The sequence below is a fragment of the Desmodus rotundus genome, chromosome 8 (genome assembly GCF_022682495.2).
Source record: "Desmodus rotundus isolate HL8 chromosome 8, HLdesRot8A.1, whole genome shotgun sequence".
NCBI classification, from domain to species: domain Eukaryota; kingdom Metazoa; phylum Chordata; class Mammalia; order Chiroptera; family Phyllostomidae; genus Desmodus; species Desmodus rotundus.
In genome coordinates this window covers 29266150-29842865 of record NC_071394.1, presented here as the reverse complement: position 1 = coordinate 29842865, position 576716 = coordinate 29266150, and the positions used below count along the sequence as shown (strand labels likewise).

At 40.9% G+C, this 576716-nt stretch overlaps 2 protein-coding genes and 1 non-coding gene across 3 annotated transcripts; all 3 read left to right on the top strand.

The window, feature by feature from the left end:
- Positions 1–19242: 19242 nt before the first annotated feature.
- On the top strand, positions 19243–130386 carry SDC2 (syndecan 2). Its single transcript, XM_024572187.4, has 5 exons — positions 19243–19892; positions 114437–114548; positions 120959–121092; positions 126841–126976; positions 127903–130386. Exons 1-5 carry the CDS (start codon positions 19833–19835, stop codon positions 128064–128066), a joined length of 606 nt encoding a protein of 201 aa, XP_024427955.3. The 5' UTR covers positions 19243–19832; the 3' UTR covers positions 128067–130386.
- Positions 130387–148825: 18439 nt separating this feature from the next.
- CPQ (carboxypeptidase Q) lies at positions 148826–548802 on the top strand. Its single transcript, XM_053930262.2, has 8 exons — positions 148826–148953; positions 221278–221735; positions 269738–269945; positions 322548–322755; positions 403917–404028; positions 445499–445590; positions 472493–472694; positions 548297–548802. The coding sequence occupies exons 2-8, from the start codon at positions 221306–221308 to the stop codon at positions 548458–548460; spliced, it is 1416 nt and encodes a 471-aa protein (XP_053786237.1). The 5' UTR covers positions 148826–148953; positions 221278–221305; the 3' UTR covers positions 548461–548802.
- On the top strand, positions 430760–430863 carry LOC112315770 (small nucleolar RNA U13). Its single transcript, XR_002975919.2, has one exon. It is a non-coding gene; the product is annotated as a small nucleolar RNA U13 (small nucleolar RNA).
- Positions 548803–576716: the final 27914 nt, after the last annotated feature.

Genomic DNA, 576716 nt, shown 5'->3' with positions numbered 1-576716 from the left:
TGTAGCTGTCTCCTTGTCAGTACCTTGCTCACAAATTTCAGCCTTCTTAGCCCCCTCTCTCATCTCATCTCATCGACTTCTTGGACTCCTCTCTCTGAGGTATAGTCCAGAAATTTCCTCCAGGCAGAAAGGTAGGGTAGCCATGGGTGTCCCTTCATGTGTTTTCCTTCTCCCAGGAACCACAGTTCTGCACTGCCTGACACCCAATGCTTTAAAACAGCAAGTTACCTCATATATTTCATCCAGTTTTATAGCTATTTATGATAGGTTATTTCACTTGCCAAAAGAAGAAGTAATATTACTTGATTTTTATAACCTTTTGTTTTGTTTTTATAAAAACTTTAAATTTTTTATAGTGTTGCAAAGCAAACTGAGTTATGACTTACACTCACAGTTCAGAAATCTAATTTCTCATCTATTTGCAAAGCTGTCACATCCCCAGCTGTTAAAAGATTTTCCCTGTCACATGTCAGAACAGCTCTCTGAGACAGGAGTGTCCTGTCCTTACACTCCCACTCCCAGTGTCTCCCTTCTCGTGTCAGCCCCACGTGCCCGATGCCAGAGTTTCTCGTCAGCTACATCCCCCACCTTATTTACCTCAAAACATGAATTACAAAAATTCTTAAAACTTTTAAATAACCTAAGTGCAGTCATCATTTGTGCATGATGAAAATGCTTCTTGAATCTATTTATATTTTCATTCTAAGCCATATTTGAGGAAAGGATCTTCCATATGTAGTTCTTTTCACTTTTATGTATGTTTAAATTTTAAATAACATTTAACAGCAAACATGAAAAGAAATTTCCAAGAGTTCACAATTAGTTCTCTCTCACTTGCCCTGAAACTACTTCCTCCAAGAACTAAGTGGTGATGCCCTTCAGTTCCAAATCCAGCATTCGATGAACATGTCTCACGTCTCTCGAAGACGGCTTTTGTTATGATCTTAACATGAGCCACTTTCCTGCCGCTCTTATCTTGTCTGAACTCCACTGTTTCATTTACTCTGTCCTCATTGCATAGCTCCTAAATATGTGAGCATTTTTGTTGCTTTTCTGTGGGACCTTTACACGTCCTTTATGCCTTCTTCTGAAGCACAAAAAATCCAGCTACTCCTGGTACCCCAGAGGAGCGCCCAGGCCCAACAAGGAGATGCTGATTTCACACCTTGAGGTCCTCCTTTGCTTGAAACAATTGTCAATGACAGAGAAAAATATCCAAATTTTGTTCTCTGATAACAATACAAGTCATTTGGCATTTGATAATAAAAAGATTTTAAAATCTACAAATATGATAACTATAAAACACATTGAAAAACAAAACTTGGAACATCCTCAATCAAATATTTATAAATTTTGCTTAAGCCTTTAAAAAGCTAACAGGTAAATAATGCCTTCAATTCCCAACCAAGAAGAACTTATGACAGAGACTTCATAAAACCTTTGAAAACTCCAGACTCACTGGGCTGGGGATCCTGGATCTAAAACTCACTAGTTAGGTCAATTTGGGCAAATGGTAGATACTCCCCAAGCTACAGTTTCTAGTCTGTTAAATGCAAACATTCCTTGGTTTACATGAAGTTTTCCCTGAAATATTCACCTTGAGATGCATTACAATAAAAGGTTACTAAAACATTGTAATTCTCACTTACACTATGACTATATTTTATTCTAAGTTCAAAAATTACCATAGCTTAGTATCTAAATAGCTACATCTATGTATCTTAAAGGCTCAGAACTCTTATGCAATATAGATGGAGTTTTAGATCAAAACTTATTGAAGAAATATTTATTGTGTGTCTTAGGTACCAGGAATAAGAAACCAGTGACGGGAAAGACAGGCGGTCCCTGGTTTTCTGCAGCGAGCATCCTAGAAGCAGAAGGGCTCCATAATTCATTTACTCCATAAGTCAGAGAGAAAACAGTGTGAGAAACTGGAAGAGGATAAGGATTTGCCATGCTCTTTGGTATACCCTAGACACAGAATTTAAAAAAAAAATTCAAAACAAAAATTTTCAGATTACTTACTTCCATTCAGGAAATCCACAGTTTCAAATGCTTTTGTTATTAAAGAAAAACACAAATACAAGAACTTAGAATTTTATTTAAGTAATTATAAAGAGATCAGTTTCTAAACAAAAGAAAGAAAGAAAGAAGACATAATTAACAAAGACAAAAAAGGGAAGGCAAACAAACACAAAAAGTGTAAGGACAAGTAAATGGAAAAGTTACTTTAAAAAAGATTAATAATAGAACAGATAAACCTCTGGAGCCTGATGGGAAAGAAGCATCACAAAGACATGGTAAGGAATGAGAAAAGAATGCAGAGCAAAAGTTAAGAATTATATGAGAATGCTTATTTCTCTAAAAGCAAATAAAGGGCAACAAATTTTAAAACCTAGAGGATAATAATGACTTTCTGGGCAAAATACGAATGACCGGAACTGACCCCCAAAATAGTGCACTTGACTAGAGCAATTATGGTAGAAGAAATAGTGGTGATAGAGCTGCCTTTAAACAGGGACCGAGACCGAATGGTTTCCTAGAGCAGGTGCCACCTAATCTCTAAGGAACTAATTGTTCCAGTCCTACTCAGTTTGGTCCAGGCCTGAGAGCAAATATGGAAAGCTCCCCAGTTTGTTTTATACAGTCAGCACAAATGTAATGCCACAGTCCAATCTAGTAGAAAACACAATAAGAAAGGATAGGCTTATATCACTTTCCAATGAGATGCAAAATATTCTAGATAAAATATTAGCAAATATTATCAAGTTCTCAAAAAACAGATGCACTAAGATCAAGCTCGTTTTATCTGAGGAATGTGGAAGTGGCTAGTTATCAGATAATCTCAGAGAACAACACAATCAAGTATATCAAGAAACTAAAAGATAAAAGCCATAAAATCATATCAATAAATCTTGGAAAGACTTTGATAAAATTGAAAAACCATTTGTAACAAGAACTCATACTAAGTAATGAAACATTTTGATCTCCTAAAGACGACCCCCCAAACCAGTCACAGCGGTCATTGTAAAGGACCACACACAACACACTAAATGGTTTCCATTGAAATCAGGAGCTAGACTGGAATGCCTTATTATCATCATTGTTGGTTAGAACACTCCTGTGGTAAAATGACTGGCTTAGACATTGCAAAAGATATTAAAACCAGACTTTTTGCTGATGATATAATTGTATACCTAGAAATCCAAGAAACTCCAGTAAAAAATGTGGTAGATTAAAGAAGTTTGTAAGATAGTAGTAGTAGTAATCAAAATAAATTTTAAAGAAGACAGTTTTTCTCTAGCAATAAGTTCCTGAATGGAAGTGGGGGAAATTCATTTGTAATAGTGACAAAGTGTACATAAATAATGGGATTATATGTTCGAAGTTCACAGGATATACAAGAAGAATATAAAATATTATAAAAAGATACTTAACGATCTGAGCAAAGTGAATCTGATAGTATTTTCTGGTTTGAGAAGACTTAATATCATAAAATATGTTAATTGTCTCAAAACCAATACATAAATTTAGTTCAATTCCAAATGGAGTTCTAAAATGTTTTAATTGTTCAAAACATCCTTAGAATTTATATGGATGAAAACATGCCCAAAAAATATCCAAGAAAAACAAGAAAAAAAGTGCGTGGTTAGGGAGACCACAGAGTGGGAGACCACTTTGGAAATATCAGAGGATATTATACAGCCAATGTAATAAAATGGATATGGCATGACATGAAAATAGACAAATAGATCTGTATATTCAAGAATACATGTAAAATGGATTAACAGCATAGTTGTGAATGTATCTATTACAAGAAAGAAAAAAGCTTATTACCATGTAGACAAATGGGGAAAAGATATGAACAGATAATTGACAAAAGACCAACTCCAAATATAACAAACACATGAAAATATTCTCTAAAGCACCAGTAGTCAGGAAAATGCACATAATACTGGCAATGAGCTATCACTTCATACTTATCAAGTTGGCCAAAGAGAAAGCTGACACCTATTGCTGGCTGGGATGTAGAGAAAGGAAAACGATACTCTCAAACACTACTGGAGGAAGTGTCAGAACTTTCTGTTGTTATAAAATTGGCAAGTAACGTCTTATAATGTTAAAAATCTTTATACTCTCCAATCCAACAATCCTACTCTTGGGAATCTATCCCACAGAAAGAAAATCACCATTAATTAAGGTGATATATAAAAGGTATTTCTTGCTCGTAGGAAACAACTGGAAGCAGAATAAATACCTACATCAGTGCAATGTCTGGATCGAGTATGAAATATGCAGTCATTAAAAAAATGAATGAAAGTCTTGTCAAGTGACTTGAAGGAATTCCTACCAGATACAGAAAATGTTGAATTAAATCCCATTTTGTAATTTTTTTGTAGTGGTACAAGATTTATTTGAGAAATGACAAGCATCATCTTATTCTATTTTTTAATTGAATTTATGGGGGTGACACTAGTTAACAAAATTAGACAGCTTTCAGGTGCACACTTCCACAACACATCATCTGTACACTGTATTGTGTGTTCTCCACCCCAAGTCAAGTCTCCAACCATCACCATTTATCCCCCCCATACCCTCCTCCACCTCCCCTCCACCCTTGGCAATCACCACACAGCTGTTCGTGTCCATGAGTTTTTATTCTTTTTAAAATTTTTTGCTCAATCCCTCCACCCCCTACCCAGCCACCCAATCTCCACTTCAACAGCTGTCAACCTACTTTTTATGAGTTTGTCTCTATTTTGCTTATTAATTCATTTTGTTCATTAGATTCCACATGTGAGTGAAATCATATGGCACTTGTGTTTCTCTGACCAGCTTATATCACTTAGCATAATGCTCTCCAGATCTATCCATGCTGCCACAAAGAGTAAAAGAAAGTAAGAAAACAACCCCACTTACAATTGCTTCAGAAGAATAAAATACCTAGGAATAAATATAACCAGGAATGTAAAAGACCTGTACTCAGAAAATTATAAGACCCTAAAAAAAGAAATGTAAGAACACACAAATAAGTAGAAACATATACCTTGTTCATGGAGAGGAAGAATTCACATTATTAAAATGTCCACACTACCCAAAGCAATCCATAGATTCGACACAATTCCTATCAAGTATAGCAATGGTGTGTTTCACAGAACTAGAACAAATGTTCCAAAAATGTATATAGAACCACGAAAGACTCCAAATGGCAACAGCAATCTTGAGAAAGAAGAACAAAGTTGGAGAAGCATGTTACCTGATATCAAACTATACTACAAGGCCATGGTAACGAGACATATAGATCAGAGGAACAGAATAGAGAGCCCCGAAATAAGTCCATGCAAATAAGTCTATGCCTTCACTGTCAATTAATGTTGACAAAGGAGGCAAAAACATACAATGGGGTCAAGATAATCTATTCAGTAAATGGTATTGGAAACAAATCCTAATGTATTTGCAGGAAGAATACACATGGATTCAATGTAAAATACGGTACTGCCTCCAACTTTACTCTCCCTTGGATGCCACTTTTTGATAGCTATTTTATTTATTTTAACTTTTTAATTTTTTATTGAATTTATCAGAGTGACATTGTTAATAAAATTATATATGTTTCAGGTGTACAACTCCATAATACATCTTCTGTATATTGTATTATGTGTTCCCAACCCCAAGTCAGGTCTCCTTCCATCATCATTTTTCCCCCATATCCCATCTTATAAAACAAGAACAAAACAAACAAATCTTGTGTGTGCACATGTGTGTAGGTGTGTTCCCATACAGAATCATATGAGTAGAAATGGGAAAGGGGACAAGTCATACGGGGCCCCTGGGGTGTGGGGGTGTGCCTGTGGTGAGTGGCAGGGCAGGGAGAGCGGCTTTTACAATGCAACATTGGACTGAAATCTGCAGAGAACTTCCCTTCCTTGGTCACTCACATTACTAATAGCTGTGAGAAACGGAGCATAAGTGGACATTTTGAGTTCTGACTCCTTGATAGGTTGTATTTTTCCTTTCCGCGAGCATTTTCCTTATTTCTATCTGAATTCAAAGGGGTGATATTTTGTTTTCACAATTCAATTCTCTTTACTTCTATTTCAGAAGCTGCAATTTTGGAATGTTATCATCTTTCTCAAGATTTTTATTTGGTCTTAAACTTGTCATGGTGTGTGCATTTTATTAAAATATAAAATGAGGGTGGGTCCTCTGGTTTCCCACGCCCTTCCTAATGCCTCTCAGTGTTTTGTTTGTACTTTTAGCCACATCTGCATATGTTTCTGTGAGCCCTTTCTCCCAATACTCAAATATTCCAAGTCACAATTAATAGTCAGAATCAATCATCTCAAAGGCCTTATTCAGGGTACAGGGATCAGGAAAGGCCACCTGTAAGTGCTGTGTGACACCTCATAGGCACTCAAACATTTGCTGACGAGGACACTTCTAAACTAACACTGAATAGGAAGGTAGGAATTAGCGAGGCAGGCAATTGCAAGAAAAGGTAAGTTATTCCAGGCAGAGGAAATACTAATAACAACTGGCATTTATGAAAACGGACATTTCTTGAGATAGCTGGCTTTTATCATAAGTTTTCTGAAGTAGTTGGCTAAATACTTTACATGCATTAGGTCACAGACTCCACACATTAACCCTATTATCTTCAATCTACTTGTGACAAAACTGAGGCTTAAGTTCAGTGGCCTCCTCAGGGGTCGAGGTCTCTTAGAACACAATAGGAAGTGGAAATAGGATTCAAACCTCCTTCTGTTTGTCCACAAAACCTGAGCTGTGACCCACTGTAGTGTGCAGCGTCCTAACAGCAGGTGGAAGAGGCTGCGCTATGTCACCTTAACGCATTGGGTTACTCTCCAACTCACCCACGCATTCCCATCCTGGCTGTATCCCATTTCACTACCTGAAAGAGCGTAGTAACTTTTTCACTCCTGGGCATTTGTGCACTTTGCCTTCTAAATATTTTATAAAAATGTTCAATGAAGCAGTTTCCCTCATTAATCTGTGTGATCCCAGTATCAATACCATTTTATTCAGAGAAATAAATATCTATGTATTCTATTCTGATTTTAGGGTTTTTAAGATTTTCTATCTCTGTTGAACATGGAAAACATTTTCCCCAAGATAATGCAATAATTAAAACATTTTCTTGAAAAGCTTTTTCTGAAAATCTAAATATTTTTATAGTAGTTTGTCTTCATTAAGATGTTCTTTACCTATATATCCCTTATAAAGCACTAAATGACAAGGATTTCACTCTATTCAGAGTGGAGATAAGGTAATCAAATTATGATTCATTTTCATATTTCTGTGGGATTATTGGCTTACCAGGAACAGAACTAAATAACAACAAGGAATCGGCCTTAAGGACACTCGAGTGTCTCATAGATCCTATAGGAACACATTTGATTTGGGTCTCAGTAGAAGCTGGAAAAGAAACTGAAAAAAGCCAGAAACCCACCTTATTCTGGAGCCATGTGCCCTCTATTTCTGCTTCTCTCTGTTCACCTGCGTTACTCTTTCTACCGTAGAGCAGGGTTTTCTATTTCACGGTTTTGGATGACTCCCAGGTGAACATACAGTTGAGTTACACTCTGAGTTCCTTGGCTTAAATGATCTGAAGGGTGAATCTGATTGACCACCAGCCCAGTAATAAATTGCCTGCCCCCACATCCATCCCTACATAATTGTAGTCAAGGAGGTGTGGGACCACTTAATGTGTAGTATGTAGGGTTCCTCTTCTGGGCCTTGGGAAGGATGGGTCTCTGATTACACTAAATGGGGTTATGGCTAGCTGACATTAGAGTAATAGTCTACAGATAGGAACAACAAGAGTAGCACCATCTCACATAAAAAGCCAAGATTAGATTTTCCTGTCCAAGTGGATATATACAAATGCAATGCGATAACTTGAAAACATCTTTATGAGACCTAGCTAACTTTATATATCCAAGATGGCTCTTAGAAAAATGCTGTTTGGTGCCCAATAACAATGTGCTCTATAAACACAGTTTTCTTCAGAAGTTCATATTTGATTTTAGGATGAAATTTGACCTGTATCTGAGACACAGACTCACGACCTGAAGACACCTCTTAGGTGAGAGATGTATTAACTCTAACATGTTTCAGTAAAATTCATGAGGCTACCCAATGAGTACCTGACGTGTGGTACACATGCATATGTGTGATACACATATACTGATGTGTGTGATACACATATGTTTGTTAAATGAATGTCAAGTTTTGCCAGCCTTTAAAGAACATACCATTCGATTAGGGAAACAGACAAGAATGTTTTGCCTTTTCGCCTCCTCTGTTTTACTCAGGGGACAATTCATACATTGGACAATTTCTTGACTTTCTTGCCTGTGTCCTGCTACCCAAAATGTAACATTTTGTTTAATGTTAGCACCAAATCAACTTGTGAAACTCAAGTCACCCAACTTCCCTGGCAAAGGGTTGACAGAGGCAGATGGGAAAAACAGTGGAAACATTTAGGCTAAGAATAGATGTTTTTAGATTGCCTGTAGATTTTCCTCATGACCTCCGCTCACTTGCCATTATTACCATGGGTAATTAACAGTTGGCTGGCTGGATTCCCTCTTATTCTCAAGTTCTATCATCTTTCAGGTGAATTTCGTCAGGGCTGATACTACCTGGTAGATTTCTAGCCTAGCCCCCTGATAACATTCCAGGGAATGGACAGTAGAAGAACAATCAACAATAAAGTGACATCTTTCTCCCTTCGCAGTTCCCTACTCTGGACAGCTCACCTTGGGACACAGCACCTGCTTGTCCATGGTTACCATGTGACATTGTTAGATACCGTAATGACCAATATGTCAGCTTAGGTTAAAAAATATGTCCCCAGTAGCTTTCATTTCTATTATTTTATTTTGTCTGGTTACCTTTTAATTCCTGTTTTGTTTTGTCTTACATTTCTGCATCTCAGTTTCTGTTTATTTGTTACATTCTCTTCTGAGATTCTTGAGTTAGGATGTTTATTCTTTTTAACAACCAGTGAAGCTATTCGGGAAATGATTGGTTTTGATAATTTACTGGCTGTGCTCCTCAAAGCACAGCCCTCAAACAGAGGACCTGAACACACGTGATAGTGAGGAACTTTTGGCTCTAGTCACACGCTCACTTAGGGTATTAGATATAATCCCCAACATACTGAACTGTAGTCCTCATCAGTTAAGAATCCAGTTAGTGGAACAGCCAGACAGGCCACTAATAGATGTTTGTGTCCCCCCTGATTTTATATGTTGAAATCCTAACATTCGAGATGATAGTAAATAACAATGGGTCTTCGGGAAGTACTTAGACCATGAGGGCTGCTAACAAACGAAATTCAGCTGAGCAAATTTTAAAGATCTTTGGCTTCATGCAACAATTCATGAACTGGCCAGCATCCCATCTAGCAGACAGAAAGGAGTTCCCAGGAGCGGGACAAAACGGAAGGCTTTTATAGGCAGAACAGGGGAAGGAGTGGATTGTTTCAGGCAAGGTCACCATCCTTTAGGGGATGAAAGGGGACTGTCAGGTGGATGACATCCCAGTGCCAACCAGGAAATTCCAGACTTAATTTAAGATTACATTCCTGGGACAGGCCGGAACTGCAATTAGGTTAGGTGTTAAGTCTCGGTTTGATGACATGGGGCTTAGCCCAAGCGACTCCATTTTGGACCTGTTGTCTCTTTTTGGCCAGTTTCCTCTTTTTGATCAGACTCTCAGCTTAACTGAGAGAGATGATAAAAAATTAAGGCATTATTGCCAGTCCCCAGGACTGCTCTAAAATTCTAACCATTTTTGTGGATTCTCTGTGTGGTATTCACAGGTCATAAGGGTTGTTAGTTTTCCCAGAATCTCTGTGATATTCACAAGCCACTACTTTAAGTTCAAAATTTTTAAGTTGGTCATTCTCCTCATCCCTGCTCCGAGGTTCCAGTCTTAGGGAGGTCATTTGCTTCGTGGTTAGTGGCTGTGAATACACACTTAAAGCTTTTGAGAGAATACAGCATGCCAGGGAGACTACTATGGTTATTATAAGTAGGATAATTCCCAATGTTTGAAGTGCACTTTAGGGCCATGGTCCCCAAAACCCAAACCAATCCAAATTAAATAAATCAAAGACAGGCCCTGTTGAAGGAGTCACCTGTCCATGCCAAGTGTAACTGAATTTCAACTTCCGCAGGAGTGTTAATCCAGGTGCTGGGTTATAGCATAGACCATCACACAGACGTGTCCTTGCTCAGGTAAAAGATAATCAAACAGCTGCCCTATCGAGAACAACTTTGGCCTGAGAGTCAGCTATTGTTTTCACAGCAGATTCCACAATACTTTCAAGAGTGAAGGGGGGATTCCTGATCACATCTACAATTACTCCTACCCAAACAAGGAAGTGGGGCCCTGCCAAAGGAAGGGAATCCTGAATCATGAAGGCCTCCTGGTAATTCCCATTTAAATCCATGGCCCGGGACTGCAAGTGACAGCCATGGAGGCCAGCACAATGTTAAGGGTCTGTAGACCATACAGGCAATTCTATTCTAGTTGCCCTTGCCTTGTGTCCCTCTCTTTGCATAGACTGGGTTCAAGGTTCCCTGAGTTTGGGGCTCTTAACCAGAGATAGGGAAATAGACCACAGGTTTTCTAGCATCACGGACAGATGAAATATGCAGCGTTCTCAAAGATTATCCACCTTAGCAATATCCTGGGAAAAACATGATGGTGTTCTCTTTTCAGGCAAATGCCACAGGAAAGAAAAGAGAGAGAAGGAGAGTTTCATGTTTAGTTGAAGTATGAAGTGCTGATCCAGCATCTTGGGAGGAAGCAGTCTACTTCAATGTCAGCTACTTCTCTTTCTAGTCACTTTGGTATGGAGGTCTCCAACGTTTGCACACACGTGAGGTGGAGCCTTCCTTCCCTGAAGTTTGGCTGCCATCTGGTTGGTGAGGAGGACTGGTGTAGTCCCTTCCAAGGAAATTCGAGGGTGGTCTTTATTCTTAGCTAGTCCAAATCAGAAGGGTGGGAGAAAATTGGAAATGTTAGTTTGTAGATTCATAGCTAGGTTTTCAGGAAACTAGAAGAATTCAAGATGCAATCCACTTTTCAGGTATACAATGGAATCTCAAAGACAATTAACAGGATTATAATGTAACATAGACAAAGGTGCAAACATAATTTTTCTCTCTACAATTATCCCTATTTCTTTTTTGCATGGATAATTACAGAAAACCGATTTGTTTGCTATAGGCTTGGCTGGTCTATCTACATAGGGCAGCAAGAACAGTGACCAACCATGTACGCCTGTTAGAAGAAATGGGGACAACTGTAATTGAACAACAATAAAAATAAATAAATAAAGTGATTATTGATTTAAAAAAAAACAATGCTTTGCTGGAACCTTGTAAGCAAGGTACCAGGGAGAATTTTTCAAGGCCTGTTGCTAGGAGAACAGATTTTTATTGAATTTATGCAAGTAATTATTTATATTGCTATAAAACAATACTCACGTTTCCAAGTTATGGTGGGATTATTAGGGAGAAGGAAATGTTTCATATTTGTTTGCAAAGGTACACTTTACCAAATTGCTACATTTCATAGCTCAAGAGAAAAGGTTTCCTTAAATATGGAAAAATGAAACATTAAAGAACCACCAATGTTTCATGGAAATTAAAATCCTCCTCCTCAGTCCATTCAGTTCTGTTATTCTTGTTCTGTTTCAACTCAGTTTTTTCCCATTAGTTCTGGAAATTCTGACCCAGTTGAGTTTTATGATCAGACATCTTTACCTGTCAAAAGTCCTTTCCTTGAATTTCCTTGAAGATCAAGTATTTTTTTTTTAATTACTTTATTGTTATTCAACTACAGTTGTCTGCATTTTCCCCTACCACTAACCCCCTCCGCCCTCCGCCCCAGCCAGATTCACCTCTCTCCCTTGCTTCCACCCTCGCCCTTGGGTTTGTCCATGTGTCCTTTATAGTAGTTCCTGAAAACCCTTCTCCCCACTGTCCCCTCCTCCCTCCCCTCTGGCTATTGTTAGATTGTTCTTAACTTCAATGTCTCTGGTTATATTTTGTTTGCTTTTTTCTTTTGTTGAAGATGAAGTGCTTTTGCAGGAACACTGTTACAAAGTATCTGAGTAAAGAAATAACTGTCAATAAATGACAAAAAGTTTTTTTAAATATCCATTGTTAGAGATTTGACAAGGGCTCCTTATAATGGAATTGGTAAGGAAATTCGGTTATTTCTGTGACACAACACTTTAAGATAATAACTGGAATTATGCCTGATAATGTTAGACTAGGACATATCAGATGTTAGGAATTTCATGTAATTTCTGGAAAATTTATAACACATACCTGTACAAATATAACATAAAGGAGGCTTAGCATTACTTCATATTTGACCATACTTCCCATGTGATTTAACATATAAATTAGCCTCATTAGTTTATCTCTTATAAGGAGAGGGGAAAAGAATCTTTTGAGATGTTCTAGGGCTTCTCTGAGATATCCCAAAGTTACTTCTAGGTACAAAAAAATTCATTTAGAATTTGATTTTGGGAAGTTTCCCAAGAATATCAAAATGTTTTCAAATACTTGGTCAAATACGATAATAGATCACTATGAAACAATACTTAGTTACCCATTTAACCAAAGTGACAGAGATTTCCAAGGCAAAAACAGGAAGTTAAGTAGTGTAAAAACCCCAACACTTTTAATAAACAATATTCAATTTTCTTAAGTAGTCAGAAGATCTGATAGAGACAACATGAGAAAGTATTTTGACAAGACACAAAATCTTTCTCTAGACAGATTACTGAAAAGGTAAAAAAACCCAAAAAACAAAAACCTTTACAATCTGATATCGAAAACTGACCAATAGTCCAAGAAGAGTGTTTAACAGAGTGAAAACCAAATTCTAATTTTGTACCAGCTTACTTTTGATAGTAAAACTCATTTTTTACTGACCTAAATTCACTTAAATCAAAGCCAGCTCGACCATGTGTACATTTCTTTTGTCAAGATTTCTTTTTCAGGAGCCTTCCACAACGTTTGGATTTTGTCTTCTGTTTTTCCTCTTGCCTTTTTTGAAAACACCACCTTCTTTTTAAGACAACATCACTTCCTTTTCCCTTAACCAAATGCATTTCTGTTCCTTACTTTTTACTTTCCTTGCATCCAGAGATGCTTCCCTTGTTATCTGCAGTAGCTTTAATCAAACATATTAGAATTTCTTAAACCTTAGAAATCTTTGATTTCTATGAAAACTTTAAGAAGTAAGCAATTGTGAACTTTTATATTGGCATTCTGTTATTTGGTAAATTTGTAAGTGCTTTTTATAATTTCCAGAAATATATGCCTTCTTATAATAAATTTCTCAGCATGACAAAATACATATTTACTAATAGACCCATATATCTTTAGTTTCTCTGAAAATGGAAGCCAAAAGTATGTATATCCAGTAATTACTATTTCAGTATTTTATATTTGGAAATGATCCAGATATTCAATAAATTTAACTCAGTGTATCATTTAACTTAACTTAGTAAATCTTTAAGGTTTCAGAGTACCAAAAACATTTGGGGTTCATTTAAAACTTTTTATCCTACTTACCTCTATTAAATGTACTTGTTCTTAATAATTATGTTTAGATTACCCACAAAAACTTCATGAGACATTAGGCAAATTTAGCCATCATTCCAAACTATTTTTCTTGCTGACAATTTTGTAAGAGACAACGTGAATTTATTTGACTGTTAGTAAGCTCAGGTAGAATAAAAGCCTAGGTGGAAAACGACGTGTGTGTGTGTGTGTGTGTGTGTATGCAAAGACAGGCCTTTACTTAAACCAACAAACTTAAATTAGATTTAATACCAAATATTTCCCCAGATCACGTCAACCTAAAATTCGTATGAATTAGTTTCTACCATATTTCTGAGAATGTAATTTCTATAAGCCCTTAATGTTTCACGCCAATTAAAAGGAGCACTTTACAAATTAATTTTTGGCAATGCCATCTGGCGGTAGAAAATACCATACATCACAATACATATATGGGGAGAGAGACACATAAACATACAGACTGATGCAAACAGAAATCTTACAGCTTCTGTTTTAAAATATCAGCCATGAATTAGGTATAATAATACCAAATACACCAGTTATAAAAGAAGCTGGATTTAAGTTGTTTTGTGTATATGGAATAAGTTAAGTTTACCTGCTCAGATGGCTAAAGCTTATGAGCTGAGAAAAACAGGCCAAAAAAATCCCTAACAGTTCCATCAACTCTGGGAGAGCTCCTCCTTTGAAGGTTATACAGGGCATTGGAGTTGATGTTGAAGAATTTGCAGAGGACCTATGAGGACAATTTCTTTTCCAGTGTCTCGGGTGATTACAACTGAGCCATCAGTCTCTGAGCTTGTGTTTGATAATGGACTCCCAGGAGGGTATAATGTGAGAGGCCCAGGAGTTATTTTAGGTCTCTGGCCTTGGAGCTGTTGTAGTTAGTTGTAAGGCTAATAGGTTGGAAGAATTTTGTTAAAATCTTAGGAGATAATCCAGGTCACCCAACCAATAATACTACTCGAGCAGGTTGGGTGACCTCGTTTATTTATTGTATGGAATCTGGAAGAGAGCCTTAAGGTCTGCTACAGATTCATCTTCCCTTGATTTGCATGTCTGAATAATAGACCAATCAGTGTGGGCAGGGGAAACTCTAGGAATGGCTTGTAAAAATCAGGTGCTATTTTGTGAGCTTTTTCTGGTCCATGTTGAAGTTCAAGCAGCTTGAATATCATCCTTGGGGTTCTGCCACTTTGCATCCCTTATGCGTTTTTTGGTTTCACCGGGTCTTACCAGCACATGCACAGGCCAATCAAGAACTGGCAGCTCAAAGTCATAGACCTTGACAATGACTCTAAGTTCTTCAGACAACTTCTTTGGATTTTCCCTGGGTTGAAGGAAATTCTTCAGCTGTGACCCTTAGTTTGGTATTTGAGGAGGAATGCCTGAAACCTGGGGTGGTTCCATTTTGAAAGCTAATTATTTAATAGTCTCCTCAGAGTGGAGAGGCAGTTCACACGGAAGTAGTAAAACGTGAGTTCTCAGGTGAAGAAGGATAGAGGGGAGCAGTGTGAGCCACATTAGTCTTATTGTCTTTTAAGAACCTCTTTTGTCTTTAACTTTTCATTAGCTTTCTGCAAAAAAAAAAAATCTTTTAAAGAATTTGTTTTGGAATCTTGAAGTCTTTTGGCAACTTCTGCTTCCCGATTATAGTAGGTTTCCCATTGCTTTGATTTGGAAACCTAACTTTAAGTGCACTTCTTAAATGAACTGTCTTGTCTAATTAGAACATTCCCTATATTGATTGTTGTAATTCTTTGTTGTTTGTATTAAGATTTTGCCATTTTTTGTTGATATTTATAGCTTCTGGGACCATGATTTTAGATATGAAATAAGCAAGCATGCTGGAGGGTGGCCCATTTAACTCTTTGGAATTTAAGGATCCTATAATACTTCTTTTAGCTAAGCCTTTGGGTCCCTCGGAGTCACACTAATACCTGAAAGAGAGGTGCCTCTGGTTTGGGGATTGCTTGCTGTTTTACATACCTCACTGCACAAAAATTTTCTTGAGGTTGGTGGGTGACCTAGTGTCAACCACATTCCATGACCAACTTATCTTCACATGGGAGCCTTGGAGTTAGGTGATGAGCATTCTAACAGGTTTTAAGCACTTGACCCATGCCCACCAATTTTGTGGTGTGTGTTTGTGTCTTCTGAGATTCCCGTTAGCAATAGCTTTTGCTTACTGGACCCAGTTCAGCTTAAGTTGGCCCTAGTCCAATCCCAACCCAGTCCGATTTTTAAGTCAAACCCAGTCTGACTTCTGCAAGTAACCACCAGCAGTTCCCAAGGCAGAATCTGGGGACTGAAGAGATGACTGAACCAACAGAGCCCCAAAATGGGGACTGTGGACTGGGGTTCCACACAGTGGGAAATTGAGGACAGAAACACCAGCAGTTCCCAGCATGGAATCTGAGGGCAGAATCAAGGGCTGGGATTTCCAACCCTTGAAAATAGGGAACTAACTGGAAAACCAGTTAGATTGGGAACTTGATGCAAAGACAGCAGAGCTCAGACCTGAGAGGAAGTTACTCACAGCCTCAGAGATGGCGAGAAAGAGTGTGAACTCAAAGCGTTTGCAGAGTACCATGCCTGTGTTTCTTATTGTCCCTGAAGCTCAGAAATTCGCTTGGGATTCCATTGTTCCCACCAAATCTGTTGATAAATGAAATTCAGCTGAGTAAATTAAAAAGATCCTATTACCTTTACTCAATGATTCATCTAGCAGATGGAAAGGAGCTCCTAGGAGCTGGACAAAATGGAAGGCTTGTACAGGCAGAAGGAAGAAAAGAGTGGGTTGTTTCAGGCAATGTTGTCGCCCTTTAGGGGATGAAAGGGGCCTATCAGGTGGATGACCTCACTCGTGCTGACCAGATAATTCCAGACTTAAGATCACATTCCTGGGAGAGGCTGAAACTGCAGTCAGGTTAGGTATTGTCTTGGTGTGCTGATGTGGGGTTTAGCACAAGCGACTCCATTTTGGGCCTGTTGTCTCTTTTTTTGACAAAGCTTAACCCTCATGGATGGGACTAGCAACTTATAAAAGAGGCCCCAGAGAACTCCCTCCCCCATTCTGCCATGTGAGGACACATAGAAAAGACAGCCATGAAAAGACAGTCCATGAACCAGGAAGCTGGCTCTCACCAGGCACACAATCTTCCTTGATCTTGGACTTCCCAGACTACAGGATGGTGAGAAATAAATTTTTATTGTTTATAAGCTGCCCAGTTTATGATATTTTTCTTATAGCAGCCCAAAAGGAGTAAGACAAAGGGCTTTGTCATTTCTGATATTTAGACTTGTTCCTAACGCCTCCACCCCACTCAGCATAAGTAACTTTTTTCGTATCCAGCTCTTATGTAAATGCTTTCACTATTAGTGATTTTATACGGTCACATTATCCTTTTGGCCACACCTGTTAATGCATGTGAACATAAGAACTTGAATATTTACTTGTTCTCATATACCTGGTATGTTTAACTGTCAAACTGTACCATCCCTTATATTATATATATGCTCAAAGCTGTGTGATTATTTATGAAGAACAAATCACTGGGAGTCTCATAAATGTCAAGAGCCTTGGGATGTGTCTTCAGTGTATGGGCAGATACATTCCTTCAACAGATGCATCTGCTTATTCAGTTTTATCCATCTTTGGCCAAGCTGAAGCATACAGAAACCACCATGCTTCTTGTTAGGTGGGATACCCCAATAGGTGGCAAAAACTGTGAGACCCAGTGAATGAATGCATTCTCCCTTTTTGCTGGAACTTTAATGTATTTGATGTACTCTAACTATTGGGAGAAAATGGAGGTATGATATTGCTTGAAGGCTGAAGAGCAGACTAGGTCTCTTTGGGGAACAGAGGTGACATTTTATGGCTCTCATTTTTTAGAACCTCCTTTCAGAAGTCTCTCCTTATGAAACTCTTCAACCCACAAGAACTACTGATGAAAAATATGGTCGTAGTGCATTCTTTCAAAAACCAGCCTGGACACACATTAATTCAGAGGTGCTAGTTCAACTTCTGTGGAATCAGAAGCATCCAATGTTACGACTTCCAGTGCCCTGAACTTTTCCTTCGCTTCTTTCTTCTTTGCTCACTCTTCCACTTCTCCGTATTACGCTTCTGGCTAGCAATGCCTTCAATTTGCCCATGTGGAACTTGGTACTTAGCACTCATCAGCCACGAGCTGGATGTCTCCAACTTTGAGTTGTAACTCTCCAGTTCTCTTTCTTTTAGATTCATCACAGTGGAACGTTGTTGAGACGTATTCTCACTTAGAATATTACCATAGCCTAGTGTCTATATAGCTACATCTATGTATCTTTCGGTTGCGTGTCTTATGCACTATAGACTGATTTTTAATCCTCACTGGAGGTTATGTTTATTGATTTGAGAGAGAGAGAGAGAGAGCGTGCACGCGGGAGCTTGCCTCCTGCATGCACCCCCACCGGGGATCAAACCTGCAACCTTTTGGTGTACTGGAGGACACTCTAACCAAGCCACTAGAACAGGGCTAGATTGAGTTTTAGAACAAAATTTATTCATTAAATATTTATTGTGTGTCTTTTGTACCAGGAACGAGAAAACAGTGGTGGAGAAGACCGAAAGGTCTCTCTGATCTCCTGGAAATGGCATTCCAGAAGCAGAAGGGCTCCATAATTCATTTACTCTGTAAGTCAGAGAGAAAAATAGTGTTAGACACTGGAAGGGGATAAGCATTTGCCATGTTCTCTGGTATACCCTAGACATGGAATTTAAAAACAAAACAAAACAAAATATTTCAGATCAATTACTTTCATTTGGGAAATACATGCTCATTATTTTCTTCAACCTAGAAATTACTTTATCCCTCTTTTCTTTGAAGTTCTCTTAAATCTGTTATTATTCAGGGTCTCCATCCAATTTTTCATCAAACTACCCTATTTGTAGCTTCCAAATGTTAACACCTCTGTGCTGAAATGAAGCCTATAAGATGCCCCGGGGGCTTAAACTGCGTGTGAGGCAGAAATGGTATTTAGGCCCTTAATGAAGTTATGATCTTTGAAAGTGTTGCACTTCAGGTTTATAGGAGTCTTCCTCCACTATTCTTTTGGCGGGGTGGGGGTAGGGGCCTGGGGCGGGAAATACTACACGTTTTTTCCCTGTATTGTCTTCTCTTTTAAAATACAATTTTCTGAAATTGGACTTCGCACTGCTTAAAGGCATCTGTAAACTTTGTGTATGTATTTTTCCAACTCTCAAAGCAGTTTTCTTTTTTCCTACTGGTCTAATTCTCGCAGGCAGAAAAGCTAAATATGTCTCTCGTTGCTTCACTGATCTTTCTCCAGAAAAATGAAAGTGACAAGAAAACAAAATAGAGAAGAAAAGAATATGGAGAAAAGAGCATGGGAAGGAGAGGGGAAACGCGGGGAGAGAAGGGGAAAGGAGAGCGAGAAAATGAAGGAGCGCTGGAGTACTGACTGCAGACAGACCGACTCAGAGCAGCAAAACGCCGAGCCGCCCGCGCCCACTGGTCCCCGGGGCTGCCAATCCCCGCGTAATCCCGTAGGAATTTCTCTCGGGTTTAGCTAGGAGTCACATTGCCGCCTCCTCTTCCCCAGAAGCCCGGAGGCGCCCGGAGCAGCCAGCTCGGTTGGGAGAGAGGGAGGGAATAGGAGGAGAGGAGGAGAGAAGGAGAGGAGGAGGACCCCGAGAGGGAGGTGGTGGTGCGGAGAGAGGAGGGGCGCAGCCGCTGAACCACCAGCCGCCCTCCACCGCGCTTCTCTCCAGATACTCCGGGAGCTCCAGCCGCGCGGAGCGCACCCCCACTGCTCTGCCCCCAAACTTCAGCTGCAGCTCCATTCCAGGCTATCTAATTTATTCCTCAAGAAAAGAAGCTGAGCCGCGACGCCGGGAAGGAGTCCGCGGAGGAGTGAAATAACAGCAGAGCTAGAAGAGCTCCAGAGAGCAGATTCCCCCAAGCGACAACTCGGCGTCAGGAGTGCAGAAACCAACAAGTGAGAAGGAACCGCGTTCCCGGGGCGCAGCCGAAGACCCGGGAGCAGGAGGAGGCAGCGAGCACCCCCGAGCCTCCAGCCGGAGCCTCCAGCTCCGGATCCCTCTGCGCAGGCTGCGCCTGGTGCTGGGCAAGGGGCTTCGTTTTGCCCTTGTTACAAGCGGCGGCTCCCAGCCGGTCCTCGGGGAATATGCAGCGCGCTTGGATTCTGCTCACCTTGGGCTTGGTGGCCTGCGTGTCCGCGGAGTCGGTGAGTGGGCTAGGAGGGGATCGCGCACCGTTTAGGGGTGTTTGAGGCCGAGAGAAGTCCGCAGAGCCAGCAGGAATCAGGGAGTGCCGTTGGGGGTTCTCACCTCCCACACCCCCAGGGAGCTGCAGGAACAAATGCGCTCGCTCCTCCACCCCTTTTCGCCTTCCCTCCCCCAGAAAAGCGCCACTCGCTGGAGTTGCCCCGAGGTCGCTGGGGATGAGGGCACGAGAATCGCAGTTTTGTCAAACCGCAGAGGCCCCTGAAGTCACTACCAATTTCTTCGCCCTTGTAGAGTCTTGCTGTGTCTCCTGGGAAGGACCAAAGGGGAAAGGGTGGCTGGAGACGGGAACCCAGAGAGGGTTTGCAAGGGAACGGGTTCTCTCCGCGGGCTCCCTGAGACCCAGGGGCGACCAGGAAACTCTGAGGTCCCTTCCTCTGCACAGCATCTCCCACGCCAGCTCTCCTACTCGATTGAATGCAAGTTCTGGGGAGAGGTGACCCTGATTTAAGAAAGTCACGAGTATTGGGAGAGGAAAGTTTGCAAAAGTTCTTTTGTTTGATGTTCTCGGTGGTTGGGGCGAGGGAGCAGACACTATGTGGAAATGCTACCCATGGAGACGCAGTCCGCGTTCCCGTGGGGGTTAGCGAAACGGCTGGGAAGTGCTGGGGCACCCGTCACTGGAATCCCCGTCCTCCAGGTCCCCTTCCTTCTTGAAGGACTAAGGGCGGCCCACGGGCCCCGAGGGGCAGGAGGACATTTTAATACTGACTGCACTGGAGTGCAGCGTGCAGGGCAAAGTGGGATGCGTGTGACACCGCTCCGCCTCGGGTGGCCTGGCGGCTCCGCGATCCAGACTCCAGCCCGCCACGCTCACGGTTGCTGGCCCTGGAGGGGGTGCACTCAAGGCCGGGAGGAGTCTCTTCTCCTAATGCCTGCAAGGGGCAGGCACTTGGTTTCCAGCAGAGGGAACTTGGTTTCTCCTTTGGGTGGATTTCGGGGGCTGGAGCTTGTTTCCCTACGTAGCCCAAAGAGCGCCCTCTAATGGGAACTGTCTACTGGGCTTCCCCTGGTCCTTGGCGGCCCCTACCTGGGCTCCCTGAGCTTTGCAGGGAAGCCCAAGCACCCGCGATTAAGTCTGCAGCCTCAGTGCTGCCTGGGGTCTCATTCGGGGTGTACAGCTGTTTCTGTTCCTTCTCGTTCCCCCTGTCTGCTCCTTTTGCCACCTAACACCTTGTCCATTTCTAATGAACTTAAATGTCTCTTCCAAGACAAATAATGTTGTCTCTAGAGGTGGTGGTGTGTTTTTCCCCTCCCCTCTGGACTTCCCCCTTCTGTTTCGAGTTGAGGCAGTCTAGGATTGGGAAAGCTCTTCGGCACTGAGCAGCGGATAGACAGTTTCCGTCAGTGTGGGAGCCTCTGTGTGGACTGGCAGATCCCCGAAGGTTACTGGAGATTGGAGAGCATGTAGAGATAATTGAACACTGCACAGAATAGTTGAGTATTTGGCTGCTCAGGCTGTAAAATAGAACTCTGAACCTTACTAGTATTATTTCTCTTTGGCAAATGCTCTTTAATCCACTAGGATTGGTAGTCTTCCAGCCAGTTTTGAACTTTGGCTTGTTGTACACAAAAGGGGAGAGATTCTCTGTTTATTTCAGAAAAAAAAAAAAAAAAAAAAAACATTAGTGCTCATTTTGTTGCAAAACAGGGCAAAGGGAGAACTCCATCTAAAGGTTTAAAGGTTTTCAAGTGAAGCCTGCCTGAAAAGCTGTTCGGGGTTAAGGAAGTCTTTTTTTTTTTTTGCTGTGATTTGTTTAGGGTTTGCTAAGAACCGTTACTATTTGGGGATTCTAGAAAAAGAATGTCTCTATTTTCTTCCTCTCTGGGTTTTTGCATAAACGGGACAGTAGTGCTCCTAAGGGAAGCTTTCTGGCTGCACTACACCTGTCCTCCCCAGTGGTGCCTTTTCCCTGAACTCAATTTTGGGGTTCAAATATTTCTCATGTCCAGCCTGAACTGGATGCTTTCCAAGTGAGCTGCTTCACTGTGGTAGATACTGTTTTCAGTAATTGGAATATCATCCAAAAAGAGTGATTAGATATTTTTAAAATGTCAACTTGGAGACTCTAGCAGAGAGTCTTTGTTAGGCAGTGAGTCAGTCATTCTCAGTTGAAGCTGTTTCAAAGCCCAGGCTAGCTAATAGCGCATTTACATTACTTTTAACTCTGTGTTCGGTTCATGTACTGCAGCATAAATGTATACATCGTTGAAAGATTTAATTTTTAAACACTTGGTCATTATAGCACATTATTTCCAGTACCTCATATTTTGATTTGAAAACTGCTACTGTTCCTGGGAGTTAAAAGTAATGATATTCTAAGTCTCTCTTTAAAAAGAAGAAAGGAAAAAATGTCTGCAGTTAGTGAATTCTTTAGTTTAAAGTAAGCTTACGGGTAAAAAAAAATAAAAGAATCTCAGGAACCAAGGCTCACAGCTGTCTGTGAAAAGGAACCGGTGACGCTCCCTTCACGGCCGCTGGGAACCGGGCGCTGGGAACCGCAGGGACAGCCCCTTTGTGGCGATGCATTCATACTTTCCACCGGCAGGTTAGGACTTTTCACTGCGGAAGGCAGTGCAAGGGGAAAGGCTGACTGAGTGTGGCGGTAGTGATGTGCTGCTGTTTCTCTATCCGGTTTTTCCATGACTGTTTAGCTTTAGAAATCATATATTGCAGACTGTTATAAATGCATAATTTGAACTGGAAATATATTTTAAAAAAGGAAGTGTTTTGAACTAGTGGAATTTTATACACATGCTTAGATGTATGTAAATTAAAAGAAACTGTCAAGTCATTTGGACCCGTGCATTACCTCTCAGTGTGTTATGAAAGGCAGGCTTTGAAAAGTTTGCATGAGAAGGAAAAATAAAATTGGAACCATATAAACTTTTGCAGTTCTTTAAAAATATATATGTTGGCTGATTGAGTAATGAAACAAATTACTTTTGCTGGGTAATTTGTATAGAAACAAGGGCTCTTTCTCTGTTAGTTGCGTGCTAGCAGCAGCTAGATGTCATTTAAGAAGGAGAGATCTTACAAGATCAGACTTGCAAAAGAAGGGTGCCCTAGAAGGGATTTGAGTGTGCCCTCCGACCCTTCCTTCTGGAACCTGGTACATCACGTTTTGATGGTGTTCACCTTGCGAAAGGCTGTGTAACAAGATACTCAAATGGTACTTTGAAGAATCATTAGTTTGGAAAAGATTTCAATGGATCGTGTAGTTTTTTCCCCAGGGTAGGACTTGTTCTCAAGTCTCCAGAATCCCCCAGAGACCTGACTGGCCAGCTGTAGGTGGCCTGGGGTCTCCTCAGGTTGGCAAGACCCCTGAGGCTGACCCAGCCACGTAGAGCTTGGCCACCTTTGTCACTGAGGCTTATGGGGAGTCTGGTCAAGCCACTGTGCTATTGGTGTGTCAGCGGGCAGTGACCCAATAGGTCATGTGAGGACTGTTTTCTGAGTTGAGAGTCTCATGAGATTGGCCCCCCTCCGTTTCCTAAAATCACACTGAAAGATCTCACCCATCGGTTTCTTCTTCCCATAACAGAAGACTTGCTGTTCATGCCACTGTCAACAGTCCATTACAGCATCTCAAAATCACTGAATTCTTCCATGGACCAGAAGCCAAAATAAAGTTGTAAAGAAAAGCAAGAAGTCATGAAGAAGAGCCTTTACTGAAAACAACTGCTCTTATTTAACTTTTCTAGTCATCCGTGCCCGGATCATCTCTTAAGTGTAGTCTTTTGGATTTGAATCTTGAAGATGTCCTTGACCCATTTATCTTTGTTGACTTCACATCCCTTTGGCCTCTAAATCCACCTACATGTTGTTCGTTTCACAAGTATTTATTTAGCCCTTACAAAGTGCTCAGGGTAAAGCAGGGAGCAAATCCTTCCGTCTTTTGGGAGCTCTCATTCTAGCGATCCGGATAGTTTGCTCTTCAGTTTCTTCTCTCTTGGGGCCTTGCCAGCTCATGTCTCCATGTCCACAGCCTTGTCGCTGCCCTTCCTGGCTCAGATGCTCATCTGCTCTTTGATTTATCCTGCATCACCTTTGATTGTATTGCCCATGCCCCATAAACTCCGTGTTTTCTTGTTACCTTGGTATGGAGTATAAATATTTCTGCCAGATTTATAAAATGCTCCATAATATTGCTCCTTCTGGCTTATAGCCCCTTGATTACTTTCAGTCATGCTTCTGGACTGTGGCCTACCTGTCGCACTGTCGTGAGTGTTCCTGGGACATGACCTCTTCACTGTTTCTCCTTTTAAATTCTGCTGATTCAAGTACAAGCTCCAAATAGCTTTACATGAATGATCCAGCCGTTGTTTTTATCTTTCTGTAAGTAGTCAGATGGACTAATAGTCAGAATTACTGAAAATATGTAAAAATATCGATTTCAAGGCCTCCTCTCAAAACTACACAGTTAGAAATATGAAAGGGGCCCTGGCTGGAGTGCCTCAGTGGATTGAGTGTGGGCCTGTGAACCAAAGGGTCTCCAGTTCGATTCCCAGTCAGGGCACATGCCTGGGTTGTGGGCCAGGTCCCCACTAGGGGGCACGCGGGAGGCAACCACACATTGATGTTTCTCTCCCTCCCTTTCTCCTTCCCTTCCCTTCTCTCTAAAAATAAATAAATATAATCTAAAAGGAAGGAAGGAAGGAAGGAAGGAAGGAAGGAAGGAAGGAAGGAAGGAAGGAAGGAAGAAAGAAAAATCTGAAAGGGGGTGGATTGGTCTATACTTTTATGAAGCATCTCAGATGATTCTAATGAATCAGCCACATGTTGGACCAGTGGTTACATGAAATTTTCCCCCTGATTCCAAGCTATTTGGTTTTGTCCCAGGGCTCCCTGTAGTAAGTAGCTCTGTGACCCAGGAAACTAGGGTAGAGTGCACAAGGTTGGACATGGAAGGCGGACCAGTCTGAGTTGAAATGCTGGTACTTTGACAGTTATTCAGTTTTGCCACTAAACTCTGAGTCACTTAAAAATGACACACGTGTGTGTATAAATGGGACCTACAAATGCCTTTATAACATGGCTGTTGTGAGCATAAGATGAGGCAGCATAGGAATGGAGCTTAAGGCAGAGGTAAAAAGTGTTTCTTTAAAATTTTCTTTAGGCTTTTTTTTTTCTTTTTTTGCCTTTGTTTTCTTGACTATGAAATCAGGGAGCCGATAAGATGTTCTTATGACCCCTTAGACCGCTGACATTCTAGAGAGATTGGTGCCACCTGAGTGGAAGGTCCTTGTTTCCACACCTTTGACCCCTGTGGTGAACAGCTGTTGATGCTGCTGCTGAAGTGCTCCCACGATGGGTTGGTTGGTCCTGCTGGAGCTTTCTTCCTTCTGGCTGCTTTGGGCAGTGTGGTCTAGAGTCAGCTAAATCCAGTATCGGGGTAGATCTGGGCTCATTCGACATTTTTGACTCTATAGATCTCAGTTTCATCAACACTGCAGTTTTGGTTTGAGGAATGAACAAAGCACTGATGTCAAGTCCACATTGCCAGTGTACGTTCACACTTCCTCCCGCTGCCTCCTGTGAGACTAGGTTCCAGCGAGTAGGAAGGTGAGAGTTCCGTGTGCCTTGCATGCTGGAGTGCTGGTGGTCACCTAGAATGAGGTGGCAGGGATGGCGAGGGAGTGTTGGGCAGCTGGGTATTAGGAAAGGAGTATTTTTTTTAAGGGTGGACGTGCATGGAATTTCTCCTCCTAGCAAGTTGAGCTTTAGATCTTACTCTTGAAAATCTTCCTTGGGTTTTGACAATTCTGTTTCTAGGGCAGCATTAGCTTTAGCAACAAGGCTAGAGGGGTGACTGCCTTGGAATAGGAAAGAAGACTATTGAAATAGAATTGTGAATGTCTTTTTCTGAGGGATCTCAAAAAATCGGTAGGACTGGGAGAAAGGGAGAAGCCTTGAAGTCTTTGGAGATTTCCCATTTGAATTTCCTGTCGGCAGAGTGAGGCCCACTGGTATGCCGTCGGTGACGTAAGAGCCAGTTCATGTGGTCTTGGACTCCAAGCTATAAAAGAATAATGTCACTAAAGACAAGATATGTGTTCATATTTCTTTCCTCTGCTGTTGAATCTGTTTTGTGAAAAATGTCAGAAAACAGTAATGTTACAGATGCATAAATATGCACTTTTAACAGTTTGATGTTTATTTTCTTTTCTTATGGTGATACAGGTATATTACCTACAAATAGTACTAATATTTAAGGAGAATGTGCAGTGCATAGAATCTTGTCTTACGATAAGAATGACACATGGAACAAAATATCCAATTATTACAAGAAAGTTATTTTTTCAAGTTCTTACCCCCAAATGATAAAAGTATGTATTTCTGTATGATTTATGATGAAATGTAAAGGCTAAAAATAAATATGTAATATTTAGGGCAAAAAGTAAGGCACACATTTAATGAACTATCTTAATCCATCTGAGACCTTAGCTTCCCCATCTATAAAATGATGGAATGAATTGGAGGAACTTTCTGTCTTTAATATTTATTTTTTCTGTGTGCTTTGGGTGTGATTAGAGAAATGCTACGATTAACCTAATCGATAAGTAATTATTAAGCTCCTGTCAAATACTTACTATTTTATTATTGAAGCAAGGAATTCACTCACATTACAGAACAGTTAAGTCATTTCTAATAGCTGATTAATTAGTTATCTTGAACTGTTTTATTTGTTGGGTGTTAGGATTATGTACATTGTTCCGAATGCTTGTGATCCAGTGCCTTGCATTTTCCAGTATATTTTCTGATAGAAGCCAGTGTAGCACAGAGACCACCTGATGTGATAGAATTCACTTTCATTGTAGATAGAAGAAAAGAGACTTGTAGTTTGGAGGGCTTTTTAAGGCAGAAGTTACTGAAGGATATCAGGCTTCGCATTTGAATTCTAGCCTAGACCTTCATTTCCAGAGTGAAGCCTTCAACAGAGGCCTTCCCATGGCTTCTCTGTGTAGCCCTGGAGCCCAGTGAACGTGCAGTGGAGACTATAAGCAAGATGCGAAGTGAGCAGGAAGTGCGGGAGGTGATTGAGGGCCTGGGCACTGGAAGTGAGACGTGCCTGGGTTTGAAGCCACTTGCTTTGTTTACCTCGGGCAAGTTTCTTAGTCTCTCTCTGCTCAGTTTTCTCATCTGTAAAATGGAATATCCTAAAATAGGTCCTTAGGATTATGTGAGGCAAAATAGGTAGGAGCTTCGAATCCAGTGGCGTGTCATGCCCTGTGTCACAGGTTTGTCACTGTTACTGTAATTCCTGGTTTTCTGCTTCCAAAGTGTGGGAGTTTGGCACCCCAACTGGGCCCATCTGATAAGCTCCAGCTGAGAGCGTGGCCCAGGTTGTGCATGATTCATCCTGCCTTTTCTCACTGGGGCTCCCTTTCCTGACTTGGGGTGGCCTCGCTCTATGTTAAGATATTGGGGATATTTATGCTGGTACTCAGCTTTTCTCTAAATGTGGGCGATGGGAGGGAATATGCCATAGATTATTTTTGGCCCGTGAAAGGTTCCTTATAGGGACTGGATGAATCTGTGTTAGGATGTGAAAAGCCCTTTTTTTTTCAGTAATTTTACCTCTGCAAATCTATCTAAAGGAAGTAATCATAGCCAGAAAGTGTATTTATTGAAGCTTTACTTAGAATAGTTCAAAATGGAAGCAATAATAAAGGAATGGTTAAATAATAAATTATAATTTGTATATTAAATATTATACAGCCATTAAAATGTATTTGAAGAACGTTTATAATTTGGAAAGTATTTGCAATAGAAAAAAAGTTGGATATAAAACTGTACAATAAAACTTTGGTTGTAATAAATAAATTATATATCATATATATGATCTATACTATGTGTGAGGTATATAGTGTGTATGTATACGCACTATATATGTATACATCATATATATGTATACACAGACCTGCACATGTGATAAAATTATATAACAGGAAATATATACACACACACATGCACAAATGAACATCAGTAAAACTGGGAAACTGAATAACATTGGTGACTGTATCAATGTCAGTATTCTTTTTGTGGTATATTTACTACGGTTTTATGACATGTTACCATTAGCAGAAACTGGGTAAAAGGCACAAGAAATCGCTCTGCATTATTTCTTACAACTTTATGTGAGCCTACAGTTATCTCAACAAAAATTTCGATAAAAAAATGGCACCCGACCCAGATGGTTTTACAAGTAAGTTCTGCTGATCCTTCAGGACAGATAGTAATTGTTGTCCCAGAGCCTGGAGAATACAGAAGGCTATTATTTTTCATTTTGAGGTTGACATTGCTGCATGTCAAAACCAGACAAGGAGAGCACAAGAAAACAAATCTGCTGGCCAAGTTCACTTGTGACCATAGATGCCAACCTTTTAAATAAATGTCGTGAAACTGGATACAGTAGCTTATTAAGAAAATAATGATGAGTCCAAGTAGGGTTTTTCCAGGAATGCTTCAACATCAGAAAAGTAATGCAGGTATTAAGTTGAAGGGAGATCATCTGAACAGATGCAGGAAAGCATCTGCTAATAAAGTTCATGAGGATGTTAACACGAGGGTCTCTAATTTCTGGTTAACTGAAGGCTGACTATATTAGGGTCAGGACATCTGTGCTGATAGCTCAATTTGCTTGACATGTTTAGGAACCAGAAGGCCACTGTTTACTGAGTTGTTAGGCAACTCTAGTTACATGGGTGACAGGTGTGTGACAGTGCACTAAAGTGTGGATCATAACATATAGGGGTTTTGATCCATACGAAGTTGTAGTTCTGGCCTTGCCAAGGTTCAGCTGCATGTTCTGCCAAATTTAGATAATGTAGGGGATGGGCTTGAAGGTTTGGGAACAAGGTGAATAACTTCAGGGTTCTGTGGCTGGTATTACCCCTTAAAAGCCACGAGACTATGGGGGATGTTCTTATAATCTCTGAACTTGTTTTTTCAATGTGAAACTGGGGATAATAATAATTTGATTTTTGGACAATTTGAAGATTAGTCTCAGTAATGATTGAAAACTTCTAGCACAAAACTTTACCCACGGTAGGTTTTTTAAACACATGTTTTTCTCTTTCCTTCCAGCTTTAAGTTTAGTGATTCTGCATAAATATATATATGCATAAATATGTATGCATGTTTCTTATTTCTCACTTGCATGCTGACCCTTGACCCTAAAGTACATATATTTTCACAACTTTATGACCAATTTATTTTTATCAGGCAAGGTGTGATACTGAATTATACTTTTTTTTCCCCATCATCCATATTTCAACATCAGAACAGCAACACAGTTCTTCGCAGTTTAAGGGGGCTGATTACACTCAGATACAGCTCAAAATTGACTTGTACACAAGTTGGAAATTTAGTTAAGACTTGAAAATATAATGTAGTACTTGGGATTGTAATTGTAAAACTCTTAAAGAAGGTCAAATTGGAATCTTACGTTGTAAACACTGACTTATCTGTTAGGTTTCCTAATGAATTAAAATCTTTATGTTTCACTTCTAGACTCATTTAGATAAGTGATATGTTATTTGATAACATTATTTGATTAGATTTTTGTCCTGATTAATTAAGTAAATGAAGTTTTATGTTTGCCAAGTCGGTCAGTTAATAGTGAACTCATGTTACTACATACTTACCAAGGGCAAAATTCCTTGCCGATTTGTACGTTAAAAAGAAATTACACTAAGTAACCTTTTGGTTACTTAGTGTAATTGAAGGTGGGTTGGGCCCATAGCTAACATATGCATCGTATAAAATACTCATCAGTTTGGTGTCGTCTGCTTAGACGTGTCCAGCAGGGAAAACTGCCAAAGAACTGCAGTTGAGAAGGAGTAGAACCCCTTGTAAAAGAGAAGCCACTGCTGCTGGAACAACAAAAGCACCTTCCCTGAAGTGGCAAAGTGTGTTGGAGAAAGAAAACAATTCTATCGATGACTTGGCAACACTTGATTTTCATTTTTTCTTTTTCTCCACCTGCTGTCCAAGGAAAGGCTTCTGAGTGTCAAGGTGTACAGAAGATACAGTGAGCAAGACATTTTTTAGAACCTGAATAATCTGTTTATATCAGGGGAAAAAGAAACCTGATATTTCACCAGTCTAATTCCCCATGCTTCAGAAGCTTCGGTCTCTTAAAGGTGAGAGCTGGACCTTATGTGTTAAGATCAAATACTCTTAGCTGCTGAATGAAAGAGGTATAAAAGTGTTGGGATGATTCTCATTATATTCTTTTGAAATCTGGTTTTTCAATATGTAACAATGGATTACAGAGCTGGAACTGACTTTTAAAAGGAGGTGTACCTAGAGAGGCTTAATTGATCTAAGAGCACATAGTAAGTGGTAGAGTTATAAGTTGGGCCAAGGCCATCTGATTTGGTAGTATTTTTTTCTTACCCTGTTAAGTTTCCCTCCAGGCTCCTTCTTTTCCTTTCTCCATATTAGTGATTAGCACTAAATAAACTTACTTTGGGCACATGCTTGATGAATAAATGAAACACCAAATGGAACACACACTATATGTTATACAATATGCATCAATGTGGTTAGTTTGTTGTGTGCAAAATGAATAACTTAAGGTGATGATTAGATCATTTCTCCATTTCCAGCCAAACTTGTGCTCCGGCTAACTCTTTTATTTGTCTGCACGCCCTTTGGTTAGTTAGGGAAGGAGAGCTGACAGCCCTGGGAGTGGGACGACCCTGGGAGGTCAGGGACTGAAGTGACGCCGATTTGTAAACCTGAGGAAGATTCTGGAGACTTGTGGGCAGGAAAGGAAATAAACGCTTCCTAGAGGTAGGAATCAAAACTGGAAGCAAAGTCCTCATGAATTAAAGGTGAATTTAATGGGGGAAATAGCTGCTATTGTAGGTTAAGGGAAGGAGAGCATGTTCTGGAATTGTATACTTCACATCTGACAGTCCCTTCCAGGAGAAGAGCCTGAGGCACTAATGGCTCAGGGGAAGGCACATTGCACTCAGTTCTTTTTGCCAGTGTTGGATGCGGGTTCATTTCTTCTCCCAACATTTTTTTCCTTGAACACTGCTTTTGTAAATCTGAGAGTAATAACATAAATATATCTGAGTCACGGTTTATCAGAGATGAGTTTTGGCGGTGGTATTTTGTACGAAATGAATTTATTGAAAGACAATAACATTAAAAAATCCCTCCACTGATCTACTTAGACCTGTGACAAGCCCTCTCCATTCATCGTCTCTAACTATCTCACAACGGCGGGGCGGGGCCGGCCATACTACTTGACTGGGCTGCATTTTGTGCGGCCCAGCACAAGTTAGATCTCAGTTTTTCTACCTTTAACTAGTCCTGACACGGTACTATCATCTTTCAAGAAAGAGGTGAAAGTGTTTAAATGTACAAGCACTTTCTGATGTAGTCAGTCCCAGTAGCGAGTCAGACCCTTCGTCTGCATTGGTTGGCGTATATTCTGATTTCTTCACATTTAGCACGTTACTCCGATGACTTCTCTCCACAAGCTTCAGGCTGGTAATGAGAGAACTAAGGGAGTAGAATTAAAGGGAATCTCTTTAAGTACCAGCTCGGCCAGTGTCCTTATGACTTGGGGCAGGTTACTCAGTCTTTCTTTGCCTCAGTTTCCTCATCTCTAAACAGGGGCTGAGTCACAGTAGCCACAATTAGAGATGCTGGGAAGGTGAGTGGGTTACTGCTGCATGTCACACATTTTGAAGGGTGCCTGGTGTTGAGTCGGCACTAGCCTCTCTGTTGAGGCTGATTGAAAAGGATGGCTCATAAGATGCGCTGATCGAAGAAGAAAGGATCCTCTTTTGAGGCTGTGAACCTGAGACTGAGAAAAATGATGGTGCCACTGACCAGAAAGGAAAGACGGGAGCAGCTGAATTTTGTCCTCTTTTTCTTTATTCTGTATGTGGCTGTTGCGTTTTGGTGAAATGAGGACGCATTTAAACCGCTCCGGCTCTTAGTTCTCACCTGTATAGTGAAGGGCATAGTCTAAGTCAGTGGTTCTCGATCCTGTCTGCACATTAAATTCACCTGGGGAGCTTCCACACGCTATCTGTGCCTGGGCGCCACCCAGCACCAATTAAATCAGAATCTACCCGGCTGGGGCTCTGCTGTGGGTTTGTAAAAGCTTCCCAGGTGATTCTAACTTCCTGCAGGTTTGGAAACCACTGCTCCAGATACCTTTTGTGGTTTCTTCCAGCTTAGAGGGAAGTCGAGCAGGTAAGATTTTTTGTCATCTTAAAGCATGTTCTGTACTGCTTGGAAGGCAGGGGCTTCACAGGACTGACCTGCTGCTGCCTGTCACCGTCTGTCTACACTGGGCAGGATTGGGAAATGCTTGCTCTTCTTCCTTTTTAAAAAAATCCTCACCCAAGGTTGTTTATTGATATTTAGAGAGAGAGAGAGGATGGGAGAGAGAGGACAAACATTGTTTGATTGCTTCCTGTATGTGCTCCAATCAGGAGTGGAAGCTGCAACCTAGGTATGAGCCTTGACCGGGGATCTAACCCACAACCTTTTGGTGTATGAGATGATACTCCAGTCAACTGAGCCACTCAGCCGGGGCCAGCTTCTTCCTCTTCTGCTCCTCATCTTTTCCTGCTGGCTCATAGTTTTCTGTGTCTGTGATACATTTGAGAGCTCTTCAGACAAGAGGTTATACACGTACGTATACATTAAGTTTATCTGACGATGTCTTAAAAAAAATTGGAACATTTTCCTTTTCAGAGGAGAACTTTCCTTAGTGAAACAGAGGATGTTTGTCTTCTTGGCCTCGTTGCAGGAAAGCATGTTTGGTCAGCTTCTTAGATTTGCCCAAGTCCACGCTCTGAGCAGAGATTGTGTGCTTTACAGATGGGAAATGCATGTAGGACTTTTCTGAATGTACTGATCGTGTGCAAGACCTACACACACCTCTTAACCATGGCCCTCTTATTGTCACCGCTCTTCAGCTCCCTGGACCCGGTCCAAGCCGAATGAATTCCTTGAACTGTACGGTTTCCAGATGAAGTAGGGAGGAGAAAGTGCTTCAGGCTGTCCTGTGAATAGGGCATCGGAGTTGTCTTTAGTTCTCGCTTCAGTGAAACAAGCAGCAGCCCATTATCTAATCTATTCATAGTTTACTTTGTTCCGATATCTAATTTGGGAGTCTGTTTGCCCTCACTCAACTCTGAAACACAGTTTTCCATCCCTTGAATAAAAGGAGATATCTTTAATTGACTCAGGGGGGAAAAAGCCTCATTTAAGAATTCTAGAGTTCTCAAAGCCTTTAAAAATTGCTCTGCTGTGTAACATTGAAATGCTGACCCTCTAGAAACTTCTATTCAACATATATCTTTCCTACAATGGAATTGGAAGTATTGTTCTTGAGCAAGCTATTAAAAGGAGCCATTTGCAGTGATTCATAGGCTTTTAAATTTAATAAGTCTCTAACGTCTAGAATAAAATTCAGCATTACTGTTTATTATCTTGGAGACAGCAGGGTTAAATGTGTCTGTTCCAGAGCACTGATGTACTCCAGTTTGCAGACAGAAGTGTTCGTTCTCTGTAGAGATAGACATCTGTCACTGAGTCATTTATTAGGTCAGTGGTTCTCAAAGTCTAGGCAGGTCAGCATCCGTATCCCCTAGGAATTTACTAGTAATGCAGATTTATGGGCTTCCAGACCCACGGAATCAGAAACTCTGGGGTGGGACCCAGCAATCTGAGTTTTAGAAAGCCCTCCATGTGATTCTGTTGCATGCTCGACTTCGAGAACTACTGAGTGGTTCACGTTCCCAACCGCACAGCCACAATTCAGTGAGAGCCCTTGGCTACAGGGCTCAGATATCAGTATGTTTTTTTTTAAGCTGCCTTGGTGACTCCAACATGCAGCCCTGTGCCCACAACAGTCGGGTACCAGAGAGGGGGAGAGAGGAGTGTTAACTCCCTGGGCGGAGCAATGCTGGGATCCCTTGAGGTGTGAAGTTGTAGTTTCCTGGTGAAGCAAACAGGCTTATGCCCCTCAGTTTATTAAGGTCTAGGTCTAATTCTCTTTGCTCCCCTTTGTTAACAACTAATTAACTACTTACGGTTACACAGTAACAAAGAATCCCAACTCAGACTGGCATAAGCAATAAAAAGGAACTTTTGGCTCAGATAATGAAGCCCCGAAGTAGTCTGCCTTCAGGCCTGCCGTATCAAGAGGCTTCAGGGATGTTATCAGGCCTCAGGTTTTATTTCTGTCTTTCAAATTAACATTCCCTTGATAGATTCACTCCCAGGCCTTGCACTAATTGAGGTAACAGCTAAGCTGTTGTTAAAAGGAGATCCCCAAATATAGTGGCTCAAAAGAACTAGATGTCTTATTTCCCTTTGACATAAAAGTCCCAAGACAGGGCTGGCGCAGTGGCTGTGCCTTGCTCTCCTGCAGCTCTTCTTACCTGTGGCTCCACCTTTGCTGTCTCCCAGCCAGGAGAAAGAATCAAGGTGAGGACATACCCATTCCTTTTAAGGCCAGAGCCTGGAAGTATACTCATCACTTCCACCTACATCCCAGTCATCAGAACACAGTCATATGGTCACACAGGGTGCAGTGCAAGCTGGGGAATGTAGTCTCGATGTGGGCGGCCATGTTCCACTAAAGAAGGGAAGATATTAGGTATTAATGACAACCAGGAGAGACCTCTTGCTGTGTGGTGGCAATATGGAGCCTGGCAACTCCAGGTTAACAAACAGTCTATCTTCTCAGCAGTTGTAATAGAAAGAGTTTCTTTTCCCCAACTATACTAGCGAGATCGGAAAATAGCCTCTTTTTGACTCTGGATTGGCCTGGCCTGGATCACACGCGTCATCCCTGGAACTACGAGCGGTGGAAGCATTCCCAGAATCCCGTGGACTGAGATAGGAAAGGATTGGTCCCCAAAGAGAAATGGAGGGAGGAGAATGGATGTTGTCTGGAAGGGACACCTTTTGCTCCCTTCATCTGTGCTCTGGTTGTTTGTGGCTCCTGTGAAGCCTAATCTTCGCCTTACCTGATTTGGCCAGGGTAAGATGTGTGGCACGCACCACAGCTGGCCCCAGGGCTCACACTGTTGAGGAGCCGTCTTGGATGGGGATGGGTTCAGACATCACCCTCTATCCATGTGAAAACCCCCCTGCACAGTACATCTATTTAGTGACAAAATGAAAGCACGTATAGAGTGAGCTTAACCTCACTTTTTGGTTAATTGGCACTTGGACCTAGACAGGAAAGGGGAGAACTTGGGGACGCTAAAGCCGGGGCAGAGGGGGTTACTGTCAACTTAGTCGAGTATGGCATATTTGAAGACTGTTAGCACATTAGATAAAAGACATTTCAGAACAAATTTATTTGATGAGTTTAGTAAACACAGGAGATGGTAGCAAGGTACCTTTGATGTCTTATTTTAATGCTTGGTAAGTATGAATAAAGGAAAATATAAATTTGTTTATTTTTGGCTGAATGTTAAATGCTTTTTCTAAAATATTCTCAATGAAATGGTTTGCATCTTTAATTGTTAAAGGTTGTGTAGAGGTCTTTAGTATATTAAACAATGTTGGGTGTTACAAAAATGATGAATTGCACTTATGTTTACTCTCGTTCTCAAGGGTTTGTTTCCTCTAGTATATATGTTTTATACCTTACTCATTGCATAGAGAAACTGAGGTAATTTCTAAGACTGCATAGCTTTTCCACAGACTTTAGAAAAAATGATGTGAATGGTTGATTTATATTCCTATGCAACAAGAGCATTCCAAAAGCATACTATGTAATACTTAAAAAAAAAAAAAGAAAAGAAAGAGTTGTAGTTTTAAATGACAGAAAAGTAATACATACTATTCAGGATGACATGCTATTTCCAAGCCTCTCAACCGAATGCTTATTGTCCTTTTAATAAAATTGTGGATTGAAGGCACATCTGATATAAATGAATTAAAATTTCATTTGCCAGAACTTTGTGTATTACGTTAATAAGATTTACCCAAAACACTATTGTTGGTTCAATAAATATTAAGAGAGCATTTGAGTTGCCTCCCAGTGTTTGCTGTTTCTTCCCCTGGGCATTAACTACTCTTGTGAGTCTTTTCCAGGTTGCTCTTGTTATTTTGTGCCTCGAGGTGTAAATAGAGACAGAAAACCCAGAAGATTCAAACAAATTCCATACCATAAACTATTCGCAGATGTGTTTAGTATTCATTCAGGAAAGCCTTTCCTTTTAGTTTATTTAACATAAAACTTTCTTTTAGTATTCTACACATACAATAGGAGAAGTTTTTATTTTATTGGAAATTTAAACAACAATAATACAAACATTTTCTGGGAAAGTATCACCATCTAACAAGCACCAGGAAGATTTTATGTAATGACTTATACCTGATGCTTTGTCTTCCTGGATCTTAACATTCTTTCGGACAATCAGGGATGAAAGGGATGGAGGCTTCCAAGGAGACAGATTTTGACTGGATAAAAGAAAGACCTTTCTGAAAAGCAGTAAGAGGTGGAATAGATGCCTTTTGAAGTAGTGGGGGCGGAGCCTGGAGGTGAGCACGAATGTGTTTGGGTGGCCATTTATTTGGGCTCTTTAGAGGGGACGCAGAGCATCAGCTGCCTGGGAGAGTAGCTGACCTTTCCAGCTTCCTTCTCACCTTAGATTCTGTCATTCTTACAGTACTTTAAAACTGAACGCTGAGCAACTTAACATATTTTCTATCCTTTTTTATTAGCATGGTCTGACTGAGGTTACACATCCTTTGTTGCCTTTCGTTAAAGGAATAGGGCATTCTAGAACCAACTACCTGTTAACTGATGGCAAGACCTCCATTTGCCAAATTTTGGGGATAATGTAACTGTTAGAATTTGACACTGTCTCAAACTTTAAGTGACCCTGACAGGTACTTAATCAGGTAGAATGGCCAGCTTGACTGATGTGAGCCACTGGGAGACAGGAAAAACTCAGGTCCCAGTGAGACGGGAAGGGGAAGGAAGGACTGGCGGAGAAGGAAGGGAGTCTCCAGAGGTGGAGCAGCAGAGGGTCTCCGAGCCAGTATCAAGGAAAGGGTGCCACTGTCCCAACCTGCCTAGGTTTTGGGGGGAGATATTCTTAGCCATCCAAGCATTCGCTGAAACAGCTGATGGGTGGAAGGACTTCAGGGAAGGAGCCATTTCCCTACCGCTTCACTTTTACCAAGGAGCATTCACTTTGTTTCCTCCTTTAACCGTGGTGAAGCGAGAGAACGCTGGGCGGGCAGCCAGAAGACTTGGTTCTTGCAGGCTGGCTTTCTCTGCCAGTAACCAGCTGTGCCCTCTGGTGAATCGCTCAGCCTCTTTTGCCTCAATGTGTCCCTTTGTAAAACCTGTTGGTCCCTGCAGCCAATACTATTTTAATGGCTGCACTTTTTTTTTTTTTAAGGAAATCATTTTTTTCTTCTTTCTATTAACTGCTTTGGAATAAAGTTTTAAAAATTCCAGTCCACATTTTAACACTGTGCTCTGTTCTCCTGTCTTGTCAGCCCAGTAAATTGGGTATAGTTGTCACTTAGGATGCAGTCACCTTTCATGACGAACCATTTCCTCTCAGAGATGCCACTCCGTCTGGCTGCTGTAGCTTAGGTTTCTTCCTCCCAGATACGAGGACGGAGGTCGCTTTTGAGGATGGGAATAGGAGTTGGAGTAGGAGGTGGAGTTCTCGCAGCGGGGGAAGGTGTTGTCTACCTGTTAGAGGCAGGAAATAAGGGGCATGAAGGCCAGCTGCCCTCCTTCTGTGGATGACAACTCCCAGCAGAATTCCCCCCCCCTGCACTTTAGGCTCTAAACATTACGCTCTGGGTACATGTGTTTGTTGTCCTGGAATCTAATAGTTCTTTTAAGAACTGGGAAGTGAATGCACTCTGAAAAGATCAGGAGGCTGCGGGGAGCTCAAGTACTGTATTCCGGGGGTGCCAAGGAGCTGATGAGCCTCCTCTTCCAAAGGCTAACATTTCAGTCTTTGTTATCTATCCACAGATTTTCAAATTGGAAAATCTCCCAAATGCCTGTGAATTTAATGGCAGGAATTTTTATGAGGGAGGTGAGAAATACTGCCCAACTGTGATCATGCCTCACTCACCAATTTACAGCTCATTAGTCCCGGCAAATGCCCCAAAGAGCCTTTCCAGGATGCTGCCCCTCCTTGCCCAAATTCTTCCCTCACCCTGCCTGCATTGGAACCATCCTGGGTGTGTTTTGTTAAAGGCGCCCATTCTTGGTTCCCACCTATAGCATTTTTATGTCCAAACATGCTGATGTTACCTAATAACTGCTTTAGGCTGAGAGGCTGCGAAGCTCGGAGTGGCTTTCTGCGGGCCTCCTACCCTGATGCTAACCTTCCTGGTATTTTTAGTTCCAGGTCTGAGGTCCTTTACAAAATGCAAAATTTGACACTCAGCTCAGCATCAAAACATATCTAGCATTATCTAGAAATGACATATTCATTAAAAAATTAGTTTATTTGGTCATTCAATAGGATAACTGTCAAACAATATTATTTATTTTATGCTACTTGCAGTTGGTGTACATATGTACATAATATTTACCAACTTTCTTAAGATATAGCTCACATACCACAAAAGGCCTCTCATTTAAGGTGTACGGGTTAGTGGTTTCTAGTATTTTCACAGCTGTGCACCTTCTTTTAGAACCTTATCATCATTCCCCAAAAGAAGGCCCATTAGCAGTCTCTTCTCATTCCATCCCCCACCAAGTCCTAGAGTGGTCACAGTCTACCTTGTGTCATCACGGATTGTGTCTACAGATTTGCCTGTTCTGGCAATTTCATGTAAGTGGAACCACAGAATATAGTTGGAGACTTGCTTCTTTCACTTAGCATAATGTTTTCAAGATTCCTCTGTGTTGGTACATATATCAGTATTGCATTTCTCTTTATTGCTAAATAATATTTCATTGTGTGGATATGGCAGATTTTTTTACCATTTTTCAGTGGATGGACATTTGGTTTGTTTCAACTTTTTGGCTATTATAAATGATGCTACTTTAAACATGCCTGTATAAATTCTTGTGGGCACATGTTTTTATTTCTCCTGACTATATACCTAGGAGTGGAATTGCTGGTCATATGGTAACTCTATGTTGAACATTTTGAGAAACTGCCAAACTATTTCCAAAGTGGCTGTAATATTTTACCCTCTTGCCAGCAGTGCACAAGGGTTCCAACTTCTCCACGTTCTTGCTAACACTTGTTATTGTCCATCCATCCTTTAGACTTCACGTTGTACTCAGTGTGAAGTGGGATCTCACTGTGATTTTACGTTTACCTCATGTCGAATGATGTGGAGCATCTTTTGTGTTCCTATTAAGCCATTTGTTGTTGCTTTTGGAGAACTGCCTGTTTAAAGCCTTTGCCTATTTTAAACTTTGGTTTTTTGACTTCTTAATGAGATTAAGAGGTTTTATTATTTTTTTTAATGTATTCGTGATACAAGTCCCTTATTAGACAGACAGTATACAGATATTTTTCCCCATTCTGTGGGTTATTTTTCAGTTTCATGATAGTGTCCTTTGAAGCACAGACATTTTTCATCTTTATGGACTCCCATTTATTTTTGTGGTTGCTTTTTGGTGTCATCTGTAAGGAATCATTTTCTAACTGAAGGTTAAAAAGTTTTATTCCTCTGTGTTCTAAGAGTTTTATGTTTTTAGCTATTACATTTAGGTTTATAATCCACTTTGAATTAATTTGTGCATATGTTACGGAGTAGGGATACAACTTTTTTTTAATGCACTATCTCGTTGTCCCAACACATTTTGTTAAAAAGACTATTTTTTTTCTCCATTGAATTGTCTTGGTACCCTGTTAAAAAGCAAATGAACATAAGTGTAAGGATTTATTTCTGGACTCTCAATTTTCTTCCATTTATCTATCTAATTGTATGCAGTACTATATGTACATAATTATGTCCATAAATATTTGTATATGTACACACACACAGAGAAGGAGATCTTAAAGCAAACTTGGTTGAGATCAGTGCATTCCTTTGTCTTAAATTTAGGTGGTTAAGAAATGGGGAAAATTAAAAAGTAGGAATTTAAGGCATTCACTGCATCAGGACACCTGACCATGTGGTCCCTTGAGCCTCAGTTGAGCCCACTTACCAGAAATACAAAGAGTAAGAAGCGAGTGGCTGGTGCTGTTCGCTTTTATTCTTTTTCTCCTCTTCCTCCTGCAGTGGAATGCATAACTGAATGTTTGGGAGTGGAGCGCATTTTAGTCCTCCCTGGGCTTGGCTTAGTTAGCCCTGCCGGTGAGGACGTGGTTAGGTGACCTCCTTAAGCTCTGAACGCCCTCCACCCTGTAAACTGATCCTGGGGCCTGAGTTTCCTCAGCTGTGAAATGAAGCAGCTTGGCCATGATGCTTCTCCCGAATCAGCTGAAACTCTGTGATTTGTGTGCATGGCCACCCTGAAAAACGGTGTGTTTTATTGTTGTCATCTGCATACATAACTGAAGGAATAAAGGCGCATCCTATCCATTCTCTCATTTTACTGCTGATTTTGGTGCGACTTGGAAGCAAATAAATGGTAGAATTGATTGCAACTAGTTCTCTTTTTAAAAAATTAAAAAATAATTCTCATTAAGGACATGTTCATTGATTTTCAGAGAGAAAAGGGGAGGGAAAGGGGGAGGGACGGGGAGACAGTCAGACAGACATCGGTGTGAGAGAGAAACATAGATCAATTGCTTCCCGTACACACCCTGACCTGGAGATCAAACCTGCAACCTAGATTTGTGCCCTGACTGGGAGTCGAACCTGTAGCCTTTTGGTGCATGGGATGACTCTCCAACCAACTGAGCCAGCCAGGGTGACCAGTTCTAGTAAGTTATTTAGTTTAACAGTCTGAAAACCTACTCGTTTGCTCGTTGTAATGTTTCTTGGTGATTTTAATTTTTAATGATGAAATGCATGCCATAGAAAAAGGAAACAAGATTCTGACGCGACACTGTGTGTTTCTGCCTAGGGATATAGTTAGGGGGGTTTTCCTACCTTGAGAGCAGTTAACTGTAGATAAAGAGCTAAAAATTCTTTCAGAATGTCTTAATTTTATTCTTGGGTTTCTGGGAATTTACAAATATAGGCTTTTAATTGTTCACAGCTGGTGCATGAATATAATGGTAATAATAATTAGGAATAATATGGTTCACCTCTTAAGCTGTTCATTGTAATCCACTGAATTTTTTTGATCTGAAGTCTGGCAAAGTCATGAAGTGGAACATTTGGAGGTGGTCCCTCTTGGTTTTCAGTTGGGAAGTGTGCGAGTCTGCCTTATCTTGCTCATTTCTTACACAGATTTTGGTTGCTTGATTTTAATATCTTCTACTTAAAAGCTCACACATATCCATGCAGAGTTCCTCACTACAAAGCCCGTGAGCACCAGCAGCAAGTACCAAAAGCCTGGATCCAGTGCGTTGTACGGAGCTGAGCCCCAGACATGGCTCTCTGCCATGGGACTGGGCCTGATGGAGACAAGAGTCTTGCTAGGAGGGAGGGCTTGCTTTAAGGCTCTTGTGAATGGAGGCTGACTCCAAGTATGGCACTCAGTACTTTTTGGGGATCAAAAGAACTTTTCCAATTCCCAGGATAGTACTTGAAAATCATAAAGCTGACCATGTGTTACCCCCGCTCTCCCCCTCGCCTTGTTCTTTGTCAAGTCCTCAAATTCTAAAGCATTATGACAGTTTATTGATGGAGCTTATTTCCCATGGTTTCTTAATGCTCAACCATAGAGAAGTTTTTCAAAATGTTTTAAAATGATAAATATTTATTTAAGAACAAGTATAAAAAATAGAATGTGTATTCTTGGAGAATGGTTTGGTTAGAAGTTGTGTTCTGGGAAACTTTAAAACAACAACAAAATGAATGTCTTAAAGAACATATAATTACATCAAATTATGAAAATAATACCTTTTTTACCCTGGATAATTTGGGGAGGAAAATATCTTAAATTTACATCTCACATGTGATGTAAGTTTAAGTTTTTTTATTATGTTTTTTTTCATTATTTTTTTAGAAGTAGTTATTCTAACATTAATTATATGAAGAAATAGCTTCTCATATTTTACCCTAGTCTTTAATTTGGCTGAGTTAATAAATAGTTGTTAAATAGTAATAGTTGTTGGAAGTAAGTGATTCTCATAAAATATCTTCACTTTTCTCTCAGGACTTCCTGGAACAGCTAACTTTTGCCAGGAATAGTTGATGTAAGAATCCTGACAAGAAAACTTTTGTAAGGACAGGTTTTTATTTTTGTTTTGTTTTGTTTTGTTTTGTTTTGTTTTAAGTACACAATGAAAAAGGCTCTCTTGAATCTACAAACAGAACCCATTTTAGAAGGTGGAGCTGTTAGTCCCATTATGTTCCCAGGAAGACAAGGTGGAATTGTTTTCACTTCAGAGGGCCATGGAACCGAGGGAGAGGGAGGTTGTGACTTCATGGGAACACTAGATCAAAATAGAAATGAACGTGAGATCCATAAATTTAGCAATTTGCAAGTGGGTCATTTTTACCCCTGTACTCACTTATGCTTTCTTGTGAAATAATCATTTGTCGAAGTGAACAGAGGAGCAGTGATGCTTTTCTTAATAAGGAGCCCTACATCTCTGCCCTTCAGAGGGCCTCTTTTCCCGTCTCAAGCTGTTTATATGCGATCAGCATGTGGACACTGTGCGTGCTTATGTTTTAAGTATTTTCTCTTAGAGAGCCATCTTGAAAAAGCAGAGCAGAAAAATTCATTGGCATTTTGAGAGTTGAATCTACAGAAGATGTTGTTTGCAATGTGCTGAAAACATAAGGTCCAAACAGACGGAATAGGCCTGGTGCCAGACAGTTTCCCTGGGAGAGAAAGAGGAGGTCTGAAGCCGTCCTTGTAGGATTGTCTCCAACTCAGCAGCTGCCGTCTGAGTTTGATTATGCACATCCTGCTCCGGGAGACCTGCGGTAACCCTTGGGCCCGTAGGGAACTTCAGGGCTGTCTTTTAAACAAAAGACTCTAGCCCTGGACACCCAAGGGCAGAAGTCCAAACAATATGGAGGTTAAAAAAAAGGTGGAGCTTTTGACAATTGGATTTGAGAGAACAATCTAGGAAGGAAACTGATTCCTGAAGTTGGGAACTGCGTGTGCTTTTAAGACCCTTGTAATGTCTTAAACTGATGGGGAAGCAGGGCTCAGAGAAGCTAAGTGGCTTTCCCAAAGAGACCCAGTTAGAACTGAGAGGTCTGGTTCCCAGGTGAGAGCTATTTTATATAGCACCCTTTTCTTGATGACATGATTCTCACATCAATATGAGTAATATGTTGTGTGTTTTGGAAGATTGAGCTGAAAGAGAAGAAACTTTGAGAAGGCATTTTGGAATTGTGTGCTAACCACCTATTATATAACTGTCCAGTCACATTCAGATTTTCCTTTCAAGCAGTAATGTTTTATCAGGGTGTAAATCTTAGTAACTGACCACTAGATAGATTATTCCAGTAAGTTGTGTGTATAATTCTTAAAGGCAGAACAGGCATATTGGAGAGGTGATGGGAGGGAAAAGTTGAGTCTGGAAAGACTGCTCTGAAAACCAGGAAGGATGTTTACATAAGGGCCTCTTTTGTTCAACTCTGGTTGTGTCTGGAGCAGGGCTGCAGCCTCTGAGGATTTATGGCCTCCAGTATGCAGGAGGTAGGTGGGCTCACATTATCTGTGTTGAAGACCATGCGTGCGGTCTTTGAGCTGAAGGCTGTCCAGGTTACAAAAGGCTTTGTCAGAGAAGATGGCCATCTAGAGTTCTTTGAGAGTAACGTGTAAAACGTCTGTGCAGGGAATTGGAAGTTTTTCATGCTTTGTGGTTGTAGCAACAACCCTTGTTCTTTCCCTTTTGAAGATTGGGAAGCTGAGGTCTTGTAGGAAAGAATTCATGAAATCCAAGGATATCACTGGAATGCGGATACCTTCTCTCCTTGCCTAATTAAAGGATTGAGCTGTTGGAGTTTTGTTGGGTATAATGGAACTATTTACTTAACATTGTTGACCTCAAGGGTTTTGACTAAGAGAAGAATCAGGATGGTTTCATTCACTGAAATTCCTAGTGGATGTGGAATCTGTTTTTATCCTTTTTCACAGTGGGATTTCTAATTGCTTCATTCATTTGTAAAGATTATGTTGGGTATGAACTGAGTATCCTTTTCTGTGTCCCTCTTTCCTTTCTGCAAAACTTAAAAAGCCAATGCTACATTTAGGATACTCTGTTGAGATGCAGTGGAATGTTTTTCTTTGCATTTCTTTTCTAAGATTTGGGGACTGAAAATGGGTAAGGAGAGGTCTGGAGCATATTGTAGGATGAGACTATTTTTCAAATAGGCAAATACGAGAGTCTTTTAGAGCTATGCTTTGGGAAATGTCTTTCATATAGTGGCCTAATTAGGCCATGTCTGTGTCTGTTTATTGATTAATGAGCTTTTGAAGTACCAGTTGCCTGAAAGTGAATTTGTCTAGTGGTTATCTGATTCCCACCCCCACTGACCAGAGAAAAGTTAGGCAGAAGGGAACGCTATATATTATTTTTGTTCTTCACCAAAGAAAGATACAGTTTTGGGTACTTTGGAAATAAAAGGTCTCAAAAGGTCATTAATACTTTCCTCCTTTGCTTCCTTTCATTGATAGTGGCTATTGGCTCCCTTGAGAAACCCTCTCTGAATGCTATTATATCAAAGGAGGCCACTGAAGTGATTTTCTTGGTAGGCAATTATTCTGTTTTGTATGATACATTATAAACCTTTTTTGAAGGACTGTCTAGTTTACTAAGGTAGGAGTTATGGCTCAAGGATCTGTGATATGTACTTGAAATAATTTTGCTAAGTTATCTAATGGGATGTTTATAGAGTTTCAGGATGTATAGTGTAGGATAAAACCTGCAACTGCTGCGTTCAGTTGTCATCACTACCAGAAGTAAGCTTCCTCGGGTGGTAGCTTCCTGTAGGAAGGGGGTATAGACATGTCTAGTTCTGGATTCGTTTTTTACATAACTGAAGTGTATCTCCCACCTGCTGCTTTTTTGCCTGGGGTTGGAATTTTTCCTCTTCTCTGCTTGTCACTTGGCATTTGCGTGGAAATGTGTCCTGCCTTTCACAGCCACAAGACTGTGTGATTCTTCAGGACAAATTCCTCCCAGGAGCTCTTCATTCAGTTGCTCCATAGTAAATGGCTCACACTGCAGTGAGGAACTTCTGAATGTGAAATATCTTTTAAAAATACTTGTTTTCCCATCAAAAAATGTATACAGTGAATTTCTAAGCAGCTGAAGTCCCATACTGCATGGTCATTCTCTGTAATGTCTTTTTAGAAGATTTGGTGGTGTTTTGCTGCTTAAACTAGATCACGCTAACATGAACTTTAGGTTTTGAAGTGCAGGCGTAGTTCAGGAATAATAACGGGAGATCCTTGAAGGAGATAGATGACTATATGGTGAATAGACATGAATATCACGTGTTTGAAAATGTTACTTAGTAATTTTGGTTATGAGTTAAGCTTCCCCTTGGTGGGTTGGGTCTCTTCCAAGAGTAACACTTGGAGTCCCAGGTGCTATTGCAGAGGTGCCTTTCGTTCTTGGCATTCTAGGGAGATTTACATCTGTGAGCCCGACAAAAATATGTGGAAAGGTGATTAGTGTAATTGGCCCACTATTATAATTATTCAGTAGGAGGTGACTGTGGGACTGCTATTATAGCCCCAAATGCCTGCTAGGAAGGGGAGGAGAGTCATTGAAAACTGCAGCCACATTATAAAGTTTTGGTTTAAACGTGTCTTTAATAACACACTACAGTGGCACTTTAAGAAGGATGGAGGAATTCTTAACTATTTGGGACAGGAATGCACACACACACACACAAAGAGGAGGGTAACTGTAGTGAATTCTGCTAATGATTTCTGTTCCCTTAAAATAGTATATTGGGCAACAGGATTTAGTGGGTGTGAACTCGCTCGCAGTGTTTGTGAATGTGAGATAGACCCTCTGACATTGTTGCGACAGACACTCAGGGTGGCCCTCATGGTGGTGGTGTTTGAGCTTCCTTCAGAAAAGAAGCCCGGTCTGGGGTCATGTTGTAAAGTGAAGTTTTGGGGTTTTTTTTTCACATCAAAGGGCAGGGAATGTCTTACAGACAGTGAGCTAAGAAGTAGGCAGCAGGCATTCCAGTACTTGCATTGGGAAACTATGTGTGGAATGCCACAGTTCATGGACCAGGGACCTCCAAGTGAATCCAGGTGCCTACCCACTGCTGTTTTCCTAGAGACAAATGACTGTAGGCAGAAACTGCCGACAGATGAACCAAAAATAAAATTGATGGCTTTATTGGACATTCTTTTCATGAAATTTAACTTTCTAATGTGCATATACATCACTCTGGGGATGTCATTATAAATGGCTGACCTTTTGTTGGGGGAGCTTCTGCTGGCTGGCTGTGCAGCCCCACTCAGCTCCCTTTGATTCCAGCCCACATCTGTTGAGCATGTGATCAATTTTTTTCTCTCTGAAGTACACTGACAACTGCCTAAAAAGATTTAATGGAAACCAGTCAGAACTAATTTCAGTTAGATATTCCAGCTCTTCTGGTTTCAGATGTAGAAGTTATGGCTTCCTAAAAGTCACCGTTGAGAGCAGCACCAGGAAGTCTCCCTGGGCAGGAAGCTGGGTTTCTTTGTCTTCCTCCCTGCCCTGTGCCCCAAGTTCATGATTGCAGGGTGGCTGGGAATAATGAGCCAGAGCTGCAAAGCTTGTTTTCGGCCAGCTCCAGTAATACTGCAAAACTGTTCCTTCACCTCTTCATCCTTCCCCATAGAAGTCAGAACACTGCTGTGGTTACACCTAATAAATACTGCAGACTTCATTGGGCTGTTTAATGGGACTTAATGTAGTGTCTTTGTGCACTTCAGTGAGTGGTTCTTATTTTCGTGTGGTTTACTGTGCAGTCTTGAAAAGACGTGAGGTTTGAGGACTTTCCAGTGATTTCTGTTTTTTATGGAAACAGAATTTGAGTAAGAATGTTTCCAGTGGAAGGAGAATCCTTTCATGGAGTTGCAAGAAAAGCATTTCTGGGGACCCATGCATGGGATGATGTGGTTTAGTGCTGAGATTTATTGGGGTTGAAATAAATGGCTACGCCCAGGTTCCTGGTGTCTCATGTCCTTTCATTCTACTGTGGAAAAAGTCCAACCTTGTCTGTATCAGTCCCAAAACAAAGGCCAGTGTCCAAAAATTCTGTGCCATCAGTTTAGTCCATGTCTGTCCCCGTCCAGCTAGCATGTCTGTTCCCAGCTTTGCTCTGGTTGGTGTTGCGTTGCTGTACCCAGGCTCGTGCTTGCAGCCTGGGCCCCAGGCAGCTGCTAGACTGGCGTGTCTGTTACAGAAAGAGAATGTGGGAGCACGAGGTGAGCATGTGTTACTGAGCAAGAGAGAGCTTTGTTAAAAGCTTGGATTATATTATCTTGGGCTTGAGAAAGACCAGGCGCCTTTGCAAAATAACAAATTAATTTCCCAGTCTTTTGTGGGTTTGTATCAGGTCCTTCCCCTAACCAATCCATTTCTTAGCTCTTCTGGGGTTCTATGCCCCTTATCCAATCCGATCCTTTTCCCAGGCTAGTTTTGCCCCTTATGGTCCCCATCTTGGTTCCTACTGTGCATGCCTTATCATAGAAGCACCTTCCCCTGTGCCGTCTTGGCTTCTATTGGGCATGCGCCCAGCAGAGGAATTTTTCTTGTTGTTTTCATTCCTCCCCCATTAATGACAGAAATGATTCCCCCTTCCCCCACTCCCTGTTTCAGAAATTAAGTCTTGAGGATGGAGAATGTAGAGGTCCCCTGAGTAGTCTATGAATGCTGAAACTTCCTAGCGAAGCAAGTTTATTGTCTGATTCAGCTCCTTGGTAGATTAGGCTTCTTAATGTCCAGTCACCTTTCCTCCCTTCCTTTATTAATATCTAGCGACCTATGCTAATATATATCCCCCCTTGAAGAACCTTAGGCCTTGTCATCTTACAAGGGTAAATGCGTGAAGTTCTCATCTTCTGTAGCTTTTTATTGCTGTCTAGGGGTGTAGCCCTGCCTATCCCCAGACTCAGGGATTCTTGCTGTTTGCCAAAGGAAGAAAGGAACAAAGGGAAGGGGAGGCTTCACAAGAGGGAGAGGGATTTTTGTAAAGTCCCAGTCAGTCTGTTGTTTTCCTTGGGAGGTAGCATAGGTGATGTCTAGAGGACGATGATGTTGGGCAAGCTGGCATCCTTGTTGTGTTCTAGAGGTGACACGTTTGACAAGAAGGTTAAAAAGGCATGGTCCAAAATGAAGGGAATTATAGCAGCTAAAGGTCTGATGAATGGTCAGAACAAGGTGATAGAGGGAGGGACCAACCTTACAGAGTCTTAGATTAGATTGGAGGAGTGGCTTCCCTGGAGGAAGGTGTGTCGCACCTGCTGATGCCCTTTTGTTTACCTTACTTAATTCAAATTAGGCTAAGGGGAATAGTTTAATATTTTTTTGATGAAGCAGGTCTTTTCTGTCTGAACCACTTGGGCAGAAAAGGGAAAGCAGTTTTAAGCTAAGCCAATAAACCGCTCTATACCTCACAACTCAACCATCTAGTCTTAACAACAAGTCAGTCCACCCAAACCATTGAGTCTCCTTTCAGGTGGCTGCGATACACACGGGCTTCTACAGTGAAGCCCATATTGTGTAAACAAGCAATCAGGTAAATAAAGTCATAGGCATAAACCGTATGAAAACAGCAGGAAAAAACCCACGAAGGTCAATGAACACAGTAAGTCATAAACCAGTTTCTGAGTCTGTTAGACTGTCCGTTGAGAAGAATCTTAGATAGAAGGTTTTTGCTGGAACGAAAGCAAGCAGTGACAATCTGATAGATTTCTCTATATTTGCAGTTTGAACATCACTGGTGACGTCATGTCCTCAAGGAAATTCTGTATGGTGTACACAGCCTTAGGAAAAAAGTTTTAGTTCTCCATAATTCCTAGTCAAAAGATGGGAGAAAAATGAAACATTAGTTGGAGGGTTGAAGGAAAGCAGAAGAATTTGGATACTAGTTCAGTTTTGGGTGAAAAACAAAACTTGAGGACAGTTAACTGACTAGAGTCTAATATCCACAATTGGGCATTATAATTCCCACTTAAACACAGTTTCTCTCCCTGAATTCACCCTCATTTTTATTAAAGAGGCTGTATTGAGTCCAGTCTTAATTTGACCTGATTATTTGCATTCATTAACAAAATAAGAATAGCAATTATCACACAGTTCTTTTAAATCTGCTTTGCTAGAATTTCCTAAGCAATCTTCAGATTGAGATTTAATTAGCCCCTCAGGGCAAAAAAGCCATCCCCACAGTTGCCATAAGGCTTTGCCTGCAATAGCTGTAGGTTTGGTAAATTCTTCAAGTTCTTGAGGTCCTCGAAAATGTCTTTCAGGAAAGCAAGGTTTTTTTCCTTTGTTCCTTACCTGGAAAGACTGCCCTGACCACATGACTAAGCAAGGTTCTAGGCTATTTCTTCAATGGGCTTTCATCAGCTTTGAAAGTCAATCTTAATTCCATAGGGTTTCTGGTGACATCCGGAGTCCAGGCATGTCTCTTGTAGATACGACATTTCAGTTAAAGTGTTGGTTAATAGAACCACAGTTGGAAACTGGTTTTATGTCTTCTATTATAAAGAGAACAAATTCTTACTGGATTCATGGAAACAATCAAATTGACATGACTTATTAAGAACTGCCAAGCTCCGGCTGGTATGTCTTAATTGGTTGGAGTGTTTTCCCATAGCCAGAAGGTTGCAGGTTTGATTCCTGGTCTGGACACATAACTTACGTTGCAGGTTTGATCCCTGGTCCAGGCATGTATATGAGGCAACCAATCAATATTTCTCTCTCACATTGATGTTTCTCCCTTTCTCTTCCTCGTTCTCTAAAAGCAATGAAAAAAATTTACCCAGGTGAGAATAAAAAGAAACAGACAAAAAGAGAATTGCCAAATTCTGAAGGGATCAGGTAGGGAGAAAAATATAAAGCAAAAGGAAAATCGTTGTCCTTTTAACAGAGTGAAAAGGACCAAATTCCAATTCTGTATTAGACAGCTAAGAAGTAAGTGATTCGCATTTTTTACATTGGCAAACATGTTTCTTTACTTCTAGAAACATAGGCTCCTTTGTTGGCAAACACACTTGCATTTTTTAAGAGACATACTTTTCATGAAACAGGTACTACAAAGCAAAACTCACTGATCTAGAAAGGAACAGCTGAAATAAGTTAAACTGATTTGCTTAGATGGCTAAGGTTTTCCCTTTTGATAAGATTTAGCTTTTCAGAAATTTGCATTTTAAAAGATGGCCCAGACAGGAGTTCTTGGAGACCAGGTATTTGCATTTCAAAGGTACAGACTTTGGTTTAATAAAACTAATTATCTACAAGCCTTTTCCTTGAAGGACCCAGGGTTACATTTCTGCCAGTTGTGAGTGTGCACCCTAAAAGGGCTCTCTTTAGGCTCTGTGGATGGAAGTGGTATTGCCTATTGTCCTTGGGGAGAGAAAACTTTCTTCTTTGTAAAAGAGGAAGAAATTGGGTAGCTGAGGGAGCCGTGAGCATCTTCATTGGCCCCTAGCCCCACATCACATGACCGAAACCAGGAATAGCGTGTGACCCCTTATTTGCTGGCCATTGGCATCCCAAGGCTAGTTCCCGCCCATGCCGGCTGTTACATCTATTCCACGGCTTATGCTTCGCCTCTCCCCTGATGAGGGTGGAGACCCTCCTGAAGAAGATGGCAATATGGTGTGTCCACTTGTAGGGCCTTACCAGCATTTACAGTGGTGATCAGGCATTGCTTAGCTGGGTTTACTTAACTCCACACGGACGATTTTGATGGCCTCTGGCCATAACTAGTCTTACCAGAGGTCCTCACCCTTGTGTCTGTCTGTCTGATGGGTGCCTAGTACCTTCACTACCTTGGATGGAAAAGCTTGTCCTAGAACTCTGGCCTTTAGTAGTTGGGCTAGTAATCTGTTTCATAGCCTTTCATATTTCCAGCAGCCCCAGCCCTTCCTGATGCCTAGAAATGTTAGGGAAGCCTCCTGTAAGAAGGAAGGGAGTATCCCTGTAAAGCCATCCTGAGGATTAGGTGAGAGATAGCACTTCTGACCTTGGGGGCAAAGGCTATTGGCCTTCTGTTGCAAGATCATCAGTTGCTGGAACCCCTGGGTATGAGAGGGCACAAAAATTGTGGGAGAGATTAACAAACATTCAGCCAGCCTCAAGATTAGTTTACTCTTGTGGAGGTTCTTTTAAAATCATCATGTCCCAATTAGTTTAATATAAACCTTTCCATTTCTGTGAGTACTTTCATCTGAGGCTTTTACTTACTCTCTACCTGTAGGAGTATTAATGAGGACTAGGGTGTGAGACTGTTCAGCCTTGGAGGCAGGCTTTCAGTGTTTACTGCACAGCAAGGGGAACTTGGCCACCCTGGAGTGCAGATAAACATCTGCATTTGCCGCAGGAGGTGGGAGCACCGCAGTGGGCTGGGAGTCCCATGTGGGCACTCTGGCTGCAGTGGAACCTTCCAGGAGAGCTGCAACCCAGCACTTGCAGCTGCTGGAGGGGAAGGGGCAGCTGGGCACACTCCAAGCGTACCTTAGTGTCACAGTTCTGCATCCCCTGATGCCCATCCGCCAGTCTCCCCACCAGGACCTACAGTGCTGGGTCTGGTCCTGTAGGACTGAGGGAAGGGAAACACCCAGTACCGCGGAGTCTGAGTCTTGGGCAGTGTGCTCACCACACTGAGAATAAAGGAACCCCAGGGCAGGCAGATGGAAAGTGGGTGCTGCGCTCATGGGAGAGTGGTGTTCTGAGGTGGCTGAGGGGAGCAGGAGGCAGTGGGAGGAGGTCCCTCTGCCCACACCCACAAGGAGGGAACCAAGGGGAATTCTGGAGGTGAAATGGCAGTGAGGGAGATGAGAGATGAGGAACCAAAAACACAAACACGGGCAGCAGCACAGAGACAGTGAAGAAAAGACCTCCAAGCCCTCCAGCTTCCCGCATAGTGGAAGAAAGGTCCCACTTCTTACCACGGGCCATGCCTGCTAGATGTTGCTGGTGGAAATGAAGTCCTTTCACAGAGTCCCAAGAAAGGTATTTCTGGGGACTCACACGTGGGAGGATGAGGTTTAGTGGTGAGATTTATTGGGGTTGAAACAAATGGCTGTGCCCAGGTTCCCAATGTCTCATATCTGACCGTTCCGTTGTGGAAAAAGTCCAACCATGTCTTCATCAGGCCCAGAACAAAAGCCAGTGTCCAAAAATTCTGTGCTATCAGTTTAGTCCATGCCTGTCCCCAACCAGCTAGCATCGTCTGTTCCTAGCTGTGCTCTAGTTGGTGCTGCACTGCTGTACCCAAGGGCTCCAGGCACCTGCTAGGTCCACAGGGCTGTTATGGAGAGAGAAGACAGGAGCTCATGGGTAAGTGTGTTTTAGAGAGAGGGCTTTGATAAGCTTGGATTGTATTATCTTGGGCTTGAGAAGGACCAGGCGCCCTTTCAAAATAACAAATCAATTCCCCAATCCTTTGTGGATTTGTGTTGAGTCCTTCCCTAACCAGTTCATTTCCTAGATCTTCTGGGGTTCTGTGTCACTTCTCCAATCTGGTCTTTTTCCCAGGTTAGGTTTTGCCCCTTCTGGTCTCCCTCGTGGCTCCTACTGTGCATGCCTTGCTGTAGAAGCACCTTCCCTTGTGACATGTCGGCTTCCAGGCGTGCGCCCGGCAGAGGAATTTCTCCTGCCATTTTCATTCCTCCCTCAGGAATGACCAGTAAGGATCCTTCAACCCTGCTTCAGGGATTAGGCCTCCAGGGTGGAGGATGCAGAGGTCCCCTGGGGAGTCTGTGAATGCTGACACTTCCTGATGAAGCAAGCTTATTGTCCAGTTCAGCTCCCTAGTAGATTAGACTTCTTAATGTCTGATTCCTTTTCTCCTGTCTTTTATTTATACATAGCTACCTATGCTAACAAGAAATCTTTGGCCCTTATTTAACAGGTCACCTTGATTTCCATATAAGCTCTGGGGATACTGGGGAAATTAAGTCACAATAATATAAAATTGTGTTCTCTACTTTAACTTGTTCCAGAGAAATGCTTGGAAGCCCTGATCTCCCTCCTTTCTTCATGCAAACCCAGTCACAATTTCAACCTCTACCCACAGGGCTCCTGGTCAGTGTGTGATGTCAATTAGGGCAGGAGATGGCACTGTCTTGGCCATCCTGGAGAAGCTTCTGGCCCTCGTGGGGAAAGCTACCCTACTTGGTGTTGCTGTAGCCTCCTTTCCACTCCTCCAAGTTGTCCTCCCACCTGTGTTTGGTTATACTGGAAGACCTCAAGTCCTGTGGGCTGAACTGGTCAGCTTAGGTTACTGGACAAGTTCCTCATCAGAGCTCCTTTCCCACTGGGGTGCAGCTTGCCCCAGTCCCACCCTTCCTACCATTGGTGGCTGCCATTATCTTAAGCTGCTAGGGGGCGGGAAGATTCTTGCCCTGGGGGGTAGAAGTCTGACTCAGTTCTAGGAAGCTCTCTGGGAACAAAAGTTTCTCTCCAGGCAGATTCCTTGAACTCAGACAGATAAGAGAACTGGTACTTGGAAAGGTTAGAGGACTCGTCTAAGACCACACCCAACTGGCAAACTGGATCTCTAAGTCTGTAATGATTTCTGAAGACTCTCCCTTGATTTGTTGGACTTCTCCCTTCAGGAAAAAACACTACTTGGGCCTCAGTTTCCCCGTATGTAAAATCATAGTAAAACCACTGACTCATATAACCGAGGGGACATGAGAAGACGGTCAGAGTACCTCCAGAGGAACGGGTCTAGGACACTTGCATAGCTCTTTATAATTTACAGAGCATTTTCTCCACATGATCAGGTGTGGTCCTCCCAGTAATCCTGTGAGGTGGGCGGTACTGACCTTGTTTCTCAGATGAGGAAAGCAGGTCCCAGAGAGGTTGAAAGCGAGGCTTGGCAATACTGAGCATTTGGCCTGAAGTTTGTTAAGCCTCAAGTGATAGAGACGTGGCTTTGGAATGAGACTACCAGGCAGTGTAGGCGTGTTCTTCCTTGTAATCGTTTTCCCAATGTTTGGTCCTGTAGGCCTCCCCAGAGTGGTTTGGTGCCTATTTGTGTTATGGGACTGAGGAGGTTAGAATTCATTGAATATGTACTGTGGTTCTGGATTTGAACATAGGAATCTTTAAGGGGAATTACAAACTTTAAATTTTGTAGAAAAAGAAAGCCTGTATCAAAAAGTCATCTTACATAGGCAAAAGAAAAAAAAATCACAAGTTTGCATGCTTGATATAGAGCTGATCTCCCTGAAGGAGTTTCTAAAACCGCCTTATTATCACTTAACAGTGTCTGTTTCTTGTTATGCACCATACGACCAATAAATGGCAGGACTAAATTATTTTACAGTTGCAGGAATTTCTTCCCTCCCTTCCTTGAAGTTTAAAAAGGTGGAGCAGATGCCTCTAGTCTATTTTCAATGCAATGAGAGAGAGAGAAAGTTCTTTCCAGGTTCAGGGATGCCAAAGGGTTGGTCTCCTGCTAACAGTACATAGATTGTACCAAGGGCTGTAGACAATAGCCTCCCCCTACTTTTTTTTTTTTTTTTTGAGAATTTTTAAGGGCGTTTGTAAATTCTTGGGATATGTCACAAAGTTGAAGGTCAAGCCAGTAACCAAAACTGGGCTCTGTGTTGACACCCCCCTCTACTACCGGCTGCATGAGCACCTGATTTCATTGCCCCTGTTGATTGGCCTGTCAAATGGACAGTGCTCATTTTATGAGTGCCTGGTGCCTAGAGGAAGGCTGGAAAGGTGCTCACATGGCCAGCCCCTGGATCTGCAGAGAGAGCAGGGGGCCTGGCCATTGGCCTGGAGGGGAGAGGCAGGCATCTTCACGACAGGTGGTGGCTCCATGCTGCAGTCTTTTTCTGATACCTGTCTCTGCTTTTGGATGTCAGAGCTATATTTATTCTCTGTGTCTCCTGCTGATTTTTGACACTGACCCATCCAGGCTTTCTTTCAGCAGCTAGCATGGTGCATGGCCCATAGTCGGTGCTCAGTAAATTTGGGCTGAGCAAATGTAACCCTCTGCGGGGAGAGGGAAGTTGTGCCTTTTGACATGTAGGGAGAGAGACCCGGCTTGGGGACAGGTTCTGGAACTTCATTATTTCTGGCTCTGGACTGTTTGAATGCACCCTCTGTAGCAACAGAGGCCATACTGCGTTATAAATGCCACTGGAATCACTCTTTGTTTTCTAGCACCATTGTCCTTGTCACTGCTTGTCTAGAACAGACACTACAAGAGACTCTTAACTGTTCTAGCTGACACTGTTGGGTGCTTTAACACTAATCTAGCCATCCACTCTCATGGTTGTCTTTATCCTTCTAAATCAGAAATCTGGTCCTGGCACCCTCCTACTTAAACGCCCTGTATTGGCCCCCTATTGCCTGCAGTAAAGTCCACACTCCTTGCCACCAGGTCACAGAGGGCCCTGTGTGGCCCTGCTGTGCCAAATCCCGGGACCTCCGTGTGCAGCTGTGCAGGCTTTTCAAGTGGGGGCTCTAATCTACCAAGTGGAGTTAGATTTGTTGGGATCTAAATCCCCCTGGTTTGAGTTGGGTCTCCAAATGAGCTGGGAATCAATATATTTGGGACTCGACAATAGGGTACATTAAAAAGAGGGCACTGAATGTCTGGAATAGGAATGTAATAATTCATGTTTAACACTTGGAGAAAACTGAGATGTTAAGGGATCTTTGTATATAATCTTCAAAAATCAATTTAATAGAAAGTGTTTTTCAATTGATTGCGTAGTCTCTTTGAAAGGATATACAGGGTGGAGCAAAAGTAGGTTTACAGTTGTATGTAAAATTACACAATGATTAATAATGATGCAAGAATAAACTCTGTTCACATACCTATTACTGTAAGCCTACATTTGCCCCGCCCTTTATATGCGTGTACATAGATACACACACACACTTACACATATATACAGTTGACCCCTGAACAATATGGGCTTAAACTATGCAGGTTCATTTATACGTGGCCTTTGTCAATAAGTATACAGTTGACCCTCCATATCTCCGGGTTTCACATCCACAGATTCAAGCTACCACGGGTAGAAAACAGTATTTTCTGTTTGAGGATGGGAACCCCTGGATGCAGAAGGCCAACTGTATGCCCAGTTCTTTGTCATTTTATGTAAGGGACTTGAGCATCCGTGGATTTTGGTATCTGCAGGGGTCCTGGCACCAGTCCCCCATGGGTACTGAGGGAGGACTGCAAGTTAAGTTTTGGAGGAGTCAAAGTTACATACAGATTTTCGACTGTGTGGGTGTTGGCACCCCTACCCCGTGCATTGTCCGAGGGTCAATTGTATACATATGATATTACATCTTTTTTAGTTTGGAAAAGGAATGAAGCAGAGACTTGTACTATTGGAGATTAAAGCATAAAGTTATGGTAATAAAAAGACAATGATATAGGTGTAAAATATACAAACAATCTAACAAAATGGTATGCCTCAAAAATTTTCAACATATATATAACAATTGTACCACAAGTCACTGTGAGAAGGTACAGATTGTCTGGTGCAGGAGGTCGTGAAATTGGATCCTTAAAAACATATTTATGGAGCTCCTGGCCTCAGGTCATACACCAAAATGTCATCTATGTGGATTGGAATTTCGTGTGTGTGTATGTGTATGTGTGTATGTATATATAAACCCTAAACTAAAAATAAGTTAGAGGCTATTTGATCTTTGAAAGAGGATATCTTTCTAAGCCTGAAAGTAAGAAACTTATCAGTGATTGCTCAACTTGAGTACATAAAATTATTCCTTTTGCTGAAGAATTACAAATGACTAATAGTGATCTCTAGGATCAAGCATTCATTGTTCTACTGTCATATGAGGAAAGATTTAGAAAGTGCAAATACTCAGTGCCCATAAGGATCTGCTTAGATGCACCTTCTAGAAAGAAATGTAATTTAAAAATTTTTTAAATAAAATATTTAAAAATATTTTGGGTTTTATATATACTGGGGAAATTATTACTTAAAAATAGTGTAAATTAAAAAATGAAAATAATCTCTAATTTTAGTTTCATAACCTTGGTTTTATTTTTGTTTGTTTTTTTTTTAAACACCTGGCCCTTTGTTTATCCAAAAAGAGATATCTATAATTTACTATTGTTAATCATATACTTCATATAAAATATGGCAAAAAGCTAACCCACTGGGAAAAACATGTCTGATAAAGGGGATTGTGATCCTAATGTCCTAGAAGACCATAGTGAGACATCCTATATAGAAGAAAAGTCATATTAGACTCTAGTTTCTGAAATGCTCAAATTATAATTTACTGTGCAACACTGAACACGCCACTTTACCTGTTTGGGTCTTAATGTCCTCCTCTGTAAAACGAGAGAGGTTAGATCACAGTTTACCCGCTGGGATGCCTTTATGCAGCTGTGCCCACATTCTGATGCCCCCTGGCCCTCGGGGCAGCTGGGCAGAGCCCGGGTGGAGGCCACGTCACCTGTGGCCAAGACCTGCCTTTTGTTCCCTGCAGTGCGCTGTGACAGTACTACCAACAATCACACCGAATGCATGAAACCTACATGTACTGAGTTGTTTCAAACTCAAGAGGTGAAAGCTAGTGGAAAAGGAGGTAATTTCAAAAATCGTAGTGAACCACTCATCCTTCCCACTCAGCATTCAATAGCCATGTTCAAAAGTCAAAGGGAGAAAATACATCAAAATGTTACCAGTAATTCTCTCTGGTGGTAGGCTTGTGGGTGACTTTTATTTCCTTATTTATAAAATTCTATCTTTCAAATGAACTGTGTTGAGAATGGGTTAAGTTGAAATTAAGATTAGTTATTAAAAACAAATTCTCTCTTGTTGCCATCCTTGTATTCCAAGACTCCATGAGCACAAGGGCTGCTGTACTGTCAGTGCTAAAGACTGTAACAAAGTAAAAATCGCCCAGCCTGGGCCCGGTCCTCGTTGTGTAACTCTCCTCAGTCATTTCACCCCAGGCTTTCTGGCCCAGGGCTTATTTTTCAGGGCTGGTTTAAAGTGTGAGAACTAACTTTTGAGCAGAAGGCTTGTCTCAGGGTCAGAAGTCTTCTCTTTTACTTAGGGTAGCTTATCCCTTTTTCCTCATATTCCTCCCAAAATTCTTTCTTTGCTCTTTTTTCCCTGTCTGTAATTATTGGAATAACTGAATAATTCTTTTTGTTTGTGTTTTTGATCCCGGGGGTATGTAGTTAGATGCATGTCCCTTGTTCCCTCTTCGCTAAGCAATGGAGATTCTGTTTTTAACTTGTTCCATCTACGTCCTTAGTCATTACTGTTTTCCTTCTGCCAGCTCTCTCCTGCTTATTTACATCTTTCTGGTAACGAGTTGCCTAGAACTTTCCACCGTATTAGGTTAAACCAGATTTGGGGTAGGGGTATGGAAATGTGGGCTTTTTTTTTTCCTGCCCTTTTTTGCTTTTGCTTTTCTTTGCAGATAAAACACTATGCATATTAGTGTTTAAACCCTGTTTTCTCTGGCTTGTTAAACAGGTACTTTGCATTGAGTACAAATATTTTAATTATCTGACAAGTATGATTGTTTTGTCTAAATAATGGAGGTGGTGTGGTGGGCCACATTGACAAGTGACCCTGCAGTGGAATTTGCCTATGTTAATGTTAATGGGGGGACACACCCATCACGTGATGGAGGCACATATGGGCGCCGCAGGCTTGCTTGCCTAAGGTGCCTGCACCGCCTGTACCCTCCTTCCTAGCACTATAGTATGCCGCAGTGGGGACTCCGTTCCTGCCTCCCTTGCTCCACACGGCCAGGACACCCCTTCCTCCTTGCCCAGGGCCTGCAGCATCGCCTCACTCCTGCCACAGCTGGCTTCCTGCCCCGGTGACCCTGCTCCTGCCTTCTGTGACCCCCCTCCACAGCCCCCCACCCCCCCTCCACCGCCCCAGTGAGCCAGGTAAGCTACATTCAGACTATAAGATGCACCCCCATTTTCCTCCCAAATTTGGAGCGGGGGGTGTGTATCTTATAGTCTGAAAAATACGGTAAGTAACAGAAATTTCCAATTAGGAGGATGCTAGTAAACAACATTGTAATTATATACTTAATTTTTACAGTGATATTGATTTCTTACAATGATGCCATTTCGGTTCGAGTCATAATTATAGAACACCATGCTCTGCACTGCAGATGATAGAATCTGCCTTGTAATTCGCCAGAACTTCAGAGGTGATATGGGCCTTGAGGTCATCCGATCCAGGGTTTCCCAGCCATTGTCACATCAGGACGCACATGGAAAGGTTTGCACTTCTCTCTACCAGGAAACAAACGTTGGTTTTGGCCGGAGGGGATGGATCCGGGACCTTTGGCTGCCCTGAGGGCTGAAGGGCATTGGAACCTCTCACAGCTGCACCAGGGCGTCTCAGTGGGAAAACTGTGATCTAATCCAGCCCTCCTGTTTTACATCTGAGACACGTTTGTATTTACCATTGAGACCCAGACAGGTAAAAGAGCTCTTCAAAGTTACACAATGAATGTGATGTTACAGTAGATAGAATTTGAGCTGAAATTTCAGACACTGGAGTCTCATCTGACTTCTCTTTTACATGGAATGCCTCATTATGGTCTTTTTAAGGACATTAAGGACCATAAAAACCCTTTATAGGGCCTGTTTTCTCAAAAGGCCTCTCTTTGCCATATTTTATATGGAGAAGTATATGATTAAGAATAGTAAATTATAGATATATTTATTTGGGATAGCCCAAACAATAAAAGGCTCTTTAAAAAATTAAGGTTATAAAACTAAAAATAGTCCAATGCATGTAAAAACAACCAAACCAGTTTAAAATATTTTATATATACAAATTAGGAAGGTACTCAATGTATAAAACCTTTAGGCGTGGGTGGTGCCTTGCTTTTAAAATTCAAGATACAAAAGATGAGAATGGAGATTGCAATTTTAAATATCATAAACTACCTTCATTCTTATTTATCAGCTGTCAACTAATTAAGCCCCTCTAGAATACTAGGAAACTGTGCTTTTCTGACATAGTTTTTTTTTTTAAACTTATTTATTTTTAGAGAGAGGGGAAGGGAAGGAGAAAGAGAGGGGCAGTAACATCGATGTGCAAAAGATGCATCTGTCTTTTGCCTCTTGCACCCAGGCATGTGCCCTGACTGGGAATTGAACTGGTGACCTTTCAGTTTGCAGGCCAGCACTCAATCCACTGAGCCACACCAGCCAGGGCTGACATAGTTTTATGATTCAGTTGTAGTGACCTCTAAGTTCTCCCTGAACCCATGATATGATTCACTGACTCTAGTGTCATTATGGCTGGGTCAGCCTTACGAACATTCATGTGCGTGTCAGCTAAAATGCCTGCTGGAACATGGGAACTCACCTTTAATTCTCTGACCGAAGTACAAACTCTACATGTCAATTCTGGACAATTTACAGTGTGCTAGGATTGTGACAGATTGAGTTGTTTCATGATTACCTCAAGACCTGTAGTTCTAGCATCACCAACAGCTCTGTGACCTTGAAGTTCCTTAATTTCTCTCTTTGCCTCCATTTCCTCGTCTCTACAGTGGGGGATAGCAGGACCTGCCTGCTAGGCTTGTTGCATGGACTAATTAAAGTAATAAATGTAAAGTCTTAAGAATAACATCTGGCACATATAAACCCACAATAAATGTTAGCTATTACTATCATTTACCACCATAGGTTGTCATTGAATAGGGGCCAGTAAGGGCCTTTGGGTATAGCCCAGAGCTACCTACTTTCCCAATCTCAGACTTATATCTTTTATAAAAACAGAAGTCACCTGATTGAGTTCTGGGGCATCAGGGAGTATGACAATTGACAGATGACCCCAAGTCTCTACCTCTTGAGGACACTTTTGTTGGCTTTCTTCTTTGGGGAAAATACAAAGAAAGCCTACCTCCTGGGACGTGGGTAAAATATTTTTTCTCCCATAGTTAACATTAATTTCTGGTTATTCTTTTGCAGAGATGCTATAGAATAAAAGGGAAAAAGAGATCCCAACTTTTGGCTTTCCTAAGAATGCCCCTCACAGATATCAAGATAGCATGGTGCTTTTTCAGTCCCGTGCTCCCCCAAGGAGTATGAGGGAAAGCACTGGAGCTTGTAATTCAAACAAGCTGGCTTTGGCTTCTAGCCCACACTTACGAGTGAGTACATCCCGGTGGTGCCTTTAGTTCTCTCATAGTCTTCCAGCTTGGAGCCACCTTCTGCAGGTGTCGTAAGCCATCAGGGGTGTGGTGTCAGCGCCTAGTGAGGTGCCTGGAACATAGACTATTCACCGAAATGTGCCCTCTGTTTCCTGAGTTCATCATTGCTGAAGTGGTTTTTTTAATGCACTTTGGGCAGTTTTGTGTGGTGGCCCATGAGGGCTGTTTCATGCCAGTGGCTTTCTGGGGGTGACTTTCGATTAATGGCTCTGAATCTCGTTGTCCTCTGCCCTCCTCTCCCACAAATGTTTCAGCATCGTTCTAAGTTATTGAAGCTCCTTTAGTTTTCTCACCCATCACAGTCCGTAGCATCCCCGTGCGTGTTCCTTGTCGTCACTGGTAGATTAGTGCCCTCTCCCCATAGGGTTGCCAGATGCCATACAGGACGCCCATTTAAAATGCAATTTGAGATACACACTGTTTTTTTGTAGCCTAAGTATGTCCCATGCACTAGTTGGGACAAATTTATACAGGTGACCTTTGAACAGTGCTGGGGTTAAGGGAGCTGATCTGCCTTCCCCACCCCACCCCTCCAAAATCTGCACATAACTTTAACTCCCCCAAAACTTAAGTAAAAGCCAAGAGTTGACCAGAAGCCTTACCAATAGCATACACAGTCGATTAACTCGGATTTTGTATGTTATATGTATCAAACACTGTATTCTTAAAGTAAGCTAGAGAAAAGAAAATGTTATTAAAATCATAAGAGAAAATCCATTTACGGCATTTATTGAAAAAGAAATCCATGTATAAGCGGACCTGTGCAGTTCTAACCTGTGTTGTTCAGGGGTCCACTGCATTAAAAAGTATTCATTATTTGACGTTCCAATTTAACTGAGCATCCCTTATTTTTATATCTGGCAGGCTTGTGACTCTTACACTGTTGCAACATTTACTTCCCCAGCAGGATACTCTGGCCTTAGGAATGCTGAGGGGAGTAAGAGAGGCTTCCCAGGTACTTCCGAGCCCGATTTGACTACCTTCAAAAGAAAAGGCCAGCGGGTTGGAAGGAGAGCCTGACAGCTGGTGGGGGATTCTGTGAGGTCAGGGCACAGGCACGGATCCCTTTGATTCGGGAGGTCAGCACAGTATAAAAAGACAGCCCTTCACCAAGGAAGTGTACACTAGGCAGTTTTATGAAACATAGAAATGGCTTTTTCATGCAACTCAAACTCACGATGTTGAAAGAAAAAATGCAAATAGGAATGTTTGTGTTTGTCAACCAGGAACATTTCTGGAAATGTCCACGGAAGTACCGAAGTAATCAGGTCATATGGACTTGCCCCTCCAAGAATTTAATTTATGGGTGAGAAATTTGAAAATAGGATGGCTTATCCCAGCATCTGTTTTTCTTCCTTTTGTTTCTTCTCTTATCCCCCTCCTGAGAGACGGAGGGGGTCTGCGCGGCTCAGCCCAAGTGAGGGTGCGCCTGGCCTGGGGGCTCCCGAGGAGAGGTTGTTGCTGTGGCTCATGCTGTTCCGTGAGTGCCTGCTGGATGGGGGTCATCACTATATTTACTGGGTGCCTTGCGAGTGCCTGCCAGGGTTTTAGGTGCTGGTGGCACAGCAGCGAGTGACACAGGCACCATCCCAGCCTGCTGGAGCTTGTGCTGTATCCTGTGGGTGTTTTGAGAAATAGGAAGATGTGCCCAGTGGGGAAGGAAGCCTGGCCTCCGGCCTCTTTCTCAGGACTGTGTGCTCTCCCTCTGCGAGGTTTACAGAGGCTGCTGTTGGCCAGTGTACTGGAAATCTGGCTGTGCGTAGTTGGAAAAGTTTATCTGACCTTAGGTCCCTCACTGATGAATTTTTACCAGAACCTTCTGTAGCCAGTCCAAGCTGACAGTGGCAGGCTTTAACAAAATAGCTAGTCAACTAGCCAATCTTCTATCGTTACACAATAACGAAGGCTCCCTCTGTGTCATGTCTGACAGAATGCCTGCTAATATTGGGGTACTGTCAGTACCTTTGGGGGGGCACTGTGATGCAAAATGGTAGAACTTAAAAATTATTATGACATTTTGATAAATTTTTAAGGGGCTCAAAACACCGTACTGTGACAGTGAGCTTTTTCCTCATTATCAGAACAGTGTGTAAGTGGTCCAGAGTAAGAGAGAGGGCTAGTGGCTCTGGTAGTTGTGATTTTTTTTTTTTAAGATAAGAGAAAAATAAGCCTTATTTTAAGCTCCTTGGAATTTGAACTCTTAACTATATTCTAGAAGCTTCTTGGGCTGCTTGAGATCCCCATCCTGAAGTTACAGGACGTCACAGTGCCCGAGTATCGCAGAGCTGTCACAAAGTCCTCAGGAAATTCTGAAAACAGTTTTCTTAATGACGAGTATACGGTGGAGCACTCTTTAGGGCTGATGGGGTTCTCTGTTGGGGAAGATTGCAAGGCAGGCAGGAATGAGGTGGTGTCATGTCAAAAGATTGCCATAGAATGTAGAAATCCGTGGCTTGAGGCATTCAGGGAAGTTACAAGAAATTAGTAAATTTTCTTCTGAAAGATTTTTGCTTTGAGATATCCTGATTATGTTGTATTGGTTTCAAATGCTATTATAATGAGCCCAGGTTTTTGTAGTGGAACTATTACTATAGCCATGAATTTTATGGGTAACTTAAGAAAGAGAAAAAAGATTATTTTCCCACTCCTTAAGGGCTAACACACTTAAAAATATCTGTGAGCTTTGTCTTTAAAATCTTTTTATTTACAAGTGACTCCTGACGTTGGCCTAATTGGTTCTTGAACATTTAATCTTGAAGCATGGCCCTAACACCAACTCGTATTTCCCGTGGGCCATGTTGAATGTAAAGCTTACGTTGTTATATATGGGGCTTCCGTTCCTGGAAGTCAGCTTTGTATTATTAAAAATAACATAGTGGATGTAAAATACATCAAAAAATACAAATGCACTTTTTAAACAAATATTTATTAAATATTTCATACTAAAGATACTGAAAACAGTAAAAAAGCTTTGCTGTAAATGTTACTTTGGGGGAATTTTTTTCTGTTTAAGCTGAATTGACTAAAGCTTGTCAGAGTCCAATGTTGAATCTTCATAAAGCAAATGTGGGTATTTTTTTGAGATTTATTTTATTTATTTTTAGAGGGAGAGGAAGAGAGGAAAAAAGATAGGGAGAAAAACATTGAAGTGAGAGAGCAACATCGATCTGTTATCTCTTGGATGCCCCCCTACTGGGGACTGAACCCACAACCCAGGCCTGTGCCCTGACCTCACTGGGAATCGAACTGGCGACCTATCGCTTTGCAGGACGATGCCCAACCAGCTGAGCCATACAGGTCAAGGCCAAATATAGGTATTTTTATTCCATTGCTTCCAGGACCTTTAAATTGTGTTATATAATGTGGTTTCTGCCTCAAATTCTATTGTGTGTGAAAAGTATAGAAATTCCACTGAGTTTCTTAATTGCTAAAAGTTGAAGGAAGGGCAGTTGCCATGGCCACCCATGCTCAGATGTTTCAGAAGGATCTTCTTAGCTGAACTGTGAATGAGATATTAAGAATATCAAGCCTTCAATCAAGCCTTCACACTGTGTAGAGAAATTGCTAAAGAAATTCATTTGCCCTGAGCTCAGTTAGAACAGACGGCCAGCTGGGCCCGTACCGTCCCCAGCTGAGTCAGCCTTGCCAGTCCGCTGGCCACGGCATTGACTTTGTACATCTGGGTGCCATCAATTTGGGTTACCCCTGGGAGATGAGAGGCTGTTGCAGGTTGAGCTGTCTTTGGGGTTTGAAGCCCAAACAGCATTAGGATGTTCTTCTTTAACATGTATGTGTTTGTGCCTCAAGAAAGTAAGCAAAATAGAAGTTTTGGATAAAAGACCAAATTTAGGCTGTAATCATTTTCTGGTTTTCCTTTTAAATAAAGGGACAAAGCAGGGCCTGGCTTTATCTCAAAGTAAGCAGCACTGACCGTAGGATTTCTTGTGTCTGTGCCTACATGAGCCATCAGAGTGTCTACAGTGACATTAGAGGAAGATCCTTTATCTCCCATGTTGTCAAAGATGAAACACATCTCCCATGTTGTCAAAGATGAAACACATCTAAGTGAAAGAGATGATATGAAAGTATTTTCTTCAAACACTTTTGGGCACTTAGTTTTTCTTTGACTAGATTTTGTGCTTTGCAGGGTTACATACCTGGTAAAGTATTTAAGTATTTGTGTATTCATGATATGTCGACTCTCACTTTCTGGTTGAGTTTGTACATTTTTTTAAAAAGTTACTGATGTATGTTAAGAAGGAAAAAGAAACAACAGTCTTGCATGATTGCTTGTAGTCCAGTAACCATCAAACTCTAAATCAATGTATATTAAGTATAGTAGGTATTTGCCTAGCACTACACCACAGGGGCCAAAGGAAATGTGAAGAGTGATTCCTGATCCTTTTTAAGTTTCCTGGTCTGATTTTCTGACCACTTGTTAGTGACTGAAAACCAATATGACCTGAGTTTAATTGGATATTCATGCAATGCATTCAACTCTACTCACATTTTTTCAGTTTTCTTGGCTTAGTAACATTTCTTAGTAACATTAAGAATGTTACATTCTTAGTAACATTAAGAATGTTACATTCTTAGTAACATTCTTAGTCTTGTGGGTCACTCCTCTGCCCAGGTTTTCCAATTTTCTAAAGTGTCATTTCTGGATTAAGGTATGATTTAACTCTTTCCTACCCTTAGGACATCATATGGTAGAAATTGACTGAAGCAGCTCTAATCCACTTACATTGGTTGGGAACTGGGGCCTTATTGACAGGAAGGTTTGACAGAAGAAATGCTTTTCAAACAAGTCATTCTATTTAGCTTTATTAAGATGATTAGATGAAGGCACCGAGAAGTTCCAAGGAGGAGGAAAGTAGTGTAGTGTTCATTGTGAAAAGCACTTGCGATTATGCATTTTGGTCTTCTACTCAGAATCTCAAGGGGGAGGGAGGAAGGAAAGGGGAAGTCGCTGCAGGTACAGTGGCAGTAACTTGAAGACTATAGGAACCTACACAGTAGCTCTCATTGGGGCCTTGCAGTGCTCATCTGCCCATCTTGGGAGGTCACCCTTGTGGGGACAGTGGCTGCTCAGGGGCCCCTCCCCCAATGCTTCTTTTTTTAAACTTCTGTGGCATATGGAAGTCAGGATTTGAAAATATTTAACAATGTTTATTCATGCTGTAGTGGCTTCCTCTTTCCAGGTGAAAAGGTTCTCCTCTGGACCTTCATGAAAACGGGTTTTAGCTCTGCCCTGCAACAGAAGTGTTAAAATATCAGCTGATGAAAGCAAGAAGATTACCAGAAAAATCTCAGTTCACACAGACCGAGTGAGCTATTGAGTCATGCGTTATCCTGAAGTGGCAGGAAATAGAAGAGCCTCAGGAAACCATTTTTTCACCTGATTTGTATTTATTTAAATTGCCAGTTCATTTAGGTTTTTGTAAGAAATTTTAAATATTATAGTCGAAGAAAGAGATATGACATTCTCTCTAATTTGCAAAGATTGGGTTCTAGTCCCTGAGGAATAGCTATTGCATTGATTCAAAAGGCATATAATTTGGAAAAACAATTAAGTAATAGGTACATGGAATGGAATATTATCAAGCCTCAGAAAGGAAGGAAATTCTGACATGTTACAACATGGCTGAACCCTGAGAACATTAAGTGAAATAAGCCAGTCATAAAAAGGTATTGTATGATTCTAGTTATGTGAATACCCAGATTAGTCAATTCAGGGACAGAAAGTGAAAGGGTGGTTGCCAGAGGCTGGAGGAAGAGGATAAATGGACACAAATTTTCAGTTTTACAAGATGGTAAGAGTTCTGGAGACTGATGGCGGAGATGGTTATGTTGTCGGTGAAATTAAGCTTTTCCACAGGATCACAAGGAAAGCATTCCAAGGACCCACACACGGGAGACTGTGGTGTGACAAGATGGTTTATTCAGGTAGAAATCTGCCCCTTGGTTTCCAATGTCCCATCTCCCTCCATCCAGCCATGGAAAAAGTCTACCTGAGTCTTTCAGCAAGACCAAAACAAAATTTAAGGTCCAGAGTTTCTGCTTCATGTTAAACCTTGGTGCTTTTGGAGTCCCACAGTCTGCTGTGGGCACTGGTAGCTGTTGGTCCCCCAGGGATGCATGCTGCTGGCCAGGACAAGAGAGCGTGTGTGAATGAACGGGGCGAGTGTGCAGGCAAGAGAGAGCACACAAGCAAATGGGGTGAGTGTGGGTCACAGAGAGAGAGGGAGATTCTTTGTTCCCCTGGGGTTATATTAGTTTGCGTTTGGATGAAGTAGGTGTTTTTTCAAAAGAATCAATCAACTTCCCAAGCTTTTGCAGGCTTTGGATGTGTCCACACCTTCTAGTTAGACTGACAGGCCTCTTTGGTCAAGCACCTCCCCTTGCCTCACCCCACAATCCTGTGCTGGACTGGGGATGGGAGTGTTAATCCCCTGGGGTGTGAAGCAAACAGGCTCATGCTCCCAGTTTATTAAGCTCAATGTCTAAGGTTGAAAATTTCCTTTGCTCCTTTTTCTTATTAATAATTGTTAACTACCTGTGGTAACAGCTATAGAACAGTGAATTTCAACCTTGTCATCTCATGGCACACGTAAACCAATTACTAAAATTCAGCAGCACACCAGAATACACGTTGCCCATCTGACCAAAAAAAATATATATAAATTTGCCTCATTCATACCGAACTATTGTTGGCTTGGCTGTTGTGGGTTTTTAATTTGACAGTCTAAGGCAGGGGTGTCAAATTCCTTTTCACTGGGGGCCACGTCAGCCTCGCGATTGCCTTCAAAGGGCCGAATGTAATTTTAGGACTATCTACATGTAACTAGTCCTTAACAGTTACACGAGAGCTCGGTGCTGTCGCTGGGTAGAAACGAGGTGCTGGGCTGGATAAAACAAGGTGGAGGGCCAGATTCAGCCCACGGGCCCTGTGTTTGCCACCTGTGGCCTGAGGGAAAAGAGGTCAGTGCCCCTGACTAGATAGTCAGCTGTTGTATTCTGGCAGAACACCAGTTAGAAATCACTGTTGTAGAGCCTTGTGAATATACTTTATAATCTGAGCTGTATACCTAAAAATGGATAAGATGGCAAGTTTTGTGTTGTTTTATGAGTTATAAAAGGTATTTATTGTTCACCTGTTTGGGGGGTGCCAATTAGAGTCCAGTGACCAACACAAAAGCCCCAGGTTGAAGGGAGCTCACAGGCCAATGAGAGTTGAGGGGGTGATGCCGCTGCGATGGGGAACCCGAGGTTAAAGTTATGGTTAAGAAGGCCTTGGTTCTAAACTTACATAAACCAGAATAGACCGCGAAAAGGGACCTGAAATGGTTCTCTCTGTAATTCCCACTTGTGCCTTCTACCCCCAGGTGAAGTGCTGCCTCTTTGCTGCATCCCCAAGTAGGTGCCTTGGGCTCACTTTAACCAGCTTCTCCTTTAACCAGTTTGCTTTATGCTCTGTTCCCAAATCCAGCTCTGCTCTTCTTTCTTGGCCTTCACTTTTAAATTCCCTAGTTGATGTGTGAGTTTCTCCCATTTTAGGCCCATGCCACGTCATTTTTCTTCTTGGACTACAAATTCATAGAGGATGTGAGCTATACACGGTGACCTTTGTAGCACCCAGCACAGTAAACCATATTTAATGAATGTTTTGGATGAGGATGAAGTTGAAGCTGACATTGCTAATGCCTACTTAATTGAAGGTTCTTAGTGCCTCTTTAGCAGTGAAGGATGGTCTTCAGTTTACAGCAGAGAACAAACAAGCCCTTAAGCTTTTTCCAGTGGCCCCGAGGAATCCAGGCATTACCCCAGTACATGCTGACCTGGACTTTGCCAGAGAGGAGGAAAGAAACGATTGGGGAAGTGGGGCAGCTTCCCTTCCTGGTGCATAGTTCAGGGATGGGAGGTCAGTGCTGGGGATGGTCTGAATGTCTACTTACTAGTTCAACTTACTAAAGATGCAGTTTCCCTCCTCTTATGTCAGTTAATAGATTTTTCTTTTTACCCAGAATAATAGTTGTAAGTAGGGTTACATATGTCCTAGTTTTTGTGTGTTTGTTTGTTTTTAATACCTGCTTTGCTGGCTTAATTTTTAACAGCTTCTCCTTTTCACTCTCAAAAGTGCCCTGGTTTGGATAAATTTTGTTGCTACTTTGGTTAGAAGGGGGGAACATGTACAGAGAATCAGTTATTAGGGGAAGGTGGGGAGGAAGAGGAAGGAAAACTTAGGTTGTCAGAGATTCAGGAGGTAAGGCATTTGAGAAATAGCTGTGTAGTCTGACATGTTAGATATTCATTGAGTGGGAAACATTATTTGGCTTTTAAGTTGTAAGCGTGCCAGTGCAGTATGTTACAGTTTGAAAATCTTGTGGTCTGCCTGGGATCAAAGGAAGATTGATTTTAATTAGTCATACGATAGAATCCTTTACTGCAGGTTAATATTTTCTTTAGAGCTTCAAACATTTTTATGGCTAATGGCAAACGAGTTTCCTATAATGTATAAATGTGTGCATATATCTTGCATTTGTTCTTTAACCTAAAAAAAATTCCAATCTGCTAAATTCTGTTTTATATAATTTAGATAATTGTATAGTTGATAGTTCAGTATTGATTGACTGAGCTATTAAGAAAAGCCATGGGGGTAATAAAGGAAATGAGGTAGGGCCATATTAATATCTTCATATTTATTAAGGGAATGTCATGGAATCTAACCAAAATAAGTGTTTTTTAAACCAGGTATCACTTAGGAATTTTTATGTTGCAAGTTTTGATTTAAACTAGTTCGAGCTGACTCTGGCTAAGGAGGTGTGTAGGGTTAAGTGAACAGCAAGTCCAGCTGCCTGTGCTTTCACTTGCTTGGGTCCAGCGGCTCGGCAGTCTCAATGCCGCCCTCTTCGTTCCCATTTCCCTGCTCCGGCATCCCTGGTACCTACTTCAGCCTAAGCCTAGGGCTCCCTTTGCTGGGACACTCACTATATCACTTGAGTTTTTTATCATGACATTCTCTATGTGTTACTTGTATATAAAAATAAAATTTAAAAAATATTTTAATTTTTTTTTTGAAAGAGCTTTGCAATGAGATAGGAAGGTCCTAATTCACATCCATCTCATCAGATCAGCAAACAGCCTTACTGGGCGGAGGACTTACCATTTGTATTTTGCATGGGAGGAAGCAAAAGTGTGAGTCAGTTATGGGAGGTGGGATAGCTGGCTGGATGAACTTGGACTCAAACCCAGGTCTTCTGATTTTATGCTCTGGCCAGGATCTTACTTCTTGCTCAGTTCATTTTAGAAAAATATGTTTCCTATTTCCTTTCCATTTAGGTTTAAGGTTGTGCCACAATGTTCCTTGCTTTGGGCTAACCAGACATGGCTTACCCATCAGCAAAGTGACTTTATGATGCAAAGTTAGCCTCATACTCCCGATGTACTGAAGAGGGATCAAGGAGCTTGTTCAACTATCTTTGACAACTCTGCCTCAGTCACCATACCATTCCACTCGGAGCACTGGGGGTTCCCATCATTGTTCCTCAGCTCCTGCCCTTCCTGCTTACAGACTGTCCTCCTCTCAATTGTAACCTCCACTTAACGGACTTATACTCATTCCTTACGAACCACGTAAAATGCTGCTGCCTCTGTGCTGTTTTCTCTGTTTATTCTGGTAATCACTCTTCCTTTCCCGAGCTCCTGGAGTGCCTTGAATTTCTCTTACGGCACTTAGCACACGCTGCTTCGCACTATTGCTATTTGTCTTTATTATATTCCTCCCCACAAGCTTGTGCTGAGCTCCTCAAGGGCAGCGCCCGTTTCTCATTCATCTGAGTGTCCCCACAGCACTTAGCACAGTGCCATATCCCCAAGAAACTTTGCAGTTCCTTTTTAAGAATAAATGCATGGGTTTAGAGATGGTTATGCCCACTCATAAGATTTGAGGATTGCAGATTTTTAAAACATGTGAATTTTTATAGGGAACCTTATTATTAGTATAATTATCACCTAGTTTGTACATAATTTAAAAAAGTAATTGTATATTTTTATGCAGTAGTTCACAGTTTTAAGTCTACACTACTTTTCATGGACCTACCATTTAATTAAATGGCATAGGCGTTTTTGAGAATGCTGCTGTGGAGAAGGGGGGAGGGGGTGAAGAGCTGAGGTCTTTTTCCGAAGCCCAGGGACCTAACTCCAAGTCTTGTTCAGTATATCCTGTTAGGCTAAGCCATGGACAGCTGTCTCCACCTGACCAGCTTTTCTCTCATAGCTTGCATTCATTATATTAGCCTAGAGAACAGGTTTAAAGGATTTTAACTCTTCTCTGCCTGGCCTGCATTTCAAAATATTTTGGTGGTTTGGGGAATTCTCCCTGTTTCATATGTACTGAATTTTTTTCTTGCCTACACATTTCATTCCATGTTCCCCCATTTCTGTAGAACTTGTGGTGCCAGCAGTATTTAGCTAGAAAAGAGAGCAAAGGGAATTAGACATTGAGTTTAATAAGCCGGGAAGCATAATCCTGTTTGCTTGCTAGCCAGGAAGCTACACCTTCACACTCCAGGGGATTACAGCATTTCTGCACCAAGCGGAGTAACATTCTTCCCCTCCTCTCCCAGTAGAAGATTGGCGGTGGGAGCAGGAAAAGGCAGGCATGTGCACAGTAGAAGTCAAAATGGCATGGGGGAGGTGCTGAACCGAAGAGGCCTGTCAGTCTAGCCTGGAGAAAGAAGGGATTGGTTAGGAGGTGGGCCTATTAGAAGCATACAAAAGTTAGGAAGTTGATTGGTCATTTTGAGAAAGCATGTGGTTCATTCCAATCCCAAACTACTATAATCCCAGAGGGACAAAGAAGCTCTCTCTGTCGCCCTGGTGACCTGCATTCACACAGTACACACACTTGTTCTCTCCATGGCCCCCAGGAAGGGTCTTGAATACCAAAGCACAGCAATGGACTACAGCTGGAAATGCGCTATGCTAGCTGGATGCTGGACTGGACTGGGCTTCGACATGGAGCATAAGCTCTGGGCCATGGCCTTCACCCAGGCCATACTGAAGACATAGTTAGATGTTCTCCAAGCCGAGACAGACAGAGATGGGACACTGGGAAGCCAGGAGGGGAACCCACTTAATTTTACAACATCAGTAAATCATACCACAGAGCCACATCCTCCCATGCAGGTCCCAGGAAATTCTTTTCCTTTAGGTACCACAAGAGCCCCACTTCTACCAGTAATAGATGGCATTCCACTAGTAGCACTTGGACTGGTCTAGGACCTGGCATTTTTGAGAACCTCCCCACTTACTCTCATTCTAGGTATCGCTGATGTTGGAGTCAGAGAAGAATATGCCTCAAGGGACGGCAAAATAGATCAGTATTGAGGAACAAGAGGCTTTGAAACAGACCTTTAAAAAATGGGTCAGATTTAGGTCAGTGGAGAGGAGCATATTTCCACGTAAAGGAAAGAAACAGAACAAAGTCTGAGGTGGGAATGAGTATGCAAAACTAAGGCAGGAGGACTCCTTAGCAGGCTTCAATGGAATCCTGCTTTAGTGAAATGACTCGCAAACCGTGGGTGCATCCAAAGTGCCCAGTGAGCTTCTTAAATAATCACACTGCTGCGCTCCATCCCGACCCTGAAATTCTGTCAGACTGGACTGTTCTGAGATATAGGGTGTGTCCTGGGTGTTTGCATTTCTAACAAACATCTGACTAGCTTTGAACACCTTGAGTAATGGGACACCTGCTTTATGGAGAAAAGAGGATACGCTAATGGGGTAGCAGGGACTACATGTCAGCAATCTTTCCATTTTTGGACAAGGTTTTGGGGATTTAAGAGGGGACGAGAACTGTAGCTAGGAGATCGTTCCAGGATTGCTGAGTCATCCTGGTAAGGGATATATACAGTAAGGGTACGGGGTGGGGGGAAGGGACAATTAGGAATTAAAGGGTAGGCCTTCTCCTCGGAAGAAGGTGTGGACAGCTGAAAAACGGAGTTTACTCTTCTGTAAATTGCAAAGAAGTAATGGGGAAATTTTCCATCTACATAAGCCATTGACACTTTTTAGAAAGGCAACCTTTTTAATCCACTCCTCAGCTATCCCTAATAGACATTCAAAATAGCTTAAAGTCAGAGTTTGGTCTAGTCTTGGGTTTGGACTTGGAATCTGTGAACTCTGGACAAACCCTGGACGAAGGACTCTGTAAATCAACTCCCTGAAAATAGGGAATTTTGTGTGGGCACACGTTTCCTGGGAGAAGGTCCATATTCTTGATCACGTTTTTAAAAGAGCCCTTTAGGATAAGATCATTTTAGCACTGTTCTGATTGGCTGGCTGGATTTTTCTCTCTTCTCTCATTTTAAAAATCCATAATCAATTCCAGTTAGTGAAAAATGATCCCAAACAACAAAGAAGGCCCCAGCTCGTACGATGGAGGGACAGGGGGGCCCTGCACTTTCTGCGGAAGACCCTCCTTTTGCTTTTGTGTGTGGTGTGCCGTCATTAACGATAAACTGCAGGAAATGGAACGCGGGCGTTTTATTGAACGTGTGATGAATTTTTCTGTTCCTCACGGAGCAGTTTCAGTGGTCTCAGCTGAATTACAGAGCGAGCTATTGTAATGGCAGGGAGGTGAATGCTAGTTATTACCATCAAGTTTGGAGCTGAAGAAAAAAGCTGGTGTGTGAAACAGGACTATGTGTGAATGGCTTTCTCAAGTTTTTCATTAAAGGTTTGTCAAAATGGTTAGCCCTCTAACCAGCTTAGAGTCTCTGGCTTCCGATGATTCCTTTGTGGAATTAAAAAATGCTTTTTGGGAAGAGGGGCTGAGCAAGTGCTTTGTTGGAATTTCCACAAATTGATTAATGGGCCCAGCAGAGCATCCTGCTGTGAATTCCTTCTGCTGATGGTAATCGTCCCAATGAGCAAAGCTTTTCCGAGTTGGCACTTCCATGCAGCCTGTAGGCTGCTATATTGGGTGTGACCAGTTTTAAAACGCCACAGTGCTAGGATGAAAATGGGCCATTTCGAAACGGCCTATTGATTTGCAAAACCTTTTTGTGTCAGATGGAATGGTCTCATATCTGAGTTGAGGGGAAAATGCAGGCTATTTTCAATTTTTTATTGTGTCTTGAAAGTTGGAGTTGACAGCATGTTAGGCAGTGAAGTTTGTCTCCTGTTGAAAGGTCTACTTGCATTTCCTGCCTTGGTTATATGTGATAAAATCTGGTTCAGTAGCTTATACTGCAAATACTTCTGCAGGCCCCAATGACAGCGTGAACCACAGTCAGTAAATAAGGATCTAGAAGGCCTAATGATGAGTCAAGTTCACCCATAAACTTGGGAACCATCTCCCCACCAACGCTGTGTCTCAGACTAGTTATGGAAGAAGCCATCACATTTATTAGGTGTTGGCCTGGCCAGCCAGGTCTGTACTCACTCAGGTCATCACAGTATTTAATCTTGAGGCTAAGTCTGGCCTCTTCACAAGAGTTACAGAATGGTAATAGACCATGTCAGCTTGCCGCTGGGTAAATGATGTCTTTGCCTGTTGATAAGAGCCACCCTGATATCCTTTCATACAAAAGTGTAGGGTCTAAGTTTAAAGGATTCTTTCCCTATCTTAATATCTGAGCTGACTTAGCGTGAGTCCCGGTTTGACTTATTGCAAACTTTACGTGCACCTTTTGTAGATGTTTATTACTGCCAACAATAAGAACAGTAATAAAGGGTTAAGGAGGAAGGAAGTTGTAAGGACCACAGATGCTCTTTGCTGAAGTGTGGTGTGATTCATCTTGAGGGGGCTTCTGGTCTTCAGGCGGCCCTCGGCCTGGAGTGAGCGAGCTGCCACCTTTTAACCTGTACTTTACCCACTCCCTTCAGTGCCTGCTTTTTTTTTTTTTTCTTGAAGTGGCAGGAGTATTCATGAAAGGTGAGGAGCTACTAGAACTATCTATGACCAGCAATGGACCAATGAAATTTGTGGTGAGAGCCTTCTGTTTAAACATTTAGCACTGAGAGTCTGCTTTACAATGAACACGAAACAAGGCATTTGCAGCTGTGAGGGCGTGTGCTTCATGGTCCTGATGTCAAATTTGGTGGTAGTAGGACCACAGCAATAAAAAAGCCCAGACCCCCAGTCTGCTTGGGAGACGGAACTTCCTAGAGCATCCTAGGAAGCAGTGAGCACGTGGAGTAGACACCATTAATGGGTTTCTGTGGCATACTGTGCTTTGTAAAATGCCCTCTGTCACTTAAATTGAACTCACATGTGCCTCTGTACCTTTTATCTTCGTCCAGCTGTTGTGTATGTTGGTGCCTCCCATCAAGGAAAATAAGGTTTGGAAAGTCCTCGTATCGGTTTCTCTTCTGAGGCCTGAGTAATAACTTGTGTATGTTTGTATTCCCTGAAATGGCTTTGTGTAGGGACTTACAAAGTATTTATTATTCAATGTAACTTTCTGATTTAATGAGCATTGTTTAAAGCACATGAAATCTTTGTCCCCTTATGTTGAACCAGAGCCTGGAAACTGCTGTTGTGTGATGACAAGTGTGCTGACTTTTAGCTGAAACAATAGAGTTAGAATAACGTTTCCAATTCATCAGTTTCGAAATCCAGCTCACCTCTGAGACTAGTCTCTCTTTTAGCTTTGAAATTTTACAGTTAGGTATAAAAAAGTTATATTTTGTAAATTTTATACTTCATCTCCCTAGTAGTCCATAGTACGTACACATACGGGCCACGTAGATATGGGCTGGGCACCTTCCTCCTCATATGAAAATGGGAACCCAGAAGTCTGTCAAAGATCTCATATTTACAAGTGATTAAATATAATGTAAAATGAAAAAAATTAAAATCAAAATCTGAGCTAGAATGGCCATCCCCGTCCCACTCTAGGATTTGGGGTGTGGGTACAATCGAGCACTTGGTGGCGAATGCTGACCAAGAGGTAGACAATTCTTACAGAAACAGGTCGATCGTGACAGTCTGGTGCCCTTCGGTGACGGTGATCATCCACAATTGGAGTCCAGGGCCCCCAGCAGGCCCCGGTGTAGGTCTCACTCCTCAGGTGAGAGGAGCCAAAGGCTTATTGATGGTGCCCTGATGTTGTTCCTAGTCCTATATTGTCAGCTCTTGGCTCCTACCCACAGTTTCTGTGATCCCCTGCTGGGTGGGGTCCCCAGGTATGCACAGCTCACAAGTTACTGTTGAGGAGGATAGAAACCCTCCTCCCATTCAGCCAGCGATTAGCATGCTCACCCATGTCTCATCTGGAGAGCAGGGCTGCCAAAGAGGGAGAACGAGTGACTCTCCCTGGGAACTCTTGCTTGGTTCCTGCCAGGCCCTCTTACCTTGGGGGAGGTCTCTCTGACCCACAGGAGCCTATGTAGATGCACAGAGGTACATGCACAGCCTTGCTGTGGATTACATCCCATTCCTCCTAAAAGGCCTGACAAATTCATGGTCACCCCACTGAATGGGATTAAGAGAAAATCTGTCTGTGGTTATAATTTTCCTAATCAAACCATCTTCCCTTCCTAGGACAGTATAAAACCAACCACTTTCTGAGTAAATAATTACTGGTAACTAACACTTAGATATACCGCTTACTTACTGTGAGCCAAGCACCTATTCTAAGCAGTCTGCTTGTGTTAAGTCTTAGAATCCTCAGAGCCGTCTTAGGAAGTGGTTATGCTATAATTGGCTGCAGAGACAGGGAGCAGTTAAGAAAAGTGCCCAAGGTCACTGGGCTGGTGGAACCAGGAATAAATGCCCCCTAGGTAGCTCCAAGGCTCTGTCCTTAACCAACCTGTCATACCTCTTGTTGCCGAGTGCAAACTAGTTTCCGGGTGGTTCACTTGGATTCTAATGGGCTTTTCAGGTGATTGAGTTTGATCATCTATGAGAGCGGACAGTTTGTTTTCTGGCTCTGCAGAAGAGAGATACCGAGTAAGATACCTGAATAGGTCAGCGCATCTGGCTGGACCCAGTGCTCTCTCTCTCTCCTTCCCCTCTGGGCCCAACACCAGGAACTTGGTGCCAAGGACTCTTGTACCCATTTCCTTTTTCTTGGAATGGATTTTCACAGGTACCTACATTCCTTCAAATCTTCTCTTCCTTCTTCCTTTTTCTTGAACAAGATCAGCCTGTATTCACTCTTGGTGGGGGAGGGTATGTGCCTCATGAGGCAGGGACTTGATTGGAAGGTGGAGGTGCCAGTTCTTGCAGCCAGGTTTGGGGAAGGTAACAAATTACATCGTTCTTCAGCAGAAGTGCTGACATCCTGACATGCATTTGGCCTGCCTCTGATTTGAAGTCGCTCTTCTGTAGCTGGGCTTGGCCCAAACGCCTGCTTGACCCCGACTTTGGTCCAGTTAACGTCTCAGACTGCAGGCGAAATGAGGAGTGGAATGCAGGTTCTAGTGTCTAATATAAAACTCTAACTTGGTTGCACTCAGAGCTCCATCTTGGGACTACATTCTCTCTGGAGGCCCCGAGGAACTTCTCTCACTCTATTGTTCTGATATATTAAAGTTCTTGAATTATATTCCATGTTATTGATCTTGGCAAATGTCAGTTTCAAATTGAGAGAGAAGTAAATGGTATAAGTTTTCAATATTCCATTGTTTTTACTGTGCATTTGCCTGAATTCTGTCTAAAGCCTAAAAGAATTATATCAAGCTAGAGTCTTTTCACATAAAATCAGTTGACTTCTTAAAATTATTAATTTATTTTCAGAGCAAGGGGAAGGGAGGGAGAAAGAAACATCAATGGGCAAGAGAAACAACACTCGGTGGCCTGTCGCACACCCCCAACTGGGGACCTGGCCCGCAACCCAGGCACGTGCCCCAACCAGGAATCCAACTGGCAACCTTTCGGTTTGCGGGATGATGCCCAACCCACTGAGCTACACCAGCCAGGGCTAAAATCAGTGTACATTTTGTCTTTTAAAAAAATATTGATTGATTTAATACATTTGGTGTTTGCCCTACCTAAGAGAGTTTATTCTGATTAAGGATCATCGTAAAGTCCTAAATTTTCCATAGACAACATTTTCTCATAGTCCACGTACGGGCTCTCTTCCTCTGCATCCAAGACCGGAAGAGACAAAGGAGTTTCAGGTTGTTGTCAGCTAGCCTAGAACATATAGTTAAAAGTAGCTGTATGCTGTTCTGAGCCTCTCAGTCTGGTCCCGCTGTTCTTCAGAAGGCGCACGTTGCAGCCTCTTCAGCGTGTTCAGTTGACTTTTCAGAGTGTGGCGTCCCCTCCCCACAGAGGAAGACTGGCCGGTGAAATTCCTGCGGGTCTTGAAGCATCTCGCCTGTGTTAGGGAGTAATGTTTCTCCAATTCATGAAGCTTGTAAGAGTTCTCTGGTATTGAGTGAAAAAGAGTCGTAGGTATTTCAGTAATTCCTGAGTAGCTGTTTGATAATCAGGCCGATGACAAGAAAACAGTGTTAGGCTTGTGGGGGGGGGGTTCTATGACACAGGTTTCAAATTTTGAAAAGGATGCCACAGTGGGACCCTCTTGTTTCACAAAATGCTGTTTTGCACTGAAGGAGAAATTCCTAGAAGGCATAAAATGTTTCATTTCATAAATACTGGAAATAAAATGTGTTCGGTGAGACATACTTTTTAAATAAACTCAGCTCCTATAATCCAGTATTTTGGTCGGTACTAATTTCAGAAAATCTGAATTACAGGCATTCAGTTTTGATAGCTAGTCTATAAATATACATTCTGTCCAGACAGGTCATATATGAGAATGTATTTTTCTAAAGTTTTATTTTGCTTTATTGCTTTGATTTTTTAAAATAATTTTCTGCAGAGACTAATAATATATTGTAACTATAAATGACCTAGAAGTTACCTAAACAGCCTGAAAAGGTTTTTTGTGGGGGTGGGAGTGTCAACTCAGTCCTCACTCTTGCTAAATTTGATTGCTGTAAAGCTTCCTTTTAGGAAGAGATAAGGGGAGCGGAAGTTGTAGAGATAAGCGAAGCTCACACCACCAGCAGTCTTAGAGCCCCTGGCCCTTTTTGCTTGCGTGCTCTTTTTTGGAAGCGAGAATCGCATACACCACTAAGGGAGTAGATAATACAGTCATTTAACCAGCGTTAAAGAACTGCAAAAGCCTCTCTCTCCTACATACTTCATTGCTTTACTTTAGAATATCACCCTCAGGCCGTGAGAGCCACTTGCACTTCAACTTATTTATGTTTAATTTTACACGAAGATTCTTAATCCGTCTGTCTGGTTTGGCTGCAAGCCCTGTCTATAATGGGATTGATTGATGGCACACAATTCTGGATGTCTGCCAGGGGTATTGTTTTCTAAGGAGGTTTACAGGATGATTGTTTGAAATACAAGATTCTGGTGTACTGGAATATATAAGTATCGGAACAGTGTGCCTTCCGACTGTAAAGGGCCCTAGGACAGGTTAGCTTCCGAATTTTAACGTTCTTGAGTTTTCTGAATATCATTTCCGCTGGCGAAAGCTCAAGTCTGAGAGGATTTTATCTTTGGGCACATGATTCTTAATTTTTCTCTGACTTTAAAAGGAAAAGATGAAAGCTACGGTTTATGTTTCTGCACTTAATTAAAAAAATTATAATCTTATAAATGCTAATTTGCCAAATACTTTACAACGCAGTTTCACATGCTTCGACCCAGTTCATCCCTCAGAAGGGTGCCTGCTCTGAGGGAGGCGTGAGCATCTTCAGCGGACACTCTGACTGGGGCAAAGGCCAGGCCTACCCTTGCCTGGCGCCTACCTGGTTGTTGAGCTGGGACTGGGGGCTTGGGTTACTTGGTTGATTTGGGATCCAGTGCATTTTGTAAAATGCCACACAAAGCTTTTTTTTTTTTTTTTTAATTCTTTTTCTTTTTGTGTTATCTGTAAAAAGTAACCACCTAAAGCAAACCTGAGCATAATGAATGAGAACCTTCTTTGATGTGTGCTATTAGAAAGCCAATAAAAGCCTGTCAAGGCAAGGGTCAAGGTGCTCTCCCCTTGAGAGAGTGGCCTTGCCACATCCCTTTTTCTCCACAAGACTTCAGTAGTCCGTGTGAATTTGTCTCGTCTCGGCCACAACACCGCGGACACTGCTGGCCAAAGTCCACATCACCCCTACCCCTGCACACACACTTTAACCAGTTTTAGGATTGTATCAATTAAATATTTTGCCATATGTCTGCTTAGTCGGTGTTTATATGAGAATGGTGCCATTTTTTGCTGAATAATATTTTTATCTCATTGATTTTTGCCTCAAACCCAAGAACACAGTAGCTGTGTTGTGTGGTAGGAAGGTCCTAGAATACCAGGCTGGGATTTTTTTTAAAAGAAGGTGCAGGAGGAATGCAAGTACATTATACTGATCCTGAGGATAGATGTCAGGGCGTGTCGAAATCATGTCTACATTTAGTGTAGTTTGTAAATAAAGCCCATAATTGGTACACATGGGTAGTCAGAGCAGTTCTAATTGCATGAAACCCGTCTGAGAGAAGGCTCCATTCTGTTCTCGGCGGTTGAGGAGATTCTAAGTGCAGGGTAGAGCTGTGTGTCATTTAGAAATGGTTTGCTGAGGTTCAGACATCCTTCTCCTTTGGCGGGTGGAGATGGGGTGGGAAGGAAATAGCTGGATTTGCCCCAGTTCTTGGGAAGGAGGAGGGAATCTGTGATTCTGGCTGAGGATTTGGGTACCCAGGAGCAATGCCCAAGCAAAAGAGCTGGCTGATGGTGGTTTTGTGGCCAGCAGCTGACAGGCCTTTATTGGTAGGTTTGTTGCTGGTTTAAGCACTTTTGTTGGTGTTGTCTTCAGTTACATCCTTGACATGTAGGGAGGAAATCTTTTCAAAGTAAACAGAATAACAAAGAATTTCTGAATTTTACCTCCTCAGATTGGTTTGAGTTCTGTGACTAAGTTCCTGACCCCCAGTTTGTTCCCTGAAATATTTTTTTGTTGAATGAATGAATGTGATTTTTAAATGGGATAAGTCCATATAAATCAAATACCCATTTTTGAAGCATTTCCATAAATTAAATGAAATTTGTGTAATAAACTGAGTGATATATATTAGTGAGGCACCTAGATGGAAAACTCATTTTAAATCATACATTATCTTAAAAGTCACATGTAAAAGTCATTTCCAGATTATTTTATGGATTGCTAGTTGAAGGACAGCTTTATTTTTAGACCTGCTTTTGCTTGACTTGCTGGAATTGGGGAGTAAACATACTCATGGTAACTTAGTGACTAAGTTCCCTGCTTTATGCTGTTTTGGACCAGGTGGTTGCTATGAGAGGTCTCCACATGATAATGGTGAAAACAAGGTTGCTGTATTTCAGCACAAGGACTAAAAGGGACTAGGAGGGCGGGATGTGATGACAGGGGAGAGGAGGGTCAAGGCTTGACTGCCACGAATGCAGTGAAATTTGAGGTGGGGCTTAACTGGTTTGGGAGTCTGACAGCTAGAAGGGAGAAGGGAAGGGATTGCTGGGAAATCACTGATTGGGAGATGGAAGTGGGCAGTGAGGAAGGTGATAACCCCGAGATTACTGTAAAAGGGGAAATGAGGCGGGGTGTGGGCAGAGGATTTGGGATTTATTTAATAAGGCCATCAGAGATTTCTGAAGAGAAGCGGAAGAATGATTGGCCCTGTTCAGGAATCCTCACGAGAGTGTACTAACCTACTGTTTCTGTAGCCATGTGCCAGATGTTGTCTCCAATAGATTTTGCCCCATCTTTTTAGCCTAATGAACAATAAGTCATGATTCAGTGACTGAGCCTTCCTAAGTATTATGGTTTTGTCTCAATTGTTACACCTCTCTAGGTTCGAGTGCAAATAGTGTAGTCCCCACTGCACAGAGGGGGAGCCCTGAAACGCTAGGTTCTAAAGACACAGAGAGTCTAACCATGTCAGAATTAATGTAGGGGTAGTGAGCAACTTTTCTCTTCTAGGTCCTACTGAACATTCTCAATGTAATATAAGGTGTGAATACTCAGGGAAACAGGAAAATAAAGACTTCATATATGACCAAATGTTAGTTTTTGAGTTGGTAATAATTTTGATCTAAAAGATTACAAAATATCAAAAATTCATCCCCTCCCAATGTTCACCTGATTTTTCACAGCTTTATTGAGATAGAGGCCACACACCACACAATTCATCCATTTGGAAAGTGCACAACTCCGTTGTTTTAGTCTGTGTACAGTTGTGCAGCCGTCACCACAGTCTAATCCTTAGACCTTTTTCATCATCCCCCTGAGAAAATCTGTATGTCCGCTAGCAGTCACTCTCCCCACCCTATATTCCTCACTTCCTCGCTTCTTCCCCCCACTTGTAGGTAATTATAAATATGATTTGTGTCTCCACAGGCCAGTTGATTTTTTAAAACCTGGTGTTTTGTACAATGTTACCATGGATTTTTGGCATCAGAAGACCTGAGTTTAAACCCAAACGTATGAATACTATGTCCTTAAGAAAACTTCTTAACTTTGCAAAGTCTATTTCTATATATTTAAAACATGGGTAATAATAACTACTTCACAGGTTATTGTAAAGATTACGGGGTATTGATATGAGTGTTTTGTGAAGTGTTGTATGAGTTGGTTGTTCTACAGGAGCTGAGCAAGGGTCTTAAATATTAATCCTTAACACAGGGTGGAGTAGGAGGGAGGTAGCAGAGGGTAAAGGGGTCAAACACATGGTGACGGAAGGAGGCTTGACTTTGGGTGATGAACACACGCAGTGTGCAGATGGCGTGTCAGAAATTACACAGGGGACCTATGTGACCTTACTAACCAGTGTCATCCCAGTAAATGTAATAAAACTTTACAAAATAGTTAGTGAAACATAATAGAATCCATCACAAATGTCCGATTATGAAAAAACAGACTTTATATTTTTAAGGCTACGGTTTTATTTTTCTGTGAATTTAGGGTTTGATTTCTAAGATGGATGTTTTTCTGGATTTCTCTGTGGAACCTAGTATGTTAGTACTTATGCTGTTTTTGGATCACAAGCCCCTTTGAGGACCTGATGAAAGCTATGTGTGTGTACTTGGCTTTCTTAAAGAAAATTAGGAGGTTCGCAGATCCCTTAAAGCCATTCATACACTCTCTACATACCAGGTTAAGAACCCATGCATGGCCTTTTAAAAGAAAGATAAAATAGCTCTTCAGAGCTGGGGTGAGCAGTCCCACAGGTTGGCAGGAAAACGTAACCATCAGCCTAGTGTGTTTATTTGCTGTTCAGTTTTTAATATCCACATGAAAGTGTGCCTAGTATGCACTTCGCCAAGCAAGGTGGATTTGCATCTAGGTGTAGAAATAAAGAGAGGAGAAGAAATAAAGTATCTCAGAAAGATAGACCCGGCGGGAGGAAGAATAAGCATGCAGAGAATCCTTCACATTGTGAGCCATGCCGGCATCTACTCATGTTAGAACCCTAGTGTAAACAAGCATTGCACTCCTACAGGATGGGGAAGCGGGAATTCACAACCGCCTTACCACCTTACCGCACAAAGTGAGGGGATGGCCTTGGTGGAGCTTGTTCTCCAGATGGCTGTCACTCCCAGGGCGCCTGATACCACTGCTGTGTATTTCATGGGGGTTGGATGGCCCAGCTCTGCAGCATCCTCAATGGATTTAACAAAAGACGTTCATACCAGGTCTAAAAAGCAAACTTCTTCCTTACCAATTCTGGGTTCTCAGGTTTTCCCCTTAATTTGAAACACATTATTCTGGGAAGATATTTGGATACCAGGGGTAAAATAATCCAACTAAGAGTCAAACTCAGAAGGTGGAGACTGAGAGGAAAGATGAAGAGAAAGCCAAGTCAGTGCTACAGTGTCCAGCTGGTCCCTGTCAAGTAAGAAAGATCACTTGCTACACAACCTCTAGATAACGGTCCTTTACCAGATAATGTCTGTTGCAGATATTTTCTCCCACTCTGTGGCTTGTCTTCTCATCTTCTTGTCAGTGTCTTTTACAGAGCAGAAGTGTTTAATTTCAATAAACTCAACCTTATCAGTCGTTTCTCCCATGGATTGTGCTTTTGCTGTTTTATCTATAACATCATTGTTATTCTCAATGTCATTTAGATTTTATCCTGTGTTGCCTTATCTATTAGGAGTTTTATAGTTCTGCATTTTGCGTATAGGTATGTGATACATTTGGAGTTAATTTTTGTGAAGGGTGTAAGGTCTGTGTTTAGACTTTTTTTTTTTTGCCTGTGGGTATCCAGCCTCCCCAGCACCATTTTCTCCACTGACTCTGCCTTTGCCCTTTTGTCAAAGAACGTTTGACTATGTGGGTCTATTTATCCAGCCCGGCCTTCTAGTGACTTAAAGATAAGTGGACAAGAGTTGGCATTTTTCACCGCAGTGGCCGGCCTTGCTTGCCCTTGGCAGGATTTCTGGAGGCTGTGGTCAGTGGAGGGAGTCAGGATGGCACGGAGCTGGCATGGAGGATGCTCCTTTTGGGACTTGGAAGTTCTGGAAGTTTCTGAGGGAGGGATTCATTTCAGAGTGAACGCGAGAGGCTCCGCATTACTGGAATAAGAGCGAGTCCAGTCCTCATTTCCTCCTCCTCTGCAGGCTCCTCATTCCTGACACACTCATTCTAAGCGATAAGATGAGAGCAAAATTTGGGATAACTACTAGCACCAGGGATTCCATTGAGACAAGTATAATTGGTAATTCTCACCTTTAATTCTTCATTCTCATGAAGCCTAAAATAAAAGTAGAGTTGTTCTCAAGCAGATCTTTTGTGTTTAAATTTTCCCATTACTCTCTCCGTATCCGCAGGCTAACCTAAATTCCAGATTTTCCATTTGGGGACTTGGCCGGCTCTCCCGTGGAGCCTAAGGTTAATTTAGTGACAGGTTAGTGCGTGGGAGAAGGAACATGTTCACAGTAGTGTTACATTTTTTTCTTTTCTTTATATTTCTCCCCTGATAGTATCACTTAACTTTGTGGCTTCAGACCGTCATTTTCCATTCATGTCACTCCTAATGGGTTTTTCTGGCTCTGTGCCCTTTTCTCTTTCATCATTTGAACCACCTGATAGACATTTTCCCTTGGACACCCCATTGGCACCTCAAACGCCAAAAGCAACATCTGCCAGTATTCTCCCAAACTTAGCTTTCCCATTGCTATTTCTGTAAATGGTGTTAGTGAAATGTCTCTATTACCAAGTCTTGTTAAAGTTTCCAGTTCTGAGACCTTATAAATCTCTCCCTTGTCCATATCCTATGACCTTGCTCTAGATTAGCCTACCTGAAAGCCTTTCATCAACTCTTTCTAATGCTTCCTAATGCACCATTCTAATGATCTCACTTCCTGCTCCCCAAATTTTCAAGAGCTCACAATTTCTGGTTAGATAGAATTTCGGCTTCCTCAGATGGCAATCAGTGCTTTAAAATTCCTGGCCTTTGTACCCAACTCTCATCGTTATTTTTACATTTTTCCCTCATGCTCCTTCCTACCTACCTAAGCTGAGTATTCTTCCAGTACCCACATTTCTTATAAATATCTTATACACTTTGGCTTGTATGTCTCTGTCCTCAGACTTTGAAGCTAGTGGTCCTCACACCCAAGCGTGTGTCGGACCCACCTGGGAGGATGGTTACAGCAAAGATCACTGGGTCCCTCCCCCAGAGTTTCTGCATCAGTAGGTCTGGGGTGTGGCCTGAGAATTATGTTCCTAAGTATCTAGGGATGCTGATGCTGGTGGTACAGGAACCCTGCACCCCCATACACCTTGTACCTTGAGAACTATTCTAAGGAAATTTCAAAGCTGAGATGGAAGTATCACAGTACATATTTAGTATATTTGGGTTTAAATATAAATTTAATTCTTACAGAGGCTGTCAGTTGCTTAGATTTGTGCCTGGGAGCTTTTATGCTCAATTATGATTTGACTTAAAAAAAACCCCAACAAACTAAGCTCTTACTGTGCCAGCTGACAGGCCCTTGCCTGTAAAAGCACTGCTGAATTGAGGGTTACCCTTCTGTTTCCTCTCCGCAGGTTGGACGAGGACACTTGCCATATATTTACACGTGAGCCACCAGTGTCCACGCTCTGTCATTATGAAACAACAGGCCCTACAGACAGCCAACTGCCAATTACCAAACTACAGCACTGTGTTCCAAAAGCAGTTTAGCCAAGCTATGACAACGTCTTGGCCGTGTCTTCTGTTATCAGGTCTAGTCATAGTGTTGAGCTTGTTGGCTTGGTAATTACACTCTTTCAAAGCTCAAGTATCCCCAGTTGTCCTGGTGAGATGGTTTTATATTTTAGCCTTGTTTCGAGGTGTAGGGATCAGCCCTGGCTGATGTGGCTCGTCCTGTAACTAAAAGGTTACAGGTTTGATTCCCAGTCAAGGCACATGTCTAGGCTGCACGTTCTACCCCTGGTCCGGGGACACGTGATCCCTGGTCCAGGAGCATATGAGAGGCAACTGATCATGTTTCTTTCACATCAGTGTTTCTCTCTCTCCCTTCCTGTCTCCTTTCATCTCTCTAAAAGCAATGAAAAAATGTCCTCAGGTAAGGATTTTTTTAAAGAAGAAGAAAAAGTGAAGGAATCGTGTCCTTTTTCTATTCTAAATGGAAGTGTAAGCCACCTGTACCACCAGTGAGGATAGAGAAAGAGAGGTTGGGAGGTGTTGTGGCCTCTAGCCTATAATGCTTGTATCTTTGCAAGAGCATGTCCAAGGGTGAATGCAATTTGAATAGGGCACTTGGAACTCCTTAAAAGGTAATCAGTACCTAATAGAAGGTTTTTCATTTCTCTTCTGGTCTAGACTGCAGACCTTGAACGTAGAGCTATATACATATGTTGGGTGCATGTGGCCTCACCCCACACAGAGAGGTAAATGACTCTGACTCAGTGGGACTTCCTTTGTGAAGGACCCTAAGGAGGAGCCTGAAGAGTGCTCTCTGATTGGTGAATGCACTAAGATGTTTCCCTTCCACCCCTCTAGACTTTTGATTATCTAACCTGAAATGAAACTTTCCAAGGAAATGCCTCGAGATTCTAGATTGTTTTCTGCGATTCATCTCACAGGCATTTTTTTAATCTCCTGTAGGTAAGTGACAGTGTCAGTCCTGCCAGAGCTTTGGGAAAACACCGTGCCCATGGTTTTGGCAGCTGAACTTTGTGATCTTTAGCAACCTGACTTTCTGCTGTTGTGCTGTTCTCTGTATACTCTTCACCCTGCTTCATAAACTTGATAAGTTAGCAGTGGGATATTCTTGTTTGCCCAGGTATGTTTACTTATCTTCTTCTACTGAGGAGAGAAAAGTAACTTTTAGGAAAATCACAATGCATTAAGCATATATATTAAAGGTATAAAATGCATCAAGGCTCTTTTTTTTAAAGAGTGGAAGGGAAGGAGAAAGAGAGAGAAACATCAATGTGTGGTTGTCTGTCATGTGCCCCCTACTGGGGACCTGACCGTCAACCCTTTGGTTTGCAGGCCCGAGCTCAATCCACTGAGCTACGCCAGCCAGGGCTGTATCAAGGATCTTAATTATAGGTTATTATGAATGAATATTGTATGATGAAATTATTACTGTATTTTGCCATGTATAACGTGCACTTTTTTGTCCACATTTTTTAGGGGGAAATAAAGATGAACATTACATGTGGGTAATACTAACTTGTTACCGATACATAAAATTTCTTGTACCTTGTATCTGTTCTTGTGTTTTATAATTATTTGTTACATAAAATTTCTTGTACTATAATATGCTCAAAAATAATTGTTAAAATCTGTTTACAATACAAAAAAACAAATATTTAATATAAATTTTAAAAATTGAATTATAAAAATAAAATGCAAGATTTTTTTCCTGAAAATTTGGGCCAAAAGTGTGGGTGTGTATTATACACAGGAAAATGTGGTATGTGAATGAATTTATGCATTAATACACTGAGTTCCTATTTCTAAAGTTTGCTTTAGAAGTGATATTTCAGTTTTGTATTAATCTGGTTAAGTGAGTATACATGTATTTGCTATTTGTTAATTATCGATATTTTTTAAACTCTCAGAATTCTTTCCTGCAGGTTAAAGTTTTATTAGAGACGTTCAAGTCCAATCTCTCACTTCATAGGGGAGTGCCGTGAGGTCCTGATAAATCACGCTGGTCACCCAAACCACCCTGAATGTGACTTCATCTTTGATTCCAAAGATATCTCAGCATCCTATGGGATCATCATACTGAAAATAATCTTTGTTGCTTCTCTATGCTGAAGAAATGAATTTAGGTTGAATCTTAGATCATCAGGGTTTTGAATAAGTAGAGTTTAACTTATAAATCCTAATACTGTATACATATGTGGTCTTCTGTATCAGGTTAGGGACAAGGTGGGAAGGGAGGGAGAAGGAGAATTAAATATGGGGGACACCAATAGCAGTTTCTCCTACAATTGCAGGCGTAAGAGTGTGGCCTTGTGGCTGTGTCTCAGCTCTCCCTGACGCCAGTCATAGCGACATCACGCATAGACAAAGAGAGACTGCATGTCCCTTGATGAGCCGCAGAAAGGTCTGGTAGGAAAGGTTGTGTAGACAACTACCATGAAGAAATTAGAGGTGTTTGGAAAGGCGGTAGGAAGTGATGAAGGGTCCAGGGATGGATAACATTAAAGAATCAATGACCTGGAGGTTGTAGAGCTGAAGTTGAGCAACCAGTTGAAATACCCAAGTTGTCACCTCACAGAAGATTCTTACTGTTAGTGAAAAACACGGTGGTCATGCCACCTACAAGATCTGGGCTTGAGTCTCCCTTCTGTCCTGCCTCCTATGCCACTTATTAGCTGTGTGGTCTTGGGTAGGACCCTAGTCTCACATCCGTTTTCATGTCGATGGTGCCCACTGCCTGGTCTACGTACATGGGTTCAGTGAGCTTACTTTCACTGAATGATTTAAAAATGTGTCACAGGCATAAAGCAACAAACTGAAATGGCTGGGGTTTTATCATGATGACTATGGTCATTGTCCATTTATTACATTCATTGGCTGGCTTTATTGTGGGCTTCTTCGATGCTTCTCATTAAGAAATATGGAATTTTAATTTAAAAACACATTTTATGTCAGAACACTGAAGTTGACTTTGGTAAATTAATGAACTTAAATACTTACATTCTCTCATAGCCTTTAAGTATTTCTTGATTATTTAAGAACATTTGGTTCATCCTAATGCTGTGGAGGTATAAAATTATTAATGGTTTTATAGCTCTGGAAGCAAAGAGCTAATTCCTTAGAATGATAAGGAATATTGTAAAAGGGTTTTGGTTTCAAGCATTCTACTCACAATATTTCTAGGGGAAAAGGCAATTTGAACCATAACAGATTTTAATTGGTCACATTTTACATGCCTTAAGGAGCTCTTACATTAACTATTGTACTTAATAGTTTTATGTGAAATACAACTGACAAGCACATACATGTTCCATGCCAAAAGGTATTCTTGTTGATTGTCTCAGTTTCCCTGGGATTAGTAGCCTTTCTTTTCTTACAGATCATTCTGGCCCAGCATGGACATTATTTTCATATTTTAATTTCATTGTAAACATTTATATTTAGAGAGGGCATATGTGTGTCTGTGTATGTTTTTGTGTGCTTCTTTATTTTCTAAAGTTTACACAAATGAAAATTTATCAGTAAAATCTCTTGGCTATAATGGCTTCTATCAAATGTGACCAAAGTCTGACTTTAAGAAATTTGGTAGCAAAAAGATAGGGAAGAATTCTCATTTCTCTATGTCAGTTCGAAGAGGAAATAGTGCCTTATCAAATAAGTCCTAAGTTGTGGCATGTCCTGCCATCTTTAACCTCACCGAGAGTTCACAAGAATAATTTAGTCGTCATAGGTGTTTTTTCCTAAGCATATTCTCACCGTAAAAGCCTCATTACCCACCCAGATTCCGAGAAGTGAAGTGGAAGGAACATCTGTGGAGGGCCTGCTGTGTGTCAGGCACTGTCGGACACTAATGTGCATGTGGTCATTATAACCACTAGAGAAGGTAGTCACATAATCCTCCCTTTTTAGAGGAGGAAGCTTAACAGTGTTGCTGTCAATTGAACCCGGGCCTACCGCACCCTGGGAAGTTCCTGTTTCTCCCTGCTGCTTCTGTGTACAGGCATAATTACTGGCTTTTTTCTAATATGCCAGGAAAGCTTATTTTATGTTTTAGAATCAGTAAACTTAGAGGAGCACTGTCTCAGTTTTCTTCGCTTCGTCTTACAAAGTTACATGATGTAGGAGCCTGGTAAACCCTCTGTCTGCGGGTGTTTCCTCTCTTTCTCAGAAGTTTTTAGTTACTCTTGGCACAGCTCGTGCTGAAAGAACCCAGCTTGTGGGAGTGGAAAATGAGATGTTAACTCTAATGAATAAAATTATTAGCCAACTCAGAGAGTTGTTTAAACAAAAGGGGGAGCGGCTTGAGTGAATTTTTCATAATCTACCTTTAAAACACAACCAAAACCTGTTGGAAATGCTAAAGCAACTGTCCACTTGCGAAAACGGTCTTCTCCGTCCTTGATGATGGGCCCTGATACCCGGTCCATGTTAGCTCAGCAGGCGTGGTGGCTGGAGGAGTGACATGTGCAGGTGACAGAGGTTCAACGACTTGCCTAATGGAAAACCTGGGGGTGGAACTCTTGGTTGGCGTTCCTGAGTCCTAGGTGCTAAGAAATACCACAGAGATTGAGTTGGGGCCATCTTTTCCTGTATCTGCACGTTGGTATACTGTGGACTGTAAATTGAGCGTGGGTCTGCTGAAGCCAGGAGCTGGGTAGTACAGCTCTGGCCTAGGACCCTCACTCAGGCTGCCGTTTTGGAAACGTGGGTTTTCAGTCATAAGGGAAATTTGGGGGAAAAGTGAATTCATTCAGTAAACATTTATTGAACATTTTCTGTGCTTGGTAGAAAAACAGGTGACATAGGGAACTCTTCATCTCTTTGGGGTAGGCAGACCTCAGTCAGAGTGTAATATAAGTAAGAGGCATGAAGAGGAATGAAAAGGCATTTTGTGACCAGGAAGGGTGAGAAGTTTCATGTGGCCGGTGCTCGGGCGAGAATGGTAAAATGTTCTTTCATGCTCACTCCCCGTTCTCCCAGATAACCTCAGCCTCTCCTCCATGAATCCCTTCTGTGACCCCTCACCCTGGACTGGGTTAGGGTCCCTTGTTGTGGGGTCCTAGAGTATTGTGTACCGCACTGTTAGCACGGCAGCTACCCCCTGGATATGGCTGGCTGTTGTTACCTGTCTCCTACGTGACTGTAAGCTACCGTGAGAGGAAGAGCCAAGCAGACACAGCACCCTGCGCTTAGTAGATGTGTGAATATTTGCTAAATGAAGTGAAGCTATCAAGGTTCAAATCCAATTGTGGAGGGCCCTGTAATAATATTAGGTGATATTTATTGATTTCTTACTGTGTGCCAGGCACTTTTTACTATTAACTCATTTAGTTTTTCAACAACCCATAGTAGGCACTAATATTATTCCACTTTATAGATTGAGGGCCAAGGTACGGAAAGCTGAATATAGTTGTTCGGCTTGTAAGTGCAGAGCCTGACTCAGCCCTGGCCATTGGGATCTGGAGTCCCGCCCTAACCCACTCGCCGCCTGCCTCTGGCTCACCCTGCTGGGGAGTTTAGACTGGCTCCTGGGGGCAGAAGGGCTAATAATGCTGTAAGCAGGGGAGTGTGTGAGCATGCGTGCCCTGTGGCACAGCGATCCCAGTACTGTTGTGTAGATGACTGTACAAAGAAGAAGGGTGCCTGGAGCAGTGCAAAGTCAGCCCTGAAATGGCAATAGCAAGATACATGAGCATGATTTATTGACCTAAGATATACACAGAGCACGTTCTATGAGCCAGGCACCGTTCACTGTGCTTTACGTATGGAAGCAACCTACGAATCCCAGCATGAATGGATAAAGAAGACGCGGTATATGTACAATGGAATATTATTCAGGGATAAAAAAGAAGGAAATCTCGCTATTTCTGACAACATAGATGGACCTAGAGGATATTATATTAAGTGAAATAAGTCAGAGAAGGAAAAAAAGGTATGATCCTTTTTATATGTGAAATCTAAAAACAAAACAAATGATTAAACAAAATAGAAACTCACCCATCGATATAGAGAACAAGTTGATGGTTGCCCAAGTAGAGGGGGTAGGAGGTGGAAATAAATTTTTTTTTAAATTTGTAAAAATCTGACCACCAGTGACCCGGGCCCCAGGGGAGGCGACATAGTTCTTTCATTTCTGCTCAGGCCCTCATATGCTCCAGGATGCAGACAGCCAGGGCAGAGTGGCAAGGGAAAAAACCGTTGACAAATATTAACCGATTTAATGCTTATGGCAACCTGTGCGGTAGGCACTGTTACTGCAGCCTCATTTTACGGGTGAGGAGCCTGAGGTTCCGAGAGGTGCCACAGCTGGGAAGCAGTGGAGCCGAGCAAGTCTGCTTCCAGCTCTAGCCACTGCCCCGTCCTGCTGAGTCTTCCTGTGAATGGAGCAATTTCTAATGTCACCAGTGATGTTTCCACTCCGTGTAGTACAGGATCTCAGTGATGATTCCAGAGACAGACTCTTCCATTTATAAAAGCATGGGCTCTAAAGACATTTGTCTAGAACTATTTATATTCTATTTACTATGTGCTGGCTTACAGCAGGGAAAAAACAGACACCAGCCCAGCCTTCAAAGAACTTATATTCCGATGAGGGGCCACAGACAAGCATATAGATGTATAAAGAAAAAAAATAATTCCACCTAGAGCAAAAGGTAAACGAGGAAAATAAAACCAGGTAATCTACCTGACCTGTGCCATTCACTGCGGTGGCCACAAGCCACATGTGTCCATTGACGACTTGAAGTGTGACCAGTTCAAACTGAGAAGTGCTGTAAGTGTATAACGTGTCGTGGAATTCAACAACTTAATATGAAAATTAAATTATAGATATTTCATGAATAATTTTTACATTGCTAACATCTTTAAAATTGTTCATATATTTGATTAAATAAATTATAGTAAAGGAATGCCAAGTGATATAAGCTAGGTACAAAAGGACAGGTATATTGTATAATTCCACTTGTATGAGGACTAGTCAGACTCATAGAGACAGAAAGTTGAATGTCGGCGACCAGGGTGGGGGCCTTATGGGTAGAGTCTCGGTTGGGGATGCTGAAAGACGTCTGCAAGGGGACGGCAGTGATTGAGGTTACACAACAATAGGAACGTAGAAATGCCACTGGACCTAAAACTGAAAATGGTAAAATATAGGTAAAATGTATGTATGTTTTGCCACAATATTTAAAAAACAAAAAAAAATTTTTTTGACTATTGACTATAGAAAATTTAAAATTACACATGGGCTTCACATTCTATTTCTGTTGGACTGTACCGGGACAGAGAATGGTGGGTAAGATGATTAGGAAAGACCTTCCTCAGGACGTCTTCCAAAAGAGAAAGGCCTACTCTGAAATGAGAAAGAACTGACCACACAGAAGCTTGAGGAGAGAGTTTCGGACAGATGAAGGGCTGGTGCAAAGGCCCTGGGGTGGGAACAAGCCTTCATGGTTAGGTGGGTGGGATCAGATGAGGCTAGAAGGGGCTGCCGATCATGCAGCCTTCTGGGCTGTGGTGACTGGATACCACTCTGCTTGACTTGAGAACAGAAATATGTTTTAAAAAATGCAAATTCTTTATAGACTAAACCATAGGAAGTTGCTGATATTTCTGACCTACAAAACGGCAGGTTCATCCGACTGAACCTGACCTTGTGTTTATAGTTTTGGATGTGGTTGTTTCACCAGCGGTGTGTTTGTTTTCTAATTGTCTGCTCGCTGGCAGGTGCCCCCGAGGACAGCACCCATCCTGTTGGCTGGAGGAGCACAGTGCCCAGCAACAAACCTGTGTCGAAATGGAAGAAAACCCAGCTGGCCACAAACTAGGGCGGTCACAAATAATCAAAAAATCCTGAAGGCAGTACCTTGAACATTTCCTATTTCTTAAACCGTCATCTTTGTCAGCCTGATGGCTTTTAGAACCCAGAGGGAGAGATAATAGGGTCATTAACACCTTTGGATCTTTGCTGTACCAAGTCACTGGGGGCATTTATTATTATTGCACAGGTAGATTTTCCTTCCGAAAGGTCTTGGCTCAGGACAAGTAAATGGAGGGCCGACTATCTCAGCAGGTGAGTGTTGTTGGGAATGTAAGTTGGGGTTTGTTTGTTCTTTTATAAAAAGGCCACCAGTGCTGGCTCAGGCAGTCTCATGGTCAAGTTCCGTTTCCCGGGGCCACCTTGGCGGCCTCATTGTGTGTCATTGCAGCCTTTCCCTGAGCAGGGGTCCTGGGACAATGAGAGGCGACCCCACTGGAGGTGCGAATCATTTTCTTAATGGCCTCTGATGGGAATGTTTGTTCATGTTAGAGGGGAAGGTATTTAATACCTAAAATTTTTCATTTCGTGTAAACATTCTCTGGGCTTTGAAAGATCCCTGGCCAGCAGCTGGGGCCTGGTGAGTCCGGCCGGCAATAATGATGACCTCTTTGTGCTCCTATCTGCTGTGCAGACATTCTGTGCCATGTGTGAACTCCCCAGTGGGGCGGGTTTAGGGGCTCTGGGCATCCTGGGTGGTGTGCGTAGGAGCAGTGACCCCAGGCCCTTTGGAGTTTAAACGTTGCCTGGGTACTTGCGCTCCCCTGGGGTGACTAGACATCGTTTCCTGGTAGGCTAGGTGCTTGCTCTTTAAGCTAATTTTTAAGAAAACAGTGGAGGTGTGTCCTGTCCCATTTGTAATTATTGACATCTGTGCCACAAATCAGTAATACATCACACCATTTCAAGATTTCTCTGCACATGTGGTGATCCGTGTCTGTGGGGTCACTCTGGTGTCGCCTGTGTTTACTGTCAAGTGATCGGCTGATAGAAGTCCTCGAGTACATTAATTCAACACTTTCTAGACTCAGGAAAAACTGCTATTTTGGTAGGTTTATATGGAGGTGGAGTCGGGTTTAGGCTTAGTTACAGATTCCCTGTTTACATATTTTCCGGTCCTGATGAGCTTCCTTTGTTTGTTTGTTTCATTTTGTTTTGTCCTCGCCATGGTTTGGGAGATGATTGCGCCCACGTGTCTTAGTTACGACAGACCCAACAAAGCTGTGTGACCTCCCTGAAGGTGGCTTGAGTTGGAGGAATAGCCCGTCACTTCTGTAACATGGTACTTGACCTGCCTAAAAGAGCAAATGCATCTACACAAATATAAATAACTGTTCTGTTGGGTTTTCATTTTACAGCTTTCCTAGCTGGCTGACACCTTGCGTCTCTTTCATCCTCACGTTCGAGCCGGGAGGTTGGAGTTACTGTTTCCTCATCTCACAGATAAGGAAACTCAGTGCAGGAGCACTGACTTCAGGTTGGATTCTCTTGACCACACCTGCCAGCTACCGTGTGGCCTGACATGCCCGCAAGGGGCCCACAAACTGCCAGAATCTAGTTATTCAGCGTACGCTGAGAAACGATGATCTGTCCTGCATCACTTCGGATCTCACTTTAGTAACTGCTGCTAGTATGTCTTGCTTGCTCCTTCTTCAAACTCGGGTCTCAACACAACTTGCTGTCTGACCTCAGCCTGCCTCTTGCTACTTTCCTGAGTCAGTGCAGGGCTCTGCTCCTCATTCTGGGAACCAGATCCGAAACCTGGGTGTTACATTTAATATTCAAGTGATGGTGGGCAGACCATGTGATCACTGAGGCTCGGGTTCCAGTTGTCGATTTGTAGTAAACCTGCTTTGTTGGACGTGAGTCATATTTGGGGGTAAATGCTCTATAAGGACAGCAGCTACTATTGTCATTTAAAAAAAATCATCATATCCTCTCACTCACCCCTTACTTAATCTGGCGGCAGGACCTGGAGATTTCACCTACATTGATGCCATGGACTCAGTCCTCTCCTTTCGAATCCCTGTGTTGTAGAATTCTTACTCCCATAACCGGACTCATCACCTTGATCTAGTCTAGCCCCTCTTTCTTATCCATACTACACCCAGCCTGATCTTTCCAAAGTAAGCAAATTTGACCTTCTCCTTGAAGTCCCTCATCTGCTTACAGAATCAACATAAATTCCCTAGTTTTTCCCCAAAGGCCCTGCAGGATCTGATCTTCTACAGCCTCAGTGCACACTGACATACCTGTTCCTGGACACACACCCTACCCTCCACTGCCCTGAGTTCTCCATCCTGTCTTGATCCCCAAAATGCTGGCGTTCCCCGTGCCTCGGTTTCCCCCTGTTTCCTCCTGCCTTCTGTACCTCTTCCCCTCTACCTAGCTAGCATGCGCCCATTGTCAGGTTTGTGGTTGTAGCACCCTACACGTGGTAGGTGCTCAGTGAATAAATGAATGAATCAGCTCTTGGCTAGAGTGGGTACAGAATGGCCAGCATCTTTAGACTTGAGGTCCTCTGAAGTCTGTAACCTCCCTAGAGGGTTGGCAAGGCTGGACACAGAGCGGCTCTTCAGAGGAAGACCCTGGTTGGCAGCTGAGCCACCAGGAGACCTGGAGTCTGCACCCGGGAACTTGGGCTGAAGAGAAATGCTATCGCTGTTGCCATAAGTTGTCTGCTTTTATAAGCAGCAAGAAAACTTATTTGTGAATTATTTGAATTCAAGTGTATACAGCAGCTGTCCCATCAGGAATTTATCTAGAACTGCTGTTTGGCTATTCAGAATTTAAACCTAATTACCCCTATGTATTCCCTGCAAAAACAACAGTGCTTCCCCCACCCCCACCCCTGCCTCCAAGCAGCAACCAGCTAAGAGTAGTTGTTTGTGGTTACCAGGTGCAAAATCTCCATTAGCTGAAAAGCAGCAAAGCCAGGCCTGCTATGCATGCATCCAGGCTGTAGCATCCTGCACGGCTGTGATCAGAATCACGTAGTCATCTGGCAGCTTTCTCTGGAAGGTTTGAGGGCTCTCGGGTAGTCTTGGCCTGCTGTTCTGTGAGAAAGACATTTAACGCCTCCCATCTTCATGTTAAGCCTTACTTCTTTGGAAAACACAAGAAGTGTGAAAAGATTATTCCATTACATGTATGTTCTAAACAACTAGAAAGCTAAGCCTTTCTCCTTCATGAAAAGTGTGGAGATTCTTGGCCTTCCTCCCATAAGGGGCAGAGCCTGTGGAAGATGTTGGAGAATTGGCATCTCTTTTGACTTTCACGCTCAGATACACAGGTGTGCCTGGAAAAGAACCACATGATCCACCTGCTGAGCATCTTATAAAAGCAGACCTGCGTTAAAGAGAAGGCCGTGGCCAGGGACAAGGCTTCGTTCTCTAAGATTAGGTTGCTCTGTTTATGTATGCTGTTTCAGTAAACCTTTTACTGAAGTATAACATAGTTAGAAAAATACAGAAATCATAAGTGTACAGCTTGAATTTTCAAGTTGCCCTCTTAGTATGTTAATATATAATACATTAGTAATTTAGGATTTGGTGCCACCACCCATCTCTTGTTTAAGTAAGGGGTTGGGGAAGATGGAGGTGGGAGTGAATGCTGTTCTGTTGGCACAACTTTTTAATAACCGTCCTTTGACTCTCTGCTCGTGGAGGCAAAGTTTTGTTTTCCTGGTGGTACTAGCTGAGCCACTCATGGCTTGTAATTTTTACCTTCAATTCTGTTTCTTTAAACTTTTAAATACTTATGTGAATTCCATTAAAGCCACACACATGTATACATGGTCTGCTCCTGCTTCTGTACCAGGTAGGACAGTTTCTTCCACCTATATTCAATAATCAGTAGTATGCTACCATATTTGCTTTATTCTCTTTTAATATAGATTTTGGGAGGTTGTACTATTGTTGGCATATTGTATTTTGGTCTTCAGCAGACTCCTCTCCCCATCACTGAATACTTCTGCATTCACCCCCTATGAGCAATGACAATATCGTATATAATAAGAAAGTTAGCCCTGGCTGGTATGGCTCAGTGGATTGAGCGCCAGCCTGTGAATCAAAGGGCTGCCGGTTCAATTCCCAGTCAGGGCACATGCCTGGGTTGCTGGCCAGGCCCCCAGTGGGGGGCGCATGAGAGGCAACCACACGTTGATGTTTCTCTCCCTCTTTCTCTATCCCTTCCCCTCTGTCTAAAAATAAATAAATAAAATCTTTTTAAGAAAGTTAGTGATGACTCTATAATATTTTCTAATATCCAGTCTATATTCAGATTTCCCCCGTTATTCCGAGAATGTCGGTTTCATTTTATCATTTGAACCACAGTATGCTGGAGTTTTGATCTCCCGCGCTGTATTGCTGCATCCGAGAACGCTGTGGGGATGGTGGCAGCTCAGGAGGGGCATGCGCAGCTCGTCATGCGTGTGCACCAGTGAGCCGTTTCACCCGGAGAAGACCGCACTCCCTGTCTGCGGTGGCAGTTTCCTTCCTTGCTTGAGGCAACAATGGAGGCAGAAATGAATGAATAAGAATCACCACTGTGAATGGGCTGCTTACATCTTTTGAAAATCCGGGAATGGTTATTTATTTGGTGAAGCTAATTGAGTCTGATGCCAATGGCTGAGGCAGCCGGGCACACACATTGTCAGTGACCAGGGACCATCTCTAGTGTGCTGGTTTGCCAAAAACCTGTTGTCACTCCAGCAGGGGGCATAACTCGGGGCTGAATATTTGGGTGGGTCTCAGGAGTTTTCCAGGCATTTGGACTTCATGATAGAATAGACTTTATTACTATTTGGTACACTGTAATTTATAGAATAATTGAACAGATAGTGTATCGAATTCCATTTACTTGTCTAACCTCTCCATTTCCCTTATTGTGGAAATTTGTTATTATCATGTACATTTGTGTATATTGTAATTAATGAGCTGATATTGGTACATTATTATTAGCTATAGGTCACCGTTTGCATTAAGGCTCCCACTTTGTGCTGTGCAGTTCTCTGGGCTTTGATAAATGCATAATGTCGCGTATCATTACAGTTTTATACAGGATGGTTTTGTTGTCCTAAAAACCCCGTCCTTCACCTATTCACCCCTCCCTCCTTACCCCTGAGCCCTTGGCAACCAACCACCGGTCTTTGCATCGTCTCCATGGTTTTGCCTTTTCCAGAATGGCATACAGTTGAAATCATACATTATGTAGCCATTGCAGACTGACTTTTTTTCACTTAATAATATGCATTTAAGTTTCCTCCATATCTTTCGGTGGCTTGATAGCTTATTTCATTTCATCCCAGAATGGTGGTCCACTATACCACATTTTGTTTATTTGTTCCCAAGTCTTGCTGTTTTATTTTTAAACAAAAGATAGAACATTTCAACACATAGTAGGTATTTGATAAATAGTTGTTAAAGGACCTAGTTAGACTGAACCCCTAATTTTTCTGGCAGGTATGTAGCGCCAAGGGAGGGTTGGGATGGAAAAGGCAAATGCCTTGTTAGGCACCGGTTTCTACTCATGGTGGTTATTGTTTGAGGAGGGAGAATTCCACCCTGCAGTGGTTCGGCCCAGCGGCGGCGGCTGGCTTTGACTTGGTTTCCAACAGCAGTTTACACACTCCCTCTAGAACCGCACTAATACAGTAGCCACTGGCCACAGGAGGCTGTTTGAATTAAAATTGATTAAAGGTAAGTAAAATAAAATAAAAACCATCGGGTCTATTGCGTTAGCCACACTTCAACTGCCCAATAGCCATATGTAGCTCGCAGCTCTCATTTTGGACAAGGCACATGTGAGACACTTCTGTTGTCACAGTAAATTTTATTGGACAGCCTTGATCTAGAGCATTCAAGTAGAAGGACGGAATTGAAATTAGTTGACCAGGCTGACTCTGGTTTCAGCGCTTCACTGTTTTGTGCTGTGACAGTTTTACAATGGCAGAGAGGAAGGCCAGAGATTTGTTTGCTGGAGAAAAGTTGCTTAAAATAACTTGCTGGGGATAAAAAGGTGGCCGGGGCCAGTGAAGCTGTGAAATCCTCCTTGTGTGACAGCCCCGGGAGGCAGGGCTGGACAAAGGGCTAGGCCCTTGATCAGCCAGTGTTAAGGGGTTTTACAGAACTCAGCTCTTGCTGCTTTGGTTTGGTGAAAAAGCAGAGGCCTTCTCTAATTTGAGGGGTTGGGGTGGGTGTGGACAGGGAGTTAAACTTCACAACTAATAAATTGGCAAATTGTATAGCCGTCCCTTCAGTAAACGCCTGTGGTTGTCGGATGCCAGGAAGGTGGAACCTGAATGAGTATCTGATATTTGCCACAAGAATTGCAGCTCATTGCCTTGGAATCGAAATTACTCTTAATTGGGAACAAAGCAAATGGGGGATAAATTTTCTTGGCCTTTTCCCTGTTTTGCCAGCTCTTTGGATTTGATCAGACCTAATTTCACTCCTGTGATAAGTACGTGCTGACACAAAGTATTATGGGCTGTCAGTCTACTTAGATTTCAGTTCCGTATTCATTTTATGTATGGCGTTTCCATAAAGACTTGGGGTTTCATTTTCCTAAACAGAAGTACAGATAACAGATATTACATGAAATTGTTCTTTTCCTTAAAGTCTAATCTGGAAATTGGCTCATGATGTTGGCACGGGTTTTTAATATAATTTAAATGAAAATGCCAAATTATACTCTTTGCACATTGTAGCTTTAAATATTGACTTTTCGCCTTTTGAAATGCTTGAGTTTCTAAGAGGCCTAATGTGGAAAGGCAAATTTGTTAGAATAATATATCTACTATAATTCCTATGAAAAGACTTAAAATATTCTGGAATTTGGAAGCTCAGTCAGGAGGTGACCACTTGGAACCCTGACGGTCTATAAACACAAGCTTACAATTGAGAGTTTTCTCTAAGAATAGGCACAGAGAAAATCGCATATTATCTTGCAAATGAAGAATGGGAAATTCCAGGTCTCAAATGAAGACAGATTTCCCTTTAATCTTTCAGCTCGTGTCACCTGCTAAACAGCCCTTACAAGAGTTGCTGAGGTTTAATCAGTATTTAATAATTATTGCATTTGTTCAACCGACTTTTATTTTAAAAGCAAACATGTCCCTTGAATGAAAGGCAGGATAATGGATGGGTTTCTTATATCTGCTGTGGTTTTAATTTAATTTTTAAAACTATGTTTTAATGTCAATACTGTTTCATGTTAGCAAAGTCTAGAGAAATTGATTATGGTTTCTTAGCATGGGATTGTTTCCTTAAAAGCCATGAAAGGGAAAAGAATCAATATTAGTGATTTCCAAGTGGCAGCTTTTTACAGAGGCCCCCAGCACGATTGATTACAGCTGCTTTTGTAAAGGATTTTAAAAGAATAATCTGTATTAAAAACATTATTCTTTGGTATGAGCTTCAACAGTTCCAAATGGGTTTCCATGGGGGCTGTGCTGCAATGTCCCCACTTGAAGGGACTGTGGCTGTCACCGATGGTCCAGGGCAGCCAGGCAGAGGGAAGGCTATTAGGTGAGGAGCTGTTTGGCTCGCATGCCAACGAGGTTACCCAGGCAGCTGCAGTCATTCAGCCTCCAAAGCAGCAGGGGCAAGAGGCAAGTTATTTTTCTACGAGCACTGTGTAAGGTTAAGCAGCAAGAAGAGTCAGAAGTATGTCTTTGTTCCAGAGCCTTGGCTAGAGGCAGGTATGTTCTGTGGATATGAGGAGTAATAGAAGCTGACAGCTCCCCAGCCTCCATATCCTGAGACGCATGCGGAGAGGAGAGAACGCGTCTTCGTGGGCATCTAATGCTTGAGCACCACGACCAGGTTGTTCTCAGACTGCATGCTGATCTTGTTCCAGTTAAATAATAAACTTGACTCTGGGCAGAGGCACTCTCTGGAGGTAGGGTGCCTGGAGCAGTTAAGTCTATTAGAAACAGTCCCATCTCCAAAAGCAAGTGACAGAGCCCGAGTGAGAGACCTTTAATGTGGCCTGGGCTCCCATGGTTTTTAATGCTCAGTAGGGCTCTGTGGTCTCTGGGAAATGAAGATGTAACAGGTAGCCCAGGTGGCTTTCATCCCAAAGGGACTGAGGGTGGGGCCGGGGGTTACATAGACCTTGCCATTGGTTGTATCACAGAAGGCCTTCACAGGAATAGGACTCATTAATTTGCAAAGGGTGGAAGATCCTGGGGACGTGGGGATTTTTAGAAAACAGTGTTCAGTTTACCGTCATCAATTTTTATTCGGTACCCTTGGATGCCAAATCACCACAGAGGCCTTTGGTAGGGCTTGCTTCAGAACTGACAGAAACAGCTGGTAGGCTGCTGTTATTACTGGATTCACTTGGAGGAAAAAGAATGTTCCTTCAGGTGGTCAGATGGGTTTTTGACTCATCGCTATTTGCTTTTCTTTATGCCCCATAATTTTGGAAAACGAAATGTCATGTCTCTTGTGAAATGGTGCTCTTGAATGTATCTTCCAACTGAGACTTAATTATCACTTAATTGCCATGAATCGCCCCCTCATTTGGGGGCAATAATAATAAAATGTATTGCTCTTTTAAAAATTATTGTCTAAAGTGCTTTTTAAATATTATTTTTTAATTGAGCATGTAATTTTACCATCTTTCCCGGTTTCCTCTTTCCCCTCAAACTCCACATCCTCAGATCATGAGAACAAGAGAACGGGGCTCCGTCAGCACAGTGTCTTCATACGGAGGTTCTGATGGGTCGGGAAGATGCAGGCAGCGCTGAGTCGGATTGGGTTCCATTCTGGATCTTTGGAGGCTTTGGCCACATGTTGGTTTGCACAGTCAATAAAGAGTGCATCGTTGGTAGAAAAAATATCACTCTCCACAAGTCTCCTTTCCTCTTCATTAGGCAAGACCATGAATGTTACCTGCAAATAAATTATGCCGACACTAAGAGAAGTACCTTCTGAAGTGCGTTTGCTAAGAGACGGCACAGGGCCTGGGACTGCGTGCACACCCCACGTGAAGCACATCCTTGTGGCTGGGAACCCGTGCTCCTGCCTCACGTGCTGCAGGCCCGGGAAGGCTCCATTTCTTGGGGAATTTCATCCAGGGTCTCTGATGGATTTCATCACGTGTTCTCATACCTTTAAATCCTTTCCTGGTTCCTCCATTAAGGAAACAATTTCTTTAAGAGCTGCTTGGCCCTCATTGTTTTCTTTACTTGGTTGAAAAGTTTGGTCAAAGGCGGGGAAAATTGGGGCAACTCTAATAGCATAACCCATAAAATATACTTAAAAAATTCCTTTGTAATATAACCAAAAGAAACCCAGGGCCTGGGGCTGTGAGTCTTGGGCAGAATCAGGGTATTATTCCAGTAGATACCAGGAATGTGAATAATCTCTGGGCACATGGTACAGACCCCACTGTGACTTGGCTTCGAGTATTAAAAGTTCAGAAGAGTTTGACTCCAGTGTTGAAGTCAGTGGTCTCATCACCTTTTGATCATCCCCTTCTGCTTAGCTTTGTTTCTTCCCCGTGTAAGGAACCAGCAGCAAATGTCATCTTTGAAAATGCCCCACTAGGTTAGGTAGTCACGGTGCCGACCCAAAGGTCCTCTGGAATCAGCAGGACAGGCAGAGTGAGAGGCTCCCCTTACGCACAGATGAGGTAAGTGTAGTGGAAGGGCCCCCAAAACCGGGAGCAGTGCGGAACACCTGTGGGGCTTGCTGGCTTGGCCGCTGCTGCCTGGGACCAAGCTGGAAGTGCACTTGTCTGCTGGGAAACCCGGCAGCCTCACCTTGACGCGGAGTGGCTTCCTTGCTTTAAATAAGCCAGGAAGAAAGAGTAGCTAATGAGATGGGTCATTAGACTCAGGAAATTTTAGAACCAAGAATCTTGTGATTGACTTTCCATTTTACTGTGACTTCAGATGAAATTCATCCGGAGCAGCCCAAGCACGGTTGGGTCATTCTGTGGCACTTTCCTGAAGTATGAAGTGTTTTTCATGCTTGTCATTTATACACCTATATGATACTTTTCTTAGATTTTAAAAAATATAGTGCCCCTGTCTCTGTTTGAATGCATTTACTGTTAAAGAATTAATAAGTTTTCAGAAGCCATTTATACACTGGAAGCTGGTCCTTGGTCATTTGTGACCATGGCTCACTGGTCTTGTGCTTTCTGTACATTTAGCACCATATATATTTATATATTTATATGTGGTTTTAAAAATTGTAACAGTAATATCACTTAGGAAAGACAGCATTCACAAGCCCACCTCACCCTTCCTCTCTTTGTTTTCCAAACCCATTTCAATGCTTGGTCAAATGGATATGAAATTTTAATAGAGTTGTGATATTAGAAAATATCACAGTAGCTTATGCTTTTTAAATGTAGTGTGTAGTCTAAACTTTTTTCTTGTTGCTCTGTGGTATATGATGTTTAATGGCTATGTTGAGAAAGTTCGTGTGTCATACGTGACTGAGATAGCTACGCTGCTGTAGTCGGCAGGTGGGTTGTCTCAGAGATCTTTTCTGTTATTCAGTTGAGGTATAATTGACATACTCATTGATTTTACTCTAACGCAGTAGTCAACACCTCAGCTTCGCCTGTCTTTAGTCTGTTTCCTTGGGATAATTCCTGAGAGTTGAACTTTCTGATCAGATGGTATAAAACATTTCAGATTTTCTTAAAATGCATTACTAGAGTGCTTCCCCAAAGGGTTTATCCCAATTTCTGTTAGCTGGTGTCTAGTGAATAGTCCAAGCTTCTCGTTACAGGCCGGTAGTAAAGTGTCCATATTCCTATTCACATGCGGTCTCAGTGCTAGCTTAGACCGCTGCAGTACAGGCTCATTTCTGTTAATCAGCTGCTGTGGAGCACAGGTTCTTTCTCTGCATCCACCAATCCTGGAAGGCAAGGTCTGCCCTTTGGACCTAGGGTCTTTCCATTTTCCTGTCCCATAGGCTTCCTGTGGCATTCTGTCAGCCCCCATATAGGGTGGAGATATAGGTGGCTGTGCCTTGGGGCCTCCAATTATAGCAGTTGAAAAACCCTTAGAGTGAATTATTAAATCTAAACCAGAGTCTGTTGGCTTCCTGCACTTGCCTTGGAGTCTGTTTCATTGTGGTAGTTTTTACACAACACTTCTGAATTAGAAATAAATGCCAAATCTCTTTTTTTCCCCTCCGCTCCTGCCAAACTCCACCAGGAAACAGAATCTCATTATTTCAGTTAGAATATATTAATACTGACCCTCTCCGGCACTTGGGACTTTTCAGGTTAGGCTCATATGGCTTCTATTTTTACTCTAGTCTAAACTGTGGTCCTATGGATAGCCAAATAAATACTGAAATATTCTAGTTTGAGTGGTGGGGAGGCAGCAATGCTTATAATAACGTGGCTCCAAATTTCTTCCCTCTGTTTGATACTCCAAAAAAGGAAGAAAGCAGGACTTGGAGCACATCTGTAAGTAATGAACTTTTTCCTTTTCTGTGTCATGGCGTTCAACGTAATCCCGCGCGAAGTACCGGGCGTTGCTTTCCTATATGTTGCTTCAGAGAGCCCTGTTTTTGTTGCCAGCAAATTTAATTCAAGACAAAGGTCGCTTCCCTTCTCTCTCTGGATCAGGAATACAAACCCTTCCCCCTAAACAGAAATAAGAACTGTTGGTGTATTCTGCTTTTGGTTTTTACCCTCCCCCGCCCCCCAGGTGACTTGCTGTTAGAAGAGGAAGAAGACTAGTTTTTGTTTGGTATTAGCAATAAATCCATCTCAGGAGGAGTATTTTTTAAAAACCTATGGATTGAATTTTGTGATTCAAGTATTTTAGAACTTTCAGAATGACATAAAGTGAAAGTTCCTTCCAGGCGAGATATTTTTTCTTTGAAATAGTTGTCTTTGTCATTTCTCTAGCGTACAAAGTCTACGGTCAGTCGGGAATTTGGGGGCAAAGTTTAGATTTCTTTCTGCTCAGTTTATTTAGTGAAGGGTTCTTAGAACTTTGTGAAATGTTGGCTTACAGAAGAAGCTAGGGTTTGGGTCACAGGAGTTTGTAGGTGATGTGCCCACGATAGGCTTATTGGTAGATGAGCATATTCTCATTGAGTATCTGTGATTAGAGCTGTTCATTGTTACCATGTTCCAGATTAATGAGAAATGGAACTGGACTAGGAGGCTTGTATCCTCCCTGTCCTGTGTACCGTGATGCCGGGGAGAGGAGGGGCGCAGTATTCAGTTAAATAAGCATGTAAGATCTTCTGGGTCATCATACCGGAGATGCTCTTAAATTTACTCAAAAAACCACTTATTGAGCCCAGTTACTGTTCTAGAGACTCAACAGACAAACATTATAGGAAGAAAAATAATTGTGAAGCACCAGCTATACCAACATACATAATACGGTGAGGCACTTTTTCTGAAAATGATATTGATCCTGTGTAATCATAAATACATAATTAGATGAGCCAAGTGATCCTTTGGCAAGACTTTTTGTTGTTTTTGTTAACATGCTGATTATTGTGCTGAGCATTTTATTAAAGAAAGATTTAACTTGAGCTTTGTTGGCTAGGAAATCTAATTGCTTTGAACCATATTCAGTTTTTTTTTTTTTAATGCAAAGAGGAAAATTTCTACAGTTAAGTACACTAGCTCAGTGTTGCTTTTTAAAATGCTTTTCAGCCATTTAAATGTTCTCCAAAGACTGGTGCTGTGTCTCCCTGGCTCGTTGGGGGCGTTGTTAATGAGTTGGCCATTTCTTCTGAGGTCATACTTACCTTCCTGGCAGTCCTCTTCATAGCTAGTTATGAAGCTGAGTTCCAGGCTGCCCTTTTTAAAGAGACCTAGTAAGAGAACTAGGTTTTAGTTTTTAGTTTTCCCAGACGTGAGGTAACCAGGTAACTTCTTTCAAAAGTATAAGATCTGTCCAGAAGGTATCCAGCCATGTAATATGAAAAATAGAGACATTTATTGAAGAAGATACAAGATATAAGAAGCGTTGTACATAGGACAATGATACCTCAGTCCCCTTCAAAGCTGGCACCTGGGGATCTCACACAGTTCTCCCAATAGCTAGCCATCAGCTGTCCCATTGTATTTTCCTGAATCTCATCAATGGTCTGAAATCTCTTCCTTTTCAAAGGTGGTTTTAGTTTGGGGAAAAGACAGAAGTCTCAGGACACCAAATCTGGGCTGTAGTGGGGCTGAGTCACCTGGGTGATTTGATGTTTCACAAAAAAACTCTGCAAAGGATGTAGTGCATGAGTGGGCACATTGTTGTGATGAAGCCACCAGTTGGCCATAGCTGCAGCCTTCTGAATCATCAAAATAGTTTCCACAGAGGAATGGTCAAGCTTAATGCAAAATTTGCTGCAGATCCGTTGCTCTACTCACTCAGTCATTTACAATGTGACGGCCACACAGTACACATGCTCACTCAACAGCATCGACGGCCCCCACTGTCTAGTACAGTGAAGTAGTCATTGTTCATGTATCGCATTCCAGTCCACTCTCCTGGGCTGCCAGGTTACGTCAATGTCATGCAAACTGTCATTGTTATATTAACAATGGCTGAACTGTTTCTAGACAGACCTCATATGATTATTTCCTTTCACCAAATGGCTTAACAGTTCGGTTCAACCTTTCAGAAAAATGTGACCTCTGTGCTTTTTGTTGAGCATTTACCCTACTCAGGCTGTTAGAGCACAGGGACTGGCCTGGGAGGGATGTAGAAAACCTCAGACTTGGTGCTGGTCTGGGCCCTCTTCCAGAAACGTACATTCTAAGTGATGAGGGAGAGTCCCACACAGGGGGAGGCATCCGCCAGGAAACTCCAACCTCTGCTGACTTCCAAATGATTGGTTCAGACTTGAAGGAATATAGACTGTAGAAATCCTGTCACCTGCCCCACCTCGATTTGTTTCAAAAGGTTCATAGAACCAGTCAAATCTGTCTCCAATTGCCTGTGACTTGACTTTTCTTAATTTGATTTTATTTTAACTTTGCATTTTTATGAGCAGCCTGGTTATCCTTTGGCCTCACACGTCACACTCAAATGTGATTCTACCTTCATATAACCTGATTTTTTTTTTCAGAATTGGGTTTATTTTCCTAATATGCACCAGTGAATAATTTATATTCATACCCCCACTCTGTAGAAGGAAGGTGTGCTGAAGTTTTCTTAAAGGAAGAGACCTAGCTTTCCATGTAATTGATTAAGAACCTACTGTAGCTTTTTGAGGAAGTTCTGAGCTAAAGACCTTTCTTACTCAAAGATTTAAGAATTTTTTCTCATGTGTGACCTCATCTTGGACCTTGGCTTTTGTATGTATTACATGCAGAATGGTAGAGTAAGCCTGGTACATGATTAGGTACAGGTAGTTGTCTATAAATAAAACCTTAAAAGAAGTGTTTGTAAATACAACAATATTTGCTTATACACTTGTATATCAGTCATACCTCATTCATTCAAGGACAACAGTATGTTTTTCTAGTGATAAACCTAAGGTTCTTTCTACTACATCTTTGGCTCACAGGGACACCTGACAGAAAGAAGATACTACTAAAAATGAATGAATGACATTTGCTGTACATGGCTCCAGGCCTCTTCCATATGGGGAACTTACAGGACATTAGGCAGAGAAGAAACTCTCAAGCAAGAACTCTTAACTAACGCAGAATTTTCTCATATGATGCCAAGAACACTGATTCTAAAAGATGTTAAATAGTTATTCTGGGGGGAGAATTTCCATGGCCAAAGTTTGAAGTGCTGAATCAAGCAGAGTTCGACATGACTGTTACTGTTCTTCTCGGGGCCTTTTTATGATTATGTGCAAATCACCAGCAAAGGGAGGGGGCAGTGGACACAGCACGGCCAACACTCACTCACTGCGCGCGTTGAAGTTCAGATGGGCTGGAACCCCTGCCCCCCGATCTGAGCTGTGTGTGGGTCTTTGGGCAAGCCTCAATTCCTTGGTTTGTGGTAGAGATTGTTGAGATGATTACTCGTAAATGTGCCAGTGCTTATAAAACACACTTAGCACAAAATGCCTCGCACAGAAGAAACATTTAACAGGTAACTAGAGCCAATGCTTTTGAACCCCAAGCTGAATGGCTTTGACATTGTAATGTTACGGGTCATTACAGGGCATTAGAAAGGCCCCAGAGGAAGGTGACCAAAGTTTTGGGCCCCATTTTGGCCACTAACTAGACTGGATAATGTCAAGCTAATTTGCTCCCGTGGTGTTCTGTCTCTTTTGGAAAACAATAGGTGATCTTGATGCCTATAATGTCTGGCCAGGCTCTAGGATTATATGTTCCTTTGGGCTCTACAGAGGCCAGAATTGGAAAGTTCATCTTAAGGGCAAGTATATCATTTCCAAGCGAGTGTGTGGGAGAAATTATTTCATTTAATATGTGTGTTAGTTAGTAATAAAATAGTTGATTTAGTTACCTCTGGAAAGATAAGCTAAAATTACAGCCAGTTTGACACTTTGGAATCATCACCATAAAAGTGAGAGCACATTTGAATTTAAATCAGGACTGGATGTGCCTTTGTCTTGAAACAAGAAGCATCATCTGAGTTTTGTTTTCTATGATGTGATACAGATGTTATATCAGGCAATGTGAGCATTTTGCTGTTATGTGCAAAGACTGATTTTCTGAAGGTTGGGTCCTGGGGTTGGGGGTGTTCATAAATAGTGAGGTTTTCTACGTTCTGACTTTGTTACTCACCTAAGTTTAAACCATGAAGTGAATTGAACACCTACTGCTTTGAGCTTTAATGACCTCTGGGTCGCACTAGTTTAAGGCATTTAGAGGGTGTGCATCTAGTAGATAAAGCAGTGTTTCTTTCAGGGAGGGTCTCAGATTTCAGAATAAGAGATTTCCACACCTGCAGGTTGGAGCGTGAGAGCTGTTCGATACAGACCTTACCTACATGAGAAAAATCCGACGATTAGATCTGTTCAGTTGCTGTCTCGCAACTTTTCTTTGCTGAGAAAATGGACAGGTTTGTGATACTTCTTACTAAAACCGAGACTGGTGCACTTAATGGTCTTTTATGCATAGAATTAATATTTCTCTATTTATTACACACACCATATGCATTTGGGCTGAATCATTTTAACAAAATACTAGTTTTCCTCATCTTCAAGTATGTAGGACCTAGATCACCATTGCTTTCCTCAGCTTCCATCCTTGCAGTGGTGTATTTCCTCTTAGGGGTCTTATATAAAGGAAACCGGTGTCACCAGGTCGCAGTGGAGTTTTGGCCATAGAGCCAGAGGTTTGGGTAGGAGTGGCACCAGCTGGCACTGGCGCTGCAGGTGAGGCCACGTGGTAAAAGAACTTTCAAGACTAAGGCATTTTTATTTTATCCTGTAGATGATAGGGAGCCAAGAAAGGGGTTCTAGCAAGGGGGGATATGGTCATGTCTAGGAATGGTCCCCCTACAGAGAATGGATTCAAGGACAAAGACTTGAGCAAGTGACTAAGCAGGGGGTGCTGAGTAATGGTCCAGGCCCCAGGTTATGAAGTTGCTGCAGTTTGGGTGCTAGAACAGGAAAGATGGAGTTAGGAGACAAATATGTCCCTTGCTTTTCTCCTAAGCACTGTGGGGATACAAACTGAGTCAGAAGTCACCCTCCTCTGGGGAGAACTGCCTTGTCTCAGTGCTTCAGTTCCCGTGGCTGAACGTGGCCCATCTCGGTCTGCAGCCAGCCCCCCTCATTCCTAGCAGCTTTCCTCAACTTCCCTTTGCTCTCCTGTGTGCGTACGTTCCATCAGCCAAGGGGCAAAGGGCTGAAAGATCAGCTTTTTTTTCTTCCAGCTCATACTCCAAGCCCTATTAGTACTGACACTGCCCCACAGAAATGGTCGGTCCCAAATTAAACAGCCTAGTCAAGAAATCCTCCAGGCAGGCAGCTTCTCTGCACTCGGGGACCTGCCTCTGCACCTTTCTCCTGGTGACTTTAGTCAGGTGGTTCTATCCCATTCAACGAGAGGGTGTTCGGAGTGTGCCCTGAGGTGTGCTGCTTCGGGAGGCAGACAGCTGGCTAGGTGTAGAAGCAGTTGTCTTGAGTTACCCCTTTCAATGGCTTTCGAGAGATGCACATCTTCTTGTCTCAAGGAAATGTGGGTGCAGAGTTCACCTCCTTCTCCAGGCACATTAAGGGAAAAATCCTTTCAGCCCAATGTGAGTCTTCACAAAAAGAAATGTGTCGTCTTTGGAAAGGTATTTTTTGTTTAAAGGAAACACGCTGGAGGTATTCTTTGAGCATTATCTGCTACAAAGTGAAAAGGGCTTACTTATTATTAAATTGGACTCTCTGGAGGGATTTTGGGAATTCCTCCTACACACTTAGTGCCCCTGACATTAGAGCGGCAGATGACTGTGAGCTGGGTTTGGAATTATTTGCACCCCACTGGGTGATGGAGGAACAAATACTTTTAGCTGCGTTTAAGCACATTAAGCACATTGCCAGCCCCTGGACCACCCTGGAGTCCTGCAAACCCCAAGTAGCCAAGGGCAAGTCAGCTTCTCTAGACACGCCCTGACCTCCACCCCAACTCTTGCAGTAATTCTGGCCTGACAGCTCCTCATAAGGAGCCGGTGGTCCTGGGGAAGTCCGTTGCTTGTCAGGCTACTCAGTGTGCTTGAACTGTGAGAACGGGGAGGTGGCCAGGGTCTCTGGGAGGTGTTTCTGCCCATCTGCCTGTTAGTTTGACAGATGTGCCAGTCTGGACAACTGGGTCACCTAATGAACAGAAATTTAATTTATACACAGGGGTTAAATATTTTAGTGGTACCCATGCTGCCTCAAACTTCTTTGACACGGTTAAGAGGAAAATGAGTTATCCAATGAATTGTTAACATGTAAACAGACTTTCACTTACTTTTCCAACTCTCAGGTTACTTAATTGGATACAGTACAACGTGTATGGGGCAGATGATCACCCAGGCTTAGACGTGAGGGATTTTAATGATAGGAATTGTGGTGGGTCTTGCGACATGTGTTAACTCAGGGACCTGAGACAAAGGCTAATTTGTTTTAGGTAATCTCCGTTGACAAATATTTATTAAGTACCCATGCCCTTTGAGAGGGGCAGGGAGCATGCACAGGCCGTTGAAGATCTACCTTCAGTGAGTTGTACTGAGCTAAGGGGCAAGAGAAATACATCTGTGACAATTAAAAGTAACAGCGACAGTTTATTCATTAAATTGTCCATATGGTACAAAATCCAAAAATGTAGTTTACAACTAGGGAACATGTAAGGACTGGAGAAGTCAGAGGTTGCTTTGGAGTAGACGGGATTTTAGAAAGAACAAGAAGGCCCTCCAGATGAGTTGCACAGGACAAAGGTTAATTCAAGCAGGACCAAGTACTGCTTTTAGGTGGGAGCCCATGTAGCCCAAGCAGCATTAACTGAGCGCCTCCTATCCGCCAGGCACTGTGACTGCGGGGAGTGGGGGTAGGTTAATGGTGAACTGAGGTCCAGTCTCTGCCCACCAAGGAGCTGTGAGTGCAACAGGGGTCATTTAAGTTGATAGTAGAGTTACGGAATGCAGGGCTCTTGCTGCAGTTCACAAGCTTTGGGAATTACGGCCTGGAATGGTGATAGCCTTGGAAGCGGTATAATGCAGGGTGGCCTCAGATCGCAGAGTTAAGCTCTCACCATTCTAGCAGAAAAATTCCAGCACGTTCTTGGCTCAGGGTGGTCATTCAATGCCTGCAAGCCAGCCCACTGGAAAACCAATCCCTAAGGTTTCGGTTCTCAGAATGTGCCGGTGTGGTGGCTCAAGTAAAATGGGTTCCCATGCTTTCCTGTCAGCTGGCCCTGGAGCCTGGTGGGAAATACGGGTTCAGGTTTAAAATACTTCAGCATTTGTAGCCAGCAGCTGAAACTTGAGAGAATAAAGTGCTAGTGTTGTGGAGGGCGGGACCCGTCTGTCCTCCTAGGAAGGCTCCGGTCACAGAGCAGAAAGTTTTATTTTAAGAGGAAATCTGATGAAAGCCAATGTAGTAAGGGAAACATTTTTTTATAATTCCCATTAGGAACAAACATTCCATTTGAATTTTAAAAATAGGACAATAATGGCATTACCTGTTTCCAAACACAAACATTGTCTAGAAGCCATGAATCAGCTTTATTTGTTTCTGAGCTTTTTTGTGAGCTATTGGTGGTAAAATAACCAATTTACTAAAACCATTTGAAAGAATATATGGCTACTCTGCCTTCAGTTCATGCGTGGTACCTTTTTGGCAGGATTAGGTTGGATTTTAATACTAACACTCTTACTGAGGGCTAAGAAGCTGTGGCACTGGTAATACTTAGGGAGTGATCCCTCTCCATAGTCAGCATGTGGTTTGCTGTTACCCAGTGCCAGTGATATAAAAAGAATGGACTTGTGTGGGTTTATTTGCATTTGTCATTAAGGCTCTGCCGAGCCAATGAGCCCTAGAAGCGGGCTTGCAGTGGGCGTTCACCCTTGTCATTGAGCTTCACTGGCGCTGCTCCTTGTAAGGTGCTCTGCGTGGCGTCTGCCCACATCTGAGCTGTGGCAGAAAGCTCTGGACTGCCCAGGCGACTGGGGAGTTCTTGGCCCTGAGCATGGCCAGGCCTGCAGACACTTGGAGGCCTTGATTTAGCTTAAGCATCACCTTACCTTTGTATACATCCCCAAGAACGTCTTACGTGATTTCAGTGTTTTGTAGCTTTCCAGTAAGGGAGCTTCGCAGTGACTCTGTGACAAAGTGAATGCCTGAGATGGCTTAAACCTGGCTCTAGGACCACTGAAACTCGGGTTTACTGGGACCACTGAAACTTGGATTTAGTGGGATGTAACAAAATGCACACTTGATGGGTGCTGAGGTCTCTGTGCCATCTTCAGTCTACTGGAGTAGGCCACATGGGCTTCCCCGGGGGACATTTGTCCATGCTCAGCCCTTCATGCATGTTGTCAGGGGTTTCCAAGGAAAGGCAGGGCCAGAAATGGGGGCTCAGAGGAATAGAAGAAAAGGTGGTCTGCTCACTGCAGCGTGAACCTGAAGAGTAAGATAATTAAGCACATTTGTTCATCTCCCCCCATCCTGAATCCCTTCTCTTTCCTCCCTCAGAGGGCAGAGCTGACGTCTGATAAAGACATGTACCTCGACAACAGCTCCGTTGAAGACGCTTCAGGAGTGTATCCTATTGATGACGATGACTATGCTTCTGCATCGGGCTCGGGTAAGGCTGGCTACCGCCACTCTCACCGCCTCCTCCGTGCTTGCACATTCATGGAGACACACTCGGGCATAGTGTCCTGGAGCTCACTTCAGGGAGACAGGCAGGTGCATGGTGGTTGAGAGCATGCTCTTTGGAGTCCAGGTGCCTGGGTGTGAATTCTGGCTCTCCATCACCTCAGCTGTGAGATCACGGGAGTGTATTTAACTTGGCTGAACCTCGGTTTCCTCATTTACAGAACGGAAGGCCACTTCCACGTAGGCTCTCTGTGAGGATTAAAGGGGTTGACACATCTGTGGCTCTTAGAGCTTGTTGCTTGGCATGTAGTCAGAGTTCTGTCAATATCAGCTTTTAATTTTTTTTTGTTAAGGCTTTTATAGTGATATCATGAAAACCACTCTTAAATAAATCCCTCAAACTGCCGACCCCATATTGAAGATTATGGATGAAGCCAAGGAGCATTATACTGTCTTACTCCTAGTGTATTGCTCAAAAGTAGGAGGGAGAATGTCGCAGCCAGGTAAAAATGATTGCAGAGGGATAGCCTCAGCTCCTTGGTATATCAGCTATCTGTTGCTTTAGTAATGCTGTATAACAAACCACCTCAAAATGAAGAGGCTAAAGACAACGATCATTTATTCAGCTCATCATTCTGTGGGTCGGCGTTTTAGGCCGGGCTAAATGGGCTCCCACACATGTCAGTGGTCAGCTGCAGGTTGGGTATGCAGCTTTGCTGACCTTGGCTGGACTCTTACATATCTTTGGAGCAGCTGGGCAGACATGGCTCTGGTCCACATGGTCTCTCATCCTCTAGCAGGCCAGCCATTTGTTCCCAGGCTGGAGGCAGAGATCCCAAGGGAGCAGAAGGGTGCAAAGCCCCTTAGAGCCTAGGCTTAGAACTGGCACAGCATCACCACCCCATTGTATCAGTCAAAGCAAGTCACAGGGTTTGCTTTCCTTTCGTTACTCCACCTTGTAATGAAAGGAACTACTAAGTCACATGTCAGAGGATGTGGAGACGAGGGGAAATAAATGATCCTGGCCATTTTTGCAGTCTACCATACCTGGTAAATGTTTCACCTGTGCCAGGAATGGTCCCTAAGAAGCAGAGAAAGAGTTTGTGCATACATTTAAGTAACGATCAAGTCAGGAATTGGTGGTCAGCAGCATGCTAGGGAAGTGGTATCCAGGACCTTTCTTGCTTTAAATTTTCATTGTAAATTCAACAGTAAAAGTTATGCTGGACATAGGTGTCTGATGATCGGGTTGGCCTGGGCTTCAGAATGACCCAGAACAAATTCACATCAACTGTGCATCTCTGGTAGAGATCTCGCTGTGTAAGAGTAGGTGCTTTAAGCTAGAAAATGACAAGTCTGAATAAGACAGGAGAGGTGGTGGCTGACCCAGTCACAAGGAGGTTACAGTGCAATCCTAGTGTAAAAATAGCCCTAGTTATTCTTGGGAGAGTGATATATATTGCACACACAGATTGAGTGTGAAAAGAGTGTTTCTCCATAGCCCACAACTCTATTAATATATTTCACTCATGGCACCTCCTTTTTTTCTCTTAGCACCTCAAAAGTGCTTTGTAACTGTCATCTTCAAAATGTCCCAAGAAATAATAAATATGGGAACTCTTCTGTCCCTGTTTCACAGATCTTAGAATCTAAGAGTCGTTACAGATCTGTCGTTCAAGTCATTTGGCCCATTTCTGCCAAGGTTGTCCTTAAGTTTCATATGAGAAAGCAGATACACAGTCCTGCTCCTGTGCTAATCCTACCTCTCCCCATCGGGGTGAGGGCGGTTTTGAGTGGGTCCTTTCAAATCCCGAACCCACTAACCGGATAGATGGAGTTGAGGCTTCAGTGTGGGCTGGCGTTGCTTCCGCCTTGACCCCGGCCTGGGGCAGATGATGGCTGCAAAGCAGCTCATCATTCGGACTCTGGAACGCCCTTTGCACTGCCGTGGGGATGTTAGTTCTCAGCTTAAAAATAGTAGAAGTTGTAGGTAAAATTCATAGATCATATACTGTGGTCAGACATTGTTCCTCTCTTTCTAACGTCAGGACATTTCTGTAAGGACATTTCTGTTACTGTCTCCATTTTCCCAGGAGAAGACCTGAGGCACAGGGAGATTCAGTCACTTGCCTCAGGTCACACTGTTAGAATGTAGTGGAGTGGTGGGACCCGGACCAGGGAGCTGGGCTTGAGAGTGTGTTCTCTTTCACTCCTTTGCTGGGCTGCCTCCTTGTGTCACAGAACCCCACTCCAGAATCAGGACACCCTGCTAGCTGATGCCAGTCCCAGCTGGAAACCGGGGTGCCCCGTGCTTTTGGCCAGTGTAATCTCTGTTTTCACTCCTATCAAGCTCTCCTGTGGGAAAGCAAATGGACAGGACTAAAATGGCCAAAGGGCCAGAGGGTATTTTCCAGGGTGGACTTAATTAAGATGGGCGTTAGTGAGTATGAAAACTTCACCCATTCATGTAACATTTCCTGGGCAATCGCTATGTGCCAGACACTTTACCATGTCCCTGGGACTCAGGGATGAGAAAGACTTGGCTGCTGTCCTCAGGGAACCAAGAGGCTGGTGGAAGAAATGTAGGAATGAGAAAAAAGTAATTGTAGCAGCATGTCATGGGTGACATGACCTAGCAAAGTGCTGTGCATCAAACATTGAAGTTAACGGTAGAGCTCTGATTAAAGATGGCAGATTGAACACACACACATACCTTTCAATACTCAACTAAAGTGACGTAAAGGAATTGGGCCTAAATTCACACGGCCAAACAAAACAGTAGACGAGACAAAAGCCGGCGATCTGAAAGCTGGGAATCAGATGGGCGGGAAGTGATGGACTTGGCAGATAGGAGAAAGCTGAGTCAGCCGGCAGTGGGGGTGGGGCAGGGGGCCAAGAAGCAACCCACTGAACACAGCAGATCCCCCTGGGTCTGGGGATGGGTGGCACTAGATGGGGGTGGAAGTGGCACTAAACACAGGATAACTGATTGAAATTCTGTTTAAGAGGCAAGCAGTCAGAGGAGAACTGTGACGAGTGTGAATTGCAGAGCAGCAGTCAAAAGCAAAGACCCTAGAGCCAGAGTGTCTGCGTGAACATCCCAGTTCCGCTGTACACCAGCGGTGTCCTTGGTAAATTGTCCGATAGGTAAACGCCTCGGCTTCCTCACATGTGAAGTGTGGGAAACAGTGGTACCCACCGCACTGGGCTATATAGTTAGTGTATGCAAAGTGGTTAGACCAATGCCTAGCACATAATAAATACCATATAAACATTGATCATTTTTAAAAAGCAGCAGCAGCAGTAAGCAGATTCCCTGATTCCTTCCCACCAGAATGCAGCAAAGGGACTCATGCTCCCAACCGCAGAAGAAAACTGGACCTTTATTATTGGGAGAGGGTAGAACAGAGGGTCTTTGCACTGGGAGTGTGCCAGGCACAGATGGGGCTGGGGCGCGATACCGAAAACAGAGAGAACAAGTCCCTAGGCTAAGAGTTATTAAATGCCGAGTTATTCCCAGTGGTCTCCTCCCTATCAGTTCTGGAACACTGGCAGCCTGGCCTTTACACTCTCCTGGGAATTGGATCAACTCAAAGGAAACAGCTCCACGGTACTTGCCTTGGGAGTGCTCCAACAAAGCACACAGCTCCGTCTTGCCTCACGATGCCCACAGTCTGATAACCTCTCCCGTGTGCCCAGAACTAATGGTCGGCATTTCAGTGTTTCCCTCTTAGACGCGAAAAGACAAACAAGGCTGCCCGGACGTCTATGGAAAAATGTGTAACATGAAAGATAGAGACCTCCCCACACTCCCAAATTGGGACAAGACTGAAGCTCACAACGGGAAGAGACCTTACAAATGCGTTACATTTGGAGAGATAGGAAGATGCTTTAATGGTGAAACTAGAAGAGGAATGAAAAAGGAGCATTCTAAGAGCTGGAAAGAGTCCTTGGAGACTGGAAATATTGTGTCAGAAATGAAAGGCTCATTAGAAGATGAGAAGATACAGAGGATATTTGTTCATGTTTTTATTCAACGAGTATTTGTTAATCGCCTACCACGTAGGGGAACAGATACCATTCTAGGTGTTAGGAGTACGTCAGTAAATAAAAGGTAGCAATGCTTTGCTGGTGGTGGAATTATTTTATTTCTTTCTTTCTGTATTTCCATGTTTCCAACTTTCAGCAGTGAAAATGTATTCCTTTAATATGGGTTCTTTTTGTAAGTAGAAATAAAAAAAATTTTTAAGAAGAGATTCCGTGACAGTGAGAACTTGGAGAAACGGTTTCACAGTGGAGTGGGGGCAGGGGAGGCGGTGATGTTGCTTCTGGGCAGGATAGCAGAAGCAGGCGTCTCCCAGGTGGGGACCTGTGGGCTCCGGGGAGATGTCTCAGGCAGAGAGAACAGTGAGAGCTGAAGGTCAGGGTTGAGGGAGAGGTGGTCAAGGAGGCTGCCAGGTTTCTGGCTTTGGCAAGAGGATGAGTGTTACAGTGTAAAGACGATAAAGACTTTAGAAGAGCTGCCTCAGGCAGATCAGACATCTGTCTTGAACTTCCTAAGTGCTAGCCTGAGGGTATGTTCTACTTTACAAAACGGCTTCTCCCTCACGACAGATCCTCCACACTCCTACTTGGGTGATTCATAGTCCTAGCTATAGTGATCCAAGGGAGTCTTGAAAGCCCTTAAAATTTCTTGTTTCTCCTTGAAAAAACTTTTGTAAGACAATGATTCATTGTAGGAGGAGCAGATCAAGCGTGTTGTGTATAAAAGCTGATGGAAAACCAGGTAGGCTGATGTAAAAGAGCAGTGCATGTCTGGAGCCCTCATCACTAATAACATATTTACATACCATTTTATGTGTACAAAATGCTTTCGGATATCTATCACATTTGAACCTCTGGGAATTAGTTATGGCTTTTCCCACTTACAGATGAAGAAACTAATAGTCAGGCATTAATTGCCCAAGGTCACAGGGCTAAGAAATGCCAGGACCAGTACTAGGTTCGTTGGTGTGTTTAGTGCCAAATCCCACATCCATTCCAGTACCCCCTGCCATTTCTTCTCTACCTAGTGAGTATACATGCTGAAAGTGAAGGAAACAGTTGATATATTAAGATACTTTAAAAATGAACCATAGTCATAGCCATTTTAATGTTCCCAGCACCTTACCTCTGAATTTCTCAACTGCTTATTACATTAACGTGATTCTGTGAAGAATTTGAGGGATTCACCATTTGTTTCTGTCTGAGGAAGCAGGTTAGTTTGAATTACAGAGTTTGAGTTTGTTTGAGATTTTACAAATTTGACAAATGGTGAACTTAAAGGGAGCGTCGTGCTTACTTGAATGTCAGAAATGCTCAAATGTTAAATAGAAAGAAAAGTGGAAACTCGTGTTGATGACAGTCGGCAGTCAGTGCTGAATCGTAAGGAAGGCTTGACATTTTGTGTCCAGGTGGGAGAGAATGAACCTGCCAGGGAGGCAAATAGCCGAGAAGGGAGGGCAAAGCCAGGAAGTCAAAGTCATCGAGGCCCGGAGATCATGTACCAAGAAGGAGATGGTGGCTGGCCAGTGACCAGAGGAGCTAGGAGGTTTGATGAGATGACAGCCACTCTAGAAAATGCCATTGGATCTGGAAGCATGGAGGACATCGGTGACCTTAACAAAGTAGGACCAACAGTGCGATGACAGGGCACTCTGACTGGAGAGGATGGAGCAGGTGGTGAGAAAATGAATGAGGGAGGAGCTACAGCGCCCCTGGAAAAGCCTGGCCCTACGGAGGGGGCCAAGGGCAGCTCCCTCGGATAAGGGGTCGCCGTGGGACCTTCTCCTTTTTCGGTTATTGTTTTGAAACAGAAAAAGTAGCATGTAGAAGGGAAGAGATCTCATTGAGCAGGAAAGATTGAACATTGCAAATGAAAGAACGGTTACTTGAGAATGTTCATGGGAATAGTATTTTTTGAAATTGCCAGGCTACCCACAGATCCACTTTTAAATCGCTTGTTCATCGCAGTGAAGACCACTGAATTCTTTTTAAGGGAAAAATTCTCCACTTTAAAGGTTATATTTATTTAGTTTTAGAGAGAGGGGGAGGGAGGGAGAAAGGAAAAGAAACATCGATGCATGTGATAAACATGGATTGGTTGCTTCTTGCACATTCCCAACCAAGGGCCTGGCCGGCAACCCCGGCACATGCCCTGACCCAGAATTTGGTCCATGGAGCAACACCCAACCCACTGAGCCACACCAGACAGGGCAAAGACTGCTGAATCCTTGATGAGCAGGTATTTGGGAAGAACATGGCTCTGTCAGTGTCAACAGTAGACAGCCTGGTCTGTTTATGTGGAAATCTGCATCTTGATTCATGTGCTGAGCTCATGTTTTCTGCCTTCTCCAGGAGCTGATGAGGACGGGGAGAGTCCAGAGCTGACCACATCTCGGCTGCTTCCAAAGATCTCGTTCACTAGTGCTGCTCCAAAAGTGGAAACCACCACGCTGAAGATGCAGAACAAGATGCCTGCCCAGACGAAGGTGTGTTTTGTTTTGCATTCATCATCGGGGTGCTGTAAATTTAATTATATGGAGTAGTTCCTTTAAGAGGCCCCACTTAAAAAGGTGTAAGGACAAATGGTATTTCTGTTACATTATGATAAATGGCTTCTACTTACTCTTTACGATTGTTTTGACTTTTACTCACTGACTGCTCCTTTTGTGGATTAAGTAGACTTTGTTTTGAGAGCAAGTTTCGGTTACAGCAAAATTGAGTGGGAAGTACAGAGAGTTTCTTTTACCACCTGGCCCCACATATGTACAGCCTCCCCCACTACCAACAGCCTCCACCAGCATGAACATTTGTTACAATCAAGGAACCTACATCCATCCGCATGTCGTTAACCCCTGAAGCCCATAGTTTACATTCTTTGGGTTGTCATTCTTTGGGTTCTGACAAATGGATGATGACATGTATCCACCATTATAAGATCATACAGAACCGTTTTATTGTCCTAAAGTCCTTTGCGCTCTGCCTATTCTCCCCTACGAAAATCTGGCAGACACCGATCTTTTCACCGTCTCCATAGCTTTGCCTTTTCCCGAACATCAAACAGCTGGAATCATACAGTATGTAGCCCTTTCGGAGAGGCTTCTTTCACTTAGTAATAGGCATTTGAGGTTCCCCATGTCTTTTCATGGCTTGACAATTTATTCTGTACTTTTATCACTGAGGCCTAGCTTAGATATGAATATTTTTAAAGGGTGATCCTTTTTAAGGAACTCACAGCCAAATTAAGAAACAAAACCCTTTTGTTTTTTTTATTTGGCTCAAGACAAAATTTATTTTCGTTTCATAAAGAATCTGTTTCAAGCTCAAACCAGCGTGGGCTTTACCTATGTTGAAACAGGTTGTGGAATAGGGAGACTCCAGATACTAGTTGCAATACTTTTTTTCTCGAAGTCTCCACCAGCCCATCCTCAGTAGTATGTGAGCTTTGATCTCTTTCAGTGCTAATGATGAATCCGAGTGCATCTCTATGTAGTATTCATTTTGAGAGCTGACTTATTAAGAAATAAGAACAGAGCAAAGTTACTAGCTAATGGAAACTGTAAGACTTGTGATTTTGGCCTTATTAATGTTACATTGCAATTAGCTGGCCCCCCACTACTACGTAGGCTTTTTAAGTTGGAAAATGCATATTAAAGTTTGAAGAAGGCCCAGGTTTCAAATCCTGGATCTGGTCAAATTTCTGAGCTTCTCTGAGCCTGTTCCTCATGGGTCATTGAGGAGATTAAATGCAAGGGCAAGCTACACGGCCCCCGAGACCTGGCCAACATTCTGTAAGCCTTAACTGAACTTGGCTGGAGCGGCGAGACCGAGCCAGTTCGCCAAGTAAACGTGTGTAATAACTGCAATAGTAGACTTCTTGCACAGTCCAGGGCAGCATGCTGCTTCTGAAAACTAAGCAACACGGTGGCCCCTTTTGGAGCTCACCCACCTGTTGGTGCCCAGCTTTAGCAGCAAATAGGATGTGGAAGGCTGTGCCATGCAGGTAGTGATAGGCCTCCTGTGGAGTAAGAGGCGCTGCTCTGCTGGCAGGAACACAGGTGGGCTTCCGGCCCTTTCATTTCCTATCCATATCAGAGAGCCTTTGTCTTTCCCCCTCTTCGCCCCTCCCCCATCCTCCATCCTCCATCTTCCCTGTGACTGTGAAGAGGATGGTGAATAACAGCTGGAAGGCCGTGTCTGCCGATGTGGAGCAGCCAGGTCAGCCGTCTCCAGACTGAGGGCTCTCTGCGGGATTAAGAAGGGTCAGGAGTTGATCAACTTCACAGGTCAGGTGATAGGAAAGGCAGGAGAAGCTCTGTGAGCACTGAGGCAGCCACACCTGGCATGGGGCATGCGTGGTGGCCGCTCCATAAATGCATTAAGTTGAACGAATGAAGACAAAAGAGGGGAGAAGGGGAGAAGTGACAGGTGCAGGTGATGGTAGGACAGCTGTCCACCTCAGAGCGGGTGCGGCACAGTTTTCCAGGGTGGACGTTGAACGTGCATTTGGCTTTACTACATTTTTACTTGGACCACTTGCCGTGACTAAATCTGTAGAAGTCAGTGACCATTTAGACTCGCTAGCTTGAGGTAAGAAACTCAGTTTTGGCTTTCAGTGATAAAAAGTAGTGTCTTAAGCCAGATCTAATTTGACTTAGAGTTCTGGTCAGTTGACAGCAATGGATTAAACATTAAACACTGATTTAAGTTTTAAAAAATTGGCTTTAAGGAAGTAATCGTGTCAGACCAATGTAAGGAAGATAGATATTTGGCAGATGATCTCAGAAATTAAGGATGTCTAAACATCTTAATATATTTGTATTACTACTATCATTTGTATTCAATGTAGCAATAAATTTCATTTATTTATGGGAGATTTATTGAGGGCTACTCATTATGTGTCAAATACCATTGTAGGTACTGATAATTGATAATATTGACAATGAAAAATAATAATAGTGATTACATTTTTCTTTTGTAGCTATATGGCACGGCTAAATTAAACATTGCCTCTAGGGTATTACTAATGTAGAGTTTGCTTCCGAATGGGTCTCACAGTGGCATTAATGTCACCATTATAGATATTCTTTCTAGTTTGTTGTAAATTTATGTGACAAAAAATAAAAAGAAAACAGTTAATTGTTCAAGCAGAACATTGCTCTTAATCTTTTCCTTCTATTACATTTCCATGGCATTTAAACAGGCAGACATGGATGTGACAGATCTTTAATTGGCTTCATTTCATCATCTCTGCTGCCTTTGGTGCTTTCGTTTTGCACATACATGCAAGAGTTAAGGTATTTCTGATTAACTCTATACTGCAGAAAGAATTCTTCTTGCTGAAGCCCCTGCTTCCATACAATAAAGAACACATGTGCTCTCCAGAACACTTGGGAGCTCTGCTCCTGTGGACCATTCCTCTCAGCTCACAGTGCCCCAGCTCTGTGGAGCCCTCCTGCCCCCCTGCCACTCGCACCCCTGAGGTGCACGCTGCTTCCTGGCTGCTGGACTGGAAGCTGAGTCAGGGGAACTGAAGTGTTAGCTCTTGCAAATGACTCCAGGGACTTAAAAAACTTGAGGGGACATTATGTAACTTTTCTTGATAATGGGACAGAGAAGATGTATATAAGTCAGGGGTGTCACACTCATTTTCGTCGGGGGCCACTTCGAAGGGCTGAATGTAATTTTAGGACTGTATAAATGTGACTATTCCTTAACGAGGGGAAAGGAGCTTGGCGCTGCCACAGGGTAGAAACAAGGTGGAGGGCCAGATTCAGCCCGCCGGCCTTGTGTTTGCCACCTGTGGGATAATTTAAACTCCGTCTCTGATGTCAGAGTAGCTGCTTTCGTCTACCTCATGTGCCACCAGAACTTGCTGACCTCCTTCCCTTCCCTCATTGCACACCTGAGCATCCACCCCTTTGAGTTTTCCCCTCCCTTCCCTAATCTCTGGGGGCAGTGCTAATGAGCAGTGAAAGGTTACAGCCCAGACAGTCCATTCTCTTATCCATTGAGTTGTCTGTCCTTCTGACAGGCAGTGCGTTAGTGATGGGATTTCACAAGAAGAATGGAGAAAACTCACGCAGAGTTCTGCCCGGGAGCTTCCCTCTTCTGCTTCATTTTTGTACATGAAGGCTGCGGAAGGCCTTTTCATGTTTTCTTTTCCCACAGTGATGTGAGAGAACAGTGAGATTTGGGGTGCATTTTGTGTAGCTATGAAAGGATCATTTATCCATGGCCTCTGCTTTTTGTAAGTTACAGCATGTTGAAGTTTCAGTCACTAGAAGGTTTCTTGTGGTTTAGGAAAGTAAGACACTTAATCTCGCCTGACCACATCTGAGCTGCACTGGAAGCCTAGTGCTCTGTTCCCCAAGGAAGGGACCCCCTGACCTCACCTCCTCGGAAGTTCAAATGGGTCCACCTGGTCTAGTTGATGGTTCTTCCTAGAGATGCCCATGACCATGAGGCACCCCAAGAAAGTGAGGTCTTTTTAAGGTCATTTAACTGTCTAGCCATAAGTAGCAGGCTGCCACTTTGGGTGAACCCTGGCTTTCAGAAAGCAGTCAGTCACTTAACTGGGCCGCAGCTCAGAGTCCAAATGAAGACGGTTGGCTATCCTTAGGAACAGCAGTAGCATTAAAAAAGACTATCGCCTTCAATAATAGCCCAGTGCAACTGACAGTGTTTTCTATCAATAGTAACGACCAACAAGAATTCCAGGCTCACAGAGAATAAGCAACTCGTGTGAACTGAAATTGTCTAACCCAGTAGTTTTCAAGCCATAAAATTGTCTGGAGAGCTTTATAAAAAACAACAATAACAAAAATTACCGGTAGTTTTCCCACCCTAAACCCACTGAAACAGAGTCTCTAGCGGTAGGGATTGCTGGCTTTTTTTTTTTTTTTTTAACTTTGCAGGTTTCATCGTAACTGTAGGTCATTCGCACAAGAGGGACAGTGATGGAGCTGAGTGTAAGAAAGCCAGCAGATGATTTATGTGCTGATGTTGCAGGCTGTAAAGTGTCCTGAGGTTTTAGAGAGGCGGAAGATGAGGGAGGGCTTTGTCAAGGACAAAAGGACAGCGAAAGGAGTGGAAGATTTGGATTGGAGTTGGGAGAACGCATGAGCCCAGGCGCAGGTGTTAAGATCAGTTTGGGTGCGTGGCAATAGAGAGGGCTGTGCAAGGTTTCGTCCTGGGCATTAAGCTGGGGAGAGACTAGAAGCCGGCCCATATGTGCAGCTATGAGGTTGCTGCAAGAACTTGGATGTAATGTGTTGTAGACCTGAACGAGGCTGTGGAAATGAGAATCCAAGGCAGGAATGTAGTTGGAGAGAGTGGTGAGGGGCAAATTGGCAGGGCTGTGACACAGCAAACTGTGATACAGTTTGGAATGTGCAAAAATAATAACTCTGGGGGGAGGCCCAAAAGAACAGTTGGAAATAGAAAAGAAGGTTGGTCTGATTCAGTGCTGCAGCCAAGAGTTAGCATCCTGTAGGCTGCTGGGTAGATAACAAAGCTGACTGGAGATGAGCTTTTGAGAGTTATTATCTTAGATTTACACTTACAGAATTGTGGAATACCCAAGGGCCTGAGAGTGTTCTTCACTGGTCGAAAAAAAACTGAGATCCAGAAAAGTGGTGTGACTTAGGGTCACATAGGAGCTTCTTGCAGAACCCAGGTCCCCTGAAGCTCTAGTTCAGGGTTCGCTGAACACAGAAGAATGCGTAAAAGAGAGGATTATACTCGTAGGGTAAGCCTGAGGGCTACTCCCCGCAGAGTGGGGTCAGGGAGAACCCTTAGAGAGCACCTGCAGAGAGTGCCTAAAAGGGAGCTGTCACAGGGCCCTGTGTCACAAGGGGGTGGACTAAGGAGAATTGAAACAGTGCCACTAGGTTGGAGCAGCCAGAGAGAGATGGTGGCCTGAAGTCAGAGAGTGGTGAGAAAGTACAGATCTTATGAAATGTCAATTAAAACAACCTAACCACGTCCTTAGGATTGTTATGAACTCACTCGCTACCTTGCCTGTACACGTGAAGGCTGTTATACAAAACCATGAACTACATGGGCTTACCATAGGACTCACCCATTTGGTAAAAACATCACACAAAGTGATTATCCCAGTTATTTCCTAAACCTACTGTTTGGGAGGGGCGGGGGGAAGCAACTTGGAAATATACTCGTTATCTTTTAAACACATTAAGAAAAATCTTTACAATCTTTCCCTTTTCCCATGCCAGTCACCTGAAGAAACAGATAAGGACAACGTCCACCGCTATGACTCAGAAAGAAAAACGAACCCAGACGAAAAGGATTCAGATGTGTATACTGAGAAGCACCCAGACAGCCTGTTTAAAAGAACAGAAGTCCTGGCAGGTGAGCAGCCTGGTAGGGGTCAGGTGAGAGTCCCTTAAACGGGCCTCCCTGTTTGTCTGATTGAGATTCAGCAGTGCGAGCAAAGCGTGATGAATGTCACCTTTCTGCTGAAAGTAGTCAGGGGGTCGGGGGTCACATTCCAGAATGATAGCTAAAAGTTAGGCAAATGTCTTTATTTTCTGTCAACTCCCTCAGCCTTGGCCTTGACTAGCCATTGTGGGGATCTGGGGGTGGGAGAAGAGGAAATTTAAGATTGTTCAAGGGGGATGGCAGGATGTGAGACGATCAATCAATCAGTCTTGCTCCAAGTCATTCCAATTGCAAAAAAGGAGAAGGAAAATTTCCTCCCGGAGAAGGCAATTGACAGAAGTAACACCCAAGGCATTGAAGAGGTTTCTCTAATTAACTTATCTGGTGAAAGTATTAGCATTTGTTGTTAAAGGGGAAGATTTGCAAGATTTAAAAACACTTAATCCTGGAAAGGATAGTCCCAAATCCAAGTCTGGGGGGCGGGGATGGAAATTGTATGCTCTTTTCCTATTTACCCTTACAAAATTTAAATAAATCATATCATGCTTTGTGTTTTTATTGAAAAAGCAGTTAGAAAATGAGACTATGAAATGTGAGAACTGAAAAGACTAACGAATCTTAAAGTATGGAATTCACTGAACTCACAGCCAGCTTTTTCTTATTGAGGCTTTGGGCAATGCTGTTAATACAAATCAAAGAAAGTATTGTACCTTTCTGAGGAATGTCAGAGTTGGGCGACTGCCTGGTTGCTTCGTTGAACCCAGTTTCTACATTGTGGGGGGTTTTAAGCCTTTCATGAAAGTGTTGTAAAATAGTTTTGACAATAAGCTTGACAAAGCTATTTCTGCAGCCACTGAGTCTCTTCTAAAGGTAATCTCCCTTTCGGTGTGTTTCAGCCGTCATTGCCGGTGGGGTTATAGGCTTCCTCTTTGCCATTTTCCTCATCCTGCTGTTGGTGTACCGCATGAGAAAGAAGGACGAAGGGAGCTATGACCTTGGAGAGCGCAAGCCATCCAGTGCTGCTTACCAGAAGGCACCTACTAAGGAGTTTTATGCGTGAAACTCCCACTTAGTGTCTCTATTTATGAGATCACTGAACTTTTAAAAATAAAGCTTTTGCATAGAATAATGAAGATCTTTGTTTTTTGTTGTTTTCATTGAAGAGCCGTCCTGGCACTTTAATGATAAAATCCCATTGTATTTAAAACTTTTCATGTATTTCTTTAGAACATAAAATTACAACTTAACATCTGCAGTGTTCTGTGAATAGCAGTGGCAAAATATTATGTTATGAAAATTCTCAATATTCATGGAATCAGTTTAAACGTTTATGCGTGAATACAGAATGATTGTTTTTATTCAATGGTTCAAAGAGGAAAGCTGTTTGATTTTTGTCCGCATGTCTCCGACCCACCCAGCCGGGTTGGTCTTAGTTTGTTAATTTATCTGTCGTTCCCTTCTCCTCTGCTCTCTCCTTGTGTCCCTTGGAAAACAAAACTCTCTGCCTTTTGTAGCTGTTATGGTGCAATTTGTCTTTGGATAATTCAGATAACGGTAATTTAGTGTATATGTGATTTTCAAATATGTAAACTTTAACCTTCACTTTGTATAAATTTTTAAGTGTCGGACTATCCATTTTACACTTGCTTTGTTTTTCATTACCTGTAGCTTCAGGCAGATTTGCAACAGCAAATTAATGTGTAAAATTGGATTATTACCAGAAAACTGTTTAGTCATATCTAATCAGATCCTCTTTTGGGAGGATTTGATGTGAGTTACTGAGAAGCCTCAGCGAACCCAAAGATGCTAACAGTATTTTGACAAGTTGCTGCAGATTCCTTTGGCCACTGTGTTTGTTGATTTCTTGCAATTTGAAGGTACGAGTAGGGATTTAAGGAAAGATCAGTTTTTGTTCTTAAAAAATGCATTTAAGTTGTAAACGTCTTTTTAAGCCTTTGAAGTGCCTATGATTCTATGTAACTCGTCACAGACTGGTGTTAATGAGTATATATAACAGTTAAAAAAAGTTGGTATTTTATAAGCACAGACAATTCTAATGGTAACTTTTTTGTAGACTTACGCATAGACATAAATTGTAATTTGGGAACATAAAAACTACTGAATAAATCATGTGGCCTAATAATTGAAAATGTCACTGTTATAAATTTTGTACATTTCGAGCAAATGTACATCTCCCCTTTGCCATTGACCGTCCGCTCTCCAGGATGACGTGGGTTTGATTTTTTAGCGTCCCACAGCATCTGTACATCACCACCAAAGAGCTCCTCATTAGAGGCTGGTACAGCTTCCCTTCGGAATTGGCCAGAGGAATTCTGAATGGATCATCTTGTGTGTATTGGGGTGTAGAAGTTAGGAGACTGCCAGGGTGGGAATGGTGATGTTTGCAGCCCTTATAGGAGAGTTGATGGCAGTATTGAGACAGATGCCTGCTTTTGCAAACAGCGTTTAGGGCTATCAATTCCAAAGAACTGAAGGGAGCTTTCCTGACGTCGGTATCTAAGATTTAGTTTTATAGATTGATTTACCTTTGAAACTATGCTCCAAATCTCTCCTGAAGCTTAACCGAAGAACTAATAAATGGAATACCATCATTCACACCATAGGGAAGGAGAGAAGGGCAGGGAGGCTCTCTGTATGAAAAGCAGGGCCTCTCCGCTTAGGGTTGAAATTGTGAGCAAGCAGTGATGTGTGAGGGGGAGATGGAAGGAGGGTCCCCTGCCTGGGTACTGCTTTCTAACTGAATGTTGCCTTTTTCTATGTTACCATTGATTTTGCTTTACATTGTGTGCTTCCAAAGTAGGAAGAAGACGGCAAAAACAGCAACCTTTGCGATGTGTAATTTACTTTAAATAAATATGAATATTTCATTTAGAGAACATTCCCTGGAATTTCCACAGAACTCATTTCTTTACAAAAATGTAAAGCAACACCTGGAACAGTGTTTACTTAAATTAATGGCCTTAATTCTCAAATTCCTGCCCCATCACTTACAGAACGAATTCGCATTGGAGCGCTTAAAAGGAAGCGATAGCACCTCCTAAAGCTGCACACTATCCCTCAGTTTCAAGGTAAAGAATCCAGTGAGCATACCTCTAACGGCGCAAAGCATAGTGAGACTCAGTTCGTAGAATAACAACTGCTTGGAAACGCTATGCCAGGAAGAGAAGAATTCTGGCAAATATTTTGTCACTGCTGTAAAGCAAAATATTTGTTAAAGTGCCAAAATAAAGTCTGTCGTGCTGAAAGTAAAAAAAAAAAAATCATTGTATAGACTGACATCCAGTTTTCTTCAACTGTATGTTTTCTGCCTACTTTTATTATTTTTTAATTTTAAAATGCAATAAATAGTGCCATAAAAAGTGTTAGTTATGATTACCGAGTTCAGAAAAATTTTGGTCGACTATAAATATTAAAGCCAATGTGAAAATTTCCTGTTTCCTTAACCACATGTAAATGGTTTCCTTTGTGTGACTATGGCTTTGTGTTTGAGAGACCTGCAGTATTTAAAGTGACCTGTTTTCAGCACATGGGGAGAAATGGGATGAGCTCACTTTTCTGGAAAAGTTTCAACCATGATGAATAATACCTGAACTTCAGGATTAGAACCTGGTTAATACAACTGCATTTAGGTTGACAACTTTGCAGAAATCGACATGTATGAATGTTAGAAGTTGTTAGTTTCAGATCAAATGCTTAGTGAATTGGTCTTTTTGTAACACATATATTTTTGCAAATTAGATGAAATGCATTTGGTTATTGAGGATATAGTTTCTTTGTGTAGAGCTTAAGAAACTAAGCTAGATAAGTAGAACATAATTAATGACCTTACTCTGGTTGCCCTAAAGAAATAAAAGTTCCCACCAACGGGCCGGTTCCTGCAAGAACAGGTTCAACAACAACGTAACAGTTTTTAGGAGCTTATTTCTTCACTATGTTGGACATTTTGAAACCTTAAGGAAAATTTTTGTTAGGAACAAAAATATAAAACCTGAAAATATTGCAGGGCTAATTTTATGAGCAGGATCTTTTTTATAGCTTGATTATAATTATAGTGTATAATGGGGTGGTAGAAAAATGCATTTTTAATACATTTGGTTTAAAAAGGCAGTGACTTCAGGCAACAGAAGCTATAACTGGAGCTGCTAAGTTTTTCCAGACAGCGATGAGACCCCAAGAGGTTTCTGATTAAAAGTAATCATGCCAGATGATAAATGGAGTATTATGAATTGAGTAATCACTAAGGTTTTTTCCAGTGCTAATATTTTATTACAATAGTGAAATTTGAGATTGGCCATTTCTGGGGAATTAGATTTTGCTGGCATAGGACATTTTAAAAAGGGCAGAACAATTGTCTGCCATTTAGCGGTGAAAACAGTGAGTTAACGTGAGTTTTGCCCCACCCTCCTAACTCTGGCTGACTTCACACTTAGGATTTATGGTTCTAAGATTTCATCCCTTTTTGTTTATCTGCTGCATATGGTCTGTAGCAGGGCTTTTTCTGACAAAGGAATTGTGGTCGCTTTGGGAGCAATTGGGTTTCCTGAGAATCAGCTAGAAGGGTGTAGCCCAAGCACTAGTTCTAACACAAATGACGAGTGAGGCTTTAGGCTTTGGTTCTCTTCAGCTTTGGGCTTTGGTTACACTGAGCACAGGCTCATTAATAGCAGTAGCTTGGCAAAATGGTTTTTGCCAAGTTCAGTGGTGAACTAGGTAGACAGATGTTGCTCTCATGGGGTTTTGAGAGGGGTGCAGAGTGGAAACTAAATCAATGAATAAAACAAGTGGGAATTATCAGTCCGTGGCAACTTTCGTGACGGACATAATGCAGGCCAATGAAAGCGACTAAAAGATTGCATCGGCCCAGACAGGCTGAGCATGCTCGGGGACAATCTTAGAGTCTTAGCCACTTAAAACAGCAAAGGTTTATTTCTTGCTCACGTGACATGTCTGTGGGTTGGCAGGTCTCTGAGTAATTGTCATCCTCAGGCCAATGGAGTAGCCATTATCTGGGACGCTGCCCGTCACTGAGGTAGAGGGAAAGTAGTGGTGAAGCACCTGGTGGCTCTGAAGGTTTCTACCCAGCAGTGACATGTCGTTTCCACCCATATTTCATTGGCCATAGTAATTCGTGTGGCCACACCTAACTTCCAGGCTACCGAGAAGTGCCATCCTATTTTGTTCCCATCGGAGGAAGAAGGGATATTCGTGAACAACTGTAATTACCACGGCCTGGTCAGGAGAGATTTCTGAGAGGTTGAGGCTGAATGGTGTGGAGCCAGTGGTACTAAATCAGGACAAGCATTCCAGGCTGTGGGAAGCCCTAAACTGGGAAGGAGCTTAGTGTGTTGGAAGAACGGTAAGAAGGCCAGTGGTCCAAGAGGTGGAATAAGAGGGCAGAGATGTGAAATTGGCATGTATTTTTGTTCACTTATACTTTATTCTCCTCACGGAAGACAGGCTGATCTCTGCAATAGGAATGATTTTATGTTACTCCCTTCAATGGCTTAGAACAGGCTTAGAATAAACTCCTGACTCCTTACACTGGTCCTCCAGATCTTCAAGATCTGACCACTGGACAGTGCATAATAAGGAGACACAGTGGGGTAGCATGGCCACTTAGGAAGCCATGATTGTTACCTCGGGGAGAAACAATGGCAGCTTGGCCTCAGATGGTAATAGCAAAGATGGAGAAGACTGGAGAGGAACTGTTTTGGGAGGTGGAATCAACTGGTCTTGTAAAAGTTTGGAAGGAGGAGGGAGTAAATAAAGAACAGAAGCAAAGATAACACCCCTGGTTTTGGCTGAGCTGGGTGAGTCGTGTATTTAAGAAGGGCAATATCGGGGAGCTGGCTGGTAAAACAAGAGTTCCCTGAGGGCTGCTCTAAGTTAGGACTACTAGGAACCCAAGTGGAGGTGTCAGGTGAACAACTGAACGAATCTAGAGCTCAGAGAAGAGGTCTGAGCTGGAGATACTAATCTAGGAGTAGCGTCCATTGTTCGTTGGTACGCTGACTTATTTCCTTCTCTTTTCCTGCTCCGCTCAGTACAGAAGTTACAGTGGGGAGAGAGATGACCCATGCAAACTACATTTCCCAGGCTTCTTTGCCAACGGCTTCTGGGAAAGTTTGGCCAATAGAAGGTACTAGCAGAAGACGAAAGGTCAGCAGGAAGGTAGAAGTCGGAGTCCTTTGCCCTCTCCCTGCTTTACACTAGCGAATCTTCCCTGTGGTTTGAATTCCCAGGGACCGACTCTCCAAGTTCCCAGCTCCCACTGTCCTAAACTCTCATAAACCTCACTTTCCCTCTTTATCTCTCCATCTTTAGGGAGGGTAGCAGCTTCCTGCTGTTGCTATTCTCTGGGTTATCTCTCCCTCCCCAGTTTGCCCTTCCAGCTTTTCCAACATCTTTGTAACTAATTCCTTGGAGTAAATCCCCTCCATGCATTACCCTCCTGTGTTCTGTTTTCCTTCCTGGACCCCAACCGATGACAGAGGAGTGAACAGCATGTATACGGTATTAAAAGCCGCAGGACTAGATGCGAATATCTGGAGAGGTAAGTAGATGGAGAAGGAGGATGGCCCTGTGGTGGCCTTCTAGCACCGTCTGTCTTTTTTAGATGAACCATTACCAGATTCATTCCTCAGCTCTGGTCATAGGACTGGATTTTCATTTCAGCAGATGCTTAGCAGGAAAATAATCTTTAATTGCAAAGGGGAAAAAATCTCCATAATGTACCATAGAGAGCTCATTTTTGAGCAAATTAATAAACAAGTTAAAGTATCCACTTCTACCAGGACACTAATAACATACAGTATGTACTGTTTTGGGGTTTGTTTTTTTTTTTTAGGTAATTGGGTACATGAGTAGAAACTATTTGAACATTCAGAAAATAACTCTATTATCTGTGTTTAATGGGGAAATAGCAAACAAAATAGGAATCCTTCCACTTGTAGCCTTGTCCGGGGCCACTGCAAGCAGGACTCTTGCCTCTTTGATGATACTCTGCTCAGGGAAATGCCCAAGTCAACTTGGGTTTCCTCTGTCCAGGCCAACTGCAAGGGAAAGCAGTAAAGGTGGTACAAAACCTAGATGGACTTGACTCCATGTCAGACCCAGAACTTGGGGATCATAAAAAATCTTTGCTGATGACCCATTTCAGTCCTTCTCTTTTTGTAATATGTCATGTTTTTCCCCCCGCTTAGCTCATTTTTTCACGTGTAAGATAAAGACAGTAACACCTCCTACACTGGCTTGTGGGAATTCAATGATGCACATTTAATGAGGTGGCGCACTTAGCATCTGGCAGGGCATCCACACAGGACCGTTCATTTATTCACTCCCCCACCGAAAGTTTCCCAGGCACTCACTGTGCACCAGGCACGCTTCCAGGCCCTGGGTATATATAGGCCCCAACGAAACAAAGTCCCTGCTCTCAACGAACTTATATTCTAGGGGGAAGAGACGAACAATAAATATGTAATACAGCAATGAGAAGGTGACATTTCAGCAAGGCTTGAAGGTGGTGAGGGATTAAGTCATGATGGGTGGGGGAGAAGCTCTAAGGAGCTGGGGAGCATTTCAGGCAGACGACATAGCAAGTGCCAAGGCCCTGAGGGTGGCCGAGGAGCAAGTGACCTGGAGACTAGAGTGGTGGGCAGCAAGTGAAGGATGCATGGGCCAAATGGTACCCATACGTCCTCATAGCCAACATAAGGACCTTGGAGGACTGTTGCAGGATTTTGAACCAAAAAGTGGCATTACCTGGTCTATGCTTAAAATTCTTAAGCATTCTTAAGACTTTTTTAAACCTTAGCTGATATTGGAATGATGTTGGAATCACGGGGAGAACTTGTTAAAACACAGATTTCTGGGCCCCGCCTCCAGAGTTTCTATAGGTGGCATTTCCAACATCTTCCCCAGGGGCAGCTTCTGCTGCTAGGCCAGGGAGCCCACTTGGGGAGCCACTGCTTCAGAGGGGTTGCTTTGATACTGAGTTGAGAATGGGTTGGCTGTGGGTGGTGAATGTCAGCAGAAACGCCGCAGGAAGACTGGTGAGAAGCTACTGCAGTATTCGGGGGGAGAGACAATCATGGTGGATGAAGTGGTGAGAAGTGATCGGATTCCGGAGAGCCCAAGTGGCCCCCACATCTGGGTAACCCAAGTGAACACATAATAAATGGCTTACTGACAGGACATTACGATATACTCATCCCCCAGATGGCCGCAAGCTCTAGACTCTTCCCTTCTTCTTAGGACATCAGGGTCACTGTTCTGATCCCGCCCCCATCGACCTCGCTCCTTTCTCTTCACCCCCATAGCCTTCAACATATGCCTTTACCCAGCCTTGTGTAACACGTACCTTCCTTTGCCTTCCGTTCTAAGTGTGCAGAGGACACAGATCAGATGTGGTTCATGTCGCCACTCCTCACCCGCCGTTAGTACCCAGCCCAGGTCCCAGCAGGGGTGACGGTGTGTACATGCATCATCTGAGCTCTTACCAGCCTCTTACTCAATTCCTCTCTGAAATTTAGTAAGAACTCCTATGTCCGGGACCTTCAGCCAAACAAAACAAAACAAACAATTTATATGATGTCAAAAGTCTAAACAGAATTCAAGTAAGTAGGTGTTCACAGATACTTGTTAAAACCTTGGACTCGAACTTCGCCTACTTAAAACACAGGAAGTACTTTGATGGGTTAATGGTTTTCTTACAGATACATTTTATCATTTTTAGGTAAACATTTAACATTTATACAGGGAGCTTATTAGTGTTTTCTCCCTTTGTTCTTTCAATATTTCCGTTATGGTGCCACATAATCACCATGCTGGATCCATGCTGTTCCGAGATCAAAAACTACCCTTTTTATGAACCTCTCTCCCATTTATGTGAATGGGGCTGGGCTGTAAACATGGTATGAAAAAAATTCTTATATGCCATCTTGATTGCTAACATCTGTTCAAATTTCCATTCATAAATTTAAAATTCAGGCTTCTGCAGCCATCTGTTTTCTTGCAACAATCTGAAAAGAAGAAAAGCCTAAGGCAGCTGTGCAGGTGGGAGCAGAGTTTCTGCCTGGCTTGGCCAACCTCCCCGAGCTCTGGCCGTGCTTTCTTCTCCTCCCGGGCAGAGCAGGCACTTCCTTCACGCCGGGGTGTCAGTCCTTGCGCTGCAGTTTCCTGTCATACTGGGGGGGGAAGAGATCAGGCAATGGCCAATCTTTTTTTTTTTTTTTTAATCCACACCTGTTTTTAATTCATTTAATCATGTGAACCCTGTCTTCTGGACAATGTGGAAAAAAACTTTATTATTGATCTTATCATTGCTTTTCAGTGCCTTCTATGTTTACCTGTCTCTGTCTCTCTCATCCTCTCTTTCACTCACACACACACACACACACACACACACGAGTGGAGTGCCCATTTTATGAACAGGAAGGCAGGAACTGAAATTTCTCTACTAACTTGCCTCCAGTTGCCTGGCAATCTCAGCCGACTCTGGAGAACAGGAACCCATTGCTTGCCTACATCACAGGCAATTTTCTAGCCGAGCCACTGGGCCTCTCATTGGGAATTTCTCTGTGGATTACTTTGGCATGGCTAATGGATATGATTTGGCAGCTGCGAGACCCAGATGCCAAGCTAGGCAACGGCTCTTCTTTATTTTGCTCTTGGCAGTGTCATCTCTGTCTAAGGGACTGGGCTCCTTCTAAAGCCACTTGGCATTATTCCAGTGGTGCTCTTGCAGCAACTGTAAAATGCCTTCGAAAGCTGACACGACGTTTTGGGGGCCTGCTGGGCTACAGTGCTCTCCCAAGTGCAACCGAGCTTTGGACTCAATTTTAGCTTTATATGAGTACTTTTTTCTAGTTTATCTTGAGAAAAGTCCTCAGCAAACCCCATGCAGAGTTTAGTTTGCATTCTAATGTCTCTCTGAAAACCTCACCAGAATGAGTGAGGGCCCACCCATCCCAAACCTCACTTTACTAGTCCTGCACGTAAGCTGGTCTGTGGGATCATTGAGCTGGGTTATGTACTCATTTTCATTCTCTCTGACATAGCTTTTATGTATAGCTTATGACTGCTACTCTAATCTCACTGTGTGACCTGGAATGAGTCATTTAACCATTCTGACAACTTCTTGACATGAGAGTAGATAATGTCAAAACCTTGCCTCCCTTATTCTTGCTGGCTTGCGGTTCATTGGGGTGATGTTTGCGAGTTTGAGGAAGGGCTTGGCCAGCATCCTGATGCAGGACTGCTCAACTTACAAGTTACCCATAATTCTGAGCAGCTGTTGTCACGCCGTCAGAGGAGTCCCTGCCACTGATTTCCCCAGGCCCTCCCACACTGTCACAGAACCTGGAGCCGAGCAGTTTCCGCTCCCTGCTTTGTTCTCAGAAACCTGCCCTGTCCCCCCCCCCCCCCCCCCCCCCCCCCCCGCTCCCTAGGCTCCTCAGGGCTCAAGGTGGAGAAGTGTTCAGAGACAAGGGCACAAGCCTTAGCTTACAGCTTACTTGTCAGGGTTTAAAAGGGTCTGGAACAGAGATGACAAATGCCCAGTTTGGGGGCCCCTTTTCCATCACAGTACGCTCTTCTGCTAAGGCCATCCTCAGAATTCTACTCCAGACAGTGCATGCAACCACAAGGAATGGATTGGAATTGGATCAGAAGATACAACCCTATTTGCCATTCTGTGCCCAGAGGGGCACTGGCCTTGAGACCATAGTTGCTCTGAACTGGTGATGTTGTGAGTTAAATATAGGTTGGCCTAGGAGCCCAACGTAATTTGCAATATTGTTTTGGTGGGAAATGCATTGGAACTTGAAACATGAGCTTACAAAGTGAACTTTTGGAAAGCAACTGGTACATAAATGGGAGTTCTCTCCTGTTCTTGGGTATGTGGTGGCACAAGCGACTGCATGGGTTGATGTTGAGAGCTTGTGCTGCCTACTTCTAATCCTGTCCCTGCCTCTCACTGGCTGTGTGACTTTACACAAGTTAATTAACCTCTCTGTGGCTCACTTCCTTCACCAGAAAATGCAGAAGGTGATGGGATTACCCTGGCTACAGGGTTATTATGATGATTAAAAATTTATTATTTGTAAAGTACTTAGATTAGTGCCTAGCATACAGAAGGTACAACATGAATTAAAATAAATACCATGTGCTAATCTGAACTGGGAGGCTATATCTGTTTGCTTTATTTTCCTCATGAAACAAAAAACAGAGTTGATCACAATTTGTATTTGCGTAAGTGAGGTGCTATTGTTATGTATTTATAGTTTATTCAATACTTTACAAATATATTCATTCATTTAATACCCCCAGTAACCTTCTGAAGCAGGGTATTAGTGCCCATTTTACAGGCGAGATAACAGACATTTCTATATGGTGTTAAAGTGAACTGATACAGCCATACACACTCCTCAGACACATGTAGTAGAGTCAGTGACCTTATATCAGAGACAAGGGGAGGCTTCAGGGACTTTGCTGAAATCGCTTCTGTAACATCAACATGTCCCAGGTGATACAAATGTGTTATTCAAGGTTGTGAAGGCTGACCCCAGTGACTCCTTTCCCCTAGTCCTGTGATTTAAATTTTACTTTAAAAATCATCTTCTGCCCTGGTTGGAGTAGCTCAGTGAATTGAGCTCTGGCCTGCAAACCAAAGGGTCGCTGGTTCGATGCCCAGTCAGGGCACATGCCTGGGTTGCAGGCCAGGCCCCCGGTAGGGACTGTGTGAGAGGCAACCACAGATTGATGTTTCTCTCTTTCTCCTTCTCCCTCCTTTACCCTTTCTCTAAAAATAATTAAATAAATAAAAATATTTTTAAAAATCATCTTCTAATACTACAGAAACAGGGCATTACATGATTGTATATTAGAAAATAAAGACAAGCAAAAATAAGAATAAAACAGTATTCTTGCCACTCAGTGAGTACTAGTGCTCAGGGTAGAACTTTATTTGTGCTTCTCTTTTTTCCACAAAATGAGATCACATGATACATACTACTATTCTATTATCTGCTTTTTTTCTTTTCCAGTGAATTATTTCCCCTTTTCCATTTTGACACATTTTATCTCATCTAATAATAAACCATATTTACATTACCCAAGTGTCTCCAAACGTGCCTCATTGCTGATTATCCAAACTTGAATCTCATCCAGGACCATGTTTGCATCTGCTTGTTTTAATCTATTCCTTTGTCGTGACACAGATTTGTTGAAGAGTCTGGGCAGTTGTCTTGTGTCCGTAACCTCTTTTTTTTCCTTCTGAAACAATCCCAAATTCATAGAAAAGTTGCCGTACAAGTAATTTGCTCTTCATTTCTGAAGCATGTGAGAGTAAGCTGCTGACACGATGCCCCATCACATCCAGACATGTGAGTGTGTGTTTCCTGCAAAAATACAATCTCTTACATAACCGCAGCCAGGAAACTCACACTGAGACATCACCACCCCCAGCCCCCAAGCCCCCTTCAGGTTTCTCCAGTGGCCCAGTGATGTCCTTCAGATGAATATCTAAATATTCATCTGGAATAATGTGCTTTGAGTTTTGGTGTCATATCTTCGTCTCCTGTGATATGGAACACTTTTTCATTTTTCCTTGACTTTTGTGACCTTGACATTTGTAGAGACTAGAGTCTAGTCATTTCGTAGATTGTCTCCACAGTTAGACTTGTCTGCTGCGTTTTCCTGATTGGATTGAGGCTGTGCACCTTTGGCACAAATATCACAGAACAACTCATGCTGTAATCTTGTCATTGCACCCCACCGGGGGGCTTAAGGTTTAGCTTTGTCCCATTACTGGTGATGTTAGCACTGACCATCAACCGTGGTGGCATCCGCCACCCAGGCATCTTTCCTTTTGTGAGAGATCATTTAAGACGAGGTAAATATCTTGTACTATTTCTTATAGTAGCAATTTACTGATTTATTCCTATCAGCATAGACACATAACTTTCTATTCTATTAAATGGGCTATAGCCTGTTACTACATTTGTTTTTATGCTTATATTGGTCCATATCTGGCTAGTGGGAGTCCCTTCAAGCTGACTTCTGGGTCCTTTTGATGTGATATGTCTCTAACTACTTTGATCATTTTTTTACTTTCTGGGACAAAAAGAGGCTTCAGACTTATCTTGTACTTCCCCTAGCCCAGCTCTGGAATCAGGCATTTATCCAAGGGTCCTTGGTGCCTTTGCGTGGAGACTGGCGTTTTGAAAGCAAAGTCTAGGCGTTCACTGTGCTCACTGCTATTTTAGTGTCCCTGCTCCCAGACCCTCTGTGTGTACGGAGGTAGGGAGAGTACGTGTGTGTGTACCCTTTTACTTTATTTTTCTTCATCTGTTTGTCAATCTATCTGCCCATCCTCTATCTGTGCTCTTGAAATCTATGTGTTCACACTGTCATCTTCAGTTCTAACCCAACACCACATGGGTCATTCTGGCTTTCCCCTTTCCATAATTGTCATTTGCTTCTTCAACAACAAGACACCTACTTCATTGTTCTTAACACAGACACTTCTGTAATTAGTCCACCTCTGTGTAAACAATCTTTCATCTGTCCTTATAACTTGTTTTAACTTAAGCACCTCTTTTAGGATTTTATCCCCAAATAGAGTCACATTCTGAGGTACTGATGGTTAGGACTTCAACATGTGAATTTTGAGGAGACACAATTGAGCCCGTAAGAGGGACACCTTCCCATAAGGCTAAAAGCCTTCCATTCTTCTTTATGTAGCCAGAGTGCCTTACCTAATGTAGATTTTTAAGACTTCTTTATTTGAATGACCAACATTTTTATTAAAGCTTATCCTCATCAAAAATCTCTATTACCAAATCTGGGGAAAATAGTCTGAATATTCTGGTGGGCCATAGAGGAGGTTTTGACCTTTGCGTTTCCTGAATAACATAAATTGAAGCCAAGGACCATACATCAAACGAAAGTACACATGTATTGTGGGGCCTGGAAAGATCTGCAGCAGGGCCCGCAGAAGGAGACGTAGTAACTCAGTGGGTCTTGCTCATAGGGAGAGAGGTCTGGCCTACTGGTCCTGGGCTGGGTGCAGAGGTTGGAGACACGGGCCCACGGGCTCAAACGGGTACAGCCAAGGTTTTTGAGGGAACCTCATGCAGGCTGATACCTGAAATAGGAGGCCAGGCTCAATGTAGCATGAAGGGTCAAAGCAAAGCGATCCGGGTACCAGACCACCGGACAGAAGCAGAGATAAGGAATCAGAGCCAGAGCGTTCAGAGTGGGAAGTGCAAAGTGGAGCCTGGAGCAATTTCCTGAACTGCTGGGATATAGATGTAGGAGCTGTTTATAGTTCCTCAGCATCTCAGCCATGGGTGACGAAGGAGCCGGTCAGGTAACTGGACCACATTAGGCACTCTGGAAATCAGGGGTTTTTTTTTGGAAGCAAATAAGAGAAATTTTAACTTAAACAAGCTTAATTTTTTTTTAAAAATGAATTTATTGGTGCATGTAGCTGAAAGAGACAAATTTAGCTTCAGGTACAACTGATACCTTGGGGTTTAGATGATACTAGTACCTTCCATCTGGTGTCTGCACCACTCTGCCTCCCTCTTTCATTTGACTACATTTTTTCCACTACATATGACCTTTCTAGGGCTAGGAGAGATGTTTTAAATAGGGCAACTTCCCATCTCCTTCATCTGTCCAAAGGAACCCACCCTATCATTTTCAATGTCTGTATTAAATTTTCAGGTAGACTCTAGATGAGTTTGAGCTATATCCATTCAAAAACCAATCACATGGTCACGAAAATGACATACTCCAAGTGGTCATTCTGGGTCTGGTGGGAGATGAGCGCAGCTGTGCCTAAATCACGTGGAAAGGGAGAGCAGAGCATCCCTAGAAGGGCAGCAAAACGTTAACAAAAAAAGGGAGAGTGGAATGCATGGTGGGCAAAGCTGTGCATCCATCACTGACACCTGTACCAAAACCAGGGAGTGGACACACCTGACACGCCCAGGACATGAAATAGTCTGTGTGCTAGGTTATCCCCACATGCAGGAGAATGACCCAGAAGACTAGGTCTGAGGACTCTGTAAGACATCCTAGAGTTGCTTTCTGTGCACCTGAGTTAGGCCCTGTCTCTGCCTGCTAAACCAATCCACTTTCGCTTGTCATTTTAGTGTTCCCTAGGAGATCAGTAAGCAGTTAGTGTGACCGTAACACATATAGCAGGCAAAGTGCATCCGAGCTCAGCCAAGCAAAGAAATGAATCTCAGGTCTCTGGTGAGATGTCTCCTGCCACAGAGGCCCTGTAACAGTTCCCGTCTCTGGTGGAGAATGTCATGGTCTACTCACAAATAAGGGGACATGTCAGTTTGTTTCCGATTGCATTTCCTCCCTCCCTTCCTCCCTTCCTCCCTTACTTCTTTCCTTCCTGTCTACACACGTCTTCTTCTATCATCTATGACACTTACACAGCACTCACTAAGTGCCAGGCACCATTTTAAATGCTTTTTACAAACATCAGCTCCTTCATTCCACATAATCTTCACATCCTAGTCATCCTCTTTATGTCCCAATTGAGGAGAGATGTTTTCTTCTGCAGGTGTATGGAAGTACACAAATTGATACTGAAGATTTGGAAAGTCAAAGTAATCAATAATTAAAACTAACAAAAAGATATATATCTCAGAACAAATCAAGGTTACCACCCTCCCCTTCCACTCCCCCCAAAAGGGAAGAAAATGTCAAGTAAGTATGCGCAGTAAAACCTCACTTAACATCATTGATCAGTTCTTGGAACTGTGGCGAAACCATGCTGAGCGAAACCACTTTTGCCGTAGGCTGATCCATATAGACAAGAGTGAAGTTCCTATGACATGCCATGACTGTCCTAACGAAAGATTGTTGAATGAAACAATGTTATTTGAGGACCTGCTGTCTTTAGCCCCTGGGCCTTTTCAAAATTATAATTTAAGACACTCCTCTGAATTATCTTAATGTGAGATAAATAAGTGGAATTCAATCAAAGTTTATTTGGAGTCTTCCGTGTACTAGATGCTATGCTAAAAGCAACTCCCAGGGTTATATTGTCTAAAGAATCTCCCCTCTCCTTTTTTCTCCCTTCTTGCAGATTGGCATGTTTAGATATGGTGCCAGGGTCCATCTTCAGCTATGGAATAAGAACCACACTCTAGCAGCCTTTCTCAACTGGGGTTCCTGTAAGAGTCAAGCCCTATAGAAATGATTTAAGTAACTCTTATCTCCATTATTCCAAGGATGTACAAATCTATAATATTCTACATACACAGGAGAAAAGTTAACTTATTATCACAATAGACGTTTAAAAGCATGAAAGCCTAATTGTCTCTTGAGAAACATCCATTGAGAAGGGCTGCTTGGGGATGTTGGAGCAAGAAGGTAGAAGGAACCTAGAATCCTGGATACCTATGTGGACCACAGCTTCTGACCCATTCTAGACAGCCTGCCCACCCCTGGACTATATGAAAGAGGAGTTAGTGTCAATATTGCTGGAGCAATTACATTTTGTGGTGTCTTGTATACAGGAGCTTAGCCTTTTGCTTATTTAATTTGTACCAAGAGAGGAAAGAACATTGCTGTAGGACTCAAAAGGCTTGGGTTCAAAGGGCTGTCTGATGTGGAGCCAGTTGATTTCAACCTGAGAAGGTAAATAAGAACACTTTTGGTGTTTGGCACCATCCTTCAGCCACAGGAGGCCATGTGAACAGAGCAGTAGCTGAAGACGCAGGGAGAACAACTCCAACGCAATGCCAGAAGGTACTTTTTTCCATTTGCCTCGTGCCCGGCATTGTCCTAGGACCCTCTGCGGTAAACACCCATCTTGTTCATGGACCAAAAATTCAAGCTGCCAGGGAAAGAAGTGGATGTATAAAAGAACAGTCGAACCAAACACATAATAGCAAGTGGCTGGCCTTTCGTGTGGGAGCACATCTTTCCCCAAAGACAATGGCTGTAGTTGCCAGCAGAGAGGGTGTCAACAGGCATGATGGAGGAATGCTGTATTCTGGGGTTCTACTGGAGTGTTGTATCTCTCCAATAGGGTGACTTTGCATCACTAAAGTCAACCACGGACACCGTCCTCATAGTCCTTACCAATAGAGTCACCGCACACTCGCTGCAACCAGCAGTCAGAGTGGCCCTCACTACTATATCGGTGCCCAAAGTGCAAAGCCCACAGAGCATGTCACATGCAATTTCTGTAACCACTTACGAGTAATGCGGGGGAGGCATCGACACAGATTTTACAGATGAGAAACTGGGATCTGGAGAATTTTATGGAACTTGTGGAGGGCCGTGGAGCTATTGGGTGATTGTCTGGCTCCACAGCTGATATTCTATCACACCACGCAGCGGTATAGTGACCGTCGAACAACTCGGGTGTTAGGGGTACCGAACCCCCATACAGTGAGAAATCTGAGTATAACTACAGTTGGCCCTCTGTGTACACAAATCCCTAACCATGGAGTTGACCCTCTAACAATGTGGATTTGAACCCTGCAGGTCTATTGAACCTTGATCAATTGGAAAAAATCCACATACAAGTGGACAGATGCAATTCAAGCCCATATTGTTCCAGGATCGACTGTACTGAGTAAAAGTGGCCTCTATGGTAGATTGAATTGGTGACCCCATTTTTTTTAAGGAACTCTTTCTTTTGTAAAGTAGAAGAAAGGCAATTATAAAAGACACCTTCAAGAAAATCAATCTTGAGCAGGAGGCAACATTTTTGAGGTTCCGAATCGTGAAGCTGGTGCTTTAAAACTCTCCGCGTCTGTCTCTGTCTCTTGGAAAGTCTTTGAGCCCTGAAATGACCACACACCGCAGTTTATACCTGTTGTCCTGGTGAAGTTATTAACAGCACCCCCGCACGCTCTAGGACTCTCAGTTTGGGTGGTGTTTATTATCGGTCACCCCATCAAGGACCCCTTCTGGTCCCCCAAGGGAACATGTGTTCAGATCTGAAGACCACTTGTGTAAACCAAGAATTGCCTGATTTATTTCCTATTTCTTTTTTCCTGCTAAATTTTAAAAATATTTACTGTATACCTATTATGTGCCACATGCTGTAAGTTACTTTGATATATCTTATCTCATTTTATCATCAGAATTATCATGTGAGGTGTTTTTATTGTTCCGCTTTTTTTAACAGGTAAGACACTGAAAACCCAGAATGTTCGACTGACCAGTCACAGCTAGCCAGTGGCTAAACCAGAACCCATGCCCTGGCCTCCTTGTTTCTAAACTCTGCTTGCGATCAAGTCTGGGCCCTGGGACGCCAGGGTGGAGGGTGAAGCACTGCCTCCAGTCGGTCCCATTCCCCCAGGCAGGAGGTCCCACCTCCCTAGAGCTGGTGTAATCGCGGCCTGCTCGTTGTCAGACTGCTCTTTTGCCCAAATCTCCAAGTGAAAGGCCTCCCACCAGGCTCCCTTTCACAGTTGTCCTCACTTTCTCTTTGTCTCTATCCTGGTTCTGTTCACCAGCATCTCCTCCTTGGGTGGCTGCCCAGTGCCCAATCCATTCCATAAGGGCAGTGCGAGCAATCTCTCCAAAATGCTGGCTTTACCATTCCACTCACCTGCTGAAGCCAGACCAGTGCTTCCCATGGGATAAAGTCTGAACCTCTTATCAAGGTTTTTACAAGGTTCTTCTTTTCAAATGTGCACATCAGTCCTCTTGAACTTTGACCTTTTCCTTCTCCACCCCCACCACCTTGCCAATTATTTGCCCCACATATGCCTCCACCTCCCAAATATGTTTTCCATTCGTGTGTTATATCTCAGCTTAGATCTCTGGGCTGCTTGCCTGGGCTCTGTGTGCCCGTTTCTGCCCTTCCAGTGGTGTGCTGGAGCAGCTGCTACGAGCTCTCCAAGCCGACTGCGCACATCACTTCCCAGCTCCAGCATTGCCTGCCTTTGTGTGTCCTCTGAAAACTGGCCACAGTGTTCGTATTTACATCACAGAAATTGGCAAATGGTACAAAGCAGGGCTTTTCAAAAGCAACTGGTTGGTAAACATGTACCAGCACAACACTGTGCCCCTCCTGTATTTTCGTAACCTTATTATTCATTCAATGAATGTTTACTCGCTCACTGCGTACATCATGTCAGACACCATTCTAGTAGCTGGGTGGGCAAATATATTCCCTGGCATCATGGAGCTTATGGTGTTGAAAGGGGAGACTGGCCTTATTCAAATATTCACATAAACAAAATATAAAGTATGTTAAGAACTAAAAATCCATTTAATAGAATATTTGATTTAGTCTAGGAAGGTTTTCCTAAGCTAAAATCTGAAGGAAAATTTGGGGTTGAGGAAGGAGCAAGGTGAGGGAACAGCACTGCAGGCCAGGGGAAGGACATGTGCTATGCTCAGAGGGAGGAGCATGGCCCTCAGGAGCAAGGGGAAGAGGGCAAGAGTGGCCAGGAGGGAGCCAGGAAGCTTGGTGGGAGATGCAGCGCAGCGTGAAGGCCACATGGAGTTTTGTAGTCCTTATTAAGCACTTTCACCTTTAGCCTAAGAGCAGTGGAAAATCGCTGAACTGTTTCAGCAGGAAGAACACACGGAGTAGTGGAGAATTAGCACAGCATGCTGGTTCAGCCATCAGCTCTGGAGCCAGGCAGCCTGGATTGGAGTGCCGACTCTGCTGCTCACTAGTATGTCACTAGCAACTTCTCTGTGCCTCGGTTTCCTCATGCAAAGTGGTGATAAAACAATACCTACTCCAGAGGGCTCTTGGAGCAGTGCTTGTTCAATTAAATAAATAAAAACATCTTTTGTAAGACAGCTGAATGTAGCAGGTGGCCCGCGGTCTAATAGGGGATGTAGACATAAACAAGTAATTATAACATAACATGAAGCAAACACAAAGGACAGTGGCCACACAAAGATGAGGGTGGGCTTGGTTTCCAGTGGTTATTACGGGCAGAGTGGAGGGCACAAAGGCTGCCCCAGGCGGAGAGAGTAGCGCTAACAGTGGTAGAGATACACCAATGACACTGTGCTCTGAAGCTTAAAGCCTCGTGCAGGAAACAGACGTGAGTACAAAGCAATGGGGAAAAAATCTCACGGTAGAGGTTACAAGTAAGGAGTGACGAATGTCCACCAGAAAGCAAATGGGGAGGCTCTGTGGAGGAGGACCCAGCATCATGGTTGGCTGCATGGGCCCTGGAATCAGGCCAGTTCAGGTCAGAATGCTAACTTTGTACCTCACTACTTAATATACTTGGACCTCTCTAACCCACAATGTCCTCTTCTATAAAGTGCTAATAATAATAATAATAATATCACCTAGCTCGTAAGGTTGATAAGAATTCAGTTACTGCATGTAAAATCTCAGCATAAAGCACGCAACAATTGTTAAGCTATTATTTGTGTTACATTGTGAGTTGCACCTTGAGCAAGAAGCACTTTGATCGCCAGTAAAGGAATAACAGGAGAGCCGCCACAGAGACGTTAAACAGCATCAGACACAGTACGGTTATCAGTACCAATCTCTGAACTGTTCTTACTTGTCCAAGGTGAGATAAACATCGAAACCGAGACTCAAAATGGAGATAGAAAAAGAAAGCAAAAACAAATCGACAGAGTAAGTTTATACTTGTATGCTTGTAATGAAAGCTGCAGTTTGCCTTATAGGTCTTTTGTCTCTTTCATTTTTTCTAGCAAGGTTTTAGTTGTGTCTCACAAAACTAACAGTCCCTGAAAAATCGGAAATAGTAAAACTTGTCCTTTCCCTCAGACAGAGAAAGAAGTAATTCCGTGGAGTTGGATTGAGCAGCACAGACACGATCCTGAAAGGCGGGCCGGGGTCAGAGTTCATACTTTATTTGGGGGGCAACAGGGTTAATACCCGTCGGGGGAGATTGTTGACTGAGGGGTAAGCGTATGCAGATACACGGAGGTTGCATGACTTGTGCTTTTCTCCCCAGTGAGCAGGTGGTTTTTCTTTTTAAATTAAAACTTTTTTTTTGCTGGTTAAGAGGAGAGATCTGAATTGTTCCATGTTTCTCAACGATTACCGTTTGTATTGGATAAGAGTGTTAAACAAAGAAATGCAAACTTATCAAAACATAACCGGTTGAAAACACGTGAGCACACTCTTTGTGACCAGCACTACGAGCGGCCTTTTGAGATAAGCTACGCGGGGTGGTAATCAGATGCGTCTCCTTTCTTCCTGGGCACCTTCATATAATTAATGCCTAAAGTAAAGAGAAATGACTCTTCCAGATCTCGATCTGGCTCTTCTCCTCCGCCTTTCATCACTGGCAATCCTGAACCAGCACGGTGGGAAAATAACAGTTTAATCGCTCTCGCCAGGGCCACGTTTGACAGCTCGCAAAGCTTGGAGTTTCCAGACGCCGTTAGCCAGGTTCGGCGCCACCAAAACCGTTCGCATTGTCCTTTCAGCTTCACAACGCCTCGCTTTCCTTCGTGCGTCGCCACTCACTAAAGCACAAAAGCGTCCAAGCCTCGTCCGGCCTGGGCCTGAGGCTAGAGCTGCTCGAACACCCCGCGCGGTCCGAGGGCGACGCGCGAGTCCCGTACGCCCCCTTTGTAAAGAAGCAAGGCCACGGGGATCGGGACCCAGGGCGACACTCAGTTGGCTAGTGGGACTCAGAAGCCAGAAGGTGAGGAGCCCTCGGGTGGGCCTGTGGCCCTCAGGCCCCCCGAGTCCCAGTGAGTGGTACCCGCCCCTTGCCCCTCCCGGGCCGCGTGGGAGGTGGAGCCCCGGCGCCTCCGATCCTCGCCCGCTCGGCCAGCCCCGCCCGGTGACCCGCGTCCCGCCTCCCCGCCGCGGCACAGGGGGCAGGGCCGCGGACACGGGCTGCGCGAAGGGCCGCGACCTGAACCCTGGCCGGTGAACCTGGTCGCGGGCATCACTGCTGCCCAAGCGGCCGGACCAGGTGCGTTCGCCGCCCGCCGGCAGTGCCCGCGGGCGGCTGGGCGGAGGCCCCGGCTCCTCCCGGCGGGCGGGCTGAGGCCGGAGCCGGCCTCGGGGATAGGCTTCCTAAGTCGCTCATTTTGGGGAGCGACTGACCAACAGGGCTGGGAGGCCCCTGGGGGCCTGGGGCCTGCGGCGTCCGTGACAAGGGACGCACCGGGCCCAGAACTGGGAGCCTCTGGGCGTTGGAATGGAGCTGGAGGCCGCCCAGCCGCCGCGAGCGGGCCTGCGCGGTGCCTCCCCTGCGCCGCCTCTCCGTCCCCTCCTCCGGGCCCAGTCCCACGCCTCCAAGGAACTTCCCTCTTTCCCCGGTCCGGAAAAAACTCCTAGCCCCCCAGCCTCCAGGGTGCTTTATGCGGTCCTCGTCGAGGTTCTTTTCCCTTGCACTTTCACTTTTGGGGCCGTCTAGGCTCCACTCTAAGTCGCTCACTTGTCCTCAGTAGGACTCCATGTGTAATTGAAGAACGAGCCAGGACCGAAAGGTAGCCTGGGGAAGTAAGGAACGAGTCAGTGAATGAGTGAGTACACCTGAACCAGAGCTGAATGAGGGAATGCCTGAACGGGTACAGATACATTTCAAGTGCACACAGACTTACAACTCATCTTCTGGTAGATAGTTTTCCAAAAAGTCGTCAATGTACGTTTGTCGATGGAGTCATTCTGTTGGGCAAACTACTTAAAAGGAGTTCTAGTCTATGCTGTTTAAAAAAAAAATCACAGAAGCACCCCTTGATTTACACTTAGGTGGATTTTTGTATAGTTGTTCCTTAAAACAAAACATGACTAGGCTTTTTCTCGCTTGTGTTTTGTTTCTGCTTTGGACTTCTGGAGAATCATTGTCACCACATTATTATTTATCGTATTTCAGAAAGATAAGGGTGAATCAAAAGGTAGAAGAACCACATGACCCTGCTCTTAGTAACTTGTTTGTAAAACCAGACATTTCTCTTGAATTCAGGGTGATGAAGTGTCCTGTTTCCCTGAGACAGGTACTGGCTAGTTTGTGGAGGACTGAAGAGGGCTGACTCTAGTACAGAGAGGAGAAGAGAGACATTTATCTGTGTGTGGATACTTTGGAAGTTACATAGGCTGAGACTGGTTTAATACGGTTGGTCACTGCATCAGTTCTAGGTTTCCAGACCCAGTTCTAGAAAAGCTGGATGACTTTGGACTTGTCACTTGATCTCCCCAGTTCTTAATTTCTTAATCTCCAACATGCAGGAGGTTGTGGGACCCCTTCCAGAGTTAGACTTCTAGGACACAGGTGGCAAACACAAGGCCTGCAGGCTGAATCCGCCCCTCCACCTTGTTTTATCCAGCCAGCACCTTGTTCCTACCCCAGAGGCAGCGCTGAGCTCTTGCTTAACTGTTAAGTAGTTACATTTTTACGTCCTAAAATTACATTCAGCCCTTTGAAGGCACCAGGGAGGCTGATGAGACTGATGTGGCTCCCGATAAAATTGAGTTCTAGGACTCTCTCTTTTATCAGGGTTAAAAGGTGAAATTGCAGGTGATTTAATGAAGTTCTGTTTACCTCAGCTGCTCTGCTTGGGAGTTCTGCACAATCTTGGCCCTCCTGTCTTCTCTGCACCTTGCAGCTCACTCCACTGCCTCTCCATATCTGCTGCAAAAGGACCTGGGAGCTCTCTGGACTCCAGGCTGGTGGGAGGAAAGGAGGGCAGGGTTTTATTCTGCATTGCCACAGGCTACCTATCCTGGGTCTAACTTGTTTTCCATGCAACCCAGCCTGACAATGCCATGTATTTCCATTATATCCAGGGAATTGAAACACTATTAATTTGCATGCATTTGAGGTTAGTTATCATAGATCACAACATTTTGGAGCCGGAAGGGCCTTAGAGATTTTTTTTAAAGCATTTATGGCATTTCACATACCTATTAAAATATGTTTTGCACGCTACATTTAACAAAAACAATGTCCCAAACAGGTTAAGTCGAATAAAATAATGTTACCTACTTCAGTTATTTCAAGTCTGTTGGGAGATGTGGAGCCAAACATGGTGTTTGGTGAAAAAACCCAACTTTCTCAGACTTTTTTTCCCAAAGAGCCAATTATGGGATCATATGTTGTTCACCCATGGAATGTAACAAAGCTAATATTTACAGGGCACTGACTGCCTGCTAAGCATTGTTATACTTATTTATTTTTACTTATATTGCCCCATTTAATCCTTAGTATAAGCCTAAGAGCTAAGGACTATCGTAATCCCTATTTAACCTTCCTAACTAGAAACGGCACTTGAAAAATGTAAAAGTCAGGTACTCAAAACACAGGCAGATGGAGGCGGGGTCTCATCCCAAAAGACAGACAATTCCAGCATAAACTCTGGGGCATTGTGGGTAAGTGAATTTAGGATGGGAGCCCAGGGGTAGAATGATTCAGATTGGATTACAAAGAATTGGTCTTTATATCATTTTGAAAATTATTGCATTCCATTGGGACTCGGGTACACTCAGATACTTTGACCTAGATGCAGGTGCATCCTAAGTTTAAACACATTCAGATTTACCAGTTTAGGTAGTAGAACATGGGTGACATTGAGAGCTATCATTTGTGAGGGGCACATTGCTCAGAACTATGAGTACCAAGCAATGTTGCTTCTTAGGCTAGCTTGGTGTCCTTGGTAAGGCACTGCCTCCCAACCGGTTTCTTAATGTTAAATATTTGAATTTATTCTAAAATTATTGTAAAATGATCACATATTAAATAAAACACAATAAAGTTATATAATATACAGTGACCATTATGCTGTACTTCCTGATGATGCCAAAATGTATCTCCCTGTGTCTGCACATGCTTACATCCCCTCACGCACCAACCTCTTCCGTTATAAGAACGACAACTCCTAATGCAGACAAGGTACAGTGCCGCATCCCTGTAATCCAGGGACTCGAATGCCAGATGAGTTTCTAGGACCTTCATAATTAATCGACGAGAGCAAAAGAAGGGCTCATAAAACAAGGGGAAAATTATTTTGTTTCTTCTTTGTCAGTCAAGTTTAGCCTCGTGGAAAGCAGAAACCAATTGTGGCCACCTGAAAAACGGAGAGCTGATGCCAGTTTGATTTAGCTCAGGAGGCTGAAATTTTATGCCCCGAAGGCCGGTGTGATGGAATAGACCTTCTCATTGCTCACAATATTATGGGGGGAAAAAAACATTAAAGCAACAATTTTTATTACTTTCCCTGGAGCCAGAACTTTAACATGTACTTTATTCTCCCCCTACCCTTCCTAAACCACTTAGCTTTTGAAAATAAACAACGCATTCATGTGTTTGCTACAGCCAGGTTGTTAGTCCTTTCCCTTTATTCCGGAGCCCTGCTTCTTTCGTGCAGTAAAGAAGGTGGACTGATGTGCTTCTAGATCTCTGGAATTTTTCTGTAGTTATTTTATTCAGCACATATTAATTACAGTAACCATTTCTTGAGTGTGTACCATGTGCCCGATAAAATGAAGGAGATGCTGAATTTAAGTAGGAAAGGAAAGTGACCTATCCACAAATAATCACACCACGGGAGACATGGAAGTAGTGGCCGCTCCTTCTCCTAGGAGAGGGGTATGGGGAGAGCTGAGGAAGACCTCGCAGAGTAGGTGAATTTTGAACTGGATTTTGAAACCTAAAAACCAAGGGAAGGGAGAAGGATGCTCGAAGCAAGGAGAACTACCTGGGCAAGGACAAGGGAGCAAGTAGCAGCATGGCACTGCCAGAAAGAGATGGCTTCTGTAAAGAGGTCTTGTGAGGTTGGGGCTAGAGAATGAAGGTCCTTCAATGCTATGCTGCTTGGATTCTGTGACAGCCTACATCATCTTTTTTTTTTTTTTTTAAGTGTCTTTAAGCTGAATTTTTAAGCAGATGATGCTATGTGGATTTTCTTTAGAAAATAGCTCCATGAATAATGTTTCAGAGGAACTGATGAGGGAAAAGCCAGGAGGCCAGAAGAAAATGAGAATGTCCTTGCTATAGTCCAAATGAAATAGGATGAGGGTCTAAACTAATATTTTGAGAAATATGCAGAAAATAGAGAAGGTAGGATTTAACGACTAGGACATGGGAAAGAAGGTTGAAAATAATTCTAAGATTTGGGAATTGCTCGACTGGATGAACAGAGATGCCACTAATGAGAATAATAGAAATAAGACGAGGAGGAGATTTTGAGAGAAAGACTATGAGGAGAGGTAACTGTGAAACATTCAGGGGAGACCCCCAGGATACAGCCTTGGCTATAGCTGTGCTATGACATCATACAGTTGAGACTTGTCAAAGGTTATGACAAGTCCTCAGTCCTCAGACAAATCATTTCCCCAAGTCACTTAAAAAGAAGGGTGGTGGGGGGAACACATTAGATTTGACTAATGACCATTACACCATATTTAAGGCAAATTTATTAGAACTCTAATTGCTGTGTAAGTTCCAGGGATGGAGAAAAGGGGAGAGGGAAACAATGAGGGGTTATTATAAGCCAGCAAGATAAACCAAAACAGAGCAACACAGAGGGGAGTAGTTGAAAGGAACACAGAAGAACCGATGGCAGGAGAGTAGCAGTGGACTGATGAGGAAGGACAGGGGTATAGGCAGATTTGGAATAAGGGAAGAAACTTGAGCTGGCTCTTCCAAATAACTACTTTACAGTAAGGCCATCACAAGCTTTGATTTCTCGTTTTATACAACGTGTCACGAAAAGAGATACGGGAGAGACTGGCCAGAGGTACTGGGCAGAGGGTTTGACGTTATGTTGCAGAGGCAGTGTTGGGAGACTTCGAACTAAGGGAAGAATAAAAAGGAAGAGTAAGATACAGTGAAAAGGATAGGGATTGGGAGGAATTTTCAGAACACAGGAGATTCTACGACAGGTAGCTGCTACCAGACGGAGGCAGACGCAGTGCTCTCTTAGTGTAGTGATGTTAGACTTGCTTGGAAAAAAGAATTTATCAGCTTAGCACCTTATACTTAAAATATTTTTAAACCTTGGTTGTTACATGAACCTTCAGAAGCAGGTGCATCCAGGCATCTTTCTTTTATAAACTACAAATCTGGGTGTTTAGGAGGCTGAGTCTGCGTCAGACCCTACGGCTGGAAAGACTTTCTTTTTTTTTTAATTTTATTTTATTATTTTTTTTATTTTAAATTTTTATTGTTATTCAATTACAGTTGTATGCCTTTTCTCCCCATCCCTCCACCCCACCCCAGGTGAACCCCTTTAACTGGAACATAATCAATGGAAAGACTTTCAATCCACTGTTTTATTTATTGTAGCAGAGCCTTGCTTTGCCTTGGAACCTGGCCTTTTACAGTGTGTGCCTTCCATCCCCCACCATGTCACATTATGTAAAAGTAAAGGGGGTGATATTTGAAGGCCAACAAAGCCAAGATCTGCGGGGACAGAGGTAGTGATGGAGGGGATTCTTGGCCCCGACTTTGCTACGAGCAGTAGGGGTGGTCACGAAGGCCTGTATGTAGAGAATATCTGTGGAAGTCAAATGATACTGTCAATATAATAAAAGTCTACAATCTAAAACAGTCTTATGATTAAATCTTCTCTGAGGCAAGTATCCCCTTTATAAAGTGAACTTAATCACTCTTTAATATACTGTCTGGAAAAATTCAGATTTTCAAATACAAGATACATTTGCAGTAAGCTGCATCTACATTGATTATATTACATGTGAAGACTTTTCTGACTAGAGTATCAAATATGAAGATGGGGACTGGAGCCGGGTCCCCTAATTATCAGAAACCATTTACAACTTATTGAACATAGTGATTTGCAGTTAAATCCACCTAGCTAGCTTGAATGTTTATGGAGCACCTATACGTAGGATGCTGGGTAGTACAAAGCTCAGAAGGGAAATGGAGAGACACACCCAGCCCTTGGACTGCCCCTGGTCTGATGATGCCCATACAGATAGTAATGAATGTGAACTCACCAACACAGCGGGGCAGGGTAGGGAGACCAGAAAGTCTTACAGGCCTTGAGTTCCACATTATTATTAAAATGAAACCAAGTATAGGCCCTGGCTGGTTGATTAGAGCCTTGTCCCAATGTGTCGAGGTTGCCAGTTTGATCCCCAGTCAGGGCACGTACAAGAAGCAACCCATGAGTGTATAAATAAGTGGAACAACAAACAAATCAATGTTTCTGCCTGCCTCTCTCTCTCTTCCTTCTTCTCTCTAAAATCAATTTTAAAAAATGAAACCCAAGTATAATTCAAAGCAAAAAGTATTAAATTAGATCCAGAATTATTTTGTATTGATAAAAGATAAAATCTATGAGGAAGACAGTATAGTTGTGACTTTTTATGGACCAAATATTGAAAAATACTTATCCTCAAAATATATAAAGGAAATGGTTAGAAGTGAAAAAATGACCCAAACAATTTGTAGGAGACCTTAAGAATTGTTGTTTACATGACAAATCAGGTAGACAAAAGCCAAATGGTTATATACAAAAGGTAAATGGTAGGATTTGAATAATGTAACTAATGAGGTTGAAGAATATAATTTATAAGGGTGAACAGGGATATAGAAAGTTTTAAAATATGATATATTTAATATTATTCAAATATAATTATTGTGTGAATATATGTTTATAATATATATGTATGTATATCTATCTATATAATCTCTTAATTGTAGAAAATTTATTTCTTCCTTGAAACATTTATGGAAAATGGTAAAAAAAAAAGTCAAATGAAGACTTAAGTGAATTCCAGAGTCGTCCTGGTCCTGTGCCTCAGTCCTCCGATTGAGCTCACTTTTGAAATGATGAAAAGAAAACATCCTCTTTTTCTTGCTGTTGTCAAACCGTTCATATAATTCATCTTCCACCTTTGTATACATGCTCTTTTTGTGCCCGGAATCATTTTGAGCTTTTTTTTTCTATTATCAAAATACATGGATCTACGTTATCCGTGACTCATCTGAAGATGCCGTTGTTTCATTCAGTTGTGTTCTAAGTCAATATGCCGTATGTATTTCACTGCAAAATGTACTGTCTGAAACACCTGGCTGTCCTTTTATAGGTCTGTCTTTGCACTAGCTTCCCTGAACTACAGCTTAAAGAAAACCAGCAGCCATGGGAATGGCTAACTTGGAGAATGAACAGAGAATCACAAACACCAATTAAAGTCTTTAAGGAGAGAGAAAATCATGGAATTCAGCACTGCGCTGACTCCATTTCACTACCCACTCAGTTCGAATTTTTTTAGAGTTTCCAACTTAAACTAATGGCATGCTAGCACCCTATATTCTCCATAGCTTAGTGATTAAGAACCTGGGCTTTAAAGTGGGTTTCCTGGGTTCATATCTGAGTGCCACCAACACCCGAGTGACCTTGGACCAACCACCTATCCTTTCTATGTCTCAGTTTCTTTATCTGTGAAGTGAGGATAATAATTATAACTGGCTGTGGTAGGCAGAATAATGTCCATACCCTAATCCCCGGAACCTGTGAATACGATAGGTTATGTGGCAAAGGAGAATTAAAGTGGTAGATGGAATCAAGGTTGCTAATTATTTGATTTTGAAGTGGGGAGATTACCCTGGATTACCTGCGTGGACCCACTTAACCGCGGGAGAGGGGCACAGAGGAGGAGTCAGAGAGTTAGGGAGACGTGACCAGGGAAGAATGACAAGAGAGCTGCAGCGTGGCCAGCTTTGAAGATGGAGGGAAGGGGCCATGAGACAAGGAGTGTGGGTGACCACCAGATGCCGGAAAAGGCAAAAATCCTCCTCTTGGAGCCTCCAGAAAGGAATACAGCCCTGTCAACACTTTAATTTACCTAGTGAGTCTAGTGTTAGACTCCTGACCTGCAGAACTGTAAGGGAATAAATTTCTCTTGGTTAAGTCACCAAGTTTGTGCTAATTTATAACAGCAGCGGTAGAAAGCGAATGCATTGCCCTGTAGGTTTGCTGTTAGGGTTAAGAAATGTAGACGTGTAGGAGAGTCCTGCCACGTGGCCAGTGCGCCGTCAGTAGTAACCACCATCATTCACTGGTACCTGAGTTTCTCTCCCGTCTTTCCCCTTTGTCGCAGTTGTCTTGGGATTACGATGGATTGCGCTCTCCCCACAAGCGTGGGGCGCCAGGAGTTTCTCCCTGCCGTGGGAGTCCATGTCGTTCCGCAGCGGTTTGCAACACCGCTGCTTACCTCTTCCTCCTGGTTTACGGCTCCAAAGGGTTCTGCACAAGGGCGGTCGGTGCTGTGACTCCCTGGGTTTGCCCGTCTTTCCAGGTTTTAGGGTGTGGTTTGCTCGGTCCCCTCCCTTACCTGCTGGGTGCCAGGAACATTGTGCGTTTTCAGGTTGCTCAGTTATTTTGTTGTTGTAAGGACGGGAGTGATGACTTCCAAGCCCTTCGCGTGTTGGGGCTGAGATCCGAAGTGAGGGGAACGCTGTCATCGCCTGTGGCTGTTAGGGGCTCCTCTGCATTCAGGAGCGCTATCTCTATACTTGACTCTTTCTGATTTCTGTTCTCCGGCTTTCAGTTCATCATTTTCATTCCCAAACATGCTCTTCCTGTGTTTTCTGTTTTGGTTAATGGCAGTCAGTCTATGAGAGAGGAGGTCATGTGATGTGTCTGAAATACGCGGTTTAAGACAGGCTCAAAATCTGGGAAGTTATCCTTAATTCTCCCCCTTTCCTCATCCTCCAAAATTAATAAGTAACCCAAGGCTGTTGTTTCTGTCTGTGATAGCTCCTGAATTTTTCTGTTCCCTCCTCATCCTCTCTATCATTGCCCTCGTCTTACCCCTTTAGATCTCTTGCCTTGGCTAGGTGGAATCTGTTAAACCCCTTCGCCCTCCACACAGCCTCATGAACTGGATCGTAGGCTGGCTCCTATTGCTTCCCTTCTCAAAAGACCTGTGTTTTGAGAAATTGTCTGTGGAATAAGGGCTAAACTCCTAATATGGCACTTAAGGTTCTGAAAGATCTGGCATTAAGACAGAACTCTGGCTGCATTTCTGGTACATTCACTTACTGCGTTCCAGGGCTGCCATAACAAAATACCACTGGGTGGCTTAAACAGCAGAAAGTTATTTTCTTGCAATTCCCGAGGCTGCGAATCTAAGATCAAGGTGTCAGCAGGCTTGGTTTCTTCAGAGGCTTCTCTCCTTGGCTTGCAGATGGCCCTCTTCTCGTTGTTTCCTTACGCACCCTTTCTTCTCTTCACACACATCTTTGATGTCCGTGTGTCCAAATTTCCTCTTCTCGTAAAGACACCCATCAGTTGTCTAAGGCCCCACCCCAATGCCCTCATTTTAACTTAAGCATCTCTTTAAAGGCCCTGTCTTCAGATGTAGTCACATTCCAAGGTCCAGGAGGCTAGGACTTCAACATAGGAATTTTGGTTGTGTAGGACACAGTCCATCCCATAACACAGACTGTGTTCCCCTGCGCATTCTGTATACGTGTACGACGTCGCGTTATGTGTGCACGTCATAACCCGCGAAGTTTTAAAAATACTGATTCGTGGGTCCTGTCCCGCTCTCTAGCTTCTGAATTGCTAGGGCTGAAATGGGACCGGGAATACATTTGTTGCGTGTATGTGTTTAAATTTCTCCTGAGTGCTTTATAATCCTCCAGCTTCTCTAGACTTCTTACCATTTCTGGGAAACATATTATAAAGGTTCACACCTTAGCTCACGGTTATTCTTTAACTAGAAATGCCCTTCCCATGATACAACTGTGAAAATTCATATATCCTGCAAGGCTGAGCTGAAATACCATCTTCTCTGTTATTTCTTCCTGTTATCTCCTATGATAATCCATATTTTATCATCATTTTATTGTAAATACGTGACCACTTATTTCCTTCTGTTTTGTATGGCAGTAATGTGCCTTCCTCTTTTACTGGCTTCGTGGAGCAAAGGATAACACATTCTTTGTTTCTGTATACGAGCATATCTGAAACAGTTGCAGTTGCTCTGAGCAGAGTAGGTAATCAATCAATGTTTGCAGTATAAATAAATGAATGAACTCCTTAATAAATGCTAGTAATTTTTATGATTTTTATACAGTGGAGCCCATTGGACAAAAATAGCTTATCAAATATAAAACGAGTGGCAGAACTTTTATTCTTATACTAAATACCCTTAACACAATATATAAATAATGTCTTTAATGTGTATTTCCAAGATAGGACTCGAAACATTTAAAATTCCACTTGAAGGTGGTATTTGATGATAAGAAGAGGGTACAGTGAAGGCATCACACCAACTCCTGATAATGGCATTTTTTGGTGTGTTGCAGTTGTCAAAGCGCAGTATGGCTTAATTCTTAAAGGTGAATGGATTTCCCCATTTTTGATGTATCCTTGTTTATCCTCCCGATCAAAGTGCTTCCTTATAGCTGGTATATCTATTAGCTGAGTTAGTAAGCTGGATTTTCCTGGTCAATGAATAATAGAAACAATTCTTGAAATAATTATGTCAACTAAGACCCAATTTCTGCTCAGGGATCTAGAATGTGGCATTTCCTTTTTTTGTGAGTTTCCCAAAAACTACTAACACTTCAGCTCTCCACTTTGCAGAGCTGGAATAATTTCCTCTCGAGTCATTTCTCCAAAGGCTTTTCTGAGCCAGGGCAGGCAGTAACAGAGACTGGCAGGGGAAGGACTGTGACTACTCATGGGGGAAGAAGGAATCAGCTTTGAAAATGCAGATGAGGTTTTGGATGTGGAAATTTACAAGGCTCAGAGAGCCCTGAAACATCCCTAGAAGCTGAGCCCAGCAGAATAATGGGAGGCCATGTGCTGGCTTGGCATTGGAGTCTGTCTGGCACGAACAACACTCTAAACAACCTTCCAAACATTTGCATCTGCATCCATGACATTCGGTTCTCAAACTGTCCAATTAAACACTTGTCAGTGGAAGAAATGTTTGCTTCCTCAGCTGACATGGTGTCAGCCCGGCCTTTCTGAAGGAGAAGCAGTTTCAGCTGATACTGTTATATGCTCTTCTTTTGTAGACCTGATCTTGTCCTCCTTGTTCAGAGAAACATTCTTCTTCAAAGCCACGGAGACTGTGCCAAGCTGTGGACCGTGGGATTAGGTTAGATAACTAAAGAAAATTATCCAGGCTGTGAGCGCTTTTCAAACCCAAGACAACCTTCCCCAGGGCTGTAGTTTCTTTTGTACAGTTCTAAACTCAGAGTGCTTAAAAATTATAAAAGTGATAGAAGCTGAGAAAAAGAGAAAAAGGCAATGCTGATACATTTTAAAAAATATAATTCTTGTAAGGACTGAGTTTATTTTTCACAACATTTCAACAAATACACATCTAACCAATGTTAATGGTGTGTGTGTGTGTAAAGAATGTGTGTGTGTTCCTGTCCTTGTCGACAGACACAGAAACGCTCAGTTGTAAGACCCTGTGATTGGTTTTAGGCACATGATATAGAGACGTAGTGGAAGAGAGGAAGGAAATAAGGCAGAAGAATTGAATTTAAATTATTCTTTAGAAAAGTTCAAGTGTATGAGGAAGTGGGAAGAGTTGTGACTTGGGGTAAATTTCGCAATTCTACTAGCATGAGTTCTCTAGTTCATAAAGTAGGAAACAGTAACAGGAACATGAAAGGTTATTGTCAGTATTAAATAAACTGATCTAAGTAAACTGGTTACAGTAGCACTTTCCACTTTGTAAACGCTCAAAAAATCTTAGCAGGAGGTTGAAGCATTCCTCTGTGGTCAAGGGAAGGAGCCAAGGAGAGGGAGAAAAATTGGGTAATTGTCACACTATGGGTAGAGAATTTGGCTTTGGGAAGGAGGGTGGGCAGTTGTTTCACGGGGCCATGAGCTGAGAAGGACTAAGTTTTGAGGTGAGGATGAAGAAAGCCAAGGCCTCTCGTGGTCATAATACTGTCTCCTCCCTTGTGTAGACAAGGAGAGCTTTTGTTGAGCATGAGGGGAGTAGGGGTGGAATTTGGGGCTTAAGGAGAATGGAAAAATTTTGTAGCAGCTGTTCCGGGAGATTTGATAGGGGTCAGCTGAAGATAAATATAAGGGTTGCCAAGCAACACAGAGGACCCAGTTGAGATCAGACAGCGTGTCTATAGTGGAGACATTTGGCATAATTGTGTAAATTTTGATGGTGGTATCATGCACCCTGGAGCAAGGACCCAGAGAATTCAAAAGGCCCTGAACTAAGATTAATCTGAAGTGGTGAGTTGGGTGGATAGAAGTACAGACAGACTGGAGGTGAGGACGTGTCTTAGTCATTTTGGGCTGCTATGACAAAGTACCACAGGCTGGGTGGCTTATAGACAACGGAAGTTTATTCCTCACAGCTCTAGAGGCTAGAAGTCGGAAATCATGGTGCCAGCATGGTCAGATTCTGGTGAGGATCCCCTTCTGGGTTTGCACACTGCCGTCTTCTCACATCTCCACATGGCTGAAAAAGAGGGTGCAAGAGCCCTCTGGCGTCCCTTTCACTAGAGCACTCTTCCCATTCGCCAGGGCTCTACCCTTCGTAGAAGGAACAATGTAGATGTCCTTTAATGAGTGAATGGTTAAACACACTGTGGTATATCCATCCTGTGGAATGCTGCTGAGCAATAAAAAGAATAGGCTATTGATACAGGAAATGACTTGGATGAGAAAAAGCCAATTCTAAATGTTATATCTGTATGACTTCATTTATATGACATTTGTAAAATGACAAAATTATAGAAATGGAGATGAGATTAATGGTTGCTAGGACTTGAGGGGCTGGGAGTGTCGGTACAGGGAGGAAGGAGGAGTGGGTGTAGCTGTAAAAGAGCAACACGAGGGATGTTAGTGTTGATGGAAATGTTTTGTACCTTAATTGTATCATGCAGTATCGTGGTTCTGACATTGTACTATAGTTTTGTAAGATGTTACATGGGGCAAAACCAGGTAAAGGGTACATGAGAATCTCTATTCTTCCTTATAACTGCATGTGAATATACAATTATCTTAAAATAAGAAGTGTAATTAAAATAGTCTTACGCTCTAGTGCAGCTTCCTTCACCGTGGTTGACAATCTTAAATACTTTTGTTAACTAGTGATATGCTGATCTACAAATATTTACTCTGAATTTCTGCATTGCACTCACCATTATGGACGTACTTAGACATACTTGCACATGCTTTTCACACATACACACACACTTTAGATTGCATGTGCTCTAAATCTTACAGTTGCAGAAGCATAAGATTTCGAGTTCATGCAAACTAGCGTGTGTGTGTGTGTGTGTGCGCGCGCGCGAAAGGCACGTGCGGGTATGCCTAAGGGAGTGAGTGGGTATAACTCTCCACAGTTGTAATGTTTCCTTGTGGATTGTAAGAGCTATGGTGTGAAGAGGTATTTGTAATCCTATTCAGCTCTTAACTTCCCAAGAAGAATATCCTCTCTCAGGATACGGAGCTTTACTACAGTACTAACCACTGCGTTGTCAAATCCATGTGAATTATACACAACAAAAGAGAGACAAACAGCCTAGCTCAGGTTTGGCAATTGCAACAAATAACCTACCAATTTGAGGTTTGTTTTAATGGAGTACATTTAAAAGAATATTCTCCCAAGTAATTCTAGTGCTTGGAATGAATGAAAAATCATATGAAGAATCTGTAATTTATTTCGAAAAATTGGGGAAAAAATAAAAAATTCTTGCCAACTTTTCTTTGGTTTGTATTTATGGAATACATGGAATTTTAGCATTTTAGATTTTCCCTAATTATCAGTTAATTTGTAGAATATTACTGAAGAACTATTTTCACAACCAAGCTATGACTACAGTGATATAGTTCACTAATATGATTTTTAGGGTTCTGGCAGAAACATAGATTCTGTCAGACCTCATGGTTTAGAAGAATTCTTAAAAATGTAGGTGAAATAGATGAAGGTTTTTTTTTTGTATAGGACCAGATCATTGCTTTTCTATACAGCATCCAATACCAGCTTACTGTGTAATGAAACCATAAAAGCAAAACGAATTCACAAAACAAAGAGAAGGCAGGAAGCTTTGAGGGCACCACAGACCGGTTCTGAGCTCGGCTGTGCTGCGGACCACACAGCAGACAGAACACCACGGAGGGCCTGCGCCGGCCTGCTCCAGTGGACCGCCACTGCAAGGCCATCCGGATGGTGACCTCTGGGCCTGTGTGTGGCAGTCAGACCCCGGCCATGTGCCTGACACTGTTCTGGGTGCCAGGGGTACAGCAGTGAACAAAACAGGTGGAAATCCTTGCTCTCATGGAGTTTCCATTCTAGGTTGGAAATATGGATGAGCTAAATGGATAAGTTAATTTTGTAGGTTGTAAGGATGTTTCTACACAGAAAAAATAAACCAAGGGAGGAGGGGAAGGACTGCTAGAGTGGGTGGAGTTGTTGGAACTTTGACTATGGCGGCCAAAGGGAGATTGACTGAGCAGTGAAATTGGAGCAAAGCCTTGAAGGCTGTATGTTCCCTTTGGTCGTGACTGTCCCAGACAGAGCGAACAGTTGGTGCAGAGCTTCAGAGGTAGCAACGTCACACTTCAGCAAGGAGGCCAGAGGGCCTAGAGCAGAGGGGCAGAGGAATAGAGATGAGGCCTGAATGTAGCAGGGGCCCTGTGGCCCATCCTAGGGCCTTCAGCTCTTACTGTGAGAGCAGGCGGTGAGCAATTTGAGGGCTGTGAGCAGAGGGCACACGGTTTGAGCAGATAGCTTTGGTAGAATGTGAGTGTTGTGTTGCCTTGCTAAGTTAGAAGGGGCTCAAAAGCCATATTAAGGAATTCCAATAAAGCGCTAACTGAGGAATAGGGAGGTTAGAATGAAGGTGAAAACAGAACACCTTGACTAGACTTTTCTATTACTTTTAAGAAAGTGAAGGTGGAAGAATGGTATAGTCTTGTAATTAAAAAAGTCTTATTTCTAAAATACTTATTGGACTAGCAACAATGAAACTGATCACAGGAGATCTATTTTAGTACGTAATGCAATATATCAGCCATTATAACGGCATCTTAAAATTTTCAACATCGCAGAATACCCATTTCGGCAGTTCAGCTGGGATCCCTTCCACTGGAAAAACCAGCTAGAAACAGAAAAGGTTTCAAAGGGAAAGGGAGTCTGAGAAGTAGAAGGGAACGAAATGTACGTATTATCTGATGTTTTTGTCCTTCCCTTAATGATGTGCTTTGAACACTTTTGTGGGTTTATTGAGACTGATAAATATGCCCATTTACATTTCATTCAAGTCAGCTCTATATGGCTGAATAGTATAATTTTGTTGTCTCAAATGTATAAGATTTCATGGCCCAAGTAAATTTTTATATTACCCTGAATTAGTATTACTAAGGGTATAAGTTTCCTTAAGAAATGCTTGTGGATACCTTAAAATAATGAAAAAATACCTAACACACCTGGCTAAGAATTATGGCATTAAATTCAGATTTCTCTAAATAAAGGTCACCCATTATGGGCACATATTTTCAGGTTGAAACTTGGCATAGCAGTTCTAAAGAAGAAAGATTCGAATGAAATGTGAACAAAATCTTTTTTGCTTGTTTGAAGTAAACATTATCGTCGTCCTATCCTGATACAGCCACATCCCACAAAACTTTGGAAATCTTCATTTGTGTTTTGTCTTCAGTAAAATAAGAAGTGCCTTTGAAAACCTGTTTATCTTTGCATGTAAAAGTAGGAAAAACCTTTCGATGTTTGGCACCAGATTTGCTTAAGAACAGAAATGAGGCAGTGTTATCTTTTTTCTTTTTCCTCCTGGAAATCATAATCAGACTGAGTATTGAAACACTGATACCCGTTAGGGAAGACTATTTATCTTGCCTGTCCTTGGAATAAGACAAGAATACCCACACAAGTGACATCCTCTTTGGAAGAATAAACTCTCTCTCTCTCTCTGTCTCTCTCTCTCTCTCTCTCTCTATATATATATATATATATACACATATATTATATATATATATATATAATTTTTGAAGATACATGAGTCGGATAAGAGAAAGTGTATAAAGCAGGATTTAAAATTTCTATAGCATTTGAGGTAACACATGCAAGTGGACACAGCAGTCGTTGCCCTAAGCCACTGGGTTACTCGCCGTGGGAGGCACCCCCCGATTATCAGTGGCTGTGTATCCTTGGGGAGAGCTTATTCCTTTTTTCTTTACAATTGATTGGCAGCTTACTGTACATGTTGTTCTCACCTTGTTTTGTTCTGGCATTTCTTCTGGGACGTTGTTCAGTATTTGTTCATAGAGAGCACTTTATTCTTTTTCATAGTTTCATGTTCTGCCTTACAGAAGTACCATAATTTACTTAGTCTGCTATACATGGACAGTTATGCTTTTCCCAAACTTTTGCTATTATGATTATGTAACAGTGAATATCCTTGAACATAGATCATTTTGTCCATCTGTGGGGAAATTTCTAGGAGAGGAATTTTTGTGTTAAAGTGCGCATGCTCCTGTGTAGACTGATCTCCACAGAAATTGTACGCTCCCAGCATCAGAACGGAAGTCTGCCTATTTCCCTAGTCCCTTGTCACCGCAGTGGGTGCCGAGCCTTACGATCTTTAGCAATGTGATGGAAAGGAATGGCATTCGTTTTCACTTCCCATTTCTCTCAGGGATGATCTTGAGCATCTTTTCCTGTGTTTTAAGGGCCATTTGCATTTTCTGTGACCTGTCTGTTCATATGTTGTTAATAGCACTATTGGTCTTTCCTTATTAGTTCTTCTACATTGTTTTTTAATCCATTAATTTTAATTTTTATTGATTTCTTATTTCTTTCTTCCCTTTTATTTTAACTTTTTTGGTTGAGTGGTTAAATCATCTCTTTCATTCTTCCTTTTTACTTAACATTTTAGCCATATCTCCTAGCTAATAGTTATCTTGTTTTTCTATATAATTTTTAAAAAACTATATATTGGTTTTTTTTCATTAGTTTAGACGTCCTGCATCTTTGAGTTTTGATTTTATCTTCAATGCAGAAAGTTAACAGAATTTTAAAATATCAGGATGGTAGAGTTTCTTGTTCTCTAGTTTTATCATTTTTAAGTCTGACTGCATTATGATTATAGATATCCATACTGCTTTTCTTCTTTTAGAAGTTGTTGAAGTTTTTTGTTTGCTTGTTTATTTCCAAATAGCCAGTTTTGTGAATTTACCAGGGAAGGAAGGTGCAGTCTCAATTTTCAGACTGTATCCCTTAGGGATACCTTATTTTATTTATATTTTCTATATTCTGAGATATATTTTGTCTGCCTGTTCTGGTATGTACGGAAAGAAAAGAAAGTTTTCTATTGCTGAGATTTTATTTTCTCCTTTAAAACTTTATTTCCTGTAGGTTTTCTCTCTGGAAAGTGATGCTATGCTATTGGGTACTTAGATATTCATAACAATTTTCATTTTGGCTCGTACCCTTTAACATTATGAACTATCTGTCTTCATTGAATGCATTTTATTCTGCATTCAAACTCATGATATTAATATCATTAACCTTATTTTTCCTTATTGTTTGCTATTGCCTCTTATAGCATTTTCCCTTCCTTTTATTTTCAGGCTTCCTGAGTTACTTACTGAATTTAATGTGGGTTTTGTTTTTTTTTGTATGCAGTTGGATTTTGCTTTGAGATTCAGTCTAAAAGCCTTTTTTTTTTTCTTTCAATAGGGATGTTGTGTAGAACATGTGTATTTATAGAACTAAATGGCTGGTTTCAGTTCTATCATATTTTTGTTGTTGTTAATTGACAATATTAACTATATTTCTGCTTTGTTGTTTGTGTGTGTTTTCTCTTAATTTGAAAGATTTGTATTTTTCTAGCAGTTATCTTTATAGCGTTACATAGTTCTCTTTACTCCTTATTATGAGCACTGATGAACTTGGCAGTTTCCACTGCTTTTGATCTCTAGTATATAAGAATATTTTAGGGATAAGTAACTGAAAACCCATCTAATGGTTGCTTAATCAATAAAGACATTTGTTATCTCAATAATAAGTTTAGAAGTAGGTTAGTTCTCATGGCTCTACCACATCATGAGGACTCAGGTGTTTCCATCCTATTATTTGCTGCCCCTGAGCATGTAGGCTTGCATCTTCACGGTTGTCTCTTCCTGGCTGCATTTTCAGGCGTGAACTTCCTGCATAGCTGTGGCAAGAGGCAGAAGAAAGTACTGTTTTGTCTGCTGATATTTCTTCACAAGGGCAAAGATACAAGTCTTCTCTCATGTCTCACTGGCCAGAATTGAATCAATTATTTGTGCTAAAACCAGTTATTAAAAAATAGGTTTATCAAGACTGGCTTAGCATAATCAGAGGCCATTCCCTGGAGCTGGGGAGAGCCCCTCCGCACTCCACCAACAACGAAGCAAGGAAGGACAGGTTTGCGTAGGTCCCCACTGCTATCTGCTACCTCTGCCTGTGTAAGCTGAGGAAATCAGCAGAAGAGTATTACCACCTACTTTCTTGTCCCCGTGCTGTCTCAACTTTTGTTAGTTATATATTGCTACATGTTAGGGCTTCCACCATTCATTTTATCCTGTAACCGTCATCTTTATATTTGTTTCGGTTTTAGCATAGTGAGTTCAGTACTACTATCAGTTATTTTGTCAGTTTTCCATTCATGTCTTGATTGGCTGAAGTTAACGTACTAGCAGTTTCTTCCAGGAATGGTGAAGTGGAGGGAGGGAATCAAAATCTTTGGTTTCATGCATGTTCAAAAACTGTTTGCCAGCCGTCCATATACTCCAGTAGTTTTATTGGATATAAAATACTTAGTCTTAATGTATTTCCTTGAGAATATTTCTCTAGTCGGGGAAAAACCATAGAGTCTGTGGATTTGGATTCCATATAGATTCCATTGCTTTGATTATGCCGTTGTGGCCACCAGTTCTACCTATGTTTGATTTCCATTTTCTGGCTTTCGTCTTAGCAGTTTTGCTCTAATCATTTAAAACATTTTATTTTTGCTGTAACCATTTTTTAATTTGGTCATTTATATTATATTCTGTCACTTTTCTCATTTGGGTCCTTCATAATCCTTACTTTGTTTCCAGCAATTTTTAGTCATTTTTGGTTTTCTCTAATATGTCTCTAATTTCTCCGATGGTGTGAAGCCTGCTGATAGGTAAGTCATCCCTTTCTATTGCCTCACTGTATTTCACTTGAGCTACTGTATGTTTATACTGAGTGCCTTTGTAGAGGCATTGCTTATTTTTGGTTTGTGATATTATATTTGGCCACAATATTATCTGTTCTGTGGCAATATTTTTTATATTCCACTTTTTCTCCTATTGCTTATGGTTTAGTCTTGTGGCTCGGATGCAGTTTCCCCCCCTCTTTTTAATAGTCACCTGAAATGAAGCATGCTGTTTCTGGGTCAGCTGTTTGTACTCGGGAGAGGGGTCAACCCCATGTTCCAGACTAAGAGCAAGTGGCCTTATAACATGGGGTTTTACGAGTATGCTTTTTTTAGCTTTTACTTTCCTCTTTACTCCTTTGCCTTCAACTTTTTGAAAATATGGCATGGGCATGTCACTTGTCACTCATTTCCAGCTACCTGCTTTGTGTGTGTGCAGTTTGGTCCGGGAAGTCTCCCACTGCCAACTCTGTGCCTACTGTCGTTATTCCAGACAAGGGGTGCTTAGCTTTTCCTATCAGGGTGGGGTACTGGAGATCTGTCCTCTGCGGGTTTTGTCTCAGATCTGTGTAGCCAGAGGTGCTCTCTTTGGACGTCTTCCTGCGACCCCATCTGAGCTGTGACACAGGGCTTACGTGTCTAATGCAGGGGGGTGGTGTGAGTCCTGCTCTGTTGGATGTCATAGTTGTTGACTTGTTCAGAGTCTGCGGTCTCTCCTGTTAATAGGGGGAATTGGGAAAGGCTGGCCTAGAATCCTCTCCCCACCTATGTTTATGGAGCCACCTCATGATTTCCTTTCCTCGTGACATAGAGATATGACTACATCTGTGGTCTTGTATGAAACACAAAATAAAATGTCTTGACAGTAACCGATACCCCAAACCTAGGAGGTTCTGTGAATGAGAATTCCAGAGAAGGGGAGAGCAGAGCCTTGACCCCTGAACATCAGCCAAGTGTGGAGTCGGGGTCTTCTGGGCGCTGATGTACAGAGGTTTCGCCTTTCAGGAGATACGAATTCTGGTGGAGAACAGAGACCAAGGAACATATTCAGGAAAATATGGTTTGAATTTATTTGATTGCTAACGTTTTGATGCAAGAGCAATTGAGGAAAAGAAATAAGCACTTGCAGAAGGAGCAGGCCAAGAAGAAGTGCCCTGACGGGGATAACGAGCTGCACCTGTGGGCGCCAGGCTAGCGCAGCGAGTGGAGAGGGCCGGTCGTGAACTGCGGGGATTGGGCCCAGGCTGAAGGGGCAAGTCAATCCTGATGAATTGGCTGTTACTTCAGATTTTAAAAGATGTCATGAGGCTCAAACAGAAATGCCTGTTGTAAATCTTTGGTCCCTGAGCCACTGGTTTGCCACTTCTGTTAAATTAGGGCCGAGGAGGCCTTTCGCCTGGCCACTTTGGCTTTTTGATGGCTGGCTTTACTTGGGATTGCGACTTATGATGAACAGTGGGGACATTTCTCTTCATCAGTTTCAGTTTGAGTGATATTCTTCTGACTGCACCGACAAGTTGGCCACATTAAAATACAGTTTTCAAGGAGGTACTAGACCATCAACATCTTTTGAAATAATCTCCAACCACACCTTCATGTTTATATGCCACTAAGTTCAACTAAATTGGACAAAATTTATGTCGCAATTATTGAGTGGGACCTTTCCCTTTCCCTTGGAACTGGGCCCATCTTGGGTGATTAGGGCCCAAAATGAGGCCAAATATGTATAAAGCACCCCTATTTTAAAGTGAGCTTCAAATAACTGGGGTCAGACACCCAGAACTCAGTAAGAGGTGGCCAAACTGTTCTCACTATTCTAAACTGTCACCCCATGCTTCCCTCATTCCTCCCGATAAAAGAAGATATCGGGCAGAGAGGAGAAGCAGCTGACCATATGGCCAAATGTTTTAGTGTTTCCCTTCCTTCCCCATGGGGGCTTCCTGCCTAGACAGAGCTCCAAGAAAGGTAGACTGCTGGACAAGAGCCTGGGGTGTCATGGGAGCCTGGCTCCTCCCTCCTGGCTGGATGTTGGATGAGATGAGGCAGCATTAGCATGGACTGGAGCTAAGTGTGGTGAAGGAAGAAGAGAGCCTGACATGAGTCCCTCAAGTATCAGTTGTATGTGAACTTGGAAATTGGTGCCTAGCCTCTTGCCTGACCGTAGTGGTCTACAAAAGCTGATAGAGAAGGGAACATGGGCTAAAGTGTCTGAGAAGACAGAGGAAATTCCTCACCTCACCTGGAAGGCCAAAATGAGTGAGGATTTTCATGGTTCCTAAGGCTTCACAGAAGAAGCACCCAGAATGGGAGGCAGGAGTGTGGGGGCTGACATCCAGTTAGGAGATGCCACATCTCGTGCGATGGTTGGGGGTATGGACCACTGGCAGAGACAACATAGAAACAGTGCTCCCCTCTCTGAGGGCATTCTCCGTCATGGACAAAGAGGAAGTGAAGCTGCACATTTCTCCAAGTAAACTGTGTGACCCGTTGGTTAGGAATTGCCAAATGAGTGAAGACCACCTGCAGCCAAGAGAGCCAGACGCAGCTAGAGAGGAAATGCAGATGGCCCCCCACCTCTCACAGGCAGCTGGCCTGGTAAGTCAACCCCTGCCACCTCTCAGATTTCACCCTCCCTGACGGAGGGTGGAGGGTGGAGGGTGGAGGAGGGACACTGGACACTAAGTACGTCTCCTCTTTAATTAAAGAGGGGTGCGGGGGAGAAGAAGAGCAGGCCAGGGCCCCTGCTCCCTCCATGCCCTGATCTGGAACTTGGCTGGCTCGGGCAACACAGAAGGGAAAGAACTTAAAACTGCATGTGAAACTGGGATTTAAAAATTAAATAGTTTGAGTCTAAATAAGGGAATGTGACTCTTCTAACAACTGAAAGTGATTGGAAAGTAGTGGACCCTCCTCAGATATTATTAAGGGACTGCAATTCACTGCAGCACAACTGGCAGGAGGGACTGTGGAAAATAAAATCATTTCAGGCTATCCATTGGGTTCAGACCATCCAATTACCTGGTTATATACAATGTAGTGGAAAGAATATAGCTATTACGGTCAAAATGATTTGGGTTTGGTTCCTTGTTCAGCCACTTACTTTCCACATGATTTTTGGTAAATTACTTTCCACACAGTTTCCTTAACTGTAAGATGGGGATGGGTTGTCACATCAACCTACCAGGAATTTGGGGGAAGATGAAATGAAATAAATTCTAGAAAGTGTCGAGTGTGATGCCTGCAGCATAGATCCTTGAAAGGCGGAGTGATGATGATTATAACTGGGCACAGATCTATTAAATCAAGGACTAATGGCCAATATAGCCATCAAATGGGGTGTGCAGTAGTCAGATGTGTCAAATCAAGTAAGTAGTTGATATTTTCTAAGTCCCAAACTACCTTTTTCAACGGAGGCCAGTACATTTTCAAAGTTCTTTCCTGCTTAATTTGAAGGTTTAAATGTATCTAACTGAAAGCTAATACTATGGAAACCATGAAAAGGGGCCCCTTGTCCTGATCAGAAAGATGAGGAAGCTCCAAAGAGGAGATCTGAGACAGGGCTTCTGCCAGCCCAAAATGTGCCACACACATTTCACTGGGAAGACTCTCTGAATAACATAGTCTTGGCCTTGTGAGTGTGTTCCTTGGCAACCTTGGCAGGAGGGGATTTTCATGTTGCCAGCTAAAGCCCCACCACTTGGGTTTGGCTTGAGTGTCTCTGCTCCTGACCCTTTCCTACCCCCAACCCAAGGAACTGTTGTTTGTGCAATGGCCATTGTATTTCTTTCCTTCTACTCATGGGCTCCAGTCCAAACTTCCTGTCTACATCCGCCAGTGCAGACATGCACGTGGGAGGGTTGCTTTGAGAAGGCCCGGTTTTGGATTTGTCGGTTTCTCATCTGGCTCCTCATCTCTCTCTCTGTTCCTTCTGGAGCCTTGCTTCTTTGGTGACCCGCTGAAAACTGAAGTCATGCTGGCAAGATGGTGACTGTCTAGTCCCTTGCCGGCATTGGAAGGGACAGATGCAGAGCTCCAGAGTTAACAAGAAGGCTCCTTCTGCCTGTGGATGGTCAGTTTCTCTTTGGCAGAACCGCTGGGCATACAGCAGGATGGAGTGTGTGTCCCAGAACCTGCCCAATCTACACTTGAAGGAAGTGCCATCTTATTTTGGAATGAGAGCTACTTTCCTGCAGAGCAAAGTTTGTTTCTAGGTCAGCAAACTCTTTGAAGGAGGGGAATCTTCCAATATTCTGTGTGGGCCTCCAGGGGGTCTGAGGCATAGGCAAGAAGGAAGCAGTGAGGGAGAGAAAAAGGGGGTGGGAAGGAAAGGGAGAAGGGGGAGAGAGGTGAATGAGAGCTGTAGCTATTGAATACCCATTCTGTAGCCACCACATATTTTTACTGAAAGTTTAAGATAATTTTCCATTGCTTTGTATTTATTTTCATAGCCAACACTTAAATAGTGCTCACTATATGCCAGACACTGCAATGAACACTTCATTTGAATTAATTCTTTTAATCTTCACTACAAATCCACGGGGTAGAGAAACGGAGGTATAGAGCCATAAAGCAACTTCCCTAAGATCACACAGCGAGTAAGTGGTAGAGGCAGGTTTCAAACCCAAGAATTATATTTTCTTGTTTTTCCTTCATCCCTCCCCTCCTCTCCCTTGCCCTCCCCTTCCCTCCTCTGCCTCTTGCTCTTTGCTCATACTGTAAACAAGTGTTTTATTTGTGGTCTATTTGGTGCCACATTTTTCACATTTTTGTGATTTTGGGGGGTGCTTACAAGGTTTCAAATGGCCCACAAGTGTAGTGTGGAAGTGCCGCCTGCTGTTCCTGCATGTGAGGAGGCTGTGGTGTGCCTTGCGTGGAAAGTACACGTGCTGGGTAAGCTTTGTCCGGGCACGAGTTAGAGCACTGCTGGCTGGGAGTTCAAGGTTAATAAATCAATACATAATAAACATGGTGTCTTTAAAAGAAACACACATAAACAAGGTTATGTACTGATAAGTTGACAAAAATGTAACTAGAGGTTCACAGGTACCTAGCCCTGTATTCCCCTAGGAGCCATGGTTCAATGTTTCCTAGTTCAGTGTCTGTGGTGACTTTGTAGAATGTAACTACCATGAATAATGATACTACACTATATATCTTTTTCTGGCAAAGATGACAATAAATATTTTCTGCTATGTAAGTTTGACTAGATATACAGCCACCGTCCTAAGCAATGTGGTCATTATGGTTAGCGTTGCCACTACATAGGTTTTATTTCCTCAGTTCATAAAACCCCATTCCTAGTATCTCACACAGTGCCTGGCAAGTAGTCAGTAGTCAGCAAATCTTTATTGAATGAATGAATGAACGAGTGAGTAAGTGCATGCTTCAAGCCTACAAGATAACCTAGTGTAGTACACATCGCACCAAATACATGACTGGACCTTGGAATCAATATTTTCTGTCTTTTTTAGTAAGTGCTAAAGCCTATATAGTAAGCAAGTTTTTCTAAGTTGTCCTCTAATAGTATGATTACATACTATTTGTTGAGCATTGGGTTTTGGGATTTTCTGAATGGAATTTATATTGTTTGCTGTACAGATTGTTTATTTCCCTTAGTCCTGTCTGATAAGATTGGGGTCCATCTGTCTTGGCTAAGAGTGAATTGTTGACTTACCAAGAGCACTCTGACAAACAAAGAGGTTATCAGCCAGTTGTGTGGGTACCCTGTACTCTGTTTGGCCATAGTGAGTTAACCGGTCAAAAATCAAGGACTCAGAGAGGTACAATATGTAAGGGGATTTGATCCATGAAGGACCTTATATATACCTAGGGATCTGTGGAAATGGATATATATGGATATGGATATATGTACATATATGTATATATACATAAATATATAAAAGTATATGTTTATATATTTAATACATATATGCAATAAATATATAAATATATTTGTATATATAAATATGAGACTATATCTAATACATATATTTAATACATATATGTGCAATAAATATATAAATATATTGTGTATATTTGCATATATAAATGCATGCAAATATATTTAATACATATATTAAATATGAATGTAAAATTTGTTTATAAATATGAAAATAAAATACACACATAAATATATATATTTAAATTTATTCATCTATTCAACAAGTTTTTTGAAGTACTGGTGATGCAATTTGTAATATAAAAATGTGACTTCCTGTTCATTGCTGCTGCTCTCCATTGGCATTGGAAAATAGTTCTATTTAGAAAGCAGTATCTTTCATACGTTTATTCCTTAAATATTCTTTGAGCACCTGTTATGTTCAGGCACTTGAGATATAGCAGTAGACAAAGCCCCCACCTTCTGAAGCTTACAGTTCTTCAGAAAAAGCAGACCCTGAACAATCCATCTAAGGCAGTACTTGCTGCCTTGGACCCGTTCCTGACCCAGCCGCTCTCTCATAACTTGTTTCATTGTCCTCCTACTATTACCTGAAATTATATTGCTCTTTTTTGGTCAATTTCCTATTGTCTGTTACCCCATATATAAGTATACAGCTCCAAGAGAGCAGAGACCTTGCTTGTCTTTCCTGTTGCTGAGTCTCCATCACCTAGAAGAGTGTTTGGTTCAACAGCAGATGCTTAATGAACATTTGTTCCTATTTCATTGTGCTATGCAGTGTATTCTAGAGATTTTTGACTCAGTGCAGGGAATGGTTCTCTAGGGAAATGCTGATTGAATTGAATTCTGAAGTAGCAAATATTAGCTAAGGAGAGTAAGGAGGGTGTGTTCCAGGCAGAGGCATCAGGACAAAGCATGCCTGTTGGAGTGTGTGAGATAGAAGTGGAGAGATCTGGGGTTTAAGAGAAGGAGACTGCCTGAGATGAGCCCATGAAGATAGGAAAGGGCAAGACATTTGGGGATGAAAAGGCTTTGTGTAGAAAGCTGGAGTTTTATCTTAAGAGGAATGGGAAGCAATTAAGCTGTAAACAGAAAATCAATCTTGTAGCTTTACAGATTGAAGGGAGACAACTGAGTCTGACTCTTCATGGTCCTGATGGGCAGGTGGTCAGTTTTGGAAACCTTCCATTTGAAGTACCCATAAAACATCCAGTTGAGAATGTCAAATGGATAATGGGCTATACATAATTTGGGGTTCAGAGAAGAGGTCTGCGATGAATATACCATTTGAGTAACAGCATTGTAGATGGTGTTTGAAGTCCAGGGCATTGATGAAGTAGTCTAGGGAGAATTTATAGAGTTAAAAAAAACTTTCATTTAGTCTGAGCCTTGAGGAACTTTAACTTCCAAAGACTTGATAAAGAAGGGTGAACAGGGAAGAATCTTAAAAGGAGAGGCGGCTGCATTATCGATGCTTTAATTCTATGGCCTCTCTAAACACTTCTGCCATTAGTTGCCCAAAGATAATATCTATAGAGCCTACCTCTAAAATGGGATTCAGTTTAATTTACTGTATTGTAATCATTCATTTTCTTGTCTGTTTCTTGTATTATCCTTGAGAGCAGGGACTTCATCTCTTAAAATCATGCCGGAAACCTTAGCACCTAGCACGCTGACTGTTTAGTAGACGTGGAGTGTGTCCGTGTTTGAGTGGAAATAAAGATCCTCCTTAGGAAAGATGAGTAAGAACAGAAAGAGTTTTCTTTATGTAGCTTCTCTGTGTAGTAGGCCACAGTACTGTCATTTCAAGCATTTTGTCAGTAACTGTGAAAAGGTGACTTCCAGGTATCAGCAAGCAGATGGGAAAGTTCCTGGGGGGCAGAGGAGTCCAAATTCTTCGTATGTGCTGTCTTTGCATGGATTTGCTCCTACTGTAAGGCCTGTGGCTGCTAGAAGTTACTCCAAGAAGCTGCTGCAGCAGAAAATTTGGTGCCCACGTCACCGGTTTGGAGCTTGGCTCGCTCAGGTCCGCCAGTAGGCATCTCCCGGTTTCCTTCCTCGTGACTGTTTCCCACCTCTTCCTCCAAACTTTATCTGAGACCCTCTTTTCCGTCCCCCAGAGAATTCCAGGAGCGTATTTCATAGAGGCATTATTTTACTCATGATTTAATAATGTTTTATATGATTACCAACTTTCTTCTTCATTTTCCGTTCTGAAATACTTTATTCCACGTTGTCTAATTGTTACCTTTGGCAAGGAGGTTCCTGTGTGCTTTGTGATGATGGATCTAATGATGATGTGACCAGTGTGTGAAGGTCAGTGGGCCTTTCCCTCCTCTGCACAGGTTCTCATTCCTGCTGGGTGCCTAGGTAAGCCTGGCATTCCCGTGCTTGGGGGGGCTGAAGCAAATGGCTGTGATAGTGAAGTCTTGCTGTCAGTTGGTGATCCAGTCCTCGCTACCTGGACTTTGCTTTAATTCTTCATCTTCACTAGACTTACTGTTTGTGCTTGACCTGTGGGGTTTTATGCTTACTTGACCTGTGGAATTTGTCTTTAGTCCTTGGTTTTGAACCAATGACTCTGTTGTTTTAATCCAGGTATGTGTTCTTCAGCCTGTGTCTGTTATCTTTTGTGCTGCCTGTTATATTTCCCATCTCCAAGTGACCTGGATGACTGAGCATTTTGTTAGCTTTGGGGAAAAGCATCAAGAGGACTTGCATGTTGCTGGAGGGGGGTGGGGCTTAGCTCCTGAGACCTGAGGGTCAGCGCCTGGAGGGTATCAGAGGGAAAGAATCTGGGGGCTGGAATTGGGGCTAAGTTGGAGAAAGACTTTCAACAAAATAAATCTCACTGATTTCAAAAAAGGTGACTATGAAGTTCTGTATACATAAGTGAAGACCACCCCAAATTTTAAAACATTTGAAGGCATGCATTTAAAATGACAACTTAATGCTAAAATGGGATGTTTGGATTTTTAAGCAGCAGAATAATTTTGAGTAACATGACCTCATTCATTGACATGAACTGCTTTACATCTTCAGGTTTCATTCTATCTGGACTGTAAATGAAACCCAGAGAAATTATAGAGGAGGAAATGATTTTGATTTTTTTATATAGTAGTCATTACTTACATCCTTTTATAGTTTTTTTTGTGAATTTTAAATTGCAGTAATGTCTTGCTATTCAGTTTTCCAATTTTGTGCAACCATGACCTTCTAGAATAGTCACAAATGTAGGAGAAAACCGAAATAAAAACCTTTGAGCTCAATGAAAATACCTTCTACCAAGCCCACGGCTTGACTCAGCAAAAACATAATGGCATTTCTTTTTTTATAATAGACCCATGTTAGGGTTTCAAGCATAATTTTAAGAAACAAAAATCACTGCTCTGAGAGAAAATAGAAGGAGTGAACAAGAAAAATAATGATTAAAATACAGTAAATTAAATTGTATCCCATTATAAAGGTAGGCTCAAGGTGAATAAGACAACAGAAGCATTTAGAGAGGCCATAGAACTAAATCATCGATAATGCAGCCCCCTCTCCTTTCAAGATTCTTCACTGTTCACCCTTCTTTAACAAGTCTTTAAAAGTTAAAGTTCCTCAAGGCTCAGAATGAATGAAACCCTTTTTTTCTTAACTCTGTACTCTCTCCCTAGACAACTTCATCAATGCCCTTGACTTCAAATACCACCTACAATAATGTTACTCCAACGTGTGTGTTCGTCCTAGACCTCTTCTCTGAACCCTAAAGTGTTTATTGTCCATTTCTTATAGACCCCGAGCCTGTGTGATTTAGTCATTCCGATGGCACTTTGTTTATTTTCTCCTGGAGACGTACAGATTGTACTCTTAACCTAGGACACAAAAGGACAGTCATATCTTTAGAAACAGTCCTGCACAAATTCATAGGCCTTAAAGCATCATTGAGCAGAGACACTAAAGAGATCATTGCTGTGTGATAGAAATTTCTGTGATAATAGAAGTGTTTGTCTGCATTGTCCAGTACAGTGGCCACTAGCCACAGGTGGCTGATGTTCACTAGAAATGTGCCTATTGTGATTGAGGAATTGAATTTTAACTTTACTATAATGAACTTAAATAATAACATGTGGATAGTGACTACTGTATTATTGGGTTGGCCAAAAAGTTTGTTTAGTTTTTTTTCCATAAAATAAAAGACACTTTTTTCATTTTCACCAATAACTTTATTGATTTGGATTTTTTGAGTATATCGGCTGTCTAATGGTATTGGCTTCTAGTGGGCAGAGGCCAGGGGTGCTGCTAACCGTCCTCCAATGCATAAGACAGCCCCACAGCAAAGAATTATTTGACCAAAATGTCAATAGGACCGAGAAACTTCGCAAACCACCTTGTACATGTTTCATCAGTCACAACACCTTCTCCATACACTGCACAAATCTTGTTTAGAATTTCAGTTGCATTTTTACCTTTCTTGTAATAATAAAGCATACTATGTTGAAAATTTTGTGTATTTTATTCCATCTGCAGTATTAAAATAGCTACACCAAAATTTACCAATTTGATAAGTTTTTTTAAAATGCACACTGATATGACAGCTGTCACAAACCTAACAAAATTGTTTTGAATGAAGTTAAAGAAAACTAAGCACTACTAGAGCCATCACACAGAAAAAACTAAATGAACTTTTTGGCCAACCCAATAGAAAGTACAGTTCTAGATAATTGTTTGTTCCCTATTGCTACTATTACAAAATTACCATAAACTTTGTGGCTTAACAACTATTTTATTTAATGATTTTATCATCTTATAGTTCTGTGGGTTAGAAATCTGGCGCAGGTTTTACTGGGCTATAATTGAGGTGTTGGCCTGGCTGCTTTCATTTCTGGAGGCTCTAGAGGAGAATCACTTTCTTGCCCTTTTTAGCTTTTAGCTGCTGCCCGCACTCCTTGGTTCCCAGCCCCTTTACTTCACTTTCATGCAATGTTACATCTCTCCGCCCTTTTCTTCCGTAGTCATATCACACTCTAAGTCTCCTCTCCCGCCTCTGTCTTCCATTTTTAAGGACACTTGTGATGTCATTGGGCCCACCTGCACAGTCTAGGATAATCTCCCGGTCTTAAAGTCAGCTAGTTAGCAATCTTAATTCCCCTTACCACGTAACCTAACGTATTCATATATTCAAAGAATAAGATTTCAACATCTTAAGAGGGGGCATTATTCTGCTACCACATCAACTTCTCAATATAGACCCATTTCATAAAAGGGCAGGTTAAACCCTATACATCTATTTTAATTTAATTTAATTTAATTTATATTATTTTATTTTAGATTTTAGAGAGAGAAAAAGGGTGAAAAACATTGATGTGAGAGAGAAACATCAATCCATTGCTTTTCCTATGTGCCCCAACTGGGGACCAAACCTACAATGCAAGCATGTGTCCTGACTGGGAATCAAACCAGCGACTTTTTGCCTTGAGCCCGCACAACTGAGCTGCACCAGTCAGAGCAATATTATTTGTTAAGCTTATACCTATATTTCATCATAGTACAGGGGTCTCATATTGATTCAAGAATCATAGAATTTTAACTTTAAAAGGGGATGTGTATGATACCTAGTCTAATCTCCTATCCCATAGTGTCATTTTCTTCAACAGAATCTATAGTTCATTTAGCTTCTGTCAGTAGTTTCCCATGCAGGCTACCCCTTTGAACCCTTGTACACGTGACACTGATCTGCTCCAGTTTGTCACATACGCAGGTCTGTCACTTGCCTTTGCATGTTTATTTCCCTATGTCGAGAACCCTCATATCCCTGACTCCCCACCTTAGTTGGCTAACTGTTGCTCTTTTTTGGGGTTGCAGCCCAGACTTAACTTTTTCTGGAAGGCCTATACCAGGATAGAGCCCCTTGCTTTATGCTCCATACACTATGTTAGTACAATTATTTAACAGTTCCCTTGTTCCTTTTTCATATGCCCACTGGAAGCATGCTCCATAAAGACGGGGGTTTTTATCTGTCTTGTCCAGTGCCATAATACAGTGTGTAGGACAATGTCAGGTGCATAAACTGGTATTCTGATATTTATTTATTGAACAAATGAATTAACAGATCATGTCTATTCTATTTTCATATGACTGTTCTTCAAATAGACAGGATAGCTATTGGGGTTCCTTAGTCTTAACCTGTCTGGGCTACATATCCAGAGACCATAAAGGAAAGGGCTATATGCCTATAGCCTGGCTGACAAACTACAGCCAGACCTGGCTTGCTTTCTGTCACTGTAAGTAAATTTTATTGAAACACAGCCATGCCTGTTCTTTATCTACTGGCTATTAAAATAATTCCGGGCTACTTTCTTTTAAGATTGGGGTCTACTGATATTTACAAATTGATTTAATTTTTAAATACTCGACTGACACAATTTCTCAAGAATTTATCAATCATGAAATACAGCAATGTTTTAAATGGCCTGAATAACCTCCCTGACACAAGGGGACCCTTTTATGGACCCTTATGTGTAAACCAAAAGCTTAGTCCATTCATGAGTATTATTATTTAGAGTGGTGGTTTTTCGGCCCCCCTCCCCTTATTTTGTTTGCCTTAAGCAAATGGAACACTTTCAACAAATGAAACCTCAGGAGGGGCCCAAATAGAAAACACGTAAAGAGAGCTCCTGCGGTTGAAGAGGGCTGTCTTCGGATCCCTGTTTACCCAGCCCCTCTTTTAATACCCCATGTCTTTCTTCCTTTTTTTGCACTTTTTTTTATTGTTGTTCAAGTACGGTTGTCTCCATTTTTCCCTCCACCATTTTCCCCCACCTCCTTCCTAAATGGGCCCATTTGTAGCTTCCTCGAGGAGAGAAAACCACAGCTGTGGCATCTACAAGACAGAATTCTGAATTGGTCCTGCTCCCGACATAAGTTACAGGGACAAGGGCAGTGTCACCGGAGGGTCAGTCTCACTGCTGTGTTCTGCAGAGCTGCCGTCCTGATCTTCCCAGCTGCTTGAGCCTGACAGCCCTTTTACATCTCAACGAACTTTCTGGCTGCAAGGTCGCTTGCTTGTAGCTACATGGTGTGGGAAGCTAACTCCTGGGGCTCACTGAGTTTCAGACCCCTGGTCTTTTCTTACCTGTGGCAGCTGAGCGACCCTTAAACCAGGGGTGACACATTCAAATGCTTAGGTGGTCCGGGGCTTTAACACCAATGAGTGCCCTGGGGTCCCGGGGTTAGTGAGGCAGTACTGGCGGCAGTGGAAATGTGGCCCTCTGACAATGGAGTAGCCTCTTTTTATGAGGTTCTTCCCAGATCTTCTGATTTTTCCAGAAAAAAGAGAAATTCTAGATCTTCATGTGCAATCTCTTGACCTTTCAATGTGACCAGTTGACTTGATATTTGGAAAAACGCTGTGCAGGCCAAACAAAATACACCTGACCTGGACGAAGCCCACGGTGACCTTTGCCTCAGTGTTTGGCTTGTCTGCCTCTTGCTTTGGCTTTGCCCAGTCTCGGCCCCCTTTGGGCAGTTCCTACCAGTGTCACACACTTCCTGGGGTGACAGGTTATTGAAACAGCTGTCCAGTTAACCTTGACTTCCAAGTGATCTGATACTGAGTGCAGGCAGGGCAATGTCTGATTGCTTAGCCGTAGCATCGCTGGTTGCCTCAAGTGTTTCTGCCAAACACTGGTATTTGGGAGGCCTGACTTTTTTAAATAATTTTAGTAGATGAGAAATAGTCTATGGAAGTACTTTTTACGTGTTGAAAAGTATATATGACAAGAATCCAGCATTTTATTATCCAGTGACTTTCAAACCTGTTTGCACTTTAGGGTTTCTCTGTTTGATCTTGCTCTTAATATTAATGGGGTGGCTCTGATTTAATTAAAAGCTGGACTCCCACCCACCCACTCTTATCCTAAAAGACCAACAAGCTCAAGAGAAGTCACTTTTGTTTGTTTAGAAAAAGAAAGCCTTTAACCTTTAACCATCTTAGAAATTTTCGCTACCTTTTGATTTGTGGATTTTACACTTTGGTGCATTTTGGGCATAGCCTTCCTGAAACAAAATCTTTGGTTTCCTTGGGATTGTTTGGAACGTTCTAAGTATGGACATGGCCAATACCAACTTGAGAAACCGAGAAAGTACTTCATAAATCACAGCGTTTTCTCCGACCCGGAGTCAGTACCCGACACACGCGCTCTCTGAGCCAGCCTTCCTGGCCTGCCCGGTGTGGGACTGTGCATGCAGTCCCTGAGACTGAGCTGGTGGAGCTCACTAAAGCAAGTTGCTAATGAGCACAGACTCCCGTGTTTGATGTCCACACGCTTGTGAACTTAGCCCAAGGAGGGACTCCTGGCCCAGCCAGTGTGGCAAATGTGTGGTCTCAGGCCCAGGAAGGATGGGATTAAAGTAAAGCGGGAACAGAGGAGCTCTGAGCACACGTGCTGCTGGGTGTGGCAAGTGATGTCACCTGTGGATGCAGTAAGCACCTATACTACCTACATTTAGGGACAATATTTGTGTCACATGAAATCTCCCAACATGTGAAATAATGGGCACTAGGTTTTCAATGGCAGAAACCAGTGGTTTCCAAGAAATCTAGGAAGAGATAGAGTCTTATAGCTCATGGAGCGTGGGTGGCACTCCATGGCCAACCTGGAACTCGGTGACTATGCTGAAGAGCCCTTGTGTGATCCCTTGTTAGGTGTGCAGCCATGCACGTGCACCCTAAGAAACACTCTCCTCATTCAGGATGGGTAAAAGGCAGAGAGAGTTGGGTGCGGGCCTAGGACTGTAGACACTTGTCCTATGGCTGCCTTACACCCCCTCTGGTTTCACAGTTCCTGAGTGTTTTCCTATGGAAATCTTCATCATAGGAAGGACACTACTTTCTAGCTGTACCTATTTTTCAAGAATGAGAATTTTTTAAAATTATTTTTTATTATGAAAAATTTCAAACAAATGAGTACATAATATAATGAGAATAATGAATATCCATGTACACGTCATCTGGATTTAATAATTTTCAACCTTTTGCCATATGTGCTTCATCATTTTTTGTATTTTTGCTAATGTTATATGCCCCCCTACATAGTTCTTTAAAAATATGACTATTTCCTGCATCCACGCATACTGTTATGATTCTTAATAAGATGGGATTGTCAGTGACCGGGAGACCTGCACACAGAGGGCCTCTGGTGACGAGGGGGATGAACGCAAAAGCAGCAGGATTGTCCCGTATTCCCATGTCCTGCTCCCTGACAGACTGGCAGACACAGGCACAGGCACAGGGCCAGAGTCCTTTGGGAAAGAATCAGGGAATATTTTGCTTTTTGCCAGGCCATAGCACAGACCTTAGGGATGTCATAATTCTATCAAGTATATATTTTGAATAGTGTAAACTGAATAAAACTTTGAACCAAGAGACAGGGAAATAAAAGGGAACTAAAGCTATAATAAGGTCATAGAAAATTCTCAGTGGCCTGACAGTTTGAGTGTGTCCTCCTTTCTTGAAGTCTCCTCATCTCTCTTAGGGGTAAGGAGGACCCAAAGTTGCAGTAAATATCTGCAGAGGGCTGGGTGTCTTGGGAGAAGCTGGAGACAGGCGTTAGGAGATTACACTTGGGAAGAAGAAGACAACCAAAGAAGGAAGCTTAGTACAGGGAGGCAGACTCAGAAGGTCCAGCTCAGCTCTGTTCTCCTTTTCCCAAAAGACTGGTTGTCAGTGGGCCGGTAAAACCGTTTTTGATCTTAAAGGTGTTTTGGAAGACTAACTCAATCCTTAGCATTCTTAATCTCAAGCAGGGGTTCTGAAAGTTGAATGCACATGGGTTTCACCTGGAAAGCTTTAACGACTGCTGCTGATTCCTGGATCTCACCCTTAGAAATTCTGATGTAATTTGTCTCAGATGTGGCCAGGGCAACAGGATTTAAAGGACGGATTCTAGGGATATTGTAAGACTTATTCTCCAGGTTTGAGACCCACTAACCTAAGGCAATTAACTCGATAAACGTTACCCTTTAAAAAATGCATTCCATCCCCTCTCCCCCCATTAAACTTTATGGGAGCTCAATGCATAAAAATGATAAAAAGTGGAGGCTTTTTAGTTAAGGTAGTCCTGAAGCCGTGCTCAATGGGCACCACTTGCCACCTCCATGACCCATTTCTTTCCAACGCTCTCATTTCCTCCCGATAGCAGCATCTTCATCAAACTAGGCTCCTAAGAGGAGGAGCTAGAAGAGCATCTCCGGTCCAGAGTTTACTGGATTTTAACCATCTGGTCCTGAGTTTGAACCTTGGCTCTATCGCTTAGTATCTGTGACTTTGGACAACTATACCTGAAATGTCACCCTCAGTTCCTTTATCTCTTCATTAGATAAGTTGTGGGGAAGACAAAATTGGGATATAAGTTAGTGTATTGTCATTAGAGGTTAGCTCCTTCAATAGTGCAGGCTTTTCCTGAGGCCACACTGTGCTTTCAGGTCTGGGACAGGGTCAGTGGTTTGCTTTAGTGTGCAGACTTGTAGTTCAAGTTCCCCTTGTATTATACATACATCACGGAGTGAATACTGATTCTCTCTACCCACGGTGGATCTGAAATTCTCCATTGACTTGTAGCGTTATAGGAAGAGCTAGGGAAGGGGGATGAGGTTTCCCTTGCTGAGTGGTGGGGGAGCAGCCAGGTGCTCCCATGAAATGCTTCAGGAAACCAGGTAGAAGCCCGTTTTTCATTAGAATGACTATACGAAAGAAGTGTGAGAGTCTGTAATGGTGGTGGTGGGTGGGTGGGGGGCCTGAGGTGGGAAGGTATTCTCTGTGGACCATAGGTGCAGGTTACGACCGAGGGAGGACTTTTTGATTTTTAATCTCATTTTTAAAAGAACAATGGAATTTTAAGCAGGCATGAAAAAACATGAACATATCTTTTTTTTTTTTTTTCCTATTTTGGTATTCTAATATGGTTAAATAAAACTCTCACATAATATAGAAACTTCACTTTCCTCCTTATGAATATTTTACAGTGTTGCTAAGAAGTGAAATTGACTGATGTGAATTTAACTACCTCCTCCTTCTTCTTCACAGCCAGACATTAGTAAGTAGTGAAATGGCTGGAGGTGTTCAGGGAGAAGACAAAAGAGAAACCAGAGGCTTGGGGAATTACAAAGTCAGATAATCTGTAATTGAATAATGTTGAGTAGGATACACAAATCAAAAGTGTTTAAAATCTGTTAAAGGAAGGACTCATTTGGGTTTGGCCCTGTCTCAGCGACATTGAACTAGTGATTGAAGTCTAAGCATGACCATAGGTGGTATTTCCTGTTTATCTTTCACAAAGCTGGCATCAATTTCCACATGGAGTTCTCTGCATACTCCCGACCTCTACAGAGTGAAAAGTGCTCTTCAGTTTCCTCAGCATCAATAATGCAGAACAGTTCTTTTCTTCCTGGAGTCTGGATAAAAGGAGGACCGGTACCCAAGGGTAGCTGTTTGGGCCACTTAGGATGTTTGGTGGGCTCAGTGTGGATTATCCTTAGTCTGTTAATTATTTTTTAGTTATTTTATTCACATACTATTTCCAAAATATGTAGGTTTGCTTGCTGATCCATCTTAATATAGTTGCTACATTTTAAATTTCTATTCTTAATAGACAGATAGGAAAAACAACCACAAAAACTCCAAAGAAAAGTGAAGAATACTTATTTGGGATAGCAAAACCTCTTTTTGTAATTTGAAATGAAGACTAAGGGAATTTCTGGCCAAACTGTGATCCTGTCTCCGTGGTGGCCTCTTCCTCACATGACACCTCCACTCACGCCCAGGTGCCAGGCAGGGCCCCCACGTGGCTCCGCCCCCCGAGGTTACCTGTCCTCAGTGCCCCACTGAGGGTACCACCTGCAGGGCTATGTCCTTTATCATTTCCCTTCTGAAGACAATTTCTATTTTTTTAATAATGCCTTAGTAGTGTTAGTGAGTTGTCTGAAGAAAATTTGATGAAAGTAGCTCTGATGCAGGTATATATGAGAAACTAATAAATGGCAGGGTTGTTTTATCCTGATGTGAGTATATACGTTTCACAAGGAGTCCCCTGGAAACCCTCACTGATGTATATGTTAGTGAGGGAATGTTCAGGATTTCAGGAGTAGCTTTGATGGCTGGGACACAGTGGTGCAGAGTACCTTTTATATATATCCGCCTCAAATCTCAACAGATGACTGCTGCTTCGAACCTGTTTTAAAGACAGGACCTACTTAGGTTTTGCCTTAACATCACTAATTTTTTTTTTTTTTTGTTACACTCACCATTGCCAGAACATTTAAAAGTCCCCTTCCTTCCCCCTAAAACTAAGACGCTGGTGACATCTCAATTCCTTTCTACATGTGACCTTCTCTGTATTGGTGAAATCTGTGGATTATAGGGATTTCAATTCTGCACTTTGCATCCAATTAACAAATTACTTCATTTATTATTGCCCTGACTTTTCAGTTTGAGGCACATCTTTCTTTCCCTTTCACCAGTCCATCATTACTTAATGAAGACATAGCTAATAATGAATACACAGTTCAGTTATTTCTTAGAATAGCCCTGTTTAATAGAAACATAATGTGAGCTGCATGTCCAATTTTAAATCTTCTAGCAGCTACATTAAAGAATAAAAAAGAAACAGGTGAAGTAAATTTTTGGTAACATATTTTATTTAATCCATTGTCAAAAATATTGCCTCAAGGTATAATTAAGTTAATTAATATGGTATTATATATATATATTTCTATACTCAATCTTTGAAGTCTAGACTGTATTTCATAATTACAGCACATCTGAATTTGGAGTGGCTAAATTTCAAGTGGTCGATAGACAAACAGAAAATTTCACAGTGTCCTATCTGGGAATCCATATATGGCAGGCATATTAGTGACAAATTACTGAATTGGACAGCACTAGAGGAGGACGAGATATAGGGAGAAAAATCATTAGATTTCAACATGTTTTTATGAAGAAGATGGTCTAAAAGTAGGCGTACGCTCACAATTCTGTGAGCTTGCATCCCTGAGGGATACCCTCTAAGAGGAACTAATTACAACGCACGGCTGTGTGCAGCAGTAACTGTTTCAGTACCCCCACCTAGTTGTCCATGTCAGATACTTTATGTCCTTCATCCCCACTCCCCATCTTTTCCAATCCTGTCTTTCACTAAGTTCTATTGGTTCTTCCTCCAAAGTACAACTGCAGTCAGACCATCTCTCTCAATCTCTGCTACCCTCTCTTTACAGAGGCTGCTACCACCGGGGTTACTGCATTAGGCTATAGCTGGCTCCCCGCAGGCACTGTGGGTGTTCTCCAGTCCATTCTCCAGGCTGCAGCCTGTGTTGTAAAATGCAAGTCTAAGCATGCCTCTCTCCAAGTTAGAACCCTCTACCATCTTCCCAGGCTTTCACAACAGCCCCCAATCCTGTGGTGGCCCACAAGGCCCTCTGTGATCTGGCTCTTACTGCCTACCACATCTTCCACCTTCATTTTGCCCTGCTTCTCTTCTTTTCCTGCATGGGGATTTTCATCCACTCTCTTACTTTTACCTGCGGTGCTTTTGCTCTCTCTTGTTGCCTGGCTAACTTCTTTTGGCCATTCCTGTGAAATGGGTCTCTCTCAGGGACATCTCCTCTATCTTCCTTGACTCTTGAGCTCCCATTCTACCTGTTCTCATAGTACTGCTATGTCTCTTTCATAACACTTACCACAATTCTATCTAGGTGCTTATATTTGCGGTTCTTATGCATTCTCAACCAGTGTGAGCTTTACAAGAAGAGAGAACCACATCTCACTTGCTCATCACCTTTATGTGTAGGACTAGCCACGTGCCAGCAGCTGAATCTGTAAATGCATTTTCTCAGCCTGTTGTTTCTAACAGTTTGGTGGCTTTAAAGGCGTCTCAAGGTTGCATAACCTCTTGTTGGTATGAGTCAGTGTTCCAGCTTTTGTTTCACTTGCAGATTTTAGAGTGTATCCTTTATGAGGCTGTTTCTTTGACAGATGGCCAAGAAACCTGGGAAAGTTCCAGTGGGCGTTGAGACGATGATCACAACATCATCAACTTAGCTTTGTACCATAAGCATACTCTTAACCACCAACCCCCTTGGCCCTTGTACCCGCCCCTGTGGCTGTAGAGTTGCTAGGTCATAGGCATGTGCACACCCTGATTACCATATAACTCCAAATTGTTTTCCAAAGCAGGTATGCCAATTCACACCATTGACAAATAGTGTAGGAATTCTTCATTAATATTGTGGTGTGAATGGTATCTTGTGATTTAAATGTGTAATTCCCTCATTACTAATGAAGTTAAGCATCTTTTAATTTTTTTATTCACCATTCCTCTTTCTCCATGTGTCAGATAACTTTTGCCATTTTCTATTGGATTGCTCATCTTTTCCCTCATTGTTTCTCTGAGATTTTTATGTATTCTAGATTCTAATCCTTTGTTAGTATTTGTTAGTAACTAATTAATTTTTTTATTCTATTTTTATTGTTGACACTATTACAGATGTCCCCATTTCCGCCTCCTCTTTTACCCCCTTCTATCCAGTCCCCACCCCACTTCCCTCTGGCCAACGCCACACTGTTTTCTGTGTCTGTGGGTTATGCACATGTGTTCTTTGGCTCATCCCTTCACCTTCTTTCATCCAGTCCCCCTCTTTGTTAGTATTTATATTGATAATATTTTCTCCTAGCCTTTGGCTTTGTTTCAGTCAGTCTGCGGTCCTTTTATGAATAAAGGTGATTAATTTTGGATATAGTAAGTTAATATTTTCTTTTATGGTCCCTGCTTTTTAAAATCTCACTGACGTAAATTCTTCCCTCTTCCAAAGTTATAAATCTATCTCCATCTGCAATTTCACAGATTTTGATCAGCAGTATTTTTGTTATTTTTCAGTTCTATGTATTTTCTAATTTTTATTCTTTTAAAATTCATGGGTAATTTTGAAGTGTTTTGAATTTCAAATACATAATTTCCTTTTCTACTTCTTTTTGCTGCTGATTTTTACTTTAACTTATTATGGTCAGGTAATGGAGTTTGTGAGATAAGAGAACCTGAAAGGTGAGGTCCATTTTAGAGCCTGGAATGTGGTTAATCTTCATAAACCATCTGTGCTTGAAAAGAACGTATAGCTTCAAGTTGTTGGATTTCTTATTTTACAGCCACACGTCAAATCCAGTTTGTGGTGTCGTCCAGATTTTTATATTGTTACTGATTGTTGTTGCTTGATATGTCAGTTACTTAGTCATGTTGAAATCTTCCATTATTACTTGGATTTGTCCATTTCTTTGTAATTCAGATATTTTTTGGTTTATGTACTTCTGAATACATATGATTAAATGTATATACATATAAAATATGTTATATATTCCTGGAGAATTGAGCCGTTTATGTAGTGATTCTCTTTATATCTAACAATCCTTTTGTCTTTAAATCTATTTTGTTTGATAATAATACAACTTTACTAGTTTTTTAAATTAGTATTTTGTCTTATAACCAGATAATTAAGTCCATTCACATTGTTTGTGATGAATGTTACGTGTGGATTTATTTCTTCCATCTTGTAATGGTTCAGACTGAAGTGTTGATCTGGATTATGTTATATACTCGGTTGATGGATGTTTGATGCTGGCTCACCCAGTCACCTACCCATGATCCATCATGGTGGACTATGCTTACGGCCCCAATAGCACAGTGGCTCAGGATTCAGTGGCACCATAAAGTGATGCAGGAACTGGATATGGTTACCTGGGGAAAGACCAGTGTCAGGAAGGAAACAGTTCACCATCATCACATATTTGAAGGACTATCATATGCACCTAAAGAGGAAATAAAACATTAGCAACAAATAATAGAGCTAGAACAAATGAGTGGATAATACATTGTTCATTGAGCAACGGTTACATGCCAGGTAAATCATGAAGTACTTTTTACACTTAATTCACATAACAAACCACGAAGGTAGGAGGTTATTATCCTCATTTTATAGGTGAGGAAACTGGGTCTCTCAAGGTCAAACAACTAGTAAGTGGTGAAATTGGGAATCGAACTCTATTCTGTATGAATCGAAAACGCTTGCTCTTTTCACTGAATTGAACACATGGAAGTGAACTGGTAAATATCAAATAAAGAAAAAACTCTCTTTTAATTGATCGAAAATATAATGAACTATCGTTTCGGGCAGTGAGTTTCCCACCCTTGAACATCTCCCAGCTGAGCGAGGTGGTCGTATGTCGAGTCTGTGGTAGCGGGAGTTCTCCCGTGAGTGCGGAGTTGTACTTCAGAGCAGACGGGCATCAAGGTCTATTTCAGTTCCAGCGCCGCATTGGCACTGCGCCAAAGCTCAGCCAGTCTCTGTCTTCCACAACCCTCCCTACTTTTTGCAAGTAGCCGCACGTGAACTGGCCTTTCTTCACTCAGCCTCCTGAATTCACTGCAGTGCTAAGTGATGTGTGCAGGTGGGGGCTGAATCAAATGCTATTTGATGATGACTTGATGAAAGTCAACCTCGCCTGTTTGGATCGAAGAAAAAAAAGTCACGTGTATTTTGTAGAATGAAAACTTGATTGCAGCAGAAAGTTTGTTAATTTGAAGTGCTGGAGCTAAGAAATGCAAAAGCTGAGAGACTCTGTTTAAAATGAAATATAATTTTGTACACAGATTTTAGCAAGTAGCCAGGATTCACCGGGGGGGGGGGGGGGGGGGCGGGGAAATAAAGGTCTGCTTTCTGTGTCTTGCTTTGTTCATACATCTTGCCTTGTGAAGCATAAGAAAAACTTGTTTCTGTCTGCAGTGCCATCAGGCTGGCCCCTGCGCAGGCCCTGTTTCTGTCCAACTTATTTTGTAGCCTCATTGCCACTTGATCAGTAACCATGTCCCCCTTTTTCTAAAGTCCAGCTAAAACGTATTTCTGCCAGACGCTTCTGTTGGCCCATGCCTCTCTTCTTTACCTTCAAGTACCCAGTGGTGGCAGCTACAATATACCAAAAAAAAAAAAAAGGTTTTAAACATGCCTTACTTTTGAGTAGTCCTTTAAAAACTTGTAAAAGTGATTTGACAAGTAACTGCTTCCTACCACATGTCTCTGGGGTTGGTAGGAAAGATCTCATTATAGGCTTTCGATACACAAAGAAACTGAGGCATAAGGAGGTTATGAATTGCTAAGTAGTCAGTGGCAGAGTTTTGGCACCTTTCAGCTCCCACAGCTCTCACAGCCAGATGTTGTGTTCCAAAATATTTCCCTTGAGCTTCTGATTCTTAGAGTTTAATTTATGACATGGCTGATACATGCGGTTTGGTATATTTGCAATTGGCTGAGCTGGTTATTCGAATGGGCCAACCAAGCGCTAGCCAAAGCCTACTAGGATGTGAACAGACTTGAGAAGGGCCTACTTCTGAGGTGAATGTGCTGTCACCTGATGCGCGACACCAAAACACACCCAAGAAAATATGTTGCTCTCAGATTTGACCTCATGTCTCTGTAGATTGGTTCTTCCAGTTTTATCTCGTTGGCCCATGTGACTGGGGTGACTTGGGCAGTGCATCACTCTTATTTTTCTGGCCTTGCTTTTCTCACCTCATAGTGGAGGGGCGCGCACCAGATGGGTGATCCCCAGAATGTGGTCTTTGGGCTGCACGTATCAGAATCAGGAGGGGCACTTGTTCAAAGTCCTGATTCCTGGACTCCACCCAACCACGCAGGACTGGAATCTCTGGAGATGGGATTCATTTATTTATTTTTTAACAGAGCTGACAAAGTATGGGCACTAAAGTTTGAGAACCTCTGAATGAGGTGACCAGGAGAAAGACTGAGGAAGACAGCAATTACGGATTTAATTTTAGCAGAGACTTTTTTTACCCTTCGCATGGGAAGACTTTTTTTGACATACCAAAGGCTGTACATAGTTAATATATGCAACTTGATGGGTTTGGAGATAAATACACACCCACAAATCAATTTCATAAACATATCCATCACTTCCAAGAGTTTTCTCCCTCCGACCTCCCTCTCTCTTTTTCTATTTTTCCTTTTTTTTTTCTGATAATAACACTTAACATTAGATCCTGATTTCAGTTCCTTTGGATATATACCCAGGAGTTGGGTTACTGGATCTCGTGATAATTCTACTTTTAATTTTTCTAGGAACCTCCATAATGAGTTTTAGAATGGCTTCATCAATTTACATTCGCATCTCTAGTGCACAAGTATTTCCTTTCGTCCACATCTTTGTCTTTTTGGTAATAGCCATCCTAACATTATGAGGTGATTTCTCGTTTTGGTTTTGACATGCATTCCCAGATAATTAGTGTTGTCAAGCACATTTTCACATACCTGTTGACCACACTGATTACTCTTCTTTGATATCAGAGACTCTAGTTGTTTTAAATTTGCCAGAAATTAACTAATTAGCATGTGATGATGATATACTGTTTTCATTATTTATGTCTGTCTCTCCCAGCTTATTGCCTGCTTTGGTTCTGTTTCTTCCCTGCGCACCTACAGTAGCCTTCCACCTCTTCTCATTCAGTCCATCCTTGACCTTACCATTAGAGGTATTTTTTGGTGTGTGTCTATAAAACAACAAACACAAAGAAGTTTCTCCCACAATTAATTATTTCTTTGCATTATAAAACATTTAGTTTTTTAGCATGGCTTCCTAGGCCTTGTCTAGTTTTGGAAAAATAGTAGGAGATAAAGCTTTTCTAGTAGTTTTATCTCCCAAATTTTTATTCTTACCTATCCAGGAGTCCTTTGTTTCTCAAAGTGGTGTAGGTATCTGCTTACCAAGAGTCATCTTGTTTCTGTTTTTTTTTTTAAATATGGAAAAGCTTTATATTTTATTCTATTGTTGGATCCAGGGACAATCATATTTACAGAAAATATGCCCAAATATTAAATTACAAGCATTTATTAATAAAGAAAATAGGCACTGGATTTAGCTTGGCTCTTTGAAAATTTAATTTAATTTTTTATGTATTTATTTTTACTGTTTACTACTACTTGCTATTAGAAAATTGAAGACAAGTACCAAAGAAATATTTGTGCAAAAATAACTTAAAATTAAGAATATTCTATATATACATACATATATTACATAAAAGAAAAGGTTTGTTGCACCAGATTGCAGCAGACTGTCATTCCATGATTTAAACAGTAAAGTACCTCGATTTGGTCTGTGGAGCATCCGCTTCTCTGTGCAGTGTTGAGCATTGGGGCCTGCGCACGCACTTCTCCTTCTGGACGGCTTTCCGGGAGCTTTCCTCCTTGAGGAACTGCAACACACTGTTCACAATCCAGTGGATTTGTCGCCTTCTCTGCAGAGCCTTCTCTGCCCTTAAAGATAACTACTCTCTATATTTCCATGTTACCAGGGATATTTGTCTATATGTTTGTTGTAATTCATATGATTATCATTATTATTGTTCTGTTTCTGCATTTCTTGCTAGGTCATATCTCATTCAGCTTTATACCTAAGTGCCACTATGGGGTCCAGCACAAAGTTGATGGCCCATAATTGATGTTAAGTGAGAGTCTGGTTTTGGCTAAGGTATTGGTACCTCCAGACCCTTATGCTTCTTATTACTATCCTAGAGTACAGGATCTTATATGCACCCAGTTAGTGATAACAGCTTGGCCAAGTGATCTGGCTTCTGTCCTTGCTCTGGGAAATAATTGAACTCTGTCAAAAAGCAGTCAAGAACATTTCATATACTGAGAGTGTTAGGATGATGGCCAGTTGAAAAGCTTGGAAGTACCTTTTTAGTTTTATTAGACTTGCGTCTGTCTTAAATACGTGTTAGGGCCAATGCTGCGCTATTTCAAGCAGCAAGGATCAGAACTCAGGAATTCGTGATCTTTCATTCTGATCTGAAAATTGCTGAAATGATTTGTCACTAAACAACAAAGACCTTCTAACACTGGTTGTCAGAGGGAGGAAGAAGCCTACGTCTTGGAAGGGGGACTTTTCTGTCAGTGTGAACTCTGGACTGTGGAAGGTTTAGTTCAGGTCTAGTAAAGAACTCTAGAAAGAATACAAGGGCACAGTAGTCAAGAAGGGATTTTAATACTAGCCATTGACTTGGGTGTGAGGGAACAGGCATTCACACTGTTGGTGAGGATAGTAAATTGGTTCTGCCTTTCTAGAGGACAGTTTTGCAATGTGTATTAAAAGTCTTAAAGGTGCTTATACTTTCTTTTCTTACCAATTCTACTTCTAAGAATTTTTTAATGAAGTAAGCTTGATAAATATACCAAGAGGTTTGCCTAAGGATATTTATTGGGAACCGATCTAAAGGTCCAAAAGAGAGGGAATTGATCAAACAAATTGTTTTGTCTATATAAGGTAATTTATACAGGCGTGCAAATGAGGTAGAGCTGTATTTATGGAAAAGGAAAGAGGCATATGAAATATTGTCAAGTTAAAAAAAAAGCTGTCTATGAGACCATAGGTAGATTTCGATTGATATTTATAACATACATTTTAGGTATATTGGTACCAAACAATGACTGGAATTACACACCGACACAATTTTTTTTTCTTTTGGTTTACCTTAATGTTACAAATTTTCTCCAGAGAACATATAATATTTGAATTAGGAAGAGATAACATTTTATTTTTCAAAATTATTATGTCTAGAAAGGATAATACCTTCAGATTGGTATTCTCCAGATTTAATGAATAGTGCTTGGAGGGAGAAAATGTAGCATATGTTTTAGCAATTAGATGACTGAGGGGACAGGCAAGTGGCTTGACTCCCCACTTGGCAGTATGAGGTAATATTGGGAGACCTTTTTGAATTTTATTTATTCATCTTTCCCACTGGAACTGCTTTTGCACAGAGCTGAGACCTTTCCTCCTTCCCTGCCTGGCTTTTACTTTTTAGACACTGCCCCGAGGTCACATCCCTCCCAGGGTCAAGACCGGGTCCCTTTCTTTGTCTAAGTATTGCTGGAATATTTATGACTTGTTATTCATTGTTTTTATTCATTTCATTAAAGATTTTGAGAGTCAGATTTCATAATTCCGTGTCATTCCATTTTATCCTGATTCTTTCCAGTGTTATTAGTTTAGAAAATGCTTCAAAAGTGTTTTTTATTTGTTACAAAATTTATTTGAGATTGATTTTTGTGTGGTATGAATTGAGACCATAAGTTTATTTTTTGCAAAGTACTTAGCCAGTTTCACACACACCATTTATAGAGCGATCCATTTTTCCCATATTAGCTTATGATATATACTTTCTCATTAATTAAGTTATAACATATACAAGGGTCTATTTTAGGCTTTTTTGTTTTATTCCATTGATCTATTGATTCTACAGCAGCATTATACTGTTATAATAAAGGATTAAAATGCACTTTAATATCTAGTTTGGGTACATTTCCATTGATTTTACTTTTAAAAATATAACTATCTTCACACAATGTTTACCACATGCAATGCTTAGCATTATATAAAAAAATATAAATTTATTTGGTAGTAATTGACATTTCCCATTAGTATTTAGTTTACCCCTCCAGGAACATATTTTATCTTTCCATTTTTTAAAATTTTTCTTCTTTGTTTCATCTTCCATCATTTGTAGCTATTGTAAATTGGATCTTTCCCTCATTACATCTTCCAACTAGTAATTTCTAATATATAGAAAACTGAATCTTGAATATATATTTCATAATTAGTTAATTTGCCAAGTGTTATTAGTTTTAACAGATTTTTGGTTCTCATTATATTTTCTAGAAAAATAATCACATCATCTTGTACAAATAATTACAATTTCCATCCCATTACTCAAATAATTATCTATCTCGTTTCTTTTTTTGAATGTTAGTAGTGACCCTGCACACGCTCATCTTTTCCTGGTTCGAATGAGAGCAACTTTAGTAATTTGCTACCAGGAGGTGCTGGCAATTAGTCTGAGAGAGATTAGGAGGCATGTTTTGCTTCTTAGTTCACTAGTAAGCTTAAAATAAAAAAAAAATGTTGAATTTTACGAAATGATTTTTTGTCCTTTTTTGATAATTATGCACTCTTTGTTATTTGACCTAGTGATATAATGTGTTATATTAATATATTTTCTAATATTAAATAATCCTTGCATTCCTGAGGTAATCCCTACTTGATTGTGCTGGCTTCTTATTTTAATATACTTTGACTTAATTTCACTGGTTCCTCATTTAGGATTGTATCCATAAATGAATCTTGTCTGTAGTGTTTTTTAAGAAGAAATGTTATGAGGAAATAAATGGTTTCATGGTCAGACACATTTGAGAAAGGCAGATTAAAACATTTAAGTGAATTTCTTTGCTTCAGGCATCTCAGAGACATTTACATGCTAACATGTGCTATAAATCTCAGAAAGAGTGTTTTCCAAACTAATTCACAGGAACCACCCTCCCCCTCCAATGGAAATGACACTAATCTCCACAGAACCCTCTTTGGAAAATACTAGTCATTGTCATACTGTGGTACAGGTTATATTAACCACATAAAGTGAATTAGGATAACTTTTCTTTATTTTATATGCTCTGCAGTAGATTTCACAATATGGATGTGAATCACTTTCTTGAAAACTTGAAAGGCCCATAGCATTTTCTAGGCCATTTTTGCAAATTTTCCCTTACTAACATTGCAGTGTCTCCCAAGGATGTTCAGCTCCCCTCGTCCACTGAATTCATTTTATTAATTCGTATTTCCAGGACATTAGTCACTTTCCAGAGTTTCTAAATTTGTTAAAATATATTTGTGGGTAGAATTCTCTCTAATTCTTAAGACGTGTTTACCTACCTGGGGGTCAGTGAAACAAAAAGAAACAATGTATGCCGAATGCTTGAGACTGCACAGCACTGAGTAAAGGGCGACCTTTGTTATTTTCTCCCTCCTTTCTAGTTTTGTTTCTTTCTTTTTTATTTAGATTTCTCAGAACTTTGTGAATTTTAAAACTCTTTTCCCAAGTAACCACTTTTCTACTTATCTATTTCTCTACCTATCTATTTATTTTATTGTTTTCAAATGTATTAGTTTTCTGCTTAGGTTGTTGTATTCTTCCAGCGTTTCTTGCAGTTGTTTTTTCTTTGTTTTCTAGATTCTTGAGTTGATTGAACAGTTCATTTAAACAAAATTATTTATTAATAATGAAAACATTTAAATCTATTAATTTGAACTAAAACAAGTTCTGTATTTTGTGGCCGTTTGCACACATGGCTCGACATTCGGAGTTTACAGAAGGGCTTGCAGGTGAAAGCAAGACCCGCCTTCGGCTGCTCTGGTCCTCACCACGGGCAAGCGCAGCTCGCAGGTCCTTCCAGGGCTACCCCAAGTGGACTCGGCTTTTGAGCACAGCTTTGACAGGAATGCATATATTAATACTTAGTTATTATTTCCATCAGGTTGACCAGCTCTCCTTTTCTTTTAAGGTGTTATTTATTTGTTTTTGGAGAGAGGGAGGGAGAAAGAGAAGGAGAGAAACATCAGTGTGTGGTTACCTCTCATGCGTCCTCTACTGGGGACCTGGCCCACAGCCCAGGCATGTGCCCTGACTGGGAATCGAACCGGAGACCCTTTGGTTCACAGGCCAGCGCTCAGTACACTGAGCCACCCCAGCCAGGGCAAATAGCTCTAATTTTAACTTAAACTTCTCATTTGATAAAATAACATGAGAGTGGCTTTAAAACTTTTTATTGAATATTAAATTACCTTGTTATTAATTTCTATTTATATCACATTGTGATTAGATAACGTAGTCTATAAATTTATACTATTTGGAAAGTCCTGAGATTTATCAAGTGATCGATTACATGGTCAATTTTTATAAATGTTTCATAGATATTTAAAAGGTATTATCTCTGAAGTCACTAAGTATATAATTTGTTCAAATCATTTTTATTCATTGTTGCTTACTTGATCTGTTATGATAGAGTGGTAAATTACTTTTCTTATCAAATTGAACTTTTATCAATTTTTATTTATATTCCTGATAACTTTTCTGTTTTATGTTTTATGCCATAATATTTGGCACATAAAGCTTATTTAATTTCATATACTTATTCTGTTATTCTGGATTGTCATTTTTGCTTCTTTAAAAAAATCCTAAAAGTAACATCTATACCTGCAAATAAGAATTCAAATAATAGAGGACATCAAATGAAAAATAACATATTTTTTTCAGACTCCCTACATGTAAAGTCACACTTCATTGGTAATTACTTTTGAATATTTTTACTATTTGTATTTATTCTGGTGTTTACTTCCATAACTTTAAATAATGTTTATCTTTTCATTCTTAATTTATTAACTATAGTTATTATGTTATTGTATTGATTCTTCGATATGAAAAACTATACTAACTACTCTTAACTATCTTTCTTAAATCCCTGACAATTTTAATTTTGTAACCTTTACAATTTTATAAAATAAACTCCCAACTTCTTCATTCATCAGCTTCAAACATTTTTGACTGTTATTTAAGATGGGGAAATGAATTTCCCGATTTAATATCCTTTGCGCCTCTTTTTCTCTGCTATCCAACTACGTTATCGCTTTTCCTTGAGGAAGGGGTATAGCATTCTGTTCTCTAATTGTAATAAATCTCTCATATTTCGTTTATAGTTGACTCTGAAAGTTAAAAGCTGGCAGACAGCATTTTAATATAATAATTACGTAAATAGTCACTGAATTATTTGGTAAAAGTATTGAATATCTAGAGAAGGCAAGGTGATTCACCATCTATACCCCTTTAAGGGGAATGTTCCGAAGGTCAAGGCGAAATGGATTCTGTCTTTTTAAACATTCTATCTATTACTTAGGCTCATGCCATGATTTGAGTCATTTTGTATTTGTACCATTCTTGGTAATCGTGTTTGTTCTTTTCTTTCTGGAGTTTCTAGTTATCTTTTATTTTTATTGACAAAAGAAACACATGCCTTTCTACCATAACACCAATATCTTTCAACTATTAGTTATAATATTTGTTAACTGCTCTATTATGTATTGACTGATTTCTAGGTCTGTGTATAGTTGCTATCCCGGGAATTTTCTTCATTCGATTTCTGGATTAGTTGCACTATTTCTTACATTTTGTCTCTTTCCTTTTTTTGACTCCTGTCCACTACAGTACATATTCAAGTGATTTATTGTCCAGAAAAAGTACATCAAAGGTAAACTTTCTAGGGCCTAGCTTTCCTGAAATTGTCTTTATTGTGACCTAATGCTTGAGTGGCATTTTGCTAGGGATAGAACTCTAGATTTAAAATCATTTCCTCTATATTGCTCGTTTGTCTTTTAGCATGCCTCCATTTCTAACAAAAAGTCCGAGGCCACACTGATCCTTTTTATTTTCTGGGTAACCTGAATTGTTCCTTCCGGACGATTCTAAGATTTCGTTTTTAACTTCAGCACTCTGCATTTGGCAAACGTGTCTAGGGATTCCCTCTTCGTGTTCACCCTGCGGAACCATCCTGCACTCTTTCAACCTAAGGACAGGTATCTTTGGGTTTGAAGAATTTTATGCTGTTTGACCTTCAGTTATTTTCTGTTTGTTTTCTTTTGTATTTTTTACTGTTATTTCTGGAGTTTTCAGGAGGGGGGAAGAATTATATACAAGTATTCACTCTTCTTCCTGAACTGTAAATCTGCATTATAAATTTTTTTCAATGTTGTGATATTTTTTTCTATTTAATAATTTTCGCCTTGACTACTTTGGTCTTTGTATCTACAATGCTATCTTCCATTTCTTTTTTCCTACTTTTCCCTGGTATAGATTTATTCAACCTATTATCAATAGTTTGTACCTTATTTTTTTAAGTTTGTTATTTCTAAACAGCATTGGGTTGGAGGAATGCTCCCTACCAGACCTGACACACCTACTCATCGGTTCCTAATGTTGATTAGACCCCGCAGGCAGAATGTCTTTGAGTGATATTCTCAGGAAGTGTGGATACGTCATGACATTTGCTAAGGACATTTACATCTGAAAACATTGTTCTCATTTTGGGGAAATGCACAGTGATTTGACTGGTATCAGATTTTGAGGGCACACCTTGTTTCTTTAAATGGATGTATAAATTGATACCTTTTTTTCCTGATGTTTCATGTGGGGAAGTCTGGGACCAGCTTTTTCCCTCCATTCCTCCCTTTTTCCTCCTACTTCCGTTTGTAGCAATTATTTTGTTACCCGGGTCCATGTGTGTGTGTATGTTTTCACAACGAAATTCAGAAATTACCTAAGTGTGATGGTTTCAGTGCTTTTGGTTCACACTGGAACACTATCTCTTCATTTTATTGACTCCTCTTAAGTTGAGAAAATTTTATTTGACTGTTGCTTTTAGTGTTGTTTTTCCCTCTAGCATATCTACACTGAATTGAATATGTATTCGTGCTCGTCCTTCTTACCATCTTCCTTCTCATAGTTTTAGTTTCTTCATATTCTGTGAGGGTTTTTAAAGCTTGTTCTTTATATCTTTGCAATGTACGTGGTGTGTGGGCCACGGTTTCAACATCATTGGAGCTGCTTAGAAATACAGGATTTGGGCTCCACTCCAGAACTGCTGAATCAGAATTTATATTTTAATAATTTTTAAGTGATTTATGTGCACTTGAAAGTTTGAGAAGCTCTGCTCTATCACCAGTTCTGTTTTCTGCGATGTCATTCTGTTCTTTGTTGCTGTTAATATAATCTTTAAACTCCTGGTTACATTTTGGGTTTTCTTATATTTTCATATTTTAGCCAATTCTTTGGGCAGTTTCTTTCCTCTAATTATTGTGTTCTGATCTTGTTTCACAGAGATGGTAAACTTTTACATTTTTTATGAAGGCAACAAAATATGGTTTAATTTTTCACTTGTGAAAAGAGTTGCTGTAGAAAACTCTATTTAGAAGCTTTTCTTTCTTTGAGGCTTTAAAAGAAAGAAAACCTCCCCCCATCTTGTCTTTGGGGGGAGGGTTTTTTTCCCTTTTGTTTGTTTTTGTTGTTTTTCCCCTCAAGCCCATTGTTGGCTAATTTTCTACTTTTTTCATCTTTGACTTGTGTGAAATCTAGTAAGTCTTTGTCTTTATTAACAAAAAGAACAGGTGAATTATTTTTTACTCCACTTACTATTCCCATTATTGTGTTCAGATTTAACCTAAAAATTTATTTATTTTTTTATTTCTTAGGTTTATGTCTAAATCCATCTAGCATGGATTTAGATGAATTACAGTTAATATCATTTAATACACACAACTGTTGCGTTTTTAACTCTACAGCTACATGCAACTTACAGCTATTTAAATAGTGTAAAACATTAAATACCTTTTCACGTGCCTTCCCAGAATGAGAGCTCTTCCTGTGTTTGCCCCTATTTATAAAGGTTTTTCTGTAGAACGATGATTCCATCTGTAGTCGTTATCTTGCTAAATTAGGAGAGCCAGGGTCTCTTCACAGAAGTACAGTAGGCAGAACTGATGGGGCAGGAAGACTGGTTTGGGTGGGAGTCCGTGACTGCAGCAAAGAGAGTTCCCACAAAACTGCTGCTGCCGCTGCTGCTAACCGTATTTCTGACCACTGCAGCCGTTGCATTCTGGAATTTGATGCAGACCCTAGAGGTGACCAAGGTCTTTTCCTACGTTCTTCGGGCCCGTCCTTTGCCTCTGGTTGTGAGGATGGAGCATGTGGTTTGTGGTCTAAGAATGCACTTCCCATCTCATTCCCACTGGGGGCTATATTCAGGGGAATTTTCACACTCGCCGTGAATGGCTCTTCCTTCTGGTTTTGTCTTGCTGTGCTCTGCCAGTTGTTGCTGTTGTGTGTATTTGTGTGTGTGTGGTTTTTATAGTGAGCAGTAGCCCTATCATGCACATCTATCCTGCTACCATGTTAAGAAGTCCAACCGTTAGCACGTTACTCAATTTTGATGAGCGAGGTGTCTCAGGTGGCTTTTGGTTGTTCTCTTTAGTTGTTACTATTTTTATTTCACTTTTCATGTTTTGTGTTTATTTTTGCCTTTTTAATTTGTCTTCAGGTGCTGAATTTTCTCTCACTTAACTCATCTTGGGTTTTCTCTCAACCTTTCACCCCAGAACTTCTTTATGTGTCTTGCTGCTTCCACATCCAGGTTTACCACTTGCATCGACAATGATCTCAGGTGCTGTATCACCAATTAGCCTATGAGCCACTTCCTTGAAGGTGAGAGCTAAGTCGAACTCTTTGTATTCCCCATATAGTAGATGTTTAGTACACATGTAAAAAGCTGATTAGCTTCGTGAAGGGGGTGCATTACATTAGCTTCATGTAAGAGCTTCATTCCTAATGAACTCTTACTCCTTTTTCTCTGACCAGTGCTAAACCATGAAAAAGGACAGTTTTGATTAAGATTTTCTTAGGAGAATTTGGAACCCAGACCCCTACTATGGAGGCCTCATGCCTTGTTTCCTGGTCTCTCGGTCCAGGAAAAATGTGCTGTCTAGTCTTGTCTCCTGGGCCTGAGTCAGTAAAGGGCTCCAGGGCTCTACAGGATGGGCTTGCTCACCTTGCTCCATCCTGTGCTACCTTTAATCTGCCTTCGGGGGGTGCAACTTATTCTCTGTGTTTTTCCCTTCTCTGAAATGCCCGGTGAGAGAATAGATTTTCGTATTAGGAAAATGGGCTGTTGAATTCCAAAGTCAGAAATAGACCACATAAATATGTATGAAGCGTTAAAATTCTTCTTTGAAGTATGATTTCCTAACTAATGGATGCTTCTGGGCTGATTTTTCCTTTGCCCCCAGTTCAGTCCTATGCAGACCAATTTGCTTTTTGGATGAACTTAAGAACCTTTTAATTATCATTCATTAGCATTTCTATAACATTTTGTATTATAATAATATCTTCTAAAATTTTTACACCTTATTTTTCACAGAGTGCTTCTCACCCATTATTTTATTTAATACTCCCAGCAGTGCCTTGAACAGTGCTGGGAGTCTATCATCATTTCTATTTCAGAGATGAGGAGACTGAGGTACAAATCATTTAAGTGACTTATCCAAAGTCGTGCGGTGAGTAAGGTGGCCGCACGCTGACAGGGAGCCACGTCTTTGACTATTATGGCAAAGACACGCTGCCTATCACTGTTAGTCGCAGGACGTGATCACTAACTTTGAGTATTTGCAACATGCCACCTACTGTGTTAGGCCCCTTATGTACGTTTTGTCATTAACACTCTTCATAACCCTGCAGTGCAAGCCACTACTATTATCCTCCCAATTACGTAGAAGGAAACTGCAATTTACAGGGGTTAGGTGACTTGGTCAAGGTTACACAGCTAGTTTGAACCCAGATTCCTTGCCATTTTTCTCCCCGCTTGCTTTACTGGACCTAGCCCGCGAAGATGTTCAAAACAGCATCACTTATAAAAGGCTCTTCCATTTACTATGACTTCCAGGCTCCATTCTCCTCTCTATGACTCCGACAGGCCCGGGGCCTATTGTCAGTGGTGGAATTGGGAGCTGCCTGGATAAGCAGACCCAAGGGAACTAATGTTCACAGAGCGCCTGGTCCAGGCCCCGTGGCTGCTAGGAACCTGTGTCACAAGAACGCTCTACGTCTGGTATTATCATTCCTACCTTATGGAGGAGGAAAGATGTTAGGGAAATGAAGAAGTTTCGCACAAGCTCCTAGTGGAGGACTCAGGACTTTCACCCAGCTCTGTCAATGGAGACGCTTTCAGGGTGAATGAGGAGAACTCTCTCTCAGAGGCTTAAGGAGGTCTTTGACCAACAGAGGTGTGTTAGCCCCTGCTCCTTAGAGGCATTATAATAGACAGTACGGAGCCCCATCAAGCTTGCCAGGAAGGAATTCATAAGAAAATCCGAAGAGAAGCAAAGCTGTGCCAAGTTTTCAGGCTACATTGCTTAGCTTATATCACGACGCCAGCAGGCCTTTGACTGAAATACATAAGAACTGGGACTTAACCAGCAAAAACACATTGGTAAACATCATAATGACAGCACACATTTAGGAAAATGATGTTTTTAATTTTAAATGCTGTGTAGCCTTGCCTTCCATAGTCAGTGTTGGGAGGTTGTGGTATACCAGGAAATGATTTGCATTTTAGCCTTAGGGCAAAAATATGGAACTTGTGATTATGTCAGAGAGAGGCAAAAATCTTCTAACAAGAAAAACTAAAGCTATAAAAGTCTCAGGATGTGTGTCGATTAAGCTACTGTGTGGCTGAGCATTTTGTCTGAAACTTCATAGGGAACTTTCAAGTAAAAACCTCCCTTCTGAATCGTCATTGCTCTGTCGCCGAAGTGCAGAAGTCGTGGATGACAGTCATTTTCCTGCTCCTTCTAAGACCTTCATGGCCTGAGGCAGTTTTGGGCAAGGAAGACTGGCCCTACCGCGTTTCAGCGCACGGGAGGAGAACTAGCTGCATGGCTGCTGCCGGTATGCACAAGCCAGCTTGAAGTCTGTGATGCTGCTCAGATGCGAATAAACGGCCCCACAGACAAGCCGCCTCACAGATGTGCCTGCACCCCCTCCTGGGCCAGGGCTTTCTACACCTGCGGTGCAGCACCCCTCACTTTCCTCCCCCAGCAGCCCCATGGTGACTTCTCTAACGCGGAGCTCCATCTGTGCAGTGTATGGGGTGACCAGAGGAGTGCTTGTCCTGCCCCAGAGAACGGGAGTGGAAGGACACAGGGAGAGGTTGGAGAGTTTTCCTGTTTCCTTTGTCCTTCTTCCCCCTTAGTTCTCCCGTAAGAGAGGTAGACTATAGCCATAGTTCAAAGAACTGGCTGGCTCTGAAGTCACAGGTCTGGATGCAACTCGTGGTTCTGTCCCTCATCCTTGCTAAGCCTCTTCTCCATGTATGACACTGCATTAATGACACTTAGCTCACAGAGTTGTGAGAATTCAGTGAGATAATGTGCTATCCAATCTATAGGACCCGATAAAGATACTATATTGTAACTGTTGCCTCCACTAATAGCATCAAGCCTTGGCTGTAATCAGGGCTCAGTCCCTTTACCGTTTGTAGGACATGAATACATTCATAAACACTATGCTATTCAGCCCCTTTTCTGAAAGAGGCAAAGTTAACTAGCTTACTTGGGTCTTTAAACAAATGAAATTTATCAGCTACAGAGCCCTGTGTGCCACTTGCTTCATAGCAAGGAAGGCATGTGTGTGTCTGGGAGATGGGGCTCGCCAAAAATGTTTGCTCCCTAGCTACGTTACCACACTGCCACGTGCTGGCGTGGCTTCATAGGAAGCATATCCTGGATGTTTCTTATAGATTATTTTTGGGGTGGAGTGTATTTGCAAATCCTGTACTTAATATAGGGCTTGCATTTAGGAAATGTAAAGGGCTGTACAATCTAAGCACTAAGAAAATAACCCACTGAAAAACCAGGTAAAGGATTTGAACAGATCCGTCACCACAAAAGATACATAGATGACAAATACGCACATGAAAATATACCCAACATTATTAGTCATTAGAAAAATATAGCATAAAATCATCTTGTAAGATAATTACACACCTATTAGGAAAATAAAAAGACTGACTATATCAAGTATCAGTGAGGATATGGAGGAACTAGGACTCTGTTATACCATTGATGGTAATATAAAGTGATAGTACTACTTTGGAAAACAATTTGGCAGTTTTTTAAAAAGTTAAACATACACTTATAATTTGGTCCAGAAATTCTATTACTAGACCATAAATCCATACAAAGAATTGTACACAAATGTTTATAGCAGTTTTATTTGTCATAGCCTCAAACTGGAGACAACCCAAATATCCATCAGCAGATGAATGGATAAAATAACTGTGGTATATCCACATAATGGAATACTACTCAGCAGTAAAAAGGGATAAAGTATTAATACATGTTATAACATGGATGAATCTCAAAATAATTATGGTGGGTCACAGAAGTCAGACATAAGAATCCATACTCTATGATTTCATTTACATAAAATTCTAGGACATGCAAACTAATGTATAATAACAGAAAGCAGATGAATGGTTTCCTTGGAGTAGAGGTAGGAGTGAGGCATTATCAAGGGACATGAAACTTTTGAGAAGGTTGAATAATAGTAATTTTGTTAATTGAATCTCATGGATATAAACGTGTAAAACATCAAATTGTATATTTAAAATATGTGCAGTTCATTGTATGGTAATTATACCTCAATAAAGCTGCTAAAAAAGTAATTTAAAACATTTGGACTAATGGTATGAAGAATCAAAGAATAAGGTGGGAAAAAACCCAAGAGTGTTAGCTATCAGCTTTTAGGCCTATTAGAATTTCCATTATCCCAACATCATTCAAGTGACTATTTTTCCCGTACACTTTACAAAACATCCAATCCAGGCAGTGAGGGGATGGAGAAGAGTGTCCTTACAGTGCTGTAGCCTTAAATACAGCGTGGGACTGCACCAGTGCTGAGACAAATGGAGAGAGGCTGAGCTTCGTTCAGAGTTGAGTTCCTTTGAATTAAATGCAGGCTCAGCTTTGGTTCTGGTTGCTAGAGGCTACTTTTTTCAAGCCTACAATTTACTACCCCCACTGGGTGTGGAACTCAGTAAAACCAGCTTTGTGCACATGCCTTATTGCAGTATGGACGTGGATGTGTTTGGGGTAGGAGAGAAAAGTAACTGGAAGCAGATTTACTGCAGTGGGGACATAGTTGTTTGGCTGACCTCTTTACTGATTTCCTGGGTTGATTGGACTCTGCTAATTGATGGGGCTTCAGGGGTGATAGCCCAGCAGAGCCGCCCTGCTCTGGACTTGGACTCAGTACCAGCATTCCTGGTGGTCAAGTCATGCATTTTTTTCCCCCTTTGGAAACAGGCATCCGAACAGGAGAGCTGGAACATTGCATGGGTTCTTTTGGTGCAGAAACCATAATGACTTCCAAAACATGGGCGAAGGCAGTTTGGCCCTCTTTTCGTTCCAGTCTGTAAAAGAAAGAACAACCCACCAAAGTTCAGAGCATCTTAAACATTTTTGAAGTTGTGACATTGTGTGAATAATTGGTGTCTCTGGGACTCTGAGAATGAAAGTGAGGCTTACTGGTGTTTGTCATTACTATATAGAAAAAAAAAAAACCTATAGTCAGACATAAACAGTTCCATCTAACATTCATTTTCAACCGGGGAATAGCAAGTACTGCCACGCCGTATAGTCACTTGCATTTAAACACCCTATTTTACAATCCGTAACCACGTTCCACAAAGTAACGTCAGTACCACAGTCGATACTGTAAGGAGCTTGCAAGTAGGACATGTTTAGTCTTTGTAGCCACTCTTTTTCATTTTGCTAAGACCTCGGTTGAATTAAAATTCCAAGCAGTATTGTTCAGAGGCAGTGTGGAATGGTGAGGGTCTCATTTCTGGGCCAGGATTCCTCGAGCACATATAGACCAGTCATTGTCTTTGGCACGGAGGATTTCTGGAGAGACAGACCTCGAGGCAATTATGGAGTGATTATTCCAAACTTAGTGTCTCACCTCATTTCCCATAACAGCGACTTGACCTGACTGTGGGCTTTTCATCTTTCCCGTGAGAGAGCAGGAAATAAATCATAAAACTGGAGATTTCTCTGTCCTCCTCCCAAGCCTTTGTAGTCTCTTCCCCGAGGTAATCAGTTCTCAGTCCCCCTTTTTCTTTCGTGCTCTCTGTTGAGACTCAAGAAGCTTTTTCTTTAAGTCTGTCTTCATAATCCTTTAAGTTATACACCGAGCCTCCTGATAAAGGTGATGATCTTTAATAAGTACATTTTGGATTTAGAAATGGCTCATTAAGCGAAATCACTCAATGGGCCTTCACCCTATATCCAGAGGCTGTGAAAAACAGGCACTTATAACACAGAATGGTATGTACTGTGGAGAAAGCACCTAGACCAGGTGACCTCTAGAAGAATCACCCAACCCAAACTATGAAGGTCAGCGAAGGCTTTTCAAAGGGTGAGTCAGAGTTCCCTCGTGAAGAAGTGGAGGAGAGTCTCCTACTATCCACGTGACAATGAGCAAATCAGGTTCTCTGAGCCTCTGTTTTGGAAGTAGTAATATCCCTCAGCAGTTGCTTATGGGGATTAAATCAGAGGATATACATGAATGCACATGGCCCAGTCACTTGCTAGGGCAGAGTCCCTTCCTTTTTCTTTCCCTCCTGCCTCCATTAAGTGAGGGACGTGACTTCCGCAGTAGGCTACACAGAGGCACCGTCTGGGGCATTTTCAGCTGCCCTGTCTGTCATTCAGTGTTTATGTTCCTGCTTCCCATTCATTAGGGTTCTTTTCCCTTTGGTCTGGGCCATGCTCATGTACAGCGCAAGGTGTTTCATGTCCTTCCTGTGACACTTCATTAGGGGAAGTGGCCGACCTTTGAGCAAGTGGCGGAGGGTGACGCATGCAGCCTCGCAGGGCTGTGTTGAACAGAACACCGCTGTGGCCCTGTGTGTGTGGGTGGGTGGGGGCAGGCAGAAGCCATTATCAGCTGTCAGGGTACCGGGAGCCATAAGAGAAGACTGCCTTAGTAAACAGTTGGAGAGAAGGGAGGACAAATAGGGAAAAATCACCTTCAAGTGCAACTCAGCTTTACTCTCCACCTGCGTGTCTTGCAAGTAGCACATTCCTCCTACTCTGCTATAAAGGCGAATGGAGCAACCACTTTTGGGGGGCATTCTGACTGGTCGGGAATGCTTTGCTTTCGGCCCCTCTGCGTTGGCTCTTGTTCATTTTTCTGTGCACTCTTCCCTGCCTAAGACAACTTTGCGTTTTCCAAACCCAAATCACCTTCTCATGTTGCAAATCCGCCTAACCTTCAGTTATTTTCTGCCCAGCTGTCACAACAAACTTCCCCTCATCTGCTACTAAATGTATCAGACGCTGTTTGCAGGCTGCGAGTTGCCGACTCCTTCCCGGGGCTTTCCAGCAGAATCTGATGTTATCCAAAACTTCTCATCTGTCTCAAAGGGTACAATTTCCTGCATTCTCTGGAGGGAAATCAAACGCACTGCGTTTAGGAAATAGGCCGATCCTTCACAGATTTAGTAGACCTCGAGGCAATTATGGAGTGATTATTCCAAACTTAGTGTCTCCTCACCTCATTTCCCATAACAGCGACTTGACCTGACTGTGGGCTTTTCATCTTTCCCATGAGAGAGCAGGAAATAAATCATAAAACTGGAGATTTCTCTGTCCTCCTCCCAAGCCTTTGTAGTCTCTTCCCCGAGGTAACCAGTTCTCAATCCCCCTTTTTCTTTCGTGCTCTCTGTTGAGACCCAAGAAGCTTTTTCTTTAAGTCTGTCTTCATAATCCTTTAAGTTATACACCGAGCCTCCTGATAAAGGTGATGATCTTTAATAAGTACATTTTGGATTTAGAAATGGCTCGTTAGGCAAAATCACTCTCAGCTGGCTTCCTATGTCTCCTTTAGGGTTCCTGTCCCCTCCCTCTCACCTCTGGACTGGGATATATTTTCCGCAGCGGCCTTCATGCCATGCTCCAAACTCTTCCCAGTCCAAGTGTCTCCCTAATTCTCTTTTAATTTTTTAACTGATCTCCTAAATTTCCTCTTGTCAAACATCTGCTGTATCACCTTGATTTCTCCACTTCCTGGAAGACTTGTTTTGTGAACGTCCTCCCCCCACCCCCCAGGATGCTTTGTCTAGCTGGACACCAGTGTGATCGGGTGCTACAATGGCTTCATTTTACATTGACTGATTAGGCACTTTGAATAATTGTTTTAGCTCTATTGCTGTGAATCTGTTTGGCTTAATTCTGTTCTTTTGCCACCTTTGATTAATATCTGACCATTGGGACAGAGAGGAATTAGCGTATTAATTTCCCCTCGACACCATTGAGAAGTGCTTTTTTTTCCTGAGCAAGAGCCTGAAGCAACAGATGCTGTGTGCTCCAGTTGCAGAAGGAGGGAGCAGGCACCGTGGTGAGGTGTGTGCATGCTCTCAGCTGGTGTTCGCTCCTGGTGCCGGGTGGCAGCCCGCTCCCCGTGCAGAGCAAATGTTAGCATTTGGGGAAAAGCCTACCCGCATATCAGATTTTAAAACTGAATGGTGAATCTCTGTTGAGTTAACAGTATGAAGCTAGATGGCATTTTCTTTTTAAGTTCATGAAACGTAACAGCTGTTTAGTGAGGCAGCATTTTCATATATGTCTATCTGACAAGTTTAACAGCAAATTTTGCAGTAAGTGACTTGCTGAACAGGCTCCCTGGCTTGAGCTGTAACAAGAACTGCATGTAACAAGAAATGCATGCAGCAGCAAGATCCATTGAGGGTCTTTCTGCTTTTGCATTTCTGTGGGTGCGGGAAGCCTGGCTTAAGTGAGGAGAACTGAAAGGCATGTTCCAAAGGAAATTACTAATATCTCACCCCGAGTGCTCCTTGGAATTTGTTATTAACCACTTCAGGGAAAGAAACATGGGGGGAGCACGCTATTTAGCAGTAAAAGCACATTAATACAGTCAGCTTACTGTAACCCTATATTGGCAAATGGTAATTAAATCTATATATCTCTAGCTTTATAGTTTTCTGCAGCTGAATCTCTTGAAGGCGTCTGCACTTTGCCTGATTCAAGGAAGACCGTATTCTCTCTCTTGCCTCTGGAAGAGGCTGCTGTGCCTTGTAATAGCTTTTTAATATCACCAGATCGAAGACAAATGCTTCACTGGTTTTATTGGCAGAAGTAAAGCACTTCTTATTACTCTTATGTTGGGGCGTCCAAGTCCTAGAAAACTAGGACTACGAGGCTACCATCTCATTTCCTTTCTTCCCCCCACTTTTTTTTAGTTCTCTTAGATTGAAGACCCTCAGAATTGCTAATGTCTAGGGTTATCCACTTTGTATGTGGCCCCAAAGGCTGTAAACTATATTCTTCATGATTTCTCTGTGCTTTTAGTGACAGTCTGACCTTGGCGTGGACATGCGACAGAGTCACGGAGATAGACCTCTGTTCCCAAGAGCATCCAACTTCATGGTCAGCCTGGCGTTGTTCTCGGCCAACAAAGGGACCGGGAGCTGTCTCAGGCACTCTCTGAATTTCAGGACAGGGTTCGCAAGCCAAGAATGCAAAGTTAGTTCTAGGTTTTGTGGTCGATTTCATTTGTTTGAATTTTAATCCTATTGTTTCACCTAAGCACATATGAGGGAACTTCATATTTTTTTCTCTCAGCCCATCAGGATGTAGGTCAAAAGTCAGTTGCATTCAGCCATGAGACAAAGATGTCTACTTTTGAACAGTAGGAATTTAGTTTTCATTGTGTGACACACTCAAGAAACTTGAGAGGAATAAACCAGCCCAGGAAAAGGAAAAATAAAGTGAGCCAAATCAATTCTCTTATACGGCAAGCTAAAAGCTGCTCACTGGTAACCAGTAAAATGTCAGGGACACAGCATGAGTCAGCTCCCTTGACGTCTGTGGAGTTGAATCGTGAGTGATTCAGTGTGAGGCGAGGGATCTAGTGGGGGGCCTCTCCCAGCAGGTTGTCATCCCCACACCTCCCACCCCGGAGCTCCTGGGATTCCCTCCGGGAAGGGGACTGTCGGTCATTGCTCCTCCCAGAACCAGTGGGAGAAGAAAGGGGAATATCATGCATTGGCTTCCCTCCCTCCTGTTAGGATTTGTCTCTCTTACTTCAGTCACCCTCCCTTACCCCTGCAATGCCCATGTCTTATTCAGGGTGACAGGTTCAGTGGCAGAGACTTTTGAAATGAAGTCTCTTGTTCATGGCTCTTAGGAAAAATAATGGTGGAAAGAATACTGGATACAGGTGAATCCTAGTCCAAATGGTAGGTGCGATGGGCCTGGGACATTCTCTCCCTGTCCTGGCATCTGATTCTAACAAATATAACCAGTTCTGCTTTACGTCTGTGCAATTTTCCCCCCAGGACTATAAATGTTACAGTATTTTAAAAAATGTTTGAACTTCAAAAAAAGTCAGGTAGGTAGGTCTGTTATTTCTTTATAATTTCTTGTTTTGAAACAATTATAGACTCACAGGACATGGCAAAAATGATACAGAGAGACTCTGTTGCTTCCTTACCCAGCTTCCCTCAACGATGATACTATATAACCAATGTGTATCCAAACCAGGAAATTGCCATTGGTATAATCCACAGACTTTATTCAGGTTTCACCAATTTTTACTGGGTGGGATTTTCTAAGGATTTCAAATGCTATGGCATTTTGTTAACATGGCAAGTAGAATTGAAGTTGCAGCTGGAGCAAATATTCTCATCTGATCTTTTCCTTTCTTTCTGTCTTGCCTCCTGTACCCCATTGAGTGGAAAATAGATACCAGAAAACATACACCAACAAATAGTCCGAATGCCTACTCTGAAAAGCACTGAATTAGGTGCCAAGGAGGATGTGAATACCATTAATAAGAAATGGTCCTGTATCTGGGAATTAGCCGCTCATACAGAAAGGTTCAGCTCAAGACAGTATGTATTTACTAAGCACGTGAGATATATTCAGCAGTTTTCTTTAAATTATAAAGAGAGAAAAGCTGCTCTTTAGTCTGTAATGTACATTCACTCCTCCTTCCCAGCCCACATGCCTGCGAGCTCTTAGAGTCTTCCAAAACTAACTCCATCCTACGCTCACGGAGTACCTACTAAGTCCCAGATCACTGCTAGGTCCTAGAGGTTCAAAGGTGGATTCTCCACAGCGTTTTCCCACATGGAGTTCCCAGACTAGTGGGAGAGACAGACATGTGGAGTGTAAGGATCTTGAAGAAAGATAACCACTGCCGCAAAGAGAATGCCTAGGAGGCTGGAGTCAAGGACATGGGTCAGGAGGCTGCAGTGGTAGTTCAGGTGAAGGTAACATAGCCAGAAACCAAGGGGGTAGGAAGATTGAGAGAGAAAATAGGGGGTTGAGGGCTTTTTAGAAGTTAAGTTTAATAACATGTAGTGATAAGGGGCTGAAGGGGTAAAATGGAGTGACATGTCCCCAATGGTCCAGATGATGAGGGTGGTGGAAATGCCACACAACCAGAATGGGAGTTCGGGAAGAAGAGCAGATGCTGAGGAAAGGTCATGAGTGGGGTTTGGACTTGGTGAATGTGAGGTGCCCGTGGGCATTCACACTAAGAGAGTTTGTTAACCTCTAGATGAGCTCATGCTGTAGATGGTAAACGAGGCCTTGGAGGGATCGACCTTGCCTGTCAGAATGTGCAGTAGAAGAGGGTCAAGGACAGAGCCCTAGGAAATAATAAACTTTAAGGACAGATGGAGGGAAAGGACCCTACAGTAAAGATTGAGAAGGAGAGCAGAGAGATAGGAAGAAGGGTATGGATAAGGAGAGACTGTCCACAGTGTTAAATGTTTCGGATGTTAAGTGTGGTAGGAAATTAAATGTTTCCAATGGAGAAAGGAACAAGGAGTCCTTTATGATCCTTGGGAGTTCAATGTCAGTTGGCTGTTGGGGAGAGACAAAATGGTAGATTGGGTAGTGGTTTTTATATGTGAATCAATTAGGAAAGAGTTTGGTACAAGGTGATTTAGTCAAGTGCTAACATGGAATATAATGAAAAGTGTGACTGATACCAAATATTTAAGAAAATCCATAGTAGAGTGTTAGAGCTGAAATGCAACCCCTTGTTTTACACATAAATAGAGACTTCAAGTAAATGGTTCAAGGTCATGCATCTAGAAAGGGGCAGCCAGGAACAAGTCCTAGGTCTCTCGACTCTCTGTGTAAAAGGAACTTGTAAATATGCTGTGGTTGAAAGGAGAAAACCAATATCTGATGAAGAAAAAGGAATCATTAAAATGATGAACCAGAGCTGTATACTTCTGTTGTAAAATGTAGCTACTTGTTTGATGAATTTATTCATTTTTCTACAGTATTTATTGATAGATGTGTGATTTGCTTAGTATACAAAACGAATAAAAACATATTCCTCGCAGAGAACATGCTTGTTAAATTTTACAAAAGTAAAATATTATTGCTATTAAGTGATGTCTAGCAGGGTGACAGACACAAAATCAGGTAGCATACAGTGAGCTACTGAAAAGGCAGCAAGTAGTTCTGCCTAGGAGCTGGAGGCTGATGAACTGAGGCATTTTCGGCAGAGGGAACAGCACGAGGAGAATCAGAGAAGTATAAAGGGTGTTCTCTAATTTCAAGGACCGATAACCAACCCGTTGGGGCTGCAGTGTAAAGGTTAGGGTGCTACAGGGATGATTGTGAAGACGAGGAAGCCATACCCATAATACTGACAGTAAATGGTGAGGAAATAGATGTTGTAACAAAGGAGCTATTCTATTGGGTTTAAGATAAAACTGGGGGCAATGGACCTGCATGTAAGGCAGAGAGACGCGTGAGGAAGTTTCAAAGGAAAGATAATGAGGTTTGAGCTTGGAAAGTGATGGTAAGAGTGGAGGGGAGGGAAGTTAGTCAAGAAAGAATTTGGAGGCGGAATCACAGGCAACTGTTCACCTGTTCTTCCTGAGGGGGAGGAAGGAATTCAGCAACACAGTGCAGTTTCTAGCTCCCTGACTGGGGTGGGGGTAGGGGTGGGAGTACGGAGAAAAAGAAGAGCAGCTTTGAAAGGAAGATTCTGAGTGTGATGTTTGATATTTAGAAATTAGGTACATGTGGGAAGTCTAGGTAGATCTTATGCCAGATCCTGGGCTTTGCTTATCGTGTTAATGAGTAGTTAATTAGTATAAACACTATACTTAATTATGGATCCCCAAGAAGCCCCTAAAGTAATATAGCAGTTGGACACGTATTCAAAATGCAAGGAACAGAAAGTCCAACTAACAGTGACTGAAACAAATGGAGTTTATTCTGCTCACGTCGCAGACACGTTGGTGGGGCTGCATTGGACTTGCCCTCCTGGCTGCGGAGTAGCTGATGCAGCTCTAGAATTGTGACCAGTTGCTCGTCAGCGCGCTTCTGTTTGGGTCTCTTTGGGTAGGACTGGGCCACAGGGCCTCCCTTGGCTGGAAAGTGGGCTGGAATAGTAAGGAAGAGAATGGTTAATTTCACCTACATTACTAGTTTCCCATCCTACTAGATGCAATGATTCTTTTTAAACATATTTTATTTATCTATTTTGAGAGATAAGGGAAGGGAGGGAGAAAGAGAGGGAGAGAAACACAATATGAGGGAGAAACATTGACAGGTTTCCTCCCGCACGCTCCTGGACCAGGACCAAACCCACAACCCAAGCACATGCCCTGACAGGGAATGGAACCAGCAACCTTTCACTCTGTGGGACCAGGCCCAGCCAACTGAGTCACACCAGTCAGGGCGCAATGATTCTTAAATAAATAAATAAATAAACAAAATAATTTCGAATGCCTGCCCTATTATCCTAAATTAAGCATCATAGGTACTCTGCATGTATATTTTCAAATAAATCAGTCTGCTATCCTAGTTGTAATATAAAGGAGAACTTGAAGGAAAATTATTTTTCACGTGGTAGAGTATTTTAAAATGTAACTTCCGAGGCATGACTGCACTAGATGACGTAATGAAGCAATGAGATGCTTGCCCCGTGAATGTGATCGCAACAATGCAGCCCAGGGCTGTGGTGACGGTGCTTCCAATACCAGAGCAGCGTAGTCATCGGTGTCTTGCTGAAGTGATGACCAGCTCTTGCTACAGTTCTGATCAAAACTACAGCATAGTCCTTCCGTGATATACATGGTAGTTGTTTCTTGAAAAAGTCAACTTGCCTTCAAAGTGTGCAAAACTGTTTTTATTATATTTAGTTAGATTCAAGGCTCAGGTAAGAGGTTTTTCACATTTAAAAAAATCTGTGTGGAATATAGAATTCTTGGTACAAAAGCTTGTCCCTTACATGGCAGTATGGCTAGGACCACTGGCACCTGCCAACCAATTACTGGTAGGACCCACATACTCTTATGACAACCCCAAATCCCCCCTGCCCCACCTTTCCAAATTCCTCCTGGGATAGTACCATCCATACTGAGAACAACTGGCCTAGACTAATGGGGCTGGACACGCCACACTTTACACAGAATTGGGGTTTGATTAGCAAGAAAAGGGAAGATGATTATTGAATAGGTAATTAACAGTGCCTGCTTATAGTAGGAATTGAATCTTGCTTATTTTTGTATCTTCTCTAAATTCTTGCAGAGTTCCTGGCATATGGTAATCTCTCAATGAACTTTCTGGAGCAATAGAATAATTGGAATATAAGCTATGGAAAATAGAAATCCAGTATTATTTGAACTTTGAATTTAATAAGGAAACGAGTCTCCTTTAAGATGCTTAAAGGGCTAATTATTATAAACCCAGGCGAGTTAGCAGGTGTTTGGAAGTGAATTCCAGGTGCCAGTGTCTGTGCTCCGCTTAGCGTTTCTGGTCTTTAAATCCGCTACACGCTCCAGACTGAAGACTAAGAGTTAAGCTTATGGCAGTAAATCCTGTTCAGCGATGGAAGGCTTAGGAGAAATATTTGAAGTTTTTATGTTCATAGTATAGTCAGTCTTTAGAAGAAAAAGTGACACAATAAAATGTCAATAAACATCTCAGATCCTAAATCCTCTCCCTTCTGTCTTTTAGCACATTCGCTTCTCATGGTGCCCTTTTCCACTTCAGCTAGCCTATTCGCGGTGGCATTTCTATCATAGTTGGAGGCATTTCCAAACAATGCTATTTTAGGTAAAATATCTAGAAACAGAAGCAAAAGGTTTTGTTGTGTTTCCTCAAAATACAGAACTATTATTAGAGAGAATATAATTCACAGTAGGAGAAAAATTGGTTTTGCTGTAGTTTGCTTCCAGATTGAAGTAGAAAAGAATGAAAATGACATTATGAAGAATTTTATCTCTTTTTATGAAAAAGGTAATCTGTAACTATGGATGCTGAAGACGATATATGAAACGCAAGTCTTTTTCAAATAGTTCTCCAAAGTTGCCTTTGAATATCTGTGCTTCTGAATTCAAAGGCATGATACAGCATGGATTTTCAAAGTATCATATTTTGAAGAGTATAACATTTGCTTCCATAGTTTGAATTCAAGTAAAGGAACAATGACTTCAACCTTTTGTGTATAAGAACAAAGAATATTTAAAAAAAACATTTCAAATGTCCTATGATTGCTTGATAGTGCACTCGATTTTTTTTTTTTTTTTTGTCAACTGGTTTCTTAGTATTTTAGGGATTTTAAACAGAAGAAGACCTTGAGTGTCTGTAAATGAGTGCCTGACCTATGCCTCTTTTGTAAGCATGTGATAGTTTTCCCTCTGTGAAAATTCCACGGAATAACCAGATATGTGGCTTGTTTGAGGACTTTGAGGTACTTCCTATGCTCTCCTTGTCCTGATGTGGCATCTGGGTGAATTCTCCATACCAGGGTGACGGGGGTAGTGAAAATCACAGAGAAACTTTCCTCCCTTCCTTTCCTGGCTGTATGAGGCCTGGCAGTTATCTGTCACAGCACCCCGGGGCATTACGCTCCCTTCCTATCATTACTGTGTCCTCCATCCATTCCCCCCACTAACCATCCGGCTACTTGCTTTTCCTCTGGAGGCTGTGCTTTGGAAAGCCTCTATGCCTTTGTATGGGTTTCCTCCCCGCAGGTTACCTTTTCTTCAGTGCCATCTCCCCTTTCTCACATGCCCCTAGGTTAACTCATGCTTATCCTTCTCATAGCTGCTCAAGCTAGGTCCTCCTAATCCGCTCCTCCCCTCTGCTCTCACAGAACCCTGGAACTGCCTCAGTTATAGGCATTTTCACATTACCTGCGTCCCCACTACACTTCGTAACCCTTTGACAGGGTGGATATTATCCTACACGTTTTTGTCTTCAGTACTTAGTAGGTGCTCAGTAACTTTTTGTTAAATGAATGGAGACATGTAGTTATGACACAGCACAAAGAGCCTCTTTTACAATTACTGAAGAGAAAATGTTGGAGATGAATAATACTATTTGTTTTTGTGGACCACCACCGAATTATTTGCTCCCTTTGCAGACTATAGAAAAATAGTGCTTAATTTTATTTGACTGACATGACCGTATAGGGACACCTGAATGTCTGAGCTGGGGCAGACTAACAGTCTTTCAGGTGAGTAACCCCCCCCCGTCGATCCCACAGTGACCTTCACTCCGGTCAACTCCAGTTCTTTGTGGTGGATTTAAAGGCTTCAGCTTCCAATGGCTCTCTCACCCATGATTCTATCCAGTCTTCTCCGTTCTTAGGTAAACTATTGATATATTTGTGCTCACTGTTAAAATTGTACATTTTAATTTTCCTAAGATTAGCTCTGAACTACTAGGGCTATCTATCCCCTGGTACTAATATGAAGGAATTTGGTAGTAAATCTGTATTCATCTTATCCAAACCCTTCTTGATTGTACATATATGTTAAAATATTCCTATTTTTGGTCTATGTTTTTTCACATTGATGAGGGCCAGTGTTTTTAGTCCTTTCAGGCAAATAAACTGGTGCCTTTGCTCATCCTTCTTATTAGGATCCACTTCAGGTCTAGAATGAATTTTTTTTCATGTATAGTGACCCTAAATTTATGAATTAGGAGAAAAATTCTTTTAAGTTGTTCTCAATTATTGGTTATAATCCCTGTGTTTTTAAATTACATATGTTTTACAGTGTTTTATAAAGTGGAATGTGATACAGAAATATTTTGTTCCATTTTTGTTACCTTTCCAAATATAGGAAGTTAGTAATTATTGTAATTTTCTACTATTTATTAATGAAAACATATTTTAGTTGGGGTAATGTACATTTCTAAAAACAAAATTAATAAAAAAAATTGTGCCCTGACTAGGTAGCTCGGTTAGAGCATCATCCCGATACCCCTGGGTGCAGATGCCATAGGCAGTCGGGGCACACAGGAACCCAACCATGGAGTGCGCAGATACATGGAATGACAAAGTGATATTTCCCTCTCTCAAAAACATTTAATCAATAAAAATAATTAAACAACAGATTCTTGTAGTGCTCCACTGGACATATATATATATGTATAAATTATATTTTCTGTCCAAGAATTATGTCAGTAGTTTTCAGATTATGTGCCAGGGAAATCCAGGTTTAGAATCAACGGACATGTGTTTACTTGTGTACAGTGCTCTGGGTGATTCTTCGTGCAGTTTGTTATTTTGTGCCTCTAATCTTAGTAAACTTTCTAAGGTGCCAGCGTTATACTCAGGGGAAAGCTTATTCATTAAAAGGTAAGACACCATCATATTTAAATTAACCTACTTTTTAAAAATAAGCATTTATTGCGTTGATGGGGTTCGAAGATACAGTAAGTTAAGTTATTCAGAATGACACACAGCAGTTTTTGTTTTCAAGTAATTATGTCATTTTCGTGTCAAAATTAAATTAACTGATTGTGTTAGGAGGCATTAAGTATTCTTATCGAAATGGCAGGTCACCCAATAATTCAATGGACGTACATGCAAAAAGATGTAACGATGACAGACTTCGGCACTGTTATTTTCTGAACATGCCTTTACACCAGAATGTGACTGAGGATGATGTCTTGGGGTCCCGCAGAGGGGTGTACCACTCCTTCTCTCCGCCGTTCCTTGAGGCTGTTGTGACATGTGTTTTCTCTAAAGCTTTTCATGATTCCCTTTGTTTATTCTGTCTTCTCATGTGACTCTGTGTATGGGTCTGCATGAGTACAGATATTTCGTTATAGTTATTTGCTTCTCAGACAGCATTTGGGTATTCTTTATGGGTTTCTATTATGTGTAAATGCATACAGTTTCTTCTAGGAAAACAATTCTTAATCCTTCGGGAAGTCTGTGCTAGTTGCTCCAGTTACCTGGTTGATTGTAGCTGCTGGTTTATCTGCTGCCTGGGAATCACAACAAAAGCATTGATTAACTTTCTAAAAAGCACGGGTATGGACTAGGATCCCTAAGCTCTCTTGTATCTCCACAGTGCTGTCATTTATACGATTCTCACCCATCACTAGAAATGTACTGTGAAATTGTTAATGAATGTTTGCTTAGAGAATTTTTAATGAGAAGTAGATACATGTGGTTAGTCTTAATTAATAGATGGCTTAGTAACCTTTTTTTGTTTGTTTGCACCAACAGTACATTGGAAAATGTCCTTTCAAGAATAAATTGCAATCTGGTGAAATATTTTGATTGCTTAATAAAATTTAGCTTTTAAAAACAAGCATTATTACGGTTACTGTAGAAACCAAGAATCTATGCATGTAAATAGTTATAACAAAAAGGAAAGCAGCTTTGGGTAGTATGGCCATTTTAGCAATGTTAATTCTTCCTATCCAAGAGCATGGAATATGCTTCTGTTTATTAGTATTTTATTTAATTTCTGTACAGGACTTTAACCTCTTTGTTTAAGTTTATTCTTAGGTTTGTTTGGGGTTTTTTTGATGCAATTGTAAATGGGATTGTTTTCTTAGTTTTCTGATAGCTCATCATTGGTCTGTACAAATTCAACCAATTTCTGAATATGAATTTTGTATCCTGCTACTTTATTGAATTTATTTTCAGTTTTAATAGTCTTTTGGTGGAATCTTTAGGGTTCTCTATATCCAGTATCACTTTTCCCTTTCTAACTTGGATGCCTTTTATTTCTTCTTTTTGTCTTATTGCCGTGGCTAGCACTTCCAGTACTATGTTGAATAAGAGGGGTGAACATGGACATCCTTGTCCTGTTCCTGATCTTAAGGGAAATGCTTTTCGTTTTTCCCCATTGAGTCTGATGTCAGCTGTGGTTTTCTCATGTATAGCCTTTATTATGTTGAGATATGTTCCCTCCTATTTCCACTTTGCTGAGAGGTTTTATCATAAATGTGTGCTGGCCTAGTATTCTTTTTATTTTAATTTTTAGCATATTTTAAACAAAATTACTTGGTAATGTGATTGTGTGATTTTTAATAAACACTGTCTTATTAATAAGGCCAATCATTTCTTCTTTACTTCTTTTTTTAAAAAAATGTATTTATTTTTAGACAGAGGGGAAGGGTGGGAGAAAGAGAGGCAAGAGGATCATCAATGTGTGGTTGCCTCTCATGTGGCCCCCACTGGGGACCTGGCCTGCAACCCAGGCATGTGTCCAGACTGGGAATCCAACCAGCAACCCTTTGGTTCATGGCCTGCACTCAATCCACTGAGCTACACCAACCAGGGATCTTCTTTACTTCTTCATTCCTCAAAGTTATGGTACCTGAATTTGATGGTGGATGGTGGGGTGGGCAGTCCTGTTTTAAAGGCAGTCTTTGAGTTATGGGCAGATAACTGTGAGAATCTTTTCCTAAAACATGTTTCTTATTTACATAGATTTTAGGAAGAAAACAACCTGGAAAAAATGAAGTTTCTTCTCTTCACATTTGTTGGTGTTCGCCTTTTATTTTTGAACTCTGGCAAAGCTATATATAGGAATGACACCTCGCAGAGGACTTTTGAAGAAATAAAAGAAGAAATAGCCCGCTATGGAGATGTTGCTAAAGCAATCATAGACCTTGCTGTTTATGGTAAAGCCCAGAACAGATCTTATGAGCGATTGGCACTTCTGGTTGATACTGTTGGACCCAGATTAAGTGGCTCCAAGAGTCTAGAAAAAGCCATTCAGATCATGTACCAAAACCTGAAGGAAGACGGGCTGGAGAATGTCCACCTGGAGCCAGTCAAAATACCCCACTGGGAAAGAGGAGAAGAATCTGCTGTGATGCTGGAGCCGAGGATGCATAAGATGGCTATTTTGGGCCTTGGAAATAGCATCGGGACTCCTCCAGAAGGTATCACTTGTTTTTTTCAAGTCAATTTGCTGTGTACTTTATAAAACTAATGTCATCTGACCTAATGTATTATGGTATGCAGGGTTCATATTATAACTTGGGTAATAAGAAAGAAAATGTAACCATTTCCTATCCCATCGGTGTAACGAGTTCTCTACTGTTACATTCTTTTCTCTTCCCTGTTCCTTCTCTCCCATCCTTTCTTCTGTTACTTTTTAAAAGATATTTGATTGTGTAGGGTCACTTTTTAAATGAAGAATATACAGATATTGGCATGTGATACTTATCAGTCTTGTCACTTGATAATTTTTATCTAGTATAACATTAATATTATTCTGCAGAAAATTGAGATATATGTTAATAGGATAGAAAAACTATGACTTCTTCCAAGTGGCTTCAGTGTGTAGAATTTCGTAGAATTAGTGAGATAGGGAGCAGAACTTTGCACACTGAATTGATTCCTCTAATAGAAGGAATTATCCAGGGTAGAGTTCTGCCTTTACTGATTAGCACACGGGCTCAGCTTCATTAGACAATGTAAATGCCTGGATTAGAGGTATAGTACCAGTCAAAGTGAGCTATCAGTCAGTCTTGAATGTATTCATGGACTTTTATCCATAGCAGAGGAACTAGTGTATAGAAACTAGTTAACCTTCTCTAAAAAAGTTTTTGGAAACATTTAACCTTGTCTAATGCCAGGAGAAAGACCCAACAGAGAATTAGATAGTCAGGCCCCCCCACCCCCCTCACTGTCCAGGGAAGCTCATTTATTTTTAGCATAAACTTTTTCAGATTACATAAATACAAACTAGACCAGTGCCCCCCGCCCCAAATACATACAACTGGGGCACTTTTGTCCCACAGGGGACCCTGCACGTTGTCTGGAGACGTTTGTGATGGTCACTGCTCTGTGAGGGATGCTGCTGGTGTCTGGTGGGTAGAGGCCAGGGATGCTAAACACCCTCCAATTCACAGGAAAGTCTCCCACAGTGGGGAGTTTCCTGGCTCAAAATGTCAATGGGGATGAGTTGAGATATTCTGCACTAAATAAAGCATTTGGAATGTCAGAAGCATACCATGGAAAGGGCAGTAAACAGAAAACACTCAGCAACTGTGAGAGAGCGAAGACTGTAAGGATGTGTGAGAGTGAAAACTGTTGGTGGCAAATATGGAAAGGTTAAGGATACAATTAAACATTTGTGTCATCACAATCTGATGCCAGTTTCTCAGATGATAGCTCAGGTCATGAAATACTGCATTTGCTCATCATAGTCGCCAAATCCCCTTCCTCAGCTCCCACTCTTTCTCCAAAATGCGTGTTGTCCACTCTTTCTCAGTTACATGGTCGGGTTATTTTTAATCATCTTTTTTTTTGAGATATGACTCACATACCATAATATTCACCAATTTAAAATAGACAGTTCAGTGGGTTTTAGCATATTGACAGCGTTTTGCACCCACCTCAATGATGTAATTATAGACCATTTCTATCAGCCCAAAAAGAAACTCATTAGCAGTTACTCTCCATCCCTCCCCAAAACCCTCCTAAGCCTTAGGCTGTCTGTCTTTATGGATTTGCCTATTCTGAATACGTCATATGAATGGAATAATGCACTAACTATGTGGTCTTTTGTAGATGGATTCTTTCATGAAGCATAAGGTTTTCCATTCATTCTTGTTATAGAATGAATCAGTACTCAATTCATTTTTATTGCTGAATAATATTCCACTTTATGATTATACCACTTTTACCCTTTCATCAGTTGTTAAATGTGTGTGTGTGTGTGTCTGTTTTACCTTTTGGCTATTATGAATAATGCTGCTATAAACACTTATGCATAAGTTTTTTTATGGATATAGGCTTCATTTCTCTTGGGTATACAAGGTCTGTACAGAAAGTATCCAGCCATGTATACGAAAAATAGAGACATTTATTGAAGAAGATACAAGAAACATTGTACATAGGATAATGATGCCTCGGGCCCCTTCAAAGTAGGCACCTTGGGACCTCACACCCAATTGCCATCGGCTGCCCCATTGTATTTTCCTGAATCTCATCGATGTTCTGAAATCTCCTCCCTTTCAAAGGCGATTTTAGTTTTGGGAAAATCCAGAAGTCACAGGGTACCAAATCTTGGCTATGGGGGAGCTAAATCACCTAGGTGATTTGATGTTTCACAAAAAAACTCTGCACGAGACACAATGCATGAGTGGGTGCATTGTTGTGATGAAGCTGCCAATCACCAGTTGCCCATAGCTGTGGACTTCTGACTCATCCAAATAGCTTCTGCTGTGAAATATTCAACTTTAACACAAAATTTGATGTAGATTCATTGCTCTATGCAGTCATTTTGAATGTGACAGCCACACAGTACACATGCTCACTCAATGGCATCTACCACCCCCAGTGACTAGTGCAGTGAAGTCATCATTTTTCATACATGTTCATTCCAGTCCACTCTCCTTAGCCACCAGGTTACATTGATGTCATGCAAACCATTCTCATATTAACAATGGCTGGACTTTTTCCAGAGAGACCTCATATATTAAGGGGTAGAATTACTGGGTCACATGGTAACTCTACATTTAACTTCTCAAAGACCTGCCAAACTTTTCAAAGGTGGCTGCACAATTTCACATTTCCACTAATGTAATCAAATTTTATAGTACTTTCCAACACTAGTTATCATCTATATATTTTTAAAAGATTTATTTATTTACTTTTAGAGACAGGGAAGGGAAGGAAAAAGAGAGGGAGAGAAACATCAATGTCTGGTTGCCTCTCACGCACCCCCTACTGGGGACCTGGCCTGCAACCCAGGCATGTGCCCTGACTGGGAATCGAACTGGTGACCCTTTGGTTCATAGCCCACACTCAATCCACTGAGCTACATCAGCTAGGACTATCATCTATATTTTCAGTCATAGCTATCCTAGTGGATTATGAAGTGATACTGTGTTTTTGATTTACATTTTCTTAATGACTAATTAAGGATGTTGAACATCCTTCTATATTTTTATTGGCCTTTTGTATATCTTTGGAGAAATGTCTATTGAAATCCTTTGCCAAATTTTTATTGCCATGGGTTATTTGAATTTTCAGAGTTGTAAAAGCTCTTCATGTATTTGGATACGTGTCCCTTATTAGATTATGATTTACTAATGTTCTCTCCTATTCTATGGTTTGTCTCTTCATTTTCTCAATGGTAGTTTTTTATCTAATACAATTTATCTAAGTTTTCTTTCATTGCTTGTACTTCTGGTCTTATATCTAAGAAACCATTACCTAAACCAAGGTCACAAAGGTTTATTTTTATATTTTATTCTCAGAGTTTTACAGTTTTAGCACTTATTAGGTCTTTGAGCTGACTTTTATATATTGCATGAGGTAGGAAGCCAACTTCAATTTTTTGCATATAGTTATTCAGTTGTCTCAATTATCTGTTGAAACAACTATTCTTCCCCCATTGAATCTAGTGTATTACATTAATCAATTTTCAGATGTTAAACCCACCTTGCATTTCTGGGATAAGTCCTACTTGTTTATGATATATACTCTTTTTTATGTTACTGAATTCAGTTTGCTAGTATTTTGTTGAATAGTTTTACATCTATGTTCATAAGGGATATTGGTGTGTAGTTTTATTTTTTTGTGTGAGATTTCTGTCTGGTTTGGTATCAGGATAATTCGGACCTCAAAGAATCAGTAAGAAAATGTTACCTTCTCTTTTATTTTTTTGAAGAGTTTGTGAAATATTGGCATTAATTCTTTAAGTTTGTGATAGAGTTCACTAGTGAAGCCATCTGGTCCTGGGTTGTGTTTGTGTGTGTGGGGGGCGTGGGGGAAGATTAATTACTAATTCAATACTTTTCTTATTGTAGATCTATTCAAATTTTCTATTTTTTCTTGAGTCAGTTTTAGTAGTTTGTGTCTTTCTAGAAATTTATTCATTTTATCGAAGTTATATATTTTGTTGGCATACAGCTATTTATATTATCTTCTTCTTATTATTTTTATTGTGTGAGGATATTGATCCCAATCACTTGCTTTCAGCCTGAACAACTCCATTTATTTTTTTTTCAGAGCAGATCTGCTAGCAGGAAATTCTCACGGCTTCTATCTTTACTTCTTTATGTAATTTTTATTTTTGAAGCAGTTTCACTGGCGTGAGATTTTTTGGTTGCCATTTTTTTTTTTTACTTTCAAAAATTTCAATTTGTCATCTCATTGTCCTGTGGCTTCCATTGTTTCTGATGAGAAGTCAGCTGTAACTGTTATTGGGATTCCCTTCTATTTGATGAGTCATTTTCTCTTACTGATTTCAAGATTTTCTTATTCTCGGTGTTCAGCATTTTGACTCTGATGTATATAGGTGTGAATCTCTCTGCTTTTATCTTACTTTGAGGTTGTTTAGCTTTATGGATGTGTAGGTTAATGTTTTTCATCAATTTGGGAAGTTTTCAGCTATTATTTCTAGGAATATATCTATGTGTTTTTTTTGTTGTTCTCTTCTTCTGGCACTTCCATTATGAGAATGTTGGTGCACTTCATGGTGTCTTCCATTTCTCTGAGGTTCTGCTCATTTTTCTTCCCTTTTCCCTCTCTATGTTCTTCTGAATGCATAACATGTAATAATCTATCATAAGTTCATTGAATATTTTTTATGCTAGCTAAAATATACTATTGAGCCCCTCTACTGAGTTTTTCTCTTCAGTTATACTTTTCAGCTTCAGAATTTCCATTTCTTAAATAATTTCTATCTCTTTATTGATATTGTCTATTTGATGAGACATTGTGATCATACCTGTTTTAATTCTTTAAGAATGTTTTCTTATAATCTCTTGAACATAATATAATAACTATTTGAAGTCTTTCTCTGAGCGGTTTGATAGCTGGATCCCCTCAAACCCAGTTTCTATTGCCTGCTTTTTTCCTGGAATGAGTTACATTTTCTTGTTTCTTCTCGTTTCATTTTTTTTGTCATTGAAAATTGAAGTTTTTATATAATATATTCTAGCTACTGTAGATACTGATTCTTCTCCATTCGCCTCCCTCACCCACTGGAGGTCGGCATTGTTTTTGTCTTTGTTTTGTCCTTTATTTGTTTAATGACTCTTGTACTAACTCTGTAAAATCTGTTTCCCCCACAGTGTACAAATTCTAATGTCTGTGTTCAGAGTGCTTTTACTTTCCCTTATTTTTACTTTTCGCCTGGCTCCCTAGGAGTCACTGCTGGGTCTGCATAAGCCACTTACTGGTCAACACTTGTGCTTCAGTTCCCTTAGCCAGTTATACTTTCACCCTTTACCATTGGGTCTTTATGTTGCTGGGGGGGCTATTATTAAAACTCAGGGAGTTTTTGTTTTTGCCACAAGTTCATCCAGGGCCTGGTAGCTTGGAAGTTTCCTCTCTAATCAATCTGAGAGGGCACAGACTTGGCATTATGGCATATTAAGTAGGATGCATGTAATTGTATTATTAAGCTTGACCTAATGATAATTTCCCCTGGGTCAGGATAGCTTATTTTGCAGCTGGTGTTTGGTCAGGGGTTTGCCTAAGCCCCTTTTTCCAGTGAGGTTTTTGCCTTTTGCTGGTGGATCTGTGTGCCGCTTTTCAAGTCCGACTCAAGGAAGTGTTCTCAAGTCTGACCCATGTTGTGTTTTAATTGTTTCCAAGTAGGAACATGTACATGGCTTTGCAATTGTCAGGGTTTACTGTGACCCAGGAGGGCTTTTCTTGATTGTTTCTTTCCTTGTTGTTTTTTTTCTGTTAAACTTGTAAATGCTCTGCCATTTTGCTTATTGCTGGTAGTATCGTGAAACTACTAACAGCCCCTTAATTGCTTTCTACCAACCTCTCCACTGTCTTCAACAATACCCTTAAATGTGGAATTCTCTAAGTTCTGCCTCAAATAAAGTCACTAACTGGGTAAGAACTGCAAAGCTCTTCAGCCTCCTTGCCTGCTTCCTCCCTGGGAGAACTTCTGCGCTACTTCCCAGAAGGCAGGCACAGAGACAGTGTCCTGCTTCTCCAAGACTGATACCTCTAGCAGGTGCTAGGTATGGAGAGTGGTATCTTCTGGTCTTCTCAGCTTGCCACTCCCAATGTGGAACCTCTGCCTGTGAACGGGCCGAGACAAGGGTGATTAGAGCCCCAGTATTCTTGATGGTTACACTTGAGGTCGGGTTTCTATCATACAAGTAGGGGCTGGGTTGAGGAATGGGACTTTAGTCCTTTTGTAGTTGAGTGCCCGTGATAGGGTTTTCATAACACGGACCTGGGAATGGGAGAAGGAAGCAGGTCATGGCCCAAGCGCTACAGACTGTTGTTAATCTAACTAAGGTTTAGTACTTTTTCTTGAATGAATGTTTCTCCATTTGTATGTCCTTAGGACAATTTTGGGAGACTTTAAGTGATTTTTAAAAAATAATTTTTCCCAGTTAAATGTTTTGTAGGAGACATTTGCCAAGTTTCTCACTCTACCATTCTGGAAGTACCACTGTGCTGGCCAGTTTTGATCTCTCTGAGGCTGCATGAATAGGTGGTAGAGTCCTCTAAGGTATCAGGAAGCCCCTTAGCCTGAGTTGTATAGTGTCAACCATGATTTTTTTTTAAATTACCTTCTGTTAGTCACTAATCTATGTTAAGCACCAGTGTGTGTGTGTGTGTGTGTGTGTGTGTATAATTTTTTTCTTTTTTTCTTTTTAAGGCTTAGAAGGTCTAGACGTTTTTTTCCATATGAGAAAACCAGACTCTAAGAGGTTACGTAGTTTGCTTACTTGCTTACAGCTTTTAAGAGGCCAAGTTCAGGCATGAACAACTGTCAGCTCCAGAGTTTGTGCTTGTGGTCATTAGAGTGTATTCCCTCACACACAAACATTTTAATGTTATTTTAATTTATAAGATTTTCCTTTTTAGCCACCCGACTGAAGCAGATCTGTCTCTAAAGCTGCTGATACTTGTACTGTGATGGCAAAATATATTGATATTTGCACCTTTTGGGGGATGTTTTCTCATTTCTTTCTTTTGCTTATTTTTAATTCTGTATCTGGGCCTGCTCTTCTCTGGCTCTCTGCCTGGTATTGAAAACCAAGCCAAGTTACTGATTGCTCCTGGGGCCTTCAACACCCAGGGGAAGTGAAGTTTACTTGCTGGAATCTATTGTGGTGATCCAAGACTCACTTTCACCCCACTCCTCACTCCCTGGGGCTCAAAGTAGATAAACAGTTGTCTGGCAACTGGACTATTTTCAGCTCTGAGGAGACTGGAGAGTTAGGCAGGACCAGGTGTGGAAAAATTCCCTCAGGAGATACTGTGAAATCAGCATAAAGAGTCTTCTAGATGCAGGTAGTGTGACAGAGTTCATCTCCCAGGAAACCCATGTTGTATCCCCTCGTTTAGTCACCTAGTAGCTGTGTGACCTTGTTCTAGTCATTCAATCTCTATGGATCTTAATTTTGTCACCTGCAAAATGAGAGTTGGCTGGAATAAGAATCTGTCAGGTCTCTTCCAGATTGAAAAGGCTGTGGTCTTTATGAGAATTCACAAGTGATCAGTGGAGCTAGAGTTCATGAGAGCAGGGTTCTCCCAGGTGTATGCTACAGAGCAGATTGCTTGTGTAACCAAAGGTAATATTTTTAACTTTTCCATTCTAGACTTGAGTATTACAGTATGTGTTAGTTTATTTATGTCAGGGTTAGGCCTCTGTGAGCTATCTGTGGAGAGTTGGAAGAAGACAGATATACAAGCAGGCCAAGTAAGATGCGATGCGGAGCAAAACTTAGTCTTAGAAGTAAGACAGGAGAAAGTATAACTCCAGAGATAACACAGCAGATATCAGATTTAAATGGACTGAGTAAAAGAATGAGAATCAGTAGCCAAATAGAGGAAAGGCTGGCATGTGGGCAAGAAAGAAGAACTTGGGCAGAATGCTGTTGCTCTTCCTCAGTACATATAACTCTGTGGATCTTGTCTCAGCCAACACAGCAGGTCTCTGAGTACTTAATTAATCTTTTTTGGAAACTGACGTCTCTATGGAAGTACTAGCCCCAAAATAGTATGTATTACAAACTGTGTGCTTTCTACTAGTTTGGGACCCCCTGAATACTGTATAAATTTACCCATTTCTCTCTCTCTTCTCAGCATCTAGTGCTATACTCAATACAGAGTAGTTTTTCATTCATGTTTGAGGAATTGTACACTTTTTAAGGCAACTCTTTTCTTAGAGTGTTAGTCACTTGTAATAATGAAAAAAACATTGCTTCATTCTACATACTGATGATGTTGTCCACCTGCTCATTACAGAAAGCACACACATAAATGTAAAAACAGTAAAATCATCTGTGATCTTTTCCTCCAGAGTAATTGCATTTTAATTTTTCCTCTAATATTTCCATATGCATTTATAGTTTTATTATACAAATTTGAGATTAAAGTGCATATATTTGTGTCCTTTAATGCCATATACCACAAACATTGCCCACATAGTAATAAATATCCTTTGAAAAATTTTCATGGTCACAAAATTTAAATGTACAATAATGAACAAAACCAAAGCTCTGTTTTTAGAATCTAGATTATTTCCTTTTTCCCTCCTATTTAAAACAACATGGCTATAGAAATCCTTTAATACAGATGTAAGAATAGAGCTTTAAAGGAGAGATTTTTGTTTTTGATAGCAGAAAAAGAGGATTCATTGGGATAATCTAGGAAGATTAAAGAGGATTGTAAAAAACAGTTTTGAAACTGCTCCTGTAAGATAGCCAACCTATCAGATGCATATTTTAAAACACTGGTAATCAGGATACTCACAGAAATGATTGAGTATTAGTGCAAAATAGAGGAAGATGTGAAGGCTATGCAAAATGAAATAAGGAAAAATATACAAGAAACTGACAGCGAAGGGAAGGAAACTGGGACTGAAATCAATGATTTGGAACAGAAGGAAAAAATAAACATTCAACCAGCACAGAATGAAGAAATAGGAATTCAAAAAAAAATGAGGAGAGGCTTAGGAACCTCTGGGACAGCTTTAAACATTCCAACATCTGAATCATAGGGGTATCAGAAGAAGAGGAAGAGCAAGAAATTGAAGACTTATTTGAAAAAATAATGAAGGAAAACTTCCCTAATCTGGCAAAGGAAATAGACTTTCCGAAAGTCCAGGAAGCTCAGAGAGTCCCCCAGAAATGAGACCCAAGGAGGAACACACCAAGACACATCATAATTAAATTAACCAAGACTCAAGATAAGGAGAGAATCTTAAAAGCAGCAAGAGGAAAGGAGAGAGTCACCTACAAAGGAATTCCCAAAAGACCGTCAGCTGATTTCTTAAAAGAAACCTTGTTGGCAAGAAGGGGCTGGAAGGAAGCATTCAAAGTCATGAAAAGCAAGGACCTACATCCAAGATTACTCTATCCGCAAAGCTATCATTTAGAATGGAAGGGCAGATAAAGTGCTTCCCAGATAAGGTGACATTAAAGGAGTTCATCATCACCAAGCCCTTGTTATATGAAATGTTAAAGGGACTTATCTAAGAAAAAGAAGAAGATCAAAACTATGAACAGGAAAATGACAATAGACTCACAACTATCAACAACTGAACCTAAAACACAAAAACAAAAACAAACTAAGCAAACAACTAGAACACAGAATTACAGAAATGGAGATCACATGGAGGATTATCAGCAGAGAGGGAGAGGGGGAAAAATAGGGGAAAAGGTACAGGGAATTGGAAGCATATTTGGTAGGTACAAGATAGACAGGGGTAGGTTCAGAACAGTATAGGAAATGGAGAAACCAAAGAACTTATATGTACGACCCACGGACATGATCTAATTGGGGGGGAATGCTGGTGGGAGAGGGGGATGCAGGGCAGAGGGGAATAAAGGAGAGAAAAAAATGGGACAACTCTAGTAGCGTAATCAGTATAATATACTTTAAAAAACTGCTCCTGTAGTTATAAAAAATGTTAATAAAATTCGTAGAAACCAATTTTTTCAGTCTTAATATTTTTAATTACTTAAGATGCTAATGTAGTAGAATATGTGTAACATTATATATACTATGAATTATTTATAATACAATGGAAGTACTTAAATATTTAATTATTTAATACTTTAAGTAATTACTTAAATATTTAATTATTTAAAACTTTAATATAAATGTTGACATTTTTAGACTTTTGATACATTTTATTAAATTGTTTGCCAGAAAGATTGTATACATCTGCTCTCCTATTAGCATTGTATCTTAATCTTCTAACCTCTGCACCTCCGGGTGCATTGGGTAGTTTTCCTAATCTTTGCCAATTTGATGGGCTAAAAGTGATACTTCACTATCATTTTACTTTGTATCCCTTTGCTTATTGTTGAGGTTAATATTTTCACAGGTTTATCAATTGCTTATATTTTTCTTTTTAAAATTATCTGTAAATATTTGTTGCCCATTTTTCTATTGGTTCCTTAATGATTTTCTGGGATGCATAGGAACTTATTGCGTAGTAAAGATTTAAATTCTTTTATTGTTGTTTGATCCAAATCCATCTCCTCCTTTTTTATTTCCTCTTAATAGCCTATTTATTTTTCATACTCGAGGAGGACTGGCTGGCTGTCGAGTACTTGTAAAAGATGATACAACAAAGTTGACTGATCTATGCTCCCTCTGCTTTCAGAGTGCTCTAAGGAACAGTCCTTACGCTCAGGTTACACAGGCTTTGGAACCGTCACCTCGCGTTCCACGGTTTGCAGATTGTTGGGTGACCTGCTTTTGAAACTGCACTTATAAACCGAAGGTCGCAGTCTAGCTAGGCTTGGATTTTAAGCTCTGTGCACCGATTGGTACTTCTGCTGGTTCATGTCCAAGTGTTGTGTACCTCATGCCTGTCCTTTATGGAAATAATCTGGGAGTTGAAGAAAGAAGAGGTGGAGTTAGCACTAGACTGCGCCTAATGCGTAGAGTTGACTGGTGGGTAATGCTCATTGTGGAACCACTCTAAGTAGTTTAAAGTTAAAGCAGACATGGGTATATTAGAGGGTGTTAAATGGTTTGCAGACTCATTGGGAAAGCTAATGATAACTGATTTTAACTTGAGCTTTTCAGGAATGAACTTGAGAACTAGATTAAGTAATGGACTTTATCAGAAAGCTGCTGTAGAAAATTCAGACATTTTCGTAACTGTGCTTATCTCTGAAATGACAGAAGCAGGAGGAAACAGCCTCCACATAATTTCTACCCTCCAGCTCTTGTTTACGTGCATAAAATTGGTGACACTTAAATTACTTCTAGAACCCTAGTGTAGGAAGCCCAAGAAATGTAGTTTTTAGCCTTACAGACAGAAAGGTACATTTAAAGGAGGTCGAAGTGGATGTTGAATGCCAATTCTCCATATGCAATACAGTGCTCATTTCATCATGCCCCTTAATAACAATGTAATATGACTTTTTTGCATTTATAAATAAACAGCTAAGTGCAAAGAGATAGGCATTGGTTATGTAGTAGAGGTAACATCACCAATAACTGGGTCCTCTGTAGCTAAGGAATTATAGTGGATTTAGTAGCACTAAAAAGAATATAAGGAGAGTAATCCTGAAATGAAGTGGGGGCATAGCTCCCTGGGCAGAAATAGATTGACGAAAAATAACGTAGGTGATTGTCAAGTTTGCAATGTAAATCAAAGTAGGTTCTCCTCTACCCCTTCTACTGTTTCTCCCTTATTTATTTGTGTGCATCTCTTTTCCAGGCCTCATCTTAAATGTTGGAATTTTCAAAGGTTTCTGCCAATAAACATCATTCTTAAATAATAGGATCCAGTCCCATGCCTTAACCCACTCTGTACTTAGGACTTCCATACATGTCCCTGACTTCCACCTGCATTTCCAAGCACTACTGGATGTTCTGTGAGCCCCGCAAACTCAGCATCCTGTTTCTCCTATTCCTCTTCTTTGTTCATAATATTGCCGTCCATCCTGGCACCCATGCTTGGGGCCTCAGAGTTCTAACGTGTGATATGGTATCTTACTTTCATGTTTTTGTCCTCTGCCCGCGAAGCTCATCTTTAATAATTTAGCTCAAATGTCTCCTCCTCTATGGAGACCTTTTCAATGCTTGTTTGTCCCCAAAGAAATATTGACCACTTCCTCCTTTCTGCTTTCCTGCACCCTTATATACACTATAACATAAGCATGTCTCTACTAGATGCTAAGCCTCCTAAGGCAGAGATCCCCGTTTCAGCAATTCTCAACAGGGGGCAGTTTTGCTCCCCAGGGGAAATTTGGCAATGTTTGGACACAATTTTGACCCTCGTGACTGAGAGAGGGTGCCGCTTGCTTTTAGCGGGTAGAGGAGAGGAGTTCTGCTAAATACCCTACGGTGTACGGAGAAGGCCTCCCCTCTCCCCTCAATAAGTAATTACCCGTTCCCAAATGCCAGTAGTTGAGAAACTCTGCCTTAGTCCTTAGCATAGTGTCTCAAACACAGAAAAGTTTCAAGAAGTATTTGTTGAATAAATAAACCTTCTCATTTATTTTGTTCCAACACTCAAGTGGTCACCAAGCCTTAAATGTCACACGTGACTCCTTTTTTCCATCTTCACTGTCACATCCAAGTTCAGGACCTAGCATCACCATTCTACAGTGTTATAATTGCCTCCTCACTGATCTTCCTGAGTCCAGTCTCATTTTATTAAATTTTTTTCCTTTTATTCTAGAGAGAGGGGAAGGGAGCAAGAAGGAGAGGGAAACAATAATAGATGTAAAAGAGAAACACCAATCGGTTGCCTCTTGCGTGAGCCCTGATCCAGGACCAAACCTGAAGTCCAGGCATGTGCACTGACTGGGAATTGAACCCGCGACCTTTCAGTTTGCGGGATGTTGCCCAGCCAACTGAGCCACATGGGCCAGGGCCTAACTCAGTCACATTTTCATAAATTTCCATACTGCTGCTTCAGTTGTCTTTGTAAGACATGGATCTCATTACATCACTCCATTGCTTAGCATCTTTTCATTTCAGAGTATAGTTTAAATTCTTACAGCCTTTTTAAAAGTGACTGCAGCCTGTGTTTCTCGACTTGTGTTTAATTCCTCCTGAGCCACACACCTTATGCTTCAGCCACAGGGGCCAAACTGCTCTTACCTTGACCTGTTCATACCTACTCGCCTTAAAATGTGCTTCCTGCACCTTAGCTAACCTATCCCTAACTCCAAACCTAATCCTAATCCAATCCAACCTTTCTTTGCCTAGAGAATTCCTACTCACTTTTAAAGATTCGTTTAAAATGCATCTTTTTTCTAGTCTTTTGTGAACCCAAAACTTAATAAACTTAATTGTTCTTTAATTTCTATTCTCATAACAATTTGTTTGCCTATATTAAACAGTAATCACAATTTATTATAGTTGATGGTTCACATGGTTATTCCTTATGAGAAACTATGGAGTAAAAGTGGAGGATAAAAACCATATCTTCCTTACGTTTGTATCTCCTTTAGAACTAGTGTCTGGTATTTAATAAATGCATATTAAAAATCCATTCATCTGATGGGTAGATTGTGAGACATATCACACATTTAAAAAGGACATGTAAAAACTCATTCATATGCAAACAAGCTTCCTTTAACTCTATGTGATTTCCATGGGGCTTTTATATCCCTGTCATACCCAAATAACAATGTTTTGGTTGGCAGTGTTTTGAAGGGAAGGCACATAGGAAAGAAGAGGATAAATGAATATCAATCAAATCATGATTAGGTCGGTCACCATAATCTGTTCTTTCTGAAAACTTAAGCAGTGTGGATCAGAAAATCTAGAATGCATCAGTTTAAGCTTATTCTAAACTCTCACTCTATTCCTCTTATAGGAACCTAAAATAGCCTTCCTGCATACTACTAGCACATCCACCAAAGGGAGGCATTCTATAGCTGATACTTTGAGTTTATTTCTTAGTGCTAACAAATTTACACACAAGCTCCCATCGTCAGATAATTAGTTATTTGCACCTGTCTTCTCCTCCTTTGGTCTCATCAGGAAAATAGCATTTTCACTGTTCTGTTCAGGACTTAATTTTTGTCTGCTATCTAATTGCACTATGAACAGAATTGCTCTAGAGAGCCCATATCCACAGGCGATGCTTGGAATTTGGGGGTATGGAATCGGCTGAAAGATCTGATCAGAGGTGGCAGAGGTTGCACATTCCCTCTCTCCATCAAATCAGGAGTGGGAATGCGGAGAAAGGGGACAAAGGAACTCACATTCCGTATTTAGTGCCTGTCTATTATAAGCTAGTCATTGTGCTGATTATTTTACTTACGTTGTCTTCTCGGGATGGAGATATAAGGATCACACGTTACAGGTGTCAGGCTCTGGGAGGTTTAGTGCTTTGTTCGAAGGTCACACAGGTAACATGTGGCGGAGGCTCGCCCCAAGTCATGCCTTTCCAATTGCCTTCCTTCTTCACCTTGCCTCACGGTGGATCTTTCTGCCTGCATCTTTCTGGCATGACCGTTTCCTTCTTGGCCATTTCCTCAAGAACAGGGTTACCACTTCTCTCTCCTATATGCCTTCACACTCTCAGACCCAAATTAAAAAGCACCAACCTTAAGAAATAAAACATTGCTGAATTTGACTGCATCAGAATTAATAATTTCTATTCATTGAAGATACGATGAAGAAAGGCTTCATACAGATGGCGAGCTCGGAGAAGGTATTAACACTGTCTCAAATTGTTATGAGATTAATATGTGGACTATGAACTATTGGAAATTAACAAGAAAAAAGCAATAACCTTAGTAGAAAAATGGACAGGACTCTGAAAAAGCAGTTAAAGAAAAGAAGCCTAAATGGCAACAAGTATATAAAGAGATCCCAACTCATTAGCAACCAGAACAATGCAAATTTTAAAAATAATGAGGTCAATTTCCAGAAGAGGTGTAAAATGTATCGGCCGGGTCAGTGCAGACATAGGAACTTATACAATATAGCATCTTTACTTTTACTTATATGTTTTTTAGTTTTCATGTAATGTACAAGTTGTGAGTACCTGAAACACAGCTTATTCTGGTATTACTGTATTATTGTATTATTTTCCCTATTTTCCATATGTAAACCTTTTCCTCACCCCATTTTTTTTTTGCCTTTGTATATGTTGTCTTAGTTTCACAGCTTCTGGAGGCAAGGATGAGGTCTTTTTTTAAATTTGTTTTATGTAGCCTTTAATAGAGTCAGACCTTTAGATCATACTAGTGATAATCCAAGTTTAATTTTATGGAAGATCTTCCAGGAAGAGGTTTTCTTTTGAAATTCTAAAAGTACAGATAATGTTCCCTGAAGACTTGATAATGAAATAGTGTAGGTTGATAGTACTCGGGTATCCTTTTTAATAAACACCCTTATCCAGTTCACATTTCATCTCTTCCTTCCCTTTAGTTAATCCCTCTGACTCCTTTTTCCTAACAACATACCACTGGTTAATAACTATAGGTTTTTTTCATTTTTTGAATTGTTTATTTTCATTGTATTTTTTCCATTACCATTTATCGTCCTTACCCCCCCTTCTACCTCAATCCCACACTGCCGTTGGAGGGAAGGTGATGACTGAAGAGCGGCAGAATGCTGAAATAGGGCCGCATAAGCTTTCCGGCCAGGGAGAACCATCACACCCTTATGTGTAGGGGATTTTCAGATAAACATTTTCCAGAAAACATTCTCTTGGGTTTGTGACAAATGGATAGGAAGGAGAAAGATCAGAGAGAGAGATCAGATTGGAGGGAGTAATAGTTTGGACTAATGACCTTGGAAATGGGGTACTGAATATTATTAATAAAGATCAATTAACACATTTTGGATGTGAGAGATAAGGAATGAGAGGGATCACAGGTTAAAATGCTTTCTTCAAGTCTGAGTTAGTAGAAAAACCGTCCTAATAAATGACACAGAGAGAAAGAGAAGGGAAGTTGGCCAAAGGCAGTGGATAATGGGGTTAGTTTTTAATGCACTGACCTGTTCAGGTTGATTTAATGGAATGCAGTCATGTCCCCTTATACAGTATCCCCAATGCCACTTAGTGATGACAGTGGGCCAGGGTGATTACTGATCTGACCCATGTGGCATTTCCTATTTTCTTCTGTTACATTCTACAAACTGTTGAATCCTCTGTAGATACTGCTGCAACAGCAATTGGTTTACTTATCTGTCAAATCAGTGTGATGAGCTTGATTCAGACAAGGGCTGCCTGTCATCTCTTCAGCTCTTCAGGTGGCCCCTAATGGTCATTGTGTCGGCACCCACTTTATACCCAGCACAGGTTAGGTGGAGATGCTACACTCGTGCATCAAACAAAGGGAAAGCGCTGGTGTAACTAAGATAGGAACATGAAGAAGAGGGCAACTAGTTCTCTGTGGGCGTTGAACAGGCCTTCAGAGAGCCATGACATTGAAAGATGAAGACTATGAAGGGAGAGAGAGTGTTCTTAGGACAAGAAAGAAGAGCAAAGACACGAGGTTGTGAAAGTGTAAGATGTACTTGCCCAGTGACTGGAGGAACACGTTCGTGGTGAGATAGCAATAAGTGGATGGTAATAGGCTAAGGCCATCTTACATATTCTTAGATTTCCCAGGGCAGAAGTTATTTCCAGAGTGAGGATAGAGGGGGAGGGAGACTAGATGGTAACCTAATTTGTTATTTCTTAGTAGAAACATAAAGAAGTATGAGTAAAGAGTTTTGAGATTTTTAAAAATTATATTTTATTGATTATGGTATTATAGTTGTCCTGATTTTTCTCTCTTTGCCCCCCCTCCATCCAGCACCCCCCACTCCCTCAGGCAACTCCCCCCATTGTTGTTCATGTCCATGGGTCATGCATATCAGTTCTTTGGCTACTCCAATTCCTATACTGCGCTTTACATCCTCATGGCTATTCTGTAACTACCTATTTGTACTTCTTAATCCTCTCCCCTCTTCACCAAATCTCCTACAACCCGTCCCATCTGTCAACTGTCAAAACGCTGTCTGTATGCATGATTCTGTCTCTGTTCTTATTTGCTTAGTTTGTTTTTTAGATTCAATTGTTGATAGATTTCTATTGTTGCCATTTTATTGTTCATAGTTTTGATCTTCTTTTTCTTAAATAAGTCCCTTTAACATTTCATATAATAATGGCATGGTGATGATGAACTCCTTTAGTTTTTTTCTTGTCTGGGAAGCTCTTTACTTGCCCTTTGATTCTAAATGATGTCTTTGCTGGGTAGAGCAATCTGGGCTATATAGGGGTATGTTTTTCATGACTTTGAATACTTCTTGCCAATCCCTTCTAGCTCGCAAAGTTTCTTTTGAGAAATCAGCTGACAGTCATATGGGAACTCCCCTGTAGGTAACTAACTGCTTTTAAGATTCTCTCTTTATCTTTAACCTTTGGCATTTTACTTGTGATGTATCCTGGAGTGGGCCTCTTTCCATCTATCTTGTTTGGGACTCTCTGTGCTTCCTGGACTTGCATGTCTACTTCATCAAATTAGAGAAGTTTTCTTTTATTGTTTTTTCAAATAGATTTCCAATTTCTTGCTTATTCTCTTCTTCTGGCACCCCTATGATGTGAATGTTGGACTTCTTGAAGTTGTCCCAGAGGTTGCTTATACTATCTTCCTTTTTTGGATTCTTTTGTCTTCTTGTTTTTCTGATTGCTTGTTTTTTGTTCTTATGTTCCACATCATTGATTTGATTCTCAGTCTCATCCACTGTACTATTGTTTCCCTGTAAATCATTCTTTATTTCAATTAGTGTATCCTTCACTTCTGACTGGATCTTTTTTATGCTGTTGAGGTCCTCACTAAGTTCCTTGAGCACCCTTATAACCAGTGTTTTGAACTCTGCATCTGATAGATAGCTTATCTCCATTTTGTTTAGTTCTTTTTCTGGAGTTTTGATCTGTTCTTTCATTTGAGCCATGTTTCTTTGTCTCCTTGTTTTGATAGCCTCCCTATGTTTATTTCTATATATTAGGTAGAGCTGCTTTGACTCTGTGTCTTGGTAGTGTGGCCTAATGTAGTAGATGTCCTATAGGGTCCAGTGTCACAGCCTCCCCTTTCACCCAAGCAGAGTACTTGAGGTGCACCCTTTGTGTGGACTGAGTACCCCCTCTTCTTGTAACTGAGCCTTGGTTGCTGTTGGCAGATCAATGGGAGGGATTTACCCCGGTCAGTCAGCTGTACGGATTTGCTGTGACCACTTACTACCAACCTCCACCCTCCATGGAATATCAGCTGCACAGGAGCAGGGTGGTGGTGCTCCGATGTGGTCTGTAGCTGTCCACTGGGTGCGCTGGCCCTGGAGTTTCCCAAAGGTGTAGGCCAAGGTTGGCCCTACCTGTATTTGCCTGGGCCACCCTGCCTGAGGAATAAAGCAATCTGAGATGGCTGCTATTTGTGCAGGGCTTGTAGATTCCCAGATCAAGGCTGGCTACTGCTAGTGCCAGGTCTGGGACTCACTGAGGCCAGCTGTTGCTTCTTTGATAGGATTTAGGAAGTTGTGAAGCATGAGCCAAGGCCAGCCATTCATAGGGAAAAGCAGCGTGGGTGGACCCATGTATTGGGTGAGGAACAGACCTGGGGATCTCCAAGGTGAGTCAAACAGTGTTAGCCAAGTTAATGGAGTGTCAGATATAGCACCAGTTTGCTGGCTCTGTGGGGGAGAGAGTTTAGAAAAGGGACAACGGCCTCTGCTGACCTTGATGCCAGACACTTCTGTTTCTCCCTGTATACCACAGGTGCCTTTTAAGCTGCTACCCCAGTGCTGGAGCTCAGAAGGAGTGAGTCTGAGTAGGTGAGTCAGTGTGTGGGTTCTTTAAGAGGCACTGCTTGGGGCTTTAGCAGTTTCTTCCACCAACTCAATCCTCACTGGTTTTTGTATCCAAAAGTTGTGGGGACTTATCTTTCGGGCACTGGAACCCTGGTCTGGGGGTCCTGGTGTGGAGCTGGGACTCCTCACTCCCAAGATATCCCTCCCAAATATTTATCTACCACACATGGGTGAGAGATCAGCCCATTCTATGTCTGTGCCCCTTGTAGCAGTTTGGATGGATAAGGTTTCTTTAATTCCATAGTTGCCAGACTTCCATTCAACTTGATTTCTGATGGTTCTGAGTGATGGTTGTTTTATATTTTAGTTGTAATTTTGATGTGGTTGTACAAAGAGGCGAGCCATGTGTGCCTATGCCGCCATTTTGACCAGAAGTTGAAGGGTTTACTACTTTGCTACTAACTAATGTGACAAAATTATAAAAATACTCTGAATTATCTTGGATCAGTTTCTTTGGTATTTATAAATATTGTTAGTGTGCCATAATTTGTATTTTATATGAGAATTGCTGAGAGGGTTTTTATTTTGGTTGTTTTTTAGTAAGATATCTAGTTTTTTGGTTTTTAAAAATCAAACAGTTGCTCATAGTGTTTTGATTCACCAGGATTAATGTAATAATTTCTAGTCTCACCTTCATAGACAACTCTTAACTTCAATGCCTACTAATGTTCCCCTCCCTTCTGCTGTTGTTTTATAAACTCTATCACTCTTACTGTGATGCAGATAACTTTAAAACTAATGTGGCTTTTAGTGACAAAACTGATTATTTGCAAAATGTATTTTTAAAGATTTTCTTTAGAGAGGGTAAGGGAGGGAGAAAGAGAGGCAAGAGAAACATCAATGTGTGGTTGCCTCTTGAGCATCCCATACTGGGGACCTGGTCTGCAACCCAGGCTTGTGCCCTGACTGGGAATCGAACCAGCAGCCCTTTGGTTCACAGGCTGGCACTCAATCCACTGATCTACCAGCCAAGGCCAAAATGCAATTTTTTATAAAAATTCAGACTGCTATATACTGGTGTTCTGAATCTTATTTTTCAAGTGCATTTTCTTTACTTAATTTGGGAGATATTACCACAGAACACTCAGGGCTTTGTTTTCTCAGGAGGCTCTGGGCTCCCTCTGTCCATGGAACAGGACATTGGCCCTCAGTCTGCATTTATGCATTGTGTTCATCCTGAAGAGCATTCCTTAAGCACTTATGCTGCAGCACTATGTGTGATCCACCTGTTCAGAACAAAAACTAAATGGCTAATTATGTGCAAGTTGGAAGTGTAAGTTCCACATAGCTTTTTAGAATAATATTTCCCTGATTATGAAAGTAATAGATTTCTTTTCGAATGTATAAATTTGAAAAGTAAAGAAAAGCACAAGTAGGAAAATAAAATCACATAAAATGTTATTGCCCAAACGTAAGAGCCGTGAACATTTTGGTCTGTATGCACACTCTACCTGTTTCTATGCATTTGAATGTTTCTCTGCATTTAAAAGCATTATATACATGTTTGTATATATTGTAAGTATTTCTCTTCTTTTTAACGAGAGTACAGTATTTTGTTTAGAACCTGGCTTTGAGGTTGAATCCTGAGTCAATTGCTAATTGGCGAGGTATCTTTTTACCAAATTATTTAATCTGTCAAAGGCTCTATTTTGTTTTCTGCAAAATGGGGATAATGATAGTGTTTGCCTCAGGGTTAGAGTCAGGGCAGAATGACACAGTGTACTTAAAGCATTGAAGGCCTGGCACATAGCAATTTGTTATGTAAGTCCTTTCCTTATTGGATATTTCACTTATTCCTAGTTTTTTTCTGTATGTAATGCTTGCTATGCACCCTTGGTGCCGTTAGATTTGTTACTACTCAGTTATTGATTTGTGTTCAATTCAATTACAAAAAAGAATTGCTGAGCCAGAGTCTCACCCCATTGTCCCATGTGGAAGTTTTTCTGTTGATTTCTAAAACTTAGGGCTGCTCTCAGTTGTTTCCCTCGAATGGATTTGATTTCACCAGAGGACCTCACGTGGTTGCCATGGGATTTATTTCTAATACAGAAATATGATGACATGCTCTCATATGCCCCCCACGATTGGTCTTGGTGGGAATGAAGCCCTGGGTAGATGGGACTGGTAACAGAGAGGCAAACACCTCTCTGGGTGGGCCTACCAGGGGTGTCCAACCCGCGGACCTCGGGCCACCTGTGATCCAGGATGGCTATGAATGAGGCCCAACACAAAATCGTAAATTTACTTAAAACCTTTTTTTTTTTTTTTTTGCTCATCAATTTTCACTAGCGTTTGTGTATTTAATGGGTGGCCCAAGACAATTCTTCTTCTTCCAGTATGGGCCAGAGATGCCAAAAGGTTGGACACCCCTGGTAGAGGCAATGGGGTCACCCATAGGATTTTAAGTGAGTGGCCACCAGAGCCCTTTAGAGTAGGGTACCGAAGCCTGTGGAGGGAACCAGCTTGTGGTGGAGAGTCAGCTCTCACCAGCCTGATGGGGATGGAGGAGGAGGTGACGCCAGCACAGGTTTGATGAATTCTGCTGCTGTTTCAGCTGTCTCAGCAGCCGGTCTGTCTTCCGGGGTCTTGGTGATGGCTTAGAGCCCTCACACCACTCCTCCCCAGCCCCAACTTATATATTTATTGAAAATATTATAAAAGGGACATGATATTTAACAAAACTTGAAAAAGTTAACTCTAGTAAAATGTTATGGAGCCACAGAAACTCTAAGTGCTACTGGGAGTATGATTTGCTACAATAAGCGCTTTTTGGAGAACTGCCATGCCAATGGGCATATCCCGACCCTAGGCACACGTCCTAAAGAAACTCTCATACATAAAGTACTTAAGCAGGCCTATACAAGAACGTTTATTGCAGTCTCCTTGGTAATAATAAGAAATTAATATTACAGGAGAGTGGGCAAATAAATTGGAGCACGTTTATGCAATGAATACTAGAAAACAGTTAAAATGGATGAACTAGAGTTACATGTATATCAGCCCGAGTTAACGTAACAACAATATTGAATTTTTTAAAAGTGAGTTGAGGAACTATAGGTACCCCACTTGGCCGCCTTGACAACTCGTCTTCCAGTGTGGCCCAGAGATTTTTCATAAAAATCATACAATGTATATGAAGTTAAGAAAATGCATAGAACGCTGTACTTATACATTTGTATGTAGTGAAGGTATAAACACATGCATGGTTTGAACACCACATTTAAATAGCAGGCATTATCTCTGGAGAAAAAAGGAGTGAGATTTGTATTCTAGGGATATTTACAGGGTGGGGCAATGGTAGGTGTACAGTTGTTCATATGGAAAGCGATACAATAAAATAATCATAGAATAATAAGCTCTGAGCTTCGCGCACTCACAACTGTCAACCTATTTTCCCTACCTCGTATCTAAGGGAAAATTACTGAAGCAAAGATGATAAAATATTACAATGTAAGGAGGTTGCAGTGTGTTCTAAATTACCTCTATTTTTATGATTAATGTATTTCATGATTTATTAAAGTGGGAGAAAGGGGGGAAGAGGACATTAATGACCCTCACAGTGACCCTCATTAGTGATCACAGGAAAGAAATTCTAGCAACGCAGGGAGAGTGCGTCTGTACTGTAGCCCTGACCCCTGGGTGGGTTCCCTTGGCCGGAGAAAACCGCTCTGAGCAGCTGTCCACGAATCCTCCCCATGACAGCCTGTGACATAGAAGCGCACTGGGTATTCACTTCTTTCCTGCCCGCACAGTTAATGCGCTTTGCTCTTTCCACTGAACTAATACATCTTGCGTCTTGGAGAGAATTCATCCTTCTATTTCTGACAATTTTTCCTCAATAAACTCCTCCTTCACAAAGGTATGTAAACTGTAGTTTCTTTAAAGCCCAGTTTTGGGATCACTGATCTTGAATACATAGGATCAGTTTTTGGCGGTTTTTTAGTCAAAACTGCTTTTATTTATTTATTTTTAATTATTTTATTGTTGTTCAGTTACAGTTGTCTGCATTTTCTCCCCACCCCAGCCAAACCCACCTCCCTCCCCTCACTTCCCCCCTCCCCCTTGGTTTTGTCTATGTGTCCTTTATAATAGTTCCTATAAACCCTTCTCCCCACTGTCCCTTCCCCCCTCCCCTCTGGCTATTGTTAGATTGTTCTTAACTTCAATGTCTCTGGTTATATTTTGTTTGCCTTTCTCTTCTGTTGATCATGTTCCAGTTAAAGGTGAGATCATATGGTATTTGTCCCTCACCGCCTGGCTTATTTCGCTTAGCATAATGCTCTCCAGTTCCAGTTTTAAATACTAAATTGTAGAGACAGATTGCGCTCATACCCAGACCAACCTGGAAAACAAAGTACATTTATATTCAGATCTGAAAGGCTCTTTTCCCGTTGCGGTTTGTCAGGCAGTGGAACACAAGCTTGGGACCACAGACAGTGTCAGGGGCACATATGTGAGGGCTTCACACCCCTCAAAGAAAAGTGCTCTGTTCATGGCCTCCGGTGGAGCTGGCCTTCGGTGTCCGTGCCACTCGTGCCAGTCACCCTGCCAAGACCGCCACTGCGTCTCAGGGTTGCTGTTGAATCCAGATAATGTTAATCAGGTCCTCATTCGTACTCTACCCAGTTTTACCAAACTAAAGGTTTACGAGCTAGTGATTCTTAGGAAGGTTGCTGAGATTGTGACAATATAGCTGTATTTTATAAAAATGGAGGAAAATGTGGGGGTTTTTTGTTTTTTATTGAGCTAGAGAGAGAAAAATAAAATTCACCAGGTGAGGAAGTGGAGCTTGGTAGGTGAGCTGTAGCTGCCAGGTGTCTGCGAGAGTGTGTTGTGGGATCACAGTGAGCCTGGTACGCAGAGCATGGAAAGTCCCTGATCCTTGTCATCACTGACTTTGGCTTACAGCCCTCTTCTCTCAGAGATGGAGGCTTCTGGCATTGATGATACTATTTTCTATTCCTGTCCCTCTGTAGAGAGAGAAATTCGTGTATTTTTGCTAAAACACTCCAGAGTTGAATTGGGGAACATCAGAGGAACATCAGAGGACAAACTCCTCATGCCAGACCTGTAGGAGGAAAGGTACCTCTTTTTCAATCTAATTGTCAATCAAATGTCCCCACACCCTCTCCTTCGTGGGAGGAGGCACATCTCACAGGCACTACTCCTTCGTGGTGCCTGTGAGACGTGGAAACGACAGGAGCTTGGAAGTTCTAGGTAGGAGTTCTTTTTTCTTATGGTTCATGGAGGTCAGGATTCTTAACTTTTGTGAGACTCAGCCTCCCTGTCTTCAAATGGGGACCTTACTCCCTACTTCGAAAGTGATATTTAAGATATCTACAGCCAGTGTGGCCTGGCTTTTGGCCAATCAGACAGATGTCATATGCACCTGGTAAGGTTGTTCCTGACACGTATCAGCTGACTGAGAGACCGGGACTGTTTTACGGAGTTCCTGTAAGGGTAAAGTAGAATCGTGCATGTGGATGTATTTTGAAAACTGCAAGGGGTACATGAGTCTGTAACATTAATGCGAAATGCAAGCATTAGGCAGGACATTTGAGAAGTGCTTTGGGCTGTTTGACAAAAAGATTCTTTAGTGAGTATAAAGAATCGTGGCCCCGTTGTTTCAACTTACTTAAAAATCAGTTTCCCATAAAGTTAAACAAATGCTTCTGATAGAACCTGGCAATCTCACTCCTAGATATTTTCCCAAGAGAAATTAAAACATATGCCCCTACAAAGCTCTTATGGGAACGTTCATTGTAGTTTTACTCATAACAACTAAAAAGTGGCAGTGCCTCACCTGCCCATCAGCTGGTGAAAGGTGACAAGCGGTGATGCGTCCATGGAGCGGATACCACTCAGCAATGAAAGGAACGGGCGACTGATGGACACCACAGCACAGAGGAACCTCAGAAGCATGATGCCGAGTGAGAGAAGGCAGACACAACACATGACAGACCGTATGATTCCATTTATATGAAACTGCATTAAAGGCAGAAGTTTAGTGACGGGAGATTGGCTGGCTGCAAGAGGCATGAGAGCACTTTTGAAGTGATGGAAATTCTCTATGTCTTGATTATGGGAGTGGTTTCATGGCACTATATATTTACCAAAACTCATTAAATTGTATATTGAAAACTGATCAATTTTATTTTTTGTAAATTATGCTTCAATAGAAATCTGATTAAAAAACTGAAGTAGGTAGAATAGTTTGCTTGTAAAAAAATAGACAATATATTGTTAAAAGACAAAGGAGAAACATTCCATTACAAGTTAAAATAGCTCCCTTTTATGGTTTATATATTTCAACTTTGGCTTTTTTCCAGCCTCGGCTATTGCATTGAGCACCGAACTTGCTAAGAAGTCCTCTCAGCCCTCTGCATGGTTTCTCTCTTTGCTGTCCTTTCTTTGCTTGTGCTGACCATGTGCCTGGACTAGCTCCCTCCCCTGTCCTCCCCTGGATGCCCACTCCCTCTCTCCCTCCCCTGGCTAACTCCTGCTTACTTTGGAAGATTCAGTTTGGAATTCACCTTCTCCTTGATTTCTGCTCACCCCTGCACATTTGGACACCTTTGGGTATCTCTGTCTGCTATCTTTATTATTCCTTTTGCCAGATTACACTATAATTAGCTCTTCTCTAAAAGACAGTAATCTTTTTTAGAAGTTAGCCACCGTATCTCATACATTTTTTATCCCCAGTGCCCAGCATGTTGCCGATGGTGTCCAAATGACTGAGAATAAATGAATGGCAGTGACTCAGGGTACTGTGGTGAGGCAGTCTTAGATTGTGAAAAGAATGGAGGAGAAGGAAGATCTCAGTGAATCAGTCCCTCAGTGGTTAGAGTAACTTTTGTCTAATGTGTAGGTCTCCACTTTCTCTGACAGAAAATGAGGGAAATAGGCTTATCTACTGACTGGGATGCTGTTAAGATGTGAATAGGAGGATGCATGGGAAAGCACTCCCAATATTTCACACAGTCTGTGCCCAGGTTATTATTACAATATCATTGGAAGAGTGTAATTTCTCAGCTGCGGATATAGTGATGCAAAACCAGATCAAATAGGTAAAGTCTGTTCACCTTCAACTATTTAAGCATAGTCTCAGCATATCATTGATACATTCACCCAACTCCGTGTTACAGTGGTATACCTGTAGTCTTGTCAGATCCATGCTCTCTGTTCTGTTTCTCACCACAGCAATCACCAAACCTGTCTATAAGGTTTTGGAAAGCTTGCTTCTTATTTTGTTTATCTTTGGCGGGGGCGGGGGGGGGGGGGCTCCACCTGCAGGTCCCCCCCCCACCAGCCTCCACGGATGAGAATAAGTCTACCAAGACATGATCTGCTTAGGGAGGAAAGGTGGCCGATCTCTTAAAGGAGAAGGACCAAGAGCCTTTTCCTCAATGGGCTTTTATTCGGTTCAATTTGCACAGGAATACAGGTAAAGCTCATCAATCATTGTCAGGCAGTAAGAACCAAATAATAGATAACATACAAAGAACTTTGAGGGCTTATTCTGAGTCAGGGCTAAAGGGCTATAAGATTTTGGGAAACAAACTCATTTCAGGTCTGGACCCTTATCATTTAAAGTGAGGGTATTAGCAAAGCAGGTTTTACAGTGTTTTATGTATTCTTTCTTAGGCCTGATTGCCCTGGGGAACCTGCCCTTTCCAGCGCAGGACTGCACCGCCTTCTGTCATTGTTTCAGGCTTAAGTCAGTCAGGGGAAGTAAGGCAGCCAAGAGATTAAGAGGCTTCTTGCAGACAGAATGAGGACTCAGGCTATGTCAAAGCTGAGGGGCGAGGGTCCATCACCCCCTTTTTCTATAGCCCCCCAAGTCCTTCCCTGAGGGCTTCTTGTGACCATGCCTGTCTTAGGTCGTCCCTCCCTTGAGGAATCCTACCCGTCATTGGCTAATTGGTCAAGCTCAGGGCCAAGCAAGGTAAAGTAAAATGGGCAGAGGTGGCGCCCCTGCCAGGGAGATAAGCTTTGTCTCTTTAATGGCTTATGGTCCCAAGGTCTCTGACTCAGCCTTAACCACGGGGGTTTACAGCTTCTGAAACCAGGCAGGGCAGTTCCCAACACTTTGGCCCCTCTACAGTACTTAGCAGAAAGCACAGCACCCAGGAATGTTAAAATGACAAACCAAGTAAAGTTTAGCGTAGAAGTCTGGAGAAATAACTACACCTTATTTTTAGGTAACAGATCCAAGCTGAGGCCCTCAATCCACTGTGATTGGCTGGATTTATCATTATTTTTAATCTTACTAACCTTAATGGTATTGCTTGAAATAGAATGGGAGAAAACCTAATTAGGTACATACATTTTGAGGTACATTAAGATTACATCAAAATTGAGAACAGGCTGACAGTGACCAGAGGGGAGAGGGGAATTTCAGGGGAAAAGTGTGAAGGATTTATAGGAACAATTATAAAGGACACATGGACAATAACGGGGTGGGGGGAGGAGGTGGAAATGGGAGGGAGGTTGGGAGGGCTGGGGGTTGGGCTGGGGTCGGGGGGAAAAGGCAGAAAACTGTCCTTGAACAACAATAAAATTAAAAAAAAAGAATGTTGGGGGGGAAAAAGCATTTGAAATGTGGCTACAAAGACTGAGGAACTAAATTTTTAATTGTATTAAATTTTAGTTAACTTAAACTTTAAAATCTGATTCAGTTATCGGAAAACTTTTAAGTATGCTTGAAGCAATTGGAGAATGTTAATGTACTTCTGCAACTATGAATTTTTTGAAATGTAGATACAGGATGACTGGATATGAAATCTTGCGCCTGAATTGGGATGTGCTGTAAGTGTAAACTACTGTATTCTGGGGTTTGAAGACTTAAAACCCAGGTTTTAATGGGAAAAGAATGTAAAAAAAATCTCAAATAATTTTTTATATTGGGTACGTGAGGCAATGGAAATATTTGGAAGATATTGGGTTAAATGAAATATATTAATGTTAAAAAATACATCAAATAATATATGACTTTTCAGACATAGCTAAAAATAAATGAAATTGATGAGAAATATGAGAGATTTTGAAATATTTTATTGGCATAGTATGCTATACAAATATTTAAATTTATGAGATAGAATTATAATATAAAGCAAAAATGTTTCTATATTATAGTTATTTTTAATAATTGAATTTCTGTTTCTAGGTGATTTAAAACTATGCTGTATGTAGTCTTCATAAACAATTTCAAATAATTTGCTGATTGTTGATTTAACCTTTCAGATATGCCAAGGATGACTAACTTCTCTTTTTTCATTATTTTTTTATTGCTTACACTATTACAGATGTCCTCATCTCCCCCCTTGTACCGTCTCCCCCACCTCTCGGCACCCTCACCTCCTCCCTCTGGCCATCACCACACTGTTTCTATGTCCATGGGCTAGGCATATGTGATCTTTGAAATTTAAGTTTATTATTGATAGATATTTATTGCCATTTTTTCTTTATACTTATGTTACTCCCACTCTCTATTTCTTCTTCTTAAAGCAGTCCCTTTAACATTTCTTGTAATACTAGTTTGGTGGTGATCACCACTAACTTTTTGCAGCATTTACAGGTATTTAACCAAATGTGCTTTTGGTCGGGATGTGAAAATACTTGGGGAATAAATGCAGGACTTGCACTTATTTTCTGTACATATATTGGGGTTTCCCATGAGTGACTATATACATTGGAGGAAGTGGGAAGAAAGAGGAACTTCAATATAAACCAAATACTTGTTTATTGGTTTTATTTAGAAATCTACATTCTGATAGTTGGGATATTAACCCAATAATTACTTTTCTTTGTAGATTATTATTCTCACATACCATTACATAAAGGTCTGTCTGAAAAAAGTCCAGCTATTGTTAATATAATGAGACCAGTTTTCACGGCATCTATGTAACCTGGCAGCCAAGGAGAGTGGACTGGAATGCACATGTGTGAACAACGACAACTTCACTGTTGTTGTACTAGTCAGTGGGGGTTGTACATGCCACTGAGTGAGCATGTGCACTGTGTGACCATCGCCTTCAAAATGTCTCAGTGAGTGAGCAACGAATCTGCATCAGATTTTGCGTTAAGCTTGAACATCCCTCCGTGGAAACTGTTCGGATGATGACTTAGAAGGCTGCAGCTGTGGGCCACTGGTGATGGGCAGCGTCACCACACAACTCACTGTGCATGTGTCACACACTGTGCAGAGTGTTTTGGAGAAACATCAAATCACCCAGGTGACTCAAGCCCACTATAGCCCAGATTTGGTGACTAGGAGAACTGTGTGAGGTCCCAAGGTACCTACTTTGAAGGGGACTGAGGTGTCTTTGTCCTGTGTCCAATGTTTCTTGTATCTTATACCTTCTTCAAGAAAAGTCTCTTTTTCATAGTAATGGCTGGATACTTTCTGGACAGTATCTTATATTCTTATGAGGCAATTCTCTTTTGAGTACCCAAAGAAAAATATTACATTTTTACCAAATGGGTTCTTTTCAATATTCAAATATAGTAATATTTACACTACTTGATTTTATTATAGCTTTTTTTTGCACAAGTATTTTCCTGTTTATACCCTCTTCTTTCTCTAAAAACAAACAAACAAAAACAAAAGAAAAAAACAAAAAAAGAAACCAACATCTAAACTTCTCAGAGCTTCATGTGCTTTCAAGATGGGTTGGTGTCCTTCCTGGGTTACATGCCCTAGCAACGATGTTCCCTGACCATTCATCTTTAATTACATTTAAATTTACATTAATTTTTAAAAGGATTATAAACCCCTTCAAAACCAATGTGCCTATTCACTAAGCAGCATGTATTAATTTATAGCTGTTTATTGAAAAAATGTGGTTATTCTATGTCTCTTGCCTCATGCATAATAAACAACTCTCTTTGAAAGTAATTGCTATAAAATATTACTTGGGGGATCAGGATGTTAGTGTGACCGGGAGGTAGCATTTTTGCACTCAGGCAGACTGTTTTGAGTGTCTCCAGTGCAAACAGAAAACTGGATGAGGATAGTTGAGGTCAGAACAATAGAGCAGTTAGAAGAAATCCTTAGATAATGAATTTCCTGAGAACGGGGGCTTCTTAAGTGCCTGGGGCTGCACCCCTCCCACGGGAGGGAAGCGGGAAGTGTGGTGGTGTTACTAGGACATCCAAGAGACGAATCAGGGGTTGATCTTAGGAAATGCCAAGTCCCTCTGCTCAAGGTTTTTCTCTCAAGCTGAGCTGGTGTCTGGTTTTCTGACCATGTGTTATTTCACAACATGCTCATTTGAAAGAAAGCTAAAATGTTAGTCATCAAACTCTGCAGTGATTTAGGCCCTCAGTCAGATAGAGTGAGAGACTTCCTCCTATGATTTTCGTCCTGTGCTGTTAGGTCAGAAGGATGTGGTTGTAAGATAAACTGTGATTGTATTTTGTTCATCTCCTACTCGTAAACCTCCAGTATTTCCCCATCCCCCACAGCGACAATAGGACAATGTCTGAACACTCCAGTGTAAACAGCAGGTGGAGGCCTTCTAGAATTTGTCTCCAATTTAAGCATTAACTTTTACCACCTTCCAACTTGAACCCCAATGTAGTTCAACCATTCTTCTATCTAGTCAGGACGCATTCTAGGCATTTTAGTGGGCAGGAGATAATAAGCTAAGGTTAGAAGGGGTGGAAGCCTGGGAATGCTAACAGCGATTAGCACCCAGGTCGTCATTAATTCAGGGGAGACTGCAGAGCAGTGGACCTGCTCACGCTGGTAATATTTCCAAGGTGCCTTTCTAAGGTGAGAGAACAGCACTTGTCTAAGTGATTGTGTTCAGATAATGTGACATTTCTTGTTTCCAGGCTGTCATTTTACTTATAGATCAGGACATAGTCTGTGAGCTGATATATTACATTCCTGAAGAAGGAGCCAATCCCAAAAGACAGGTAGGAATTAAGTGAGAAACTCAGGGCACCATACTGTCAGTCTGGTATCCAGGATGGACTTGAGTTTGGAGGAAATTACCATGAAAATCATGGCCTGAGGGAGATGCAGTCAAAATGTCATTGGTGGGAATCGAGCTCCTCCACAGGATTGCGTGGAGAGCATTCCAAGGACCCACACATGGAAGGATGTGGTGTGGCAAATTTATTTGGATGGAAATCTGCCCCTGGGCTTCCAATGTCCCATCTCCCTTTGTCCCACCATGGAAAAAGTCCAACTGTGTCTTCAGCAAGGTCAAAACAAAGGCCAGTGTCCAGAGATTCCGCTTCATATTAATTCTTAGTCCTTTGGAGCTCACATAGTCTGCTGAGACTCTAGTAGCTGTTAGGCCCACATGGCTGTATGCTGCTGGGCAAGAGAAAGAATGCATGAACGAACGGGGTGAGTGCAGGCCACCAAGTGAGAGGGCTTCTTTGTTTCCCTGGGATTATATTAGCTTGGGTTCAGCACACACTGGGTGCTTTAAAAAAATAACCAATTAACTTCTCGAGTTTTCGCAGGCTTTTTGATGGGTCCATATGGTCAAGCACGTCCCCTTGTTCCCCAATAATCTGGTACCAGAGGGGAAGGGAGAGTGGTAATCCACTTGGTAGAGCGATGCTATGATCCCCCAGAGTGTGAAGCTGTAGCTTCTTGGCGAAGTAAACAGGCTCATGCTCTCCAGTTTATTAAGCTCAATATCTAATTCCCTTTGCTCTCTTTCTTATTAAGAATTAGTTAACTACCTACAGTAACAAGACTGGCCTCAGTAGGTAGGGGGTGGAGTAGGAGTAGGTAGGAAGATGCCAGGTCACTTTGGTACCTAGACTCTTATCACTCCGGGCATGTCACACAACAGATAAAATATATCACACTGTCCTAGAGATTTCTCTGAAAAACTGCAAGGGCCCTGGATAGAGCAGAGCCTACAGGTGATTAGCTTTTAATGTTGGCAGCTGGACAGGGCCAGTTCATTCAGACACTGACATTCACCTGCTCTGGATTCTTTAGCATTCTAACAGGCCTCTTTATGATATATGGATAGCCATATATGGATATTATGTATGATTAATTGTTTCATCATTCCCAATTAATTTATGTACTTCAGATTAAGAAATATCTTATATGTGTTTTTATTCTCCTTAGGTCTTACCTAAGTATTTCTTCAATGAATAACACATTTTTGGTAACACTTCTGTCTACCTACCTAAATCAAGAGTGAAACCAAACAATAAGCCTAATTTTATTTAAGTTAGTTTTAAAATTTTTTAATGGACAAAATAATCAACCCGTTGGTTTCCTTAGCTCTATCCTCACCCCCATCCCCATCAATGGAATGTAGAACTCAAGGACTCTATCACTCAGAGTCCTGGGGGTTGTGAGTCCTGTGAAGGCAACCAAGTGGCCGTTTTTTCCTGATTATTTTGGAAACAGCATATCTTCATTGGAAAGACTAGAAGCTTGAAATTCAAAGACTTTGGTGCAAAACTGTGAAAGGGATTCTACATAGATGCATGCTCCAGGGAAAGTTTTATTCCAGTTTAAGGAATTCAGGCTATATTAAAGGAAGCAGTCTATTCATTTGGTAAATTTAGTTATTAGGGATATCTAAGGATTAATGAATGAACTATATTAACCTTAATCTACATATTTTTATTTCTATAAATCTTGCCCTCATAAGTTATTTCAATAAATGATTTTTGAACTATCATTCCTTCATTCATTAAATAGACTTTTATTGAACACCTGCTAAACGAGGTCTGTCCAGAAGGTATCCAGCCATGTAATATGAAAAATAGAGATATTTATTGAAGAAGATACAAGAAACATTGTACATAGGACAATGATGCCTCAGGCCCCTTCAAAGCATGCACCTTGGGACCTCACGCAGTTCTCCCAATCACCATCAGCTGCCCTGTTGTATTTTCCTAAATCTCATAGATGGTCTGAAACCTCTCCCCTTTCAAAGGTGACTTTAGTTTTGGGAAAAGCCAGAAGTTGCACAGTGCCAAATCAGAGTTGTAGCGGGGCTGAGTCACCTGGGTGATTTGGTGTTTTGCCAAAAAAGTCTGCACAAGGCACGATGCATGAATGGGCACATTGTCTTGGAGAAGCTGCTAATCACCAGTGACCCATAGCTGCAGCCTTTTGCGTCATCTGAATACTTTCCGTGGAGGAATGTTGAAGCTTAATGCAAAATTTGATGTAGATTTGTTGTTCTATTTGCTCAGTCATTTTGAGTGCGATGGCCACACAATGTACATGTGTGGCCAACAACATCTACTGCCCTCACTGACTAGTACAGTGAAGTTGTCATTGTTCACGCATGTGCATTCCAGTCCACTGTCTTTGGCTGCCAGGTTACATCAATGTCATGAAAATTGTTCCCATTATATTAACAATGGCTGGACTTTTTCATACAGGCCTCATATATTGGTTTCAGGTGTACAATGTAGCAATTAGACAATCACATACTTTACAAAATGTTCCCTCTGATAATTCCAGTACCTGCCCGGCACCATACATAGTTATTACAATATTATTGACTATTCTGTAACAATGTGTACTTCTTAATCCCTTTATCTTTTTCACCCAGACCCCAATCCCCCTTCCCTCTGATAATCACCAGTGTGCTCTCTGTGCCTATGAGTCTGTTTCCATTTTGTTTGTTCATTAATTTTGCTCTTTAGATTCCAGACATGGTATATGTCTTTACCTGACTGAATGATTTCATTGAACATAATATCCTCTAGGTTCATCCATGCTGTTGCAAATGCTAAGATTTCATTCCTTTTTATGGCCAAGTAATATTCCATTGCACCACAGCTTTTTAATGCACTCATCTATTGACAGGCAGTTGGGTTGCTTCCACAGCTTGGCTATTGTAAAGAATGCTGCAGGAACACAAGGGTGCATAGATTCCACTGAATTTGTGTTTTGGGTTCCTTCAGACATATACCCAGAAGTAGAATCACTGGGTCATAAGGCAGTTCCATTTTTAATTTTTTGAAGACCCTTCATACTGCTTTCCATAGTGGCTGCACCAATGTGCATTCTTGTCAATGGTACACAAGGGTTCCCTTTTTCTCCACATCCTTGACAACACTTGTTCGTTGATTTATTTATGATAACCGTTCTGACAGTTGTGAGATAATATGTCATTGTAGTTTTAATTGGCATTTCTCTGATGATTAGTGATATTTATTAGTGATTAGTTAAGCATTATTTTCATGTCTATTGGTCATATCTATATGTCCTCTTTGAGAAGTGTCCATTCAGGTTTTCTATCCACTTTTAAAATTGGATTGTTTGTTTTTCTTGGTGTTACTCTATAAGTTCTTTATAAATTTTGGATATTAACCCCTTTTCAGATGTTATTGGCAAATATCTTCATCCACTCAATAAGTCGTCTTTTTGTTTTGTTGATGGTTTCCTTTGCTGTTCAAAAACTTTTTAGTGTGATGTAGTCCCATTTGTTTTTTTCTTTTGTTTTCCTTGTCCAAAGAGATATCTCAGAAAAAATATTGCTAAAACAAGTGTCCGAGATTTTAGAGCCTATGTGTTCTTCTAGCAGTTTAATGGTTTTGAGTCTTACATTTAAATCTTCAATCTATTTTGTGTTTATTATTGTGTATGGTATATAAGAAGATGGTCTAGTTTCATTTTTTGCATGTATCTGTCCAATTTTCTTAGTACCATTTATTGAATAGACTATCTTTACCCCATTGTATGTTCTTGCCTTCTTCACTTTGATCTATAGATTGCTTTGAGTAGTATGAATATTTTAATGACATTAATTTTTCCTACCTGTCCACAGTATATGCTTCCATTTGCTTGTATTTTCTTCAATATTTTTCTTCAGTTTCTTATAATTTTTTTCAGTACAGGTCTTCTACGTCCTTGGTTGAATTTAGTGCTTTATTATTTTTTGAGGTAATTGTACATGGAATTGTTTTCTTAGTTTCCTTTTCTGATAGTTCACTATTGGTGTATAATAATGTAACATATTTCTGAATATTTATTTTGTATCCTGCTACTTCACTGAATTCATTTATCAGTCCTGGTAGTTTTTGGTAGAATCTTTAGTGTGCTCTGTGTACAGTATCACGTCATCTGCAAATAATGACAGTTTCACTTCTTCCTTTCCAGGATGAATGGCTTTTTTTCCTCTTTTCTGATTGCTGTGGCTAGGACTTCCAGAGCTATGTTGAGTAAGAGTGGTGAAAGCGGAAATCCGTCTCTTGTTCTGATCTTCAGGGAAACGCCTTTAGTTTTTGCTCATTGAGTATGATGTGAGCTGTGGGTTTTTCATATACGACCTTTATTATGTTGAGCTATGTTTCTTCTAGTTTCACGGTGTATGATCTTTTAAATGTACTGCTGGGTTTCGTTTGCTAATATTTTGTTGAGGATTTTAGCCATTTATGTTCATCAGAGATACTGACGTATACTTTTCTTTCTGTGTGGTGTGTTCATCTGGTTTTGGAATTAGGATAATGCTGGCCTTGTAAAATGAGCTTAGGAGTCTTGCCTCCCCTTAAATTGTTTGGACTAATTCTTCTTTGAATGTTTGGTAAAATTTACCTGTGAAGCTATCACATGGAATTTTCTTTATGATGACCTACAAAATTATTTTCTTGTAGCAAATTTGTGCTTCTCCTGGGACACTGAATTTTGTTTCTGATTATATTTCACCCTTTGCTTCATTATGTTTTCACTACACACTCAGGCAGTTTGTAGCTAAACTTATGGTTGTCTCTAGCAACTGCACACACCTTACGGTATGTATTTTTTTTCTATAATATTAACCCTGGCATTAATCTATACTTTTCTCTAGTTTCCTTAATTTATTTTTACTTATTTTCTCAATATATTTTTGCAAGTCTACTCAAATTCTTTTGGTAACAAAGTAGGAAATAGATAAGTAGAATACTGTTATAAACAAATAAATAAAATGCCTCATACTTCATGAGGATAATGAAAGTACTTACCTCATAGAGCTGTTGAGAGAACCAAGAGTTAATATAAGTGAACCATTTAGAATAATTTCTGGCCTGTTGTCAGAATCACATATATGTTTGCTCAGTATTCTTATTATGGTTAAATCTTCACTGAAATGACCATCAGTTAACCCTGTTTGAAGAGACAGTCTATGAGCACTCTGAAAGTAAGTTAAATGAAGCAGGAAAAGATAGTTATCTATTTAAGAGCCACTCATCTATGTCTTCAGGTTATAATCTGTGTAACAGCTAGCAAATGCCTTATGCTGTGTAAGATAATATGCTAAAAATCTTAGTAGAGACCGCTAAGTCATTTCATATGTCTGGCAGTTAGGAGCCTTGTCTATACAAACATAAGAATGACTGACTGGATGAGGATTCCATCAATCACCAGAAGAACTGTTGTTTTCTCTCTACCTTTTTCCATGTTTGACGCAGAAGGTCTCCATCCATCAGATAGATCTGGGCTGGAGACTGAGATCTGCAGCTAACCACTGTGGCCTAGGTCAAGGAAACAGGGACAGCAATACCTACCAGCTAGGGACATGAGGATTGCATGAAATAACGAATGTAAAGACCTTTGCATTATGCCTGCCCACAGTCTGCATATGATAGTTATTCTGCTTGTCATTAGTTTTATGTAAATCTTTTGACCTGAATCCACTTTCTTTGATTTATATTGAGTATGGACAGACCTAGTGTTTTTGCTTTAAATATTTGAAAACTCTCTCTACACTTGATGGAAAGTCTACAAATGCTTAAATTTTTGCTTTTCCATCATGAGGTTGTGTAGAATAGCGGCTTCTCAGATATGGCTCAAGGATCATAAATTGTCTGCGTGGACTCTTGGGAACCATGCAAGCTACGGGTTCCTGTTCCATTAATATTTCGATTACCATGGCGTGTGTGCATACGTTTCCAGTATGGAGCAATAAACTATCAATGGTTAAATGGGTGCCTGGTTTTCGTTAGTGGGTAGAAGCTCATCAAAAACTTCCCATTCATTTTTTGAGTTCAAGTGGTTGGGACTGAATGGGGAGAGGCTCTTTGCTCTGCCAACGTGGATCATGAAAAATACGGTCAATTTAATCCAACTCAGCAAGTACATATTGAATTCAGCATATGAGAAAAGCATTGGGGTGCGTATTAGGGCAAGATCAAGAGACCTCCCCTGTGGTGGCCATCTGCTGTTGCTCACCAGCACTCGTCCTCCTTTATACGGTTCAGGTGGGATCGGCTCCATATCCAAGTCTAGAGATGGGTCTTTCTTGGCTTCAGGGGGTCAGCATATTACATCCCCAAAACCACAGTGTTGGAGTCAGAGTGGGCATATACCACATGAGCTGAAACAGACTTGTTACCTGGGGCTTCTGAGAAAATGAAGCTTGCTCCGTCTTTCCCATGGGAACTGGTAGAAGGGACATTCTTTCTCTAGGCAGTATGAGGGGGGACCCAAAGAAATGGGAATTTATTTATAAAAAATTGTATATTTATTCTTATATGTTTACACTTCAGTCACCTTCAAAGTACTCTCCCTTTGATGCAATACACCTATTGAGATGTTTTTTCCACTGCTCAGAACAGTTTTTGAACTCGTTGATTTTGATGCCTTTTAATGTTGCTGGGTTTTGTTTCACCTCTTGCACGTCAGCAAACCATTTCCCTTTGAGGACTTTTTCAGCAGGGGAAACAAAAACAGTCGCTCGGGGCAAAATCAGGTGAATAGGGAGGGTGGGGCACATGCTGTTTTTGGTCAAAAACTGCTGAACACTCAGCACAGGGCGGGCAGGTGTGCTTGTAAATCACCTACCATGAATGGGCAAACACATTAAAAGAGTCTTCAAAAACTGCTGAACACAGCCTCTCACAACAATGCCAGCTGGTACACTGATACACATGGGTTCCTGCAGCACTCACCTAGCAGGGGAATTCTGCACTACAAGGGGCCCACCCTTCAGAAGATAATTCTGGGTTTTTTTGGGGGGAGGGGTCCTCCTGGTATAATAAGGTCTAGGAGAACCCGGAGCTGTGAAGGGGCAGAACGCAACACAGATGCTGAAGATGAAGTAGGGAAGTACCAGGAGCCAGAAACTTTATATATTAACCCTTTATCAGATACATTATTTGCAAATATTTACTCCCATTCCATAGGTTGCCTTTTCATTATCTTGATTGTGTTTATTGACGCACAGAAGTTTTTAAGTTTGATGTGGTACCAGTCGTCTATTTCTGTTTTGTTGCCTATGCTTTTGGTATTGTATTTTAGAAATCATTGCCAAGTCCAATGTAATGAAGCTTTCCCCTATATTATCTTCTAGAGTTTCCCACCTCTATTATCTTTTAGAGTTTTAGGTCTTTAATCCATTTTGAATTTTATAGTTTAGGTCTTTAATCCCTTCTGAACTCACCTTTGTATATGGTGTACAATATAGGTACAATTTCTCTTTTACATGTGGTTAGCTAGTTACCCCAACACCATTCATTGAAGTGGGCTTGGCACTCTGGTCTAAAGTTATTTAATCATACACCATGTTTCCATCTCTCCTCCTCCCAGCCCCTGAGCTCTCTATTTTGTTCTATTACTCTATTTGTCTGTCTTTGTGCCAGTACTATACTGTTTTGATTACAGTAGCTTTGTAGTATGTTTTGAAATCAGAAATCAGAAGGTATGAATCCTCTAGCTTTGTTTTTCTTTATATATATATATACATATATATATGGTTAATATATATATGATATATATGGTGATAGATATGGTGTGTATATATATATGGTATATATATGTGGTCATGTGTGTGTGTGTGTGTGTGTATAGTTAACCAGCTATATTTATATGGCTATTTTGCATCCTGTCAAGTTCCAAATGAATTTTAGGATACATTTTTCTATTTCTGCAAAAATTCATGTTAGGACTTTGATAGTGACTGTGTTGGGTTTCAAAAAACATATAAGTACATGCTGACAAGTCCACTCGGAGGGAATCTGTGAGAGGGGGATGGGATGAGAAAAGCACGGATTTGGATTTTAGTCTCCCCTGTATTTAAATCTGAGCATTGCTAATTTCTACTTTGGTCAAATTTTTGACCCTTCCTGAAACTTCTTATTTTCTCCCTTATGAAATGTGGTTGATGCTCTCATGCTTAAATCTCTCTTGCTTAAACCGCATGGTAATGACTTTCAATTGTAATAGTAATGGGATTGACATTGGCAATCAGATTTATTGTTCCTCCATCCAATGGGCTGTGATAAATGGCACCCAGGAGATTTTTTGCATAAGTCATATGGTTCTGATGTTTCTAACCTGTCTCAAGAATCTTCTTCTAGCAGCAAATTGCTGTGTCAAACTGAACTGTGAAACTGAGCCAGGTGTTTTTTTTTTTATTATTGAGGGCAGAAATTCTGTTTTGTTACTGTGTTTTTCCCCCGAGTTTTACTTTTCTAAGATGAGCATAGGTCAGGTAACATTTCAAAACATCGCTAAATAAAACAGTCCTTTTTGGAATGCCAAGCTGCCATGGAGTTATTTTATCTCTCTGACATGACACTATAATAACATTATTTTGTACTTCAATATAAGCAGAAACACACCAGTTCCTATCATTTGCACCCTTGGTTTTTGAAGATGGAATGTAGAAGGAAAATACAGATATGAAATAGATATGAAGTATTGAAATCTACTGAAATGTATGGAATTATTTATCAGTACAACAGGCGTGCATGTTTCTGTTAGAAGTGACATCAGGTAGTTTAGCTAGCTGAAGCTTCCAGGACTGTATTTTAATGACCTCAAGGGTTTATCTCCTCTTTAAAATTATTTGTCATCTAGCCTGCATGTATTAAATCACTGGCACTTGCTCAATTCTTCTTCGGATTTGTTTGTTTTCTGCTGTGTAGTGTTGATCATTTGATCACTTTGAGGTGTGATAGGGGGAAGGAAGTAGCTATGTAATTTTCACTGAACAATCTTCCCCAAGGGAGCAAATAAATTTATGCTGTATCTTATCTGCCATCAGCTACAGATTGAGAAATGCTCTCACAGAAACTTTAAACTCAAGGCTCCTACATTAGCCACCTCTCACTCACTGTAACAAGCAACCCCCCAAATCTCCGCGACTGGCAGCCTCTAAGAGATTTATCTCTTGTTCATCTTGTACAGTGATGTGACAATACGTCTGCCCGTGCACGTCCATATATATAACGGTGGTGGTGTCTCTGGTTCTGCCTCAGATATCTTTTCCACTCCAGGATCCAGGGTGAAGGAGGGGTCCCATCTGGGACCTGTTCTTCTTGTGCCTGAAGGAGAAGGGCTCTTAAGACACAGTCAAAGCCTGCAGTGGTTCTTAAAGTTTCTGCTCAGCCACGACCACACAGGCTGCCCGTTCACATTTCATTGTCCAGAGCAAGTCCCAGGGCCACGCCCAGCGTCAGGGTCCTGTGAGAGAGACACTACTGTTTACAAGGCGTCATTCTCTCAGGGAGAGGGGGAGAGGAAATGGGAGAATGTAACACAGGTATAGTTACAGATGGGGCCTCTGGCGTCCTTCTCTGTCATGCCCTGTTCTTCTCATGCAGCTTCGAACAGTCCCTTCTCTGCTCCCTCACCCTCCTCTCCATCACTCCTGCCAGGCCCTTTGCTGCCAAGTAGACCCATGAAACCCACTCAGCTGTTCTGCCAGCGTGATGTGGGATCTTTATGATACAGTGCCCAAATTATTACTTTAGTCAAAACTGACAAGAAATCACACAGCCTCCGGAGCTGCCTGATGTGATAAAGAATAGCTCTGCTCTGGGTCAAGTCGGCTCCACATTTGCTGAAATCATACCCGCTATTTTTGTTTTATTCCTGGCAATTAGTTTGAAGTGAAATTTTATTTCACTTTTTTTTTACATTTGCCAATCATCTATATTATAAAGGATATATATATATATTTTATTCTTATTCTATTATAGTTGTCCCAATTTTTCCCTTTTTCCCTCCTCTGCCCAGCCCACTCCCACCACTTCTACAGTCAATCCCCACACTGTTGTCCATGTCCATGGTGAAGTGAAATTTTAAATAAATTAAATAATTGTTGTCCATCCCTATTTGATATTTGTCCAGAACCCTTATATGCCATACTCTCATTGTCTTATAATACTTTACAACACAGAGAGATTTTTACCTCTTTCATTTCGTATGATGCCCACAGGAACCCCGGTGGTGTCAATATTACTGTAATTCTCATTCTACAGTCTGGGGAAAGTTAAGCAATTTATTCAGGATCAAGGGCTAGTGAGCTTTACCGCCAGTATTCTACAGGGCACATAACGATGGTCCTTCTTGTTACTGATAAAGAAATAGCCTGTTTTAAAAGAATATTTTGAAGAGTGCATATTGTAATATAGTAAATGCTTTCTAAAACAGTTTTAGAGTAAGATACTTGTTTCACTGATAGAATTCACCTTAAAATTAGATAACGTTGTCTTCGTTTTGAATGACCTGATTCCTAAATTTCAGTTGGCACGCAGCTTCCCCAGGGACACAGTCACTGTACAGACTGGGCAGAATTATGGGTCGGACAAAAAGCTCCGAGAGGCCAGTTTCCCCGTGGCAGGAGATGCTGTCCCCTCCCTACTGCTGCCCAGGTGGTCCACTAGTCCTGGTCCCCACTAGTCCTGGTCCCACTGCCCTGCTCTCGTCAAACCGCTGTCACTTCTCAGCCTGAAAGTGGCAGCAGTCCCCTAAATAGACCTCACACCTTTTTAAAAACGTTCTTCCAGGCCTTTCATCACATTAAGCCTAATAATGATACTGTCAAAATGTAACTCTGAACTTGCCTAACTTCTCTGTCCCCACCAAAATCCCTAACGCAGCTGCCAGGCTCTCATGCCCTTCTCTCCCGTACTCTCCGCTTCCTTCCGTCTCAGCCTTCTCTTCTCCTCCCAGCCTTCCTGCCTGTGTCCCCAAACCCGCTGGTCCTCACTTCACAGATCCCACCTTTTCAACAGAGCAAGCCAGGCCCCCCAAACCATGATAACTAGTGCTGTTTTAGTCTCCTGCAGCCAGAAACTCACCGCTGTATTCCCCCCCACCACCACTAAGGCCTGTGGATTTTACTCCTTAAATGCCTTGCGAAACCGAGGTCCAAAGTCTCTTCTGCCTGCCCCCTTTAACAGGTGTGCTGATGACAGTAGCTTTTGTGAAGGCCTTCCTCACCCACACCCGTCACCATGACAAGGGAAAACCCAGTGGATGGGGAGAAAGCAGCCATGTTTCAAACACAATGCACTTCATGTTTTAGAATGTAAATGCTTCCCGTGATACTGGGTAGATTAAGCATGGCTGCCTTTAATGTTGAGACCTGACCAATGGAGGCACTTTGAATTCCAAGGGATCAGATTGCCAAGGATCGGTTTGTGCGCTACGCTTCTTGCTGCTAATGTTGCCGAGCTGGGTGTCTGTACACCTTGAATGTCCTACATCACACGTTGAGTTAGACATAATGGTATGACGGAGGGGTAGGTGCCTCTCCCCTGTACTACCGAATGTGTAAATTCTGTAGTGTAGAGGTCAAAGTGGACAAATTGCTCTTCCTCAGGGGTCAGCACGGCAGGCTGTCTTGTGGCGCGCCGCTCTGTGGGGCAGACAGCTGCCTCTCTGGAGATGGTGGTAATTCACTGTGCCCATAGTGTCGATGAGGTCGGGTCTGGGCTTGTTCTCCAGGCCGACAGATGAGGTTTAATATGGGCCTGGTCTCAGGAGCCAGTTGGAGGGACAGTTGGAATGAATTTTTATTCATTCAGTTGCAAACCCCCCACTATCCTAGGAGTTCTGCTCTTCTAACTATCACTCAACTAATAGCTGAGTTTAACATTCACCACCCTGAAAACTGTTTCAAGGAGACTGATTTCCTTGCTTTCTTGGAATTAATAGAATGAGGGCAGGGGGCCATACATATCTTGATTAAAAATTAGAAGACTTTAGAGTGTCCCCTTTTCTGTTTGGGACCTGGAGGAAGCCTCTTATTCACTGTAAATGAAGAGATATTTTATCTATTTTTGTCTTCCCTTCTTTGTTCTTTACCTAGGAATGCCCTTTTCTTCATTTTCAGGTTTTTGAAATCTTCTAAGGCCCACTTAAATTTTTATCATATAGGAAACTTCCTTGATTTCCCCCATCAAAGTTAGTATTGGTTTATATTATTATTTTGTGAAATTTTACTTTGCACCTTCATTTAGCACTTGTGACACTAGGTGATCTTTTTAAAGTTATTGTTTGCCTATTTTGCTCCTCCAGATTATAGGCTTTTTGAGGATAGGACTGGAACTCACTCAAATTTGTATTGTCCAAAACGCCCAGCACAAAGCTCTGTCCAGTAGGAGGGCTATAAGTCAGCTGAATGAATTTGAACCCCTAAGCCTGTTCTTTCATGAAAAGGATGTTGTGCAATCATAATGTTCTCCATAAACAGATGGAAACTCAGAAAAGACTACTCTGATGTTCTTTCGTCTGCCTCATCATGAATTTGTAATTTCCTTACCGTGTCAGGCCAAAACACTGTTTCAAAGATCAACTCTTTTCCTTTCTCCATAACCGAGTTCAGGAAAAGCCAGACATTTTACTGGACCTCGTTATACTGTGCAGTGCGCTCGGGATAATTTTATGGGATCAGTGTAAGAAGCTATGCTTCCTTTTGGGTGGGCCTGAAGTGTTTCCTGTTTAGAGTTAAGTCTTCTGAAGTCAGAGTCAATTTCCTAAAACATACCACGGTGAAGTGAGCCCCAGAGACACGTTTTTCGGTCTGTAGTCTTTTCCTTTTAATAGCAGAAAACATAAAATTCTCACTTCACGATCTTCCTACTCTTAACTGTTCTTGGGAGGCGTCACGTCCGAAGAGACTGCAATTGGAATCTCTATCGGATTCTCCGCAGAATTAATGACTTGAGCCCACACCAGGGCAGCCGGGGTCTGCTGTCTCTGCGGGGGGGGGGGGGGGGGGGGGGGGGTGTCTGCTGTCTCTGCGGGGAGACTGCCGCAGCAGTGATGCACAGGGTAAGGTGCTCAAAAATAAAATAAAATAAAAAACAAAAAAATAAATAAATTGATCAATTAAAAAAACTAGGTGAGGAGAACAAAAAGGAACCTCAGTTTCCTTCCAATAACTAATTTGCGGAGTCGCTGTGAACATTGCTGTAAACAATAGCTACTCAGATATAGCTGTTATTATTTTCATTATCATCAATTATTCTGATAGAATTACAGAAATACACAATTTCCTTGGAAGTATACATTTTTGGAGGGTGACCAGAGACGGGGTATTATTATACTTTTATACTTTGGTTGTATTTTTTATTCACTCAGGATATATGTGTGCGTGTGTGTATTTGTGCCTATGAGTGTGTGTGTGTGAATTTTATACATTATGTGGCAAGCACCATTTCAGGCATTTTGGTAACACTAATGAGTAAGGCAGACCAACATTTCTACCCCCACAGAGCTAACTAACATTAGTGTAGTGGATGCGGCTGGAAGCAGATAAATTCTATGGAAAACTAAACGAAGTAGGAGGGATGCAGGTTGGGAGTGGTTTTCGGTTACAAACAGGGAGGCCAGGGCAGGTCCTACCGTGACTGTGACACTGGTTTTGAGTTCCCAGAGGTCCCCGTGCACTATTTTTTAGAATGAGAGAATGGAAAGGAGGGAGACGAGAGTAGAGAGAAGAGGAGCCTGCAAACTTGTAGGAGAGCGTGAGGGTTTCCTTTGTGTAACATGTCAAAACACAAACTAACATTGAAGAGTGACGTTTTCCAGATGGCCTAGTTTTATTTGATTCCGTTGGAGCAAAAAGCTTCCTTAAGTGTTTGTACACACCCTGCTTTTTCAAATGAAGTATGCGGAATACAGTCCAGCCGGCCTGTGACCTCTGCAGGAGGTCATCTCCGTGGCCGTCACATCCGTGCGGCACTGCCAGGAAGCAAGGCCTTCGGGCTGGCAGGGATGCTCTCAGCTGTTTGCCTGCATAACGGCCGAGCCTGTGCTGATTGGGAGTTCTACAGAGTAGCCACCACACACACATAGCTACATTTGAATATAAATTAATTCCAACAAATGATATTAAATATTCAGTTTTGGATCACATTAGTCACATTTGAAGTTTTCAATAGCCCCAGGTGTGTCTCATGGCCACTGTGTTATCACAGACATAGAACATTTCCAACACTGCATAAAATTCTATTCGTATCTATTATTTTGCATTTCGTTTTCTTGTAGTATTGCTATTAGCTCCCACACCTCTCTCTTCCTTTTGATTTGTTGTTTCTCATAGTTTCTCGGCTTACATAGATTCAGAATTTTGTGTAAAGTAAGGATCTCTGGGTTCTAAGAGAGAGAGAAAAGAGCTTTCCGAGTTTTCATACTTGAAATTTCTATTTCTACTTTGACTGCCCCAGGGCCCTGGGTGCTTGGCGATTGCTGTGCCGCTGTGCTCAGTTGGTGGGAGAACAAGACTTCTGAGTTGTTGTGTGAGAAGCGCTGTCAAATTGAAAGGTAAAATTGCACTTTTATGGAAGTGCCACAGGTCCGGTCCATGGTCCCTCGGTGGAAATAGTGGCGTCCAAGGAGGTATTTCTGACTAACTGCTCCACATAACAGCAAGCACTGTGTTAGGCCCAGGAGGTTCCGACAAAAACAAGCTCAGAGGACATCACAGTTCGGGTGGTCGAGAGTGTCATAAATAGGCACAGTCTCGCTGTCCAGTGCCCAGGTGTGCCCAGGATACTCTCGAAGTCCAGAGTAAGGTGCTGCATGAGGCAGCCTTCCCTGGGGTAGAGGGAGGGGATGAGACCAGAGGCCAGAGGCCATGGAATGTTCCCTAAAGGAGTGATTTTTAAATGGCACCCTGAGGAATTAATAGGCATTCGTCACATGGTGAAGTTGGGAAAATGGGAGAATGGGGTTGACAAGACATGATGTACCACACTGTGAACAAGGACACAGAAGTGAACTGGCATGGTGAGGGGGAACTTTTACTACTGATGGAATCTGAAAGCACAGGGATCCTGTGTCTGTGGAGATAGTCGGTCTTTGACTGGTCTGTAGATGGAAGAGGGGCAGGGGCATGGTGATCCAGGTTCATCTGACTTCTCAACGGTTCATAGTTCACACTGGCAGCTCTGTTGAGGTATAATTCGAGGGACCTGGGCTGGAGGCTAGAGCACCAGTGTGGTGGGGAAGGAGAGATTCATAGCAATTCAATAGAGAGATAAGGGCCTGATATGAGAATGTATAATTGGGTGGAGCAGGGGACCCGGGTTCAATCAATATATAAGAGGTAAAAGTATGAGTGTTTCTGGATTGACTAGACATGGAAAATGAAGGAGACAGAAGAATCAGAGATGATTCTAAGCTTTCAGGAAAACAGATTAATTTGAACTCTTCTTCCAAGTTCATGGTGATAGGTTTTGACCTACATCTATTACTAGTAATTTGCATTGGCAACTGTAGTGTCTCGGTTAGGTTTTGGCTCTTCAGCACTCTGTCACTCTCTCTTTTGTTAAAAGAACTTGAAGCATAGACCATAGAGAAGTACCACCCTTGAATGACTTTAATTTTGCAGTGGCCTATGAAAATTTATAGAAATTTGGCTTTATTCTAGGGGCTCCAATCCAGATGCCAAAATTACCCCATGGCTGGGACATCCCTTAGGTAAAACATTGAATCTGTTTTTCATTAGGAACAGCTGTAAACCATCAACAAAATTCTCATACCGTGCCGATAATAATGCCAGTCAAGTTGCAAGGTAACTCGGGATTTCAGAAAGTTATGATTCCCAAAATCTTTCTAGCTGAGCCCTTATTTGTAGTTTTATACATATATATCATGTGAAAAAGCTAGTGGCTTCCTTACTTTCCATAATTGTACACTGCTTTTTTTTTTTAGATTATAAATTAAATTCTGAGTTCTGAATGTTGGTGGAGACATGCTTGTAGATCTGTAGTCAATTGCTTTAGAGTAAAAGTACAAATTCAGTCTGGCTGGTGGAATTAGAGTAGGAGAGGAGCCAGCTTGAAGGGCCCATTATGACGGAGTTTATATTGAAAGCAAGACTTCCCTTATAACTACAGTGCATTTTAAAAGGATTTTCCAAGTAACTGTTAATATTTTAATGACAGCTTCCAGAAAAACCCAGTTCTCTAGTTTGTACGATGAAGGAAAGATGCCAAATATATGTTGCTACTTTGGTTTTTACTGACATATTTCACGACTGTGTGTCTAAAGCCACAAAACAGGAGGCGCCTGCCACTTTCTTTCAGACAGTTATCTTTAGCCACTGCATCTGGCCTTTGTTGCTAAATTTTGTTGTTATTAGTCTAACTGCTCCATAAAATTGGATCTTCAGTGGTCTGGCAGTGTCTGAATGACTTCTCAGAACCTGTGAGACCTTGTTCCCTAGTAAGAAAGATCCGAGCAAGATTTGTGGTATGAGGAAAGGTAGTGTGTCTCTTCTGAGGGAGACAATAGGATACTAGGACAATTATATGGCATCTTCAAAAATCTGATCTGAAGATTAGTGATGTGTTTGGTGTGAACAAGTACTGTAAACTGAGAAGCATGGGAAATTTCCGCCTCCTGTAAGAGTGTTTTTGTACAAGGGAGGCAGGAAAACAAGCTGACATTTTCTGGGCTTTGGGAGAGGTTACACTGACTGTTTCTTAAAAGTGAATGAAGATCACTGGCTTCTACAATCATTCTTCATGAAAGGCTATTCTTTGTATGATGCCAATGAAGGTTGTATACCAATGTATCAAAATAGTTTTGTGAAAAGATAAATATGTGTTTCATTAATCCCAAGGGGAGCTTCCTAAAATGCATTTTCTTTATAAGTAAGTAGTATTCCGTGAAACTCGTGACATCTTACGGTGGGAAAGAAGGAAAAAAAACCACTATCTTTTCAAGCCATTTGCGATTTAATACCAGGTGGTCAAGTGTGTTGAAAAACCTTTTGAGTCATATGTTATATTATTTCAAATGACTTTTCTCTCTCTTGGGAAACTGGCTAACCCCCACAATCTTTCTCCCGTGGCAAACGACCGTAAAACTTTGATCTACTCCAACCAGTTTTCCAGATGTAGCAGGTAGAGCATACGTGACCTTTCACGTGCCAATGCAACCTGGCTGATCAGAAACCATAAGTTAATCTCGGATGACTTTTATTTCTAGGCATCACAGCAGAAGTGCTGGTGGTGACCTCTTTCGATGAACTGCAGAGAAGGGCCCCAGAAGCCAAAGGGAAGATTGTCGTTTATAATCAGCCATACACCAACTACTCCAAGACGGTGGAATACCGAGTCCAGGGTGCAGTGGAAGCTGCCAAAGTGGGGGCTTTGGCATCCCTCATTCGATCGGTGGCTTCCTTCTCCATTTACAGGTGGGTCATGATGTTAATTTGAAATACTTTCAAAAACCAGGCTTTTTCACGAAAGCAAAACCATTATAAAATAAAAACAAACCATTTCAATGAAAAAAAACTGATTGCTCATGAAATTTTTCCTCATTCCATATTTGGTCATTTGTTTTTAATATCTTCTTTGGCCTTTTCAGGATTCCAAGCATCCCCAGTGCATTCCTTAAAAAGCTTTCCACATCCGTGATGATCCCATAACATTCCTTATTTAACCAATATATTATGTATTTTCATGAGTGGGAGAACTGAATTCATGTCTGTGTCTCATCAAGGATTTTTTTTATTAATTAATGTATTTTATTGTATTTTTCCATAACCATTGAGTCCTCTCATTCCCAGTCCCCACAATCTCCACACTGTTGTCCATGTCTTCGAGTCCTTTTTCCTTTTTGCTCAATCCCTCCACCCCTGTCCTCCCCACTCCTTAGCTGTCATCCTGCTCTCCATCTATGAGTCTGTCTCTATTTTGCTTGTTAGTTCAGTTTGTTCATTAGATTCCACATATATGTAAAACCACATGATATTTGTCTTTTTCTGTCTTATTTCACTTAGCATAATTTCTCTAGGTCCATTCATGCTGTCACAAAGGGTAAAATTTTCTTCTTTTTTTACAGCCAAGTAGTATTCCATTGTGTAAATGTCCCAGGGTTGTTTTATCCACTCACCTACTGTTGGACACTTGGTCTGTATCCCTATCTTGGAGATTGTAAATAATGCTGCAGGGAACACAGGGGTGCTTATGTTCTTTCAAATTAGTGTTTTGGGTTCCTTTGGATATATTCCCATAAGTGGGATTGCTGGATCAAAAGGCAGATCCACAATAGCTACACCAGACTGCATTCCCACCAACAGTTCAAAACGGTTCCCCTTTCTTCACATCCTTGCTAGCACTTGTTTGTTTTTTTTTTATTTACAGACAATAGCCATTCTGACAGATGTGAGATGGTATCTCATCATGGTTTTAATGTGCATTTCTCTGATATTAGTGACACTGAGCATCTTTTGGCCTATTGACCATCTGTGTGTCGTCTTTGGAAAAGTGTCTATTCAGGACCTTTGCCCATTTGTTAATTGGGTGGGTTTGTTTGTTTGGTTTTTTTGGTGTTCAGTTTTGTAAGTTCTTTATAAATTTTGGATATTAACCCCTTATCAGATGTATTGGTGAATATGTGCTCCCATTCTGTGGATTGCCTTTTTATTTTTTTGATGTTTTCTTTTGATGTTCAAAAACTTTTTAGTTTGATGTAGTCCTTTTTGTTTATTTTTTCTTTTGTTTCCCTTGCCTGGGAGTTCTATCTGATAAAATATTGCTGTGGGCTATGTCTGGGATTTTGCTGCCTATGTTTTCTTCTAGGATTTTTATGGTTTGGGATCTAACATTTAAGTCTTTAATCCATTTTGAATTTATTCTTGTGTGTAAGAATGTGGTCTAGTTTCATTTTTCTGCATGTGCGTGTCCAATTTTCCCAACACCATTTTTAAAATAAACTATCTTTAGCCCATTGTATGTGCTTGCTTCCTCTGTTGAATATTAATTGACTATAAAGGTGTTGGTTTATTTCTGGACTCTCTCTTCTGTTCCATTGATCAATATGTCTGTTTTTATGCCATTACTATGCTGTTTTGATTATTATGGCCTTAGAGTATAGTTTGATATACAAATAAGTAGAAGCACATACTGTGTTCATGGATAGGAAGAACTAAGGTCATTAAAATGTCCACACTACCCAAAGCAATCTAGATTCAACACAATTCCTGTCAAGATTCTAATGACATATTTCACAGAACTAGAACAAATATTTCAAAAAGTTTATATGAAACCACAAAGGCCCTGCATAGCAACAGCAATCCCGAGAAAGAGAATCATGCTACCTAATACCATCAAAGATTCGTAATGACTTCAGAGAAAGCCAGGCTCTTTCCATTGTTGCCAGGGAAGTGAAATAAAAATAAACTGGGTAACATGATGGGGGCCATCTATGGTGTGGTGGAAGGAGTTGAGAAGGCAGAGGCCCTTGGATATAGACCTGGTTCAGCTCTCAAACAACTGGGTAGCGTCGGGAAGTGTTCTTAAACTCCCTGGGCCTCAGCATCCTCTTCTGTTAATTAGTGATGATGAAGAGTAAAACCTTTAAAAAGTTAAGAATAAGTGAGGTAAGCTTTTGAAAGATATTTGTTTATCTATAAAGGTCCATATAAATGTTTGGTGGTATTATTTGAGGGCAACGTAAGCTTTATCTTTTTCTTCATGGTTCTGATTGAGGTAATTTGGAAACTGCTTTGTTGACCCTTAGCCTTAGTATGGAATTCAGCATCGCAGTGGATGGAAGGCAGACACTTGGCCTTGTCCAATAGCTGCATAGGGTGGTGTCACACATTAAGGCTAAAATGTTTGAGAAACATGGATAAAAGAAGCACCATTGTAACATTGTAGTCTTGTCTCTTTCAGATAAAAAAATATAAAAATAATTGTAGTGGAGTTTATTTGGGTCTCAAGACTAGATCTTCAGTATCTGTTGTAAAGGAAAGTTTATTCTGCACAATTACTATTTGGAGCTGGAAACACAGCTGCTTGACCTTAATTAGCACCCTACATCCTTGAAAATAAAATAATCGAGGAGGATACATTAGCAAGTAGGAACCAAATCAGAGGGAGTTGTCCGAAAGTGCAGAGAAAAAAGGAAAGGGACATTTTTCTTTTATGCGGGTTAAGATGGCTTCCCAGGCAAGAGGATCGAACATGTTAAGACCACTTGTTAGAAGTTTTTTGAGAGAAAAACTCGTTCCACTCATGTCACAGCACTCAAAATAATGTTCTTTGTAAACTCTTTAAAGATTGGGTGGTAGTGAAATAATGATTGGACTATATTCTGGATGGTTAAGCTGCCCAGCGGGGAGAAGTCCTAAAACGGCTAGCTTTCTTCCCAGAATGCCTCCATTGCCCCTTGGAATAACATGCTCCGCAAGCTGCGGCCATTCCCCGTGATTTCACTGGTCATGAGACCTAAATTATGGAGCTAGTCTTTGCTTTGTGAAACTGGGTGACTGCCAGAAATATTTATTTAAGAACTACTACTCATAAGACTAATAAATCCCCAGATGTCTTAATGCCAGGGTTAATTGGCTTTTTTTTTTCTCTGTGGTGTGTAATGAAGATGTTTGGAAACCCAGGCTGTAACCTAGGAGCCCCAGAAGAATTTTGTCCAGCATAGGACTTAGGAATCTGTTGTTAGCCTCTCAGATTTGGGGTCAGCAACTTATAGTGTGTATTAAAAAGACATTTTTTAAAAAATATTTCTAGATCAAAACTGATTATACTTTTACCTTGATTTTATGGCCAACCATATTTCATTGGCCTCTTGACTTTTATAACTCCATATTTTCAACATGTATAAATACATAATAACCTTGCCCTTAATATAGTACTTAGATTAGAATCTTTCACATATGTCATCTTATTTGTTCTGAAAACAACCCAAGACCAAACAGAAGGGGCATTATTATCCCTACTTTATAGGTAGGGATGTAAAGTTCAGAGTATTCAACATACTTATGTGTTTAAGTCTTGTATCCTGAAAAATTAAAACCAAATGAAACAAACTCTGTGTCTTTTTCCACTTCTAGCTAATTGTTTCTTAGATTCAGTTTTCCTTACAGAGTATTTTATATTCCCATCCCTAATTCTTCATCTCTCATTCACTCTGCAGACCATGTTAACCTGGCTTTGCCAATAGTGAAATGAAACTTGTTAAGGTCACAAGTAGTTGACTAGTTGTCAAATATAGTGCACATTGTCAGGCTATCATATTATGTTATCCCTCTGTGGCATTTGCCATTATTGACTGCTTTTTCAATATCTCTTCTCTTTGTCATCTATGACTTCTTTCTCATATTTTCTCCCCCCCCACCCAGTTTCCACCCCTACCCCACTTCCCCTTTAACTTCCCTGTTTCTCTGGCTTGTTATTCAGAATGTTCTTCCTGAGCAATCCCCTCACGCTTGTGGCTTCAGCCACCTCTCCTATCCTTACCACTGACTGAACTCCAGACTCTTACAGCCAACTACCTGCTGATTCTTCTTTTGGGTGTTCCACTGAACACACCCTTTCATTTCTTTCTCCTCCATTTTCTGTCTCTGCGAAAACAAGTCATCTCTTTGCCTTTTAAGTTAGACGCCCTTGATTACCTTTTTCTTCCCTTATCCATTATTTCTAGTAGTAACTACGCCTCCTAGGTTCAGCCATTTCAACAAATGCATATTGAGCAGCTCCATTTCCCAACATCACCCCACGTTCGAGTGGTCAGGGAGCACTAACGTGTTCCCAGTGTACCACATGTCCTCAAGGTCTCATGACTTTGCATGTGCATTCTCCTCCTCCGCCTTCTATTTCCTTTCTCACTGTCTCGCAATGTTCAAGATCCATCTTAAGTGTTTCTTCTTCTGGGGAGCCTTTCCTGACATCCAGCCGCAGCCCAGGTGACTTGCCACTTTCTTCTGGTAGACCCACATCATCCCGTGCATACTGGGTATCATAGCATCTTGGAGGCTGTTTGGATCCATGCTGTGGTAGGGTAGACAAACTGTCATACAAACAACTTCAAATTTTGGTCACTTACAACAATAGGAGTCAATTTCTTGGTCACAGAATAGTTTCATGAGTGTGGTCAGAGGTGGTGTTCTGCTCCTTTCCATCTGTGGCTCCATCACTTTTAAGATCTCAGAATCCTCTGCATCCAGCTAGCAAATAAGGAGACAGAGAAAGCTCATAAGCAATAGGGAAGTTTTCCATGGCCAGGCCTAGATATGGCATAACTCACTTCTACTCTCATCTCCCTGGCCAGAGTATAGTCATGTGAAGGCCCACAGTGAAAGGTAAATGAGTTTGGTGAACTATTCCTGCCTGTCCCAATTGCCGGACTCCACATTAGACTATACATTTCAGACAGATATGAATTATATATTTTTTACTTCTCTATGCTCATAATCTCGTATAATGTTTGTTACATACTAGCCCCTCAGGAAATGTCTGTTGCAGGAGTGAACATGTCTGAGGCTGTGGAGTCAACCATGGCAGGGCTCTTATGGCAAGCTGACTTCAAGTGCTTACTGACCACACTGAGGAGCCTCTGTACAGTAAGCTCAAAACAACTCGAACTTTTAGGGCACTTTGCTCTGCATTGGAAGGAAAATACACCAGACTGTATCTTTTTTCTGCCACAACATTGATGTTTTGAATGACCGATTGAATGAACCAGCTCCCCTTTCTCGGACAGGCAGTTCACGTTGAGCTCCGTGGGAGTGGGTGGCACCGGATTCTGTCTAGGAGGTGTGTAGACATCAGCAACACTAGAGAACAAAATGCAAATTATGATTTGTTGCTGCTTGACTTAAAAATTAGAGAACCTCCTAAAGGACAGGAAATGCATTTTATCACTTTGGTTTGACACTTGTCAGCACAGTTATCAATATTGTCAGCCCTTTTGGAAGTGCGGAGGTCACATGGATACGTGACAGATAACCTCAAAGAGACATCTGCCTCACCTCCGGTCCCACTGTTGTTATTTTTCTGTATCCACATTAGTAGTGTTCTTGTGCTCAAATGTACTTCATAGAGGTTTTTTCTTTATTGAAGATTTTATAATGACTTTTTCCTTTTGTTCGTGATGAAGTATCAACTGGGACTCCCAGTTAGATCTTTTTCAGTTTTTCTAAAATTGTAAAATATCTTTTGACTTTGTCATAGGACGACATTTTTAAGCATGAATGTAGTTAATAAGAGATTTAAGTTCTACAGAGGAAAGCTTTATAGAACCATTTTTCTACGTTATTTCTCAAGTGAATTTTTTTTAGTAAACATTTATTGAGAGCTTACCAGTTTCTCAGAAGTTGCCAAGTATGAGGGTTTTTAAGACGAATCAGACATTTTTTTTTCTCTTGGGAATAGTCTATCTGGCTAAAAGAGAGGAGGGCAAGGCTTAAAATATAAATGACTAATGTAATGTATTTTTCATTTAGTGATAAATGTGTGGTTGGGGGAAACAGATGAAGGAAGGAAATTAACATTTATTAAGCACCTACTCTGTCTTATGCTTCTCTGAAGGCTTACGTAGTTTGTTTCAATTAATTGTTTATAGGACCCAATAAAAGTGGATTTTTAAAAAGATTTTATTATTTATATATTTTCAGAGATGGGGGAGGGAGGGAGAAAGAGAGGGAGAGAGGCTGATGTACAAGAGAAACATCAATCTGTTGCCTCTTGCACATCCCCAACTCGGAGCCTGGGCTACAACCCAGGCATGTGCCCTGACCAGGAATCCAACCACAACTTTTTGGTTCACAGGCCGGCACTCAATCCACTGAGCCACACCAGCCAGGACTAAAAGTAGATATTGATATCTTTCTCTTTTTTTAAAAAAGATTTTATTTATTCATTTTCAGAGGGAGGGGACGAGAAGGAGAGAGGGAGAAATATCAATGTGTGATTGCCTCTCACGCACCCGATACTGGGGACCTGGCCTGCCACTCAGGCATGTGCCCTGACTGGGAATCGAATTGGCGACCCTTTAGTTTTCAGCCCACACTCAGTCTACTGAGTTACACCAGCCAGGGCTGATATCTTTCTTTTATTGAAGGAGAAACCAGTCAGGATGATTAAATAGCCTGTCAAGTTACACAATTAACAAAAGAACTAAGAGTCATACTCAGAGTCTCTGGTTCTAAATTCTATACACTTTAGACTACAACAAGCATCCTGGAAAGCTAATGCTACAGGAGTCTAGATGAAAAAGCAGAAGTCTGATTAGGGCTGGCTGCATTGGGATGTGGGGTTTGGGTGTACTCCACGGAAAGTACGAGAGAAGCGAACAAGAGAAGTGAAAATACATTCCTCTACACATGATCAAGGCAAGCAGGCGAAAGGAAGAGACCAGGTTATGAGGTCCCAAAATACTCGGTTGGGGAAGAGTTGTTAGTTTAATGTGGAGCAAATGGGGAATCACTGAATGGGTTAGAGGTGGGCGGGGATTGGATTATAGAGCACTGTTTCTCTAACTATGGTCACTAGAACATCGTCCTCAGCCTTATCTGGATCTTATTGATATGCAAATTATCAGGCCTCATCTGAGAGCTATTAAGTTAAAAAATGCTTGGGTGTGGGGCTTGTGGTTTGACCAGCCCTCCAGGTGCTTTTGATGCAAGTTAAAGTTGGGGAACTACCATTTCAGAAATGTCAGTCTAGGGCTGCACAGAGCATGCCTGGAGAAGAAAAGACAGAATACTGTTCTAAAAATGCAGATGTGAAACAATGGGAGCACAGATGAAGGCGGAGGAAATCGAAAGGGACAGACAGCAGAAAGGATAGTACGAAAACCTTATCAGAACTTGGGGATGGGTTACATTTGATGGAGGAAGTAGTAGTGGAAGTTTACAGTCGGCAAGGATCAAAAACGATGGGATGAATCGGCGCTCAGTTCAGCCCAATATTTAACAATCATGAATTTTACATAAAAATAGGGGTTTGTGGTGTTTAGGGAAAGCCAGATCTGGCAACAAGGTCAAACTTCAGCCAAGTAAATTAGCTACCAAGTCATCTTGTTGATGGGATGTGCCCTCTCCAGTCTGCCAGTTTCCCGGTTCCACTCCACCCAGCCTGGGAGCTGGAGGATGATGAGAAACACAGGCTTCTGGAGAGGAGGCTGGTCTGAAGGCAACATCATCAGTTTGGTGTTTAGACATTTTGACTTTGCGGAGACTGTGAAACAGTCCCTTTACTCTGGTTTTTATATTTTGTTAAGAAAAGCAGTTCAGCATTTCCATTTCTCTGTTATCCACTTTTTGGATCACCCAAGGCAATTTAAAATTCTAGGCTTGCTTTCTGGCAATGCAGTACACCTTGGGACGTGTGCCTCCTGCTTTCTCAATATGCGAGCTCAAGAATGCAAAGTAATTTTTATATTAGCCCAAGTAAAATATAATTCAGAAAGTAATTATATTGAGGCCAAATTGTCTGTTGTACTCCCACTGCCAATTATATATTTTTTCTAGTTATTTTTTCCATTGCCCCAGAGAATTGAACACAGACTAAATTTTAATCAGCAAAGGAAGCAAAAGGCTGTCCCTTCACTTTACTGTGAAAATCACATCATCACAGTGGGTAAGAAATCATTGGGGTGGGAATGAGTTGTTGATAGAACTTGGCTTTGTAAATACTACTGGTTTATGTTTTCTATCACGTGGCCTTTGTGCACTATACTGAGAGACTATAGGGAAGAGGAGGAGGAAGAGAAGCAGTCCAGTGTGAATGACTAACATCTGATTAAACATTCAGCTGCAGAGACGTGAGTGAGCCCAGGTGATGTTTATGAAGCGTCAGAGAGGGAGGACATTATACCATCTGGTGAGAGAGCCATAAAAAGATATAAATCAATCCCTATAAGGATAATTAATAGAATCCATAAATGACGTAATATAAGCACTTTGTTGGGCAACATCGTAGAGTTAAATAGCTTCAAAAGGGGCTCTGATTGAAGACCTTACAATTTATAAAGCATTCTTCATCTTGATGAGATTTAACATGAGCATTTCTATAATAAGAGGGCCAGTTTGAAGCATTCAGAGCAGAGATGAAATGTCTTAAGAGGTTTACTTCGGAGGATTTTGAAAGCCAGTTGTTCCCAGAGAGTAAACAAGCTGTGCTCCCCTCCCGTTGTTTTTTAATGGGACAGAATGAATGCTGCTACTTCACACTTCATCTTTTGAGGATTTTTCATATCCTGTTGGTTTCTTCTTTGGTGTGACCTTAGCATAACTAGCTACCATGCTTTATGTGTATTGTTTGGAAATACTGTTGCATCTGAGGGGCGCGTGTGCTTGCCAGTGATTACTAAATAGAGAAAACGCCAGTGACTCAGAATGGTGCAACTGGGCCAGGTTCGATTAGTAGATTCTTTTCCTTCCTTACTCTGTTGCTGCTGAATTCACTGAGTCTCTTGACATATGCACCGTAATCGAGCAGAATGCCGATTTGCATCATGTATGCAGGTGGAGGGTCACTGTGCCCCCAAGGGGGGAAGCAGAGAAAAAGCACGCTGAATGCTGCTATTTTTTCTTCTCATCATCCCTTTTACCCCCTCTCTCTGCTTTTTGAAAGGCAGATTCTTTGTTTAGAAGGCCTTTGTTAGAAATTCCAAAATGTCCTTTAATCCCTGAGTCCTTATTACTGCTTCAGGTAGCATGGCAGGCCCACCACCTCATAATGGAGAGACTCGGGCAGTGAACTCCAAAGCCACAATTCTGGAGTCCCTGTGCCTGGGGTCTGTGTTCAGCCACTTGTCAGTTGCGTGACCTTGGCAAACTGTGCAAACTCTCTGTGCCTCAGTTTGATCTGTACAATCAGGGAAATAACTGTACCTTCTTCCTGGTGTTTTCTGAGGATTAACCAAGATGTTATTATTGCCCGGCACTTAGTGGCACAAACATGTGAAGTGCTATTATTATACAATTTTGCTAACTCATGACTGGATATACGGATTGAATAAAGGAGGAAGGAAGGGAGAGAAGCAGGGAGTGAGGAAAGGAGGGAAGGAGAAAGAAAAGAAGAAGGGAGACAGAGAAAGAAAATTTTAATTTATTTAATATCACTATTGTAGTTGCAGCTACGTGGCTGAGAGACAACACCAAACGTCATATTGCCATATTGATCTCATCTCTTTATTTCGTCCAAACTCTGTTGGGGCTGTGTTTTCTCCTCTGCTGCTCTCTGGATTGGAAATTCTCCTGGAGATTCTTATTTATCATCTCCTTATCCCCAAGGATGTGCACAACGTCTGGCGCTCAGTCAGGCTGGAATGAATGAGTAAAAAGAGGCAGCCTCTCTGGCTTGATAACATGTAAATTCAAGGTGTTACCATTTCACATTCACAGGAGTTGAATAATCATATAGATGAGGTGACTAACCTTTTCAATTGCTACTTATCAAAAATAGAATCTCTGGAACCTGAGAGGAGGCTATATAGTTATGTAAATTTTGGTAAAGTATTGCAAACCGCATATTACTGTGATGCTTTGTGAAGCTGCTATAATTAATGGTCTGTTTGCATTCCTAGTACAGACTGTTATTTTTCATCTGCTTATAACCTTGATATAAAAATTTCTTCTTGGCTTTTCTTTTGCATTCATAATTTTAAAATGTATATAGTGTTCAGCTTCTGTTTTCCAGCTTTCTGATTATCAAAAGCAAAAGCTTAAGAATCACGTCACCGTGGTATGTTTTTCTGAATCTCTGCTGGTAAAAAGAAATTAATGCATTTTGATTTCAGGTTTCAGGATTATGACAATGTTGTTTGCTTGTGCAGTGCCCTTAGAAAAATGTCTGGAGCAGCATATGAACTAAAATAATTCCGAGTAGCCTCAAGTCAGCCTTTTACAATTGCATGTGCTTTTGTTTTCTCTCTCTCCCTCCCCCTCTCCCTCCTCAATGCTAGAGAGAGTCTTGCTAAAGTCCTTTTGCATCCAAATGACCCTTTAGTTTCTTTAGTCCCCTGGACAAAATACCGTACCAGCCAGAAGGTACCAGGACGATTTGGAGACTTACAAAGGTAACAATATAGCGTGTGGGATTTGGGGTCAGACAGACCTGGATCAAATGCAGGCTCTGCCGCTAGGAGGTTGTGTGACCTTATGTATATTACTTACTGGTAACCACTCCAAGCCTGTTTCCTCATCTGCAACATGGGGAGAGCACTGTTTACCCTGCAGAGTAGTTGAGAAAATTAAATGAGAACAAGCACTAGACATGGAACCCGACACGTGGAAAGTAATCAATGAATTATGGCTGACCTGTTGTCTTGATCATGGTCATCGCTGTTGTTCTCATCGTTAGATAATGATGGGACGAAGCAGGTGGGTGAACATGAACTGCCCCATCTTACAAAGCAGCAGATCCAGAACTCTCCTCATTGTGGGTTCCAGAGACCTCGCTTCTGTTTAACTCCTGATTTCAGACACTCACTCTTGCAGTCTCCCTCAGTCTTTGACCCAAAACTCTTCCCTGTCTTTTCCACCCTTTCTGGCCTACGTCTAATGCTTGATACTGTTCTTGCTTGTCATGCCAAAAATATGGTGACCTGGACCAGGTATCGGTGGCCAGCCGACCAAGGTGCAGCCAAGTGTTGTATTGTAAACACCTTCCAGACTATTTTCTACCTCAGGGCCTTTGCACTCATTAAACCCTCTGTCTGGAGTGCTGCTTCCCCAGCTTTTTGTATGACTGACTCCCTTGCAATCTTCAGATCTCAACTGAAAGGGTTTTTGGGTTTTTTCCCCCGGGAAGGTCTTTCCTGACTACCCAAGTAGAGTAGAACTCTCTCAAATTCTCTTACCTAGCACTTCCTCTGTATACACAGAATCCTAATAACATTTGGTAATTTCTTTCTATCTACCCACCTCTTTATCTTCTTGTTTAGTGTGTATCTCTCTATGAGAATATACATTCCATGAGGACTAGAACCTGTCTTTTCTGTACATTATATTCTCAGTACACAGGAGGTTGCTAAGTAGATGGTAGTAACTCAAGAGAGATTTTTTAATGAATAACTTAAAAAAATCATCTAAGATCAAAAGAATAGAGAACCAACTATACATGAATATATATTGAATCATGTCTATATTCTCAAACCACACTCTAAAGCATCACAGATTTTTCCCCCCAACTTTTCTGTTTTTTGAAATATATCAGCCTATGGTAAAGTTAAAATGACTCATATACTCTCTAAAAAGAAGTTGCCTAACTTTTTCCAGAGAGGTCACTCCATTTTACATTGCCACCAGCCATGTGCGAGGGTTCGGGTTGCTTCATGTTCTGACTAAAATTTGGTGTTGTCAGTCTGTTTAATTTTAGCCGGGCTGGTGCGTGTTTATTGATACCTCAGTGAAGTGCTGATCTGCACGTCCCTGCTGACTAATGATGCTGAGCACTCTCTCACATGCCTATGGGTCATTTCTGTCTCCCTTTGTGAAAAGTCTGTTCAAGTTCTTCACCCCTTTCATGATTGGGTTGTTTTAAAATTATTGAGCAGTAGGAATTCTCCATAGATTCTAGACACGAGTTCATTGTCAGACAAATGTTTTGCAAATATTTTCACCTAGTTGGTAGCTTGTCTCTTCTTGTTTGTATGTTTGTTTTAGCGTAAGTGTCTTTTGATAAGAAGTTTTATATTTGTATCAGTTCTAATTTATCAATTTGTAGCTGCTTTCTGTGTCCACTCATATGCCCTTTATCTACATCCAGTGTTTTATATGTTGCCGCATTTGCATATAAGCTCTCTGTCTCATTTACTGAGCATATGAAAGTAAGGTGGGGACAGCCATGAAAACACTTTATCCACAAATATATTAGTGCACATTTCATAATGACAAGGACCTGCTCTAACATAATGCAAGACCATTGTCCTACCAACGAAAATTTAGCGTGGTTATACAAATACTACGTAATGTAAAGTCCATCCACATTCAGATTTCCCCAGTTGTCCCCATTCTCAATAACGTCCCTGCCTTTTCCTTTTAATTTCAGAATTCAATCAAGGACATGCATGACACTTAGTTGCCATGTATCTTTAGCCTCCTTTAATCTGGAATTGTTTCCTAGCCTTTCGATACTTGATTATACCGACACTTTTGAAGAATATGTAGGGCAGCCATTTTGCACAGTGCACTTCTGTTTGGAGTTGTCATTTCCTTCTTATTAGATGCAGATTAAAGACTTTTGGCAAGAATTCTGTCTGGATAATGTTGTGTCCTACTATTGCATTACATAAGGAAGAAAACATCAGTTTTCCTTATTAGTGACGCTAAGTTTGATCACTTGTCCAAGGCTGTACCGCTGGATTTCTTCATTGGAAAGATACTTACAGTGAGATGTTTTGAGACTTTGTGAACCTTGTTTTACCCAATACAATTTTGCCCGATGGAAATTTAGAGTGTGTTGATGATCCTTGCCTGAGTCAATCATTACATTGCTGGTTGCAAAGGTTTTTCTAATCCATTTATTCCTATTACATTGATTAATGGGCACACGTTTGTAAAGAACTTCTAGCCTTCTTCCTTTTATGGCTCCATGAATTTTTTTTAAAGTGCATGTATTAAAATCCATTACTGTCATTTTTTTGATAAAGCATCACAAATTCAAAGTGCTTAATTGTCAAACTAGTATTTTATGATCAGCTTGAATATTTGAAGAATTGAAAGGACTTCACTTTTCCTTTATCCAAAGGAATCCAAACTATCCCGGATAAGTCAACTCATTAGCACGGTGCAATCAATACATTTCCTTTAAACTTCTTTATTAACAGCATGAGTTTTGGAGTAATAGCTCCTGAATATTTTTTTAACCTACCACTACCAATGTATACTATATGCAAACGAAGATCCTTCACCTCATACATAATTGCCATTAATTGTTAAATGAGCAAAAATCCCAAATCCAGCAATTGCTTCTGAATTTTGCCAGATTTTTTTTTTTTCAAAGAGCCCTTTCCAGGAGAAATAAATATCACGGTGTGAATGTGCAGAAGCCTACAGGGATGTTTGCTGTAGGGAGGGAAAGGTTACCTAGTTTCTATAGTGTAGCACAGAACACTGTAAATTGTCTAGACATTACCACTTCCCCACGTAATCAGTGGCTTTGAAGGAGTAAATAGCCCGGGCTAGTCAGTCAGTGGTAGTAATAGTTTCATAGCTGAATAAACATTACTTGGTGCCCTGATTGCTGCTGTAGAAATTAAATATTTGAAATCTAGAAGAATCTAATTTTTAACATTTTCCAACTTTACTCATTCAGTAAACATTTATTGAGTGTCTTATATTCCAGGCTGGGGGAGGATTCAAGTCATATAGGACTAGGCATTTATATAATTTGGAAAATAAAATAAAATTGCAAATACAAATTTACATATAAAATCAACATTTACTTAGAATAGCAAACAAATTATAACAAATTAAAATTTCAAGAAAGTTGCCAAATACTGCAAACATAAATTCAGAAAAATACCATAATATTAAATAACTGTGTCAAACTTCTGTATTTAAAAAATGCTTGAATATTCTTTGATTGTTCTTTATATGACAATGCTTTAGTGTTCTATTTTAGTTTTTGGATATTTTTAATTTTAAATTTTATTTTTCAATTACAGTTTACATTCAATATTATTTTGTATTTGTTTTACGCATACAGCATAGTGGTGAGACAATCACATACTTTACAAACTGTCCCCTCCTGATATTTCCAGTACCCACCTGGCCCCATAAGAGTTATTACAATATTATTAACTATATTCCCTATACTGTGCTTTATATCGCTGTGACTGTTTTTGTAACTACCAATCTGTATTTCTTAATCCCTTCACCTTTTTCAGCCAGCTCCTCTAACCCCACTTCTGTCTGGCAACCAAGAGTCTGTTTTCTGTAGGCATGAGTCTGTTTCTATTGTGTTTCTTTATTTTGTTCTTTAGATTCCATATACAACTGAAATTGTATGGTATTTGTCTTTCTCTGACTGATTGATTTCACTTAACATAATACCCTCTAGGTCCATTCTTGCTGCTGCAAGTGGTAAGATTTCATTCTTTTTCGTGGCTGGGTAACATCCCGTTATATATACATATTACCTCTTTTTATCTAGACGTCTGTTGATGGGCACTTGGTTCCTTTCATGTCTTCGCTATTATAAATAAGGTGACGATGAACATAGAGGTGTATATATCTTTTCGATTTAGTGTTTTGGATTTCTTTGGATTGCATGTATACCCAGAAGTGGAATTGCAGAGTCAAAAGGCAGTTCCATTTTTAGTTTTTGGAGGAAATTCTTGGAATTCTTTATAAGCACCTTCTTCCTATTTCTACTTCCTTTCCCTTTCAGAACCTAGATTTCAAAAATGTTAGAGCTGGATAAGCCTTTAGAGGACATCTGCTCTACCCTTTCATTTTACAGATGAGGAACTGGGGCCGAAGGTTACTCAGCTAGTCAATAGCCGAACAAGGACACGTGTTTTAGCTTCTGACACCAAATTTCTTTTCTCCATTCTCATGGGTACATCTCCATTAGACTATACTCAGTCTCCCAGGATTAAATGTAAATTAATTTAGGCATGCATTGACTTAATTTCTGTGAGCCCCTCTCCAACAACTCGATATTTTGAAGAGTTAGAATATTCAGTGAGCTTCTAAATTGCTGCACAATGGTGCCACTTTGCTCATTCTGACAGGACTTTTAGCGAAGTGAACCACGTCACGAGCACTCTCACAGGAGATGTGCGCTTACCTTGTAAAGAGGTAAGCTTTTCTCAGGCTTTGTGTTTCCTTTCCCAGCATGGAAAGAGCCTATATATCAGCTGCCTGGCTTTCCTCGGGGGGCTTGGTTTTTAATCTCCAGGGAGGCAAGGCTGATGAAATGTCCTCTCTTCTCCTGCTAAGGAAGGAGGCTGTGAAATAGGTCTTCATGGCTTACATACCTCATGTTGCTTAGCACCAGCCGTACCCACTACACCACGGTGTATTTAAAATACTGTTCCACTAGAATAATTTTTAAAGGGCCTCTGATTCTCGCAAATACCCCAAATAGGCCTTGTGATGTTACATCAAGTTTTATCTTTAATTGGATTTATTTCCCTGAGAAAACAAATTTATGGATGTATGCCTAAATACTGCCCGTTACTGCTCTAGATTTTTCTGCTGTAAGTTCTAGGAATCTCTTACTTCAAATAGGGGAGGAGAAAAGAGCAAGCATATATGCCATAGCTTTTAAGGGTCAGGTGCTTTATGAATATCATTTCAAGTGAACTCTTACGACAGCCTTGGGAGGCAGGGAGCTTTAGACACATTTTACATTTGTGTGACCTGATCAAGATTGTACCCTCAGCCATTTTGAAAAGGGTTTTTTTTTGTTTTTACTTGTTTGTTTTGTTTTGTTGTGTTTTACCTTGAAATGAAGGAAAAATATTCATAGATAAGGGTTTTTGTAAGATCATTTTAGTAAAGGTTGTAAAAGGGACTAAAACAGTGTGTTCCAACTGAGAAGACCAGGTCGGAGAAGGAAAGGGCGAAACCGCCTACGAGTGCCCTAACACCAGCATTAACGACATCGGTCAGGTTTGAGGGGACCTCTGTAATCTTGGCCCTTTGCTTTGGAAAGTGAACTTTAAATGACATCTCTGGTTGCTTTTCTGTGAGGCCCACTTGTTTCCTATCCTTCCCTCTCGTCTCCTTCTTCCTTCTCGTTATTCAGTACCTTCCTGTGGCAACTAACAGTTAATAAATTAGATTTCCCGATACCTTCCAACTTGAAAGGGAGCAGCACAGGCAGTCCCCTCCCGGCAACTATTTTTGATATCTCTCCTTCCAGAGATTTGCCCTACAGCAGCTTCAATGCATTATCATCACGTCTTGTGCCCATATGGCAGCTCCCCAGGACCCAGGGAGGAGAAAGCAGATCTGCAGATAGACTAACCCCCCAATCGAGACTTAGTGAATGAAATCACTCAGCCAGTTGTGCCCGCCTGTTGCCGAATCCTGTTTTAGCTGGGATGGAAAAAGATCATTGGTCTGCTGTCAAAAGCAGTCCAGACTTCTCGACTGCTATTTCTTTAACTAAAAACGAAACAAAACAAAACAAAATAAACCACCACACACCACAAAGTGATACTAGATTAGAGTGAAGGCGGTTTTTACTATTTTCATGTTATGTGTTTAATCAGGTGTTCAAATACAAATATTTGCCTTAGCAAACATTATTGGAAGTGGTGCTTCTACTTCTTTTCTCACCTTCTGGCATAGGTGAAGATAAAAATAAACTGACCCTCAAGAGAGAGTTCCTTCTGCTCTGCACATGTCCCCTCTTCTTGCCCTCTTCCTTGCTTCTGCTCACCTCTCTCTCTGCCTCCCTCTCTCCTCCAATTCAGGGCTTAGAGAAATCTTTCCCTCTTCTTTTGACAGGTGTCCGATAGATAATATGAGCTCATTTAAGCTGAGCTTTGTAGGAGACATGACATTTGTTCAGGAGAACAGCAGTTCGGATGACAAGTGCCAGGACACAGCAGATGGCATGACTGGAGACTCTCTTCTCAGGCACCCAGCTCATGTTCCAGGTAGCCTGCCTGCCTCTCTCCCCTATTATTTGTTCACAGTTGACCTAAACGGAAACCTTGAAATATAAATTAAGTTCTTCTTAGAAGTTGTCAAAAAGAGTTGATAATGACTCAGCATAAGATGCCTACATCCTCCCAAAATATAGCCAGTACTTATGCTTACTATCCCTGATGCTTCCCAGACCCCTCTGGGCACATATCTGAAGCAGCCTTATGCTTCTTACTTATGATTATGATCATTGATGCTTCCCAGACCTGTTGGGGCACATATTTGTTTAATAAATAAATCTGTTAGCTATTTTTTTTTTTTTTTAAATGACATTTTGGACAATCCCCAATCCTGGCTAAAGTTTGGCAGTGCCTGCCAAGATATGACTGAAGTGTCCTTAAATATTCTTCCCTGTTTGCCACATAGTCTGATTCATTTCGTTGGCTATCACTTGCTGGAAAGAGAAGCTATGGCCATAAATATTGTGCGAAGGTAATTTAGAAGAAGGTGAGATTTTTGGGAGTCCATATAGAGCATTCTAAAATTCAAGGCCAGGGCACCGTGACAGGCTGTAGTCCATGAATCATTATATTCTTAACATGCCCTGAGAACAGGAAGAGAGAGATCAACCTTTGTAAAAACAGGCCGAATTTCTCCTCTGAACACTGGTAATTCATGTGACATTTGCTATTTGCTTATGTTTACAGTGAAATTTTTTCCCTCAGCCTTGCACTGTGCTGTTACTGGTCACTTAACAGACCTTCTGAAAAAGCAATACAAGCTGATGTTTTAGGTACACAAGCAGAGCAGATGGTTTTATGCTGGGCATGGATTTTTTTTTTGGTCAATATTTGGTTTACATGAGAACCTTTATTTTTCTAGCCTATAAGCTTTAGCTCTGAAGTTACCATACATGTTTTAGAAGGTTTGATGTTGGTAATTCAGTGATGAAACTTATGCATGGAAAAGGCTTATTGTGAATGAAGAAATAAAGCACCAAATAGTGTAGACAACACACACTTTTCTTTCTTATTTAGTTTTGTAATGAATGATACATGTGCTTAGTATTAGGAATGCCATGGTTGGGCAAACCAGCTGATGGCAATGTACACGGAAATCTGGGTGAAGAATTTTTGAGCAGAGGTAAAAGCTAGTGCAAAAACTCAGCAGGGAGAACCACTTGTCCTGTTTGAGACACTGAGCAGAAGCCAGTGTGGCCAGAACGGGAGGAGTGTGGGGGAAGAGGTAGGAAGTGGCTGGCCAGAGAGGTCAGCAGGGCCGCATCTTCATGAAAGGCCATATCAGCCCTGGATCGGAGCTTGCATTGCCCTCTAATGGAAATGGATTATAAGCAGATGAGTGGTACAATTTGAACTCTGATTTGCGCCCTAGGAAATCACTGAGTCCTGGGTGAGACATAGATCTTGGGCAGAGGAAAGGAACTAAGAAGAGCTGACATGTAAAGGGCCATCGCAAGGGTCCAGGTGAGAAATTATGATAGCTGGGTTACGAGAGTAGCGGTGGATTGTGTTATGCTTATTGTCAGATGTGGCCGTTTTGTAGACAAAGCCTTCAGGACTTGCTACCGGATTAGATAGGGCGAAGGGGAAAAAAGCATTCAAGGGTGACTGCCAGGTTTTATTTTCTTAATGACACTTATTTTTATTTGATATCATCTTGCTTATTTATGTGTATACTTCTTTGCTATCTGTCTTCTCTCATCCTGCTACAGGTACATTGAGAGAAGCAACCTTGTTTATCTCGTCAGGTACCGAGGAACTGCCTTATCCTCGGTATCTAAAACAGTGCCCGGCACCTTGAGTACATGCATATATAAATGTTACTGAGTACTTTTTATGGACCAGGCATATCCTAAGGCTGAGATACAAGACAGAAGCGGCCCCTAAAGACATGTAGCCTATATTCTGGCGGAGGACGTAGACAATAAACATGTAAACCAGGTGTTTCAGATTTTGATAATTGCTGTGTTAAAAAAAAAGAATAAAAAAGGTGGCTAAGGAAACATCTGTGTTCTACTTGTTCTGTTGTTGTACCTGTGTTCACTAGACCGTAACTTGCAGGGAAGCAAGGACTAGGTCTTACATGCTTTGTGTAGTGCTGAGCAGGGAGTATGTCCCCAGGAAATACAAATGCTGTGGTCTTGCCCACAAGCCAGACTCGGTTTCTGGGGAGCCTTAGATGCTTGTTCCGTTATCTGTGCGATGTGACTGGCTAGGGAAATTGGCTAAGGCCCTCCTTTCTCTCGTAGGCCGAGATTGCCTAGACCCACCCGCCTCCGCCTGCGCAGGCCAGTCAGTTAACTGCTTCCCTGTCTTTGTTAATAAGCATGGGCAGCCCACCTAGGAATTTGCCCGGCCCCACACAGCCTGGCCGAGAATTTGGCAGCTGATAGTACCTCAAGATCACTAAGGAAGAAGTAAATCTTCCTTGAATATAATATTGAGAAGTGTAATATTGAATGTCAACTGTAATTGAAAAAGTAATAAAGTAATAAAGGAAAAAGAAAAGAAATGGGTTACAAGGCTGTAAACGATAAATAAACTGAGGCCAGTAACCACGGAATGCCAGAGAGCAGTGCCCAGCGGGGATCCGAGGAGCATCTGCATGTTTATTAAAAACCCCAAAGAAGAAAAAACATCTCCTCCTCCTCTGCTCGAGGAACATATTCAGACCTCTTATGAAGTCATTTCTTCCACTGCATCTGCTTGGAACAGATTTTCAAAAGAGCTTTGTTAGCCCCTAAGCAGTATTTTTCTCGGAAGAGGACGCACAATCAAGGGAAATTTCTCACTGGGTTGTTGGTCAGCTATCAAAATGGAAAATGAAAAATCGTCCCTAACTGGAGTCAGTGTGGAATGCTCTGGTAGCGCAGCATTTTTCAGCTGTCCTTTTTTCAACTATTGGACACGTTTTAGCCAGAACAGACTTTTTGGTTGTCAGGTGGTCAGTAAATATTTATTATGTGCTTCCTGTATCCTGGTCCTCCACTGGGAACTCTTCCCCACAGTTTGCCTCCTTGTTACTTTTCTTGTCCCTGTGTTCCCCGTAACCAGATTGCTGACCCACTTAGCACCTTTAGGAGGAAAGGGAAGCGAGGCCGACCAGAAAGGCAGACAGGGAAGGGCTGAGCCCTGACTATCCTAATGCTGTGAAAGATTGAATTTAGCATAATGCTAAGCAGACAGTAGATACTCAATTCATATTCAGAACCAATTGTTTCAATGAATGGGGCCCTGCAATGTGAATGTCTGTTTCCTTGCGGAGAAGCACTAGTCGGAAACATCCTGACTTTGGCTTAGATGTTAAACAAGTGTAGAGCATGAACCGTGTGTGGGCACTGCTAGGGGTGAGGCAGGTTGCTGAGATCTGCTCAACACAGTGTCTATCTCCTGGGGTCCCAGTGCTGAGTACACTTAGATGTGGACGTGAAGACTGTGTCTTAGAGAAGACTACCCTAAGGCTTATAATAACATGAACAGGAAGTCTTGTGAGAACACAGGGCAGGGAGGTATTAATACTTCTCCTTGTGGGAATCCAGGCCTTCCTAGGGGTCCTTCTACACACTTTCCCCCAGCTTCTAATAGTCAGTGTTCCTCTTAGATTACTAGTTTTCTGTAATAATCTAAGGCCTCATCCACATGGGCGGGTGTGTCTATTTGCCTTCTTCATTTGATCTTCTACTTCCTTTGAGTTCAACTTTGTTTCCAATTCCTTGCTTAACTTCCAAGTTCTTTGTACAGCAATGTCAAATACCCTGAATGTCATTCCCTCTTCTACCCAAATGAAAATCACTAATGCAAAATTGTGTTAATAAGATAGATAAGACTAAAATCACCACTGCTGGGTAGTTAGTAAGATGAGATCTCCCACTCCTTTTACTCCTACCAGCTTCTTTCCTGCTAGCTATCCAGGCAAACAGGAAGCTGCCTCACTAACTTCCCGGCTGTTGTAATCAGTGCCTTTTTCCCCGTGATGCAGAAAGCCATGCGTATCTCTCTACTTCCAAGGTGACTATACGGTTTAAGAAATTTTGAGAATTACTTACTTTAAAAAGTAAGATTTAAACAACAGAGATAAGTATTCCCCTTGGCTACCCCCTGCTACTGCATTCCAGTCAGTATTTTTAGATAAAATCACCAATGTGAGTTTGACATATATTCTTTTAAACTTGCTTTCCATGCATCGACATATGCATGTGTGCACGTAAGTTGTATGCATGTATGTATGTTATGTAAATGTGTGTTTTGTATTTTGCCTAATAATTTCTGTTGGGATGCCAGACATTGTTTTAAAAAGCTGTAGTGGAATCAAAGGTGTACCTTTCCATTATTAGACAAACCAAGCTGAGGGACTGGTCACCTCAACCCAACCGCAGACTACCTTTGTCTCAGGGTAGGTTGCGCCTGTTCACTCTCAGACTGCTCTGGTTCTCCCTGTTTCTGCAGCACGGCCCTCCAGGGCTTTCAATTAAAAGCCTGGTGGACCTTTGAATCTTTAATTCTGACAGAATACAGAATTTCAGATCTGCTTTCGAGAGATTTTGGCTCAGCTGCTTAGTTTTCTGCCCTGTGCAGATTCAGAACTTGACAGACATCTTGATGGAGAAAACAAAGCCCCTCGAATCTCCACTTTTGTCACTAAAGGCCAAAAGGCTGCCAGAGGACGTGCTCATTTCTCTGTCCCAGCTGCTGGCCTCTGCCTGGGCCTGTCGTGATTCTGTCCTGCAGATCCTCTAAGCAGGGGTGTCCCACCTGTGGCCTGCAGGCCAGTGAGGCCCAGGATGGGTGTGAATGCGGCCCAGCACAAACTTGTGAATTTACTTAAAACTTTTTTTTTGTTCATCCGTTTTCATTAATGTTTATGTATTTAATGTGTGAACCGAAACAACTCTTCTTGTCCCAGTGTGGCCCAGAGATGCCAAAAGCTTGGTCACCCCCATGAGCGAACCAGCCCAGGAGTGGCAAATGACCCCAGGCGTATACTCAGATTGCCTCTGAAACCTGCTTTTCTTCCTGGAACTTTTTTTTTTTAGTTCTTTATGCATCAGTAACTCTCTAATAGCTTTAAATGTATGATTTTTATTATTTATTTGACTTTTTTTAGTGGAAATATTGGTCTGCTATGAACAATGCATTATACCCAGAGCAGAAATTCTCCCTCGTTGTTTTTACTCCTACAGATTGTTTCATTACATGGCATACTGTCTTCTATAGTTTATGTAGCCGTATCTGGATTTATGGACATGCTGTTTATTTCCGGTTTTTCACTTTTACAATCTTGCAATTAAAATTCAAGTGTTTGCATCTTTGTGCACTTACTTATTTATGATAATTACTAAGGTCTGGAATTTCTGGGCTGAAAAATATGGATTTTTAATTTTAATAGAGATTACCACATTGTTCTCTAAATGATTAAAATTTGAATTTTAGGGTTGATGCTTCCTGTCAACTGGACCAACACTTCTTCAGTCTGCATTTGACCTAGTTGCTTGGTTGGACCTAGTAGCAAGTAGCTCTGTTAGGGACACGGGGAGGCCTGTTGACTGTTTTAGAGATACTGAGCACACTGAGGGCTTACCGGCTGGGTTGTCCTCGCCACTCCGCCCCTGGTGCTATCCTGAGTATACTCAGCACTTTTACAATGTGTTCATACAGTTAGATAATCGTGCAGTGGGTTACAAGACCTCAACACATTTTCCTAAGACACCAGGGGAGTGATATAAGCACTGAGTAGACATTCAGTAGAAAAAAAAAGAACACCAAGAATGTCATATTTTCAATGCAGGCAATTTCCCAGTGGAAAGCTTAGCTATTATTGCACTGAGAGAATACTGGCCGCTGCTTCAGAGCTTTGGGGCCTGCTCTTTATTCCTATCAGTGATCATCCCATGTGTCTGGCATAAAATTAGTCCTGTGGGTGGCTCCTCAGTGTATTTGAATATCTTTTCAGATTCCTTCAAGCTCCTTGGCTCAGTAGCAATCCCTTTCCTTACCAGGGCATGGAGAGTGGGCAGGTAGCCTTTTCTAAGTACTTACTGGTATTGGGCAGTGAGAAAGGTTGAAACTGGTGAACATGGGAGGTACATATATGTTCAGCCTATAGGAGCTCCTCCAGTTCATGGAGAATACCTGCTGGGAATGTTGTCTGGGGTCTCCCTTCACTCCAGGTAGAATTAGGCAAGCTCTTTGCTGACTAGGAAGGAGGTAGGATGTCTCAGACCTCTGGACACTTAACCTAAAATTCTAAAGGAAAATTTCTTACACCCTTTTTCCTTTGTTCTTGCTTAGCTTTAGAATGTGTTCATGTCCTCTCCACCATACTGAAACAAAAAGCTGCAGTGCTTATTTCCAAAACTAATAAATGGATTTTCACTGTGAGTTTCCTGATACTAATTGCTGACTTATTTTGAATTTTAAAAATTGGAATTTTGATTTAATTTAATTCTTTGAAATATGGTGGGGGAGGGCTCAGGAATAAAGCAGTCTCTCTTTTGAAGTCATTCATTTATTCACTCTTTATCAAGCAGCTGTTAAATCACTACTAAGCATTAAGACATTGGGCTTTGCATTAGTCATAGAAAAATGATAAGACTGTGATACTTTGGTTGTCATAAAAATTGTCCACATTTAATTTCAGTCAGCATGAGAATTTTAGTCTATAGAATATAGAAACCAAACAAAAATACTCCAGTTAGGAGCAAAATTGTATGGCCAGTTTTCTAAGAAAGTCTTCTGCTTTTTACCAGTAATTCAGAAGCTTGTGAATAAGACTAAGCAGAAAATTGGGAAGAACAATGAAAAGGGCAAGAAGTTAATGGAATGGGGACGGAGCTGAGGAGACAGATTTGAAACAGAGGAGGAAAAGCAACAAGGGTTGAAGGAGGTTTAGGAAGGGTTAGGCTTAAAAGATTTCCTATTTCCCAATCGGTACATCGTGACGCTGAAGATGTGAGCACATGAGGAGGATATTGGGTGTAATAAATACTTCATATTCTCACTTCCCTTTGCTAATTCTGGCATCAGCGTTGTTGCAGAGAACATGCTCAACAATGTATGGAGGTACATCTTAAGTAGGTGTGCCTGTTCTTAGGCAGACTTGACGTGATTAAATTCAGATTTGCTCACTTAACAAAAATTAGATGATTACCCAGAATGCCTGGCACTCAGTGCTACCCATAATGGGGATGCACAAGACCAAATCACTGGTCCAGCATTCTGGGAATGAGGAAGCTTCAGGGAGGGCAGGCTGGAGTATAGACAATCATGATATAAGATAAGATATGCTTAAGACTTTGAAGGAAATACAAACAAAGATATTGTGGGCATTTAGTGGAAAATTACCCTGTAGAAGGAGAGAGGGTAAATAAATCAGAGAAGTTTTTAATCAAACATGGAAGATGGTTTGAGCGTCAGCAGGCAATGGACCTCAACAGGAATGGAGGATAAGGACAGTATGAGTTGGGTAACAGCAGGAAAAAAGCCGTAAGGACAGAAGCATGTCTGATAGCTATCTGTGTGTTACAGGGTTGGGGTGGGGATGGAGGAGGTGAGAAACCAAGTTCTTTGGGGTCACATAAATATGTCTTCAAATCCCTTTTTATTTATAAATATGGGACTATGCCCATGTTACTTAACCTTTCTGAATCTCAGATTTCTCGTCTTTAAACAGGACAAAAATAATGATTTAACTTTTGTGTGTGTGTGTGTGCATGAAGATTGGTGATAATCTATATAAACTCTTGTTCTCAGTAAATGGTCACAAATATTATGGTAAGTATTGTAGTCAGGCTGTTTTCAATTCCAGGCAATGGAATTACTTCAGACCAGAAAAGTAGTCTGTGATCAAACTTTGGTTGGTCTTCAGAAGCTAGTTTAGGAATATGGACCTTAATTTCTATAGGCATTGGAAAGCCATTGAAAGTTTTTACTAGGAATGATGAAATTAAAGTTGAGAACTGGAAAATTTATTCTGATACTAGTGCTGGTACTAGATTCATTGCAGTGATAAAGTGTAAAAGATCAGAACGACTAGATAGAGGGGGAGGCGTCAGACACTGCTGGTCCCATCTGAGTTTCTGCACTTTCCCCTTTCACAGAAATAAAACCCCCAATTTTTACCAGCAAACATGGCCATCTCAAACAAAGACTATGTATCCCAGCTTCCTTTGTAGCTCGGTGTGGCTGTGTGCCTGTGTGTCCTGCAGTGTCACCACACACATCCTTGTCTTCCATCGCTTTTTCTGCCGTGCCTCCTAGAGCTGCTGCTTAGATCATATTGGTCTACCTCTAGCTGCTCATTTGGACCCTAGGAATGGTGGAGGGGTGAACTAGAAGGAGCCCAAGTCCCTGAAGACTTCATGGAGCAGAGCTGTCATGTCAGACCTAGGCTAAATTTCACGAGGTTTCTCCAAGAGGGAAGATTGAATGACCTTGCTGAAGCCACTGAGATTTTGAGATTTTGTTACATGCAGTAGAATTGAATCCTAGCAAATTCAGATGGAGGGGGAAAATGAATAGTTTAGTCTCTAGAATTTTAAGCCCATAGCAATGATAGGAATATAAGGAAAAGTTTGGAACAGGAAAAGATGATGCTTTTTGTTTGGGGTCCAATCCAGGTGGAGATATCAGACAATTGAAACCAATGTTAGGAGCTTGGAAGAGGGGTCAGAGTTGGAGAAAGAGACTTGGAGTGGAAGCAGACATCTAAATAGCTCTGATGATTGAATATATGGGAAGGGATGAAATTTCCATGGGAGAAGAGTGTATAAAGAGTGTAAAATGAGAGCAAAAAACTGAAGGCTGACCCTGGCGAGGTCTATTCATAGAGGGGAGGATGCAACAGAGATACCAAAGTTGGGTAGGAGGAGAAGCATGATGGTGGGGGGTAAAGGGGTGAAGGGTTGAGACTGGATTGAAGAAGCTTATTTTTTTGTGTGCATGGAAGACTATGTGGGAGAAGAAAAGGAATTCCCAGGTTTCTAGAACACACTGATGATGGGTGTTTGTTAATGAATAAAATGCTATGTTGTTGACTGTTTCAGGAAAGACTTTGATTCCAGCTCATAGATTTGTTTTCTGCTTTTAATGCTTGGTTACAGCATTGTTAGGCTCTTTTCAGGTGAGAAGCAGCCTAGTGTCCATTACTGAACTGCCAAGGACTTCCATGGAGGATGGATGGTCTTGGTTGGAAAGGCATGTAATGGCTTTTAAAGCTGTGAGCAGATGATCTTGCTGCTTAAGCAACAAACTGTGGAGACTGAGAATTCATGAACGCTTTTGATGTTGACAGCAAGTAAAATTAATAACAAATTGGATTTGACACATTGCTATAGTATGCATAATAATTATTGAATTTAATGATAACAAGTCATATGGTAACTGGTGATAACTGGTAACAGCCAGTATTACTTTTGCCTGGACACACAGCAGACATTTATGGGGATAGCTGTAAGAAGAAAGATATTAAGAAATGATGCGGATCCTGGACAGCAGGATCCAGTGTTGTGGCAGCAATAGACAAATACACACGGACTACAGAAATCCTATGGAGAAAAAGGGACAGCATGGCCACTCTCTAAGTGCGAGAGGGCAAGAGGGCCAGAGAGAGCCCAAGAGAGAGAGCTGACTCCTGCCTGGACAGGCTTTTATTGTTTTTCTGGGCACATTACATCCAGGACTGTCATCATTTACTATGCACAGGTTCACTGTAGACGATTACCTTTTACAGACAACAAAGGACAGAATGCTGGTAATTACTTCAAAGAGAAGGATGTTACACACCAAGGGGGAAAGTGGTTGAACTGGTTACACTCCATACTTGGGAGGTTTAGCACAGACTTTAGGAAGTTAAAGATACTCAGTAAACATTTGCTGCCTCAATCCAGGGTGAGGGAGTTTTAGCAAAAACAGGTCTCATAGCAGCCTACGTACAATGCAGGCCTGATTCCCCATGGGAGAACCTATCCGTGGGTGTAGGTCCTGCCTGCTGAAACTCGCACCCTCTGGCTTTGACATGTGGGAGCTGGGCTATATTTCCCATGCGCGAAATAGTTCCCTATAAAGAAATGTAAGGGAAAGGATGGTTTGTGCCAAGAGGAAGCATTGGTAGTAGGTGGACACTGTTCCTCTTTAAATTCCTAACCAGCTTGTTCTCGTGCTAGGGGCTAAGAGTGCTTTGTTCCCAGTCCAACCAAGCTAATGACCTAGTGTGTCTGTCTGTACCAGTTCCCACTCTCCAGGGCCAGCAAATCTGCTGGCCATATATTCTCTCCATCAGAGAGGATGGAAGATATTGTTTTGGGGGGTTCCCTCATTGTCTGAAAGGTCTTTAGTACTTTACTCATGGCCATACCCACAGCTTCTTCCTTCTCAGCAGGAGAGTAGGAGGCTGCAGAATACAGACACTTCAGACACTGTGATTATCTGTCCTCATCAGGAGTCTCAATGGACAGGTCTTTGTTCATAGAGGTTGTAGGAGTTTTGCTCAGGATGTTGACAGAAGGATATCAGACAGCTACGTGCTTCATATTTTCAAGATGAAACCATGCAGAATGCAGGACCAAAAAACCTCAAAGGGTCACCAACCATGAAAGCAGAATATCACACTTGCTGCCATACTTCCAAACCCAGAAGAGTGTCTCACTAAGTATTTGTTAAGTGAATTTTGGGTGAATATTCTTATTTAAGGAATATTTGAAGCTACATCCTAAATCTGCTTGTCCTGTGTATTTGCAAACATAAGGCAACGAGCACCAATAGGTAGTTGGAGGAATAGGATTCAGCATAACTTTGGGAGAGGAGTGAGAGGTAGTATTTTTCTCCCACAAAACATCCATTGTAGGTATTGGCAAAATCTTGGTTCAAAGTTCAGTTCCTTTAATCGCTAGTTGTATGATATTGGTCAAATTACCTAAATTTGAGCCAGAGTGTCTCCATTTTTTTAATCTGGGCAATAATACCATAACAATATAATTGTAATGAAAAATAAATAAAACTTATGATAACCTGCTTAGTAAATTCTAAGTGACAATTCGAATGTAAGATGCTATCTTGATACTGATAGCAATAGTGACAAGTTAATAACACTCAGAGCGCTGCCGGTAAGTGGGGTCTATGGGGGAAGGCGTGAGTGGAATGTTCTTCTGGAAGGTATGGACTTTGGGCCCTTGGGTGTGGAAGGCAGGTGGCTCCAAAAAGTAGAATAATAGTGGTGGCTACCATTTTAAATTACAGCGCTCTGGGCATTTTGTATAAGCTCTTCTAAAGACTCACCGATACTCTGAGCTAGATATTATTTCCATTTTACAGATAGGAAATGGGAGGCTTAGCCTGGGTATGAAAGCTACCCTGGATCGTACTATTCATTAGTATCAGAGCTGGATCCCCAGTCTCTCTGGTGCATACGGTGGCCCAGCCTCTCCAGGATTCAACATAGAATCAACCATTCCCTGCATGACAGCTGAGTTCCATCCAGTTTGAATACTTTATTTTATTTTTATTTTTTATTGTTGTTCAGTTACAGTTGCCCCATCTTTTTCCCCATTGCTCTCCCTTGCCCCCCACAACTCCCACAGTTATCCTCCCCCACCCCTCATTGTCCATGCCAATGAGTCCTCTGTTCGAGTTCCTTGGCTTGCCCCTTCCCCTTCTTTCCCCTGAAGGCTAGCTTTCTTACGCAGCGAGACCCTGTGAGAATCTGCCTGGAGAGGCAGGTGTTGAGAGTAAGCCACCGTGGTGAGCTTGCTCTGTTTTGAGACAGAAGAACAAAGAAGGCAGCTCGTCTAGGTCTGATTTAGCTTGGGGCCGCACGGGAATGATGTGCAGAGATACCCAGGCATCTCTTTCCTTGATAAGTGTATGTGAGAGGAGCCCAGGAGGACCCTTTCCGGTATCTGTGGTCAATATGCTGCCCTGTGGAAGGTGGCCATTTATTGAATGCCTATTCCACTCGATTTCAGTTCATTTGACTTTGGAGGAGTTGCATCATGCTCATACCTCTTAAGCTGAGCTTTCTCTACAGTGGCTCTGTGACTGATTCTTTGTCAGACTTTGTTAGAAAACTCAGAGGATATTGATTTTAAATAGTCCCATGGGGTCAGAGAACAGCGCACAGATGAGGAGAGGTTAAATTTTTCCTAAACTCAAGTTGTCAATATTAAACTCACCATCCCCTAAATAAACATAATCATGGAAAAAATTTTCTTCCTTCCTCCCTCCCTCCCTCCCTTCCTTCCTTCCACTATCAAACATTTATTAAAAGCCTACTGTGTATTAGGGTGCATGCTTTTAATGCTAGACATATAGTGATAAATGGATAAACAATGCCCATCCTCGACAGTGGAGCAGAGATTCAGGTTAGTCTGGGAAACACATGCTCAACAAGCATTTGCAAAAATGTGGATTTATTTTTTCCTAAGAGGACAAAAATTGCATTTGTTTTGTTCACAGATGTAGCCTGTCCCCATTGCCTTAGCACAGAATCTGCCTTAGCTAAGTACCCAAAGCATGTTGTGAATTCACTTAGTATTTCTACTATTGTATTGTCATAATACAATGTTATATTTTTAATATTTCTAATTACATGATCAAGGGGCCAAATGAATTAATTTAACTCATGAATCCTTTATACTCCCTTTAGTGAGCTAGAAAGTTTTGGTTGCCAAAGTGAACCTGATACCCAAACGTTTAAATTCTGGTAATTCATGATTTTGTTTAGGCACAGGTTTGATGAGTGCTTTATTTTTAATGAAAGCAGAATGCTCATGAGCAGCAAGCCAATCTGGTGACAGTTTTAGGACACTTTGCCAGGTTGCTTAGGAACGTTTTCCAGACCTATTAGGTTATATAATATTCTTGCAAGGAAACTAGGAAAATAACTTTAAAATTATATCTATTTTGCTATTTAAAAGCAGAAATTACCTGAAAAGGGATCAGAGTATGGGGAATTGATTCAATATTTGATGTCATTTTTTTATGATTCAAAAAGTAATAGATGCTAATTTCTCACAAAAGTTCAGAGAAATTGAGAAAAAAGAAAAAAGGACTCATGGACATGGAAAGCAATGTGGTGATTGCTGGGGGGAGGGGGGTATAAAGGCACTAAATGATAATGGGAAAAAATATGATAAAGATTAAATCAAAAAATTATAGTTGTAAAAGTAGAAATAATAGTTTCTATTTGATTACTAATTTTTAAGAGTTAACTTGAATACATTTTTGGACAATTTTAGTTACCCCTTCCTTTTAAAATTCAAACTCTGTATTTAAGGCTATCCCTCAACATAGTGTTTATGAAATGGATTAAACTTATGGAATGTTCCAGTGCGATCTGAAACCACAGCAAGTCCCAGAGGTTTTATGTTTGAAAAGTGTTTTAATCAGTGATGGATTTGGAATTATTGCCAGCTGATTTCTGAATCTTTAGGCATAGGCCTGAGGAACACATTATCCAGATGTTTATAAAATGCCATTTTACTAATGTGCTGTTTATACTTTGATTTGTGGGGGGGGAAATCCTACTTTAAAGTGCCAGATGAAAGCATTTTACATCAACTAAATATTATACTCGAGCGGCTCAATAGCCATTCACCCCTACCCTTTCTGCCTTAAAGGGACCTAGTCAATATCATCACCTATTTTTCCCATGACATACAGCAAGAATTCATCCTGTTTTGTGGATTTTTCATGTGAGTATTAAGTCCTTGGTAATAATTCTTATATGTCCCCTCGATTGACTATTCTCCCTAAAATGTATTTTCTCTTTAAAAGAAAAGTTTAATTCTTAAATTTAAGCCAGATTATTACCGTATTTTTGGACTATAAGATGCACTTTCCCCCCCAAATTTGGGATGAAAACGGGGGTGTGTCTTATAGTCCGAATGTAGCTTACCTGGCTCATGGGAGCGGGGGTTGGGGGTGGTGGTGGAGCAGTTTTTTTTTCCCATTTTCCTCCTCTAAAACCTAGGTGCGTCTTATGGTCCAGTGTGTCTTATAGTCCAAAAAATACGGTAATTAAAACTAGGAAAAAATGAATAGAGGAGCACCCTCTAGTCCCCCAAAACTCAGTAGCAGAGTCTAATCCTTTGAAAAAACTGTCTGCTTAACTCATCACTATTAATCCATTTTTAAGATGACTTAGAAAGGTATACTGAGAGAAATAAATGAAAAAGGAGAATAAGGCAATATTAAAGCTGTCACTTTATATTCAGGTTGGAAGAGTAAAAAAACACTTTAACCTTTTCATCTATTTTTGATTCATTTTTTATTGGATAAATTTACACACATACTATTGTGGTTGAAGTATGCACAATTTGAAACATGTTTAAGCCATTTTTCTTGTATTATTAAATATGCTTCAAAATATGGTATTTAATGGATAGTTATTTGTGATGACTTTACCACATTTTATGTGGCCATTGCTCTTTTTATGGTGCCCATCTCAGTCCCAAGGGGATTCACATCCGCCCTCTGTCTTCACCGAGTTCCTCTTGGCTCACTATGGTGTTTAGTAGTTCTGGTTGCCAGCTATTTCCGGCCCTTCACCTTCTGCACATAAAATAGCACTATACTTCCTGAAGCAATTGGGTTTTGTTGAGACTATGTGAATTTTTATAGCCAATGACATGTAAACTAAGCATTTACTTATTGATTATACATCTTCCAGAATGACTTCCCTCTGTGACAATAACTGGCAGTGTTCCACAGAGTGGCTGCACCATTACCCTGGATTCCACAGTAAAGGTGAGGTTAAGGTGAGGTTAAGATGAGCACCCAGAGGACCTGGTATGGATAGGTAATGTGAGCAGAAAATAAAATGGTATTGTTTGGGGAGTTCCAGTCAAAGATGGCAACATTGGTTTCTATACTCACTCCTCCCACAAACACACCAAATAACCAGCTACACATGGTTCATTCCCCTCTGAAAGAAATCTTAGAACTAGCCCAGCATCTCCTACATATCACATATACAAGCAAACACTAACATTGAAATGGGTAGAAAAGTTTGAGGCACACTTTGGGCATCTGCCGCCCAGAGGACACATTACTTGATTGTCTGATGGCCAGTGAGGCTTGCGTTTGCCAATTCCACAAATGTGTAGAAAACAAAGAAACAGTTCTTAAACAGTGATTCTCCCAAGGGCTGAATCCAGAAGGAGCAGACAGAAACACCCACTACCAGTCTTTCCCTGAAATAAATCTATTTGTACAGTTCAAAAGCTACTTGAACTGAGGGTCTGAATTTCAATCAGTTTGCATTCAGGTAATGACTGAGATCCTTCCATTGAGAAGCTGATAGGTCTTGGCGCAGATCAACTACTGGGAGCCACCATGAACAAAGATGGCAGCTTGAATATAAAAAAAGTTTTAGAGACAACCAAGGGCTTGGGCCAGCCTAACTTATAAGGTTCATCTCCTCCATAAGACCACTCTTTCAAGACTGAGAGAAGTGGATGTTTTATCTAATGCACAAAAGCCTACAAAGAGAGTCAGGAAAATGAAGAAACAAAGTAATTACAAACAAAAGAACAAGACAAAACTCCAAAACAATGAAAGGGAGATAAGAGATTTTCCTGATAAAGATTTGGGGAGGGGGGTTGCAGGGCATAGATGAATAAAGGGAGAAAAAAATGGGACAACTGTAATAGCATAATCAATAAAATATACTTAAAACAAAAGATTTGAAAACAGTGGTCATGAAGATGCTTGTCAAGGTCATGAGAACAATGCATGAACAAAGTGAGAATTTCAACACATAGAAAACACCAAACAGAAATCATGGAACTGAAGAATATAGTAATTGGACTGACAACTTCAGAGAAGGTTTCAACATAAGACTAGATCAGACAGAAGAAAGGATAAGCAAACTTGAAGATGGCAGTATAATTCATCCAATCAGAGAAACAAAGAAAAAAGAAGAGTGAAAATTACTTCAGGGACTTATGAGGTACTATCAAGAGGACCAATGTTCACATTAAAGGGCGCCCAGAAGGAGAAAAAAGAAATGACAGAAAACTTATTTAAAGAAGTAATGGCTAAAACTTTCCCTAACATGGGGAAAGAAATGGATATCCAGATCCAGGAAGCCCATCGAATTGCTCCTGTAGAAGAGAAATGCAAAGATAAATCCACACAAGGACATATTATATTTAAATTGTCAAACGTTAAAGATGAATCTTAAAGGCATCAAGAGAAAAACCACTTCTTTGGTACAACGGACACCCCCTATAAGACTAAAAGCAGATTTTTCAGCAGAAAATTTGCAGGCCGGCATGATGTTGTTAAAGTGTAGGAAGATAAAAGCCATCAACCGAGAATACTCTACCTGGCAAATACTCTTCCATTCTGGCCTTCAGAATGGAAGGAGAGAGAGTTTCGTAGAGAAGCAAAAGCTGAAGGAATTCATTACCTTTAGATCATCCTGACAAGATATGTTCAGAGGAATTCTTCAAGCTGAAATGAAAAGATACTAATCAGTATCAGGAAAACATATAAAAACATAAATCTCACTGGTAAATGTAAATACATAGTTAAATTTAGAATACTTCAGTGTTATAATGGTGGTGGGCAAATGACTTATAAATCAAGCATAAAGGTTAAAAGACAAGTAGTAAAAATAACTATTAATATAGTAATTGATTACTGGATACATAAGGTAAAAGATGTGATTTGTGACATTAAAAACAAAATGTGTGTGTATGTCAGGGGGTAAAAATGTAGAGCTTTAGTACATGTTTGAAGTTCAGCAGTTATCAGCTTACAATATAGTGTTATAAATGTAAGATATTTTATGTAAGCCTCATGGTAGCCACAAAGTGAAAACCTACTGTAGATACACAAAAGAGAAAGAGAAAGGATTCTAAGCATACCACTACTAAGAATCATCATATCAAAAAGGAAGAGAGCAAAACAAGAAGAACAAAGGAATAACAAAACAATCTATAAAATGACAATGGTAATTCAGTACCTATAAATAATTACTGTAAGTGGAAATGGACTAAATTCTCAAATCAAAATACATATGGTGACTGAATGGATTTAAAAAATGGCCAAACCATGTGCTGCCTACAGAAGACTCACTTAGCTTTAAGGACGTGTTACAGAGTGAAAGTGAAGAGACGGAAAACATATTTCAGTAAATGGAAACCAAAAGAAAACAGAGGTAGTGATTTTGATACCAGACAAAATAGACTTTAAGCCAAAGATTATAATAAGAGGCATTATATAACTATAAAGAGGCCAGTCCAGCTATATTTTATTATTTCTGCTATTACAGTTGTCCCACTTTTCCCCCTTCTCCCCCGCCAGCCAGCCCACCACCCACTTCCATGATCAGTACACTCACTATTGCCCGTGTCTATGGGTACTTCATTCACGTTCTTTGACTAGTCCCTTCACCTTCTTTCAGTCAGTTCCCACCTCCCTTCTCCCCTCTTACAGCTGTCAGTCTATTCCATGATTCTATGCCTCTGGTTCTATGTTGCTAATTAGTTTTTTTTTTGTTCATTAGATTCCCCTTGTAAGTGAGATCATATTTTTGTCTATATTTGTGCATATAACATAAAAGCACATAGATACATAAAGCAAATATTAACAAACCTGAAAGGAGAAATAGGTGCATGAAAAATGCCAACAGGTACTTGAAAAGGTGCTCAACAGCATTAACCTTTAGGTAAATGCACATTAAACATGAGATATCACCTTATATCTGTTAGAATGGTTGTCATAAAGAGAAGAAACAAGTGTTGGTGAGGATGTGGAGAGAAGGGAAGGAACCCTTATACACTGCAGGTGGGAATGTAAATTTGTGCAGCCGGTATGGAAAATAGTATGGAGGTTCCCTAAAAGGTTAAAATGAACAACATATGATCCAGCAATTCCACTTCTAGGTATATCCAATATATTCAAAGAAAATGAAGACAGGATATCAAAGAGATACCTATACCCCCATGTTCATGGCAGCATATGCACATTAGCCAAAATATGGAAACAACCTACCTATGTGTACTTCAAGAGATGAATGAATAAAGGTGTTGAGGTATATATGAGGCCTATCTGGAATAAGTCCAACCATTGTTAACATAATGATAATGGTCTGCAGGACATTGATGTAATCTGGGAGCCAAGGGAAGTAGTCTGGAAGGAGCATATGTGAACAATGAGAACCTCACTGTACTATTCAGTGGGGGCTGTAGACACCATTGAGTGAGCATGTGTACTGTATCAGCTGTTGCATTCAAAATGACTGAGTGAATAAAGCAACGAATGTGCATCAGATGTTGCATTAAGCTTGAACATTCCTCTGTGAAAACTATTCGGATGATTCAGAAGGCCGCAGCTATGGGCAACTGGTGATTGGCAGTTTTATCACGACAATGTGCCCACTTATGCATCATACTCATGCAGAGTTTTTGGCGAAACATCAAATCACCCAGACTCAGTCCCCCTACAGCTCAGATTTGGCGCCCTGTGACTTCTGGCTTTTCCCAAAACTAAAATCATCTTTTAAAGGGAAGAGATTCCAGACCATCTATGAGATTCAGGAAAATACAACAGGGAAGCTGATGGTGATTGGGAGAACTGAGGTCCCAAGGTGCCTACTTTTAAGGGGACTGAGGTATCATTGTCCTATGTACAATGTTTCTTGTAGCTTGTATTTTCTTCAGTAAAGGTCTCTATTTTTTTATATTATATGGCTGGATACCTTCTGGACAGACGATACACATGCACACACACACACACAACGAGATCATATTCAGCCATGAGAAAGAAGGAAATCATGCCATTTGCAACAACATTAATCTACTTGAGGACATTAGGCTGAGTGAAATAAACCAGACAGAGAAAGACAAACACTGCATGGTATCACTTATATGTGGAATCTAAAAAACATGTCTAACTGAGAGAGAGTAGTAAAGTGATTATCAAGTTCTTAGTTACAGGGACATGTGGGAATAGGAGAGAGATTGGTAGAAGGCTTTAAACTTTCAGCTATAAGATGAATAAGGTCTGAGCATCTATTGTAAAACATGGTGACTGTAGTTGATAACACTGTATTGTAAAATTGAAATTTGCTGTGAGAATAGAACTTAAATGTTCTCACTGCAAAAAACAAAGATAAATATTTAAGGTAATGGATTAACTAGATGGGGGGAATCCTTTCACAAATATGTATGTATATCAAATCATTTAGATATTCACCTTAAATATTTTACAATTTTATATGTCAGTTATGCTGCAATAAAGCTGAAATTAAAGAAGCCTTTATTGTTTAAATGAATGGAATCTTGGGTGCTATTTGTTATTACAGTTTAACTTGCCTGTCCTGACTGATACACTGATCATATGTATCTAGATTGGCAGTTAGGTTTAGACCTTGTAATCATCAGGTGGATTCATGCTTACCTTCATTTATAAGAATTGTGTGCCAGGCCACTGTACATTCCTTTAGAGACTCAAATAATTGGGGACTATTTTTCCCTACACATATGTTTACAAAGTGTTCCTTTAGCTAACTTCAGGCATATGTATTCAATAGCTCATATCACATTCACATCAAGCATTCACACCTTCATTCTCACAATACTTGATTACCTTTGTCCATACTTTTCTGTTGGCCTGGATAATATTAATAGCAACTTTAAGATACATCTGTTTTTAAAGTCTAAATTTTGCAGTTGCATGATTGAGAAAGTTCCAAAGAAAAAATTCTGTTATTTTCCCTGCCATCTAAACTTATTTCTATTGCCCTGGCTGGTGTTGCTTAGTAGATTGAGCACTGGCCTCTGAACCAAAGGGTTGCTGGTTTGATTCCCAATCAGGGCATGTGTCTGGGTTGCGGGCCAGGTCCCCAGTGGGGGGTGGGGAGTGTGGGAGGCAGCCACACATTGATATTCCCTCCCTCTCCTCCTTCCATTCCCCTCTCTCTAAAAATAAATAAATAAAATCTAAAAAATAAACTTATTTCTATTACTCTATATTTCCTTCTACTCTTTGCACATAAAACTTTATATTACTTATCATTGTTTATGTAGAACTTTGCATTTTCCCTATATTCTATCAAAAACTTTCAGGTGGTTTTATAGACTTAATTAACATTTTAATTACTGCAAAATTTCCCATTGACATTGAACACCATCATTTATATCAAAATTTCCTTATCACTGAGATTTTGGGTTGTTGCCATTTTTGAAAAGAAATACTGTTGGAATAAATAATTTTAAACAAATATGAGTTATACTAGGACATATACATCTTATCAGCATTATTGTGCAATATGAATAGGTTTCTAATATAAATAATATAAATAAGCTTATAAGTCTAAACATATATTTCAACACAGGTGCCATTTATACAAACATTTCTGATACTTCCCTTTTAAAATTGTCTTTAGAACGAATTGATTAGCCACACATTAAAAACTTGTTTTATTTTATAACATATCTTCATTTGGACTCTAAGCCATTCATTCATTTTGTTCATAATATTTTGTCTGTTTCCAAAAATCAATTCTAATCTCAAAATACCACATTTTGCCTCCATTTAGACCATTTGGAAGACTGCCAAAGGCTCCGAAGGCAGTTGCAGAGGAATAAGTTCCAAAACTGTCTAGAGCAATGGGCAATCACTGGTCTAACTGTGCAGCCTCTCACAGTGAGGGTTTTGGAGGGGTAACACTCCTTTTTGTTTTGTAGGTTTGATAGGTTTGTTACTATATTCATTGTCTATAGCTCTAGCATCACAATGTGCATAAAACTAATATTGTTCTAAATAATTGTCCGTTCCTTGAGATCAGGGACCAATTCTTTCACAGAGCCTCCATTGGTGTCTGCACATAACATGTATCGGTGTGTATTTGTGATTGATTCTCTAGAAATGGATCCTCTTTTGAGAATACACTTCTTCTATTGACAAATACCTATCTTTGAATAAACTGTTTTTCAGGGCAAGGCCTGAACTCTCCAGAACTGGGGAACAACAGTATCTGCATCACATGGGAATATGTTAGAAATGCATATCCCCTGACCCCATCCATGCTGAGCCTCTTGAATCAGAACTTCTGGATACTGGGCTCCAATGTGTATTTTAGCAAGCCCTCACGTGATTCTGACATGTAATATATGATCAATAAATAGTAAAGTTTGCCTAAAGAAAAACTGAAAATAAAGGTCAAGAAAATGATACTATAATGAGAGAAAGTTCGTATCAGAGGTCACAGTTACCAAAATTCAATAAATATTTTCTGATACATATTATGGGCCAAAAATTATACTGTAACACTGTTTACACAAAAGCAAAAAACAAATGTCTTTATTCTCATGGAGCTGATATTCTAGAAGAGATAAAGATGTGTAAAGGGTGTGAAATGTGTAAATAACTACCATTTTTGTGATGCTTCAGTATAGAAGTATATGCAAAATATGGGTGGTGATGTTGATTATTACCATTTATATAAACCATGTGTTATCTGTCAGGCAAAGTACAAGAGCTTTCCATCACAACACATCATTCCTTTCAGTCTGCCTATAAGAAGAAATATAAAAGATTAAAAGGTGCTGTGTGGCTTGATTGGCCCCCCTGAGTCTGGAAAGAGTAAAAGCTTGGTCTCAGAGTTCACTATTTCTTGTTCAGAGCACTTGAGCTGTTCAGGAACTCTGTTCACTTCAAAAATGGGTGTGTGGGCATCTATCTCACAATTGGTACACAGATTAAATCAAGTAATGTATGAAGTTGCTTAGCTCAGTATATGTCTTGAATATTCAACAGATAGTGATTATTTTTTATTGCTGTTAACAGTGATGATGATCATCAAGGTTACTAGCATGATGGGTGGCGATATAACATACAGGGTCTGGCAGAAGTAACGCCTGCTTGAGTGTGGTTGGTGGGTTTGTGAATGTCTCGCACAAGATGGACAGCAATTTGAACATTTCCCCTAGAATGTCATATGGTGTGACAGTGTTATGTTACAGAATTACAAGCTTGTAATTTTGTAATAAAAAGGGGCGTTGTTTGTGCTGGACCCTGTAGATTCCATGTAAGTTAAGGAGAGGGACTCAAGCCGGACTCCCAGCTTTCAAGTGCAGGTTTGTCAACTTCTGTTAGACCATGGGCTTGGCCTCTGTACTTCAATGTCCTCATCTGGACTGTGGAGACAGTAAGAGTCCCTACTCCACGGGTTGGTGGTGACTGGCAAGTGAATTAACACACGCAAAACACTTAGAACACAGCCAGCCCTGGGGCAAGCGCTCAGTAAGTGCTAGCTATTACCCTCATTAATTTCTTTAGGACGTCCCACGGACTACTCTGTCAGAGAGTTTAACCTTTCTTTTTGGTATAGCATGATTTTTATGGAAGGGCTCTTGTTTAGGAACAAGAGTATCACCTTTCCTTAAATCTGTGAGATTCAAAGCTCCACTAGCTGGTTGAATAAAGGCCTTTCCATGGTGCCTAAAATAAGGGGGGAAGCTGATGTCAAGGTAAACCTGAAAAAGCCAAAGGGAGGAATATTTTAAATCAAAGTGCAGGGCATCCACTTTTATTTCATGGGAACGTATTGTTTAAGCAAATTTACTGATAATGATGCACAGATGCTGTTTGTAGACATTACCTTTCCCCCTTGAAGTAATTGAGTGCAGATTTCCTACCTGTGCCAGCAGTCTTTTTCAAATTAATTCTGTGCCCCTCTCTGTCATTGTGGAACAGAGATCTCATATATGACTTCTCTAAAGACCAGAGACTAAAACACGGACCTGTTGCCTCAGAGGCTGAGAAGATGTTCGCAAATGTGAATAAACAGTTCAAACACTACCAGATGTACAGGAGGAGTCCTTGAACGAACACAAATGCGATTGACATCGAGAAAATACCAGCTTCGTAACTCTGCCTAGACAGCACATAGACGGGGCGGCACCGCAGAAGGATTTGGCTGCAGTGGTGGAAGAAGATTTCAGCAGACATGTTTCTATTAATTTGCCACAGGTGCTCAAGCTTCTGTGACCTAGAATTTCAAGGATTCATATTGCTACTGTGATAGCTTCAGGCTTGGCTTCTAGGTTATTTTACAGGTGGTGGCACAGACTTTTAACCATTTAATTCTCTTTATTGGTAATGCTGCAGTTCACGTGATCACAGTCTAACAGGATGATTATATTATCACTTCAAATTCATGTTCAGTCTTTACCACTCGCCTGCTATGTTCAGTAGTTATTTTAACTTAACATGAGGTCATCTACATACTGTTTCCACACACTGCTTTTGGCCATTTACTTTCCATGCATCTTTAATTTGCTTGCCATTCTCCTGACATTACTCTGCTGGATTGTTTCTAGAATTTCATATTTACACACAGAGATGCAGGGCACATCTTCATGTAAACTGTTTATTCTAATTTTATAATATTGCCAAGGAGTTTGTTCTCCAAAGCAGAATAACCAAAGTAAGAATTTTTATAGTTATTGCTACATATTGAGACCACACTCTAAAAATATCACACTAATTTACAGTATCATCCACATGGCATATGTATACTTTTCTACCACAGTTTATACAATATTGGATTGTATTTTAATTTATGTATGTAATGGCTTTTCAAAATGCAAAGAAGATAAAATAACAGATTAACAGTTTTAAGCATACACTTTGGTGGCATTAAATATACTCATGATGTTGTGCAGTCATCAGAACCATCCATCTTCTTAACTCTTTCTATCTTCCAAAATTGAAACGGTACCCACTACACAGTAACTTCTTGTTTTCCCCTCCCCCAGCCCCTGGAAACCACCGTTCTGCTTTTAATCTCTATGATTTTTGACTAATCTAAGTACCTTATGTAAGAGGTATTTGTTGTCTTGTGACTGCCTTATCTCACTTAGCATAACACTCTCAACGTTCATCCATGTTGTAGCATGGATGAGAATTTCCTATCTTTTTAGGCTGGATAATATTTCATTGTATGTATATATCGGATTTTGCTTATTCATCACTGAACACTAGGATGAACAGTGAACACATTTTAGCTATTGTGAATAAAGTTGCTATAAATATGGGCGTACAAATACCTCTTTGTGATCCCACTTTCATTTATTTTGGATCTATGCCCAGGGTGAAATTGCCAGATCCTATGGTAATTATATTTTTTCTAATTTTTATTTTTAAAGTATATTTTATTGATTATGCTATTACAGTTGTCTCATTTTTTTCTCCCCTCTCTTCCCCTCCACCTTGCACCACACCTCCCTCCAGCATTCTGTACTTTTAGTTCGTGTCCATGGGTTGTACATATAAGTTCTTTGGCTTCTCCATTTCCTGTACTGTTCTTAACCTCCCCGTCTGTTTTGTGACTACCAATTATGTTCCTTATTCCCTGTACCTTTTTCCTCCATTCTCCCTCTCCCCTTCCCCACTGATAACACTCCATGTGATCTCCATTTCTATGATTCTGTTCCTGTTCTAGTTGTTTGCTTAGTTTCGGGGGTATTTTTATGTTCAGTTGTTGATAGTTGAGAGTTTGTTGTCATTTTACTGTTCATATTTTTTATCTTCTTTTTCTTAAATAAGTCGCTTTAACATTTCATATAAGGGTGGGTGATGATGAACTCCTTTAACTTGACCTTATCTGGGAAGCACTTTATCTGCCCTTCCATTCTAAATGATAGCTTTGCTGGATAGAGTAATCTTGGATGTGGGTCCTTGCCTTTCATGACTTCAAATACTTATTTCTAGCCCCTTTTTGCCTGTAAGGTCTCTTTTGAGAAATCAGCTGATATTCTTATGGGATCTCCTTTGTAGGTAACTGTCTCCTTTTCTCTTGCTGCTTTTAAGATTCTTTCCTTATCTTCAATCTTGAGTAATTTAATTATGATGTGCCTTGGAGTGTGCTTCCTTGGATCCAACTTCTTTGGAACTCTCTAAGTGTCCTGGACTTGCATGTCTAGTTCCTTCACCAGACTGGGGAAGTTTTCCCTCATTATTTCTTCGAATAAGTTTTCAACTTCTTGCTCTTCCTCCTGTCTTTCAGGCACCCCTATGGTTTGGATGTTGGAACGTTTAAAGTTGTCCCAGAGGTTCCTAAGCCTCTCCTCATTTTTTTGAATCCTTGTTTCTTCATTCCTTTCCAGTTGGATGTTTATTTCTTCCTTTTGTTCCAAATCATTGATTGATTTGAGCCCCAGTTTCCTTCCCTTCACTGTTGGTTCCTTGAATATTTTTCTTTATTTCACTTTGTATAGCTGTCATTTCTGCCTTTATTCTGTGACCAAACTCAGTAATTTCTGTGAGCATCTTGATTACCACTGTTTTGAACTCTGCATCTGATATGTTGTCTATCTCCTCATCACTTAGTTCTTTTTTCTGGAGTTTTGATCTATTCTTTCATTTGGGCCATATTTCTTTTTCTCGATGCACCTGTTACATTTTACTTAGGTATTTGCCAGGGCCGGGCAACCCACTCAACTGTGTTGTGGCTCAGTCTGGATGAATGTCTCTTCTTTAACTCCTTGGGTGTCAGACTTCCATACAGTGATTTTCTGGCAAGTCTGGTTGTTTTTTGTTTTGAAATTGGTTGTCATCCTTTTTTTTTTTTTTTGGTTGTGCGAGGAAGTGAAGCATATCTGCCTATGCTTCCATCTCTAAACTTTAATTTTTGAGGAGCCACCATACTGTTTTCCAAAGAGGCTGTACCATTTAACATTCTCACCAACAGTTTACAAGTGTTCTAATTTTTCCACATCTTTGCCAACACTTATTTTCTGTTTTTTGATAGTAGACGTCCTAATGGATAGGAGGTGGTATCTCATCATAGTTTTTTGATTGGCATTTCCCTAATAATTAGTGATCTTCAGCATCTTTTCATGTGCTTATTGGCCATTTGTATATCTTCTTCATTGAAATGTTTATTAAAGTTCTTTGTTCATTTTGAATTGGCTTGTCTGGTTTTTATTGCTGAGGCTTTTTTGTTGTTGTTGTTCTGGTTATTAATCCCTTATCAGAGTTATGGCTTGCAAACATTTACCCCTATTCTGTCTGCTACCATTTTACGTATTAATACTGTATTGTTATGCACAAACTTTTCTAATCACATAAAGTCTAATTTGTCTACATTTTATTTTGTTGCCTGTGTCTTTGATGTCGTATCCAAGAAATCATTTCTAAATTCAATGCCATGAAGTTTTCCCCTATGTTTTCTTCTAAACGTTTTGTAGTTTTAGGTACTACATTTGTGTCTTTGATTCATTTTGAGTTAATTTGTTTGTGTGAAATATTAGATAAGGGTCCAACTTTATTTCTTTGTACATGGATATCTATTTTCCCCAGTACCATTTGTTGATGAGTCTGCTTGTTCTCCATTGAATGGTCTTTACAGTCTTATCAAAATCTGTATATGTGAGGGTTTATTTCTGGGCTCTTTATTCTACCTATTGGTTTGCGTGTTTGCCCTTAGACAAGTATAACACTACTTTGATTGTGGTAGCTTTGTAGTAAGTTATGAAATCAGGAAATGTGAGTCGTCCAACATTTTTCTTCTTTTTTAAAGATTTTTTTGGGGTCTCTATTCAGGGTCTCTTGGGATGCCATGTACATTTTGGGATTTTTTTTATTTCTTCAAAAAGTATCCTTGGGCTTTTCTAAAAAGATTTTATTTATGTTTAGGGAGAGGGTAGGGAAGGAGAAATAGAGGGAGAGAAACGTCAATGCATGAGAGACACATCCACTTGTTGCTTCTTACATGCCCCAAAATGGGGACCTCACCTACAACCCAGGCACATGCCCTGACTGGGAATCAAACCTGCAACCTTTTGGTTCACAGTCTGGTGCTCAGTCCACTGAGCCACACCAGTCAGAGTGATGTCCATGGGATTTTGATAGGGAGTGCATTGAATCTGCAGATCACCTTGGGTAATATTGACATTTTAACAACATTAAGTCTTTTAATCCATGAACATGGAGTATGTTTTTATTTATTTATGTCTTCTTTAATTGATTTTTAGCAATGTTTTTTAGTTTTCATGGTACAAGACTTTCACCTCCTTGCTTAAGTTATTTCCTAAATATTTTATTTTATTTTTTGGATGCTATTACAAATTGAATTATTTTGTAATGCCCTTTTCAAATGTTCATTTTTTGTGTATAAAAATACAATTAATTTTTTTGTGTGGGCTATATTTCCTGTTCCTTTGCTGAATTTATTTATTCATTCTAACAGTTTTTCTGTGAAGTGGTAAGGGTTTCTACATTAAGATCATATTACCTGTGAACAAAGATAATTTTACTTCTTCCTTTCTCATTTAAGTGCCTTTCCTTCTCTCTCTCTCTTTTATTTATTTATTTATTTTGTCTGATTTCTGTGGTTAGAACTTCCAGTTCTATGTTGAATGGAAGTTGCAAAAGGGAGCATTATTATCTTGTTCTTGATCTTAGAAGAAAAGTTTTTAGTTTTTTACCATTGAGTAAAAGACTTAATGGGGGTTTTATATATTGGTTTAATTACGTTGAGGTAGTTTCCCTCTATTCCTAGTTTGTGGAGTGTTTTTATCTTAAAAGGGTCTTGAAATTTGTCACACGTTTTTCTTCATCAATTAAAATGATCAAACTTTTTTTTTCTTTTATTCTGTTAATGTGGTATGTTACATTGGTTGATTTTTGTATGTTGAACTATCCTTGCATTCCAGGGATAAATCTCATTTACACGTGGCACTTAATTATTTTAATATGCTCCTGAATTTTGTTTGCTAGTATTTTGTTGAGGATTTTTTCATAAATGTTCATAAAGTATATTGTCTGAAGTTTCTTTTTCTTGTGTTGTCTTTGGCTATCTTTGGTGTCAGGGTAATCCAGGCTTCATAAGATGAGTTAGAAATAATAAAAGTGTTACATGAAAAAAGGTTCTATGGTCAATTAAGATCGAGAAATGCTTAGTCAAACATTTTTTCTTAACTATATTTTCTTAACTATGGTACTTCTCAAAGTACCATAGACTAATGTATTTCATGACCTCTGAAAATGGCAAAATGACCAGTGTTTTATGACTTGATTTAATCATGGAATCTTTCCCCCCTTGTAAGGTATCTTAGGCCTAATATTCTGTGCAGCACACATTAAAGACATAGTTCTGTTGCTTCTCCTTCATATTTAGTTGACACTTCACTTTAAAAATATTTTCCGCTTTTAACATTCTTTCATGTTAAGAAAGAAATCAACCGTCCCCCCCCTTTTCCCCATAATTTTAATCATTCAAGTGTCTTTATTTTGTTTCCCTTCTGATAAAATGTGCTATCTAGTTTGCTCAGGCACTTATAACAAACATAGTATAGAGTGGTTAGCTTATAAACAAAAGTTAATTTCTCATAATTCTGGAGTCTGGGAAGTCCAAGATTATGGTGCCAGCAGATTTTGTGTCTGTTGAGAGCCTGTTCTCTAAATGGCTGGCTTTTCACAGTAACCTCACATGGTGAGGGGGCCTGCATTATAAGGGCATGAATCCCACTCAATGGGGGGACACACATATTGAATCTCTAGTATGTGCTAGGAATTGTATGTTCAGTTATGTTCTAATAGGAGGATGTCAGGGCTCTGATGGTAATGAGAGAATGGCATATTTTAACAAAATAACTGAAATTTAGGATATTTTTGAATGATAAGGCAGTGATCTGGGTTAGATAATATTTAAATACCTTTTAGTCCAATTAATTGTTAAATGAGAATTGTTTCCCATTGGGCCTTAAACTGAGTACAATATTTAATTGGTAATGTGGACCAAGCATTTTATTGGTTAAGGTTACCATCTTCATTTACCAAATGATTTTTACATTCTTCCATATCTTTATCCTTATTATCATTTTTATTAAATAAGTTTATTCATTTAGAATTTTTTGTTATTCCAAGTTGTTTTCATTTTGCTTAATACATAACCACATCTTTCTTTAAAAAACAGCAACCAGAAGGGAGGGAGGAGGGGGAAAGAAGGGGAAGGGTCTAGTCAAGGAACATGAATAAAGGACCCCTGGGCTTGGACAATAGGGTGGGAGCTGGGGGTGGGTGGGGCAGGGGAGCACGACAGGGAAAAATTGGGACAACTGTGATAGAACAACAATAAGAAAATTATAAATATTGGAGGAGAAAAATAAGGAAAAAGTTAAAATGAAACAAGTATAAGCTAGCAGAAATTGTAAATTATACAGAAGAACAAAATCAAAATGAAAAAAGATACCAAATATATTTCATGATGTACTTTAGGTTATAAAATATATAACAAAAACTAGTATTTATGTAATACTTTCCAGATGAAAAAAATACTAATTTAAAATATATTTTTAGATTTTTTAAATTCTCTTTTAAAATATTCTCTTACAGACAGTTAACTTCCTTCTATCTTTGAATCTTCTTTACTCTGCATTTTAGAGGAAAAAAAACAGAAGTCCTTCCTGTATGCTGTGGATGTTAAAAATCAGGCTTTTAGTTTTCTAAGCATTTTGACTAGCTTTCTTCTTTCTCAGACTCTTTCTATGGAGGCTCATCTGATACTGCGCTTGTAATGGTCTCCTTACTGAGATCTGTGGGTGAACATGGTCCAGTTTGTTCGTGTGGAATCTGTCATCAATGTAGAATTCAAGAATTTGATTTTTTCCTGTCTCTCTTCTGCTATCGCCACCAAATCATAGAAACTGGGAATGAAATTTAGTCCTATCTTCTCTCTCTGATCAGGTTTTTGTTCACCTGTGGAAGTGGCCAATTTTCGAGTGTTTTCCTTTTGCGAACTTATGATGTGAATGAATCCATTTGCTTTTGTGTTGTTAATGACAGTATAAATGTCTCAGATGAATTTACTCTTGTTGGTAATGACAGTGGAAAAGTCTAAAATGATTTAGATACTCTTAACAGACTACATCTAAAAAGTTAATAAAGTCAATTGTGATTTGTCTAAGAGTTATTTTCTAACTGATTTGTAAATCAAACATACCTTTCTAATAAATAGAATAAGTCCTCTTTTTAACCTAACTAATAAAGAAGTTTTAAAAAAGCCCTCGTGGAAAGAAGACTATAACTTCAAAAGCTCACCATTCTTACAACCATTCCCACCTACAGACCCTCTCTTTAGGAAATATTCAGGCCTCATCGTGTTGCGAATAATTTTTACTTTAATCAGTGTATATGCCCTGGTGAAAACCTACATATTCCTCAGTAGGAACACATAATTGCCCTCTTGTGATATTTATTTAGCATATAAGCTGACACTCACTCCCAAGGGTTGTTTGAGCTTTGCAAATTTTGAAATGCTCAGAAACATAAAGGTATAAAATATACGTTTTATAAAGAGCTAGTCAGAAGTGACTGCCATTAAGGGAGTTTGAGGTATGGTAATCAGGTGGGAAATTTCAAACTTATTTGTTTAAACATTGCGCTTAGTTTATGTAGACAGAAAATATTCAGCTGACTTCAAATTATGTCACTTTACACAAGATCCACAAAAAATTTAATGAAATTTGAAAAACTTATTTAAGACTTACATTTTATCTGTTTGTTTAATATTTGGACGTACAGTCTGGCAAGCACAGAATCCACAGGCTTTTTTTTTCATACATCCTGTAATCCGGGCCTGTAGACGCATTATTTTTTAATGAAAAGATACCAGGATTCTCCTTAAAGAGAAATCTGAAACCTTAAAATTCTTACTTTCTTTCTTTATGGTAGAAGTTTTAGTGGAATGTAACTCACACACACAAAAATGTACCCCTTTCACACTCACGGTTTGGTTGTTTTCAGTGTATCCACAGAACGGTGCGACCGCCAACACTACCTAATTCTGGAATATTTTCGTCATCCTAGAGCGAAACCCCATACCTGTTAGCATTCACTCTCCATATACTGCCCCACCCCACCTAGTTCTAGGGAGCTTAAAATTATCCGTCTACCTCTATGGATCTGACTGTTCTTGACGTTTCATGTATGAAGGGATCTTATAATACGTGGTCTTTGGGACTGGCTTCTTTCACTTAGGATACTGTTTTCACGGTTTATCCATGTTGTAGCACGTATAAGAATATCATTTCTTAATTTTTCGTGATGTTCTTTATTTTTTTCCCAATTATCTCTTAACTCAATATTATTTCGTATTAGTTTCAGGTGTACAGCAGGGTGGTTAGGCAGCTATGTACTTCACAGAGTGTTCCTTCCTGTATTTCTACTACCCTAACGGCACCAAACATAGTTTTTGCAATATTATTGACCAAACTCCCTAAGTTGTACTTCATATCTCCATGACTATTTTGTAACTACCAATCTGTACTTCTTAACACTCTCACCTTTTCACCCAGTCTTCTAACCAACCCTCTTCCCATCTGGCAATGATCAGCTTATCCACTGTACCTGTGAGTCTGTTTCTATTCTGTATGTTTATTTATTTTGTTCTTTAGATTCCTTCCCCATGTAAGTGAAATCAGGACACTTCGGTTGCTTCCATATTTTGGCTATTGTAAATAATGCTGTGATGAACATATGGGTGCATATATCTTCTCAAATTTGTGTTTTGGATTTCTTTGGATAGGACATTATTTCTCTCTTGCTGATTAATATTCCTTATTTGGGCATGCCACATTTTCCTTACCCATTCATCAGTTGGTGGACTTAAGGGTTGTTTTGACCTTTTGAGTATTGCGAGTAATGCTGCCATGAACATATGTGTGCAAATTTCTGTGTGAACGTATATTTTCATTTATCTTGAGTAGATACCTAGATATAGAATTGCTGGATTGTATGATAACTGGATGTTTAACTTTTTAAAGAATTGTAAATTCAGTTTTCAAAGTGATTACACCTTTTACATTTCCACTGATAACGTACAAGTGTTCGAATTTCTCGACATCCTTGCCAATACTTTTTATCCGTCTTTTTAATGACAGCCATCCTAGTGGGTGTGAAGTGACATTTCCCTGTGGTTTTGATTTGCGTTTTCCTTATGGAGAAAACCGATTCAAATTCTTTCCCCATTTATTATTGAATTAAGAGCTCTTAGATAAAAGTGCCTTATCAGATACATGATTTTTAAATCTTTTTTTTTTCATTTTGTGGGCTGCCTTTTCACTTTTTGATGATGTTTTTTGAAATACAAAAGTTTACAATAATGATGGTTCAATTTATCCAATTTTTCCATTGTTGTATTTAATTTTTGTGTTGTATCTAAGAAGGACTTTCTTTACTCAAGGTCGTAACATTTTATAGCTTAACTCTTATATTTAGGCCTGTGATTCATTTGAATTAATATTTGTATATTTTTAATATAGGGGTGCACCTTTATTCTTTTGCATGTGACTATTTGGTTGACTCCAGATATTTGTTGAAAATGTTTTTCTATTTCTATCGAATAGTGTTGGCACCCTTGTTAAAATGAATTGACTGTTCTTATAAAGGTTTATTTCTGGACTCAGTTCTACTCTCAATCTATATTTCATACTACTACCATACTTTCATGATTACCATAGATTTGTAGTAAGTTTTGATATTTGGAAATATGAATCTGCCAGCTTTATTTTGATTGATTTTGGGATGTTAAAATAACTTTGTATTTCTAGGATAAATCTAACTTTGTCATGGGATATAATCCTTTTCACACATTGTATGTTGCTGGTATCAGGTCCCTTGCATTTTGTTGAGGATTTTTTGTATTTATATTCATAAGAGACATCGGTCTATAGATTTTGTGTGATGTCTCTGGTTTCGACATCAGTAATAGTGACCTTACAGAATGAGTTGGAAGTGTTATCTCATCTTGTATTTTATGGAAGAGTTTGCAAAGAATTGGCGTTAATCTTTAAGTGTATTTATTTTTATTTTTATGGTTTTCTTTGTAATTTGCCCTTTGCTGTTGCTCAGTTGCAGACGGGTCAGGAAGGTGATATTCCTGCTGATCATTCTCTGTGGGGCATTTGACAGCGCAGCGGAAGTACAGGACTCCAAATAAAACTACTGACCTGTCATTCTGTCTACTTCTAGTGAACAGGGCTACACAGTCTGCCACCGGGGGACACGCTCAGTTGCACAAACAAATTAGAAGGCTTTTCCATCTTGAATGCAGAACCACAGTTGGAAAATGCCTTTCAGTGCCATTTTCCTCACTGGAGCCATGCCCGGCTGGCTCACTGTCCCCTCTTTGGGAACACTTACCTGTAACTTGTTGGTACAGATTTGTTTAGAAACATTATTGAAAGAGCCTATTCAGAAGTGTTATACGGACCTCTTCTTGAATAAGAGAGTCTGAGAACAAGGAGAGTTTGTTGAATCTCAAACATCATGGAAGGTAATAGGAATAATAAACATTTAGATTGTCTCCCTACCTGTTTCAAAGTACTTTTGGTCATTAATCACTCTAACATTTCAGTGGGAAAAATTAGCACTGAAGAAATAATAATAACAAACAAATAATTACTGTGTGCAAACCCTGTTTTAAATCCTTTGCATAATCTGTCTCTTTTATCCCTCAGAGCAATCAAATGAAGTCAATACTGATACTATTTTCCACTTTACAGATGTGGAAACTCGGAAACAGAGAGGTAATCTAAGTTGCTTGGTGTTAGGCTTGCGGAGAACGGTAGAGCCAGGAGTTGATGTAGGTTATGCGACTCCATAGCCCTGAAGCAGAAGTTAGAGCAGATCAGGCATATTTCACAGCAGGGACTCCAAATCAGGGTTTCTGTATTATGAGTCTTGAATTTATTAGTGATTTTTCTTTCTCTTGATAAAGAATAACATATTCAGTCAACATTTAAGAAATATTCATAAATGGTGTTCTCAGATGCAACTAAGGACTTGAGGCCACACAGACCTAATAGGAATAATGTAATGAACAGGTTAATAAAATAAATATTTAACATTTATTGAGTGTTTACTATGTTCCAAAGTGAGTGATTTACTTATAAAAATTAAATAAATGTGTAAAATAACAATGAAGTAGATATTATTATTATCACCTTCATTTCTAAATGAAACCACTAAAGCAAATATATTTAACTCACCCAACGTCAATTAGCAATAAGTGGCAGAGCCCAGATTTGAACCCAGAAAGTTTTGCTCCTGAGCCTGTTCTTAATTATTGTTATACAATTTTTCTAAGTAAGTAAACAGTCATCTGACATATGGTCACAGAAATACAGTCACACCAAGAAAGCAATGATAATGGATTATTGGGTTTATGCATGCGGAGGTTGGAGTCAGTTTGATAAGAGAGAAATATATTGTGGCTGAAAGGAGGAGACAGGCTTTTCTGCAAATATGAGACAATCAGAAACAAATATGAAAAAATTATTCAATTTTTAATTTTTATTTATTGATTTTTTTAGAGAGGAAGGGAGGGAGGAGAGATAAACATCTATTTGTTGTTCCACTTATTTATTCATTTATTGATTGATTCTTATATGTGCCCTGCCTGGGGATTAAACCCGCGATCTTGGTGTATCAGGACAGCACTCTAACCAACTGAGCTACCCCGCCATTGCCAAGAAAAATTAATTTTAAAAGGGAGGCTCTTAGCTTGTGCTTTGACAGAAGATGGGAAGAGATGATACGATGAAGTGTGTACTCAGATGCTGTGCCTGCTTGGTCCTGAGGGAGTTGCGGTCTGGCAGGGTGAAAAGGGACAGTTTGAAGGAGCAATTTTAGAAAATAGGTTTGATAAACTCAATTAGCACATAGAGATTGAATCAACAGATTACTATAAACTTCATTTACAAGTGTTTCTCGTAATGTAAGAAGCATCTGGAAATTAGCAAGGAAAATGTTGACCCGTTGGGGTAATATTTCTCCTTTAGAGCCAAAAGTATAATAGTTTTCGTTTTTTTAAATAGCAGTACAATTAGGTACTTGGGTTTATTCACCACTTTCCTTCATGGGAACACAAACATTTCCTATTGTTCTACAGTTTTCTGCATAGTGTTCTACCACCAATCAAGGCTACATATTCAGACCTCAGTGTTTGAGTGGGAAGAGAGTAGTCCCAGAGCCAGTCAGTGACCAGAGAGCTGGGTGTATCTGGACCAGTTTTTTTCCGGACGTGTGAGTCTTCTGGCCTGCGGCCGTGATGGATTTCAGAGCTCCCTTCATCTCCTGAAACCCCCATGTTCACCTCTTGGTCACGAAGTCACTCTTAACATTCTTCCAAGGTTGAGGCAATTTGCAACTTTAAAGAATCATCCAAATTATCAAAATTAATTTCTTGCAATGTTTTCTATGAGACAATTATTAAACTGAAGTTTCTAAGTTAGTTTCTAGGAGAGAAACACTATGTTTACATCAAAAGCAAATAAAACAATATTGCCCACTTGTTCTGTTCCTCATATGCAAACAAAAATCAATGAAAGTTGTGTCAAATACAGACACTTGAACACTACTTGTGGTTTGTTTCTACCTTTAAGGTAACCTGGTGGTTTATTTTCTCAAGTCCTCACACAGGTGTTCAGGAATACCAGGAGGGTGTGCCAAAAATCCCAACAGCCTGTATTACAGTAGAAGATGCAGAAATGATGTCAAGAATGGTTTCTCGTGGGAGCAGAATTGTCATCCAGCTGAAGATGGGGGCAAAGAATTATGCAGATGCTGATTCCTTCAACACTGTAGCAGAGATCATTGGTAGCAAGTATCCGGAGCAGGTGAGTGCAGTAGGTTGCCTGGGAATAGGGAGTTGTGTTCAAGAGATAACATGAATTTGCAGAGATGGTCCCTGTAGATTCATTAACTGCACATGCTTCATATATGTGTGCGTGTGTGCATTTTTTTCCATCAAAAGGGATGGGGAGAAAAGGCATACACCTGTAATTGAATAACAACAAAAATTTTAAAAAAGTTTTACTACATTGATTGAAGAAGGACTAATTGAAGGGTAGAATAGCATACACATGTGGTGGAAATTCAACCTCTGAAGAGCTGAGAGCAATATTTGTACGTAATTGTTGTATTTATTCCATTTGGAACCAGCTTGGCATCTGAGATCATATCAATAACTGATAGTTCTTATGATTATTATGTGGGTTATCTTATTTCATCCTTTCAAAGATCAGTGAAAGAGGACTATTTTTTTTTCATTTTATACATAAGGAAACTAACACAGAGAGAAATACTTGCTTAAGGTCCATACAACTAGTAAGTGCCCGAGAAAGGACGCACACCCGGGACCATATGAATTTTAAACCGAACTTTAAACTACAGTTTATGTGCAATATTCGAAGTTTTTTAAGTTAAGTTTGAAAATTAAATAGTACTAGGGGAAAGTCTACCACAGGTGGCAAACACAAGGCCCGCGGGCCCATTCCGGCTCTCCACCTTGTTTTATCCGGCCTGGCACCTTGTTTCTACCCAGCAGCAACACCGGGCTCCTTGCCCCTAGTTAAGGAGTAGTTACATTTATACAGTCCTAAAATTACATTCGGCCTTTGAAGGCAACTGTGAGGCTGATGCGGCCCCCAGTGAAAATGAGTTTGATACCCCTGGATCTAGACTATATACTAGCCGCAGATTAAATAACTTTGGCAAGTAAGTCACTCTCTGCATCTTAGAGAATATGCCTGTAAAGAAAGCATGGAATATATGACTAAGGATTATTGTGAGGGCTAGATCAGATCATTCAAGTCCCATATCCCAGTACAGAGTTTGACATATCCCAGGTGCTCACTGAATGGGAGTTTACGTCATATGGCGTGAAGTGTACAACAAACTGTTTTTATAAGGTTTCTGGATCAAATTTACTTTATTGGTAGTTATTAAAATTCTGAAAATGGCTTCATATTATTTTAAGCTTCTTATATAAAATAGCTTCTTTTAGTAAATTAAAAATAAAGTTATCCAGGAATTTCAGACTTGTATTTTGTTTAAGGAGACCAATTGGATGAAGGAAAAAGGGAGTAGTGGTGGAGAAACAGCCCTCTGCACATGTCTTGACTCAGGACCTCTCGCATTTTTGTTTTGGGTTCAGCAGTCTTTTCTTCTTTCCCAAATTACCTGCTTCCTGGACTCAGGCACGAATCAATCAGCCCTGGGGTTGTAGCCACAGGGATAACAGAAAAGCATGATCTCAGTGGGCCCGTTGGGAGTGAGATGGCTATAGAGAAATTTTGTTTCAAATATTGAGAAAACAGAGATCCAAGATGGTGGCAGACTAGGTGTATGTTACACTCACCTCTTCCCAGGACCAAACTGGAATTACAACTAAAATATAGAACAATCAACCTGAATAACCACCTGAATACCAGCTGAATAGAAATCTTATAAGAAAGGATTTATAGAAGAAGCCACATTGAGACTGGTAGGAAGAGTGGAGACCTGGAAAAGGCTGGTCCCACACCCACAGGCAGTGGCTGAGATTCTGGAGGGATGTCTCAGCTGCCAAGGTTCCCCTGAGGAGCTGGGGTCTCAACCCCAAGCCAGGTTTCCCCAGCCCAGAGTACCAGAGACAGGAAGAGGCACACACATAACCTCAGGCTGTGATAATCAGCAGGGATTCTGTCTGCCAGGGAGAGAGAGGAGTCTTCTAGAGACACAGGCATCACCCTAAGGGCCAACACACAAAATCTTGTTTACATCCTCTCATCCTGTGGTCCAGGGGAGGGAAGGTGGAGCAGAATGGAGTAGAGTGAGGAAAACTGGGGTTTGTGGCTCTGGGGAGAGAGCTGAGGGGACAGCTGCTGGGACCCCTGTGCTGAGTCACTCTCCCACACCACAGACATCACTTTTCTTGGGTGGATCATGCCCCTTCTTACAGCATCAGCCTGGGGGAATACAATATCCCCACACTCTGGACTCTCTCTCCCCCCACCCTGTCGAGCTCATGCTATGGGCCAGGGTGTAGAGGTCTGTGCAGATCCAGGGGTTGACAATGACTGAGTGGTGTGGCTTTGGGGCTGGGGCCCTTCCCCCACTTTACCATGAACCTGATTGGCACTTCCTCCTCAGTAGAGTTCCTCTAGCCCCACCCTCCATGTGTCCTCAACCTCTCAACTTGTGGTGGCCCTGCCTTGCTGAGGTCTGGGCAGAATCCCAGACACACTGAGTTATATGGCTCTGGGATGTGGACCTCTCCTCCCACATCCTCCCAGGCCTGACTGGCACCTCTGTCTCAAGGGAGATCCACTAGCCCCACCATCTTGACTCCCAGCAACCCCACCCTGTTGAGCTAGGGCTCCTGGCAGAATCTTGGACCACTGAGTTTTATAGTTCTAGAACAGGTGCCATTTATTTGTCACATGCCTGGTTAGTACAGAGCCATCCTTTCACAAGGCCAAATTTTGGTCTGTCTGGGTTTAATAAACTCTGCTGGTCTCATTGTGATGACTCCTTGAGACCCTGCCCCACCACAAAGGTCTGCAGGCAGCCAGCAGGTGGCACCTAGATTTGGTTTACCCTATGATATTTGTTGAGTGGCTTTAGACCAAGCACTGGCACTGACTTTAACCTGTATCAGTCTGGTGAACACCACTTGCCCCTACCTGATGACTCACTGAGAATCTACTTCATGCAACTGGAGTACCATCAGAGGCTCTTTCAGTGACTGAGCCTATCAGGTAGCTGGTAGGTAGAGGCAGGCAGAAGACACCTCAGGGTGCCATGGGACTTTTGCTGACATGCTTGGGCCCAGTGCTGGTAACAGCTAGGCTTAGTGCACAGCTTGGTCCTTCCTGCATACACCCAGGCCCAGCAGAGGCAGCCACAAACTGTGGATCTCTTTGTAGCTCCAAACAGGTTGCTCAGTGTTAGTCACCACCAGCATCTGACATTGGTCAGTGCCAGAGGCCCTCCCAGGAGGCTGCAGAACCAATACACCCAGTGGTGAACTTCTGAAAACATCAGAGTAGGATCTAATTAGCTTCATAAACAGCATGTCCAAAGGCATATCTCAGCAGGCACCAGACCCCGCTATGAATTCTGCTTTGTGTGGTCAACACCTGCACAGCAGCTCATACATTGTAGTTGGGGTCAGTCCTCACAGTCTGCCTGAGGGTCAACTCCACACACGAACAGGCCAATAGCAATCAAGACTCAATTATAATAGAAGGGCTCACATAACTGACACAAGAGACATTCCCAGAACACCCAATTCAGGTGATCAAGAAAATTGTGCCACTTGGTCCCACAGGACACCTACTACATCAGGCCACCCTACCAAGACTGGGAGTCATATCAAATCTACCTAACACGCATACACAAACACAAAGAGGCAGCCAAAATGAAGAGACAAAGAAACATACCCCAAATGAAAGAACTGGAGAAATCTCCAGGAAAAGAGCTAAATGAAATGGAGGCAAGAAATTTATCAGATATAGCATTCAAAAAAATGGTTATAAGGATGCTTAAGGAATTTAGTGAGAACTTCAACAAAGAGACAGTAAGCATTAAAAAGGACATAGAAACCGTAAAAAACAAACAGTCAGAAATGAAGAATACACTAGAAGGAATAAATAGAGGGTCTACTTTAAGAAGAAGAAGGAAAAGAAAAAAACAAGAACACAATCATAAAGAATAAAATGGCAGTAAATATGTACCTGTCTATAATCACTTTAAATGTAAATGGCTTAAATGATCCAATCAAAAGATACCGGGTAGCAGAATGGAAAAGAAAAGAAGGCCCATAATGCTGCCTACAAGAAACTCACCTCAGAATGAAAGATACACACAGACTAAAAGTAAAGGGTTGGAAAATGATATTTCATGCAAATGGAAATGAAAAGAAAAAGCTGGGCTAGAAATACTCATATCAGACAGACGTCATAATAAAGGACATAACAAGAGTCAAAGAAGGACATTACATAATGCTAAGGGGCTCAATCCAAGAGGATATAACCCTTGTAAATATTTATGCACCCTACATAGGAGCACCAATATATAAAGAAAATCTTGAAGGACACAAAGAAAGAAAGCAACAGTAATACAGTCATAGTTGAGGATTCTAACACCCCATCAATATCAGTGGATAGATAGATCTTCCAGAGAGAAAATCAGTAAGGAGATAGTGGCCTTAAACCACACACTAGATCAGATGGATTTAACTGATATCTTCAGAGCGTGTCACACCACAGCAGCAGAGCATTCTTCCCAAGTGCACATAGAACATTTTAGAGGATAGACCACATGTTAGGACACAAAACAAGTCTCAATAAACTTAAGCTTGAAATCATATCAAGTATCTTCTCTGGCCATAATGGTATGAAACTAGAAATCAATCATTAAAAAAAGTTAAAAAATAAAAAAAACCCTGAAAAAATGAAAAAATGAAAACTAAATAACATGTTACTAAACAATGAATGGGTTAAGAATGAGATCAAGAGAGAAATCGAAAGATTCCTGGAAACAAATGAAAATAGGAACACAACCCAAAATCTGGTGGGCACCGTGAAAGCAGTCCTAACAGGGAAACTCATAGCATTACAGGTCTACCACAAGAAACAAGAAAAATCTCAAATAAACGATCTAACTCTACACCTAAAGGAACTAGAAGAACAAACAAAGCCCAAAATGAGTGGAAGGAAGGCAATAATGACGATCAGAACAGAAATAAATGAAACACAGTCTAAAAAAATAATATAAAAGATCAATGAAATCAAGAGCCGATTCTTTGAAAAGATAAGCAAGATTGACAAACTTTTACCCAGACTTATCAAGAAAAAGAGAGAGAAAACTCAAACAAGTAAAATCAGAGATGAAAGAGGAGGACTACCAGCTGGTGCCACAGAAATAAAAGGGATTGTAAGAAAATATTAGGAACAACTATATGCCAACAAATTGGACAATCTAGACCTAATGGTAAATTCCTAGAAACATACAATCTTTCACAACTAAATCAGAATGAATCAAAATCTAAATAGACCAATTACAACTAATGAAATTGAAGCAGTAATAATAATAATAATAATAATAAAAACCTTTCCACAAACTGTTGAATTTTACCAAGCATTCAAAGAAGAACTCACACCTCTCCTTTTCAAACTATTTCAAAAAATTCAAAAGGTGGCAAGGCACACAAGCTTTACTTTACGAGGCCAATATTGTCCTAATTCCAAAACCAGGTAAAGAAACTATGAAAAAAGAAAATTATAGGCCAATATCCCTGATAAACATAGATGCTAAAATCATCAACAAAATATTAAAAAATCAGACCCAGTAATACATTAAAAAGATCATAATCCATGATCAAGTGGGCTTTATTCTGGTGATGCAAAGTTGGTACAGTATCTGCAAATCGATAAATGTGATACACCAAATTAACCCGATGAAAGATAAAAATCAAATGATCAGAAGCATTTGATAAAATCTAGCACCCATTTATGATACAAAATCTCAGCAAAGTGGGATTAGAGGGAGCATACCTCAGCACAATAAAGGCCATATATGACAAACCCACAGCCAACAGCATACTCAATGGGCAAAAACTAAAACATTTCTCTAAGATTGGGACAAGACAGAGATATCTGCTTTCACCACTTTCAACATAGTACTGGAAGCCCTAGCCAAACCAATTAGACAATAAGAAGAAATAAAAGGCCTCCAAACTGAAAAGGAAAACTGTCATTATTTGCAGATGACATGTTACTGTACATAGAGAACCCTAAAGATTCCACCAAAAAACTACTAGAACTGATAAATGAATTCAGTAAAGTTAGCAGGATACAAAACAAATATCCAGAAATAAGCTGCATTTTCATTCACCGATAATGGACTGACTATCAGAAAGGGAAACAGAAAACAATCCCATATACAATTGCATAAAAATAATACCTTGGAATAAATTTAACCAAGGAGGGCCTGCATTGAAGAAAGAAATTGAGGAAGATACAAATAAGTGGAAGCATGTAAGTGCTCATGGATGGGAAGAATTAGCATCATTAAAATGTCCACACCACCTCCCAGCACAGTCAGAAACTTCAAACTGTGTTTCATTCTCTCCTCTTTATCACTGTCCTATAGCCATGTGCTAAGTATTATTCAATCCACTTTCAGTGTATTTTAAAATAATCGGTTACTGCCTTGCCTTTACTGTCATTATTGTCTCAGTTCAAACGCTTGCTATTTCCCTACTGATTGTTTTCTTCTGATCTCTCCCTCACTTCTGTACTTTTGTGGGGCAGCTCAGTTTCCTGGTATGACACCGATTTGCACGGTATTTCCCTGCTGTCAGGCCCCCTCTCCTGCTCCCTGTAGGACAAGGCTTATGATAAAGATAAAATTGGAATGCGTACTCAGAGGTGAGCAAAAGACAGAACGTGGGAGGGGAGTTTGGAAGGGTTAAGTAGGAGGCAATTATAGTTAAGAGGAAATTACACAGTAACATTCATAATTGAGCAGAAAATGAGAATGGAGAAAGAGGGAAAAGAAATATATGACAGAGATTCAAATGCCAACTAAAAACTATTCTTTCATTGGCCAACAAAGGAGTTCAACCCTCCTAAATCCTGGCAAACTTTTCTGTAATTGTCCAACTGTATTTTTAATTATCAGTAATGCTGACAGGGGCATAAACATTGGTCTTGATAGTTTAGGTTGACTAACTTATCTCTGACACATCCTCGCTACCTTACTTCACATCACACTAAAGAACAGTGCTAAATAACGCTGAGCAGAGGAGTTGAAATGGAAATTATCTCCCAAACAGAAGTCGTATAGAAATTATCATTATTCTGTCTGCAGGTCGAACCTCCTGGGTGACGTGAAGGTGGGCCAACAGTCATGCAGTGGCTGGCAGACACTATTCATTGCCAACATCCAGCACAAGCCATTACATGTCGTTATTCATGCACAACACTCTAATGAAAGGAAGCCATAAGCACATAAAGAATTCTTTTGATTTGGCCTAAAGGACCACGGAAAAGGTGTGGTGAATTTCAGCTCTGGAAAGATATATATGTGACTGATGGAGCATTAACACATTTCAAAACCCTATTGCATAATCAGGCCATAAGCCTGGACTGAATTAACCACAGGCTTTTAAAAATGCCAACAATACAAACACTTTATTGGGTTTCAACATGTGAAATGTCAGCGTAGGGGTATTACACATATTAACCCTACTCTCTTCCTAAAGAACCCACAGTGCCACATTTTGACCTACTGCAAGCCCCCATTTCTCTCTCCACTTGACCTCTTCAGAAACTGCCCCTCTGTGATCTGGGCACGTTTTGGAGGGTTCAGCAGACCTTGACTTTGACCGCATGCATTTCGTGGGGACAAAGCAGTCCTCCGGGAGCTCTCACAGTGGGCACCTAAGCTCCTTTCTTTTAGCTGATTCCTTGGGGAATCTTCATATCTGTGAGGCCCATCTACGGTTGAGAATGCGTCTGAGGGTGAGAATGAAAGCTCTTTGACTTCTGAGCTGATTCGCCCTGGTGCTAAAATAGCATATTTTTTCTGCCCCCATTCATTAAGGAACTAATTTACATTGGAACATTCACAGGACACTTGTTGCCATTCATGAATAGGTTTTATTTTTTTATTAAATCAGTGGAGGTATCCTAACACAGAATAGTCTTAGACAGCGGCAGAGAGGTAGAGGGTCTTGGTAATCCAGTACCAATCCCCTTACCTTTAAGTGAGCAAACTGAATCACGAGGGACTTAGCTCAGGGGACACAATAAATTTGTGAAAGGGACACACCTGGAATCAGTCTCCAGATTTCCTGACTCCCATTTCTTTTTACCCCAATGTAATTCCATTGTGCCTGGGCACACCTTAGCTGGATAGTGTCTAAATCTGAGGGATGGGGGTAGATTCAGGATACAGGCATTACACAGCCTGTATTACATACAAGTCATTACATAGGAGAAATTGTGTTGTACTTCCATGCTTTTGCTCCTGGCTTCTCTTTTTTAGCACAAAGAGATGCACATACTTTCCCTGGTTGTCTCAGAATTTCCTTAGAGCTTTCAATGGGGTGAGACCCAGGACACCCATCTGTGCTTGGTCTGTTTCTTCTATGCATCCTCCCTCCTTCAGGTCTTTCTCGCGTCTCATTCCTTTTTAGCTCCTTGTCATTTCGGGAGAGGATGTGATGGGTGAAGGCTTTCCATGGTGTTAAGGATGCTTTATGATGCCTTATTTCCCTGTACCCCTGTCCACACCCTTTCACTCCCACCAATCAGGTAATCCGGCATTGGAACACAGATGAAGCCAAAATTGCTCTATTACCAATCACATTGTTAAAAATAAACCTCTTTTTATTTTGAAATAATTTTAAACTCATAAGAAGGTACAAACATAATGTTGAGGGTTTGGATGTACCCTTTGACCAGCTTCCCCAACGATAACATCTTACGTAACTGCAGTATATTAACTTGAGGAAACCGGTGAGACAATCCTCCTGAGAATGGGGGCTTCCTTGTGAAGCAGGGGCTAGCTGCCTGCGGGCGTCCTCTGTGTACCACCCAGTGTGGGACGATGCTGTTCTGGCATTATGTCCAATAGTCCTTTCCTGGCCAGGGTGCTTTCAGGGTATTCCAATCAAACAAGCAAACGGACACAGAAGGAGGGTTGTGTTTGAACTGACCTGGCAGGAGAGGAAATCACCTAAAAATAGGGGTTAAGCACCTGCAGGAGAGACTCTCTTACCATGTTGAGTCTTGGGACTGGCCCATTTCTTTGGCTTTTCAAGTTTCCTATGCCTTATTCTGAAGCTTGCTTAGTAAAGGCACTATTTAAAAAATTTTAACTTCCTCAAGAATTCTTATGAGGGGCATTGTGTGGAAAAGTGTTGGAGATTTTTTCCTTCTGTTGATAATACCCAAACCCATTTTGATAAAACCCTGATGAGTGGAATTGCCTTTTACATGCCTTTTTCCTACAGCAGTTATTTTCATGGCTTCAAAAAACAATTTCAGTTTCCTATGCTGGTATTATTTCAAATATAATACAACACTGTGCAGGCTAGTGGGAAACATTGAAACAAAAGCTCTAGTTTGTCAAGTGAACACTTCACTTTCTCTTTTTCTTCTTCTTCTTCTTTAAAAAAAAGAATGTGGGTTAAATTTTCCCAACATCATCACTACTGACATTCTGGGCCAAATGCTTCTTTGCTGCGGGGATCTGTCTTGTGTATTATAGAATATTTCACAGCATCCTCCCTCGTCCCCTATAGTTGTGACCATAAAAATGTCTCCAGACATTGCCAAATGTCTGGGACAAAAGTCGCCCCAAATGAGAGCCACTGGTGTGGAGTGCAGGAAAGAACACTGGGTGGGTTTTGCCAGGCGTAGATTCTGGTTTTAGTTTGTGACAAAGAAGCAGAGGGACCTTGGACCACGTAATCCTTCAGCAATAGAATGGGGGGCTTTGTCTGGAAAATCTGGAAGGTCATAGAATCCCGTTATTTAAAAGGTATTACTCGGAGATCACCCTGAGACTGATGGTGCACACTGTAGACTGTTCGATAGTAACAAGACACGGAGGGAGCCCTTTCACTATTTCACAGCGTAGGGGGTGTCGGTAGGTGTTTTTGTTTGTTTATATTCTGTATTGAAATATAGTTACGAGCTCTTCTTTAAAAAGCAAAACAAGCTCCTGTTTTGTGGCATTTCTTAGTCTTTACTGTGCTAATGTGCATTGGGAATTTTTAAGAGATAGTTTTGCAATATATTCCCCAAACTTTTTTGAGAAATAGTAGGATAGAGGCCCAAGATCCATTGGGTAGCTTATGCTTTGCTGTTTTTTTAAATATTCAGTTTTTCAGCTATACATTAATTCCACACACTTATTATCTGGTGCGTGTCAGGTACATGGCACGAGGGTGGGAGCAATAGCCTTGACAGAATAGCACCTAAGCGCAGAATAGCACTGCGCTTAGTTAGAAATGTAGCCTGCAGACGTCAGATCCCGCCTCTTACTTTTTGTTGGTAGTTTATTTTGCCTCTCTGATCCTCAATAAATACTAGCCTTCTCTGCAGAAGACAGAGCGTATGAGCGTATGCAAAAGCAAGGAGTTGAGAAATAGGAGAGGCACATCAGGAGGGACTACGGAGGGGCTGGCAGGCCCTGTGAAGGCCTGGGGCCTTGTCCTGTTGGCAGTAGGGAGGGACTGAAGGGTTTTCACGGTAGACTTGTATTTTAGTTCACTCTGGCCGTGGCATACATTTGAAGGAGCAAAGATTGAAATCTAGTGAGGAGATAACAGGACTTGAACTGAGACTGTTGAAATAGGTGAAAAAGAGGAGGAGGAGTCAGGAAATGTTTAGGAAATCAAATGGGCAGAAGTTGTTAGTCATCACGTAGGGAGAAAAAGAAGGGTAAGTCAGTTTAGGTGAGCAGGAAAATTTATTCATTAATTCTGTAAGAGTTTACTGAGCTTGCACTCGATGTGGGGTGTATCAAAGTGCCCTCACAGAACTCGGGGCTTCGTGGCAGAGACTGGAAGGGAAATAAGTAACTGCGATAGAAGGCGGTAAGTGTCATCACGTGGCAGCTACTAGGTACAATGAGGGCTCATTTCAGAGGACCCATCCAGGTCAAGAGGGCCAAGCCAGGGTTTCTGGAGGGACCCAACTTATTCCTCCAGCATGACTAGTTAACTGTGAGGAGTTAATCATCCTGAAAGGTTATGGGAACAGGGTTGAGGAGGGAAATAATCCAAGCAGATGGAGTAGTATTTATGGAAGTCCAAAGAGTAGTGTTATTTCTTCTTTAAGGAATGTGATGTGACCTCCTATAATTTTCAATTCCATTGGATAATGAACCCTGTTTACATGGAGCTATGCTATAAAATAACCTAAAGACAAAGACATGCCTTATTTCATGTATATGTGTTTTTAAAAATGAATTATTGAAAAGCTCAGCAGTCCCTTTGGAAACAGTGTTAATGTTGATGCTGTCAAGACCCTTGTTGAAGGAATAAACAAAACCTGACTGAACGGGTGGACAAACTCACTCCATACATAATTGAATAGTCAGAGGCTCTGCAGCACAAGCAGCTTTGTCTTTCATCTGAATATGTAGTCCGATGATTTGTAAAACCTTCTTAATGGGTACAGCTAGTTATTCTGCCTGGGTGGGAGCCTTTTTGCTAACTTAAGCAGCTGTTTAAACTTTCATAAGCAAAGTAATTATGAAGTCTCTCATGAATATGTTGGTTGGAACATTTGTTCACATATTAACCTTGAGCTGGAAAGTTTTGGGGGGGGTGGGACCAAAGAATTTTAAGCTGGCAAATTTTATCCTTTTTTTTTCTTTTTTATTATAAGCTTTTTTTTAATAGCTTAGAACAGCCAACCTAAATCATGGAAGGAAAAATACATGTGTGGCAAGCATGAGACATTTCATTGTTTATTTTTCAAATTTCTGAAATGTGCTCAGAGCCGTGCATGCCTCTGGGCTCATAAAGACAGCAAAGGGAAACAGCCCGAGCCAGACGGACTGTTTTAGATAGATAGCCACCCAGGTAGGCAAAGCAAACCTCGGAGAGTTTACTCTTTCCCGTGCTCGCTGAGTCATTTTAGTGTGCCCGAATGGGACTCCAAGCAGGAGGATACCGTATTTCATAGGTTTGAACCCCTCCCCTTTATTAATAATAAAGCTAGGTAGTATAAATAATAATTACAAGGTGAATGATCATCCACATTTCAGGAGGAGTTTTTGTGTGACAGGCAGTATTCTAGATGCTTCTCATGCATGTTCTCCTTTAATCTTTGTTAACCTTGTCAAAGAAGCAATGCTGTTAACCCCATGTTATTGATGAAGAAGCTAAGGCTTAGAGCGATCACGAAGTTCACAGAGCTTCTATGGGGCAGATCTAGGAGTTTAACTCATTTGTCCTATCCCGGGACCTGTCCTCTTTAACAATTCATTCTCCTGTACTCTTCATTCTTTTCTATTCTAGTTTGTGAAATACTGCTACCTGAAGAGTTTCCTGTTTTATCCTAAATGAAAATAAAACCAGGGCAACTGTCAGCACTGAACCCAATAACAACAAATGCTTGTTGAATACTTACTCTATGTAGAATTCTATATTACAAGCTTGGAGAATACTTTGAGGCAAAAAGGAGAGATGATAAAAGGACCTGGCCCGGTGGCTAAGTAACGCAGGCAGTGAACCCTGGAACTCAGACAGCACAGCAGAAGTCAGAAGTCGGGGCCCGCAGCCCTGCGCGCTTGCTGGCCCAGTCCCGATGTGTCACGTAGCACCCCACCGTGTGCAGTGTACTCTCACCTGTATGCTCCCGTTTAACCCTAACAGGAAGGCTGATTACTACAATTGCTACTTTAAAGATGAGGAAGGTGGGCTTCAGAGTAAATGACCAAGTCAGACGTGCATCTAATAAGTGGAAGATCAGGTTTGAAGTTTGATTCTTCTATAACGTGCTATAGTCACTGCCCAGAGCCCTGCAATTTAACATAGCAGAAAGCAAATGCCTTAGGAATGCCCTAGAGCAACCTAAAAGTGAAACTGTTTAAATAGGTAATTACAATATACTGCAATAAGAGCAATCGTGGTGGGTTTGAAATATGTCCACAAATTCTTTGATCTCCCATTAAAAGTACATATAGGCTGTGCCTAGTGCTTTACTTCTAATGAATAAATTGTGGCAGAAATGATTCTGTGTGATGTCTGAGACTGAAACATAAAAAGCAGTGTGGTTTCCTCCTTGCTCTTGCTCTTGGATCACTGCCTCTTGGAGAAGCCAGCTGCCATGTTGTGAGGGGACTCAAGCCGCCCTGTGCAGAGGTCCACGTGGTGAAGAACTGAGGCATCTGGTGTCAACCAGCACGAATCAGCCAGCAAGTGGAACCAAAAGCTCCCATCAGGTCTTCAGAAGATGGCAACCCTAGCCGACATCTTGACCACAACCTTATAACTGCCCAGCTAAGCTGCTCCCAAATTCTTGACCCACAAAAACTGTGGGAAGTAACAAATATGTATTGTTCTGAGCCACTAAGTTTTGGGGTGAACTAATACAGCAATCAAGGAGCACAGACACACAGTAAGGAATTACTATACCTGAACTGTCAGGAATGCTGGCTACTAGAAGCTGAGAGAGATGAATAGGAATTTAATAGATGGACACAGAATTTAGTAGGAGGTGTTCTGGGCTAAGAGAAAAGTGTGTGCAAAACAGTACAAAATCGTGTCACTGCAAGGCACATTTTATAAACAGCAAATAAAGGACAAGACAAAAAGTCACAACTCAAAATGCATAGCACTTGGGGTATAAGAACCTTACTAAGAACTTACTACATTATATGATAATATATCAACAAATGTTCCTAAGTCTGCAAGACATTAAGTTCCATATGGATTATTTAAGAAGATAGGAAATCAATTAAAACATTGAAATATTTACTTCAAAAAATTAAAACAAAAAAAGTAGTGTATAAATCCTTAGCAAAAGGGCAGCCCAGGCTCTCCGAAGCAGCTGCCTCCCTGTGTTGCTATTTCACTAAGCTCTCGGGGTCTGTGTTTTGAAAACTTCAAGTGTAAATGTAGGACCAAGAAATAGCTAATGAAGAACACCTGGATTTTCTCCAGGATTTCACTCTACCAGTTCTGCTGCAACAATCAGGTAGAAATTAACATTTTATAACCAATTATATGTTTTGCTTGGCATCATGCTAACTGACTGAATTTTTTAAAAAAGATTTGCCCAGATTGACTTGTTATTCTAGGCCATATCTCATTCGCTGAGTATTTATGGAGTGCTACCCATGTGCTACCCACTGTGACAGGTCCATAAACCAAACCTTCATATTTGGGTCGCAAAAATCCTTTGCATCCATCCCACTTCCAGCTCCAGTATTTTCCAGAGTTAATAGCAGCTCCTGGTGGAAAGACTACATTTATTGTTTAAGTTGGATTTTCATATAAAATTAATACTTATTCATTTGAAAAACAGAAAAAAATGAAAAGAATTTTTACTCAGAGACAGGTAAACTCAAGACAATTGCTGTTCACATCTTGCTGTGTTTCCTTCCCTGTATGTTCTTCTATGAATACTTTTATATAGTTATATTTTGTACACAGTGTCAGATCCAATTTTTGTTTCACATCAGGTAAAATAGCCCTTGGAATAGAAATGTGAGATCTTGAAGTTATTCTAATGAATGGATATTCTGTAATTTACTTAACCTCTCATTAGATGTTTTGATTATACATGGATTTTTCAGTAAAAATCATATTATAAATAAATATGCAGCTAGGGAGTTTTGAAGTTGTCTTTTGGACAGTTTGTGGGCTTTGCTGAGATGGGGTAATTTTAAATAACAATCAAAGGCAGCTCGGGAGCAGGTTATCACGGTTTCTGTCACTGTCGGAAGAACTGCCTTTCGAAAGTTCCAAGATGACAGTGTGCGGCCATGGGCCGAAGGTGCCATCATAGTTATGCTGTTACTTAAATTAAACATGAATGATCGCATGAGGAACATTATTATTCGGTGCACATTCTTGACTCTTAATTTAAGGTTAAACTAACTTAAATTAATGTCATGTGAATTTTTAGCAGCAATTATGGTCAGTGAATGCATGTTCTTTCTTAGTCATGCCTCATCTCTTTGCGAAATTACAATGTTGCATTCCAAATTTATTCTGACCAGATTTGTAAGTAGCACTTTCTCCTCTTTTCTCTCAGTGTTTATTTCAGAAGGCTTTTGGGTTTATACTATAAACCACCATTTGTCTATTTTCATAACAGGCCTCTAAGAAGTGGGCCTGTATATGAGAGCCAAGGCTCAGTGCAAACCAGGGTACTGGACCCGGCCCTTTCTCCGTTCTTCAGGGAGTGCTGTGTGGACAGTAGAGACGCCATCTTAACATCTCTGTTTCAGCCTTTCCTCTCTCCATCTGTCTGGTACACCACCACCCAACCAATGTTCCTTAGCCAGACCTCTATGTAGAAGTTGCCTCTGCCAACCATCTATTTTCAAGAGTCAGTGCCTCCCCACTTCCTGTAAGACTATAGCCAATGCTCCTTAAATCTGGCACTTAAAGCCTTGCATCCACAAGATACTACCCTAGTGACACCTTTTCCCACAGGTATTCTAGATGCCCAGAAGACTCTCTTCCCTATTTCTTGTCTTCCCCATACAAGCCTTTCTCTCTATCTACCTGTTGAAATCTTACCTACTCTTTCTTTGTTAATTTATTCACTTTAATAAATATTTACTGAGCACCAGTTGCGCACCAGATGCTGTTCAAGGGCCAGCTCCCATGCCACCTCCCCTGAAAAGCCTTTCCGAGCCCCCCCAGTGATGTGCAATGTTCCTCTCTTCAGAACTTCCACTGTTCTTTTTCACGCTTCTCTTCTGTCACAAATCTATACAGCCTGTTACTGTGTTTGTGGTAGGTACACACGATACTTTTTGAATTAAAGAGAGAAATGAATGAATGAATAGATGAATGAGCTAAGGAATAAAAGCAAAGTTTTGCCTTCTCTACCAGGAGATACTAGTGATTAAAATAAAATGGTTAAACTGGAATAGAAATTTGAGATTGTTATGGGTTTTGAGTCTATGAAACACACTCAACATGGTTTTCATATTGGGTCATTCCCAACAGAGAAAGGAATGCACGGAACTGCCATCTTCTGATTTCCAGACCAATGTGGTAGCATGCTCCCTCATCCCGCACTCTCTAGATACGGAAATCAAAGAGGGTTTTAAGTTTTCCATTTTAAGATATTATCTTTCAGGATATCATTGAAAAGAAAAATTCTACTTTCAGGGTGCCAGTAACCTATTTTAGCATTCAAAAAGGTAAATATATTAACCACAGTGGTTAGAAAAACATCACAGATTAAATGATTTTGAGAAACCATTTATTCTGAACAATGAGTAACAGCTAGGGATGTTGACTAGTTCCCAACAGAAGTGAGTCATCAAAACAATAATCATGACCATCAGCTTGTGTTCACCATGTGTCCAAACCCTCATTTAATCCCCCATACAACTCTGAATCAGGTACTTTCATTTTCCTTATTTCACAAATGTGCAATCAGAAGTTTAAAGAGATTAGACAACTTGTCCATGCCCACTGGACTAGTAAATGCGAGGGTGGGCAGATTAAACCTTGGTCACTCGGTCTCGGAAGCCCGTGGGTTTAAGCTCTGTGCTTTTGTTCACCCTTTGTGCGCTTCCCTGTCTACTAATGAGGTTGGAAAACACGTGGGCTTTGCCAGTGGCACTATACATCGCACGTCCTCTCTGTTACTCAAATGATTTTCGTTTACATAATCGTTGCTCTACTATTTGTTTCAATAGATCTACAAATGATAAATAAGACTTTGGGGTTTTGTTTTTTGGTTTTTTTGCAAAAAACTATTGAAACCACAGAAAGGAGGAATCTCAAAACATGTGCAGAGTAGGTAGGACTCTCCTAAAGATGATGGTTCTTTCAAAATCTGGAGTTACTTTGAGTTCTGTTTTCTTATATTTAGGGAAAAGAAGTAAAAAATGTGGTAGGCCTCTGATTAAGGAATCAGAGCTTGAGAAAGGTTCTTTTGTCTGCCTCGGATCCCCTCTTTTGGGGATGGTCCCTCTTCCAACAGTTGTGCTTCTGGTGGACTGCCAGATCCTACTGCTAAAAAGTAGAATCTTGAGCAGAGACACACAGGGACAGAGGGTGTTGAGGCTGAGTCACCCATGATGTTGCCCTGCACAGCTTAGGATCTCTGAGCCTCCGTTTTCCTTTCAGCAAAATGGGGTTCATATACCCCACTGAGTTGTTTGAGGATTCAGTGAGATATGAGAGCCCATGAAAGCTTTGGCACCGAGTTCTCGTTCAATGAAAGATAGTTACTGTGCTTTGAGATTAGTTGTCCTAGGAACAATTCTTTCTTCCCTGAAAGAAGGAAAGGCAACAGTAAACCCTTTCCACTTAGGCAGCAAATACAGCATTATTTATGGTACTTGAGAAGAACATCCAACCACCCAAATGCCGAATTAGCAAAAGATAATCAGGGTGATTGTGAACTGTGGGGTTACTGTTATGACACTGCTGTAAAAACTCATGTTACATCATTCTTTAAAAATCAGTGATACAAAAGAAAGTCAGGCCACTTGGGGGTGAAGGGCTTGGAGGGGGATGTGGAAAGAGTAAGAAGGATAGCATTCTATAAAGGAGTAGCCATTCAGCCATCTAGCAGCCAATCCCCTTTTTAATGAATAGAGTTACAGTGAGCCTTTAGAATGTTAATAAATGTCCCATTATGGGCGGTGAGAACTTCAAAAGTGAAACAGTGCATGTTGGATTTGATAATAATAGAGAGAATTGCCCTGGCTGGTGTGGCTCAGTGGACTGAGTGTCGGCCTTTGAACCAAAATATCGCTGGTTCGATTCCCAGTCAGGGCACATGTCTGGGTTGCGGGCCAGGTCCCCAATAAAGGGCACACAAGAGGCAACCACACATTGATGTTTCTCTGCCTCTCTCCCACCCTTCCCCTCTGTCTAAAAATAAATAAATAAAATCTTGAAAAAAAAGAATAGAGAGAATTATAAATAAGATATTCAGGAGGCATCTGTGTGAAGGAAATCTAGGATCAGACTTTCTGTGTCCCAGCTGATGAAAGGTTGTGAGCAAAACTAAGATGCTGTGGTGGAAAAGAAAAGATCCTGCTGGCTGGCAGGACATGGGTGTGAAGTGATGGGGAGTTTCGATCGAGTGTGTAGCTTTGATCTTTAAAATAGGGGTTTGGGGAAAGTATTTGAAGCCATATGTGCAGCTACATACCTACTTGATATGTGACTTTTTATTATATTATTTCAAGTTTGAACCATCACTAATTCCCCAGCAGTTTAAAAAAAAAAAAGGTCATTTGGACTGTGTTTCCATATAGACGTGAGGCTGGAAATGACTGTTTAAGTCATCCTCTGGCCTTAGGGGAACCACAACAAGGGAGGAGAGTAAGGAAAAGTTAGTACGAGGGGCCCAGGATGATGGAGGAAGAGACTTTCCTCTATTATCTCGGGACTTTGGGCCAGCTCTTGGCAAAACAAACAAATAAAAATAGATAGTGTCGTCTCTGATGCCTTCCGTTTTCTTTCCTTTGCTTCCAGGTCTGGTACCCTTTCTTCCTAACAGAGTCCTCATGTTGCAAAATAACCTGATGAAATAGGGTTTATCTCAATGATAAAACTGAGAAAAATGAGGCTCAGCGAGGTTTATGAAACCTGCTCATTCATATCCATATAATAAGTAAATGAAAAAATAGGTTTCATAATCACATATGTCTGTTTCTAAAACTCATGAATTTCAACATTTTTGGCTTGGAACATTTTAGTTAATAATATCACCACTAACAAAATAAAGAAATCTAGAAGGAATACAGGTTGGAGTAGAGTGTAGGCAAAGGAAAGGTAAGCTTGGTTGTAGATATATTCATTTTGAGCTGCCTTGGGTTAGCCATGTATTGCTGTCTGGTTATAAGAGGAATCTTGGTTTGTTGCCCAATGGTAGAGATGGGTATCCTTGGAGTATTTTGTTTATTGCAGAATAGTGGAGGATAAATAGTGGATACATAGACAGACAGAGGCAGCCAACTAGCTAGGTTGGTAGATCGATATAGATAGATAATGATAGATAGATAGATAGATAGATAGATAGATAGATAGATAGGTATTTGTTGGTGAGTTGTGTGTTTGGAAGTTGGAAAACGTATGCAGTCATTAGTTAGTATTCTTATTGCTTAGCCACTTTATTTTCTCAGGTACCTGTGATAATAGAACTTCCATATTTGGTTTTCGTGCCTAAGGGCTGATAGTGCTGCCTATGAATGATGCACAAGTGACAGTTGTGTATTACGAGTGTTATGCTGATTCTTGAAATCTTACAATCTCAAGGTTGGGAGGGAATTTATCCTCTCTTAGATTTGTTTTGTATTTAGACTTTACTTTACACCTGCATGAGATCCTTAATGACATATCCCAGTCCTTTAGATAGCTCTCCCTATATGAAAGATCTCATTTTTGAAGTAAAATCTTCCTAGCTGAAGTGGATATTCAGCAGTTGTTTCTCCTTCGACCCGTGGAAGACAAATCCTAGTGTCTGTTCCCTATGAGAGCTTATCGCACATTAGGAAACAGCCTCCCTGTCTCTCCTGACGCTCTCTTTACTGAGCTGGGTTTCTCCTCCATCTCTTCAGTGTTTGTCTAAGGGACAGTCCTTCAGGGAAGGACTTGTTGGCCCAGGTTCTGGGAATGCACTCAGCAGATGGCCTCCAGGGATTGTTTCACTGTTAGAGAGCGGCGTATCCAAGGTCACACCCTGTGTTGGTGTGGTCCACGTCCAACGACTGATTCCTATGAGGGTATAAAAGCCCAGTTATTTCAGTCCAATATGTGATAACTCTGATCAACCATTTTAGTTTTAGAGCTGCCAGTCGGGTCAGCCGAGGTCATTGCTGGGTTGCATTACAACTTGACTTTTCCTTCTATTCCTCTTTGTTCCGTCCCTTCCTATTCTCAGGTGTTCGTTCCAAGGGTATTAGCAGTCTGCATGCGAAACTCTGGTGCAGGCTGCATCCCATGAAGCCCAATCTGTAATGCATGGCTTCAAGTCTTTGCATTAACCATTTCAGTTTGTTTATGGATGTCGACACTTTGGTAGGGCTTCTGATGTAGATAGATATTTACCTGGGGGTAATCTCCTGTATGATCATAATATATTTAGCATAGAAGAATATTTTAAATTAAGTTTCATTGCTATGAATCTAATATATAGAGCCAGTATAACAGAGGGAGAAGTGGAGGTGTCTCAGCTTTGGTTGCCCCTCAAGGGCAGAGCCTGACACAGAGATTACATGTAAGTATTTTATTTGGAGAAGTTATCCCAAGGAACAGAAGTGAAAGACTGGACACAGAAAAGGAAGGAGAGCCAATATAAGGGTTCATTATTGAGCTACTCAGCACTACGGGCAACTGGAGTGAACTCCTTCTGCAGCCTTTGGAGAAGCCAGGTCAAGTTGTCTGCCCGAGGATGAAAGAGGAGAGTATTTATCTACCAGCTCCTGATCCCCTTGGTGAAGCCTCACCCCATGAGGTGTTCACTCCCTTGCATCCCAGGTTTGTGCCTGCCTCAGAACAGCTCAGTGAGTGCCTGCCACCTCTCCAGGAGGCAGGCCCAGAAAACTCCGGTTAGAAAGTGAGAGATTCCAGGTGCCGCTGAGGCAAGGTGTTGTCAGCTTATGCCTGTGCACAATTGGTTGCTGCAGCAATCGTGGGACTAAAGCGTTGGACAGAAAAGAAGTGAGATGGGCACAAGAGGGGACCAATACAGGGTGATAGCCGCAAAGAATAACATTGTGTTTCCAGGACTTTGTTCATGTATAGATTTTGTGGAGGACAAGAATCAATGGACTGGATTTTCTCCTAACACGTCCATAGAACTATCACCAGGCTTCTTTTTCCTGAACAAAAGAAGTACAGAAACTTTCTAATGAATTGGAAGCTGTGAAGTGGTGTGCTGACTCCTGAATAAAATGCCTATCTTGGCTAGCTACACTTATCGACAATACAGATCATGAAGACAAATTGCAGAAATGCTATGTAAAAGTTCACATGCCCCTCGTGCTTTTCTACCAATAGTGGTCATTTACTGCCAAGTATTTTGGTACTAATTTGTCTAATAGTTCCTTTAATGTCTTTGATTTAGCTGCTCAGTGCCCATTGCATTTTGAATGTCACAGAGATTAGACCCTAATGGTGTTAAACCTTGTAGCAGTTTATTGTTAAATCAGGGCGAGGAGCCAGGGAATGGGGAGGTAGCTTGAAATTCAAATGGAAGATCATCTTTCATTGTATGGGTGAAGGCAAGCACTGTTTTAGCATCATATCCTGTGCAGGTACCGGTATCTCTTACGTGTGAATTAGCCACTAGTGACTCAGCTCTGAAATGGCTCGTCATAGTAATCTCCATCACTTCATAGCCATAGTTTTTATTGGCAGCTTCCTAATGAGCTCATCTGTGGAGTGCCAGGTGGTAGAGCTATGGGCTTTCTTCAAGAAATTTGAGAGATGTAGTCAGACAGCCCATTAGCATTTTTATTTACTTTGGGAGAGCTTTGAGTCCCAAGAACTGCCTCAGATTGTCCTGGTTGTACTTGCACTGTCGAATAAAACATGTCAAAAATTTCACATTTGTCATCCCAGGAATTTGGCAGTAATGGGACTGAGTAGGCCAGGGCTGAGAGGTTGATGACAAAGGATGAGGCTGACGAGAGCTATACATCAATAAGATGAGATACCCAAGATGCAGAAGGAGGAAGGTCAGGTAAGGCAAAGAGGGATATACTGGGTAAAGTTTATGAAGCTCATCTCAGAATCGGGGAGCCAGTTAGGAAACAGAGTGGAAATAAAGAGACGGGGTCCCAAGCTAGGAAATCAGGTCAGACTGTAGAACAGATGTCTAATAATTGCAAATATTTATTATGTGTCACTTATTACATGCCAGGTGCTGTCCCCATCATCTTGTGGGTATAAGTAATGTTATTCTCACCATATGTCTATGAGGTAGGTGCTATTATCAAACCTATTTAGCATATGAGGAAACTGAGGCAGAAAGGAGTCAGAGCACTTGTCCAATGTCTTTTCTTAAGTGGCTGAGCTTGGCCTCTACCCACATAGTCTTTTCCCAAAGTTCATGCTCTTCTGAATATTGATTATCACTTACATACATGCTTCTAGGCATGAGTTTCTTTTATGTTATAAATTTCCTTGATGAGAGGCCAAGACTGGTTCAGGGTATGTGGGGGAGGGAGGGAGACAGGAGTGCCAAACATTTTATATGCCCCCCAGACCCATCTGGCTGACTGCATCTGCCCGCTGCCCAAGGAACCACCTAGTCACCTGCCCTTGGAAAGCTGGGCCTCTGCTTGTCAATGTGCCACAGGCCAGCCAGTCCCCAGCTTGGAGCTCTAGCTTTTCCTGCCACTTTAGAACTGGGATGAGATAACAAACCATAGGGCCTAGGACAAAGCTCCATAAACATCGAAAGAAGCTGGATGGCACCATCTGAAAATGCAGGAGAGTTAACTCCCTGTGAGGTGAAACCTGGCCAGAGGAAAGCAGTGGGCAGAAGGAAAGTGGACAGATAAATTCCCTCATCTTCCTCTGTCCCATCAACCACTGTGAGGCACAGGTTTTTCTTCTGGAATATCCAGAAACGTCCCTTGTGTTAAGTGGTTTCACCTGCCCAAGGACCTATTGCATATTTCTGTGGTTTATCTTGGAGCCATAGGCAGAGGCAGCATAGTCATACTTCAATGGGCATTGTATAATGTCCTTCCTTATCCTTCTTTCCTTCTTTCTAACCCTGCAGCTCTGGGTCCCCCTCCCCCACTGCCTGCCTGTCCTAAATTATTAAAGCCAAGCTTAGAAAGTGGGCCTGGACTAAAAGTCAAAACAGATACAGGAGTGGGCAGTGTCTCAGCAATACTTCATTGTTCAGTGACAAAAAGGACATTGATTCCTTGAAAAACACTTGTAGAATAAAGTGGAAATTGATATTATGACTAAAGGTAAGCTTCAGTACTTAATAAGAAGTTGCTTTGGCCACAATGTGAGAACATACGAGAGGAGGGAATGTTAGGAGGGAAGAACACTGTCAGAGTAGTCTCTCCCTGATTAGGCTGCTTGGGATCACTTTTGCTTTATTGCCTGTTATGTCTGTCACCTCCTCCTCTTCATGTTACCAATAGCAAAAATAGCCACCACTTTCTAAACACTTAAATATATGCCTGATATCACACTAAATGGTGTGTAGTTGCTCATTTACTCCTTTAAGGTAGAAAACTGGCCTCATAGCAATGACTGTGGAATAGCTAATGAGTGCTAGAATTAGAATTCAAACCCAGGCCTGCCCCCTGACTACTAAGAAATGGCTCCTTCTGCTGTCTTCTGCAAAGTTTCTTATCAACAAAGTTATTCGGAGTAGGGAAAACCACGTGTAGAGAAAATACAGCATGGAAGCATCTTATTCCCTTTGTTCTAACTTGCTCTAGAAGCGACTTCTGGTGGAGTCAGCTGCTGGTATTTGGGGTATCCTCACCTTGTAGGATAGTGAATGTTCATTTCTGGGTCCAGATTGTTGATACTTCTCAAGCCAACAATACCTCCTATTGTGAAATAGTAATTGGACCCTCTGGCTCCTTGATCATGCTTTTGCATAGTATTGGCTTGGCATGAATCAGCCCCCTAAGTCTGCCCGACAGAGCCAAACCCTGAACTAGGTGATCTCATGGAGGTCACCCAGCCCACAGTAGCCCGCAGACTTCCTCCTTCACAGGTATCCTCAGGGGAGCCAGTTTTTCTTTAAAATTATTTCTCCGAATTTAAAGCTCCTCTCTCCCAACTTTCCCTTCTCGGTACATCCCCGGAGTTTTGTGTTCACGCAAATATAAGGCTGCATTTGCCTTGGAAAGAAGCCGCTGTCCGGGAGGTCCACACAAAGAAGACTACAAACAACGTTTCATTTTGACTTTCAGGTGTCTTCTACCATTTTTTACCCTCCTGGTACTTAAAGTTTTTGCTGTTGTTGTTATTTAGTTTTCCTTTGTTTCTACATTTGTCGTTGTTTAAGTGTCGGAGACAAAAGGCCCTTGTTGGAAGTCATGAGACGTGGGAGCTGATTTGCAGCTCTGGCTTACCAGTTGGGTGTCATTTTGACCAGTCACCTAGTCCTTTCGGAACTCAGTTCATTCACCTGCAAAATGGGAGAGATGGGTGATATTATGTATTCCCAAACCGTGCTGACCTTTAGAATCACCACAGATGCTTTTTAAAAAGGGTCCCATCTTAGATCTGTTAACCACAGTTCAGGTGAAGGGAAGAGGAAGGAGAGTGAGGAAGAAGCAGGGGCCCAGAATCCATAACGGCAACCAACTCCCCAGGTCATTCTGACACATAGTTCAGGAGCCAGTTCATGCAGTATCACAGTAGTACAACTCTAGGGGTACCGTTTGCATATGTGAACTCCATGGGCGCCGTTCACATGGAATACAGTATAATATGAGTGGTGCCTGTTGGAATTGTGCGACTCAGCAGCCCTGTATGAGCTGATTTCAGCAGAGTTATTTCCAAGCATTCATATTCCTTGATTTTAGGACAGTAGCATGCAGTGGGGTGCTTAGTGGCACAGAACCATGTGGTTAAGGGTAGAGGTGAAGTAGCCATGACAATAGGACAGGAAAGTAGAAGGAGCTAGAGAACAGTTACCGGACATGGACCCACAGGACACTGACTTTCAGATTATCTCCCAGATTGCAGCTGGTGCCCAGCTCAGGACAGGTCTGTGAAGAAGGCAGAGCATCAGAGGGGGTTTGGCCCAGAGGGTGGGCCTTGGGTCAGGATTCCCCACACAGGGTTGAGTTGAGGAAGACAGCTGGGATGCAGTGTGATTATATGAAATGATTATATATAAGTGATATTTTAAAATCATAAGCTAAGGATGTGTGGCTGCGCTGCCTTAAGGTATGTCCATTGTCTAGGACAGTGCTTTTCTTAATTTGCATGAGAATCAGTTGAGGCTCTTGTCAAAAATGCGGATTCCTGCCAAGCCCCAAAACACTTCTGATTCAGTGGGTGTGGAGGGGACACCTGGGCTCTGCATTGTACATGAACACCCAGAGATCATCCTTCGGGGATGCTGCCCTAGACAGCGAGAGGAAGCGTGGTGAACTCTATCCCAGAACAGATAATCCTCGTATTCCCTGGGAATTATATTAATCCCTCTGAGCTTTTATTTCCCTTGTGTAATGTGAATAGTGATCCTTTCCCCTACTGAAATCATAAGTCTTAGGAAAAATATTTCAAAATAAGACATATAAACAAGAGATATGGTGCTAATTACTTAGAAATATACATGGAGAAAGCCTATGTCATGGGATTGTGCAGATTTATCCCCACCCCCAGCACTTCCTATGGGAATATGCATATAGAAATTACTATATATATATGATACAGTTTACTTAGGAACATTTGAAAGATTTATGGGACGTCAGAGTGACAGAACTTCTATCATCTGGGCCTATTAGAAGATAGGATCTGCCCAAGTAAGGTAAATGAAGACTTTTTCAAGGCAGGTTGATAGAAGGAGCTCAGTAACTAAGGAAAACAAATGCTGACCAATGAATTATATTCATAATGTATTTTATACTTGTCATATATTGTGTTCCAGTTTGGAGAATGTGATAGTAGAAGTCTAGCTGTCATAACAAAGAGACTCAACAATGTAGTGGCTCGAATAACAAAGAAGCTTATTTATTGCTCATGTAGCAGGTCTGCTTTGTATGGTCCACATTCGTTGAGTAGCTCAGCTCTCCATCGTCCCCATTCAGAGTACAGTTTCCTTCCATCTTGTGGCTCTGTTGTCACTCGGGGCACTGTCATCATCTGCATTGCAGAAGATGGCTTGTCACCTGGTAAAGAGAAAGAGAACATGAAACATCTTAAGGCCCAGACCTGAAAGTGGCATATATCTCTTCCATTTGTAAGGTATTGATGGGCTTAAAAACAGCACCATGCCTAAGTGAAAGGGAGGCTGGGAAGTGTAGCCCAGCTGAATAGCAATAAGCCCAGCTATGCATCTATTATTAATGCTATAGAAGAAGAGAAGCACAGAGTTGGTGACTAACCAGCAGTCTCTGCCACAGAAAAGGCATTTGAAACTTTGAGAGTGGAGCCAGTCACTCCCCTTCATGGCTTCACTGACCGGCCAGAGCTGCTGTACTGTGGAGCATCCTATTTTCTTTGATGCGCTGTTCCCAGCCTGTCTAAAACCTCACTCCTAGTATCCCGCTGCGTCCGCGAGTTATTCTGGACAATGTGGGTGCTGGCATTGCCCTTTCTCAGTTTTAGGGTTCTTCTTCTCCTGTGTCCTGTGCAGGTCATGAGAAAAGTCTCGTTGGGCCCTGCCCTACTGTTACTAAACGTGCTGTTGTCTGGAAAATCTTAGCAAAAGCCCCGGTATGAAGTGGCTTCCTTTTGCTTTTCTCACAGTTGTGACACAATGAATTTTGAGTGTGACTATTGTCACGTAATGGGAGGCTCTGAAAATTAAGTACGTTTTCTGAAAGATCATCCAGGCAGAAAATGAGTTCACAGATTTTCAACATTTTTACTGATGGTTCTCAAGTCTTCACCTGTTCCTGCTCTCTCTCTCTCGTGGGGGAAAGATGGAGAGAGAACAGTTCACCACAATAATGTATTTTTGAATTCTTAAGGTTTGAACTTGTTTCTTATTATTTTCTGATGTGTAGCATTATTCATAACACAAGGTCTTATCAGCTGCCTTAGGATGCTCTAAAAGGGAAGCCGCTCTCCTTCCATGCATCTTGCGAGATGAGTGACTTAGACGGGAGGCAGCAGACGACAGGCTCTGAGAAGGCGAATGGAAGCAAACCGATATGCTAGGGAGAGCTGCTGTTGGGACAGGTCCACTGGGTGAGAGAGTGACCTCCCCACCATGGGAACTGGATCCCTATGAGGCTATGCTGTAACTCCAGTGAGATGAAATTACTTCAGAGGAGAATCTGAAGGCAGGTGAGAGGCTGAGAAATTGTCCAGGAAGCTCAGATTACTAAAGGCAAAAACATTTCATGTGTATACGTGGAAGAAGAGCAAGTCGATTACTTTCTACCAGCTACTTAAGATTGTCATTAAAGTTTGTCTTACTGGGAAAATTATATAACCATTTCTCTTTGCAGTTTTATGCACTCACACATACCACATATACACATGTACTTTGGGGGAGGGGTGTTTTGTTTTATTTTTATGTCACAATTTAATAGCCTCTTACATTCTCCAGGCCTAGGCTGCTGGCCATGTTCCCACAGTATTCTGGAACTCCTCCCTCTACCCTTAGCCTGCCCCGTCACCTAAGTGATTTTAGTGCCTCACCATCTGCATTTTCATAGCTCAGTGAATGTTTTATCTTGGATTTCATGTTTTGCCACTTGTGATGGCAATTTATAATAAAACCAAGATGTGACCTATTTTGTGTTCAGCAATGGATGTGTCCAGGAGTCTGCCTGTGATAAGCAATGTGCCTTCGGTGAGGGGACAGCTGTGATGTGAATGGATTTGTGTGGGGGAAATGGCCTTTATTTCTTTTCCCATGGATATAAAACTTTGTTGTAGTAAACGAACCCTCTGAAATCATATACAACTGCTGGCATTCTAGATTGTTTTAATGACCACTCCTATTGCTTAACACTAAGCATTACCATCTGTTTCTTTCTTAATTATAAATGCAGCAGGAATTCACAATTACATCAGTAACAGTGGAAATAAAATGGAGTTAGAGGCCTTGTTCTTAACCCAAGGCAGCCTTCCTTTAATGCTTTCCTTCTGTCGCAGGCAGTGGGTCAGCGAGGGGACTTCCTCAGCGGCTTTGTCCTCCTCTTCTCCATGTACTCACCATGAGAGGATCATGCTATAGATTCAGCAGTTTTCTGTGAGAGAGAGAGAGCTGTGTTTTTCTGTCCGTGGAACGGGATGTGTGGGCAGATCTTTCTCACAGTACTGGAAGCCAATTATGATTGTCCTGCTGTTTTGGCCTACGTTTTCGTGAGGAGAGTGATGAGTTGCAATACCCCAACGGCATGAGTCACATCCATCCCCCAGAGAAGAGTTGGAAGTGAACATCTAAGGAACTTTGATCATCCCACTAGAAGCCAGTCTGCCCGTCCCTGAAAAACAAGGGAACATTTGTGAGGAAGGTCATGCAGAAAGCGAAGAGACATTTAACTCTGCAATCCTTAGGCTTTTTGCTTTTCATTAAGTGGAAAAATGTAAATCTTAGGCTCATATTTTAGAATTAAAAAAAGTTCTTAGAAATCATCTAGCTCGAAACCGCCGTGCCTCCTCTGTCTTTGTGTGGTGCTTGACCAGGTTAGGCACGAGCTTTGGAGTCCGCAGAGCAGGGCTTGCATCCTGAGCCACCACTGCGTGCTATGTGTTCCCTGTTCCCATTTGTTACCATAGACATCAAAATGCTTATTGTAAGGCCCGCTGTTCGGGTTAAACGAGGTTAAAATGTAAACCCTACCCCACGTGCAGCCCCACATGTGCAGGCCTGCACCGGGGAGTCACACTTTCTAAGACTAATGTATTCTCGAAGACTTTTTCTCACTAAGGCACATCTAGACCTGTTGCCAACTTTCTCCATCCTCATCAACCATTGTACTTGTGTGCAATAATAACCTTATTAATGATCATGTGTATAAGACTTTTTATGTGTACTTTTTTGAAAGCCTACCACCATTGTGCAGTTGGTAAGATCATGTTATAATAATATCATTCCTACAGTTGGGGAAGCTGAAACTCTGAATAGCCAAGCGTCTTGTTGAAGTCACACTGAAGACTGAGTGAGGACTTGAACTTAGTTCTGACAGACTCCGGTGTATGGGCTTCACTCTGTTCTAAGTGGACCCTCACTGTTAGGCCAACAGATGCAGGAGAGGAATCAATATTATCTATAACTTAGTAGCTACAGTTAAGATTCTTTAACAGGAGGACACTACAAGAGGACCAAAATGGTTTTCTTGAGTTGTAGTAATATTTTCGTGACCCATGCACCTTTATCCACCAGACGGATCCCCTGGGTAAGTAAAGAGGTAGAGTAGGAGACAGAGGTTTCCATTGGGAGTAGTTATAATGCCAAACCGAAACACAATGTACAAGACAATGCCAGAAAAAGCCCTTGCTTCAACCTGTGAATGATCCATTTGCTACTTCAGAAATGCAGCTCATAAATGAGATCATCGAAGTCATTTGTTCCTGCCAAGTTCAGGTTCTGGCCAGTAAGGGTCAAGCTGGTACATTTTCTCAATGGGTGTCTGAGAGCTCAGTAAGAGGAGTCTGTGAGCCTTGTGCTTGCCTTTTTGTCCCAGTGCCCGATCCAGATGAGGACCCCCTTTGCACCTTCCCGGCCACGGGGCCATGCATTTCGTCTGTGCCTTACAGTGTGGTCAATGATCCCGGGTGATGACGGCGTCATGAGGAGTTTCACGTGCATCCGTCTCTTATGCAATGCCCGCACTCCTCCCATCACGTTGTCACGGAGACGTGCAGGCCCACTATATAATAAGCAGACCTACTGAAAATCAGTCCTTTCTGACAATAAAACTAAATCTTTTAATCTCAGAGACCCTCCTATTGGCCATATGTAGAAAATATGCAAATTTAAAAAACCTAAGTATTGACATTCTGAGATTTTCCTGTGTAACCTGATTTAGTCTGGTTTTCCCATGATTTCTGCTATTTCTGTGGATACTTTACTGAATCCGGGTTTATAAAGTAGCACAGGGGCAGCATTATCCAGAAGGTAATAGGGCCATGGAGTCAGCCAGTCCTGGGGTTGAGTCTGACCCCGCAGCTGACCTGTGTGACCTCGTATCAGTTTCTGAGCCTCACTTTCCCCATCTGTAACGTGACAAGAATGGTACTCACCACCTACTGGAGCTGTGGGCATCAAATGAGCTGCTACATGCAACGCGCTCCAATTCAAGAATAACGTCTTCTCTGATCTTGCTCCCCAGAACTGGGTGAGCAGATGAGCGATTCATTTGTGAAGTTTTTTCCTCATTAGGAAGCTTTAGCTAGAGAAAGGTCTTTCAGGATTCTTTTAACATAGGAAATGCATTCATCTTATTGAAAGAGAAAAGAATGGCATTTTTAAAGCCTTTTACTTTATTTTAAAAGTCAAGTCGTATAACATCAGTGAATTTTCACTTCGGATTACTTACATTTCTTACCCTCGCACTGTGAGCAAGGCAGCAGGAAAGGCACTCTCCCTCTTACCTTCCATATGAGTGCGAAAATATTCTCTGTGTGGCAACTGCATTTCTGTGAGCATATTGTTTGTTTTAATCTAGCCTTTTAATGTCAGAAAACTCTCAAAGTTCCAGTATAATAATAATGACTAAAAATGCTTATTAAAAAGTACATTAAATGATAAGAGCATTTTTGAGGACTCGGGGGCATATAAACATGTTATTTTTTTTGTAATTGTATTAAATCAGGCATGCACTAGCCAAATGCATGACTTTATATAGGTTTTTTAAAAGAGATTTATAGAAGTAATGCTAAAATAAAGGAATGTGAATTACTTTGCCAGTTCTTTGAAGGAAACAGTAGAATCTGACCTACCTCGAAGGAGTATTAAGAGAAACAACCCAGCTACATTGCTGCAGGCTTAGAATCTTTAAATGGTCTCAAAGATCAAATCTGCCTTCGCTCCATTGAATGATTCCATATGCTGTCCTTGAAACCTCCTGTTTTTGTCTGAAAATGGGGCTGTTTGAGGTCCAGTGTGAGGAAAAGCGGTGGAACAGAAGCACTCTGATGAGAATGTGCGTCAGCTGATGGTGACAGCTCATGCCCGTGAGGCCAGGACCGACCTTCTCTCCTGCTTTCTCCTTGCCCTGTCCTCCCACCACATCACAAGCTCATGTGCATTGATATGCATGTACTGTTCCTTAGAAATGAGGAACTTAGGAAGTGATACTCTTGGGGGAAAGGAACCACTATTCTTTAGTAGAAAAAGACTCTGTAGTAAACCCTTCTGCGTATTCTACTATGTATGCAAAAGCATTGAGGAGGGCAATAAGGCACCCACATGTTGCTCCAGAGGTACCTTACCTGTGTGCCATTGTCCATGCTGGTGGTGGGGCTGGCAGCAATTTAGAAAATCGTCAGAACACCTATGGCCTCTTGCTTTTTGCAGAAGTCTTGCTGATCCAACCGAATCATCTTTATGATGCTTGCAGGAGAGCGGACATCCATCTGCTCTCAAGCTGTGAGCTCCACGTGCTTCCCCAGGGCAAGGCGGTGGATAGTGTCACTTCCAGGGATAAGCTAGGCGCATGTGTGAGGTGGCAGAAGAACTTAAATGGATTGGACTGTCCTTTGTCAACTCATTGTTCTGGGACCCTACCCCATTAGAAGCTTTCAAGCTTTGTGAAGCGATACTTTTCAAATCCCTGTCTAGCCAAGTCTCCAACTTGTGATTTTGGGGTGGAGAGTAAATTGTATTTTCTAAATCTCCTGTTTCCCATCTCTCAGAAGAATTCCTCACCAGCTAAAATGTTAAAAAGGCAATTTAGGAAAGTTGTTTTTGAGGTCTAGCTATTTATAAATTATTATTATTCAGTCCAAAGTCTTGCAGATTGCTGACAACTTAAAAAAAACACATAATGGTCATTTACTTCTCCAATATTATTTTGCTGTTTGTATACCCACATGATTCCCTTGAACATTACGAAAAAGAAATTGCAAAATAATGCTTCCTAATTGCATGTTAGGTTTACAAAGTGATTATAAATGGCTTTTAAAGAAAACAATTTCTTTCCTTTTATTGTGTTCAAGCTTCTTTGCGCAGTTGTGCCGTGTGTGCGCTGGGGAGCCGCAGTGGTAAGATGGGATACACGGCCAAAACGAATTCAGTCGTTTTTCAAGAGACAAGTGATGTTAGCGCTGCTTACACTTTCATTTATAAATTTCTTTGACAAACATTTATTGAGTACCTTTAATGTGTCATAAGAACACTTCACCTTTCTTTGGGTTTGAGGTTTTTGTTTTTGGTTTTGATTCATACCTTGAATGCTTCCATGACAGAGCCATTTATAGCAATGATAGTAGCATTGTGAAAGGAAATTAATACATATAAACACCGTGAAGTTGGCTAGTATTTTACCTATCCTTTGAGCGGGTTTAGGAAATCTGATTGATTTGTGCTCAGAAATCTGAAATACAATTTTTGTAACAGTAATTTTATCTGAAGCTTTGGCATTTTTCCTTTTCATTAAACTTCTAATTTTTCTGTGAGAGGCAGATAGCCTGCTTTGTCATTTTGTGATGATTTATTTTAAAAGTATAGTGAAGGATTTTTTTTTTTTTTTGATCAGAATTCTACCAGGCTAATTTGAAACTGGGTTTGCTGACTCTGACTAGTTGTAAGTGGTCTGCACGCCAGTGAATGGAACAGGAAGTGGCATGCTGAGATGTCAGCAATAGGGCCATTGCACAGATGAAATAACGCCTGGCAGTTTGGAGGAATTTGTTGATGTAAACCTCAATCACAGGTTAGAGACTGACTCGTGGGATGCGTTTCTGCCAACTATGGTCGTTTGTGCCATCAAAAATGGAAAAAATTACTGCAGCTGACTCTTTGACATTGAAATCACTGATGGAATAATCGGAAGGAAGTCTTCTAAGTTGTCAGAAAAGGTGGATTATGACACAGGATGGAGGCTTCCTGGGTTATCTGCTTTATGTGTTTCATGTGATGTAAGAGAGAAGGACTCAAGAGCCAGGGAACCACTGAGTGGCCTGTAACGCTGACTTGACCAATGATAACTGCTGCCTGCAAAGGCCCTGTCTCTCCTGCCACTGTGAGGGCCCGTGGTTTTTAAGAGTTGGGGTCTTAGGAAGGTTCTTTTTCAGTTTCTCTCCATGTCCAAGGCTCTTTGCATGTAGGAGAGGTGGGGACTAGCTCCCTGAAGTGTCTGTAACTTCCTACTCTAGGAGTGTGCACAGAGTGTGCCTGGAAGCTGCAGCTGCAGTGACGAACACCAAAATAGTTCATCACTGGAAACATGCCTACAACCCAACATGTTTTTGCTTTTTCATTCATGGATTTGTGCATATTCTAAAAACAAATTTTACTCTAAAAATAAGATTTGCAAAAGAAGAAGTAAAAGAAAACACACTACCCTTGAAGAGCAAATGGCTGCTGTCTTCATTGATTAGCTGACTCGTTTGCATTTCTCTGCACTTCTCATTGACCGCTCCTTTCCCAGAGGAACGCACAGTTGTCGGACTCTGTGTCCTCCATCACCACGCTCCCAGTACTGAGGACAAACCTTGAAGATTCACTCGGGAGACTCTCATTTCTCTGCGTTGCAACTTGCCACCTCGGACCTCTATTTCTGCACGCCTGGGTCCAAGTGTCTGCTCGCCTCAACCTTCCCTTTGGACTGTAAATTTCTTGAGTGGACAGCTGATGTTTTGGCCTACATAGCCCCTGCTTCCTTTTCTTCTGGAAAGAGCACTGTAGTGACTAGGGTGAACTTACTCTCTTATTTTCAGGCACACAATTAAGATATTCCACTCAATTCTGCCTGGAGGAGGTCATGTGATTCGAATGAGGCCACCCAGACTCTATCTCTGACCTGAGAACTTGAGCTTTGAACAGAGTCCTTCTAGAATGTTAGAGCTGAATTTTCTGAAGAGAAGGCAGGAGATCCTGTTGCCTTCAAACTGCCTGCTTCCCATCGTTTATGTAGCCTGATTGGGTAGCTTTTTATCTCAGATTCTGTGAGATTCCCCATATCTTTCCAATAAACCCAATAAATAAGTCCCAGTAGGCCCAAATCAGTGGTTGTTTGTTTGGCATTGCATGCCAAAGTGTGTTGCATGTTTGGCAAAATTGGTCGTTGGGCGGTAGGGAGCTAGGGTATATCTACAGTACTTTCAAGCAAATTTCCTGCTTTTAACCTTGTATCTCACCTCTGCTTCAGAGGAAGCTGGTATCTCTAACTCTTGTACCTTCCCTCGGTCCTCCGCAGTAATGCAGCTTGTTTCTCTGCGGTGCACCGTCTGTCACAGGCACATAGGTTCCTCTTGCTTCACTCTGCCAAGTCAGTAAGAATCCCTATATCTGCTTTCTGCCTTCACCTAATGTGGTTCAGGGTTACGGATGTCTTTAAATTTATCAAAGATGGAGTTTGCGTTTGTGTTTCTTGGGCTGTTGGTTGTTTTAATAGGGGGAGCAGTTTAAAGAGAAAAGGGACTCCAACTTCAACAAAAAGTTTCATATCTGGTCTACATTTTCTGTGACACACACTAGACTCAGCTCATGTTACTTTTTTGGAGAAGGCACCTCTGAATCCTCCGAGAAAAGTAAGCTACTTTGATCTTGGCTTCCACAGCATTTTGACTGTATCTGCATCAGAGCACATGCCACACTCTGTACATCTGTTGGTTTTCCCCTCTGTGTTGTGAGCCTGTTGAAGGCAGGGACCATCTCTAACTACTGTGTTTGCGCTATGAGCCTTGTATCAACCTGGCACTGCTAGATATGCTCAACAGATACTGACTGGATTTCAGAATCAGTGAACAGCACTGTGTTTGCCACGTTGACTCTAAAATAGCTACTAAAATCTGTGAATACATTTTAGCTGCCCAGGCACCCTTCAAAAAGTTAAGTGATAATGTTCGGCTAAGCTACAATCTCACACTCCCCAAGTTTTAACCCAGTTTTAAGTCCCCAAACTATGTTGCTTCTAGAAGGTATTCTTGGGTGACCTGGAAAAGATTTGTAGGAAATTGAGGATACTATCATTTGGTAGATTCCTAAGAGAACTGGATTTTTCTGGTCAGATATAGGTAACTTTCTGAATACTATAATATCACTTCTGTGCAGATTTTCTTTGATTTTGGTATAAGTTAATCTCTAGAAATAATCAACTTAGCAATGGAATTAATTTAGAAGTCCAACTAAACTTAAGATAAGAAGGTCACATGAAGTAGCAATTAAGCACGTAGGCTCCGGAATTAGAGCTGAGTTTGAATCTTAGCTCCTTCACTGACCAGACGGGTAAGCCCTTGACTTCTCTGAGCCTTAGTATCTCTACTAAGATACTAAGTTAAAATTGGGATAATAACAACATATACATTATTGGGTTATATGAGGATAAAACAGGGTAATATATTTTAAAACACTTAGTTTAATACTTGGCATGTGATAAGCTTTCAATAAACATTACTTATACATATTTGTTATCTACCATGACAGTTAATATAATTCCAAGCAAGTAATCGATAGTTGTCTAAAATAACTTGAAAAAAGCTAATGAAACAGATTGGGAATGGAATTTGGGAATTGGACATAGACAATTTAGCAATCTAAGGAAGCAGTGGTACTTTCTTCATTGAGTCCCATTAAATGGAAAGACGGTGTTCTGGCAGCCAAGGGAAAAAGCAGCCATAGGCTTCATTTCTTATGAGCTAACGTCCGTTAGGTACTCCACTTAGCTGTTAATGTTGTGAGGCCATCGGTGTAAATAAATGTGTTATTTGGTAATAGACTTGTTGTCTTAACAATTATATTATATTGTTCTCTCCAAATGCTATAATTTAGCCCTGACATTCTGCTAATTGGTCAGCAGATCAGCCTTCAGCATTGTTCCCATATCTCATTCCCTCACCACATTTTTATGGTAAAACTTATATTTAGTGGGTGTTATTGACTGAATTCTGTTCCCCTCAAAATTCACACACCAAAGCCCGAAATCCCAGTACCTGAGGAGGTGACTGTATTTGGAGATGGGGCCATCAAGTTAAAATGGGACCCTTAGGGTGGACCCTAATATAATACGACTGATATCCTTCTAAAATAAAGAAATTCGGACACACAGAGCGATACCGGAGGTGCAGGTGCACGGAGGAACAGTCATGCAGAGAGAGCAGGCGACCAGCCCATCTGCAAGCCAGGAAGGGTGGCCTCAGGAGAAAACACACCTGTTAGCACCTTGATCTTCTACCTTCAGGCTCCAGAAGTATGAGATACTAAATTTCTGTTGTTTCAGCCACCTTGTCTGTGGTATTTTTGCTTTTGATGGCTGCCCTTGCAAACTGAAGCAGTTGGCATTGAGGAGCAAACGTCACTCTGGAATCTCTCGTTTTATTTTCTTGTAGTTGATAAAGCTCTTATCACACACATCATTTGAATCTCACCCAGCCCTCTAGAGTAAGTGTTGTTATTAACTCCACTTTCCGGAGGAAGCGATGCGGGGCTTAGGGAGTCTACACAAACACAGAGCGGCTCAGGGAGCGGGTAGGGTTTGAAGCCAGGCTACTTGATTTAAATCCGCTTTTTTGTTCATTTTATCAGTGTGCCTCTCCTCACCTCTCCCTGTTACCTTGAGTGTGGAGTATGAACCTATTTCTTCCTAGCGTCGTATATGCCCTTGATTTGTTATACGATAGTTTTGACAGGTTACCACTCTCTACAACTGATGGGTTACCACCGATACTGTGGATTTCTCCCTGATGCTGGGATGAAGAAAACAGCAAACTCAACACATTTAAAAGCAGAGTATTTTTAATTTATTACCCAGCTTCTGGAATCTAATGACTTTCAATTTTCTGTCATTGTTCCACGGAAAGTGAAGAATGAAATATTGATATACCTATTGGTTTTTTTTTCCTGCTTTTAAGCCATGCCATGTGGTTAGATCAATTGTCATTCATTTATTCCATAAGCATATACTGAGCGCCTGTTATGACTCCTGAGTGGGGGAATCAGTCTTCGAGGTAGGAGATAAGGTGTTCGGCCTGGGGAGACGCGGCCGAACAGAAACCTGTTGGCTCTTGAGCTAGGGAGGCCTCGCCTCTCTGAGAGATTACACTGTCGCTTCTTTGCTGAATGTAATTGAAAATACACCTTCCTCCACCCCCAAATTTAACTTCCAACATTCTCCTTCATTCTCAGATATATTTCCAGAGAAATTTGAAAAGTCTTGCCTCAAAATAATAGGGGAAGCAATTTGATATTACTGACCTTGTAGATCTTATTGTCATATTCATTTATAATCCAGGTTATAACTGTTTTCTCCTATGTGCAAGTATCTTGGGGGGAAGAAAATAAATAGACAGGGAGGGGACATTTAAGTTACAACTTTGATTTGTGATTTGTTCCCTATTATTTTTAGACTACAATTTAAGGAAGTTTGTGTATATTTTTAACCAAATTTTAAAAAGTCACCTTTTTAAATTAAATTAAAATTTTAAATTTCAGAGACTGTTATTATTATTATTGTGTGACAACACAGAGTATGCAACTTTAATTCTCTGGCTGTCTAATTAGAAAGGTATTTCCTAAGTATGATCAGCATTGGAATTCGTACAAGCCCATATTTATAAAACAGTAACTGTGACAACCCATTCTTCCTAGCCAGGCTCAAATCCTAATAGTTTCCCCGCTGTCTGTTTTACAAGATGACATAAGTAGAGGGTTTGGGGGAGCAGACTTTGTATGTTAACCAAAATGCTTTTTGCAAACAGAGCCTTTAAGTCTGTTTGCTCAGCAGCATGTGATTCGGACAGTGGGAGTTCATCAGACAGCAAGGATTAACCCGCTAATTTGTTTCTCTTTGTCCTTTTGAAAAGGGATAGACTCCTGTGAATTCCATGTACTCAGCCTGAGCTGCCCCATGGGATTGGACACTCTTTGATTAATTTGTGGCCAAACCATGGGGCAGGGATAATCTATTGTCTTCTTGTTCTTCATGACCCCATATAGTAATAGGGTTTTGTTTTGTTTAAAAAAAAAAAGAAGCAAAAATGCATTACAACTTTCAAATCAATTTCTCTCTGAACCTGAAAGGCTTTTAAATATTTTATCCTTTTTTGATTGGATAGAACAATGCTACTTATCTGTGATAATTTTAACCAAATTCCTTACAGTTACTTCTGTCTCTAATGCAGAAACTTTTCTGAAGTGAATACTTAACACAGGTCATAATATGTTTTAAGAGCCAATTTCTTTGATCGCCATGGTGCGCAGAGGGCTCAGCGTCCAAGGCACTGAGAACAGTGCCTTGGGAACAGTCCTTTGGTGTTTGATTGGGTGGCCTACCCCATAATATTAGCTGACCTTCAAAACTGAGCTAGTGGCAGGACTGTGCAATTAAGACCACTCCTTAACATGGACCCCTCCCCTCAGTCCATGTCCATATGTCTTAGTGAGAAGGAAATCCCTATAGGGAAAGGTGGGTTGGAAGAACTGCCTCTACCAGAATAGCTCATCTTTCCTTGTGCCAGAAGTAGGAGGTAGTACGTTGCAAATTGTGACTGTATCTCCATGAGCCCATGCCACTGGGTGCTGAAGCCACCTTAGCCTGGACTCAGCTGCAGGGATAAGGACTTCTCAGGCAAGATCATACCGGGATGCTTAGTGGCACAGGGCACACTTACCTAGGTTATTTCTCCCCTTGGCCTGTATACTATTATAGGGAACCATTCCACGTGCGGGAACTGTAGCCCAGCCCCCACTAGGAAAAGCCAGTGGGGTGCGAGCTTCGGCACACAGGGCCCCCACCCACGGACAGGTTCTCCATGGGGAATCAGGCCTGCTTTGTACCTAGGCTGCTATGAGACTTGCTTTTGCTAAAACTCCCTCACCCTGGATTGAGGCAGCAAATGTTTACTTCGAATCTTTAACTTCCTAAAGTCTGAGCTAAACCTCCCAAGTATGGAGTATAACCAGTTCAACCACTTTCTCCCTTAATCTGTAACATCCTTCTCTTTGAAGTAATTAGCAACATTCTTTCCTTTGTTATCTGTAAAAGGTAATCACCTACAGCGAACCTGTGCATAGTAAATGAGGACCATCCTCCATGTAATGTACCCAGAAAAGCAATAAAAGCCTGTCCAGGCAGGGGTTGGCTCTCTCTGGCCCTCTCGCCCTCTCTCTCACTTAGAGAGTGGCCATGCTGTCCCCTTTTCTCCACAGTATTTCTGTAGTCCGTGTGAATTTGTCCATTGCTGCCACAACACACGGATCCCATGGGCCAGGATCCGCATCATACTGTCCTTGCTTGATATTTTTTATATCATCTCTCTGGAAATCAGAGTCCTAACCTGCAGATTAAAAATAATGCATTAAATTGAAATTGTTAAGTAAGCAGTATAAAATGTGAACTTGAATCATCAGTGGCCATACAGTTAAACACGTGGTCTGGGTATTCAAAAAGAATACCCTTTTAATGTGCTTGCCCCCCCCCCCATAACATACCTCCATTTCCTCCCTACACTGGCATAGCTCTTCCATCAGTCATTCCACTAGATCCTAGAATCTGGCCAATGGGAACAATTTAGTCCACTTCTTCAACTCCTATTTGTCTCTTTCCCTCAAATGTTATTTTTCCCCATGGCTCCACCAGTAATCTTATTATTTTATCCATTTTCCCCAGCAACACACTTTTGTTTGTCTATCCATCCCACCACCCAATTATCCATTCATCCGCCCATCATTTATTGAGCAACTACTAATATTCTCAAAACATCATTATTTTCCTGCTCAAACTAGAAAGACAATGAAAGATTAGATGGTCTGTTCTTAGTTTGAATCTTCAAAAGTAGACCCTATAATAAAGAATTACACAGTGGAATTCTACACAGCAGAGAGAAACTAGGAGCTTATTCCCTTTGCAACAGCATGGATGGAACTGGAGAGCATGATGCTAAGTAAAATAAGCCAGGCGGTGAGGGACAAATACCATATGATCTCACCTTTAACTGGAACATAATCAACAGAAGAAAAAAGCAAACAAAATATAACCAGAGACATTGAAGTTAAGAACAATCTAACAATAGCCAGAGGGGAGGGGGGAGGGGACAGTGGGGAGAGGGGTTTATAGAAACTACTATAAAGGACACATGAACAAAATCAAGCGGGAGGGTGGAGGTGGGGGAGGGAGGTGGGTTTGGCTGGGGTGGGGTGGAGGGATGGGGAGAAAAGGCACACAACTGTGATTGAATAACAATACAAATTTTTTAAAAAAAAAGTATTAGGTGCAGGTAGTTTACTTGATAGGCTATTCCAGGAAGCCAGCGTGTGATAAGGAGGGAGAAGGAAGGAAAAAAAATCAATAAAGGTTGCCTTAAGCTGTGGGTAATTTCTATGGGAAACTGGGCTCAGTCCTGCTGGGAATGTTTTGGAAAACCTTGTAGAACATGCTTCAGAACTGTCCCACTGAAGGATGGCAAGGCTGAGATGTCTATCCATTGACTCTTTTCCTCATTGGTTGAAAGTTAGTTACCATGACAGCATTAAATCCCAGGCACTCCTAGTAGGCTTTCAGTGCTACAGGAAGCCCTCAGGCAGAAAAGCAGAGGTCAGGGGCACACACAGGTTCCCTTCAACAGGTCCCAGGGTGGGCCCAGAGCCCGTAGGGTGTGGTATCCATGGCATGTGCTTTAACCATAGTCTATGACCATCCCAACTGCCTTAAATGGAAACACACGACACTTTTCCATTTTCCAGTAAAGCTCACCAGAGTGGGCATTTACTCCATTCCATGTGCAGAAACACAGCGCTATGTTTAGAATCGGACTTCCTCAGTTCCTGAACATACATAGCTTCCCTTTTCTCTGCACCCCCTTTTCAGCAGATTTCCGCAGACAAGAAAAATACTGCAGCCGAAAGTACCACTGCAAATTTGACTATACTGACATTAATCGTGCCCATTTGATGTTATCACTTGAAAAGAATATTTTGCAATGATTTTTTTTAAAGGAATGGTTACTTCCTTGTAGCCTGACTCTTCTGATGGCTAATGCAGTTTGCTTCATCACCCATTCACTCCGCAGTTACAGTGTCAGTGCGCAGACACCATACATGGACAGCTGGGAGAGAAATATTAAATTCAGCCCATCTTTCAGGGAAGAGGAGATACATGTAAAACCAGATAGATACAGTGACCAGTTATTCAGTGCTTGGTTTGGTAAACTTAGTTTATGCTATTTTATTAGTTAAAAGTTAAAAAAAAATCTTCTGTGGCTATTAATACTTTTAAGTTTGAATGTCATCTTAGATCCGTTAAAAAGATTTTCAAACCCTTTATAATCGAATTGACCTTTTGCTTTTTTTTAAATCAGCCCCCACCCTTTTGTTTAACCCTTCTACTCTACACATTGCTAGGCTGAGGACAACAGTAACTATGAAGAACAAATATATCGCAAATATTTATTGAATGCATGAAAGAAATTAAAATTTATATCTAACTACAATATGCCCACAAACCCTCATTTTGGATTCATTTATGGATGGTCTATAAAATGTATTTACCAAGTACATACCAGGTTATGCCAAGAATACCTCTCTCTTTCTCTCCATTTATTAAAATATTGACCAGTCTTTAAGGCCCAGGCATAGTTTTTCCTTCTGTAATGAAGGTTCCCCAGTTCTTCCAATTTGGTGCTTCTTATACTTGGCTGCAGTTGGGGAGCCGTTAACATATTTTTGCTCAGGCCATACCCTAGATCATTTGAATCGGAGCCTCTGCAGAATGGGATTTGGGCCTCTGCATTTTCAAAATCTCAGATGGTTGCAACAGGAGCCACAGTTGAGAACCACCGCTGTAGCTGGCTGTGATTGCTCTCTTCTCTGGAGACCCAGGAAACCTTGATTACACCTCTTAACAATTGTAATTGGCCTTTTATTCTACTTCAAGGTACTTTGAAGATTGACTTCCAATTCCCAGATACCTCTTAAAATACTGTGGTCACCCAGCTTGAATACCCCCACCGATGTGGAACTCCTTCCACAGTGCACGCTAGCCCAGCTTTGGGCACTTGTGGAGAGTTTAGATCCAAGTTGTCTCTTTGTATTTTCAAACCTATTCTTCCTCGTTCTACCACTTTAGGGAAAAAAAGAAAATTCCCAGAAAGTTGTTTTTGAATGTTCGAACACTCCATTCATTCCAAAAACATTTAAGGAATGCCTACCATTTACTGAGCACTGAGCTACCTCATTGGGAATAAATTCCTAGGAGGAGTTAAAAGTCAATCCTCATCTCTATAAAAATAAATTCTGTTGGGTTTTTTTTTTTTAATCTGCCACATTTTGTACATAAAAGATTATCTAGGCTGGAACAGTAAAAGACCAAATGGGCTTAAGCTATAACATGAGAAATTTATATAGCAGACTTATGACTATAAAACTTTGGGAACAGTTTTCTGAATAAAGTTGTGGAATCTTTCCTTGAGACATTAAATACGACTCTTCGTGTGACTCCATTTACAAACTGCCTTGAGGGCAGAGGGCAATGTCCTAAATTACTTCTCAGAGTTCCTTCTGTGAAGTCAGTAAGACGTCTCCAAATAAGGCAGCTCTGGGGAAGCCAGAATGAATGATTAAGATACTTGTTTACTTTCTGATAATTTGGGGGAAGGGAAAATAAAATAGATTGCTTCCCCTCCTGTTGTTCCCCAAGCAAGCAACAGGGGGTTTCCAGGAGAATCTTGGTCCAGCAGTGCTGTCCATGCCTCTTTCCTAAAATTGAAGGTTTTTCTGGGAAACAAAACACATTAAGAGTAGATTTGGGTTGCAAATGGCACTATTTCATCTTTTTTTAAATTTTAAAATTTTTTTCCATTACCATTTAGTCCCCTGATACCCTCCTCCCCCCCAGCAAAGAAAGAGAGAGAAACATCGATGTGTGGGAGAAACATAAATTGGTTGCTGCTCACACACCCCCAACTGGGGACCTGGCTCGCAACCCAGGCATGTGCCCTGACCAGGAATCGAACCGGCAACCTTTTGGTTTGCAGGCTGGTGCTCAATCCACTGAGCCACATGAGCCAGGGCATCATCTTTTTTTTTTATGGCTGAGTAGTATGCCATTGTATATAAGTACCACATCTTCTTTATCCAATCCTCTACCATAGGACACTTTGGTTGTTTCCGTGTCTTGGTGACTGTGAATAATGCTTCAAACTCTTGAAACCTATACAATTTTACTAACCAGTGTCACCCCAATTAATTTAATTTTTTAAAAAAGAGCAGGCCTGATTCACACTGGTCTCGTATAGCTTTCCAGGGATTATTCAGGGAGAGGGAAGGCAGGGCTTTGGAACCAACTACAGAGCATCGGGGGCTCCATTTTCCCCTTGTTGTGCTCCCGGGACTTGCACTGATAGACGTCCCTGAGAATGGTGCGTCCTGGAGGAGTGTGGTGAGGTGGTCCCGGCCTTAGGGCATAACGGAGATGAGCACCCTATGAAAGAACTGGTGCTGGGGAAGTGTGGAATACTCTATACTGTCGCATCAGAGGGAAAGTAAGGGCTCCTAGGGACTCTTCGCCGGGGACTAGAACATGGTTCCACTTACCCTACCTAACCAAGAAACACATAGTCATCTCATACTCCAGAAACCAAGCTAGCTAAGACATTTTCACCATCTTCTCTTGTCTGCTTAGACCCTCGATCTTCCTTTCCATCAAATGAACTCCCCCTTGAATTCCCAGTTCAATCCGTCTATCAGTGCAGCAAAACTTGCACTTTGGTAATTAGTTCTGGTTTATGCTTCCACCCTGCCATGCTTTATCCTGCGGCATACATCGTGCCAGGAGGTAGTTGTGTTCTCCCTCACTTGCGTCAACTTTAAAGCAGGCACAGGCACTGAAATGTATGCATGGCCAGACCAGCAAATCCCATACAGCTCAAGTTCATCATGCTGTTTTACTACCAACCAATTACTCAATTCATTTTATAGGTTGACTGTGCCCATCTCTTACACTCAGAAAACATTTTCTAATATTATAAGACAGAGAGTGAGGGAAAAGTGCTCTTTCTGTTCCAGACCCTGGGGCATTTATGCACTAATAATCTTCCTCCTTTGTGTTTTTCAGAAGAACATAAACCAAAGCAATTAAATTAAATGGAGTTAACATTGGCATGATAGCACAAATCAAACATCAGGAAAGTCAATATTAAGAGGTTACCATTCCTTTCTTATGAGCTGTCTAGTATCTACCTACTTTGAATTAAGAATAAGGCAAAACTTAGGCCTTGATTGCAAGAGAGAGAGAGATACTGACCTTGTGTGTAGCAGCAGAGAGGCTAGCAGCCTTGCGATTGGTTAGGGATGCAGGTTTATCAGATGTTTGTCTTTTTGCCGTCCACAAGTCTCTTAATCGGGCTCTCTTGACCATGGTGTTCTGAGCAGGCAAACGTGATTGAGCACTTTGCCTCTGTGCTTAGAGCAGAAAGCAAACAGCCGGGTGTTCAGAATGCACGCTCCCAGGCTGTGCCCCGAAGAGAGCACAGTTCTCCGTGCCACTGACTCTCCCACTGAAAAGCAGAGGGCTCTTCACTTTGTTCATGGACTGAAAGTTGCTTGAAAGATGGGCTTCTGAAATTCAGAGCCTGACAAAGGGAAATTATACTCCAGCTCTGAGGGTGGCAAATCAGAAGAAAATATTTGCGTGGATCAGGGTTTAATTTTAATTGGGGGAGTCCAAGGCCTGAAGGCCTTCTGCTGAGTCTGAAAACAAACAAAACCCAAACTCTTCAATCTAGGTCACTTTTAAGAAGTTGTAAATTATTTAAAACCTGTCCTTTTATTATGATTTATTCCCACTGAGAAGATGCTCTCCCTTTCCAGTCTCATTTTTGCAGATGACTTCCTAATGAACTGTTAACAGGTATTTATATTAAGAGCTTGTACAGGCTTTTGAATGATGGAAGATCATCCTGATTTAAATGAGTTATAGTTTAATATCCCAGGTGCTGTCTTTATCCCTATTTATTGGGAAGAGACAAGAGACTAAAACTTCCTAGAAAGAACCTTTTAATGGCAAGAAATAAAATATATAACATTCATTTAGTTGGCACGAGGAAGGCTTCATTGAAGTCTTGGCAAGCAGATGTGACTCATTGGGTTGGTTAGGAGCAGTGTTGGAAGGTAAGATGTTTCACTCAGCTTGAATGTGTGTTCTTAGCCACATTATACTGTAAAGAAGTTATGATCATTACTCTTTTGACCTGCTTTGTGAGATTAAACAAAAATGCTCATCTCTCTGGGCCTTCTTGTCTGCTTCCCCAAATACAAGCTTCCCAGTTCCAGTCCTAGAGAGGTGAAGTGCGGTCCCCCCTCTGGTTACTCCTGTTTGGTTTAATTTCAGAAATCCATTTGGGTATTTCTGCAGTTTTGTTTAGTATAGTTCAAATCATGGCTTCTCACCAGCTCTGACTGTCCCTCTGAAACATGCTTAATTGTTCCTATATCTGTCCTTAACTCTGCAGAGTTTGGGTGGAAAATGTCCTTTCAGGAATGTGTATACAAGCACACAGATGAGTTATACTCAGGTGCAATTGTCCGTGCCTGCTTCCAGCTGAAAGCGTCCACTGAAAAACATGGGTAGAGGCTTCACTAGGTCTGGGTCTCAGAGGCAAAACTTCCTTTACAAATGCCATGCTTTGAAACCAGCCTTCTCTGTGTGCTGAGAACTCCAGAGGAACTACCTTCAGCTGAGGAGGCCATTAAAAACCAAGGGAGAAGCTTATCCTTTCTGAACTTCACTGTTAGGAGACTGAGGGAGATATAGGGGTTTTGAGACATATTCAGAAACTATACAGACAATAGGAATGAATACAGAAAATACAGGGTCATCTTCTCTCCTTAAGATCCCCCAGCTTCACATGAGCCCAACCAAGATCAGGAAGCAAATACGTCAAAAGTCACAGAGTGAAGAGGGACACGTGTTTCTTTTAGCCCAGCAGATGGCCAGCAACTAGAACCACTCAGATCTTCCCTGGATGACGAATTGAGAACTGTTTACATTTCTCTTTTTCTAGAGCGATTTTTGGAGATATTAAAACATTAATCCTATTTGTTTGTGCAGAGTGCGTTTCAAATAGAAAATTTATCTCACTGCCACCTACCCTAGAGAATGAAATCTATAGAATTGCTGTTTCAGAAGTTTGATTCTTTGGCTGGCTGTTTCTAAAGTACAAGTAAAACCCTTACAAACACTATTGCCAAAAAGTGCTATCTCTAAAAGTGCTATTTCTGGCAGTGAGGATGGTATTCCTTGGAGATTTTGAGCCTTAAGGCACCTGTTTTACCAGAGGCATAAATTGCATGCACCCACTTCCCAGTGGTTAGATGGAAAGCCTTCGTGGTCCTCCTGGTCCTCCCAGTGATGACTTTTCAGTTCTGCAGAACGTGGAAGACAATGCCAACTCCCCTCACAGGAGAACCAGCAGCAGAAGTGGCATTTTTCTGCCAGGCAACAGGGTAGGAATGGAGATACCTCAAGACAAGGAAAGAATTCTGATGGACAATTGGAACCTAACACAGATTTATATCTCTTTGGACTAGGGCCTGTCGACACTACTAAGGACGAGAGAGATGTTTGTCCCACAGAGAGACATTCAAGGGCAAAGGTGGGCATCGATGTGCTAAGTCTTTAACCTTCCTTTGCATCAGCTTCCCTGGCAGGTGGTTCCCAAGCAGGTGCTGAACATCTGGGCAGAGAGAGGTGGGATGAAACCCAGGAGCGTTCTCTCCCTCTCCTGTCAGGGGCTGAGTACACAGCAAAGGCCACGCTGACCTTTCATCAGATGCACATGCAGGCGTTGGCCACTCTTCCTCACAAAGAATTTGTTGAAGCAAAAATCACGTTATTGGATAGGAGGTAACTGGCTTTCATTTGTGGAGTATTGCATGGATCAGAACTAGTCACTAAAGTTCAGCAGAGCTGGTCTGACCTGTTTGCATTATAGCCATGCTCAGTGTAAGCATGAAATAGGCAAAACGGTTTCACTTCCAGCTTTCTTTCTTTTTACTCCTCTTTAATTTGTCTATTGTGCCACAAAGGAAAAGTGTGTGTCCTGCTTATTTGTAGAATTTTGGTAAAAAGGAAGCCCTGCAGAGATTATCGTACTGTTTCCACACACTCTTATTTCTTTGTTTTTTTTTTTTATCATAGCCCCAATCTTTTGCTTCTGTTTTATTTACCACTTCGGCAAGCTAACTCTCCCGGGCCCTATAAGCTCCTGTGATCACCTAGGCTGGGTGAGGCTCAGCCTTCAGAGGAGTAGACACAGCAGGAAGGATGCATATGAAGTTGCCACAGGCTTAAGCTGCTCCTCTTTGTCCTCCTTTTCCTAGACCGACTCCCTCCCTTAGGCACCTACAAATGACTCATAGCTTGTCATCACTGAGCCCCAGGCAGGTCTAAGTATCTTAAACTTTGGGACTACTTCTTTCCTTTCCACCCTCACCCCACACGCCCTATTTCCCCCAGCTCCAAAAAGAGTTCTGTGAACAAAATTGCTCCAAAGAGATGGAACTCATTTGGTAGCACCGACAGAAGAGATACCAGATATCACTTGGTAGGGTGATGGGCTTGAGCACACCAAGGTCCTCCTCCTGCTAGTTCCCCCCTGTCACCTCCAATGATGTTTACGGGTCTCTGTGGACTCTCCCTCTAGCCAATCAGTAACTTCATCAGGGGGAAACTTGAGATCTTTTATTTCAGATTTTCTAAATTGCAACCCCTAACTTGCCTCAATTTTTATTTCTTTTTTATTTTAATTAAAACTGTTTTAAACATACTAGAAAGCCACAAAAATATGAAAGATAAGCATTAATATTCACTACCCAGGTTACATAGATACTAACACTTAGCTATATTTGCTTTAGATACCTACAGAAGGAAGGAAAAAAGGAAGGAAGGAAGGAAAGAAGGAAGGAAGGGAGAAACAATACAGATACAAAGTTCTATCTCTCTCTCTTGTATTTTCCCTTTCTTCCCCTTAGAATTCACTTCCTCATTCCCTTATGTAAAGTGATTATTTTAGTACACATGCATGTTCTCATACAAATTAGGTTATTGATTTTTAGTTTTAAAGCTCTAAACCAGTAGTTTCATAAAAGTGTACCCTTTTGCAATTTGATTGATTTTACCCAACTTTATTACTACACTTTTAAAGATGTATTCATGCTGATGTATGTAGCTCTAGTTCATCTACCTTTATGAACCAAGCAGAGTTTACTAAATGTCGTTGTTGCTTTAAACACCACTTTATAACACAAAGCTGATTATGTTCTTTCCCTGCTCTTCACAACCTGGCCCCGAGCTGCCTTTGTGGTCATCAGGAATTCCTATCTTGGTCCAGATCCCCCTTAGGCGTGCTTTTCAAAAGGACCATTAGTTTATCTGAAAGAGTGATTGTTTGGGCTTTGACCCTGGTGATACAAATGGCCTGAGGTGCTAGGAGCGGCCTCCTCAGGTGAGAGGTTTGTTTGAGATACCAGGTTTCTTGTTCACCAGTCTGTTTCCCCATCTAGGAGAGCTCCTGATTCTTAATACTGATAGATGTGCAATGAATACTTGTCAGCTGAACGTGTACATGTGTGAAAGTAGATGTCTACAGAATAGGATTTAATATTGTGATTCTTAATGCGTGCAAGAGGGTATTAAGGCCTTTCCTAAAATTTTCACACCACCCTTCAGCAATCATTGTTAGTTTATTCTTCAGGAATTGTCACAAGATTAGAAAGATGATTTTTGTCAACTACTAGAGATTGTGGACTCCTTCTTGACAGCTCAGTGAGGACCACTGGATGCTTTCGAAAGCTACCTTTTAAAAGCTCTTGCCATGGGGAATTGGTGATTCAAAAGCCCTGAAAGACATTATGCTCTTTTACTATCTGTCTCTTGCAAGTAGCTTCGATTTGGCTTTGACCAGGCCCCAGCAAGTTCATCAGTACCAGATCTGGTAACAAGACGCCACGTGTGTAGCCACAGTCGAAGGAAGACAATTTCCCCCTTGCACTGCTTCCTGGCAGCCCAGGGCCAGCCAGTTCCTTCTTGCTCCACCTGGAAGTGGATGTGCCCTTCTGTGATGAAGGGTGGGAGGGGCCAGGGTGAAATGCAAAGTGCTTCTGTATCACCATCAAAGGCTTCTTGTGGGCTTTTGTCAGACTCATTTATTCTACAATTATTTACTATGTAACAATTTACAAGTCACTGTTACTGCCCCCAAGTTGTTTCTAATTCAGTGGAGGAGACAGAAGGCTGGTTTTTCAAGGCAGAAGCTAAATGCTAAGCCAGGGGGAGGAAGCACAGGGTAATGGGGAAGTAGTTAGGGTGGGCACTGACCCAGTCTGGGGTATGGTGGTCAGAAGAGACTTCCAGTGACCTCATCTGTAAAATTAGATTAATGCCCACACTGCAAGGTTGAGAGAATTTAAGGTAATGTCTTTAAATTGCCTGCTCCTTGCCAAATGGTAGCAGTGATAATAATGTGACATTGGTGGTGAGGATGATGATAGTGAAGAAAAAAATGGCTTCATATCTAGATAGCCCTGGTTGCGAGTCCTAGCTCTTCCTCTTCCTAGCTCCGTGATCCTGAACAAGTCACTCAGCCTCTCTGTGACCTTCTGTAAAATGGGAGTGATGACGTGGACCTTCAGGATGATCGTAATGATTACAGAAGATGTTCATAGGACCTTAACACAGTGCCTGGCGCATAGAAGCCACTCAGTAAAAAGTTGGGAGGGGTATTTAAATGAATGTTAAGGAAAAAGACAACAGGAGCATGAAGAGAAGGTTGCAGTGGGTGTCATTAGTGATTACGGAGGAAAGACCTCTGGTTGTGAAGGCTGGTGGGCTAAGTCCTCACCCAACTCTGTCAATACTTGGACATGTCCTTTCTGGCATCTTCTGGAGTCTCTCATCAGTGCAGAGAGACCTCTCCATGACTCAGGTAGTTATTAAGTGAGAGGAACCCATTAACAAGTGACCTAGGTTTAAGGGCAACAGCGAGAGCACTGTGTGATGGGATGATGGGGAAAAGCTTCATGCAGGAGAAGGGCTGTTGACTGGGAGTAGGCTTCAGACAGGAAGAGCTCAGCGAAGAGGGCACTCTAGGCAGGGGCGAGGTGGAGCAAAAAGGCCAAGTCACACATTGAGTGTGTCAGCTGCTTCCTGCATCTCCTCACCTCTCGGGAAGCCTTCTCCTGAAAGAGCATGGATAAAACAGAGGTCTTGACTCGGCTCAGAAGCTTGTTTCTTTGATAGTCAGAACTGGTTCTGGTAAAATCGCCACATCATTGACGTTCAACGGTATGATTATTTGTTTTCCTATCACCAACCCACCTTCCTTTGCTTGTCCATTTCTATCAGTACAGCTACACAAGCCCCCCATTTCCACCCCACTTTGAGAGCCCATAAAATATAGCCCATAAAATATGCTTCTTTTCTCTGATTCTACTCCCCACTCTCAAAAGCATATCTATATTCATAGTATGTCAGAACTTAATGGGAGTTTAGAGTTTATTACTCTAACTCCTTACTTTATTATGAAGGGACATGCCCAAGGCAGCATTTAGGGAAGAGTCAGATTCTTGTGATCTCTACTTACGTTCTCTTCCTTCTGCACAGCTTGCGCTCTTCTCCACCATGCTTTGTGATAGGGTATCAGTGCCTACATATTAATCAGGATTTTGGGAGGGTTAATTTTCAGAAACTTAGTAAAACTGGTTTAATAATGGGGAAATGTCTTGGCTTGTGTAACTGAGGAGTTTTGGCAGGGCTGAATCCAGGTTTCTAGAAGATGTCTAGAAGAGGTGTTTGCCTCACCTATGCAAGGCTCTATTTTTCTTAATGTGGCCTCATTCTCAGGCAAACTGCCTACGAGGGTGGCCCAGAAGGCCTTGATAGCATTAGGCTTGTACCTCACCATCCAAGCATCCCAAGAGAAATGCAGACATTTTTCTGGCAAAAGTCGCTGATAAGACCTTCATTAGTTGAATGTGAGACATTTGCCTATTTTTATTGTGGTAGGGGGTGTGGTTGTAGGTGTGCGATTGTCCAAGACTAGGCAGGGTGCCCACTTCCGGAACCAGGGGTCCTGCGCCATCTCATCCAAACCACGGACTGAGAGTGGGGAAGAAGTGGTTGCCAAGGAGGAAACCACTTTCTGTTTTCAAAAGAAGGGGGACTGGATGTTGAGCTTATGGGTATGTACATCACCCACACACCTCACCACAAACTGATAACAGCTTAAGGAATTGGATCCCTAGCAGCACTTGCCTCCTGTGAAGGACTGTCGATGTTGTAATGCGCAGAACATGGGGATTTTGTGTACCATCGTCAGGCCAGTGAGGGATTTGGAGACGGTATAGACATTGCATTTTAGGGTTTTTCAGCCTCTCCCAAATCATAGTACAAAGTAATTGTCTACTCTGTTCATTTATAAATCTTATCCTGATGGTGGCCCAGGAAGTCAGCTGGAGATGGAAAGGTCACCACTGGTCAACCCCATGTGGATAATTGAAAGCTGATGCTAATTGAATGTCCTCCTAACTGTGCCTCCCAGTGTGTTCCACCTGTTTTTTTTTTTTTAATCACATGTTGCTTATCTCACTCAGGAGCATAATCGATGTCCTATGAGTCAATGGTGAACATCAGATAGGAAATGATAGCTTTGCACGTTGGTGGTATTCTTTCTGTCCTTTTCATAGCCTCTGTGTGGAGCTCTCTTGTGGGTGAGAAAGCCCTGAGCTTGTTGGCCAAGAATGAAGTGCTTACGTCTTGTTCACCCTCGTGCAGTGCGGCAATGGGGTGCGGTGGGTACACATTAAAAGGAGGTACACATTAAGTGTGCTAAGGGGCAGTTAGAAGGTAGCATTATTCACTGGTGGGATTAATGCAGTATTTCTGGACTGAATTGAATGGAATTTTTGCCCAAGGTCTTTTAGAAATCATTTTCAAGCTTTAATTTCTAATGTTCTCTTATATGATTTCTGACTCATTTGCTTAATGATTTCATTTGTGTTTAAAAAAGGAACACCAAACCTTCGTTATTTACTTTTCCTGATGCTTTTCAAATACCACGGAATTCTGTAAAGCCCTCAGAGAGGCAGAGGGGGCCAACATTAAACATTCATTTTCGTTACTTTGGCAAAGAATTCCTGAGATAATTCGACACAGAAGGGCCCGCGCAGGTCTCTGATAGCTGTGCCTAATGCTAACTCACTCACTCGCGAAATCTCTTGCCTGACAATAATTAGAAATATACACAAATATATAAAGACTCCAAAAATCTCAGAGAGACCTTGGGAAAGTATTTTAAAACATTTAGAAACATCAGAAGTTGGAAAAACAACACATTTCCACAATATAACATGGAGGGGGAGGAAGGGACTATGGTCTGTTTTTTTTATTTGTTTGATTTAATTTTCTCACTATTATATCACTGGCCACTAGCATGGTGGTTGGTGGAGAGGAGTTCTCAGTAAGTGTGTGATGAATCAATGGCTTCACCTTTACTTGGGTTCCTGCATACCCAGGGCTTTGCAGGTCCTTAGAGCAGGCAAACAGGGTGATCTCGTTTCCGTGTCCTATGGATGGGTCCAGCAGCATGGCTCAGTATTTAATGAACCCCTACTCTGTGTCAGTGTCCCTTATGATACAGGGACGACTAGCCTTAACCCCTGCTCTCAAAGAGCTTACAGTTTAGTGAGAGAGACGCACAAAGAAATGGGTGATTTTAATATAGTATAAAAATATTATGATAGAGGAAGCGCGCAGTGTCTGTGGGTCATTTAAGAAGAAGAGCACTTAACAAAAGACTCAGGGAATTAGAAGAAGTGACAACTAATCTGAGTTTTGAAGGACCATTTGAGTTAGCCAGGCCTGGCTTTGTATGGCTGAGTGGCCCAGATGGGGCGAGCCTGGGCCTGGATTTAATCTCCCTACTGGGCGAGGCAGGTGTTTGTGGTCATTCCCAGCTTTAGGTGCCCAGACAGAGTCCAGACCAGCAGTCAGAGCCTGGTATCAAAGGGTTTGGCCATGGAGTTCAGAGTCCAGAGAAGCATCCAGACCCTGGGTAAGAAGAGGGGAGGTAGTGGTACCGGAAGTCTGTCAGACCTAAGGAGAGACACCTATTTGAGCACAGCCAGGTGCAGTTCTCATGCCCAGGGACCGTGCCTGCTGCAGCTCAGCCTGTGGAGGGCCCAGGTTCTCAGCCATGGGCTCGCAGTGCAGGCCAGGAACCAGGGTGGCAGCCCAGCTGCTGCTTTTTACCTGTAGTCACTGGGAGCCACTATTACCCACACCTCTAGGAAGCCTCTATCGAGCTACTCTAGGAGGTGTTCATTCTTACTTCTTAAATCCATAGAAGCTAACCTTCCTTGTAAGAAATCCTTTAAGTCTAAGGTGCACTGGACTACAGCGTCCGTTCTCAGCACCTACGATGTGGCTGGCACTGTGCAAGGCATGAGGACAGAGAAGTAAAAGGACGCGGTTTGTTCCTTTAACTAAACTGCTCCAACTTCGCATTAAAGAAAATTATTTTTCACGTACTCCTAAATTTTTTTTGTGTAAATAGTACACAAGTACTTGCCTCTTAGAAACAAGTTATACAATGCAGAAATGTGAAGGTCAAGCATTAGTGTTTATTTTTTCCCCTAATTCTAGCTTCTTTTATTAGTATTCATAATCTTTCTTGAGTATATTTCTAGTCCTTTTTCTAAGCTTGTGTATCCATTTATAATTGTATCAGTTGGGGTCCCAGCAGGAAACAGATGGTGGATTGAAATTAGGGTAATTAGTTGAGTTTAGTAAAGGGACTATTTATTTGCAAGGTGTGGAGTGGATGGGAGAAAACCACAGGAGATACTGTTTGCTACCCCCCGGACCTGAGAGGGCGTGGAATCTCCGTGGACACAGAAAAGGTGCCATAGAAAAGTCCCTCTCTCTCATGGTTCTGAGACCTTTGCTGGAGGGATGCAGCTAGTCCTCAGGGACCACAGGGAGGTAGCTGGGAATAAGCGCACTGACGTCCCTCTTTTTCCTCCCTCCACTCGCCTGAGGAAGCTCCCCACTGATTGAACCCTGTAGCCAGGGGGCAGAAAAACCTAGAGAGGCAGTCCTTATAGGTCAGCCATCTTAGCCAGAGAGCAAGGTAGAGGGTGGACAGGAGGGGCAAACAGAGGCATTCAGTACAAATACATAGATATTATAATATATATTTTTGAGCTTTTAGGTTTTTTGCTTCCTTGTTACAGAAATAGGATTGTACTACAAGACTGTTTTGTGTCTTGCTTTTTTGTTAACCTCAACAATTTGTCTTGACATCTTTTCCTATCAGTATATATGGATCTAATTAATTATTTTAATGGCTGTGTAGTATTTTATCATATGATATATCGGAATTTAAAAATTTTGTACATGTAATTACTGATCTATACAACAAAATATAAACCACCTGTACAAATTATGGAGCCCAATACTGAAACAGTCATCTACAAATAACCTCTGAACCTCAGCCCACTGGTCCCATGGACTCCAGCTTGCGGTGCTCTCCTAGGCGGCCTCCCTGTGTGCTCGCACCCTGCAAATGCCAGTCTGAATTTTTGTGTCAATCCCTTTATGGTGTTTAAAATAGTTTTTCCACATAGGTGTGTATCTCTAAATAATATATAGTTTTGCTTCTTAAAATGCTTTATAAAACTGCTATTTTAATTGTATATAGTCTTCTACAATTTGCTTCAAAAACATAGCATCCATTTTGCAATGTGAAGCTGTATTTCATTTATTTCCCCATTTTATAATACTCCGTTGTGTGACTATGCCACAGCCTACCTCCCCACAGGACCGCCGATGGACTCTTGGGTTGCTTCCAGTTTTCGCTATTTCTAACAGTGCTGTTTATGAACATTTTTTGTCCACGTCTCCTGGCACATATGTGCAAGAGTTGCTCTAGGGCATGTACCTAGGAGTGGGATTTCTGGGTGACATTCAGCTTTGCTAGGTAATATCAAATTGTTTTTGATGGGATTGTGCCAATTTACATTCCCACTAGAGGTACGTCAAAGTTCGGGTTGTTCCCTGCCCTCCCCAGTGCTTGGCATTTTCAGATGTCTTCATTTCTACCACTGATATTCTCTTCAGGGGTGCCAAGGGAAAGCTCGGTGAGAGTCTGACTCTGATCGCAACAAACATTTTTAACCAGGCTGTCCTTAAAAAAAAAGAATTCTACTTTTCTCTGTAAAAATTATTTTCCCTTTCTTGCTCTATTTGGTTCACCTCATTGTTCCCTGACTGTGACACATTTTAAAAATATTTAAAGGGAGTTCTACACGGAAACCGAATCCGTTAAATGGGTATTTAAATTCTACTCTAAAATGAATGTGATTCTGTTGGCTGCACATGTGAATTGTGGTTCATTAAGCTGAAAGTTAGCGTTGGTTCTGTACGGAGGAGTTAACTTATAAAGAAGGAAGAGAAAACCATGACCCCTATTTACCAAATTCTAGACCACCTTGACTTTCAGAGCAAACTGGATTATATGCTCTTTGAAAGGAGTTGTGCCTCTGTCTCTCTCTCCTCCCATCCATCTTTCTTTTCTTCCATTTTTAAATGTATTCATTCACTGAGCAGCTAAAAAGCTAGTGGAGAAGACAAATGAATTATTACTGTGTAGCTTGCAAATGGGATGATGCAGAATGGACAGACGGCTTCTAAAGAGTGCAGAGGAGGGGACGATCTCTGTATTTCCTGAGTCCACCTCAATAGCTGGGGTGGGGCAGGCTCTACTGTGTATTTGATGAATAAATGAATGACTGAATACTACCAAAAGTTTTTAGTTTTGTACTCACTGTAGTAGAGGGAGTTTATAGAGTTGGATTCCCATTAAATAGTTCACCTTTTATTATCGAAGTTAGTCTTCTTTGATACTTTCATATCCAGAGCTCCTTATATGGTCTCTTGATTGATTCCTTCAGGAGATGTCAAACATTCCATCAATTTATATTACTTTTAAAAAAATACCTTGTGCATTCTTCTAAGCACTCATTCTTCTTTTCCCAAATCCCGGGAACTGGCATTAGCTCCTTATAATGAGCCCGTATACATTTCCCCTCCATACGAGTAAGAGCTTGTTATCACCTGGTGTTTCTCTGACCTAGAAAAGCTGAGAAATTCACATTAATGAAAACACAAGGACTTACAAAATTGCTCGCAGCCCTCTCTGTAGAAGAGTGGCTGGCACTTGGTAATTAGCTGGATGGAGTGTGGGTAATGGATGGATTGTGCCGCCGCCTCCGCAGGCAGGGTTATGTAACTTTGAAATAAGGAAATACATCCAGTGGGGTAGGGGAGAACCTCTGGGCTGAACTTGTGCTGGCCTTGCACCTTTACTGTATTATAACCTTGGCATCTCTCTCATTTGTACACGTAACTTGCATTCCAGAGCTCAGCTGAATTTTCCTGGGTCCCTCATTTCTTTAATCTTTGTCCTGGCTGGCTTTTATATAAATCAGTTTCAGACTTTCAGCTGCTCATATATTGCCCCAGTTCACACTCTGTAAAGAGCTCTTTCTTTTTAGGCTCCTGTCCAAAGCAAGACAATGCATTCTTAACACTGGACGATATAGTGGGTATTGGTAGTGAGTTTTTACTGAGCATCAGGATGGGGTTGAGAAGGTGGTGAAGTGATCGAGGTGGCTCAGGTCTGAGGATTTCCCGGCTGTGGACGCTGGGGAATTTTCTAAGCTACTCCCAGTCCCCTGTTTCACTCCTGCCAGATGTGATGTTTTCCTCTCCATATTAGGGATGTCATGAGCAAAACTGGGAACCACGATTCTAAAACTATGGGAGCAAAAGCTGGTGATACTATTGTGCAAGGGAAAGGATAAGCAGGTAACATTGAAAGAGGAAGGTGTCTAGTCATTCAACCCACTATTGAAATGTTGAATTTCTTGGAATTCTGAATGGTGGTATATGTGCGAGACAGGAATTCCTATGATGTGCTTTTATCTAACCTGGTTGAACTCTATCTGAGAGAACTTCAGGTACATTATTTACTGGATGAACATCTGGCTTTTTCCAGAAGGCTCCCATTGGACATATTTGATATCCAGTGGTTTGAATGATAGAATGCTGGAGTTAGCTACTAGCCTTTTAGACCTACCCAAATCCTCTTCCTTTGGAAAGCCTCTAGCATTCGAGAATAAAACAAGAGATACTCACTCCCAGGCTGGAATTTTACATAGCAGAGCTGAACAACTGGGAAGTAAATTACCAAGAATACGAAAAATTCCTCTATATCATGGTGGGGACTATTTTCTTAAACATATATATAAACCACTGAAATAATACGAAAAAATATACATAATTTATCATTGAACTTGGCCAGGGCTTTTCCTACATGATTTATATAATTATGATTATTCTCCTTTATGAATAAGAATACAAGACACAGGAAAGTTAAGTAACTTGTACAACTAAAAATAGTACAACTAAAAATAGCCTGGATGTCTTGGTTTGTCTACATTAAAATGAAATGACTGAGCAAACTAGACATCTGAAGAAGCCTTCTTTTTTAAATAAGAAAGGAAACAAAGACATGAAGGTCATTTTAGATGTACAACACAACCACTGTGAGAAGCGTTGTAGCTTTTTTTTTTTTTTTTTGAAGTTTTTCAGAAACCTTTCTAGGCATGGTAGCTGTAGCCTTTAAATGCGTGTTGGGGTTAATTCCAGGACTTTTATTGTCACTCAGGATTTGACAATGTAATGGTTATTTGTGTCCCTAAACCTTTTAGGCTGGAAGATTTTGTACATTAGTAGCTGTTAAAGGTCTTCCTGCGGAAATCACTGTCGCACTTACGGAAGCCCTAATTTAACTCGCATTGATCATGATATGTTTCCGGCATGGTCGAGACGTTTTTCCTGATTCAGGTAGCTTTATAAAGCATATTAAAAGGCTGGCTTCAATTTCTCTGGAGTTACAGAGCTCTTCTGTTAGGTTAGTCCTGCGAGAATTTCTTTGGAGGGTTTTTTTTTGTTTGTTTTTTTAGTGTTCTGGAAAGAAAAGATAGGAAGACAATTGACATTGCTTAGTACTGAATTTCAGAATCCTGTGTATGATAAAAATGTCCCCTGACCCCACCAGCCAAAAGTGCAAAGTGATCTCCTTAACATTCATACCCCCTTCTGTACCCTATGGCCCTCGATTGAAGAGGCTGGTTTGCAGGCAGCCCTACAAAACTGCCCCGAGGCAGCTGACGGAGTTCCCAGTGTGGTATGTCAGGCTCTCAGTTCCACGTTCGTCCTTGAACATCCGCTCTGCTCCTTTGTTAATGTAGCCTTAGATAATAAAAGCTCAACTACACAGTCAGTGAGAGTGAGGAACATACAAGGCTTTGGCATTTTTTCCTGAGGAGTGGTTTTGTCAAACAAACAAACAACAAAAAAAAAGAGACCAGTACAAAATTTCCTCTTTTAGAGGTGTGGAATTTTTCATATGTCAGCCAGCTATAACCTTTTGAAGGTTTCATGAAATCAGCAAATATATAATCCAGTATATGAGAAGTGGATATGAATCAAGTCTATTATTGTTGGACAAATGGCAATAATTTGTCCAGTGCACATGTGGACCTGAGTCTTAAAATATTTGTTTGAAAAATGTCAAGCTGCTTATTGTTTTAGGATATTTTGAGCAGCTTGCCAGTATACTATTTTTAAACAGTTGTGCTTCTAAAAGGCTACAGTGTTTGCACATTTACTCTTCAACTTTAAAAATCTGTCCAAGTGGACAAGCAGTGGGGAAATACCTCGGATTCCTCTTTTTAATACATTGCATTTCCAAGAGAATATTTTTAAAAATTCTCCTTCACTTTCAGCGCTCATTTTAGGCTCCAAGACTCACTTGATGCCCCAGTGCTTGTCACTCTCTCACAGGGTGGGGAAGTTCTTTTTGGTGCCTCCTGGAGCTTAGTATAGAATAGATTGCTTACAGCTAATGGAGAAGCTTATATCTCCCATGTCCACTGTCAGCCCCTTAGGAAAGACAGGGCTCAAGGGACAGTGACACTTGAGTACTCCAAGTCACAGGCGATTGGATGACGAACAAGGCGGCCCTCCCCGTGGGGGTCATGGTTGCAGCCCAGCAAGGACCAGTGTTGGCAGAGAGAACAGACGCCTCCAAAGTGGATATGGCAGAATCCATGAGGGTGTTGGAAAAAAAATAATTAAATTTATGTTTATGCCATTTCAAATTTCTATTGTTGCATTTCAGAATGCACATAGAATATTCGTTTTCTGAAGCATTTTTTAATTATACACTTAATTATTTTGTACACATATACACAGATCTGCTTGAGGACTTGTCTGCTCAGTTCCATTGATCTTAGCAGATATTTGTAAGAGAGATCGACAACTGTATTTTAAAAATCTAATCTACCTAATCAGGAAGTGGATTGAAGCAGAGCACGGTATTCTATGAATTATTTGCTTGAGCATGCTTTTTCTCAAGATGAAAGAGTACCCAGAAGCATGGTTAGTTTTTGCATTTATATCCAATTTAGCACCTCTTTCAAGTTAGATTTGCAACTGGAGGAACTTACCATACATTTCTGTAAAATAATCTGTTATACTGGTGCTATAGTCCAGTTTTTAAGAAAATGCAAAACACAGCCTCCTTATTACCTTGTTTAGTTGTCCTCATTTCATCCTTCTTGGCCTGTAGCAATTCTTCCTTCGCTGGTTTCCATACGCTCCTAAACTGTGACTTCTTCTTGAGGAGGGTCTCCACACGGATTTTCCCTGAGTTTGCTCTCTGCCCATCACTCGGGACCACTGAATTGTAGTCAGCCAAAGTGACCTCCAGGTAACTTACCTTGAGCAGTGGCTGCTCATCTCATACACTGCAGGGCCCTGGAGGCATGCTGACCAGCTGATGCTACCAGGGCCACAGACTGCACCCATCAGGGCTGCTGTCCATGACCTGGGCAATTGCCTTTATGCAAAGATATATCTCTGTTTCTATCCGCTGGTGAGCCACCTCCTCCTCCATGCGATCCAGTCTTCAGCGCTCACTCATCCTGTCCCCAACATTCTTTATGAAAAGATGTTTTTCTTTTTTTAAAGATTTTACTTTTTATTTTTAGAGAGAGGGGGAGGGATGGTGAAAGAGAGGGAGAGAAACACTGATTATTTGCCTCCCACACACCCTCAGCCAGGGACCTGGCCCGAAATCCAAGCATGTTTCCTGACCGCAAACTGGTGACCTTTCAGTTTGTGGTAGGTGCCCAACCTACTCAGCTGCCCCAGCCAGGGCAATAGACAGATGTTTTCAAAAAATCATCCTTCTCCTTTGGTTCTTTTTTCCAGGACTTTTATGACAGTTACATATTTGCATTACTTTCATTTCCAAAACATAATTATTTGATGACTTTCTATTATTAGAAAGATAATTCTATAAAACACATCTTAGTTTGCTATATTGACTCTTTCTTGGGACTTCTAGATCTAATTTGGTGCATTTCTCTACTTAAAAGGGAATTATTATCAGCTTTTCCAGAAGGATCTGTTTATGAGCATTTAGTAATTTTTTTGTCTACTAAGTTAGCATACCCATCTATAATTCCCAAATAAAAATTATAGTAGTATGTTTCTGGTACCTCAATTATTTTCTAAGTGAGATTCCCTGATTTAGTCTGCTTAATACTAATAGATTGTTGTGAGGAAAGGCTTAAGCACTCAACTTTATTCTGACCCCTGGGCCTTTGCACCAGCTGTTCCCTCTGTCTGGAATTCTTTTTCCCAGATCTTCACATGCCAGCTCTTATCACTCAGGTCTCAAATCAAACTTTACTTTCTTAAAGAGGACTGTTTCTGGTCACTGAACCCTCACCACTCTGTCACATTATTTGATTCAACATACAAGAAACTTTGGACATAGGACAATGATACCTCAGGCCCCTTCAGAGTAGGCACCTTGGGACCTCACACAGTTCTCACAATTGCCATCAGCTGCCACATAGTATTTTCATGAATCTCATCAATGGTCTGAAATCTCTTCCCTTTCAAAGTTGATTTTGGTTTTGGGAAAAGCCAGAAGTCACAGGGCGCCAAGTCTGGGCTGGAGGGGGCTGAGTCACCTGGGTGATTTGATGCTTTGCCAAAAAACTGTGCAAGAGGTGATGCATGAGCAGGCGCGTTGTCGTGATGAAGCTGCCAATCACTAGTTGCCCATAGCTGCAGCCTTCTGAAGTTTCCGTGGAGGAAGGCTCAAACTTAATGCAAACTTTGATGCATATTTGTTATTCTACTTGCCCAGTCATTCTGAATGCGATGGCCACACAGTACATATGCTCGCTCAATGGTGACTACCACCCCCACTGACTAGCACAGTGAAGTCATCCTTGTACACACGTGTGATCCAGTCTGCTCTCCTTGGCTGCCAGGTTACAGCAATCTCGTGCAAACCGTTCTTGTTATATATTAACAATGCCTGGACTTTTTCCGGACAGACCTTGTCATATACATAAAATAAAAATAAGGAAACTGCGGTGCTAGGATACAGTGCTATTAGGCTTCATAGACATGGGTAGGTAGTGAAACAGGAGTAAGGGAACACGTGTGCTCACTTTCTGCTGTACATAATTCTTTAAACTTTAGGCAGCAAGGTGGAATTGATGCTTTCAAAATGCTACATCTATGTAAACAAATCTACAGGACCCTCTGTGTGTACGATCAGAATGCTTGTGGATTTCAGTTTTTCATAGAGAATCACTAACTTATATTTCACATTTGGACCAAACATAAGACATTGTCTGGTATATTATGTTTTGTTTTGGGGAAGAATGATTAATTCACTTTATGATGATATAGTTACATAAGTTGACTGGAATCATAAGCCTACTTTTTACCTTTATTGTCTGTTTTCTAACTTTATTGAATTTGAAGAAGGTTTTGCCTCTTGTTTAATTATTTAATAATTTTACATTATATTCATAAATAAGGTCAGTCTAAAATGTACTGTTCTTGTTTTGTTTTGTTATCAAGGTGATACCTCGATAAGTGACTTGGCTTAGTTTAGGGTCATCTGTTCCTTTACATTGGGTAAAACTCACCTGCAAAACCTTTTGTGTCTAGTGGCTTAGTGTGTGTGTCTGTGAGAAGGAAAGAGAGTGCTTTCTGATTTTTCATTGAATTTCATAAAGTTTATTGATTTTCCAAGTTTTCTGTTTCCTCAAGTCAGTTTTGGAATTTTTCCTTTTCTAGAAAATTATTTCTTTGATCATCCTAGGCATTATTTTTTAAATGTTACATAGTCTTTCTATTAAATTAATTTAATCTGGAGTGGAGTTTTTATTCAAGTGGTGTATTTTGTTGACATTTTGAGCAATACATATCTTCATGTGTTTTGGAATTTTGGTTTGCTGATTCATTTTGAGCAGGATGTTTTAAAGTTGAGTTTATGTTACTGTTTGTCTTGTTTTCTCTCCCTCTGGGCTCACTGTTCTCTCCTTAGACTTGCAGGGGTATCCAACCCTCGGCCTGCGGGCCGCATGTGGCCCAGGACAGCTATGAATGCAGCCCAACACATAATGGTAAATTTACTTAAAACACTATGAGATTTTGATTGTGATTACGTGTTGCAGTGTATTTAATGTGTGACCCAAGACAAATCCTCTTCCAGTGTGGCCCAGAGATGCCAAAAGGTTGGACATCCCTGCCTAGAGGTTTTGTGGTTGCCTCCACCTGGCCTGCAACACTGCCAGTCTAGAACCAGGCCTTAGTAGCTCGTATCACACACCTTTACCGATGGCGACGGCGAGGATCACACATCGTGCGACAGAGCCAGCAGGTGGCTAGCTTCAGTGCCTGGCTCTCATTCAAGTCTGTCCATTTCTCCTCCACAGGTTCCAACCTTTCATAAAGCCGTACCCCTTGGCATGCATTTTTGTTTGCAGCCTTTTGTCATGAGCCCAGCGCCCTGCTTGCTCTCAGACAGTTAACCTGGTTCAGGGCTCCCTGTCTTCAGGGAGGTGGTCGGATTCCCTTCGCCTGTAGGAGCAGAATGCCCCACCGTCAGTGCTGCCCTCTAGACCTGGAGTCCAGCAGGCCTGCTGATTTCCGGCTGCTCTCGGCTTTGTGATTCTAGTCCATTTCTAGTCCACAGAGATGTGTCTCTGGTTTTTGGAGCCAAACTACAACCTTTTGGTTTTCACTTTTTATATTTCATGCCTAACAGCACATGTTTGGAAGAGCGAAGGCTCATAAAGGTGTAAAATTTGCTCTACCATGCTAACCAGAAATGTCAAGTTTTAAACATTAATTTATTTCTGGTCCTATTTCCTTTTTTTTAACTATTTTTTATTGATTATGCTATTACAGTTTTCCTAATTTTTCCCCCTTTGCCCTCCCTCCACCCTGTCACCCCAACCCTCCAGCATTCCCCCCCCTTTAGTTCATGTCCATGGGCTATACATATAAGTTATTTGAGTCCTCTGTTTCCTATACCATTTTTTATCTCTCCCTGTCTGTTTTATGCCTACTAATTATGCTTCTTCCCTGTACATTATCCCCCATTCCTCCCTTCCCCCTCCCCACTGAAATCCCTCCATGTGATCTCCATTTCTCTGATTTGGTTCTTGTTCTGGTTATTTGCTTAGGTTTTTTTTTTTTTTTTCGTTGTTTTTCTTTTCTTTGAGGTTCATTTGTTGATAGTTGTGAGTTTGTTGTCATTTTATTGTTCATATTTTTGATCTTCTTTTTCTTACATAAGTTCCTTTAACATTTCATATGATAAGGGCTTGGTGACGATGAACTCCTTTGACTTGACCTTATCTGGGAAGCACTTCATCTGCCCTTCCATTCTAAATGATAGCTTTGCTACATATAGTAATCTTGGATGTAGGTGCCTGCCTTTCATGACTTCAAATACTTCTTTCCAGCCCCTTCTTGCCTATAAGGTTTCTTTTGAGAAATCAGCTGATAGTTTTGTGGGAACTCCTTCATAGGTAACTGTCTCCTTTTCTCTTGCTGCTTTTAGGAATTTCTCTTTGTCTTTAATCTTGGGTAACTTAATGATGATGTGCCTTGGTGTGTTCCTCTTTGAGTCCAACTTCTTTGGGACTCTCTGGGCTTCCTGGACTTCCTGGAAGTCTATTTCCTTTGCCAGGTTGAGTAAGTTCTGCTTCATTATGTTTTCAAATAAGTTTTCAATGTCTTGCTGTTGTTCTTCTCCTTCTGGCACCCCTGTGATTCAGATATTAGAGCATTTCAGGTTGTCCCAGAGAATCCTCAGCCTCTCTTCATTTTTTTTTTAATTCTTGTTTCTTCGTTCTGATCCAGTTGGACGTTTATTTCTTCCTTTTGTTCCAAATTGTTGCTTCGAATCCTGGTTTCCTTCTTGTCACTGTATGTTCCCTGAACATTCTGCTTTATTTCATTTTGGGTATCTTTCATTTGTTCTTTCATTTTTCGACCAAGCTCAATCAGCTCTGTGATCATTTTGATTACTGGGGCTTTAAATTCTCCATCAGATAGGTTGGCAATCTCCTCACCACTTAGTTCTGAGGTTTTGCTGTGTTCTTTCATTTGGGCCATATTTCTTTGTCTTGGTGCACCTGATAAGTTGTAAGGGGCAGGGCCTTAGGTGTTCATCCGGGCAGGGGAACCCTCTTTGCTGCACTGCCTGTGGGTGAGGGGCCAGAGAGGGAACAGTGCATCTCTCCTGCTCATCTCTAGCACACTCTCCAACAGACTCTCGTGTCAGACTGGGAGTTTTTGTGGTTTTTCTGAGTTGGCCAGCACTGTCCGCCTTACCGGTCTGGTTGTTCTGGTTGATTTTTTCTTTAATTCTTTGGTTGTCAGAGTTCCATGAAGTTTGATTTTCTGGTGCTTTTGGTTGTTTACTGATTTTAGATTGGTTGTTATCCTCTTGGTTGTGTGAGGAAGCGAAGGGTTTCTACCTACACCTCCATCTTGGCCGGAACTCTATTTCTGGCCCTATTTCTTGTTCAGAGCTCTGTATGGTTCTAGCCTTCAAAGACACTTTAAAAGGTTAATCTTTTAAAATTGTGATCATTTTTATGTTTATTCCTGAGAGAAAGGGAGTTATGTGGTACAGTAGTTGAGAATAAACTTCTTCAATGAGTTTTTGTGACTAAAGCTGCAAAGGTCAAAGGAATTAAAGGGAATGTGTTTTAATTGTGCACTGATTACAAAAGAAATATCTTTTTCTGTAAGGACTTGAACTGGATTGATTCTAATCACATCTTAATACTAAACAGGAACAAATCAACTCAACTCGATTCATGATTCTTCACTGTATTTGAAGTCTTGTGAGAAAACATATGAAGTAATTAGGAATCTTCCAGTCTAGTGTTTCTCAGCTGAGGGGCTTTATTTTTCTCAGTGGGTTGGAAGGCATTATCTTCCCCTGTCCATAGAAGTTCATCAAGTCAGGGATGAGAGGCTCCTTATTTTCAACCTCTATATATGACGCCCCTTCCCAGCCCCCTACCAACAGAGCAGTGTATTCTTTGCTCCCCACAACTACTTGAGAATTACCCACAGAGAAAGCCATTTTTACTGAGGATATCCACTATACCCACTGGGCACTCTAAGAACAGTAACACAGGTAATTAGATGCTAAGACGAGTTAGGAAACTGGATGGACTGAGCCTGCACTGGGTGCCAGGCCATAGAGTTAGGCTCTTTCCTTGCAATTGCTTTTATGTGCCCGCGTGGACAGTTGTTAGTGTCTGTGTTTCCATACATGGAAATGGGAGTTCAGAGTCCAAGCAGCTGAAGGTTCCTGGTAAGTGGGAGAGGTAGACTTCAAATCCTGGTCTGTCCTCTGAAGCCCTGGTTTTAACTGTGTTGCAAGAGGAACGACAAAGACAAAGTTGAAACATGCCCTACTGTTTTTGCAGTTTACTGAAGGAACATGTGGAGATTAAAATTCATAAACTGTTGGAGTAGAGAGTTGAAAGAGATGAAACAACACTCCTTTGATAGGCCATTTAGTTTTTCTTTGATGTTTAAATAATGCTACACTTAAATTTGTCTACAATAGCATTAAAAAATGAGACTTGCCTTTTGCCATCCACTCCCCGTTCTTGGAAATCTTTGTATCTTCTTTACAGAGATTATGCTCAAATGACATGTCAGGATGTGCTTTTTGCTTCTGGTTTAAGCCTTTCGTTTCCCCATGCACCATGCCAGACTCTGAGCATTTCTCCAAGACCCTATTCTGGACTCTCCCTGTATTCAAGGCACTCTGGAAAGAGAGTCACTCTGTGCCTGCTCTTCCCAACTCTGTAAATGCAAATGCCAGTGGAATCCTTCATTAGATGAGCCATTCCCAGGACAAAACTGAGGCTTCTCAGTTCAAACACCTGAATTCATTTTCACCAGCGCTACCTGGTTACCTACGAACTGCAGACTTCTTTAGAGAGGGCTGTGTGTTGGTGATTGCTTGAGCTACAACTTTTTGTGTGTTTGTTTGCATACCTGTCATTGAAACAACAATATAACTAAGCTATTCATGGCATATGTAAGTTTCCAAATGAAATAAGTTCATACTGTTTTAAGTTAGGCTCACGAAACAACATTTTAAAAATATCTGTCATATTTCAAAATACTGTGCATGTGCTGTGATTGGTTCTCCCACTAATTCAAACTGGCAGTGCAGCGTACCCTGAGCCTACTGACACAGTCCGTGAGCAACCGATCTGTGCTCTTCAACTTCCCAAGTGGCCCCTTCCTAGAGATAATCATCTGTAACATTTGAGGTCATCTCAAAGTAATTATGATATAATCAATAATAGCAACCATTTAAGGAGTTTAAGCTCTGTGCCAGGGACTTTGACAATGATGAATTTGTAACGTCATCTCATTTAATTCCAAAGTAGTCTCTGCACCACTTGTTTATGAAGCCAGCAGAGGAATATGATCTAAGTAACCTGTTGCTCTGGGTCAGGAGCTCTGGGGTCTATTTTCAGGCCCTGCCACTTGGGCAAATCACTTTAGTTCTGTGTGTGACAGGACATTATTAGCCATAATCCCTTAATTTCTAATTCTGGCTTTAATTGGGTGTGGATGTAGGGGCCTGAAAAGGAATCCGAGTCATTGTATTGTAGGTTTCTTGATTTATGTACCTCCTTACAGTTAAAGAGACCAAGTAAATTCTGGAAACTATCAGGAAGGTTGTTACAGTTTCTATATAATACCCCCCAAACTTATAGTATTTATATATTACAAACTTGACTGCTACATTTCCAAAATCTAGGAGAATTAGAGAAAGTTCAGAAGAAAACATTGAAAATGCTATGATGGGACTATTATTAATGAGTGTAGCAATCTTCACCCTGTAGAGGAAAAAAACCACCTCATTTAGAAACGTCTACTAAGTCAGGATTGTTATGTGTTATGTATTGTGTACTTGAGAAGGTACTTTTAGGGCAAATAGAGGGAAGTACCATGTGGTAGATAATAAACGTATGGAATTTTTTATTTCGGGCGCAAAAAATAAATTTGAGAACATTTAAGCAAATGCAGAAATGACAGTCCACCATGAATTACCAAAGAAACCTATCGGCACGGAGTCCGCGCTGTACGGTCAGCGATCATAACTAGTGGCTCTCCCGCAGTGTGCCCCTCGGTCCCAGTGGAGGTTGCTACAGCGTGGCTCCCATTCGAAAGGCAAATTTTAAGTCATGAAAAGCTCTGCTTATTATGGCAGATTCCCTGAAGAATAAATTACTAGCAATATAATTTCAAATTTTTACTTTGGGTCAAGGTGAAGAAAAACACAGTAATAAAAATGTATACAAAAACAATGTTACTATTCCAGGAAAACATGACCAGTTCCTTCTCATTGCATATTGGCCCAGATAAGCCCACTTTTCATTTTAGAACCAGAATCTTGGAGTCTGCCGTGCCCTTTAAGATTATCGAGCTTGGTGCCCAGCTCCCACTCCCAGCTCAGGTCAAACACCCTTTCTTTACCTGACACGCTCCTCTCCTTTCTGCTTCAGTACTGCCAGTGCTGGGCAGCTTACTCCTCTGAGGAGTGCTGTTCCCTTGCTGCACCTATCAGGTTTATTCTTCTGCTAAGCTGAAGTCTACTTGCACATACCCTCCACTCGCTGGCCTGGTTACACCCAGAGGGCAAATTTTCTCCGCTGGTATATGAAGCGTCTACCTTTGAAGCCCTCTCTTGTCCAGGGTAAACACAGTAGTCGCTCTTCAGACAACCCGATTTCCAGATCCTTACAGCTCTTCTCTGGCCAGTCTGTTTTTCAGAAGGTCTCCTTAGGTATCTGGATGGGGGGGGTGTCAACAAACCCTAAAGTTTTATTAACATTTTCCATAGCCGAGACACACTGTCAGTTCAATATGGTCAGGCCCACCTGAGTAGTTTTCTGCCTGTCCCCAGATGAACGGCTGCCAACCTACCATCTCAAAATGCAGTGGGCACCTTTATATCTTTTCCTGATGAGTCATATTGTTGGCTGTAAGCTATTATTTCTGTTTCAGAGTATTTTAGAAACTCGATTATTTGGTTCAACATATTAATGATTCATCTTATAATTTTAGCATCTTAAAATTCATAAGCATGTCTCCAAGGTAATGGAAATGTTGAACAAGATTGAACCAGGGCTGAGTTAAGTTAAGTAACTGCTAACATTCAGAATTTAGTGAGAAATATAATTTAGTGAGAATTGTACTTTGATGCTTATAGAATCCTGCTCTGATTCTATAGCCTGTTAAATATACTATCTGTGCTCATAAATACAAGTTAAATTAATAAACACTTGTTTGTTTGAGCATTTTTGTTTCTTCAGAAAATGCACTATTGAGGAGAAAATAGTCTTCCTTCTTCCCCCCCTCCCTTTCTCCCTTCTATCCGGTTCCTTCCTCCTTTCTCCCTTTCTTTTCTTCTTCCTTTTTTTAAAGTTTTCCTATGGTGTATGACTATTAAAAACACATGGCCACAACCAACATTTAACTGATGAAACTATAATCTCATGACAAGTCAAAATACTTACAGGAACATGGACAACCTCATGAGTTCTGACATTAAAAAATGAAGTCCACAATCTGATCATAATATCATCATATCCTTTGATGGAGAAAGTGAGCATTCTTTGTCCATGATGTTCTTTTATTTTAATTCATTTTATTTAGGGAGAGGAAAGCTAAATTATTCTTCTTTGTGGTCTCTGTTATGTTCTGAAAATTACTTTGTATTTTCATTATGTTTTTTTTTAATTTTTCAATTACAGTTTGCATTCAACATTATTTTGAATGCGTTTCAGGTGTGCAGTCGATTGGTTAGACAATCATATACTTTACAAAGTGATCCTCCCGATATTTCCAGTACTCACCTGGCACCGTACACGGTTATTACATTATTGACTATATTCCCTGTGCTGTACTTTACATCCCCATGACTATTCTGTAACTGCCAATTTGTGCTTCTTAATCCCTTTGCCTTTTTCACCCAGTTCCTCATCCTCCCTCCCCTTGGGCAGCCATCAGTCTGTTCTCTGTATCTATGGGTCTGTTTCTATTTTGTTTGTTTGTTTATTCTGTTTTTTAGATTCCACAGATAAGTGAAATCACATGGTATTTGTCTTATTTCATTTAGCATAATACTCTCTAGATCTATGCGTGCTGTCACAAATGGTAAAGATTTCATTTTTTTTTTTAATGGCTGAGAATTGGGTTTTTTCCTCTCTTTTTTTAAAATTGTTGTTCAAGTACAGTTGTCTCCATTTTTCCTCCACCACTTGAGAATTGTTATTTTTTAACAGTAATTCCTCATGGATCTCCAATCTGTAGAGTCAATTTTTATGCCCCTTTGTCCAGCAGGTAAGTTTTCTGATCTGTGCAAAGCATGACCATACTTCAAGGTTGCTATGGACCTTGAAAAAAATCACTTTCAGACTGTTGTTTTTGACTTTTGATGTGCAAACATCACGAAGTTAACCAGCCTTTTAGCAATTATAGCTTTTGATTCTTGTGAAACTATAATTGTCACTTTTCTTCATTCAGATATGTTATTTGACTGTGAATATTGAACTTGTTTCAATTTAATATGTTTTCACTGGAATGGAAGAGTTTTGGGGGCTTTTTTCCCGGGTAAATATACAGAATACCCCCAAGAAGCTTGGCTTGACAGAGAAGCTTGACTGTCCTGAAGCTAAAAATTAGATCATTCAAAAGTTCTCTATCGTTGCTATGACTATTTGAGTGTCTTTTGTTTAAGCTATAATATATGCATGAAATTTAAGTTGTCGTCAAGTGTCTTTAAGTCGTCTTAACATCATGGGAAGGCCTGCAGTTACTGAAAAATTTGTTGCCGAATCTTGAGACTGAGGATGGTTGGCTTCTGATTTCCCTTTACCACTGTGGTCCAGAGACATGGCAGGCGGAGACAACAGGATGACTTGGATGTGTGAGGTAGAAATACTTTAGGTGACTTTATTTCAACTCCGGACTATCATGGCTGGGTAGCATTTTTCAAAGACTCCTTCCCTCTTCTCAGTTCACCAGGTCCTAGCAACATCCATGATGACAGCAAGCTAGTGCACAACAAAACATGGAGAAATTTGCCTTAGCTTTGTCCTGGGAACCTCTGCAACCCAACACAGCCTGGACTCACATCTTTACCTGGGTGTACTTTCTATTTCCTTCCTGTGCCTTTCCCGGAGCTGCTTCGGGACCCCCCTCCCTTCTGCTCTGTCTTCTACTTCGCCCCTCTTTTTGTGCTAGTCGCCATTTCACTCCCGTCTCTCCCTGCCTCCTTCCGTCTCTCCCTCCACCCCGCTCTTTCTTCCTCTCTTTCCTAATCATTCACAAAGTCCCAAAAAAGTCCCCACCCTCAAAACAAACTTCTTCCTATTAAGGAAAAACTATATAAAGTAAATCCATATACTAATCCACACTAATTCGGCTTTCTTTTTGTGGGAATTGGTGGTAGAGGAGGAATTAGTGTGTAGCTTTCCGTGGACTGTGCTTTTCAAAGTGACAGCACTCACATGAATAAGTAAGCCCTGCTCTGGTTTTGGTTTTTATCTCCTAGCACATCAAATACACCAAAGGCTGCAGGCTGCGGAATAATGTAAAGACAGAAGCTTTCAGCTGATCTTGCTGACTGACCTCTAAAGAGCACATTCGGAACATCACAGAAGGTTAAATAATTGAGAACATTTTCACAATCAATAGACAAACAAGCATCAAAAACAGTACTGTATGCTGCATAGGCTTCTGGGATTTTAAAAACCATTGGGGGCCAAGAAGAATACTTTAGCTTGTAAACCTAAATGTCAAAAGCATTTTTTAATGTTTTTTTAATTTTTTTTTTTTTGTTGGAAGCACCTTTCCCCCCAATCTATAATGGAAGATTATCTTCCATTGTAAATTGAACCATGGAAGAGTCTGGGGAGTACCTAATGCTTCTGTTCTTTTTCTTTAAAATCCTACACACCACTCCTGGAACATAGGCGTGAGGGAATGGTTGCAAGAAAAGAGAGGTTATAGCTGTTCAGTGTACCATAGTTGGATTGAACCATGGGAAAGATGATCATTATTGAGACAGAAGTTGCCTAAGCTCTCTGTCTCCCATTCTTCCCCTGGGGAAGTTAAAACACAATGTTGTAATTCAACTCTTCTGCTCCTCCCATCCTCTCAAGTGAGACAAATTACCCTGTGGTTGCTTAGGCCAAAGAAGAAGTAATTCAGAAGTATGGTCCTTTCACGTAAAAGAGTATCATCTCCAGTTGCAACCAGTCATGACATCTGGATGAATCTCAAACAACTCGATTTAATCAGAATGATTTCCTTCCATTGACATTCTCTGCTGTGCCCCTACTCACAAATCAATATTCAGTAAATTTCAGCCATTTCTTCCAGATACACTGCAACCATATTTTATAATTCTACCCAAGGACTGGGTTTTGTGAGTCACAGATAAATTAGTCCCTTCTTGTCTTTCTCTCAGATACCCGTCCAGTAATGTACTCAGAGACTCCAGCCAGGAACAGTCACGATTTTCCTTTTATGAAGCCAGTCTGTGCGCCCCACACAAGTAAGAAGGGACAGTCTGGAATGAAGCAGCTCCTTTCAGGAGCAGCTGTGGTGACGTGTGAGTATTTGGACAGATGGCCCATTTTCTCATGAAATAAGTCTATATCCCGCAAGCTCTCAACACCCAGCAGCTTCACTAAACAAAGCTTGAAGATACGGAATCATTTCAGGAGGACCTCAGATGTTTGCTGTGTTGTCTCTGAACACAACCCATGTGACAGGAGCCTACCTTTATTCTGCACAGCTCCCAATCTGGCCGCTGGGGAGGACGGTATTTATTCAAACATAGTCCCTGTCATCTGGGCAATGGCACGATACAGTCAGCAACTGCCCTCTGAAAGCCAAGACGCTGTCTTCGACAGGGTTTACAAAAACGTGGGTTTCTTGAGAAATGCCTTCCCATCTGTGTTTAGATTCTGAATTGTGGGAAGATCTTGGCAGCCTGGGTATCTAGGAGATGCTCGGAGAAAAGTCTATTGAGGTTATGGAGACTTTTCAAAGGACAAGTTCCCCCCTTCAAAGTGTCTAGAAGAAGAATTCTTGGAAACAGTCATGGGATATTGGACTAGATATAACCTTGAGAGATTTTATTTATCCCTTCTATGTTAACTTTCCATCAAAGACTAAGAATGTATCCTATTTTAGAAACCCTCCAAGGAGAGGAATTTTCCATAACCTTTCCCCTGTTAGCATTCTTTTAACATCTACAAAAGCTTTCCATCAGAAAATACTTGATGTTTTATAAGATTCTAGTGCTCACTGCTGCAGCTCAAACCTGGGCCTTCTGCTTTATCATCTGCTGTTCTTATCTTCCACAGAGAGGGACGTCATTGCTGCAGCCCGTTATTACATCACTTCTTGGACTCTTCTCTAAGGTTAAAGAATGAAAGGTCTTTCCCTCTTCTTTTTGTAGGTCATATTTTTCAATTATTTAATTATTTTTGTTGTTGAAACTTTGATTGGGGATTTCCTGTGTCTGGAAATGCATTAAGCCTTGAACTTTGTAGCCCAAATACTTGTCCCATTACCTCTGAAAATACACCAGATAAAATGAGACTAAGAGAATGAAACAGCTGCAGAGAAAACAAGACATCACAAAAGCAAAAACATGGACAAAAGTGTAGTGATTATGGTGGGGAGCGGGGTGTGTAGAGGTGGAAAAGAGGTTAAGGGGGATAAATGGTAATGGAAAATAATGCAATAAGAAATAAACTATTAAAATAAATAAACATATAAATACAAAATGCCTCATAGATTGTACATTTGAAACCTGTATGATTTTATTAACTGATGTTACCCCAATAAATTTAATTAAAAGAACAAAACAAAAAATCACAAAAGCAAAAAATAAAACCACCAGGTAGTTATCTTTCTAGTTCTTTATTGAGCAAAACATTTGTAAAATGAAGCATGCTTGAAAGTTAACTGGGTATCTCACTTACTGAGGACTGATAAGGAAGTAGTTGGTCAGGTTCAGATAAATACCTATAAAACTCACAATTTAAAATGTCTGATGTTAAAAGTGAGAAGATAAGTATGGCCCCAAAGTTTGTGTGTATGTTTGTGTGTGTGTGTGTATTTTCTAGTTACTGTGGGCTTTTGGAAATTGTTGAGCTATTATAGCAATAGCTTTCAGTATGCTCCTAAATAAAGTTATTTCAGAATTTTACAGTAAGATTTGATCTCTAGTTGATATCTACAGGGGATTCAGGTTTTTGGTAACAAGATTATTGTAAGTAAATGTAGACATTTCCCATATTTTTTTTCCTTTGTTTTGCAACAGTTGAAATAGGATGAAAATTTTACCCTTTGCGATAATATGTATGTACCTGGAGAACATTATGCTAAGTGAAATAAGCCAGTCAGAGAAAGACAAATAGCATATGATTTCACTCACATGTGGAATCTAATGAACAAACTGAACTAACAAGCAAACCAGAGACAGACTCATAGATGAAGAACAGGCTGACAGCTAAGAGGTGGGGAGGTTAGGGGTGGAGGGATTTAACAAAAAGGAAAAAGGACGCGTAGACATGGACAACAGTGTTGTGATTGTTGGGGGAAGGGGGAAAAGGGAGAATAAATGGTAATGGAAAAAATACAATATAAAATTTTTTTAAAAAGAAATGAGATCAATCTGACCTTTAGTGTTTGTTCGTAATGACTTATAAAACTGTCTGAGCCCCATGCCTTTCAAAGGCATGTCTTTTATAACTCCTGTTATTGTTTAAGATAGTGCTTATGCAAAAGACTTTGTTTACATGTATTTAAAGTCTTAAAAAAAATAATAAAAGGATTTCACAAGTTCTTACCACTCAGTCTCAGAGCTAGAATACTACCAGTGCCTTAGAGGCCCACTATGTGCTTCTCTCTGATTATCTCCTCCTCTCTGCCCCACCCGTGTCTGCTATACACAGTATCGTAATTTTGGTTTACCATTATTGTACTTTGCTCTTGTGATTCTGCCTTCTTCGTACGTATTGCCAAAGATTACATTACTTAGTTCAACTGAATTTTGAAGTTTATATTAGGTAATCATACTCTTCCTTTCCTTATGTGATTTTCTTTTTTGTTTTCTCTTCCATATATTTGTTTTGACATTTATATTGATATATGCAATGTAGGTTTATTTCACTACTTCATAATATTCCAATATGTGACTATACCACAGTTCATTTCTCCATTCTACTGCCTATGAACATTTTGGTTGGTTCTAGTTTGAGGCCTTATGATTGCTTTTGTATGGCCATTTTGGTACATATCTCCAAGAACCCAAGTTCCAGAATTCCTCTAATATATACATCTAGAGTGGAATCCTTGGATTGTGAGGTACATGTGTTCAATTTAAAAGGGTCTGCCCAGCAGTTTTCCCAAGTGATTTTATAATTTCCAGCTCCAACCAGCAGTGAATGAGAATTCCTGCTGCTCAGCATCTTAGGCAGGGCTTCACAGTGTCAGGTGTAAAACTTTTTACCTGTCAGATAGGTGAAACATGGTATCTTACTGGGGGTTTAATTTGCATTTCCATGATCAGTAATGAGGTGGGTCATCTTCCAAATGCTTGATGCCTATTCATAACCTTTCTGTGAAATGCCTTTTTCTTTCTTTTTTCCCTTTGCCTTTTGGGTTGCTTGTCTTTTTCTTGTTGATTAGTAGGAATTTTTTATATATTTTGAATATAAACCATCTTTGGTTGTATATATTATAAACTCTTTTCCTAATTTATAACAAGTCCTCTCATTCTAAGATTTCTCTTGATAAACAGAAGTTCTCCATTTTCTCATAGTTGAATTTATGCATCTTTTCTTCATGCTTTGCATTTTTTATATCTTGGTCAAGAAATCTTTCCCTCCCCCAAAGACATAAAGATATTTGTCTTTATTTTGTTATGAATGCTTTAATTTTTTACTTCATTTAAACATTTAATGCATCTGTAAATAAATATATTTCATTTTTAGGATTTTAATTTGACTTTTTAAATACAGACTCCTCTCTGATGAAGTTCTCCATCTTTTTCACTAGATCCTTTTACATATTAATCATTGTTTGTTTGTTTATTTGCTTTAAGTCCTGACAGTTTAAATACCTGGACCATATTTTTCTCTGGTTCTGTTGAATACTTTATTTTCTGACAATGGATTTTTTAAATTTCTTATTTTATACCTCATAATTTTTTATTGGATGCTAAATATCATACGTATGAGAATAGTAGAATTAAGAGGATAGCATATACGTCCAGAAATAAGAGTGGAACTAGGTTTGGATTTTGTCGTTTCTGTTCTCACTCTTGGTGCTCACATTCCTGAACTTGCTTCAGCAGTGGGCTGCTGCCACTCTGTTTTTAGTACAGGGCTGGGTTGTGAGACGAGGTTTCTCTGTCTTGCCCTCCACTTTCAGCAGGCTCTGTAAGCCCATATCTCAGCAGGTGTCCGCTCCCGTGTTCCTGCCCTTGCCTTGGCTTGACCTCTTGCTGCTCTGCGGGTTACTCACTGGAGGCTCCTAGTGGGGACAGTGGCTTCTCGGTTCTCTTGCCCCTCAGTCATAGCCAGGCTCTGTGTGCTGAGCTCTCCAGTGGGGCTTTCTCCACGTTTCTGCCCCTCCTCCTGTGGAGGCCAGTCTGTCATGAGTGATGACAGTGTGTACTCTGCCCCTCACCCAGTGGCCCAGGAACTCTGCTTCACATCAGTGAGGGACTCTGGGCATCCGTAGGCTTCCTGCATGCCCCCAGGGGCAAACGTTTTTCCTAGAGTCAGAGCAGGGTCCCTCTTCCCCTGTGCCTGGGGCTGCCTGGCAGGACAGCTTTCTGTCTCTCCTTCTGAGAGAAGGGCCCTGGAAGCAGGTATGTTTGCTGCCTGCCTCCCACCAGCATCCCTCACCATCTGCCTCACCAAGGCGGGTTCTTCCAAGGCTTCTGCCCTGCTCCCGATGTTACTTGTGAGCACCTGTAGAAAAGATCTGGGAAACAGGTACTTAGTGCCCTCATGTGGGAAGTTCCCAGGGTTTCTAAACTTTCATGTGAACCCACAATCACCCATTAAGAATCTGTTAACATTTTAGTTGTCTTCTTCCTTCCTGCCTTTATGACTATCACCTCTCCCCTCACCCCACCCTCAACACCTGGGCACTGTTAAAGGCAAACTCTGTCTCCCCTTGGATGTACCCTATCTCTCCTTGGATGGACTTGCTGTCTTCCGGGATTCACTTCCTCCAGTTTAATTGCGATCTCAGCTCTCTAGGATGCCTAGTGAAAGTCCTGGTTTTATCCATCAGGTTTCTGTCATGGTTAGAATGGAGACAGATGTCTTTGGTAGCTGTCTACATTTTAAGAGGAAACAGACTGATTTTTTCCTTTCTCTGCCCCCACCAATCTCTATTTTCTTTCTGACATTCTTAAATAGCACTTAAAACTATCCCTGTATTATATTTACTTATTGTCCATCTCCCTCATCAGAATATAAATTCCACTGAGGTAAAATATTTGCTTGTTTTGTTCATTTCTGTATCTCTAGCACATGGTAAAAACTGAATAAAAATCATTGAGTAAGTGAATTGATGAATGCCAAAGATCAGGGAGTTTTCTCTAATAAGCATTAGCTTATTGTCGTATGAACATATGTCCTGTGGGGCTGTTCTCTCTTCCTTGCTCTGCCATACTTTTTGTATGTCCCCAAATGATTATGTTCTAGTTTATCTTCTAATCAGACAAGTCTATGTGGACTCAGTGACACTGTAAGCCTGCATCTCAGCAGGTGTCTGAGAACAAAGAACTGAGGAGCTCGTCCTTGGGGCTGCTCTCTCTCTGCCCTTGATTCATTCTGCCTCCTTTCCCACCCACAGCTGGCCTGCAGGTGATTGTGTGTCACCGGTGGGCTAACCCTTCACCCTAGCAGCCTCCAACCCGTGCACTTCTGGCCTACTGCTCTGGGTTCTTCCTCCTTCACCCAAGGCTCAGTCTTTGATAGTCAGGGCTACCATGTGCCGCACAAATTACAAACTCAACACTTCAGAGCAGCGTGGTTCCCATTCTGCCTTGCTAGTTACTGTTTTGTTGTGGCTGCTATTGCTGTTGCTGTTGTCTTAATAAAGAGATGGTGGTGAAAAGGAAATTGGAGGGTGGGGGATTGCTCAGTGCTCTGCCTGCCTCCCAGCAGCACACAAGGCAGGTAGATGGGTGGGTGCCCCGCTTCTGTCTTGGTCCTAGGCCATGTTATTGCTGTAGGGGTACTCTATCTACATCTGGAAGGAGAGGCAGTGAAGGGACTGTACATTGGCCTGTCTTTTATCAGATGGTTCTTTTTCATGAACTGGGTTTTACAGTATCTCTGGGTAGTTTTGTTTTTTGAATGCTTAAGTCAGATGTAAATATATTATAATTAATATTCATTTCTGCCTGACCTGGACATAAGGCATGGTGAGTTTGTATGTTTTGCTGGGTTATCCTTTGCGGGGCTGCATTAAGGCATGCTAGCCAGACACCATATTGAAGGAGACCTTATGCACTACTATTTCTAAGTGTGTGTAGAAGCTGCTCTCACGGTTAGGAAAATTCAAGTTCATTAAAAATTCCACTGAACTTGAAGTAGCTTCTTGTCATTACTTAGTTTTTCAATTAATCAATATTAAAATTGCAATTACTATCTCATGGTGGTCCTCAATTTTTTCTGATTTAAAAATATATTAAAACAAGCTCTTAAAATCCAAATGGTTCGTGATCATTCTTCCATAGCACTGTGCCAAAGACCTTGTATTATGGATATCATTTAATTTCCTATTATTCAAAACCATTTCCATCTTTTGACTATTAGTTAAAATAATAATTCTGGATTGGAGAATGGAAGCATTTCCTAAAACATGAAGAAATATGATTTTTTTTCAATGTTTAAATTATTTTATTGTTCAATTACAGTTGTCTGCATTTTGTCCCCATCCCCCTACCCCACCCCAGCCAAACCCACCTCCCTCCCCTGCTTCTACCCTCCCCCATGGTTTAGTCCATATGTCCTTTATAGTGGTTCCTGAACCCCCTTCTCCCCACTATCCCTTCCCCCCTCCCCTTTGGCTATTGTTAGATTGTTCTTAATTTAAATGTGATTTTAAAACAACCTCAGTTATTCTGAAGGGAATCTGAAGGATAAAATAATAGCTGCCTTGATTTAATTGCTCTTAGTGTTATTGGAGAAAGTTTATTAAAACATATTTTGACACTTTCTCTCCACTGGAACTTTAATTTCACTGGGTTCTGAGGGTGGTGAGAACGTTGACTAATGTTCATTCCACATGAGATTACACCACCTTCTGAATCAGAGTTTCCGGCTATTGCAATGCTTTTTTTCTTTTTCTTTTTTTTTCCTTAGAAACAATCCATTCGGGTTCATTACATGACCATTTGTTGGTCCGGATACTGTGCTTGTTTGTGACTACAGTGAAGTCATAGTGGGCTGGGTCTGGCCGCATATACAGAGTCAATGGGAGACCATGCAGCTGCTTGGGGAAGCAAGCAGTGCTAGGGGTCACCCTGATGTTTCAACCCAAAAGCCTACTTTCCCAAAGACCTGGGTGTTTCATTAATTCTCAAGAAGATTTGTTTAACTTTTATTGACTTACTACATCCTGAACATAGACATCAATTCTGATGAACTTGTTTTTTTTTTAACTTTTTATGGAAGTGTAATATTCTAAGAGAAAAGTACACAAATCCTAAGTGCATAACAAGACAAACTTTACAAACCAAGCACATCTGTGTAACTGGTCCCTGGATCAGGAACCATGACATGCCCAGCATCTCAGAACCTCTCCTTGTGCCCTGGCCTGTCACCAAACCTCCTTGCCTGGGGGACTGCTCTTATTTTGCTTGTTTTTATATTTCATGCGAATGGAATTATACGTGGTACATTATTTTACCTGGCTTCTTTCGTTCTTCATTACATTTATGAGATTCATGTACATTTACCGAGTATTGTGCTTGTTGGTTCTTCCTGCTGTGCAGTGGTGCATTGATCCATACCACACAATTCATTCATTCTGCTGTCAATAGTTTCCTTCTTGAGAAGGAGATGGAGGCGATTATGAATATTCAAGGCCATCTCTTTGTGAAACTATATGCACACACAACGTTTCTGTTGGATATATACATAGGAGTGGGACTTCTGGGTCATGGGGCGTGCGTATGTCCAGATACGCCAGTTTCTCACAGTGGCTGTGCGCTTACACCCCTGCCAGCCATGCGTGAGAGTTCCGGTTGCTCCACCTCCTCCCCGATATTTGGCACTTTCTGTGTTTTTCTTTTTAGTCATTTCGGTTGATTTGTACTGGATGTGATTTAATTTAAATTTCTCTGATAATAATGAACCTGAGCACTTTTCATATGATTATTCATAATTTTATATGTATGTTTGTGAATTGTCAAAGTATTTTGTTCATTTTCCTATCAGTTGGCTTTCTTTTTGTTACTCTTTATTAGGAATTCTACAGCTGGATATGTGTCCTTTGTTTCATATGAGTATTGGAAATATTTTCTCCTCTTCTGTGGGCTGCCTTTTTATTCTTCAGTGGAGTCTTTGGGTAAACAATATTTGGGTAAAATATTCCTAATATTTAAAAAGTCTAATTCATTATTTTTTCTTTTATGGTTTTTACTTTGTGAATCCAGTTTAAGAGATCTTTTTCTACTCCAAGTTGACAAGGTAGTTCTATGCTTTCCTCTAACACTTTTATTTAGATTTATAATTCATCTGACTTAATATTCCTAAGTAGTATGATACAAAGATCAAGATGTTACCAACTCTTCCAGCCTGGGGACTCAAAACACAGTCCTTCTGCCCAGTGCCATTCATGCCGATAGAACATGACTGAGTTTGGTAAAGCAGTGCAGAAACTTTGTTCTTTCATCCAGCAATAGAGAAAGGTGAGATCATATTCTAACAGCGCCTTCTCCCCAGCTGGCAACAAGCCTCTGTATTTATAGGCTGTGGCGTGGAGTGATTAAATTCTTTTAGGAATGTGTACTTATTCTTCTATTGCACTAGGCCCTTTTTGCACACGATGCCCCATCGCCATCTTGGTCTTTGTACTTGGCACCTTGGTGTTTGTGCTCAGCCCTCCCCATTTTGCGGTTGGGAATCCTTTTCCGTTCTTCTAAGCAAGCATAGCTCATGACTTAGTGTAGGTATTGAGAAACATTAAGTTATTTTGGATAATAGCTCAGCAACAAAAATACTTTTTCCCATGTGGATATCCTAACCCAGCATCATTTTATTTAGTTTTAAGCTTCTTTAAAATGTATCCATAAAATGTAGTTCCATTGAATTTTTTTTTTTGTCTGGAGAGAATTACTAATGATTCTCAAAAAATTTAAACCTATAATGATTTAAATCTCATAATATAGTCTATAAATTATTTTACACTAATGTGAATTGAAATTTTTCTTAAAAGCTTTTCTGCTGACTAGAATTTAGTTTGTAGCTTCAGCAATTTATTTATTCAACACCAGAGTGATTTAAAATGCACAAAATGCAATCATTTTTCTAAAATAAATTTTTGTTTTTATTTTTTCATTTGAATTTAATTTAACACATGTTTATCATGTGACTGCTAGAATTTTGGACAGTTGAGAATAGGGTTGAAGTTCTGAGCTCCATTTTTATGTCATATAATAAAATTGTCAAACATCTGTCAGTAATAAGCCATTGTTCTTAGTATTCCAAATTACATTGATAAAGAGACGTATAAGGTGAGAACTTGCATTACTATTAGGATGACCTTATATCCTTTTGTGTAAGACCTCTATACTAAGTTTTCCATTAGTAATGTCATAGATCTTTTAAGGCATAAGAATAGAAAAAATATAGAAGTTTCATTTCTGTATTTGAATGCTTATAAATCTTCCTCTTTTATGATGTCATCTCTGCTTAGTCTTATTTTTGTCTCTCTTTGTTATTTTTTCTAGGTCGTACTGGTCAGTGGACATCTGGACAGCTGGGATGTTGGGCAGGGTGCCATGGATGATGGTGGCGGAGCCTTTATATCATGGGAAGCACTCTCACTGATTAAAGATCTTGGTAAATATTTAGAAAGTTGTTAACCAACATGTGAGGGTCTCAGTAGTGATATGTTTAACTCAACACACAAAATATTCGACAGATTAGTTACTGTGGTATGTTCAAGGAATCTCCTGAGGTTTATATGCTTTTTGTCAGTTGATTCCCAAAAAGAACTAATTTATCCCCTCAAAGGAAGCAGTTTTTATTTAAGTGTCTGCCAGACAACCAAAGTATCTAGTATGATCAGCCATTGGGGAAGATGAACAAGCAAATAAAACTGCAACTACATCAGCTAGAGACTATGTAAGGAAACTATGACAAATGCAAAGAAAAATAAGCAGCTCCCTCTGCTTGCTTTTCTTTGTTCATCTGTTTTTTTTTAATTGTGTTGTTTTGTTCTCATCTCTCTATCCTCCTCGTCTTTTGATGACTATCAGCTTTTCTTCTATATTTATGGTTCTATTTCTCTTTTGTTTTGTTTTGGTTTTAGATTCCACATATGAGTAAAATAATATGGTATTTGTCTTTCTCTGTCTGACTTATTTCACTTAGCATAAGATACTCTAGGTCAATCCATGTTTGTTGATGTAAATAACAAGAGTTCATTCTTTTTAATGGCTTCATAATATTCCACTCTGTGTGTGTGTGTGTGTGTGTGTGTGTGTAGATTGCTTTCATACCTTGGCTATTATAATACTAGTGCTATAATGAACATAGGGATGCATATGTCTTATGAAATAACATTTTGTTTTCTTTGGTTAAATACCCACTAACAATGCATGAGGGTTCCCTTTTCTCCCCATTATCACCAGCACTTGTTATTTGTTGGTTTATTGATGATAGTCATTCTGACAGGTGTGAGGTGGTATCTCATTGTGGTTTAATTTTCATTTCCCTGATGATTAGTGACCTTGAGCATCGTTTCATATGTCTATGGGCCATCTCATCTGTATGTCTTGTTGGGGAAGTGTCTATTCAGGTTCTTTGCCCATTTTTTAAATTGGATTGTTTGTTTTAGGGGATGTCAAGTTATATTAGTTCTTATATTGGGTTGGCCAAAAAGTTTGTTTGTTTTTTCTATAAGACAGCTCCAATAGCACTTAGTTGTCTAACTTCATCTGAAACAATTTTGTTGGATTATATTGGTGAATTTTTGCATAGCCATTTTAATATTGGAGATGGAAAAAAATAAACATTTTCAGCATACTATGCTTTATTATTTCAAGAAAGGTAAAAATGCAATTAAAGTGCAAAAAAATTTTGTGCAGTATATGGAGAAGGTGCTATGACTGATTGAATGTGTCAAAAGTGGTTTGCAAAGTTTCATACTGGAGATTTCTCTCTGGACGATGCTCCATGGGTGGGTAGAGTAGTTGAAGTCAATAGTCAATAGTGATCAAATCGAGACAGTAATTGAGGATAATTAGCATTATACCATGTGGGAGATAGCCAACATACTCAAAATATCCAAATTAATAAAAGTTATTGGTGAAAATTAAAAATGTGTCTTTTAGTTTATGGAAAAAACTAACCGAACTCTTTGGCCAACCCACTATCTCGGGTATTAATCCCATATCGGATGTATCACTCGGAATATCTTCTCCCATTCAGTAAGTTGTCTTTTTGTTTTGTTGATGGTTTCCTTTGCTGTACAAAAACCTTTTAGTTTAATGTAGTCCCATTTGTTTATTTTTCTTTTGTGCCCTTGCCCAAGCAGACATATCCAAAAATACATTTCTAAGAACTTTCTCAAAGAGTTACTGTCTGTTTTCTTCTAGGAGCTTTATGGGTTTTGGTCTTACATTTAATTCTTTACCTTTTCTTGAGTTTATCTTTGTACATGGTGTAAGAAAGTGGTCCAGTTTCATATTTTTTATTGGATCTGTCCAGTTTTCCCAATACCACTTGCTGAAGTGACTGTCTTTATCCCGTAGTATATATGTCCTTGTCTCCTTTGTTATAGATTAATTGGCTATATAAGTGAGGATGTATTTATGGGCTCCTTATTCTATCCACTGATCTATCTACATATTTGTGTTTATGCCAGTACTAATGCTATTTTGATTATTGTAGCTTTGTAGTATAGTTTGAAATCAGGGAGTATGCTACCTCCTACTTTGTCCTTCCTCAGGATTTTTGGCTATTTTAGTTCTTTGGGGGTTTTATATAAATTTTAAAACTAGTTGTTCTAATTCTGAGAAAAATGCCATTGGTATTTTTATAGGGATTGCATTAAATATGTATATTAGTTTAGGTAGTGAGAATATTTTAATGATAGTAATCCTTTCAATCCATGAGCAAAATATATTATTCCATTTATTTGTATCTTCCTCAATATCTGGTAATTTTCAGAGTACAGGTCTTTCACCTCTTCCTAGATATTTTATGCTTTTTATTGCAATTGTAGTTTTCTTAATTTAGTTTATAGTTTTCTTAATTTCTCCTACTGATCATTTGTTATTGGTATATAGAAATGCAACAAACTTGTGTATTTTGATTATGAATCCTCCAAATTTAATGAATTAATTTATTAGTTCTAATAGTTTTATGGTAGAATCTTTGGGTTTTTCCATATATTCATACATTATCATATCATCTGCAAATAATGAGTTTTATTCCTTTCTGATTTAGACTTCTTTATTTCATTTTCTTATCCGATTGTTGTGGCTAGCACTTCTAATACTGTGTTAAGTAGAAGTGGGGATAGTGGGCATTCTCGCCTTATTCTTGATCTTAGAGGAAACACTTCACTTTTTCTCCATTAAGTGTGATATTAAGTGGGTTTGTCATATATAGCCTTTATTGTACTGAGATATGTTTTTTCTACACCCAGTATTTTGAGAATTTTTATCACAAAAGGATGTTGAATTTTACCAAATGCTTTTTCTCTATTGAAATGATCATATGGTTTTTATTCTTTATTTTGTTAATATGATGTATCACACCAATTGATTTACAGATGTTGAACCATCCTTACATTTCAGAGATGAATCCCACTTGGTCATGGTGTATAATCATTTTAATGTATTGTTCAATCTGGTTTGCTAATATTTTATTAGGATTTTTGTGTCTATGTTTATCGAGGATATTTGCCTGTGGTTTTATTTATTTTTGCCTTGTTTTGAGGTAATGTTGGCTTTGTAGGATGAGTTTGGATGCATTTCTTTCTCTTCAATTTTTTAAATTCCTTGTTAATTTTAAAGACATTATCAGGCTGTTTGTATAGCTTTACTACAGTTTCTTCCCATGATAGAAGTCAAAGAGAGGAATACAGGACTGAAGGAATGATTCCTATACCCATAATAAGGAATCCAGGCTTAAATATTGGACCTTCCAGGTAAACCTAACATGGGAAAGATGGGCAGACATAAAAAGGAAGGGCTAATAGTGAAAGCAGTTTTTTTGATGACCTTATTGACAAACAAAAAACATACATTTTTGTCATCGAGTGTTGGTCCAAAAGGTGAATTTGGAGTGAGGTTAGAAATAATGAACCAGTCTGAAGTGAGAGTTCCATGTCTGAATTAGGAGAACAGTGGTGGTTTTAAAATGTCTCATCAGAAGAATGTTTCACATTAGAAGTTCAGAATATTCTCAGTTTCAAAGTGAAGATCAGAACAGTCCCTTTTGTGAAAGCTCTCCATTATTTACTTAAGTATATGTGTTTAAATTTATATTTTATTCCAGCTTTTAACAAACCCTTCTAATCCTGTAAATTGTCCCATTAAGTAATTGTTTCTCTTAACACTAGATTGCTGAAATTGTATTCTTGGTGCAACTTTTTGGTATACTATTTTGATTTATGCCTTATTTATGTTTTAAAAAATGAAGAAGTGGAAAGGTTGCTGTCCATTTATTTTTACTTATAAAATAGACAGCCGTCTCCCAACTTTGGCCTACTGACATTTGGAGCTGGATAACTCTTTGCTGTGAGGTCTCTTCCGTGCATTGTAGGATGTTTAGCCGTATCCTAGCCTTTACCTACTAGATACCCATGGCACCATCTCCCCCACAGGTTGTGACAACCAAAAATGTCTCCAGACGTTGCCAAATGTCACCTGGCAGTTTCGGGGGCATAAACTTGCCCCAATAAAATAAACTAATAGAAGACCTAAATACAGGGTCATTTTTGGGGGGTGGGGGGAAAGAAATCTAACTGGAAGCCTTATATAGTATATACTTACACTTTTAACATCATTACCATACTGCACACCTACTATGTGAAAGCATTTTGCAAAAGCTGGGCACACAGAGAAGTATAAGGTGGGTCTTCTATTCTTTTTTTAATTTAAATTTTATTTTTCACTTACAAGGAACACAATACTATTTTAAATTAAAGACATACACATGTAACTACACGCATGATTATCAATATAGGCATAATTTCAAAGTCTGCTTTTAGAATCAACTAAGGTTTGAGAGAGGTAAGTTGTCCAACACATAAAACTGAAAAAATGTGAAAAATGCACATGCCTGTAGAGAAGACTTGGGAGACTCTGCATGTGATTTCTCTCCTCCTCTCCCTTTCCTTAACAGTTACTCCCTTGGCTGTTTGTTCTCTCTGTCCTTCCCTTCATTCTGGAATGAGGTGGGTTCTAGAGATGGGACAGGCAGATACCAAACATTTTTCTCCTTGTAAGGCATAGACAGTTATTTTGGAAGGTAGTTTTGTTTCAGTGTGTGCAGCCTGCTTGATTGGAAGCAGCATGGTAGAGTGCAAAGAGAACTGTACCCATGTGAATTGGATTTCGGGTCATGCTGTGCCACAAACTGTCTTTTGGCCTCAGGCAGGTAATCCGAACTCTCTGAGCTTCATGTTCTTCATCTCTATTCAATGGTGAGCTTCCAGGGCATTATATCTGCTTTAGGTGGAAATAAAAATCATTTCTTCTCTAGGCTTTGAATCTTACTTCTTTAGTACTCAGCTTGGGACTCTAAATCACTGCTAATTGAGTTGAATTCAATTGCATGGATAAATGTCAAACACCATGCAAAGGTGATGTATTTTTTTTCCAGCTCTGAAAGTACACTGACTTCAGTAGCTTTTGATAGCTAGTAATCACTCTCCTTGAATTCAGGACTTAACTCTCTTCTATGTTTCTGAAAACCTATGTAAACACATGAATAAAACTCTAAAATAAAAACTAATATTTTATTTCTTTCGAGTAGGTGTTAAAGGCCGTATGTATAGTGTACTGTTTAAAAAGCACAGTGTTCCGCACTCAGACTGCCTGGTTTTAATTCCAACTCTACAACTTACTAGCTGTGTGGCCTTGGGCAACTTACTTTGCCTATCTGTGCCTCCATTTTCTCATCTGTGAAATGGGATAATAATAGTTCCTTGTCTCATAAGGTTGCTTTGAAATTAACTAATCTATTCACATAATGTACTTAGAACAGTATGTGACCCAACCCAAGTACTTACTATTTAATAAGCATGGCACTGATATTTTTATGCAAGGGAGGGTGATAATTTTTTAACCCCATCCCCATTAATGATTACTTTGCCTCCTAGCTTAATGTGTTGGTTATACTGAGGTAACCGTGGGGCCAGTTGCTATGGTATCCCTAAATAGTCTTTCCCTTTACTTTTTAAGTTGTCATCCCTTGTATGTTGGAAATTTAGTGACTCCTCTACTTTTTTTTGTTTTCATTCTAAATTTTCAGGAGTCTAAATCTCTCCTGGTCACTTTGTGCTTCCACTTCCTGTTTAGGTTGAATGATAGTCTCTACTCTGTACCTCACTTCCTGTGATTTCACCCATTGAGTCTTACTCTTCAATTTCAAAATTAAAATGAGATTGTGGATATCTATTTGTGGACTGCCTATGTATTCTAATGTGAAGAATGGGGTCCAACATGAGACATATGAGTTCTAGATGACTATCACTGACATGCTTGGATAAGAAATGGACAAAGTGGACATTAGCCTAGAGGACAAGAAGGGGACTCATAATTATATTACTTAATTATGTGAGTCCAAATTATCTAATTGGTGAAAGATGAAAGCTCTGTAGCAACCTCTTTTTCCAAGAAAATGAGACTCCTTGTAGCTGCTGTTCCTTGGATGATGTGTTGTGCAGGCTTCAAGTCAGAGTCCCTCTGCAGGGCTTGTTCATTTGAAGTGTTGGTGCAGTGGGGCCTTTTGAGATTTAGAAATATTGTTCTGTGATCCATTCTTCTTGTCTATTCTCCTTTGTTCTCTTCTTTTACTGTTTCATAGATTCAGTTTTTGCCCAAGCCATCAGATAAAACTATATTTAATTACTCTAACAGAAGAAATATTTGTGCTTTGCAAATATAATCAGTTACTCCTGAGTAACTGTCAACAGAAGACTGTTTGCTGTGAAATGCTGTTGAATACTTTTTGTGTTTGTGGTTTACTGGACTCAAAAGTGTTTATTTGAAATGTCATGTCTTGGAAGGGATGGTGTCAGTGGACAAACCCTATGGCCAAAGATGTCATGCTTCAAAATGTTCATTTGATATGAAAAAATAAACCATCATTCATTCCAAATTCCTTCCTACCTTACGTTTTCTATGAAGTTAGAATTTTGAATTCTCTGGACTTAGTAAGGAAAAAATATTAAAATTAACAGTACTATCTGGCTGTTGAAATGTGGGATATATATATATGAAACCTATTTCTAGAGAAATTTGAATGCGAGCATCCTGACTGTGATAATCATAGAACTTGAAAGTCTATGTGTTAGAAAAATATTTTATTTATATATTCCTTTACTCACTCACTCAACATATACTTATTGTGCATCGACTGTACTGACTGCGGGTCAGCGTGCCCGATGCCTTGTACCAAAGAAAAGTGGCACATGGTCCTCGAGGCCCCTAAAGTGGGAGATACATTTAATTGAAAAATTGCAATGAAATTGTTGTAAGCTCTTTGTATACAAACTGTTGTACTTTGGGCACCTAGTGAAGGGAGGGAACAACATGGCTGGGCTGGGTCAGGGCATGTTCACAAAGGTGGTCTTTGAACTTTCTTTCATAAAGATAAATAGAAGTGGGACGGAAACAATGAGAGACTCCCAGTAGAGTTTGGAGCTTCCAGTCCTGCACACCATGAAAAATGAGGAGAAAGTTGTTGACCACAACAGTCTTGGGACCGTGGGGGGAGAGAGGGTTAACAGGCTTGCAGGAGATGCTCATCGTTTACTTGTTATATTCGTATACCATTCGATTTTTGTGAAATAAGCATGTATAACTTTAATAATCAAGAAAAACCCTCAAAACCAAAAAAAAACAGAAAAGAAAGATTCTGAGTATTGACATTACCACAAATACTTTTTAATAGAGACAACAGGGCAAAGTAGGAAGTAAGAAGAGTCATATAGGAGTCACCATGCCTCCCAGGCCCAGAGGACACCGGCGAACACAGCCCTATGTCTTTTGATTGGAGTATTTACTCCATTTACATTTAGTTACTTGTTTGTTTTTTTTTCTGGAGATTTCTTCTGTTCTTTCATGTGGGACATGTTTATTTCTCTCCTCATTTTGGCTGCCTCTTTGTGTGTGTGTTTTTTCCTATGTATTAGGTAGATTTGCTATGTCTCCTAGTCTTGGTACTGTGGCCTTATGTAGTAGGTGTCCTTTTGGGCCCATGGGTGCAGTCTCCCTGGTCACCTGAGCTGGGTGATCCAGGAGCGTCCCTTGTGTAGGTTATGTGGGCTCTCCTGTTGTAGCTGAACCTTAGTGGGTGGGATTGACCCTTAAGATGACTGTCTTTGAGGACTGGCCATGACCATGGACCACACTTATGAGATGCTGTGTGAGGGCTCACCTCATTGAACAGGAGTCACCCCACCAGGGTCTGTTGCCTTCCAAGACCACCCTTTGGGTGTACTGCTTGTGGAGCTAATTAGGTGGTGCTCTACTATGGTCTGAAGCCAGACGCAGGGTGTGATGATTCTGGGGTCTCTTAGGAGGGCTTCTAGTGTAGACCAATATCAAATACTACCTGTGACTGGCCCTGACTACCTGTTAGGAGCTACAGAGCAATTCATGTTTGGTAGCTGCCTCTGCTGGACCTAGATGTGTGTGGGAGAAGCCACACTGCAAACAGAGGCTGGTTGCCATGAGTACCAGGGTACCTGGAGGCCTGCCACCACCTGCCACTAATAGAGTCTCTGACAGTACTTGAGTTGGATGAAGCAGTGCCTCAGGGAGTCACCAGAATGGGGCAAGTGGCGTTCACCAGGTTAATGCAGATTCAGGTTTGGCACTAGTGCTGAGCCTCGGGCCATTCAGCAAAAATCAGAGGGCATACCAAGGCTAACCACCAACCACCTGGGGCCTGCAGGCCTTTAAGTGTTTTTAAAACAACACAGCAGTGTGGGCCAAGGCTGTCTGCTTGCTGTTGAAAATGTCTCTGGTTTGGTTGGGGTGAGCTCTCAGGGAAACATTAGGGTGGAGAGAGTGCAGTTCACCAGGCTAATGGTGATTTTGCTGTGTGGGAGGAGGGCTCAACACAGGGACAATGGTGGCTGTCCCTCCAGCCCTGGCCCTGAAATCACACAACTCAGTTTCTCTGTCTGTCTCTGGTGCCCCCACCACCTTCCCACAGCTGCTGTCCCTCCACCAGAGCCCAGGGTGAATACCTATGAGCAAGAGTCTGTGCTGTACAGGTCCTTTAAGAGGACACTTGGGTTTTTCCAGCAGCCTTCCATCTTACCCAGATGGACGATTGTTGATTTTCACAGCCAGATGTTATGGAGTCACCTCTCCTGGCACTGGGGTAGGGAGCCCAGTGTGGGCTGTGACTTCTGACTCCTCAGGGGCATCTTCTGTAGTTTAGACATCCCTCCTGATTTTCAGCCACCACATGTGGGTGTGGGGCCAGCCTTTTTTGTGTCTCTGCCCTTTTTTCCAGTATCAATATGACTTCTTTACATCATTGGTTATAGGATTTCTGTTCAGCTAGCCTTCAGATGGTTATCCAGGTTGAGTTTTCTATAATCTAGTTATAATCCTGATGTGGTCATGCGAGGTGGTAAGCACAGCGTCCATTTACTCCAACATCTTGACTGGAACTTGACTTGTTATAATTTTATTTCATGAGGCAAATATCTTGAATAGGAGAATCAGAAAATCAGAATTTGCTTGCACTTTATTTCTTTTTGTGTTGCTTCTAAAAGTAAGTTCCTGGTCAGGAGGCATTTGTGGCTCCTCCTCACAGTCTTTTGAGGATTATCTTCTCATTATCTTATTCCGATGTGTTATTTCCTCTAGTGGCAAGTTATGATGTATCTTGCTTTATCATAAGACCTGTGGCACTTATATACTTTTTCAGATGGAAATCACTGAGAACTTTTCCTGAGGTTTGAACACATATAGAAGGTTCACCGAAAACACTTAGCACCTTTATATGTCCATCAGCTAACATAGACATTTCCACTGGCATGTGTCAAAGGACAGACTGTAGAGATTGATCTCCCATATATATCCATGGGATAGAGTAAGATTTGTTAAAAATGAATCATCTAGCATGTGTTCTACTTTGTAGTTTCGGTGTGGTATGGGAAATTCCATGGTCATTTTAGAGCCTTACACTGCATGAATGTTCTGTTGTTACTTTATCACTTTGTTAGAATATACGATTTCTGTGTAAAAGAGGACAAGACCCAATCCCAGTGGCATACAGCATTGTGACCAATTCCTTCCTAGCTGAAGAGTCCGGAGGGCTGGCAGATGCTGTGAGAGGGGGAGTCTCACAGGGCCCCGTCAGCCACGGAAGGCTCAGCTTCCTCCCGCATATGTGCTTTGATTTGGCCTGAATGCTTAAGAAAGTTAAGAAATGTGCTATTGGTAAAGGAAGCGGAAACTTTACAAAATGCTGTTATTTATCCTGAAGAAGAGGGCTATGAAAAGACTTAATAATGGTGTTCTCAGGGCCCCAGTAGATTTCCACCCACCAAAGAATGGGATTCATATCAGTCCAGGGTAGAGCTGCCCAAAAATGTAGGCTTCCTCACTAAAGCAGTATCATCGTGGGATGGCATAGCGTGGCTCACAAGGAGATCTCCTATTTCAGCAACAAATATGGAACACCTACTTCATGTGAGGCAAATAAATGGATAGGACACAGGTTCTTCCATCAAGGAACTCAGTCAGGCAGCAATGATTCACAGCGACAGAGACATTCGAGCTAAGCCTTGAATGAGTGGGAGGTGGGAGAAGAAAGTATAAAATTAGAGCTCATGAAAGTACATTGTCTGAAGAGTGGAGGATGTTTTTGTAAGTTAAGTGCAATAGGTGATTGAGGATGGGAAGGATGGGAAATGAGTCAAATGAAAGATGAGGGTGAATTTCATGTAAAGGGCATTAGATGCAAAACTAAAGTTTGGAGTTGGTGCTAGAGGTAGTGAGAGCCATTGAAGATTTTAAGCAGGAAATTGGCATCATAGGACTTCTTTCCAAAATAAAGATAGCGGGGTATGTTATCCTTTAACCTGTAAAGAAGTGTGATAAATAGATTGAAGACACAGGGAAATGGAGTGGGGAAACCCCAGCTACACTGAGCCTGGAAAACCACAACTTTGGAGCCACTAGGCAAATTTTATTTGCTATGTGGCTGACAAGCCAGCTTCCACCTCTGTATGTTAAACCAAAGAGGAAGTTATGAGGTCCCCAAGGATGCTAAGTTCGCCTACACACTTCTCTGTACCATGCTGATGCTGCATTTTGCAAAAGCTGTGGTTTACTCAGCTTAGAATGAATTCTCTTCCGCTAAACTTGCCTAAAGCAGAGGTCTGCCAACAAATAGGCGCGGAAATACACTATGCACAGCTGATTCGACCTTTATGGTTAGCTGGATTTTTAAAATTGTGCTGGAAGGTAAGGAAGGGTTTAGTTTAGTTCATTTTTAGGCCCCTTCCACCTTGTGAACATCTTCAAAACCAAGTGCGAGGAATAGGATTTCTACTAGGTGTGTGATGGTAACAAAAGGCCAAATAAAGTAATGAAAGAAGTTCACTATTATAAGATTATTTATCTATAATCCTGCTGAAACCCTCCTTGTATTGGATGATCATCATTGATGAGCTGATGCCCAGCTGAGGTTCTTGCCTGACACCAGCACCTCCAGACCATACAATGTGACCCAGGTCTCATGGACTTTTTTTACCCCTTTCACACCTCCTTCCTTAACCCTTAAATAACTCAAAATCTGCAGGCACAGGAGAGGTAGCGTGGATAGTAAATCCTTCTGTGCTACCTAGTAGCTGTATTATGTTTGACTAATCATTTAACCATTTAAATCTCATTTTCCTCTTCTTTACAATGGGAATGATTTATCTTCAATACTTGACAGGATGTTTTGAAATAATTTAGACAGTTTCTGCCCTTCCCACCCCATCCGCTAAACCATCAATAACGGACAAAACAGTGGGTAGGGATGTTCCAAAAGAGAATGTGCTCTCAGAATTGTCTTTATCTCTCGAGTTTTGATGTCTGTATCCCATTCCTCAGTTCAGCTTGGTTGGGGGCGTCCCCACCAGAACAAGAGCTGGACGAGCCAAGTTCACAAACCATCACCCTACTATAGCCATCATCCATGAGCGTATCTACAATTCTCTCCTCAGTGCTATAGAGCAGATACTTAATAGATGCTTCATAATAATAACATAATACTCTGTTGTATTGTTATTATGAATTGTAACAGAATAACTCATAATTGTTATAATTCATAACAGAATTATAATAACATAGCACATGGGGATGAAGAGAGCTTCATTTTTTTCTTTTAAATGTTAGGCTTTTAAAAATATTTTTAGTTAAAAGTGTTGTGGTGACACTGTTTAATGAAATTATACAGGTTACAAGTGTGCACTGCATCACACGTCATGTGTGTATTGCACTGTGTGTTCACCACCCAAAGTCAAGAGCTTTGTTTTGTTCTGTCAGCTGGGCTTTCTCTGCCAGTGTCCTTAACTAGCAACCCGGTAGGTACAAAGACTTATAATATCCCTAAAGAAAAAAAGATAGTAAAAACAGAAGTAGCTGGCAAAGGCATCATAATTTACTACAAAGTAAATTGTTTGAAATATAGACAAAAAAGTGAGAGAAAACAAAGAATCAAATTCAGTGCTTCCTGTTTACAATTTACCCAGCTGAGTCAATTCTCATAATCTTTCTCCTCTTTTAAGTAGTCAGAATCTACAATTTCTAGGCATCCTCAGAGGATCTTCATGCATATAAAACTGAGGACCACCTGCATTATTGGTCTTTCTCTGTAATAATGACATTTGTAAAGGGATATATTTAAAACGTAATTGAAACTACTGCGAGTTATTGCTTTGATTAATGTATGTGGGGAAATGTAAGTCAGAAAGTGTTTCAAAGGCTGTATTTCTGTTCTCACCTCCATAAGCCATATATCCATTTAGCCTTCCCACATTCACTTGTTTCAGGCAGCTCGGTGGAACGAAGAAATACTTTATGAAGTGCTTCATGCAGGAATTACACTTTTTCTGAAAGAGAGAAGTGTGAATTTATCTTTTATAGTTGAATAATTTTAGATGAAATCATTTGACTCCCATTATTGGGCACAAATGAGGAGTAAGAGAAATTTTTGAGCTGATTGCCTTTCTGGAACTTTACTTTTTGCTGTTGCACAAAAACAGTGATTAAACTTATAAAGCGGAGATTTTTTTATAACAATATAAGATATAAATCAAAAGAACCCTGTATCTTATAGTTTGATTTAATATAATGAACAGACATGAATTGATCTGTACATATATCAACAAACATTAATAGCGCACCTGGGAGAAGGGAGGAGAGGACCAATATTTATGGGATATCTCCAGTTACTTTACATGACCTTTGTTTCCACTTTGTTTTTTTTATTGTTGTTCAAGTACAATTGTCTTCATTTTCCTGCCACCATGTCCCCACCCCACCCTCGAACCTTCCCCTTTTGATTTTGTCCATGGGTCCTATACACGTGTTCCCTGATGGCCCTTCTCCTATTTTCCCCTATTATCCCTCTCCCCACCTCTCCTCTGGTTACTGTCACTTTGTTCTTTATTTCCATGTCTCTGGTTATATTTTGCTTGCTTGTTTGTTTTGTTGATTAGGTCCCACTTATAGGTGAGATCATATGGTCTTTGTCCTTCACTGCCTGGCTTATTTTACTTAGTATAACGCTTTCCAGTTCATTCCATGCTGCTGCAAATGGTAGGAGCTCCTTCTTTCTTTCTTCTGCATAGTATTCTTTTGTGTAAATGTACCATAGTTTTTTTATTCACTCATTTACTGGTGGGCACTTAGGTTGCTTCCAGCACTTGGGTATTATAAATTGTGCTGCTATGAACATTGGGGTGCACGGGTTCTTTTGAATTGGTGTTTCAGGATTCTTAGGGTATAATCCCAGCAGTGGAATTGCCAGGTCAAAAGGCAGCAAAAAAATGAAACTTGATCACCAACTTACACCATACACAAAAATAAATTCAAGGTGGATAATAAAAGACTTAAATATAAGCCCTGATACCATTAAAGTCCTAGAGGAGAACATAGGCAGGAAAATCTCAGATATTCCACGCAGCAATATTTTCACCAATATGTCCTCTAGAACAAGGGACATAAAGGAAAGAATAAACAAAAGGGGCCTCATCAAAATATAAAACAACTGCATGGCTAAAGAAAATATTAGAAAAATGAAAAGGGAACCAACTGTATGGGAAAATGTATTTGCAAATGATACCTCAGACAAGGATTTGATCTCCAAAACATATAAAGAACTCACACAACTCCACTCCAAGAAGACTAACAACCCAATTAAAAAATGGGCAAAGGACCTGAACAGACACTTCTCCAAGGAGGACATACAGAGGGCCCAGACACATATGAAAGAATGCTCAGGATCATTAGCCATCAGAGAGATGCAAATAAAACCACAGTGAGATACCACTTCACATGGGTCAGAATGGCCATCATAAACAAATCAACAAACAACAAGTGCTGGGGAGGTTGTGGAGAAAAGGGAACCCTAGTGCACTGTTGGTGGGAATGCAGACTGGTGCAGCCACTGTGGAAAACGGTATGGAATTTCTGCAGAAAACTAAAAATACATGACCTTTTTTAATACTCAAAACAGCCCTCTGAGGTCTTTCTTATTATCTTTGGCAAGTTACTGGACCTATCTGGGTTTTAGTTCCTTATCAGTAAAATGAATGACAACAGGCTTGCCGGGCTCTTACATGAATCAAACCCATGTCTGTCAGAGTTGCAAAGATTAAAAATCCGTGGCACATAATGCTGAGGAGAACTGTAATGAGAATGCCGCTGCGGACGGTGTCATCTCTCCGACTCGAAATTCCAATGGAGCACTTTGGTAAAGGGATTTGGCAGACAGGGAGACAAGGTCACCTGAGAGTGGTTATAGTAAGAAAAACGTCAATAATGTCCTATAACATTTTATAACAGTATCATCATTTTACTATGACAAATGTATAAAATGTCATTCGTTAAACAATAATAGACAGTAGTGGTGAATACCCTTGCTTTAGGACTTAAATGAAGTAGGATCAGATAAGATTTTTCCGAGCTTTGATTGGTGTGAGGAGGAGAGCAGACTCCTTCTGACTTCGGGGTGAGCTCACAATGGCAGTTAGTACTCTGGAGCCCCCTGCACCGACCTCTGAGCTGGCGCTGGGCATGCAGCTCTCATTGAGTGGAGAAGGCAAAAATTATTACTATTTCTTTCCCTGATGCTACTTACAACTGACAAAAGTAGAACATCTCGTTTCTTTATTTTTAATGTTTCTCTTTAAATTTTCCTTTCCACTTTTACTTAAAATGGGGGAATACTTCAAATATTTGGAAAGCAACATAGAATAATAAGCCCTGTCATATCCTCCACCCAGTTTTCATCTTAGTAATTTCAAATATTGCTTCAGATCCTTAGTTTAAAAAGAAATAGAGATCACCAATACACCTGAAACCCCTTTTGTACCTCGCCTCGTCACAGCCCATCCCCTTCTCCCTCTGCAGTTATCGTCAGTGTTCTCATTATCTTAACATTCTTCTTCTCTAAGTGTATATTCAAAAACTGTCACATAATTTTTGTGAGTTTGAATTACACAAATGCTATTATTTTCTTCTCTATTTGAGTTTATTCTGTTTTACTTATTTCTGTTTTCTTCTTGATGGGAATGTTGAATCCATTATCTTTCCGTCTTTCTTATTTTCGAACATATACATGTAAGGCCATACATCTCTCTCTAAGCACTTGCTTAGCTGCTTTCCACAAGTTTTGAGATAGTACTTTAATAGCCATTTACTTAAATATGTTAGAATTTTCATTATGATTTCTTTCTTTGACTCTTCAAGTTTTCAAAACTGGCTTAAATATACTGATTAGAGCCCTATAGAAAGAAAAGTCATTTTTGTCTACCTCCTACTCCCTCAAGGTTTAGCTACTGCTGGCTGGTCCATAAACCGCACCTGCAGTTACTGCTAATCCCGTTCTTGCCCCAAGTCATGGCATCTGCAAGGGCTGGTGATGCAGCTTCTAAGTGGCCTCGGTAAAAGTGTTTATTAGCTTTTAAAGGCTATTATTTGGACAAGCAGAAAGATTATCACACAAAATCATCTTGTTGCCATCCTTGAAAAATGACCCCAATTTTCATATCAGGTTATAAAATTCTGGGCCATCCAAGCAAATGTGTTGTTATCAGTGATTCTGCCAAGGTTTGCTAAATGCAACTTAATATCCCTCACTTAAAGATTTTCACTGTAGTTTTTTATTTATTCTTTCAAAATAGTGCCTTTGAAAAATTTATGCTGATTTTTCTTAGTGATGATTAAGCCAGTCTCCTCCACCTCCATCTCTCAGCCCCCAACAGCCAGCAAATTCCTAATTTCAAATCTCAGCCACTCATGACGGTGTTCACACCAGGCCTACTCTGAAGTCAGGCTGTCGTCAAGGACAGCAGGCAAAGCACCCGTCACTGGAGAGCCTGGGGAGAGAGTGGGAGGGTGAATCAGGAAGCCATTGGGAGGAGCAGCCCTCTCTTGGTTGCTTTATGTAATTAGAGAGAGCATATTTTTAGAATGGACCTTGCTAGAGGGATAAACAACACAGTTGTATTATTCAGACTTTTGAATCACACTTCTAGCCTTATAACCTACCTGATTCATCCCTGTGTACTATGTTTTTTTTCATAATGAAAAAGATCATTAAGTGAGAGATGGGTATATTAGTGAGGACACGCAGGGCTACTACAATTAACTCTGGTGAATATGGATAGAGAAAATGGAATGAGGATTGATTTTGGTCAGTGGCCTGGAAGGAGTAGGGGTAGGTCTCTGAGTGGGCACAGGCAGCAGTCCTGGAAAATGGGCACACGTGTATCCTTCCCATCCTTCCGCAGGGGCTGCTGCCTGCCGTGAGGATGCAAGGGTGTCATATGCTCTACCTACTTGCAGGTCCTCAAATATGTTCTGCTGTTGTCCTTCTCCTTATTTGCCTGTCTCCATATGTGCACTCACTGTCAGACTTGAGCCTCGAAAGCATGATTTTTCATCTTTACAAGTCCAGCACCCAACTCGAGATAAAACCAACAATAGACTTTGTCAGAGGTAGCAGAAGTGACCCCACTCAAGTGCTTTGGGCCAAAGGGAAGCTTCACTTTGGGGAGTGGAGCAGTCAATCCACAGAGACCCTGGGTCTCTAACAGAAACACAGGCTGGTAAGGAAAGAAGAGAGAGAGAGAGGCGAAGAGACGTGACCAAGTGGACGCAGAGCCTGCCTCAGGGAAGCACAGTCAGTGGAGGAGCGACGCTGCGGGTGCAGGTCAGGAAGTCAGTCGGGAGTCCAAGCCTACGGCAGTTTATCTGGTCACCATCATCTCTCTGTCTCTGTAGTTTCGCCTTTTGTTAATTATCTACCCTTCGTTTAATCATTTAATCCCTTTTCTTTTGCCCTTCCTCTCTCAATCTTAAACATCACGTTTACTATTAGCTCAGAAAACCTCTTTTAACCTAGGCAGCCCCACGAGGTGAGCTGCTTCCAGTCCCTTCTGCTATACACGTGTTTCAAGTGAGTTTTTTCCTCTCATGGAAGAAGACAGAATTTATTTAATAATTTTTCAAGTGGGGAGATTAGTTGTGGTCACAGTGGCAAATTTTTCGTAATTCTCCAAGTACTATAAAAAGCAACTTAATGGCATGAAGTTAATTCCCACGAGGAGTGTCCTGCCATTGCGAATTGCTGTGATCATCTTTGAAGTGGTATTTCTTTCCACACTGTCTGTCAGCAACTATGTGGGGTTTGTTTTAGATTAAAAAATGTGTGAGATGAGTTGATCTACATCCAAGTGATTCAAACATCTTTTGTTGTTGTTTTTGGACCAGATTGCTGTTCACTGGTTCAGTTGTTGGGTAGGTTTTGTTTGTTTGTTTTATGTTTCGCTGTCCCAAAATTTTATATTTGGAAGCAGTTATTGCATACCCTTTTTTCCCTTTACTGAAGGATAGCTAGAGAAGAAAACTATTATTTTATCTTTTCTCATTGCATTCAGTTTTTCATAAGGCATATTCCCATTATTTCATACAAGTCTTATTTCTAAATACACACATACACACATAAAACTTAAGATTAGCATTTTTCCCTACTACACACACATCTAGGGTTTTTGTTTTCTTTTCTAATCTTCCAGACTGGGAAAAAATGTACTATTTGTAAGCAGATGTTTTAATTTCAATAAATGCCTTTCTGTTTCACTCTCCCTGTGACTTATTGCTTGAAACCATGAGAAACATTCGAGTGCAGACGCTTTTTTCCAGCTTTGACGAAGCCTTGGTTGTTGACCTCATAAACTTGGGAAGATTTATCTCATGTGATTCAGTGGTGAAAGTAATACTATTAGCAGTTAAAATCTTATAAGATGCTATCAGGAAAAGGAAACCTTGGCCACTCCACTTCTTGTGAAGGATAGTTAGCAACTTAAAAAGCAGACACTTGCTCAGGAGAAGGAGACAGAAACGATCAAACACAAAGTTCTCCTTCTTCAGTTATGTGCGAACTGAGGATGCTGCATACAGTAATAAGACTAAAGTCCCAGGAGCTTTCCCTTGGTGAGTGTATGTGCACGTGCTTATTTTTATTTGGTCTTCAAAAACGAGGTTTCTTATGCCTTTATTTTCTTTGGGGAAAATGCATCCAGATCAGAATAGTTTTTGCAAAATATTTCTTCTGTATAAAAGCCTGTTTAAGATGTCATGTTTTCCCTGACTGTGTTGAGACTAGAATATCTGTTGTATGAATCATATCTGCAAAAGATAGGCTATCGCCACGCCTTCTGAGCAATGGCCCACTCTCCTGCCAGGAGGCCGAGGGGGTTCCCATCATCCTGAGCTCTGTCCACAGAAGGTAGGCCCTCTGCGGGGCCCAGTTCTGAGGCGCTAAAGGAAGGCCACCACCATGAGCAGTAAATACCTTGGTCGTGGAAAAGCATCCAAAGGAAATAATTCTGAAGAAAGAAATGTGCATGACCATTTTACAGGATGTGACTGGTGAAGCCTATGTTCCTATCGAAAGCAGCGAAAGAGAAAAGAAATGTGCATATGAGCTGGATTTCCTTGAACCCCACCAACCCTGGAGAGTGAGTTCTGGGAGGAAAATAATAGTGACCTTCAGCATCAAACGTATTTTAACCTGAATGAAAAGTGGCCGAATTAGACGTCAGTCCCATCGTGGCTCACCTGAAGTACTTTCTCTCAATTCATATTCACCTTTCAGATTGCTTGTTGTACTCACATTGCCTGTTAACACAAATTGGAGGGAGTAACATGACCTTCATTTGCTGACAGAGACATGAAGAGGCAGACACAGTGATGAATATTTCAATTCAGGCAGGAATCGAATGTTGCCTGTGAGGTAGGCTAGCTCTGCTACCTGCACTGACTATACATCATCCCTGGAAATTGACTCGCCTTCACCAGAGTCACTGAAGTGGAAATAAGTGCCTGCCCATTGAACATCGTCTTCAAATGGGAAGGATGAAGGTCTAGTACAGTATGTATGATGCACCCCCATCTATAATCACATTAATACAAATGTTTTAAGATATTGTGTGGCAGGAGTGGGTTTGTGTATGGATTATTTGTTTCTTGGATAAAAGCTAAACAGAAACTAATGGATTTTTTGTGAAAATATAGTGATTACCAGATTCAGGAGTCAACGTCCTGTCTCACATCCACTCTGGCTCATTTTAGTACAACCTGTGCATCATCAGGAGTGTTGGTGTAAGAGATGATGATGAAGCCTTGGTCCTTATAGGTCCAGTGGATGACAGTCCTATATCTTTATAACTTTGAAAACTATTATCACTCACTAAAAAATATAGATTATTTTGATGTAGAACAATGATAGATATATGTATAAATAGTTTATATGTATAAATTCATTCCTTCAGCAAACACTATCAACACATATTTGTTTGTTTTCCTCATTTAATGCATTAACCCTAATTATTAGAATCTATAAATACAAATAGCATCTATCAATAGGTAGATGAGCTAAACAATAAGCATGTATGTAAAATTTTATGTAAGATAAGGTGCTTGTGTACATACATGGTAAAACCAATATTTGCACATTTAGATGTGGAAGCAAATGATTAGTGCCTTTTCATAAAGTTAATATATTAAGTGCTACAGTTATGTGTTGTTTTATGAGATATCAATAAGAAGAAAAGCTACTCTAAATATTTCAAGCAGAAAGGAATTTAATTTACAGAACTAGAACATATGGTAGAAAAAGTTAATGCTTATAAAACACTGTATTGTTCTTTTATCCTCTCTTGATATTAGTCTGGGACCTTATGATGGTCCTGGCCGAAGGACTTCAAAGGGGAGTGAAGTACCATATTTTTCAGACCATAAGACGTACCTAAGTTTTAGAGGAGGAAAATAGGGAAAAAAATCCCCACTCTACCACTGCCCCACCCTCCAGTGAGCCAGGTAAGCTACATTCAGACTGTAAGATACACCTTCATTTTCCTCCCAAATCTGGGGAGGGAAGTGCATCTTATACTCTGAAAAATACGGTATCAGTTTCCCGTGGCTAAAATGGTTAAAGTTTCTACATATTTTCAAGCCCCTGCTTCCCCTGGAAGCTGTATAAAAAGAGGGAAGTGAAAAGATGGAAGAATTCTGGTTTTCTGAGTCACCAGATAGAGGAAGCTCTCACCAACCTGCACTGGACTTCGCATGAGCAAAAAATCAACTGTTACTGAACTAAGCCTGAGAGTTTTGTTTGTTGAAGCGGCTAGGATTAATTACCTTACAAATAAAAGGACCTATGAAAATGTTGGAAGACTTAGGAGAGAGAGGGCTAGGGTTGAAGCTACTAGTATGCAGAATATCATGAAGCAAAGGAACTAAAGAAAACTGTCACCGGTGATTTCAACAGCCCCCAGCAACAGAGGGAGTGATTCGTAGGGAGATACTTGGAATCTATTGGCAAAAGGTCACATACGCTGTCTACCAATGTCCATGTGACTACCCACCTCAAAGGAGTAATGATGTTTTCTATTTATCTTTTGTCTTTGGTATTTCACATGAATGAAGTTCATTGTGTTCATCTAACCCCGTAACACTGCTGGCGTAGATTCCAGGAAGTATACTTCCCAGGCTTCCATTCCCTATAATGCCAGAGAGAGTGTGGAAGGAGAAAGTGGTGTTCAGCTGCCAAAAAACAAAAAAATTAAAATTAAAAAAAACCCACCAATCTGACATACACAGACAGCCCAATTATTGGGATGTTGCTATGTCTCGATTTGTCTGGAACAGTCCCAATTTCTTCCTGTTGACCCAGAGTAATTATTTACAACTCCCTGTTTCGATCTCCAAACTTTCCCGTTTTGGAGAGTAGAGTATATGTCCATCTACCTATGGTGAAAATACTTCACTTGTTTCTTCAGAGACACTTACTAAGCATAGACAAAATGCTAGCCATTATGCTAAGGGAGGAGACGTTGATAAACAAAGGCACACATGACCCTGGCATTCATGGGACATATTGTCTGGTTTGGTGAATGATAAGGGCCTAGATACAGCGATTGCTGTAAGGATGGAGCAGAGAAAACATATTTGAAAAATGTCAAGAAATTAAACTGTGCAGACATTGATAACAAATCAGCACAGTGGTTAGCGCCCTTAGGCTCTTGAGTCAGATTGTCCAGGTTAGAATCCCAGAAGTGACCAACTAATCTCTGCCTCAATTTACTATCTTTAAAATAATATCAATTGTTACATTGGCCAAGTGGCTTAGTTGGTTGGAGAGTTGTCCTTTACTCCAGAGGGTTGTAGTTGAGATCCCTGGTCAGAGTGTGTATAGGAGGCAACCCATCAATGTTTCTCTCTCTCTCTCTCCCCTGCTCCTCTCTCTCTAAAAATCACTAACTATATCCTCAGGTAAGGATTAAAAATAATAATAATAAGTAAAATAAAGTAACATTAATTATTGTAAAAGTTAAATGAGATAAAAACTTAAAAAGCTTATAAGAGTATCAGACATATAGTAAACACTAAATAAATATTTGTAATGATCACAATATCAAAGGAGGAGGGAGAGGAGGCAATTTTCTTTTGCAAGAGCTGAATATGGAGGAAGATCTAAGAAAATGCCCAGGTTTCTGACTTGGGTGTCTTTAAGGTTTGCGGTTGTGTAAAACAATAAATGCAGGGGAAGCTGACTTAGGTAGGGAAAATAATGCATACAGGTTGGACGTATTACTGAAAGAGTAAATACAGGAAAAACCAATGTAAGTGGGGCAAACAATGCATTTGGTTTGATTATGTTTGTATGAGAGACCTGTAGGGTATCCACATGGCATTGTCTACTAGGCAGCTGAATATTTGAGTCTGGGGCTCAGATAGAGTTCTGATCTAGATTTGTGAGTCTTTAGGATCTAAATGGTGGTCGGAACCAAGAGAACATGAGAGATCAGTTAGTGGTCAGAGTGAGAAAAGAAAGGGCCATTACCAGGTCTCTGGGGTAGGCCAGTATTTATAGAGCAGAGAGGAAGCCCTTGTAAAATTCAAGAAGTAATAGCCAGAGAAGAAGAGAACCAGTGAGGGAAGTGAAGGAAGAACAGGGTAGACACAGTGTCAAGTGCCAAACACAAATCAAGAAGATGAGAACAAAATGTGTTCCATGGTTTCAGGAAGTGGGCCCCATTGGTGATTTTCATAAGAATAGGTTCAATAGAGTAGGGAAAGTGGAAGTCTGCTCACGGAGAGTTAAGGTGAGAATGAGAGGAGAGGAAGTGGAGATAATGAAGCATTAATTTTTTTTCTGCAGGGCACTTGACTGTGAAGAAAAGGAAAGGGTCAGCTGGTGGCTAGAAGCTTTTTAATAGCAGAGTGTACAGAAGCATTTGGTCTCAGAACTGTACAAGGGCTTTGCAGACCAGGAAAGGTTTTAGATTACATGACCTTCAAGTCCTTTTCATCTTGAAGTGTTTATTTTTCCGTGATTCTCTATTTGATAAGTTTCCAGGTTCAGCTTTTATTTTCACAGGGTGATATCTGTAGACAAGGCATAAAATCTGTTTTATCCTAAGAAATTGAAGTTAAAATTTAATTTGATCTTACGAGTCTTTAGGAAAATATATCTTAGGGTTCAAAACATGTATCCATACAAAGCATATTTATGAATAGAGTTTTAATATTTTAGTGTCGCTTACATCCCGTTCTTTCACAGCTCATTCTTTAATTGGTTCCTCTTGTCAACCAGCTGCTTATCTCACATGCAATTTATCTCTGTGATCATGTTTTATGGCTGTTTTTCCAGCTTTTTATAAAAAATAATTATTAAATCATTAGATCATAACATTATAAGGGGCTTTCTGAATGATAATTCTTTTCAAAGACTTTAACACTCCCCCCGCCCCGCCCCGAGCCTTAGTTGGTTTATTGACTAGAGCAAAGCAGTTCGTTTGCTACTAGTGAAATAAGGTAGGCCAAGCATCTGGAAGTGTTCTATGAGGAGGAGCCAATGGTGGTGTTTTTTAAAGGTCCCATATCTCCCATCCATCACCTCTCGTCTTGCTAGGGTATAAGAGAATCAGAATTTATAACTGCATCATAATTCTGGACTGCATCCTTTTTTTCTGAGGTCTTCTGTTTGGAAAGTCTCTTCAAATGTTTTCATAGCTTCAAGGGAAACGTTTCTCTGAGAGATACCTCAGTTTCAATCAAAAGCATTCACAAATTCCCTTTTAGTTTTTTCTCTACCAATTAAGGTCCTCTTGTCTGGGTAGAATAAACTCATAAACATGACTCTCCTGGTTTATTAGGAAAACTCACTTCAGCGGTAAGAGTTAAAGTTGTTCATGAGAACACAATCAAGGGACCAGGAAAAGGTTACTTGCCTCCAGAGTTCAAGACCTATAATTTAATTTTCCTCTGGTTTTGACCAAGCTCAGATTGTTGCTGACTTTATAATATAACATAGTCTATTCATTCAGTTAGGGACTTGTCTCTGTTTCTCATTTAATTTAGAATTTCCAAATTGTTGCTGTCATTTTATTTGTTTCCATGCATGAGTGTAAAGCCCTTCCAGAATTATGATAGTAAAATATTTTATTTCTTTAATCCCAAGTAATACTAGTTGAAAGATGCACCTTTGATATAAGAGAAGATTTCAAGAGGAAAAATATCCTTCTCAATGAATGTATATAATCATAAGGCTGTTCTAATTTTAAATCATAAATATAAATATTTAATATTTTAAAATATTAAATATAAAAATATGCTCTTGGGATTGGAGAGACATGATATTAGTGATCATTTCACCTAAGTGAGTCTTTCCATTTGTGAAATTCATCATCAGTTAATCTTTTTCCATTTATTCTTCATTCATCCGTTGAACCCACTCTTATTGAGAACAGTATTAAGTCGTAATCTCTTGCTTAATAATAGACAATGAAGATTACCTAGGGATAATAAGCATTTTGAATTTGTAGAGCAAGTCATTTATCCTATGCCTTAGCATAGCATACTTTTAAAAGAAGATTTAATGTTTTTAATATTTTAAAATCCAACTTGAGAAAAATGGGAATTATATGGGGGATTTCTCACATCATCTCTATAACCTCCATTCTTCTGCGCATGCTGTCCTCTCCATCTTGCACTTCCTTACACAGTCCAGCATCCTGAGTTCATATCTGTTATAGAATGCCAAGCTTCCCCAGTCATCAGAGAGTGACATGATTATGATGGAAGAGACTTGAAAATAAGTATGTTTAAAATCTTTAAAAAAAAATAAATAACATCCCTTTCAAAAAAAAGAACAGGAGTTGATGAAATAACAACTAAGTGATAATGAAATTAGAAGGTACAGGTACAAAAAGAGTCAATTAAAATTATTGGAAATTAAAATGTATAGTGATTTAGAGTTTTTAAAAAATCTCAACAGAAGGAATGCTGTCAAAGAGGGGCTTTATGAGTTGGAACATGTGAATTAGAAAATTACCAAATTGAGTAAAAGAGAATTGAAAATATTAAAGATTTTGAAACATAAGAAGCTCTAACATTGTAGTTTTGATTTGCATTTCCCTAATAACTAGTGAAGTTGAGTATCTTTTCATATATCTGTTGGCTATTTGTTTGTCTTCTTGGGAGAGCTGTCTGTTCAGGTCCTCTGACCTTTTTTTTTAAATTGAATTGTTTGTTTGTTTGGTGTTGAGTTGTGTAAGTTCTTTATATATTTTGGATATTAACCCCTTGTTGGAGCTGTTGTTTGCAAACATCTGCCATTTGATTGGTTGCCTTTTTATTTTGTTGGCAGTTTCTTTTACTGTGCAGAAGCTTTTTAGTTTGATATAGTTTCATTCATTTATTTTTGCCCTTATTTCCCTTGCCTTTAGGGTTGAATTCATAAAATCTTCTCTACAACCAAGGTCTATGAGTTTAGAACCTATGTTTTCTTCTATGTAATTTATTGTGTCAGATCTTATATTTAGGTCTTTGATTTATTTTGAGTTTTTTATACAGGGGTACAAACTGTAGTCTAGTTTCATTCTTTTGCATGTGGCTCCTTTGTCAAAAATTATTTACCCATATACACACTATATATTTATACACGTCTGTCTACATCGCTTGAAGCTTGAAAGGCATGGCCCCTTTTTTCACTGTTAACTGGTTTTGCTGCACTTTGAGGCTCCATCACTGATTCCTGCTGTTGGATTATTTACCTCTATTCCATTTCTCTGGTGGCCTGATGCTACCTAACTCAATCTGCAGTCATCTGCATGCTTTGCCAAATGAGTTTGACCAATTAAGGATTCATTAAGGACCTGAGAAAAGCCTGGATGCATTTTGACAACCTCTAATTGGAAGGGTTCATTAATGTTGCACTGTTACTTACTATACAAAACCACATCGGAAGAAAATGATTCTTATTTTTTTGGTGTGGCAGGGGAACGTTTATGGAGCATCTACTTTAAAACCTCATCACTCTGCTGTATACCGTTTTAAGTTATTGTGTTGATGATCATTATCACTATTATCTAAAATACATACATCTGTCTTTATTACTTAGCCTTAGAAAGGAATTTTGGTGTGTTGAGAAATAGCAATATTGAATTTATAATATTACAGATGGAATTACATTTTGGATTTAACTCTCCTGACATCTTCTTCTTCTCCTAATTCATTTTGTGAAAGTCAAGGCCATCCTTTGAAATGTTAGCAGGAAGACTGAGGATGAAGCAGGACAGATAGTGAAGTCACAGAATTTAATTCAAAATACGTGAAGGAGTTCCACTGAAATAATGACCAATAGCATCCCTACTGCATAAAACATTTAAGCAAATCAATAATAAAGAAGCTCCAGGACTGCAATAAATAAATGAGCAGAGACCCTAAATATGTAATTTTCAAAAATTTTGTTAAATCCCAGTAGTAATCTAATGCATGTAATTCAAAACCATGAAGTAACATTTTTTTGTCTTTTAAATTCATGATTAAACAAACCTGGGAATACTTGTGAGGGCACAACAAAGGGATACTTTGTGCACTGTTTATGGAAGAGTAATTTAATACCGACTATTTGGAGAGCAATTTGGCAAAATATATCAAGAGTCCCAAAACTACCCTTTAATTCAACTTCTCATAATATATCTTTAAAAAATTCAAACAGCTATAAAAAGGTTTATGTTCAAAACCAGACATCACAATATTGTTTTTGTAATATTAAAAGTTGGAAATAAATGAAAAATATAACAAGTGAAGAATAGTTAAATTATACTTCATCCTTATAATGGAATATTCTGTAGCCAAATATAAAATAGGGATACTGTAAAATGAAAGGTAAATATTTAGGTTGTAATGAAAAATGTATACATGTAATGGATCAACCTAAAGAAATTTAAAACCATGGTAAAAAAAAAATAGAAGGAAAATCCCAAAATGCTAACAAAGTTTATCTATTATTAATAGTCTTGTGACTTTTTTCTTTTTTCAAGTTTTCTCTGATTAATGTAATTTCTTCTATTTTGTTTACAAAAGGGCATTTATTTTTTAAATAATAGAAAGAAAAATATCATCAGAATAATTTCTTATGGGGTTGGCAAAACAGCCTTCACAAACATGGCCTGAACGGGAAAACATGTGAATGTTTCTCTAGCAACTGAGTACTTATGATCATTTTATATGGATTGATTGAAAATCTGTTGTGAGTAGCCAGACCACCTCATCCACGTTAACATTTAAGAGTGTAGATCCTTTCGTAGTTCCTAAGCATGATGATTGGCTGTTCACGCTCTCGTTTGACATGTGCCTCCCACAAGCCTTGTTACAACATCGGCACATTGCCCGTCTGACATGGACTATGAGAAAAAAAAAAGAAAGAAAAAAAAAAACATTTAAGAGCGTGAAGAAGATGGCAAGAAGTGTTGTGCATAGCCTAGATCCTAAACTATCCCAAGCAGCTTTTCCACGGTCTTTGACAGGTTAACTGCATATGTTACTAATAACAAATGGACCTTATCTCTTTATAGAAGAGCTTATCACTTTAATGGGGTGAAGTCTAAACGTGTGAGTGTGGGTCTACAGAGTTGAGCTTTGATTTTTTTCTGTTCCGAATATTACATGTCAGTCTGTAGTCCTCCAGGGCTGATCTCCTCACTCCAGAGGTATGTGAACCCCATACTTGCACAGTTTGCTGCCCAGAGTAATGGGGAAGGTAAACAAGAGCATTGCCCATTTCATCTGCTCCATAAAATGTGCCGACCACAGCCGCCAGTATCCCAGGTGCCCTGAGCAGTTGACAGTCTTAAATACTTTTCCCAACTATGTATGGTGAGGGAAGCAATGTCTGAATAAGCCTTACAGTACCCTAACAGAGGCCTTTGGGTTTCAGGCAGTTGAGTCTGTCATTTGGTCTGAAATCTTTGAACCTGTGCTTTTTTGAGATGTTGGTTGTGGCTGTCAGAAGACGACACTCAGAATTTCAATAAAAGTGAGAAAGCAGTTTTGAAATCAAAAAGCCCATTACACTTTGCATAAGAGACAGAAGTGAGATTGAATAGGGGTGAAAGAATCTAAAAACTGAGTTGCCTTTGCTGAATCTCTTTGTGTGTACGTGGTCTGCTGTTTCTTAGATTTGCCCAAACCTGACCCAAAAGGGGTGTCCAGAGCTTGAATCCAGCAAGGATCCAACAGACTCCCATTGGGGTCTGTTACCCCACTGTATCTGTTATAGTCAGTAAATAGGATGGTCGTGTGTACAAAAAGCACATTTGTTGTCTCCTAAATATTTGTCCTGTTTAAAAAATTGCAGCTCTGGTTTCTTAGTCCAAGTTGCAGTTCAGCTGATTCTATCCCATAAAAGTTGGTTGTTACTGTGTGTCTCCCTTTCTTAGAAACCCCTGGGAATAAACAAGAAAAGGTAATAAAAATGAAATATTTACTAAAGAGTAAATACTGCTGGATCCCTGACCTGTTATGCCACCAACCTCGCTGGCAGCTGGAGGACCCAAGTGCGTGGGGAGCCGACGTACCTGGTCAGGGGGCAGCAGGGCCTGGAAATGGACAGGCTCTGAAGGGAGCCTTTTGTTACATGACTTCTGTGGCAGGTGCTGGCTCATTTTCCTGTGTGGAATAGTTGAAACCTGTCTTTCAACTAAATAGACCACGTGGAGGCAGAGATTCTTTTTAGTTTGGCGACCTAAGTATTGGGGGGAAGCTACTACAACATAGCAGGAGAGCATGAAAAATGCTTTATGAAGACACATGAAAGAAAACCAAAGGAAAGCATATCTAGACTCAGTCATTAAAAAGCACACTATTGCTCCCAATCCTGCCTCCACCAGCCCCCAATTTTTTTCGCTTGAAGAGTTCCTTCTATAGCACTCCATGTAGGTCCCGAGTATACCCGTGCCTTTAACAGCTGGTTCTGGAATGACAGGAGCTTCCATTAAGAGAGAGACAACCTTCCATTCCATTTGGAGTTTTACACAAGTTTTCTGTGTGGCTTAATTTTTGGCATCCAGCTGTTTTAACAGAAGCTGTGTGGTGGGGTTTTTTTTTTTTTTTTTTTTTCAGCCAGATCTTTGAGTGCTAATGTCTTCCCACAATGCCCTTGGCAGTTGCTGGAAGCGGGCCCACCCTGCAGAAATGCCCCAGGTAACGGCCTAGAATAAAGTGATACACACGAGTGGCACACGGGAGAACTTGTCTCCTGACTCCTAGTTTGTTTTCCCGAAAGAGGCTGTTTTCAAAACTGACGAGGTCTGTAGCCCGGTAATGGAAGATAATGATTAATGTAAGGAAATGGGAGCGATCATGGGACTGTTTGACACTGTCCCTAGAAAAATTCTTTACTTACTCAAAAGAGAAAGCAAAGGACTATTTCTAAAATGACAGATGTGTGTGAATTTTCAGAGTAGATGGTGATTTCTCCAGACAACACAGGCAGCCAGAACACAGTGATGCTGTACAGTCTGAGGGGATCTAATTCTTGAAATAAACTTGACTCTGGACAGGGACATGCATTTTCTAGGTAGGACAGGACATCGTTAGTGCTTATGATAAAGAACAGGCTGTTTTTCTTTATTCGGGAACCTCGGGAGAACGAAGCAACAGTTAGAATACTATAAAGGAGGAGGCTGTGAAACACTGGGGTAAGTCTTGTTATTTAACAGTTAATGCCCATGGCCTGCAAGGCACTAAGAGACTCACTCTGGTGCTGTTATTTAATGTTGAAATAGTAAAATAGTCTGGCGAAGATCAGGTTAGGCAGTTGACTCAGAGGACTCCAGGTTCAAGGCTCAAAACGGAGTGAATCAACACTGTTACCACACAGAACATTTGAACATGTGTCTGGCTGGAATATTGGGGTAGTGAACCATCCTCTCTTTTTAGGTCCTTGTGGAGTTCAAGCCTTGAGGAAGTGACCCAACATCTCCCTTTTTTAAAACCTCTTTAATACCAGTTGTCATTTGAAAAATTTTTTTTAATTATTTGCCTAGAATAATTTGATATTTTGTGCTATTGTTCCCCTGTTCCTTGAGATAGAATTAAGCAATATGATGGAGAGGGAAGCCAAGGAGAGCTGGGAAGCTGGGATGGACAGCCCAGTGGACTCTGTAATAATGTGTCGATTTATGCTTGGACAATGTAGGCTGTCTGTTTATCCAAGTGTGTACAAATGTGCCTTCAACTCGTGGCCAGAGTAAACCCAATACCAAGAGAGCAGCTCTTGGAAGGGGTTCCCCTCTTTTCAGTTTTGTGCCTGGCGGAGATCCTACTTTTGTCTTTGGAATTTGGTGAGTGTGTATCACTTGATTTCCTCTGTTATCATCTTCATCAGATGTCTGTGCCCATCTCCAACAGGCCTAATTCCCACGTGAGTCAACACCAGTGTGCTGGGCTCACTGAGAGAAGTGGAGACTTGATCCGTGAGTTTAGGGATTAAAAGGACGTGGGTTCAAGTCCTGATTATGCTGTTATTGCATGAGGTATGTCCAGGAAAAGGTCCAGCCATTGCTAATATAACAAGAATGGTTTGGGGAATATCCACGTAACCTGGCAGCCTAAGAGAGTGGGCTGGAATGCACATGTGTGGACAATGATGACTTCACTGTACTAGTCAGTGGGGGCGGTAGATGCCCCTCAGTGAGTGAGCATGTGTACTGTGTGGCCATTGCACTCAAAATGACTGAGCGAGTAGAGCAACAAATCTGCAACAACTTTTGCATTAAGCTTGAACATTCCTCCATAGAAACTATTCAGATGATTCAGAAGGCCACAGCTATGGGCAACTGGTGGTTGGCAGCTTCATCACAACAACAAACCTGTTCATGTATCATGTCTTGTGCAGAGTTTTTTTGACAAAACATCAAATCACTCAGGTGACTCAGCCCCATACAGCCCAGATTTGGTGCCCTGCAACTTCTGGCTTTTCCCTAAACTAAAATCACCTTTGAAAGGGAAGAGATTTCAGACTGTCAATAAGATTCAGGAAAATACGACAGTGCAGCTAAGATGATTGGGAGAACTGTGTTAGGTCCCAAGGCGCCTACTTTGAAGGGGACTGAGGAGTCATTGTCCTGTGTACAATGTTTCACGTGTCTTGTATCTTCTTCAGTGAATGTCTCTATTATGCATATTACATGGCTGGATACCTTCTGGACATACTCCAAATATGTGACCATGAGTGAGTTGCTTCACTTCCCTAAGCCTCAGTTTTTTGATCTGTGAAATGCTCACATCCTTGTGCTCCAGCATGGATCAGTTGAAAAAAATTAAAAGAATTAATGTACATAAAGTTCTTAGTGTATTTCCTGAGCACAAAGTAGTCACTCAGTAAACACTAGCTCTCTTTTTACTACACCTCATTAGCAAACATCTCTATCCTCTAATTAGTGTTCTTCTGCGCCATCAATTCTTCTCATGATACCTTGGAAGTCTGTCTGGTTTGTATTTCTCACATAAGTGCTTCTTCTCATCCTAACCTTGACTTTCAGGTCTGGGCCACATACTGCCCTTTCTGTGTCCCCTGGCTTTGGAGACCACCTGGTCCTTTGCACAATGCGTGCTTACCATCCAAGGTGAAGCCTTCCCAGTCACTCTGCATTGGCTGTCTCTCTGCAGCCAAGCGCTTGGGCCCCACCAGATCAACCCTGGGCACTTGCTTCCTGCCTGCCTCAGCCCGGTGCTGAGTCTCCCAGCACTCACAGTGCATGTCCTGGTGCCTCGGAGTGTGGGGCCAGATGAGCACCTCCATCTCTGGGTTCTTGAATTCTGTGTTCCACAGGTCCCAGCCTTCTTTCTACTTAGTCTTAGACACTTTCCACCTCTCTTCCTCCCATGTCACGTCTGATTTTTCTTTATTGTAGAAGCTGTTGGGAGGAGGTGCAAGAAGAGACAGCATAAGGTGTCCACATCTTTCCTTGAGTTTATGACATTGCTATTTATGATCTCCCACTTCTCTGTAAAGAATAATTTATCTACTAAAAAAAGGTGTTCTTTATTCTATTTATTCTTTAAAAGGAAACACAATTTACCATCTGGATTTCACCATTTGAAATGGGATTTAAAAATGTCTATATCATCTGTATCTGAGTCATTTTACTCTCAGGATTTTTTAATTCTTAATTAATTTTCTTTCTTTCATTCCTTCTTCCTTCCTCCCTCCCCTCCCTTCCCCTTCCTTCTCTCTCTCTCTCTCTCTTTCTCTCTCTCTCTCTCTCTCTCTCTCTCTCTCTCCGTTCATTTATTCATTCATTAAGCCACGTGAGGGAATAAGCCCTCTCAATTATAACAGAAGGTGAGACTTTCATCGGAGTGCCACTCATGGCATGCAGTGGCACAAGGGGACAGTGCTCCTCCAGGCCCTCAGCCCACAGTGTAATTCGTGTGATTTCTGCGACCTGCAAGTAGCAGGCTGGTGGAGTTTGATTTACTGCGTTATGCTTCGTGTCTGCCTCTGTACTGCTTTTTTCTTCCCACACTTTGTGTTTAGGTCAGTCCCTGTGTTCCTGGGGAAGATTGCACTGGGAATTTGAGGAGGGGGTTAGAAGGTGGGGTCCTATTGGAAATGCATAGGAACTCTTGAAAACAGGCCCTGTCCTCTGCCATGACCGTGCCTCATGACTGAGCCCCGATGACTCTGCACATGGCCGACGCAGTGAAGCACACACTAGAGAGCAGCCCAGTTACCCCCTCACTGTCACTGTAGTTCAGCCTCTTTGGCCACCTATGCCTTTCCGTGCCTGCCCTAAACTAACTTTGTGTGTTGTGTGTCAGAGGATGTTGTCGTTGTAACGAGGCCTGAGTCAGGGTGGTCTAGTTGAAAAGGCACAGGCACTGGGGTAAAAAAAAAACAAAAAACAAAACAAAAACACCAATTCTGTATTTATGTGCAGCCTCTAGCACTTTCAGTCTTTGTTTTATCTGTAACTTGGGGATAATACTCCCAGGTATTCTAGTACTGCCAGTATGAAGGATTATTGTGCAAATTAAGTGAGATAATGTCTGGACACAATTTAGCACAGTGTCTGGCATAGTGGTAAGCACCCAGTAAATCCTGTTTGCTTCTCTCTCCAGCCTCACCTCCCCCCACCATTGGCCAGTTGTCTCTAACACAGTATCAGCGGGACTGTACATACTTCCGCTGTTATGTAATTGCTCTCCACCAGTCTGGTCCTTGATCATCTTTCTGCTCGCCCTCCAAATCTCTTCCTAAACTCAACTACAATTGTCCCTCTGGGGTAATCTCCCTCTCTGCAGAGAATAGTGAAAGCTCGATGTTCAGAAAAATCTGTTTCCCATGGAAGAGCTCGATATCCCTACAATGTTTCTGTGAATTTCTGTTTTCCAACAGGATTTATTGTTAACACAAAAATTAGCATATTTACATTTGGACTTATTTGCTCTGAATCTGGACATTCCAGTGTTATTCAGCTTCCAAATGTCTTAGGGCCTTGATTGCTTCTCTCCATCAGCCTAGAAAACCCCCATCTTCGCATCAGCCCCAGCTCTCACCCCTACTGACCAGAGCATTTGCTCAACCATCTACAGGCCATATTCTTGTCACTTTGTCACTTTTGGAAATTGGACAAATTTACCTGGGAATGATGCTTTGGGAAGGGGCGTCATTGGAGGGACAGACTGAAACCAATCTGCATACGACCTGGAATGGCACAGGGGAGAGGACAGACTCCGAGCTGTAGACCAGTGGCCTCCAAAGCCAGGCACTGTATAGGACCACCATTCGGGAATAGGAAAATATTTATTCTTTATCTATTTTTATTCTAAAAAAAGGAATCCATTTTACTAATATTTACTATGTATGTTGACAATATTGCATGCATGTCATTTATACATAAATATACATATGTGAGGATGAGTGCTCCAAACTGTTTTTCTGATAGAAATGCATAGTCACAGAAGTTTAGAGGCAGACTAAGACTATAGAGGATAAGCAGTAATCAAAGATTTCCACGGAAATGAATCTGGCAGCAGGTAGTTACTCAGAGAGGGCTGGAGGAAGCAGTTCAGGTGTCAGCTGCAGCAATTTGAAGGGCTTAAAGCCACAGTCAGAATGGAAAGCAGGGGAAAGCACCAGAGACATCTTGATTATCTTATCCTTTGCACGGAGAGATTTTCCCTTAGCAAGAGCATCCAGCAATTGCTGGGAGCTGCGAATGAAGCAATGCTCAGGAAGACGAGGTTTCCATTTAAAACTGATTGCAACATGTATTGATACTGCCAAATGGGCTGTTGTCTAAAAATCTAAACTTAAAACCAAGAATAAAAGTTATAATTATTATTGGTCAAAAACAAGTTTAGATAACTTCATAACTAATTTTTATGTATTGATTTGAGAGAGAGAGAGACATCAGTTTGTTTTTCCACTCATTTGTGCATTTATTAGTTGCTTCTTGTATGTGCCCCGACTGGGGATCGAACCCACAACCTTGGCACATCGGGACAACACTCCAACCAAATGAGCCACCTGGTCAGCACCCCTTCATAACTAATTTTATACCCACAAGGAAAACCTTTAAAGCTGTAGCAAACATCTTACCCACTATAACCCCAGAAAGGAGCCTTGAACGAGTTAACAGAAGCAGCGTAATGATGTCCCTCCCTTATAACACAACTTAGGCTTTACATCTGCTGCTTCGCGTCGAAAAGGGGTCCCAGACATTTTCTCATCCCCGATGCTTGTTGGAGATTGCTACTTTCTGATAATCCCTGATTCAAGTACAGACACATCCGTTCTTCCTCACACAGTATGATCTTCACAAGAAATGAAATTTAAAGAACCATATCGGTGAACGTGAATTTGTTAGCGAAGTCTTGGTACTTGTACTGCACTTGCTATCATTTTCTTAAAAATTGTACCGTTAAACTCTCTATATTTGATATTTTTGCAACGTAGAACTCTTAACAGAAGTGTGACTCAGAGTTCAAGTCTATCATTAATCAGGCTTCTCAATTTCTCTTTGCAGATAAAACAACATCTAAGTAACGATAGGGAAATCATATGTTTTAAAATGCCAACTAAAAAAATAATGCCAACTAGAGCAGGCTTCTGACCCATACATGATACTGACGTTATCCTCGAAATACATGGATGGAAGAGCCCTACTATCAAGCAATCTAAATAAATGAAAAAAATGCACAGAGTTTAACTCTAGTCATATACCAGATAAAAACATAACATTTGTCTCAATCAACTAAAAAAAAATACTAAAGATTGGGTGTTTATGTGTATAATTACTTTGGCTGAAAATGAGTAGAATCTAGTACAGAGAAAAATAGATATAGTATATTGGCATACATCAAAACAAAGGAGTTAAGATTAAAAATTTCACATGTAAGTAGAAGTGAATGTTCTCATAGATTGTTGGTGGGAATATAAATTGGTAACCCTTCTTTACCAATTTAAAGTGGCATAGTGACATGCTTCAAGAGCCTCAAAAATGTTTAAACTACCTAGGTTCAGTATTTCTACTTTTAAGAACTTATCCTAAGGATAAGAATCTTAAATGTTCAATTATAAGGAAATCACTAAAATAATAATTTCTTGGAAATTAGTGATTATAATAGGTGAAGTCCATATATACCATGATTTTAAACAGAAAAGCCAGTGTGAAACTGTATATAAAATGTCACTGTTTATGTACATGTATACAAATATACACATTCAAAAATTATAAGGAAATATAACAATATACTAATAGGTTATTGTTTTCTAAATTTTTACTGTTTTTCGTAGTTTTCAATTTAAATTCGAAAGGATATGTATTGTTTTCATGTGAAAAAAAATCAAAGCACCCCCTCACCCCGCCCACCCCCCCCACCCCCCCCCCCACCCCCCCCGCTACTGCCTCTGGACCGTTGGTGAATGCCGGGACTTGACTCAGGCTGAATAGGCCAGCCCTCCTCTAGAAACCCGCACCTGGGTCTGCGTGTGACTGCTGGGCCGTGTGGCTGCTGCACGTTTGCGCCCCTAGGTCACGGCAGCGCCCATTTGGGCAACAAGGTTGCAGCTCCCTTCATTTCCATTGCTCTCCTCAGCTGTTGTTCCCTAAATCACAACCTCTGTGCCAGAATTGCTGGATCTGGAGGAGCCTCTGGAGATGGCCAAATGCTAGGCTGAAGTTAGCCCTTCCTTCCCCTAGAACCTTAGGCCACAGTGCTGAGCCCAGGTCCACAGCCAGACTCTGCCCTTCATCAGCAGTTTCCGGGGCCTTCCCTCTCCGGGACCTTAGTGATTGTCACCCTGTGCCAATGGTTCGCTAGTTCCCCGCCCACAATCCAAGGGTGCAGGGGTGAGGACACTGGGACTTTCCTCCCAGAAGACCCTGTGCCCCTTTTACACACCGATTTCTATTTGCCTCCTGCCCAGAGTCCAGTTGTTCGTCTGGAGGGCTCAAGAGGTGCAAAATGGAGTTTTTAAAAAGTTTTTTGCCCTGCCCGAGTGCCCCCCGAAAGTGCCTATTTGCTTTATGTCTACATAACTAAGAAAGATCCAAATAATTCTTCTAAGAACAAGAGATTTTCTTAAGTGATTTTCTGTTCCTGCCTATAAAGAGAAATAGTTGCAATTTACTTCACTATAATAATTAATCTTTGTCTAATCATACTCACTATTTTTTTTAAAAAGCAATGATAATGGGCTTAATAGTAAATAACAAATTAGGTAACTTGCCTAAGGTGGAAATAGTATTTCCACCAAACCCATGTATTGAATCTATGCTTCCTGCCTCTTCTCATTCAATTTGTATGTTAATGTGAGATTATTTATTCTATTACTCAGATACTACACTGATATTAGTGAAGTTTATTGCAGGAACAGAGCTCTCTAAGTGTAGGCACTTTCTTCTGAGCCGTTAATAAAAGAGAGCTGGACAATAAATGTACTTGTGAACTAGTGCATTTATATGGAAAATGAGTAATTTACTGTAAGAGAAAGTTGTATTTTCTCTGCAAAGTTAGGTCACAGAAGGGAGATCCTAGTTTTGATAGTTCCCATGCGTAGTTCTGGAGGGATTGGAACTGAGCAGTACATGCGTATTTGGGTCAATACGTATCGTTAAGTAATAGTGTACTTTGGAACTCATGATCGGGGAAAGCTATCTAAAAAGCTGGATTAATCTGAGTTTATTTACTTTGCTCTGCTCTGGGTGCAAGTGTGACAGTCAAGTGACCTTTTCAATTTTTCAGTCTAATGTAGCCAGCTCTCAGCCTTCTCATCTTTAAGTTTGATAGTAATGAAAACTAAAGTCCAACCAGGTTGTTTTCACTTTTTCTCATAGCCACTATTTTCCCAATAGCATTATTACCGTCCTCAATAAAATGAGAGTGAAATGCATTTTTATGCCAGTATTTCATAGACAAGACAGAACTCTGACACATTATCCGCAGTTTATGTTCTTCAGAGGAAAACCGTGACGCTGTAAAACGTTTGCTGCGCTATTTGGGGTTCTTATTAGAAATTGCAGGAGGTCAAAAGATCTCTGGGCAGTGTGTGCACCTCCATGGGGGAACTAACTGCCTATTTTCTGATGAAACTTCAGTGAGACCTGCATCCTAGCCAGCTAGGACCGGGGTCTTCCCTCTCGTCTCCGGTTCTAAGACTTTGTTTTGTGTGCTTGCCTTGGGCCAGTGCTGTGTGCCGCAGAGCCAGGGCCGGAGTTGCGAGCCGGGGTCACTCCTGAGTTATGCCATTTCCCCCAGTTCTACTGCAAAATGAAATCCCTACCTTTGACCTCATATCACTGCTGTGCTGCCATTGTTAGTTTCGCTTAATATTGTTGTTTTTATTGTGCTGGCCGAAAAGTTCATTTGGTTTTTTCCATAAGATGCTCTGGTAGCACTTAGTTGTCTTCAACTTCATTTGAAACCATTTTGTTAGATTGTGTTGTGACAGCTGTCATACCAGCATGCATTTGAAAAAAACTTATCAAAATTGGTGAATTTCTGTGTGGCCATTTTAATATTGAAGATGGAAGAAAATTACCAACATTTTCGGCATATTATGCTTTATTATTTCAAGTAAGGTAAAAATGCAACTAAAATGCAAAAAAAGATTTGTGCTGTGTTGGAAAAGGCGCTGTGACTGATCAAACATGTCAAAAGTGGTTTGTGAAGTTTCATGCTGGAGATTTCTCACTGGACAATGCTCCATTGTTGGACAGACCAGTGGAAGTTGATAGTGATCGAATTGAGACATTAACTGAGAACCATTGACATTGTACCATGTGGGAGACTGCTGACATACTCAAAATCTCTAAATTAATAAAAGTTATGGGTGAAAGTGAAAAATGTGCCTTTTATTTTATGGGAAAAAAAACATATGGACTTTTTGGCCAACCAGATATATATTTAAAATTTTTAGCTTCTAAATCTAGTTTGAATTTGAGATATACAATAAAATAAACTTTATCATTTAAAAATGATGGATATAGGTAGTCTTATCTCAACTTTTTTCATTTTTCAGATTTATTGAGCTTTTTGACTTTATCCAGAAACTAAGGATTCTGATCAACCTCACTTCTAAAGTGAGGAAGCTGTTCCTGTTTATTTGGACTGGGATATGCCCTAGGTTGGGATGACGGAGCATTCCATACTGAAAGAGGTTATGTGTTTTTCTACAAGTTAGATGAAATTTGTATTTTTTTTTCCTTGGCTGGGAATGCATTCTGTATAAATAAAGATGTTCTATAGCTCCTAAGAAAGGGGAACGAGGAATAAATATACTTATTATGGGAATGAGGTTGTCCTGGTCATTATTGGCACAGACTAAAAGTGTGTGGAATGCTGTAGAGAGAAGCTGACGATTCTCGAAAACCTACTATGTGCCAGAGACTGTCCTTGTTATGTAGTTGCTGTGTCTTGTTTTATCGTCTTAACAATCCCATAAGGCAGTTACCATTTTCCTTGTTGTATAGATGAATAAACTGAGGGTCAGAGAGGTTAGCTAACTAATCTAAAGTCACAGACCCCAGGCATGGCAGAGCAAGAATTCAAACAATGCGAACTCAGATTCCAAGGCCAGTCCCTTTCTGTGACCCTCGCTGCCCATGTGTGGACTAAGGCAGGCTGGGGGCCCAAACCCCGTATTAGGGGCAGAATCTAGTCATTGAATGAAGTCCCATGTATTTCTTTAAGTTTAGGGACAATGGGAATGTCAAAGTGGAAAGAGACTTTGGGGCCCAGTCAGGTTTTTGTTTAACCACTTGTTTTCTAACCTCGTTTGCTGAACCCTTCACCTTGAATGTGGAGTAAGTGCTGGTTCCATGCTGATGGGTACTGAGCTTCTCAAGAGCTCAAAGGAAGCTCTGTTTGCCTTTTTAGGATCAGCCGTGCTCCAACAGCTATGCTGTTGTTGTATGGAAGCTTTAGCACTCCTTGCTTCAAATGGATTACTTCTTTGTTATTTTAATATAGCATCATCATTCATCTGGCTGATTTGAAATGTGAAGACTAACCCTGTGTGATCATGACATTCAAGTGTAACATCAAATCTGTAGGGATATTCAGGGCATTTTCTTTAAAAAGTTAATTTTTTTAAATCTGTGCTAACAGTCTCTTTATCCTTTTTTAGAGAATTTCACCATTTTAATGTGTTGGTACTGTTTTGCTGATAGATGCGAAGATATGTAAAAAGAAAATATGTTTTCCCCTTTTCATGGGCTTTTAAAATGTTCAGATTTTTATTTGCTGTACTTTATTCTGTCTTATGTTTTTCTATGGTGCAAGCTAAATGTCATTTGCTTTGAAGTGACATTACATACATATCTTTCAGACAAACCAAAGATCATGACCTTCAGATGCACTGATTGGATTTCTTCCTCCAACAATTTAAGTTTATGCCATGAATACGAGCAGGTGGTTTGAGTCTGGGGCAAGCAGTGGGCACCTCAGGGTTCTTTTTCAGCAGGTATTTGAATGCCTTTGATAGAACTTCCTTGCTGAGTATTTAGATTCCCCTTCTCTCTACTGGTAAAGGTGTGTGCTCTGTGCTTGGATATTCATTATGTAGTTTTATAGTTCATTTATCAAATGTCTATTACATGCCAGACACAGGATTGCCTTACATCCATTCACATCTCATTTAGTCCTCACAACCACCCCGTGAAATAGTTATGGCATCGGCCAAGAATATTCTCTTTTTTTCAGAATAGGAATCTAAAGTTTGGGTAGATCAATTTCCCGTAGTTACACTAGCAGGGCTCGTAAGATCTGTTTGCCTTTTTCAGCTCAAAGCTTGCTGGGGAGTAAACTAGCTGCAGTTTTAGGAGATGAGGCTGGTGAAATGGTGGAAGGCTTTGCATTTTATTCTAAGTGAGACACCGAGTTGGGGATTCATTTGTATTGATTGGGCACCTTATGTGTGCCCAACAGTCTAGGCACTGGGGGCATCACAGTGAATCAAAAGACATAGACCCCTGCCTTCCAGAAGCTTATATTCTCGCTGTTAGAGTGTTTGAGCAGAGATCTGGTTTAAGTTTAACAAAGGTCCTTCTGGGTGCAGTGTGGAACCTCACCCGCAGGGGGTGAAGGCTATGGCAGAAGACCAGTTGGAAATGACAACAATCCAGGCAGAAGAGGGTGGGGGCTTGGACCAGAGTAATAGCGGAAGTGAGAGGTTCGATTCTAGATAGACTTAAAAGTACTGATGGGATTCGATGAGCAATTGGGCATGGAAATGGCTTGCCCAGGCTGTAATTGGAACTTGGGTCAATGTGCATCCTAAACCTGGGCTTTTTAAATTATATTACAGTGTCCAAGTGTGAAGTGGCTTCACAACAATCTTCAGTTTAGTGGAAAATGCAGCTACTTTTCAGCTCCTTAGCACAAGGCTTGTAAAAGGAGAACATCGTTGGTACTACAGGAGGCAGGACAGCATTTCATGTCCCAGGAACATTTGTCATCCGGGCTGCAGTTGCCCAGCTTGCTCCCGGGAGGCCATGTGCCTTGGTGGCGGTGCTGTGTGGATAAACGTGGGATTTGCAATGTGTCCATCTCGGAGCCACTCAAAGTCTTTCCCTACGGTTTCCCCGTGGTGAGGCTGGAGGATGGATCTTCTCAAGATTTAAGCCCCGCTTCATGTTTTTCTGCCTTTGTTATTCCTCCAAAACGACATTATGAGGTCTGAATCAGACTGGGTTTTAATTCTTGGTCACGAACTGGCACATATAGTCGATTATTGTCCCATGTTTTTTAAGCTTTGGAAACAGAGTTTCCTTGTAGTTAGCTTTTACTGAGTGGACATTGTCACCCAAAAATGGTTCTACATATATCAGATCTGTCAGTGACTTTAATCATTCCAAGATACAAATTTGTATGTTTCAAGTCAATGAAATTCCCACCAAGCTGTTTATGCGGCAATAAGGTGAATAAAATGTCATTTTCATTCAATTAATTTTCATTGACCTTAATGGAATGACCTTACATTTGCAAGTTGGAGAGCAAAACAACCGTGGGTAAAAATAAACGTTGCCTCTGCTTCACAACAATTCCATTACTGGGAATAGCATGGGGAGCTAGCTATACTCTGGATTTAGAATAAAAAACAATCCCCTACACACCGTATCTTGAAATGGAGTCCAATGATTGGGCTTCAGTTAACCATTGGGAAGCCCCATGAACTGCCTAGAGTCCTCATAACTGCGTCTTCTGTATGTGCACGAACATCCCACTGGACGTGGAGTCTGGTGGGGCAGAATGTCCAAATGAAGATACGGTTAGAGGCTCTCACTTCCCGGCCCACAGACAGCACTCACACAACCTCTTTCTATAGGAATTTGATGGAGATCAGCATGAGGACGCTCCTTCCCTGGGTCAGTCACACTCTGAATCTGGCAGCCTCACCAGCAAGAGATGACTATGTGTGTGCCTCTGGATCCTTTCTGTCCCCAGCGTGCAGAGGAGAGGCCTTGCCATTTTCAAAAAGTTAAAATCCACTGAGAAGTCACTTACTTTATTATTTTCCTCAGGGCTGCGTCCAAAGAGGACTCTACGTTTGGTGCTCTGGACTGCAGAGGAGCAGGGTGGAGTCGGTGCTTTCCAGTATTATCAGTCACACAAGGTAAGAGCAGCCACGATTGCTGGGCATTTTCACATGTAGTGACAGTGTAAATAAAAATGCCCTCTGTTGTTCTGAAGACTCTCAACAGTGCTTTGTGGTAAGCTGACCCCCGCAAGCATCGCTTATAAAAGCCTTCTTCATCCAGTCCATGAAGGAAACGCACTGGTGAGCTGATGGTGCTGTGGTGTGGAGCTGCGGCCTTCCACGTTAGTCTGTGACCTTAGAAAAACCCCACCTGCTGTGCTGCCATTTTCTTAAAGGCTGTCATTTCTGCTACACTCATGTGTGCCGAGAAATTGTAGTAAGAGGTAGGCATTCCCTCTTCGCACTGAGCCTACTCCCACACTTTGAGGCCCTAAACCCTCCTGGGAGCACTGGTGTTTAAGAGTCAACCCCTAAGGCCTTAAGGCAGCCAAGGGCATGGATAATGGTGGTGGGAATGGCAGCAGCCTGGGGCTTCAGACACTATCAGAAGACAAAAGTGAAGCCTGAGGCAAGAAGGTAACTGGAAGATCGTGATTAGAAATATAACACCCCATTTAAGATAGGAGACAGGGAGATTAATGTCAAGATCAACCTTTGAGGGAGCAGAAAGTGTATAAGCTCAGAGGTATTCTGGAGCAATCAAATGTTAGGTCGAGGAGGAATTTCCAAACCAGTGGGCACGCTGCTGAGCAGTGATGGCTGGACAGAGGGACGGGGTCTGGTCTGCTCCTGCTGCTGCATCTCCAGACTGGAAGGAACAGACATGTCATTTTAAATCATTAAAATCAGACTGTTTTATTAGTTTTCTCAGTTGTGGTTATTTCAGTTAGTTGGAGCTTAAGAATAATGAGTTCACTCATGAATTCGGTCACTGAATGTAGTTATTTATTGTACAAAGAAAAACCATGCTTTATGCCCAATTCTTTCACCATTTACAGTTCTTTTGGCCTCACTTCATCCTGGAGAATAGATAATTCCACATAAGTGTTCTTTGGTTTGTGGGTCAGAGCATCATCTCCTAATGTTGTGGTGGACGAGAACATCAGATGAGAGTCATTCATAACAAGCAGTTAACATTTCTGAGCACCTACTGCGTTTCATGTACTATATTAGGCATTAGGTTTAGTGTCATTAAGACAATTAACCCTAACCTTTCTGAGATTTCCACCTAAAGCACACTGAGCTTCAGTTGTTACTTCGCTTTAACAGAACACTTCAGTTGTGCGAAGTGTTCTGATAAAGAATAAAGTATTGATGACAGAGGTAGGAAGCTCCCCTATCCTGGCTTTGGGGAGCGATCAGAATAGGATACATGGAAAAAAATGACATCCAAGTGGAGACCTGAAGGCTGAACGGAGATAAATGAAGGAAAAGGAGTTGGCAGGAAGGAGGTAAGTACTTGGTAGCGGGAACTATGTGCAAAGGCTGGAGGGAAAGAGAACACAGCACAGGGAGAAACTGGAAGGAATTCTGAATGGCTAGGGCATAAAATGTAAGCTGCACCGTGGTGGGAGCGTGGAGTTGAGAGGTGAACAAGGGCCTGAAAAAGAAGGATGTATTAATTATGTTTAGGAGTTTGTATTGTACTTTCTCTTTAGGCAGGTAGCATAACTGAATTATTTTTAAGGAGGAGATTTTAAATTCTGTATTATAGAATCTTGGGCCCTATTTTTAAAAATAACAGAATCCCTCAAGAATTGTTTGAAGCATGTTTATTCTTGATAATCTACACCAAGAAAAAAAAAATGGATTTAAACTGCAATAAATCAGGCTCAAAACTTCTTCAACCACTGAATTTTTTCTTAGATCTGAAAAAAAGATTTATTTCTCTGTAAATTTTTGAATTTCACCATAGCCTACTAAAATATGCGGGTGACATCAGAAATTCTCAGGTTGGCAAGTTTCAAAGGACTTACTTGGTATTCTTGATGAACATATTGCTATAAGCATTGAAAAGAGTGTAATCACTTCTGGGGTGGCTGAATTTAACTTCAGGTAACTATAATAAGCAAGTCATAGCCAGAAAGGATAAGTCAGATTGTCTTTGAACTGCTCTATAGCAGAAAATAGTAAAACAATTTTCATTTCTGTCCAGTCACAACAGAGAAAAGTTTTGTTTTCAATGAGGATCTGCTGAAATAAGCTTTAAAATTTCAGTGATTTAACACGATAGAAATGTATTTCTTATTCAGTGTACAGGAGGGCTGTGCTCCACAGAGGCATTCAGAGATCCAGGCTGATAGTTTCTTTAGCAACATGGCTTTTAATGTTGCCTGGAGCATCACTATCCAGCGGGCAGTCAGGGGGAGAATGGGAGGTTTTCTTGGGGCAGGTCTTGAAGTGGAGATGGAGAGGAAAAGAGAGAGTTTGTGATTGCTTAACTGAAGTCCGAAAGGACCCTCATCCACCATTAACCACGGTTACCTCCAAGAGAAAACTAGGATTAGGTTGCTATAGTGAGTTGCAGAACTGTATAGTGTTAATTTTTATGAAATAAAATATTATTTGTATAATGAAAGGAAAAATTAAGTAAAAGAACAGGGGCATCAGTAAACATTTACTTGACAGAAGTTTCTATTTCACTTTAAAGAGAATGTCCTATCTTATAAACCACAAGTGGCAGACAAAGAAATACATCTTTCCTCCTCCAGCAAACACTCATCCAAACATTTGAAGTTCAAACAGAGAATGGTTGTCACCTCTGAGCTTTTCAGGCCTTGCATTTTGCCTTCTCCCTTCACACAAAAATCTAGACACACCGCCAGCCATCAGGAGAACTGGTTCTAGTCTTTGTTCTCCCACTAACTAGATACTGGCCATCAATAGTGAGTTCCTTAGCTTCTTAGAGACCCAGTTTTCTCACCTCAACTCATTAAAGTGTACCTACCTCCCCAATCAACCCTCACAATGAAGGGAGAATCCTAGGTAATCATTATGTTTTGCTCTGTTGAGAAGATAAGTTAAAGTGTTATTTACAATTAAAATGTACAATCAGGCATGCTGTTCTAAGTTTGGGTATGACTGAGAAAACAAAGTCAATACAACGTTAGCTCTACAACCATAGACTGGTGAACTACTATCATTGAAGATTTACAATAAGCGCTCCAGCCTGAGAGAAGTTAAATCCATCATCGCTGTCACATTTGCTCCTCCTTCTCTATTTATTATTTCCGTTAATGACAGCATCATCCTTTCCACCGTCATGTGTCACAATGTCACTGACATTTTTTCTTCTTCCTCTCCTATGTGCCCCATGTCTAATCAGCAGTAAAGCACTATTGGTTCTACATTCTATCACTTTACATACATCTTTCATTTCCAGGGTTTCTGTTGTTTTCCTAGTTCCAGCTTTCTGTTGTACCCATCATACCAAGTTGATCTTCCTGAAACCCAAGTCAAATCCAATATACCTTCTGCACCAAGGCTTTGGTTGTTTCTCGGTGCTGATAGAATCCAGTCCAAACTCCTTAGTTTGGCCCTCTTGGATTTCCATGCCATGGTTTCCATGCCACCATTCTCCTCAATGTTCTCTACTCTGACAAAAATGAGGAGCTTTTTATACATCCCACACTGGCCTTTCTTTGTATCATTAATTGTACAGTTACTTTTCCTTGAATTTCCTTCCTTCTCATTCTGCATGTTCTTCAAGAGTAAACCTAAATGCCCTCTTTCCCACAGAACTAACTCTCCAACCCCTGAACATAATCTCCATATCCTTGAAATTAATAACAGCTTATGTAGACATTTCTAAGGATGTGGGATAATTTCTAATTTATAGGAAGGAAGCAAGCAAGCAAGCAGGGAGGGAGGGAAGAAGGAAAGGAAAGCAGAGAGAAAAAGAAGTTACAGTCTTAGGCTATAAGGACCTTGCTTTCTACTTAAAAATTAACTTTAAACACACATATAAGAAATTTAGTGTAACAAACAATATATAATAGGTTCTAAATAAATTACTAAAAATATCTTACTTTGGTGAAGGCCTCTATCATTGACAGGGCACAGAGTGGTAAAAAAAGCTTAACACAGTAAATGTAAAGGAGTTTGCAAAGGGATAAATGGCTATGACATGTTAGTCATGAGGGAGGCTCAGGACCTAATCCTTAAGGAATGCATGGATTTGAGTGAGTCAACATGAGGGGAGAAAAGGGAGAGCCAGTCCCTTTTATAAAAATGCCTATAAGCATTTTGGTGGCAGATGCTAAGTAAAATAACTCAAATGATAAATAGTGAGTTTTTCACTATATTTTGGAGTCAACTGGGGCAGAAATCACTCCTGGAGTCCATCCATCATGCCCATAACAATTCATAGCAAAAAGTCCCATAAAGGAAGTATATGCATTTTTCTTATTTAAAAAATGCTACTTGACATATATTTTGATAAGTTTTAAAAGTTTTTTTCTCCTTGTTTTAAAATTCTTTCCATTGTATCTCTTTCTTCACATTAGCACATGAACTTGAGTATTTATATGTAGGTTGTATGTGCTGTGTGTTTATAGATTTTTTTAGAAGTAACATTTTTCGTGCTGAGTGTTTTATTGAAATATGCATAGCATTCAGTAATAAAAATGCACAGATCTTAAGTGTAGAGCTCAATGTATTTGGTAAATGTATACTCCTGTGTAATCATCACCCAAATCAAGGTGTAGAGCGTTCCTGTTACCTAGGAAGTTTCCCTATCAGGTCAACCTGTGGCTCTACCAAAGGCAACTATCATGCTGATGTTTCTCATCACGGAAAGTTGTGCCTACTCTTGAACTTTATATAAATGGAACCATGCGGTATGTACTCTTAAGTCTTGATTCCTGCCAGACTTAACAGTATGGTTGTGGGGATTCATTATGTTGTTGCCGTAACGGTGGTTTGTCTCTTTCGGCTGCAGAGCCGTTTTGTGTTGTGTGCATGTACCACAACTTCCCATCCGCTCTCCGGTGGTGAACATTTGAGTTATTAGAAAGAAGACTGTTGTAGACACTTTTGTACAGACCTTAGAGTGACGTCTCAGTTCTTTTCCTTTCTAGGAGTGGAGCTGCTGGTGTGTGTGTAAGTTTGTTAGAAACCATCAAAGAGGCAGGAGACCATCATGCTACTGCCATACCTTCCCACCAGCGTCGTAGGAGAGTCCTAGGTGCTCCCCATCCTTCCCAATACATTCTACTGTTGGACTTTTTACTGCCGGCCATTCTTATGGAAGGAACACTTTTATATTTTTCAAGGTACAGTTCTGAAAGATATGCCTCCACTCCTAATGGTCATCATCCTTTTCCCTTCCTGCTTCCTCGCCTTGAGACTACCAGCTGCATTCTGCCTCCTGCCTTTTGATTTAAGGAAGCCCAAAGGCTTTTTTTCCCTGCGTGAGGTTTGTGGGACTGTTAATGGTTAGACTGGCCTTATTTCAATTTGGAGGAACACCTTGGAAGACTAGGATATAGAAATCCCATCCTGCTCATAACCATGGCCGACTCCCCAGAATACAGGCTTCACGTGTGGCTGGGGGCTGTCGGATCTCCGCTGGAACCAAAGGAGGGCCTGAGGAGAGAATGGGCCCCAGAAAGGTTCGGAGAGGGAGATTGCTCCGATGCCTAAAAAAAGAAGGTGGCAGAAAATGCCTGTGTGTTATTCTTTGTTTATGAAATTACTTTACACTAATATAAACTTTTTTATTGGTTGACTTCAGCTTGCATTCGCTAAGAAGCAAATGTCACCCCATATATGAGTGTATTATTGGGCTCTAGTTATTTTTCAGACTTATATGAGTGGAACTAACTTTAGAATTAAATACCTTAGAAATTATTTTATTGAATTTTCAAATCAGCGAATAAAATGAGTGCTGTCCAGATGCCATTTGAATAATCTGCTTTTCATGGGAACAATGCTTCTTTCTTCTCTGCTCTTGGAAGGAGAACGGGATGTCATTTCTCATGTCCTAAAATGTACAAAGAGAAAAACCACCCTAGGAGAGTTTTAACTGGGTTGCAAGCATTTTTTTAATCTTTTCCATTTTAAGCAAAAATATGATCTGGCATAATTATAATGAGTAAGGTAATCTGGCCTGAAGAAAGCCTCATTACACAAGATAATCAAATAAAATAGATTGATAGGTTCTATCTGGCATGAAAAATATTTTAACCTTTTCTTGATTTATTGCACAAACTACTGGCAATTGAATTACAGAGATTATGAACACTGCTGTGTTCTGGTAGTCATTAATAAGGGCAATATTTTAAATAGGCTTTATTAAATGAGGGATGGAATGTACGATCACTCTAAATATATCAGTTTATCCTAACTCTAGCCAACTCTAAATGAGAAAAAGCTAAAATGAGTACATATAATATTTGGTCAGAATTTCTTGCGTTATAGTGCTGAGGAACAAAATTTCTCTTTACTTAGGTAAATATACAAGAATGCTAGCTTCTTTCGGTAGTGAACTTCTTGCCAACTCCCCAACCTACATTAGGTTCATGTTTCATTCCAAAATAAAGGAATATGTTAGAAGTGCTTGTGAGACTTCATGTTATCTGGGCAAATGGTTTTCTTAGCATTTTTATTTCACCAACCCATTGCCTCTGTATCATGTTAATTTAGCTGCAGTGACACTGCGAGTGAGAACAGTTTTGTGCTTGTCTGCAGCTCCAGTTGTAAAAATAATAGCCCTGATACACTCATTCGGCATATTTGTGTCTGGACTATGTCTCCAGAGCGGCCGGCCTTATATCTTTAATGTTCCATGCAGTACAAACGTACTAATCAGGGGTCATTGTCTCAGTCATTGCTGCTGGGCTTTTTGCATCCTATGTTTTTCTGTCAGTGCCTAAATGTTTGCATTAGTCTTTTAAGCACATCACAAAATGGGTTTAAATTCTATTTATCTCAATGTATTCTTGGTCTGGCACCCCTTATAATTCCAATGCTTACCTAGGAGCTCTACAAGGTCTTATGACAATTTGTGGATTTATTTTTTTTAAGTCTGTCTTTTGCATTTGTTTGCTTTCTCTTCTATAGAATCCTCTTATGAATATGGAACTTCAGACCTGCCTGTATGTAGGATTTTTATATATAGATGTATGTCAGCTTGGAAAGACATATCCCTTTGATAGTGGGACACATTATGCCACCTTCTGAATGAACATGAGTAAGCTTCAACTCACCTTTTTCCTCTCTCTCCATTATCTCTGTTCAGAAGGGGTTCCCCTTAAAAGGTTTTCATTATTCTATTCCATAGAAAAGAAAAGAAATAGTTTAAAATGAAAAGACTAGCTGTGACAACTAGTCTTTGGAATCTGTCCATGTTCCTAGGATGGCGACACCTACAGACAATTATATTTATTGTATAAACACCTGTGGTTTCAGATCACAGTGAAGTTTGGCTTGCGCGTTGCTTGTAGCCCAATACACATAAAGAACAATATCCCAATGTCTGTGCTACCATTACTATCCCAAATAAGGCAACGGCTTTCAAGGTTGGTTCTGAGAACATTGTGCCAAAGCACTGAGGTTTATTGTGAGTTATTGTAGTTATTTTATTCTCCATCCAGAAACTGGGAAGAAGGACTTCAGTTTATATGCAGCCTGTTTGAGCCGCTTACTAGAGGTTGCCTGTGAGGCACAAATAGTTTGTGTCTCAGTGCCTCCTTATTGCTAACCAGGGCATCATCTGAAGCGGAAGGACCCATAGCAAATTTAGTGCATGAGCTTTCGAAGGAAATCAGGTTGGCACACCAGGATGCTCAAATCTGAATTGAGGTGTCGTGCATTAGGCTCACAAGTGATCTATGTGAGTCAGAGCTTTGGGAGCTAAATTGTCCCATCACATCCACTCCGGCCTTACTAAGTTTCAGAGTCAGCAAACCACTTTTGAATCATTACACTATGTTAATTCCTTGGGCCTGCCTTCTTCCCTCTGTCTTCTGAATCAGGGATTGGCAAATATTTTAAATAAAGGTCCAAATAGTAAACATTTTAGGACTTCATTCTGTATGATATCTCTACTCAACTTGGTCATCGTAGTGTGAAAGTATCAGAGACAATACTAGACAAATGAGCATGGCTGTTTTCCGATAAAACCTGAGGAAGAGGAGCAGAGAAAGGGCAGAAGAGAAGGGAAGGAGGGGAGAGGAGAGGGAGAGGATGTGGAAGAGAGATTTGGCACTCTAGTCGTAGTTTGCTGACTCCTGTTTTCTTTTGTTTTATTATATTTTATTGTTTATGCTATTGACAGTTGTCCCAAATGTTTCCCCATTGCCCTCCTCCAGCCAGTCCACCTCTACCTCAGGCAATACCCACACTATTGTCCACGTCCATGGGTCAGGTTTAGAGAACTTTCTCCTGAGGCCTTTCCCAATCTCATAGTCACACCTTTTGGTGGAAAAGGTTTGTAGCACATACTAGAATTCTGACATTTAGGGTGTCTTGTACCTGACATTTAGCTGTGTCTTGGTTGGCTTTAATATGGCTGTTGTTTGTAAGCGCAGCCCTCGAGAGGTTGCAGTGTTTCCCCTGAGGTCTTTGGCCAACAGAACACACCATGGCCAGGTCAGCCTGATGCTTTTATTATAGCCCAGTGAGCCACACTACAGGCATAGTAACTGCCTGGAGGCAAGAGTTAACATACTTTCCCAATATTCCTTAAGGCAGTAATAATACCCCAAAATATCTTTTAAAGGGCATATTTTTTAAAGTCTGTACCTATAGAAGGGTCTTTTAAAGAAATTAACACTCCAATACATCTTGGCGAAGTTCCTACTGATATTTAAACATTGGCATTCACTGTGTAACCACATCTTAATTTTATTCACAGATTTACCTATAGTATATCTTTTTTAACTCTGAATTATTGTCTGGGAGGCTTTTCCTGGGAGATCCCAAGAACATCATGTCTGTTTGTAATCAATAGCTCTTCTGGAAGTTTGTTTCCTAGTTCTGGCTGCTGTGGTTTTTGTGTAAATTGCTCATTTTTTCTATGTAAGGGAAAATAATTTATTCCTTTTAATAAATCTGAAAATACAGTACTAGAATTATTTGGGTAGACATGTACTGTTTTTATTATTTCATACATTAAAAAAAAGGCTCAGACAGGCAGACAGGTAAAGAATGTACCTAAGGTTGCCCAGCATAGGCATGTGGTACAGAGACTAAACTTGAACCTAGCTGTTCAGTATCTAGACCTCAGCCCTAATGACTTCTGTGATCTTGTACTTCTCTGCCCCTCATCTGAAATATGGGATTTACCTATATTTATGCAGTTGACTCTTGAACAACAGTCAAAAATCCACCTATAATTTTTACTCCCCCCAAACTTAACTACTAATAGTCTACTGTTGACTGGAAGCCTTACCGATAACATAAAAATCAATTAATACACATTTTGTATATTAGGTATATATGTACTGTATATAGAAAAGAAAATGTCATTAAGAAAATCATAAGGTAGTCATAAAAAAGAAGAAAGTTTTACCCTTTGCAACAGTATGGATGGACCTGGAGAACATTATGCTAAGTGAAATAAGCCAGTCAGAGAAAAACAAATACCATATGATCTCACTCATATGTAAACTCTAATGAACAAACTGAACTAACAAGCAAAATAGAGACAAACTCAGATAGAGAGCAGGCTGACAGCTGAGGGGGTGGGATAAGGAGTGGAGGGACTGAGCAAAAAGGAAAAAGGACTCATGGACTTGGACAACAGTGTGGTGATTGCTGGGGGGAGGGAGGTATAAGGGAACTAAATGGTAATAAAAAATATATAATAAAGATTATATATTTTTTAAAAGGGTTGATTGTGTATACCTCTATCCACTTGTTATATAGTGTGAATTACATACACACCAATACATCTGGCTTTTGGGATATAGTAACACATGAGTGGATGAATGGAGGAGTCACTTCTAAGTGCTTATTTTAAAACACATAGCACAGAATCACATTCTAAAACATTTTGGAGGGTAGGAAGGGATATTGTACATCATGCATACATCAGCTGTCACCAATAATTCTAAATGTTTCATTTTGAATTTTCTCTGGAGAGTATAAAAATAAATAGATTTATTTGTTCATGAAGTTAACTCTCTACATCCTGCTACAATGATGGAAAAATTTAATCTTCATTTAATTTTCTCTTAGTATGAGGCATTTTCTAAGTTGTGGCTGGATAATAGATAAAATAAATAATAACATCCAAAGAGAACTTTTAGTGATATGAAATTCCTTCTCACATTCATAAATACTAAGGTCATTTCAGTATTTGAAAGATTATCTTCACATCAAAGGCTGCCCAGGATATACCACCTTAGGACATCTTCCACTGCCTCTAATCGTAAAAGAAAAGAAAAAAGAGATTAAAACTCTAACCCTTGAAAGATGGAGCTAATGTATATATATTTATCTGTTTATATTTTGTCTACATGTATAGAGCTTAGACACCCCCAAAAATACTTTAGCACTCTCCACAAATTGAGTTCCGCTTCCTTCCAGGGTAACTGTGCCTGATACACCAAGGACAGCAACACAGCAGGATAGATTCCTTCTTGAACAATTTCTAAAGATTGCCAAGGACAGGGATTGCACTTTTGTCAATATTTTTTTAACATTATCCAACAATAGCATATCCCTGGCCCTACCCACTTAGCTATGTCTTACTTTAAGGATGCAACGTAGAGTGCTGGAGGAACAACTGCGGAAGAAGGTAGCTCTGAGGTTTCCAAGGTTTACCTTAACCCCACCTGCCTTAGTAGTTTCTGTGTGAAAGCCCTGAGGAGGCATAGGTGAGTTAGGGGGCGGGAGGATGAATTGCGAATTGCAAAAGAGATACGTAAACATTATTTGCAAACTAAACTCAACAAACAAATAATTTAACACTTTTCCTGGGGTTGTTTGTTTGTTTTATGTTTTTAAGAAAGGGGACTGTAGCCCTGACCAGTGTGGCTCAGTTGGTTGGGCATTGTGCCACAAAGCATAGAGATCACCAGTGAGATTCCCAGTCAGGGCACATACCTGGGTTGTGGGTTCGGTCTCTGGGATGATGCTTCTCTCCCTGTCTTTCCCCCGCCTTCCCCTCTCTCTAAAAAATAAATTAAATTAAATTTAAAAAAGAAAGGGAACTCTAATTTATTCTTTCCTTGTTTGGGAGATAAGACAATTTATAACATTTAACATGTTATACTTTTTTTCATAATTGAGAGCTCAGTTCTTAAGTACTGTACTGGGCAAACTGTTTTCTTAATGCGTTGGAAAATTGTGCCTGCCAAAATGGATTGGTGTTTGCTCTTCAGCGGATGGTGGCTGTGATCAAGAGCTGCCCCTCTTGGGTCGTTCAGCCTGCCAAAGTCTAATACGACAGAAATGGAAAGAAAAATGAAAATGAAAGACATTCAAGAGTGTAACAAATAGTTGGAACACATGGCCCCAAGCCGACTGGCTTCCATAAGAGCTTGGCAGAAAGTCTTTGCCCACACACTCGATTTTTATCTTCTCCTCTTTTAGGCAATTACCTTAATATGACACACCAGTGATGGCTGCCCTTGCAAGGCTCTATTTCAACCTCTTTCACTAAATCACTAAGACAAGGATGGAGCAAATGAAGAGGGGAAAAATACTCACTTGCACACCAGGGTTCTATGTTCAATTCTCTAAAACTATAGTTAATGCCTAATTATATCGACACTGCCATTGTACAAAAATACTGAGAATGCATATATAATTTCCCAGGTCATCATTTCATTATATGAAAGTGACATGTGTGAAGTAATAAATTAGCACTGTCTTCATAATATCCAGCAATTGTGGACTTTCATATTGAAATTGTCAAGTGGAATGAAGTGCACTTTCTTTGTGACTCTTCCGATTAATGGAAGAATACTTATATGTGTAACACCACCATCTTTTAGCAGATATTTGCCATTAATGTAAGGTGGTGAGGTGTATATGGCTACTTTATTATGGACAGGATGGCATGAGGTATGGAGTTCTGGACGATCCCTTGTATCTTAAACATGGTTCATGCAGTTGATGTGTGAATAGTAGGGAAAGAAACTTTCTTTTATGTTTAAAGACCACAACCATTCACCACCTTCAGTTAAGAACAACATAATGTCCAATATCGTATTCTCAAATTTAAACTAGAAAATAATAGTGCAGCATGAGGGAGGGGCAGGGAACTGAAGACTGACTTTGGGATATTGGTTGGAAGAGATTCAATCTCTATTTCTTTTTAATTTAAGAATTATTAAGGAGTGTGATTAGGATTAATAAAGCTTTCCAGGAAATATAAAATACATTGAATTACAGTGCTTAAAACTGACCCTCGCATAGAATACCTCACAACTTCATTATTAGAATCGAAGTCTATGCAAATCTAAAGATGACTCTGGGTATTTTTTTGTCATTAATGGCGAGGCCTCCACAAAAGGGTGAGACACTAGGCGTGACCTGTGCTCCTTGTTTTGACAAGGGGTTCAAGATGCACCTTTACGATGACAGTCTGCATGGGAGGCATATGAATACAGGTTTATCTCTGTATTTGAACTTGACTAAGTTTTTTTTAATTTTTATTTTTACTATTTCTGAAAGCCATACAGCTCCTCCTGAAAGTCTAAGAATGCTCCTGACAAAAGCTCGGCGCCCCGTGGAGGCCCATGGTATGCACGTTTGGTTACACCGGTTGCTGCTAACCTTGAACAGTGGGATCTATTAGGGAGATGTGACAATTCTTACTGCTTTAGCTGTTTTGCCTCGTTGTGGAAAATCGTCTTCTGTGTGCATCAAAACTTCAGGAAGAATTTTAATCAATAATAGGGACTCAGATTTAAAATTCAGTGGTCTGTGTTGATACCGACGCAAATAACTGTGGTGTATGTAACATGAATCACCAGAGGCCCTTTCAGTGTGATGGGCTTTGCACGTGGCCAGGCAGTGGCAGCTGATGCTGGGCACCGTTTTCTTCTTTGCCTGCTATTTGACAAGTACCTTATGGAATGTATCAATAGCAGATGTATTCCAATTTCCCAAATGCTGAAATAAGAGAAAAATATGATTCTTAATAATCAAGGAAATGTGGTTATCTGTTGAATTTTTTGTAGTGGCAGAAATAGAAGATACAAAAATAGGCAGAAAAGTAGTATTTGAGTATCATATTGGTTCCTGATTTACCTGAGATAGTCCAATTTCCATCCGTTGTTCTGCTGTAACTATTGATCTTTTACTTTTTAAGGTGCTGTGGTCCAGAACTCCAGGGCAAACTGATTCTCATGAGTTTCATAATAACAGTAGGGTGATTATCATGATCATCATCATTATCTTAATAATAAAGCTACCATTTACCCAGCAGAGATTTGCACCATTATTTGTGCGGTGGACCACTTGGGTAGTCTGGTGAAGCCTATGGACTTCTTCTCAAATAATCTTTCTAAATGCATAAAATAAAATGCATACTGTTACAAGAATATTATTAGAATATTGTTATCAGCCCTGGCTGGTGTAGCTCAGTGGATTGAGCGCAGGCTGTGAACCAAAGCGTCGACAGTTTGATTCCCAATTAGGGCACATGCCTGGGTTGTGGGGCCAGGTCCCCAGTGGGGTTCACATGAGAGGCAACCACCCATTGATGTTTCTCTCCCTCTCTTTCTCCCTCCCTTCCCCTCTCTCTAAAAATAAACAAATAAAATCTTTAAAAGTATATATTATTATCAAAATTTTAAAACTAAATATATGATATCATAAGCTCTTTAAAAATCCATAAAATAATAAGATCCTGCAATATTATCTAATTATTACCATAATTTCAAAGTAGGAATTTTTGAGATTTCTACAACAAATCTAATGTGATATGAAAATATAATATCTGGGATTTCTATTGGCAACAAAGTGACAGGTTCTGCTAATACTACTTACATTCATAAGTGGAGGAAATTCTATATTTCATTAGAGGTTAATGAAAATAAAAATGTAGTTTTTTTCCCTTTTCACTTCACCTCCATCCCTATGAAACCCTAAGGGATGCGAGATTAAGAATTCCTGCTTTAGAATATACCTACAAGATAATTATTATTGTCCCCATCTTCCAAATGAGTAACTAAGGCCCAGAAGAATGATATAACTCCCTTAAGAGCTTTCACCCAATAGCCAAGAAGCATGTCAAATGACATTAGCATGTGCACACACCCCCTCGAGCTCCCCACTGTGAGACTGACAACCCCTCAGGATTGTCACCCTAATCACCTGTACCTCCTTCAAACAGCAACAAGACCCTTGAGGAAGAACGCAGGTATCCAAAGAGAATGGGAGCGCTCTGTGTGCCTGACTCACTGCATTTACTCCACTTACTTGGAGCCTTGCTAGTGTGCAGTCTCCCCTGAGTGGTCCTCAGGTGGCTTCCCAGAATGATCATTATTCCCGACATATTTGCTGCTATTTCCTGCTGTAGCTTGTTTTCCTCCTCTACCTTTAGGTGATCACGACTGCTGCGTGCTATTCTCAGATGAGGGAAATTGTTTTTCTCCACTTCCCTTAGCTCAACACAGGTACTGATTTGGATTTCTTTTTTGTAATCGCTAAATTCCTTAGCCTCCTTTTATCTAAACTATACCTATTGAATTATCTTAATTCTTCTCAAAGCTAAATTGCTTCATCTGTTTATTATTTTCCTTCATTTTGTCTGAATACTTTAAAACTTAAAAAGTATGGGAAGCAATTGTTGAAGCTCTAAGTAATCCCAGCATACACTTACTAGAGTCTTACTGATTACACCATGTATTATTAACCTCAGTTTGTACTAACTGCAGCATAAGAAACTTTAAGGGTTTTTTTTTAAAATCTACTTTTTGTATTTTTAAAATTCTATTTAAATGCCCACTGCAGTTCTGTGAACGGTGCTCATTTTATTTTGGCAAGGCTTGCATGTTGCGGGCTCCCATCTTTGATGGTAGCATGATGATGGCAGGCTGCCCCAGGATGCATCCGCCCTGTGTTCAGACAGCTTTGGAAAGAAACAACCTTTGCCATAGCTACCAGAATAAGAGTATCTTCTTATTACATCATCAGGGGAAACTCATAAGTTTTATTTGTGTTTAGATAACTCAAGGTGATTTTTTTAGTTGTTGTCATTCTATATAGCCTACTTGGAAGTATTTAATTTTTAGCATTTATAATGGATGTTGTAAGAATGTATACTTTTAAGAGCTTTATAAAATATGCACTAAGTATTCAGCTTACAACATTGGTTGTTGAGTCCTGTGTTTTCCTGAGAAGATTTTCAAAAACAAAAAAGCAGATTCTGAAGACCGATGTTGCCTTATAACCAACACTGGCAGCTCACCACCACTACCACTATCATCCAAAACTGCAGCTAGTTGTGTGTGTGTGTGGTTTACATGGACATGTGTTTACATACATATGTCATTAAACACATCAGTTCTAAAAATACACATTTATTCATTCACTCCACGTGTGATTTTTTTGAGAGCCTTCGAAGTTCTAGGCACTGTTTTAAACTCTGCCCTCATCTTGCTTTCATTCTAGTGCATCGAGACTGGTAACAAGTTAGGTAAATATGGTATGTTAGCTGAACAGAACAGCCAAGAATTAAAATAAGAGGGGGAACAGAGATGGGGTATGTGGGAAGGGAGCAGTTTGAATTTCTGTTGAATGGGGAGCAAGGAAAATTCCCTGGGTGATAGTGTTTGAGTAAAGAACTGAAGAAGATGAAGAAGTTAGTTATGTGGCATCTGGAAGAGAGCAGGTCAGGCAAAGTGAAGGTGTTTGCACACTTGGCTCTCAGGAAGTAGCAGATATGCCCATGTGCTTGAAGTGGGGCAGTGAAGGGAAAATAGCAGCACAAAAGATCATCAGTATAAAGGAGCCCCATCGTGTCAGGCTCGAGGACCATCTTCTGTGTGTAAGGTTGGAACTATTGGAGGCTTTTGAGCAAAAGACTAACACGGTCTGAGTTAACATTCTAAACTGATCCCTCTGGGAGCCAGTTTGAGAGTGGACTGAAAGGGAACTAGGACTGGAAATAATCCAAGTGACGGATAATGGTAGCACTGGAAGGGGTGAGAAGTTGTCAGACTCCAGATAGATATTTTTTAAAAAGAGCCAACAGGATCTGATAGTGTGTTGTATAGAGAATGTGAGAGAAAGAGAAGAGGCAGGTATAACCCCACATTTGGGGGCTTGAACAATTAAATTAGAAGGTGTTGGGTGGAAGCAGGGTGAGGTGGTGATCAGGAACTCAGTTTAGGACAGATTAAATGAGATATCAGACGTGTAGTGGTCCAAGCATAGTACATGGCTTGGTAAAGTAATTTGGAATTCAGGGGAGAGGTCTAAAGGGAGCCCTTGGCATGGCGTTTTCTCCATGTACATAAATGCTCCATCTGTGCTGATAATTTCTGTTCTCTTCACACCTCTGCTCTCTGTCTGGGGAAAGTTAAGCTTCTATGTCAACACTGGGATTGCTGTTCTTGCTCCCCAGGGGATATAGTGCCTTTAGAGGTCCTGTCTCTTCATCGTGAAGATCCTGTTGTCCCTAAGGTCAGTATTCTCCACAGGCCTTCTCCTTCCCAACCTCAAGAGCTCATTGGGAGTCCCTGTTTCTGAGCTATTCTCTCCCTACTCTTGATGTCTCTCTCTCCTCCATGGCCATTGTAGCCACCAGCACCTGGTTGTAATTGGATGCACCACCATTCCATTCAACAAGTCAGGTGATTGTGTTGGATGAGATGGTTTCGTAGATAACTTGTTCAGTCTTCTTTTAGATTCAGTTCAATATCCTATAGACAACCTGAGGCTTCTTTAATCATAAAACCAGATAACTGGTAACTCTTATGCCCAGATTCTTCCTGGCCAAGATCATTGTTTTCATTCTTTAGGCGAAGGATTCTGGGAATTCAACTGAGCAAGTATTCAATACTTAGCATTGCAGCAGATACCAAGGTGCTTGTTGAGAATGGTTTTTGCTTTCCTTATGCATGTGCTTCTGCACCCGCTTCGGCAGAGTCAGGTGATCTAACACATGGGCAAGGTTACAAATCAGACTCACTAACTTTTACATGATACAATTTCAACTTTCCCATATATCCAGGTTATATACAAATGTAAATTCTCTCTGAATCAATAATATAGAATGTTCACTCACTCAAGCCAAGTGGATTTGCTGAAAGATTGTTCTTTGTGCTGTTCCAGGCACCCTGTCATTAGGAAGTTTCCTGTTACTAGAGAGCCTACATGCTTCTAAATATCACATAGGGTATACTCGTAGTAAAAAAAAAGGTATTTATCTACAATTCAAATTGCACTGGGCATCCTGCATATTATCTGGTCATTGAGGCTTTGGCCATCCCGCAGCTTGGCTGGGCTGGACAGTTGAGGATGGTCACCCTTATAGTGTGGGGACTGGGGCTGGCTGTCTGCTGGGCTCCTCTCCCCATGTGGTACTTCAACCTCAAGGAGGCTAGCCCAGGTTTCTTTCCATATCAGCCTTGGGGCTATAAAAGGTCAAGGTGACAGCATGTGGTCCATGCTCTGAAATCACCTGTGATCACTTCTGCCATAGCCTACTGGTCAGAGAAAGTCACAGGCCAGCCAGATTCAGAGGATGGAGAGAGAGATTGCACCTCTTGATAAAAGGAGCGACAAATTCATGTTGCAAAAGAGCACACATACAGGAAGGGGAGGGTTTATAGCCACTAAATTATCTATGGCAACAGTAAACACAACAGAAAAGTCCCGACCATTAGGGATAATATACTCTTCCAGGAGAAGACAGACAATTATAAAAACACTTGTTATTGACACAAAGGAGAAAAATAAAATAAGAAATGTAGGGAGTTCCATAAGGAGTTTTAGAAGGAGGCCTCTTTTATTTAAGGTGATCAGGAAGACTGTCCTAAGAAGAGGACATTTCAGCAGAGCCCTGAAGGCACTGAGAGATGCCAGAGGAAGAGTGGAACAATCAGAAGAAGTAACAAGTGCAAAAGCTCCAGGACCCAGGCATTGTTGAGGAACTGAAGGCAGTTGGAACAGTGAAAGTGAAGTTGAGGTTAGTGAGAAATGAGGTCAGAGAAACTGGGAGATCAGGCCCTGCATCCACGGCCTTAAAGGCGAATGAATATAAGGACTTTACTTTTTGTCTAAGTGAGATGAAAGCAGGGTAGAGGGCTTAAGAAGTAACATCATTTGACTTAGATTTTTTCAACAGGATTGCTATGGCTTCTGTGTAGAGAATAGGCTGAAGTAGGCAATGGTTGAAACAGGGAGATGGAAAGCTATTGCAATATTACCAGACAGGGGACGACTTTGGCTCGGGCCAGGTGAGAACAGTGGGGCCGGTGAGACGTTGTTGGAGAGTAATGTCTACTTTGTTCAAACCAACTGGATTTGCTAAAAGATAGCATTGTGGGAATAAGAGCAAGAAAGGAGTCAAAAATTTGTGGCTGTCAAAAATTTAGACTCAGCAATTAGAAAGATGGATTTGCTGTTTGATTTGGACCCACCTTAGAAGAAGGAGGCAAGCAGATCAAAAGTGAAAGAAGGTGATATGATGACAGAAACTGGAGTAGAAAAGGTAATATGATGAGGAGCCATGAGTCAAAGAATGGGAGAAACTTCTAGAAGGTGGAAAGGCAAGAAAACAGATTCTCCCGTTGAGCTTTCAGATGACCCTGGGACTGCCAGCACCTTGACCGTAGCCCTGTAAGAGCCATTTCAGACTTATAACCTCCAGAACCGTAAGAGAATAAATTTGCATTGTTTTAAGCCACTAAATTTGTGGCAACGTGTAACAGCAGCAGTGGGAAACCAACACACTGTTGCTATTCAAGTAGAGATGTTGAGTTGCTGTTGGATGAGTCTGCAGTTCAGGATATAGGAGATACGAAAATATGAGTTGGAACTCCTCACTACGCATGCACACACACACACCCATAAAGCTGGATGAGAGCACCAACAGAGCAAGTGTGGACGAAGAAAAGAAGAGGCCTTTAGACTGTTCATGACCATCCCAACATGTGCAAATCAGGTGCATCAGATATTTGCCACTTAATGCTCACCTACTGACCTCTATCTTGAATCTTTTGCTAACCCTACAAAAATTCTAGGAGGGACAATTGTTATTTGAGAGTGGGGTATTCTATAGATCATGTTTATTTTTATTTTTACTCTTTTCAAGATTGCCTAAACTCTGTTCCTCTGTTAGAAAGCAGTATGTCTGTCTGGACAACACTATTCGGATGCTTAAAATAGTATCATTCATTCATTTGACAAGTATTATCGATGCCTCTCACTAGGCCCTGGGGGTACGTAAATGAATTAACAAGATCTCTGTTCTCTTTGGAGAACTTCTGGTTGAAGTCCTTCACTCAGGCCAACCATTACCTCCCCTATTAACCTGTCCCCAACTTTTCCAGTAGTTGGCCCCTGTTCTCCTAACATGTCTCTTTCATAAAAATTATCACATTTAATATAACGGCCAGTTATCACTTCTGCTGTTAAACTCTACCCTTTCATAAGAAACCACTCCTATCTTATTCATCTTTGTATACAAATTGTTTCATAGGTAGGCCGGCAGTATGACTTATTATGACAACCAGGGAACATTTAGGAGGGAAAGGAGGCCCTCTTACAGACCATACCAAGACAAAGGATGTAAACCAGCACTGCCCAGGGGAAGCAGGGATGAAGGGTCACCCTGCTCCTCTGTTTCTATCTCAATAACTGTTGAATAAATACAGTTTACTCCCCAAAGAAACGAACACCTTTACTGAAATATGACTTAATATTTTGCTTTTTGCTTTAATTGAGAATCAATATTTAGAAAATAGTGTTTGGAAAAATAAGTGTTTCTGCCTACTTTGTAAAACTGTTAGTGGAGACTCTATCCATTACTTTGTGCAATGGTCCTTCTGGAGAGAGCCACATAATAATCCCTCTTAGAATTGAATGCTGGAAAAATTGATGCTTTTTTTCAAGGAGCTGGTAGTGTGCTTTCTCTTCCTCTATAGGGAGAGCTTCCGGTACATCAGGCTTTTCTCTTACCCTGGCAGCATGTTCTGGGTGGAGCTAACTTACAGCTTCGAGCTGCTGTTGGAGAATCTGTCAAATTCTCCTGATGTGACTTTCTTTGTTCTCAAACTTTTATTGACCACCTACTGTGTGATGAGCACTGTTATTTAAGCTGGAAATAGAGCAGAGGTCCAACTAGATTTGATCCTTGCCTTCAGGGCACTTTCTTGAAAGTTCCTGAAAGTATACCTGCTTTTAAAAGAGGGTATTAGGATTTGTTTTTATTATAGGAAGCCTTGAATTCTTTTAGGAGCAAGGTAGGTATTTAAAAACAAATTGAATAAATCGCAACAGCCTAGCATAGCAGATAAGCATATTAGGCATGGGAGGGTAGAGGAGAGATAGGGCATGAAACCACCTGAGTAAACCAAGAGCCCTGAAACTCATATTTGGGTATTATTGTTTTTTATGACATTTCACACTCAATATTGTGCCTTGGAGAGAGAAGAAGGAAAGTCATGCTTAAGAAAACAGAATTACTTCGAAATTATGTTTAGAATCTTTACTAATATTAGTAAAGAGTGCTTGATCAAGTGAACATGTGAGGACATCGTCATAATCCAAAACTGCTGTAGGTTATAAAGAAAGGAGAATTAGTGGTTAATTGTGTTTTAATGTGATTTGCTGTAGGACTGAGTGAACAGTTTAGTTTTTGAGTACAGAGTAGCCTCTTTTGCAGGATTAGAAAATAAATACTATATTTTTAAAAGAAATAGCCTGACCACTGTACCTATAAGAAGATGAACTCATCTGTCTGTTGTAACCTTAGCAAGGGACCTGAAGTTGCTGCCGTCTTCCCACACAAGAGAAGGGGGGTAGAAGTAAACCACTGCCTTGGCTGGTAGAACAGCCCCATCAGAACCCAGAAACATGCCTTTATTATTTGTCTAGCATGTAGCAGTGTCAGAAAAGAAAGGTCAACTGAAGAAAGGGTTCCTGGTTCAGGCAATTGAGTTCTTACATTTTGAGCATGGGGAAGGATGGGCAGGTAGCAGGTGGGAGAAGACAGACAGAGACATAGTATGAGGGGGAGGACATGAGAGGGCCAGAGAAAGAAAAAGGCAGAGAGGCTGCTTTCACAAAGCCAGCCAGCTGTGCTGGAGATTTCTTTTCTCCAACCGCAATATTGAAATACACATGAAACTAGTAACATGAAAACTTGACCAATGTGTTATATTAAAGGAATCAAAGTTTAATTTTGGAGACCTTGAGTACCACTGCTTCTAACTATTGATTACCGTATTTTTTGGACTATAAGACACACTTTTCCCCCCAAATTTGGGAGGAAAATGGGGATGTGTCTTATAGTCTGAATGTAGCTTACCTGGCTCATAGGGGCAGGGGGGTGGTGCGGCGGCGGTGGAGCAGGGTTTTTCGCCCTGTTTTCCTCCTCTAAAACCTAGGTATGCCTTATGGTCCAGTGTGTCTTACAGTCCGAAAAGTACGTTATGTTGCTTCAACATGCAGGGATAAAATAAAAACAGATATTAACTTGCCATGTAAACCATTTTAAAGTTTATCTTGGGTCATGTGTTTCTTTATTCCCTAAAAGACATGTGAATATACTCCTATTTCCTAGGTAATATAAATAAAATTCTTACTTCTTTTAGCCTATGTCTGTGTACGATTTCCAGTCTCTGGCTCACTAGCGTTCCCACAGGGACATTTGCAGTGGGATCACGTGTTTTCAGTAAGTCTAAGGGCTATCTGTGGATGTGAGCCAGCTGCAGAGGGGGTTCACTGAGACCTAGAGTGCTTCAGATAGTGTAAAGATCGGATTGCCTGAAAACACAGGTTTGTCTCACAGCAGAACCCTTCCGTACACAAACACACGAAGATGGGGCTGGCAAGAGATCTCCAGAAGCCATTTATCCTATTCCCATCTCCAGGCAGAATGGTGGCTAAACCACCATAGGTGCCTGCAATTGTAGTACTAATGTAACTTACCCAAGTCTACCCATCTCCCCGAGCTGCAGCCAGTTTAGCTGTCAAATAAAAATAACTTACAGCACTCCACTTTGTCATCACGCCACGCCTGGCCCTCCCCTGGGTACCCAAGGCTGTTCAAAACTGAACGCTAGAGACTGTCAGAAATAAAAGTCTGAATTTCAGGGTAGACCTGATCAGGAAGTGAAACCTGTTCTTAGCTTTGCACAGCAGGGAGGTACCTCTTTACCTAGACCCCCCAACCACGACATGTGTTTGAGCTGAAGGCCTGGGAAGAAGCCCCTACCCCCTTGAACTGGGAATTTCCGGGTCACCGGCACAGCTGGAAGAGATGATTGCAACAAGTCAGCACCTGGTGTCATTGGACAGTTTGGCTCTGAGGACTTGTTTGGAGCCCACCACCTGACCAAACTGGCACCACCATCACCTGTAAAACATTAACCTTTGCTGGGGCAGGACAGCACCACCGAGAACGACTGCCCTGGGTCAGGAAGGAGTTTACTGTTTTGAAGATTGAATTGAGGAGGCCACATGATTAATTTGAATAATTAGAAGCCTCTTTTTCTCCTCATTTGATTTTGGGACTGCAATGTCACTTCAGTTCCAAACCAAACACATGTCACCTAGGTTATGAGAAAATGAAAGCTTTAAAACAAAAAAGAGGCCAAATTTGGATGGGATGGAGGTGTTGAACTTGCGTTTCTATTTCTGAAGAAGAATCACCTGGAATTGTATAAAAGCAAAGAACACAAACATCATCTTTGTGTTTATATTAGGGAGTAAACATTTAAAAATATTCAATATTTGTTTTAAACACTTTCCTTCCTTTTAATCTTGCTTTGCACCCAAAGAATGCTAATGGTTACCAAATTGTTCTTTGGCAGAGTAACCTGACCCTTCGAGAATGGAAAAAAAAGGAAAGTGTGATAGGATGTGATTCTAGCACAAGACAAAGTTATGAATCCTTCAACCCTATGCAGATATTAACTAATCCAATGATCCCAACCTGGGGGGTTACTCGGGAGCATTTCTCTACCTTGCATTAGGTACATTACATGGCAGTGAAGGACAGTTTCCATGTCTCCTAAGAAAGAGATGCTTCTCTTTATTAAGAGAGCAAAATGGAGCTTTGCAGGTAATAGCTGAGCTTATCTTTGAGCTGCTCAGCCTCCTCATCTGTACGCCTTAGCTTGTCTCAATCAGTGCTGATTGTCTTAGCAATAAAGCATTCAGTTTCTAGAAGGCGGTTTCTTCCTACACCCTGTGAACAGGACGGCGGATATCGTGTTATGTGTGCTAAAGCGCGTTGAGTGAAATGAGCACGGCTCTGCTCCACTGTCACTAGCTATAATCAACTTCTCAAATCTACACTGAGTGTGTCCCCAGTGACTACGGCGTAGTAAGGAACATGGTTGTTTGTGACAGCACGTTATGAGAAGCGGCAGGTCTAACAGTCCAGCGACCCAGCTCACTCATCCGGTTCCTTTGCGCAGAGACATTTTGTTCTCCCAACTCCTTCGCCATGTGCTAGCAATTAGACGATGACTCCAGAAGTGAGCAGGAAAAAGCAGTGTCATGGACGGTGGGTGGTTTGTTTTCTTAGCTCTGTATTGAACACACATGGAGATGTTTATGCATAAATAGTAAACAATAGAATGCTGCCATCACGTTAGCAGCAGCTAATAAAATTCTACATGAATAGAAATCAAACATGTCTCTACGTACGCCAGAATTCTAGTTTACATCCTGTCTAATTCAGCTTGAAAAGATCTTGTATTATTTCAAGCTTTTTACTCCTAGTTGGAAGGAATTTACAGAGCAATAGTGGGTGTTTTTGTTGTTGTTGTTTTTGTTTTAGGGTTTGCTTTCTTTCTTCTCTGTGCTTAATTAAACTACTCTATTAGCAAAGGTGATAAAATCTAAGTAGACCTTGTATTATGATCATAAAAAAATTTCAAACGCTATGCTTTTGTGTAACTACAATCTCTGCATTTCACATTAAAAGGGAGGATGTGCAGCCTGACACTGGGAGTGCCAGCAGATGGGGCCGTGCAGGGGTAGAGAGCGCTTGGTTGGGCAGCAGACCTCTGCATCAGAATTCTGGCTGCCCACTTCCTAACTAGGCAACCCTGGGAAAGTTAGTTGACCCAACTAAACTTTATTTGAGTCAAGTGAAGCCTCACCTGTGTAATAAGAACTATATCCGTAGAATGTGAGCATTACGTGAGATAAGCTGTAAAGTGTTTCACACAGTGTCTGGAATGTGGGAAGTACTTCAAAATGCTGCCCAACATCGTTATGAGCAGCTAACAGAATGGTTTAAATGGGTAAGACCTGTAACAACTGTTTATCGAGTGCTAATTGTGCACCAGGCTTTAGGACGCATTCTTTCCCAACCTCCATGAACTGGCTGCCATTTCCATGCCCATTTCGTGGTGATGGAGTCCGGTCAATCCAAGGATCAAATGCAGCCCGATTAATTCCAAAGCTCACTCTCTCGCTCTCTGCTGAACTGGCTGCCACATACACCTTTGAAAGTTCCTTTTTATGTATTCTCTATGTTCCTATCAACATCCTATGACACTGCACAGCGGCATTCACAAGCTACAGTGTGCCGTCCCTAGGGCATCTGCTCCTTTGCAGTCGAAGACGGCCAAGAAGCCCTTAATGCGCATTTTGTTAGGTGCCCTGTCAAGTTTAGCTTGTGCAACCACTTTGACTTTGGCCTACAAAACTCTTTTTCTTTTAATTGAAGGTGCTCAAAGTTTTCATATGCACAGACTCATCATTTAAGCTTGGAAAAGAGCATTTGTACCAATCTGCAGGTGGAGAAGCCAAAGGCCAGGGTGACGTAGCAGGGAGACAGAGGGAGAGAGCCAGTCATCGCCTTTGGCAGGCCAGCATGTCAGTGTTGAGTCAGGAATAGAATAGGGTAGGTCCAGCGCTGTGTCCACCTCGCTGGGCTGTTTATTAGTGTTGGGTCTGACAGCCAAACTGCTGCCTAGCTCCACTTTTAACCTAAAGAGTAAATAATTAGGAGCACTTTGCTTCATTTCATGTTGGAAAGATGGGATTTGCCTGCAATGTGGGAAGCCTCGCATAGCAGATCATCCAATTCTGTTTTTATCTGCAAATAGGTCATGATGTTTCTATTCTCCCTTTCATGGGGGACAGAGAGAGTCTAGGGTGGGGCTGAGCAGGGCATACAAGGGGAGAGGATTAGGACATGCCAACCTGCTGCCCTAGCGTTGGTGTGCTAGTTAAACAAGTCCTGAATACAAGGCATCAGTGCAAATATTTTGCACATTATTTACTCTACTGATGCTGCTGTTCTGTAGTAGTCACAGTGAAAAACTGACATGACACTTTCCATTATAAATGCCTTGGGTCTTTCTCAGAAAATCCTCATTAAGGCAGAAATTCTTTAGAAGTGAGAATAGAAATATGAGCAGACTTCTCTTTAACTTTCTTATGATTAACAACAACAAAATATTGGTATCCCAGGGCCACCTCATCACCTCGTTCAGTCCTTATAAATGCTGGCAACATCTTCCCTGAGAACTCACCACTGCTTTTGCCCTTGTAGCAACATTTACACTTCCATGGCAATAGTTGGGAAATCACTTAAAAGGAATCTGTTTTAGAAAAAAAAAAAAACACTTTATGCAACCCTTAATTGGTTATGTAAGTGAAAAATCATCCTAATTCAGAACAAGCATTAAGTTATCACTCGACCCCGTGCTAGCCAGGGCAGCGTGGAGTTTTGGAAAGCAGTGATTTCAGACCCAGTTCTACCACTTGCCAACTGAGTGACTTTGAGCAAAACACTTGACCTCTCTGATCCTCAGTTCCTCTCCTATAAAACAGCATCAACCATAAAGCTACTTTGTCTACTTTATGGGTTATGGAAGAAGATCAAAGGAGACTGTAAATATGAAACCTCTCTGGGAGCACTGTACAAATGTTATTATTGATTTTTACTAGGCGAAAAATGAGGAATGAATACCGTGCCCTCCAGGAATAGCTTGGGAGTAACTCAACCTAGTAGTTGTTGGTAGTAGCTGGTCAGTCTTGAAGAAGTGGATGTCTCCTGGGAAACAGATGACCAGAGCAGTTTGAAGGACCGTAAACTTGCAGGTCTTAGGCCAGTGTGGCAATTTAGCTGTGCAACCTGGGGAGAGCTTCTTACATTTTGAGCTCTTGTTGTGCCGATATTGGCTACATGAAGTCACTGTGTGATTTCTTACCAGACTTTACTTGGAAAGAGTTGGCACACTAGCAGCCTGGCAGAGAGCCAGGGTTTGGAGTGCTATGGCTGTACACCAGACAGAGCAGTGTTTCATGCGTTGTTCTATTACCTCCCTCCCGGGGGATGCAACAGATGGAAGAACAACATCAGAAACCCAAGACAAACCTGTCAGCTCGATGCCTTTAAGCTTCAGCAGAACCCACAATTAAAAGAAGATAGAATATCTGTTTAGAGAAAGATGTGCAGAGCAATGGTCCACAGAGCATGCCTTCTTTTGTTGGATCATCAGTAGTACCATCTGGAGACCCCCCACCATATAGGAGGAATTACATCCTGGTACGCAGTTATTCACTTAAGAAAAATTTGTTAAAAGAATACTATGGCTAGTAGAAATAATTGAATGATTTTAATATGGAGCTTTGTATTTCTATTTATTATATTCTTTAGTCCTTCCAAGTCAGCTTGAGTTTGGCAAATCCCAGGATGAGTAACTGTGCATCTCAGAACAGTTAGGTAATAGGCAGGCCAGACCCTAAGTCAGGCAGAGCAAGATGCGTTTTGGCAAGAGCTGGTGAAGAAAGTATTTGATTATTGTTGTTGATAGTTCCCAAGGAGAAAGCAGAGAAGCAACAAAAATAAACCAAACATGTGTGTCTTTTTTTTTAGGCAAATATTTCCAACTACAGCCTGGTGATGGAGTCTGACGGGGGAACCTTCTTACCCTACGGGCTGCAGTTCACCGGCAGCGACAAGGCCAGAGCCATCATGAAGGAGGTCATGGGCCTGCTGCAGCCCGTCAATGTCACACAGGTCTTCAGTGATGGAGAAGGGGCAGACATCAACTTCTGGATCCAAGCTGGAGTACCTGGTAAGACCAAAGATAAAGTTGGGGTTCCTTGTATTCTGCTACAATTTCAAATAAAGCTTCTATCGTCACGTGCCACAATGAATACCGATAGGCCAAATTAATTCAGGGACACCCTAAGTTTCTTGTCTGTAAGGTATAATCTGACCATTTCCAAACTTGGGATAGTAGTACTCATTTGTATTTGTTTACTCATATGCCTTCCTTTTCTAAACTATAAATTTCTCCGTCCCAGAGAGTCTGTCTTAATGATTCTGGGGTTGGGCCTACAAATCTCTCGCTCTTTTTTTTTTTAACAGGTATCTTTTGTGATTATAGTACAAGTGATCTCACAATCAATATTTGAGAAATAGAATAGAAGATAATTATTACTACAAATATACTTATAGTTCTAGTCCTGTGTTAGGAAATCATCTCTGACCCAAATAATTCCCTACCCAAAAAAGGTGGTGTCCGAAATTTTATCATTAGAGATTTATTTTTTGAGGATGCGATACTTCCTACTAATCACTTTTTTCTAATGCAGCTATTCTCAACCCATGTGCCCCAAGCATTTTTAAAACATGCAATATCTGACTATTTAGCCAAGGGCACTGACCTCCTTTCCCTTAGAGTGTCAAACTTTTAAAAAATGACAACAGCCAACACAACAATGGCCTGCCTGTGTTAATGAATCAAAAGTATATTTTTTGTCAGAATGGCAAAAAAATATATTTTTGATGTGCCACAGAATTTTAGTCATTAGTTTATATGTGCCATGAGATGAGAAAGGTTGAAAATTGCTGTTCTAATGCAAAGACTCATTAAGAGGTTGGGCAAAGGCTAACCTGATCGGTGACTTATCAGGTTGATATTTTTTAAGAGAATTCCTGGGCAGGGATGAAATGATATAACAGGAGGAGGCCTAGGGAGGTTACAGGACTAGAAAGTGGAACAGTCCTAATGAAGACCAATTTATACAACTTCACAAATTTGCCCTAGACTGGCCATGGGGAAGGGCCATTGATGATACTAAAAATCTATGACCTGAGGTTGTTCCCTTAACACCATTCATTATATACATAATCAAAATCATTGTTAAAGGATCGATTTATAAACTATTCTGTATTTGTGCTCTGCAAATCAAAAGTTCAGCTTTTGAACAGTTTTAACATTACTGTTTCCAGAACCATTTCTGTGGCTACAAAACATTTCACAGGTTAAAATAAATAAGTGTCTGTAGATCCACCCCACTCCAGCTTTCTTTCTTTTTTTTTTTTTTTAGCCTGAAAAGATTTCACGAACAGCATACTTGGATTTGAGATGTTTTTAAAGTTTATTCGTGACATATTGTAGATATTTAAAGCATATTTTAGATTTTAAGGTTTACAAAAATCTTTCATAACTAAAAATAGAAGGAGCTATCCTTTAATACAAGAACCCAAATTCTCTCCAATGGTTTTTATATGTTTTAACTGTATTTTGAAACATTTAAAAACATTTCCATCTACAGTACTATGCATCACATGGACAGAGCCGAGACTTTCTATGTATGTGTCATTTTTAATCATGGTCAGGGTCTTTAAGTTGTGTAGAATGATTTATTTGAATTTTAGGTTTTCCCTGATCCTTAAATTTTTTAGTAGGAGTATTCTTAAAATTTGAGAAAAGCTAAATAATTTTGCTGGGTAGTAGACAGGAGAAAAAGACTGACAGATTGTAGGTGAATTGGAGTAGTGACCGGGGGGTGGTTAAAGGGGAGATGAGGCGCTGAAACTAACATAGGAGTAGAACAAAAAGCATGTACTCCCTCCTCCCGGGTGCAGCAGTTCTCCCTTGTCTGTGGGGGATATTCCACTGAGGAAATGCCTGAAACCGCAGATACATACTACATATACGACATTACTATACTATCCATGTACTGTGTTTTTCCCTAGACATACATACCTGTGATAGAGTTTCATTTATAAATTAGGCACACTAAGAGATTAACTACAATAACGAATAATAACATAGAAGAATGATAACAATATACTATAGATAAAAGCAATGTAAATGTGGTCTCTGTCTTTCTGTCTCTCTGCTGCACTGATCAAGGTGATTATTAAGTGACTAACAAGCAGGTGGCACACACAGTGTGAATACCCTAGACAAAGGGATGAGTCATGTCCCAGCCCGATAGCGTGAGATTTCACCACACTACTCAACACAGCGTACAATTTAAAACTTATGAATTGTTTATTTCTGGATTTTTTCATTTAATATGTGGAAACCTCAGTTGACTGCGGGTAACAGAAACCATGGAAAATGAAACCTCTGATAAAGGGGGACTACTGTATGTCTTGCTTTCATTGCATTGGATGATTGAGAATTGGCTCAAGCTTTATTCTTTTCATGTAGATATTCCATACATGTAGATATCTAAATGTAGATATGGAATATCTGCTTGGAATTAATAAGTTGATTTCATTGTATTCACAAAGGTAAAGAGGCCTTTCCCTCTTGCCCCAATGGAGTGGAGAATTTCAGCCCCGTGTGGTTGCTTAAGAATTAATACAAATCACAATTTACTGAGCTCCTACTGTTTATCGGACACTCAGGCTTTTGCAGACACTGCCTTTTTTAATCTGTACCATCCTATGAGATAATGATGATTATCCCTATTTTGCAGATAAATAAACAGACTCAGAAGGACTAAATGCTTCCCAAGGTTATCTTGCTCTTAAATGCAGACGTCACCCTAAGAATAGGCCTCTTTGGTTTCAAGGCCGGTGGCCCCTTTCCCACAATATACAACACAGGGGAGTCTGGAATGCCGGGAGTCTTCCAAGTCTACTGCAGTGTCTGACATGTTTATCTTACTCAGTTCTTGCTTATGCAAAGGGTTTCATTGCATTCCTGCTCCAGAACAGTTTACCCCTGGGGAAAGGAGTTTGGTATTGTAAGCAACTGCTTACTTCTTCTCACGTTCTTTGTTCCGCTCCCCTCTCTACCTCTGTCAATCAGGAAGGTTTATATAAAGTTGGAGGTTCATTTAGACTGCAACTAACATTTCCTGGAATTCTTTTTATTTTCTTTAGAGTATTGTAAGATGGAACCAAATTGCTGTTTTCCACTATTACTCTTGAGCTATCTTTTGGTATTTCAGGTTCAGGCTATTCCTGAAAGAAATAATGTGACTGTTTATGTTATAACTCTTGATGCCTATTGAAAATTTCAGGAACTTCAGGAAAAGATGAAGAACCATAGTTAATCTAAAAAAAATAAAGTAAAAATATACCAATTATGTACCCTGTATTCTTGAAGATACAGCAATTTATAATGAATTAAACCTAAAGATAGGATTCAAAATAATAAGTTACAATTTAAATAATTGTTCACCTGACATTTGAAAAATTAATGAGAAATAATATTTTCAAACTCCATCCTTTCTTTCTTCTGTCTCTTTTTCTTTCCTTTTCCCCATTGACTCAATAAATATTTGTTGAGCCCCTACCATGTGGTAGGCCTATCAAATTTCTTTAGTCTGATAACTGGGCCCTAATTTTTTAAGGTTTCACATATACTCGCTATCAAAATGCTAATTAAGACCACAGATAGAATTAAAATTCAACATGATGTTTATTAATTATCAAAGCCCAGTAGACTAATTCATGAAAGGATCATCTTTGGGGGGGAAATATGACATTTTTCATTCATCTAGATGACATCCAAAATGGACATACATCTGAATAAAGCTCTGTTGGGGGGGATGTTAAAAAATTAAGTATCTTAGATGAATTTTCCATATAAACTCTCAGTTCCGGATGTCTTTATACTCCAGCCTCCTTCCACTTTCTCCTCCTTTCATACTCCTTCCTATTCTTCCTTTCTAATCGCAGATGCTCTTTAAGTCCCACTGTATATTCATCAGTGTCCAGGAGATCTTCCTTAACAAACCCTGAAGCTCTATTGCTTTTCTAAATTTCCAAAACACTTCTGTATAGTTTGCAATCTGGCCCTCGAACTACACAGGAACATTTTTCTTGAATTAGTAAAAGTTTATATGCATGTTGCTTCCCATCCCCAGTGGTCAATTCTTTGAGGTTGTCAATGTTTTCTACTTCTTTGCCTCCTCTGTATCTCTCAGTTTAATTTTGGAAAACATTTAAATTCTTGTAAGTCTGACATGAGAAGATAAAAAAATAGAAATAATTATTTATCAACAAGCTTTGGGTCCCTCAGCTCAAGAATGTGAAAGAAACAAAGGATGCTGATAAAAGAGACATAAAGATAGAAAAAAATATTGGGAGAATGATATAAAAATGAGAGAGACTTTAACACTTAGGGTTTTTTGCTTCTACAGGAGTAAAGACTGAGATGTTGAATAATATCTTCTAGCACTTTAATGGTTCTCATATGTAAGATGGTAAAGAGTTGTTCCCTGACTCTTTTAAAGGCGACATGAGATCGTGACTTAAAGTAGTCTCAGAGTCATTTAGGTCAGTTCCTCTTCACTCAGGAGAGGCCTTCAGTCTTAAATTTGCCCCTGATTCTTCAATTATAAGCTCCAGGTTAGAATGAGAGGAATCTATTTCATTAAACATGTCATCAATCGGATACAATCCATGGTTCTCAGAGGTCCTTAAATTCATCTTTCTTAAACATCTCCTGTTTTAAGAAAGTCTTCCATAAAATATACAGTGAATGGAAAAAATTAGATACTTCCATAATGTGACCTGAGAGAGCCCACCCTTACTCTACATCTACCAGTAAGAGTTTTTTCCAGTGCTTCTGAGAGTCAATGTTTTTCTGATATTGTTGGCATGTGGTAGACAGTGTGATAGGAAGAATTAGAGCCCTGAAGAGTGTTTCCTGACTTCACAACTTCTCACTGCATATGCTATCTTAATTTTTCAAACCTCCCTCATTTATTATTAAGCATCCTTGTTAATCATCCACTGTATGACAAAGGAAAATCATTAGTATAGGAGATAGACAAGATCCGTAGCTTCACAGACTGTTCAGTCTAGTGAATTGAGACTTGGTTATTTCATCTGCAAAAAGGGTATTGTAGCCTACATGGCATGATTTCCACTGAGCACCCACAAGTGTTCCTCCTCCTCTGTTCCCTACTCATTGTCTGGCACCAACATCTAGAAATTGTTTAACCCTCTGGGACGTACAACTGGAGGTCTCCAAGTCCTGTTCACTCCAAATCCCTTGTATTTATTAAACCTATTCCCCCCTCCCCACCCTACAGACTTCGTCTCCTTGTCACTGATTCCTGCAGCAGCCTCCTACTAACATTCTGACCTGCACTTTTAATTCCCTTCCACCTAATTGGCTCACTGCCGCCACAGCAAACTTTCATAATAGAAAATCAGTTTATCAGTTGGGATGTTTTGGACTGCAAAATGAAAAGAGAGACCCAACTCCAAATGGCAGTAAGGGGATTTTTTTCGAAAGAACTCTGGAGTGGGTGGTTACAGAATGCATCATTTAGCCATCAACCACATCAAGGCCCGTGGTTCCTTTCATCTTTCCACTTTGCCATCCTCAGCATGTTGACTTCTGTCTTCAGACTCGCTCATGGTCCCAAGATGGCTGCAGCTGTTCTAAGCAACACATGCTCACATGTTGTGCAATAGCAGAAGATTGTCCACAGTGGATATCACTTTTTTAACAGAGGAAATCTATTCCAGAAGCCCCAAAGCAGATTTCTCCTCAAGTCTCTTTGGACAAAATTGTGACACGTGCCCATGGCTAAACCAGGCAGTGGCAATGGAGTAGAATCACCTAAGTTGGCTTATATTGATCAAATTTTACATCCTGGGGCTAGGTGAGGCCTACTCTCCACTGGAAAAAAAAATGCAGCCTCCTGATGTATGAGAAAAATTGGGATTCTTTAAGAAGAAGATGAGGATTCTCAATGGATAAGCAGCAAAGAGTAGCTGCAATATCTGATCATCTCTCCTGGTTTAAAATCCTTCAGTGTTTCCCCATTGTCTCCAGAGCATCATGCCTTTGCTTAGCATGGAATTCAAGGCTCTTCTTCTATCCTCTGGACAGTGTACAGCCTCCTCTCTCAAGGCTCCTCCATTCCTTTCCATTCATCCATCATTCATACAGGCCTAATTGAAATTCCTGGTGCACCCTGTATTCTCACACTTCCATGCTTTCCGACCTGCGCTATTCTGTCTTCTTCACCAGCTAATTCCTACTCATCCATGATTCAGCTTCTTGCTCTCCTTTCACAAATTTTCTTTGATCTCCAGCAGTCTGAGTTAAGCATCCCTTGAATATGCCCATAATGCCCTGTGCTCACTTCTCCTCATAGCACTTACTCTTTTCTTATAATGTGATTGTGAATTCCTCAGAATTCCAAGTGCCTGAGAAGAAGGGCTTGGCCCTTGAAAAAATGTCCATGAATCAAATGCTGAATGAGTAAGTTCTAGGTATGCAGAGAGTGTAAGATAATGTGAGAGAGGTTTGTAAACAGTAATGCTGCCCTGGCTGGTGTGGCTCAGTGGATTGAGTGCCAGCCTGCGAACCAAAGGGTCACCAGTTTGATTCCCAGTCAGGACACGTGCCTGGGTTGTGGGCCATGTCCCCAGTAGGGGGCATGTAAGAGGCAACTGCACAGTGATGTTTTTCTCCTCTTTCTCCCTCCCTTCCCCTCTCTCTAAAAAAATATATATATTTTTTAAAAAAACAGTAATGCTGTAACCATGGTTATGATTACTTTAGTAATAATCACTTCATTGAGCTATTTTCTTTCCTTACATATTCAATTGTTTTTAAAATCACATTTTAATGTCTTTAATCTTTTCTACAATAGTTCATCTCCATATTGAAGTACCAAATATGCAGATTACTCAGAATTTAGCATATTTTCCATCTTGCTTATTTTTGTCCAATACTACTCGTGGCATTAAGCAGAACTAAATCAAAACTCTCCATTTCTATATTTCCAAAGGTCTTTCTTCTAAAATGTTCCAAGAAGGAGGACACAAGTAGGAATGATAATATAAAGTAAATTGAGGGTTCAGCCTCTGGACCCAGAACTCGTATGTTTAACAATCAAAAGGTGGAATAGTTCAACCCAGCAGTTCTATGTCCCCTGTTGTCCCTAATTAACAGATGCCTCCTTTACGGTGGAAACACTATGTGCCAGTAATGTCTGGAGAGATCGATACAGCATAGTGAGCAGACCTCACCCCACTGCGAACCTGAAAAGGCCACTCTCTGGGCTTTCACTGCAGCCATCATTTAAATAAGCAGACAGTTTCATTCAACTAACAAGCATGTCTTGAGTGCTTACTATAAACCAGGCACTGCAGACACTGAAGATAGAATATGAAAAAGACTCACAGGGTCCCTGCCCATGTGGAGTTTACTTGTAGTGGGGGAGGAGGAAAGGGCAGTGGGAGGAAACAGACTATAACAAAGAAATCAAGAATGGAGAAAAATGTGGAGTGATAAAGGTTATACAGGGAATTATAGCAGGTGGCTGTCTCTTACCTCTTTCTTTTACTCAGTTGAGTCAGAGCTCTTGCTTTAATGTTCCTTGACTGCTATATGCTAGATAGATATATATAACACCCACAGTGATATCACACTATTAGAATTGCTAATCAGAATAGCTAATAAGCTTCCTCTGCTCTTCTCCCTTGCAGTAGGCCTGCTTCAGCTCAACAGAAGCCATTGGGTGTCTTGACCAAAGCATGCCTGGCGCAGGCCCTGTAGTATGACCTCAGAGGTCATGTAACCTTGGAGGAGAGGGCAGTTCTTGCACCATTGGGCAATTAGGTATGCACTACCTTATAAGGTCTCTTCTATTGTTGCCTTAAACTGTGATTTAAAGCACACACTTTCACCTTAAAGTTAATATGCCTTGTATTTTTAACTCCTTAAACTGGATTGGAGACTAAGAGAGTATATTATTCATGCTTATATATCCATAATACTCGGTATTACCTGGAACACAATAGGTATCCAGTAAATGCTTGCTCATTATAAGTACTGATTTGAAGAGAAACACAAGAAAAGTTAAGTAACAGTAAAAAGGAAGTTTGGGTATAGTACCAAGCTAAATAACACATGCAGAATAACTGCAGGAACTCATAGGATGGAAGACAGGAAAGCTGGGTATTCAAAGATAAGCAGTATCAGAAAGATAAGTAGTATCAGTAGAGAAGGGCATTCCTGGTGACAGAAAGAATATGAACAAAGGCAGGTGTGCCCATCGGGGATGGTTAGGAGAATGATTTCACTGAGCCAAAGACTCATCTTGGATTGCAGTGGGTGGGAAGAACAGTTGACTTTCTCTGTGCCGGGGGAAGAAGAGCCATACATTTCAGGTGGGGAACTCGATGCCAAGGCACCAGAACTCTTCAGCAGAAAGAGAACTTGATGAGAGCAGTGTTTGTAAGAGGGAGTCCATGAAGCTCATGCCAGGGGTACCCCAGCCCGCTCAAGGAGAAGGCTCAAAGGGAGAGGGCCTGGAAGGAAGGAGCATAGGGCTGGGACAATTACTTTAGAAAATCAGAGGCTAACACTAAATCACTACTTTACGTTCTGCACTATAAGGACTCAAAAAACACTATGACTTAATTTCTCTATCTACTATTTCCTATGCCTTCTAATTATAGCATAGTAAAGTTTCACTTCTCTAGCTGCCCCTTTTAGGGTTTCAAGATTACTTTTTCTGGGTTCCCCTTCTTATGCATTTGACTTTCCATCAGTTTCACTTAGTACTTTACAAATACTCCGATTGACTCCTTATATAACACTTCATTCAACTATGTTATATATAAATTATGGAGGATACAAAAAGAAAATATGACCTCTTTTCCCCAGGAGCTCACATCTAAGACTGTAATTTGGTTTACTTAATTAAAAAAAAAAAAAAAAAAAAAAACCAAGAGGAAAGACTTCATCATAGAAAACTAAATAAAGCTGCATTAAAATTTCTGAGAAAAAAATCTAAAAATTGCTTGAAAGTCAGTAAGGATTTCAAAATGTGTTTCCTCCTGTCAGCTATGTGAACTTTGTCCATACTAACATTAACTGATTAGAGAATTTGAAACTCCACATAGGCTGTTTGGTTATCTCAGGTGATTTTATACTATAGTTTTAAAAATTCTTACAGAAAATTTTAAGCCTATACAAAAGTAGAGAGAATAATCTAATGAACTCTCACTGACTCATCACTCAGATTCAGGAATTTTTTATTCATGGGCAGGCTTTTTTCATCCATATCCCACTAACTCCTTTACACTCAGATTACTTTGAAGTGAATGCCAACATTATATCATCACTTAATTAATAAATATTTTAATTTATATATTTAAAAGGTAAGGACTCTTTTTCATATAACAAATATAATACTATTATTTCTCCTAAAATGTTTTATAATAATTTCTTAATATCATAGTCTATATATGGCCAGTTTTTAAATGTTTCCAATTGTTTCCAAGCCTCTTTCCCCATTTTTTTGTTTGGTTGGTTGGTTTTTGGTGTTTTTGTGGGATTTTGGGGGGAGGGGGGCGAGAATAGATTACTTTATTCCTTGGAATCTGTGTGGCTAGCTCTGTCTTCTTTTTTAAAATTTAAATTTTCAATTATAGTATAATTAAAATATTATTGTATAAAAGTTTTAGGCATACACAAAGTGGTTACACAGTCATATACTTGACAAAGTGATACCTCAAAATTTCAAGTACTCACCTGGTACCACATAGTTACTACACTGTTAACGACTACGTTCCCTAATCTGTACTTTACATTCACGTGACTATTTTGTAACTACCAGTTTGTTGAAGACCTAATCCCTTCACCTTTTCCAACAGCCTCCAAACTCCACTCCGCTCTGGCAGCCATCAGTCTGTTCTCTGTATCTATGAGTCTGTTTCTATTTTGTTTGTTTATGTTTCTCTTTAGATGCCACATATACGTGAACTCACATGGTATTTGTTTTCCTCTGACTTATTTCACTTAGCTTAAACCCTGTAAGTCCATAAATGCTGTCTCGAATGGTAAGACTTCATTGTTGTTTGTGGCCGAACTGGGTTCCGTCGTGTCCATGTGCCGCAGCTTTCCTGCCACTCCTCTGTTGATGGGCACTTGGGTCGCTCCCATGTCCCGACTATTGTAAACGACATTGCAGTGAATGCGGACATGCACACATCCTTTCAAATTACCGTTTTGCTTACTTCAAATATATGCCCAGAAGTTGAATCACTGGGTAATAAAGCAGTTCCATTTTTAATTTTTTGAGGAATCTCCATACTGTTTTCCATAGTGGCTGCACCAGCCCGCATTCCCACCAACAGGGCCCAAGGGTTCCCTTTTCTCATATCCTTGCCCACAGTTACGTTTGTGGGTTCACTGATGATAGGCCTTCTGCCAGGTGTGAGGTGATATCTCATTGTGCTTTTAACTTGCATTTCTCTGACAACTAGTGATGTTGAGCATCTTTTGATATGTCTATTGGCCATTGTATGTCCTTTTTGGAGGAGTGTCTATTTAGCCTCTGCCCATTTTTTAATTGGATTGTTTGTATGTTTGTTTTTGGTGTTGCATGGTATGAGTTCTTTTTACAAATTTTTTAAGGATTTATTATTTCCAAAAAGAGGGGAATGGAGGGAGAGGGAGAGGGGCATCAATGTGTGAGGGATATATCAATTGGACCCAGCCCACAACCCAGGCATGTACCCTGACTAGGAATCGAACCAGCAACCTTTTGGTTCACAGGCCAGCACTCAAGCCACTGAGGCAAAGCAGCCAGGGCAGAATGAGTTCTTTGTGAGTTTCGGGTATTAATGCCTTATTAGATGTATCATTGGTGAATATGTTCTCCTATTTAGTTGATTGTCCTTTCATCTTATTGATGGTTTTCTTTGCTGTGCAAGAACTTTTCAGTTTGATGTAGTCACATGTTTATTTTTGTTGTTGTTGTTTACTTTGCCCAAGGAGATATATCAGAAAACAATATTGCCAAGAGAAATGTCAGAGATGTTACTGCCTATGTTTTCTTCTAGAAGTTTTATGGTTTTGAGTGTTACATTTAAGTCTTTAATCCATGTTGAATTTATTCCATTATATGGTGTGAAAAAGTGGTCTAGTTTCATTTTTGGGGGGGCGTGTACCTATCCAATTTTCCTAGTACCGTTTATTGAATGGACTATTTTTACCCCATTGTATATTTTTGCCTCCTTTGTAAAATAGTAATTGACCATGTAGGTGTGGGTTTATTTCTGGGCTCTCTATTCTTACTAATGCTCAAATTGTCCCATCCTTGGTTAGTGAGAGCCGCTTTAAGCTGTTTCCTGAGTCCTTTTGACATACCCTTAGAGTCACTGATAGTATCTCAGCTTTCTAATGTGACAGAACATTCCAGACCATCTTATACATTTGCTGCCTCAGGTGTGGAATCCACTATTTCTCCAAAGAGCCCAGTTTCTTCTCTGAGGCCACAGTATGAAGGCCTCAGTTGAACGCTGAGTACACTCACTGCTACTGGGTTGTGTTCATTGTTCCTGGGTGTTTTTAGTGGATAAACTGGGAAATAGTATTTTTTCCTCCATAGAAAAATATATCATAAATTTCATAACATTCCCAATTAAGGTTCAGAACTACAAGGTTTTACTTTACTTCCCTGATTTCATTATATCTCTGCCTCATTTTTCCCTGGCTAAAAATCCTGGTTCTTAGTACAATAACATAACTACTCATTTGTTATATAGACACACAATACAATAGATGCACAATGGTCTCAGAATAACAACACCAACACAACTCTCAGCAGCCTGATTACTTAAAAGTTTGCTTATTGCAGATTTGTTTGTCTTTAGTATGTATACTTCACTAGAGATGTACAAATTTCTGTTAACCTGTAATACAAATTATTCTGAATGTGATATCATTTCCATCTTTCATAGTTTTGTTTTAAATCCTGAAACTACTGATTTCTAAAATGTTGAAATGCCCTCTTATGAGTTTTCTTTATACAGTAGGAAATAGGTTGCAGATAGGAATAATTTGAGATCTTATTCAAATAATTACCGTGGAGAGTCAATGTTGGATCCTCAGAACATACTGTTTCCTGTTCTTTCTCAGACCTGACTCAAACACTTTCACAATTTCATTTATTCACTCAAGAGACCCCTAGTAAGAGCTATATGAGATTCAGACAAGAGGACTAAGTAGGGAATTTAACATGTTTTGAGTGTCTATTATGATTCAAGTATTATTCTAGGTGCTTTACATTCATTATCTCACATAATTTCGTAAGAACCTTTTGAAGTATACATTATTATTCTGTAACCAACTTTCAGATGAGGCCATTGGAGCCCAGGGAGTTTTCTTTCTCCGAAGCTATTAAGTAGAGAAAACAGAATTAGCATATTGGTCTGTTTCCTACCATTCTCGTGTATTAGATACTGTCCCTATCCTCAAGGGATTCATGGAGGGTTTAAACACAGGAAGAACAAAAGTGCAATAGAACTCCAGGCAAGAGAAGCATAAAACTGCCTAGGGCATCACAAAAGAGGTATCATTTCACCTTATTTTCCAGACAAAAAATATAATTTTGTGCCATGGAGGAGGAGTGCATTTCATGTGAAAAGATAGGGATAAGCAAAATTCCAGAGGTGATAAAGTGCAATGGGTCCTTTAAATGGGTCCTTTGGCCTGCCTTGGCTACAGTTTCATTTAATATAGAAAAATAGAGCTAAAACTGAAAAGATTGCCTGGGACCCCATTTGGAACCTGAAAGCCATTCCGAGAATATGGGACAGCCAGAAATTTTTGAAGCTTTTGAACAGAAATGAGACATAATGGAGCTCAATCCCTGCCTTTGGGCAGGCTTCATTTAACCCACATCCTACTCCTCTGAGAGACTCAGGACAAGACCCAACTTCACATCTCAGGGATTGGTATGCATGTCTTCTAGCAATTTCTCACTAAAGTTCCATTTTTTTTAACATTTTGCTACTTGAAGCTTTGCCAAACTAAAACTTCCAGTTGAAGAGGCACAGAGCAGTCCCGTGAAACCTTGCGCTGTGATTGGCAATGGTTGGTCAAACTGGAATTATTAGGCATCAGCAGTAATGTCTGACTGTCACTGGACATACTCAATTTGTTTGCTGAACCTCCTTTAAGTCAAATAAGTTTCATTTATTTTTCTAACCTTCATTGTATTTTTTCCACTAGCATTCAATCCCCTTATAGCCCCCTCCCCACAGCAATCACCACATGGTTGTCCATGTCCATGAGCCCTTTATCCTTTTTGCTCAATCCCTCCACTACCTAACCTCCCTCCCACAACTAGCTGTCATCCTATTCTCCATCTATGAGTCTGTCCCCATTTTCCTTGTTATTGCACTTTGTTCATTAGATTCCGCATAGGAGGGAAATCATGTGGTATTTGTCTTTCTCTGACTGGTTTATTTCACTATTGTGACAGTTCATCAATTTCTTATGAGCTCTAATAAAGAGATGTTTATCAATTTAATTACTTTAATACACATGGGATTATGGAAACTACAGGGAAAACATCATAATTCAAGACATCTTTGTAAAACTGAGTTTGGATTGGGTAAGGACTTTTTATTATAGAAATGAGTTATATCTCAGGTGTAGACAATAGATTCCTTAGTTTGGGTAATTTCATTGGCTTAAGATTCTCCCTTTGTTCAGTTTAACCTGATATTTGATAATTTAACCTGATATTCATACACATTCCCCTCATGGGGATTTCTAACATAATGAATTAAGTCTCCCTATTTTCCCACTTTTTATAGGAAACTGTGAGATTCATGCTAACTAAACTTTTCTTTAGAATATGACATTTGCTGTTTTAATTGTCCTTCCAATTTAAAATGCATAAATCAAATATGGTTGAGTTCTGTGAAACCTGTTAGTTACAGACCTTTTGAAATCTGAGCGAGCTGCAGCCTCTAATAGGACTAGTTAGGAAGTGCATCCTCAGTATTCTTCCTTGTCTTTATTTTTCTTGGTACTGCTAAATTAGTCTTCCGGGAGCTGAGTGAACAGACTCTTATATAAAGATAAGACATGGCCTTCCTCAATACCCCACATCATCCAGGTATGGAAGGTTTAATCCTAGGTGCAAAGGTTTGCCGGACACATCTTCACAAAATTCACACTTTTTGCAGAAATAGTTTATTGATTATTGCTGATGCCCTACTTAAAGAATGATAGTATTTGTAGATATCATTTCACTGTCTTTAGTCAGTGCTACACTCCCAGGTGCAGTACAGAAACAAAGCCATTGTGTAGAGGGCTCAGCGGTTTCACACTCATCACTCCTGACACAAGATTTTCTATGAGATTCCCTGATAATCGTTTGCTAGCGTGGGCCCAGTCAGAGCCCTTATAAACCCAACATATGTGTTCAGCTTACATTTGTGGTTGACACCCTTGACTGCACTTTAAAATTACCTGGGGAGCTTCTAAAAATGTATCAACACTGGGGCCCCACTTCCAAACATTCAGATTTAATTGATCTGGCAGCACGAGCTGCACTGTCCAGGGAGCACCATTTCCTAAGAACACATTCATCCCCTGGGTGTGCCAATCTCCCGGAGCACAAGTCTATATGATGTCTGCTATACTTGTGCCAACTTGCATAGGCTTAGAGAGAGGGCCTGAGCACACCTGTGTTCAGAAGCTCCCCAGGTGACCCACTATGCAGCCAGAACTGAGAGCCATTTTGAGGTACAGGCATCTTCGGAGATATTGCAGGTTCGACTCCAGACCACTGCAATAAAGTGAGTGTGACAATAAAGTGAGTTGTCATCTTTTTGCTGGTGGACGGTCTTGCCTTCACTTTTTTAGGAGGCCAAGTGCCTTATCCATTAGGCCACTGGGGCCTGCTCCTTCAATTTTTAAAAACACAACATCTATGAAGCATGGGACGGTGAAGCTCAATAAAATGAGGTATACTTGCATAAAATAGCTTACACTTTAACAGCATAAATTTAGGAGCCAAGGAGAAATGGATTCAAAATCTCAATCTACTACTCTTTAGCTGTGTGATCTTGGGAAAGTCCTTTAACCTCTTGGAGCCTCAAGTTCTTCATAAATAAAAGGATAATAGTACTTACCTTGTGAGATTATGTCGGAAAAAAAATGATAGTCTAATTGAAATGCTTGGCACAAAGGTAACGCTCAAGAAGCCACTATTATTCAGTTATTAAAGCAAGATTTCTGTATTAGTCCAACTCCTTCAGTACTAAGTGACAGAAATCCAACTCAGATGACCTGAAGCAAAAATGAGGAATTTAAGCAAACCACAAGAAAGTAGGGTTGGATTTGGTCTCACTGGTTCTGGCATTTTAGTGCTGCTAGGACATGTATTCTCTCTCTCTAGTGCTTATACCAGCTTCTTTCTTGGTGCCTTCATTCTCTCGAGCCAGCCATCCTCTTAGATGCTAATCTATGATCATAGGCAGCTCTGGATCTATCTTTATAGAAGAGCCAAATAACTCATCATCTCCAACTCATTTGGGAAAATCAAAGCCTCCTGCGTCCATCCCTGTGGTCAAGATGTGTAGTCCTTAAAATGGAAAGAAGGGATAATGTGCAGATGGACACAGTAACCACCTTTATTTTCACTGTTGAGATCTGATTTGAAATATATAAAATACATAAAACTGCCTCCATCCCTGGATCTACTAGCAGATAAGAAAGGACAGTGGTAAGGCCCCAGGAGCAATAAAGAAATACCATGAATTTAAAACACCTAGTCTCTCTGCTCTTCATGACCTGTGCATGATAATCGCCCCAAAGATGAGTTTACAATAACACAGCACTCCTTAGCCGCTCTGGTCCAGTTTACCTGAGACACTCAGGTGGACAGGTACATGAGGAGTTGGGTGAGTTGATGCCACACTTTCAGCATCTGTGCTATCTAATACCTCCACTCCTAGCCCACAGTCTCTCTTCACCTACACAAGTGGGCAAAGTTAGCAGAATTATTTACGCTCTCTACAGCTTGGCAGAGTTGTATTACACACTCCACGACTACTCTGCTGTGTACTCGTACGCTATCCAAGAATAAGGCAATGAGGAAGAACAATCGCAAAAGGCCCAGAGACACCCTTTAACACATGGATTGTTCTGGCCACTTACCCAGCACTTGTGGTGGAGAGGCAGCAAGTGTGATGAAAGAGGAACAGGATTCATCGCTTTATAGCGATGAGCTTTTGACAAGTCATTTAACTTCAGTTTCCTGATCCATAAAATGAGAGCAATAATATGTCACAGGACTGTTGTGAGAACTGAATGCATTTGATAAGTGACAATGTATTCAAAAGTTAATTACACCCTTCACAGTTGATCTTCAGTAAGTGGTTTCAGAGTTTGGAGAATAGTTTTATTTTTAAAAATTTCCTGAAGAGGCCTTGCTATGAACACGCACTCATGTATTTAGATCCAGTAGAGAGGATGACTGGGCATGTACTTAAATATCCTAGGAGACGTTGCAGAAGACGCACAAGTATCATTGGTATTCACTGGCCTTTGGGTCTTAGCACACTTAATTTGTGGTTACATAAATGAGTGGTCAAGCTGCTGGCATGCACTTCACATCACGCTGCTACTCTAATGGTTCAGTGGCCTTATTTAGGAAAGGCTCACTTCACCATAACGTAGTGCAACACTGCAGAGAAGGAAGCAATAAAGAAAAAAGTCAAATATTAATTGCATGGTTAGCATTTCTACATCAAATGATGCTTCTGGGGATTTTGAGGCCTCTGGTTTTCCTATTCAGGCACAGTAGTAAACAGATTATGGGTTAGTAAGAGTTGGTGGGAGGATCATGTGAGTAACAGTGTAAAAGACAACTGGCTCAAGGCCAAGGACACAGATGGCACTCTAGCTAACTCCCACAGGCAACATCAAGTTCTAGATTACGTACTAGAATAACTGACCAGTTGTCTTCTATTTGCTAGGACCCTCATCCCAGATACTAAGATAGTATGCATCAAAAAATATAGGCAGTACAGCTTCTCTGACCTAAAAGTGGGGGAATTACCTTTCTAAGGCTCTTCTAGTGTGAAGATGCTGTAACCAGAAGTACATCTTTTTCCAGAAATGAAAATTGCTCCCCGTGTAAAGCAGGGGTCTTTGAATGAAGGAGCAGTCTGCTCATGAACCTCGTAGGGGCAAGAGATGAAACAGCATAGAATTGCTTCCATCAAAAATCATCAATAAAAATCAACACTGAATTTGAAATTGTTTAAAACGACTGGTATTTAAACATCACTAAAGTGTAGGGAGCAAATTGATGAGAATATCTTGGTGTTAAAAAATGTTTTCTTAATTTTTTAAACATCTGCTCTTTGTACCAATTTTATCTTAATTTCTGCTAATACAGCCACATAGATGACTGATTTCTACAGTTGCAGTAACCCATGGCAACATGATCTCTTGCTTCTCTCTTTCGTTTCCTCCTACCCCTCCCCTATTTTTTTTCTTGAGAGCATGAAAAAAAAAAGATTTCCTGTTTCTCAACTGTTGAATCTATGAACTAAACAGTTTAGCACAATTAAGCAGGATGCCTCATTCATCAAGTCTTTTTTTTCCTAAGACTCCTACCCTGACAGTCACCAAAAGCATGTGTTAAGTTGCATTTCTAGTGTGCTGGCATGCCACATCTGTCGACAATTACAGAGGCACATCAAGGCCATCATACTGTGGCAGAGCTTCCCGGTGCCCCGGGTCACAAGCCCTCAGGGACGTTTACAAAGTGTATGCTTTTTAATTGTCCTGCAACTAAAAGTTTAATTTTTCCTGAGAATGTGTTTATGTACCTTGTGAAAGAACTAGTATTCCCTTTTCCTTTCCCTTGTTATGGGGTGTGTGTGTGTGTGTGTGCGCGTGCGTGCACATCTACACCGGCAAAGAACCATGCCAAGTAATAAGTACACACTTTCTTTTCAGTATCTTTCAGCCTTGTAAATTGCTGCTTTTATTTTTATTACTTCTCTTCTTGTATATTGCTTTTATTGTGTATTCATTCTTTTGCTAATAGTATATTTGGTGCCATCTCTTGGATTTTGTCTTTTTTTTAAATACTACTTACTTCTTATTTTATTTCCTCATGTTCTTAGTCAAAATTTGGGTCATATTTTTTTTTTTAAATACGATCTGGGTAATTAAATGTCATGAGGACCCTCTCTGGAGTCACACCCTCTTTCTTTTAGATCTCTTCCTGCCCTAAAGGATATAGTATTTTTCATTCTATCGACCACATTATTCAGGAAGTATCTAGAACCTAGAAAAGTACCGCTGAATTGGCAAGTCATCTATACAGTTCTTTTATCTCTCTAATCTTAACATCTGGAATTGTTGGCAATATTCAAAATATTGACTTTTTTCTGTTTGCATTCAAATATTTAACAGTGGGTATTCATGACCATAGTAATATTTTTTTTCTAATTTGAAAAACAAGTATTGCTTTTGGACATCATATGAATAATATATGAATAATTATTCATATTATGAAAAAGCAAATAGGTTCTAGGAAAAGAGCAACCTGCGAGGTCATTTAATGGCTGAAGGAAGAGCTACGAGGGAAAGAAGTTGAGACCAAGGTTAAAGTCAATAGTAGTTTCATACCTCGTGGTTAATGGTCTTTCTTAATCTTTAAATATCAAGTGTGTTGTAATGCTTAATTATCCTTAATGTCTGAATGAATTACCACCATACTGGAGAAAAGAGGAAGTGACCTACCAAATCTTTAGTGTTTATTGAAGAGAAGCTTGAGGAGCTTTGAGAATTCTATAGCAGAGAGAAAGATGTTGGATCCTAGGCTCCCACCTCCTTCAAATGGGGCAAACCAGATGCATGAGTGGGCCTCTTCTCCAGCATTAAACTTTGCACGGGTTTGCTGGGAAACTCAAGGACATGTGAAGGAAGCAATGTTAATTGCTTGGCACTTAAGAAACCTGCTTCACTGTTCAATGAGTTAGAAATATTTTGAAAATCTGATTGCATTTTTGAGGCATGCAAATTTACCTGTAATAAATGTTTGCTGTGCACCAAATAACGTCATTTAAATGCAACCATAGAATGCTCTGAGGAAAAGGGAAGCTAATGTTTATTGACGAACTACATGATGCCAAATGGTATTGCATTCATCATTTTACCTACTCTTCTTAATACCCATTGTGAGTAGAAATTGCTGATTCTGCTTTACACGTGAGGAAACTGAGGCTAAGACTGGCTGAAAGCACTTCCCTAACGGTGGGAGGTATAGCGCCGATTTGACACTGTCTGACAGCAAAGCCTGTGCTTCTCTTTACAGCCCTGAGATTATGCTAAAACAGTGCAGAGTGGCAGCTTCCTAGGTCATATAGGCTTTGCAATCGGTGCAGTTTGTTTCACCAAAGACACACACGCAGCCTCACATAAATCCACCTGAGGCCTGATCTATCTGGATGTGTGTCTAAATTATCCCACCCATCAAACAATGCTAGATCCTCTCTTCAGTTTCTGCTTTGTAGCCAGCTTAAAATGTCTCAAAAGTAGCATTGTCTCAGAGGAACACTAAGAATGTTGTCTTATGTTAATCAAGTATATGCTGTGCTGTCTTGAATTCATTACATTTCTGTTAATTAAATGAAGAATCTTCCTGTTGGCTTTTGAAGTGTGCTGTATTTCTGTATCTCTGGGAAGAACCCATTCTGAGATTCTCCTGTACAAATAGAAGGGAAGTTGCTCCCAGGGACTGTTCAGAGCCCTTTCAACTGATCCCCAAACCTAAGCGGGATCTAACTTCTATAGAAGTTTTTAATAAACCTCATTATTTGACAATTAGTCAAACACCTAGAGCCTGGCATTCCTTCATTATTTATTTTTCCACTTATGGTTATGTTTTAAGGTTCTTTTGATGTTGTTCGCCCTTCAGGTGGTTGTAAATGACCATAACTGCTAATAGGCTGGCTTCCGCTGGCGCCTGCTAACAATGGCCTCATAAATATTCAACAGGGGCATTCTGTGAGAAGGGCTGGGGAACAGGTGACCTGCCAAGTCTCTCCACATCTAATATCTATGATGATGGCTGCAAATTACATGGGACAGAAGAAATGGCCTTGCGGTGTGAAAAAATGAAGGGGAAACAAGAGAGACTGTGGCTCCTGGCCAAGGACTCCTCTCCTCTCCCAGGTGCTGGCCACTGAGGTCATAGGTTTCACCCCTGCCCAAGGAGCAGCCCCTCTCAGCAAGTTCCCACCACCCCAAAGCCTATTGGAATCTTCCCTTTATCTTAATCTTCTGTTATAATGGTAATCAGTATTACATCTTGAATAGTAAATTAAGAAATCCAAAACAGAATTTCAAATTTAAAAAGCTTTTTCCACCAGGAATCCAGTTGCGTTAACTTTGTGGACTGGAGGTAAGCTAAATTACCCAGGTTTGTGCATTCTAACGAATGTAATCCTCAACATCACAGACGCAAAAAGCTGTCATGAAATTTGAGACCTGACAAGAACTGGGATTTCTCTATGAGTGTTGAAAGATTAATTTGAAAAGATCTCGCTAAAAACACAAAAGGTTATTGCTAACATGGGACATTTTATATTCACAATCTGTACCTGGTTTTTAAAATGCATACTTTCAGTGAGTGGTTTAAAAAGAAGTTATAGACTTAGAGCCCTTGATCACACTTTAAACTGGAATGCTTATAGTTATTATTTTGTTCTGGTGATATACAAGCACAGTTTATAAAGTAACATTGGAAACACTTTTTGTCTTCAAAGGATATTTGACTTCTAGTTATTAAGCATTTTATGTTCAAAAAGAAGTCAAAAACAAAAAGGAAAAAAGAGAAAATGAGCTATTTTTTGACCCATTTTCTCCTAATATGATTTCAAAAAAGGAAGTACTTCCTTCTCCCGCAATATTTCACAAGTTGCGCTGGCATTAAAATTACTGGTGGTAAAGAAGAAACGTTCGTAATAAAAGCAGTGGTGATAAATTTTATGTAAGTTTGGTTAACTTTTACCAAACTAGTTGCCAGGCTGGTAGTGGGGTAAAAATGTAAATACTTCATCTTTGATCACTAGACTTTCAATTTTATCAGTAGCTATGGGCCTTGATGCATACATACATCTGCAGCACATTGGAAACATCTGTGTTCAAGACGATCATTTGGAAAAAGGAAGCTAAAAGGTTCATAACTTCTTTTGATGCCTGTTGTTTAGTTCTATCTACTGCATACAAGTCCCAAATGGGACCTTTGCGAAGAGAAATTTTACACAATTTACTTACCTTATTATAAACTATATAACAGAATGGCTTTTTAAAGACTAAAATATGATTTTACTGTGAGATGTAATGCAATTGTTAAAGAAGTAAAACATTAGTTTCAACAGTGAAATGAGAATAATTTAGATTAAGTGCTAGAGGCTGATGGTCCTGTATTCTCTGTCACCACAAAATCCCTTCGCTCCCTTACCTCGCATCTGTTAGTTTGAGAGAGATCTGCACTCAGAACCTAGAGTCTGGTCTTAAAAAATGCTACTTTCAGGCAATGGACAGATTTATAACATTATTTACATCAAAGTTGATTAATTTTAGCCATGGATAGCTTTTAAAAAACAGCTTGATTAAACTACTATAAACACAGGAAGAAAAGAAATAAATTGCCTATAGCTTAGCTACAAAATATGAAGTCCAAGGTATGTTTGTAATAACTGTTATAGGTGACACTTCTGTTTAAAAAAATAGTAATTTGTAATATTACCACTTCCAAAACACCCAGCAGCCACTGGTATGAAGAGAATGCATTGCTTCCATCTCGCCTGCCTGTACATTCTCCTCTTTCCTAAGAGCCCAAGCCTGGAAGCTGTTCTAATGATCCAGGATAGAGTCCGTAGTCTCCCCTCCAATCAAAACCAGACCCACGGCCACAGACTCTGCTAACAGCAGAATAGTCTGCTCGTTCCTTTCATCTACTATTAGTCCAGGATGTTTTCTCCTTTTTTTTGAGCATAAGAACAGCAGCTTTGTTACAAAATGATCTGAGAAAACTCTGAATCCTTTTCTGCTGGAGATTTGTTTATTTTGTGATCAACACTACGGGGGCCCCTTCTGGAATTTTGCTTGGTGACTCCTAAATTGAATATTTTTCCTTCTCAACACTACCCCTTATGTGTACTGAACTCATCTTAGAATGGGGGTGGGGAGTTGATCCTTTCTTTAACTTTGAGTGGACTTTTAGAAACACTTACTTGCCTTGGACCAGTAGTCTTCAAACAATGTAACTAAGAATCTTTTGTAAAACTTGTTGAAAGTGCAGACTCCTAAGTCTCATACCCAGAAACAGTAATGAAGTAAGTCTAGGGTAGGCCCCAGAATCTTTATTTTTCTTAAGTTTCCCTGATGGTTAAGATGTAGGGCATCTGGGAGCCATCCTTTGAGGAATAGGATGAGTTCTGAGTTCTTGCTCATTGTTCACACAGCAGTTGTAACCACCTAAGAATTATGTGATCAAGGCGGTGTTTTCCCTGGTTTGTTAATGTCATCAGGTTCAGAACCAAAGAGATAACGACCAAGCCACTTGGCCTGAACAGCAGTTTGGTGGGTACCGAGAGTGCTTTGGAGTGGGAAGACCTGGGTGGGTTCCAGGGCCCAGCTGATGAAGCTTTGGCAGTGCTGAGTGACTTATTAGCACGACTCAGTTCTCTACTGCGTGAGTGCAGATAATCATCTTTGCCTTCTACCCACATAATACCAAAGCTCTGACAAATGCTGAGACACGACTTGTAAAAATAAACTAATTTCTACATGGTAATGTAGTTACATAGTAACAGATTTCCAGAAACCAAACACCATAGAAAACCTAGTATTTTCCTTACATTTTATGATAATTTTCCTCGGTTTTAGATGATGGTTTGTAAAATCACTTCCTCAGAGACTCTCCCCAAAACTTTCTACTTTACTTTCATCCTGTCTCAATTCATTTCTATAAAGATACTGGGATCCCAGATTACATGTGACATTTCTAAACACTCCTCCCCTTGGCTAAATGGTACCCTTGGAAAACTTACAGTTCCCACACTCGAACCTAGGAGGTCAACCATATTTGACTCACGGAAAATAACAAAGAGCTGCTGAGTTAGCCTGGGATAGTATATGGAATAAAAGTCAGGTTAAACCACAAAAACCTTCTAGCCATGAACCAGTGTGTGGGTGCCTGTATATAAGGTTTCTTGCGAGAGAGAAGTTGCTGAGTAGGGGAAAGTTCTCAAGTGGTTCTTTGGATTGGCAATTTGGGAAAGGAAGCACCCGTGCTCACCCGCACTAGAGAAACCTCTCTCATTGTTTCACCTACCTGATCCTTTTCAAACTCTAGGTGCGCTTCACATCAGTGCAGTGTGTGATGAGAGTCCCGTGACCTTTGCTTCGTCCAAGACCGGGAAGATGCCTGTGTTTCATCAAGGCAGGGTTATTATGCGTTGCAGTGAGGAACACGCGCCATGAGGAAGTGAGGCATCTCAGTCAAAGGATATTAGAAAGGACCTGGAGGCTTTGGGGTTTGGCTAGGGTTAGTTTTGGGGAGGATCCAAGGAAGCAGCGATTTGCTCTAGATTGGGAGGTCTCTGGAAGGAGGACAATTCTGTGACTGGGTGTCTTAATGACTGTGTATCTTAACAACTCTTATCTATAGGGAGGGCAGAACAGATGGGGAATAAAGTTGTAACGGGTAAATAAGCAGCAGCCGGTCATGTTACTCAGGAAAGGGGGACGTCTAGCATTTTGCGGTTTGCACAGTGACTTTTAGTCTGGGCTTTCACAAAAATGGGAGGTAGCTTGTTTTGACTCACTTCATCATAGTCTCAGAATGCCCTTCGGTGATACCGGTGTCCTCTGAGGCTTTATGTTTCCAGCAGGAGAACAAGGTGGCTGGACTTTGCTAACAGCCCTGACACCTCCCTGTAAGTGTGACCCCAGTTCCCAGGTGTCAGTTGCTGCCTTCTTCTTTTTCAGATCAAATGTCTTTTTAGCATAAAATCTGTTTTAGAGACATATGATATTTTTTTGTCATGAACATTTCAGGTTTTCTTTATAGGTACTGTTTTGTTTTTGTTTTAATCTTCAGCTTTGCCATGGCTTGACTATGATGGAGTTGCATTTCCCCCACATTTAGGGACATCTAGGGATTTAGGAACAGTAAGAAAAGTGAAGAGAGGTTCCTCTGCATGGAGCTGTGGGCCAGTAGGGAAATTATCGGGAAGAACAAGGGGGATGACATGGTTGCCCAAGTCTTCTCCAGTGTCAGGGATGAATAGACAAACAGATGGATATAAAATATCAGGCCCATCTAAACTTCTTACCACCCCAGATAAGCTGCAATGACCCTGAATACCTCTAGTAGCAACACCACCAAAATAGATGATCTCTACCATTTTATTATATGTTTATATATGTACATACTTACACATGTACGTATTACATTGGGTACTGACACATAATACTGAAACTGTGGCCAGCTAAAATTATGGGAAAGAGCATCGAATGTTCCAGGAAGTTTTTTTGCTTCATAACTAAGGGGTAAATAGGCAGGATGAAAACTGTATGCACCATTTAGTTGTAACAGCCATTACCTTTGACATCTGCCAAAATTCCCTTGTCAGCTGTGGTTATTAGAATCACAGGGTTTAAAGCCTATGAAATGTTCATGTAAACATGGAATAGAGTCCGGGTGTTGGAGGATGCATTACTTTTTCAACAGGTACTTCTGAAGAAATGACAGCAAGGGATCCTTCTTCAAGAGGGATGGGAGATGGCCCAGCTGTGCCACACGAGCAGCACAGACAACTCTAGAGACTCACATTTGATGCTGATTACCCTGGGCAGCGGGGACAGCGGCACCTCTTACTTTCTGTGTTCTTTGTCAGCCTCCTGAGAGGTTAAACCACCCATGAGAATATGAAGTCTTTAAGGGAAACCATTTGGCTGCTATTTCTTTGCCTTTTACTTTACATCTAAAGTCCTGTCATAGCCAATGCCTAGAGTCTCTAGACCATAAGGTATGAGGCTTCACAAACAAAGTAGGAAATGCCCTTGGTAAGCTCCTCATTCTCCTGTTGGGGGTTATGTAAAAGCCTCCTTGCTCCTTTTTTTTTCTTTTTTTCTTTTCTCCAGAATGAGCGTTCTAAAAAGAACAAAACTTTTCTCTGATAACTCTTATAAAACACTTTTGTGCTTGGCTCTCCAAGGATTAAGAATTGGGCATATAATTCTCCATTCATTTCTCAAGTGTCAAAAGAGAATTGAGTTTAAAGGCTCCAATTCCCTTGCAGGTTACACTGTCTATCTAGATGAATTAGTATTCAACACAGCTTGGGGGAAATCTCAAGTGATTTGCAGGTTTGCAAATTGTTCAGACTCATAATGAAATCTCAGGCTGAGGCAGTCACTGAGCAGTTCAGGAGCATGAGCTTTTCCCCCAGACATCTGTGCCTCTCGGATCCGTTCATTCATCCACCTTCTTGGACAACCAAGAGCTGCTTGACATAGTCACATGCACACTAAGTTGGTGCCACTGCAAATTCTTGGCCTCCAACCTTCGCTGGGCTCTCAGTGAGGCCTCATAGTCCTGGTACATGTCTTCAGTCAGTTCCCCTCCCAGACTGTCACCACTGACCACGTCCTCCCATCCTCCATTTCCTCCCTCACTCAGCAAAGGTCAGTTCATTGTCCATCCATTCCCATTCTTGGGAATACAATAGGATATGTGTACCTCTTCTTTTGGGTTCTCTACCAGTTCTACCCCACAAGCACCTCACACTGGCAATTATTTCCATTCTTTAGCTTCAGTTCTCTCTCTCTCTTCTCTAAAGTTTTCCCTTCAGAATATAAAATATTCTCAAGTCTTTTCCATTATTAATAGAACGCACACACCGTCACATGACCCCATGACCTTCCGGCTCTTTGTTTTCTTTGCAGCCATGCCTGTCTCTTCCCGCACATTTCTTCTCACATTGCAGTCTGAATTCCACCTGCAGCAGGCCACGAGGACTACCCTTCCAAGGGCTCAAAGGTCCTCTCTTTGGCCAATTGAATGAGCCCTTTCTAGTCCTTTCCTTACTTGCTTTTTCTGAAACATTTGTACAATTGACCACCCCCCACATCTTGAAACTCTTTACTTCCATAGCTTCTGTGCACTTAGATAAGTGCCCTTGTTTTGCACCTCCCTCTTCCTCATGACTTTTCAGGTCCCTGTCCTTGTGTTGGTCTCTTAAGTGCTGTGTGTGCTAGGGCATCATCCTTGGACTCCTTTCTTCTTATTCAGTTCACAGCTCCTAGAAGATAACTCTACAGGTTCCCAAATCTGACCTCCAGGTGTTAAAATCCACCCAGCCAACATTACCACTTGGATGCCCTACAGGAACTTGAACTCAATGTGGCTGAACTTTTATCTCGCTCTACAACCCATTTCTGGGAAGAACAAATTGTCATTTTCATCATTCAAACCTGAAAGCTTGGCATTATCTCAGACCTCTCTACCTCGTTCAGCCCTCTCCATTCAACTGATTCCCACAATCTACTTTCTAAGCATAACCTCTCCTCTACTCATTGTGCTGTTGCTCTAGTCAAGGCATTCAAAATTTCTCATTACTACATTGTTTCTGGTTATCTTCCTGAAATGTGGCTTCCCATTGCTTTCTAGGCAAACTCTTGAGCATGGCCAATGAGGTTCTTCTCAACCTGACACCTGCCAAACTCTCCATCCTCGTCTCTTCACCAGTTTTCCATGAGTATCTTCACTCTGGCCACAACATCCTACTAGAAGTTCCTTTAAAACATCAAATTATTTCATAATTCCACCTTTTATATGTTGCTCCTTCCAATTATCCCTTTCAAATCCTCCTGGCTACTTATCTTTTAAGGCTCAGTTGAGATAACAGCACCTTAACATACTCAGGAAGCCTTAGCGATCATTATTGTTACTGTTTTTGTTATTATGCCTCCATTCGGTACCTAAGGCTGTTTGGTACCCCTCCTTTGTATTCTCATAGTAAACCTACAGCATAGTATTACTCATACTCTTCTATACATATAATTATTGGTTATTTTTTCTTCTCATCACCTAGTTCTGAACTTCAAACATTTTACTTGACTTTAATCACTGCTGTTACCTGCCTGGACCTCAAAGGCATTTGGGTTTGCTATCCCCATTTAAAATAATAAAGATCATTCACAACTTTCCAGTGAAATTGTGGCAGCCGTGGTGGTGTTGGGGATGGAGGTGCTGGTGTTAGTGATTACATTTAATGATTTCTTACATTATGCTAGGACCTTTCTAAGAGTTTTGCATGTATAATCTTATTATTAATATCATTTAATTGGTGAGAAAAACAAAGATGAGAGAGGTAAGTACTTTAGCCAAGTCACACAGCTTGTAAGTAGTGGAGTCAGTGTTTGAACGCGTTAAATAGTCGCCAGGAGTACAAAGAGTCAGGGAAAATATTTTCCATGCCCTGATACTAACCTTATTGTATCCTATTACTCTGAAAGAGAGTATGGAAAGTCAATTCAAAATATTTGTTCTATATCCACATTGTGATTGAATTAGGTATTTGAATAAAATACAATTGTTCCCTGAAGTTTATCACCTAAAAAGAGAAATAAGATATGAACCTAAGTCAATAACTCGGCAAATAATTATAAATGGTAAAACCGATAAGTGCTATGGAAATTGAAAAGAAAGGAAGTTTTAACCTGCTTGAGAAAAGCTCAGGAAAGTCTTTCTGGGGGAGGTGGCATTTAATATGTGCCTGTGTGGTTGAGTCCTGATGGGTGAAGACAGCCAAGGGATGAAGAGTGGATGGGATTTAAAGGGACTACAACAGCAACCTCTTATTACCTTGCTTTGTGGCAAAGATGTAAAACAAAGGCAAGAGGCTTTATCGGAGACTTCCTTCCTGCAGGGAGGGGTGCAGGGGAGTGTAGTCGCTCATACCTAAGAATCTCTTGATTGCTGCTGCTCTGCAGGAATCATCAAAGTACACTCCAGAAATTTTAAACTGACATGCACTGCCCTCCCAGAACTGAGTCCCTTCCCATATGAGTTGGTGCCTGCTCTCCGTACCCACTTCCCTAGGCAGAGTTGACCTTTGCTTAAAGATAACATCCCAGGAAGAATTGAGCTATCCTGAGACCTCACATTTGAACACCGTGGTTCCAGCCTTGAGAAGGTTTTTTGTGTCGTTCTCACCAGCTGTAGAGTTGTGCTTCTCCTGCCCAGAAAGCAGCCTGGTGAGCTTGACTCATCAACTCTATGGATTTCTCAGGAAGCTGCAAATACTTTTACTCAGTGAGGGAACTCTGTGCCCTGTTTTTATTAGAGAACAATTTTTGGATGCATTTTCTTAGGGGAAATAGCTAATAATCAGAAACAACATGAAGTTGGTAGTGTCCAGTTCTGACACGACTACTTGATGAATATGTCAACCGTAGACTCTCTTCTTTAAATTTATGAGTACAAAAAGAATATATTGAAAAGCCTGGCTCACTACTTATTCGATGCCTTGCATATGGAAAATGCTTAACAAATTGCATTTGTGAGACAGTATATACATATGGAAATATGTACATGATTGCAGCCCCCATTCTCTAGCCCTGGTCTATTAGAGATCAGTAACTAAGATACAGCAGCTGTAACTAACACTCCCTTCTCAGTAGAATGACAAATAAACATTTAGCTCTTGCTCATGTCACTGACCAGTGGGGATCAGTGTTTGGGAAGGGATGTTGAACACCACACAATTATTCAGGTATCTAAACTCCTTCCTCCTACTGGCCTTGCTGTGCACTAAGGCCTCAGACCCTTGACATCCTCCACTAAAACCTCTGCATCTGGTCCACCAGATAAGGAAAGAGAGAGAGGGAGGGAGAGAAAAAGAGAGGGAATTAAAGGTAACAAGAGAGGTTTGGGGTCTGGCCTAGATGTAGCACACACAACCTCTGCCAAACCCCATTGGCCAGAACAAGTTACACAGCCCCATCTAGGTGCAGGGAAGCTGTGAAATGTAGCCTTTCTGTGTGTACAGGGGAACAAACAAAAGGATAAAATGTGTGGCAAGCACATAGCATTGTCTCTTCCATGGCCTTTATCCTCTTCATTATGCCAGTTACTCTGAGTATTCTGAAAGTTCCAAACTCCTCCCCCAACTTTCTCTCAGGTACCAATGAGGCCTCATGAAAGGATGGTGGAGAGAGATGGGGTTACAGAAATAATACAATCTTCCCAACTTTACACTAATGACTTTTTTCTTGATTACAGCTTTCTGCAGCTACTTCCTATTTAGTTGAGTTCAAAACATTCATTGAGGACCTACCATGAGCCACTCACTATCCTGGGTCTTGAGGAGTCCATCTCAAACAAGACAGTCTCTGCTCCCAAAATGCTCAGTCTCGTGGGGGCCAGTCCATCTGTGTTGTGCCCTATCGTCAACTCCTAAAAGCTTTCTCCAGTGCCTTTCTCCCTCTGAAACTGCTTCCAGGTCCTTCATAAAGAGGCCCTCTCCAAACCAGCTCTAGACAGATCTCTCTATAGAAGCCCTACTTGTTCCTCCAGACACACTCTGTGTCTTCAAAATCCTTCTACAAACATCCCCAGAATTAGTTTTAAGAGATAGGTTTAGATAGCATAGCTCAGTGCCATAGCCCTGCTTATTATTAAAACTCTCTTTGGATTGTGTCCTAAGGTCTGACACAAAGTCACTCTATTTTCTGGCCCAAGGGGAGCTCTCATACTGTCTGAGTGGATCTGGCTGTCCTGGGAGTCACATCACATGTCTCTGGAGGACATTTAATCTTAGGTAACTAGAGGAATTGGTAATAGTCCCAAGATCTCCTTCACATTTCCTCCCATAAGGAAAAGGGGGTAATTATGCAAATTGACTCCCAGAAACAGCCATTGGTATCCCATGATTTACATAAAAACTAGACTCTATAATAATGTGTGTATGAAAAATTCAGAAATTTTGTGGGCAAGACCGCCTTAGGCTTAGGGTTGCTAAATATTAATCTAACACAGCGACCAAGTATTTTTTTTAACCAACATTCAAGATGCCAAATTTCCCAAGATGAATTGTCTGGAAGAAGTCCTGAGACTCCCTCTCTGATCATTTCCTATCAAATTTAGGAGGGAAAGGTGTTTGTTTTGGTGGGTTCAACTCCACCCTTGTTCATTTTGGTTACAGTAAAAAGTCTCAAAATATGTTTTCCTGAGCGAGTGATTTCTCCGAGTGCTAAATTCTCACCAGCCCTGAAATGTTATGAGTAAGAGCAGCTTTAGTTGTCCTCAAGGAAAAGATCAAAGGAGGGAAAAAACATATTAATGAGCCCAGTAATTCAAAACCTCTTAAAATGTTGTTCCCAAGTGTGGTGGGACTTTCTGGGCATGTCTCTGAGAAGTGGATATTTTGGATATTGCTTTTGCATATACAGGAAACCAATCTCCGGGTAGCTCCTCCTTACAATTCCTTTACAAGTTTCCTCCTGGAGATTGCCTAAAGCACCTTACTCAACAGTAGCATACATTTCCCAGAGTTAGAAAACCATGGAAGAGGGGAGTCAGCTGATACCTCAAGGGCGTTTACTTGCCGAGTCCCCTGACCTTAGCTAGCTGCATACATACACCGCCAGGACAACCAATTTATTCATGTCGTGATACAGCAGTGAAATTGCATTGCTCCTTCATAGCACAGAGAAAATATAAGCATGCTTACTACTGTAAAGGAGCTTAAAATCTAGACGTGAACACTAGAAGCAGGAGCCCCGATTGGAATGTAAACTCCATGAGAAACAGCCGTATTCACTGCTGTATCCCAGGGCCGAATAGCACTTGGCATATGTTAGATCCTCAACAACTGCTTGGTGGATGTGTGGGGATAAAACAGCATAAAGGAATATGTCATCAGGTACTAAAACTGTAAAATTAGAAGATGTTCAGAGAGAACAGTAGAGCTGTATGAAGATGGTAGACTAGAGGAGAGCCATGAAGAATTATAGACTTTGAATGGAGGAGAGAGGGGTGGGAAGACCCAGCAAGGAGAAAAGAGAGAAATAGGAGAGACGGGAATTACCCTTCCTGGTGCAGTGAGGAAATCGGCTTCACTTGGGTCCCAGGAATGGGGATGTTATAGAGACCGGGCAGGTCAGGGATGGGAATATGGACGCGGCCACACTATCTGGGTTTGTGTCCTGGCCCTGCCACTTATTCAGTAACCTCTTTTAGAGTCACTTAATACCTATAATTTTGGAATGATACTATAGGACATATGTTAAATAACATCAAGACGACAGGACAGATGAAAAAGTGTAAACTTTTGCTATTTAGAAAATGGAATTATTATTGCTATTCCTGATGAAAACAACATTCTGCGTGGCCTTTTGATTCAGGTGGTTTTCACAGCATGAGGAAATGGTTCATAGAATGGCCCTAGGTGACGAGTCTGGGAAGAAAAAGGGGAAAAGATGAAGTATAATGGTTGTTTATTGAATAATTTCAAAACAGGACAAGCGAAAATTCTTTGAAGGTTCCTAAGTAAGTTTTAGAAGTAATTTTGAAGTTAAAATTGCGTAATTAATTTAAGTTATCATGGATTGTACGTATTCATTTCACAACATTATTTTGTGGGAAGTCAAGATCCTGCCATTCACTGAGTCGGCGGAGGAACTTGATGAGAACAATGCCCTGCCACTCTTGTATTGCTAAGAAATGTTCGACAAAGCTTTATTGTTGTTAATCACTCTCAGCACATGTAATATTTCTTCTCTACAGAGAACTTAAATGTTGATTTAAACTTCTTTTCAAATATATTCTCAAATTAAAGTCATTGTTTCTGAGTATGGCTAGAAGTGAAAAGATTTTTGTTGTCAGTTAAAGAAACTATTGAAGAAGCGGACGTGAAAACTGCACATCCCTGGAGTGGAGGTCGCTTCGGTGACACTGGCATCATCTCACAGCAATTTGGGCAGTGTGTTCTGCCCATAGTTGGTTAGATTGTACAGATGGTTTCAGCAAAAGCACAGTGCTCCCAGCAACTCCCTCATTCTGACTCCGAAGCAGACGTCATCACTAAGCAATCACATTCTTGCCAGCTGTGTCTTCGTCTAGCCATGTATTCTCTTTGCCATATAGGGGTCTAGAAGCCAGTACAAGTAGGTCAGAGTTAGCCTAGGCAAAGTGAAATCTACCTACTGTCTTGGAGTAAAGGATGGCTCTACAGAGTTCAAACAAAGAAACCGCCTATCACTGTTAATGACCTGTAAGTACCTAAGTGCAAATGATTCAAATACTTAGATCCAAGACTTCTATGAAAGTAATAGCTCAACCTCCCTTCCCACGTACTGCTTTCTTCATTTACTTGGCCCTTCATTATTGGTGAAATCTCTGTCTCTCTCTCTCTCTCTCTCTCTCTCTCTCTCTGTTACTGAGTGCTAAAGAGAGGAGAAAAAGGTATATCAGACCTACTTCCTGCTCTGGACGAGCATGTAGTACGGTACAGTGAGGGAGACAAATCTAGTCCAGTCCTGCTCCTTTTAAAAATGAATATGATCGTGTGAGCTTTTAGTTTGTTTTAAATATGAAAATTCACTTCAACTGAAAAAATATAAAAAGGACTTATTTCTTTCTGAATTTTCAAAGCCACCTCTGATTTCGAGAAAGCTGCTGGGGCAATTTCTTGTTGGCTCAATTTTCACAGAAGCTAGAAGCTATGAAGACCTTAGAAACCCAAACACCTAATTACTGAATTATTCCCATCCAACCGCAGTAATTGTCTGGGTTACGCTGCCCTTTTCCAGGAACGCTGAGGAGAACAGGAGAAGAGGTTCTGTGATGGGAAAGGCGGCTGAGGCCAGAGGGATTTCTGGTCAACAGGGAAGTTGTGTGTGTGGCTGCTTCCCCCAGTTCAGCACGTAGTTGCAGGCTGGCTGCTTTGCCTGCTTTGCCACATTGACGATGTGCCCTTGCACTTTCTTCCTTTCACCTGCAGTTTCAAAGACTTAGATTTTGGTGTTTTCATTAGAAACATGGTTTGGAGGTCAGAAAGGCCTGAGGTCAGTTATTAGCTGTGTGATTGAGGCAAGTTCTTGACCTTGCCAACTCTCAGTGTCCTCACCTGGAAAATGAGCAGCTCAAATTAAAAAACGGCTCCTCACAGGGGCTGCTGGGAGCCTGAGGCTGGATGGTCCCATGAAGGGCCAGCACTGTGCTTGGACATCGTAAGGGCTGAATAAATATAGCCTATTATTACCCGTGGTGATGCTTAGCTGATGTGTTCATTTCCTGTCTTCCCTGTAACAACTCAACACACACTTAGTGGCTTAAAACAATAGAGTTGTTCTCTTACAATTCCAGAGATCACAGGTCAGAAATGAGTTTCTCTGGACTAAAGTACAGTGTTTAGCAGGGATGGTTCTTTCTGGAGGCTCCAAGGGGAAAATCCACTTCCTTGCCTTTTTCAGCTCCTAGCTGTGGTGTCCAACCTTTTGGCATCTCTGTATCATACTGGAAGAAGAGTTGTCTTGGGCCACACGTTAAATACATTGTGACACATAATCACACACACAAAGAAATCTCATCTTTTAAGTAAATGTATGATTTTTGTTGGGCCACATTCACAGCCCTCCTGGGCTGCCTGTGGCCCGCAAGCCACAAATTGGACACACCTGTGGCCTTGTGACCCCTCCCTCTATTGTCAAAACGCACCACTCTAATCTCTGCTTTCCTCAGCACACTTCCTTCTCTGACTCCAGTCCCTCTTATAAGGATCCTTGTGGTTCCGGTGGATCCACCCAGACAACCCAAGATTATCTCCCCATCTCAAGATCCTTAATTTAATCACATCTGCTAGTCCCCTTTGCCATTTAAAGTAACATTCACACGTTCTGGGGACTGGGACTGTGCAAGGTTTGGGAGGCACTATTCAGCCTACCACATTGGCTAGCCAGACTGTTGAGCATCACTGAGACAAGTTGCTCCATGTGCTGTGATGCAGAGTGGTGAGTATAACTCTGAGCACATGAGAGTTTGAGATGCCAACCAACCAACGAACCAACTCATTTAGAAAACTCAAGAGTTTTCTTCTGTAACTTCATTCCTTTCTTCCATCTGTCTTATCTCTATTTACTCAGGGAGGGGAGTGTTAATTCAAGTAGGTGGAATAGGAGAGTGTGATCCTCAAACCCAGATAGACCTGGGTTCACAGTCCAACTCTGCAACCTGGTGGCGGGCTGGCTGATTACCTTGGGAAATTTTCATGATTGCCTTAGGTTATATTCCCCCCAAAACTTGCCCCCATAGATGTGAGGAAGGTAGTTTATTTGGAATGTGATCCTAGGAAGCACTGAGGGGCAGTGCAGAAATGAGTCAGAGAATGGAAGGAAGCTAATAAGCAGGCTGTAATTGAGCAGGTTACCCCTGGGGGGCACAGGTGGTCTCTGGGATCTGGAAGACAGGGCAGAGCAGGCCTCACAGGTACCCCGACTGAGGGGAGGACGCTTTCATCATTGGCTAAGGGCTGACCCATCTCCACCCCTCCCAGCCTGCTCTGAAGTAGGACACCCACATCTGGTGGGGAAGCTGCGTGCCGTGGGCTCTGAGTGTGATGCTGACACCATCTACTGCATCTGTCTCCCTTGCCCCCGCCCGGTAACCTCCACATGACATTTCTGAGCCCAAGCTTTTAATCTCTAAAACCAGCTAGGAGGGCAAAGTAAACCACCTCATTGTATATTCCCAGGACTAATAATCTTACTCTCCATGGTCTCCAAGGACATGGTTCCCCATGTCCTTTAGCACAAGGATTTCCTGCTGGCTTCGGCACTGGGGATAGTGAGCTGACCTGGGCTGACGTGGTCGTGTGTGACTCTTAGGTCATTTTCGATAAATCATGCTAGCCTCTGAAGAAGTTCCTAGTAAGGGTTTCTTCCTTACCTAACAACTTCACCACTAGGTTATGATGAACAGAAATCTCAGGCAAATACTGTAACATATAAAATATTCTTTCAGTGCCCCATGTATTAGCAAGTAGACACACACATTCAGTTCATGTGACCTGTTCTATCAACGTGAGCATGTTACAGCTCTCTACTTGTAGGTGCTCCAACCCCCACCCCTGCACAACATATTCACTGGGTGCCATGAGGAAGACTCCGTGGGAGAGGTTTCATCACTCTCACGGCTAGCATCAAGGACCCAGGGTCGTCCGGTGATCCCGGATGGAGAGAGGACTAGCTAGGGCTTTAGCCTAGATGTAACGTCATGAATGAGGCTAACAGCTAAGGGCGCAGTTGAATTCTTATGCCCATGGGGGGCAAGCATGGGGAGTGTCTCTAAAACATTTCTGCCAATCCATATATAAATATAATAAGTATTTTCAATTTCACTAATGAGAGCCTATTTCTAATATTCACCGTGCTAAAAAAAAAAAACAAGCTACTAATTTCATCAATTAAAAAAGAAAACATTTCTGACTTTCAGTATGCTAATTGGCAAAGCATTGCTTGTGAATTGAGATACAGAAAAGAGAACCTGTGCTCACTTGTTGGAAAGACCACCCCTGTGCTGTGCTTTCTGGATTGGCATGCGGACAGCGCCCAGGCTATAGCTGAATCTACGTAAGGGCCGCACAGCACCACACTGCGGATCCCGATGTACTTTTGTCATTGTTGTAAAATACACGTAATATAAAGCTGACCCGTTTGGCCACTTCTAAGCATAGTGTTGAGTGGCATGAGAGCATTCACACTGTTGTTCATCACCACCATCCACCTCCAGAGCTTCTTTTTTTGTTGTTTTTAATTTGTTTTTTATTGTTATTCAATTACAGTTGTATGCCTTTTCTCCTCTTCCCTCCCCCAACCCCAGCTGAACCCACCTCCCTCCCCCACCTCCAACATCTCCCCCCCCCCGATTTTGTCCATGTATCCTTTATAATAGTTCCTGCAATCCCCTCTTCCCACTGTCCCCACCCCACTCCCCCCTGGCCACTGCTAGACTGTTCCCCCCCTCAATGTCTCTGGTTGTATTTTGTTTGCTTTTTTCTTTTGTTGATTATGTTCCAGTTAAAGGTGAGATCATGTGGTATTTGTCCCTCACCGCCTGGCTTATTTCACTTAGCATAATGCAGAGCTTCTTCATCTTCCCGGACTGAACCTTTAACTCTCTACCCATAAAACGATAATAACCATAACCCCCATGCTCCCCTCCACCCGTCCCTTAGCAACCACCCTCTACTTGCTGTTTCTATGAATCTGACTATACTCTAGGTCCCTCGTGGAAGTGGGATCATGCAATATTTTTTTCCTTATGTCTGGCTTATTTTACATAGCATAATGTCTTTAAAGTCCATTCATGTTGTAGCATGCGCTAGAATTTTATTTCTTTTTAAGGCTGGATAACATTCCATCGTATGTATAAACCACATTTTGTTTACCCATCAGTGGACGTTTGAGTTGGGTCCATCTTTGGCTACCTCGAATAATGCCGTGACGAATATTGGTTCACAAACAGATGCGGAAGTATGTTTTAGAGAACTGCAGACATCATAGTCTGGTACTTTTACTAGAAGCCTACGGAACGAAGCAGATAATACAAGCAGAATATTGCCTGATCCTGGGTGTCACCGCAGCGTAATGAAGCACTTGCAGCTGCTCTGATACCCTAGTACAACTGCAAACACTGGTCTTGCAGGTCCTCAAGGTCAGATTTGGGAAGGACACCGTTTAAAACTCTTAATTTGATTGACTTTATATTTCATCTCCAAGGTAGCTTTTCAAATACCACTCAACCTATAGTTATTTCCCTTCCTACATAGTACTTTCATTCTTCTAAAATCACATAAATATGTATGTCTGTTTGGCAGTTCTGCTTGGTTTCCAGGATGTAGTAGCATAAAACATGATATTCTGGGGCCTCGGCCTGTGGATGAGGGAAAGCTGGCATGCGCCCTCGTCTTTTGCGCCGCTGGGACGGTGCAGTGCATCACAGATTTACATTAACCTCCCTCCCTGCAGGACCACAGCTGGGTACCGTGCCCGTCCCGAATTCTGATGACGGCCACAGATGAAACTAGTGGGTTTCATATTGGCGGAGGTGGGAGGTTCGGATTCCATGCAGGAGGGATTGTTTGTTTCCTTCATTTATATGTGTGAGCGTGTGTGCTTTTCCAGGCACTGTGCTTGCTCGCAGGACGTGCCTGCCAGAGAGCATCTGACCGGACTTCTGGATCCGTGCATCCATCAGTCAGTTTGCCCTTCATACGCTGGGAAAGAGAGGCGTTTCCTAAGCGATAGGCTGGACGGCCTTGGAAAAGTTGGTCTTGAACTTCGCCGGTACGTGTATTAGCACATTGTTGAGCACCTTCTCTGTGTCAGGCACTCTGTCAGAGGCTTCGGAGGCCTTGGTAAATGAAGCCAAGTTCCTGGCTCGCATGGCCCCCAGATTCCAGAGCTGTTCCTGGTAGGGTGCCCCCTAGGCACATGTGGCTAATTAAATTAAAATCCAAACTTAAGTCAGGTAACACTAAAAATTAAATTCTTTAGTTGCACCAGCCACATTTGCAGTGCTCGACGGCCACGTGTGGCTGGTGTGTTAGACACTGCCGACCTGGCACATTCCCACTTCAGAAAGTTCTATTGGATGCTCATATGGGAAAGACAGATAATAAATAAGTGAACTGCAGGAGGTCAGAAGTTAGAAAATGCTATGGAAAAGAGAAACGTAAAGAAGAGTAAGGGGAACTAAGAGTGCTAGAGGGAGATAGAGACAGGACATTGCACTGAACAGGTTGGTCAGGGTCACCGTTTTTGAGAAGTAAGATTTAAATAGACCTGAAGGAGGAGAGGAGGTAGCTAAGCAGGTAACTGAGGGAGGAGCGTGCTTCGGTGGTAAGGGGCGGGAAGGCAGAGTATGTGGGTGCTGGTGCTGGTGAGAAAGTAGATGTGACGGATGTGGAAGTTCTCACCTCACTAGTCAGCCCTGTTTCCAGAGGAATCCTCGTGACAGGTGCCTCCCTAGAAAGCTGCTTCAGATCACGGTTGGCTTTTTTTGTTAATTTAATTTCTACTTAAGGATTCACCGATGATTCACTGTTTCAAAAGTACATTCAATACTTACAATCCACATTGTATAACTCTCACTTCTACAATTTCTCTGTGAGGAATTTGAGGCACAGAGAGGAAATATTTTGTCAAGAGATACATAATCAGTAAGTAGTAGAAACAGTTCTATTGTCATTTCCTTCTGGCTCGTGATACCAAAAACTCCCTCTGGTTGTTTGAATATATTTATTGATACAGGAGTCTGGGAGTCCTTAAATAAGAACTCTGATTTTTAAAGGCTTGAAGGAATTATTTCAATAAAAATCAATAAAATAACTGGAAAGATAACTAAGAACAAACCCACTCCTTTCTTTTCATAATTTTTTTTCAGTGTAAAACATGTGACTTTTTTTCAGATACTGAGACCTATGACATTTTGTGCCCTTTGTCTAGTGGAATCACTTTCTGAATAGCTGAGTGATTTCAGCAATTACTTCTGTGCACCCAAATTCTACCTCGACTGGGAGGAAGGCTTGGGCAGGGGTGGGCAGGGGTGGTAGAATGAGGCACTGAAGTAAGACCTCATTTGTAAAATGACAATAAAATCCATTTCTTCGTTACTCAGAGAGACTTGATTAAGATCAACTTTAAAACAAACCCTGAAGCATTTTCAATTTCACAGAATAAAAACAGTTGAATATAGCCAATAATATAGTATTTAAAATAGCACTTTGTAAGCAAAGCTCGGGTCAATTTCCAGTTTGCCTAGGGAGAAAGTGAACCTTGTAAGTAGATACAATCCACCACATTTTCTCAAGGACTTTCAGCCTTTGTCTCCGCCTCTCTCCCTTCGCCTCTTCCGTCATCCTCCCTAGTGATGCCGACTTCCAGTGCTGAATGTCATTGCCATTCAACTCAGCCATCAGACTACCTTGGAACTCATCATTCAGAACTGCTCTCCTCCAAATATCTTGAGCCATAAAACTACCTTCACTGATCACTGATCAATGTTTAGAATATAGCTAAATGTATATAGCTTATATACTAATTATGTACTAATCAAATGTCTATGCCTCCCGAATCTTCCCCTCTTCCCCGGATTCCCAGACCCTTGGCCCTTTCATAATCTCCATTGGCCCTGCCCTGTGCCATCCCCGCATCTAACCATGACCCATCGTAAGCGTGTTCACAATAGTCACCATCGGCTTTCATTCTTCATGCCTTACCGGACTCAGCCTGCGCACTTATCTCCATTACTAATTGGTGCTCTCTAACTCTCAGAACTGTTCCATCTATCTCAGGAAACCCTCTTTCCAGTGCCCTGTAGCACCCTGTTCTGAACATTGCTCATGCTCCTCAAGCCCCAGCTTGACCTCTTTGTCCCTGTCACTGCAGGGCTCCCCTGCCACCACGCTGAGGTGTCAGAGGACGTCCATCTTGAGCTCTCACGATTTTCTCCTCCTCCACCCTTCACCATTTCACTACTTCTCACAGACAGGTAGCAGGTCCCCCTTATTTCTAAGTCCGCCAGACCATCCTCTGTGAGTGATCTCTTCAGTCTCTCCCCTTCAATGTATTCTGCCCTTCGGCCTACAAACAAGCAAAAAAGTTCCCTAATGCTATTTAATTTCTTTAAATTATTTTTCTGTTTCCCTTCTCTTTCTTGGCAAATCTTAATGGAAAACGTAGTCAGTACTTTCTATGCCTACCACCTTTTCCACTGTTATGACCTCTACTACCTTTCTGGCTGTAACTTCCATGCCTGACACAGTTCCTCCAGGGACCCGCCATTCACCTTCTCAACCCCCTACCTTGTGTCTCCCTGTCTCACCCCCTGCAGTGCCTTCCCCCAGCCATCCTTCGAGGTCTGCTCTGTGAATAGTGCTCAAGGCAGCATTTTCACGAAGCCATGCTGTCTTTTGCCCAACTTCTTTTTTTTTTTTGCATTTTTTTCCTGAGATACAGTGGACATTCAGTAAAGTGCACAGAGTCTGACGGTTTGATAACCATGTCCACCTGTGTAACCACCACCCAAATCAAGATAGAACATTTCCATTGCCCCGGACAGGCTTCCTCCTTCTCCATTCTAGTCAACGTCCAAACTCACCCCCGTCTCCAGAGACAACCGCTCTTCTGGTTTCCATCGCCAGAGGCTAGTTTTGCCTGTGCTTGAGCTTCATATACGTGGAAACACACAGAGTACTGTGTCACATTTCCTCAGCACTACATCCTAATTTTGAGATTCGTCCACGTTGTTACATCTGTCAGTAGTTCATTCTTTCTGATTGCTGAGGATTTTCCGTTATAAGAATCTGCTACAATTTCTTTAATCCATTTTCCTGTTAAATATACATTTAGCTTTTTCTCAGCCTTTTGAAGCACTTAATTATGTGCATTCTTATTTAAGTTTTTTTCATGGAGATATGTTTTCTCCCCCTTGGGAACATATCTAAGAGTGGGATTGCTGAGTCATAGGGTAGATGTATATTTTGCTTTGTAAGAAACTGCAAAACTGCTTTTCAGAACGGGCTCAGATTCCCACCAGCGGTGTGTGAGAGTTCCAGTGGCTCCACATCCACTTGTGCCCTCACTTTCGCGTCCTCACTGAGCTTTTCTTTGACTTGTCACCCTGCATTATCGGAGTGTCTTACCGTGTCTCCACTTGAGCTGGACTGCCGTTGTGCCTCACCTGTCTTCACACCCCTGCAGTCTCGCCTTCCCCAGAGCTGGCTCTCTCTCCATCTGCACAAAACAAGAAAGTGGAACCCAGCGAGGAGCCAGGGGCTCTGGGAATCCTGTGCAGATGGTGGACTGGCCCCACGACGTCGATGCGGTCTGACTCTCCCAGCAGAGTTACAATACCGCTGCCTGAGAGCAGGGCTCCGGTGGCCATTTGTTACAGTCTTCAGAAGGAGGGGTTTTTACCAGATTCATAGCAGCAAGTGATACCCATTATTGGATTTCTTTTCCAACATAAAAAATAGCTATTTGCAGCCTTTTGAAGCTGGGTAAATGAGCCATTGATCTTACCTGTAGAACACTGCAGGGTATTTCTGTCCTGTCTTAGCTTCCAGTATTCTGACAGGAGTGCAGCTCTCCAGCCCCGCCGGTCTAATTGTCATTCCCCGGGCATACCTGCTTATATCCTCCTGTGTGCCTTTCCCACAGTACGGGGAAGACTTGGACTTGGAATGCCTTTCCTTTACCCCTCTTAGAAACTTGGTCTTCAAGGCCTGGCTGGCACAGATGCCAGTCTCTCTGTGAAGCTGTCTCAGTCACTTCATCCTCAGTGACTATTTTCTCCTCCGAATAACTGTCACCTTCCCAGGTTAGGGTGATGGCCCCATCCCAGCTTCCAGGACTTCTAGATTATAGGGGCATCCCAGGGCAGAAGCATGTTCCCTAAATGTACCTCAGATGTCTGTGACCATGTTCCAGAGGGACAGCTGCTGTGCAGAACCTCTCTTTTGACATCCCTTGCTCAAAATCTACTCCACATCTAGCCAGCATCTTGAAGCAACACATTGCTTCAGACCGTGTTTCATCACTCACCAGTCCGTGAGAGCTCAAGTGCATGTAGGAGCAGATGGTCGAGCATTCGGTCGTCTAGGTGCGCAAAGGCACTGCATGGCACGGCTCTGCCTCGCGCCATCAGGACAGGCTGCTCATTTTCCAAGGGAGACATAGAAACAGTGGGTTGAAACTTGGAAAATATCTCGAACAAGACGAGAGAGGGGGTCTAACAACCATCCAGGTTTTCATTGTTCTCTCGCTCTTTCTCAAAACAAATGAGCACCTTGTCTGGTCCTTCATACCCGCTAGGAAGTCATCCCACATGCCTTCCTGAACGGCAGCCTGGAAAGCAGTCTTCTCTTTCAATTCCCGCTGTCTGCACTGGACTCCAGAAAAATCCTTTGTGTTTAATACTGGGAAATGAGAGCTGGAATACCTGGGAGTATTACCTACCCACACCTCCTCATTTGCCCTTCTGGTCATCTCTTCACCTGGTGGTGGTAATCCATTTTCTCCTTACTTCCTAATCCCTACCAAATATGTTTATTCATTTAAAAATATTTAACACCTTTAAAATTTTAATTTTTTTTACGAGATACTATGGTAAGAGTTAGAAGTCCAACAATAGCCAAGATAGAAACTGTGCTTACTTCTGGAGCTTACATTTACTAGGAGATATAGGTACACAAAGAGAAAACCACACCACAGTACCCTGACTTCCATGCTGTTAGAAGTTATTAGAAGTACAGAGCTGTGGGGACGCATGGAAGGAGCTCTGAGCCCAGTCTCAAGAGGCCCAGGGAGGCTTCAAATAAGAGGTGGCATTTAAACTAATAAGAGTTACCCAGAAGTCAGTTGAAAGACATGAGGGAATGGGGGTGCTTCACATAAAAGACATGTGTGGGAACATCCGGCAGTGATGTGGCACAGTAAGGAGCTGAAAGAAGCATGGTGCATTTGGGAATCAGAGTGTAAAAGACAGGGTGATGAAAAGTAAAGCTGAAAGATGAGCTAGGGCATGATGTAAACAGGCCTTTGTGTAAGTCTTAATAAGCAGTAGGGACTTCTCTAGCCAACGGGAGCCATTCCAAAGCTTAGGCAGAGGAGTGAGAGGCCCGTTGGTGTTGTAAAAGGTCATTCTGGCAGTGGCTTTGACAGCATGGACTGGAGGGACAATGCTGGAAAAGGCGAGATGACCAGACAGGGGATGATGAGGGCCTCAACACCAAGGGGAGCGGCAGGATGGATGGAGAGGATGGATGGACTGACGATATTATGGCCTGGTGCTAAGACGTGAGTGTTGAGGGAGAGGAAGGCCAGGGCTTGGGCTTGGATTATAGCAGGGCATTCATAGAAGCAGGGAACACTGGAGTTTCCGGTCAGGGGGCAGAGGCAAGATGTCCTTTATGTAGTTTATATGTGTCTGAAGCTCCAGGGAGGCCTGGGCTAGAAGGGATGTGAGTCATTAGAACTGATGGTCATTCTGCCATGAAAGTAGGTTAGACGGCCCAGGAGAAGAGGAGGGCTGAGGACAGTAGAGAAACCTATAGAGAAGACTGCAGAGGGGCAGCCAGGGATCGGGACAAGCCACGAGAGGAGAATGGCTCTGACAGGAGCCAAGGGAAGTCTTTCAAGGACAGATGGTTAACCAGGTCCAATGTCACAGAAAGACACTCTTATACCCATTAGATTTTGCAACCAGAAAGGCAAGGTTGGCGAGTGCAATTTCAGTGGAATCGTGGGGGTGAAGTAGATTGAAAGCTGCATGGGAAATGAGGAAATAAAGTTGGCAAGAAAGGAAACTCACTCAAGGGGTTTGGCTCTAACGGGAGGAAATAGAGTAGTAGCTAGAGAGGAGTATGGGGTAAAACAATTTTTTTTAAGATGGGTAAGTATAAACAGATCTTTAATGTAATTTAGAATGAGGTGGAGAAGTGAACAAATGAAACCTGTGGTGAGAAGCAATTATGGGAAATAAAGCAAATAACAGGAGAATATAGGCACTATATCTGATTGACAAAAACAAAGATCTCTAGTGGTGGGCTTAATCCCCAATTTGCAAAAGGATTCACGAAGCCAGTTCCATGTGATAGAAGCAGGTCCTAGAACAGTCCATTCCCAGCTGAGGGTGGCCTTGGACTAATTATTTATTCCTCTACTGGAAGTGGAGATAATCACACCCACCTCAAGATTCTCCTGCAATTTAACAAGACATATGAAGTGTGTAGAACAGTGCATGGCACACAGTAGGCAAACACTCAATAGATGTTAGCTATAATCATCTACTGAAGCTGAAATTTCCAGGAAAATAACGTATCTAGTGGTTTCTCACCCAGGCTGCTAAAGATACTGAAAAAACACATCCTGTGCTATTGTTTTCGAAATTGTTGAAAATCCAACCTGTCCTCTAGCGCGGGGCCTGTGCTGTCTGCAGAAACAACATCTGCATTGCTTGGCTTCAGCAGGGGCAGCAGAAGCATCCATTACAAAGGCAGTGCACGAACAGCCAAGAAATCTCTTTTGGGTTCCTACCCTGTTTGTTTCCAAAGCCTTTCCTCTGGTTTTCTAATGAGATTTCCCTGTTCAGGAGGGCTGCCAAATGCTGGGGATTTCATAATACTCCCAATCCCAGGCGCCAGATTTGTGTAATTGCAGTGGTGGAGATTTGGATTGCCCTTTGAAGGGGGCTCATCCAGTCTCCGTCAAGTCATCTGCATGCTGGTGGAGCCGGAATTATAGGAGATGAAGAACGTGAGAGCATGTTTCCAAGTAGCTGGCAGATGGTTGGTGATCCATAAGTGTTAATTTCCTTTCTTGAAGGTACCAAGACTAGCCTGTGTTCTCATATGGCATCATGACAGGGCGGGAGCCATATGGGATTTGTGGAGCAGCTGTATGAACTTGGACTATTTATGGATCTTCTTGAGCCTTTTTTCCTCATCTGTGAACAAAGCCTGATAATACCCCCCACACCAGTGTGTTTTAGGGATTAAATGAGACAGCATATGTGGAAGTGCCTGGCATACAGTAGGTAGTCAGTGCTTTTTCTTCTCCCTTTTCTGTGTCCCTCTTTTTACTGCTAAATAACCATGTTTACTCTCACAGATCTGATATTATTTCTTCACATCGAGTCAATATATCAAGTGTTTGGGGGTCCCACCTCCTCTCAATGCATTAAACCCACTACAGGGAAGTCACACCATTACCGGGACTCTCCACTGTCTTGTTAGACACCGGCGGACCTGTGTGTGGCTGCAATGGAGATGTTATTGCAGCTGTCGGCACTGAAGCGATGTGCTCCTTCATTCTTCAACAAACGTGTGCAGGCATTCTCTTTCCCTGGTTGAACATTTCACAGTCTCCTTTCAAAACAATGCCCTCCTCTTGTTTCCTCTCTCTGACTTCCCTCTTCCCCTCCCTTCCAGACTCCCAAACACCATCTTGTTTCCCTGTATTGTTTGCTTAATGGGCGGTTTAATGAGTGTAGCATTACCATTTTGAAATGCACAGAGCACAAGACAAAAATTGGATTTCTTCCTAGACGGTTTCCACCCCACCCCCACCCCGTGGTTTGCAGTGTTCTCCTTCTTTTCCATTCTGCCACACAACTGAAATTTGCTGAACCAGAAAGGAGAGGCAGGAGATATGAAAGGGGAGGCAATCTGCCTTCTCATTGTTTCAGGAAGAGCTTATTAGCAACCTGCCCACTAGAAGAGACCCAGTACTCTAAAGAGCCTCCCTCGCATCTTCTGTTTGCACAAAAGCCCAAGGTCCTGAGTATACAGTGCAGAACAGAATCTAATTACCAAGATAATGATTGTTACCTGCACTGCCCAACTGGTGTGTTTTGTAATCAAAAGCTATATTGGCAGGTGCGAGTCTGCTGATAACTCAGAGAAACTATTGAAAGCTTTCAACCTGAAGCAGTTTCACCCTCGCTAGTGGGCCTGTGTTGCTCAGATTTTATGTTAGCAGAATGTTTGGGGACCTGGAGAATACTCCAGAGCGCTTGGACCAGCGCACAGACATCAGTCACCCTGCAGGAATATCCGCAGCCGACTCAGGGACTCTTCGCTTCTGGAACTAAACATCATAGCAATGTCAGAAAGCTCGGCACCCTGTTTGAATTTGATCTCTTTAAGTAGTGATTGGTACCTGACTTCTACAGCCTTTATTTGGCATTCAGTGAGGAGAAATTGATTTTTCTCTGGGCATGGATAGGCTGTGTGTATTCCATGAGTACAGAGTGCGCTGAGCTGGATATAGGTATGTATTCATACCCTTTGCCACCTGCTTCATATTCGTTCTGGCACAGAACTCCAGACTGGCTTTCTGTTCCCCGTTTCCGCCAGCTCCAATTAATTTGTGCCTTTGCCTCTCTGCCACAGCACACTAAGGAAATGGAGTTTCCACTTTGAAAATCAAATTTACCAAAAGTTAAGCAACATGGTGATAATTGTCTTTTTAAAATGCTTAAAGAAATTCTGAGTGGAAAACAAGGAACTCATTGCACAAGAGGAATAGAAATTAGGTAATAAAGGCAAGGACAGCTAAAAGGAGAGTAAAATAACAAAGAAAAGTGGGTGAGGTTGACAAGAAATTAATTGGAAAGGGAAAAGGGGTCAAGGGAGAAGCAGAAGGGGAAAAGGGGGACAAGAAATGGTACCCACTTGAATAACGGACTCAATGAAGGAAGTACAAAACGTGAAGCACAGAGTAAGAATTAGAGAGAAAAAAAATCAGAGACGTCAGGACTAGAGAACCGCTGGCTATTGGTGTCCTGGGAGGACGTGGAGACAATCCCTAATGAAGTTAGGTGTCTGAATTCCTTAGGACAGGCTGACAGTCAGGGAGGCTGTCCCTGTATGTCCTAATTAAGACTGAAATAAGAGCCAGCCAGACATATTACTGGGTCTGGCCAGCCGATAATGGCCACTGAATTCACTGATGCATATTTAAACTGAATTTTCTAACCAAGGTCTTAAATAAACAGTCACCAGATGGAACTGAAAATCAGAGTAAGGCTTTCAGTGGTAAGTGTTTCTATAGGAAAAAGCCTGAAAACACTTCACGTTGCTCTTTCTAAAGTTTTTAGTCATTTGCGGTTTTTAACTCTGGCTAGTGTGTTAGCCACCGTTTCATTGCTGGGCTGTGCGAATCCTTCTAGTATTTACTCTTAACATTCTGCAGGGCAGGGAGAGTAACTGACACCTGTGGTGGAGGCGATGCCCCTTGGCAGGAACATTAACTCCATTAGCAACAAAGGAACCTTTGAGCAGCTTGGGCTCTAATGGAAGCACCAGAAACTCCTTTTCCCCAGCTTGAGAAATCCAGAGCAGGTCTTCTCAGCCAGCCGAACTTGGGAAACCAGGGTTGTCAGAGGAAGGGAGAAATGACGGGAGGCCTAAAAGAAATCTCAGGAAGGTGTCATTTGGCCTGTGGCCTCCGATCCAGAGTCTGGGAACTTGGCGTCACCTCCTGGGCTTGCTGTGGACCCTGTGCAGGCTCTAGGAATTGATAGTCACCAGTAGCTAAAGGAGAGTTCTTCCACATTGAGCCTTTTGTATAGTTAGAGCTAAAAGCCCTCTTTGTTTATATGTTTCTTGGGTTAAATGATAGATCACACTATTTTTACCAATGAGTGGGAAATGTAGCAATAAAAATCCGGACTTATTTATATTTGTCAATGGACTGTTCTTTCATATATACACTATGATATCTTAATATAGTTTAGTTTAGTTTTTCACAAATCATAAAGCTCTACCGAGCTCATGTTGCTAAGAAGTGGGACAGCCCTGCTGTTCTTGCCCCCAGTCCCTAGTCCCTGTCCCAGAGGAGGATCATTTCCTCCAGGCAAGCAGAGTTATGGCTAGTGGTCAATTCATTCAACACATGTTACTCAGCACTCAGGGTGACCAGCTCATCCTGGTTTGCCTGGGACTTTTCTGGTATTAGCTCTGAAAGCCCAGCATTGCAGGAAAACCCTCAATCTCGGGCAAACCTGGACAGCTGGTCACCCTGTCACGTACTATGCTCTGACAGAGCTAGAAGAGACTCTAGAGATCAAGATAATTCCGTTTCTACCCACTCATTTTTAAGTTCTACTTCAAACTGGAGGGTCCTCTTTAGCAATTTATTTTCCTTCTGATGCACACAATCTCTGGATTGGAGGAGATGATTAATGCTATGGCTGAACGTGTAAACGTCAGACTGCATTAAAGAGTAAAATTAAACAAAAAATACTGCAATATAATCCAGCTTGGGATTTGAAAGTTATATAGCAAAACACAAAGTGAATCAAACACATTATTCTGTATCTGGATACTATTTGGTACATCAAAGAGATGATTTATAAAATGGTATCATTTCAGGAAGTTTAAATAATGAAATCCACTGGACGTACCATCATCCTATCTAATTATACCCTTTTTTCTGGAACATGTTCACAATAATGTGAAGGGATAGGTAACCAGCCTCAAGGCCAACAGATGATGGTTCTAGTTCTGGCTCAGTCACTAACAGATCATTGACCCCAGACAAGTCATTCCAGCTCCCCAGGTCCTAGCACTTCCTCCTCTGAAAATGGAAGAGTGGGTCAGAATTTCCCATGGGACAGTTAGCGGAGGAGAAATCCCGGGAATGAGGAGACTCACGCTGCACTTGGCCTTCACACTTCATTGACAGCTGCGTGGCCTTGCACCAGGGAGATAACCTCTCGGTTTCCTCATATACAAAATAGAAAGTCAGAGAGAGGGAGAGAGAAAGTCATCATAAATTCACAAAATCCAGTCATGCTCACTCACTTACATTTACACTTTCTGATTGCTTCCATGCTGCAACAGTGGGGTTGAATAATTGTGTCGCAACAGAGGCTGGCTGGCCAGCCAAATCTGAAATATGTAGTCTCTAGCCTTTTACAGAATACTTTGCTGACCTGATCTAGCATAAAGACCGCAATATTGGTGTTCAAGGCCCAGGGTTTTCTTAGGTTCCATGTCACACTGTATGATCTCAAGCAAATGATTTACTCTCTGTGGTTCTCTGGTTCTCAAACTCTAATAGGAAAAGAATACAAATCCAGCCTCTATTTCCTCCCAGAAACAGTGTCAAGATACATAACAAAACAAAAGCATTAATCTTTTCTGAAGAAAAAATGGTTTAAACTCAAATTATTATTCATGAGGTGGATGCCGTTAGATGACTCAGGAACGATAACCGGTGTGTTATTATTCTGTGACATTAGTTCTCTCATGTACCTCAGTGGGGGGTACTTGGATCTGCGATAGCGCACTGGGGCAGTACATCAAAAGCTAAAGTGATGGCACCAGAATCTAATTTAATCACAGTATCCAGTCAGGAGAATGAGTTTAATTGCCTCTTTATCCCTTTATCCTCTGAAGACTATCATTAAACATTTACTAGACGTGAACTTCAGATCATGCCAACATCTCGGCTGGGGTCACCTGACAGCTGGCCATTTTAATCCAGGACCAAGAGAGAGGGGCCCTCAGAAACGTGGGGGAGGGCTACTCCCGAGACAGGAGAGTAGTGGTAGCACATAGGCTGGTTTGCAGAGCAAATACCAAAGGTATTTGTTTATGGTAAAACTTCAGTTCTTATTTGATTCTCGGACACATGACTGACATCCAGGCTGGTGAAGCACATACACAAGCGATTAACAAACCTTTGCCTAACACCTGTAAATATCGGGGCCTTCCGTTCCCAAGAACTCCCTCAGAGCTCCCGGGAGGATCCTCCTAAAGGAGCAGCTCTTTTATGTTTGAAAGCAGCCCTCTAAAGAGACCAAGCCTGTTCTTTGGAAGTAACATTGGCCCATGTGCAGCCCATTTACAGACCCTACATATAAAACTCCAGATTCATGGCGCAGATACATTAGTGGGCAATCATTTGCTCTATAAAAACGGTCTTCATTTTACAAGCAGATTCACTGCCATGTTCCTTTACTGATCTATTGCCACCAGTGTAGTTCCAATAAAACCTCACTGTTAGAAATGCAGCACACACGTGGCTTTTCATTGCCAACCGGGATGGGCAGACGGAGAACAGGGGGCCCTTATAGTCGATCCCCTTAGATCCTAAGATGTGGCTTTTGTCAAGGTCTTTTGTTCTCAGGCTTGGAGCCTAATGTTACTTGTTACTTATAATTGACTGGGAAAGATGGGATGCATGATTCTTTAATATAACAGTAATGAGACAGTGTTATGTGATTTTGTTGACTAACTCTGATTATCTGCATCAGATTTCAAAAAAATGAAGGATAAAAAACAATAAAGATTAAATTAAGAAATGAAGGATCAGTCATACAGGAATAAGCTATCTGGCCTTTTGATGATGAGACATAATAATATTAACAATAGTTACCATATTGAACATTATCATATACTAAGAGCATTCTAACTCATTAGCTCACTGAAGCTCAAACAAACCTAAAAGCCAGATGTAATTATGATCATTCCTATGTTATAAATGGGAAAATTAAGGCACAGAGGACTAAAATATCCTTCCCCATGCTACAAGCTGATACATGCAGAGTCAAGAGTTAAACTCAGTGATGCTGGCTGGCTCTGTAATTTGTGCTGTTAACCACTGTGCTATATTGACAAGTAAAGCAACTGTCAGGGGCTGGGATGTAAGAGCAAAAGCACCATATGACATATTTTCAATCTTCTTGGCATTAGTAAGAATATCTACATCAGGCTGTAAGAGAGAAACAGTTATTAAACTTGTCTTTTGCCATTTAAAAAAAACTAGAAAACTAGACAAAATATACCAAACAACTAATTCATCCACTGGACAACAAGCAGGTGAAGGCTGTGATCCCTGAGATAAAGAAAACAAAAGATAACCCCTCTGATAGCCCCAGTTTTATGCCTCGAGGCATATTTCAGGCCATGGGACAAGGAAGGGGGAAACCCAAATATAGTACAGTATGCTCTCTCAGTTGTAGAGACAGAGAATAGAGTTCAGGGAGTCTAAGGCAGCTATGTTTTATAGGATAGAGTAATAGAGAGCAAGGAGTTACACAGAAAAAGAGCCCCGGACATCTGTATAAGAGGTCCCCTCAAGTATTTTTCGGCATACTAAGTTGAGCATGTGTAGGGTAAAATTCCTTAAGACTCAGCAAAAGGCCAGCCATCAGGGAGCTAGAGGCTGAACAGAGTCCATATGGCTAAGAAAATTTTGAATTCTGATCAGCCAAAATGGAACAAACTTGAGCATGCGGTGTATTCAATAGATACCACACAGGAGGTCCTCACTTTAATTGTAGGGCTCATCTAACCCTAGAATCAAGACAACTCTAGACTCATCTCAGCAAAACCTAAAGCCTCGAAAGGATCAAGCACATCTGTAACTGCGAAAACAGCATTCAACATCCTTTAAAGGAAGACAAGAAAATCTAGACAAGTTGTGTAAAATTTACAAGGCCTACAATCCAATAAAAAATTTACTAGATGTGAGAAGAAGCAAGAAAATGGGACCTATAGCAAGGAGAATATTCAGTCAAGAGAAACAGCCCAGGAATGATAGTGATGATAAAACATAAACAGCTATTATAAATATATTCAAGGATTTAACATACTGAAGACAGAGAAAAACAAGACTGATAAAAATGAAGTGTCTCAGTGTCCTATGGAACAATATCAAGTAGACGAATATGTGCATAAATAAAGTCCCAGAAAATGGCAGAGTAATGGCTGAAGAAAACAATTGATGTGTTAATGGCTAAAATTTTCCAAAATGTAATAATTACAAAGTCATATATCCAAGAAGTCCAATTAAACCCAAATAAGATAAATAACAAGATAATTATTATAATCAACTTGATAAAACTAGCAATAAAGACATATATTTGAAGTTTCTGAGAGAGGAAACACATTACATGAAAAGGAAAATGATAAAAATAATCACTGAATTTTGGGGGAAATGTAATTTCTCAGAGAAGACAATGAATGACATCTTTAAAGTACTCAAACACCTGCCAACCTAGAATTCTATAATTAGAAATAATATCCTTCAAAAATGAGGATGAAATTTAAAAATTTTTAGACAAAATTTGGTGAGCAAGTTATTTTCCAGAAAACCTGTCCTATAAGAAATGTTAGAGGAAGTTTATAAAGCTGAAATAAAATGATACCAGATAAAAATTCATATCTGCACAAAAGAGAAGAATGTGTAAATTTTTTTTTTATTGTTATTCAATTACAGTTGTATGCCTTTTCTCCCCATCCCTCCACCCCACCCCAGGTGAACCCACCTCCCTCCCCCCTCTCCACCCTTCCCCTTGGTTTTGTCCATGTGTCCTTTATAGTAGTTCCTGTAATCCCCTCTACCCACTGTCCCCGCCCCCACCCCCCACCCCCGCCCTGGCTATTGTTAGATTGTTCTTAACTTCAATGTCTCTGGTTATATTTTGTTTGCTTTTTTCTTCTATTGCTTATGTTCCAGTTAAAGGTGAGATCATATGGTATTTGTCCCTCACTTCCTGGCTTATTTCACTTAGCATAATGCTCTCCAGTTTCATCCATGCTGTTGCAAACGGTATAAGCTCCTTCTTTCTCTCTGCTGCGTAGAATTCCATTGTGTAAATATACCATAGTTTTTGGATCCACTCGTTTGCTGATGGGCACTTCGGTTGCTTCCAGTACTTGGCTATTGTAAATTGTGCTGCTATGAACATTGGGGTGCACAAATTCTTTTGGATTGGTGTTTCAGTGTTCTTAGGGTATAATCCCAGCAGCTGAATTACTGGGTCAAAGGGCAGTTCCATTTTTAGTTTTCTGAGGAAATTCCATATTGTTTTCCACAGTGGCCTCACCAGTCTGCATTCCCACCAACAGTGCACGAGGGTTCCCTTTTCTCCACATCCTCTCCAACATTTGTTTGTGGATTTGTTTATGTTGGCCATTCTGACTGGTGTGAGACGATACCTCATTGTGGTTTTAATTTGCATCTCTCTGATGGCTAGTGATGCTGAGCATCTTTTCATATGTCTCTGGGCCCTCTGTATGTCTTCCTTGGAGAAGTGTCTGTTCAAGTCCTTTGCCCATTTTTTAATTGGGTTGTTTGTCTTCCTGGAGTGGAGTCGTGTGAGTTCTTTATATATTTTGGAGATCAGGCCCTTGTCTGAGGTATCATTGGCAAATATGTTTTCCCATACTGTTGGTTCTCTTTGTAATTTGGTGCTGTTTTCTTTAGCCATGCAGAAGCTTTTTATTTTGATGAGGTCCCATTTGTTTATTCTTTCCTTTATGTCCCTTGCTTTAGGGGATGTGTCTGTGAGGATGTTGCTGCGTGGAATGTCTGAGATTTTCCTGCCAATGTTTTCCTCAAGGACTTTTATGGTGTTATGGCTTATATTTAAGTCTTTTATCCATCTTGAGTTTATTTTCGTGTATGGTGTAAGTTGGTGATCGAGTTTCATTTTTTTGCACGTAGCTGTCCAGATCTCCCAACACCATCTGTTGAAGAGGCTGTTTTTGCTCCATTTTATGCTCCTGCCTCCTTTGTCAAATATTAATTGATCGTATAGACTTGAGTTTATTTCTGGGCTCTCTATTCGGTTCCATTGGTCTATGTGCCTGTTTTTATGCCAGTACCAGGCTGTTTTGATTACAGTGGCCTTGTAATACAGTTTGATATCAGGTATTGTGATCCCTCCTGCTTTGTTCTTCTTTCTCAAAATTGCTGCAGCTATTCAGGGTCGTTTATGGTTCCATATGAATTTCTGCAATGTTTGTTCTATATCTGTGAAATATGTCATGGGTACTCTAATAGGGATTGCATTGAATCTATAAATTGCTTTGGGTAGTATGGCCATTTTGATGATGTTAATTCTTCCAATCCATGAACATGGTACATGCTTCCATTTGTTTGTATCTTCCTTAATTTCTTTCTTCAGTGTTGTGTAGTTTTCTGAGTACAGGTCTTTTACCTCCTTGGTTAGGTTTATTCCTAGGTACTTTATTTTTCTTGTTGCTATATCGAATGGGATTTTTTTCCTGATTTCTGTTTCTGCAGTTTTGTTGCTGGTGTACAGGAATGCCTTTGATTTCTGGGTATTGACTCTGTATCCAGCTGTTTTGCCAAATTCATTTATTAGGTCGAGTAGTTTTTGAGTGGAGTCTATAGGGTTTTCCATGTACACTATCATGTCGTCTGCAAACAGTGACATTTTCATTTCCTCCTTTCCAATTTGGATGCCTTTTATTGCTTTTTCTTGTCTGATTGCTGTGGCTAGGACTTCCAATACTATGTTGACTAGGAGTGGTGAGAGAGGGCATCCTTGTCTTGTTCCTGATCTTAGTGGGAAAGCTCTAAGTTTTTGTCCATTGAGTGTGATGTTGGCTGTAGGTCTCTCATATATGGCCTTAATTATGTTGAGGACTGCTCCCTTTATTCCCACTTTGCTGAGTGTTTTTATCAGAAATGGGTGCTGTATCTTATCGAACGCTTTTTCCGCATCTATTGATATGATCATGTGATTTTTGTCTTTGCTGTTGTTGATGTGATGTATTATGTTTATTGATTTGCGAATATTGTACCATCCTTGCATCCCTGGGATGAATCCCACTTGGTCATGGTGGATGATCTTTTTAATAATATATTGCTGGATGCGGTTTGCTAATATTTTGTTGAGAATTTTAGCGTCTATGTTCATCAGCGATATTGGCCTGAAGTTTTCTTTCTTCGTTGTGTCTTTATCTGGTTTTGGGATTAAGATGATGTTGGCTTCATAAAAAGAGTTTGGGAGTCTTCCATCAGTTTGGATTTTTTTGAATAGTCTGTGAAGGATAGGGGTTAGTTCTTCCTTAAATGCTTTGTAGAAATCTCCTGTGAAACCATCTGGTCCAGGGCTTTTGTGTGATGGGAGTTTCTTGATGACTGCTTCAATTTCCTTTGCTGATATTGGTCTGTTCAGGATTTCTGCTTCTTCTTCATTCAGTTTTGGAAGATTATATTTTTCTAGAAATGTGTCCATTTCATCTAGGTTTTCAAATTTCTTAGCATACAGGTCTTCATATTAATTTCTTACGATCCTTTGTATTTCTGTGGTATCAGTTGTAATCGCTCCACTTTCATTTCTAATTCTGTTTATTTGGATCCTCTCTCTTTTCTTCTTGATGAGCCTACTTAAAGGCTTGTGGATTTTGTTTATCTTTTCAAAGAACCAGCTCCTGGATTCATTGATCTTTAGAATTGTGCTTTTAGTCTCTATGTCATTTAGTTCTGCTCTGATCTTGGTTATTTCCTTCCTTCTGCTTGCTCTGGGCTGTCTTTGTTGTTGTTCCTCCAGTTCTTGGGCATAGGGTTAGGTTGTTTGTTTGAACTGTTTCTAACTTCTTAAGGTAGGCCTGTATTGCTATGAACTTCCCTCTCAGGACTGCCTTTGCTGTGTCCCATAGGTTTTGGGTTGTTGTGAGTTCGTTTTCATTTGTTTCCAGGAAGTTTTTGATTTCTTCCCTAATCTCGTTCTTGACCCATTCATTGTTTAATAGCATGCTATTCAGTCTCCATGATTTTGAGTGTTTTGGGTTTTTACCCTTGGCGTTGGTTTCTAGTTTCAGACCCTTGTGGTCAGAGAAGATGCTTGATATGATTTCAATTTTCTTGAATTTGTTGAGGCTTGCTTTGTGTCCTATCATGTGGTCTATCTTTGAAAAAGTTCCATGGACACTTGAAAAGAATGTGTATTTTGCTTCTTTGGGATGAAAAGCTCTGTATATATCAGTTAAGTCCATTTCCTCTTGGGTATTGTTAAGTGACACAATATCTTTGTTGATCTTTTGTTTGGAAGACCTGTCCATTTTTGATAGTGGGGTGTTAAAATCCCCTACTATAATTGTGTTGCTGTCAATATCTTTCTTGAAATCCTCCAAGATTTTCTTTATGTATTTGGGTGCTCCTATGTTGGGTGCATATATATTTACAATGTTTATGTCTTCTTGGTGGATTCTTCCTTTGAGTATTATGAAGTGACCTTCTGGGTCTCTCTTTATGGCCCTTCTTTGGAAGTCTATTTTGTCTGATATGAGTATTGCTACCCCTGCTTTTTTTTCCTGTCCGTTTGCTTGGAAAATTTGTTTCCAGCCCTTCACTTTCAGTCTGTGTAAGTCTTTTGTCCTGAGATGGGTCTCTTGTAGGCAGCATATGTGTGGGTCATGTTTTCTTATCCATTCAGCTGTTCTATGTCTTTTGATTGGACCATTTAATCCATTTACGTTTAAGGTTATTATCGATAGGTAGTTATTCATTGCCATTATTTCCTACCTGTGTTCCTCTGTCTTTCTCTTTTCCTTCCTTTCCTTAAAGCAGTCCCTTTAGCATCTCTTGCAGAGCTGGTTTGGTGGAGCTGTATTCTTTTAGACTTCTTTTGTCTGGGAAACTCTTTATTTGGTCTTCTATCTTGATTGAGAGCCTTGCTGGGTAAAGTAGTCTTGGTTGCAGGCCTCTGGTTCTCATTACTTGGAATATTTTTTGCCGAAGAATGTGTAAATTGATAAATATAGTAAGTAGAAAAGTTCCTTTTGTTGTTTTTAAATATCTTTAAAAGATAATTGTTTAAAGCAAAATAATAACATTCTGTGGAGTTTATAAATATGAGGAAGTAAAATACATGAAAGCAATGGCACAAAGGACAGGATGGAAGAAATACAACTGTACTTATAAAATTAAGCTATAAGATTATAGAAAGATTATAGTAAGTTAAAGATTATCTGTTATAAGATTATAGTAAGTTAAAATGCATGTTGGAAATGCAAGGGCAACCAAAAAAAAATAATAAGAGGTATAACTAATAAGCCAAAAAAGAAGATAAAATTGACTTTTAAAAACTCTATTATATAAGAGGAAGAAAGAAAGAAGGAACACAACAAATAATAAAAGAAACAAGTACAAAACAAATGGCAATGATAGACTGAAACTTAAGTGTCTCAATAGTTACATTAACTATAAAGGGACTAAACCCTCCAATTAGAACACAGAGGTTGTCAAATTAAAAAAACAAGACTCCATTACATGCTGTTTGTAAAAACATACTTCAAATAGAAAGACACAATAGGTTAGAAGTAAATGGATGGATAAAAGATATACAGTAAATTATAAACATGTAAAGACTATAGTAACTGTACTATCTATAAAAGTAGGCATCAAAATAAAGAATATTGTTATAAAGGAGAAGTGGCATTTAGAATGATAAAATAGTCTATTCATCAGTAAGACATAGAAATCTTAAATGTGAATATACTCAATTACAGAACTTCAAAAATACACGAAGAAATAAACTGACAAAATTGAAAGAACAGACAGATTCGAAGTTGGGTTTAGAGATTTTAACACTCATTTCCAATAATTAGCAAAACAAGTAGATAAGAAGTCAGTATGGACATGGAAGACTCAAATAATGCTATTAACCGACTCGATCCAATTGGTACAGAATACTGCATTCAACAGTAGCAGAATGCACATGCTTTTTTCTCCCTATGGCACATTTACATGATAGGGTGCGCTTTGCCATAAAAACAGTCTCAACGAATTTGAAAGGATTGAACTTGTATGGAGAATGTTTGCTGACCACTGTGGAATTAAATAAATCAAAAGCAAAAAGATATCTAGAAAATCCCCAAATATATGAAAATTAAACAGCACACATGGATCAAAGAAGAAATCAAAAGAAAATTAGACATTATTTTGAATCTTTTTTGTAATAAAAACACAGCATATCAAAATGGGATGAAGCTAAAGTAATGCTTGGATGTTGGATGAAAATTAAGAGTTTTGAATGTTTTTATGTTAGAAAATAGGAAAGTTCTAAAATCAGTGATCTAACATCTCAGTAAGAACCTAAAAAAAAAAAAGGAATAAATTGACTAAGTTGAAGGAAGGAAATAAGAAAGAGTAGAAATCAATGAAACAGAAAACAACAAACCATAGAGAAAAATCAATGAATCTTAAAACTGGATTTATCAAAAAAAATCTATAAAATTAATAAACTTCTAGTAGATTGATCAAGAATACAGAGAGGATGCAAATTTTCAGTATCAGGAGTGAATAGGGCACATCACTATGTGTCCTTGTCATTGATAGGATAATAAGGGACTATTATAAACAAACATATGCCAATAAGTTTGACAACTTAGATGACACAAATTCCTTAAAACACGCAAATTACCAACATTCATTCAAGAAGAAATTAAAAGACCTAAATAGCCCTATTAATCAAATTAATTGAATTCATAAATTAAAACCCATGTTCAATGAAAACTCAAAGGCCAGGAAGTTATCTAGTTTATTTTCCAAACATTTAAGGGATAAATAATATCAATATGATACATACTTTTTTTAAAAAAAAAGAAGAGAAATACTCCCTGTTTATTTCATGAGTCCAATATAAACCCCAAAACAAAAACCAGATAAACATAATATAAGAAAACTACAGACCAATATCCTTAATGAATATCGATATAAAATCTTTAACAAAATATTAACAAATCTAATACAGCAATGTGTAGAAAGTATAGTATCCTATGTCTAATTTGTATTTATCTTAGAAATTTAAGGTTGGTTTGATATTTAAAAATAAATTAGCACAATTTACTAACAGAATGAAAGAGAAAATTATAACAATTCCAGGAGATGCACAAAAAGCATTGAAAAAATTCAGTACCCATTCATGATATAAATAAATAAATAAATAAAAGCTCTTGGTAGATTGGGGATAGTAGGGAGCTTCCTCGACGTGACAAGAGGCAGCCGTGAAAAACCTGCAGCCAACATAATACTTAATGATGAGCGTGAATGCTTTGCTTCTAAGATGTGGAATAAGGCAGGCATTCCCATTCCCACAACTTCTGTTCAACATCATACTGCAAGTTCCACCTAGTACAATTAGGCAAGGAAAAAAAATTAAAAGCTAGATTAGAAAGGAAGAAGTAAAATTATTGTTATGAATAAATAACACGAATTATATACATAGAAAATCCTAAAAGGCTACAAAAAAAATACGCTGCTAGCACTAATAAGCAAATTTTGCAGGGTCGCGATATACAAAAATTGATGTATTTCTATATATTAACAACAACTAGAAAATAAAATATAAAAAATAGCAACAAAGAACATTAAATACTCAGGAATGAATTTAACAAAATACAACACATGTAAACTATATATGCTGAAAAACATGAATACATGGTGTCTATCTGTCCAACTGCAATTCTAAAAAAGTCCAGGAAAGTTTATTGTATAAAATGATAAGCTGATTCCACAATCTATGTAGAAATGCAATGGGCCTAGAATATTCAGAACCATTTGGAAAAAGAAGGAAAAAGTTGAGGACTTATTCTATCTGACTTTAAAATGTCTTATCTACAACAATCAAAGCAGTATGGCATATCGTCGGTACAACAATAAACAAAGACCAACAGGACAGAGTAGAGATGGTCACGTAATTTTTACAAAAGTGCAAGGTTATTTAATAAAGAAAGGATGGTCTTTAAGACCAATAGTAATGAAAGAAAAAGGTACCTTTAAGAGGAAAGAATAAATTTTAACCCTTACCTCACACCATACACAAAAATGTAGTCAAAATAGATCATAAACCTAAATGTAAAATCTAAAGCTACAATAATTCTAGAAGAATATATAAGAGAAAATCTTTGATCTCAGGTTAGGCAAAGATTTTTTTAGATTACAAAAAAATTAACCATAAACAAAATATTGATAAATTGGACTTCATCAATGTTAAAAGTGTCTGCTCTTTGGAAGACATCATTAAAAACTGAAAGCTAAGCCACAGATGAGAAAATATTCATTATACATATATCTGACAAAGGACCTGTAAGTCAATAAAAATGAGCAAATTATTCTAACAAACACTACATTCACAAAGAAAATACATGAAAGCCTAATAATTACCTGAAAAGTGCTTAACATCATTAGTCATCATGGAAATGCAAATTAAAATCAAGATAAGACATGGCTACACACTCAATAAAATTAAAAAAGAACAAATAATGCAGAAGTATGGATGATTTCCAAAATCATTACACTGAAATGAAAGAAGCCAAACACAAAACACTACATACCGTGTAAGTCCATCCCTGTGAAATTCTAGGAAAGGCACATCCAATCTACAGTTAGAGGAAGCAAACCTCTGGTTGCCTGAGGCCAAAGGTGGGAAGGATGACCTAAAATGGAGTACAAGAGAACCTTTCTAAGAGTGATGAAAATGTTCTACCTACACATGTGTGTACATTTGTCAAAACTTGATCCGTGTGCACTTAAAATGGGTATAATTTATAGTATGTAAATTATGTATAAAAAGAAACTAATCATTTTGTCTCATAAGCATTAGTACTTACTATTATCTAGTTCTTTCCCATGGTGATGCATTACTATGAGATCCTATAGTAATGCATGGGTTGTCTTGGTCCAATTGGGCATCACAATTGGAACTGACCTTTCTGTCCCCTGATCTCTTACAGAACTTTGGATCTGATTTTTTAACTCTTGTTGTACAAATGCTAGCTCCCCTAGTTGGGCCTCCTCAAGGGCAGGGGCTTGGTACAACTGTCAGAGTCCTCTACTTAAAACTTTCCCCTCAGCTCATTTTATGAATGTGAGTCATGCTGAATGAAAGCATTACTGGAGAGCAGTTGGGGGGAAGTCTTGAGTCTCCTGTCAGTAGAAGTATCCAAGAGAAGGCCGAACAACCCTATGTTAGAAATCTTACAAAGCAATTTAAACATTAGATGGTGGTTTGACTAGAAAAGTTCTTTCACAGGTCTGATTTCTGTGGAAAGAAAAAAACAGCTTCCAAGGGGATGAGGCATTTCTCCAGAGGGAGAAGAGATCCTGAAAGTTAGGAGGGACGGTAGCCTTCTGACCACAGGCAGGGCGGGGCTCACCTCTGCCAGCAGAGTGGGATTAGATGTCTGTCGCCAAGCACGTGAGGCTGCATTAGAAGCAAGGGAAGGATATAATTTTGGAAATATACAAGTCAGACATTTTATTATGAAATCTAACAGAAGGAACTTCAAAGGGCAAAGTTTCATGGGAGAAATTCCCTGGAAAGAAAAAGTGGGTGGTGGTGTTGGCACGGGTCATCTGAGGATGGCAGATTCATAGAACTGCCCTTTCATTCCACTCCGTGAGGCAAGACCCTCCGCTGCTGTGGGCTTCAAAGCTGTGGCACATTAACACAGCGGAATACTACTCAGCCATAAAAAGAAGGAAACCTTCCCTTTTGCGACAGCATGGGTGGACCTGGAGAGTATTGTGCTGTGAAAATAAGCTAGTCAGAGAAAGACAAATACCATATAATTTTACTTATACGTGGAATCTAATGAACAAAATAAACAAAATGCAAAATAGAAATGGACTTGTAGATACAGAAAACTGACAGCTGTTAGAGGGGAGAGGAGTTGGGGGGATGGGTGAAAAGGTGAAGGGATTAAACTTTAAAAAAAACCTCATCAACATGGATAACAGAATGGTGATTACCAGAGGGAAAGGGGGTACAGGGATTAGAAGAGAATAAAGGGGGGATAAATGGTGACGGAAGGAGACTTCATTTTGGGAGGGGAACATAAAATACAATATACAGATGATGCACACCTGAAACCTATATAATTTTATTAAACAGTGTCACCCCAATAAAGTCAATAAAAATTTTTTAAACCACAATGTTTAGATAACAAGATACAGAATAAATATAGATTTAATTTAAAAATTTAAAAAATGAAGGGATAAATCATCACAAGGTAAATTCTACAGATCCTCTCACCAGACATTTTTTGCTTATAATCATTATCATAACCTTTAAGTCTAAGTTTACTCATCTGTAAAATGAGGATAATAATAAGTCCATGGCACAGAGAAAGTACTTAGTTAATCCTGGCTATGAAGATGGTTATGATTTTTGTAACTTTTTGATCATTGAATGATATTTCACTGTGCATACCGATGCTTCAGAGACAGGAAGTAGGAGTGCTCTTTCCCAGTCTGTGCCACGCCCAGAGGGAAGCAGCCTGTCCCATTCTCTAACCCACTCACGAGAACAATCTTCACTACATAAAGATCAGAAACTTGAGGAGCTTCATCTGCGGAGTCCCAAGCTGTTTCAGATGTGATCTTTTGTTTTCCAGTCAACCTCATTTCAGTAGAGATGTACCCTACTAGATTGGAAACTTCCATGAAATTCCATGAGAGCAGACAGCTCTGAGTTATGCCCACCATTGCTTGCCCACTGTCTAGCTAGGTACTTGGCTGTTAGTAGGAGCTCAGGAGATGCCAGACGAATGAATGTGGCCTCCTTTCGAAAAGACTTGTGTAAACGTCATGTTTGAAAGAATCCCTAGTGGCTACCTTGCTAAGCAGCAATGAGTGCAAGGTTAAGACATTGCAAAAGCGGCTGTGATCAGTCTTTCACCTATTTAAAGCAACTGGACAATTATTTCTCAGCTGTATGAAATTAAACAAGAAATACCATATTTTGCCATGTATGTACTATTTTGCCCAAATTTTTGAGGGAAAAATAAGGATGCGCACTATACATGGGCATAATGATTTCATACCATGGGTATAATGATGGGTATAATAATCCCACGTACAAAGCCCACAAAAACGTGGGTGTGCACTATACACAGCAAGTCACGGGTAATTCATGTTTCCTGTTCCATGTCCTTCATAATGAGGTCCTCTGATCGGCATAATTGTTTAGTAAGGGACAGCGTACTTTCCTCCCCACCTTTTGTCAAGAATTCTAAAGACTTTAAGAAAAATAAGTCAAGAAGTAAAACAGCAGGGCTCCTGGTGCTTATAAGCTCTGCACTGGAAACTATTTCAGGGTCTGTAGCAGCGAATCTCAAGCACCATTTACTTTACCCCATAATTCTGTAGTTTGAGTATTAATGATGGAACAGCTAATGACATGTTACCCCACAAAACAGCATTAGCCTCCTTTATCATCATCAGCCTTTTTTTTTTTTAGAGAACACACAGAAATGTGTAAATTGCAGTTTATCTCACCACAGAAGCATTTAATCAAATGTACTGTAATTATATTTTGGGTGGCTACTGAGAATAATCACTGTTTCTTTATTACAAGGATTGTCCTAAAAATTACATTAATGAGGGTCAACCATAATAGCTTTGCGTATTGAGCTACATTTAAATTTTAAATTTGCATCTCAGCTTTGTCATCCCAATGAGTGGATTGCCAGGGGCCAGGATCTGTCCTTGAGCATTGTGTTTGACGGGTACTCCTTGAGCTGATGCTTTAGTCTAAGTGAAATGTGTCTGCATGAAAAGCATATTCATTTCCCACCTTCCTTCTTGTGTATTTGTTTCCTTTGTTTTGGAATTCACTGAGCTTTTCATGTTGAGCTCTTTTCCCCTACTGCGTAACAATTTTAAGAAAGTTATACTTTAGAAGTTTTGTGTTAAAAAAAAATTGCATCCCTTTAGTCAATTAAAGAGGATGCATTTAGCTGCTAAGTGGAAACCTGCCAGGTGACTAAGAAAGAAAAGTGCTATTTGCATAAATAAAATGAAAGCATTTTAGAATAACTGAGCCAACATTCGCTAAATTTTTTACCATTGCCCACATCTAACTTTTTTCTTAATGTTTTCATGTATTTGTTTTTAGGGAAAGGGGAAGGGAGGGGAAAAAAGGGGGAGCAAAACACCTCAAAATATGCCCCAACTGGGGAATGAACCTGCAACCCAGGCATGTGCCATGAATGGGAAATGAACAGGCAACCTTTTGGTTTGCTGGACGATGCCCAACCCACCAGGCCACCCTGGTCAGGGCCACATCTAACTTTGCTCCACTTTTAAGGAGTAGGGTTTGAGGCAAGGATTACTCACCACGTTTCTATTCTCCTTGTAGTCTTTCCTCAGAAGCTGAGCTGGAGGAATCTTTACTAATTATTTTGCAGCATTAGCCAAGTAGTTTGTCACCTTTTTGTAACCAAATGCCTTACGCACATCATGGACGCACTCATTTTGGATAAATCCATGCTGTCTGACACATAAGCAAACATGGAGAACAGACAGGAATGCAGAGCCTCTCACTCCCAGATCACTTTTCCTCTTTGCCCTGCGCTGCCTCTAAATTGGTTTATAGGACTCCATTCCCCTGGTTTCTGGACATGATACATGCTACTTATCAGTACTTAAGTTTCACCATAGTTTTGATACTGCATCTTTTCAGATGGGATTTTTGTAGTAGTAAAATTTCCTCAGTATTATTTATTCCCTATTTTTTGTGGTATAGTTTGCCCTTGACACTGTGGTATCCAGAAATGAAAAAAGCCCATCTTGGTGCACACTCTTGAACCATCCAGCCCACTATCCTACTTCTGAAAATAATAGCCTCCTTTCAATTTATAGTACAGTGTGGCTTAATCAGCTCTGGATTTATACTGGATCCCTTCATAGGGGCAGTTTCAACCAGTCCCACTTATTGGAGGCTTAACGGTCTGCAGATAACTGGAAGAGCCTTTGCAGGTTCTGAAGACTCGCCAAGGGCTGCGGGTCCTCAGGAGGGCCTCTTGTAGAGAGATGCCTGTTGTTCCCGTTCTTTGTCTCACAGCCAGTCAGTTTCCCGTCCACAGCAAAGCGTTCCCTGCAGCCCCACCACAGCTCAAACTTTTTGACTGCCCGTACAGTTTAATCAAAGTTTCTTTGGATAGATAAAGTGCCTTCCTTCTCCTGGCTTACAACTTTTTTTTTTTAACTTTTTAAAGATTATAAAGATTGGAAAGACAAGCCAAGGCTTCCTCTTACATAAGCCATGATCTATTTTTCCCTATAAACTATGTGCTTAAGTGCTTAAAAAGCAACCTTGCATTTCATGAATCCATCAGCCTGGACATGTGGACGTGATCAGAGGTTCACTGAGTCTCCCTTGTGACCTCGCTTATGAATGAACATCATCCTTATCAACTAACTGGCCAAAAGCGCCATCATCATTTACCAGTGGTGACAAAATTGGAACTCCAGCTCTACTGTGTCACCCAGGTATTCCTGCAATAGTTCTGCCAACCAGCCTGGCAGAATCGTCACTGTTCAGTACGAGGAGTAGGTACAGGATAGACTGACCAGGCAATGCGTCCAACTTGTCCATTTTCTTGTCTCTGCTTGCCAAAAGAATGGGGGGTTATGTCTACTAACACATGTCTGCTACTGCACCACGGCTTTGTAACCTTTTGGTATCTGGAGCCAGAAATCAACACCTGTCAATTTAAACACAATTATTAAAAAACCATGTTGATTTTAAGGATCTCATTATAAACTCCACACTGGAAACAATCTTTCGAGTCTTTTCAGGTCAAAGACCCATGTGCCTCGAATGCTCTCACAGTGTACTCTCTCTAAAACAACTTTCGCTGAAGTTTTCTAGTGAGTATCATCCCCCAGGTATGGTGAGAAATGCAGAAAGGCATCAACAAGAAGTCACACTGGCTCGGACAGGTGGGAACTTTATTGATATCAGGCCATGAAGGAAGAGTGGGCCATAAGTTCTGTGTGAACACAGGAAAAATAATAAATCGAGGCTGATATATAAACATGAGTAAGATTCAAAAGTACCCCTCTCAGAAAAAGTGTCAATATCAGTTTGTGTTGCAAAAGCAGGTAGAAGGAGAGAGTCGTGTGGCTGTTTCTTAATAGCTCTACATGAAGCTGGGAATGCACACGCTCACCCATGAAATTATGCACTCGAAGATACGGGCCATATCACACATGGATGTGATTGCTCTTTTAAGGTTTGTATAGATGCTATTAAATTGTAATTTTCTAAAACATAAAATTATGACTTGCAGAAGGTGTAAGTGGAATCAGGAGAGAAAAAAGGATATTATGGGGTGTTGAGGACAAGTCTAAGATTATACATACAAAGATACAGACATATATTTATTTTTCTCTATATATGCACTTATAGATACATACACATAAATTTATAGGTATATGTATTGGTTATGAGTATCCATGTATGTGCACAAAATTTATATTTATTCCCTGCCCCACCCCAGAATCCTCCTTATACCTGAAAAGCACCCACTACCATGCCAGGAGAGGCCAAAAGCCAGCCCTTATCTTGGTGACTAGTTTGCTCCGTGCTCTTCTTTATTAGGGTAATCATAGATAAAATTATAGAGGGTGACTTCGTGCGTCACTTAGCTTTTGAGAAGAAGGATGAAACCTTTTAAGGTTTGTAGGTGGGTTTGTAGGTGGTGGCTGGAGCCCAGCCAGCAGTGGGGACTTGGTGCCAGGTAGGGCTCTGCTGTTCATCTTCTGATAGATAATCTCAGGCTGCCCAAGCCTGCTTGTGAACATAATTCAAGTCTTCACTCTTCTTCATGGCCCAAGGTACCCGCAACTTGAATTTTCATCTCCTTGTCATGAGGTAGATATGGATACGAGGGACCAGGTCAGTAAATGGAGTAAGTCATGCAAATGGTTTCCACCGGGGAGGACAGGGCAGTGAGAGAAAGTACAGAAAACTGGGTAGGAGCATAGTTTTTAGACCAGAGACACCTGGGTTTCAATCCTAACTCTCCTACTTCCTGCTATACAACTTCAGACAAGTTGCTTAATCTATTTTCCATTTGTTAATGATACTGGATCACTTTCTCACACGGTCACTGGGAAAAGTAAATGAAATAACTTCCAAAAAAAGCCATAGGCACACAGGAAGTATTCGACAAGTGGTATTCTTGCTATTCCCACACTTGGAGAGTCTGTAGTACCAACTTCACGTAGTAGTGATTAATTAGTCTTACTACTGCCATACACTTCTTCAACTTTATGGAGAGATGAATCACTATCACAGAGTTGAGGTACCTGTGAACTGGAGGCCCTCCAGGTATGTTGGTATTGATCTCAACTGTGCAGTCAAAATTACCCCAGCAACTTCCCCAAGTTTCCCAAAGAGACAGAGGTTCAGGGGCTTTGTGCCACACCTGAAACTTTTAGCACAGGTTTGGAAATGCTTGGATAGGTTGAGTTTAGAAAGTAAGCTGCAATCCTTTTATGGAGTTTTCATCAGGGATGTTTTCCATTTCCTTTCCTGTCCTTTCCTTTGTTTCACTGTTTTTTCCTTTCCTTCTTATAAGTTTCTTTGTCTTCTGGAGAGCTGTGGGTTATGAAACTTATTAACTGCTTCTCCCTCTAATTTTCAATGAGGTATAATACAGTCGGGATAAAGCTGCCCCTTTTGAAAGGAGATTAAATGTCTACAAATTCCATGAATCGATTTTATAATTGTTTTGGTAATGGCACTTTTTAATTTGATAATGTCGCTGAAAGAAATAAAAATTTTAATTATATTTTAAATGTATTTTTAGATTTTATAGATTCCGGGGAGACCAAGTGTTCTTGCAGGGTATAAGTTAAGAGCATACTGTTCTTCTTTAAGTCCATAAGTATGATGGGGGGAATGTCTGTAATACATTCCATTGCAATTAAATCGCATACCCCAGACTGTTCAAGATCTGTTTATAAAGGAGAAATGGATTTTCCACAGCTGCTTGCCTATGAGTGTATTCTTTATGCAACAGTGCAGCAGCCAATGTAGGCACTGAAATAACAGACTTGAATGTAAACTTTCAAGGTTTTCAAATATCCTCCCAAAACTTCACGTAACACAAATTGCTTAATTTGTGTACATGAAAACCCACTGATTATATGAATGAGAGTCAACCTACAATAGCAGGGAGCTGGGAGGATCTTTTTGTACTTACCCAGCCATCTCTGCAGGGATCAGCGGGTATTCAGTCCCGTTCCCAAGTCCCACACAGAGCGCTCATTCCTGCAATCTCTCTGTGCAGACTGGAATCCGCTGAGAGCAGTATGGGGCATGTTAGACATTTCTTACAGTATTCTTTGGACCATCGTCACCCAGTCACACAGCTGGAAAATATTTTCAGAGATGAATGTTTACAAAAAAGATTTAGAGAGGAGAGGGAAGAAGGGGAAAGGGAAGGAGAAAGAAAAATAATCCAAACCAAGGTCGAAATGGGGTCATACAGAATAGAATTCACAATCCAACTGTCCCATCTTAAGAACAATTGCCAGAACTTTGATTTGTTAAATCAGAATTTCAAGCCCTTCAAGTTGTGTTTAATTGATCGTCTTTGTGGTTATAGAACATCTATAATGAAGAAATTGAGTGTCTACGAATCCTCACCAGCATCTTGAAAGTCGGGCATCATTAGCCCCGTTTCATGAGTGAGGAAACTAAGGCTAAGTGGCCTTGCATAATTTTCCCAAAGTCACCCAAGTATTTAGCAGAAGAGTTTGAATTTGAACCCAGGTCTATGGGACTGTAAGCCCTGTGTTCTCAGCTGTATCTTCTTGCCCAGGCCCAACTTCTTCTTGGCTGACATACTAAGGATATGTCTTCACATCCTAAAATTCTAAAACTCCCTAAGAAATACTTTTCTAACAGTGAACGGCCCTAATAATGCTGTAGTTTGTTTCCAGGGGGTGAACTGGGGCCTTCAGAGCACACTCCTTCTTGCCAACTTTCTATTTCTAAAAAGCATTTGATGGTTCCCTGTTCAGAGCTCATATACCTGTCAAAAGACACCATGCAGTTTATCCCTAGGGGATGTCAACATTCCCCTGCCCTGGACGGCAGGTGCTCTCAGAAACTGAAATGCAGGCTCTCCCTCAGTGCTGGTCTTTTAGATCAGTAGGTGTCACTGATAAAATGTCTCCTTGGAATGGCAGAGACAAAGCTACAAAGCAGCCAGCAGGCCCACCCGCATATCTCCTGTGGTTATCAGCATCCTCAATGGTGGTACTGGGTTTTCTGGAGTCGTTTTAGTTGTGTAAAATGTTCCTGGGAACTTCGACAATCTCTGAGGAAATGATTTCCTGAAGTCACTAGTTCTAAAAGGGAGGCAGCCAAATTCCCACCCATCTGGCAGGCAAGTTCTCTCAGCCTGAGACAGAAAGGGAATTTCAGAGGCCCAAAGAGGGCATGCACAAGTATTTCTTGCTTCTATTTTTTCAATATGGAATTTGGAGACTTTTCTGTCAGCCAACAGGCAGTGTCTTGAAGAAGCTTGAACTGGGAGAAAAATAGCCCCAGGCAAGACACCCTCTCTGTCTGCTGGAATTAAATGTCCTTTCCTGTCTGTCTCTTGACCTGGACAATTCTTTTTTTTTTTTAATTTTTATTGTTATTCAATTACAGTTGTATGCCTTTTCTCCCCATCCCTCCACCCCACCCCAGCCGAACCCACCTCCCTCCCCCACCTCCACCCTCCCCCCTGGTTTTGTCCATGTGTCCTTTATAGTAGTTCCTGTAATCCCCTCTTCCCACTGTCCCCGCCCCCCCCCCCCCCCCCGCCCCGGCAAAAACTATGGTATATTTACACAATGGAATTCTACGCAGCAGAGAGAAAGAAGGAGCTTATACCCTATGCAACAGCATGGATGAAACTGGAGAGCATTATGCTAAGTGAAATAAGCCAGGCGGTGAGGGACAAATACCATATGATCTCACCTTTTACTGGAACATAATCAATAGAAGAAAAAAGCAAACAAAATATAACCAGAGACATTGAAGTTAAGAACAATCTGACAATTCTGATTCATCTTCCATCTACCCTCCCTGACTTCCATTCTTTGAACTCCTTGTCTTTGTCCTTAACTTGTATATGAATTTGACATCCACCTGATAATCTCTGCGATCCAGGGGGCACATGCTCCCCACCGCCTTCAGCTGAGAGTCTTGGCCAATACCTGTTTTTCTAGACTGTGTATTTTAATATGCAGTGAGTGCATGTCGAACAGGAGACAAAACATGGGCCCCTGGTGTTCTTGTACAAGGTATTAATTAACTTTAAGTTTATTAAGATGAATATGTGAGATGTGATTTCTAAAGTCTCTACTTACAGATAGAAACAAAGTATATAGCTTCCAAATGGGAGTACAGTGGGGAAAAAAAAGAAAGAAATGAGAAGAGGGGGAAAATCAAATAAAAGAAGGCAAGAAAGAAAGGTAGAAAACAAAATGAACCAATAGAAAGCAAAAACTAAGATGGTAAAAATTAATCTAATTTAACAATAATCACAATCTACATAAATAATTTATTCTCTGCAATTAAAAATCAAAGAAATTTACATTATATTTTTAAAATTTAATTTTAAACTATTTAGAAGAGAAACCCCTAAAAACACTAAGGACAGAGGAAGACTGCAACTAACAGAATGGTTAAAGACATACTAGATAAAACGGAACCCATGATCGAGGAACCAAGATGGCGGCGTAGGTAGACACACTGCGCCTCCTCGCACAACCAGAACTGACAGAGAATCGAACAGCAAGGGGGACCAACACCAAGAAAATAGAAAATAATCATTCATCCAGACTGGTAGGAGGGGCGGAGACGGGCACCGGGGTGGAGAGGACTTGCGTGGCTGTGGCGGGACTGAGACTGGCAGAGTGTGGGACAAATGGCGCAGGCAGTCCCAGCACTAGCAGACCCTGCGGTCCCACATTTGCACAGATAAACCCAGAGGGCTGGACTCAGAGTGGCGGAGAGTGGGGCAGGCAGAGTGGCGGGTAGCACCTTGCGGCACCACATTCGCCCAAAGATAAACCTGACGAACGGCAGGCAGCGAAGCAGACCGCTGCGCAACCCAGGGCTCCAGCTCGGGGAAATAAAGCCTCAAACCTCTGATTGAAAGCGCCCCTGGGGGTTGGGGCGGCAGGAGAGACTCCCAGCCTCACAGGAGAGGTCGTTGGAGAGACCCACAGGGGCCTAGAGTGTGCACAGGCCCACTTACTCGGGAACCAGCACCAGAGTGGCCCAGTTTGATTGTGGGTATCAGAGTGGAAGATTGAAATCCGGAGGAGAGTGAGGCGGGCGCCATTGCTCCCACTTGGCCCCTCCCCCACGTACAGAGTCACAGTGCAGCGACCAGCATTACCCCGCCCCGGTGAACACCTAAGGCTCCGCCCCTTAAAGTAACAGACGTGCCAAGACAAACAAACAAAAAAAAAATGGCCCAAATGACAGAACACTTCAAAGCTCCTGAAAAAATACAACTAAGTGACGAAGAGATAGCCAACCTATCGGATGCACAGTTCAAAGCACTGGTTATCAATATGCTCACAGACTTGGTTGAATCTGTTCAAAAAACAGATGAAAAAATGAAGCCTATGCTAAGAGAAACAAAGGAAAATGTACAGGGAACCAATAGTGATGAGAAGGAAACTGGGACTCAAATCAATGGTATGGACCTGAAGGAAGAAACAAACATCCAACCAGAAAAGAATGAAGAAACAAGAACTTGGAAAAATGAGGAGAGGCTTAGGAACCTCCAGGACACCTTGAAACATTCCAACATCCGAATTATAGGGGTGCCAGAAGGAGAAGAGGAAGAACAAAAAATTGAAAACTTATTTGAACAAATAATGGAGAACTTCCCCGATCTGGCAAAGGAAATAGACTTCCGGGAAGTCCAGGAAGCTCAGAGAGTCCCAAAGAAGCTGGACCCAAGGAGGAACACAACAAGGCACATCATAATTACATTACCCAAGATTAAACGCAAGGACCTACATCCAAGATTACTGTATCCAGCAAAGCTATCATTTAGAATGGAAGGGAAGATAAAGTGCTTCTCAGATAAGGTCAAGTTAAAGAAGCTCATCATCACCAAGCCCTTATTATATGAAATGTTAAAGGGAGTTACCTAAGAAAAAGAAGATCAAAAATAGGAACAGTAAAAATGACAGCAAACTCACAGTTATTAACGACCACACATAAAACAAAAACGAGAGCAAACTAGGCAAACAACTAGAACATGAGGGTTGTCAATAAGGGAGTGGGAGGGGGAGAGGGGGGTAAAGGTACAGAGAATAAGTAGCACATAGATGATAGGTGGAAAATAGACAGGGGGAGGGTAAAAATAGTGTAGGAAATGTAGAAGCCAGAGAACTTATAAGTATGACCCATGGACATGAACTATGGGGGGGGAATGTGGGAGGGAGGGGGGTGGGCAGGATGGAGTGGAGTGGGGGGGAAATGGGACAACTGTAATAGCGTAATCAATAAATATATTTAAAAAAAAAAAAAAGACATACTAGATTAATACTCTGCAAAAGAAAGCAAGCGTGGCTGTATTGAATATCAGCAAACTAGACTTCAAGACAAAAAGCATTAACACAAGTGAAGAGGATGACTACATACTAATAAAAATGTTCAATTTACCAGGAAGATGTAATTCTAAATATGTGTGCTCCTAATAGCATAACTTTGAAATATGTGAAAAGGAAATTGTGGGAACTGTAAGAAAAATTATCACATCCAAAATCACAGAGGGGCATTTTCACACATCTCTCTCAAAATTGATAGATCAAATAGACAGTAAATCAGTAAGGAGCCTGACAGGTTTGATGAACACAATTAACAAGCTTGATCTAATGGACATATGCAATATACTGAAAACGCATTATTTTTAACACATGGAACACTTATAAAAATGGATCACATAATAGTCCATAGAGAAAATCTCAACAAAATTCAAAGAATCTATATCATACAGCCCAGGTTCTCTAACAGTTAAATTAGAAATCAGTAATGAAAAAGTAATGGAGACCCCATATTTTAAAAATTGGTGGGTAATAATTTTCATATATGATGCAAAGAAAAAATCAAACTAAGCAATAGTAAGCTTTAGAACTGAGTGATCATGAAAATCACTCATCTGAACTGGTGGGATATCGACAGTAAAGCCGTGTCGGGGGAGGGCTGTGCCTCACTTCGCTTTCTAGAGGCAAAGTCTGCAAAGGAATAGACTGAGCATCTATCTCAGAAAGTTGGAAAGAGAAAAGCAAATGAACCCAAAGAAAGAAGGAAGGAACTAATAGAAGTAAAAATAGAAATAGAAAAATCTACGATGCAATAGAAAGTATAAAAAAATAAACTGAAATTGTTTTCTTTTTTGTTCAAAAAATTAATACAACTGACAAGCTGCTGGTAAGATGAGAAAAGGCACCAATAACCAATATCGAGAATGAAAAAGAGCATTTCTATAGATTCTGCAATCATTTAAAAAAAACAGGATGTTATTAAACACTTTATGACAATTATTTTGAATATTTAGGCAAAGCACATAAATTCCTAGAAACATGTAACTCCCAAAATCAATTCAAGAAGAAATACAAAACTTGAATCACCCAATAATCAGGAAAGATAGTGACTCATTAGTTAAAAATTTTAGCATAAAGAAAACATCAGACTTAGATGGTTTGGTATGTTCTACAAAATAACCAGGGAATGAATCATTCTAATCTTATACAAACTATACCAGAGTGTAGGAAAATAAAGGAACACTTGCCATCTTATGAATAGTGATATCTTTGAAACTAAAGGCAGAAAACTGTACTTGAACAACAATAAAATTAAAATAAATAAATAATTAATTAAAAAATGAAAATGAATACAAACGTAAAATACAAATCTTTTAAAAATGTGAAATTTACAGTTAGCAAAAGAAAAATAGAAACCATAAAGAAAAGAAAACTAACAAAAGGTATGCAAAACAGTATTACAAAGCTTTAGAGACACTATAGAAGACTTAAACAGAAAAACACCATTTTCATCAATAAGAACACAGTATTCTAATTAAAGATGTTAATTTTCCCAAAATTGATAAATGGATTAACACAATTCCCATCAAAACTCAAAAATATTTTTGTCATATTTTAAAATGATTCTGAACGTTGTCTGGAAGAGCAAATGGTCAAAACTAGTATGACGCTTCTGAATGAGAAGGAGGAGAAGAAACCTGCCCTGCTGGCAAAAAGGGCTAGAAAGCAACGGTAATTATAATACTGGGCTATTGCCGGAGGAAAAGGCTAATGGGCCAGTGGAACAGAATTAGAAAACCCCCAAATACACCCACACGTACAACGAGACTTGATATATTGCAAGACTGGTACCACAGATCTGTGGAGAAAAAAGATGTACTAGGTAAACTTTGCTGGGACAAGTGAAAAATAAAATAAAGCCTACCATACATAAAAATCAGTTCTAATTTTAAATGGATGAAGAACTTAAAATGAAAAACTAAACTTTAAAAGTGTCAGTATATCAGAGGATATTTTTATGATATTAGGGTGAGGAAGAGTTTCTTAAAGAAGCTGTAAAAAGTGAAAATCAGAAAGGAAAAGATTCATAAATTCAACTACATTAAGAGGAAGAACATCTATTCAACAAAACACATCTATTCACCAAACAGAGTAAAAAGAGCCACAAGCTGGGAAGTGAGATATACAAACTGAATACTAACGAAAGATTAGTATCTAAAATATATCAAGAACTCCTACAAATCAATAGAAAAGATATACAAATCAATTGAAAAATGAGCAAAGGCACAGACAGTTCACAAAAGAGAAAGCATAAATGACCAAAAAATACATATATTAAAACATACCAAATCTCATTAATAATTTTAAAAATTGAAATTAAAACCATAATAAGATGATATTTCATACCCACCAGATTAGCAAAAATTAGCTTGACAATACCAAGTGCTAGAGAGGATGTGAAGCAAGAGAGAGACTCATATATTGGCAGTAGAAGTATAAATTGCAAAGGAAAACATTTTGGAATTGCATGATAAAATTCAACACATTCATACTATATAACCCAGCAATTCCAATAGTCCTCTACTTAGACCATAGAGAATGCTAATAGCAGCATATAAATAACAGAAGACTGGAAATAATGTAAATGCCCATTGTTGGGGAAATGGGTAAATAAATACAATGAGATACTGTGCAGCAATAACAAATGAATGTACTACAGCTTTACACAATAACAGACATAAATTTTATGTATGGTTGAGCAGAAAAAGCAAGTCACAAATATATCTGAGTATATGGTTCAAAAGCAGATAATATTAAACAATTTTATATATATTCATATACGTATAGTTACTATTGAAGCGCAACAGGATGGTGAGCTCTGGAAGGAGGGAAGTATCAATAAGCCGTGAGAAGGGGTTTGAGGGTGGACATGGGCTCATAAAATAGGCTTCAAAGGCACTGGCTGTATCTTCCTTGCATTGAATTATGCACATATGCGTGCTTTTCATATTGTTTCCCCTTATAATACACATTTTTGTTCTCTACCATCTTATGTGTATATGGTGTATTTCACGATAAAACAGTAAGTAAATAAATAAAACAAGGCCAGAGACTGTAGAACTACCACTGAAGTCCGTAGCATGGCCCAGCAGGTTCTGAGGGATGAATGTGAGAACGCAAGGACTCCTTGAGGCTCTGATCCATGCCTGACACTGGAGAAAAGCTTCCCTAGAGGGAGAGAAAAGCTGGCAGGTAGGGCACAGACTCCTGATGATGCCCTTGGAGGTTGCCAGGGAATTTCATGGGAAGTAAATGAATGCTTTGAGGAGGAAAACTTGAGTAAAGGACTGTTGAGCTTCTTTTGTATCCAGGAAGGTACGTAATTTGCACGCTTGAAGATACAAAAAAGATACTGTCTTTTTATAAATATGAGGACATTGGTATCAGTTACTTAAACTTATAAAGGCTTAATTTCCCTCAGCAGGAGGTCCAGGAGGAGGAAGTGCAGAGTCGGTTCCTTGGGTTAGCAATATTTCCCAAATCCAGGCTTCTCTGCCTCTCCACTCTGCCATTTTTAGTGTGTGGGCTTTTCTCTGTCAGGTACAGGACAGCTTCAAACTTCTCATCTACTTTTAATGCATCATTAGGGTGTTTGCCTGACTCATTTGTCCAGTAAAGACTTTCCAAGAACTTTCCCATGGCCGTCCATTCATATCCTAGTATCAGAACAGTGTCACATGGCTCTTTATTGCTGCAGGGGAGGCTGGGAAAGTAGTTTGCCAGTGTGGCCTATATAGTAGAAGCAGGCAGGAATGAAGCAGACAGGAGTGGCGGTAGTTTCTGAGCAGCTACTCAGCAGTTTCTGTCAAAATCCTTCACTAAGAGAGTTCTTCCCCTTTTCTCCCCAGGAGCCAGTCTACTTGATGACTTGTATAAGTATTTCTCCTTCCATCACTCCCAAGGAGACACAATGACTGTCATGGATCCGAAGGAGATGAGTGTTGCTGCCGCTGTCTGGGCAGTTGTCTCTTACGTCGTTGCAGACCTGGAAGAAATGCTGCCCAGGTCCTAGTGAGAACGAGAAAGAAGGCGCTATTGCCCTTTCTAGCCAGGAATCCTGGGCCTTCAGCTTCAGTAAGTCCCTAGTCACCGAACAATTGTATCTGATTTGTTTTCAAAACATACACTTTTTCATAATATTATCCTCTTTTCTGATATTTTCCACATTCTCTGTTTCTAAAACAAGGAATGATTTTATTTCCACCCCCACATAAAATCAACATATAGTAGGGGTCACAGTGGGGGCACTTCTTTTCACTGCCTGTAAAAAATATTGTTTCTACTTGAAATGAAATACTAGATAGATCGTTTATGTGTGTAATTATGAACATTAAAGCAAATGCAATGATACTAATTTTTTGTTTTATGTCATTTATTGAAGGGTAAGAGAAATATACAATTGTAGTATAGTCTTAATTGAATGTATGGAAGCATTTGGCTTTCTAATTTGTATATTTTTATTAAGATATGGATTTTTAATTAAGAAGAAAAAAGATCACACCGTTTAGGGGAAAAGTCAAGTGTATATAATCCCATTGCCTTATTAAAGATGAATACTAGGTCTGTCACCAGATAAATGATCATACTATCTTATATTTGTGTTTCATAAATTTCACACAATATTTTATGAAATTAGGACTTGTTCACATTTTACTGATAAAAGTACCGGGGCTCAGAGAGGCTAAATATATTTACAGACCCTACAGAGCAAAAATATTGATTCAAATCCATTCTGGGAACAATCTACTATTCTTCCACACACAATGCCCAGTATTCAATAAAAAATTACAAGACACACCAAAAAAAGCAAATAAATAAACTCATTTATATCCTATTAAACTAGTCTCTTCCTTTTCCTTCATGATCAGCAAAAGGGATTCTTCCTCAATAGGAACACAGCCACACTCAGGATCCCCACCTCCCTCGACTTGGAACTACTATGCTTTCTGCTTGTCAGCCCTGAGCAACATCTCTAGATCATTCCCACAGATGGTACAGCCCAAAACGAGGTCTACTTTGTATTCTCCACTGATCACTCCACAATTTTTAACTCCCAAACAACTTTGAAAGAGAAAAACTGTCACAGAATTGTAATCTACTCCCAAATTCCCACCAGCTGGCAACAGTGTCATTTTCTCTGCTACCAACTGCCTCCTGAGTCACTGAACCCACTATTCCTTCCAGGAAACTAAGTGCTTTCTCCACCCCCACCTTCTGCATAGGTTTGGGGTCGTACTCCCACTGACTCTATTCCAGAGGTGGTTCTAAGGAAATGGATCCTATTCCATAGCTCTGACTTTCCCCATAAGATTGTCTATTTCTCTGGGAAAAAAAATATTTATAGAGGGATAAATGATAGCAGAAAAAAACCCTTTCTTACCTGGGACATTTCCTGCTACTTTCCTGGAGGAGTGTGGAGGGGCTGTGTTGAGGAACATTGTGACTATGGTGAGTATGGGTATCAGGAGCACTAAGAATAGGGGAGCAATACATGGCGGTTGGGAAAGTAAAAGGGTAGAAGGAGAAATGCAAAGAAAAGGGAGAGGTCTATATAGTGTTTTCTCATGACAACTCCACCTTCACAGCGTGAATGAGTAAGTCTGCCAGCCAGCTGTGGAGCCTGGCACATGCTGTAGCTATAGGCGCTTTTAAGCACAATTCTCCTATTTTCCACAAATTGTTGTAGAAGGAACTGTTTGCTAAGAAATGATGGATTGTTTGAGTGGCAGCCGATCTCCTCTGCTTACAGTAGCTTTCCAATTTGACTTTAGGGTCAAGTTGCTTTTCTGATTCGTTTGTCTGAGTAGACTTAAGTGCAAATTGAGAAGAGAAACCCATTTAAATATTGTATAATGTGGAAAGGGTGAATTCTGTAGCAGAAGAAGGAGGGGATTAGAGGGAAAGGAGGTTGACTGCTGATTTGACCTTCACAAAGCTGAGATGTGATTATGAGGGTTGTAGTGTGTCTGAATGATTTGGAGTTTAAGTTGCCCGAGTGTTCCACCTTACTCACAGTAATTACACGAATGACACCAGAGTGTTTTGACAATCCTCCCACATGTCTACCACGGGCGTTTTGTTGCCACGCAGTCCTATTTGCTCAGTATGCTCCCTTCATAATAATTTGAGATGCTTCCCATTTACCTTGAGTAAATATCAGCCGGATCTTGATATCTATATCTGTCTCATGAAATATACATCCTAACTGTGCCCAAATGATTAATTTACGGCTGTGTGATGATTAGCATAAAAATCTCATCACAATACGAAATAGAAATGTTATCACTAATTGCCATTTGAAGTGAAGAAATTTTTTTTGCATAGAAATTAATGATGCAGGCTTACTGCTCAATTCTGTTAAACCAGAAAACCCAAAACTGTTTCTGCTACAGAAAAAAATTACCTTTGAAGTGTTTTTTTTTTCTTTTCTGTCCCTTAGATGATTCATAGTTCAGCAAAGGAGTGGCGTAAGGCAATGGTTAATGGACCTTTGTACACAAAATGAGGCAGATGAACTCCACTCTCATCTGACCAGGTCTTTCAGTGAATCACTCAACTTCAGGCAAAGACCTTCTCCCTGGACATGAGGGCCCCCCTGTGGCCCTGAACATGACCTAAACACTCTCGTATTTGCACCATATCCTAACAGTGCTCAACTCCTTAACGTCATTGGTGGCCATTCCGGATCTGCTCAAGCAGCCACATAACCAAAGGTGAGCTTGATATGGTACCTTAGAAAGCCTTGTTCTATATTCCAGGTTTAAAGAGCATTTAGCTGTGCCTCGATCTTGATGATAAAGTCACACCAGAGTCCAATTAGTTCTCTTAATTCCTTATAAATTCCAACTAGTCTACTCAGAGATTGTAACGGAACATGAATTACCCCCAAGTTCTGCCTTGCCATTCAAACCATTACCATTATTGCTAGTAATCATCCTGGGCCAATTATGCTGCTAAGAACTTTATACGATGCATTTGCCCATTTAATCCTCACCCAATGCAGTGAGGTAAGTCTTATTCTAATTCTCATGTTAGAGACAAGGAAACCTGGGTATACAGCTCCTAAGTAACTTGTCCAAGTTCACAGAGTTAATAAAATGTGGCGGAAATCTAGAAAATTCAAGCCCGAATATCTCCTGAGGCAAACATAAATTCTCTGGCTAGGGACTCGTCTAGCCTTCATTGTGTGGGTAGATCCAATCCAACTGGTGCATTTCCATTTTGCGGTATAGACAGTAGGGTCTGAACAATGCCACGCTTTGGCCCAAGAAAAAAGGGCCCTTGTGCTCTTAGAGGTCCCCACATATCACAAACACACACCAAAAATAAATGTATTAAGGGATCTGTGGATTCTTCTGCCACCAGGAATCTAGCACTCAGGACCTGCACAGCATGGCTCGGGACTCGCAGCCCCATTTCTGGGCTAATGCCATCCAGGCTCCAAAGAGACAGGACTCCTCAGGTCCCGCCTCTGAGAGAAGACTGTGCCTGCATGTTGGGAACACAGACACTGCCTCCGAGGGCAAAGATTTGAGGGACGGAAGTCCTGAAGAAGAAAAGACACATTCATTCACTTGTCAGATCTTTTCTCTCAGATGCATGAATGCAGTCGATGCTTGCGTAATGAGGTACTGTTTCCCAGAAGTACTGAGCATCCACTTTCTAAATTCTCACCAAGTTCCAGTGTGCGGTTCCTTCTGAAGACACTCAGAAATAGGCATGCTCTTCACAACGGTTGTACACGGTGTCATATTGCATTATTTAATACGTGACATTAAATAACTTGTATTCCTCATAGATTTGAGTATCTGTTGGTCCAGGCATAGCCGTTTTGAAATCTAATATTCATAGCTTAAACTGGCAACTAGATGGACATTTCATGCTAAATTGTAAATAGTTCTATTTTTGTAAAATTAATATTATTATATATAACAAACATTTTAAAATTTAAATTTAAAATGTTCACTTTATTTAAATACTTTCATTTAAAAATGTGCCATTTATTAACTCCAGTATATATTTCTCTTTAAGTCAATAGTTAATTGTTAATTATTTTTTATTGTATTTTGAAGTACACATAACAAGATTTATCATCTTAATCATTTCTAAGTGTACAGTTCAATGGCATTAAGTAAGCCCACATGAACTCCTTTAACTTGACCTTATCTGGGAAGCACTTTATCTGCCCTTATATTATAAATGATAGCTTTGCTGGATACAGGAATCTTGGATGTAGGTCCTTGCCTTTCATGACTTCAAATACTTCTTTCCAGCCCCTTCTTGCCTGTAAGGTCTCTTTTGAGAAATCAGCTGACAGTCTTATGGGAACTCCTTTGTAGGTAACTGTGTTCTTTTCTCTTGCTGCTTCTAAGATTCTCTCCTTCTCTTTAATCTTGGGTAGTGTAATTATGATGTGCCTTGGTGTGTTCCTCATTGGGTCCAGCTTCTTTGGGACTCTGAGTTTCCTGGACTTCCTGGAAGTCTATTTCCTTTGCCAGATTGGGGAAGTTCTCCTTCATTATTTCTTCAAATAAGTTTTCAATTTTTTGCTCTTCCTCTTCTCCTTCTGGCATCCCTATAATTCAGATGTTGGAATGTTTAAAGATGTCCTAGAGGTTCCTGAGCCTCTCCTCATTTTTTTGAATTTTTGTTTCTTCATTCTTTTCTGGTTGGATGTTTCTTTCTTCCTTCTGGTCCACACCGTTGATTTGAGTCCCATTTTCCTTCCCATCACTATTGGTTCCCTGTACATTTTCCTTTATTTCACTTAGCATAGCCTTCATTTTTTCATCTAATTTGTGACCAAATTCGACCAATTCTGTGAGCTTCCTGATTACCAGTGTTTTGAACTGTGCATCTGATAGGTTGGCTATCTATTGGTTGCTTAGTTGTATTTTTTCTGGAGCTTTGATCTGTTCTTTCATTTGGACCATTTTTTTTTTTTTGTCTTGGCACACCTGTTACGTAAAGGGGCAGAGCCTTAGGTGTTCAGCAGGATGAGGTAACGCTGGTTGCTGCGCTGTGATGCTGAATGTGGGGGAGGGGCCAAGAGGGAGCAATGGCACTTGCTCCACTCTCTGCCGGATTACAGTCACTCCCTCTGCTACCCACAATCAAACTGGGCCCCTCCGGTGCTTATTCTGGAGTGGGTGCGCTTATGCACTCTCTAGGCCCCTGTGGGTCTCTCCAACAACCTCTCCTGTGAGGCTGGGAGTTTCTCCTGCTGCTGCCTCAACCCCCACAGGTGTTTTCAGTCAGAGGTTTGAGGCTTTATTTCCCCACGCTAGAGCCCTGGGTTGCGTGGACTGCTTCGCTCCCCCACCGTTCCTCCTGGTTTATCTATGTGTGAATGTGGGGCCACAGGGACCGCCAGCCACCACCTTGTGGGGTCTGCTAGCTGCAGCCTGGCCTGCCTGCCCCGTTCCAGAATCCACCACCTCGCTGGGTCCGCCAGCCGCTGACTTGCCGCAAGTCCTCTCTGCCCCGGCTGACTGTCTCCACCCCTCCTACCGGTCTGGATGAATGTTTCTTCTTTATCTCCTTGGTTGTCAGACTTCCATACAGTTCGATTTTCTGTCAGTTCTGGTTGTTTTTTATTTTTAAATTGTTGTTGTCCTTCTTTTGGTTGTGCGAGGAGGCACAGTGTTATTGTGGTTTTCATTAGCATTTTCCTAATGATTAGTGATGCTAAGTGTCTTTTCACATGCTTATTGGTCATTTGTATTTATCTTCTTTGTAGAATGTCTATTCAAGTCTTTTGCCCATTTTTGAATCAAGTTGTTTTTCATTGTTGAGTATTAGGAATTCTTTTTAACATATTCTTAATATTAGCCCCATGTCAGAGATGTGACTTGCAAATGTTTTCTTTCATTCCATAGGTTGCCTTTCACTCTATTGATTGTGCCCTTTGATGCAGAGAATTTTTATATTTTGATGTAGTCCATTTTATTTTTTCTTTTGTTACCTGCTCCTCTGGTGTCATATCCAAGAAACCTTTGCCAAATCCAACATCATGAAGCTTTTCCCTATGTTTTCTTTAAGTTTTAGTTTTACCTTTTACATGTAGCTCTTTGATCCATTTTGAGTTAATTTTGATGTATGATATGAGGTAAGAGTCCAATTCATTCTTTTGATTGTGGATATATCCACTTTTTATAATATTTGTGGGGGGACTTTGCCCGCAGAGCCCCCTCCCATCTGCTACGGATGAAAATAAATCTACCAAGACATGATCTGCTTGGGGAGGAAAGGTGGCCGATCTCTCAGAGGAGAAGGGCCAAGAGCCCTTTCCTCAATGGGCTTTTATTGGGTTCATTTTGCACAGGAATACAGGTAAACTCATCAATCATCATCAGGCAGTAAGGATCAAACAATAGATAACATACAAAGAACTCTGAGGGCTTATTCTGAATCAGGGTCAGTTAGCTAAAGGGCTATAAAACTTTGGGAAACAAACTCATTTCATACTTGGACCCTTATCAGAAAATTGAGGACATTCTTAGCAAAGCAGGTTTCACAGGGTTTTATGTTTTCTTTCTTAGGCCTGATCGGCCCCCTGGGGAATCCGCCCTTTCCGCCACAGGACTGCATCGCCCTCTGTCATTGTTTCAGGCTTAAGTCAGGCAGGGGAAGTAAGGCAGCCAAGAGATTAGGAGACTTCTTGCAGACAAAACGAGGACTCAGGCTATGTCAAAGCCAAGGGGTGAGGGTCCATCACCCCTTTTTCTATAGCCCCCCAAGTCCTTCCCTGTGGGCCTCTTCATGACCATGCCTGTCTTAGGTCGTCCCTCCCTTGAGGAATCTTACCTGTCATTGGCTAACTGGTCAGGCTCAGGGCCAAGCAGGGTAAAGTAAAGTGGGCAGAGGTGGCACCCCTGCCAGGGAGATCAGCTTTGTCTTCTTAGTGGCTTATGGTCCTAAGGCCTCTGACCCAGCCTTAGCCATGGGGGTTTACAGCTTCTGAAACCAAGCAGGGCGGTTCCCAACAAATATTTATTGAAAAGACTATCTTTTCCACATTTAATGGTCTTGACAACTTTGTCAAACATAATTTGACCATATATAGTGGAGAGTTTATTTTATGTTCCCTGTTCTATTCCATTGATCAATACAGGTAGCTTAATGACAGTACCACACTGTTTTGATTTACTGTAACTTTATAGTAATGTGAAATTAGTGTAAGACCTTTAATTTTATTATTTTCAAGATTGCTTTTACTATTTGGGGGTCCCTTGAGATGTCATATGAATTATAGGGTGGATTTTTCTATTTCTGCAACAAACACTATTAGAATTTTTATTGAAATTATATTGACTCTGTAGATCACTTTGGGTAGTGTTGACATCTTAACATTATTAACACTCCCAATCCACAAATGAAGGATATTGTCTTAGCTCCAGGTGCTAAGACAGAATAGCATAGGTTAGATAGTTTAAACAGACATTTGCTTCTCAACATTCTAGAAGCTGGGAAGTCCAAGATCAAGGTGACAGCAGATTTGGTTCTTGGTGAGGGCCCCCTTCCTGTCTTGTGTATAGATATCTTTGTGATGTGGGCTCACATGGTCTTTCCTTGGTGTGTGTTCATGCAGTGATATCATGTCTCTTCTTCTTACAAGAGCACTAATTTCATTGTGAGAGCTTCAACCTCATGACCTAATCTAACCGTAAGTACTTCCCAAAGCCCTCACCTCCAAATACCATCACATTGCAGATTAGGGCTTCCACATATGAATTGGAAGGAACATAAACATTTAGTCCATATTTGATAGCTTCACATTTATTTATATATTGAATTTCTTTCAGCAACGTTTTGTAGTTTTTGGTGTATAAGTGTTTTGCCTCTTTGGTTAAGTTTATTCCTAAGGATACTATTCTTTTTGATGCTACTGTAAATGGAATTGTTTTCTTAATTTCCCTTTCAAGTTGTTCATTGTTAGTGTATAGAAATGCAACTGACTTATGTGTTGATTTTGTTTCAGCAATTCTGCTGAAATTTTTATTGGTTTCTAACAGTTTATTTATGGAATCTTTAGAGTTTTCTACATATAAGATCATGTCATCTGTAAACAGAGATAATTTTATTTCTTCCTCTCCAATTTGGATGCTTTTTATTTCCTTTTTATTTTTTTTTTTACTAGTTGCTCTGGCTTCAATAGTTTATTTTGAATATTTTAGAAGAAAAATAACTTTCTTGAAACCATATACAAAATGTTTTTAATTGTTTACATTTACTTTAACTTATATTTTATTAAATATAGTCAAGTTTTCAATATTTTGAAAAAAATTGTAGTCCCTTAGAACATTACAAGAAAAATAAGGTTTATGTAATACATACATAATTTAATGTGAATTATGTATGTCTCTCTATTTGTCCAAATAGTACTGGTATGATAATATTAATAGAATACCCAGGCATGGGCAATAATAATTAAATTCAACTATCTTTGATGTTTTTCTGATTTTTAGTCATTACAAATGTGTATTTGTCAAAGCAGAATGCTGGAACACAGTTTTTTTAGTTTTGGTTTATAACTTTTAAAAGGTATTTCTAAAAGTTTCTCTCTCGTAATCAAGAAGTCCAAGAATAGCCAGCTCAGGCTGGTCTACAGCACTAGGCTCTACTTGCCCAGACCCTCACAAATATGAGGGAGAGACTTGGGTTTGAAAGTGCAAGTACAGTAGACTTCTCATCTAGGGAAGTTACTCTAATGAGGTAGGCCCCTCCCTACACTGTAGCCTGGTGGATGATATTTATTCATTACAAATCTGATTATGTACTCCCCTGCTTGGGGCCCTTCAGTAGCTTCTCTTTTCACTTGGGATAAAGTTCATAATATGGAAATCTCTGCTTGGTCTAGTCCTGCCTTCCTTTCTAGTCTTTGTTTATGTACACTCCTCTCTTCACTTTGGCCACATTGGCTTTTGTTCTAGTTCTTTCCAACATACCCTCTCTTTCCCAAGACCTCTGTGCATGTGGTTCCTTCTCCTTATGATGTTTCTTACCCCTTTCTTTGCCTAGTTAACTTTCGCCTATCCATTAGTCTCATCCCCCAGGTCCCTTCCTTTGGGATGCCTCCTTGAATCTTTGGACTAGATAGATCCCAATAATAACAAAAATAATCATTATTTTAATGGTCATGCATAAAGACTAGCATTTATTATTTTCTTTCCAATTGGCAGAGAGATAAGCACATGTATTAACTCTTTTCATTCTCCGAAAAACCCTCCCCTCCATTTTTACAAATAAAGAGGTCAAGATTTAGGCAAGTCACTCATCCACAATCACATTATTAATGAATTGGAGCCAAGATTTTAATCAAGGCCATCTAACCCCAGAGCCTATATATTTAACATATTGATTTCCTCTGTTAAGGACCTTCATTCATGATTTGTTCATTCATTCCACATGCTTATTAAATTTCTACCATGTGCCAGGAGGCACTGTGAGGCACTGGGGGTATAATGATGTAGAGCAAGACAAATAAGGCTTCTATACTTGAGGAAATTTATTCTAGTGGAGGACCAAGACCATAAGAAGTAAAAATGTACAAACTCACATGATAATTCCTACGGTAGAGCGGAACAAGTTCTGCTCTGAACCTGTGACAGAGAGTGGGGGTGGGAGGGTAGGGAGGTTTCTATGGACAGGATGAGTTCGTATGGTCTCTCTAAAGAGGGAACACTTGTGCTGAGTCCTGATGGTTAATGGGGTTCTTCAAAATCCATTCTACCTTTTTTATGGTTACAAAGCCCCTAAATTTTATCTGGATTATATTCTCCCATCCCACCTAGTAATTAGGTATAGCCATGTGACTAAGTTCTGGCTAACTGATTAAAACTGGAAGTAGGATGACAAACTTCCAGGAAATCTCTTTAAGGGGAGTTACAGGAATGGGCATGCTCTCCTCTCACATCTTTTTTGTTGGAAAATTGAAGCAGCCACAGCTGCAGCTTGGAGTATGAAGTGAACTTGGGAATGGAAGTCAAACACAGTAGAGAAACAAACAAGAAGGTGTAGGGGTCCCTGATATTGTGAAGTACCATATCAGCTTTGGACTGGCTCTCTTGGATAAACTGTATTGAAGTCATACCTCCTACTGATGGGTAACCGGACTTCTTTATGATTCTGAAGATCTAATACTTCTACTTATGAAGTATAGAATGTAATCTCCGAGCACAAGCTTCCAACCACAAGCTGTAGTGGTTGACTAAATATCCTCAGGAAGTCATTAGAAACTCCTTCCGTGCCTCCAACTCCTAATCACAGGAAATGGATATTTTCCCTTTGTCTTTGGATGCCTTTGAAAGGCTTTTGGAAGGCATTTGGCATGCCAGAAGGGCCATTCACTTGATCAGATGGCAAATGCCAAAAGACATAGATAAAAATACGCCACAATGCAAATCTCTGAGAAATGCCTCCATGACACATTAACTATTTCACAAACACATACAAAAGCTCAAATAAAGTTTTTGATGTCCCTGATCTTTGCACTTGTAAATGGTGGCTGAGCAAATAGAAATCAGTCTTCTTTGAAATCTTGAAAGTGGTGAAATTACCTAAATCAGTTTGTTGACTATTCTCTGACTTCCAAAGGTCAGGGAAGGTTTTCTGTTTGTTCAACATTCCAGAGACACTTTCATATTCTCTTCTAGGCACTTTTGTTCTAAGAAATTTCAATCCATCATTTATCTGTTTGATGATAAGTTTGAATTCCCAATAAGGTCTTGGCTAACTTTACCAAAGATTAAAAATGATTATTTTTGAAACAGTTGTATAAACAATCTATTAAGAAATAATAAATAGACCTTATCAGCATGGAGGTAAATGAGTAGGACAGGAACTGATTCTCTTGCCAACATATTTAAGGCTCATTAAATACCAAATGAGTTATTACACCAGAAAATTCTGTGAACAATCCAGTGTGCTGAGGTTGGTACATTACCATTTGTATGAACTAGGAGTTGATCACTCAGTAATCAGCACTTGACCTTGACTCTCACTCTTCACGGTGATGAAGACACCATGGAAGTTACCATGTGTGGAGAGGAGCTGATAGGCTGAATGTTGGGACCCTCACTGTCATTATACCATCTTAATCAGGATTCTATAAGTAAATGATAGAAATACACTAAAAAAAGGAGATGGAATGGAAAAACACTAACGTATCATGTGAACTCAAGCTCTTGTGTATAGCGAGGCTTCAGGAATTGAACCAGAGACTGATTCCTGCTCAGCAGTGCCTCCTGACCTTTTCCACCTCACAAAAATTATAATACTTCTAGGCCCATGGGGATAAAATAATGAGGCTGCTCCACACAATCAAAAGTGACTTAACTCCTTGGCATAATGATCAGCCACCAGATAAAGACTTTTTTGTCTCCCAGTTCCCAAGTTCTTAGGAAACAATTAAGGCCAAATATTTATTGAGCCCCTGTTGTGTGTCAGGCACTGTTCTAAACACTAAATATGCATTTCCTTTACTCATTAAATCTTCACACAATCATATAAGACACGTATTATATTTTCCCATTTTATGGACAAGACAACCAAAGTACTTAGAGGCTCAACCATATACCAAGTTCACATAGATGGCAGCAGAGGCAGGGTTTGAATCTGTTAATACTTTGGCTCCAATTTTCCCTTAACTTGCAGTTATAGTTTCTCTATTGGGCACAAAAAGCTGTATGTAAAGTAAAGTGAATTAATTGGCCAAACTTGAGTTAGGTGCCCACCCCTGAACCAATCAGCAATGAGAAGGGAGTGGATCACACTGTAGAAAGCAACTTGATGCTCCTGCTGCACCCGTGGAAGGAAGGAAGAAGGGGAAAACCCTAGCAAAGTCGTGCTTGACAGAAACTCATAAGGGTCATCTTTCTGCTCTCCCTCCTCCTCTCACAGGTGCCCAAGGTTTACATTTCATTTCCTAGCTCACTATCATTATTATGCCTCTCTTGCTTTGTTTATTTCATCTTATTCCTCTTCTCCACTTCTTTTCTTCTCTCCATTCCCACAGACAACTGATTTACTTTGTTTGATAGGAATCATTTTATTTTCTTTCTGTGTGTCCTTATATAATATATGTTGTTTTGTATGCATGCATTTTTAATTTTTATTTATATATGACACTGGGCTACAGGTCTCATTCTGTGTCTTCCTTTTGCCGGTGAGTCTTACGTTCATAAGCTCTGTCCGTGTTGCCATGCTGCCAGCCCATCACTTCTGCCCACAGCATGTACTCCATGATGGGCCCGCTCCACATCCTGCTGTCCTCCAACCCGTGTCGTGTCCAGTCATACACTAGTAGGTCCTATGGATCACCTCGCCCAGCTGGGGAACCCCCTCATCTAGAAAGGCCCCTCCCTGCCTGGTAGAATGTGCCCCCTCTGTGCTCCCATAATCTGTCTTCTGTGCTTCCCTCAATCAGGACAGGGGCCACAGAGCATCCTGGTTAAAAGCTCAGGACCAGCAATAGGACAGACTAGAGAGCACGGAAATAAACCCATGCCCCTATGGTCAATTAATATGTGACTAAGGAGGCAAGAACACACAATGGGGTAAAGATAGTTTCTTCAATAAACAATGTTGGGAAAATTGGACAGATACAAGAAAAACAAATGAAACTAGACCACCAATTTACACCATACACAAGAATAAACTCAAAATGGATTAAAGACTTCAATGTAAGTCACGAAACCATAAAAATCCTAGAAGAAAATATAGGCAGTAAATTTCAGACATATAGCAATATTTTTGCTAATATATCTCTTTGGACAAGGGAAACAAAGGAAAAATAAAGAAACGGAACTATATCAAATTAAAAAAGCTTTTCACAGCAAAAGACACCATCAACAAAATGAAAAGGAAACCCGCTCATGGAAAAAAATATTTGCCAATGATACATCTGACAAGGATTTAATTTCCAAAATATATGAAGAACTTGCCCTGGCCAGGTGGTTCAGTTTGTTGGAGCATCTCCCTGTACACTAAAATGTTGTGGGTTCGATTCCTGGTCAGGCCATGTACCTAGGTTGTGGGTTTGATCCCCATTTGGGGCACATGGGGGAGGCAACTGGTTTCTCTCTCTCTCTCTCGTTCTCCCCCCACCACACCCCCCTCCCATCCTCTCTCTCTAAAATCAATAAAAAACATATGTGCACCCTCAAGTGAGGATTATAAAAATGAGCAAAGAGCCTGAATAGACACTTCTCCAAAGAGGACATCCAGATGGCCCATAGATATGAAAAATGCACAATGTCACAAATCATCAGAGAGATGCAAAAAACAAATGTTGGTTGTGGGGGGAAAATGGAGACAACTGACTTGAACAACAATAAAAAATATAAATATAAACGAGTGTTGGCGAGAATGTGAAGAAAAGAGAGCCCTAGTGCGCTGTTGGTAGGAATGCAGACTGGTGCAGCCGCTGTGGAAAACAGCATGGAGTTTCCTCAAAAAATTAAAAATAGAATGGAGATTAGTATGCTAAATGAAATAAGCCAGAGAAAGACAAATACCATAAAATCTCACTTATATGTGGAATCTAATGAACAAAAATAAACTGATGAACAATATAGAAACAGAGGAATGGCTACATGGAACAGACTGACAGCTATTAGAGGTTTGGGGGGCTGGATGAAAGAAGGTGAAGGGATTAGGTGAAATATATATGTGTGTGTGTGCGCATATATATATGTGTATATATATGACATAGAAACACAGACAACATGTGTTTATATGTCAACAAGTATGGTGATAGCCAGAGAAAAAGTAAGAACCGGAGGAGGGAGGAGAGGGCAAAGGAGGAATAAATGAGGATGGGAAGAGACTTGACTTTAGGGGATGGGTGCATGATGCGGTGTACAGATGATCTTTTGTTGAGTCGCGCACTTGAAACCTGTATGGTCTTGTGAACCAATGTCACTCCAATAAATTTAATTTTTGAAAAAGATAAAATTAAGTGGAAATGAAAGTGCAGGATCAGGTCCAGACTGAACAGACTGAGAAGCCTGTCTCTTCCACTAACAGCTGAGTCACAGAGCCTCTTGGTTTCTCCACTCTCTTGTCGGCAAAGTGGGATTGTTGTAAAGCTGCAATGAGAAAAATTTGTGACAGGTGCTAAGAATAGTGCCTGGTACAAATTAAGTGCTATTTGGACCTATTATAATCACATTTGTTACATGTTTTGGAATGGTCTGTTTATTTGTCTGTCTCTACGACCAGATTATGAAATCTTTGAGTCCAAGGACCTTGGCATTTTCATCTCTGTGTCCCAGAGCCCCACACATAGCAAGAACCCAGTGAAGGGTATATATCTATGTATACATGTATATACATACACTTTTTTTTTTTGCTTAATCCCTTCACCTTAATCCCTTCACGCTTGTTGAATGATGCTCTCTTACTCACCCTATGGTTTGACATGGCTGCAGGAGCTGTATCTAGAAACCAACTGGGTTGAGGAGGCTCAGACAGAACAGCCTGGAGATGTGTCTTTAAAAGGAAGAACATTCTGGGACCTATAATGCTGTGTAGTAGAAAAGACAGCATTGGCTGTCACATATAGCCAGGAAGGTCAACAGGTCACTCAAGACTGGCCTCCAGAAGACATCCTTACACAGGCAGTTGTATGAACTTGGCTGGAGCATGGCCAGAAGCCAACACTTTCTGGCTTTATGTGTGTTCACCTCAGTGTCCTCATCTGTAAAACAGGACCAATAGTGTCCACATCATAGGGCTGTCCTGAGGATTATGTGAGGAGACAATTATCAAGTGCTTAGAACAGTGTCTGGCATGACCTCAGTCGGTAAAAGGTTAGTTCTTCTTAGTATGATTATCACCAAACAGGTTACTCTTACAAATAGAAATGGAAGACGTCACACACCTTTTCTTTCTTGGTTTAGAATCTTTGAATTTGTGTTCCTTCATTTGTATGTTTGGTTTTGTTTTTATTTATTTATTTGACATTCTGGTGGGAATTATTTGTCAGTACGTTGTCTGTTAGAAGGTGCTAGCCCTTTTCTCTTAGCTTCAATAAATGTTCCCCTGAATTCACAGTGGCCAACATAGCTTCTCTATCTTTGAAGGCTTCTTAAGGACATGATCACTTTCAGGTTGGAAGCTCTCTAAAATCCCAGCTGGCCAGCAACCTGTAGTCTGATATTCCCAGGTATATGAGAAGGCAACATTTGCGATCACAGAACACACCTAAGTGGGAATGAACTTGATTCTTTTTGTTTTAAAAAAAAAAGGGAAGAACAAGGAAATCAAACAAAGGTCCAGAAGGACTAACCTCAGAGTAATGAAGGCCTTTCCCATTAGCTTTCTAAGCAACTTCTAGGCTGCTGTGTGCCGCAGAAAGACTTTTAGAAATTGCTTTGGTTTCATACGTGGAAAGAAGTCATCGGGGTGAATTACTGACTGCCCTACATTAGAGGCCTAGCTGTAAGAGCCATTAGCTATAAAAAGAGAGGTTAATTATGTGAAGAGCTCCATGGCCTGAGCTGAGAGTGTTCCAGTGTCTCACAGACAGGGGGCTAATCAGGAGGCCACGTGTGGTGGCAAGAGCTCTCTCCTGGGCAAAGCCTTCCTGGGGAGTCTGATACCAAGTGTAGTATTTGGAGTTGTGTGGGGACTAGGAGGCCTGTGTTTCTGTGTTTGGGTTTATGAGCTGTGAGGATTATTGCCTGTGGAGATCATTAACTAGTGGCAGGAGAATAGGGGCAGGAGCAAGAGGAGCTGGTGAGACTCAGCAAAATTTCTCATTCTATAAAATTAGAATCTTGGTGAACTCCACACAGACTTTGCCCAGGTCTGTCCCCTGATCCATTGGGATTTGAAAGTACATATAGACAGCATTTTACCAGATCTTACTCCCCACTTTCTTCCATTCCTGATGATTCTGCATAAGAAGCACTCTGGGATAGCTTCCCTGATAGTATCTTTATTTTTTTCTAAGATTTTTTATTTATTTATTTTTAGAGAGAGGAGAAGGGAGGGAGAAAGAGAGGGAGAGAAACATCAATATGTGGTTGCCTCTAATGTGCCCCTACTGGAGACCTGGCCCACAACCCAGGCAAGTCCCCTGACCGGGAATCGAACCTGTGACCCTTTGGTTCTCAGGCCAGCGTTCAATCTGCTGAGCCACGACATCCAGGACTGATAGTGTCTTTATTTTTTTTTAAATTTTTTATTGTTATTCAATTACAGTTGTGTGCCTTTTCTCCCCATCCCTCCACCATGATAGTGTCTTTAGAGGCTACCATTTCATGAATGTGGAGACAGTTTCCCATCTGACATGTCCTGCCTTCATTATTAGTTGTGCTGGGTAGAAAGAGTCATCATGTATTTGTCAGCTTCCGCAGAGAAGTACCACATGAACAAAATGATACCAATGCTTACAATTGCCCTGGTTTGTTCTGAATCAGGAACAATAATGCAACCTTATGTGGTGTCATAGAGAGGGGAAGAAATCATATGGTAAAATAGAGAGAAGGAGACAGATTTGAAAGCTAATTGGTATGGCTGTCATCTTGTTTATTGTTTCTATGCAATGCTGACCACAATTTGCCTCCAGTTTATGTGTATCAAACGCTTACTATAGCCCAGGCACCATGCAAATCACTCTAGAGGAATTATCTTACCCTTTCAACACCCAGGAGGGAGATACTATTTACACCTGCACCATTTTTCTAGATGAATGAATGGAGGCACAAAGGGACTTGTGTGGGGTCATGTACCTTTTCATTCGTGGAGCCAGAATTCAAATATAGGTGACAGAGTTCACACTCGCCTGCTCTCTGAGGCTGCTCGGGCTCTGAATTGGTCTGTCTTGGTCTCAGGGCTTGGCAGAGAGTAGAAAGAACTCTTTCTTTTGCAAGTGAGAGAAACCCAACTAAAAATGACTAACATGAAAAGGGATATTTATATACTCACACCCTTGAAAATTTCAGGGGATAGAATTTGAAACAGCTGGATTCAGGGGCTCCACCAAGCTGTCAGGACTTGGCTGCCTACTCATCACGTCTGAGTTCTGTTTCTTCTCTCTTGGCCTCACTCTTCTATCATGGCTATTGGCAAGTCCAAGCTGACATTCCTATAGCTTGGCAACATCAGTTATATGAGACATTTTCTGTCCCAAAAGTTCTAACCATAAATCAAGGAGTCAGACTGACTCTGATTTGCCCAATTAATCCAGTCACTCAGGCACTGACCAGGCCTGAGTCACATACCCACCCTTGCTGCCGGCTGCTGGGATCAGTCCCATTTGAACTACGTGGATTGAAAATGAACGAAGGCATTTCCCCCAAAGGAAAATGGGGTTATTTCCAAAGGAAGAAGGAACAGCTCTGGGAACGACCATTGTTCTCATAGGGTTTAGTGAATGCATGAATATCGGACAGATAGATGGATGAGTAGACGGATGGATGGGTGGGTAAATTAATGTGAAAATGCAATGCCCAAGCGAAAGTCTGTGTGATGAGAAACTTAAAAAGGAAAATACATTCTCACATATCCAAACAGTAAGAGATGTCAAGCAATACCTTGAGGTTCTTTTCCACAGAAGAGACCCAGGAGATTTGAATGAGGTGAATAAAGGAAGACTATTGAAAAATAGGTACATAAAACAAAGAATGGGAACATGGGGAGGAATTTCTCTAATGGAGACAATTACAGTCTTAATAGGACATCTGCCTCAAAGAGTGTGGGTTTCTGGTTGTCGCATTTATCGGGATATCTCTTTTCCTCAGTGCAGTCAGAAGGCTGCAATTGTCATGGGCAATTACCGTCCAGTGCACAAAGTTGCACATCCCATCTGGAGAGACCGGCCACTTCAACTGGCACAGCCAGCAGGGTCCTCGGAAAATATGAGCTTACTCCACAGGGCTCCTCAGATGCTCTTTAACTTCCAAATTCAAGTCGTTCCCTTCGGTTGCTGCCTAGTTTTCAGTCTTGTTTGTGTCCTCTTAAAACTGCCATTTCCAAAGTTGATTTTCAGAATGGAATTTGGCAGGGCAAATAGAGCCCCAGTTGGGAGAGTACATCTACCCTGCAGAGAAGGGTATGAAAAAAGACAGGATGATAGATTTCACCAGCAGGTTCAGGGAGGGGAAAAAAGAACCATCACACACTCACATAAGCACCTTGAAATGCTGTTACGCACAGCTTGGGTTCTGCAAGCCTTCAGCATATTTCAGCCCAAAACTCCTGTCTTGTTTTTCACCATGTGCTCTGTATCAGGGAAAGTGAGTTCCGCATTTTTCTAATTTGCCTGTACTTCAATTTTGCCTTTATGGTTTATTAACCCATCTTTTATTAATTAATTCATAGTCTTCTATAACTACGTAAAGTTTGCATCTTTTGTGTGTAAACCAAGGATTTATTAGTTGTTTGTTGTTGTTTTGTTTTGTTTTGTTCTCCTCCAAGAGATTGAGGCTTCTTTTTCAACCCAGAAATTTCTAAGTGTCATGGGCATCTGGGCTGCCAAGTCCAAGGTGCCTCTTGGGGTATGATGCTTTGTCCTCTAGCCCCGATAGGAAGCTTAGCTTGCTTGCTGCCTATGGCCTAACATCCTGACCATTTTCTTCCTGTATCAGGCCTTGTGATGCCAATTTCAAGCCATTAGGTTTGAATGTAAGAAAATGTAATTATAGAATATGATTTACCAACCTAAAATTATGCCAAAACTAAAATCAAAGGAAGAAGAGGCAAAGTGGGGTCACTTTTACAAACTGGGCTAAATGAGGCATGGAGAGGGCTGATTTTCTAACTACCTCAGGCAGACAGAGGAACGTGAAGTCCTACAGGAGTCACAGCATCACCTTCCGGAGCGAGGAAACAGGGAGTCAGCCCACCCTTCTGGTTTTATCTGTGAGGAACCTCTGCTGGGTGAGGAGGAGGCACTTGGCCGATGGGGGTTATGAGCCCAGAAGTCAGGCCTCCTTCATCCAGCATCCTTCCCGGGAACACCAGGTCCGAGGGCTCCGAGGCCGAATCAAACACGCTTCCCTGAAGTATTTCTGCTTTTCTCTAATGCATTAAGTTAAAAAAAAAAATTGAACACCTGGGTCACTTAAATCAGGCTCTCGAGGAGTGAGCTATGGGCATCAGTATTCTTTAAAATCTCCCTAGGTGATTTTAATGCACAGATAGTTTGAGAAGCGAAGTACTTATCTTGGCTGGGATGGATCTACCTGAGAGTGTTGTCAGCTAAACTGAACCAAGAAAATATGTTGGCAGTGGCTGTGTGGGGAGGGGGGTGTCTACCACTGCCCCACACAGGTGGAAGGAAACCACCATGGCCCAGACGGCATGGAGTGACTCCCATGAGCTTGCCCCTGTGGGAGCGAGAAGAGAGGACACTGTGACAAGGGCATCTGAAAGGTGTCTTCCACCCCTGAGAGGTGTCCTCTGGCCTTCTGCAGGGCTGGATTCTCTACATAGATCATTCCAAGCCTGCCTTTTGCCAGCACTTTCGGCTGGTGAGGTATTCTGCAGGATTTTCTGCCTCATCCAATTTTATGACCAACCTATCTTCACTCGTTCCAGTTTTGAACAGATATAATTAATGGCAACAAGAGCTTTCCAGCCTATAAATTTAATACGGAAACAGCTGAAATAGTGTCTTGATGACAAAAGGAAGAAACATCTCCTTATAATTTGCCATGCAAACAGTCTGCTCCATCTATAACTGCCTTTTCACATGCAAATCTGGGAGGTGATTTGATATATGATCTTAATTGGGCCTCGTTAGGAAAGCATGTCACATCTGAACCTGGCTTCAGGAACTTCTACCTCCATTCATCTTAGTCCATGGGTCAAGCTAATATTTTCTAAGTGAATGCCTAACTGTATTTCTTCTGTCCTTCCCCTCCCCCTCCACCATGATTTCATTTGCATTCAACTCAGAGTCCAGATATTAACACTGACAATTCACATGTTTAAAATACATTTTTAAAAAGGAGATAATTTCTCACAACAGAAAGAGATAACCCACTTTCCCAGACTTGATGAATTAGCTTGCATAACTTGGCCTTCAACCACTGATGACATCAGAGGGTGGGCTGGGCAGGCTGGTGAAGGCTGGAAGCCTCTAAAAGAGGGGAAATTGCCAGATCCAAAAGAGCCAGATTTCATCAGGCAGGAGGCTGTCCAGTTATAGAACGAAATCAGGAGATGCCAATTCATTTCCAAATATTCTCTGCAAATGGAGCTGTCCACACTCTACCAGGCATCTTACCACAAAGAGAGGAATTTTTGAAACAGTCAAAACTTGACTCATACCATTCCTTTATTCATAAATGAGTAAATGATATTAACTTTTTCTTCATTATATAACTTGACAGACTTTAACAATTGTGCACCCAGTGAATCTCAGCCACCCTTGGCCTCCTGGCTTCTGCCCATGATTTGCAAATATTTGTCATCGAAAAGTCCTGGCTGACCTTAGGCAAATCATTGCCCTTTGCTGCTTCACTTCCTTCTTGTAAAAGAGCCAGAGGACTCTGAGGCACCTTCACTCTGCTTTCTTAAGAGTTCTAAGCCCCCACTTTTAATCTGTGTCTCCATTTAAGTGACTGAGCTGTAAACAATCTAGAAGGATGGTGAAGGGACTGGTTCTGATCCTCTCCTACCCTCCTCTCCAGAAGTGCCATCACATCAGCTGCTTCCTCTACTTGCTTATTTCCCCAGTTGGGTACTGCACCCTGCCTTCCTTTGGTGCCTCTCATTATAATTATCTTTCTCTCCCCATACCCAACTGTAGCAATCACTTACTTGCATGATAAACCTCCACTGAGCACTTCTACAAATGTGGCATGGGAAGGCCTCGGATTCTGACCTTCAGAAGGGAGAAAGGATAGTGAGCAAAGGCTGGAAGGCAAGTGACAAGGTTCAGAGGAAAAGGAGGCTGCACAGCATAAAGAATTTTCTTTGGGAAGCAAGCAGGAGGGGCTAGGAAAAGAGTTGAGACAAGGTCACAGAAATGGCCCCAGGACAGCTTTCCATGAAAAGGTTCCAGAAAGTCTGTCTGGTTTGGCTCTACCTCAGCTTCAGTTTCTTACCTCTGGTAAACTGGAAGTCTTGAAAAACCAGATTGCAAAGCAACTCTCACTTTTTGCCTTTAAGAAACAAGGCTCTAGACTGTCTTGCATGGAAATACTTTCAAGAAGGATTTGCCTTCTGGGGGACAGGGAAGGAAATGAGATATTTTAGGTTGTTCTGAAAGGAAGAGTGGAGGGAAGGAGGAGGGACAGCTAATAAATGAATATGGGTCCCTACACATGTAGACCTGCAACTATGGGACAAAAGGATGAGTTCCCACACTGGATCTTCATAAATACTTGAACTGGAAGGGGACCAAGCAAACAAATCTTCATTTTTATATTTGTGGGAAATACCTGAATTTTGACTTGGATGACAATGGGGCCTTCCAGCATGAGAAATGATGCCTTGAACAATTATAGTTCCCTACCTACTCTTCAAGCAAGCACCCTTTTTTCCTGTCCATTCTGAAGCAATCACTGGTGTGTCACTGTTAACTCTGCCAAGTTCCCCATCCTAAGAAAGGGGACTTGCAGCTGAGCACTGCTCCCTGGTTCTTTGGAGCATGTTCTCCACCCTTTATACTATGCAATGAAGTGTGGACCATAGACCACTGGCATCCAGCTCACTGGGGAGCTTGCTAACATGCAGAATCCTGGTCCCACCCACAGCCTCTGACTTTGAATCTGTGTCCAAAATTATCTTTTTATGTATGAACTTAATTGTTTATCTGTTTGGTTCACCACTATATCTTTGGCTTTCCAAAAAGTCCTAGGAATATAGGAGATACTCAATAAATGTGTGTTGAATAGATGAATGAATCGGCATATTGAGTGCCCTTATTGATGGTCGTTGGTTTAGAAAACGTGACCAATATGACCCAAGCCATTCAGACCAAATTCAAGTTCGAGTACTTTTCTGGGAATAAGAATTTACTTTATTGCTGAGATCAATAAAAGAACTGTGGGGTGATTTTGCCTGAGAATAAAGCTAGCAAAGGGGAAAGTGAAGCCAAGAGATTGAGTGAAAGAAATTGGGTACCAATGACACCAACCTTCTGGGTCCAGTGTGATCTCGTCCGTGATGAGAGACAGTAAATTCCTGTGTGCTGAGGCCATGCCATGTGGGTCTCTACCACTAACAGCTGGCCAAGCCTTGACTTTCAAACTTCACTGGTGGTTCATCATTGAGACCCACATTCTCAGTCTGGGCTGCAGCTTTTTATGAGCAGAGATTGTTATAATTATTGTGAGAAATTTATTTTTGAAAATGACTTAAAAATTTACAAGTCCTATTGTATCTAGTATCTCATTTGATCTTCTCAACAACCCATAAGTCAGCAGTGGAAGTATGTCCTCCTCCAGTTTATGGGCAGGAAAACTGACACTGGAGGAGAGTGAGGAACCAGCCCAGGGTCAGATGCCTATACCATAGCAAGGTCTGACCAGGATTCTAATACAGAGGCTCTGATCAATAAAAATAGTAAAAACTGTTTACCTTCCAACCTTGTCTTTATGCCTTCTTTTTTGTGTGAAAAAACATAATAGACCTAAACTTCAGTGAGTTTTCCTTTAATGGATCCATAAACTCCAGTGAGAATGGACACAACAATTCCATAGGTCTTGTCAGAGATGTTGCCAGCCCCACTCATGGATTCTGTACCTAGGTCACATCTTCAGCAGGATGATGCTCAGGCTCAGGAGCCTCGCTAGAGCTTCCAGATATCCTATGGTGGGAAATCAGTCACTTTCATGTCAATGGCATCTTCCCTGCCTACTTCCTGGTGTGTGTGGTATGCATCAGGAGTACCAGTGAGGGACAGAGACCATGCTGTCATGGTGCTTAGCAGAGAAGTGGCATGATTTGAGACTTCTAACCAAACAACACCCCTAGGAACAAGAGACATTTCTGCCTCCAGATACTAGTCCCTTTCATAAATACCTAGTGCTAATTGTTCAGACGCTGGCGTTGACGTGAGCCTAGCCATGCATACACACCCATGCACAAACACTTACAACCTAGTAAATGCTTAAAAATGGTGTCCTTTAAGAAATGACTAAAGATGCAAGCCCAGGAATAAAATATCAATAAAAGGAAAATATAAATATGATACTAATTAAAACTGTAGCAAGATATAAAGCTCAGCCAGCAAACACCACCTTGTTGAAAAGAATCAGTTCAAAGACACAAGTCAGAATGTAAAAACTGGCAAAAAAAAATCTTTGTACTTAGGACAGTTAAAAATTCAGAAAAAAAGTCCTTCATGGAATTGAAACTTGTCATTGGAATCAGAGCCATATGCATAGAATATACCTTGAAAGCTATTGATAGTATAGTAATAATGATGATAATAAATGTGATCTGAAATAAACAATGAATAGTGCTTTACAGGTAGCAAAAAACTCACTCCCCACATTTGATCTCGTTTGGTGGAACAGTCCTGATGAAAACGTGAGACTTATCCCAGGCAGCTCGGGGGCAATTCCATGTGTTATCAGCTGATGAGCCAAATCACAGGGTCTCAGAAAAAGAAGGAACCATTGGGTCCAACTAGACTTTTCTACAGGTAATAGCCAGAGGCAATGTTTGCTGAGTCAGGCTCAGTGCTCCACACTTTATATTCGTTACCTCATTTAATCCTCACAATCCTCACCCCCAGTATATTGATGAGAAAACTGAGGCTTAACAAGATTAAGCCACTGTCTCACAGTCACTCAACTAGCAAGTGAGAGAGCCAGGGTATGCAACTCAACTGTAATGCATTATAGCTCAAGATACCCAGCTGATCCTGTCCTACACGCCCCACATTTTTCAAAGGCAGAGAGTCAAGGCGATGACAGATTTTCTGCCTTGGATGCAGAGGATCCGAAAGAAGACAAATGGAAGACAGAGGACCTGTATTAACTAGCTGTTTGACCTTTTGAAAAATCAGACTACTATAGCCTCATTTTCACCTCTTATAAAACAAGATGCTTTAAACTAAATGATATTTAAAGAAAATCCAGAGCTAAAGAAGCTCTGACATCTGATGATACATGAAATATATCACATCTGGTGATAGTCAAGTATGACAGGAATGGAAATTTTGCTCGTAACAAAAAGAAGAAAGAGAAGAATGACCTCCCATGGAAGCTTAAAAATGCACATTACTGAGCCTTTTGGTTTTTAGCATTTTTTAAACAAAATAGTCTTATAAGTCTTCTGGTGCCCATAACTAAGTGAACATAGCACTTCAGAATCCTTCTCAACACAATGCCACAGGCAACCACTAATGAATGTAAGTAATCAGAGTGGACATGCAAAATAAAATGCACTTTTTATCTCTCCCATAGAAGAATTACCTGAGGGTTGTTGGAGTTTTTTTTAAGTGTATGCCTTACAGATGTCTCCAGGTTATAGTATAGTGGTCAGATAGTGGGTGGGTGGAAGCCTCCCAGACAAGTGCAAAACCTACTAAATACACTTACCAGGGACAAGGTTAAAATGCATTGGAGATAACCCAGGCCAGGTGGCTCAGTTGGCTGGGGTGTCATCCCATACACCAAAAGGTTCCAGGTTTGATTCCCAGTCAGGGTGCGTACAGGAAGCAGCCAATGGATGTTTCTCTCTCACATTTCCCTTCCCTGCCCCCCATCCTTCCCTCTCTTTCTAAAAATCAATGAACTTATCTTCGGGTGAGGATTTTTAAAAAATGCATCTTGAGATAGCCCAAGCTGCAGTCATCCGTCAGAGCTGGCAGTTACATTCATAAACTCTCAGACCTCTGAGGCTAAGCATCAGTCTGTTCTCTTTCAGTCAGGAGAGAAGCAGAGCAGCTTCACGGGGAAATGGCTCCTGGGACTCTCTCTGGGAGAGTGGCAGCTGCTCTCAGAATGCCAACTCCCACAAGGCTCAGCAACAAAAGAGACCAATTCTCATGCACATGAAAGCACCCTATCGATCTCTTTCTCTTCCTCCTCCTTTGAGAGTGAAGAGGGGCTTGTGGAATGATGGCAGCAAGCTGCAACTAATGGTGGAAGGGAGGGGGGTATGGTGGGAGGGTGTACGGACAGGGGCCTGCTGCCAGGCCTTCCAGCCCCTGCATCAGTGACCTCCATACCTCTACTCAGAGATGCCTCCAGGAGGGGGGCACGCTTTGTCTTCCTAGTCTCGCTGCCTCTTCTCTGTGAAAAGTTAAATGACACAGCCATAACTGAGTACAAACAGCCTGAAAAATCTAGCTTTACTCTCAAAAACCCAGGCACTCCCAGGAGACCCTTCGATTCTCTTGTGTATGCTCTTGATGAGAAGAGGAAAGGATATTTCTCAGGGTCCCATCAACAGTCAGTCAACACATGAACTGAGTAGTCACTGAATGCCAGCTATAGGAGATGAGAGTAACTTTTGTCAAATAAAGTAACATTTGTGGGTTTCAGGAATCAGAGCCTCATGTCTGTGGAGGCCACTGTTCAGACTCCCTGGCTGGTTCATGGCCTGGGTTCAAAGGAGCTCACATCACCCCCTAGGTAACAGCAAGACTCAAAGCTCCACTGATAGGAAGAGAGGCTGCACCTGACCGAGCCCACCCCAAGACCAATGGATGAATGGGGCATGTCTGCTGAATGGAAACATCCCAGCCCTGCTCATTCTTCTGCAGAATGAGTGGAGAGAGGGATAACAAAGTCGGCCCCTGCAGAAGTTTATTCTGGCCCAGGAATTCATTGGAAAAAACAGTCTCACGACTAGGCCACTTAACAAGAAGACTCAGAGTTTCTTTTTTCTCTAGTCTATGGAGTTTTGCATGCCAACAAAAGCAGCTTAACTTTTTCAACATGGCGAACTTTTTCTCCCATGTCCAGCCCTACTCTCAAGGAGAAACCATCTGTCTTACCTACCAGCATGGTGTTCAGCATGAGCACGTGGAGTACTGGAATTATGGAGCCCAACGGACAATATACAATTTTCCTTTTTCACGAGAATGAGCAACTGGCAAGAAAATTCCAGACTTCAGCTTTCTTGCTCTGGTGGTCACAATGACATCTTGGGTCTCTCATGAACTTTCTTCCTTCTCTACAGTCATTCATCTACTTGTCTACAGCTTTAGTCTCTTTCTCTTCTCTCTCGCCCACCTCCCTTCTTGTTTAGCTGGGGGCATGTGTACATGTAAAACTATAACCCTTACACCTTTACTCCCAAGATGGTCCTTTAGGGGTACCCTGCTATAGTAGCTGTCAGCACCCCTCGAGATCTCCCCTCAGCATTCACCATTGTAACCCTAAGTGCCAGCCCAACTCTAACTGTCGATGGGCACCTGTGACACTGGGCCCAAGGGCTCTCTCTGGCTGCTAAAGCTCCCTGTACCTGCTGTGCCCACTGGAGCCCACCAGGAATCATGGGAAAAAGCCCTTGATCAACTGCTGACAGGTGATGCTTAAACACCAGAGTTCCTTCTCTCCTTGGGCAGGACAAATCCAAGGCTCATGTTCTCTGCTGGTGCCAGCATTTCTAGTAGGATTAAGCTGTTTGTCACAATGGCAACTTGCTTGATAATGCCCCTTTGTTTGACTGTCTTCTTATCTCTGTCTCACCTCCCCACTCCCCGATTGCTCTCTGCAATCACCTCCCAAAAACACTATTTGCACTCAAATACTTGTCTCGGGGTCTCCGAGAGAAGCCTAAGCTGAGATATCCTCCTGCCATCAGTTTGGGGCTGCCAGTGCTCCCCACACAGCCAAGGTCAGGGTGTCTTGGAGAAGCAAACTTTCCTGTCTGCCACTGAAGGTTCACACCCTAAAATCTGGTCCTCTTCGACGTAGTGGGAGAAAACGGATGTGGCCCCACATTTCCTTACTGTTCTCTGTCACAAAAGACTGTTCCCCTGCTTGCTTACAATCTCATTTTTAGACCCTAGTTTAGCTTCTCCCAAAACAAACACACACATACTTCTTTTCAGAAGCATTCCAACACTGTCTTATGTTAAATCTCAAGTTTTTCTTGCTATTTTGCTTGTTTCTGACCTTTTTACCCCTTCCTCCTCCTCTCTTTCTGTCCTCCCTGCCCTGCTTTTATTTTTCCTTAGAAGAGACTGGCTAATGATCTCTATAACAATTGAAGTTGATCATTTGACCTCCTTTCTCTACTGTCAATCCAAGTACAGGCAAATGGCTTTCCTAGGGACCCTTCTAGCATCACTTGCTACCCTGCAACTCTGTCAAATCAGAAACTGGGCTTCCTGAATCAGCCCTTTCCAAAGCTGTTATTATTTATCTTTCTGGTCTCTGAGTTCCTCAATTTAATTGACACTGTTTTAATGCAGACAGCTTTTAATTATATCCAGGGTGCCTCAGCCTCATTGACTTGCACACTGTTGTTTCCATCAATGACAAGACCCTTGCATCGGCTTTGCCCCAATATGACCTATGACCCTAGTAATTATTGTTCCACAACTGGGTGTCTCTCACTGTGTGTGTCCATTGACTCTTGGTTCATAGTAATTCTTGCTCTGTGATTAAAAAAACAAAACCAAATATAAATAGCTATTTCAGTCTCTGGTCATTTGATCTAACTCCTTCATGTTAACCCAACAGAACTTAAATCTTTGGAAAAACTCTTGGCTTGAGTTTTTAAAAGTAAAGTCACTATTAACACAGCTCCTACATTTCCAGGTCTTCTTTTCTATTACTTCACGAGCTTCTCAATGATTATGAGGTTGGTAGTGAAGGGAAGCCATGAATGCCAGTACAAATCACCTGGGCTTTGAAATCACACAGTCCTGGGTTATACCTTGACTCTAACACAGCATATGGCCCTAGATAAATTAAGTAGTCCTCTGGACATCAGGGAAAGCGTCCAGTTCTATTAACACAGTCACAGTGACCCTGTGAACCTGGCACGATGACTCAGGAGTGGGGCACGTTTCCCCGGGGAAGGGAGGGGTCGTCTCAGGGGAGGCTTCTGGTACGAGGGATGGATGCGCACCTCCCCGGCCCCAGATCCTGGCGGAAAGGAGCTAGCCATGGCTCTGACTGAAGCCATGTCCTGGGGGGCTCCTCTGTTCTTTCCATCCGTAAGGGGACCTTACAGATTACTGTATCCAGCAAAGCTATCATTTAGAATGGTAGGGCAGATAAAATGCTTCTCAGATAAAGTCAAGTTAAAGGAGTTCATCATCACCAAGCCCTTATTATATGAAATGTTAAAGGGACTTACCTAAGAAAAAGAAGATAAATATGAACAGTAAAAATGACA

What these genes read in the sequence shown, in the direction of transcription:
- SDC2 (XM_024572187.4), top strand. Translation starts at nt 19,833, where the DNA reads ATGCAGCGCGCTTGGATTCTGCTCACCTTGGGCTTGGTGGCCTGCGTG. An exon ending in CCTGCGTGTCCGCGGAGTCG is followed by an intron (nt 19,893 to 114,436) that starts GTGAGTGGGCTA and finishes TTCCTCCCTCAG; the next exon opens with AGGGCAGAGCTGACGTCTGA. An exon ending in TGCTTCTGCATCGGGCTCGG is followed by an intron (nt 114,549 to 120,958) that starts GTAAGGCTGGCT and finishes TGCCTTCTCCAG; the next exon opens with GAGCTGATGAGGACGGGGAG.
- CPQ (XM_053930262.2), top strand. Translation starts at nt 221,306, where the DNA reads ATGAAGTTTCTTCTCTTCACATTTGTTGGTGTTCGCCTTTTATTTTTG. An exon ending in CATCGGGACTCCTCCAGAAG is followed by an intron (nt 221,736 to 269,737) that starts GTATCACTTGTT and finishes TTTTATTTCTAG; the next exon opens with GCATCACAGCAGAAGTGCTG. An exon ending in GCTTCCTTCTCCATTTACAG is followed by an intron (nt 269,946 to 322,547) that starts GTGGGTCATGAT and finishes TATTTTCTCAAG; the next exon opens with TCCTCACACAGGTGTTCAGG.